We start from the raw sequence: 576,716 nt of genomic DNA, 5'->3' as shown, positions 1-576,716 counted from the left end.
TACTTTGCTCCTACTCGGAGTACTTAGCTTAAATGTTTATTTTTGTTTTTCACAATAATTCTGCATTTCTGGAGACTGACCATGTTTATTTTCTGAACAGCTATTTCAAAAGTTTTAAGAAAGCATAATTTATGAGCTTGAAGTGCATTCGGAACTCAACATGAATTTCGGATATTTTGTCCATTTTATGAAATTTAGCTATAGTGTGATCGCTTTTACAAGGCTTATTTATTGCTGAACAATGTGTTTGTTAATCGTCATTTTGGCCTCTATTGGATCAACTGTTCTTATAATATACTGAAGCTGAATTAGGATTTTATAAGATATTTATTCAGCTCTTATTCATGCTTATGTTAAACATGTGGGAATAGCTGAAGTGCGACGCAAGTAAAACGTTAGTTCGTCTTCTGAATATCCTTTTATACATATACATTTGTTTAGTGGAATATTGGCTTTTTAATTGGGGGAAACATGTCTTGTTCAGCTCATTTGTAGAACAATCTTGACTAGTCGAATGAGAATCTTTGGAAACGTTTAACAAGTGGCGATTCAACTTTTGTTTATTCTAATGCATAACGTTGAACATTGATCTTAGTTTGTGTTAAAAAAGCACCTTCTCAGCTCTTTATAGAGCAAATTTTTTATTCAGCTGCCATTACCATTATTGAACAATAATTAAACATGCATGCTTGTTTGTGGCTCTGAATTGTTAGTTGGGGAACCTATCGCGGATCAACCGGCGCACCACAGAAGCTTCATGCAATGTGATGAATGGGTTATTTGGAATTTCGAAGTTGAAGAAGATCAAATTTGTCCAGCTACAACGACGGCCATTTTTCGTGGAGTTCTTGTGATTTCGGTAGCTGTTTGAGGGCATAAACGCAGCACGCTAAACCGAATTCACGCATCGCATGTATTCGATTGACTGTTTAACGATAAACATGCGACGATCGACGCGCCACCATATTTCATATAACGGAGGGTATTAGAACTAACTTGGAGGTGAGGATTTGGAGGTTATTTGACAATTTGGAGGTTAAAATCCCCTCCAAACACTAGCGATTTTGCGGTAGGATGTTGACGTTTGATGACGAATATACATTGTCATGTTTTCATAATCAAAAGAAAAAATGAAGCAAATTCCGCATTTCGAGCGTGTTTTTCGCCGTGCGTAATTTACTCATAATTTTTTACAAGCCCTTGCTTAATAATGAATAGAACCTATTTGCACAGGAAATATGCTGCATGAGAAGGCCGATTTTTTGCACCCGGTGCTCATTTTTGAGCGGTACAACATCCCAAATTGTCCAAATAACCTCCAAATCATCACCTCCATGTTAGTTCTAATAACATCCGTTATATGAAATATGGAGGCGCGTCGATCGTCGCAAGTTTATCGTCAAACAGTCAATTTTGTTGTTGCTGGATTTGACATTTTGTTGTGTCTACAAACATTCAATGCAGGGATGTTATAAATTTTGGTTGGTTGGTTTGACTTTATTAACGAGATTTTTAGCCCTGGGCTAGTTCATCTCGGGACCAACGGCTTTACTTCCCTTCCGAAGGAAGTCGTCACTATAACTATATACGTCATAAGTGACTATGTCGGGGATGGGATTCGATCCCAGGTCCTCGGCGTGAGAGGCGAGTGTTCTAACCACTACACCAGGTCCGTCCACTTTCTATACCCATAGGGTTGAAACAACTGTGCCGCACGACGAAATTCACCTCAAATTCCCAAATTTTCAAAAAATTGTAAGAAAATCAGGAATGCATATAAAAAATATCTGAAAGCGTCAATAATCATTAATAATAATCGCCTTTCGACGAAAAATATAAAAATTGGGGGTAAGGTCTGACGGAAATGGTCTATTTACATAATGACAGCTCGTCTCGTAGTAACATTTGCCGAGCAATGATTCAAAAGCGATTTCCATACTAACTTCAAATGCATTTTAAAAGTAGTTCCAGGGCACTGAAGAATATGAAATTTTGGATTCTGGCTCAATTTTTAACGTAGAATCATGATATGTAAAAACCTGGATACCCCTAAACAATCCGATTGAATAAATTGAATTTATATTTCGAGTTCAGTACAAGTCTGAAGAATTTTCATAACTATTTTATCTGTGTGAGTATTTTCGTGTAAGATAAACAAAAATGCAGCGTACCTTTAACACAGGACTGAAACGGCTGTCATCCACGAACAACTGAAGTGAAGCCAAAAATTTGGTGCTGGAGAAGGTGCTGATTTGACAGCTCGTCCAAAAATACCGTTTTAGGCACGAGACACACTCGTTTTCGAATGCGACATCCATATTTTACCTATCAATCTGGTGTTGAGTGCGTATTACTATATCCAGTTTTTCTGTAATTGCTAGATAATTTAGCCACATTTTATTTGGCACAACGAAAAACGATTATCAATAGTATAATGTTTTTTATCATACGACATTTGTCGCTACCGCACGGGGTTTGATGCGGGCAAAGCCTAAATTTGTTTACTTCAGCACTAGCGCCACACAGATGGTGGCAGGCTTCATGAACTAGCGCTTTCTTCAGGGGGTTGACCTTTAATAGCTGTCAAAATACGTTAGTATTGATGTTTGTTTGACGTCGTTGAGCTTTCAATCAACTTCAGTCCAACAAGGAAGTGGTTGTTTTGCAGCAATTCTGTTTATATTTGTATTCTCACAGCAAACAAAAGCAATGTTGTGACAGTTCTCACAGCAAACAAAGCAAATTTTGTCAACATTGCACTACTACGCAGGCAACTGGATGGGTCTATTAGCTAAATTTCCAATAGGCCTTTTCATGTGTCAGGTCCGTCTATGCATTTGTTTACATCGGTGGAGGACCGGTGCTAACTAGTAATCCTTTATAGGCCTATTCAAATGACGTCTCAAATCAGCTGATCGGGAAGCACTTTGACATTTCTTCTATGAAAATGACAGGCCCGTGTTAGCACCGGTCCTCCACCGATGTCAACAAATGCATAGACGGATCTGTCACATGAAAAGGCCTATTGGAAATTTAGCTAATGGTCCTATCCCAATCGTAGTGCACAACCGCAAAAAAAAAAATTACGACCCAACATAGTAATCCGGCAACACGGGCAAAGCCAAAACAAACGCATCCGATGGTAACTTTTCACACGCAGCAACACACTCGCAGACATCAAATTAAACCAATCACAAACTGGATTCAATTGTATTCCCAGTTGTCCTATCTTTATCTTAGGTATGTACCTGGGAGGGAGAAACCAATACAAAATTTCTGTACGTCACAATGAGCCGGGATTCCGCTGTCACGAACTGTCACTGTGAGCCCAGATCTCAAACATTGGACTAACATGGAAAAAGCGCGTAACTGATTAAAACACATTTTTGCATTTTATCAAAAGTGACAAAAATTGAATGAAAATCAATGGTTCATTAAAATAACCAAAACGGCCGCTATGGAAAGCATAGATAGCGCCACCGTAGCCTTGTGTGTTTGACAGAACAGCAATGCTGTCACAATGTTAAATCCCATATACAGTGGCGCCTTTGTTTTGATGCGGTGAGCACTTGCAAAAACTACATTCAATGATCCATTCATGCACATAATGCAAGTAATGTCACGTGAGCACCTTTCAACTGATTGAATACAAAGCATTGAAAAACGCATAGTTTTACTTTTTCCAATGCAAACTAATATTTGGTGCATAGAAAACTGTGGCCCAAACAAGGAAAAATGTTTGTCAGGAAAGATCGAAAGTACACAACAAAAGAAAACTAGCGGTTTTCCCCAAGTCTGCCTTGATTGTTGTTGGCAAGCTGGAGTTATCTTGCAGTTCAAACAAACGTTGTTCTATATTTCGTGTGTAGTATCGGTACCTCCCTCCCAGGTATGTACCACTGCATCTAAGCCAGTTTATGCGGTAGTGTATGGATTGGGGGAAAGGCATGGCAGAGAGGTTTGCTTTTGTGGTTAGCAGACTGCCAGCAGGCGTAAAGAAAGGCATACGCGTGAAAGAATGGAAGTGTTAGGGAAACGGTTTCTTGTCCGTCTCTGGTTCTAGCGTTTGCTATGAACGAATAGTTTGAGTGTGATAGATTTAGAATGGAAGATAGAAGCAAGTGAGAGATATACAATTACAAAGTACGAGAAAAGGGACGGGGCTGAGATTGAACCGATGACCTTCTGCTTATGAAGCAGAAGCGGTAGCCATCAGACCACCAACCCCGTCTTCCTCCGGCTAATCAAATCACTGAAAGAAAAACTAAAATCTGCGAGAAAAGTACTTAAGTATCCATTATGATGAAAGAAAACATAAACAAAAATCATCTGGTCATGCCAGCTGATTTTAAATTCACCACAACGTGGTGGCAAAACCATAGGGGAAAAGGGGGTCTGCATTTTTTCGAAGTATTGTAGAGGACCGAGGGGTGCACTAACGTGCCGCAAGTTTTTCTTTGTTTTCTAATAGTTAAAGGCTCCAAAACATATCGGTTCCTTAGGAAGGTTTGTTCAGTAAATTGACAGAAAGTGTTGGAATAGAGGTAGTGTCGCACCTCAGGTAGAAGAATCGTCGGTTGAGAAGCATGCGTCGTCGTAGGTAAAAGTGTGGAAGATTTGTTGTGAGGTATAATATTTGTGTAGGATGTTGAATTGTAAAAATAGATACCTGGTTTGAATAAAGAGAGTTGCAGCTGCTGATTGAGGTATCAGTCAGTTAGCTGCCCAGTTGAAGGAGACATCTACTGTATTGTATTTCTTTATGATTTGCAATCGGATGTGGACGGGCTAGCCTCGCTAGGATCTGCGTGGTCTTAGCGGACTAGCTTTTCAACAGGTTATGGGCCCAGGAGCGTGTTCTTACAGCATGTATCGTTCTAGAGGAGGATTGGCCGCATAAGCCGCGTGGCGCAGGACGGGATCCTCAGGCTGGATAGATTGGCCGCAACAGAGGACGGGATTTATCGGGAACGTAGGCGATACAGGACACTGGATGGCAGCTGGCTGTTCAAAGCAGCTCGTGGACAGGATCGAAGTCAGGAGGAGCTCGGATGGAGGACGGAGCATGTACGAAGTTCGGAACGAGGAGGAGTTCCAAGATAGGAGGAGACGATCGGGAGTAGAGGTTGCGACCCTAAGGAGGAGTGTTGGAATAGAGATAGTGTCGCACCTCAGGTAGAAGAATCGTCGGTTGAGAAGCATGCGTCGTCGTAGGTAAAAGTGTGGAAGATTTGTTGTGAGGTATAGTATTTGTGTAGGATGTTGAATTGTAAAAATAGATACCTGGTTTGAATAAAGAGAGTTGCAGCTGCTGATTGAGGTATCAGTCAGTTAGCTGCCCAGTTGAAGGAGGCATCTACTGTATTGTATTTCTTTATGATTTGCAATCGGATGTGGACGGGCTAGCCTCGCTAGGATCTGCGTGGTCTTAGCGGACTAGCCTTTCAACAGAAAGCATATTAGCCAATAAAAAATTTCACGGAAATGGTCTATTGGAGAAAATATACTCAAACTTAAACTTTTTCACTTTCATTCACATTTTATAAACCTTGTTTTAAAATCCTCATGAATACCACACACATTTCCTACAATTTCCCTAGCTATTTCGTACTCTAAAAATCTTATTCGTGATCAAACGTCAACATCCCATCGCAAAATCGCTAGTATTTGGAGAGGATTTTAACCTCCAAATTGCGAAATCATCACCTCCAAGTTAATTCTAATACCCTCCGTTATATAAAATATGGTGACGCCTCGATCGTAGCAAGTTTCTCGTTAAACAGTCAATATGTTTTCGCCTAAAACGTACTCAAGAATGCCAGTACCGCCCAATGTTATGAGCCTGTAATCGATATTATTTTCAGTATAGCCTATTACTTTTGCGCCGTGTTTACATTCTGGTTTCAATTAGGCCCACTATTTTCTCCTTATTTAATTTTTGTTTGCAGTGCCGCCGTTTACTATCGCCGTGTTATCGATTTCGGAGGCGGTGATAGGACAAACAAAAACACAGGCGTAATCAATGAAGTGTGTTGTTTTGCATGAGGTGAAGTTTCGTCTTCTACAAATAGGGTAACCACTGTTTATTTTGATCATAACCGCTAATAGTTGGCGCCAGCGGCAAAAAGTACAGACAACAACCTTTCGAACATTCAGTTTCACTCTTTGGCCGCCGAATGACAATACTGATATTTGTATACTGCTTCGCAACTAAAAATGGGTGAACCAATGTGCGAAGTTCGATTTTGACCGAACATAATTTTGTGATCTGAGCAAGTTTTAACATAGTTTTATTGAGGTTTGCGCTTCGAGGCTCTTGAAAATCACCAATTTTGGTGAGCGTTCTCTAATAAAAAACATACCTGCAAGAAAATTTCGGATTTTCAATTTCCAGAACATGATGGTTATACATATCTAAAACTCAATCCCGTTTAACGTTACAATTTATCTAATGAAAAAGAAAGAATTAAGTAAAATTACAGGAAAATGTGTTCACTGTGTTTTGTTCTCCAACCGCAACACAGTCAACAAATTTTCATCGAATATTGTTTAGTTTTGAACATAAAAACTGCTTTGGAAGTTTCGATGATGACGATGATTACGATGACGGAGCGTTGATTGTTAATGATTGTTTTCAAATCTATCTGAATCGTCAATGAAATGCGATCAAAACAATCATCATTCGAATAGAAAAAGCAATGCTAACTTGTTCAATTCATTCATTCGACGGTACATGTGTCATGCACGATTTAACTATCATCAGGTTGGGATGGGTTGTTCGATCTTTGGACATTATTGTAATTTATTGCCTAAAGCAACATGTAAGCTGTTAATGGTTAATGAATTCATAGATTTATTACTTTTGATTCCCATTTACTGCGGCCTGTAAAACTAATGTCAATGTGTGTTTTTTATACCATATATTTTCAGAAAACTGTGGTTTCTGGGTGCTAGGAAGAACAAATCTCGATCAAACTATGTTAAAACTCAGTTCAATCTCAAACTTTAACAGAATAGAATAAGCTTTCAAATAGTGGTAATAGCAAGTGATTTTGATGTTCCACATGCTAGTTATGATTTTTCAAACCTTGAACTAAGCCCAAAAACACATTTTTAACTTGAAGCATACTGAAATCTTTATCAAATGAGCTGAAAATTTGACCAGTCATTGTTCTTTGCATGAGAATTCTGAATACTGCTTGACCGGTAGACTTCCAGACATTTTTTCAAATATGAACAGATCTAGTGTGCATCTATGCCCTCCGCCGTGTGCATTATGCGCACTATTGAGAATCGAGTTGCGACGCGGCGAAGTTGGTCAAATATCAAACTTCGCACGTTGGTTAACCCATTTTAAAACGCGAACTGGATCGAAAAAGTAGTGATTAGAAATCAAGCGTAAGGGGTCATGCACAAACTATGTCACGCTTCGAGGGGGGGGGGGGGGGAAGGGGGTCAAGTCATTTTAAGAAGAGTCATACAGAAAAACGTGACAAAGGGGTTGGAAATGTTGAAATTGGCGTGACATAATTTGTGTACCATCCCTAATGTGAAAGAATAACCACAGACAAACAGACGTCACACTCCCATCGTTGTCCATCGACTACCTTTTTAACGGTTGATTCGAAAATATGGTAGGTGACGTTGACGTTTGCTCACTACTGCCATCTGTTGGCGCGTCGGCCAAACACACCGATTTTAGTATTGGGGGTACATGTCCTCGTGACTATGAATTTGATCGAGATTTGTTCTAAGTATTACGTCTGTTTGTCTGTGGGATAACTTTTTGTTCTTAGTTCATTTTCCATGGTGCTTTCTTTGCTTAAGGATTTCGTTTTTACTACCGCTGAAAAAGAGCCATCTATTGCCTTTTCAGTTTTGAATATCGCCGTGAATAGTTAAATTATCGGTAGGGGAAAAGTTTAAGTACAGTGGATAGACAATCAAGCTACAATCTCAACGCTATATTTCCTCGAATTGTGTACACGTTTTCAGTTTCGCCCAGTTCGCGAATCTTTCTAGATTTGATTCAGTATATTTTAATTTCTAGTGAGCTAGTGAGCGTGTAATTTTTCAATGCGGCATTTTCGACAAAGTCGAAAGTAACAGTACTCAAAAGGGACTCTGTGATATTCTCCGCGGTTTTCGAAATCATCGCCGGTTTGAGTTTTGAAAGATATACACATATATTTTCTGTTTTTTTTTTCTGTCATCCATCCATTTGTGCTGCGCACAGACTGCCAGTTGAATGTGGATTTTTGTTTTGAGTCGAGATATGAATTTGTACACAAGAGTGAAAACATGCTGAATTTTAATACACAATACGACAGAAGTAGTGTTGAAAATAGAATGAATATCCCTTGCGTTTGTATTTGTGAGTGTGTCTTTTTGTTTGCTTGTGTATAAGTTCAGTATTTTACGCCGAAGCTTTTGTGTTTGTGTTTTTGTGTTGCATGTTAAAAAAGTGATTCGCTGATTCAGTTTTTGCGCGTCGTTTTCTTCGTACTTCTTTGTCCTTGTCTGTTGATCTTTTCCTATTATAAATAGGACAGAATTTTACAAATATGTAGAACTATTTGTGGCACCATTACGAGAGATTTGATATGTTTTCGATTTGATTGGGGCGACATTTCAAAAAGAAGAGTAATGTGCCCTCACATGTCGTTTCAACGTTTTCGTCTGAACTTAGGCCTAAGAAGCAATTAGTTTCCTCATTTTGCGAATAGGCTTCCTGCAGTTCCAGGTCTTGGTCGTGCAGCGTTCTGGAAAGATTTTTGTGGACTCTGGGTTTTGGTGATCGTTTGTAACTTTCATTACGTTTCCAGAATGTTGCTCGACTGTATTTGCTGTTATTGTGACAGTTTCTGTGCAATTGTTCATCAGAGTGCTTCTTTCGAAGAAAGGCTTTTGTTGTTAGATGATACCTTTGTGTTCGTACAATTTCGAGTTCGTCGAATGGAAATATTTGTTATTCTTTGCACACTCTGAGTGTAGTTGTTGTGTCTTGTTTTGCTTCACATTAGTCACAGTTTGTTTAAGTTTTAGTTGATTGTTGCCTGCCTTTTGTTGGTTTATTCTCTATTCGCTCATATTTTGATTTCAGTCAAGAGATTTAGTAAGCCGTGAAATGAATAGTTTTAAGTGAAGGAATGTTTTGCTTTTGATTTTGCAGTTGTGTGATATTCAACCATAACTTCTTCTGGGCCTTTTTTTCACTTCATTTCGCGGATTTGAGAATATTCTAATTTTTAATAATTTTGATTTTTTATATAAGTGTATACTAAACATACGATAAGTAAATGCCTCAGCCAGTATGATATCTTGTTGTTCAGTTATTTAGGTCCTAAACTTACATGGTAATCACCGTTACTCTAAGTTTATTTTTTAGTTTAATTATACTTTTCATTTTATATAACGATATGTTTCTTTGCATAAGAACCGATAATATCAGTATAATATCTGTGACTCTTCAGTTTTCACATGTTGATGTACTCAACCTTCTTTTTCACTGCATGTGGCCGTTTTTCTCGGATTAAAAATGACAGTTTAACAATGTGTACAGACACAGTTGTATTTCGAAAATATCTTACATGGTTTACGAAGAAGTATGAAACAATTAGAACAATTAGAAGTCAATTTCCAACAAGTCAAAAGTTTGATAGGTTGCATTCCGCCGGTTCATGCAAACACAATGAGTTTTGTCACGATTGGATAGGAAATATTTCAACAGTGAGTTGCGTACTTGATTATTTGGTTATTATTTCTCTTGGAATAAGATACCATAATATTTCTGATTTATGTTCCATGAAAGTTTAGGTAAACAAAATAAATAAATAGAGAAGCATCTCATATTCATTACGAATTTCAAAAAAACCTTTTAACGAAAAATGAAAATAGAACAATGAGGTTTGAAATCGTTTAAGAAAAAAAAAATCATATGGATGGTGTTTTGAAAGCCAATATTTGGAGCTATTCGATACTTGGCAATGAGATAACCTTTGTATGTACGAATCGTAGGCAACTTCGATGTTCAATGTGACAAGACGAACCGGCGGTTGGAATTTTTCTGAAATTTTTTTAATCCTAGGTAGGTAAATTTTTTCCGGTTTCAGTTTATTTTGCGTGCTCAGTGCTTATTGTTTCCGTCGCACCTTTTTGGTGGAAAATTCTTTGATTTAAGTTTTAAGGAAGCATTACGGAACTAAAAGTTCGCTTGGTGGTAACATCGTTATTTGATTACTTCTTATTTTATTTGAAAATTCTTACTGCTCTGGAGGGAGTTTTCACATAATTGAACTCATGCATGATATGTATTTTTGTTGTTTATGGAAAATTGATCGTTACACTTCCGGAACGTTGCTTATAAGAAGGGCCTCTTACAGCTAATATAATCTGTTTAAAGAAATGCTATCATTCACTATTTGCTATCAATATAAGTATATTTATCTCGGCAAGGACAATAAGGACATTGATTGATATGTATTAGTTCATTTTTGTTGCAATAGTGAGTGCTTATTTCCTTTGTTCCGTTGTTTCACCATTTCTTTATTTTTGTAGACCATCTTAACTAACATTATACCACAACGAGGGAAAACTTTCTTAAAGTTCTGTGCCATTTTAGTAAATACTTCGTTCTCCACCTTTTCACGCATGCTTCAACAGGTTAGGACTCATCCCACTGGCTTTCATACTCTTTCGTACCAATCAGGTGGAAAGTTTTTCAATTTATTCTCGATTCTATTTTTTTTCTTTCAAGTAACTAGAAACTCAACAGCTTCCTCGACTTGCAAGGCATAACAAAAACGTGAGGAGGATTGATGCTTTGCTATAAGCGGTCGGGAAACGGATTCTGTACAGTAAAGTAAAAGTTAACGCTACTATTTCTGGTATTTTGATTATGCTTGTTTTGTGTGTCTTTTTGTCGCTGATTTTGTCTGTTTCCAGAAGCGTTTCCGTCTATCCGGGGTTTTTTGAGTGCTTTATGTTACTTAGATAGTTAAGCTGCCATCACGTTCTCCAACGCTTAATGCTTGTTATAGATGATTCGTTTCTCGCCTGCAGTGTGCTGGATTTCATGTTTGACCTAAAAAAAAAAAATAAATCGGTTAGTTTTACTAATATTACAACAAAAATACTTGTTTTAAAAACACAGAATGTAAACTTTATGCTTCATATTTTCTTGCCAAAGATACTAAGAGATAAAATAACAGTCTGTCATGAAAAATTTAATTATTTATAATATTTTTTCAGTATTTTTTTTTGAAAATTTTATTAGGATATGGTCTAAGAATATCGGTAATTTCAAACTATAGTTTTTTTTAATCCCTCTAGAAATAACTCGCAGAATTTTTTCAGTAGTATACGAGAGTAGGGGGAGATCCCCCAGTACCGGACACCGCAGCCGTCAAATTCGTAATTCAAAAACTGTTTATTTTATACAGTCTTGGTGCCCATTTATGATAAATAGTATCATTTTTGTATCATACAAGAAAAAAAATTGAAAATATAATTATGAATTCTGGCATTGTATTTTGATGATGTATTCTAGTACCAAATTGACCTATCATAAAAAGTGGCTCCCAATACCGGACACGATCTGGAAATGCCTCGAATTCTGAAAATTTGTAAATCATTGAATATTTTTACTCCATGCATAGTATTTTATTGTCAATTCAAGTCTGCAAGTTGGTCGTCAAAAATCCTCCATATATGATGAAAAACAACACACGTGTTGTTCTGAATTTTCATTCTTCTAAATTCTATTGCATCTTTGATACCATGATCGATGAAATCCATGAAAAATGAATGCATTTTTAAACACTGGAGTGAAAATTACAAATATATCATGTAACAAATCAAGCTGTCCGAAACTGGGGGACAGGGAGTGCTAGACCAAAATTTTAGTTTGACCATATTTAGTTATATATGGTACAAAATACATTCATACATTCAAATTATGATTATAGTCGATCATTCTTGCGTGATCTAAATTATTTGACCATATTTCAAATAATTACTAATTAGGCTCAAATTTAGGACGATACGTCAAATTTCTAACAATTTTCAAACATCTCTACTTTTTTTGAAAAGGCATGTATATTTATTCTACGCAAACATTACTCTCCATTATAGCTTCCTTTTCTTCTAATACACCGTCTTGATTGGATCACGATTTCTCAATTTTTCGACTTTGTCCGATATTGGGTGCTGTCCGGTACTGGGGGATCTCCCCCTACTTATTATTATTATTATTATTATTAGCTTTATTAGCTAACCTGTTGATATTTTCAGCCCGTGGCTGGTTCATCTCCAGCCGAAAGTAGGGTAACGGTATTATTTTGGACCCCCTAAGGAAATCATTTTAATTTTTTGTCCCAATTGATTAATTGCGCAGCGTAACCAACTCAAAGAACATGGCAAAATGTGGAGTCAAAAACCTTCCTCTACACAATAAAAATGCTCAAACGGTCATGTAGTATCCAGAAAACGTCGAAAATAATTGAATTGTGAAGAACTGTTTTTCATTATTTTCACCAATACATTTTGGACCCTGGCATTTTTTATCGTTTGGCGACAAAGTCCACGACATTGGTTGTATAATATGCTTGCCCATAGTCTAATCAATCGATTTACAATACTCGCTTTTAGTCCAGAAATTTAAAAAAAGTTTTTGTTTACATTTGAAAAAAAATCTGACTGCTTCAATTTCTGTGTGTAACGTGTTGTAGCGGTTGCATGGATGAACCAATTAAATTAAATTAATTTCAGATAAAATAAACACATTTTCTTTGTACTAGCGGTAGATGAAAGTGCGGAGTAGTCCTATCTTTCCAAATGGCATGCGAATTAAGTTGGTCTTTCGATTTAAACATGGAAATTTGCAGGAAAAAAAGGCTCGGGGGTCTAAAATATATAGGGTTCCAAAATAAATTGGTTACCCTACTGTATTATCCTTTGAATTTCAAAAGGAGTTCACGGTGTGTTTCGTAGAGAAGCTTCAAAACAAAAATATCGGCATGTCTGAAATTTTGACACAAGAAAGCCATGATTTGCAACTTTTGTTTGCCTTTCATTTGCAACCAAAACGAAAATAATCGGTCGGGGGATCTAGAACAATTTTTTTTTTCTCTTATTTTACAGAGTATGGAATATAACTTAACCCTATTGAGGAGCTTGAGTCGTTTTCGACCCATTCCAAAATTCAAATCATTGTAACTTTTTATAAAAATAACCTAGCAATTTGACGTTCACCTCACCAAAATTTATTAATTTACGGTGCACTAAAAATGATATTACAAACAACAAATTAAAAAAATTGCACTAGACCCCCCGATGGATTATTTTCATTTTATAAAGATACATGGAAAAGACACCGTGAGTTCTATCTGTATTTTATTCAAAGAAATTGCAAGTTTATACAAATAGGGTAACCAATATATTTTTGACCCCTATATATTTTGGACCCCCTGGGAAATTTTCCTGCAAATTTACCAGTTTGAATCGAAAGACCAACTGTATTCGCATGTCATTTGGAAAGATAGGACTATTCCGCACTTGCATCAACCGTTTGTACATAGAAAATGTGTTTATTTTTTCTATAATAAACTAAATTTATTCGGTTCGTCCATGCAACCGTTACAACACGTTACACACAGAAATTGAAGCTGTCAGAAATTTTTCAAATGTAAACAAAAACTTTTTTCAAATTTCTGAATTAATAGCGTAGAATTTCAGTGTCGTGAACTTTGTCGCCAAACAATAAAAAATGCCGGGTGTCCAAAATATATACTTTGAGGGTCCAAAATATATTGCTGTGTCCAAAATAATGGAAAACAGTGCTTTACAATTGGGTCCTAAAATTTTAAATGAAATCTTGTTTTTATTCAATAACACGAAAGAGCATCTTACTGCAATTACTTTAGCAATTTTTCCCGCTCAAATAAGGGCTATATCATGATTAAACTTTAATTTAAAAATTGGGTCCATAAATGAACCTTGACACTTAAGATCATGTTTGACGTTCGCTTAGTCGACAAAAACACCACAGGGGTTTCAGTTTTAACACTGGGGTTGTTCCTATCTGACATTTCGGAAGGGACACAGAAAACAAAATACACCCAAAATTTGAGTTTAAGCCAAGGGGTGTGACAAAATCTTTAAACAAGTTTTTTTGGGCTCAAACCAACGGAAAACATTAGAAAATTGAGTAAACCTGTGTTTTTGGCCTAAACTTAAGCGTTTGGCACTAAAATTGGGACAGGGCTTTAGGACCCTATTCAATTATTTTCGACGTTTTTTGGATCCCACATGACCCTATGGTCATTTTTATCTCGCAGAAGAAGTTGTTCTCTACATTTTGGCATGTTCTTTGACTTGGTTACGCTGCGCAACAGTTGGCGCCAGCGGCAAAAAGTACAGGCAACAACCTTTTGAACATTCAGCTTCTTTCACTGGCTGCCGAGTGACGACACTGTTGTTTGTATTCCTCCCACTAATCGCGCTACGCTGGATTCTCAAATTTCTCAAACTTTCAACACAAGCGCATGGAAGAATGGTAGTTGGAGAACTGTCAAAACGTATAGAAAATAATGAAAAACGTAAATTACTTGCAATTAGGAAACTGGATCAAAGAAATAGTGATTGGAAATCAAGTGTAAAGTGAATACATAACTTTTTGTGTTTACTTCATCTTCCGTGGTGCTTTCTTTGCTTCAGGGTTTCGTTTTTACTACCACTGAAAAAGAGCCATGTATTGCTTTTTCAGTTTTGAATATCGCCCTATTGATTAATTGGGACAAAAAACTAAAACCACTTTCTTAGGGGGTCCAAAATACGACCGTTACCCTAGTTGATATTAGCTTTGAGTTAACTTATATTTTTGTTTGGTGAGTCGACAACCAGGAAAAAGCGTCCAATATAGCTAAAATTCTCACAAGTAGAGACTCATACTTCTACTGGTCAAATGATGATAAAGACCGCCAGCTAAGGGTTGCATACATTGAGGAAAGTAATCGCAAGACTGTCATAAGATTTTCTTATGGAATTACGACACAATAAAAATCTTTGAAAGACCATCGTATGATTTTCGGCAGATGTTGTTTCCATAATACACTTCGAAGGAATTTCGTAAGATGATCTTATAAATCAACATTGACATGATTACAAAATCCATATGAATTACGTTCTATTCCATTCTTGGTCCCATAAGACTGTCTTGTGTAATTTGAGCTTTAGATTATACCTAATTATCAATAAATGAATTGTACCGCTTTGAAAAATTGGTTAATCAACATGGGAAAATCAAATTTTTATCCATTTTGTCATGCAATTTCTGACTTCATGGAAATTTCTGACTTAGGTTTCAAAAAGGGTCCCAGTTTGTAAAAATGCTTTTCGCTAAGAGTTTTGATACCATATTCAAATTCTATGATAACTAGGCTATCAAAGACGAGTGACCAACAACAACAAATAGTGATCATAGAACAGATTGTTTGTAAGGGTTTAAAAAATGCTGAAATCCCATCGATTTTTAACATTCGAATATAAAGCTTTAAATGTTATCGCTTCTAACGAAAATAGCTAATACTTTTTCATTCGTTTTGCTTAACTGATTATCAGAAATTATGTTGTTTCGTTTAGAATGATGTGAGTCCCCTACTATCAAAGTTACCCGCATTATCAAAATTACCCCGTTTTACGGTTCCTAATGGGTTACATGCATGCCCTGATTCGCTACTCGCCACGTAGTAACGCACTTGCACTAGTGTCAGTGCACAAAAAATCGCTAAAAGGAAATGCGAAAAATATTTGTATGACGGAATGCATCTAACGATTTGTTTCTTAAAATCGGGAACTTTTTTCGAATAAATATTTGGTACCGGTTGTACGTAATGATGATGACTATCACGCCTACCAAATATTTTTTCGATTATTGCTTTCATTTTCGAGAAATTTGAAGTTAGATGCCTTTTCCCATACAAAATTAAACGAGGAAGCTTCTGCTGATCAATTGTGAACAAGAGCGAAGCAGGTAATCCATTGTAAGTCATATATTCAACAATTGACAACTCTAATTAGTTTCAATGAATATTTTTTATTCTTGAGTTGAAACAAACTGTGCTGCTTGTGATTGATATCATTACGTACATGTGTGAAATTGGCCACTTCCATCGGGCCGGAAAAAACCTCAAAAACTCATGTTCTCAAAATCACTTGTTAATATTTTGTATAGACTTTTGACGATAGAGGGCTTGGTGGTCTAATGGCTACCGCTTCTGCTTTGTAAGCAGAAGGTCATAGGTTCAATCCCAGACCACGTCCTTAGGTAGACTACTTTGTAGATATGTATGGCGCCGTCCACAAATTTCGCTCTAGGGGGGAGGGAGGAGTAGGGGAAACGGGGTAAGACCGCCCGCCTAAGCAGTTTAATTCATAAGTCAAAATCAAGAATCAATAAATCCATTTTGGAAGCAGCATGTCGTTTTTTGAAGCCTTAGGCGTAATCAAAAAATATCAAAGGTATTGTATTTCTAAAAAATATTTATTTCTTGAAGCTTTAAAAAAGTGTTGTCTTATCACGATTATTTTTAACGACGGGGTAAAACCGCTCACCCACGGGGTTAGAGTGACCACCACGATTTTCGTACACAATTTTGCGAAAAAATATATTAGTTTCCTGTGATTCTAAAAAGTATAATGTTTTATGAATTCTACATTGATTAACGTAAATATTGAATCATTTTTAGGGTTAATTATTTTAAAAAAACTTAAATATATACTTATTATTTCCTTGAAACATCCATATTTTGGAAAACATATGCGGATTTTGCTTGTATTTCTCATAAAATTGATTTTATTTTACTTGAACAGTAACGTACAATGTAGTTACAAGTTTAAAATGGTTTATACAGTTATTTGGTATAAATTTGGGGTGGCGGTCTTACCCCGTCAACAGTGGTCGGTTTTACCCCGCTTGCGCAATTTTCACAACTATGGCCTTATTTCAAAGCTAAATATTTACCATTCATATTTCACTTCACCGAAGCATATTTTACACTTCTGTTCAAGCATGGACAGGTAATTTGTTATGTTTTTCCAAAAAAAATCCCTTTCGAAATCGTTAAGTGAGCATCTGTTAAATTAAGATTAAATTCAAAATCGACGAGCAGAAACTTTGTTTTTGACATTTGTTATGAAAAATTTGATGTAAATATCACCCAAAATGCTCCGGAATGTCAAATATCTTGTGTTTATGGAAAGTGCTTGGTTAACTTTTAAGAAAATTGCCATTTTCATGGCAAACTGAAGGTGGTCCGTCTTACCCCGGCGGGCGCTCTTACCCCGTCTTCCCCTATGCACAAGCGTTTTTACGGCCTTATACAAACATTTGGAATTTTTCATACATAAGCATCACATAGGGGGGAGGGGATCAATTCTAGCGTTACGTAATGAATGGAAGCTGCTCATCTTGGTTGCACAATCTTGTATCCAGGCTAGACAATCGCCTCACCCTCGCGTACTCGCGTACTCGGAGGTACTCGCGGCTTCTTCCTGCTACCTACCCCAACGTGTCTCTGGTTCTAAAATTAAAGTGACCAGACGTCGCGCAATTTCCAACATGATATTACACCGTCAAATCTACTTGTTTGATTAAAATAAGCAGTTAGATCATGTTTTGGGGCTAAAATGATTGTAGAAGACATATCCATTACAAAAAATATTTGATTGGGAACAAGAGCTGATAGAGCGTCATATATGGTCGCTTTATCTAAAATGGTAAACAGCCATACAAAATAACGACCAAACAATGGTGATGGCGTAATCAGTTGTTTCGAAAATATCTATTTCATGAATTTAGCAGAATTCGCTGAAGTAGCTCGTAGTATTTAACTGCTTCCAAATAATAGATTTCAAGATCATTGATTACCTGTAATTTGGCGAATGATGATTTTTACTTTTCCGCGTTAAGCCTTAAAACTGGTTCTGGACTTAGGTTGCTGGCTTTTCAATTTTGCTCCCATTCGACAGTCGCCCTCCACCCTTGGTCACACCGTAAAATGGAAAAAGTTGGCGACGGAACTAAAAGAAACATCCTCATCGTCACTCAACCAGCGTCGGATGACGATTTGCCGCAGAGATCCGATCACATAGGCTCGGCGACGTGACGAACAAATACGATTCCTTCGTTATGGGCGAATCTTCGTTCGGTAGCACTGAGCCGACTGAAAATATGAATCGTGTCTTCGACAAATTATGAGCATTTTTTGGAAAAAATAAAACAAAAACAAAACACGTTTGGAATCGAAAAAACAATCTCTGCATCGTCAACTCCACGCGCTTACCAACAGAGCTATTGATTAATCATGAGGAGAGCGGGTTCATTTGCCGTTACAAACAATTATGTGTTGGCATGCGTTGGTTGGTGCGAAGCAAGCGAATATACACACGCCGTGTCTGGTAGGTCAATATTATCACAAAAATAGGCATCGCTAAATCTTTCACCATCCAAAAATATAGGGTTTTAGCTTTCATTTGACGTGTTCTCCAAAAAAACCCACCGAAGGATCCCGAACATTTTTTTATTTTAAATTTTTATTCTGTAAATTACATTATTTTTAATGTAATCTTGGTAGAAGGTAGTTTAATTTTACTCAATTTCGATGATAGTTTAAATTTCAAATGAAAGAGAAATTTTCTGAACTTTTAAGAAAAAATGAGAGCAGCAATAGCCCCTTTGGTCCCGAGGCCTTCAAAACACGAAAAAACGGAAACTATTGAGTTTTTTCATGTAAAAACACAATTTTTGTGAAATTTTATATTTTTTTCGAAAAGTCAAAATCTTTAGCCTTCATTTCGTCCAAAAAGATTGAAAATCGGTCAAACGGTTCAAAAGTTATAATTTTTTTAAAAATAAAAATTTTGCAAAATCGCGATTTTTCTGGTCACCCTATTTCGGAAATGGTCACCCTAATCAAAAAATCCAAAAATACGTGTATCCTTATTTCGGATAAGGAACAAAATAGCAAATTTTCACGGAATTCGGAGACCCACTAGATCGGTTTTTCATGGAATGGCTGAACTGGTACACCTACCCTATCTAAAGGATCAGTCAACTTGTGATAGCATATTTGCTGAAGTGCGCACGAACATGAAAATAATAGCAAAAGTACTCTTCTCGGCGGGGCAGATGGGACACATACAATTTAACTTGCTAATGTTCCTGAAAAACCAGATCGTTAGCATAAATCGAATAATTACCCATATTTCATTCTGGACACATATTCGATGTGAGTATGGTATCTTTGACAAAATACGTAATGCTTTTAGAAGAAAATATTCTGTGTATACCTACCAGAACAAGTAGAAAGTAAATGTAATCTTACTATGTAATGGAACAGTTATATGCTCGGATTAGAGGGTCTTGTCCCGGGAATCCCGAGACAACAATCCCGGGAAATCCCGGGATCTAAAAAATCCCGAATCCCGGGATATTTTCGAAAATCCCGGGATTTCCCGAAAATGCATGTTGAGCTAGAAAATGTTGTTGTATTATTTTCAAATAATGACACAAAACAAGCGGCATGTTTTTTTTTTCAGCAGTGCAAGATTGTATTTATGGCATTTAGCTTAGTCAATAAGAGTTTTTATTGATATTTAAGGCCACTTATGCTTAAATTTGTGTTTCTTTGGTATTTTTGTTGCGTAATTTTCAATTAACTAAAACTGTTTTTAATACGGTTTGTTCCATTTGTCAACAATTGATTTAGTTGTTGATTTTTTATCTTCCCGTAACCGTTTTAATTTGCCCGGTGTACCTTACCGTGATCTAACGTGGCTCTAACGTGGCTGTTATGCCAAATAATTTAAAAGCATGATGATTCCAACAATGTTAATAAGTTACATAATCATGAGAGTAGATTTTGAAAGAGTTCTTGGTAAATTTTGAGAGTGATTGGTATCACCTATACCTATACCTTATGTATCACGATTGATTTTCGTTTCAAGTTAGCTTTAATAAATGGCCATTGACTTGGACTGCAGATAGGTGGAATATTGATGAATTTAATCTGAGATAGCATTGTTCTTTCCTCTAAGAATTCAAATTAACCTTGAAAAACAGGTTCGGTTATTACGAAAATACTCTATAAAACTAAACATTGCTTCAAAACCCGCTTCGACTGTTCTATAGTCGTTTTGGAAGCTTTTGATTTTTATCCCGGGATCCCGGGAAATCCCGGGATTTTTGAAAATAAAATCCCGAATCCCGGGATTTTTTCGAGTCCTGGAAACAAGACCCTCTAGCTCGGATCGATATAGTTTTCCAGTACGAATGAGTGTCCAACTGTCGAACCTCCCGCACATCAACTCGAATAAGTGTCCTATGACTCATTAAATCCTGAAAATCACATAGGACAGTTTTACCGTTTATAAAATTACACCTAATATAACTTTATTTTATAAACTTCATACTCCGAAAAAATCATGCGATTTTACGTCTTTTCGATGCACATAAAAGAAGCGAGCCAAATGACGTAAATTTGTGTAACATTTTAAATACGATCGTGTCTGATTCGGGAAATGTCAATCATAGCGGCATAATTTTCATGTCCTTCATCATGTAAAATTACATTTTTCTTTCAATACATCTTTCAGAATCCATTTTTATGTCATTTCATCAATTACATCATGTGTCATTCAGTCATAATGGGAATTACGTCTGGAGTGATTTTCATTATTTTCAAGAGTGTTGTTTTTCAAATGGAAGCTTTCATCGAGCTAAAGAGGAATAAAACTGAATTTAAGTTTGATCACATTTAAAAATGATGTATTCTAAGCATAGCATAAACTGACTGTGCATGTCAATGGTTGCTACTCCGTGATTGATCGGAACTGGTAAGAATTGCACTACGATCCAAATGAATAAGGGATGGGAGTTTCCGCTTACTCTCGAAGTGCAATATTAGCAGATCTAATATTATTGATCAATAACGAAAAAATGTGTTATCATAAGCATGAAACGAACTCACCAGTTGGTAATCCATTCTCGACTGAACACAAAACTGACAATGACAGCTTCTTGGCGTTTTGCTTGGGCCTTCCCAAATACCTACCCAGCAAGACGCTCCAGAACAGGGAAAAAAAATTCTCCGGCGACGAAAACACGCGCGAAACCGTGAGCAAAATCTATCGGACGATGCAAAACCGAACTGTCCTGCTTGGGCCTCACGATGCACTACCCAGCAAGACGCTCCAAAACAGGGAAAAAAAAATTCTCCGGCGACGAAAACGCGCGAAACCGTGAGCAAAATCTATCGGACGATGCAAAACCGAACTGTCCTGCTTGGGCCTCACGAAGCACTACCCAGCAAGACGCTCCAAAACAGGGAAAAAAAATTCTCCGGTGACGAAAACACGCGCGAAACCGTGAGCAAAATCTATCGGACGATGCAAAACCGAACTGTCCTGCTTGGGCCTCACGATGCACTACCCAGCAAGACGCTCCAAAACAGGGAAAAAAATTCTCCGGCGACGAAAACGCGCGAAACCGTGAGCAAAATCTATCGGACGATGCAAAACCGAACTGTCTTGCTTGAGCCTCACGAAGCACTACCCAGCAAGACGCTCCAAAACAGGGAAAAAAAAATAAAAAAATCTTCGGCGACGTGAGCAAAATCTATCGGACGATGCAAAACCGAACTGTCCTGCTTGGGCCTCACGATGCACTACCCAGCAAGACGCTCCAAAACAGGGAAAAAAATTCTCCGGCGACGAAAACACGCGCGAAACCGTGAGCAAAATCTATCGGACGATGCAAAACCGAACTGTCCTGCTTGGGCTTCACGAAGCACTACCCAGCAAGACGCTTCAAACAGGGAAAAAAAAATAAAAAAATCTTCGGCGACGTGAGCAAAATCTATCGGACGATGCAAAACCGAACTGTCTTGCTTGGGCCTCACGAAGCACTACCCAGCAAGACGCTCCAAAACAGGGAAAAAAAATTCTCCGGCGACGAAAACGCGCGAAATTGTGAGCAAAATCTATCGGACGACGCAAAACCGAACCGTCCTGCTTGGGCCTCACGAAGCACTACCCAACAAGACGCTCCAAAACAGGAAAAAAAATTCCTGACGAAAATGACGTGAGAAAGCGTCGAAATGTATGCATAATGACAGCCATGTCAGTTCCCTACCTATGACCGAACCCATGAAGAGAGTCTCCATCCCATACGACAGACAAGCTAAGGAATTTCGGAATCCATTTGGTAGGGTCGGTGTTCCCTTAGTGGACAGTCCCCTATAGTCGCACTAGTGGCTTTTTACGGCCGTTTTGCTATAAATCTTTTCAAAATATTTTTTGACATGAAGGTCAGGAGCTATTAATCTAAGCACCATTTATACACAGCTTGATTTTTTTCAAAAAATGATCGAAATAAATAGTTTTGCTTAAAATTTGAGCTCCCTTGCGCCTATAGTTAACCTATTGTTCCTATAGTAGCACTACTGAGAGAAACTATTTTTTATTATACAAAATAACTGATGAAATAAGCACTTTTTTTACATCAATCGAAAGCTTTTGATCCACACTGTGTAGGAAAAATATAAAAGTTTTGTAAAAATACGATTTTGATAAGTATTTTTCCAACGCCGTGATGCTAGTGCTACTATAGGAACAGGAATTAGAAATAGTGCTACTATAGGCACATGTATTCCTATAGTGGCACACGCAATAATAAATACAAACATTTGAGTTTTCGTAGTTTTCATATTTTTCCCACAAAACCAAGATAAAAAGCTTTCAGATGATGTAAAAATAATGACGCTAGCGTTATTTTTCGATTTTCTATGATTTTTTGTTCTTAGCTATGCGGCTATTGGTACATCGACCCTATTTGCCATCAGAGTCAATCAACTTAAGACTTCGTTAGACTCTACCAAGGATCCGGTTAACACATTAATCGAGGCTGGCGTTTACAAAATCAGTTGTCCTCACTGCAGCAAGGTCTACGTAGGTCAAACAAAGCGATATCTCGAAGTTATATTGAAGGAACACTTAGCGGAAATAGGAAAAGTTCAAAAGACGATAGAAAAGGGGATGACTCATGATTTCAAATCATGTCTTTACAGGGTCGTACAATTACGACGGCGGACATCTTAATTTTGCGAAATGTTTCTTCACCCTGGAAATTGGGTTTGGCTGAAAATCTGGAAATTGGCAAACAGGTACCTACGCAACAGAGATTTATAGTTTCTACAAAAGAGGGAAGGGAATATATGACTTTACCTAGTTTAAATGTATAATGTGTGAATACGATGGATTTCTTCAACGCGTATCTGTCAAAGGATACTAACCCTAGTGGAAACAAGGGACCAGATAGTTTAAGAATAAGAAATAGTAGAAAGATGAGGAAAGGAAAAGAAAGTTGAAAAAGGTTTATGAATCATTTAGCTTTTATTTATTATTGCCAATCGTTTAGTAATGTTAGTGATTTAGTATTTTTTTGTATTTTTTCACTAAAGTAATTTATTGTTCCATAACACAGCGTAACAAAAATGACATTTTTGCGTGTCTCAAGAACCAAATTATGTGTCTCGAGAAAATTTGGGGTTGCTGAATCTAATGCCGTTCTCAGAAATGTTCCAGCACGTCACAATTTTTAGCTACTGGTCGCCAAAGTTGTATGAAACACTGTTTTTATTGATGTTTACATAAAATTTAAGGTATGATTTATCATTTTTTTTTGTAATCTTATCCACCAAACATGCAAAATAGGACTTGAACTTTTATTTCAGATATAGTTTGTTTGAAATTGAACGATTAAATTTAGATTCAATCGATTTGTTCAACATGCTTGCGGTCTCCATACAAAATTCTTCGTTTCTCTTATATGGCAAAATACAATACTTTTCTGAACCATCAAAAAATAACTTATAAATAACCGACACATGCAAGTTGGCTGATATAGTCAATTCTTGCATTTTCAACAGGGAATATCTCAAAAACTAGACGTGCTATGATATTTTTGAAAACGGCAATGGATTCAGCAACCCTTAATTAAGTAAGAAGTGGTATTTTGATACTTGAGACAAAACCGTGTTCCGCAGTGTAATGTATAAACACATGAGCTTTGGAAACAATCTTTATGTCATTTCTTAAATTGGAACTAACATGAGAAAAGCTTTATAATAGATCTTTAAGTTAGTATTCACTGTGATAAGAACCCATTCTTCATAAAATTTAATAACGCTTCGATTTAGATCGATTAGTAACTAGATCTAGCGAAGCCCAATTCAATTTAACAATCGATACTTCAGCCGCTAGAATAAATATATCGTCAATTCCTATCGCGAGCCATCCACACATTCAACTTTACGGCCATCGCTCTCTCTCCTGCAGTCATAACAATGTTTTCGCATTTTTTTCAGCTCCACAGCAAAAACCAATTAAGAGTTCAATCTTGCTGGTGCTGGTGCTGGTACCATCGTTTTACGGGGCCTACTCTCGGAGGGATTCTCACCTGATCGGCAGCAACAGTTCCAATGCAAAGCAGCGGGTCCTTGAAGTACGAGCAGACCTGTGTGCCACGTGGGCAGGGAGGGAAAAAGAATACGTTACGAGTATGTAATCACATTGAAGTAACATTTGCCTAAACGATGCTCGACCGGGTTCGATCGATCCAATTTGCCGGCTTACCTTACGGGGTACTTGTCGATGTCTTCTCTGCACCTGGCAGCACAGTCCTCTGTTGGGGCGGGGGAAAAAGAAAAGCGAGGGTGAATTTATGGGGTTGTGCTGGGAGAATAAGCGTACAATTAATAAGCTTTTTGTACAAATCATTGAAGACAGCTGATTGCAGTAACTAATGGTAACTGATGTGATTGGAATTTTTTTTCGGGGGAAAAACAGAGTTGTAGTGGGTTTTCGTATTTACTCTCATAACAAAATCGTAATTGATTTGGATATAATTTTAAAAGGAAATGGAAAACTTCAAATCAATAAGTATTTTGCTACGCTTAACACAATTCGAACAATTGCAACAAATGATTCAGCAATACTCAAGACTGCAACTATGGCTAAGCCTAAGCCTAAGATGCTGTTTATTTTCAAACCGGGATACGAACATTTTCATGTGTCGTAATTATCGCCTCAATGAAGCATGTGGTGTTGTTTTTATTATTCATAGGCTTACAAAACATTATTTTGCTTATGACGACAAAACTGAAAGGTCGTCTTGAAAGGTCTCTCGAATGACTATAAGTCACCTGAAGAAATCAAACATGGAATGAATGATTATGAAAAAGAGAACCCAATCTGGTATTCGTTGGGAAGCGCTTACTTAAGAATATTATTTAGTTACCCTAAAATATGCTTAAGCTTTGGAAAAAGCTAGATTTATGTTGGATGTCCATGAAACATGAGAACATTTCCAAAAACCTGTAGTAAAATTCCAGAATCCCCACTCTGTGCCAAAAGTGGGGGCATCGTAGCAAATATTGCCGCATCGATGGTAGATGCATGATTTGCGGAGGTTCTTCTCACACTAAGGACGTCTGTCCTGTGAAGGAAGATACCAAAAAGTGTGTATGCGCAAATTGCGGGGGCAACCATAAGTCTATCGTTTAGGATTGCCCTTCGCGCAAACGAATCGTTAGGGCTCGTACCAGGCAGATGAAAGGCAACGTTTTTCGTAGTCGGAATTCTCCAGGCACAATCCCCAACATATCTAATGTTTCAGTTAACGAACGCTTGCTCAATAATCATATCCATCAGGTAAATGATAATCATGTCATCAGGTAATTTCAGTTTATCCCCTTCACATTTTTTTCCTACGACTAACATTTCGAATTTTTTCAATTGAAATGGAAATACCCGTGTCTCCCACAATTTTAAAGGAAATCGTTTTGAGTGTTACTTCTGTTTGCCTGTGCTAACACTATCCATACTTACCGCGTGATATCACAGTCGCTCGACGTAATGCAATCCTCGGCGTACTGCTTGGCCAGTACGATCGGCGGTCGGCAAACACTGGCGCCGCTCAGCGTCGAGATGTCGCAAACCAGGCCGGACTCGCAGTCGGAATCCCGCTGGCACATTTCGCCGTATTTGCGCCCCAGCATGAACACACAATGGCCAACGACTGAAATAGGCGAAACTTGATAGATCAGAAGAACGGAAACGGAAACAGAAACAAACCGAAAGGAAAACAAATTGGGTGGTAAAAAGAACTTGATTAGTGCAATCAATCGACTACGGGATTGCGGTGGTGGCTGATGCTGCGGAAGATGCGGTGACAGGTGTTGTTGGTCTTTCTTGATGTGTGTCTGTCTAACGCCCTATTCGTTGGCAAAACGCTTCTCATGGGATAAGGTAAGATGTTGACTGTGTGAATCGAACTGTGTGACAACACAACGAGATGAACATGACGAGTATTATTTCGTATTGATGGAGTGGATTTACAGCAACATATACATAAAAATATAGACACATAGAATATGTGGTCCCACAAAATTACCAGCTTATGTAACATGAAAAAAATGCTCCGGATAAAGGTGCCTATATTACAAAAGAGCACGCAGATGCTTCTACACCTTTGTTGGCCCTCGGAAGAAACATGGTTAACGAGATAATGGATGAAAGGACACCTCCCAGTGCCAAAAAAGCTTTCGTCAAGGGGAGAAATGTGGTAAGTAGTTCCACAAATCATGCACTGAATTAGGTAGAGGTTTACCGCACTAATGCCCCTATTAGCTTTAATGTGTTTTTGGGCTTTTTCGAACGTAGCATTGAATTATATGGAGCCTCCCTTAGCTGAATCCATGCTGAAGGTGTTTGGGTTTTCTTTCCGGTCGGCCCAGGATCTTTTCGTAATGGAAATTTCCTTGACTTCCCTGGGCATTGAGTATCATCGTACCTGCCATACGATATACGAATGCGAGAATAGAAACTTTGGCAAAGCTCTCAGTTAATAACTGTGCTCATAAGAACACTAAGGTTCTGTCCCAGTGGGGACGTAATGCCAAGAAGAAAAAGAAGGCAAGGATGCTTTCGAATGGTCTGTTTGGGTAATTTTTCCGTTCAAAAAGAAAAAAATTACATATGGCTTTTTTTCTGGTTCCCATACATTTAGTGTAGAAAGAAATATCGCTGAAAAAAACTTCAACATTTCAAGGTCGATCAGTTTTTTGTTACTTACATCCATTTGCTTCTAAGCCCCTCATTTGATATCATATTAATAAAACATACACAATAATTTTAAATTATAAAACAATTAAATTATCACGTATGGCTAAATAGGGATCCATTCCGATCATAACTGGTGCATTCATTTCATTTCATTTATTTAATTAACATCTAAACAGATAACACTGAATCAACAATTTCACGCCACAATACTCGGTTCATGACCGCATCTCTCCATCCTCGGTTCTACCCCCCCATATAGCTCGCTGCGCTCCACGCCTTCTTGTACCAACCGGAAACCGAACACCATCTTTGCAGGGTTCCTGTCCGGCATTCTTGCAACATGCCCTGCCCATCGTTTCCTTCCAGCTTTGGCCACCTTCTGGATACTGGGTTCGCCGTAGAGTTGGGTGAGCTCGTGGTTCATCCTTCGCCTCCACACGCCGTTTTCTCGACGTTCAAAGACGTTCCGACACCCGACGTTCAAAGACTCCAAGTGCTTGCAGGTCCTCCTCGAGCATCTTCCACGTTCCATGCCCGTGGAGAACTACCGGTCTTATGAGCGTTTTGTACATGGTACATTTGGTGCGGGTGTGAATCTTTTTATGATCGTCTGTTGTTCAAAGTTCTGCATATAAAAGCACCCATCACTATAAAAGTTGTTCCCAGCTCATGGGTGTTGCTGCAGTTCTGGTAGATGGTATGGTTACCTCTAAACGTTCACACCATTGATCTCTTCCAACACACTTCCTGCAACGCTACGATGCCGAATCCACGGTCCTTCAACACGTCGGATAACTAGTACATCTACCCTATATAGTTTTTTTTCTGAACTACTGAGCTTTTTGCACATTAACTAAAAATAGCTTTGTGGAATCAATAATAATTATTCTTATATCTGGTGTTACGTCCAGGAATAGAACCTGATTCTCAAGTTAGTGTTCTTATGAGCACTTCCATAGTTATTAACCTCTACTATGTACTTATTTGTGGCATCATAAACGAACTTGTGTTGGGTTGGTCAACCAGAAAACCTAGAAGCCAGCACCATCTTATTCATCATTATTTCACAGGAAAACCATAACGAGAACTGCGCTGGCGTGTTGTTTTCCCAAAGAACGGGGAGAAATTTTCTGAGAACTCTACACCTTCAACTGACAGCCAACTTATCTTCTGTCGCTGCACAAAGACTCCTCGTTCAATGTTCAGCGGTTTTTCCCACGTAGGAAGCCCAATCAGAATTGCTTCAAGTGCACTCGTGGTGCATCCTCTGCTAAGGGAATCGAGCAAAATTGCAAAATGGTTATTTTCCGTTTGCAACCGTCAAAATCAGCATGACACAAATTCCCTTGTATTGCAAACAGATGAAATGGATTTCCCTCTTCCGGCCAAGCAGCACCGGCCAAATAATGCAGATATAAATCGTTGCTCAATTTATGTTTCCACAGTACGCCATGAATAATTCAGTACCCTCACCAAAAGGCAACTTCTATAGCTGTATCGACTTCGAAAGCAGTCAGTACCTGAGTAGAAAAGGATGACAAACGAATATCATATTGTGATATTAAAATCAAGCACCAGCTTACTAGAACTATGATCTTCATAAGGTGGGAGTAAGTGACAAAACTCAAAAAAAAAAAAAAAAAACAATACCAATATACTGAAGTATTTTAATACTGAACGTATAACATAACTTTTTAAAATATGAATAAGAGCTTAATTTGCGGTTAGATCGATATTGAATAACAGATCAATAAAAGAATATATAATTTATTAGGTACTCATGGTACAAACCATGTTCTAGAAATTTTGAAAAAATCTTCACTCTTAATCATATTTTATCGCAAAAAAAACAAGAAGAACAAAGTAGCTAATTCTGTTATGATAGCATAAATTGATTTCCATCACGTCTTAATACTTATCCATATAATGTCAAATGAAAAGTTGGTCGAGGTATTATAACACATTCTGCTATGTGATTGTTATATGCTTGCTATTTTCTTCCGATCGGGTACCACACATCCCACGCGGGACAGATTTTGTGCAGGTCCGAAAAAGCCAGATCCGCCTGTAGTAGTAAATTGATTTCTCTGAAACGGAGACTGCAAATGCATAGCAATGAATCCACTTGACTAGAGCGAGGGATCAAACCTGCGGATGTCACCATGGCACACCATTCGGTGGGAAAAGCCGATTCAAGTTTTATAAATCAATTCGACATGATTCGCTGCAAAAGACAGTTGCTAAAAGCATTTGAAAAACTATGATCAAAGAGTAAGTTTTCGGAAGCTTTAGCTTATTGGAATAGTGAGGACCATGAACTTTATTTCAGGTTCGTTTTTTTAAGTAGTTCTGTTCCAACAGATAAAATCTGATTCTTAAATTATGATCTACAAGTCATGGAATAAATAAACTGGTAAGTCCAGAGTTACAACACTTTGAACTTAACCTCAACTCATTCGTATCAATCACCCATAACACTGCGGAACACGTTTTTGTCTCAAGCTTCAAAATACAGCTATTCACTCAATTAAGGGTTGCTGAATCCATTGCCGTTTTTAAAAATATTATAGCACGTCTAGTTTTTGAGATATTGGCTGTTGAAAATGCGAAAATCGACTATTTTAGCCAACTTTCATGCAAGTTTGACAGCTTGTAAGGCAATTTATTTACTTAATTTACCACAGAATTCAAACTTTACGTGTATAAAAATATTTATCAACAAAATTTATAATACTTTTGATGCGGAAAAGTTATTTTTTGATGGTTTAGAAAAGTATTGTATTTAGCCATATAAGATAAACTAAGGATTTTGTATGGACACAGCAATTTGGCTGAAAAAATTAGTTTAATCCAAATTTAGGCGTGCAATTTCAACCAAATTGTATCTAAAATGAAAGTTTGGGTCCTATTTTGCATGCCCAGTGGACCAGATCACAAAAAAGTTTGATAAATTATACTTAAAATTCCATGTGAACATCAATGAAACCAGTGTTTTATATAACTTTGGCGACCTGTAGCTAAAAATTGTGACGTGCTGGAGCATGTCTGAGAATGGCATCAGATTCAGCAATCCCAAATCTACTAGAGACACATAATCCTTGAGACACGCAAAAATGTCATTTTTGTTACGCTGTGTAATTAATTGACTCGTGATATCATGAGTCCGAATCATGGTGTATTTTCATAAGAAAAAGGATATGTCATTTTCATGATTTTGGGATTATGATTTCTACCTGTATAATTCTCAAGATGTTATTCGAAATGTAAACAAAACATGCAATAATGTATGTGCGGCTTCCAGAGTTGAGAATGTTAACAATTTCATAGATATCATGTTCATTTATTTAGTCAGACTTTGAGTAGATAATATAAAATAAAAAAAAATCCACAACGTAAATCTTCTTTCATCTTTCCAACCTCGCTCGCCAAATTGCTATGCATTTGATTTTATCACCTACCAGATCTGAGGTGACAGCATCTTTGCAAGGTTGCTGTGCAGCATTCTTGCAACATGCCCTGCCCATCGTATCCTTCCAGTTTCCAGAAGGTGGCACCTTTTGAGTACTGGGTTCATCCCTTGCCGTAACGCACTGTTCTCCTTCACATCGCCGACGATGGTCTTAAGCAACCGGCATTCTAAAACCACAAGATCTTGAAGGTCTTCCAGAAGCATAACCCACGATTCATGCCCCCTCATGAGAACGAATCATTTTCTACCTCATGTTTTTTCTTGAACAACAAGCACAAAAGTCCTTCACCTTAACCGATCGGCCGTCAACTCGTTAACTACAGGTTAGGTGACAGACGACAGAAGATGATTTGGGATAATATTTTGTGGGTGGTTTTTAGTACAGATGAGCAAACCGGCTCTTTTAAATGAGCGGATCTGATTCAAATCACTCACTTTAGTGAATTGGACCTTTGGCGTTACGTGCAAAGCGAAGCACGTGTCAAGCGTTATAATGAAACCGACATACGAACGAACGAGAATAGAAGAAAATAATCAGTTCGTCCTTTTTTACGAATCACTTTTTATCTAATCCGTTTTGTTTTTGTGGAATTTGTACGCGTCGTTGATGATTGTTGCTAATTCGTCTCACGATTTCGAATAAAAAAAATCAGTTGGTTTTGTACTGAGACAGCTGAAAAAGTATAGCATATTTTATGCATGTTAGCACGTACAGTGATACTTTTTCAAGTTAATATAAACTATCAAGACTGAGTATTATCACTTTGAAATGCAAGCTGAAAAATCATCATTGTGGCCAAAACGAATGACGGGCTACTTAGTAGGGCGATTCAAATTTTTTTTTCAAAATTTTTGAAAATCCTATCTTTTATATGCTCCCTACCATCCTTACCATAAAAATAGTGTTCTGTGAAATTTTCAGCTTTCTAGGTACCGTAAAACGGGGTAACTTTGATAGTTTTTTCGAAGAAAACTTGAATATTGATGCATGCTGTTTTAAAGATTTTTAATTTATATTTTTAAAACAAGTACTGGCATCCTAGCTATCGATTACAGTCGATAGATTGCCAAAAGATTTATTTTGAATGGATATATAATTTTTCATATAAACGAAAGTTGGTTTTCTGTTTTGGGGTAACTTTGATAATAGAGTATGGATCAAACAAACTTGAATAAATAACGAACATTTGTAGGGCATTGCATACCTCTAGGCGTTTAACGTTATATGGAAATTTCTGACTTATATTACAAAAATGATCCCAGTTTGTGAAAATGCTTTTCGCTAAGAGATTTGAGTCCGTATTCAAGTTCTATGATAACTAGGCTGTCAAAGATAAGTGGCCAACTATTCAAAACTGCATCAAATAGTGATCGTAGAACAGATTGTTTGTAAGCGTTTCGAAAATGCTAAAATTGTGTCAATTTTTAAAATTCGTATAAAAAACCTCAAATGTTCTTGATTTAAATGAAAACCACTCTTACATGAAGTGTCATACTAATATTCTTTAGTTCTGCATTCGTTTTGCTTAACTAGTCAACAGAAATAATGATATTTCGTTTAGTATGTGATGGGTTACGCACTATCAAAGTTACCCGCATTATCAAAGATACCCCCGTTTTACGGTACCTAGAAAGCTGAAAATTTCACAGAACACTATTTTTATGGTAAGGATGGTAAGAAACATATGGGAGATTGGATTCCCAAACATTTTCAAATGTTGAACCACCCTACTACTTAGCCTTAACCGACTCTCGCCAAAAAAGAGCCACGGATCACTCGTTCAATTGAGTGATTCAGTTCATCTAAACGGCTCCGACTCATTTCACCCATCTCTAGTTTTTAGAATGGTTATCTCACGGAAGTTCTCACAATTCAACTTGTCTCCTTGTCGTAGATGGGAATATCATCACATTGGTAGCTGTAGGGGGACTGGGGGTAGTTTGCCCACGTTAAGGATAACAACGATTTTAGATGTGATAAACATTATTTTATGCTCTTTTTCAATTATGGTCGGATAAACAAACATGTTTTCGATCAAATAGTTGAAACAGCTATCCTTTTTTGCTCTTCTGGGGTTTATAAATTAATTAAAAGAAAAAATGGTTGCTTAACTGCACTTGTATTGTTTGGCGGGGTAAAACGCCCCGCTTGAGTTCGGCGTTAGCCATGCTGTAAACTTAGGCACACAATCATGCTTGTTTTTGCATACATTCGGGCGTTTGTTCAGATGTTATTGATCTATAATAGTATACACCCGATTCTGTTTTTGCACGGATTTTTGTTACACGGCCGTGCAAAAAAAGTTTCCATACTTTTTTTTCCGTTAAAAACTTATTTTTGCATGAAACGTCGAAAACTGGTGTTACTTTTTTTGCACGGTTTTTGAAATTTTGAACTGAAAACTTTTTTTGCACGGTACGCATCCCCCGTGCAAAAACAGAATCGGGTGTACATGCTGATGTGAAAAATGTACATTTGTAAGGTTCCAATTTGTGCGTAACTTCGAAGTGGCATTATTGCGGCGCTCATTTTAAATCCACATCCAGCGGCGGCGGTAACGCGCAAAAGATATGCGCGCAATTCAAACGCAACGTCAAAATTCCAGTAGGCTTGGATTTTTTCGTCCTTTATGGACGTAAATGTTTTAAATTAGCTAAATCTGAACAATTTGGTGATATTTATTATCACTGCGACGGTATATTGACATTTCCAGATAATCGCATTAAGTGGATTTATCTTGCAGAGCACAATACTTCTCTGTGATTTCGTTATGAAATAGGGGTGGGCGTTTTGTCCCACGAGTTGATTAATGTTTAGGTCCTTCGATAAGCTTTTTAAGATGATTATAAAACGAAGACAAACTTTGAATTTTCAAGTGCACAAGACTGGAGAATCTGACAACAGTTTGCGTTGAAAATCAATCAAATTGCTTGCTTGCTGGTGGTGACCAATGGGATAAATTTTCAACGCGGAGCGCTGTTCGGTTCTCTCGTCTTGTGCTCTTGAAAATTTTAGGTATGGCTTCGTTCTATAATCAAATTATGACAGTGTACAAGTTGGTTCTCGGCGATAGTGTCATAAATTTGGTTGTTTATCGACCTAAAAAATGAGCTTTAAAATCGCACAAAATTGCAACAAAACCACAAAAAACGTTTTTATACGATTTTTTTGATTTTCGTGAGAAAAACACATGCAAATATATTAAGAGAAGCATTTTTATCCATTTTCTATGATCTATTGTGTAAAAAAGCATTCTAGGACTTATCGTTCGTCCAAATCAAGGGTGGCGCGTTTTGCCCCTATGGGCAAATTACCCCCAGTTCTCATACAGCGTCTCTCGGGCCTTCTTTATGCGTTCAGCGATATAATCCTCTCTCAAAGTGGGGGCTGATTGGTTTTTATCGTCCGCAGTGCTGACATAGATATGTGATTTTGATTTGATACGTTGTATTTAAACTATGGTTAATCAAATTGTTCAGTAAACTTATCACCAAAGCATGCAGAATAGGTCTTACATTTTTATGCAGGATCAGAGGCGTTTCCACGTTCGAATTCATGGGTAAGACAAACGTTGGCAAATATTTTGTGCACAGTGAAGCTAAGAAAATTTTTAACTCTATAGAATCCTAGACTGGAAATTAAAAAGCTACCATATTTCAGGGACTCAAACGCAAAAGGGTGTATGTGACATTTTGGTCGGTTCTGAGCTGAGGAACTTTTACTGTTTCCAAGCGTTCTAACGATATTTTGGGGTGACTTTTCCGATCAACAGAAGAAATAACAATTCTGAGAAGACTTTTTTATTGACTCACATACAATTTTTATAGAATGAAACTTGCTAAAACACTTCAAAGAAGATTTTCTCAAAACTTGAACCTCAGTTCATCCCAAAAGCAATGATGAGGTGTTTGCAGAGCTTCGCAAAAAGCAAGAGCTGTCAAATGAAAGATGTACATTTGGCTAGCGCCAACGTTCCTCTCCACTTTCCTCAGCCAAGGATTATATAATGAACATCGAATGCTGACTCATATTTGTTGTAAGCGTACGAGTTTGCTCCATCTATCAGATCAAGATGTGCAAAATAAAGCCTGGTAATCCCCTCATTGTCATGCCAGTCGTTACCACAAGACTAAATGGCCGAAACGAGACCAAACAGGAACTAAGGAAACAAAACGAAACCTAATTAGAGCCATGAGATAAGAATTTGATTCTTCATAGCGTCAGAGCAGACTGTTAAAGATCTGACACCTTTTTGGAATTACTTACATTAATTCAGATAAAATGTTCAGATTAATTTCCGGATATTTCTAGAGGACGAATTATCCTAGAGTATTTCTCCAAAAATCTTGTTTTGGATGCCTTAAGAATTTAACTTGGATTTACCCTAGGAGAAGCACAGAAAGGGAATTTATCCAAAGATTGTTTCAGGAATCATCAGAATTCCTCCATAAATTCTTTGTGAAATTTTTCAAGAAAGCCCCATTTCCTCAAAGATTTCATTCAGTAATTAATCCATTTATTTCCCTGGGACATCCTGCAAGGTTCCCAGGGAAATAAATCTTCTAAAACAAATCAAAACATCTTCTAAAATTCAATCTTAAATTTTTCCAGAAATTAGGGATTTCGTATAAAACTGTTTATGGAAATTTATTTAAGAATGCAACTAGAGATTTCTCTTAAAATACCTTCGGCAATTGCAAAGATTTCTTCTAAGGTTTCTGCAGAAATTCCTCCTGAAACACTTAGAGATTTTCTCAAGTAAGTCTTGGAAGTTTTTTTTTTGCTAGGAATGTCTCCAGAGAAATGTTAAGGAAAATAGTATGAAGTAACCTCATATAAAACTAGTGGAAGCTTTAAAGTCACTCTGTATGAACAATGATCTCTGAAATTACGCCTGGACTCTTGAGGAAGTTTTCTAGACAATCTTAAAAAATCAATTTAATTTCGGGATAGTATTTCGCAGGGTTTGCTAAAGGTATTTTACGAAAAACAATGGACAGATTTTCTATCGAAGTTTGTGTACGAATGATTGGAGGAATTATTGGGAAAAAAATTGTTGTATAAGCTGGTGTGGAAAATTAAATAAACTTATAAAATTGCATGGGAATGTTTTGATAAACTTTTGGGCATCGTTTGAAAAATCTCTGAAAGAATTTCTGGGAGAATTGGTAAAGAAATCTCTAGAAGAATTTTTGGAGAGATCCCTGTAGGAGACCCTGAAAAAAACCTAAATAAAATAACTATGAAAATTCCTGAAGCTTTTCCTCGGGCTGAGACGAAATTCTTGAAACTTCTTCAACAATCATGAAAAAAATCTTTCAGAAAATCGTCAAAATCTGCTCAGAATATTTTCATAAATGATGCCTCAAATATCATTGGGGATTTGATCAAATAATTTTTCAGGAACTAACTGTGCGAGTTATATAGGAATTGCCTTGAAAATCGTTTAGAAATTCAGTAATACTTTGATAGATTATATCAAGAGTGATCGCACTTTCAGAAATCGCAGGCACAATCACATTCGTGCTGTGTATAACACGATGGGACCATTACTTCATCCAAAGATTATTCGAGAAATTATTATGGAAGTTCCAAAAACGTCTCAATGCATCTCATAACAGGGTTGGCTGTAGATGATTTTCTGAAACCATCCACTGATTTATTCAGCAATGCCATGAAGATGCCTCCATCTAATTTTCTAACAGTTTAAGAAGTGTCTTATAACAATTCTTATAGTTAGTTTCCTATAGATATTTGTAGTATCCGCAACGCGGAATTGCATTCGGCTGATTCCGCCATCAGCCGAATTATACTCCCGCTGCTACTTACAGCACATGTTCACTCCACAACAATATTCACTCAACTGACTTTACCGCAAGTTTTACAAGCCTGCTTCACCTGTTTCGAACTGTCACTCATGCACGCTGAGACAATCATAGGTAATATCGTATTTATATTAACCTAGAGCACGCTCAAATAATGCTATTCTTGCAAATCGACTATATTCCTTTCCATCTACAAACTCCAGATCCTACAATATTCTCAATCGTTCTTCACACGAGTCGAAGCTTTCTGCTAATTTCATTTTTTTAATCGTGGGTAGGACAATCCTTTGACTGTCTTACCCAGGTCTTTTTATGCGTAGTACATGTCCTACCTGTCCTACCCACTTCCCGCTTTTTTCACAAGCATCGGATTGCTTTGCGGTCTTCGGCAATGTTGTTCATCGTAGAAATACCTATCAAGATCTGTGTTCAGAATTTTTATAGAGGCCAATGGGCGACCTCTGTCGATTTTTCTTTGCAAAAGTAAGTTTTCCCATAGTAAATCCCATACAAACTTTGAACGGCTGGCGCTAAAATATAGTTTCTCCGATCGAGCTGAAATTTTGCCCAGTTGTTATGGGACCAAAATGCAATCCAAAAAATGAAATGGAGCGAGAATCTAAATTTTTCGTATAACCGTGTCCCAGGCTATTGCACATGTTCTCAAAGCCGGTCCAGCAATGCGTCATCCTTCGTGAACCACAATTCCGGACTGCTGACAAGTTTTTCATCATCCTTCAACAATGGGGGCGGACAGTGGATGTCAAAACAGAGAATGTAAATGTCAACCTGCGGCGCAGTGAACAGGGCACGTTTATGGCGTTTGTTGTTTACGGGCATGGGGATCATAATTGTTTGCATGGGTGTTTTTGCTACATTCGTGAAAACATTGCACATCGTTTCACACTGGTGTAGAGGCAGTTTGTTACAAGCGACAGATGGCAAACATTCGGAGTTTGTGGTTCCATGTTGAACCCCGGCATCATTCCATCCAATATTTCCGGGAAAACGATGGTTTCTGGTATATGGCATTCAATTTGGCCGTACAGGAAAATGCGACGCACGACAGATTGGAAAATTTGCACGACACAAAGACAGATGATGCTCGTAGTACTACCAGATAGTCTTTGGTCCCAGTTGTGACATGGAAGGTATGCATTTCGTATAATTGAGCAAGTTGACGCTAAGTGGTAGAAGCAAACAGCGTAATTCTTTCGATTGATAAATTTTTGATTCTGAAATTTGGGAACTGATTTGGCAGAAATGAGAACTTTTACTAAAAATTCAAAAATATCGCCAGGGGATGATGGAATATTTTTCATCCTTATTAAGAAATTTCCTGAGAGCTTACTATTCTTAATTAATATATAACAAATGTTTTCAGTTGGCATATTTTCCTATCAAATGGAAAAATGCCAAGGTTATATCAATTTAAAAACCGGACAAACATCTTGCTGAAGTTTCTAGCTATTGTCCAATCAGCTTGGTTTCCTTCATCAGTAAACTTTTTGAAAAGGTTTGAATGGAATGATGTTAACGAAAGTTCGGATTCGGACATGGACATTAGACCACTCATCAACTTTAACTTGAAACACATTTTATTCATTCCAACTTCAAGCTATTCTACTGGCCTTGCTCTTCTAGACAAAGAAAAAGCATTCGAAAGTGTTCGACATGAAGGCTCGATTGTACAATTAAAAAAAAAGTTTTCCAACATATATTGATAGAATAATCTAAATATATCTGTAAAATCGTACACTTCAGGTTAATTATCAGTACTTGAAATCTGAAACATTTCCTACAAGAGCTGGCGTTCCTTAAGGCATCATTTTGGAGCCTATAATATACAATACTTTCACATATGTGTTACAAATGTTGTTTGTGAATGACACAGGCCTCTCCGCTAAAGGACACATTCAGTTGCGTAATGACTATTACACAACGCCTTTTCTTGAGATATCTGTTTTCAGCTGCGTTATGAATTTTAGGAAATTGCGTGACTCTTGCTGTAAAAATCACCATTCTGCGAATTTTGCGGTAACTATTATAACATAACGGCAATAGAACTTTCTGTCTTCGGATTCTACTTTTTGAGTAGAAGACCTTTTATGTATACAAGGAAAGCAACAAGCTTGCTGTTTGAAAGGCCATATTTTGTGCTTCCATGAACATTAATTTATTCTTCAAACATCCGTGCCTGTTTTCACAATCAAGTCATTTATAATTTCACGGCTGTCATGCCAAATTTGAACTATTCCAATTAAATCACCCGAACGTACCAAACTTGTCCGCCTTTTGTCGTGTTAGTATTCCTCCAACCGCAAAATTTTAATTTCGTTTCTATTCCTCCAAAGTTACAACGATAATCCATTTGCCCCTCTCATGAATCAAGCTTACAACAGGAACTACTAAATTCGACACCATCATCGCTCCGTTTTGCCGGAAGCTTGCAGGTTGTTGCCGTTTTTCTTGACTTTCCCTGCAACCGTAGAGCGGAGTATCTTTGATAATGTGGGTAATTTTGATATTGTGAGATCCACAACTTACTACACTAGATAGCATATTTCTGTTAATCATTCAGTAAAACGAATGCAAAAGAAAAATATATACTAGTATGACACTTCATGTCAGCGCTATATTTGTTGGAATGGAATACATTTGAGGATTTACTGGAATTTACTGGAACAAGTTGCAGAATGATTATTTTTACAGCACGAGTCGTAAATTTATCGTAAAATCGAGTTCTGCAACGAGTTACGTACAACATTTTTTTGCAATTTCATAGAAGACCACTTGGTATCAGAAATGATGTCAAAATGCATTCACCATTATTTTACAATTTCTGAAAAAATGTTGTGTAATGATTCATTACGCAACTCAAAACAGTTGCGTAATGAGAAAGCGTTGCGTAATGAATCATTACAGCACTGGTTTTAGTTGCATAATTACTATTTCCACACTGCATACTTCAGTGCAGGAAAGTAGGCCGTTTCATGACAGATTGGCGTGATGGAAAACAGCCTATTACGATGAGAAATTGCAAAAAATAGTTTTTTGGTTGTGAATTTCAAGGTGTTTACATACCCATTATCAAAGTTAGCCAAAATCCGAAAATTGACATTTGATATTTTGAAAAATTGCATGAACTGCAATTGATAACTACGATGGTAGTACTTGTGTTAAAAATAAAAAATAAACATTTTTAAAATAAAATGCAGAAAGTTACCCCGTTTCACGGTACCTATTGTTCCACCGTGCGGTTAACACGTTTGGCATAATGCGGAAAAACTTGTACCGAACCAAACACAGCTTGATGCGACTTTTTGTGGAAGGTGGCGGAGCCGTCGGTGGGAGGAATCATCTGATAAAGCCCTGACGGTTTCCATCAGGGGGGAAAACGGAGACACACGAAAGGGTGGATGAAATTTTGACGCCTCACCTTTGCTTTGCGGTTCTGGCGTCGGGAGGAAATTATACGATCTGGGCAAACAATGCCAATAATGGAAAGCTGAAAATTATGGTTTGCCGCAAGTCAGAGGTTACTTCCGCAGCATGAGAGGTATGAGAAGGTGATGGAGCAGATAGAGTCTCAATTGAATGGGGTTTACTTCTGTTGTGTTTTATCTTCTTGCACGGGGAGGATTTCAGTCATTTATGAAAGTTTTCTTAATTATATGAAATTATCACAACCAAGAACCATTAGATTTTATATAATACAGAAGAAACCGGTCCAATCCATCACGTGCTAATACTTAAGAACTGATATATTCGCCCACAGTTAGTTTTTATTTCATGGGCGTAACCAGAGTGGGGCCTCTTTATGAGCAACAAAACATATATTCAAAATTAACCATCAATATTTGTTTGCTTCCAATAAGCAAGATTTTTCAGTAATTTTTGTAAGCTTTGCCTCAAACATTTAAAATTGCAAGGATTGCTTTTAGTATTCGTTTTGCATGGCAACTCCATGCAATTCATCTCTTAGAGAATTTGTAAACATTCTCTTCAAAAATAGTCCAGAAAAAAACACAAATGTCACAAAGTATGTACAATAAAGGGAGGCAAAAGATCGAGTGGTGCAAACGTTTCTTCTTAAGATTTCTAGCACAATTCAAAACAAATGTTTTAAATGTCATGGTGGTTTGAATGCTTTTCAAAGAAACTTTCACTCCAAAAATGATAGAAATGAGAGTGCTTGAAGTAGCCCAATGCAAGCAAGTTCGTGTCGACGCGTCATCGGAGTGATTTTTTGTATACATATAGCCTTTGCATGTTGAGCGTGCTGATGACAAAGTTGCGACTGCACATTCGAGGATGGACTACCAACTAGTGAGTTCGTTTTATGCTTATGATGAACATTTTTATCGTGGCAATCTTACGCTTATGTAATTATTAGCTGTCACTGATTTTTGAGCATCTATTACTCAAAAACTAGTCGTTTGATTTCAAATTTTATTTCACAGCCATAAAGCTTGGCTCTTCAACTAATGAATAAAATTATTCTATATAGTCGTAGTAAGAAGGGTATGAAAATATATCTTTCTAAAAAAAGAGCGTTGCAATGGTTCAGAGCTCATATCTCAGCCATCAGATAAAAATATTAATATTTTATTTCACTTTTGGAAACATTCAAGACTAATATTCCATGAAAAAATAGCAGCATTTTCGATGCAACTTATATTACATAAAAAAATGAAATAAAGCTCTTGAGAATTTTTTTTATGGAAGGACGTAGCTGGGCCTATTGTAAAGATGCTTTGAGGTGATCAAATCTCGCATAACTTCTGATCTCGCCCTAAAAGCCATTGGTAACCATGTGTGTAGCTCGTTGTTACTGAGCATCTGAATGGATTTTCATGTTATTTAATAACGCTGTGGGGAAGAAAGGATCAATATCTACCTGCCCGTGATGTTGGTTTGGATGCTTATTGCTTCATTTGCTCAGAAACAACGAGCTACACTCGTGGTTACCAATGGCTTTTGGGGCGTTATCTCAGAGTATGCGAGAAATGTGCTTTGATTTTAACATTAATGCATGGAGCGGTTTTGGCCCATAGTGGGGCATAAGGTCGACCCATTTATAATCTCATGGAAAAACTTGAAAATGATTAAAAACGTACATATTAGAGTTTAATTTAGTGAAATATGCCTGATTGTGTGGAAAAAGTTATCAAAATACCAATTTTTATTTTAGTTTTCAAAAACTACGGGTATATTACAATTAATTCAATGGTGGCTTATGTTTTTAATAAAAACATAATGCTAAAATAAGTGTATTCCTGTCATAAGAATAGCAACGTTTTGCGTTAATATCAGCGAATTTTTCCCCACACATGAATCAAACTTGTAACTGTTGTTACTCAAACAGCAGTGAATGACAGTAGGCACATGTCCCGGGCTCGAAAAATCGAGCCCTCTGTCAGTGGGCTGTCAACGTTGTCAATCGCATCAAACTTCTTGTTTTTGTTTTGATCGAGCTGCTGAAAATAGAAGTATTCTGCTAGTGAAAAGTTATTTTCAAACTATTGTAAGTGAAATTGTTAATTGCATGGATATATTTGCGCTCTTTTTCGACTTCCCACACTTGAGCGCGTGCGAAGAAGGTCGTCTGCACTGTGAGCTAATAAATGTGCTATTAGATTTTTCATAAACAGTCCCAAATAAAAAGTAATTTCCGCTACTTGAAATGCTTCGATTTTACTGATTGAAGAAACATAAAGACGCTATCAATCGCACCATCAGCAGTACGAATTGATATCTTCAGCCAATAAAAGGGTAGGTCAAGTAACTCTTTTCAAGAGATGTAGGTTTGCTTACGATTGCAGTAGTATTTCCAGTTTTCCCATCAAACCGTCTCGTAGTTTGTAGTAGTGTTATAAGACTCTCCATGCTTAACATTCCCACTGGAACACTGATTTACTGCCAAAAAAGGGCAGGGCTATGTTGATTTCCCAGTCCGAAATGATCGGACTCAGTAACCTTCAAGCATGATTCAATTAATGGAATGCAGTGTTCGTTAATAAAGTGCTTTTATATTTTTAACTAATGGGTATAAAGGTAGAGCCAGATTCATTATGATTGTCGCTCACTTCTCCGGAAAACCAGTTCGAGATAATGCAGCTAACCGAACTAACTAAAACAAATAAAACAATGTTGACACATTTTTTGACAGTTAGGCTCGTCGAGATGCTGACTCGCAAAATAGCGGTGCATGTCATATGCCTGGGATAGATATTTTGACAAAGGTTTGTTCAGCAAAATTGTAGTCAATAGGTTATGGCTTCACCGTGCGGTTTCCATTTCTTCTCTACTACTAAGGTACAACTTTTGCCCTACCTTATTCTACTAAGCTCTTTGGTAATCAAATCAAGATTTTATTCATTTCTTGAATCATTAATTCATTTTTTACGAGAAATTCGTGGTTCAAAACTTTATTAACGTTAATCAATAGCGTTACATTACATATAGTTATCAGTTACTATTATTAATTCAAATTACTCTTCATAATTATTCTAGGATTCTGATTTGAATAACTTTATGATTCCCCCTAGAATCTGTCTAAAGATTTATTTCCTAAAAAATGTCTCCAAGAAAATATGAGACACGAGAGCTCATGAAAAAAAAACCGCGGTAAGTTATCGTCGATGAATATGTTTCTTCTTCTTGGAATTACGTCTTCATTGGGACAGAGCCTGCTTCACAGCTCAGTGTTCAATAACGTGTGGCAGGTGCGATGCTATGCCCAGGAAAGCCGAGAAAATTTCCATTACGAAAAAATCATGGACAGACCGGGAATCGAACCCTGAGAAACCTGCAGCATGATTTTATACCCGGGACTCTAACCCCTCGGCTAACATAAGACATTTATGGATATCTTCAGAAACTCCACTTATTTTGCTTCTGGAATGCATTCAGAGCAATTTCATCAGAAATGTTCACAAGATTATCAATAAGCCTAGAGTAGAACAATACGAAGATGATAATAATAATCTTAGAGTGGTTGCTTTTGGGACAACTGGTTTGCAACTCTTCGTCAAATAGTTCAACAAGAATAGTTCAGCAAGAAAGACAAATTTCGGGAATTCTATCAGTAAATGTTCTGAAGATTTTTGAAGTATTTTTACAGGCATCATTAAAAGAGTATACCTCAAAATTCATATCCCATATCCGCCCAGCAAATGGAAAAAATGTTCAAATTGCTGCCATTTCGGCAATGCTTGACGGTCTGCCTTCGTTTGAATGGAATCGTCTGGATGTATAGTTTTTCGATTATCATTGATTTTTTTGGAAATGCCCATCGGTTCAAAGTTTTAACGGTGGGTCACTGTGTCAAATCGAGCAAAAATTACCCTAACTGCTTTTCGATGCCCCCCATTCGACTTTTACCCAGCTAATTGATACAAATCTGACTTCACTTCAATTTGTTTTTATGGTTTCGACTACGGACGGCAAGTGATAACTAAATAAGACACGCAGACTAGCTTTGGATTTGGGTATTTTTTCGATTCATTATGGGACCTCCGTGGAGCCGGACCCAAATAAGTCAATTTTATGTTTCTTCTCAACTGGTAAATTTGGGTATTGAACATTATCATTCTTAAAAAAGTGGTGCAGACCTGATCGAACAAGATCATTTTAAGGGTATTGGTAATCTAGAAATAGAAGAATAGTTGACAATTTCCCTAAGCTCGAAGTATTCCCATTATGTAAAAAACTGGTTCACAACTAACTAACTAGGTGATCAATATCCTTCAAGTGGTTCTCCACGACCATGTCTGAGTTAACTTTTGAAAATGATGATGTTTAACACCCACATTTCGACGCATGAGAAAAAAAAAATGGGTTTATGGAAAAAAGGTCGAAAAGAAAAGAAAGTCCGAAAAACAAAAGGTTGAAAGGACACAAGGTCTAAAATGATTTGCTTGGTGCTTGTACTTTTGACCTTTTGCTTTCGACCTTTTGCCCCTTCGACCTTTTGCCTCTTCGACCTTTTGCCCCTTCGACCTTTTGTCTTTTGACCTTTTGCCATAAGTTCATAAAATGATTTATCTTCGGCTGATTCTAAGGAGGTCCCATAAAGAACCAAAAAAAAACCAAGGTCAAAGCTGCAGGTGAATTCCGGCGCACATTTTCTTCGAAGAGAAGAAATTTTCTTCCATAATCCGCCAGCAAGAAAACTTTCTTTTCTTTGAAGAAAATACGCGCCGGAATTCGCCTACTGGTCTGATTGCCTAATATAGTTCTCACATGACGTCCGTATTCGAAACTATAACTATAGGCAGAAACAAAAGAACCCTCAACAACTTCCTCAGAATATTTTTCAAATAATAATTTTTTGAATTTCTCCAAGAATTTCTGCATAATGAACTTCCACAGTAAAGTTTTTTGTTCAGGAATTCATCTTGGTATTTTCTTCATGAAGTTAATTATAATTTACATAGGGATGTCTCTACATATATTTCCAGTCATACTTAAGTAGTTCCTCAATCAACTATTACAGGGATTTCTAAACAATATTCTGTTTAATTATTTCCAATGTTTTCAAAAATTCCTACGGAAAACAGTAATTTGTTCACCGGAACAGGTGCACAAATTACTGTTACATTACAGGTACATTTATCACAAAAGTATTATTAATATTTTATCTTAAATTCTATTAGAATGCATACCAACATTTTTCTATGATTTGATGGAGAAGTTTCCTCAGGAATTAATCCAGTTCCTTTCCAATGGAACTGTGTCACATATTTTTCAGGATCTCACAAAGAATTGAACCAGGAATAATTCTTAAGTTAACTCTAGAGAAGCATGTTTTGTAAAATACTCTTTCTTGAAACTAAACACAATACTAACTTCTGAAATTGCTTCAAAGAACTGGTATAGTTTTTTATCTATATGAAAGTGGCTTTCCGTCATTGGCGAGTTCGCCATTAACTTCAAAGGTCTCTATAATTTTTTATAGAAACTTTTGATTAAATATTGAAAAGTGTGCTTAACCTTTCTACCAGCAGCTTCATTTTTTCACCACAAAAAATATTCAAATCGCGATAACTTTTTTGTTTCTTTATATTTTTGAACCATTTTTCACAAGTTCTCAAAATACTCTTCTATTTTTGGAACCTGTTGTTACGTTAGCTTTTAGTGCGTAAAGATAAGGTTTAGTTTGACAAAAATAAACCTCAAGTATGGAACAAATATAGAGCTTATAGAAAATCTCAAGTGAAATCATACGAACGTGCATAAACCTCGACTCGCAAAGCAAGAAACCCCTCGCAAAACGCTCAACGAAACGCAAAACAACGGGAAGAACTTCAACGCTCTCGCACACTACAGCCAACCAAAAGAGATCGAATCGATCTACTGTAGCGTGATCATCATTCGATAGTACGTCATTGCCAAGAACGGATGGTGCCTCTGGTCCGGTGGTGAATAGGAGCAATAGAACATCACAGGTAACCGAAAAAAAGAAAGATATATCGACAGCAGATAACACCCTTTTGATCATGACAACATCACCTACAGACGCTCCAGTGCAACGACGCAATCTACGCAGATTGCGCTGTCGAACCAGACCGGACTCATCTCCATCCAAGAACAGAGGGATCACAATTGCGAGCACGTGCATATTCAATCGCTAAGCATAGTAAGTGGTACACATAGAGCCAATGGATTCAGCACACTGTGATCCATCTCTCAAGGGAATCTTTCTTTCTCTCTACCATAGCTATCGATCCCTCCAACCGCACAAGAAAGCTAGTTCGGCGAATCACGTGTGAAGCCAACATACGAAGGTGCAAACTCATCCGAAAACTAGAGAAGAGCCCCGGCAAGGGTGAGTTGATATGGAAGTGATCATTCATTCAGGGTTCTAATGTTCAGTGTCCATTAGGGCTCTTTTGCGTTGTTCATCATTCCAGCGGAAAACAGAGAGACGTAGTCTGGCCCACTGCGACGCTTACGGTGTGTGCGCTTCGAGCCAGGAAGAGAGCGCCTTGATCTCCAACACCCATAGCAAAGCAATTAACAGTCGCCCGGCGCCTCGTGTCCGAATGTAGTGTGGCTCCGTTACTCAAGAAGCACGGAAGGAGGGTGGAAGAGACAATATTTCTGCAAAGTGGGGCGTCAGCTGTGAAGAAGAGCCCATAGTGCAAGTGGCTGATCACCATTGAAAATCGTTGCTTCGTTCGGAGAAGATAATTGGGAGAGTTGCAGAAAGAAAATTTGAGTGTGGTGGAGTGACATCGGTGGTGTGCCAGTGGGTGAAGAACGTGCCGCAAAGCGGTGCTTACTCAGAAGAGGCAAGGAGAAAGTCAACCGTACCAAGTCGATCGTTGGTACGCGGAGAGAAGTTGGTGTGAGACGAGAGACGGTTGCGTTCCATCCAGCACGCCGCTCCGACGTCGAGAGAAGTGAGTGGCACGGTGGTTGACGTCGCTGAGAAGTTAATCAGAGCGACGCCGCGAGGACGAGCCGAGGCAATGCGAGTTCGAGGGTTGCGTTCGTCATCAGCGTGAGTTCCGTGAGCCCGTGAGTACCAAGAGAAAATGAACTTGTACATTTAACTTTAAGCACCCAGAGAGCTAGATAGGGCCCTAAGGGGCATTCAGGGCAAGATGAACAAGATAACAAAATAAAATCAAATGTCGTAATTTTAGGCTGTTGCTTGCGTAATTTGTTGGTGCGAAATTCCCTGAATTGAGCTTTGTTCTGGTGGCCTAGCCTTGATTCCACCATAGGACATATTTCGTAACATTGACGCCCAACAAAAAATACCCACACACTTAAGCCACGTTGTTTGTTTGCTGAGCTTATATTTTTTTAATTTGATGGTTTGAGTTCGCCTATTTTCAATTTAGTTTGTTGACTCTTTATTTATCATGGATTTCAATCACCTCACCGAAGAGGAAATTAGCTACGAATTAGCTTTACGACACATTGTCAATGTGGCATCCATGACGCATCGCAATAAAGTGCTTAAATTAAAAGCACTAACGCAAGAGGAAATCTTAAGGGATATCACACACAGCAGTTCGGATAATCCCATAGATCCAACTGTTAATATTGAAAACTGTTCACAAGGCATTCAGCAACTACAGTCACTGGTTGCGCATGCACAAACATCAGGAAACTGTCAAGATCTGTCAATATTAGCATCGCGACTTACTCATTACAAAAATAGATTGGCAATAATAGAACCCCCTGAACATCTAATTCAGGCACTACAATCGCTACGTCAGATAGTAGACACACTTTTCGTGAATGTGAACAGTGCAATGAGAAAGACAGTGTATCAACCAACCGAACGAATACACAGTGGAGCAATACCAAAAGGTCAACGCCAACAAACATCAGTCGCTGATCAACAATCACCAATGAAACCAAGGGACGAAAGAGAGGGGGACTTGAGTGTGCACAACTCGGAAAGGATGTCAGAGGAAGATGCTAACAAATTTGGATTGCCTCCTTCGAGTTCACCATTGAACGCAAGCCGCGGTAGAGGAAGAGGAACTATGTTTCAACCATTCAGAGGCACTAACCAGCGTAATTCGGTAGCCGCAAACGTCGCCGGAGTTGACACGGAACCAGAGCAACATTATCCACGAAGGGACAGTGAACATCAATACAACCAGCTGCGGGAAGACTTGTTGAATAGGCTGATACAGATGCAGCTGAATCAACAGTACGGCAACGGACGCATGGAAGACAGGAGGATGCAGAAGGCCATCCACAATTGGCCATTTAAGTTTCGAGGAGAACGTGATACGAAGACACTCAACTCGTTTCTGGACCGCGTTGAATCGTTCGCACGTTCAGAAGGGGTTAGTGATGAGCTGCTGCTGACATCTATTAAGCATTTGTTACAAGAGGATGCTTTGGACTGGTATGCGAGAGTGGAATATCAAGGATTACTTGATTCCTGGGAAAGTTTTAAAGAACAAATCAGAAAAGAATATCTACCAGCACAGTATGGTCAACTGCTCAGGGCAGAAGCATTCTTCCGTTATCAAGGGCAAACGGAATCGTTCGCCAAGTACTATCGAGATATCACCACTCTATTTAGGTTTGCCGAACCAGCCATGTCGGAGGACGAAAAGTTCTTCATCGTAAAGAAGAACATGCATGCTGACTATGCGCTCATCATCACAGCGGCCAAACCGGAGAATATGGCAGAGCTAGCAGATGTTTGTTCCAGTTACGACGATACAAGGATGTTACTGAACCGCCAACAACGCAAAATGTCGATTCCACAGGAGTTATTGGTAGAACCCAATTTAGCTACTCCAACTGCTGGACATAGACCGTCGCAGCAGATCACGTCCCAGCGTTTCAGCAGAATTAATGCAGTCGAACTTCAAGAGATAGAACTTCCAACGTCAAACAACTCACGTCCAGCGATCAATCAATGCCCGCCAGGAGGAAACGACGAGGATTACTGGACAATGAAAATCAATCAATTGATGGATCAAGTCAACGCAATTAAGATGCAAGTAGAACGGAGGCATTTGAGGACACCTGAAAATTCTGCGAATGGTTTGGAACAAAGGAATCACCAACGAAGTTCTTGGAGACCCATGCAGCAAAGCCCTCAGCAAACAGGAGCCACCTTCCGTTCCTCTCAAAACCATTTCGCACAGCAACAAAGATCAGTAGGTTCAGAACATGAACAACCAGATAACGACCAGCAGCAGGTTCAGCACGGGGCACAGCATCTGCAAGCATTTGAGAACAACAGACCCATCACAATTTGTTGGAATTGTGAAGAGGAAGGACATCGATTCGCGGACTGCAGGAAACAACAAGCATTCTTGTTTTGCCATGGATGTGGGAAAAGAGGATACACGTTGCGTAACTGCGTCACGTGCCGCACAGAGGTGGGAAACTATCCAGCGGGGACTCAGCAGATGTAGAGGTTGGCTCTCCGCTCAACGTAAATCCTCTAATCGTCCACATGACTCCACAAATCAATTCCATAGTCAATCCCGGACAGGACAACAGACCGCATGCGGTGATCAGCATACTGGGAAAAGAACTCACCGCGCTTTTAGACAGTGGAGCCAACTGCTCATTACTTGGCGGAAAACACGTGAATATAGTGGAGCAGCTAGGTCTGCGGAAAGGAGTGGTAGTATGCGGTGGCATCAAAACAGCAGACGGTACCAAACACAAGATAGACCACTTCGTTCGTCTCCCAATTGCCTACAACAATCGGAATGAGACAATTCCACTTTTGCTCATCCCATCTATACCTGATTGTATCATTCTAGGGATGGACTTTTGGGAGAGATTTGGCGTAAAACCTGTGTGCTATGCTATTGAAGCCATAATTCAAGATGACCTTCAGAAAGACCTATCCAATCAAGAGAAGCAGCAGTTAGAAAGGGTTATAGAGAAATTCCCAAAATCAGTCGAGGGAAAGCTTGGAAGAACGCCGATGTACGAACACCGCATCGATATAGGAGACGCACCGCCAAAAAAGCAAAGGTATTATCCGATGTCTCCCTATGTTTTAGAGGAAGTGAATAAGGAAATTGATCGTATGTTAGCACTAGACGTCATTGAAGAAGCACGCTTTTGTCCATGGAACAATCCACTTGTGGCTGTCAAAAAGAAAACGGGGAAGTACCGTGTTTGTTTAGATGCACGTCATCTGAACTCGATAATGGTCAATGAAGGTTACCCGATTCCACAAATTTCCTCAATAATGAACAACCTAAGTGGTTGTAAATACATATCAACAATTGACCTTAATGACGCTTTTTGGCAGCTCCCTCTACATAAAGCATCACGACCTCTCACAGCATTCACAGTACCGTCTAGAGGACATTTTCAATTTAAAGTCGTTCCGTTTGGCTTATGCACGGCAAGTCAAGCTCTGGCACGAGTAATGACACATCTTTTCGCAGACATGGAGCCCTTCGTCTTTCATTACTTGGATGATCTGGTAATCTGTTCTCGGACGTTTCAAGAACATCTGAACACACTTGAGGAAGTGGCGCGGAGGTTGTCGTCCGCCAACCTCACTATATCTACAGAAAAGTCCCTCTTCTGTCGCAGAGAGATAAAATACCTTGGGTATATACTCAATGAAGACGGATGGAAAGTAGACAAGGACAAAATCGAATGTATTGTTCAGTTTCCCGTGCCTTCATGTCGGAAGGAGGTTCAAAGGTTTTTAGGGATCTGTAATTGGTACCGCAGATTCATCTCCGAGTTCGCACGGATCGCAACACCTCTCACTGAGCTAACTAAAACCAAAAATAAGTTCAGGTGGACAGAGCAGGCGGAAGACGCCTTCCTGCGGTTAAAATCAGCACTCGTTTCGGCGCCGGTTCTGGCCATGCCAAACTATGAAAAGCCTTTTAATATAGCATGTGATGCGAGTGACGTCGCCATTGGGGCTGTGCTAACACAGGACATCGAAGGGGAGGAGCATCCAATATGTTACTTTTCCCAGAAACTAAATGCTGCTGAACGGAAATATTCGGCTACCGAAAGAGAATGTTTGGCTGTTATCCGAGGAATTGAAAAATTTCGTTGCTACGTAGAAGGAGTAAAGTTCACCGTGTTCACAGATCATGCTGCCCTCAGCTATCTTCGCTCGATGAAGAACCCTACAGCACTCATGAGTAGGTGGATATTACGGCTCAATGCGTTCAACTTCGACATTAAGTACAGGAAGGGCTGTATAAATATCGTGCCAGATGCATTATCACGGATAGCAAACCTTACATTCCTAGGCAACAAAGATACGGTGGATGACTGGCACACCCGCATGATTAACAGCGTAGAAAGTGAACCAGACAAATTTCCAGATTTTCGAATAGTTAATGGTGAATTATTCAAGAACTGTAAATGTCGAGATGAAACAGGCGTAACAACTCACAAATGGAAGAAAACCGTACCATTCGCAAGCAGATTGGACGTTATCCGGCGATTTCATGACGCTCCATCCGCAGCTCACCTCGGTTTCTACAAAACCTGGCAGAAGGTTCAAACACACTTCTATTGGCCTAAAATGCAGAGTGATATTAGCAGTTACGTCCGCAGTTGCGCCATATGTAAAGCTAGTAAATCACCCACATCCATTATGATGCCACAGATGGGAGGTATGAAGCCGGCTAAACAACCGTGGGAACTAATCTCAATCGATTTCGTTGGCCCTTTTACTCGCTCCAAACGGGGAAATACGGTGATGTTGGTAGTTGTGGATTGGATAACCAAATACGTGATAGTCCATCCAATGCGCAAGGCTGATTCTAGCCGATTGGTTGAGTTTTTAGAACAAGAAGTCTTCCTCAAGTTTTCACGTCCTCGCATCATCTTATCGGACAACGGTAGGCAATTTGAGTCTTTAGTCTTCAAATCGCTATTATCGAGACAGAATATCATCCATATGAAGACGGGATATTACAGCCCTATGGTCAACAATGCAGAACGCGTAAACCAGGTACTCATAACATGTATAAGAGCTCTCTTGGACGAGGACCACCGCTCATGGGACGAAAATCTACCGACGATAACAGCGGCGATCAACAGCTCAAAACATGAAGCAACGGGCGTAAGTCCACATTTTGCAAACTTTGGCAGAGAGCTTCTTTTGCACACAGACTTGTACGATCAACAAGATCTCAATACTCCGGATGATACCCAGCTAGTACAGGACAAGCGTTTAGCAGAAATCCGCCGGATTCAGGAATTTGTGTTGCAAAAGATAAGAAACAACCACATTAAGACAAAGCAACGCTACAATATGCGCACAAGGGCAATAACATTCAAGATCGGTGAACTGGTGTGGCGCAGAGTATTTCAGCTGTCATCAAAAGAGAACCATATCAACCAGAAGCTCAATCCAAAGTTCACGCCAGCAATCGTAAAAGAGGTGTTGGGAACGAATCTCTACTTGCTCGAAGACGTCTCGAGTGGAAAACGGGGTCGATATCACGCCAAGGACATAAAAGCAGATTAGGACAGAGACACATCAATATGCTGACTACAAGCAACCACATCTGCATGCGTCAGAGATGTTGGAGACAAGCTATGTACACAGTATGCAAGGAACTGTCAACTAAGAGCGATTTCGCCAGGAAAATACGATTCACGGATCAGGCTGAAGGACCAACAACAACATTCGAAACCTCGCCGTCCCTTGCGCACCGATATCCTGCCAAAGCCAGCTGCCTTTGCCATGGATTGCCAAACTACAAACTTTAGAAAGCAGTGAGGAAGCACTATCTCATCCAAATTGCAAAATCGCTGCTAGCCAAATCTAAAGTAGTCGTAAACAATGAGTCAGAAGCAAGTAAATCGGGGATCGGCAAGAAATTTCCTTTCTAAAGTAACGCGACCCGGGGCGCGGTAAAACCCCTTATAAATGGGCTCTTGTCGATTCTGGAGATTAAATCCTCCTTTCCTGAAATACGGCTTCCATCAAACTAATTCAAACCATCATTATCTCAGCACTTAATTTGTAAGTTTTAATGTTCTTTGTTCGATCAGACCCCTTCATTGCATAAAGGGTTTAAGATCGTCCTGCGTGTTCACCATGAAGGGAGATATGACACAAGAAGCAGGAACAAGAACTTTGTCGGAGACTTCTGGCCAGAAATGGCGTTAGATCGAAAATTTTGCCAGAATTCGCTGGTACGATTATGAATATGTTAGCCTGTTTTGCTGAGTAGTCAGTTGTATTCTTCTAGGGAAGATAACACTCGAAATCTGTTCGAGCGTCCGATAATGATCATTTGCGTCTCCGACTAACTTCTTAAAAGAAAGACGAAAAATTTTTTCATGAGCCAACTGTCGTTGCCTCATGAAAAATTTTCCCTTGTGGTGGTGTGGTGTTACGTTAGCTTTTAGTGCGTAAAGATAAGGTTTAGTTTGACAAAAATAAACCTCAAGTATGGAACAAATATAGAGCTTATAGAAAATCTCAAGTGAAATCATACGAACGTGCATAAACCTCGACTCGCAAAGCAAGAAACCCCTCGCAAAACGCTCAACGAAACGCAAAACAACGGGAAGAACTTCAACGCTCTCGCACACTACAGCCAACCAAAAGAGATCGAATCGATCTACTGTAGCGTGATCATCATTCGATAGTACGTCATTGCCAAGAACGGATGGTGCCTCTGGTCCGGTGGTGAATAGGAGCAATAGAACATCACAGGTAACCGAAAAAAAGAAAGATATATCGACAGCAGATAACACCCTTTTGATCATGACAACATCACCTACAGACGCTCCAGTGCAACGACGCAATCTACGCAGATTGCGCTGTCGAACCAGACCGGACTCATCTCCATCCAAGAACAGAGGGATCACAATTGCGAGCACGTGCATATTCAATCGCTAAGCATAGTAAGTGGTACACATAGAGCCAATGGATTCAGCACACTGTGATCCATCTCTCAAGGGAATCTTTCTTTCTCTCTACCATAGCTATCGATCCCTCCAACCGCACAAGAAAGCTAGTTCGGCGAATCACGTGTGAAGCCAACATACGAAGGTGCAAACTCATCCGAAAACTAGAGAAGAGCCCCGGCAAGGGTGAGTTGATATGGAAGTGATCATTCATTCAGGGTTCTAATGTTCAGTGTCCATTAGGGCTCTTTTGCGTTGTTCATCATTCCAGCGGAAAACAGAGAGACGTAGTCTGGCCCACTGCGACGCTTACGGTGTGTGCGCTTCGAGCCAGGAAGAGAGCGCCTTGATCTCCAACACCCATAGCAAAGCAATTAACAGTCGCCCGGCGCCTCGTGTCCGAATGTAGTGTGGCTCCGTTACTCAAGAAGCACGGAAGGAGGGTGGAAGAGACAATATTTCTGCAAAGTGGGGCGTCAGCTGTGAAGAAGAGCCCATAGTGCAAGTGGCTGATCACCATTGAAAATCGTTGCTTCGTTCGGAGAAGATAATTGGGAGAGTTGCAGAAAGAAAATTTGAGTGTGGTGGAGTGACATCGGTGGTGTGCCAGTGGGTGAAGAACGTGCCGCAAAGCGGTGCTTACTCAGAAGAGGCAAGGAGAAAGTCAACCGTACCAAGTCGATCGTTGGTACGCGGAGAGAAGTTGGTGTGAGACGAGAGACGGTTGCGTTCCATCCAGCACGCCGCTCCGACGTCGAGAGAAGTGAGTGGCACGGTGGTTGACGTCGCTGAGAAGTTAATCAGAGCGACGCCGCGAGGACGAGCCGAGGCAATGCGAGTTCGAGGGTTGCGTTCGTCATCAGCGTGAGTTCCGTGAGCCCGTGAGTACCAAGAGAAAATGAACTTGTACATTTAACTTTATGCACCCAGAGAGCTAGATAGGGCCCTAAGGGGCATTCAGGGCAAGATGAACAAGATAACAAAATAAAATCAAATGTCGTAATTTTAGGCTGTTGCTTGCGTAATTTGTTGGTGCGAAATTCCCTGAATTGAGCTTTGTTCTGGTGGCCTAGCCTTGATTCCACCATAGGACATATTTCGTAACACTGTGTCGGCAATGGCAATTGATCATCTGGTATATTGGGGGACTGACACTTCCTATATAAAATTTCTTTGGTCGTCACTTTGCTTTTAAGTGAGATATTGAAAAAAAAAAAGAAAAATAAATGTGGAATGTACAATAATAAAAATTAAGAAGATTGCCTGAAAAAATCACACAAATTGTTGTGTTGTATTCGAGAAATCTCAAAATTACAATACGATTTTTTTTGTAAGTTTTCATAATCTTGTTACGGCTGTAGTGAGTCAAAAAAAAACCCATCACTCAAAAACGGTTTACCGATTTATGTCATTTTTTTATAACAGACTCTCATCAAAGTATAGTTTTGAAAAGTGAATAATCGAACACGAGAAAAAATCTGTAGCATGAAAAAAAAAATACGTTGGTTATGGCTACGCGTCGGTCTCTCAAGGAATCTCGGAATATCTCCGGATTCAGATGACCAATTGGTCGGCGTTAAGTCAAAGTGGACCAAGTACAAAACTTGGGAAAATTGGATTATTCTGCCATTAGATGCAAAATAACGTTATCTCCATTTCACTTTGATCCGATTTGATGAATGTTGAAAACTGAGAGAGATATGTAACAAATTTACTCTGGATGATCAATAAAAATCAATAAAAGTATGCAGTTAGAGTGGACCAAGTGCTTTATACCATAACAACGAAAACGATCGATGCGCTGAGAAAGTCTAGAAAATGCAAGACATTTCAAGTTATTTTCCAGATTTTTTGACATGGAATGATTCTTCTTCCCATCCATCAATAGAAACTCATAAACATGTCATAATTCGATGGATCTTATTTTGATATCTGGCCATTTACCGTATTTGAGTAGGTGATCAGAAATTGCAACAATTTCTGTGCAGACAGAGTGGACCAAGTGTCAAAAAGCAACAAACTGATTGATTATTGCATATTTTGAGTCGATTTCAGAGTTCGATAGAAGTTTATGGTAGTTCTATGGTGTATGTATGGACTGTCCTAGAACCCGCTTATTGGACCAGTATATTTTGGTCGGTACTCAAGATTTTCATGGACTATGTGCACTTGGTCCACTCTGACTGAACGCATATTTGAATATTTCTGGTCTTCAACGCCCTGACCCTTCAAAACCTTAATTTCCAAGGTATCGTAATGCCACTGGTTTTGAGATTGAAGATATGGATTATAGAAGAATTTACGATACTGATGTCGAAGGGTCTTGATAATATGTTCAGCTTAAAGATATGCACCCAGTTTGACCACGCAAGCATTAAATGATTGTTCTTTTTCTTGAAATTGTTCAGTCAGAGTGGACCAAGTGTACATAGTCCATCAAAAAATCGTTCTATCAGAGTTTCGGATTGTGATTTTTCATGTTTATCACTTCACATTATATTGTTTGAAAGTAACACAAGGATGGGTAGAAATATTGAACCAAAATTTTACTGAGATAAAAAAATACAAAGCGTTAGACTTTGAGCCCGTTTTTCTCAAAATATGAAAAATGTCACTTGGTCCACTCTGACTTAACGCCGACCAATTATCAACAAAACCGATACAGATTCTAAAAATAGCAAGGTTTTTTTAGAACTTATGAAAAATGGTGCCAAAATATTGGGAAACAATAATGCTGTCGGGATTTTTTTTTTTTGGTGAAAAAATGGTGTTGCCGTTAGAGAAGCTTCTTGAAAAATTATAGTTAGTATTTTGGCGGAGGTTCTAAAACTATCCTTAGAAAAAAAAAATCTTGAGCCAATCTTCAAAAAAATATTATCTTAGATACGTATCTAGATTATAGAATACTGCTGAATCCTAAACAGAAACCAAAATGAATCTTCGAGTTGTTTAGTAGAATACCTATAAATAAACGAAAAACCGAATTTAGTACTATACCATCTCATCCGACTAGAGTAGAGTAGAGAACTGTAGTGGAATTAAATGCTATAGTATTAAGTTGTTTTTTTTTGTTTATTTAAAATGAATTTTCAAAGGTGTTCTCAGAGGTGATTTTTGGCTAACCCGTAGATTGAGAATCTTTTAAAAATTACATGAATTACATCGTTTTTTCATAGCAGAATCTTAGAGGAATGGTAAAGGATAAATGTCTAGAAAAATATCATGAAGTATTACAAATAAATGTTGAAAGATATTCCAAGGAAAACAATTTGTTTCCTGAAGAAATATTCATTTCTTTTAAATAATCTCTGGAAGTATGCCAGGTGTAATTCACGTGTTCACTGGGATAAGATATTAGGTTTTTTTTATTAGGATTGAATAGAAGATTTTTAAATACGAATGCTTTGTTCAGTTCGTCAAAAATCCTAGAGTAATCCTTGAAGTGTTTTATAACGGATATTTTATCAAAATTTCTGAAAAAATCATACTTTTAAAACCTTTGATATAATATCTGCAAGATTTCGACCCTCAAAAAGTGTCAAGTTGAAGCAATGTTCGAATAAATTCCATAGAGGTATCTTTCGCAGAACTCTTTACAGGAATTTACAGAAACTATAAAATTACTACTGGATGAAACGCTGAAGAACCTTAGGTTGATCTTTCGTCACTGATCAATTCTTCAAACTTTTTGCAATCCTGTCAAAGGCGTTAACTGAACCCGTTGCCAAACCAAGCAAATTAATTAGAACGCCTTTGGTCAGTGACAAAAGTTAGTAACCAAATGCTGTTTTTCAATAATTACAAAATACCAAGTTTGGGAATCTGTATCTCATCTAATGGTAGTGGTGAGATTTGGATGTCAAACTACTACAATACTATACTAAGCTCATTTAATTTCAGTAAATTTTCAAACAGTTTCAAAGAGTTGTTCGAAGACAAAAGTAAGTAACCGAGAGATTTTTCAATTTTATTAAAATTCGGTAAGTTCTAAGAGGTTGGTGTGTTCTGCAAGTTTCTAAGAGATCGTCCATTAATTACGTAAGGGGTTATGGGGGGAGGAGGAGTCTTACGCGCCAATTTTCATACAAAAAATATTACCATGGAGGAAGCGGGGGTTGAAAACCGTCAAAATTGTCTTACGTAATTAATGGACCGTCCCTAACTTCCGAAAGTGAACAACTTTGTCGAACAAACTAACCAACCACAAGTTACCGTTTTTTGAATTATATTTAAAAATCTCTAGGTTACTTAATTTTGTCTTTGAATATCCCTCTGAACCTCTTTGGAAAATGACTGAGCTTAGCTTAAACAAAACTTTAGTTATTTGTAGTTAATGATCTGACATATGAGCCGATTCGGACTACCAGAAGGTGAGGTATCGATGCCCAAACTTGGGATTTTATATGGAAAACCAGATTTTCGTTACTAACTTTTGTCACTGACTGTTTAATGCGAAAGTTCAGAATAACTACACAAACAATATGCGGAAAGTATCGAAAGTTGTCATTTTGTGACGATTCAGTGAATATTGGGTTAGAGGTCGCCCCCCTTTGCTGATCGAAATCCTGGCAACGCCCATGTGTATACTCTATCCATAAAACTGTTCCTGTGATCTGGAATTATGCCGCTTCATCCTCCCGGGAGCACGATCCAGTTCTGAAACCACATCCACCAGCAGCGTCTTCGTATACTCTGTTTATAAAGCTGTCAAGCGTAGACAAACCATCCCCGTCCCTAACCGGGATTAAGCTTTGAGATGGTGTCTTTCGCGTTGCCTTAAGAAATCCCACAACAACCGGAGTGAGACAGAGCGCAGTCAGTAACTACTCGGGCATCCTAATGGTGCCACTTTTGTGTGCAACACGAGTATATTATAAACTTAATGGTTTTGAGCAGGGCATGGCCAACGTTTTAGAACAGCGGGTTCCTACGAAATTCTGCCAAAATTGGTGCAATAATTCTGCAAGTTTTCTGAAGTAATCTTAAAATATTATAAAAATTTTGTGAGATTTTCTTTAGACGAAGGAACGTAGGACGTCTAATTCCTTTGATTTCTGCCAGAATTGCATAAAAATCATATCGTGAATGCTGTGAGATTCAGTAAAATTGTGTACAAACCATTATTTTCCAACAACTCAAAGTACCTATTGAGTACATGAATGATGAGCTAAGGGGCCTTCCTTAGCCAAGTGGTTAGAGTCCGCGGCTACAAAGCAAAACCATGCTGAAGGTGACTGGGTTCGATTTCCGATCGCTCCAGGATCTTTTTGTAATAGAAATTTTCTTGATTTCCTTGGGCATAGAGTATCACCGTACCTGCCACATGATATACGAATGCGAAAATGGCAAGTTAGGCAAATAAAGCTCTCAGTTAATAACTGTGGAAGTGCTCATAAGAACACTAAACTGAGAAGAAGGCTCTGTCCCAGGGAGGACGTAATGTCAAGAAGAAGATGAATGAAAAGTGGAAATAAGTTTTGATGTTTGAATTGAGTTAGCAGTACATTAAACAGGCGAGAGAAAATGTAATCACGGGCCTGATGCGGCCCGTGGGTCATATGTTGGGAAGCCCTGGTTCAAAGTCACTGAGTCTTGAGCGAATGCCAGTCGCTGCCGTGTTGTATGTGAGCTTCAGATGCTCCAGAACCGTCAAAGATAATAAGAAAATATGCTTGTGAGACGTGTTGAATGACTTGAATGAGATTAAAGGTTGAGAAATATATTGCCATGGGTCGTGGGGTTGTTTGTATCTGGGATGGAAATGCATGTCATTTCTTAGATTCCCTCTGATAATCAGATGCTAGTAGTTTTAAAAGTATGTGCGTGATTTTCTATAAATTTGACAGTATTATCAAATAAATTTTATGTGTTTTATTCTACGTAGGTAAACTTCTAGCTTCTAGAAAACATGATTAAATTGTAGAGTTTGAGAAGTTTTTGACAACATAAGAAAGGAATGTTCATCATTATCTAGAAGAGGGCAATCATATGAGTAAGCTTCTTGTAGAAGTGGAAATTTTTAAGGATAAGTCAAAATGCGTTTGTGGTAGACGCAAGAAGCTTCAGTTTGCATTGGAGAAAAATAAGCATAGTTCCTCAACTGTTACTCATTACTCGTTGAACGTGGAGATCACGTTGAAATTAGCTAATCGTTGTTACTAAGCATAATGCTTCGTTAGATACTCTGTTTTAAAAAGATTCATCCACCTTTGGTTATTCATCGTGCATTTTTAATGCTACTCTATATAACATCATAGCACTTGAGTGTATCTCATAATTAATTTTCGTTCAAAACCATTTCTCCCACAGATAATTACATCCGTTAGCTCCGCATGCTATTATCCACCCCCGACAAAGCTCATAAGAATCCCTCCCACACATTACGTCATCAACATTTCGCAGCCGGGCCGGAAAAAGACGGCAAACACTCTAAACACAAGTACGCTTTTAAGTCGACAATCTGACAAACAACAAGTTCTCCGCACGCCCGCCGTTTTGCTGTAGGCCTATAGTCGTTGCTAACTGTAGGTCATGCGGTGGATATCAGAGTCCAAGTCCAAGCTATCCCAGCTGCAGCGCTGCAAAAAACTGCCTGGGCGTGGAAATACTTGACCAAAGGGACAGAGAAAAGGCGGGAAACATTTTACATATACAGTTTCCTCCCATTTTCGTAGAACATTTAAAAGGGTTTACAAGTTCAAGCGGTGGAATAAAAGGGCAAATGCTACGTGGTGACAGTAATTTTTCGTATAGTAAGGTTTGGAAATGATTATTATTTGCGTAGTTCTAAGGAAGATGATTATTTAACAAGAAAGGGTACAGAACCAAGTCCCATTGCACAGTAGTTCAATAAGCAGATTTACGAGGAAATATGCAATTGGAGCTTTAACATGTAATAATAGATGTTTAGGGTTTGCTACTCAGTATCCTGGTTTTATCAAAAACAACTATATGTTTTCGCTGTCCGACGTTTCGGTCCTTATTGGTCCTTTTTCAAAGATTCTCTAAGACTCAACTGTCAATTTCAACCCTAAACATCCAATACACAGTGGACTAACCAAGTTATTGAAGACAAAACAAAATTAATACAAAGTTGTTTATTTCTATGACCTTTGATTGGTGTTAATTAGAATGGTTCTAATTTATATATAAGTAAACTTATGTTTTTTGTTATGTAGAAAATATAAATTATATATTCTTTACCATGATTGCTACAGATGGCGAAAAATGATACTCTTAATTTTCTTAGCATATAATCCCTGTTTCTATGAAAATGTGGACCGCCTCAATATAAAAAACACCAAGCAGAGGGCATTACTAATAAACAACTTCTGTTTCTTTATAAAGCTATAAACGCATCTATCCTCGTGATACTTGCTGGACCATTAGTGCCGTTTCACGCGTTTTTAATTGCAATTTTTAAACTTTTTATTTCGCCGCACTTTTTTCGAACTTACTGTCCATCAAACTCGTGCTGAATGCTGGTGAAAATTCTCCACTTTCACCGAGCCTATTTGCTAGGTGCGACTTTAACATTGCTACATTTACACATAAACCTACACAACAATTCTACTGACTACCATGCGTTTCCACATAAATGATATTGGTACGGGTATTGAACAACGTCGCACTGACAAATGGAACCAAACGAAACGATGGATTCCATGGTGGGTGGCAGTGGTTTGTGTCGGGGTGTGGGAAGGCAAATTGCAGTAGTAAAATGTACAGCTCGGAACATTGAGCTTTTGCTTGAAACTGTGCCAAAAAGTTTGCCAAATTGGGTGCCAGTCAGTGTTCTGTTCTACCGAGTGTATGGTACAATGTGCTCTAGGTGACGTGTGGGTAAAGTGGCATAGATACAATTTGTGAGAGTGTAAGCGCCAAGCGTTCTGCTCGTGATGGTTCCGGTGTATTTATCTTGGTGTGGTAATGTGGTATAATATATATGTTGTTCTTGTAAGTATAGTAATAGAATGATGGTTTCACTTGCATTTGGAAATGTAGGGGGCGAGCTCACCTCCGTCAACGTTCACGCAAACCAGCCCAGGGCAGCAGTTTTCGTTGGAGTAGCACGCCCTTCCGTAGCAGGTGTCTTCTTCGATGCGCTGGTTTTGCTGCTCTTCGTCTAGGATTTCATTCTGAAATGGGGGAAACAGAAGGTGGGAAGGCGTGAGTTACTTCTACTGACGTAAGTGTTCGAAATCAATTTGATTTAATGGGAATTTCCGTCTCGTCACAATCCGCGACAAATAATGTCACTGGTGACTGATGAAAGTTGTGAGGGGTACCTGAATGACACATTCAGGATAGGCATGAATAGTACGGTTCTGAATCTTGAGTATTGAGTATGAGACACAGAATTTATTCATTCATAGATATGATTGGGTCATGAACAAGATTGTTACTTTTTAAGTCACGCTTCAATGAAATGGATGATAAACAAATTAAATGACTCTCAATTTCTATTTCCTATGAGACTTGGATAAATAAAAGTTGAAATCTTCCAAAAGTTTCATGGGATGCACTCCAACATATGAGCCATTCTATAGAGTAACGCGGGGCGTACTATTGCCTATAACTTTTCGTAGAAGATATCTATTGAATTTGGAGAATTTCGATACCAGAATTTTAAAAGGGCTTAACATCGTATGTATACGTCGTTGCTCAGAGTATTCATGCCCACTCTGGCACTTAACTGGCCCTATTAGAAAAAAAGATAGTCATCCCCTTTCCCATAGTGGGGCTGTTGCCCGTTTGTAGACGGTATTTTTGATCTATACTTTTAGAAAACTAAGGATCAACGAAGTTTTTGTAATTAAAAAATATGCTATGATATTATTGATGCGTCTTTAGTGTGCTTCGTGCGAAAATTACATCTTCTCATTCGAAATGCAAAAATGTCAAGCTGGTTTGAATGAATCTTGTTCGCGAGTTTCACAGACGGTTGAGTATCGGAAAGTGCCAAGCGCTTTGCCAGTTTGTTTCGATTCGTGTTTTGATTCGTGTTATTATCACTTTGTCTCTTCATTTAACGGAACGGTGAAGTAAAAGTGAAGCAAAAATAAAATCTTACTTACGTCGTTTTCTAAATCCGGAAATTAAACGTTCTGAAAGTGAAAAGTCAAGTTGGTCGAAACGTGTAGAATATCTTCTGCAAAACAAGTAGGATTGATAAACTAAGTTCGTTTACTTTTCTGATTTAAGGCTGTTTAAATGTTTCCGAGATTTGTTTTGAATTGAGCTAGAAATCTTAAAAAGAAACTCTTGCCCCACTCGAACATTTTCTCCACTTTACTCTACAGTTTTCCTCGAAATACCAGTCTTCCACATGGCAACCCCAGTAACATTGGTAGCTGAATAAAAGTTTATTCAACAGATTTTTGCCCTAATCAGCTGAAAAATTACTTGTTTAACTTTTATTCAGCAAAAATGATTGTTGTGAAAATATCGTGAATAAAGGATCTCTCCATTGAAATCCTCTGCCATAGTGTATTGATTATTTCTTTTGCACACTTCATCAATTTTTAGTAGTTTTCATGCCTTGGTATCATAAATAAAAGTATTGCCACTACTTTGATTGTTTCGCTTTGAAAATTTAATATAAAATTTAGCCTTAAAGCTGAGGTAGCAAAAAAACTGGCTTCTACTAAAAGCATTTAAATTTTAACCTCAAAAACCTATGAATCAATATATTATGATTGACCCAGCCCTGTCGTCGTAAAATTTGAGCTTCTTAGTAGTCCCTCTTGAGGCGTTGCAATACCCCAGAGGGTGCTTCTACTCCCAGGCGTTAATTATGTCGCCTTATAAGAAACTTCACAAATATTTCAATATATAGAAATCACAAACATCACAAGTACTTTAATATTAATTGCAAACAAACGAAAGCCAATATAAATTTGATATGTAAATTTCCCACAACATGTACGACTTCTTTGCATGTGTCAATGTTATATGAAAAGGTCCTAAAATTCAGAAGAAGTGTTTTAGTTTAATAATCAATTGAATTTTGCATAAATTATCGAATATCCTCCATATAAGGGCAGCACAAGCGCCTTCTCGGAGTTTACTTTCTTTTGTGTTAACGGGCTAGATAAGAACATGCTTATTTCACTTTTGGCATTCAGTGTAAAATTTGACACTGTCAAGAGTGATTTTAAATATAAATTTTAATTTTCACGCAGTTGGATATGTATATTATAAACTATATGTTAATAATTATAAAATAATTTAGAATTATCCCACGAACAAAATAAAAAACCTGCACGATCTTTTTTTCTTGTGGCATAACGTTTCTCCAAGGACAAGGAAAGAGCCAAGTTTTCACGGGGTTTGTGCATAGATTCATCTTGAAATTAAACTCACTTTAAATCAATCCTCTTCCAGCAACATCATTTTTTATCATAAAAAGTTTATCGCAATTCTTTGTTTTCCGAAATTTTTGTACCATTTTTTACAAGTTCTCAAAAATTTCTTTTATTCTATCTCTTCTATGCGTCAATTTTAAGCATTGATCTACTTATTCCGGAGATATTTCAAATTCCTCTGATCGACACTTAGTCATCATAAATCACTTAAATATCTCAAATTACAAAATTTATCTCATGTGCGGTATTTCGCTTTTAAAACATTATATTAATGGAAGTAAATTGTGAAAAATTAATTGATTGCAAAAGTTAATTGAAAAAAGGTACTTGATGAAAAAGTTTTCGAGCAATGACTATTGAAGTTTCTGGTATTATTCTGGCCGTATAAAGCTCTTAAAAAGCCAAAAACATAATTGAGTATTTATTTTAACTCAGAAAGAAGACAAGGCAATAGAATGATCGGGTCTTACAAGGCACATTGATTTAGCCCATTTTTTACCTTTAGTACGCTCACAGTGCAATCGAAAAACTTAGAATATTCTGCATTTTTATATAACTTAACATCAAATTCAACAACACCTTTGTCACACTGAAAATGCTATTTTTTTGCATTTAATCGTAGTATCCGATGTCACAATGGGCCAATGAACGAGCTCACTCGTTAGCGTTTTAGCTGTGCCATGTTATTTACGTGAACATGCATGCGTTGAAAAAATAAGAACATGTAATAATATGTATTTTATGGTAAAAAGCTAATAATAATAGAGAGTAAAATATATTTCACTAGATAAAAACCTGTTTTCTGTCTACGAGAAAAGTCAAATCGGAAAAATTGAGATGTAAAACTTTGAAAAACAATGGATTCGTTCTGCTGGGCTTCGATCCCACGACTCCCAATACGCTAGACTGACGTTATCGAACTACCAACTACGAGATCGAAGCCCACCAGAACGATTCCATTATTTTTCACATTTATACATCTCAATTTGTCCAAATTGACTTTTTTGTTTACGAACTTCAGTTTTTTTTTTTATTCAAAAACACTGTCGGCAGCTTTGAACCGTTGGGGGAGATCTCCCTGTGCACCCAATACCGGACAAAGTCGAAACATTGAGAAATCATGGTCCGATCAAGATGGTGTATTAGTAGAAAAGAAAGCTATTATGTAGACTAATGTTTGCGTAGAATAACACATCCTTGAAATATGCATGCCTTTTTAAAAAAGTAGAAAAGTTTGAAAATCTTTAAAAAAAATGACGTATCCACTTAATTTTGAGCCTATTTAGTTTGAATATGAAAAAACACTTCGGGTCCCGCAAGCATGATCGAACATAATCCTAATTTGATAGTATGAATGTATTTTGTACCATAATTGAACTAAATATGGACAAATTACAATTTTGGTTAAGCACCTCCTGTCCCTCAGTTTCGGACAGCTTGATTTTTATATGATATCTTTGTAATTATTGCATCAGTGTCTAAGAATACTTTCATTTTTCATGGGTTCCGTCGATCATGGTAGCAAACATGCAATAAAATTAAAAAGAATGAACATTCAGAACAACATCGTAAAATGTGCTATTTTTCATGATATATGAAAGAGGTTTTTGATAGGCATCTTGCAAACTGAAAAAAACTCAAATTATTATTGTAAATGTTGCAAATGCATTGAATTGGTAATTATAAACTATTCCTATAGTGTACACATTCAATGCTGTTCAAATTTACAGAATTCGAGGCATTTCCAGATCGTGTCCGGTATTGGGTGCCGCCTTTCGAGATCGATCAATTTGGTACTAAAATTTATCATCAAAATGCAGTGTCAAAATTCATATTTATATTTTCAAATTTATTTTTGTACACTATAAAAATGATAATATTTATCATACATGGGTAACACGAGCCCATAAAATCAATTTTTTTCGAATTATAAATTTAGTGGCTTAAGTGTCCGGTACTGGGGGATCTCCCCCTAATAGACATGACCAGTGTTGCATTTGAACGCGTGCAGTTTGCGTTCCAGTTCAAACCTTTGAACGAGAGATCAAGTAGGCTTGAACATTGAGCAGTTCAAAAATTTGAACCCGTGCGAGCTGAAAATTGAACGCGAATTGAAAACTGTCGTCATGGCAGACACACGACTAATTTCAATGTTGCAAAGTTTTGCAAATATGTTAGGAAACATTTAAAGTGCAGTATATATGTAACGGTTGGAATTCCATATGTTATGATGTGATGTTTTTCGTGTTTCTAACTTCAATGTGCATTTTAATGTGAACGGGCCGTTCATGAGTAAGTGCAGAATCATGCACGAGAGTTCAATGTCTACTAGGTTCTCGTGCAAAATTAGAGCGCGTTCAGTTTAAAATGCATCACTGGACATGACTACCCTAGTTGCGTATTATTTCGATTGTTAAACACAATTCCTCTCATGTTGCAAGCATTAAGTTTTAATGCCTTCAAAAGTGAACATTTGTTTTGAAATTACTGATAAATAAGAAAACTTCCTAGTAAATCCTCAAAAATGGTTTTAATAAAAAAAAAAGAGTTGTGTTTGATCCTTCGACCTTGACGCTTGCTCCTGCGGGGGCCGGCGATGAGGGCAGGATCAAACATGTCGCGCATCGGTCGAGTGAAAGTGAAAAAGTGGCGTGATCACTTAGTTGTGTTTGATCCTTCGACCTTGACGCTTGCTTCTGCGGGAGCCAGCGATGAGGGCAGGATCAAACATGTCGCGCATCGGTCGAGTAAAGTGAAAAAATGCCGCGTTCGATAAGTTCTTTTTGATCTTTCGACGTTGACGCTTGCTCCTGGGCAGTGCGTCAAGAAAGCCCGAGCAGTCGTCAGTTGTTTTCCCTCTCGGGTCGCGCGCCTATTTTCTCTGTGTATTTTTATATAGCCGAGCAAACCAGTGAAGCTGAAAGTGGATTGTTGCTGCTCAAGGATGACGGATCAATTGGTAAGCTCGTTTCATGCTACTATTTCTAATCTATAAAATATGTATGATTGCACCTTTAATCGTTACAACGGTGGGACGTAAATATGATTTTTCAACAAACTATGAAAGGTTCGTCACTGTGAGTGTCGACATAAACTCTGATTCATAAATTATTTACGTCCAATTTTTTTTTCTCAAAACACCTTTTTCCTTTTACTTTTATTTTTGTAATTAAAAAAAAAATTTGAATGGTTCGACACTACTAGTGTAGACTTGCGAAAGGTTCACTTTATTTAACAAACTTTGAATGGTTCGTCACCTCAAGTGTCGGCATATTTTTTCTCTACATAGATATTGTTCATACCAAATGAAAATATTATATTTACATATAAGCATATTTATAGCTCACAAATAATTATTTATCATGGTCTAATCGCTTATCAAAGTGAATCCTGTGACCCAACGATCCTCCCCATTAACAAACATTCTTCCCAGTAACCTTTGTGGAGATGCAGAGGCAAACACGGTCTCCTAATAGCAAAGGTTACACACTAACATTCCTTCCCCCAATCCCACCTGACTGCAAGGACGTGGCCGGCGCCGTTATTGACCATGTATAAATAGAGGCACTGAATTATGCACACTGAAGAAGATTATGGCCAATCCCAGCCGATCTTCTAGTTGATTCTTTGTGCATTTTCACTGACCTCGGTCAATCACGGAATAGCAACCATTGATATGTGTAGTCAGTCTAAGCTAAGCTAAGCTAAGCTAAGCTAAAAATGGTTTTAATAAAAAAAAAAACACTATTTTTTCGATGCAATACGGAATTCTTCGACATAGTTATTTTAATTTAGGATATAAGAAATAGTATAATATCACAAGTTTATTCATTGCACTGTAAGTATAGGTACAAAATGTCAACAAACTCTTTAAGGTCAAAATACGAAGCTTCAGTCCGGAAAACTTTTCATCAGGAATGTATTCCGACTGGGCGTTACATGCTCGTCCGTTATCAAATGTGTTCCTTCCTTCAGAGGACAATACATTGGACGGGCCGATGTCATAAAAACAGAGAATATGATGCAGAGCTACTTGGGCACTTCCATGATTCACTTTGGCGTAGGGGTTTTTATCGGTAGAATTGCCTGAAACTTTGCAATGAGCAGCACTTCAATACGCATGAGCATGAGCATGAGCATGATTGACCGCCCGCAGTTGCTACTCCGTTATTGCAAAAACAGCTGTACTTACACAGGGAACCAACAGGCACTACTCGGGATCAGTAGCATCCTCAATGTGTAAGTACTGGTGCTCTAATTATAATAATAAACAATACCGGCACCGGCTGCGTCCGAATGCAGGTCAATTTGGGAATGGGAGGGAAATGTTGACGTGTTACATGATTTACAGAAGCCGAGGAGTCCTCTGCACTTCCACAAGAGAACACTGAGAGTTTGGATATGGGAAAGGATTCGTTTTGGAGCATACAACAGGTTCAACGTATCAAACTCTACTGACGCGTTTTTTTTTGTTTTTCTCCGGCGCATTTCGTTTTTTCTTCCGCGAAACGCAAACCAGACGCAATGGATCCGGATTCCGTCGCTCGCCCACAAGGAGCATGCAGCAGACTCAACGGATCCAACACTACTCTCAATGAGCAGCACTTCAATACGACGCATTTTGTGGCCAAATATGAGCTCAGCAGCTTTTAAAAAAAACCCACTGCCGAAGTGAATCTAAAAAGCCAAGAATATGATCCGGCTCCCTACTTGGTATGACTGCCAAAAATTGGCGATTCAGGAGAAACTTGGCAAGGAAAATGGTCGAAAATGATATAAATTCTACCATAAATGTTCTAGGTTATGACTTATAGTCTGTTATGCTCAAAAACGATTTATATGGTTTTATCTGGCAATGAAGTGTCCAGAATCGAACTCACTATTAGAATAAATATATTATTTGGAATACACTAAACGCTAATTACAATTGATCTATATTGCATCGCTTATTCCCGCAAGAGCAGAACCAAATTAAAGGACCAAACACCACTCATCACTTGATTCGTTGATGTCATAAAGCAAAAAACAAAGTGGTTTTCTACAGGGCGTTAAGATACACTTGATCTACGTGAAACAAGGTTCAATTCTCGATAAACATTACTAAAGGACCTATGTACAAATGAGAAATTCTTTCCTCTCTCGCTCTCTTTCGATTATAACAGTGGAATACTAAAGCTTTTGGGAAGTTTTCACTATAGATCGAAAGGCAATTACCTTGACTAGCGTTTCATACAAAAAACGCAGCAGAAGAGGCTAATGTGACTCAGTTATTAATTAAAGTGAAAGTAAACAAAGAGAGCCTCTCAATGTTAGATAGGTCCTTTAGAAATGTTGCGCGAGAATTACTCCAGGGCGTTGATACAGATTCAAAATATTTATTGATTTTTTACAGGTCGTTCAGATCTACTTCATCTGTGGACTAAGGTTCAATTATTGCAGAGTGTTGATAAAGCTTGTAATTTTCAATTAATGTCTTACAGAGCGTTGAGATGTCCCTAATCTACATAGGGTAAGATTAAATTACTACAGGGCGTTAATACTGCTCAGAATGCGCAATTGATGTCCTTCGAGGCGTAAAGATGATTCTTATGAGACAAGAACAATTATTTCAGGGCGTTAATATGGCTTGAAACTTACGATTGATGCCATACAGGGCGTTAAGTTTCACCTGATCGACATAGGATAAGGTCAAATAAATCCAAGGCGTTATTAAAGCATTGAATTACCAATTGATACCCTTCAGGGCGCTAAGATACACCCGCTCTACGTAGTAAAATTACTTCAGGACATTGGTACATCTTGACAATTTCGTTTGATGTCATACAGAGCATCAAGATGCGCTTGATCCTCATAGTATAAGTTCAAATTACTCCATGATATTGATACATCTTGATAATTGCTATTAATGTCATACAGGTCGTTAAGACATACCTGAAATACATAGGACAATTTAAAATTACTGCAGGACATTGATACAGCTAGTAAATTTCGATTGATTTCCAACAGAGCGTAAATATGCTCCAGATCTTGCAAAGATCAATGTGGAAAAAAGTCAGATTACTCCAGGGAGTTGAAAAAGTTTGATCGATTGATGTCATACAAAGCGTTAAGATGTTTCTGAACTACGCGAAATACGGCCTAATTACTCCAGAGCGTTGCTGAATCTTGAAAATTTGAATTGATGTTCTACAAGACGTTGAGATTCATGTCCTACAGGGCATTAAGATGCACCTGATCGACATAGGATTAGGTTATATTACTCCAAGGCATTGTATTTTTTATGCATGTCATACAGGGCGCTAAAATGCGCTTGGCCTATGTAGGATGAGGTCAAATAACTGAGCTACATGAGACAAAGTCAAACTACTCCAAGGCGTTGATGAAGTTTGGAATTTCAAATTGATGTCCTGCAGGACGTTAAGATCCAACGGGAAAGTAAAATAACTCCAGGACGTTGATACAGCTTGGAACTTTCAATTGCTTACATGGCGTAAAAATGCATCAGTTCGAAATAGGATAAGATCAATTTACTCCCAGGGTGCTGATACAGTTTATAATTTTAAATAGTACAGGGCGTTGAGATGCATCTGATCAACTTAAAGAAAAGGTCACATTACTCCAGGCATTAATATTGCTTGAAATATTCAATTGATGTCAAACAGGGCGATATATGAGACAAGGTCAAATTGCTCCAAAGCATCAATACAGCTTGGAGTTTTTAATCGATACGGGACAATAAGGTGCACCTAATGTACGTGATCCCTTTTTTACCTTTTGTGTAGTTTTTCGTAGCTCGAAAATTAAAATAGTTTTATGTTTGATTTAAACTTTGGCCAACTACACGCATACCAGAAAAGTTTTTCGCTACTTTTGAAACAATTTTGTATTTTTATTTTTCGAAAATTGTGTTCTTTATAGCCTACTCGATTCTCGTTCGATGTGTAAGCTACATATTCAGACATTTTATATTTTTCCACCTATAACAGAGGTAGAGCCTTATGGTATTAATGTTGCCTCAAAACTTTTTTACCGTTAGCTACACGGAAAACAATGTATGTTTCAGAAAAAAAGAAAAATTTATATATCAAAAGTATTGTAAAATCTTAAATTCCTATTATTGTCAAAAAAGGTAACCAGAAGAGGCTTCAACGAAAAATGAAAAATAATGGGGATGTTCAAAAAATAAAATTAGAATAATCAAAAACCAAAATTTACAAATTTGCGAATAAAAGTAAATTATTGTTCAAACCGTGCTTAGATCGATTTAAGATAGCAAAATATGATATTTGAATCAAAAATTCAAATTGGGTATTAGAGGGTTAACTGATATAAGACCAAACTCAATATTATGGAATATGACCAAATAACATGCACACTATGGCCACGTAGCGGCAAAATTGATAACTAAATTAAGCTGCCTCAAATTGTTTTCAAGTTTTTGAACAACTTTGTTTTTGAACAACTATGGCCACGTAGCGGCAAAATTGCTAACAAAACAAAACTGCCTCAAATTGCTTTCATGTTTCTAAGCAACTTTGCCGAAGACATGGACTTTCCAGATGGTCAGGATCATGAGCTAGAATCTATTGGAATTTGGCCATATTACAAGCACACTAGCGCCACGTAGCGGCAAAATTGCGCATTAAAAAATTCATCTAATGAATGTCATAAGGCTGCTGAACAACTTTGCTGAAGACCGCCACTTTGCAGAAAGTATGAATTTCGAGATACTGCATCATACATATTATAATTTTTAGGTGATGCTAAACTTTTCGGGGTGCTGCAATATTCAACTGGGGTGTTGCTATAATAGGTAATATGATTCCATACTTATGGTGGGTAAAGTATTTTTTCGAGAATAATTTTGTTGTCTATTTAAACAGTGGTTGTTTCGTAAATTAATATGTTAATAATATTTTGTAAATAAATGAAATGGCAATACTGTTGCCATTTTTTGAGTTATTCCTCATAAGACCAGAATACCTCAACTTTTGTATTGCGGTTATTCATCGAAATTTCATATTTTTCATATGGAAAATTTGGAAGTTGCAGAAAAATGTCTGATAATGATGAAATCAAAATTTTTAAAGTTTTGGAGATGTTAATTCAAGAAGGTATGGGTTTTTGTCGAATTTACCGTCGATTTTTTTATTTTATTTTGTCGACCCACAAAAGGTCGAAGAACAAAACAGGAGGGACAAAAGGTCGAATATCTTTTTTCAAAGAAGGAAAAATTTCCCACAAAGAAAATCACTTTCGACCTTTTGTCCTTTCGACCTTTTGTCCTTTCGACCTTTTGTCTTTCGACCTTTTGTCCTTTCGACCTTTTGTTTTTCGACTTTTTGTCCTTAAACCGGTTGTCCGACAGGCATAAAAGCTGGGCTTTTTCAACATTTAATCAATTTTTTTTTTTCGAAATCGGGAGTAGTGTTTGGTCCATCGGTTGTGTCGCTTGCTCCTACGGGAGCGATCGATTGGACCGGAAGCACGGTTGTTTGGCATGCAATACATATTAGAGTAATATCGCGAATCTGGGTAGGCGTGATTTTATCAAGGATCCCACTTTATCCTACTAATCAAATAATGTTTAAAAACCATCATAAATATAAAAACTTACATAGTAATGATGATGTGAATGATGTTAAATGGGGGCCTTCCTTAGCCGAGTGGTTAAGCCCACGCCTACAAAGCACAGCCATGCTGAAGGTGTCTGGGTTCGAATCTCGGTCGGTCCAGGATCTTTTCGTAATGGAAATTTCCTTGACTTCCCTGGGCATAGAGTATCTTCGTACCTGCCACACGATATACGAATGCGAAAATGGCAACTTTAGGCAAAGAAAGCTCTTAGTTAATAACTGTGGAAGTGCTCATAAGAACACTAAGCAAAAATGTCAAAATTATTAAAATAAGCCAATAAGTCCTAAATGAAGAAAGTGCAAGTATGTTCAGCTTAATTCTTCACGATCCTTTAGTTTACATCTTTGAGTAACCTTGGAGATGAATTTTAGCCTGGGACAACTTGGGGCAAAAAAGTATGGGATGTGTAAAGTTTCGTTAAAAAATTGAAAGTATTTTTTCAGTGTAGTCCTCACATTTACCTGAACTAAAGTACGAATTTTTATTTCGTTTTATTTTTTAAGTAGGCTTTCGAACATAGCATAGCATAGCATAGCATAGACTGACTGTACATGTCAATGGTTGCTACTCCGTGGTTGATCGGAACTGGTAAGAATTGCACTACGATCCAAATGAATAAGGGAAGGGAGTTTCCGCTTACTCTCGAAGTGCAATTTTAGCAGATCTAATATTATTGATCAATAACGGCGCCGGCCAAGTCCTTACAGTCAGTTGGGATGGGGAAGGAATGTTAGGGTGTAATGAGTGTTGCTTCTAGAGACCGAGAATACCTCTGCATCTCCACAATCACCACGGGAAGGGTGTTTATTAGTGAGGGAGGAAAAGATCTGGGAGTTACCTCTGGTCGTTACCTGTCGTAATAACGAGCTTCGACTGTATATTTAAAGCTAGTTTTGTATTTTTTTCTCGAGAAGTTTTGGTAGAAGCTTTAAAAAATACGTCAACATCTATAATGTCGAACAATTCAAAATACGTTTTTATTAATGACGAAAACTGAAAATTACATGTAGGGTAGGTGTACCAGTTATGGCCATAGTGGTTCCCTATTTCGCCATACGTGATATCTTGAATGTCTTCACATTTTGAAAAATCTTTTGTGTTTTAGCAGTACAATAAAGGATAAATCTTGATGTTAAAACATTCAAAAAGATTAAAAATGTAAAAGTTATCTAAAATTTGCAAATGGCCAAATAGGGAACCACTATGGCCATAACTGGTACACTTTCCCTATACATTTTAAATTATATGAAAAAGGAATAATGCCGACACTTGTAGTGACGAACCATACATAGTTTGTTTGAAAATTACATATGAGTATTACTGTGCATTTTGTCTCGATATGGTAGAAGTTTTAAAAATTACGTCAACATTCACATTGTCGAACAATTCGAAAAATAATTTTTAATAATGTCAACAAGAGAAATTGTATAAGAAAAAAGCATAATGTCGACACTTATAGTGACGAACCATACAAAGTTTGTTTTAATACACTCCAACCTCTTTTTACGACCTTTTTTTTTTACAGACGGTTCTTTTTCCGACCACTTTTTTACGACCGAAATTCAGATTAACGACCGTTTTTATAAATGATCATTATCTTAAAAAGTATTCAAAATAGAGGATCATGATGTTCAGCAAAATTGTTCAGTAGTTCAAGGGCTAACATATGGTGCTCATTGAATTGCGGAATTCTGCCACTAGGCGGCGCTAGTGAGCATGAAACTTTTGTTTTGCGGATATCTCAGGTCTTGGCCATTTAGAAAGATGGCGCCTTCGGCAAAGTTGTTCAGTAGCTCAAGGACTATCATTATAAACGCTATGAGGTTAAAAATTTTGCCACCAGGCAGCGCTAGTGAGCATGAAAATTTTGTTTTGCGGATATCTCAGGATCCTGGCCATTTAGAAAGATGGTGCCTTTGGCAAAGTTGTTCAATAGCTCAAGGACTACTATTATAAACGCTATGAGGTTCAAAATTTTGCCACCAGGCGGCGCTAGTGAGCATAGAATTTTTGTTTTGCGGATAGCTCAGGATCCTGACCGCTTAGAGAGATGGCTTTTTCGACAAAGTTGTTCAGTAGCTCAAGGACTATCATTATAAACGCTATGAGGTTGAAAATTTTGCCACCAGGCAGCGCTAGTGAGCATGAAAATTTTGTTTTGCGGATATCTCAGGATCCTGGCCATTTAGAAAGATGGCGTCTTCGACAAAGTTTTTCTGTAGCTCAAGAACTATCATTATAAACGCTATGAGGTTCAAAATTTTGCCACCAGGCGGCGCTAGTGAGCATGATTTTTTTGTTTTGCGGATATCTCAGGATCCTAGCCATTTAGAAAGATGGCGTCTTCGGTAAAGTTGTTCAGTAGCTCAAGGACTACCATTATAAACGCTATGAGGTCAAAATTTTGCCACCAGGCGGCGCTAGTGAGCATAGAATTTTTGTTTAGCGAATAGCTCAGGATCCTGACCGCTTAGAGAGATGGCGTCTTCGGCAAAGCTGTTCAGTAGCTCAAGCGCTATCACTATAAAAGCTGAGCTGAGCTGAGATCCATATTCCGCCACCAGGCGGCGCTAGTGAGCATAGAACTTTTAATTTGTGGATAGTTCAGGATCCTGACCGCTTAGAAAGATGGCGTCTTCGACAAAGTTGTTCGGTGGCTCAAGGACTATCATTATGAACGCTATGAGGTTTAAAATTTTGCCACCAGGCGGCGCTAGTGAGCATGATTTTTTTGTTTTGCGGATATTTCAGGATCCTGGCCACTTAGAAAGATGGCGTCTTCGGCAAAGTTGTTCAGTAGCTCAAGGACTATCATTATAAACGCTATGATGTTCAAAATTTTGCTACCAGGCGGCGCTAGTGAGCATGATTTTTTTGTTTTGCGGATATCTCAGGATCCTGGCCATTTAGAAAGATGGTGCCTTTGGCAAAGTTGTTCAATAGCTCAAGGACTATCATTATTCTAGCCAAACCATTGCTCTTTGGAATCATCTTCAATCTAAGTTGGAGTCAACCGTAGGAAGGAGGATGACTTTCACTAGCCTGAGATTTTCCGAATTGACGAACATGAACGGAACATGCCGATATCAGGCTCTAAAAATATTTATTAGTTATGTAAAGTATGTTTTAGATGCCAATGACCAACCATCAGTAGAGGCATTAGATTTTATTCCTCACTGTGCTTATGTGTAGAAAGTCCATGGATGTAATCGAATAGTTCCAATAAACGCGTTTAAAAAAAACTTTGAACTGTCGATTTGTGTACATTGAGAAAGGCTAGCTAATCCCAAGCCCCATTTATTAAATATCTGTGCAACTCCGATTGTTCTGGTCAATCACGGAGTGCAAATACGAAACGGTCATCCATGCTCATGCTCTTTTGACCAAAACATTTTTCCAAGTCGGTGATATTCAGTAGATTATAGGATTCTACTCTTTGTGAACACTCGGTATGGACACCCATATGTGACCCAAAGCCATAGTTTCAAATAGTTTCTTTGATGTTTAAGCTTTGTAATGCTATCATCTATGCAGTTGTGCAAGCAAATCGACCTGCCCAATATTTTAATTGGATAAGAAGTTTTCACTTCTTCTTCCTCAAAGCCACCATTGCTTTCTGTAAGAACGATGCTGCAAAAGCTTCCATCTCAGTCGATTTCCACCGCAACAGCATTGCGGCGCCTGCATTGAACGCAAAAAGTGACGCATAACGTTCGCTTCCAGCAAGTGGACTTCATTACAGAACGAAGAGCCAAGCTGCCAACTGAGTGTGAGGGAGTGAACCAACTGGATCAAAATCAAGAGGAACTGGAGGGGTAAAATGCGCCTCAGCAATATTTCCAAGATAAAAAGTATTTTAGCCTACTTCGATCATTACATTTAAACGTCTCTCACAGAAAAAAAAAAACATTTATTAATTTCAACATAAAAAAATATTATTTAAAAACCAATTTGGAAACCTTGGGAGTAAATGATGTGAGGTAAAATGCGCAATACCTAATAATTGCTTATAAACATTCAAATTTTGCCGTAAAAATCCAAACTCAAACGAGACATAGAAATAGATACCAAGCAGCTGCTTACATTAGTATTTTGATAATTTGGAACATCGAGAGCTATAGTTTCATTTAATTGTTTTTATGAATTGCGATTATCATTAAATTATGTAAATCGCCCCCCTCCCCAATTAGAATGTAGTTTTCTACGAAATTCACAGTTAAAATTTGGTTGTTCTTAGGGGGCGAATACTGCCCCGTTCTCCCTTACCAAAGGAAACGTTTGCTGCAAAGAATGAATTTTTATGGAGTGCTTTGGTAGAAGGCACGTGGAAAAGATAGTGGAAAATGGCCCAAAGCGTTTCAAATTACTTGGGAAAAGCATGGGAACGCGTGGTGACTCAATTAGGTAACAATGGCGTTTGATTCGACGATTTGGTGAGAACGTTTTTTCACGATAGGATTACGTGGGTTTATTAGAAGCTACTAAATGACAAAACGTACTAAAATTGGATTCCGATTCAATTTACTGATATGGAGCCAAGAAATTTCGTTAAGTATGGGAAAAATGCAAAACGGCAAAAGAATTTTGGTCATTGACTTACACCGTTGCATATATCCGGCGACAAATTTTTATGTTGTTGCTTTAACTTTCAAAGTAATGGAGTTTGACTCAATATGATGGAGCATAAAGATAACGAAGTAATAAAGGTACCGTAATCCGGGGTAACATTGATCAGCGGGGTAACATTGATCGGGATGACTCATCTTGTTAAACGTTCAAATAAAGATTTATTGATGAAGCATTTTCGAACCATGAATGGTGCCTCTCTTTCGTATATTCATAAGCTAATGATAATTAAGGTTTTTGCTAAATTTGCGTTTAGTTCATGCGCAAATTTGTCAACTTTTTGAAACAATGATTTCTATCATTTTCACTGACACTACCGAAAATTCATGTCTCACATGAGTTCTGCAGACGATGTGATCAAGGAAAATGCGGGTGTTACTAAAAATGGCATCGCCGAAAACGATTCCGTTGTCAAATCTTTCATAAGTTTATTCATTTAGGCAACATTAACTAAATACTATTACGAATGTAGAATTTCCTGAGGAAATTGCCTACTTTTAGGCGTATTACGCGGTTCAAAGTGTTTTTAATTTTGAAATAACTCAAAAAGTAAATGACTTGTAAGAGTTTGGTCTTCATATTCGGCTTCAGGGGCTCTGATTTTAGTAAGTAACGACATTTCCAATATTAGCGAACGTTGTTTACTTGGGTGATCAATGTTACCCCATATCAGCTGAATCAAAAAATCACTTAAAACATTTATTTAAACATGTTTAAATCTTTCGAAAAACAAAATAAGGTACAAAATAAAGTACTAGGAGCGGTGGGTGCCAGTACTTGTTTTAAAAATATGAAACTTGTAACATTTGTATTGTAAAATGAAAAATTTAAGAAAAACCAAAAAAAATGATCAATGTTACCCCGGATTACGGTAACAATATTATTCGTATTTTCGTGGTCTCGCTCGAAAGATGTTGGTGTCAAGAAAGGACAACCGTGTAGTAACTTGCGAGGTAACGAAATACAATATCTAATACAATTTGTTCCAAGAAAATTTCTCTCGATCTATCATACCGTCATCCCACTTTGTTTGAAGGCACAGAATTGCTCCCTCGAGGCAAATGAACTTTGGTTGCTGAAATTTTCCGCCTCTCATTGGCTCGCATCCAAAATAGATACCCAAAAAGACGTTCGTTTATTCTGGTTTCGATTCAATCAGACAGTGTGACAGAAAACGTTACTGTTTTGTCAAAATTTACCTTGCCGTCCGTCGTTGTGAACCAAATCCCACAGCAGCTATACTTAGACTGATGTTTAACCTGACAGTCTGTATTCGCATAAATAACCCCCTGAGGTTCTTGGGCGTGGGCACACACGCCAGAATTGTGTACCGTAGGAGGGAACTTCTTTCGAGTTAGAAGGTACAATGGATCGATAATGTGAAATTGAGTAATATTGCATGTTCAGAAATCGACGTTGTACAAATTTGATAAACTCTCTAGAACATAGACGGCCAGAGTGGTACCAATTACACAAATGCTTATTACTTAATAAAGGTTGCACCAGTTTGCTGAATTTTTTCACAAAGAAAACTAGTAACACTATAACAGTACATAGTAACATAGTATGACAGTATGTAGTAACGCGTCGTCGGTTCCTCAAGAAATATCGGAATTCTTCCGGAACAAAATGACCATGTAATGTTTTTGCAATGTATATATTTAGGTGTAGTTGGTTCGATGTCGAATCAATGATAGGTTAAAATTATCCTATGCCTAATTTAGCTTTAAATTTCATAAGAATATCTGAATAAAAAAAGTTGGATCGGGTAGAGGGGTTAAAGCAAAATCGTTAAGAGAGGGGTTAAAGCCTGCAACTCTCCGCACAGCAATGTTCATTTTTTGGTGGTTTGAATCTGACGTGGGCTCATGGGATTTTTTCGTGGGTAGCAAAGTGTACTCAACCATCGCACCGCGCCTGTAAGCATTTGATGTCAAATTTCGCTTGCAAATATATCGATGGGCGTGGGAGAAAAATTCTAATTATGAGTTCAGGTTTGCATGTATTGGGTGGAGATGGCGGGAGAATTGTTGTTAGCATAGTATAATCTTGTTTGGATCAAATCAGCGGTAAGCACATCGTGAATTTCTCCATAGGGGGAAAATCGGCATTTTAATCTTTTTAAAAGATTGGACACTAATAGGAAAATAACCATCATCGTTTTTCTAATTTTCATAACCAGCTTTTTGCTCAAAATTTAAGCAATGTTCAAGAAAATCTATCATTGCATTACACTTCCTATCTTAACTGCAATGATAGATCTTTATGAGGATTTCTTTAAATTTAAACGAAAAAACTTGTTTTTCATATTTGATGATTTTTGATGATTGAATGATGGATTCTTGGACCTTAAAACATTATTGAAAAAAAAAATCATATTCGCTTGCTATGATTTTTCATACTTCATGCACTACCTAAATCTGAAATTGTGTGTGTTTTTACTTTTACTTTCTTTCCTGTCTTACACTTACGTTGGTTTCTTGACCGAAATCAAAAGAATTATCGGTGGAAATACTGGAAATAATTCTAGCGCAATGAACACAGGAATTCTGAGCAGTTCATAGAGAAAATTCTTGAAAAAAAAACTCTAACCCATTTTAAAAAGTGTTTCTGAGAGATTTCTCTGTTTTTTTTTCTGAATTTTCTTGGTAAGTATTGAAAATCTAGCAAATCTTTCAGTGGTTTTTCTAGGATGTCCTTCAACAATTCTTCCTGTACTTACTTCCAAGTTTTAACTGATTTTTTTGATAGGAATCATTCGAGGAACTCACCCAGGAATTTGTCGTAGATTTTCTCCCATATCTCTTAAGTAATACTTCAAGAATTCCTTCAGGAATTGCATCAAGGATTCTTCCAAATAAACTACAAAAAATAATACGATTTTTTCCATTGGCCCCTTCTCAGACACCCGTGATTTTTTTACTCTGATTCTACTACTAATTTTTTTTAGATTCCTCTAGGGATTATTCAGAAATTTTCTTCTGAAATAGGGATTTAAATTCACTAATTGTTCCCTCAAACATTCATACTAAAGTTCATCAAGAAATTTCTTTCCGGATTCCACTATCGATTTCAACAGAAATTTCTGTAGGGATTACTTCAGAGATTTTTTCATAAATCTTTCCTGGATGATTCTAATTATTTTTTCCATAATTTTTTCAAGGATTCTTTCAGATATTTTTCGATGATTTTTATGGAATCATTTAAGGTGAAGATGAATCGAAGCCAAACCTCAAATTTTCAAAAGCACGAATCTGGGGAACCAAACATCCGTTTAAGTTTAAGTTTTCCATGCCTTCTCTAGGCATTTTTAAATGGATTTCTTAAAAAATTTCATCCAGGATTCCCTGAAGGATGTTTTTTATTCTATGACAAATTTCTTTAAGGATTCATCTAAAAGTTATTGTGATTTTTTACAGAAATATTTCCCCAATTCATTATTTGATTTTTTCAGAGATACTTCAATTTTTTCGTGTATTTTTGGAGGCATTCGTCCTGTGGTTTATTGACGAATTGTACCTGAAATTTTACCCGGGGAATTTTTCTTATGATTCTTCCAAGCTTTTGTAGATATTTTTCCAGTTGTTCAGCTTATGATTTTTTAGAAATTTCTCTCACGATTGCTTTAGAAATTTCACTAAGGAATACTTCAAGAAATCCAAGCAGAATTTCTTTCAATGATTTCCGCAGGCATTTAAGAAATTCAAGAAATTCTTCCAAAGGATTTTCCAAGGAATTTGTTCAAAGATTTCTCCAGGATTTCCTTTTGCAATTTCTTAAAGAATTTCTTCAGAGCAAAAATTCAAATGAACAATCAAAACTCATTTGGATTATCTTAATCTTCTTGCTCTGTTTTGTTTAGAAATTATTCCAAAAATTCGATTGATTTTTTTTATTAAAACCTCTATGAACTATTTTGAGCTTCTTGTTCTGTTTTGTTTAGAAATTATTTCCAAGGTTTCTCTGTGGATCCCACATAGGTTTTCTCCAGGGATTCCACCGAAAGTTCCTCCAAAGATTTCTTTTAAAGACATTCTTTTTTTCTCTTCTGTAGAGCCCTTTAGCCACAGCTTCCATTATTAAGGAACATTGTGGTAAGTTATTTCAGAAACATCTCCAGAAATACCTGAAGCAATTATTATAAAAGTACTTTTTAGGATTCCTCTTGATTAATATATCTCCAGGAATTCCTCTAGTGATTTCTCCTGGTATCCGTCATATATTTGTTCCATGATTTCTATAATGCATTTCTCCATAAATCCCAGTGATTTCTCAAGAATTTCCTCTCAAAATGCTTCAAAAATTTCTCATAGTTTTCAAAAATTTTAGGGGTGCAGTTCGTTAGACCGAATGTCGACCAAAAGGGTCGTTAGGCCGAAAAAACATTTGATCATTTACTACTATTTCATATGGCTAACACATTCATCAATGTTTTTTTTTTAATCAAAGGCTGTTCTTTTTAGTTATTTTTCACAACGGATATTGTGGGCTTCTAGGTCATGCAAATTATCTTGACCTATCCCTGTTAGTTTTCCGCTCGAGCTTACAGTTTATTAGAACTATCTGTAATTTTCGGCCTAATGACCCCTTCGGCCTAAAGACCTTTTCGGCCTAACGACATTTGGCCTAACGGCATTCGGCCAAACGGAATTGAACCTTCCAGTGATTTCTCAAGAATTTCCTCACGATATGATAGTTTTCAGAAGTTTTGGGCATTCTTCTGAAAATCCCTCCAGCAATCCCGGGAACAATTCCTGCACGAGTACTACAAATAATATTCTAAAATTCCTTCAAGGCATGTTCTGGAAATTCATACAGAAATTCAATCATGAATTCCTCTTGGTTTTAAGCTAGGAAACTATCAGGAAATTTCCCCAGTGATTCTTTTAGGATTTCTTCCAAAAAAAGGATTTGTTCCAAAAAAAGAAGAAGCATTATTTAAGGGATGCCACCAGTTATTTTACCAAGGACTGCTTCAAAAATTCCTTTAAAGATTTCCTAATGATTTTTTTTCTAGGGAATTCTCCAAAAATACTTCATATGATTTCTCAGGGAATTCGTTCCGGTATTCTTGTTTTACCAAGTATTTGTTAAAGATTTCTTCTATGATTTGGTACAGGGTTTCTTTTAAGCATTTCTCCTCAAGTTCTTACTGGAATTTCTCCAAAAATATCATCTATATCAGTAGTTCTCAATCTTTTTGAAGCAGCGGTCCTTACAAGTTTCACAAACACCCCACAGACCTCTAAAAATTGGAAGTGATTGAAATCTTAATCAATAGAAACGAAGGATTTTTATAGAACCGAATCATTTGGATAAAGCTTCAAATAAGGTTCAATCAAATTGACTGTAATAAGTACAGCATCAACAAAAATATATTTTTTCAAAAATCTTTCCAGCATTTCAAAAGTGATCTCATAAGAGTGTTTTTACGATCTTATCAAACATGGAAAATGTATAAAAGAACCTGCTAAGAGTTTTAGGAAAAAATCCGCAAAAAAATACGAATGAATCAACATATGCCCTTGAAAGATCATATTCACCTTTAAAAGCTCCAACATTCCAAAAGTATATTGCCCAAATTCTGCAAAAGTCTTGCATTTCTTCTTGAGAAGACTCCTACAGTTCCACCTGCTATTCATCATATATTTTTCCCAGAAACCTGTCTTTCCTCAAAAGGTATCTTAAAAAGGTTTTTCAAAATTTTAAAATTTTTCTCAGATGTCCTCTCATCCAAAATCCGAAAAATCTTGCTGCCAAGAAATTTTCGAAGATACTTTTTAGGAATTCATCAAGAAAGTTTTGAAACTTACGATAATATGTGGGAAGAATACGTTAAGCACCTCGCCAGAAACTTTCCAAAAAAACTTATCAGCTATCTGTCAAGAATATTCCCAGAAAACTACAAATGATTTCTATACTGGGCATATCTGAAAAATATCACAATACTCAAACCGAAATAATGTTAACTTTGGTTCGAGTAGAATAGATGGAGCATATCCTTAATTCTGCTGATTATTCGCTATGGAACATCATCCTAGGATTTTTTCTAGGATCTCGGTACAAATCGACCATAGAAAATTGAAATTATGCCAAGAATGCAAACCTCGAAAACATATCTTAGTTTACTTTTTCGATTTACATAAGCATTTTTGGTTTGCAATTCTATAATTCAATAAGGTTTTCCTGATAATTTTTACTCGTTTCTTTAAAATTTAAGTGCTGCTTTTCAGAGAACGCCATTAAAATATCTATCAACATTTAGATAGAGATTTTCACATGGTAAATCTCAGTAGGTATTTGTAATTATTTAATATTTTGAGTTAAGACAGACATAATATGAAAGATGTATGTTGTACATTTATCGATGTATGTGAAGTTTTATACAAGTAATTGATATTTTATAAAATTTGTTCGAAATTAAAATACATGCAACAATACTGAAAAATTAACTTGTCTTCAAAGGCCCCTGCGAAGTCGTCACGGCCGCGGACCAGTGGATGAGAAACTTTGATCTAGATATCCTTTTGAATTACTTTAGAAATTTCTTCTGTGATTCGTTCCGAGATTCTTCTATTAATTCCTTCAGGAATTCAGCTGATTATTATTCTATGGATTCTTTCTTAGATAGCCGTAGTGGTAAACGTTATAATGAGGATCGTGGGTTCGAATTCAACCAAAACCATTTCCTTTTGGAAATTTTCTCGACTTTCTAGGACATATAGTATTTTCCTGATTGCCACACGATATGTATGCAAAAATGGCCAATTTTCAAAGAAATCTCTCAGTTAACTACTGTGAAGGAGCTTATGAGAACACTAATCGGAGATCCAGGCTCTAATTCAGTTGGGACGTAAAGCCATAAAGATGAAGAAGAAGGATTATTCCTGAAATTTATCTCACGAATCCATTAGGAATTCTTCAAGGAATGCTTCCGATTATTACCTTGTGGATCTCTCTGATTACTTTCAATCGTTTTGTGCCTCATTTTCAAGTTACCGTAATCCGGGGTAACATTGATCATTTTTTCGGATATTTCTTAAAATTTTCATTTTAAAAAGGCATATGTTGCAAGTTTTATATTTTTAAAACAAGTACTGACATCCAATGCTCGTGTCTATATACTAAATTTTGTTTTCTGAAAGTTTAAAGCACGTTTAAAAAAATGAAGTGATTTTTTTATTTAGCTGATATGGGGTAACATTGATCACCCAGGAAAACAACGTTCGGTAATATTGAAAATATCATTACTTACTAAAATCATGGTCCCTGAAGCCGAATATGAAGGCTTAACTCTTACAAGACATTTACTTTTTGAGTTATTTCAAAATAAGAAACACATTGAGCTACGGAAGCTAGTTCGGTTTTTGCGTCGCCGGTGAGACGTCTATTTTTCTGCCACGCGTTTTGTTTGCTGGGTAGTGCATTTTAAGGCCCAAACAAGCTAGTTCGGTTTTCGCGTCGCCGGTGAGACATCTATTTTTCTGCTACGCGTTTTGTTTGCTGGGCAGTGCATTTGAAGGCCCAAGCAAGCTAGTTCGGTTTTTGCGTCGCCGGTGAGACATCTATTTTTCTGCCACGCGTTTTGTTTGCTGGGCAGTGCATTTGAAGGCCCAAGCAAGCTAGTTCGGTTTTCGCGTCGCCGGAGTGACGTCTATTTTTCTGCCACGTGTTTTGTTTGCTGGGCAGTGCATTTTAAGGCCCAAGTAAGCTAGTTCGGTTTTCGCGTCGCCGGTGAGACGTCTATTTTTCTGCCACGCGTTTCGTTTGCTGGGCAGTGCATTTTAAGGCCCAAGCAAGCTAGTTCGGTTTTCGCGTCGCCGTGTGTATATCAAGTATGCTGATAAAGTTGCTTATGGCTGCTTAGTCAGGGATGAAGGATCAATTTGGTGAGCTCGTTTCATGCTTTCATTTTTAATGTATATTTTATTGTGAAACACTTTTTAATCATGACAACGATAGAAAAGTCATTTTTATGTATATATTTTTTTTTACAAACATGAATGTTTTTTCACAATAAGTGTCGGCAAAGACTCTTGTAATTGTTTAAAAAGTATTCAAATACACCTTAGCTCTTATCCAACATTTTCCATTACAGAAATCGTTTTGAATGGTTCGACACTGAAAGTGTAGACTTACTTTAGGAACACGTTGTCTGTAGTGACTAATAGGTGACTGTTTGAACTAAGGCTGCATGGATCGCATCACTTACCAAGGTGAATCCTGATTTTGTAGCTTTTGAACCCTTCCCACTAACAAATTCCTCCCTGTGACAACCATGGAGATGCAGAGGTGATCTCGGTCTCTAGTAACAATGGATGTCACACTCATAATCCCACCTTTCCTCGATGACCGTAAGGACGTGGCCGGCGCCGTTATTGACTTTATAATGTTTGGAGTTCTCGAAAGTGTACATTGAAGATGGAAAGCTATTCCCAAGCTACATCTGCTGGTTCCTTGTGCAACTTTGATTATTCTGGTCATCCACGGAGTAGCAACTACGAATTGTACGGTCATCAATGCTTGCTGCTTGCTTGCTGCTTATGCTAATAAGAAACACATTGAGCTACGGAATACGCCTAAATGTAGGCAATTTCCTAAGGAGATTCTGTATTCTTCGTAGTAATTTGTGAATCATGTTTAACTGATCATATTTATGAAAGTTATGACAACAGAATCGTTTTCAGCGATGTCAGTTTAAGAAACAATCACATTTCTCTTGCTAATATTATTTTCAGAGCTTATGTGAGAGATGATTCTTTGATTGTGTCGTTCATAATCATAAAAATCATTGTTGTTCGACATTATAGATGTTGACGTATTTTTTAAAGCTTCTACCAAAAACTTCTCGAGACAAAAATACAAAACGAGCTTTAAATATAAGTCGTATATTTCCCCCTAGTCCATGGATCGCATCACCGACCAAAGGTGACTCCCAGATCTTTTCCTCCCTCACTAATAAACACCCCTCCCGTGGTGATTGTGGAGATGCAGAGGTATTCTCGGTCTCTACAAGCAACAATCATTACACCCTAACATTCCTTCCCCATCCCAACTGACTTTAAGGACTTGGCCGAAGCCGTTATTGATCAACAATATTAGATCTGCTAAAATTCCACTTCGAGAGTAAGCGGAAACTCCCATCCTTTATTCATTTTTTACCAGTTCCGATCAATCACGGAGTAGCAACTATTGACATGTGCACTCAGTCTATGCTATGCTATGCTATGCTTAACGATTCCTGTTTCTAGAGTATTTAATGAAAAAAACCTTATTCAAAAATCTCTGTAAAAGAAGTATTTTCTACGGAAATCCTAGAAGAAATACAGTCGACTCTCCATAACTCGATATTCAAGGGACCATCGACTTATAGAATTATCGAGTTATAGAATGTACCGAAACAAAAAATCATAAAATCGAAGGAACAAATTTCTGTTTTTCTAATACATAAATGATCACCTCTGTAAGAAAATTATATTATTTTGTTGATTGTACTCTACAAACTGATACAGTTAACTCTCCCTTACTCGATGTTCTGTATCTCGATATTTCCCCTAACTCGATGGAATACGCAGTCCCTTCAATCAGCATACTTTGATCCCTCTGTTAGTCGATACCTCTCTAACTCGATGTTCCCTAACTCGATGCGATTTGTTTCAGTTTCCTATGCAAGTTAACCTCTCTAACTCGATATTTCCATGAAAATTTTCAAATATACTTCAAATGTTAATAAATTTCATAAATTTGATAATTATGATTACGGGGACGGACCTGGTGTAGTGGTTAGAACACAAGCCTCTCACGCCGAGGACCTTGGATCGAATCCCATCCCCGAGATAGTCACTAAAAATTTCAGTGACGACTTCCTTCGGAAGGGAAGTAAAGCCGTTGGTCCCGAGATGAACTAGCCCAGGGCTAAAAATCTCGTTAATAAAGATAGAAAAAAAAATTATGATTATAGTGATAGTAAAATGAAGGTTGACAAGTCATTTCAGGGTGATTAAAAATTAAATTTTTGAAGACTATGCAAAAAGTGTCACGTTGCTGAATGTTCTAAAAATTTATTGTTTTTCACATTTAATTTACTATTTTGAATGTACTTTGTCGAAATAATGAAAATATTAAAAATTGGAAAATTTGTGTTCTGTATCTCGATACCTCCCTAACTCGATGGTCCCTTAAATATCGAGCTAGGGAGAGATGACTGTATTTGAAAACTTTTTTCGAAATGTTTGAAAAATTACATTATTTTGACTGACAATATTTTTTTTAATTTTCATGTTTTTTAACTTATATTACAACTTGCAAGTATTTTTTAATCTCCAATCAAGAATTAGACCACGTTTCCCCAAATAAAAAAGATTTTAAAATCGATATCGAGTTATGGAGAGAAATTTCCCTCTCACGAGACATCGACTGGTGGAGATATCGAGTTATAGAAATATCGACTTATGGAGAGCACGATATGTGGAAATTTGGAGGGACCGAAAAATCCATCGAGTTATAGAGTATATCGAGTTATAGAACATCGAGTTGTGGAGAGTCGACTGTAGTTGAAATTTTTGTTTTGAAACATTCCTCGAAGAATCATTAGAAAGCTTTCCGAAGAATTATCGAAATCATTGGAACTATGAATAAAAACACTGTTCCATGAGGAACACCCATGGATATACTCAAAGGAATCCCTAGAGAATTATCTGAAGTAATTATTGCCTTTCTTGGAGGCACGACTGTTATGTTGATGTTTGAGGTTATGGCTTTCAGTCTTAAATAAAACTCAAAAACGGATTTTTGCTTACATCCGACGTTTCGGACACATGTATTATGCCTTTTTCAAGGATTAGCTGATAAAACGATAAAACGGAACACAGCTAATCCTTGAAAAAGGCACAATACATGTGTTCGATACGTCGAATGTAAGCAAAAATCCGTTTTTTAAGTTTTATTTAAGACTGAAAGCCATAACCTCAAACGTAATTATTGCCTGAAACAATTTTTGGAGATGTTTTTAACGGATTTTTGAAACAATTATGGCAGGAACCATGGATGCATCTTCGAGTGATCTGATGCTAATTCTGTGGAGAACTTTTTGGAAAAGCTACTAGCGGAATTCCTGTAGAAACATCTAGAGCGAATCTTTTGGACTGCAAGAATGACTCACCTCCCCTATGATATCTGAAAGTTTCCATCCGATTGATTTGTTTTGCAAATAACAGTATTGTTTAGCAGAAATAGTTGATAAGGACTGTTTAGTTAAACCCACCCCCGGATTTTTTTTCTTACCTGCAGGAATGCCTGCGGCCGGTAAGCTCCCCCGTGGCTGCCGTATCCCATATTTGCCAACATTTCCGGCGAGAATCTGTTGAATAGGCCACCCCAGGCGTTCGCGGTGCCACTGAAGATTAGTATCGCTCCAATGGCCGCCCACAGTGCGGTTGCCTTCATTTTGCCGCTTTGCCTAGTGATAAGTGGGGTTGATAGGTTTCCTTACTTCTTTTTTTTTCTGCACTTACTATGCTGTTCTCAAGACTAGATGGGGGCGGGCGGAGGGTATAACTAAAGAGCCTGCAAAACGAGAAAAAGGAAATGGTCCGAGGTGAGAAAATGTGTGTATTGCTTTTAAATAGATGGAAATTTATGAGGGTTTCCGTCCGACGATGTACATTCAGCTACTTTACGGTGAATATCGGCGTCAGAGCTTAGGGACTCAACCGAAGTGCTCCCTAACTGGCGGAACATAGTTTACTGTTTGGTAGAGATCTTCGAGGGTTCGCTTTAGGCTGAGTTATCGAAGCAATCATGGATGAGGAATCAGTGTTGAGAATGTTGGAAGATTTTCTTCTGATTTACTATAAACACCGTACGTAGCTTACGTTGAATACAGATAAGAAACGAAGATTTATAACAATGGACGTTTCAGATATGAATACAAATATATTTAAATGTGTATTATTTTGGAAAAAAATTGCATGGTCATCTTTTACCATTATAGCTTTCTCAAAGATTAATTTACTGAATGCATGTTTTATATAGAATTTGCAGAGAGTTAAGTCACTTGTAACAATTGATTCAGTTTAAAAATGGAGATCATGTATGTATGTAATTGTGTAAGGCTAAGCCTGACCAAAAATTTTATGAATTACAATAAAAGAGTCCTTCTTAGTGCTTAAAAAACAGTTGTTTTCAGTACTATTTTATCTGCTATTGATCTCTTTACGATACTTGTTAGGACCCGTGCCTTCGTTTTTTCGTTGGACCCGCTAGCGAAAGCTAGCGGTGATAATCCTTCTTGGACACCGTCTTGGTAAAACCTCTTAGAAGGTATCTTCTTCTTTCGTTTATTCACTAAACATGGTTGCGACCACGAACAAAAGGCAGGGTGAATCTCTGAGTTCACATCCTCTTTCCAAAAAAGTGGGTTTTAAACCTTTCACTAAATGCGCCAAACACAGAAGAAAGGACGTTTCTTCGGAATGCACGCTTTCTTCCAAGGCTCTTTGATTGAAGTCAGGAAGCAAAGAGTGACGCCTATCGTGGTCAGTTGTTCCGAATTTGGGGGATTTAGACAAGAGATCTTGAACTCCATTAGGGGAATCAAGGTCTCTTTCCAAATCGCAAAGAAAGGAGACTGTCGCGTTTTTCCGAAAACTCTTAAAGATCTTCTCCTCAATCGTCTTGAAGAGAAGATGCACAATTTTTATACATATGACGACAAAACTAAACGTTTGTTCAAAGTCGTCTTGAAAGGTCTTTCAAGTGACTATAAGTCACCTGAGAGATCAAAAATGGAATAAATGATTTACTTGGATTTTCCCCAGTCCAAGTAATCATTATGAAAAAGAGAACCCCATCTGGCATTGTTCGGAAAGGGCTTTCTCAAGAATATTATTTAGTTCACTTTAACAAAAAAGATCTAAATAATATTAAAGCTTTAAAACATTTCCAGAAACCTGAAGGAAATAACCAGAACCCTACTCAGTGCCGTCGGTGCCAAATATGTGGTCATGGTACAAAAAATTGTCGCATGGATGCTAAATGCATGGTTTGCGGAGGTTCTTCTCACGCCAAGGACGTCTGTCCAGTGAAGGAAGATACCGATAAGTTCATTTGCGCCAATTACGGGGGCAATCATAAGTCAAATTTTTGGGGCTTGCCCTCGCGTAGGCGAGTCGTCGAGGCTCGTGCCAGGCAGATGAAAGATAATACCCGTTACGATAACGGTCGTTCCCGGAATTGGTCTGGTAAAGTATCGAACAATGCTTATTTTACAGTTAACGATCGCTTGATCAAAAATCATACATCATAATCATGCTCATTCACAAACTAATTTTAATCCGTCGGGGAGCCGTTCGAATGTATCTACCCACGGAAAATCCTTTGCCGATATCGTAGCAGGTAATTTGAACTCCACCCCTTGAATCTAATGATTGATGCAATGTTCAAAGCCACCACTATGACTGAAGCAGTCCAAGTTGGTGTAAAATTCACTAAACAAATTGTTATTGGATTACGTTTTTCTAATGGGTCCAATAAATAATAAATTGAATATTTTAAATTGAAATGCTCGTTCTTTGAATGGTAAAGAGGACGCACGCTATGTCTGAACCAGACGATTTTAAAAATCGAATGTACATCGGATTTTTTTCTCGCTAGAGATCAGTATTTGATCCATATTTGCATGATCGGAAGGTTGTAAAATATTCTATAGGTGATTTTTTTTCCATACATTTTGTATGGACCGAAATGCGCCGAAAAACGTGGTTTTCATGGGTTGTAGTATGAAAAATAGCTGAAAAGTGTAAAAAGTCAAAATTTCATTGATAGAATATTTTAAAACCTTCCGATTATGAAAACATGGATTAAATACTGATCTCTAGCGAGAAAAAATCCGATGTACATTCGATTTTATAATCGTCTAGTTCAGACATAGCTGTTTAATTTTCTTATAGCTAATAACGTGCGTGTAGCAGTTATTACTGAAACCTATTTACCTAGATCCAAACTCAAAAAGGATCCTAACTTTTTTGTTTATCGTAATGATCGACATGCCCCATTGTGGGGGAGATGCAATCATCATTCATAGGCGTATAAAACATCAACTGTTTTCGTTATTTGAAACTGAAGTTTTTGAAACTCTAGGTGTTCTGTTGAAACACAGCTTGGGAAATATACTTTTCCATTTCAATGCTCTTAACTGCAAGTTAATTTACTCCAAACTGACTTGCGAAAATTAACTCGCAATAAGTCAAACAAATTTGTCATTGGTGACATTAATGCCAAACATCGGGTATGGAATAATTCTCAAAGTAATTCCAACGGCAGAATTTTATTTGATGAGTGCTCTTCAGTATATTTCTGAACTCAATACCCTGATAGCCCTACATGTTTTTCCTCTTCTAGAAATCCACCTACGATTGATTTGGTCTTAACCGACTCTAGTCAACTTGGTAGCCAATTAGTTACTCATGCCGATTTTGATTCTGATCATGTCCCTGTTGCATTTCAAATATCCCATGAAGCGATTCTCAATCCTATCAGATCCAATCTCAATTATTTTCGAACCAACTGGAATATATATGAAACATATATTGACTGTAATCTTAATGCTGACATTTCTTTACAAACAAAACTTGATAAGGTACCGTGGGGTAAGTGGATACAGAAAAATCAATAGTAAACTTCATTGTTATGTACAGCTTACGTGAATAATGTAATTCAAACTTTTTTCTGTGGATAACAAATGAGGGACTAACCTACTTCAAATCGTCATTTACTTAGATTTTTCTGATTTTTATGTATTGAGTATAAGGGACTTGAAAATTTGCGTCAAATGATCCACTTGCCCCACCAGGGTGGGGTAAGTGGATCACCTATAAAAAAAATCTATTCTCAAAACATATATGGTGAAATAATGTACTAATACTAATGTATACTATGAATGATATTGCTCTCGTTCTTGTTATTAGTGCTGGTTATGTTATGTTTTGATACTTTACAAATTGAAAAGTGTCTTTATTTTATCAAAATATTATTAAAATATTTATACATTACTTCACACTAATTCGAACAAAAAAAAAAACATTGTAGCTAGAATAATGCGGAGAAAATTCTTCAATAGAATCACATAAGTTATACTGAAGTATTGACGGATTATTCCTAACAATGTTTTCAAAAAACACTCGGAGCTTAAAGATATTAATTACATTTATTTTTGATTAACAAACTGAAATCTTCTTATTCTATTTATGAACGTGTTTGTATCATCTGTCCAGAACAATTTATATGGTCAAAAAAGGTACGATAATATGTTTTCAATTGGAAAATTTTTATATTTTTCTCTTTTGCAACTCAGCTTTAATAAACCACGAAAAGTTGTGTTTGAATTTTGAAATATTAATTCTTTTATATTTTCGTATACCAGAAAGATTAAAATAAATTTTAGTTGGATTTATTCAAATTTTCTATAGTCAATTAGAAAAATTTAAGCTAGTAATGAGAAGAAGTAAAAACAAAACAACATTTGCGAGTATTCAAATTATCATAAGCAGTCTGCCAATAAATAATAATAATACTTGATCCACTTACCCCACCCCATTGAAAAGTAGGGGGAAGTGTACCAAGTCCAATATATCTGTATTTATTTATAAAAATCACATATTTTTCATTGTGATTCATTCAATTAGAACTGAAATGTTCACTATGCGTTGAAAAAACTGACAGAATTTGATTTAAGGCTGAGATACAATGGATTTTTGATTGACGGAAAATAATTTTGAAATTAATTGATTTTTGCAGCTAACAAGTTTGCTTGTGTTAGTGTACGTGTAGTACCAGTTTTGAATTAGTATCAGTGTGGACGTAAGAACATAACCTAAAACGAAGCAATGGTGCGAAAACGTTAGAAATATTCGAGTATTTATGCTCAATATGCACAAATGATCCACTTACCCCATTGATACACTTCCCCCACTGTACCTTATTGACAATGCTCTTGAAACTTTGACAAATTCCATTGTTGAAGCCAGGTGAAAAATTTGTAAAACTTGAATCTGTGATTATAGACGATGATCCGTCTTAAAAACGTGAGAAGGCAATTTCAATGCACTCGCGATCCTGCTATGAAAATGATATGGCAGGATTTGCAGAAATAAATCAAAAACGTTTTTCACAATTAAAAAACAACAATTTTGAAAATATAATTTCTCAACTGGACTCTGGCTCTAAGCCCTTTTGGAAATTGTCTAAAATTTTGAAAAAAAAAAAAACAAACCTCAGAAGCCAATACCAGCATTGAAAGAGGAAAACAAATGATTACTAACTAGTTGCGAAAAGGCTCAAAAACTTGCTATGCAGTTTGAAAGCGCACAATTCTAATTTAAGTTACTCAGGACTTCGAAAATATTCTCAATCAAGAGAACGTTTTCGAAAATCCTGGGAGACTGATTTGGAAGAAGTGAGAACTATAATTAAAAAATTCAAAAATATGAAAGCTCCTGGCGATGATAGAATTTTCCACATCCTCATCAAGAAACTTCCAGAATGTAGATTATCATTCTTAGTTGATATATTTAACAAATGTTTTCAATTAGCATATTTTCCGGACAAATGGAGAAATGCTAAAGGTTGTACCAATTTTAAAACCAGACAAAAATCCTGCAGAAGCTTCTAGCTATCGTCCAATCAGTTTGCTTTTCTCCATCAGTAAACTTTTCGAAAAGGTCATTTTGAACAGAATGATGGCCCACATAAATGAAAATTCAATTTTTGCCAATGAACAGTTCGGATTCCGCCATGGACAATCGACCACTCATCAACTTTTACGTGTAACAAATTTGATCCACTCCAACAAATCTGAAGGCGATTCTACTGGTCTTGCTATTGAAGACATAGAAAAAGCATTCGACAGTGTTTGACATGAAGGCTTGATCGTAAAATCATAAAACTTTAGTTCCAACATACATTGTTAGAATATTCCAAAGTTATCTGTCAAATCGTACACTTCAGGATTATCAGAACTCCAGATCTGAAAGTCTTCCTGTAAAAGCTGGTGTTCCTCAAAGCAGCATTTTGGGACCAATATTATACAATATATTCACATCTGACTTACCTGAGTTACCTCAAGGATGTCAAAAATCTTTATTTCCGCCAGAGGACGAAGCCTGCGTGTCATCTGTAGTCGATTGCAAAAGAGTTTGGATACTTGGGAGATTTCTCCTAATGCTTCCAAAACTCAACTAATAATAGTCCCAAATAAACCAAAAGCTCTTAATTTGATACCTTTAAGTAGATATGTTGTCAGGTTGAGAGGGATTTCAATAAATTGGTAAATTAAAGTTAGATATTTATCAAATTTAGGCAAAAATTGTTGCTATCTTCTATTCTATTGAGTTACTGTGAAGTGAAGGCCTACATTGAAGCGCCAATACTCTTATTCCCATATTTTCTGCTTCAATGTTGATGAGTACCATTAAATTTAGGCATCGCAGGCAATAAATTCATTCCGGTCTGGAAAGGAATGTGCCACTTTATTTAATTACCTTTTGATGACTGTTTATGTTTCAGTGAATGGAAATGTTTGGCTCTCATTAGCACAAAGCAAATATATACCTATATATAGCAAATATCTAATGCTAAACACAGGCTGGCATGGAATCAAGTGCATAGTACTGCCAAATGGCTGTTTTATCGATGGGTGTTCCAAGTTGTTCATCCAGGTTGGCAAAAGGCAAGCATCTGAGGCGTCGTCTGGTTCTATCTTACGGTCGTTCGCCAGGGAGAATGAAACCACTTTTAATATTCATCGCATTGCAGGCAACGACGCTGTTGATTGACTCATCGGAAGCAGCTCCCCTGGCGGATCCTGGTTGTGGTTGCGGAACATGTTCTGGCTGTTGTGGAGTGTGCTGCTGTCAACAGATTTCCTCGTCGATCGAAGATTATGGGACGGATGAAACCGAAACTGTTGAGACTCGTTCTCCGTTCATTCCGGCACTGGTCGTTGGGGCGGTGGAAGCAGCCGAAGTGATCGGTCCCGCCATTGTTGCAGGGGCGGAAGCTTTGGTGGACTTTATTGGACCAGCTCTGGCAACGGTTGGTCGTTTCGCTGTGAATGCCGTGAAGAATGTGCCCCCGCAAATGTGGGACAACATGGGAACGGCACTGGGAGTAGCTGCCGATGCTGCAGAAGTAGTGTATGAGAAGCCTTAGGGAAATAAAACAGGTGTTCATTACCTCACAACTCAGCATTACGTGATAAATGATCGAAATAATTGACCTGTATGTTACAAATTTGAGATCTAGATACCCATCTATCGTACAGTATCGAATTGTCCGACGCTTTGAAAGCCGAACACTAGCCATTTTCACGTTGGTTTTGGACCAAATTATGTTTTTTTCGTCTAGAATCCAGAATTAAGGAGTCTGCTACATTCTGCATGCATAAAAGTTGACCAAAAATATTCGGATACTTCGAATCAACACGGTAGTTCACCGACGATCCATATAATCTTTTTGAACCAAATATTTAGGGTAATATGCACTGTCAATCGAGGCGCTATTTACTCGAAGAAATTCTCCAATGATTTTTTCGGGATTTTCTCTAGTGATTCCTCCTAAAGATGTGCAGTTTTTCTTCATGGTACTCATCCCAAAATTCACCATAAAACTCATCCAGAATCTCTATAAACTATTCTTACAAATATTCTTACAGATATTACTACTAGAAGTACCACAGAGATTTCTCCAATTATTCTTTGGAGATACCTCTAAGAGTCATCCCGGAATTTTTTTTAACAGGGACTCCTCCGGGAATTGCTCTAGGAATTCGTTCAGGGAATCTGCAATATAAACTCCATAAATTTATCCAGCAAATCTTTTTTGCGTTCCTTCTGAAATCCCTTCAAGTATTCTTTCAATAATTCTTCAGAGCTTTCTGTAGTGATTTCTCAAAAGGTATTTCTCCAGGGCTTCCTTTGGAAATATCTCCAAAGATTCCTCTTAATTCTTACAAGTTTCCTTCAGGAATCTTAAAAGATGTTTACACGAACTTCCTTCTCCGGATGAATTTCTGAAAATTCTAACAGGAATTCGTTTGATAATATCTCTGGGGGTTTTTCCAGGAATTCTTTTTCAAAGTTCGTCCGGGATTTCCTCGAGAGATCTGTCTGAAATTTCCTCCAAAGAAAAAACATTTATTTACTTGGAGTACCTTGTACCTTTTAATTCCGCCCTAGTTGCTTATCTTTGACAATTACGCGTATTTCGACTACCACTTGCAGTCTTCTTCAGTGTCAGTAACTCGTATCCACTGAAGAAGACTGCAAGTGGTAGTCGAAATACGCGTACACTACACAGCAAAAAAATCTTAAATTTACATGTCACGTAAACTTTCATGATTGTCATGTGAATCTAATTATCATTTAACATTAAACGATAAATAATGTAAACTGCCTCATTGCATTCAGGAATGCTTGCAAACTTGAGTGAAACTGAAACATTTCATGATCTTGCATCCAACATTCGCCAATGTTGCATGATTTCTTGCATCTTGAAAGTGAAATTGAAAACAAGATCGCTCAGTTTACATGATTCCACGTTGAATATTCTGCCAAAAATAATGCACATGGATGGATCGACGGCGTGTCATTCCATGTGCATTATTTATGATTGAATTTTCAGCGGGAAAATCATGTAAATCGAGCCGTTTTGCAAGCAACATTCTTTGAGAGAAGGCGTTTCGCGTTCAATATTTAGGAATTTGGTAACAATGTTGTATATAAAAGATGTGTTTATAGGTTTTATCATTGAATAATACATGAGAGATGGCTTTACATGATTGAAAATAAAATAACGTTACGTGTAAATCTAAGATTTTTTTGGTGTGTACCCACCATAAGTATGGAATTGCATCACATAGTATTGCAACACCCCAGTTGACTATTGCAGCATCCCCCAAAAAGTTTAGCATCACTTAACATCCATCATATTTATGATGTATCTCGGAATCCTTACCTTCTGCAAACATGCGGTCTTCAGCAAAGTCGTTCAGAAGCCTTATTGCGATCATTGGGGGGAACTTTTGATGTGTAATTCTGCCGCTGTGTAGCGCTAGTGTGCTTGTAATTTGATCATATTCTACCAGGCTCTAACTCATGATCCCGACAACCTAGAAAATTCATGTCTTCAGCAAAGTTGTTCAGAAGCAACACGAAGCAGCATTGTTTGGTTAGCAATTTTGCCACTACGGGGCGCTAGTATTCATGTAAACTTGGTCATTCTCTGGTAGACTCTAGTTCAAGATCCCGATCACCTAGAAAGTTTGTGTCTTCAAGAAAGTTATTCAAAAGGTTGAAAGTAATTTAAGGCAGCACTGTTTGATAAGAAATTTTGCCAAATTATGGCGTTAATGTGATTATATATCTGGTGATATTATTTTTTCCATAGTTTTTTTTTCTATAAATGGTATTATTTAACAATCTAAAAATTGGTGCATAGGATTACATTAGTTTCTTATAGTTAAAACTTCAAGTTATTTCTGACATACAGCGTAAATTTTAGGCATATCGTTAAGCAAGAAATTGCGAAACAGTTCTCCAAACTTGACCATTTTGTAATTCTTTCGATTGCTTATGGTTTTTTTTCCAGTTCAGAACCCTATCACTTAAAATTATTCTAGGACCTTTTTGAATTGCATCACTTTTCGCGGAAGCGGGTCATTCGGGGAAATGACATTCTGGGAAAAGTAGTACAATCTGACCAAATTACATGCACACTAGCGCCAAGTAGTGGATATTGCTAACCAAACTGTCTTATATTGCTTCCATATTTCTGAACCTCTTTGATGAAGACAAACAATTTCTAGGTGGTCGGGGTCATGAGCCAGAGTAAAATTAGCAAGTTCACTGCCACGTAGTGGCGAAAATAATACCCGATCAGTGGATTACAACAAAATTGTAGCACAATTATATCAAGATTTATTACAAATAACAAATTTTGTTTAACTTTTGATAGCAGCATTTTGAGTTGATGGAGGAAATTATAACATAATTAAAAAAAAAAACAGTTATAATAACGAAGCCTGTTTCAAATTTGTTTCAATTTAAAACATAATTATAACACAATTTGTTATAAAATATTTGAGAGCAGTTGATTATAACAAATCTTGTTATAATTCAGTCTTGGAATATAACAAAATGAGTTACATTTTTGATTGGTTTTAGACAATATGAGTTACATTTTTGTTTAAATTATAACATATATTGTTTAGTGTAGAGGAAAGTGTGTTAGTGCAGTGTTTAGTGTAGAGGATATTGTATTATAACTTTGCTGAAGACCGCAAGTTTGTAGATAGTAAGGATTACGAGATATTACATCATAAATATGATGGTTGTTTAATGATGCTAAACTTTTCGGGGTGCTGCAATATTCAACTCGGGTGTTGCAATACTAGGTGAAACGATTCCATACTTATGGTGGGTAGTGTATCTGTCAAAGATAAGCAATCCTGGCGAAATTAAAAGGTACAAGGTACTCCAAACTACTTTTTTTGTTTCTCTATTGAGATTCTGCTGAGAGGATTCGAATACATTAAGAAGAGTTTCATCTACTTACAGGGGTTCTTCTGAGAATTTCTTCAGGGACTGATCCAGAAAGTTCTCCAGCTATTATTCGAAAAACATTTTTCAAAAACTAGACTAGGATTCCATCTGAATTCCTCGAGGTATGTTTAATGAAATTTCTCTAAACGTTTTTTTTTAGAAAATATTTCAGCAATTTCTCAAAAAACTGCTCTCTGTGAATTCCTCAAAAACATTTTAGAAGTTACTCTAGAAAATTTACTTTGAATTTTCCACGAGTTGCTTCATGAATACTTTGTAGGGTTTCAAGTTTCCTCCAACCATCTCAAAGAATTTTTCCAGGAAGGTTTGAGGTTACTTACAGGGATTCTTTTGAGAAACTCTCTGGGAATTCCTCCAATGACCACTCTGCAATTTCCTTCAGGGAGTAACATTTATTAACTTACAGAAAATCCAACGAAAAAATTTTCAGGGATTGTTCCAGAAAGTTTTTCAAAGATTACTTGCAGAAATACTTCATTGGTTCCTCCAGGAAATATCCTAAGTTTCTGATTATATTTCTTTGGGGATTTTTATTAAAATTCCTCCTAAGATCTTCTAGAAATTTTTCCAACAGTTTCTTATGAGACAAAACTAGGGATTTAGCATTAGCATTAGCATTAAGGTGATTATAAAACGAAGCCACACCTCAAATTTTCAAGAGCACAAGACTTGAGAACCAAACGACGCTCCGCGTTGAAAATTTATCCCATTAGTCACCCGCAGCAAGCAAGTAATTTGATTGGTTTTCAACGCGAACTGTTGTCAGATTCTCCAGTCTTGTGCACTTGAAATTTCAAAGTTTGGCTTCGTTTTATAACCACCTTAAGCATTTCGCACAAATTCGTAAGTCGTATAGTCCTAGACCATTGTATGAGGGTTGCCTCCTTCCGGTTCGTTACCAAAATCAGAAGTTTGGGACTAACCTCTTACTCATAGACTAGATTGACGCATCCTCCAATAGCCGAGAGCTGTCCTGGCCACGTCCTTGCGAAAGCTGGGGAATGGGAAAGGATGATTGATTGAACACCTACTTGAGAAAGATGCAGAGAACTCTACGACCTCTCATAGGTGTTGTGGAATGTTGATGGAAAGGGTAGTGCCATAGGATACGTTCGGTAACTCACTATAAGAATTAATGGAAGTAACCTTGTACGAAGTTCTTGCGAATTCCTGATGAATTTACAGAAAAAAAAACCTTGATAAATCCTTTACAGAAAAACAACTTGTCAAACTTATTAAGAAGTAGGAATGTTGCATGAATCACTGGAAATTATTTTGTTATAAAAACAATGTTTTATTTATATCTGTGAACATTTTTTCAAGAATATCAAGGATTAATGAAGAGTTTCCTGGAGAATCTTCAGAGGATTTTCTTGACCTAGGAAACCTTGGAAAACCATCCTTTATGGAGAAGTAATTAAAAACTATCTTAAAGAGTTAGTAAAAAAAATCGTTATTGTTCAAAGTACCTTGGAGAAATTCCCAGAGTAAAGAAGGAAAAAAATGACGCTTTGCCTGTGGAAACATTATTTTTATATGAAATTAAGAGTTTCAGAAGAAATCTTTGCAATTGTTTTAGAAGAAACCTTCAAAAACATTCATGGAGGAATAACTGAAGCTGTTTCAGTGCGAACCCTTAAATAGAACTGCTTCAAAAGGTTTTGAAAAAAAAAACATGATATTTTTTTTGATAAATCACATTAAATAACGTGATAATTCTGGATGTGTTTTATAAGAAGTTGAGCGAGATTTTCTAGCAAAAAAGTATTCTGATGAATTTTGAAAGGAATTCCTATAAAAACTCTTGAAAAACTATTGGATTTTTCTGAAAAAATATTCAAGATCTAAAATGTTGTTGGTCGGAAATCTCTGAAGAATTATCTAATAAAATTCTTGAAGATGCATCTGAAAAAATTCATGATAAAACTCTTACGTGATGACACAAATGCAGATAATATAATACCATATTGTAGAAATTTCTGTTAAATAGAAATGAGAAACGCGTAGAGAAATAATGGAATTTCTCAATGAAGGTATTCTTTGGAATATCAGAGGAATCTTATAAATACCACCAAAGCCACGTTTAAATTTTTACATTATGTGATATATTCTATTGACACATTCCACGCACATCTACGCCAGGATATCAAAAATTCAAACTCTGAAATATTTCCAAAGCTATGCAGAACATGAAAGACAATATGTTGAATTGTATAAAAAACATAAATTTGATTGAAAATACTGTGAAAAATATACCTGAAAAGTTATATAAAGTTTATATAATTTGTTGGTGAGAAATTGAGACATTAAACAACTTTTTTATAAAAGCCCTGTATCATAGTTTATCAAGTGTAATATGATTGTCTTATCCGTTAATTAGAAGGGTATTAGATGACATTGTTATGTGCGGGTTTAATTTTTTCAAACAAATTATTGGTTCTTTGAAAACGTATTTTTTCAAATAGTCACATTATTATGGTGTCGCGTTACGAAAATAGCCTTATTTTTGACAATGTAAAATAAATACTTCTTATAGAACTCTTATATTTTGGATTCTCTTCCTACTCGTCAAGATACGTGTTTCCATAAAAAAAGATTTAAAATTGGACCATTCTTCGAAAAGTTACACTAGGTGCAAAGTTTTGGTGTCGCGTTACGTTAATTTTCACCGTATATTTTCAGGATGAAACTACAAATTTCAAAATGCTCGTTCTCAGCAATGCTACAACCGATTTTCGAAATTTTTGATTTTTAGTACATGGAAATAGTTATACTAGCTTTCAGCGTTGGTGCCACCCCACTAAAACCCTCCCCGTTTTTGTGAAATGTGGGTATGTCTGTTTTCTCTTGTTTTTCTCTCAAATCTGATCAAGTAGCTCTGGTTTTTAATGGCTAGTGACCCAAATCTTATCAGACAGGTGCCGTTTAGTGCAGGAATAGTCTCTTACATGTTGTGGAATACTTGGCTTCGATGGTAAACAACGTGGTTCTCCAGCGGATAATCCGGAATATCCGTCAAAATGGTCAATTCATGAAAATAATCCAAGACAGTTTTTTTTTGCAAACTCACCAGAACTCCTTATTATAAAACGCAATAGATTATTTGAATTGTTCATGGACCTAGGTGGTCACAATAATGAACTCCGGAAGATCCGGAACATCCGTAAACATGGTCATTTCGTGAAAATCATCCTGGATCACTGCGCTGTTTTTCAAAACATATCAGAAATCAATTACTAAACATAACGGATGATTGAGATTGTATTTGGATATAGGTGGCCATTATAAAGCTTTTGAGAGGATCTGCAGCAACCGTAAAAAATGGTCATCTCGTAAAAATCAACTTAGACACGTAGTTTTTTTTTCAAATCTTTTGGATGTCTTGTCATGACATTTATCTATGTTGACATTCATCTTTACGTTGTATAATAATTAATTTGATTAATTTTGCAATAAACTTCGGTGATCAAGGTGGTGTTTAATTTCAATACAAATTATACTTTTTCTTCTTCCTGGCGTTACGTCCTCACTGGGACAGAACCTGCTTCTCAGTTTAGTGTTCTTATGATACTTCCACAGTTGTTAACTGAGAGCTTTCTTTGCCAAAGTTGTAATTTTCACATTCGTATATCGTGTGGCAGATACGATTATACTCTATGCACAGGGAAGTCAAGTAAATTTGCTTTACGAAAAGATCCTGGACCGACCGGAAATCGAACCCAGACATGACTTTGCTTTATAGCCGCGGACTCTAACCACTCGGCTGAGAAATGCCCCCAATTATACGTGTATTACAAATTTTATATGTTCTATAATTATGATTTTTTACGTGTTAAAAAAAACGCACAGTGGTCTAGGATGATTTTTACGACCAGTTTTGTGGATTTAACAAAGGGAGTTGTAGTGGCCCATGGCAGCCCTGATTGGATGATTTTATAAATTGATAATAACCATTCTTAAAACCAGACCTAAAACCAGAGCTTTGTGCAAAAAAGAAAAAAAGAAACATACCTATTTACCTCTCACTAAAACGTGGAGGTTTCAGAAGAATTGCGCCAACGTTTAAATCTGGTACAACTATTTCCTTTCAATGAAAGCTCAAACAATCGGTTGAATAATTGAGGAACTGTATTTTATGAATTAAAATGAATTCACAGTTTCGCCTAGTAATCTGATATAATAACTCTGCGTTGCGGTAGAATTCCATGATATTCAGATCACTATTTTGAGACCATAAACGTCCTTAACAATTTTGCTAAAACATGATCTTCAAAATACTACATGGCTACGTTGAAATTTTATTGGCCCAATATCTGGTTCAATTACACCCCTGTGCCACAAATTCTGTATCCTTCAGACTGCCATTAGTAAATCATAAACACTTGCACACGGTATGTCTGAACCAGCAGATTATAAAAATCGAATGTACATCGGATATTCTCATCATCTTCAAAAGAGATCAAAGGAACGGTTAAAAAATTGAACCCAAGAAAAGTGTAATTACCGCACTGTACAGCAGCTTTACATATTTTTCGTCCCATCATTGGGAAGCTTTTATGGTCGTCTACAAATTTCTGAAACAATATTCTCAAAATAATTTATTGAATCTTTTTATAATTTTACCCGTTTATCAGATCCATTAACTCCACTGTGTTATTGAATTTCAGATAGTTCCGACAATCATACATGTCTGCTTGTTGACTTTGCCGAAAGCATACTTTTAAAAGTACATCGTTGAAAGGTTTACATAGTTTTATTTTACAATCAAATTCAATCATTCTAACATGTATCAAAGCTCAAGATTATTTGCGCCGCCATCCGAAAGTACTGTACCGGAAACATTCTTAAAAAATCACAGAAATATATTAACATTATTGCAAAGAATTTAGTCAAATTTATATGATGACCACAAGTGCCATCTACGCTTTTACAAAGCACGACATTCTCAAAAGGTTTCACAGAAACATTAAATTAATTTTAACCAGTGTCGGATCAAATTACCCCACTGTGAGGCAGAATGTCGAATGTATTAAACAAATAACAATACTAGATATACATTTTTTTCTGAAACCCGAAAGCAACATTACAGAATTTATCAATAAAAATAAAAAAATGCTTTTTGCGTAACGCGACACCATTTGCAGAACCCTGTTGGAAGATAAACGTAACGCGGCGCTCATAAAATGAAACCAATGATTTCTGCAATTATTCAATATTTCCATCCAGTTTGAAGTCACACTCTGATTCTTATCAATACATAGAAGGATTGCCTAGAACAAACCCGGATTGTAAAAATTATAGCAGAGCAGATATAGGCGATTATAGAGTGACGTTTAAAAAAGTGCATTTCAGCGATGGTGTCGCGTTACGAAATGCAACTGCTTCTAATTACCATATATGCAGTGTTATGTTTCAAAATGAATGTCACAACATCAAGTACATTTAATATGCATGATATAAAACCTGTTTTATCACATGGTCACAAGGCATATTTCCGAGAACATGCCTAATTTGATAATGAAAGTCGGTTCCTCGTGGTGTCGCGTTACGCTGGAATGTGTCTATTACTCTTTGCTGTATCAGCAAAACCCCGGGGAGAGTTGCAAGATTTTATTCTGAAGCTTCCTCCCTGGTATAGTATGAGTTACATCGAATATTCAACATTGGTACAAATTTGAAATTAAATAATTAATAATTTCAGGCAAAAATCGTTACAATCTTCTATTGCTACGATTGATGCGTTATATATTTATGTTTAGTTAGGTTAAGTAAAATCCTTGTTTTTTTTTAAATCTTGTTTTTTTTCTCTCATAAGCAGGTGAAATCAACTCACCTGTAAAAAAATTGAACTGCCACGGTAAATGGAATATAATATGTTGTTAACAAAATGTTCATAAAATCTTAAATTTGTTTTACCAAAATAGGATGATAATGTTGTCTAATAACATAGAACACCTAGATATAAGAAAAGAATGTAATTTTCGGAATGTTACTAATAAAAATATAAAAAAAATGATTCTAATGGACACTCTAGCTGGAACCAATTTTTTTTCACCGTTCTATTTGATCTTAGACTTATGATGTCTTCCGAAAAGTTGATTGTCATTGAATTTTGCATCTTTTTAGGGAAATTTTTGGATAGGGATTTGATTTTTTTCTGTCCGAGGTAACTTATTGAGCTCTTCAGTAAATGACAATGTTATTATGAAAACCTTTAATGCTAAGACTATTGATCTTACTCTTCATTTGAGCTTAGTTAATTGAATCTGAATGTTTAAGCTAGGAGCCAAAAATAATATTTTTTTGTTAACATTTTATTGTTTAAATTTTTCTGAATAACCGAGACAATTATTGCTCTTATGAGCACTTTCATAGCAAACCCCCTTTTTTTGCTAATTGACTATGTTTCAATATAATTAGATTTTAAGCGTTGAGTCTGTAATTAAGAAAGTACGACCTACATATACTCTGGGTGTTTCTTACAAATAATCACAATTAACTTATTAAAACTGCAGCACTTTGTTCGACAGCATACAATTTTACTTCTAAACCCATCATGACCCATGTCCACCGAAAATCCTCAATAATTCATCAAGTCCTGTTCGGGACAAGACCCATGTTGTCGCTCCTTCATATCAAGCGACCATTTATCATCACCCGAACCTGTCATAAAGTTCCAAACGTGCAGACGTGTGTTTGTGTAGTTAGTTGTTAGGTATGACGCAGCCAACTGGCGGAAAAATGTCCACGGTCCTTTTCGCGCGTCAAACAAATCGCTGTTAAGCGTGCAAAAGTACCATCATCATCATCACTATCAGCAGCAACACCAACCGGCACCATTTTCTTGGCCGCCACTAAGGGAAGACGGGGTAATATGCGTCCCCCCTAAGGAAAGACTCAATTTTATACTGTAAGTTTCTTCCTAAAATTGATAGAGATATGAAATGATCGAATTTCACTAAGATGCCTTCTATCTCGGAGATATTGCGGTGGCGCGTTTTACCCCGGTGGTGCATTTTACACCTAGTTCCTCCCTCTATACCAGAAGGCTGTTTTTGCACGCACCGTACAACCATTTAGCCGGCCGGGGCATGTCAAAAGCCGTCAGTCATCCGTGCGGACGCCCCGTAGCAGTTGCACGATGAAAGTTGAAACTTTGGGTCCAACTTGGAATATTCTATCCGATGTGCTGCGATGCTAGTGGCAGGCAAAAAAAAAACTCGGCTCATCCGGTCCGGTCATTTCCGCTCTTGCCGGTTGTTTTTCGCTGGTGATCCTAGCTATTTTTGGCCTATAGGCTTGGAGACGGAAGCAACAATTTTTTGCGTGGCTGCAGGAACCTCGTCAAAATCAGCCGGCGGGTTTTTGATTTGGGTGCGGCAGTGCTTGTATTTGCTGGGAAATGAAGTTTGGATTGATGGAGTGACTTTGGCGACATGAAACATTATCTACCGATGATGCGTGAAACAAATCCGCTTGAAATACAAGCCGTCAGCGAGGGAGGGTCGGTATAAGAACCCGAGCAAATGAAAAATGCTCTTGAATGCCAATCGGAATAGCTCCAGACAATCTCCAATACTTAAAAGTATTGAACAGCCATGCATAAGAAGAAGAATTTTCAATTAACATCAAAAGGACAAAATGTCAAAGGAAAAAACTTCAAAATAAGAGTACTCGAAAAAAACGACAATTTTCCGGAAGAATGATTCTCTTCCGAAAGATCAAATAATTAGACCTTTTGTTTTTCTAAATATATGTCTCTGAACCACTAGCCTTTAGGTGACAAAACGTCGAATGCCAATACTTCGAAAGGACAAAACGTCAAAAAACAAAACGTCTTCTGAGATTCGACGTTTTGTCCCTATACCCTGGAACAGATCCTTACTTACTTACTTATTTGGCTTTACATCAATTATCTTGATAAAGCCTCGCCAACAATATTTCGCCAATTCCCTCGGTTCATGGCCGCTTCTCTCCATCCTCGACTGTGACCCACGCTCTCCAGGTCCTGGTGTACCTGGTCAATCCACCTAGCTCGCTGCGCCCCACGCCTTCTTGTTCCGACCGGATTCGTGGCGAACACCATCTTTACAGGGTTGTTGTCCGGCATTCTTGCAACATGCCCTGCCCAGCGTATCCTTCCAGCTTTAGCTACCTTCACGATACTGGGTTCGCCGTACAGTTGAGCGAGCTCGTGGTTCATCCTTCGCCGCCACACGCCGTTCTCCTGCACGCCGCCGAAGATCGTCCTTAGCACTCGGCGTTCGAAAACCCCAAGAGCTTGCAAGTCCTCCTCGAGCATAGTCCACGCCTCATGCCCATAGAGGACTACCGGTCTTATGAGCGTTTTGTACATCGTGCATTTGGTGCGGGGGTGAATCTTTCTTGACCGCAGTTTATTCTGGAGCCCATAGTAGGCACGACTTCCGCTGATGATGCGCCTTCGTATTTCCCGACCAACATTGTTGCCAGCCGTCAACAAGGATCCGAGGTAGACGAACTCGTCCACCACCTCGAAGGTATCCCCGTCTATCGTAACACTGCTTCCTTATTCAGATCCTTATTCAGTTTTATTTATCAGTTTTAACTCACAATTATCCAACAAATCATGTTCCTACACGTCAAATCTGCTTCCAAGCTAGAAGGTTGGCATTAAAAATGAATGTACAAATCTATCTAAAATTAATTCCTTTTACAAATGACTGCCAACTGCAGATGGACTATATAAAGCCCTCACGGGTGGCAAAACCAGTTTAATATGCAGTAGAAACCCAGCCCTAATCCAGTCCCCCTTGGTGTCGTTCATTTCCCTGCATTACACAGCAAGTTTGTGGCAGTGAAAAGTCTAATCTAAAGCTTGTTCCGGCACCAATATAAATATATTATCCTCAGCCATTGCGTGTGAAAGTGTGTAGAACATGTAAACTAAGCCAGCTTCAGTTGAAAGCAATTTCATCGGTATACCTGTCTCTGTAAACCTGGTAGTAATCCGAAGCTTTTGTGCGCTGTTAACGCCATTTCGACCGCTGTCATCGTGATTTTCATATTCTGAACCCAAGCCAGTGCTCTTTTTTCTAATTTGGCTCCCAGTCAACAATTTATACTTCGACGTGTAATCCTCACGCTAGACAGAACGGACGCATGGTGTGTGCAGAAACACGTTTTCTATGGAAATATGGAGTTCACTACGTACGTTGGAAGGGGGACGTATCCTATTCCTGGCATTTTTGATTCACTGCGGCAGGATTTTTTAAAGCTATTGGGCTGATAACACTACGGTACATTTTCACATCTCAAGCACCAAAAAATTACTATCTACGTTATTGAGGGTTACTGAATCGTTTTTAAAAATATTATAGCACGTCTAGTTTTTGAGATATTGACTGTTGAAAATGCATTATATATCAATTTCAGTCAACTTGCTTGTATGGCGACGTTTTTGCTTAATTTACCGGAAAATGGGGTGTTAAGAACTCGTGGGGTTTTAAGGGATTGAACTTCTTTATCAAGATTGACATGTCACAAAATCGTCAAAACTCGATATACCAGTCATCTGATATGCTTGATTTGTTCGGAGGATTGTGAGCTGCATTATGCGATAGGGGATGTCTATTAAAATAAAGTATTGTGGAGTCTAGATATTGAAAACGATTCAAAACATTTTTGTTCTAATTTTATAGGCAAAATACATTTAACTACAAAACTATGGAGCAATATTAAAAAAAATATGTGAGTAACTTAGAACATAGGTATATTCATTTAAGATCACAATGCAGACAAACAATATTGAAAATTTTATCTAGATTTCGACTTTTAGTATTTCTTTCGGAAAAAGTCTCTTTTTGAAAATAAGTGGGGTGTTAGGAGATTATCTGTTCTACTTTTTCCAAGTTACTAAACTCATTCGATTTATGCCGTAACATATTCCAATATACTTTTGGCTTGTTCCGTGAAGTAAAATTGCATTGTAAAAGTTAGGGGTCTTTATGTTTGTTACTGAATATCACCAAAACGTCTTATCTAGAAAATCGGTAAAACTGGTAGGAAAATCTTGTTAAAGTAAATATAAGATTTTTCTTGATACTATTTCCAAAACTTGTTCGATCACACAAGTAGAATGTTTAGAAAGTTTGAATGATTCTTTTATTTGGAAATGGTTTTAAAGCCATTGATCCTTTTAGTGGTAGGGTGATGTGCTAGTATCCATCGTATTAAGCATTGATCAGTGAGAGCCGCAATTTTCCCAGTATTGCAGTGAATGATGCTTATACAAACCGATGCCAAACAATTCTTTCTCAAATCGGCTTTAGCATTGTACAATAACATTTTGATAAATCTTGATCTCTTTTTGGAAATAATGCAAAGAAAATGCATCTTACCGAATTCTCAATCCGTCGTATCGTTTTCAACTCCGTCGCAATCAGTTTCCAGATTCGTCTCACAACTTACGGCTCACTGTGATGTATTGAGTGGTTAAAACACAATGCATCAACGCTATAATAAAATGTTTTACTAGAATATATAGATCTGCGGGCATCTCCCTCCATTCCTTCAGCATGATGGAATATACTAATTTCCTTTAAAATTAATTGTTCCTCATCAAAATTCAGCCCAAACATATGAACACAATTCCTTTTGACCGTACAATTGTGGCATTTGCTCACAGTACAGAGAAAAAAACACAATCAAAGGAACCGTATTTTTACGTCGAGCGTCGCGCACACATTGATGCGCACAAACTTTTTTTCTCAGTACGACGGATTGAACTTTGTTTACATTCTCAAATATACGCGGCGGTTGAGGAAATTTCGTAAAATTTGGGGATTTATTGAAGTTTTACGGCGTGTGATTGGAATGAAATCCTTCAGTGAAGAAGTACGAAGGTTTTCCATAGTGAAAATAAGTGCCCGGCGATGTAAGTCACACAGGGGGGGCGGAAAGAAACTTGTGTTGGAAAGTGGTGTGACTGATGTCGATCGCTAAGCATTTCTTTCAAATCGTGTTCGTCCATGCGATTTCGGTGAAAAAGTGTAAAGTGGATAATTGAACTGAAGTTATTTATCGAAATACAGTAGTTTCATTGTTTTTTTGGTGTACAGGTGGACGAATCATAAAAGCTTTTACAAAATTACATTTGGAAAATGAATCTATGTTGCAGGTAAGTTGGAATATCCGCCGTAGTGGAATATTTTAAGTTTGATACGACGAATAGTAGCTCTTACGACGAAGTAGAACGAAACCCTAATCGTATGAAGTTGTAAACAATAATGACATATTGTCATTTCTCAGAGTCTATCCATGAAGAATGAAATCAAATCAATCTGTAGAACTGTCAAAACGTCTACCTATCGGGCAAATCAGCAAAACAAATATGGGCTATTTTCGAAGACAAAGAAAAACAATCATTTAAAGAAGCCTCTTCGCGCAACTCTCTGTATATAGACTCTGTCATTTCTGAGCTCTTTTAGAGAAACTTCGCGGCCTCGTCGGGCACTAAACGCATTGTGTTATAGAGTGAGCGTTAGATTTCCGCTCCATACTGGAACATTTTTCTTCTTCAGTAATTTTTCGACCATGCCACTGGGTTTTGCATGCAAATACTTTGTTTGTGTAGTATTTTATTTACAGGGCAAATTAACCATTCCCCTATTAAAACTAAAGGCTTGTTGAAATTATCCTTATATCATAGATTATTTATGAAGTTGCTCTGCATAGCTTATAGGATCCGTAAACTGCAAATATCTGATGCATTATGTATAAAAAATATTTCAAGCCAATTTTACGATGTATTGATAGATTCCAAATAAGATTAATAACTATGAAAGATTTAGCAGTTAAAATCAAACGGTTTGCGTTTGCAGGAGTTTCAAGTTAAATAATATTGATGTATCATCTGATTAAGGTTGTACATAACTTATGAAATTGAATAAAATCATCAAAGTTATTGAATAAAAAGATTATGTTTTGTTGTTGGCAAAATATGGTTTTATTTATGAAACTCAAATTTCTTAACACCCCATTTTGCATTTCCGTAAAAAATCACACATTTTCATGATTATCTCAGAAATCTGTCATAGGATCCTCATAATTGTGTTTGGCTTTTGATATACACGACGAGAGAATGGTAGAGCTGTCCTTTGTTCAATTATTAACATACTAGAATTTGCTTGAAACTCGAGCCGAAATTTTTTTTCATCCCTTAACACCCCATTAGTATCAAAATTTATTTTACAAGTTAATTTATGATGTTTTACCAAAGTATTGGCATAACAATGTAATGAAGGATTTTTGTATGGAGACTATGAACATGTCGAAAATATTTATTTCAAATTGTATCCTACATGAAAGAAAAGCTTCAATTTTGCATGCTTGGCAAATAAGATCACTGAAAAGTGTGATAAATTATTTCCAATTTCATGTGAACAATAACAAAACTATAATTTATTACAACTTTGGCGGCCTGTAGCTAAAAATTGTGACGTGTTGGAACATTTTTGAGAACGACATCAGATTCAGCAACCCCATTTTTTGTCGTTTTTGTTACGTTGCGTTATTTGCAACAAAATGCTGGAAAAATCAACCATACTAAAGTGAATAATGGAGATGCCCAAATACTTCTTTACCCTACTAGATACATGAATTGTACAGAGATATTGACCCTATCGGCGCTGCGACCCAAAGGTAGGCCAAACAACTGGGAAAACATCCTCTCCGAAAGTCTAATGGATCAAATCACGCAATCTTCGTGTTGTTGGTAGAATTGAGGAAAGCGCGACCCTTTCCCCGGAAGAGCAAAATGCTTTCACGTGACCCTTGGAAAGGATGAATAATGCTTATCATTTGTTTACCGAAAATATATGCGAATGTTTTGCGGTTGGATTGGAACCGTTCGTTCACTCATTCATCCGGACATGTGTAAAACTATGGTGCCGACGACGTGGGTTTGGTGCACGTTCTCATGTTGGCACGAAAGTCCCAAATTGGAATGTATTTATTGTGGAAGAAGTGCTAGACATTGCGTTTGGTAAAGGGAGGTGGTATCCATACATGTGAATAGCATTTTAGTATAGGTACCCAAGTAGCACACATGTTATATTGGAAGCAAAATAACTATTATATGACAAGATCTAGTTATATATCAGTTGATATGCTTGAATTATAACATGTGTGTTACTCGGGTACCTTTGTTTATTTTGACCATTCTGTTTCGGAGTTTCACATCTAGTTGTATAAATAAACAAGTAATTTTGAAAATGTGCGAAAATTTGGATTTGGTACAGAGCAAAAGAAATTTCAATGTGATATTTTGATCCTCTTTCTCCCATTGGATATTACAGGCTCTATAAGTCACAGCAAAAATGTCTTCCAAAGAGTCGTAGAATAATCTCTCATAAGGATTTAACAAATGGTGAACAATGATGAGCTTACTCGGTGGATACATGGAAGAAAAAAACAGTGTTACATATCTGGTGATACGAAGTTCCTTAACCGAAATCACAAATATCACATACAAATTTGTCAGCACGCTGAATATTGGTCATGTGATAGTTGAGTCGGTAGTGGCCAGTCAACGTTCTGACCAAGAGACTGCAATTCTGCTTTGACTGCAGCTTCATCTAGCATTTCGAAATCGGAAGAGCTGGCTCAGGGCCAATGATGCTTATTCGTCAGCCAGTTCATTTCTAGAAATGGAAAAATGGCCAGATACCCATACAAGGCTTACAGAGTTGAATTTGAGTTCGACATGCGATAGCAAGGCTCGTCCTTGAGTTGACCGAAGCAAGGGCTTTTACTGAACAATGCGTACCATTGATACTTCGCGTACCTGCAGGTATAAAATAGGTAACATTGTGGTCCTTAGCCTATTGAGCAATTCTCGCTGAAACCAGGCCGCCATCGGCACCCATCTTTAGAATTCCAATTTTATGTCACTGATCGCTAGTTTTCGATAAAACTTAAGGGTGGTCCTTTCTGTTTTCTCAAATTGGTGGACCCCTCGTACGCCAGCTAGCTGAACAGTTTGCGAAAAAGCCCATTTTTGATAAATCTTGGGTATTTCTTCACGGGATATGTCTCATATTTTGCTTGGAACACATAGCAAACTTAGTGGCATCGTATAGAGAAAGGATATAGCTTTCATTTAAATTTAAAAAAAAATGGCGGCCATTTTGAATTTGGCCGCCATCTTGAATTTTGTTAGAAAAATCGATTTTTCACCATTAGCGCACCGCTAGTTTTGAATTCTGAGATCACCATCAGAAAGCTGAGGAAAAATTGCGTAAGATAGGCTACAAAAACTAGGTGAGCAATGGTATTTACCATATCAAATGAACGATCTTCTAAATCATGTTATACAATTTTGACGTATATGGCGAGTGCAATCAATACAAACATCATTTTTTGTACAACAAAGAAACAAGTTTTCAACCTTTGGTGTTTTATTCGAGTCGAGTAAAGAATAAGAATATTACTTTTAGTGAAAAATTCTGGCGGCCATCTTGGATTTTGACGCCATCTTGATTTTAGGTAGTAGAATTAATTTTTCACCTTAATAGCACTCAGCATGTCGAATTTAGAGGCTACCAATAAAAAAAGTTATGTATACTCTTCTTATTATTATTCTTCATTTAACTGACGTCACGTCCCTACTGGAACCGAGCCTGATACTCAGCTTTATTAGTTATAAATCCAGGTTATTAAACAGGAATTTTCTTTTTTAATGCGATATCTGACAACAGAATGATTCTTCGACATATCTTTGAATTCAGTAATAATGAATAAATAAACTCAATAAATGAAAACTGTCAAAAAACATTGATTGTATGAAACAAACATTTTTTTACCCTATGCATTGTTGTTCGTTGTATGAAGCTTATAGATTGCGTGTCGGGACATTAGTAAGCCTTGTGGTAATATCTGTAGTTCTAACGTAAAACATTGACAAAAGTGCATTAATTTATAATGAAAGTCTCAAATTTTGAAGCAAAAACATCCTTGATTTTCTAAGTCATAAAGTATCGTTTTTAGTACCGCCCAACATGCATGTGAAAAATAGCGAAATTGAATGATGAGAAGCAGGTTTTGTTCTAATGTGGACGTAATGCCGAAAGGCAGGTGTATAATTTCGAGGTTTGAAAAACTGGCGGCCTTCTTGGCTTTCGACGCCATCTTGGTTTTTAACAGTTGTATGATTTTTTACCATCTCAGTGCTCATCATGTTGAATTATAAGGCCTCCGTTAAAAAAACAATCAGATTCTATCTTTCTTATCTTATCTTAACTGATTATTCATTTGCATCAATGGTTTTAGACCAAATAAATGAAAGAAATAAAGCTATTTTACAACTCGAAGATATGCAGAAGAATCATTCAGGCAGCAAATAAGCGTTAAAAAAATCCTATTTGATAATTTGTTTTTAAAACTAGTTAAGCTGAAGGGCTGGCTCTGTTCCAGTAGGGACGTAACGTGAGAAAAAAGAAGAACAAGAAGAAGAATAAGTGTAACGGTGGCATTGAAATTCAACATGTTGAGTGCTAACAAGGTGAAAACTCATTCTACTACTTAAAACCAAGATGGCGTCAAAATCCAAGATGACCGCTAAATTTTTTCACTCAAATTAATACTCTCCTATTCTTCATCTGTCTCAAATAATACACCAACGATTGAAAACTTGTTTCTTTGTTGTACAAAAAATTATGTTGGATTGATTGCACTCTCCATATACGTCAAAATAGTAGAACATGATTTAGAAAATCGTTCATATCATAGGGTAAATACCATTGCTCACCTAGTTTTTGTAGCCTATCTTACGCAATTTTTCCTCAGCTTTCTGATGGTGATCTCAGAATTCAAAACTAGCGGTGCGCTAATGGTGAAAAATCGATTTTTCTAACAAAATTCAAGATGGCGGCCAAATTCAAAATGGCCGCCAAAATTTTTTCAAGTTTTAATAAAAGCTATATCCTTTCTCTATACGATGCCACTAAGTTTGCTATGTGTTCCAAGCGAAATATAAGACATATCCCGTGAAGAAATACCCAAGATTTATCAAAAAATGGGCTTTTTCGCAAACTGTTCAGCTAGCTGGCGTACGAGGGGTCCACCAATTCGAGAAAACAGAAAGGACCACCCTTAAGTTTTATCGAAAACTAGCGATCAGTGACATAAAATTGGAATTCTAATGATGGGTGCCGATGGCGGCCTGGTTTCAGCGAGAATTGCTCATTGTCCAGTAACGGCTGGTCACTTTATGTTAGGGGCTGCTCAAAACCGCGTATGTTCTCCATGTAAGGAAGGCTGATCGTAGTCCTAGTGCTAGCGTGAGGCTCTAAACAGTGCTGTGCACGATGGTTCTCCGGCGAGACATGAGGTTGGTGCAGACCTTACAAGCCAGCCGTGAAAATCATCAGTACAGGAAGCATACAATGTAAATTCGTACCGGAACAAACAGCATAGACCATGGCATCGAAAACGCACTAACGATTGGAAACTCGGATCATGGAACTGTAAGTCTCTCAATTTCTTGGGAAGTACCCGCATTCTTTCCGAATTTTTGAGGGTCTACAAGTTCGACATCATAGCGCTGCTGGAGGTTTGCTGGAAATGGTCGACGGTACATACGTTTAGGGATGGTTATACCATCACCAGAGCTGCGGCAATAGACATGATCTGGACACAGCTTATATCGTGATGGGCGAAATGCAGAGGTGCGTGATTGGATGTTGGCCAATCGAAAACAGAATGTGCAAGTTGAGGATCAAAGGCCGTTTCTTCAATATCAGCATAATCAACGTGAACAGCCCTAGCAAGTGAAGTTGACGATAAGGACGCTTTCTACGCGCAGCTTGGCACATTGGTAAGACTATGAGCGATTTAATGAATTTCTTGGATTTCCCGTAGTACTTCTTACACACATTTTTAAGGTCTTGTGCACTCTCAGTTTTCATCAAAATGAGTTAAAATTTGGAGAGAACCGTTAAAATTTAATCTAAAATAGAACGAGTGCTGTGAAGGAAGAAGTGATTTTTTGATCACTATCGTAATCCTGGCAAAGCTACTAAGAAATATTGAACCATACTATCAACATTTTAATGAAGAAATTCGCTGAAGTGTTTTGTGAGCTAATTTTGTTGGGGATTTTAAAGAAATTTGATGAACTATAACCTTACATGGTGCTTACTTACAGACAAATAAATTGGTAAACAACTTTCCCCCATCCATCGGATTGTATTGCTCTATTCAGCAACTTTCTTTATTATGTTTGAAAGAATGAGTTTTACTTAGGAATGATGATTTTTTTTCTAGAAAGCTATGTTTGGTGGCATGTACTGATAGTACATGTCAATGGCTGCTACTCCGTGACTGATCGGAACTGGTATGAATTGCACTTCGATCCAAATGGATATGAGATGGGACTTTCTGTTTTTGTTTCAAAGTTTACATTTTAGCAACTCTAATAATATTTATCACTAATGGCGCCAGCCAAATCCTTACAGGAGGGGGGATTAGGCTCAAGCGTTACGGCTCATACAACAATTTGAATTTTTTCATACAAAAAGCGTTACGGAGGGGGGGGGGAGTGGGTCAAAAAATTTCAATTTTAGCGTTACGTAATAAATGGACGCTGCCTTGTTTCTAGAGTCCTAGAATACCTCTGCTTCTCTTAAACCACCACGGGAAGGATGTTTATCAATGAGGGAGGAAAATATCTTTGATTGGTGATGCGATCCATGGATAAGGGTTAAATACAACGCTTACTTAAATTAGTTAAGTATTGTTTTTTTGTGGCGAAAAAAAAATTGTAGAAGATAAAATAAGTACACCAACATTCATAGTGTCAAACTATTCAATTTTTTTTAGTCATAACAAAATAAGAAAGATATGCGTTCATTAAAAATTATATGCACAGAAATAAGAGTTTGTGTCAACACTTGTATACACTATAGTGACTAAGTATCCATAGTTAGTTTGAAAAAAAAAAAACATAAACGCAACGTTGCCACGACAAACATATATTATCATAATGAAACGAAACGAGCTCACCAGATGACAATCCGTCCTCGACTGAACACGAATATCCTATCGCACACGCAACGACGCAAACCGAAACGATTGATCTTCATTCCGTCGCTCGCACGCCAAAAACATGCAACGGAATCATAAGACCACACACTACTGACGATTCTTTCCTTCGCGATGATAAATTTGTACTTGTGTTAAAGCACTGTAAAGTAATTTCCAGACAAAGCTTCTTCGTCTTTAGGCCACCTTTAAATTACCACAGAAAATGCTGCAATATTCACTGAACTCAATGTTTATCAAAATGTACAGTATTAGACGATGCCACCCACTTTACGCCCACCGTAATTTCACAGCTATTGACTTATCGATTCCGGCTACCATGCAACGCCCAGTGGCACAGACGAATACGTTCCTGACGAGAAGTTTTCCAAGCTGCATTAAGAATCGATCCTTGGATCGACGTAGCTCATGCTTGATAACACTACCCAAGTAACGAAATAGCACTTTAATTCACCCAACGTGCTAATATAGTGCTATTGTACAGCAGAAATGCCTTTTATTAGTCGTATTATAGCCCCATGGGACCGAAAAGGCGAATTAGCGGGCTAGTGGTTACTTGGGTAATCGCACGGCATGATACAGCGATACCTCTTGTTTTCGGCTGTTCAGTGTTCTGAAATGCGTTGATTTCATCAAACAAGATTCAATTTAATCATATGGATTGTAAGAAAGACATGGGAGATCGGTTTTCAATCTTTTATATAATATGAAACACCATACTCATTATTCTTCTTATTTTTCGCGACTGAGCAGATTGGTGTGGCCGTCAATGGAAGATCACATGCCTCAAGTTTTGACTCTTTGGATAGCAGTTTTGAAGAAATAGTCTTTCATAACCATAATAGTAATAGGGAAATTAGAGGCATAATGGACACGTTAAGCAAATGCTCTTTTTAAGACCCTAAAATGGCACTGTTTTTAATTTAACCCCAGCTAGTTTTCAAGTTTGATGTTAGTACGACGTGCTACATTCATGCATGGTAATGCGAGGTGGAAAATTGGGTCGAAAACAAGGCTGTTGAAAAGGTATCGGAGCGAAATGAAAACTTGCGTGAAATTATTTATTGACTGTCAATCGTTTCGATATAAAAACGGGCTCTTCCTAAATTATAATAGCTAAAAATATCCTCCCTGGGCTCGTTACTTTGCTCAGAAATTAGATTCTTCCACGGCCTTGCGTATATGTCAATTTAAAACTGAGAAAAACTTTAAGACAAATTTCGAAGGACAATTTAAGCAAAACTAAACTTTTATACCGTCAAACATTTCAAATGCAATACACATTTCATGCAATGTATGAACTTTTGATGAAGTATGCATATTCCAAGATATTGAAGAGATTTCCGTTTCGCCCCGTGTGTTCATTATGCCCCTAATCCCCCTACGATTGAGAATATAGAATAAACAACATGACCGTTTCCTGTGCAATCTACTAAATAACCCTTTACACATGGATGCTTGCAATGGAGCATTGTAAAATAACTCCTTTTTCGTTTGACCCGTTTTCTACTACATATACTGTCCATCAACTCATTGAACTTGAGTGCTGTTTTTCCCGACAATGAGGTAGGTACTTTTTCCCTCTGTTGGTTATTTGAATGCACTTCTTGCCCGAACAGGAAGAAATGACTAACTTTCAGAACATCATCTTTTGGACCAATATAATATTCTGTATTGATTAGAATTGAGAGATAGCTTTTATTTAGGGATTTTTATTGATTTGAAATCTAAATGGATCACCAAAAAACTCAATAAATATTCAGTTTTAATAGGCTGGATAAAATAAACTGGTTTAAATATTTTCTTGTCTGTTTGTTTAATATTTGCATGAGAAAATTCATTTCAAGTTTTCCTATCATTTGGAACCCTTTTAAATAGATTGCCACAATGGTATATTAATCAAACAACGCACTTCACCGTCTGAAGTCATTTGCTCTTACTCGGGAAGCGTAGTGACAAGAATAATGCACTACGTTAGTGGCGCTTTGCAAATGGCCACTGCAAAGGGGCGAATAATGACCAAACGTCGGCTCCTCAAGCACAAAAAGAAAGGATTGCACGATTTTCTTCCACAAGAAAGCTAGCGTGCTAGCATAGGATTCATCCGGTGGCAATGAATCCCGGGAAGGAGCGTGAGAACACGCAATAAATCTGGCAAACAAATGCAACGAAATTTGCATAGCGATAAATTCAAGTGCCAAGGGGAGCATTTTTCTTGCGTACGGCGAACTTTTTTCGTATGTATGCACCTTTGTCGGTGGGACATTCTGCCCTGGATGGTGTGTCTACCTATGTGTGAGGAGTGTATAAAAAAGTAGTCGCAAACATGTCTAACGGTCTTAGAAACATTGAGTAGATCCCATAAGGAACTTTATGGTTACATAACTTAGAATTTATTTGAAAATGATGTTGGGTTAATATTATTTTAAGAAACTGGAATTTTATAAATTGTCATATAACTAGCCCATGACGAAGAAAATCTCGCAAACCTTTATAATGCCGAATTGTTGAAAAATGTCTGAAATTTTCAGAAAAAAGAAATCATGTGTGTTTGCTAATATATTCTTTGGACAATTGTCATGACGTAGTGAATGACGTAGTGAAAAAAAACACATATTTAAAACATTAATCATATGAATATGAGTGAAAATTTATACTTTACATAATAATGAAGTATAGTTAACAGAAAATGTTGGTTTTTGCCAATAGACTTTGCTCGAGCTCCGAAAATTGATTCATTGAAAAAATTGACTATTTGAAACTGCCAAAATGAATGAATTCCCTTTTCTCTATTTCTGTTTGATATTAATTTTGCTCACTTTAACTAATCTTCGGAAGGTACTTAAAAAATGCCATTTTTCGCGCCTTTTTTCGTTTAAATGCTGGAAAATTGTTATTGTATCCATTTTAAAACTGCATTTTTTTGTAAATTTTTTTTGTTTATTTCAAAACTTGACGACGTAATGAAGATTTGTTTAAAAACATTTGCTCAAAAGCACAAACTAAGCTTTTACATACATCATTTTGAACGTTTGCGATTATTTTTCGATACACTCCGTAAATGGAGCTGTAAGTGAATGCAACTCTTGCGCTTTTCGGTTTGACAGAGGATGCGATTCTGAATGGCTTTGGGGAGGGTATAAAAACTGCCGGTACATATTCACCTGGTGCACAATGTCATGAGCATAGTGTGTCACTGATTCAAATCCACGTATGCTTGCAAGGTGATCCTTAGACCGTATTTGTCAGAAAAAAAAATCTCAAAACTTGTAAACTACAACTTGCAAATTGTTTTTTGTCAATAAAAACCCACTGTACCTCAGCTTTAAATCGAATACAACTATCTGAGCTGCAGAGCAAAAAAGCGTTTTTTTGTAAATGCATACATACATATTGGACATGATACACTTTTCTGCAATTTTTGATGGGATTTATTTGCAGAGTGGTTATGTGAATTCTAATTGAAAAAAAGTATTCTTTTCAGAAGAAAAGTTTCAAAAGGAACAGAGAGCAAACATTGTTTGGTTAATAATCACATGCTGCAATTGTCTCCTTGATGTATTATAGCACAAGAGCCATTAAAAAAAACTGTTTATTAAGATGAGCCTTTATTGCATGTAATAACTAATTGTCATTCAATACATTTATAGCATAATTTCTGATATCGCTCTAAAAGCCATTGGTAACCAAGTGTGTAGCTTTTTGTTATCTAGCAAACGAATGGATTTACACGTTATTCAACAATGCTACGATGTAGAAAAAAACCTCCTCTATGGTGATAGTTTTCATCCTGGTCCATGCATTTGCTTAGAAACACTCGGTTACCAATGGCTTTTAGGGCAAGATCACAAGTTATGTGATATTTAATGATTTACGGTATTCGGATGCTACGTTAACGTATATAAAATTTATGTTTTGACGCAATTCAAAATGGTCCACAAATGTTAAGAAATCCTTCCACATTTAAATAGTTTCGATGATTATTTCATCTTATAACAACGGCTAATTGAAGATCGTGTGAATATAACTGTTTTCCTTAGAATTTGCGAACTTACGCCATCAAAAGGGCGTAACTTCAAAACGGGACCTACGATTTTTTTCAACATTTGTTCTGAGATGCAGTTACATAAATCGACTTATTAGTTCGTATTGAACGGATATATTTTTCTAATAATAACGTTGTGGGAGCGCCGTGTGTTCCTCATACGGAGTCGCGTTTCTGTGGCAAAGAATGACGTTGCAACTAGGGCGTTGGAAGCTATAAAAGCAACACTAGCAACTACTTCAAATTTAGCGGGTTTGTGCCACGTTTTCATTTGAATAATATATGAGAACAAATCCTGTACATACCGCTGCATAGCCATTCCCGGATATGAAGTAAAGCAGCACCATGTGCCTTCAACATACTCTGCCTAGCTTAGCAACAATGGCAATCGTTCGTAGTAACTAGCTGTTTATACTTACAGGGCGGCACCGTGGAAAATTGTTGGCAAAGTCAGGTGCTCTGAATCGCTAACCTGCTGGAGAAACAGAATTGATGCAAAGTTTCACCTTTTGTTACTATTCACAGTAAAGTGCCGCTCGTCCCTCTTTGCCACTAAGTTCCACTATACGGACGGTGTAAATTTGCTGTAATTACCGTGTTAATAGTGGGGTTCATTCTTGCATTTCCACTATTAGCACCTAATCTGCATAAATTACAATGCACTTCGGTGATGTTTTACACTTTGACCTTCTGAGCAGGGAAGGATTGTTTGCTTACGTACACAAAGAGCTGTGAGTGAAATGTTAACGAAATGGATTTTCTTCTTATGATCATATGGTCGGCGTTGAGTCAGAGTGGACCAAGTGACATTTTCCATATTTTGAGAAAAATGGGCTTAAAGTCTAACGCTCTGTAATTTTTTAACCCGTTTGAATTTTGGTTCAATATTTCTACACATCTCTGTGTTACTTTCAAACAATAAAATGTGAAGTGATAATTATGAAAAATCATAATCCAAACCTCTGATAGAACGATGTTTTGTTGGACTATGTGTACTTGGTCCACTCTGACTGAACTAAAGACCACCGTTCAGTGAGTTGGTTCACTCTGACTGTACAATTTCTAGTAAAATAAAAATCATTTAATGCTTCCGTGGTCAAACTGGGTGCATATCTCTAAGATAAACAGATTATCAAGACCCTTCGACACCGGTATCGTAAATTCTTTAATAATCCATATCGTCAATACCAAAATCAGTGGCATTACGATAGCTTGAAAATAAGGGTTTTGCAGGGTTAGCGAGTTGAAGAACAGAAATACTCAAATATGCGTTCAGTCAGAGTGGACCAGGTGAAAAACTTGAGTACCGTCGAAAATATACATGTCCAATAAACGGGTTCTATGACATTCCATACATACACCATAGCTCTACTAAAAATTTCTATCGGACTCTGAAATTGACGTAAAAAATGCAACAATCAATCAGTTTATTGTTTTTCAACACTTGGTCCGCTCTGACTGCACAGAAATTGTAGCAATTTCTGATCACCCATCTAAATATATAATATTTATAACATATCTCTCGAAGTTTACAACATTCATCAAATCTGATCAAAGTGAAACGGAAGTAATGTGATTTCGCACCTAATGAGAGAATAATCCAATTTTCCCAAGTTTTTGACTTGGTCCCCTCTGACTTAACGCCGACCATTTGTGAAATAAGGTATTGCGCTTTGGGAATTGAATACATATTTATATAGATGGGGTCGATGGTTTGAGGGCTTTCCATAGCCTTGTTTCAAAGTCCGGGGAAGCAAAACAAATCCATGCTGAAGGTGTCTGAGCTCGATGCCCGGTCGGTCCAGAATCTTTTCATGATGGACGTTTCCTCGGCTTCCCTGGACATAATGTATGATCGTGTCTGCCACACGATATACAAATGCGAAAATGGTAGCTTTGGCAAAAATATACTTACAGCTAGTTAATGTAGAAGTGCTCTTAGAACACAAAGCTAAGAAGCAGGCTCTATCCCAATGGGAATTCAATACCAAGAAGACAAACTACAACTTTCGGATCACATCTTCTTCTGATATTTGTTTTTACTTCTGCTAAGCTCCGCGAGGGCGTAATTTGTGAAATTTAGTAGTGGAATGAAATGTAGACAAATCACAATGTCAATGTGTTAAAAATATAGCAGTTCAGCTGTCAAGCAAGCATTTCAGCGAAATGGTCTTAAAGATTTGTTCGTCACTGTATTCTATTAGGGTTCAAGAATTTATTCAAGAAAATAAATAAACGCATCATAGATTCATTGTATATTTGGTTACTACTTAGAATTGAAAACACATTGACGTATCCTGATCCCCAATCACTTTTATCGAAGCTATCTTCCCATGTTTTGAGGAGCGTGCTCTAAATTGTAGACGTAAATGTTGACCCCTCTCTGTAAGGCTTGATCATCTTGGTCTGAAGGGTTTTCAGATGGGCTGGCCATTTCATCGGAGCTATCTGAACAGCAAGGTGCAACGCAACAGCAGGAACATCCACAGCAGCCTTGAGGAGCACCGGCGATAAATTGAAGAATGGCGAATATAATGGTTACTGCTAGGAGTGTGTTCATTGCTGGATTGTGATTTGAATACTGACTTCAGTAGCTTGAAAAGTGTAAAATTATTTAACGAGAGTCATAGGAGTACCAGCTGCTAACTGGTATCCAGTTTATTACACAAACTGAGGTTAAAATGGTGATTATAAGGTTTGATTTAATTATTGTTAGCAAACGTTCTATTCATACGATGTGTATCACACATATGTTACGATCCTGTTCATAAGTAAGTAGTGATAATTTTGGTATACATATACGTAGGGTGACTTCTTCTTTTTGACAGCTACATTCAATTTGCCATGTAGGGATGGGGGATCCTTCGAAGAGCCATCGGGCTAAATTTTTTTTTAACATTTTACTTGTATCTTACTGCTTTCGATTTGAGTAACAAATACAGTTGTGTTCAGAATAATAGTAGTGAAAGCCGATTTTCATACAAAATGCTCAACTTTGGCATGCTGTAACTTTGTTTCCATACGAGCCATCGACATGAAATTTTGACAGTAAACTACAAATATACTCAAATTTAATATCACAAGATTTGAAAATTTTCACACTACCGGCTAAAAATTTAAGCACCAGGTGAAATCGCTCAAAATAATAGTAGTTTTAATAATTTGAATATCTGCTATATTTTAATTTTTTTAATATTTCTTTATTCATCGTTTCAACCATTTCCACCCAAGCTATGAATATATAAACAACTTAATTTTTTACAAAATTGTTGCTGAACAAAAATTTGCAAAAGAAAAACTACTATTATTTTGAGCGATTTCACCTGGTGCTTAACTTTTTAGCCGGTAGTGTGAAAATTTTCAAATCTTTTAATATTAAATTTGGGTATATTTGTAGTTCACTGTCAAAATTTCATGTCGATTGCTCATATGGAAACAAAGTTACAGCATGCCAAAGTTGAGCATTTTGTATGAAAATCGGCTTTCACTACTATTATTCTGAACACAACTGTATGTCCCATGACGAAGAAATCATAACTGCCAAAAATACATAAGTTCCCCTACCTACAGTCATCCTGTACGTACCATGCGTTGCGCCCCTAGGGCCTTACTTTGCGCATATTTTAGCAATCTTGAAAAAATAATGATTGTTAATCAATTCAATTCAATTAATTTAATTAATTTTCTATTTCATAGAAGAACTAATAAGGGTCGTTAGTAACTATGATAAATTCAACCAAAATAAATGCAAAATTTTTTGCTGCGCAAAGTCAGTTGGGTAGACGAGCCAAACCATGCTGAAGATGACAGGTCAGAATTCAGGTCCATTTTTCAGGAAATTTTTCTGACTTTCAAGGACAAACCTATATATCCTATGTCTTGCTTGATAAAAGCCAGTACACAAGTTACAGCTACGGAATGGATCGAAAAGTATGGATGAAAGAGTTAAAAATCATGTAGGTAGTGGTGATGTTTTGTCAAAAGCTACAATTAAACATGAAATTATGGAAAAGCTAAACATTACACATACTTTGCAATTGAATAAAATGGACAAATGGATGTGAAGTTTCGCGAAAAAGTTACACGTCTTCTCGGTGAGAATCGAACTCACGACTCCCTGATCTCTAGTTAGGGCGCGTTAACCCTACGCCACGAGAGGACTCATGGACGCAGAAGTTGACCTGAATTCGATTTCAGCTCAATAATCACGTGTTCTTTTTTCGCAACGTGCACCTCTTTCGGAAGAACTAGATGCCCATCCAAACACAACGCTTTCTATTTATATCCAATGCCTAGCCTGAGAGCGCATTATTTTTTAGGTATTGAAATAACACACCACACTCGTCAACAACTGTGCTGACTGAGATTTCTATTGTGAAATCGAATTCAGGTTAACTTCTGCGTCCAAAAGTCCTCACGTGGCGTAGGGGTAACGCGCCCTTACTAGAGATCAGGGAGTCGTGAGTTCGATTCTCACCGAGAAGACGTGTAACTTTTTTCCAAAACTTCACATAAATTAGTCCATTTAATTCAAGTGCAAAGTATGTGTAATGTTTAGCTTTTCGGTAGTTGTGGCTTGCAAGAATGTGATTAGGGGCACAAGTCGATAAGCATTCTACCCCATTGCCCCTTCCTATCACTCCGAATGGCATTACTCCGAATGTCATATTACCCTGAATTCCATTATTTCGAATGCTATTCCCCTGAATGAACAATTATCTTGTATGTCATTACCATGATACTTGGGATTCGAGGTAATGTCATTCGCGGTTATGAGTCATTCGATGTAATGGAATTCATGGTGATGGCATTCGGGGTGATGGAATTAGGGGTAATGGGGTTGAATCGTCGCTAAATGCCCATGAGAACACTTAGCTCAGAAGCTGGCTTTGTCGCAGTTGGAGCATAACGCCAGAAAAAAAGAAAAATGAAGCAATTATTGGAACAATTACTGTAGTATTTGCTGGAGTATCAAGTTGAATTAATTTTTGAAGAATCCATCCATTGAAATTATACTTGAGAAATCAATCGAGATAATTTTGAAAGAACTGCAATAGTTGTTAATTCTAAGAGATATTGTGGAAGGAACATAACAAAAACTCCTTGACCGAGTTTATTCAGGAGTTCCTAAACCATTTTTTTTGGAGAAACTATGGATTAATTCATTTACAATACACGACGCGAGACTGAACATAACACTTATTGTTCTAACACACATAAAAAAGATTCAAAATTTAGCTTTTCCGTCGACCGGTTTCGGGCTCGATGTTGCCCATCTACAGAACGATGTCCAACTGATTACACGAAGAAAACAACACAGCTTCCTACTTTCTGGAGAAAGTCAGAAAAAGAGAGTATCAACGAATATTTCGTCTCGCCAAGTGGAAAAGTGGCGAAGTTATTGGAGCATCGTCATCATTCATCAGTGGTTGTTCTGCAGTGGAGATGAACATTGATTCCCAAGCATTCAGGTGGGAAACTTTTCTGATGCTCTTTTTAAGCTTCGCATGTTCCCAGTCTATGGTGTGGTTAAGCTCTGTAGAGTGTGCTGCCACACTTGATTCGTGGACTTTTTCGTTGTCCACGGCGTTTTTATACTCCCTCAAACGAACTTTAACTTTCCGACGGGTTTGTCCAATGTATACCGATGGACAAATTTTGCAGGGAATCTCGTAGATTCCAGACAATTCGTCTGCTGGAATTTTATCCTTGAGGGCACATAAGTATTCCTTCAACGTGTGACCGCTCTTATAAACTACATGCAGTCCGTGTTGTTTAAGAACAGTTTGCATGGAGCTTGTGATTCTCGGATAGAACGGTAAGCTTATCCGAACAGCTTTTTCTTTTTGTGGTTGGGGTGTGGTTGCGTTTTGGCGATGTTTTTTTTCCGTTCATGTTTTCTGAGGATTCTTTTTACCCAGTCTGACGTCGTGTATTGTAAATGTACGATAGTTCTTACGTTAGCACAAACCCAGAATTATGAGTGTATGGATTAATTTTTGGAAGAATTACTTTATAAAAGATTAGAAAAATAAATAGAAAACAATATGGAAGAACGACAATTTTTAGAGTACTCCATGTGGAAATTACTGGAGTTATTTTTGTTAGTTTTCTTGAGCAAATACTAATGATCCTATTCAAAAATCTGTGAAGGCATTTCTGGACGATTTCTGAGAGAATTGGGGTTTGAGGAGTGTTGAGATTATTTCATTTTCAGATTTCTGGTTTAAAAATGATTACAAAATCAAATGTTCAATAAATGCTTAGGCTCAAAAGTATTTTAAAACACATGGCATTGAGAAACTGCAAATTTGATTGAAAATTTGATCGGCGTTCAGACAGACCGGACTAGTTTTCGCCTCGCAAAGATAAGTTCAGGACTCCAGAAATTCTGATTTTTTCGTTGCTATGTTGATACAAATGTTTCATCAAATAGTTAGATTTCATTATCACAGCAAATAATCCAAATATTGCGTTATTCAGAGAACTTGGGACATGTTTTCCTGAAATCATTAAAACACACTTGGTTCACTCTGTCTGAACACCGACCATTTCATCCATGCTCGTTAAAAGAATCCATCTTTCAATGAGTCAAATATTTTTTTTTAGGTCTCTTTATTGGTTTCTCGCGATTCAGCTGTGCCGAAAAATCTAAAAAAAAATATCGTTATGCTGTTCTATTTCGAAATACCATACGTACGCCAGCAAATTTGAACCTTAATCCGTAACCATAATTGAATTCAAAATAATCAATGCATAAATAAAAAATATAACCTAATCAAAAATAATACTGATCAATATTAAAAGAAAATGCGAAAATAGGGTCGTGCAGAATTCTTCCGCTATAAGAAGGGAGAACATGAAGTGATCAGGCACAGTATAAATCTAGAATTATTTTTTGATATGAAATAATGTATGCATCTTCCTCGTTTAAGGTGTAAATGAAATGAAGGCTTACCTTAAAATTTCAAGAGCACTAATCTAAAGGACCAGACAGCGGTTCAAGATAATAACTTGATCGAAAAACCAGCGATTGACCAATCAATCGACTTAAGTTTTCAGCTTGAATTAATGTCTGGTTCCCTAAAATTTGTGCTCTTGAAGTGCTGAGGTGTGGCTTTGATTTACAATCACCTTAACCTCAAAGTGATCAGAACCACCATTTAAAAAATAACCTTCATCTTTTTCGTCTTCGTCCATTAGTTGTGAAAGTGAGAGAGAACTTATGCGCGCAAATTATCTGCATTCTGCACCACCTGAGTGAATCCAAAACATTGGGAACTCACGCCTCGCAAAAATATTGCGAAATGTTTTTTTTTTACATTCAGGTGCAGTGAACGTGGACGATTGGAGATGCGTACGCAATGCCGTTTTTGATCGAAATTAAACCAGAAATTTCGCGAAATTCCATTTTATTTTGTTTGTGTTCAATTTTCCTTGGAAATATTTTGACGATTTGGCGAAACGAAACGAAATCGTAAAGTAAAAATTTCGCTTGTTTGAGTTACGTTGAATTCCGCGGAATTCCGATTCGAAGCGTGTTTGACGGAATCATTCGGGTACAATACTGGCAACTATTTTAAGTTGCGTAATGAATTATTCTTCAGCAATTTTCAGAAATTGTTCAATAATGGTGAACATCCTGATATGATTTTTGATATTTTCAAGAGGTTTTCTATGAAATTGCAAAACAAACTTTGTACGCAACTCGTTGAAGAACTCAATTTTATAGCACTCGACATACCTCGTTAGATGAATGTACGATTCGTGCTGTAAAAATCATCATTCTGCAACTATCTACGTAAACTACTATAACATAAAGGTCAGATGCTACTTATCCAAGTTCCATCTAAGCACACATGCTGTTCAAAAAAGGATGTAAATAAATACAGTCACCCCACAGTTATGGATCAACTAAGAGTCATTTGTAAGAACAAAATATGATTAAACAACATGGTGGCGCTGTACAAACCAAAGTTACCTTCCTGACACTGCAGAATATAGTCGTTTTTGAGAATACACGTCAAAATTTGCGATTTTTTACCAAAAAGTGTCGATTTAAATTAAAATTCCAAACAATGTCCACCCCACAGATGTGGATCGGTGGAAGAAGAGGATCCGTATTATCGATCAAATCGACTCATATTATGGATCAAAACACTATAACAGCAATTTAACTGCGAGGAAAATGAATGGTGTGTTGGTGAAAGCATACGTTTTGGCGTTTCTTTCGGAATCGTCTTATCTTTGATTCATAACTGTGCCCCACAGTTATGAATCAACGCTTCTGGGAATACGATTGACATTTTATTTCCTACAGACGGGAATAATATATTTAAGCATATTTGAATTGATTGCGATGCTGTACAGATTAATGGTTCACGTAGGTAAAATGTGTTCTGCGAAATTGCACCTGTATTTGATGAGATATTTCCGTTTTAATGCAAATCTGATCCATATCTGTGTGCTATCCATAACTGTGGGGTGACTGTAGCTAAGATTAAAATTCAAGTTCCATGGCACCTACAGTCGAGCTATTATACCTTAAGTATCACACATAAAAAAAACTTTTTATTATTGAACAAAATAAAGGAAGAATAAAGAACTTATTTGCATTGATCGAAAGCTTTCGATCTATTTTTGAATGGAAAATATGAAAACTTTGGAAAAACACGATTTTGATTGGTGTTATTTTTTTCTACCAATCTAATGCTACTATAGGAACAGAAATTAGAAATAATGCTACTATAGGCACATGTGCATATGCAATATTATATAAAAAATAAGTTTTTTCATAGTTTTCATGTTTTTTGTCTTCTATTGAACCAAGATACAAAACATACACCGACCCTACCTGGTCAATTTTGCAGCATTGACCAATCAGACCTCGCATACGATACATGTGGCAGTTAACGCTTCGAACATATTTGTTTGTGCTTCCAACCAAAACAAGCACGATATTAAAAATCAAACAGCTTTACTTAAAACAGCTTTCCCATACACAACCTCCATCAGTACATTGATCTGTTTCCGTAAATCAAAATGAAAATTGTTCTAATAATATTATGCATTTGCGCCATTTTTGTAGCAGTTTTCGGTGCCCCACAGTGTGGATGTGGATGCGGATGTTGTTCTTGCTGCGGTGGGGGAGGTGATCAAGTGGAACCTGTTGAAGATGCGGATTCATCCCAACTGCAGCGGGGATTCAACTTCTTTGGAATAGGAAAAGCCATTGCCAAAGGGCTGGCTAAGGTCGGAAAAGGAGCTGAGGTGGTCAGCCATGTGGCCGATACTGCAAGTGACGTCGCCAATATCGTTGACATTGCGTCTGGCGGAGGCGGAGATGAGAAGTGATATTGTTGGAGGTTGCCCGTGGCGATACAATAAACTGTTGTTGTTGTTTTTTGCTTTTAGTGAATGCAAATTTGTTTTGGGAACATAATTGAAAAATCCAACAAATTAGGTGCACGTTTCTGGCTCGTCATACAAGTTGTGGCATGTGAAACAACTTTCGAAACCACTCTGACATTTGATGGACAGCTAGCGAAAAGTTTTCGTACCGAGGATATTAGCGCGCGTTATAGTTACTTGCTGTGCAACAATGTATAAATGGACGAATTGTGACTGCATGCTTGCATTTACAGTGAAAATCCGATGTTCCATGACTCGATTTCGGCGGATCAAACCATTTACACACTTGCATTATAATACAGGATTCCGTGAATTTCACCGTAATCTCAACAGCTGAAAAGTTCGGTGAAATAAATTATTGATCATTGCACGAATTTTTAGATTCTAATGAAATTGTTCATGTGCTAGGTACAATTTGCACACTCACTAACATCAGCAGGCGTATGCTTTGAAAACTATGTATGACGTTTCAAAATAGTTCAGCTGAGACGTTCAAAGCAGTCAAACAAATTGCATCAAAACGTCTTCATTGTTATGTTTATTTGAAAGCAACCAGCATTGGTGAAAAAAAAAACATCCACCGTATTACCAGCCTTCAGACTTATTTTCTCGACAAACGGTCTTTGGAATCGTGAACGACAACCAATGGCCAGCAGCCTAAAGCTATTCGGGAAGTATTTCCCTTGAGAAGCTGTTGGCTACTCGATCCATAATGACAGAATCATCGTCTTCGGAATCAGATCCGCTTCTACAGATTCGGGACGTAATCGATTATCGATTCGGCATTTCTCCTAACGGAAGAACTTTCATTTACTTAATCTTAGTCCTTGTCTATCGATTCACTTAGGTACTCCACGTTGAAGAATGAACTGAACTCTTCATCTAGAGGTCTTCTGAAGCATCTGGAACATTCTTCCGATGGCGTTGCTGGAAATGTTAATATAGTCCATTTAACATCAAAGCACGCTGTAAAACGAGAATGTGTGTGTACTTGAGAGGTGTGCAAATGTTCACTGTGCAAAAATTTTCTGCACAGTAGTCTAATAAGGTGCAAAATGCTCAATAACGGAGTACTGTAAATTTTTAGAGTTTTCGGTAAAATGTCACCGGAATCCGTTATTTTTCGACGGAATTACGGTGTTTTATTTCACCGAACTGTTAGGCTGTTGAGAATACGGTGAAAATCACGAATTACGGTAAAACAATTTAAGTGCGTAAACAATCACAGATCTGCTCAAACATTCCACCTAAGCATTGCTGTTGCATTTCTAAATATTTCCATAACACGTTCAACTCCGACTTATGGAGGTTTTGCTGCATAAAAGCACCATAGATAGATTCAGTTAAGCAAAATGTATAAAGTGCACATCGTATTCTTGTACAGTGGAGATACTACCTAGAGCAGTGCTGCATAAACAGCGCTTTTCAATCATATTTTAAACCAAATGATCCCTTTCATGACGCAAGATTGCATCGCTGCCAATGTCACCTTTATTCACAGAAGAGAGGATCTATGAAGAGAAATCGATAATGCGACTTACGCCCTTGTTCTAGAACACACTTGATATATGAATTCACAACTTCCTTACAAAAAAGTTTGGTTTTTCAAATAAAGGGAAAAATTGCGCGCTTTCTTCCAAGGGTGAAATGGTTAATGTTGATAATTGCATCGTAATGAGCAATCAGTGCGATTACTTACTTACTTATTTGGCTTTACATCAATTATCTTGATAAAGCCTCACCAATTCACTCGATTCATGGCCGTTTCCCTCCATTCTTGACTGTGACCCACGCTCTCCAGGATTGTTGTCCGGCATTCTTGCAACAAGCCCTGCCCAGCGTATCCTTCCAGCTTTTGCTACCTTCACAATACTAGGTTCGCCGTAGAGTTGAGCGAGCTTGTGGTTCATCGTTCGCCACCACACACCGTTCTCAAGCAGGCCGCCTAAAATCGTCTTTAGCACTCGGCGTTCGAAAACCCCAAGAGATTGCAAGTCCTCCTCGAGCATAGTCCACGTATCATGCCCATAGAGGACTACCGGTCTTATGAGCGTTTTGTACATCGTACATTTGGTGCGGGGGTGAATCTTTTTTGAACGCAGTTTCTTCTGGAGCCCATAGTACGACTTCCGCTGATGATGCGCCTTCGTATTTCCAGACTGAGTAATTCCAAGCAACAGCACCAAAATTTGGTAATTTTTTTAATTCATTTTTTTCTATTGAGCTGAAACTTTGCACAGTTTTCCAGTTCCATCTAAATCGTCATTTTCCGATATCAAATCTTCAAGTTGAGTCACGACTAACTTTTCATGGGTGTATGTGAAAATGGTTCAAAAATATTCAAAAAGCTGCACAGCAAAAACGGTTCGTTCGATTGTTAGACAACTAAAGAAACAAAGTTAGACAACTAAATAAAGATTCCAAAAAAAATACACACAGTAAAAACAATTTTTTTTTTGCATTAAAAAACATAATTTTTGACACAAAAACTCAAATATCTCAAAACCCTATCGGAATACCAACGTAATTTTTTGAGGGAAAACGGTCCATTATATTAGCTATCTACCATAAAAATTTGGTGATGGTAAACCAATGAACAAAAAAGTTATGACATTTCAAACATGTCACAATTTTCAAATTTAGTAGAAAAAAAAAATTTTTTTCGGTGTCAATTATTACGGGAACCGCAGTTTGTTGCTGATTTTATTGTTAAGGGCCTTGCGTGAATTAAACAAGTCGTTTTCATGTATTCATTAGTATTATGTATATTATATGTATAAATATTATGTATATGTATAAATATTATATGTATATGTATATATGTATAAATTAAAATGAATTAACAGATTACACGAAAATATTTTTTTTTTACCAGGATATTTTTTTTTAGAGTATGATCGATGAGTTTCTTAATGTTATATATAAACTTTAAAAGTTTTGGATTTGGGTATGCGTTATGAGATCATGAAAACATTTTATTAATACTTATTTATTTATTTATTGTTATTCAATTTTTTTACAATATCGAACACTTTTGCATCATTATCAGTACAGTTCGAGTATAGTTTTGCTTTAATTTTATTTTCTGACAATGGAATGAAACAGTGAAGTTTTTGGGTTCCTTGGATAGTTTTCGCGTTATTATATTGCTCGCTGAGCTCTGATGCCGTTAATTCGTACTCTTCAGTAGTAGTAAAACAAAATGATAATTTTGTTAAATCTTCTTCTTTTCTGCGATTCGCCCAATCAAATAGTTCTTTTGCAGTTTTAATTGGATGCTCACGTTCTTTGGCTAAACTTGCTCTTGTGGCCATGCGCTTTATGGTTCCTCCAATAGCATCACAAGGACCTTTGCCATGTGACGTAGCAAAGAAATGCCATTCTGCATCAATTCCGTACTTTGATTTAAATTGACATAGGCTCGAAAAATTCTTACGGTTTTTGTACTGCGATGCTGCTTCATCAGACATGAAATATATCTTTCTGATTTCTTTATCCTTATCAACGCGTAAAAAGTTAATCATTTTGGCAATGAACAAATTTACAGATACTGAGTCGTGTCTTAAATCTTCGGAAATTACAATAAAACTAAAATGTTCAATTTGCGTACTTCCATTGAAATCAATAACGAATGGATGAATTGTAGCTTGTTGTACGTTCCAGTGATGGGACTGCACTTCATCTTGCAATACAAACCTATAGTTTTCAGAAAAATCACAAATGACTAAAAATTCACCATCTTGTAATGTATTTTTCGTATTTTTTAAAAAGCGGGATTGCTCTGTTTTAATAAAGTCGTGAGGAATTAAACTTTCTAATTTCAAGCAAAAAAAAGACACAAACTCATCTACAGGTTTTACAATAGTTTCTAGGTCACACCTATCCGTGGTCACCCATTGCTCAAATGATAACTGATCAATATAATTTTCTTCAAACTCAGCGAATAAAGTATTTTCCAATGATGAAGAATCTGGACAATCCGAACAAGATCGTAGATAGCAATTTGATGTTGTATTTTCACACAAAAGACTACCAGTTAACATTTTAATATCCTTTGATAAATTGATTCTTTTCAAACTATGTAAGATTAGGTTAATATTTTCGTGTGTTGTGCACACACAAACATTATGTGTTCCTGAATTGGATAGAAGCTTGCATTGCCTTGGACGAAGGCTTGCAAATGAGGAAAAACCTACCTTAATATTTTCGTTAATTTCCTTGAAGCGTGTATATGCTTCTTTCAAAGTAGTCATCATTAATCGTTTTTGGATTGCTTGACGCTTTCCATCTTTTTTTACAGATACATTATCTTTTTGGCCAGGCATAGCTCTACTTACTTCATCGTCTTCAAAATATTGAACTATTTTTTCTTTTGTCTCATCTGTTAATGAAGTACTCGACCTAGCATTTTTGGTTGCAAGACAGTTATTTTTGAATTGTTTTGCTTCTTTTGCTGTATTTCTATTGGTTTTGAACTCATCAATGGCGTCTTGAATAGACCACGAGCTTGGCAGCATCGACAAAATCAATATTTTTTCTTTCCTTGTCGTGGCTAGATTCGAGAACCTTTCCTTCATATTCATAATTACCTCATCGTAGTCTGTATTTTCCACATCCTCAGGTCCTAATTTGAAGAGGTTTCTTCGTACAGCTTCGTTGATTTCACGGTATTTTTTCTCGGGATAATTGACATAACCCATCTTCGTCCATTTAATCGGAGTCACTTTTATTCCAGCTATCCCTTCGTTGAAGCGTTCGATGTTGACCATCTGGATGCACTCATCTTCTGATTGATTTGTTGAAACAGATGTCGCTGATGGTACCGTGGCAAGACTATCTGCACTTGGTACTTCTGGTAACTCCTCGGTGCATCTAGTAATTCCTCAGTTGTTGTTGTTTTCGAACTTCCTGCAACCTGATCCACCGATGATGTACAGATTGCCCGTTTGTCAACGTTTAAACGGCAGGACGTACAAATGCGTAAATTTGTATTCAATGTAGACATTGGAGCATAACCAGCCGCTTTCAGTTTATCTATGGTGCTTTCGGTGAGATTTCGTAGCTCTTTCGAACACTTTTTTTCTGCAAACGGCCTGCAACAGTTGAGAAAGCGACTACTCATGTTGCTCGTTAGATTTTAATAAACAAAATCACTTTTAAGTTTTTACTGACTAGTTTGGTGTCGTTTGCTTGACTGAAGAAAAATTTTACAATTAAATCTTTTATAACCATAGTGGTAGTATATTTTTAGCTTTTTCGTGAGTATGTTCATGGTATGTACCTATCATGTTTTTGATGTTGTTGAAATTACTCGCTTTCTCCCAAATATGATTAACAAAGTCTATTCTCTACCAAGGCGGGTCTATACCCAGGTGTAATCAGATTTTAACTTTGTGGAGAAAACCAGCGCCGAGAAAACCGACCTGCTTTACGTATACTAGATCACCTGGGTATAGACCCGCCTTGTTCTCTACGAGGTAAACTTTTTGCAGGTAAACTAGTCGTATACCTGTATAGAAAACTTTTTTTGTAGCTTTTGTCTTCAATATTAGATTTCTTATAGGTTTCTTTTATCAAAAGGTTTCAACACTATTGAGAGAATTTTTCTTCAGTTACGTACAATAAAAAAATATGACACTATCAAGACTTTAGATCACAACACTGGATCGCGTCTAACTTTCTAATAGATGCTATAATAGTTATGAATAATTAAATAAAATATCATGAAAACAACTTGTTAACCTCATGTGGTACCCTTAACAAAAAAATCAGCAACAAACTGCGGTCCTAAAAAAAATTAACAATGAAAAAAAAAAAATTTTTTTCACTAAGTGTCAAATTTGTGAAATATTTGAAATGTCATAACTTTTTTGTTTATTGGCTTACCATCACCAAATTTTTATGGTAGATAGCTAATATAATGAACCGTTTTCCCCTCAAAAAATTACGTTGGTATTCCGATAGGGTTTTGAGATATTTGAGTTTTTGTGACAAAAATGATATTTTCTAATGCAAAAAAAATTTTTTTTTACTGTGTGTATTTTTTTTGGAATCTTTATTTATATGTCTAACTTTGTTTCTTTAGTTGTCTAACAATCGAACGAACCGTTTTTGCTGTGCAGCTTTTTGAATATTTTTGAACCATTTTCACATACACCCTTTTGAAAAGTTAGTCGTGACTCAACTTGAAGATTTGATATCGGAAAATGACGATTTAGATGGAACTGAAAAACTGTGCAAAGTTTCAGATATTTTTGAAATGGTCGATCAGAATCGACTTGCATGCCTCCGTGGAATCCCTCAGACTAACATTGTTGTCAGCCGTCAACAAGGAGCCGAGGTAGACGAACTCGTCCACCATCTTGAAGATATCCCCGTCTATCGTAACACTGCTTCCTAGGCGGGCCCTGTCGCGCTCAGCTCCGCCAACCGGCATGTACTTTCACTTTGTTTTCGACGCATTCACCATTAGCCCGACTTTTGTTGCTTCGCGTTTAAGGCGGGTGAACAAATCTGCCACCGTTCCAAATTTTCTCCCAATAATATCCATGTCGTCCGCGAAGAAAACAAATTGTCCGGATCTCGTGAAAATCGTGACTCGACTGTTTAGTAGCCTGGGACACGGTTATATGAAAAATTTAGATTCTCGCTCCAGTCCACTTTTTGGATTGCATTTAGGTCCCATAACAACTGTGCAAAATTTCAGCTCGATAGGAGAAACTATATTTTAGCGCCAGCCATTCAAAGTTTGTATGGGATTTACTATGGGAAAACCTACTTTCACAAATAAAAATCGCCAGAGATCGCCCATTGTCCTCTATAAAAATTCTGAACTCAGATCTCGATAGGTATTTCTACGATGAACAACATTGCCGAAGACCGCAAAGCAATCCGATGCTTATGAAAAAAGTTATTAAGCATAGACTATTCGAAAATTTTGCCCGATTTTGTTATTATTGTTATTCCTTTACGTGTTAATCAACGTCGCCTTGTCAATAGGTTTTCATTGAATAACTTTTTTTACAAGTGTCGTATTGTTTCGCGGTCTTCGGCAATATTCTTCATCGTAAAAATACCTATCGAGGTCTATGTTCAGAATTTTTATAGAGGACAATGGGCGACCTCTGGCGATTTTTCTTTGTAAAAGTAAGTTTTCCCATAGTAAATCCCATACAAACTTTGAACGGCTGGCGCTAAAATATAGTTTCTCCGATCGAGCTGAAATTTTGCACAGTTGTTATGGGACCTAAATGCAATCCAAAAAGTGGACTGGAGCGAGAATCTAAATTTTGTCCCACACTACTGTTCAGGCCGGCTCTCCGCATGACACCTTCAAGCGCAATATTGAACAACAGGCACGAAAGTCCGTCGCCCTGTCGTAGTCCCCGCCGAGACATGAACGAACTGGAGTGTTCGCCCGAGATCATCACGCAGTTTTGCACACCGTCCTTCGTTGCTTCGATAAATCTTGTGAGCTTCCCGGGAAAGCTGTTCTCGTCCATGATTTTCCATAGCTCAACTCGGTCGATACTATCGTATGTCGCCTTGAAATCGATGAACAAATGATGCGTTGGGATCTGGTACTCACGGCATTTCTGGAGGATTTGCCGCACGGAAAAGATCTGGTCCGAATTTGGCGGATTTAGGCAAAAGATCTTGAACTTCATTAAGGGAATCAAGGAGACTGGTGCGTTTGCCGGAAACTCTTAAAGATCGCGAACTTCTTTTCAAACATCCCCAGTTCAGGAAGTCGTTATGAAAAAGAGAACCTAACCAAGCATAAAAAATGGTTGCGAACTGGGAGGGAGGCACAGATTAAGGTTTTTTTTTTTAAATGCAGTTATCTTACTACTTGCCAACGACATGATGAAAATCGCTAGTTTTCTTTTGTTGTATACCTTCGATTTTTCCGGACGAACATGGAAAAAAGGCCACAGTTTTGTATGTATTTAAGTTTTATTTTTATCGAAAAAAAATGAAGAGATGCGAATTTTAATACTTTAGCTAGGAATGCTGTTCACCTCAAGAAAAGTAAAAATTTCTTCGGAATGGTCAAGAAATTTTCTACAGTGAGCTCCATTTGAATTTACATTACTGTTCAACTGCGTACTGCGATCAAAGAAAAATGCTTTTCTTGCGAAAAATTTCCTACGCATCGAGAAAGGCGTTTACTTTTCTGGTGAAGTGTATACTTCCCATTAATATTCAATCATGAATTGGTTCTTATTCGTTTTTTGCCACCTTTGATGAAAGCGAATAAATGTTTTGATCAAATACACGCTTATATCATGTTTGTCCATTGTTTAAGATCTCAGCTCACAGTGAAGTTCGTGACAGCAGAATCTCGGTGCTCTTTGACGTACAGAAATTTCGTATCGGTTTCTCCCTCTCAGTCACGGTCTTTTATATTAATAAGTTGATATATTCCGAAAACTGACAGCTATTTGACGACGTCATCCATATCCACCTCCAAAAAATTTGTGAAAAAAAAAATGATTTAGTGGTCTGGATGTGGTACGATAGGAATGACGTCACATGTTTACAATTAATTTTGATTTTTACACTAGTAAAAAGCCTGCCTTGTTAATTTTTTGTTCTGTGCATCGAAGTAAGCATGGAACAAATTTTCAGATTTTCATTTTCAGTCAATCTTATATCTATTTCTGACCAGAGAAGAAGCAGTACAGCACCTCGAGAAGAATTGAAAATGAAGCCTGAGGTAGAAATAAAAATGTTGAATGTAAGAAATAGACGTTAAGCTTTCTATCGGCGCACTTCTCGGGTCACATAACGGCAGAGGAAATGAAACTCAAAAGCAGTGCACAGTTTACCTTTTTTCTGCTATTCCTGGGCGAACAGAATCTGCTATTTGAATTTTTATTTTGTTTTCTACACGTGAAGAAAACTTTGTGTACTCATTTTAAAATCTTCAAGTTAGTTCGTGTTGATTTAAGTACGTTAATTTCGGGATGTGATGTGCCAACCGTTATATTGTGCAGCAATACCCCCACTAAGGATTACCGCTACACGTTGGACTATCAGCGCGCTCGTGTTTCCTACTGAACGATTCCGCGACGACGGAACGTTTCAGCTGAATGTTGGATCCGGTGAGTTCGTTTCAATGGGGTCTCACATGGCCTGTGTTTTATTAAGGGCTATTGGTGATCGGGTTTGTTCCGATCAACTCAGATCGGCAAGCTGCACAATCTGCGGTCAATTCGCTCCTGAGCATTTCAAAAACTATGCGAGATTATATTTATAACTACTTCACTACCCTGGTGGTCAAAATAAAACTTGTTTACTGGAAAAAGGGTTCTTGTTAGTCTACCGTGGGAATTTGGTAGAGCTGATCGAAGCAGTTTTTACAATTATGAACTACATGTAAACGTTTAAGGTAAAAGCTTCCCAAAATCAGAATTAATAAATAGGGTCCTAAAGCCCTGTTCCAATTTTGGTACCAAACGCTTGAGTTTAGACCAAAAACACATGTTTACTCAATTTTTAAATAATTTTGGTTGTTTTAAGTCCAAAAATACATTTTGTCACACCCTTTAGTTTGAACTCAATGTTTTCCGTGTCCCTTCCGAAATGTCAGATAGGAATAACCCCAGTGTAAAAACTAAAACCCCTGTGGTATTTTTGTCGACAAAGTAAACGTCAAACATGATCAAAAGTGTCATTTTAAATTAAAGTTTAAAAATGTTATAGCCGTTATTTGGTTTAGAAAAATTGTTTAAGTATTTGCAAGAACATGCTCTTTCGTGTTATTAAATGAAAAAAAAAAATTAATTCAAATTTTTAGGACCCAATTGTATTCATTTTCAGTTTGTTTAGATTCACATATGAAAAGGTTGATATCTTTTTGATTATTGTACCACGAAATTTGCGGAAGGTATAATATAAATATATGTATCACCTGCCACCTTTAATGTTTACGGAAACATGAACGGATAGATTGTCAATCTGATAGGAGCTCCCGAAAACATCCGTAGAGTAGAGAAGAAAATCATCAAATTGGAACGTGTTGCATTCTGTTGTATCCTCATTTTATTGCACCATTGCTGTATTTTTCCAAAGCTTTGACCAGTTGGTGATTACTGATGACGGCGTATTATTATTTCCTATATTAGTTTTTTAAGTCACATAACCATTGTAATGTTCGTCACTAAAAGTGACGGCATGTTCTCGATTCGAATCATTCTTTAAATACCGCACACCCCCGTTAATTTGAACGGTACCTCATTTAAACCATCGGGGTTCATTTTTAATTTGAACATCTAGTCACCTTAGAAACGTGTTTCTGGTTACCGCTTTCACTGTTTTGTTTTGATTCTGCGTTCCGTTCCACAGCGTTTCATTCCACTTTACTTCGTTCCTTGAGCTAAATGACGTTTGAACCATTTTTAATCTGAACGATGTGCAAATTTGCGGGGTGCAAATTAAAAAGTGTTCAGATTAAATGTGATCAAACCAACGGGGGTACCCGGTAGTACAGCATTTCTTTACATAAAGTAGGCCTAAATAAGTGTAGGTTGCATGGATCACAATACTTACCAAAGTAAATCCTGAACATGTAACTTTTTATCCCTTCCCTTCACGAAAATCCCTTCTTGTGACAATCACGAAGATGCAGAGGTGATCTCGGTCTCTAGTAACAATGAATGTCACACCAAGTTTCCTTCCCTTCCCCGTAGGGTTTTGGTACCGGGAGTACCGGTACCGAAAGTACCGGTATTACCGATCAATTTTTGGTACCGAATTACCGGTACTAGAAGGCATTGAGTACCGGGATTTCCGGTACTGAATAAAAATCTAAAATTCGTTTGAATCAACATTTTTTCACAATAAATGATTCACGAAGAACTCGTCAGGTCCATCAAGGAACGCATTACATGAAGACTTGTTCTAATTATCATCTTTTCTGCACTAAGGATGATTTTTTCCCTGCATAGAGAGAACGCTCATTGTTTGCATCTTGTTTCCGTTAAAAACCTTTAAAAACATTGAAAAAAAAACTAAGGGTGTTACTATTGAACGGAAATGATTCAGGAGATCCTATGGTTACCAACAAGATTATTGAATTTTTACTAATTATCGAATACAAATAAAGCTGCTGATGATGAATGTCAAGCCTTCTGACAACAAGCCATATATATAAAACAATATTTCAGGGTATCGAAACATTTGAAAGTGCTTCAATTATGACACAAGGATTGTTCGGAATAATTCATATCAAAGGATCAAAGCGAAATATATGTTAACACTTCACGATGCATGGGCAACAACCGGATGGATTTAGAAAGAGCTTTTTCGGTACCTGAAAGTTTTGTTACCAATATACGTATATGTATGGCAGTTAAACATTGAGTTTTGAACATGTTTTGTATTTAAAGTCCTACTCTATTAATGAAAAGCAAGGTGATAACATTCATTTTGAACGATTTTGGACATATTTGGTTAGAATTATAATTCATAAAAATGAAGAGTAAGGTTAAGCAAACTTGTATTGATTGACGAATTAGAAAAAGTTGCAAATATTTTATCCAATACTGTGTGCTTTAGATTTATTGAAAAAAATCTTCCAGTACCGGTATTTTACCGGTACTACCGGTACTGAGAGTTACAGTACCGTAGAACCGGTACTCGTCAAAAGGGGTCGGTACTAGGAACCCTACTTCCCCGATGACCGTAAGGACGTGGCCGGCGCCGTTATTAACTTTTTAACGTTGATCTCTCGAATTGTGCACATTGAGAATGGTTCGCTAATCCCAAGCCCCATTCATTGGTTCTCTGTGCAATTTCGATTGATCTGGTTAATCACGGAGTAGCAACTACGAATTGCACGTTCATCTATGATTATGCTTATGCTATGCTTGTGTTCCTGGGCGAATAGAATCTTTTTAAATATTTTCACCAGATTATTTTCGATTTCAACCCTTGTGATATTTTCATAAGCAAAATTTTAAAAGAAGTTTCATATCAATAAGATTAATTGTTAATTAAATTATTTTTGTGAGTATTTTTCAGCTAATTTAATTATTTAAATCAATGCATGCAATTGATTAAAGGTGAAGCCATTTTGAGCATTGAAAGAGGAAAACAAATTATTACTAAATTATTGCAATAAAGCTTAAAACTTGCTATACAAACACGAACAATTTCAATTTAGGACTCACTAGTCCAATCGAAAATTAAGCTACTCAGGATTTAATCAGCATTCTCAATCAAGAGTACGTTTTCAAAAAATCCTTGGAGACTGATTTGTATGAAGTGAAAAAAAAAAAATCAAGAATATGCAAGCCCCAGGTGATGATGGAATTTTTTACATCTTCATCAAGAAACTTCCAGAGAATAGCTTATTATTTTTGGTTGATATATTTAACACAATTTTGGATTGGTTTGGTATTCTAATGGCCTACCGCTTCTGCTTCATAAGCAGATGATCATGGGTTCAATCCCAGGCCCGTCCAGTTCCTTGAACTTTGTAATTGTATCTCTCATTTGCTTCTGTCTTCTATTCCTAATCTGTCCAACTCAAACTAATCGTTCATAACAAACGCTAGAACCAGTAACGTACAAGAAATCGTTTTTCTAACGCTTCCATTCCTCCAACGTTTTTCTAACGCTTCTATTCCTCCATCATTATAGCACGCCTTTCCTTACGCCTGATACATAGGCAGTCTGCTAACCACAAAAGCATACTTCTCTGCCATGCTTTCCCCCCAATCCATACACTCTCGCTTGAACTGGCGTAGTTGCAGGCGGATTCCACGGTCTACAGTGGACCAGTATAAGTGCAACATCAGTTCCTCCCCCTTCCCCTCATTGGCCAGCATTCTGACGTGGCAGGCGCCATTGTTGCCTTAAACTATAAGATCACCAGCACTTATACACTGAGGGTGTCTGTTAGTCCCAAGCAGCCATCTAGTTGGTTCCTTGTGTAAGTGCAGCTGATCTGGCGATACCTGGGGTAGCATCCACGGGTGGCCAAAAAAGCACAATACATATTTAACAAAATTTTGCAGTTGGCATATTGTGGAAAAATGTTAGGATTGCATCTATATAAATAAAAATGGAATGGTGTGTGTATGTCACGAAATGGCTTACGATCGGGTCAGCGGATTTGGATGATTCTTTCTCCATTTTGTTCGTCAAGGGTTCCGACGTGTTTGTGTGTATAAAAGTTCCAGGATATACACTGGGAAAGTCGGAGGGACAATTTGTGGTGATTTTCAACAGCCTACTTCAGTGATTCCCAAAGTGGGCGAATTCGCCCCCCTGGGGGCGATTTTTATGTCCAGGAGGGCGAAAAATTGTAAAATGATATTTGGGGGGCGAAAAAACAAGAAAGAGGGCGAAAGTATGAGACACTGAAAACAACGATTTAGTACATTTGGAGAAGACACTCAATTCAATAGAGAATTATGTTCAAACAATCTGAAGACTATTTGATTACACGTTCAACCTTTTCCCTCTATTTATTGTACACTAGTGGTCCCGGCAAACTTCGTCTTGCCATCAAGTAGGCTGTTGTAAAACGTCATGTCCATTCCCCATACAAAATTAAAGATTAGTTTTCTCCCGTTTTCCCGACTACTCCGAAGACTTTCCTAAGTTTTTCTTTCACACGAACACGTCGGAGCCCTTCAGGAATTCAACTGTGAATGATTCATGAAAATCCATCGACCCGTTTTTGAGCCATTTCGTGACATACAAATACCACTCCATTTTTATTTATATAGATAGATATATACTAGTGGTCCCGGCAAACTTCGTCTTGCCATCAAGTAGGCTGTTGAAAAATCCATCCCGTCCCATATAAAATGACAGTTCCGTTCACGCTCGTTTTTTTCTACTTTCCCGGTGAATATCCTGAGACTTAAATACATATAAACACGTCGGAACCCCTGACGAACAAAACGGAGAAAGAATCATTCAAATCCGTTAACCCGTTCGTGAGCCATTTCGTGACATACAAACACCATTCCATTTTTATTTATATAGATAGATAAGATCTTCCATTTTATAATAACAATGACAAGTATTGTGCAAACAATATGAATGACGAATTATATTTAATATGCATTTTGTTTTTAAATCGTTTGTGTTCACTTGATTTATGTATTTGCAACTGACATTTTCTCAAAATATAGATATATAGATATATAGATATATAGATTTACATTATCTATTTGCAAAAAACAGACAGCATTGAAGTGTTATTAAAGTGACAAATATGTTAAAATTATTAGATATTTTTAGAAATGGTTTCGAAATCCAAAAGAAATAATTTGATGTTTTATTTCCCGAAATTTTAGGATTTTTTTAACATTGCAGTAAAAAACATCAAGAACATATGAAGTTTCCTATGTTTTTTATGATATTTAACATTTAAAAATTGTGAAACATTTATTACTCAGAATTTAAGCCTATTTTGGCAATAAGTTCAACAGAAAATAAATTTCAACAATTAATTATTATTATTATTATCTTTATTAACGAGACTTTCAGCCTGAGGCTGGTTCATCTCGGTAAATTTCAACAAATAAAATTAATAAGTTTCGATATAAAAAAGTGGGCCAAACCTTTTAAGTGCCGTTAAATCTGGGCCAGTAAGCCTGTAATGCACATAGGCTAGTTATATTTGCTATTATAAATTACTGACAAGTACATCATAATTGTCGTTTACTGAAATTCATGAAAACATGTCGAATAGATTTGTTGATACAAGAAAATCATTGAATAGAATAGTCGCCTGACTTTGTCATGGATATAAGTACGAGTCAAGGTGATTTTTTGGTACATAAAATGCTTCAAAACCACATATGATTAACATCTTTACACTATTAACCAAGCTTCGATACACTTATGGTAATATAACGATCAAAACTTTGGCAAAGTAAAGTGTTCAATGCAAATATTTCAAAGACATATCAAGGGGGCGATTCCAAAAATCAATTGGCCTCAAGGGAGCGAAAGTCAAAAAAGTTTGGGAATCACTGGCCTACTTGATGGCAAGACGAAGTTTGCCGGGACCACTAGTAAATAATAAAACCGTACAAAAATCCTGCCGCAGCTTCCTGCTATCTTCCAATCCGTTTGCTTTCCTCTATCAGTAAACTTTTCAAGAAGGTCATTCTGATCAGAATGATAGTCCACATCAAGGAAACTTCAGTTTTCGCTAATGAACAGTTCTGACATGGACATTTGACCACTCATTAACTTTTACGTGTAAAATATTTGATTCGTTCCAACAAATCTGAAAGCTTTTCTATTGGTCTTGCTCTTCTAGACATAGAAAAAGCATTTGACAGTGGTTGGAATGAAGGTTTGATTGTAAAAGTCAAAAATCGTTGTTTGTGGATCTGTGCCACAGGACGAAGCCTGCGTGTCATGTAGATAGCAAACTCATTGAGGATATTCAAACCAAATGTAACACATGTAAAAAATGGCTTTATCCACTTGTTAATTGAAAATCGAAACTTTGTCTCAAGAACAATCTTCAAAATTTTGATCTTCAAACAAATTTTCAGGCCAACCATGTTGTATATTGTACCAATATAGACTAGCTGTTGCAATACCAGGAAGAAAGGTTTGCAGAGGATTCAAAATATAATTTTGAAAATAATTCTGAAGCTCCCTCCCTGGTATAGTACTAATGAGTTATATAGAATATCCAATGTTGAAACATTGGAACAAATGTCAAACAAAATTATTAATAATTTTAGACAAAAATCGTTGAAATCATCTCTAGGTTAAGTTAACTAACAGCGTTTTATTTTCTCTTATAAGCAGTTGAAATCAACTCAGCTGTAAAAATTGTGAACTGCTACGGCAAATGAATTGTAATATGATGTTACCAAAATGGTAATAAATGCCTTATTTAGTTTTACCACATTTGTATGATAGTGATATAACAAATACATGTAATGATTGGAATGATACTAAAAAAGAATTTTAAAAAGGCTTCTTACGATGAAAGATTGCATAAAACCTTTTCCGGTCCTTCTTTTACCATAATCAGGTTACCAAATAATCAGAATTTCCTAATGTTCCCCAATCCATCTAAATGTTAGAAGGCTACTATACTACTCATACGTCAGAAAAAAAATAAAGACTTCTATCCATGATTGGAAAATATCAAGATGCTGCAACCTACAGACCAGCATTTAGAATTAATAATCAAAAATGGCAAATGGCTTTGAAACGCTCTCGAGAATCCATTTTTGAACCAATTCACTTTATTTCAGCTTCAAACGAAAGATAAGAAAACCTAGCGATATCGTACTAAAGCGCTTCTTGTTGCAAGTTTCTGATAATACGGCCAAGAAAACCCCCCATGCCAAAGTGAATCATGGAAGTGCCCGAGTAGCTCTGCGCCCTACTTTGATTTTTTTAAGCTTCACCATTCATAAAGACTCAATTTTCTTGTTTTTTTTTTCATTGCGGTTTTCCAAAGCATCAAGCCACCATTGGATTTGGTCATCCTGGGATATTTTGAATACCGGTTTCGATAGTGCTCCTGGAATTACTAAAGCGCATCCGGGTCTCTCATAAATTGTGTGATGAATTTTTCAAGAGATTCCTCTTGTGATTCTACCGGAAGATTATGCAGGAATGTATCGATTAGTACCTGTGTGGGTTTTGATTGGGTAAATTGCTTTATGAATTTCAACAGGGATTTCTCCCGAAAGGTCTCCAGGATTATCTACAAGGTTTTCCATTGAATGATTCTAGAGATTCCTCGACAAGTTCCAACATGTAATTCCTTCATGGATTTATTCATGAATTCTTCCAGCGATTCCTCTAGGTGTCTAAAGTGTCTAAAAGATTTTCTCCAGAAGGCTACAAGAGATTCCTCCAAAAAATCATTTCAAGGAATCTATTAGAAATTTTCCTAGGGGTTCCACCAGCAGATCCCACAAACATACCACTAGGAATTTTTTCATTGTTTTCTTCAAAAATGTATATCCATATTGTTTTAAGAAAACTCTCAGGGCTCCTAGAAATCCTACTGTAATTGTCCGAGGAATCTTTTCATGAAATCCTTCATAATTTTCCACAAGTTCTTCAAAAATGCTTCCAAAATTTCTTCACACATTTCTTCACGGAGCTGTTCAAACAAATCCTACATGATTTCGAAGAAATGGTTTCAGTAAATTTTTCAAGAATTCTTGCAAATATTGTGGAACGCGCGTCTATTCAAGAGTTAGACGATTTGCTGCGTATTACTATTCCTTGCTCTTAGTTATTAGGGAAAACGATAACTTATATATTTTCAAGCTTTCAAATAATAATCTGTATTTAACATGGTTAAACTTAGATTAGATAAAGTTATTAATAAATGGTAAACACTTTCAAATGGCACCATTCACTTCCATTAGCATTCATTCCGTTGACGACAATCCTTCAATCAATCGCGTTAATTTATAACAAGCAGAGTCACTATCTTATTCCAAATTTCATTACGTAACCCATCGACTACTAATGCCGTATCGCCCTTTCGTAGCTGATTGCATGCACGGAATGAACCGCAAAACCAAAACCGTAGCGTGTGATAGCGGAAAATCGAATGAGCAATAATTGAGACATTGATATGTTTTTGTTTTTCCGCCAACCTCCAACTTGTGCGAATGCCACAGTCGGAAAGCACGAAACAGCTTACCAACTGATGTTGGGAGAATTTCTAAGTTTTCGTGTGTGAACTCCGACACCATGAACACCGTTGGGGGGTTGATTGACATTACCTTTTACTGATGTAAAATTGATGCACCGTCGGAGAAGGCAGAAGCAGCCACCAATCGGTCAGTCGATTCTCAAATCCTTTTTAAGGCCGTTTGAACTCAACGCGAACGCAATTTGACACCTCAACGAAACGTGACTTTCACACTATTCACACACACTCTTTGCTACTGTTGGTATTTCCCTTGGCCTTTTTTCCTTTGTCAACCGAATGGAATTTTCCGATGCGTAGTAACAATTCACTATTTTTCGAGAATTCCTCCACTGGAGCAAGGACCTCACTGATGAAAGTGGCTTTTTATTTCCAAGAAAATGGCAATCTTCTTATTCTTCCCACTAAGCACTCCCGGGTTGAACCGATTTGCACACCTTTAGCTGCTGAGTATTTCAGCCAAACGCTCTAGTCCTCGGTCAAAAGTGTACTGCAGCGTGCGAAGCGGAAACTGTTGAAATACATTCTCCCGAAAGTCTACCGTGTGGGCGAGTCGTCCCTGTTCGGACGAAAGTTCGTCTAGCCTCAATGAAAAGCTCCGTGACTTGCACACGACGCGAGACGTTCACGACCACGAAGACCAGGACCGCGTGCAGTGACGAACTTGCACCACGTTGGTTGCCACGAACAGGTCCTTGTGGGTGAGCACGAGACGTGCGACAACGATGACATGGCGAAAGCTTTCGCGGTTCTACTACTACTCTCTGGGCGCTAGAAGGACCTTGAATGGCAGAGCGCATGCCCGAGGACCCAGTTCGGGGGAGAACGTGTTGTTTCAGTAGGGTTCTTCTTTTTCTTTCTGACGTTACGTCCCATCTGGGACAGAGCTTGCTTTTCAGCATGTTCTTATGAGCATTTCCACAGTTATTAACTGAGAGCTTTCTTTGCCAATTGTCCATTTTTGCATTCGTATATCGTGTGACAAGCACGAAGATACTATATGCCCATGGAAGACGAGAAAATTTCCTTTACGGTAAGATCCTCGACCGGCGGGTTTCGAACCCTCTGCCCCCAGCTTGGTGCTGCTGAGTAGCTGCTACATTTAGTACTACGGCTTTCTGGGTACCATTTTCAGTAGTATTAGGGTGGAGTAAAATGCACTTTTTCCAAGTTTTGGAGAGATCAAATTTTAAATATCTACCGAAGTGGAGTGTAAATATTTAATTGTTACATGTGTTGATGGTACGTGAATAGTAAATTTCAGCATTTTTGAACGAAAGTTATTTCCCGCTACCGAATCATTTTATTCTACCACCCCCTATGCTTATGTGCACACAAGGAATCAAGCTCCTATCACTGACAGCGATCGATGGTGCGGCACAGTGTGGGAAGGAGGTAAAGCGTTCCAGCGAAGTCGTGACGAAAGCATTGACGTTGTTGCAATGGAAGTGATGCCATCGCTTTTTTCGTTCTTGAGTAAATATTTGCTAGCTTTGAAGTTGTAATATTATATTTTTTAGGACTGTGGACGAAGCCCCTCACGGTGTGTTTCGTAGAGCAATTGCAATACAAAAAATTCGGCATGTCTGAAATTTTGACACAAGAAAGCCATGATTTTTCCCTTTCATTTGCAACCAAAACGAAAATAATCGGTCGGGGGGTCTAGAACAAATTTTTTTTTGTTCATTTTTTTTTACGGAGTTTGGGATATAACTTTACCTTGGTAAGGACCTTGGGTCGTTTTCGACCCATCTCAAAATTCGAATCATTGTAACTTTTGATTAAAATAACCTAGCAATTTGACGTTTTCTGACAATTATTTATTTTTTTGTGGGAACATTTATTTTTGCGGAAACAAACATTTTGAATGGCCTCTTAGGGAGCTTCCATAAAATAAAAGTTACAAATTGTGACTTAGGATCGATTTCGACCCGAAAATTCAAACAGCTCGAAAAAATCAGTGTGTTGACCGAATTTAGTTCTGTTAGGTTGAAATGAAAGGCACACATGTCGATTTTTGGAAACCCATCCTGATATCCGGAATTGCGTCACTGTGGCCACCGGGAACCAGCTACATTTGAAAAAAAAATCCCTTTTATGACCCTTACTTTGACAACCTGTAGTTTCGTAACTAAACAAGTAATCTGAAGCGTCTTCATATTGTTGAATAGGTATTAACGTGGACTGTAAATAGAGATTCTCAAATCATTTAGTTATTCATACTCGGTTCCGGAAATCCGGAACATCCGAAATGTAAGTTTCCATTCCAGTTTTGTGTATGTTATTCACATCAGTACTATTCGGTTGATGAATATTATGTCATAAAATTTCTCTGTGATAAGGAACCAATTACCGGTGCACATCCCTTGAAAAACTCGGTCCTGTATGGTCCATGCGGAACCGGTTTCTGGAGACCCGGAAGGTTGCCAATCTGGACAATTGGATGAAATTACTTGAAATTATGCCAAAAATCAAATAATTTTTAGTGTCCAACTCATAAAGATTGATGATGTTTGGGTGTATTTTGCCAAAAAAATGAATTGATGGTTATTCTGGTCCTTTTGGAGCACCGAAATGACCACCGGAAAACCACTAAAACTAGGCATGCGACGGCTCAAACTTCATGAGTCACAGGCTCTTCTTATTCAATTATAGCGCCAACTCGAACGTCTTTTGATGGAAGATTAGCATCAAAAGTCGTTCGAGCTGGTGCTTTTATAAGTTTTGAACACAACAAAGCTATACAAAACATAGTACTTGAGATCTGCTGGATATATATAGGGGCCTTCCTTAGCCGGCTGGTTAGAGTCCGCGGCTACAAAGCAGGTCGGTCCAGGATCTTTTCGTTATGAAAATTTCCTTGACTTCCCTGGACATAAAGTATCATCGTACCTGCCACACGATATACGAATGCGAAAATTACAACTTAAACAAAGAAAGCTCTCAGTTAATAACTGTGGAAGTGCTTATAAGAACACTAAGCTGAGAAGCCGGCTCTGTCCCAGTGAGGACGATCATGCCAAGAAGAAGAAGAAATAGCAAACAAATCTGTATGCACTAAAGTTCACCATTTTGGCTAATCGGAGATTTTTATGATTCACCTGATATTTTTGTTAAAGCTTAGTTTGATTTCTTTGTTAAGCTAGTAAAATCGTAAAGTTAATGGGTAATATTTTCAAAGCTGACTGAATTTATTTGTTTTATGTATAGAATTCCGTACAACTCTAATAAAACTATGCTAAAACTGAACATTACAGCACTTATTGAGATCTCTAAGCAAAATGTTACGATCACACGATCAATCTTTCACATCAAAGTGTGTTTTCTACCATCAAAGTGTATTTTCGTCAGCATTATTATTAATATTCTTAGAGTAAGGTGGGGCAAAAGTTCAACCTTAGTAGTATAATCAAAGTTTCCAGGAAAACAATAGCAGTTAAAACAAAACAAATACCATACAGTAAACCGCCAACATATTGGCTATAATTTTGCTGAACAAACTTGTGACAAAATATTTACCCATTTTTAGTTATAACAGTTTCAAAATTAATTGTCTTATTCGAACTTTTGCCCCACCGGTGGGGCAAGAGTTCGAATCTAGTGTGGGGCAAAAGTTCGCTGGCTAAAACACAAAATATCGATCCTTTTATGATAGGCATACTTTACACCAGCCGTAAACTTAAGTTTGACAAAAAATACACACTAAATTTTCATCAAAAAATTGCCCAAAACTGGGTAAATTGTAATACACTCAAAAATAGCAGTTTTTCACAAAACTATGTGGAAATGTTAAATTTGGTGACAATTTTCATACGATCAGACAAATTTAACTGAATTTGAAGATAATATGTGGGTTTTAGGCAATTTGCTAATTTTTCCGTGAGTTTATACATGGGTCGAACTTTTGCCCCGTTGATTAGAACTTTTGCCCCACTATGGGCCAAAAATTGTTTTCAAGCATTTATACAAAAACTAATACACCTCAAAGCAACCTTATGATAGGCCTAGAAACGCCCTTACATAAAATATTGAAAAAGATTTTATCTTCAATTGGTTCCATGCAACGAAAGTTTGACCAAAAATTACAATATTCACGTCGAAAAACAACAAATAGCCATAACTTTTCCAAATCTCAATCGATTTTTATGATATTTGGATTGTAAGTCTCTTACTTGAATAACATTCGAACCACCATGACATTTATAAGATTTGTTTTGAATTGCAAGTAAGACGGTTTATTTTCAGGACGCCAGGAGATTGTTTTTCGTTCCGCGAGTTTTGCTGGGCAATGTTTCGGAGAGTCCAAGCAGGACGCTTTGTTTTCGGGACGCCGGGAGTCGTTTTTCGTTTCGCGATTTTTGCTGGGGCCCAAGCAAGACGCCTTGTTTCCGGGACGCCGGGAGTTGTTTTTCGTTTCGCGAGTTTTGCTGGGCAGTGTTTCGGAGAGCCCAAACAAGACGGTTCATTTTCGGGACGCCGAGAAGTTTTACGGTTCGCGTTGTGTGAGTGCGAAAAGATATCCGTGTTAAGTCGAGGATGGATTACCAACTGGTGAGCTCGTTTCATGCTTATAATGACACATATTTTCATGAAAACGTTATTTTATTTAATGTTCAAATAAACTTTGAATGGTTCGTCACTACAAGTGTCTATGCCTGTTCTATATAATTTCAATATACATATATTTTCTTTCTTTAACATTACTAAAAAAACATCTTTTGAATGGTTCGATATTATGGATGTTGACGTATATTTTTAACTTTTTTTTAACTCCTATCAAAAACTGTTCATCTCGAGACAATAATGTACAGCATTACTTTTCTGTAATTTTCAAACAAACTATGTTTGGTTCGTCACTAAAAGCACAGACAAACAGACGTAACACTGTAATTATTTTCATCGTACAGCAGAATAGAGCCCAATTCTTATATATGGTAGTTGGCCGACGGGCCACTCGTGGCGCTCGCATCACTTTTGTTTGAGTTTGACATTTGATCACTCCTGCCACCTAGTTCACGGTTGGCCAAATGTAGTATTTTTAGCATTGGGCGTAAATGTTCACGTGACTATATTTTAAATTGATCATTGTTCTAGCTGTTACGTCTGATTGTCTGTGCTAAAAGTGTCGGTATCATTCCTTTTTCATATTATTTAAAATATATATATTGAATGGTTCGACATAATGGATGTTGACGTATATTTTATATCTTCTACCGAAAACTTCTCGAGACAAAATGCAAAACTAGCTTTAAGTTTAAGTTGTACTTTCCCTCCTTATCCATGGATCGCATCACTGACCAATGGTGACTCCCAGATCTTTTCCTCCCTCACTAATAAACACCCTCCCCGTGGTGATTGTGGAGATGCAGAGGTATTCTCGGTGTCTAGAAGCAACAACCATTACACCCTAACATTCCTTCCCCATCCCAACTGACTGTAAGGACTTGGCCGGCGCCGAAACTCCCATCCCTTATTCATTTGGATCGTAGTGCAATTCTTACCAGTTCCGATCAATCACGGAGTACCAACCATTGACATGTACAGTCAGTCTATGCTATGCTATGCTATGCTATGCTAAAGTTACATGAAAAAGACACCGTGCCCTAAGAATAGGTAGAATTACCTTATTTTAAGACTCCAAGGATAGTCTAAAGCAGTGATTCACAAAATATACAAATTTGAGTTGCAAAAATGCCAGAAAGAAAATCAAAGTGGTAATAAAAAACGAAAATCTGGAGAAGATATTTGTACATACAGTGGGATTCCATTTTTGGAAACAAATTCGAAATTTCATTTTTGTTTTTTTTATTTTAAAGACACTACACGTTAATGCTTCCAGTGGGCTATTTGCCCTTTGAAGGAAGCACCACACTAGACAACGGACTAGCATGCAACGCCCAGTGGCACAGTCGGAAAACATTCCACTCGAAAAGTTTTTCGGGGTAAACGAACCGATTTCCGAAATTTCGGTAATTTGAAATTTCGACCGCAGCTGTCAAAACTACAGACTGTTCGGTATTTTTTTTTTACCGAAAAATATGTAAACCATGAACGCCGAATGTTTTTTTTCCTCCTGCATATTATCATGGACGTAATCTCACATTATCATCCATATTTTTTTTTTGCATCGTCATGATTGTAAAACAATTGTAGATATTCATTCACGTTAGACGACACGGATAGGTCAAGACCAGGGATTGAATCCTGAGAAAATTGAGAGAATCTCACATGTATCGCTCTCTGTGACTATCATAAGATGCTGCATATTATGAGACACTGTTTATCGTATACTGCTACAAATTTGATGTAGTTTGATAGTAGTGCATGATAAAACCCCTCTAAACATGCTCCATACCTGGGGGACACTATTGCTATTTGAAGTTCGTGGATTGTTTATCGTGCCAGTAAAGAAAAATACCTACCCGCAACAGTAAACAAGTGAGAGAAATGGATTGTATCATCGCTCTCTCTTTGAGGCTCTTGTTCTCTGCTCCCGTTTATCAGACTTGTTACAACTTGCGATACATTGACGATTGTGGACCGCAACAGATGGGATGTTTTTCTTTGCTTGCTTTGATCGTGCTTCATACTCAAATGAGAGCGAATTCTGAAATGCCTGGTCAAGACCCAACCAAGTCTGAAGAAGGAACCGTCGTTGTTTTTGGGGAAAGCTGGCTGCTTCGCTACCAAAACGGGACGGGAAAAATTGGAATAAGCTGCTAGTGCATGGTGGTTCCTAGAAGCCGTACTGCAAATACTTTTTCTATTACTTTTTAAATCAATCAGAAACTATCATGCTCACCTTCATCGGAATAGTTTTATACAAAATGTTTCCAATATAATTTCGAATATAAGAATACAAAACTTGAGGCGATATACGTACATTTTGCATGCAGCCTTATCACACATAAATATATATCGCCTCCAGTTTGGTACTCTTCTGCACTATCGTATACGATTTTGTGATTACTGGAATAGTCCTTAAATGTGAGCTTTATTTGCCAAAGTACCGATACACCTGGAGATCATTACAGCAAACCGAATCACATAACGACTACGTTTCGATCGAGGACCGGCAATTTTTCGACGTTATTGACGTCAGTACCATCGACTCTGACCAAAACTGCGCCCAAGACTCTCCGTAGTTAACCACTGGAGCCCGCTTGCTTATGACTGAAGCACTCGGATATCGTCACATTCTACGCACAACATCTCGAAAAAAACGTTGTCGGGAGGATTTGTTTACTCAAACCCCGCTTCATAACTACTCTAGAAAATTTGAAAATATTGTGTTCGGTATCTTGATATATCCCTAACACGATGATCCCTCCAATATCGAGCTAGGGAGAGTTGAATGTACTTCAATACCTTCCTCATGAGTTTTATCTTCTTCTTTCTGGCGTTACGTCCCAATCCGGATAGAGTCTGCTTCTCACCTTAATGTTCTTATGAGCACTTCAGCAGTTATTAACTTACACTACCCGCCATAAGTATGGAATCGCATCATCTTGTATTGCAACACCTCAGTTGAATATTGCAGCACCCCCCAAAAAGTTTAGCATCACCCGTAAACTATTACACTAATGACGCAATATCTTGGAAACCTTACTTACTAGAAAGCTGCGGTCTGCAGCAAAATTATTCAGAAGCCTTACGGCGTTCATCAGCTGAAATTTTTAATTCGCCATTTTGCCGCTACGTGACGCTAGTGTGCATGTAATTTGGTCATATTTTAGTACGCTCTAGCTCATGAACCTGACCACCTAGAATGTTCGTGTCTTCAGCAAAGTTGTTCAGAAGCTTCAAAGCAATGTGAGGCAGCACTGATTGGTTATCAATTTTGCCGCTACGTGGCGCTAGTGTGCATGTAATTTGAACATATTATAGCAGGCTCTAGCTCATGAACCTGACCACCTAGAATGTTCGTGTCTTCAGCAAAGTTGTTTAGAAGCTTCAAAGCAATGTGAGGCAGCACTGATTGATTAGAAATTTTACCGCTACGTGGCGCTAGTGTGCATGTAATTTGGTCATATTATAGCAGGCTCTAGCTCATGAACCTGACCACCTAAAATGTTCGTGTCTTCAGCAAAGTTGTTTAGAAGCTTCAAAGCAATGTGAGGCAGCACTGATTGGTTAGCAATTTTTCCGTTACGTGGCGCTAGTGTGCATGTAATTTGAACATATATAGCAGGCTCTAGCTCATGAACCTGACCACCTAGAATGTTCGTGTCTTCAGCAAAGTTGTTCAGAAGCTTAAAAGCAATGTGAGACAGCACTGATTGGTTAGAAATATTTCTGTATTTAATTTTTAGTTGTTTCAAAGACTAAGGGCAACTGAACGCAGCAATGTTTAATTCGCAATTCTTATATTTTTTTTTTGAGTAAACAGTTTTGCATGATCAAGATCACCAAGAAAGTCCTCAGCAAAGTGGTAGAAAAACGTGAAAGGAATAAAAAGCACCACACTTTTGAAATTACGCGGTGCTTATATGCATGTTAAATTAGGCAATTTCGATTACCTTGATGTTCTGGGAAGTATTTTTAACAAAGTTGTAGCTAAACCAATGGGATTAAGAACGTGCAACATTTGATTCATTCTTTGCCACACCTAGTGTGTATTATTCTTCTTCTTAGTATTAACGTCTTCACTATGATGAGCCTGCTTCTCAGTTTAGTGTTTTTTGGGGACTTCCATATTTATTGACATTTGTAAGAGCCATCTTTGCTTAAGTTTTTCAGCATGGCTTTGCTTTGTAGCCACAGACGTTACCATGTTACCAGTCTGTATTCAGAATATCTAAATATGTTTTTCCGTGATCCTCACCACCCAAAATATTTATGTCTTACACCATTTAAAGAGTTGCAATTTTTAAGGATGAATTTTGCTGCTACATTAACAAAGGGCAGCTAAACATTTTAATCTTTTGATTTGATTCAGTAGCAAAAACCCCTGTTGTCTACATCCATGAATTTGATCAGGGTTGGAAAAAATCTTGAAATTCACTCTACAGTAGCCAAGCAAAGCAAATCACAGTCAGCGAAGCCAGTGAAACTCACGCCCATTGCTGCTGTAGGCAAAAAGCCTCGAAAATAGCAAAGTACCCATTGCTAAGGCCTACCCAAAATTAGTGAAGAAAAATGTTCTACTTCCCGCTACATTTCTCGCATTTGGAGCCTTTAATGACACTTATGATTTAGAAAATTCATGCATCTAAAATAGGGTACTTGATGAGATTCATGTTTTTGAACTACTGTAGTAGGAAGAGCCACGTGATTTTCTCGAAATTCAATCCTACTACTATTACCATTCCCAGCACTGGATTTGATCTTCAAACCGTATGGCATAATATGATGATTCATATAGCTTAGCTTAGCTTAGCTTAGACTGACTACACATATCAATGGTTGCTATTCCGTGATTGACCGAAGTCAGTGAAAATGCACAAAGAATCAATTAGAAGTTCGGCTGGGATTGGCCATAATCTTCTTCAGTGTGCATAATTCAGTGCCTCTATTTATACAGGGTCAATAACGGCGCCGGCCACGTCCTTGCAGTCAGGTGGGATTGGGGGAAGGAATGTTAGTGTGTAACCTTTGCTATTTGGAGACCGTGTTTGCCTCTGCATCTCCACAAAGGTTACTGGGAAGGATGTTTGTTAATGGGGAGGATCGTTGGGTCAAAGGATTCACTTTGATGAGTGATTAGACCATGATAAATAGTTTTTTGTCAAATATAAATATGCTTTTATGAAAATATAATATTTTCATTTGATATGAACAATTTCTATGTAAAGGAAAATTATGCCGACACTTGAGGTGACGAACCATTCAAAGTTTGTTGAACAAATATCTAAATGTAACATTACTACAGCTGTCAGGACGAAAGCATGTGTTATTATATTTTACTTATTTGAAAAGAAACAAAAACTCGATTGGCTGGAACATCATAGAACACTCTTATTCTTATGCCGACACTTACAGTGGCGAACCATCCAAAGTTTGTTGAATAAAGTGAACCTTTCGCAAGTCTACACTTGTAGTGTCGAACCATTCAAAGTTTTTTTTATAATTACAAAAATAAAGATAAAAAACAAAAAAAATGTTAAACATAAATAATTCATGAATTAGTGTTTATGTCGACACTCACAGTGACGAACCATTCATAGTTTGTTGAAAAATCATATTTACGTCCTACCGTTGTATCGATTAAATGTGCAGTCATACATATTTTATAGATTAGAAATAGTAGCATGAAACGAGCTCACCAATTGATCCGTCATCCTTGACTGAGCAGCAACAATCCACATTCAGCTTCACTCGTTTGCTCGGCTATATAAAAGCACTCAGAGAAAAAAGGCGCACGACCCGAGAGGGAAAACAACTGACGACTGCTCGGGCTTTCTTGACGCACTGCCAAGGAGCAATCGTCAAGGTCAAAGATCAAACAGAACTAACCGATCGCGGCACTTTTTCACTTTACTCGACCGACGCGCAACATGTTTGATCCTGCCCTCATCACCCGCTCCCGCAGAAGCAAGCGTCAAGGTCGAAAGATCAAACAGAACTCGGCATAATATGATGATTCATATAGAACACAAACTCACTAAACAATAGGGGTTCTGGTACTGTGAGTGAAAACAGTGAAGTTCATGCAGCGCGCATCAATCAACACAACAGTACGTACGAAGTTGGTCAAATTAGTTTCATCTCCAGTGTCGTGTTAATCACACGAGGTTTTGTTTGATTCCATTTGATGTTGAATTGAATTAAATAAAACACTATGGGTTGAAAGGCTGAGATTTAATTTAAAATCCGTTGTACCACCGTTGCTTTACACTTGAAATCATTGCAAATACAGCATTTGAAAGCACGCGTAGCATTGCAAATACAGTTTGTGTTAATCAAGCTACCGTAGTTCGTGCATTCCAGCGCCACAAGCTAAGCGGAGAGCACAAAAGTAAAGCACGATAAGGCAGACCGAAAGATCGCGTTTCTAAAAAAACAAGCAATGATATTAAAAAACGAACAGGTTTGAAGAAATTTTCTCAGAACAAAAAGTTGTGGAAAAGAACAAATTCTGTAAACGTTCAGAAGTTACTACACTCCATGAAGCAAACGTTTCTACGCAAAAAATAGCCTAACAGTTGAGTCATACATGCACACTAGCGCCACGTAGCGGTAAAATTGCTAACCAATCAGTGCTGCCTCACATTACTTTGAAGATTCTGAACAACTTTGCTGAAGACACGAACGTTCTAGGTGGTCAGGATCATGAGCTAGAGCCTGCTATAATATGACCAAATTACATGCACACTAGCGCCACGTAGCGGCAAAATTGCTAACTAATCAGTGCTGCCTCACATTACTTTGAAGCTTCTGAACAACTTTGCTGAAGACACGAACGTTCTAGGTGGTCAGGTTCATGAGCTAGAGCCTGCTATAATATGACCAAATTACATGCACACTAGTGCCACGTAGCGGCAAAATTGCTAACCAATCAGTGCTGCCTCACATTACTTTGAAGCTTCTGAACAACTTTGCTGAAGACACGAACGTTCTAGGTGGTCAGGTTCATGAGCTAGAGCCTGCTATAATATGTTCAAATTACATGCACACTAGCGCCACGTAGCGGCAAAATTGCTAATCAATCAGTGCTGCCTCACATTGCTTTGAAGCTTCTGAACAACTTTGCTGAAGACACGAACGTTCTAGGTGGTCAGGTTCATGAGCTAGAGCCTGCTTGAATATGACTAAACTACATGCTCACTAGCGTCACGTAGCGACAAAATGGCGCATTAAAAATTTCAGCTGATGAACGCCGTAAGGCTTCTGAACAACTTTGCTGAAGACCGCAGCTTTCTAGTAAGTAAGGTTTCCAAGATATTGCGTCATTAGTGTAATAGTTTACGGGTGATGCTAAACTTTTCGGGGTGCTGCAATATTCAACTGAGGTGTTGCAATACTAAATGATGCGATTCCATACTTATGGCAGGTAGTGTATTTGTCAGTTGACCATTGTTGTATCTGTATATCATATGGCAAGCACAAGTACACTCTATGCCCAGGAAAGCCGAGAAATTTTCCATTACGAAAAGATCTTTGAGCAGCGAGATTCGAACCCACGACCCTCAACCCTTTCATCATGGATAACAAATCTCTCAATTCTCCTGTTTCTTATTCTGAAAAACTTAGAGCCAATAATAAAAAATCAGTTTCACTCTTTCAATCATTTTAATAACAACAAGTAACGCGAACAAAATGTCATGTCTAGGCCATCTATTTGACCCACGACCCTCAACCCTTTCATCATGGATAACAAATCTCTCAATTCTCCTGTTTCTTATTCTGAAAAACTTAGAGCCAATAATAAAAAATCAGTTTCACTCTTTCAATCATTTTAATAACAACAAGTAACGCGAACAAAATGTCATGTCTAGGCCCTATTGTTTCAAAGCATTTTGCTTCCGTGTAACACAATCTGGATGAGAAGGATTGGATCCAATTTAGGAGTTTCTAAAAATAAAAGAAACACAATCCTTTAATACCATCTGTAGATGTCTATCGGATTGTACGTGGATTTCCTTCTCTTTCATCTTTTCTTTTCCGCCACCGAGAAGGCCAAGGTGAAGTGCGATGCTCGCTATTTTCTACTTGATCCATTTCTATAAACTTCTGCTTCGGAGTGTTGTGTGTCATTGAAGCAGTTTCAAGGGTTGAACGAGATTTAGATTTAGCAAATGTGTTTCTTGTTGTTCCGAATGAACAAGGTCACCTTTCTCCATTTTCGATTCAAAAATGTTTCTTGATAAATGCTTGAATTGTTGAGAAAAATTGAATAGTTTGCAACGAACATACAAACGCTCATTCTACATTCTGAACAAGCACAATATTGATTGGGATAAACTGTAGCCTAACGACACAGTTGACGCATCCCAGAAGCACAATACCAGCTTTGAATTCTAATCTCACAATTTCCCATTATCATTTAGAATTTACATCTATGATAGTTTCCATTCAGTCAAACGGGTATGGTTCATCCTACTGTTCTGTTCGGCCTTTGGAGCCCGTATCACACAACTCATCGAGTATGCATGCAAATAAGTCCAGGACCAGTTGGTGTTCTGACTATCCAGCATCCGTAACAAACCGTGTCGGTCTAGTCCAGCTTTTGAACAGAAGACACATCTCATGGATGGATTGCTGCTTATTCTGGCTTCAAATGGGAATATATATGAACAAACCGTTCAAAATCGTCCTACGATGGATGTGCACATCTGTAAGCCCTCGGAAGCGGCTCGTTGCAATTCAAGCAGGTGATTCTACACCATCGCCTAGGGCAATCGATATGAGGTGCAACCTTGAAATGAATGATATGCTTTGATGATGCTGCCACTTCAATCCCAGCAGGGATCAGTACAAGAATGGTCTTGCCATCGTCGACGTCGATTTTCGATTCAAGAAGGATTCCGTAAAGCCTTTGGTTGCTATAACTATGACGATATGGCGTTGCCATTATAATGTGAGATGTTGGGAAAAATTCGATTTGAAAAAGGATCGAACAAAGGACACCATCATCGGCTATGTACCGTAAAACGAGGTATCTTTGATAGTGCGAGACCACAACATACTTAACGAAAAAAAAAACATAATTTCTGTAAGTAAGTTAAGCAAAACGAATACAATAGTACACAGCAAAAAATAAACTACTATCGACCAACTTAATTTTTGGCTTTGTGTCAAGAATTGGACGAAAGTGAATTCGATAACATTCATTTCACAACAATTTTGCGTTCTAAAAGTAATCATATTCGTTCAATGAAAATGCAAAGAATTCTATTTTACAGTAATAGTTGAGTAGTAACACAAAACTTACTTTCCTCATCGTAGTCAAGTGGTCGAGAGGTATCGGATATGACTCTCTTTCATCTTTTTGTCAATTTTTCAAACTGGTTCTATCGATTGAATACCACTCAATTTTTTGTAATAACATGTATGAAACGACGTGATATTACAATTTGAGTACACAGCAAAAATGAAATTTGATCGTATAAAACCACACTAAGGGTTTATTCACAAATTTCAAAACGCTTAAAATTTTTGACACCCTCGTAGCACTTTTTATATGAATATTTTCAAAATTTTGTACGAGCTGTAACATTCTGTGGATACCCACTCACCGCCTGCAGCGTTATAAAATTTGTGAACAGGTCCTAAGAAGCAGGATTTGTGCCAACGAGGACGTAATTCCGAGAAGAATAAGAAGGAGAAGAAGATCCCACTAAACAGGTCGAAGATTTTTATAACTGTAAAAGTTACCTCATTTTACGGTATTCAACATGGACGATGCCAGGATTTACACTAGAAAAGATGTATGTATATTTTTGGGCTCAAGCGATGGCCTTTGTCCGACCTGGTGTTGTTGTTTCTGATGGCGCGCCAGGAATCAATATCATAAGAGGATTGATGTTTTTGATCCCTTGACTCGATGGATACAACGTTGGGCTGGTATATCAGCGCAGCTTGATTGATTGGTGAAGCGTAGGAGGACGAAGTGTTGAAAATTTCATATTTATTGTAGTAGTGGTTCAGATAAGTCACATGGATTCTTGGAAGATACAACAGTATGAACCCGATTGTGTTAGTTCCTTTTGCGATGATCTTTCGCTGCCATCACTTTCCAATCAAACCTGGGCAGGACAGTCAAAGGATTATCCTACCCATGGTTCAAAAAACAGCACCATCATTCATACAGAAGCAATTTTTGTAGATCTTCTTGAATATAATCTTGAAAGTATTTCAAATTACTGGAGAGATTTCTGAAAAATCGTTGATATAACTCATGGATTAACCCATGGCCGGTCACATCGTATACTGAGTACACGTATCTTGAGTAAAGCTCGCTTGCTATGCATAGCACGAGCGTGGGGCTTCTGATGATGACCGACAATGCTCTTGATCCACCAAGGCATTCAAAAAAAACAAGTTGACGATTTTTCGATCAATTCCACCGGAACTCCCGTGGCACACTCTGTAAAAGTTTCTTGATGAATTGTCGTAGGAATTTCTGAAAGCTTTCCTTGAGTAATTCCTGGAACATTATTGGATCATATTTCCACTGATATATTGTGACGTGACTCAAAAAAAATGTGGAGTGTAATATAGAGAACTAATAATGCCAGAAACACTGTAAATTCTTGTAGAACTATTAAAGAAATTCCAGCGGAATATATCAAGGAGTTTCTGAATGTTAAACCATTTACCAAGAATCTTCAGCTTCTCCTACCATTTTTTTTTTAAACTGATCACAATTTCTGTGTTCCATATTAGTCCCATAATAAAAACTAATAATTCCTACTACAGATTAGTGTGAAAGAGAAATTAACTACCGTTTTGTCTCAAATTCCGAACAGACTTATATTTCGAACACTTGGTTTTGTATGGCGATTTGGTTGAAATGTTTCGCTGAAATATTTCATCAAATTACAAGGAAATGGCAGTCAATTGTAATGCAATTTTAACGTCTTCCAATCTATTTTATTACTCGGGAGTAGTGAAGATTCTCTTGTTCGAGACCAGTGAAACTAGCTAAGATAAATGTATTCTCATAATTTTTCATTTGAATATGATTTATTCGTGCTGTTCGGAATTAGAATCGATGTGTTCGGAATATGAGACAAAATGAACACAGTGTTCGGCATTTGAATCAAAATGTTATTCCATACTTTTACGTGACAACCGGCACACCCAACAACTAACAGTTAGACTTTGAGGAATTATTAAAATTCTCACAAATATCAGCTAATTTATGCCTATCAAAATGATTTGAAACCACTGCACATTGGGCCAGACCGCAAAAATAGGAGGAAAAAATATTTTAACTATGAAGATGATTTTTTAGAACAAAAGTATCTTCGGCAAAAATGTTACATATGATGCATACAAATTTTGACATTAAGTGACATTAGGGTGGTTCAACAAAATACGGAAATACGTTTTGCCAACTTTTATGCTTTTCAAGTTAGTGCTGTGTAGTTTTCTAGGAACTTGTTTAGTTTTGAACAACTTTGTCAAAGACGTCAACCTTGTAAGTCTACTCCATTTTTATTCAAAAATATAATACTTTTCAAACGTCAATATCTCTAAAAGGGGGGAAAACGGGGATTCAATTTACGCAGGATCTGAAAGGTATAAATTTGAGGTTCAAATTGTATATCGTATCTATGGAGGACATTGGAGGATTTTCAGTATAATTTTGATGCGAAAACAAACATTTTTTTATTGAAAGTAAATTACTTTAGTTGAAATATTGATGTGTGATGTTAAAAATAAAGTCAAAACCATCGGAAATATTCTCAATTGAATATTTACTTTATATTGCTCTCTAATAAATACAAACATTTCGAGGTCGATCGCAACTTTATATACACGACAGTTTTTTTAATGCATCATATGTATTAAATGGAATAAGCGAAAATAATCAGAGTACATATCTATGGCATAACGACATACGATGAAATGACTTTTACAAGCAATCATACATGCTGTTAAATGAAACTGAACGTTTATTTTTTGAAATGTAAACTGATTCGAGCTCAAGCTCATGCTTATCAATTGCAAAGTTTGTTATACAACTAGGCCAATTGCGTAGTCTAAATGTATTTTTTTAAATTAAATTTGATCACTTTCAACTTTTATCACTTTTAACCTTACACTGTTCATTGGAAATGTACAACGAATCAAAATATTTTTCTTTATTGATTCAAAACATAATACAATCAGACTCATATTCCAAACACGTGGATTTTGTATGACGTGTTGGTTGAAATATTTCACTGATATATGTCATTAAATTCCCAGGAAGGGGCAGTCAATTGCAATTCAAATTACATGTATTTGAACCTATTTTATACCCTTGGAGTAGTGCCGACTTTCAAGCTCAGATAAACCAAGTTAGATTAATGTATATGCGAAATTATTTATATTAATAGGATTTATTCGTGTTATTCGGAATTTGAATCACAGTGATCGGAATATGTGGCGGATAATCACAGTGTTCGGCAATAGAAACAAAATGTAACTCTATACTTCTTCGAAAAATTTTCAATAAAATATTAATATATTAATATTTGTATCATCAATTCTGGTTAAAATTACGGTTCACGGTTTACGGTTCAATTAAGCAAAGAAATTTGATACTTCATAAATATCGGCTGATATTTGCCTATTAGTTGCATTTCAAGTCAGCGTACGGCGCAAGTGTTCGAAATATTAATCTAAACATTACATAAATAGGTATAATATGCTGAAAAATATTCAGTTTTGAACAGTTTTCAAACAATTAGGTTTAGAAATTTGCCGTAATGTTTAATATTTCATCCTAAATCATGAATTTTCAGTAAAAAAAATGATTGTTTTGACATCAAAATTATACTGTAAATCCTCCAATATCCTCCAGAGATACAATATACCATTTGAACCTTTAAGCTAAACCTTTCAGATCCTGCGCAAATTACATCTCCATTTTTCCCCTTTTTGAGGTATTGACGTTTAAAAAATATGTTATTTTTGAATAAAAATGGTCATATCTCATAAATGATTGAATAGAATCACTAGTTTCAATTTCAACTAGTTTTAAAAATTTGTAGAAGACGTAATTTTGATAGAATTTGAAATAAAAAAGTTTGGGCAAAATATCAATTTTTCATGGACCACCGTACCCTGCATCATTGAAAACACCGTAGCAAGGGCTACAGTAGACGTCTTACATGCTTGGCGTTTTCGGCAAAGTTGTTCGAAATTGAACAAAGAACAATTTTCCAGAACACTTTAATGCGCTAACTTGAAAAGCATAAAAGTTGGAAAAAATATTTCTGTATTTTGTTGAATCACCCTAATATCACATAATGTCAAAATGTAGTCCTCGTTATATGTAACATTTTTACCGAAGACGCTTTTGTTCTAAAAAAATATCTTCATAGTCAACATATTTTTTCATCCTAATTTTGCGGTCTGGCCCAATGTGCATTGATAATCGAGTGTGTAGCTCCTTGTTTCTAAGCACATGAATGGGCAAGGATTGAAAACTATCACCAATGGGAGATAGAAGGGGAACTTTTCTTCGTCGTAGCAGTTTTAAATAATCTGTAAATCCATTCGTTTACTTGTTTACAACAAGTGAAACTCTCGGTTACCAATGTCTTTTAAAACAAGATCACAAATTATGCGAGATTTGTAAATTTTCTTTATGAAATCCAGTTACAAAATCCTTCAAAAATTCTTCCAAAGAACTCAATTATGTGCTTTTAAGAGATTCCAGTGGGAATTCTCAAGGGGATTTCTTCACAAAGTACCTACCTTGATACCTTGATGGCTACAGCGTAACATCACGCCATTGCCTGGCGTATTGTAGAGCTCCATCTTCGTCGGTCTTGGGCGAAACTTCTCCAGTTGCCCCGAACGTTTAGGGTCGCCAGGTTGTTTTCCACTACGTACAGCCAGCGTATTCGTGGTCTTCCCCGAAGCCGCCGACCTCTACCTAGTTCTCTGCTGAATATTATTTTCGCAATTCTTTCTTCCGACATTCGCACTAAGCGACCAGCCCATTGAAGTCTGCCGTATTTTACACGCTTGATAATATTCGCATCTTTGTACACTTGATATAACTCGTGATTCATGCGTCTGCGCCACACACCATTTTCGAGTTTTCCACCGAGTATTGTCCGCAGCACTTTACGCTCGAAAACACCGAGAGCTTTCCGGTCTGCCTCTTTCAACGTCCACGCTTCGTGCCCGTAGAGAGCCACCAGAAGAATCAATGTTTTACATAGGGCGAATTTTGTTTCCGTTTGCAAGTTGCGGGACCTAAGCTGGTTACGTAGGCTCTATTCGCAGTCGCAACACATCTTTTCACTTCGCGGGAAACGTCGTTGTCACATGTCACAAGTGGTCCAAGGTAAACAAATTCTTCAACAACTTCAAACACATCCCCATCAAACACTACCTCAGCACCTACACCACCATGCCTGACTCTATTTCTACCTGCAACCATGTACTTCGTTTTGGTAGAATGAATGGTCAGGCCTATCCTCGCTGTCTCCCTCTTCAGAGGCACGAAGGCCTCTTCCACTGACCTGCGATCGATTCCGATTAGGTCTATATCGTCCGCAAAGCAAAGGAGCATGTGCGACCTTGTGATAATAGTGCCATTTCTCTGCACGCCAGATCTCCTAATAGCATCCTCGAGTGCAATGTTGAACAGTAAATTCGAAAGTGCATCTCCCTGCTTCAATCAATCCGTCTAACGCAGACGAGGTTGACACCTCGTCTGCGATCTGAACTCTTAATTTCGAACCACCCAGCGTAGCATGTATCAGCCTAATTAGTTTCGCCGGAAAACCATTTTCAGACATTATCTGCCAAAGCTCATTTCTTTTCACTGAGTCGTACGCCGCCTTGAAATCAATAAACAGATGGTGAGTCTGCAAGTTATACTCCCGGAATTTGTATAGGATCATTCGCAAGCTAAACATCTGGTCTGTTGTCGATCGGCCCTCACGCAAACCAACTTGGTATTCGCCGACGAAGGACTCCTCGAGCGGTCGCAGTCTGTTAAACAGGATGCGCGACATAATTTTGTACGCTGAATTCAGCAAGGTAATTCCTCTGTAATTGGCATGCTGCAGTCTTTGCCCTGTCTTGTAGATAGGGCGGATGAGGCCATCCAACCAGCCGGTGGGCAATTCTTCGTCCTCCCATACCTTCAGAAGTACTCGGTGGATCGACTAGTAAAGCTGCTCGCTTCAGTGCTTGAGAAGCTCGACCGGGATCTCGTCCTTCCCAGCAGCCTTACAGTTCTTCAGCTTGCTGATAGCCTTTTCAACCTCTCCTATGGTCGGTGGATCCACAGCTTGATCGTCGTCATCAATGTTCATCCTGTTCCTCGCTACATTTCCATTTCCACCGTTCAACAATTGCTGAAAGTGCTCCTTCCACCTGGCAGCCACCGCCGTTTTATCGGTCAGCAAATTCCCTTCTCGATCATTGCACATGGCGGGCACTGGTACGGTATTGTGCCGCGCACCATTGACCGTTGCATAGAATCTCCGCATATAATTCCGGTTCATGCTTTCTTGAGCGTCAGCTACCACACTTTCTTCGTGCTGCCTTTTCTTTCTGCGGTGGATTCGCTTTTCTTCGGCTCTCGCTGCCCTGTACCGCTCTCTGTTCTGTCGGGTACCGGCCACAAGCATCCGGCTTCTGGCGACATTCTTCGTGTCTGTCATCCTATGGCACTCTTCATCGAACCAGTCGTTTCGTCTTCGTCGTTGGCCAGTGCCGATCACTTCCCGCGCCGTTGTTGTCACAGCTTCGTGGATAGGGTCCCACAGGCTGTCGACGTCTCCAGCAACGTTGACTCTTCCCAACTGCTCGTCTAGTTGCTGACGGTACTGCGCAGCTACCCCATCAGTCGACAAGCGTTGTATATTGAAGCGTAGCGTTCTGTGTGTTGCGGAACTCGTGACGCTGGATAACCGCGCCCGAATTTTAGCTACAACGAGATAATGATCCGAGTCAATATTGGGGCCTCGGAAGGTCCTGACATCAATGACATCTGAGAAATGTCGCCTATCAACCAGCACGTGTTCTATTTGGGAGCAGGCATCGCCACTCGGGTGTCGCCAGGTGTGTTTGCGGATGTGTGTATGTACTGCGAAGTATGTACTGCTGATTGCCATCCCTCTAGCAGCAGCGAAGGTTACTAGCCGCAGGCTTTCCGTTCCAATGACGGGTCGAAAGAAATCTTCTTTCCCGATCTGTGCATTTGCGTCGCCGATGACTATCTTGACGTCTTGTTTTGGGCACTCTCCGTAGGCCTTATCCAGCCCAAGCAGCACATATTGTTACAACTAGCTTACAGCAACGGCTACTTAACATATTCAATAGTTACAATATGATACATTTGCAACATGGAAAAATACTGCTATGTAACCGAAAAAGCGCAAAAAGCCGAGCCTTATGTAACTTGTTTGTTCGTTACATAAGATGTTTACAAGCGACTGCTATGTAATTTGTTGATTACGCACGGTTGTCCTGCGACAAAATAAATGAAACGGCGTTGAAGATGTTGTTACTTTCTTACATTGTTGTAACACAACAACCATTTTAGAATTGAATGTCAATAAAAGTAATACGTATGAATTTCGAACGCGTAATTATTCACAAGTACATAATAGATTTAACATGCCGATTTGAATTTGTGGTGAAATCAATCATTTTACTTGCTCAAAATTGACGCGCTCATAAAATAGATAATAATTTCATATTGAATAACACATGATACCTGGACTGTTGAGATATTATTCCATTAGAACTGACAAAGAAAAATGGAAATTGACACTGTTACTCAAATCAGCAGTGTTTTTGATTTTAATTTAATTGTTTGTGAAGATTGTGATTCCAAAATCACTTTGTTTCGTGTCCTGCAGTTGTTTTTTTCTGGGTTGCCTATCATAAATCGCCATTTAATTTCATCTTGCTGCAGAAACACTGCCGAATAACTGTTTGAGAACAGCCAATCTAAAATTATGAAAACTATTAAAAAGCTATTAGATAGGCTGCAAATTGTAAATTCAACAATTTTAATTAATCACTGGAAAAATATCTATGAAAACAATAACTAGTCATAAAATAGTAAAGTTCTTATATCAAAATTCACAATATGTATGAAAATTTTTGACATGTAGTGTTGACCACTGTCAGCAAGTTACTCGTTTGTTACACATTAGTTACCCAGAAATCTTATGTTATTTTGAAACTGATGTGTAACTATACTGAAACTGCCACTGCTGTCAATAGGGGAAGGGGTATTAAAATGAACACCTAAACGATATCGTCTTGCTTTTAATGGGAAAAACGATGAATTTGCGATAAATCATCAAATAATGTGCAAAAATCCTCTAAGCCAATTGACTGGAACCTTACAAAAGTATGAAAATTAAATGCTCCGCCCAAGAAAGCACATGGTTTGTGACGTGCTTAAATGGCTCAAATAGCTCGAAAGAAGGCAAATTCAAGCGTGTGCTATGATAAGGGCGCAAGTCGCATGATCGATTTCTCTTCATTGATCCTCTCTTCTATGAATAAAGGCGACAAAATGCGGGTTTGTTAACAATTTTTCACTACAAGACGCTAGGAAGTAATGCAATCTTGCGTCCTGAGGTGAAACAACGAATTGAATTTAGAAATTGATCAATTTGTGCTGTAATATGCCCATGATAAGGGAAATAGCGATTTAGGTATGAAAAACATGTTTTTTTTTTATTATAATCGGATATACAAATATGTTCTCTATCAAGTTTCTACTATTTGATCCATTTGAGTATTTTTAGGGTTAATAAATCAATTAAAAAAATGCGTGCTTATGGATCATCCATAAACCACGTAGTCATTTATTGGGGGAGGGGAGAGATTCTGCCCAATGACCACGGTCCATACAAACTGTAAATTTTGTGTATGGACAAATGGGGATGGTGGGTCTAAAATTGGGAAGAAATAATCGCGTTGTTATAGAAGAGTGCATGGTGACGTCACGAAAAATTCTCCTTCTCTGTCCCTCTTTCATCACGCTCAATTGACTGTCCTGCTCTTTGACACTCACTGCTGGAATTGTTTAGATTTTTTTTATATGGAGTTGACATTCACTGCTGGAATTGTTGACATTTTTTTTATATGGAGTTTCGAGGTTAGGTCAAGCGTGCAACGATCTATAGGTAGCCCCTTGTGCATTTCTGTGCTGTCACTTCAATAAGGCCTAACTAACTTGAGTGATTTCTCTTCATCGATTCTGCATATATAATGCATACCTACAGGCGTTTGTTCTGATGTTATTATCATATATATAAAATCCCAGAGTTGTCTGTCTGTCAGTAACGCTTTGAAATGTTTCGCCGAAAAGTTTCATTGAGCACTTCAACAGCAATTCTAGAGCATTACAACAGTAAATTTGATTGTTAGAACATTACAATTCAAATTGTGGAGCATACAATAGCTCTTTGACAGAATATTCTGGAGTTTTTGGAACATGGTCCATTCCAATTCGTTGAATATTCTCGAACCCTTCCCCATTGTCGTCTGTTTAGGAATCAACTTCAAGCAAATTTTAATTCGATCGAACTTGAATCGATTTGGAGTTTAAAATGTGAAACAGGTTTCTCCAGTTCCAACTAAGGTTCAAAAACGAGTTCGACATATATGTAAAAGCAAAAGAAACATGAATGATATAAATGTGCGCCAAACATTCCAGGTTTATTAATTTACAGTGAAATCTCCATGACTCGATGTTCAATGACCCGATATCGACTCATGGATGCATAATAAGAACAAAATTTTATGCTTACTATTATGATCCCTTAAAACAGCTTACCAAACATTCCTGTTCCATGACTCAGTATTTCCCTGAGTCGATGGTCTTTTCACCACAATTGGGATTTTGAAAAAAATAACAATGGCATCAGCTATTCGGGAGAATATGCTAGAATTTTTGGTAAGATTCTACTCTATTATTCATAGAATCTTCTAGAACTTTTGAAATATTTCACACCAGCAAGAACACTACAACAGCATATAAGGATATAATTATTTCAGATCAGAACACTACAACAACATTGAACCCATGTGTCCAATGGAGTATGGCCAGAGCATAAATTTAGACGATTTTGCGGTCATCAGACCAAGCGATTTGAAAGATTATAAGTAGCTTTTCGCTTTAAAATTTGGTTGGAACGTGGCTAGCCACGTCGGGTTAGCTAGTTGTTCAATAATAGATACATGCTGATGCGAAAAATTTACATTTGTATGGTTCTAATTTGCGCGTTTCTTCAGTATGGCATTACGTTTGGTAGAATTTGAATTCAACAGCTGTTTTGGTGTTATGAAATAGGGGTGGGGGTTTTGCCCCCATGAGTTGATTAAAGTTTAGGTCGTTCGATAAGTTTTTCAAGGACAAATTTAACATATTTATTGCACGTAATACAAACTATGACATTGTATAAGTGTACCCTGTGGGAGTTGGAATCCCAGAACAAATTTCAACAAAGAAGACAGCCACTGACTGCTGTCGTCTAAAAGTACTTAATCTTAACAAAACACAATCATTTACGGGATTGACTGTTTAACGAGAAACTTGCGACGATCGACGCGCCACAATAACTCGTGGACGGAGAGTATTAGAAAATTGGAGATGTTGATTCCGAAATTTTGAAGTAAACGTCACCTCCAAACACTAGCGATTTTGCGGTGGAGTGTTGACGTTTGATTACGAATTGTCTAGAGGACCCAAACACTTTAACGTTCAAGGATCCGTCATCGTAATCATCGAAACTTCAACAGCCATTTTTCTGTTCAAAACTCTGGAATTTACTTGTCGAAAATGTGTTCACTGTGTTTCGGTTGGAGAATAAAATACAGCTTTTGACTGATAGAGATTAATTAACAACGCAGCGACACGAATTAAGACTAAGACAGCTAAATTTTCACATACTTTCATCGTCATTAAAGTATTAAGGAAATGTTCATTTCATGATGGTGGTATAACACACGAGCAAAACAAACATTTTTGATTTTTTTATCGCAGTCCTAAAAACATCTACGAATGATTATAATACCTTCGAAAACAGTTCTAAAGGTTTCTGCTTTGACATCAATATTCTGCCCAATATCATTACGATATTCACCTCATTTGAAAACCTCAACATCTCCGTGCCTAAAATAACATCAGTTTTAATTTCTGAACGTGGTTCTGACTTCAATTTATCTCCGTATCAACAAAAACACTCTTATTTATGCTCTAAATCATCCGTGCGTAATAAAAATTATTGAAATTTGTTGTTCATGCGTTACAAGTTCGGTGTTCATTTTACCATCCTGTTCATTTTTTCACCCCTTCCCCTATGACAAATGGTAAACAAACTGCATGCTGTTACACACATGTGACTTAGCAATCTGTATGTAACCTAGCGTGTTATTTGTTTCTTTGCAACCACAGATTCAATTTCAATGTAACTTATTCATTTTGACAGCTCTAGCTTTAGTTACATGCAAGTAAAAATGCAACACCTATGTAATGTAAACAAAGCGTAAGTTACAATGCAATAGTTTAGTGACCAAAATTGAAAATCATCAATAAGATATGCTACAAATTATCTGAAATGCAACGGCAATGTAATTTGTTTTATTATTCTAAAATATTGCATTTGTTACCAGTGCTACTTGGGAGGCTCTCATAGAACTCATCCTTCATGTCATCGAATTTATCGTTCGTTGGCGCATATATGCTGATCAGGCTGTAGTTGAAGAACTTGCCCTTCATTCTCAACACACAGATTCGGTCGCTTACCGGTTTCCACCGAATAATTCGCTTCATCTGCTTCCCAATCACTATGAAGCCAACTCCACGTTCTGCTCTGTCGCCACCACTGTAGTAGATGTGGTACTTGAATGAAGGGTTGGCGATGGGGTCCACCGCTCGGAATTCGCGTTCTCCGGTTCTCGGTCAGCGTATTTCCTGGATAGCTTCAACGTTCACGCCGACATTCCGCAGTTCACGAGCCAGGAGCCCAACACGCGGATTTTCATTAAATGTTCTCACGTTCCAAGATCCAACTTTCCAATCGTTGTCCTTTATTCGTTGCTGGGTCTGTTGCCGTCAAATCAATCCGTTTGCTCTACTTTTACCTTTCTTGGTTGGTGAAGAGTCTTCGTTAGGCCACCTAACCAGGGTTGCGCTACTTACATCGTGCTAGAGGGGCTGCCTCCTTGGCTAACGTTCCATACAAACAACGCAACTGAAGAGGTTGTCGTGGCTCAGTTACGGAAAATAAACAAAGAAAGCGTCTCAATGTTAGATAAGTCCTTTTTCAAAGTTATGCGAAATTGAAACAAGCCTATTCTTAACAGTCGCATGTTTAATTTTTGCTTATTCATTATGAAGCACTCTCACGCCCATGTCCTGATATAAATAGACTACATTCGCCAACCCATCACTACAAACAGTCGCCCACTCGATCAACAAGGCTGCGTTGTTTTCAATCCGGAGTCGCATCAGTTCCCTCAATTGGTTTATCGATATTTCCCGTCCGTGAGCAAAGTGTCCTGCCCACACACTTAAACAGGCTCACTTGCTTCCATTGCACATCGTGTTGTTTTATTCAGTGCTAATCCGATTGCGAGAACTCCTCGCTTTTTGTCACGTTCAATAATTTAATTTCACTCGGTGGTGATTGACAGTGATACTTTTACCGGAGCATGGCGAGCGGATATGACGATTAAACGACTGTCGAGTGAACCGCTGAGTGGTGCTGACAATAAAATGACATCACAGTTCAGGAGTTGAAATTGACATACATTATCAGTGCAGGATACCCGGTGCCGGCTGTCATTAACTCAGGAACTGTTGCATTTTTATTGCCACCGGCAATGGATTATGGTTATTAATTCAGAGTTCGAAGAACTGTATCCGTATACATTAAATTTTATTGTGATGAATGCATGAGATATTTCCAAAATTTAACGAAGGTGTTAGAATGCTGTGCAACAATCCACAAATAATTTCAATTCATTTCTCGAACACTCCAATTCTACACTGTTCCAATATTCAATTCATATAAAGACTCATTCCAGTTAAATTAATCAAATATCACAAGTCTACAATACGTACACATAGTCATTAGTGTAATTAGTTTCAGGTATTTAAGCCACATTCTTCGTTTGTCTTCTACAGCTTAACATTGCACACTGGTCCAGGAAGCTAATTTAGGCGGACATGAGGTTTTCGTCAAGATTTATTGATTTTAGAGCCATAGTTTATTCTGAGAATATGTTCAGAATTTTCAGTACTACAAAATGTACGGAACAAAAATTTTTTTTTTACGGTGATCGCAAGAGTGACGTATACGCCAACTTTTTTATTTTAACGAATCGAAAGTTGGTATGTTCAGCAAAGTTGTAGCAAATGATCATAGAAACAACTTTGCCGAACAAACTTTTTCTCGGTTTTGCTTCAGAGCTGAGATAATTAAGAATTTTTAATAAAAATCGTTTTTTGCCCTTAAGTGTTTTATTTTTTAGTTTTATTGACCTACTATGTTCTACAAAGTTTTTATACTTATCATTTGCTAAAACTTTGCTGAACATACCAAAGTTTTATTTCTTATGGTTTTCATGTTATTTGAGTTTTTCATCTTAAAATTAGCTATTTTGTATGCCTTGTATCTCAACTATGAGCACCTCAAAAAAATATATCTTTCCACCAAATGATTTTGCAGTCTTTCAAGTACCTGTGAGCAAAATTTGGAGAAGATGATATTTTTCTATCTCGTTTAAAATCGATTTTACTAATAGACGTTATGAGATAAATCCATATATATTGAATATTCATACATGCTCAACTCACAAAAGTCATGGCTACCTAAGCATTTCAAACCAAAGGTAACACGTGTATTTATATAGAAATATAAAGTGCATCATTTTTCAGTTGTTTTCTATTAACTTGGAAGCTTCTGCAAGAAATTCATCGTCTTTTCCTCTACCAGTATTATACTATTCCTAAGCAAGATCACCAGGTTGGAAGTCAACAGAAGCCGTATAAAGTACATATACAAAATTTACAGTCCGATTGAATTCTGTGGCATGATTTTCCCAGAATATTCTGATGGATTTATTCCGCATTTTTTATGCTTCTTCGGCGGCATGCCGGACAACATTACTACATGCGAAAGTAGTTTTTGCACCGTTGGAGAGAGTACGTACCAATCGTACAACTGGCGATACTAACAGAACGTTTCTGACAAAAACTGTTCAAATGCCTCCTCGTTAATCTTCCCATTAAAGTTGACTACTTTTAAAATGATTGAGATCCGTGAAAATAAGTAATTACAAAAGCGGAAACGCTAACAACAAAAGTGCGCAATTTAATCAAATCGGGTAGGTGTCTTCGGGGGACTTATTCTTCGTAAATCGAAGAATAAGTGCTCTGAAGACACCAACAGGATTCAATGCAATCCCTCACTTTTATTCACACTTTCGGACTTATGAGGCCGCACTTCGCAGTCCAGTAGTGAAAGAAATACACAATATCTAATTCCCACGGCATGCCGTGTTACGACCATTTGAGTTCCTACCAGCTGGAAGAGGTTCGTACAGTCTCCCTAACCTTCCTTTGAGGGCTTTTCGTGGCGATCCTTTAGAATGCTGTTACACTTACTGATACGTCTACAACTTTTGCACGGAAGTGGTGTTGTCCGGCATGCCGCATTACCAAAGAAAAACGTGAAACGTGGAATCCATCAGAAGATTCTGGGAAAATCATGCCACAGAATTCAATCGGACTGTAAATTTTGTATATGTATTTTATACGGCTTATGTTGACTTCCAACCCGGTGATCTTGCTTAGGAATAGATTAAATACTGGTAGAGGAAAAGACGATGAATTTCTTGCAGAAGCTTCCAAGTTAATCGAAAACAGCTGAAAAACGATGTACTTTATATATCTATATAAATAACGTGTTAACTTTGGTTTGATATGCTTAGGTAGCCATGACTTTTGTGAGTTGAGCATGTATTAATATTCAATAAATATGGATTTATCTCATATCGTCTATTAGTAAAATCGATTTTAAACGAGATAGAAAAATAACATCTTCTCCAAATTTTGCTCACAGGTACTTGAAAGACTGCAAAATCATGTGGTGAAAAGATATATTTTTTTTGAGGTGCTCATAGTTGAGATACAAGGCATACAAAATAGCTAATTTTAAGATGAAAAACTCAAATAATATGAAAACCATAAGAAATATAACTTTGGTATGTTCAGCAAAGTTTTAGCAAATGATAAGTATAAAAACTTTGTAGAACATAGTAGGCCAATAAAACTAAAAAATAAAACACTTAAGAGCAAAAAACGATTTTTTTTTTTAAAATACTTAATTATCTCAGCTCTGAAGCAAAACCGAGAAAAAACTTGTTCGGCAAAGTTGTTTCTATGATCATTTGCTACAACTTTGCTGAACATACCAACTTACGATTCGTTAAAATAAAAAAGTTGGCGTATACGCCACTCTTGCGATCACCGTAAAAAAAATTTTTGTTCCGTACATTTTGTAGTACTGAATATTCTGAACATATTCCCAGAATAAACTATGGCTCTAAAATCAATAAATCATGACGAAAACCTCATGTCCGCCTAAATTAGCTTCCTGGACCAGTGTGCATTGTCGCAAGTCTTATCTTCCTCTAGAGTGCTGACAGCTAGCTTTGTCCAGTCGCTACCATTTTCAGATTGTCTATTAGCCATAGCTACTTATATGAAAGTCCTTGTATCCGGAGCTGTGTCACGAAAAGTTTCTGCATAATTTTATGAAGAACATCCGGCGCATCAAGTCTTTACCGGACTGGACTCTTTCGTCCATGCATGCTGGGCGGCTCATTCAGTTCACCATTTCCAGTTCCTCTTGACATTCAACAACCTGCATACCATACAAGTCCGGTCCAATTCAACGAGAGTTGACAACGACGGAGCCACACGAGCTGAATATTTAATTGGACGAACATTGTTTTAAATGATGATGCTGAATTATGAACGTTATGACTCGTGTCTTGGCAAGAGAGTTTCCCTTTGGGGAATAGATTATTGGGAAAACCACATCATACATATACCAGTATCATCACGAAACCAGAAGAGCTTCAAACTCAAAACTAATGAGTTGCATTGCCAAGCTAATGGGGAACAGTCGCATGTGTATTTATTTTGGAAAACTTTTAAAACCCACTCGCAGTAATATGGCACCATTATTATGACACCTGCTCTGAATGCATTCGGATTCCACACGCTTTGCCAGACTGGGAAAAAGTTCAATATGAGTTTCCCCATAGTTTGTAAATCAAGGCAAACGAAAACACACGTGGGAAGGGTTCGAAACAAGTTCTGAGAGGAAAAATGGGCAAACTTTGCTCGTTTCGGTTACTGGCGGAAGCAGAATTTAAATTACGCTCTTTTGTTTTCGGAGCTGAAGTTTCTGGATGGATAACAGGGTGGAATAATAAAAATATCAGCCTTTCCTTGATCAACAGTGGCTCGTGAAGTGGACCTATCTAGAGTTTTTAACAGTCGTTTTTCTATCGCTCCATTACTAAATCTTTCTATCTCTATATCTCTATCTCACTATCTTTTTATCTTGTTATCTCTATTTCTCTATGTTTTCATCTCTTATCCCTTTATTTTTCTATCTCTCTCCCTCTATATTTCTATGTTTCTATTCTTCATTTTTTAAGTAGATTAGATGAATATCGACTCGGATCATTATCTCGTTGTAGCTAAAATTCGGGCGCGGTTATCCAGCGTCACGAGTTCCACAACAAACAGAACGCTGCGCTTCAAAATACAACGCTTGCCGACTGATGGGGTAGCTGCGCAGTACCGTCAGCAACTAGACGAGCAGTTGGGAAGAATCAACGTTGCTGGAGACGTCGACAGCCTGTGGGACCCTATCCACGAAGCTGTGACAACAACGGCGCGGGAAGTGATCGGCACTGGTCAACGACGAAGACGAAACGACTGGTTCGATGAAGAGTGCCAGAGAGTGACAGACATGAAGAATGTCGCCAGGAGCCGTATGCTTGTGGCCGGTACCCGACAGAACAGAGAGCGGTACAGGACAGCGAGAGCCGACGAAAAGCGAATCCACCGCAGAAAGAAAAGGCAGCACGAAGAAAGTGTGGTAGCTGACGCTCAAGAAAAGAAATGAAAATGAAAAGTGAAAAGAAATGAGCTTTGGCAGATAATGTCTGAAAATGGTTTTCCGGCGAAACTAATTAGGCTGATACGTGCTACGCTGGATGGTTCGAAATCAAGTGTTCGGATCGCAGACGAGGTGTCAACCTCGTTCGTGACGTTAGATAGATTGAAGCAGGGAGACGCACTTTTGAATTTACTGTTCAACATTGCACTGGAAGGTGCTATTAGGAGATCTGGCGTGCAGAGAAACGGCACTATTATCACAAGGTCGCACATGCTCCTTGGCTTTGCGGACGATATAGACCTAATTGGAATCGATCGCAGGTCAGTGGAAGAAGCCTTCGTGCCTCTGAAGAGGGAGACAGCGAGGATAGGCCTGACTATTAATTCTACCATGGTTGCAGGTAGATATAGAGTCAGGCACGGTGGTGTAGGTGCTGAGGTAGTGTTTGATGGGGATGTGTTTGAAGTTGTTGAAGAATTTGTTTATCTTGGAACACTTGTGACATGTGACAACGACGTTTGCCGCGAAGTGAAAAGACGTGTTGCGGCTGCGAATAGGGCCTTTTACGGACTACGTTACCAGATTAGGTCCCGCTTGCAAACGGAAACAAAATTCGCCCTGTGTAAAACATTGATTCTTCCGGTGGCTCTCTACGGGCACGAAGCTTGGATGTTGAAAGAGTCAGACCAGAAAGCTCTCGGTGTTTTTGAGCGTAAAGTGCTGCGGACAATACTCGGTGGGAAACTCGAAAATGGTGTGAGGCGCAGACGCATGAATCACGAGTTGCATCAAGTGTACAAAGATGCGAATATTATCAATCGTGTAAAATACGGGAGACTTCAGTGGGCTGGTCACTTAGTGCGAATGTCGGAAGAAAGAATTGCGAAAATAATATTCAGCAGGGAACCAGGCAGAGGTCGGCGGCTTCGGGGAAGACCACGAATACGTTTGGGGCAACTGGAGAAGTTTCGCCCATGACCGACGAAGATGGAGCTCTACAATACGCCCGGCAATGGCGTGACGCTACGCTGTAGCCATCAAGGTATCAAGGTAGGTATACCGTAGCCGCCATTTGTTCAGCCGGGTTCCATTTTTCCAAAAATTGTCAGTAAAACCTTACTTCGTTATTTTTAAATTTACCTTTTTAACTTTAAAATTTGTCCAAATTCCAAATTCTAAATTTAAAATTCCAAATTCCAAATTCCCAATTCCCAATTCCCAATTCCCAATTCCCAACTCCCAATTCCCAATTCCCAATTCCCAATTCCAAATTCCAAATTCCCAATCCCAAATTCCCAATTCCCAATTCCCAATTCCCAATTCCCAATTTCCAATTCCCAACTCCCAATTCCTAATTGCAAATTTCAAATCCCAAAACGGCTAAAAATGCCTAAATTGCTAAAAATGGCTTGAAACGGCTAAAAAATGGCTTACATTGGCTTAAAACGGTTAGAAATGGCTTAAACGGATAAAATGGCTAAAACGGCTGAAAACAGATAAAATGGCTCAAAATAGCTTCATATGGCTTAAAATTTAATCCAATGTCCTGAAATGACACTAAATGGATTAAAATGGCGTGCGATGGCTTGTATGGCGATGTTTCCTATTCACTGTAATACGCTGTGTGCAGCGTTGGTGGTTACAAAGTTGGCAAATCCTTAGTCCTATTTAGGAAATATTTTGTTTTAGCATGAATTCATGTTCTCTGTCCATGTAGCTTTCTTTTTCCATTTTATTTTTGCTTGATCTCAACTTCTCTCTTTTAGTTCTAGTCTCTATTCTAGTTGCTATATTCTACTTTATTGTTGCTAGATTTTAGGCTCTTGCTTTAAACTTTTTACATCTAAATATATCTTACAATTTTGAACTTTTTTTGTTTTTTAGCTTCATGATAGTTTCTAGCTGATAGCTTGCACCTTCTAACTCCTTGCTTTTAGCTTCTCTGGCTCTAATTACAAGTTTCAAGCTTCTAGCCTCTTGTTTTTTACGACTTGTTGTTAGCTTCTATCTCATAACTTTTAGAATCTAGTTTTTATTTGCTAGCTTCTTGCTTCTAGCTTTCAGCTTCAAATGTCTATTTCATGGTTTCTGGCTTCTAGTTTTTTAGCTTACAGCTCAAAGCTAGTAACTTATAGTTTCTAATTTGTTGTTCCTAGTTTATGGTTTCTTACATATAGTTCATGGTTAATTCTCGTTTGTAGTTTCTAGCTTCTAGCTTTTAGTTTTTAATATATTCATAACTTCATACTTATAGTTTTTATCTTCAACGTTCCAGCTTCTTACTTAAAGTTACTCGAAGTTTTTTCTAGCTCTTAGCTTCTAGGTTCTAGTGTTCAGCTTATACCTGCTTTCTGTTTTTTTCCTGGAATATAGCTTACAGCTTCTAGGATGCATTTTTAATCTTCGTCCTACGTTTACCGTAAATGTTATATCATCTTTACTTAAGAGGTACGAAAATTTTGATTGAGAAATTCAGCAGCTGCTCGACATTTGTCGAGTCAGAATATTCTCTCCTCAACGAAAATCTCAAGCAGCGTCTTATGATCTAAATGTGCATTTCTTCCTTGAACCAAATTACCTTTTTCAGCAGGACTGCACAGTGCAATCATCGTTTCCGGCTTGTCAGTACCTAGTGCCTCAAATAACCCGACCTGCCGTTGCCCTGCTAGAGGATGTCACACGGCCTAACAGCCGGGCCACATAAATCCAAATCCCTTAACGAGGACAATTCTGACTTGATGTCACCCATCCAGGCCATGAGAAAAGTGTTCCGATTGGGGGACGGCAATCAGCAATGCCAACGGCAACAGTATCAGCAGGATTGCAGCTGCAGCAAGATGCCAACGACCAACTACGTGAGCAGAATGCACAAATGTTGAAATAAAAGCTTTTATGGGGCGGCGCAGGAGAAAGAAAAAAACTTGCCTCATGTCGTGCAGAATGACTAGAAAGGAACGGTAGGTCGTTCTTGCATGCACAGAAGGAACCAGTTGCGAACAAAAACGGAAGGAAGTTTTTCTCGTAAAGGAAAGGGTGGTATTGGAAGCCTATGGTGCAGATTCAGCAGAGAGAAGGTCAAAGATTGAATTCTTGCCCGGGTGGGCTGGTTTATGCACTTTGCAAAATGGGAGCTCAGGCGAAATGGAAAAATTGAATTACCCCATGGGGTGCGGATGGGTCCAAAGAAAAGTGTTTGAAATTAAAGTTTAAGAGAACAAAAACTGGTCCCTTCCTATGCATGGAATAATGAAAAGCGTTTTAGAGTAAATGGAAAACAGTTTTAAATTGAATTTTCTCAACTTTAAACTGTAAAAGGCTTGGTAGAAAGAACCCTCACCTAGTTTCTCTTTTTCTCCTGGGTTCCCAGACCAAAGCAGCTGTTTTCCCGCGCACCGGCCTTGACCTACTAACCTCTACAGCGAAATTTCATTCATTGCCACCCATTCGCAGATAGTATCCACACAAACCTACAGTTGAAAGCTTTTTCCCAATCTTCCCCAATGATATTATTCACACTGTTCGACAGTCAGTGGTTCGCAGCAATGCGGTCTTTTTATGGCTCTTATTTGTTTCGCCACGTCCTAATCCTTGTTTCTATTGTTCTCCAGAGTGCCAATTTTAGCACCCGTTCCCGAACGATAACGATAAAATAAAGTGAGTTGAGTGTGGTACGTGGAAATGGATGCACTTTGCTCGGGACAAATCCTACACTGTGAAATAACACACCCACACAGGAAAGTGCCATTCTCAGAATGGATTTGATATAGGTTATAGAGGAATAGGTGCAATCGTTCCCGGTTTCAACGCTAACACTTTTGATTCTCTGGGCCTTCCTTAGCCGAGTGGTTTGAGTCCACGCCTACAAAGTTCGCCTGTGTTCGATTGTCGGTCGGTTCTAGATCTTTTAAACTGTCCTGACTTCCTTGGACATTTCTGCCATACAATATACGAATTCGAAAATGGCAACTAGGCAAAGACAACTCTCGATTAATAACAGTGCTTAATTAAGTTGAGAAGCAGGCTCTGTCTCTATTGGAAACGTAATTCCAAGAAGAAGAAGTATACCTCTAAATCTAAATTTGTTTTTCTACATAATCTTCTCCCGATATTCCCCGAGCAGAGGGTAATAACTGAATAACTTAACTAGTTATTGACTTGGATGGGTGAAGAGTTTGAATAACAGAAAACAATAACTAAATTTTGCTCTTTAAACGACATGAAAATCACAATTTATGATTTTTGAATAACAAATCTTTCACTCGGACTTATTCATCCGTTATTTAAAAAACTAAGTGCAACCTTATCATGTTATTTCTAAAGTTAGTTCAGACACATCGATGACGAGTTTAGCACCCAATAATATAATTCACTTCCATTCGGGTAGGTGATCTCAAACCCCTTCTTCAGACAGGTGAGATGGTCTGATTTCGATTTAGCCGTGCAAAAGCATTCATTTTTCGCTCTCACACTAAAAGGCTAGTAGGATGGTGTTTTTTGGTCGTCTCCAATGCTATAGTTAGTGTGCAATGCTGTTGAGCTCGAACGTCAGCAGTATTATGTGCGCAGTATTGGTATGCTCGAACGATGAAAGGTTTATGGAGATAACTGAAATTTGTGACAATTGCTGCATTGTTTGCTTAGTAAGGATTGTTAGTTGAGTGGGTTCGTTGTAGGAACATTAAATATTGTGTATTCGGTAGGAACATTAAATATTCAATGTATAGTTGATTAAAGGTTCCTCTCTTGCAATATAGCTTAGTTTACGATTTCCAATCAATATTTGAAATTATTTGATGTACAACTTCTTTTAAAGCTGCCTTTTCAATGCGATGGATAACATCATCTGAATATGCATCTGTTCAAACTGACTCGTAATAAGTCTATTTTTGTGTCATTAGAGACTGTAATGCTAATCATCGCTAGTGAAACATTCTCAAAACAATTCCAACGGTAGAATTTCATTTGACGAATGCTCTTCTGGATATTTTTCCATGCAATACCCTGTTTTTCTTCATCAAGAAACCATTCCACGATTGATTTGATCTTTATCGACTTTAGTCAGCTAGCTTTCGATTCTCAATCCTTTCAGTTTCACTTTCAATTGTTTAAGAGCTAAGTGCTATTGCAATACTAAAATGTAAAATGAAATTCGTATATTTTATTATAGACGACATTCTTAAATTCTTGATCCATCTTGGAAATGAGAGTAGATGGTAATTTCAATGTACAGAAATTCCTTGATACAGGGTAACTCGATTTCTTTTTTCATTATGTTATATAGAAGCAGATTTTTTTCCTAATTTCGGTCTGAATGTTTTCCTTGATTAAGAATGGAATCAAAATTAATGTTATTCTTAGTAGTAATCTCTTATTTGGGAGAGCAATGTACGTCAGCTGTTAGGGCGTGGAGTTCAGAGTCTGATGTGACAGAATCAGTGTTAGAGATTCGCTGGCTGCCAAAAACCGATGAATTAACTTTCTCTGCATATATACCCAGTGCGGAAGAAAATCTTCTAGATGGATCCGTTCGTCCAACGAAGCGACAAGTTTTGAATACCGTAATGAGCCTTTATGACCCCCTTGGATTTCTCGTTACGTTCGTGATTCACGAAAAGATAATTATCCAAGATTTTTGGCTCAGCAGTTGCGGTTGGGACGACCAGGTAGATGATGCAGTTTTCAACGATTGGCAGCGGTGGGTAAATCTTCTGTCGAGGTTGAACGATATCAGAGTTCTAAGAGCATAATTCGGAGATGCTATTCCAGAATGTTTATTGATGTTTATTTATTTCACCGTCTTCGACCATGGGCAACTTAAAATAAAGTAACAAACAACTATCCAACAATTGATTACTTTAGTACAACAGTAGACTAGAGATGGGCGACTCACTCACGAATCATTCAAAAGAGTCGACTCTCAAAAATGAGAGAACGAATCACGGTTCTTTTCAAACGAGTCATGATTCACTAGCACTGCAGTTTATGGAAGGTCAGTTCAAAAAAAAATAACAAGGAAAGCTTTTTTAATTACACTTAACATAGTCAAGTACATCAGACATGTATAAAGTATTTAGTTATATAAAGCGTGTTCTCATTCAAAAATTGTCGTATTCTAGGTTCGATTTTTTTTCAATGAGTTGCTGAATCGGTCAAAAGAGTCGATTCATTTTTGTGAGTGAGTCACCTACGATTCGCTCCTGAATTTCGACCATTTTGCCCATCTCTACAGTAGACACAGCAAACAAAAAGCAAGGATACAATCATATCGATTATCAGAAACAAAATAAACAAATTTAACAGGAACTAAACACATTAAAACTTCAAAGCACATTACAGTCAACATATTGATAATTTACGTGGGCTGCCAAGTGTCGTTGAATCGATTGGCCAACTTTCGATATTTCACCCCTTTCGACCAGGTCGACGCAGTCATAGCTGTACTTTTCAGTTGTCTATTCAAAACAACTTTGACGGAAACGAAATCCAACGTATTTGAGCTTCTCCATTTCGGCACCAACTTAACAACCTCCAAACACTCTGCAAGAGAAACATCGTGCTGTCTAGCCACCATCAGACTGATATCGTTCTCCGTAGCACGTTTATCAATGTTCGTCAAATACAATGAGAACACATTCTCGTCCAAGCTGTACGTTCTCGGGATTTTGCTTGGTGCCTCTGATGATCTCGTTGATACCATCAAAGGTCTTAGGCGATGATGTCGGTGTAGATCGATTGTCTGGAGCAATAGGACCAGGAATGTTGACAAGTTTTGAAAGCGTTTGAAAAATTTCAGCTACAGTATTTTTCAGCTGGTTAACATCGTCCACTATCGCTTTGGGCAAGTCGGTGCTGGTTGTTTCCACGGTTGAGTAGTTTTCTCGAAATCTGCAGAAGGCTGCCATGTAAGGGTCGCAAATCCAAATAACATTACTCGAGAAATTGCACACAGCACTTTCACTTACACCAACGCATTTTGCATGAAACAATTTTGCACACAATCCTTCGCATACTGTGAACAGGTCCGATTTCATGTCGATTGTCAGAGAACACTTTTGACAATTTCGTTCCATGATAGTATGGCCGACGTTACTAATGCGAAAACGATCAAGCTGTTTTTGCACTGATTGCGAGATTAAACGCAATAAACCCTTTAAACTTATACAATCACAGACGAATTAGGTATTTGCACTGACAAATAGCGTTGGATTAGGATTTTTCGAGATACTAAACTTGCAATCATTACGCGAAAAAGATGCGAAGCGATGTTAGCGAAGAGTCAACACGTAGCGGTTGCCAACCCATACAGTTTCATACGTTCGTAGACGGAAGCAGCACTGCTTACGCTTGTGTAGTATGCATTCGATTTGTTCAGGCTGGACAACCTCGTTGCACGTTAGTGGGAGCGAAAGCAAACTCTGTCGAACCCTCGACTGGAGCTTCAAGCTGCTATTTTTGGGATTAGATATGCACAGTTCGTTCTCGAGAATCATCAAATACCAATACAGCAACAGTTCTATTGGACTGATTCGTCAACCGTTCTCCATTGGATCAATTATGATTCTCGGAAATATCGACTGTACGTTGCATGCCGAATAGGAGAAATCGTAACAACTACCGATCCAATCGAATGGATGAAAGTGCCATCAGCAATAAACGTAGCGGACAAAACAACGAAATAGGACAACGGTCCATGTTTTGATCCTGAAGATTCCGGGTTCCAAGGTCCGCAATTCTTGTGTAGTGCAAAGGAATACTGGCCTGTTCAAAATGGGAGAGGCACAGAAGCTACAGAAGAGTTACATCCTGTACTTATCAGTCGTTATGTGTTCAACGAACCTGTAATTGACGTGTCCCGTCATTCCAAATGGGAACGATTACTACGAACAGTGGCATACATCCTGAAATTTGGAAGTCATGAGAAGAGTACATGTTCGGAGGTATTGGTCAACTCACAGCTTCTACGCAAGGCCGAAATTAAGCTGTGGAAAATTGTGCAATCAGAAGCGTTTCCCGTAGAGCTGACTGCGATGCAGAAAACAGATTCAACAAAGCCTTCGAGTGCGTAAAATTTACTGAATTTTCAAGAAAAAATTAGAACCGCAATAGCCCCTTTGGTCCCGGGGCCTCTAAAACACAAAAAACAGATATTTTTGATTTTTTTCCATATAAAAAACAATTTTTGTGAAATGAAATATGCAGTCTTTGTTGACTACCGAAAAAACTCCCGACGATTGCCTCAAGCGTAACTTGCAATCATTGGCGGTAACAGCGGATCCACGATACTGAAGTATAAAAACATCAATCGCGCACTACTGAAATCTGATGAGATCGTTTATTATATTTTTTGTACAAATTGCAAACATGGTCTCATTTTTGGTGAGTTTAACAATTCCTTATTTATTTTTATATATTTTTAAATTAATGGGAAACAGTTTCGGTTTGTATAGAGCAAAGGGACAAAATTAGAGTTCATCGCATTTCAGAGAGCGAGCAAAGGCGCTTAAACCAAGGCTCTAGAGCCAGGACAAGAGGAAGAAATGCCTATGTGCCATCCCAGGAGAACAGCAATGGAGTTGTAACAATGTTACAAGAGATACCAATATATGTATAGAATTTAAATTTTTAAATGCGTTGGACCGACTACTTCTAGGGCTACGCAACGCCATGGGTGGCGAGAATTTGAAACACCCATTTTTAACGGATCGCGAAGCAGATCACATCGCTTCGATCCTAAAAATAGGCAGTATAGCCAATGGTTTAGAGAAAACATATTGGCTATTTTTAGATGTATGTTATTTTTAGATTGTATGTGTGACCTTGGAACCCCACGATTTTTGCGAAGGCCAAGAATTGAAGGCCATCTTATTTTGCCAAATTAGCTTTCTTCCTCGATTCGATCGGCGTAGTGAACGGTCGTAGTCCCCAAACCTAGTGGAAGTTATAGTTAGAAAACTTCGTGTTAGCCAGTCGATAGTAAAATTGTGAGTTGTACCAGTGAATCCAAAGAAACCAATAATTAATGTTCATTGCAATTTTCTGTAGAAATCGAGAGTATTGTCTAGTGGTTGAGACCGTGATTATAGGCCCAAGTGAGCCAAGTCTATTGAGCTAGTCAAGTGAGTGTGGAATTCAAGAGTCTCGTTGTGTAACCTAATTGTTCTATGTTCTATGTTAGATTCAAACCAAGCTCTTAAATTTCCTACCACTTTTGGAAATCGTACAGCGAAATTCGCTCGAGGTCAAGGTAATTATTTGAATCAGAACGAAATTTGTTAATCGAGATGACCAAAATTGTAATATTAATTTGTTCTAGCTTGAAGGACCAACTATCCTTCAAGTGAAGGTGTTTCGTCCGGGTAGGTGTAGGGAGTTACGCACACCGCGTGACTTCTGGGCAGGTCCGAAGACCCGACCGCTTGTAGCTGGTCTCGTGGTGGTTTAGTGATCCAGCCCCAGCGCATCTACGGGCCATCGAAAGTTGCCACTAATCCAACCGATTCGGGTTCGAATCTAGTCGCCTGTTACAGAGTGTGCATTAACATTCTCTGCAATGCCACTTCCAACGATTTTACCTATAACCATGAATCGAAACGGTTGGTATGGTTGTCCCAGTTTCTTCTTTCTTAAAATTGAAAATTTTTTGCCGATCACCTAATCGTCATGATTTTTTCAAACGTCTTCAACCCCAAAGTCTGCACAGTGGGCCTGGTCATTTCAATATTTGCATCATATCGTTGATATTATGTAAATATTAATACTGACAAGAAAATTTATTGGGGGTTGCGACTGGAAGTTGAAAACGTAAATTCTTGGTTGTCGGCTATCTCATTCTTAATCAGCGAACTTTTTAATTTATTTTTCCCGACGTTTCGGCCATTTGTTGTGGCCTTTCTCAAGGGAAAAATGGTCTATCGTTTTTGTCCTTATTGATTTAGCTGTTCTGCGTGTCGAGTATTCATAATTTTGCTTATTTGTACTAATTTTGGAAACAGTTAATATTGGTCACTTGGTCACAGTTATAATTACAATCACAAGAAAATGATTGAATAAATTTAGGTATATCCAGAATGCTCTTCAATATTGGCGGTGCAAGCGCTTAGATTAGATTAAATTAGATATATAAACACAATTTTTTGTGGAATTTTATATTTTTCATGAAAAGTCAAAATCTTAATCTTTTATTTCGCCCAAGAATATTGGAAATCGGTAAAGCGGTTCAAAAGCTATAATTTTTAAATAAATAAAAATTTTGCAAAGTCGCGATTTGTCTGGTCACCCTATTTTGAAAATGGTCACCCTAATCAAAAAATCCAGAAACACGTGTATCCTTATTTCGGATAAGGAACATAATAGCAAATTTTAATGGAAATCGGTTTTTCATGTAATGACTGAATATTGGTAAATTTGGAACCTAAAAACACATCAAAATTGGTATTTATATTTTGAGGTTTATTTTTGAACATACTGATTATATGAAATTAGAAGAAATATGGAATGGTCAGCCTAGGTGTCCAGTAGCTTGGGACACGGTTATATGAACGCTCCAGTCCACTTTTTGGATTGCATTTAGGTCCCATAACAACTGTGCAAAATTTCAGCTCTATCGGAGAAACTATATTTTGGCGCCAACATTGCCGAAGACCGCAAAGCAATCCGATGCTTGTAAAAAAAGTTATTAAGCATAGACTATTCGGAAATTTTGCCCGATTTTGTTCTTATTGTTATTCCTTTACGTGTTAATCAACGTCGCCTTGCCAATAGGTTTTCATTGAATAACTTTTTTCACAAGTGTCAGATTGTTTCGCGGTCTTCGACAATATTCTTCATCTTAAAAATAGCTATCGAGGTCCATATTCAGAATTGGCGATTTTTCTTTGCAAAAGTATGTTTTCCCATAGTAAATCCCATACAAACTTTGAACGGCTGGCGCTAAAATATAGTTTCACCGATCGAGCTGAAATTTTGCACAGTTGTTATGGGACCTAAAAGCAAACCAAAAAGTGAACTGGAGCGTGAATCTAAATTTTGTCCCACACTAGTGTCCAGTATTGTGAGATCTTCTCCTACGTGTAACGAATGTGATTCATTCAAAAAAATCTGATGGCCAGCAAAATGTAACAAATATTTAACACGTTCTTTTTATGAAAAAAAAAAAAACGAAACTTTGTCAATTATAAGCTTTTGATCTTCATACTAATTTGCAAGCCGGCCATATTGTATTCTATACCAATAACGTCCAGGGAATAACCAATAATGCCAGGGAAAATGCTCTACAGAAGATTAAAAGTGAAATTTTGAAAATGATTCTGAAATTCTCTTCCTGGTATAGTATCTATGAATAACCAGCCCTGTCGTCCTGCTTAGTCGCGCTTAGTCGACGACTAAGAAGCTTTTTTCAGATATTTTTTTTAACACCCTTTGGGAAATTCAAGCTGTATCATCGACCTGAATTAATTTAACTCTGTTGCATATAGATCAGGTGCAACTAAACGCCCTGTGTAACATCAATCAAAATTGTCAAGCTGTATCAACGCCCTGGAGTAATTTGACCTTGTATTAATTGGATCAGTTGCATTTAATGCCCTGTAGGATATCAGTTAATAATTTCAAGCTATATTAACGCCCTGGAGTAGTTTGACTTTATTCTATGTAGATCGAGTGTGTATTAATGGTCTAAAGACATCAATTCTTAGTTGTATCAACGCCCTGGAGTATTGTGACTTTGCTCTATGTAGATCAGGTGCAACTCAACGCCCTGTATGACATCAATAGATCAAGCTGTATCAACGCCCTAGAATAGTTTGACGTTATTCCACACAGATCTTTGCGAGATCGGGAGCATCTCTATGCCCTGTAGAAAATCAATCAAATAGTCTTATCTGTATCAACGCCCTGTAGTTATTTGACTTTATTATGTTTATTCGGCGCATCTTGACGCTCTGTAGAACATCAATCGATATTTTCAAATTGTTTCAACACCCTAAACAAATTTGACTACATTCCACACATATCTTTGCGAGATCTGGAGCATCTTTACGCCTTGTAGAAAATCCATCAACATTCCCGAGCTGTATAAACGCCCTGGAGTGTTTTGACGTTGCCCAATGTAGATCAGGTTCATCTCAACGCTCTGTAGGGCATCAATTGAAAATTCTAAGTTTTATCAACGCTGTGCAGTAATTTGATATTGCTTCACGTAGATCAGACGCATCCTAACTCCCTGTATGACATAAATCGATCCATCTGTGTCGACGCTCTAGAATGGCTTGACTTTATTCCACATAGATCTTTGTGAGATCTGGAACATCTCAACGCCCTGAAGAAAATCAATAGAAATTTTCATGCTCTATTAACTAGAGTAATAAGACTTTATTCCATGTAGATCAGGTGCATTTTGACGCTCTGTAGGACATCAATTAAAACTTCCTAGCTTTGGCAACGCCCTGGAAAAAATGGCTTTATTCCTCACAGATCTTTGCGAGATCTAGAGCATCTGAACGCTCTGTTGAAAATCAATCAAAACCTACGTGTTCCAGGGCGTTGATACACCTTGGAGTAATTTGAGCTTATTCCATGGACATCAGATACTACTTAACGCCCTGTAGGACATTAATTGTATACTCTGAGTTGGATCAACGTCCTGGAATAATTTGTCCTTTTTCCATGTAGATCAGGTGCATGTGACCGCCCTTTAGGACTTAATTTGATAATTCCAAGCTGTATCAACGCCCTGGAGTAAGAGTCCACAAAGATCTTGGCGAGATCTGAAGCATCTTTACGCCCTATATCAAATCAATCGATTTTTTCTTGCTGTATCAAACCCCTACGGTCATTTGACGTTATCCTATGTAGATCATGCGCACCTCATAGCCCCTATCAATCGAGATTGTCAAGCTGCAACAACGCTCTGGAGTAATTTGATTTTTCCTCAAATAGATGAGCTGTATCTTAACGCCCTGTAGGAAATCATTTAATAAATTCATTGCTGTATCAACGCCCTGGAGTAATATGTTCTTATCCTTTGTCGATTAGGTGCATCTCAACGCCCTGTAGAACGTCAATTGTAAATTACAGGATGTATCAACACCCAGGCGAAATTTGACAGTATTCCAAATAGATCAGGCGTCTTCGAACGTCCTGTATCAAATTAAAATTGGTCCTATATCAATTATGATTAGTAAGCTATATCAACGCTTTGGAGTAGTTTGACTTTATTTCATCTATATCTTTGCAAGATCTGGAGGATCTTAAAACCCCTTTGGAAAATCAATCGAAATTTCCAAGCTGCTTCAACGCACTGAAATTATTTGACCTTGTGTTATGTGAATCAGCTGCATCTTAATGCTCTGATTAATATCAATTGCAAATTCTAAGCGGTACCTGCGAAAAAAAAATGAGCTTATCCTATGTAGATAAAGTGCGCCTTAATGCCCTAAATGAATAAAAAATTCCAAGTTGTATTGACGCCCAGGAGTAATTTGACCTTATTTCAAGAAGATAAGGTGCATCTTAACGCCCTGAAGGATATCAATTGTGAAATACAAGCTTCTTATACGCTCATGCATTTTTGAATGATCTGACATTGTCTTATGTAGATCATTTGCATCTTAACACTCTGTATCATTTGAAAATTTTAAGCTGTATCAAGGTCCTGGAGTAATGTGACCTTATAATACGTAGGTCAGGTGCATATTAACGCCCTTTATGGCATCAATCATAAGGGTTAAGCTTCATTAACGTCATGGGGTTTGACCATGTCTCATTTAGGTCAGACCTGTAGGACATAAGCTGAAAATTCCAAGTAGTATCAACGTTCTGGAGTATTTTGACTTTATTATATGTAAATCGGCTGCATCTCATCGTCCTGTAGGGCATCAATTAAAAATTTCAAAATTTATCAACGCTCTGAAGTATATTGAACTAATTCCACGTAGATCATATGCATATCAACGCCCTGTATGGTACTAATGAAAATTGTTTAGCTGTAATTTGAATAATTTGATATTGTCTCCAGGCTTGATAATTCTCCTCAACATCATCAGAGTTTGGTGACATACTCTAGAGCAGCGTGCTGCCAGTGCCTCTTTGCGAGGGAGCCAAAAAATGCTAAGCAGCGAGGCAACGAAAAATAAGCGAGGAAGATGCAGCACAAAAAAAAAACGAGTTAAATTCCATCAAAAAAGGGTGCTCTCACAACTCCCCGAGGACTGTCTGTTCGGGCGGCAGACTCGAGAGTTCGTTTGAAGTGTGAGTGATGGTGAGCATCGCAACTAGAGAGAGAGAGAGAGTGTCTGAAAAAATCCTCGCATTTTTCTGCACTCTCACTCGAATCGCTTGAGGATCTGTGTTGAAAATTTTGAGTTTATTTTTTTCTCCTCAGAAAAACGGCAAAATCGCCTCCTCTTTGCATCGCAGAGGAGTTTCTATCAAGCCTGATTGTCTCAGATAGCTCATCTTAATTCTCTGTAGAAAAATAATTGAAAAAATTCAAAACTTTATCAACGCCCTGCAGAAATTTGACCTTAATCCACATAGTTAAGGTACATATCTACGCTCCGTAGGACACCAATCGAAATTGTCAAGCTGTATAAACACCCTGGAGTAATCAGGAGCAAATTAACGCCCTGTAGAGAATCAATTGAAATTTCCGAGCTATGCGACCCCTTTGTCACCACTGATTTCTGAAATTCTGATATTTCTTTGGTATATAAATCACTTTTTCGTGTGAAAAGAAAAATTATGTTGAAATTGCGACATAACTTCAGCATGAAATAATATCGATCAAATCATCTCAAGTTGCTCTAGAAGTTTTATGAGATTACACGAAATTTTGAAGCAGAAAAAACATTTCATATCTAAAAACAATCAGTTCGTATTCTTGTTCATTTTGGGCCAATAGTATTCAAGTGATAGTGACGAAAATTCATTACCAATTACGCATCAAAAACGGTATTTGCTGAAATGAGTTTGAAAACCTGCTGTAATGAATAATCAACAATTCTCAAATCTACTAACAGATCCAACGCCAAACTACTATAATGAACAATAGCGTAATATTTTGAAATCCAAAGCAATTGTCAATTTTTTTGCACTTTGATATCACTTTATAGCGACATTTTATTTTAAAATTAAGTGATATATTTGGCTGAAGTTCAAACCTCTTGTTTAAGCCAAAAATAAAGTTCAAACTTTCTAGACGTCCTGCTTTAAGAAACCTTGAGCATTTGTTCGTGAATCTGTTCGGCAATTCCACATAAGCCGCATTTTGAGGCATGTTTGTTTCAATCAATGGCATCTCTGGCGAAATTGTTTGTTCGGAAATCTCGTCAGGGGGAAGCAAGCATATTAGTGGATCCCTCTAACGCTAGCTAGCAGTTTAAAGAGAAGCTCATATTTTGATACATTTCACGTATCTTTCTTTTCATATATCCTAAAACACAAATCAAACTGAGAAAGTATGTAGCTTTCATATGCAATTAATTTGGCCATTTTAAATTTGGTCATCTTGAATTTTATCAGAAAAATCTTGAATTTCACCATTAGTGCACCATTCGTTTTAAATTTTGTGGTCACCATCAAAAAGCTAACTAAGGGGTCACCCAAAAATGAAACTCATCATTTGAGGGAGGGGGGTGGTCTACGAAAGTGTGACAGTGCATGTATTAGGTATTGAAAAAAGCATGACAGAGGGGGGTTGGAGGTCTAGAAATCCCGAAATATGATGGACGTCATATTTGAAACTTCCCTAAGAAAAAACTGAGTTAGAACAGCTGCAAAAACTAGGTGAGCAATAGTATTAGCCGTTTGAAATGAACGATTTTCTAAATTTATGAAAACAACATATTTCGTACAACAAAGTACTAAGTATTCAATTGCAGGTTCTTTCCTCGAGTAAACTGTAAAGTGGGATTAAATTTTGGGTAAAAAATTGGGTGTCCATATTGTATTATGACGCCATCTTGATTTTAAGCAAAAGTATTAGTTATTTAGTATAATGATACTTATCATGTTGAAATGAAATAAACATTGAGTTTAAGCAAATACTTTCCATTTTGAGGATCTGTGTGAATTTTGATCGTTTGTCCCTGGTTCTGAAGATATTCCGATGTATCTACAGGGCTCGACATTATTCATATATTTTTATATTTATAGGTGTTTCTCCGTTTCACATTTTAATTTGAATGAGCATTGAACATAAACTTAACACGTGCAAATGCATATTAGTTCTCATGAGTTTGGAATATATATTAATGTGATACAATTTTCTTGTGAGACTCCCTAATTAACGCCTGGGAGTACAACCGCCCTCTGGGCTATAGTAACGCCCTCATCAAAAGGGGATGACTAAGAAGCTCATATTTTACGACGACAGGGCTGTGAATAACATAAAATATCCAACGTGAAACATTGATGCTAATATCGAATATAATCTTCAATGGCTTATGCTACGTTCAGACTAGCACTGATATTACTTAATATAGGCTATCTTGATATCAAACGTTATAGTTCTTATTTCCAGTGAAAACTAGATTCAAGGTTTATGATATAAAGAGAGCGGTCGTGAATCTTTTCGGGTTGGATCTTTGGTCGAGGATTTTTTCGGGTTGGAAATTTTCTCGACTTCCCAGGGCATAGAGTATCTTCGTACCTGCCCAACGATATACACATGCAAAAAAGGTCATTGGCATAGTAAGCTCTCAGTGAATAACTGTGGAAGTGCTCATAAGAACACTAAGCTGAGAAGCAGGCTCTGTCCCAGTGGGGACGTAACGCCAGAAAGAAGAAGAAGAAGAATATATGAAGAGAGCCTATATTATTACATAATATCAGGTCTAGTCTGAACGTAGCATTTGACAAAAATCGTTGTTGTCTGCTACTGCCACGATAAGTCGGAGTGAGCTTCGCTATGGGTAGTTGACGTGCTTCGCTGAAGCTCGATTATTCGTTAAGAATTTTTAGGCGATAAAGTCGCCTAAAGTCAGTTTTTCTGAATAGTGTAGTGCAAAAGTAATTGAATATTTGTGAATATGTGAACAGTGATCAATTTCTTGAGATAAATGTTCATATCGTCGTGTCCATCTTAACTTGGAGATGGTCGTCATGTGCACCAACACATGTTATCACTTTGCGATGGTGTATATACACTCGATATATGCAAACGAAAACTCTTACAACAAGTCAGAGGAGAGTTACATGATTGCATTCATGAGCATATACCGGGTTTCCAGAAATCATCGAAATATATATTGCTCACCGATTCTTGTTCACCTCTTCGTGGGGTAATTCCGTTCAGAATTATTATTTGATTATAGTTTTCAATTACAATGAGTTATTTTACCTTAACATGTGGATCTGAGTAGATGTTTTCTATTTGAAACATGTCCTTTCGATTCTTTCATCATATTTAAATATATGTAATATACGTAATATATGTAACATTGTATTTTTTTATATGTACACGAATAGTAATTGTTATCCTAGTTATTACTTTATTAATTTCATTATTTATTTCAATTTTTCATTCGCACTTTTTTATCATAAAACACTTTTTTAGCATTTGGAATATATTACGTCATTTATGCATGACCCGATATATATATATATATTGAGATAAAGTCTCATATATTCTCATTTATGTCTCTCATGAGTCATTAGAGTAGTGTTTGTTTTGGAACACACTTTCACACATACTATTTTATTGTTTAATGTAATAGTGTTAAGACTCCCTGATTTGAGTCATAGGAAGAAGGCTGTACACGAACAACCTTTCTTTTTCATCTCGACCACGATCGACGCCAGTTGGATTAACCTCAATCTTTTTTTCTTCTTGGAGCAATGGCTGCCAAGCAAGTTCTGAAATTTTCTACTCCTACTGTTGTAGATACACAACGTGCATGTACAACAGCAAGGTTATGCTTCAACTTCTGAAGCAACTAGTGATAATATTTCACTCTGAAATATTAAAGGCGTTGGTGCAGCAATATCTTCCCGAATGGCCGGTAAGTCTGTTGCAAAGACTTTCGCGGGTAAGTCAACCACGCATCTAAGTGGTGACACATCGTCTTTTCATACGCTTCGTTTTCAAATTAGCCTTTTAAATGGCTTTTTTACGAATGTACTGAAAGACGGATTGTTGTTCGATCTCAACAACTTCCTTTACCAGCTACCGTCTACCTCATTTATTCCTTGCTTCAATGTTCATGGGCTTTGCTTCGGAAAAATTTGGTTTTCGCCAGAAAACGAAGAAAGGACTGACTGGCTGAAGCCGAAGCTAAATGAAATAAATGAGAAGGCGGTAGACTGTTGCAAGTTTCGGATTGAACAATTTGGTCTTCATCAGGTTTGCTTGAATGTTCCTTTGATTCTAAATGAACATTTAAGCGAAGCTGATGTTTTGAAAAGACTGCATTTTCAATACCCTTCACTTGGTTTTGTGAATTGGAAAATCTTAAGAACAAAGTCAATATCTACCAATAATCGATTGGTTATCTGTAGCATTGATGATTGTTCTTACAATCTTCTAAAAAACTTAATTACAAAATCAATTACGGATTCCAAAAAGTGCTATGCAAGCCATATATGCAGACCAAATCAGCTAAACCTAGAAGTTAATCTGCCCTAGATGAACTTCATGCAATGGGTTTCCATTCTGGGAACCTTTCAATTCTGAACTATTGGTTCAAAGCATTGTTTAAAATGCATCTTGCAGTATAGCTGCTATTAGAAATTGATCTACTCCAGTAGGCTCAATTTCCATTATTAGATTTCCCTTCTGGAAATCACGCATTCCCTCCACCATTCCTTTACCATACCCATTCCCTTTCCCTTTCCAATTTTCGGCTTTATTTCTAAGTGCAAGGCACAAATCTCCCATTTGCAGGGGAACGTGCCATTCGAGCCGGCTAACTGATACCTGATAGAAAACGACTGGTGAGCAGTGCAATCAATAACCCTGGATTTACCCGGAATTAACATTTTTCTTGCAACGCGTAATACTGAACCTCGCATAAATCCACTGCTTACCGGATATTGTTTTTTTTTATCTTTTCAAACCAGTTAACGCAACACATCAATCAGATAAAAATGTGATTCAGCAATCACAATTTACATTTTTACCATTTCAATATTGATTTATCGTTAAGTTCTCTTGATATCTCTTCAAAGGCAGGAAAGAGTGTCCTATTGGCCAGCGAGAAAGATGGCAGTTTGATAACTTTCAAAAATATGCATCGTGGTTGTTCTTTATCATGCGATCATAGCAACAACGATAAACCCTTTGTCGTTAAGCCATCATAACAAACTTTTCTTCGCGAAAAATGAATCGCTCGGCATGTGTGCTAACGATCAATTGTTCGCAAACCGAATTCATAAATTTTGGAAGATTTTCACGCTTTCACTCTACGATATGACTTCTAGCATACCATTTTTGATCCTAAAGTCAATCGTGCATGGAATGTGAGAAAGTTTATCCGTGAATTTTAAATTGATTCGCATTAATCGCAACTTGTTAAAATATCCGACAAACCCTTTGTCCTACGACAAACAGTTTATCGGATGATCGATATATCTATGATCATCGCGCGTGGTGAGGTGTTGAAATCATGTTGCTGCAAGAGCGATGGCCCTCTTGGACCGTTCAAATACCGTGTTGTTTGTCGTTAGAGCTGATTTTTTTCCATCCTTGGTGAGCACAGATTTTATGGAGATTTTTTTCTGATAATAACGGTCAGGGGAGCACCGTGTTACGTAATATCAGGTCTAGTCTGAACGTAGCATTTGACAAAAATCGTTGTTGTCTGCTACTGCCACGATAAGTCTTGGATATATTTCAAGCGTGTGCTAGAATAAGGGCGTAAGTTGCTTGATCGATTTCTATTCATCGATCCTCTCTTCTGTAAACAAAGGTGACAAGATGCGGGTCACCTTTATAAACATAAGAGAGAATCGATGAAGAGAAATCAATCATGCGACTTGGGCCCTTATTCTAGCATACGCTTGATTTAGATTATTTTTTTTAAGAAGAGTTTTATTAGTTGAAAATTCAATAAATCATAAGAAGTAATTGAAATGTTTCAAATGCTACTAAAGGAATTAAAAAAAACATGATTTCTTGCAAATTATTTTACATGTACAGCAGAGATTGTGTAAAATTTTAATTGTTTAATTAGGTTGAATAACTACTATGGTGGATTTTTTTTAAACTTCATTTGCATTTCATCAACACTTCATGTTTAATGAGTACTTTCTTAGTCTCTGTCGATGTCGTTCACAATAGCTTTTGTGACTCCATAACAATAAGTGCCGAGGGTATGACTGGAATTTTCCAATTTGACATTTCCATTTAATGGTGGCTCTTTGGACATGCTATTATGGAGTGCCGTCATACACTTGGTTTCCCATTCTGCTACTCAAAACGCTCCATAAACTCGCTAATTGCAATATTGGTGAGCGTGATTTAGCTGTCATAATTAACTCATTAGTGCAGCAAATATTCCGTATCACGAGTCAGTTCAATTGATTGTACTTATCACGGTATACCACCGTGTCATTCTTATCTAGAGTGGAAAATTGCATGAAATTTAAATTACCAACCCCCAACCCTTATCTGGAAAGCATGAGCAAGCACTACCAGAGTGACGACCAAGGTTCGAATCAGATGGATTCACGAACGATGGAATAGTCTTTATGACTGTGCCGTTATTCGTGACTATGGGCCGTAACGCGAGAAAGCGTGTTCAATCTTGCTGCACAAAATTCAAATAAAGTGCTTCCGACTACCTCATTAGAGGAACGTGAGCGTAGCGAGGATTTGCACTAGGAAGGTGCAGGTGACCACAAGAATTCATTCACGAATTTCATGCAAAAGCGATATTTATACACATCATCTGTTTTTTTTTGTCTAAAACTCTAAGATATGAAGGTGATCTTCTTCTTGACATTGCGTCCTCACTGGGACAGAGTCTGCTTCTCAGCTTAGTTTACTTATGAGCACTTCCACAGTTATTAACTGAGAACTTTCTTTGCCAAAGTTGTCATTTTCGCATTCGTATATCGTTTGGTAGGTACGAAGATACTCTAAGCCAGAAAAGTCAAGGAAATTTCGAAAAGATTCTGGACCGACCGGGATTCGAACCCAGACACCTATATGAAGGTGATCCACTCTACTATTTTCACAGCGAACAAAGTCAAGTACAAAACGCATCCTGATTCAATATCGAGTAATGATCTATTCAACAGATTAGTACTGGAGAGAATGAAGTACGCATTAGTCGATTTTGTATACAAAATGGTCTAGTGCACAATTCTACTCCATCACCCCGAATGCTATTTCCCCAAATGTCATCACTCCAAATTCCATAGCCCCGAACGACGTATTATCCTGAATTCCAATACTATAAAACTAATAATCCTTGGTCAAAACTTCCCTCTGGTTACGTTATATAGGTAAATGAGTTTATTTAGTTCGTTCCAATTCTGGCCTTTTCGGATATTACTGCCTAGAGAGGAAATATAGTTCAACAGTGTCATTTTCTTTAATAGGAATTTCTTATTTTCTCTCTGTTCGAAATAAATTAAAATAATCACATTTTTACACCGTGTCATTTGCTTCCCACCCTTTCGTCAGTTGTAATCCCTTGTGTTTGTTGATCGGGGTTCTCGCTTACAAGCTAGACAATAAATAATTTAAATACTAACAACAACAATAAATTAATCCTTAACAATGACTCCAAATCACATCCATCTAATCGCTAGATAAATTATTGCAATTTGTTCCCTAAAACGTAACTACCTACGAAATTTCGCTACAGCTCCAAACAACACTCGCTCGATCATTCATTCCCAACAGGCTCTCACTCCAATACCACCCACTCACATCGCAAAACGTGCACCTCAAATGTTCTTTTTGTCCCGCTTACATAATTGGAATGCATAGTCGTTTTCCATTCATCGCACGCGCGCATTACAAACTAATTAAACTGCGACAACTTGTGGGGGAGAACGAGGAGGAAAAGCGTCGGCTTCCCATCTTCATCATCATCGTCGTCGACGTCGTTGTCGTTGTCGTCGTCCTCGTCATCGTTGTAGTTGTCATCATTCCTATTTCACACCGGTGACACTTCGCAGCCAGGGTTTGTAGAACGTCGTCCTCATGTAGACTCCGGGCAGGTATGGGGCCGCACAGCGAATTCCATGGGATACCGTTCCGACCAGTTCGTAGCGACCGTCCGGACGTTGCAACACTAGTGGACCACCGCTGTCACCCTGTGGAGGTAGAAAAGAACAAACACAACCAAAGTTAATTAGATTCGAAACTTGAATGTGGCAAAATTAAAATTGAGACGAAAAGTAATTAAGGTGGTGACCGAACATTCAAGATTTCCTTCCTACACGCAATCACTTGCGGAGGCGTGGTCAACCTCAAGGACCTAGGAGTTTATGCTCTCTCGAAGAAAACTTCTGATGGTTTCAGTTTGATTTGATTTGATTTGAGTTTGATTTGATTTAAGGGTTAGAAATTTCAATTTTAGGAGCAAACATATCGGATAAAAACTTGTTGGTTATTTACAAATATCCCAATTGGAGGGTTTCGACAAGTGTCATGACAAGTATCGTTTGTACGTGCCCTTGAAGCTAATAGAATGATGATTAATTCTTCAGTGTGCATCGTGCTGTGCGTACACAAATGCTCTTTGCTTTTGGAAGTTTTAAACTACCTACAGCAATAGAACAGTGCTTCTCAGTCCTAAAAAACAGTACTTTACAGTGCTTAAAAACGGTCGTTTTCAGTGCAGTATTTTTGAGTACTATTTTTCCACTCTAGTTCCCTTTACGATCCTTAGGACCCGTGCCTTCGATTTTCCGTTTGACCCGTCAGCGAAAGCTTGCGGTGGTAATCCTTCTTAGACACCGTCTTGAAAAAAAAAAAACCTCTTTCGTTTTTTCACTAAACATGGTTACAACTACAAACAAAAGGAAGGGTGAATCTCTGAATTCACAACTTCCTTCCATAAAAGTGGGGTTTAAATCTGTCACTTAACGTGGCAAGAATGGAAGAAAGGACGTTTCTCTGGAATGCGAACTTTCTTCCAAGGGCGAAATGCATAATATTGATAATTGCATCGAAATGAGCAATCAGTTCGATGCTCTAAACCAGCGGTTTTCATATCGTGCTCCGCGGAGCACTTGGTGCTCCGCGACAGTTTTGAAAATTTGTATTAATGCTCAGAAATATCTCCACTTTTTGCTTTAAAATACGCTTTTAATTATACCAACCCAAGCCATACCTAAAATTTTCAAGACTAAAGAGCTAGAACCTATTCTTGACAATTTTGATTCGCTTCGGCAGGATTTTTGTTCAAAAGCTACTAATCCCATATTATGCATCATTTGAAAAATTCCATCCGATTCGGCCGAGCAAAAAACCCCCATGCCAAAGTAAATCATGGAAGTGCTCAAGCAGTTTTGCACCCTACAAGTTTAGAGAACAAAACAACCGACCGCGATGAAAATTTGATTGATTAGTAACTCGTGGGTTCGATCGATTGATTTTCATTTAATACCGCTGTTTTGTTCTCTGTGTAATTGAATTCAGAGGTGGTTTTAATTCATCAATACCTTATGATGCTTTCGATGTTACGATGTTTCTCGATCATTTTTTTTGAAAACGTTCAAAATGAGGGCTGATATTTTGTGAATTTCAACTTTAAAAAAATCTTTCCGGGAAAATTTTAAGTTTTAACTGCAAAGTTGTGTTTTCTGGAATTGGATGGATGAAAAACAACTCAGAAAAATGGAAGAATTCACCTAACAAGATATTTTAAAACTTTCAGGGTGTAGATGTTTTGTCGGGATATTTGTCCTCGTCAAAACAAACTCTGAGTTACATAAAACTTCAATAATAATCGATATTTTGATACCGTGATAAAAAAAACCCAGATTTTTCAAATATATGAATATTTCCGTGTAAGCTGAACTTGTAATGAATCCATTCAAAAACTTTGAATTAGCTTTTAAAAAGGAATATTTCGCTACAGAAACTCGCTCAGTTGTTCGAACATTTCCTTGCCAAATCGATTCTGTCGTTTTCAAGCCACTACTATTTGACGAAATATTAAATATAGTTTCGTTAAGATATCTAATTGTCACAGTTTGAGCCTAAAATAAAAATCATGTTCAATTAAATAGAATAACTCGTTTTAGATTTGACAACTTGATCAATTAGTCACCAAAAGCAAGTGACTAATCGATCTAGCTTGCAGCTTGAATATTTTTTGGTTCTCCAGATTTGTGTCCTTGAAATTTTCAAATTGGGCTTCGATTCAACTTCCCCTTAATGAAAAATTGACCAAAACTATACTGCATAGTTTTCGTAATTCCTACGGTTGATTTAAGCGAAAAGTCCAGATTTCAAACGAAGTGGTGATGAAGAACAGGTGCTCCGCGCAGCAATTTCATATCAAAAAGTGCTCCGCGAACCAAAAAGGCTGAAAACCCCTGCTCTAAACAAATTTCCCGAACACCAAATCGAAGCCCAGACTCTTTGATACAAGTGAGTAAGCAAAGAGTGCCGCCTATCGTGGTCAGTTGTTTCGAATTTGGGGAATTTAGGCAGGAGATCAATCCATTAGGTAATCAATGTATCCTTCCAAATCGCAAAGAAAGGAGACTGTAGCGTATTACCAGAAACTCTTAAAGATCGCGAACATCTTCTCAAACATCTTGAAAAGAAAAAGCACTTTTTTTTACTTATGGCGACAAAACTGAAAGGTCTCTGAAGTGGCTATAAGTCACCTGAAAAGATCAAAAATGGAATGAATGATTTACTTGGATTTTCACCAGTCCAAGTAATCATTATGAAAAAGATAACCCAATCTCTGTCCTGTGAAGGAAGGTACCAAAAAGTTTGTTTGCGAAAATTGCGGGGCAACCATAACTCTAACTTTTGGGATTGCCCCTCTCGTAGACGAGTCGTTGAGACTCGTGACAGGCAGATGAACAGTAAGGTTTTTCGTTCCCGGAAAAACGATGCTCATTTTTCGGTTAATGATCGCTTGCTTAAGAATCATACCCATATGGTAAAATTTAATCATGCTCATTCACAAACTAATTTTCTCCCGCCAGGTAGCCGATCTAATATTTAAATTTCGAATGGATTTACCCAAAACAAATTGTATGCCGATATTCCAGAAGGCAGTTTCAATTTTTCCCCTTCAAATTTTCTTCCAACGGATATCGCCACTATGGCTGAAGCAGTCCATGTGGGTGTAAAATTTACCAAGAAAATTGTTATTGGATAAAGTTTATCTAATTGATCCAAATATTTTCAATGCTCGTTCCTTGAATGGTAAAGAGGACGATCTGTTAAATTTCCTAACAGTCAATGATATATGTATAACAGATATTACTGAAACTTTTTTAAACCAGGATCCAAACGCAAAAGAGATTCAAACTTTTTTGTTTATCGAAATGATCGACTGGATGGACCATGTTGTGGAGTTGCTATCATCAGTGGCGCAGTTGCGTGGGAACTGGGTAGGACAGGTAGGACATGTACTACGCACAAAAAAGCACGGTAGGACAGTCGAAGAACTGCCCTAACCACGATTCAACAAAAACAAGATCAGCAGAAAGCTTGAGAAATAAATTAAACTATTTATCATCTGTTCAATATACATACAAACTCGATCAACGTACTTATTCTTGTGGAGAATCGAAAACACGATAAGAGTTTTTATGGTTTCTCATGCCTAGTGAAACGTGACATGGTTTGTGCATGACCCCCAAAAAATTCTGGCTCATATGACGATTCAGAATACCTATATTGAAAGGCTTGAGAAACTAACTGTGATAATTGTTACAAGAAACTTCTTTGATCGTTGGGAAAACTAATGGAGCAATCTTCTATGGTATTTTAAAATGAATCAATGGATGGTTTCTTTAAAAAATCAAGTACCAACCCCGTGTATGTTCTGGGACAAATTTCCGTGGGTATTCCTGGAAGTCATTCATGAGAAGTTTTTGGAAAATCCAGAGAGATTTATCAGAAGATTCTTGAAGAATCTCTGGAAGTAGCTATGTATTACTTTAAGACCAGTCGCATCGTGTTATATAAAGCGTGAGTGTGGTGGTGCTAGCGATTTCTGAAGCGATTACTCTTGATATAATCTATCAGAACATTGCAACAACCTCTTGACGATATTTAGTCAAGAAGTTCTTATCTGATTTAGAATTTCCATAGAACTATTTCCATTGCTGGAAGTAGTTCTTAGTTAATTCTTGAAACATGATTTCAAAAAATTCCCACTGATATTTTCTGGTCTTTATTTTAATGCAAGTCTCTAGAAATTCTCCACTTTAATGGAAGGTTTCTTAAGTCTCTGGTTTAACCAAAATGGTCTCTAAAATCTCCTCTTTTTCTCATTCTATTTGCAACCTTCAGAGACTATATCTGGTTCAACATGCTCTTCAAGAATTTCGTCTCAGATTCCACGAGGAAAATCTTCAGAACTTGACAGTGATTTTATTTAGAATACTTTCAGGGTCTCCTGGAGGGATCTCTCCTGGAATTCTTCAATAGATTTATTTGCCAATTCTGGGAGAATTTTTTGCAGCGATTTTTCAAAGCATGCTTAGAAGAATTCCTCCAGAATTTGCACCAGGACATCCATGAGAACTCCAAGGCTACTGCCTCCAGTAATTTCCTCAAATATTATTTCAATTTTTTTTTCTCAAAACTATCATACAACTACCTCTAGATATTTTTGTCAATAATCTTTCAATCGAGTTCTCCAGTTATATTAGTGTGGGAGATCTTCTAAAGATTTCAACAGAATTTCCCCTGAGAAAATACACAAAGGTATGTTTCAGAATTTTTTTTTGAAAAAATAGATTGAGAGGTTTTCGAGAAACCCTGCAAGAATTCCTCCGCCTGTTCATATAGATTTCTTCTATAATTCATCTACGTTTTCTCCCAGCGATCCAGAAATTCTTTTAAAGGTTCTTCGAAAAAGATCTATTTTTTCCTATGAATTTACATAGCATATCATCCAACTTTTATCCAGCATTCAATCCAAACATTATCCCTGCAGTTTTTCCAAACATTTCTTGAAATGTTTCTCAAATCATTCCCATCCAATCTCAAAAAGTTTATTTAAGCTTTTACACCAGTAAAGCTTTTACACCAGTAAATGTTTCCCAATTCAAAATTCTGTCAAATTTTTTCGAGAAGTTCCTTTAGAAAATCCTGCAAAATACTATCCCGAGATTCGATTAATTGTTTTTTAAGATTGTCTCAGCAAATTATCCATGAAATCTCCTAAAACTTTTTCGAAAGTCCAAGGATTCACTTTTCTGAAACAAATTCTTAGCGTTTTCCTGGAGACATTCCTAAAGAAAACCTGAACAAAAAACTTCCAAGCCTTACTTTCAAAAATCTCATATTGGAGGCATTTCTTTAAAAATCTTAGAAGGAATCTCTGTAGTGTTTTTTTTAAAGACAGTGACAAGTTGATGTATCCAATGGGCATTTCGTCCTTTGAAGGAAGCACCACACTAGACAACGGACTAGCATGCAACGCCCAGTGGCCCAGTCGGCATACATTCCTCATGAAAAGTTTTCCGGACTGAGGTGGGAATTGAACCCACACTTCTCAGCACGATGTGGCTTAATTCCTAGTGACACTAACCGCACGGCTACATAGCCCACAAAGAGTAATTGCTGGATGCACAGAAAAAAATATTTAAATTTCAATGTAGTGTAAACTGAAGTCTACTGTAAAAATAAATCAAATTCGTGCGTTGTTACAGCATCATGTAAATTCCAATAAACATACATTCAATTTTCAACTAAAAATTCTTGAATATTACATGATCGTGTAAATTTAAAGCGAATTCGATTGAAAATAATGATTTGGTCGTTGAAATTTAGGTTTATTTTGATGTTCTAAATATGTGCATGAAAATAAACGTAAATTTACAACATAATTTTAGCTGTGTGTATCTTTAGATAAATTTCTAGTTAAAATCTCATATCCTACAATACAATTTCGTAGGAAATCCTTAGATATTCCTGTAGGCATTTTAGGAGGTATTTGTGGAAAAAATATTATTTGAATTTAAGAAGATGTTTTGGCAAGGAATCTTGGATGATGTCCCAGGGAAATCTGTGGATGTATCGCTGGCAAAATCTTGGAGAAATTTCTTGGAAAAAATCTCAAAGAATTTCTAAGGAACTTTTTGGAAAAATAAAGGCTGAATTTTTATGGAATCCTAAGCAAAGTTTTTATTTGGGTAGTAAATAATTGGACAATGCCATGGGTACTTCGCGTACCTGCAGGTATGAAATAGACCCCAATTGTGGTCCGTAGTCTCTAGTCCAGTAACTCCTATCCCTACCTTTCCGTGGTGCCGTCTGGGGTACGAGTAACCGTAGGGAAGATCGGTGGGACCTTGGTCATATGCTGACAGGGGTAGGGGGCTCCTCTCTTCTGAGAGTATAGCTTATCAGAGCGTCTGTTCTCCATATTAAGAGCGGCTGATCATCCTCCTAGTGCCAACGTGGGACTCTAAACAGTGCTGTGCACGATGGTCCTCCGGCGAGACAGGGGGTTGGTGCAGGCCTTACAAGCCAGCCGTAAAAATCATGAGTACAGGAAGCATACAATGTAAATCCGCACCGGAACAATCGGCATAGACCCAGGCATCGAAAACGGACTAACGATTGGAAAATCGGATCATGGAACTGTAAGTCTCTCAATTTCTTGGGAAGTACCCGCATTCTTTCCGAATAATTGAGGGTGCGCATGTTCGACATCGTAGCGCTGCAGGAGGTTTGCTGGAAAGGGTCGACGGTACATACGTATGAGGAAGGTTATACCATCTACCAGAGCTGCGGCAACAGACATGAGCTGGGCACAGCTTTTATCATGATTGGCGAAATGCAGAGGCGCGTGATTGGGTGGTGGCCAATTGGCAACAGAATGTGCAAGTTGAGGATCAAAGGTCGTTTCTTCAATATCAGCATAATCAACGTACACAGCCCGTGCATCATCGACGTCAGAACCTATCGCGGCGCAACGAGAAGAATGCAGCACGGGCGATTATGCTGCAGCAAGAACAGAAGCGAAGACAGCAAACCCATCTATTCCGAGATAAAAAGTGCCGCCTTTGAGAGTTGGAGTGCGAAGAGATGGAGCAGCTGTATCGTTCTCATAAAAAGCGTAAGATACAAGAAACTCAATGCACCCCGCCAAGGCTTTGTGCCGCGAGCCGAAATGTGCCGAGATAAAAATGGAGGTATCTTGACGGACGAACGCGTGGTGATTGAAAGGCGGAAGCAGCACTACGATGAACACCTGAATGGCGCAGAGAAGGAAGACCAAGGATGCTATCAAACAGCTTAAGAGGGCCCGGACAGGTTGGCTACCGATTGATAGCCAGGATCTGGGATACTGAACAGCTACCGGAGGACTGGAAGGAGGGGATAATATACCCAATATACAAAAAGGGTGACAAGTTAGAATGTGAGAACTATCAAGCGATCACCATTCTTAACGTAACCTATAAAGTACTTTCCCAGATCATCTTCCGCCGTCTATCGCCACTCGCAAGCAGATTTGTGGGAAGTTATCGAGCCGGTTTTGTGGACGGGCGATCGACAACAAACCAAATCTTTATGCTGCCTCCAAAAGTGTCGCGAATATCAAATCCCTACCCGACCAGAAACACATAACAAGATTATAACACATTCCTATCAGCCGCAGTTAAAAATAACAGAAGTTGATATAATTTTGTTATCAAGATGGCTTTGTTCTCAACATGTTATATTTGTAGTAACACATTTATAACAACATTTGTTATATTTTTGACATCGTATTTATAAGCTTGTTGCAAATAACATCCGATGTCATAAACAGTAACATAGTTTGCAATAATTTTGTTATTTTGTAACATCCTTGCATCTCATTCTGTAATAATTTTGATATAATTGTGACAGGGTTTGTGATATTTTAGTTTAATTTGGTGCGAGTTTTGTTAGAATTTTTGTTATTTTAACTACTAACGGTACATGTTTTATAACAACTGGTGATATAAAAAAAATCATATCAAAGGAACACATTTTGTTATAATCTTGTTTCTTCCGTCTGGTCGGGATGTCATAAACAGTAACATAGTTTGCAATAATTTTGTTATTTTGTAACATCCTTGCAACACATTCTGTAATAATTTTGATATAATTATAACAGGGTTTGTTGTATTTTAGTTTAATTTGGAGCTAATTTTGTTAGAACTTTTGTTATTTCAACTACTAACGGTACATGTTTTATAACAACTGGTGATATAAAAAAATCATATCAGGGAAACACATTCTGTTATAATCTTGTTTCTTCCATCTGGTCGGGTACGCACCACCACCTATTCATCGATTTCAAAGCGGCTTATGATACCATCGACCGCGAAGAGCTATGGAAGATTATGGACGAGAATGGTTTTCTCGGGAAACTGACTAGACTGATCATGGCAACGATGGATAGTGTACAGTGCTGTGTGAAGATATCGGTTGCGTTATCGAACCCGTTTGAAACACGCAAAGGACTTCGACAAGGCGATGGTCTTTCCTGCCTCCTGTTCAATATTGCGCTAGAAGATGTAATGAAATGGGCGGGCTTCAACATACGGGGCGCGATCTGCATTAAGTCCAGCCAGTTCATCTGTTTCGCTGACGACGTGAACTTAGTCGGAAGAACATTCCAGGTTGTTGCTGAACAGTATTTCAGGCTGTAACGTGGAGTAGAACGAGTTGGATTGAATACGTCGAAGACAAAATATCTGCTGGGTGGATGAACCGAGCGCGATAAAGCTCGCATTGGCAGACGCGTGATGATCGACGGAGATGAGTTCGAGGTGGTGGACGAATTTGTCTACCTCAGATGGTTGCTGACGTCGGATAACAACTGCAGCAGAGAAATTCGAAAACGTATCATTGCCGGAAGTCGTGCTTACTATGGACTCCACAAGAACTTGCGGTCTGGTAAACTTAACATCCGTACTAAGTGTACCATGAACAAGATGCTGATAAGACCGGTAGTTCTCTACGGACATGATACGTGGACAATGCTGGAAGAGGACCTGCAAGCACTAGGAGTTGTTGAACGACGAGTACTTAGGTATCCAGAAAGTCGCCAAAGCTGGAAGGGAACAATGGGCGGGACACGTTGTAAGAATAGCGGACAACAATCCCGCAAAAATGGTGTTCACCTCGAATCCGGCCGGTACAAGACGAAGAGGAGCGCAACGAGCTAGGTGACTTGAACAAGTGGAGCAGGATCTTGGAAGTGTGGGGCGATCGAGAAACTGGAGGCTAGCAGCCATGGATCGAGTTAGTTGGCGTTACATTGTGGCGCAGGTCATGTCTTGAAGGACGCGGCGCCATCAAAAGTAAAGTGAGTAAGAGAGCAACATTTTTGGATAAATTCTATAGGAATATTCGTGGAGAAATTTCTTGCGAACTAATAGCTAAATTCACACCTTTAGACATTTTTGAAGAAATTTTTGAACATACCTGAAATAATTTCAGATGAAATTCATAGAGAAGATCATGAAAAAAAACACATACAGTAATGCTTATCGTAATGTCACAAGGAATTCTCGAAAAAGTCCTAGATCTTATAAAAATATCTGCTTGGATGGCATAGAGAATCAAACTCTTCCTATTTGGTATATTTTTGGCCTCTTTTTGATTTTTTTAGGTCTCTTTTTTAATTTTGTGTTGTCATTGGTGACTTGAATGCCAAACATCGGTCATGGAATAATTCTCAAAGTAATCCAACGGCAGAATTTTATTCGATGAATGCTCTTCAGGATATTTCTCAATTCAATACCTTGATAGCCCTACATGTTTTTCCTCTTCTAGAAATCCATCTACGATTGATTTGGTCTTAACTGACTCTAGTCATCTTTGTAGTCAATTAGTTACTCATGCTGATTTTGATTCTGATCATGTCCCTGTTACGTTTCAAATATCCCATGAAGCGATTCTCAATTCTATCAGCTTCACTTTCAATTATTTTCGAGCCGACTGGAATATATATGAACCATATATTGACTCTTATCTTGATGTTAACATTTTTTTTACAAACAAAACTTTATATTGACAATGCTCTTGAAACTTTAACAAATTCTATTTTTGAAGCCAGGAGCATTTCAATTCCAAAATGTGAAGTAAAATTTGAATCCGTGATTATAGACAATGATCTTAAACTCTTGATCCGTCTTAAAAATGTGAGGAGAAGGCACTCGCGATCCTGCTATGAAAATTATATGGCAGGATTTGCAGAAAGAAATCAAAAAACGTTTTTCACAATTAAGAAACAACCAGGGCTAAAAATCTCGTTAATAAAGATAGAAGAAGAAGAATTAAGAAACAAAAATTTTGAAAATAAAATTTATCAATTGAACCCTATTAAGCCCTAAGCCCTTTCGGAAATTATCTAAAATTTTGAAAAAATCACAGAAGCGAATACCGGCTCTGAAAGAGGAAAACAAACTATTACTAACCAATTGCGAAAAAGCTCAAAAACTTGCCATGAAATTTGAAAGCGCGCATAATGTTAATCTAAGACTTACCAGTCCAATTGAAAATCAAGTTATTAAGGACTTCGAAAATATTCTCAAACAAGAGAATGTTTTCAAAAATTCCTGGTAGACTGATTTGGAAGAAGTAAGAATTATTATTAAAAAATAAAAAATATGGAAGCTCCTGGCAATTATGGAACTTTCTACATCCTCATCAAGAAACTTCCAGAGAGTAGCTTATCAAAATTGGTTGATATATTTAACAAATGTTTGCAGTTGGGATATTTTCCTGACAAATGGAAAAATGCGAAGGTTCTACCAGTGTTAAAACCAGACAAAAATGCTGCAGAAGCCTTCCAGGTATCGTCCAATCAGGTTGCTTTCCTCTATCAGTAAACTTTATGGAAAGGTCATTTTTTTCAATGAAAATAGATTTTTTGCAAAATAACAGTTAGGATTCCGCCATGGACATTCGACCACTCACCACTGTAACAAATTTGATCAGTTCCAAAAAATCTGAAGGCTATTCTACTGGTCTTGCTCATCTAGACATAGAAAAAGCATTCGTCAGTGTTTGGCAATGAGGTTTGATTGTAAAATTAAAAAACTTTAATTTTCCAAGATACTTTGTAAGAAGAATTCTCAGTTATCTATCAAAACGTGCATCTCAGGTTAATAATCAGAACTCTTTGTCAGACTAGTAAAAGCTAGTGTTCCTCGATTTCTGGGACCAATGTTGCACAAATATTCAGATTTGACTTACCAAATGAGTCAGAACCCTGTTTATCTTTAATGGACAGTCCATCAGCTCAATTTTTGAATGTGCTTACATATGTTTGCAAAACAGTTCATAAATTGAAATAGGTTACAGCGCCTAAAATCTTCCATTCCAACAATCAAGTGTTGTCCTGTCCACGAACTCGTACGTTTTGTCCGGTGCAGTCAATTGACTACGCAATTTCCGATTTCTCGCCGCTAATGTCCGTTGTTCCTCTGAAAGCATGAATATTCAGTAAACAGCGAAGTAGGTCACTGAATTTACTTGTGTCGTTGTAATCGTAATGTGTAATCGCAATTGCTTTGATAGCATTAATTAAGCCTCAATGAGCATCCTCTTCTGGTGTTGACATACAGAAACCAATGACTCGTGTCCAAGTATTCCGAAGCAAAAACAATGTTGAAATGAAGCTTAATCAAATAAATTTACTCTACCTGAGGGCCTTCCTTAGCCGAGTGGTTAGAGTCCGCGGCTATAAAGCACAGCCAATCTTTTCGTAATGAAATTTTCTTGACTTCCCAAGGCATAGAGTATCATCGTACGTAGAACACTAAGTTGAGAAGCAGGGTTTGTCCCAATGAGGACGTTATGCCAAGAAGAAGAATACTCCACCTTAACCCGCAGTAATCTCAACGATCCTCTGCGTTCGATTGAATATGACTAATTAAATTTTCCTCTTGGACGACTGGTAAATTGAAACAACATTCTCTCCGTTGCTTGGGATCGTCTCGCACTAATGATGCACCTCAATCATTTGTTTTCCCTCCCTTCCCTAGGGCTTTCGGGTCCCAGCTGATGCCAACTTATTCAATTACGTCGATAATATTGCTATGAAGCTGGAGCGCATCTCCACTGCGAAAATCGATACTCTTAATGGGGAATACTGGGCTCTGCACTATGCGCAAATCGTAATTTCGCGACAAAATTCTAAACATATTCATAATGAACAAAAATTTATCAGAAAGTAATATATACTTAAATATAAATGGAACATTCTTGTAACGTTTCACGGAGGTTGTCATATTTCGGAAGATTTCCAACGAATACTAATGTGTCCACGGGTATTCAATTATCAAATGAATTTTAATTTCAATAAAAACTGAAAACATGAAGGTATGCAGCTTCATACCACACAAAAATAAAAGTTACAGATAAAATGTGTGCATCTGATTTGATCCACTTTTTTTTCAGAATTATAATTTGAATTTGGGCAAGATTTTGCCTATCTCAACCATTTTGCCTATCTTCTGTACTTGTTTTAAAATAAAGTTGTTACATTAAAGCAAAAATTTTAAACTTTTGACACAAAATTTTGATGTTTGGCCCATAGTATCCCGGTGACCTGGACTTCACCGCCAGGCAAACGTTCAAGGGAGCAACTTACCTCACATGAATCTCGCTTGCCGTTCGCGTAGCCAGCACAAACGAACGACGGCAGGATCTTCTTGTTGTGTCCGGCCATGTGGAACATCTCCTGGCAGACACTGTTCTCTATCACTGGGACCTGTTGGGTAGGGCAAAAATGGCATTGGTGAAGTTAACCGTTATGGGGATTATGTTTCCAGCACCAGCTGACTGGATCGTTTGAAGAATTCGTTTCCTACCTGCACTTCCTGTAGCACCGAAGGCACTCCGCCACCGTACGTTAAACGTCCCCATCCGGTTACTGTCGCCATTCGGCCGGTAAAGTCAGCTTCGTCTGATGGCATGCAAATTGGCACTGTAAAAAATGAAAAATGTAAATTTCATGATAAATAAACCGAAGTGCAATTATGTTTATACGGTTGCTGGATAAGGGTATGCGATATTCATTTTTTTTTTCGCGATAGATGGATTTAAGTGAAACATGTCGGGATCCAAACATGGCTGCCATAATGACCGACTTGTGTCCCTACTCACGATTTCAAAGGCACTAATCTATAGAAATAATGAACTAATGAAGTTTATTTCAAATTATGCTCAAGTCTCCAGCGCTTCAGGTATAAATCCATTCTATCATTTTACATGGGTAAATGATCAAGATAATGCCTGCAAAGAATCTAGTCGCATCGGTAATGTTTTAAAAACTTCAATCACAGAGCTATATTGAACTCGATGACTGTGTAATAAAATGTAAAGGTATGCTTACAATTTATTTCTAATAAGTAGAAAGCATCAGATGTAAACCATGTCCACAGCGTAAATCAGAGTCTTATTTGATAAAGAATACAAATACAGCCATTCCATGAAAAACCGATCTAGTGGGTCACCAAATTCCGTGAAAATTTGCTTTTTTGTTTCTTATCCGAAATAAGGATACACTGTGCTTGGATTTTTTGATTAGGGTGACCATTTCCGAAATAGGATGACCAGAAAAATCGAGATTATGCAAAATTTTTATTTATTATAAAATCATAACTTTTGAACCGCTTGACGATTTTCAATTTTCTTGGATGAAATGGAAGCTTTTCAAGAAAAATATAAGAATCCACAACAATTGTTTTCTTACATAAAAAAAAAAACAAAAATTTCCGTTTTTTCGTGTTGTGAAGGCCTTGGGCTACTGCTGTTCTAATTTTTTCTTGAAAGTTCAGAAAATTTTACGTTCACTGTCTAATTTTCAGCGATGTATGTTTTTAGTTTTTGAGATACAATACCCGCCATAAGTATGGAATCGCATCACCTAGTATTGCAACAACCCAGTTCAATATTGCAGCACCCCCCAAAAAGTTTAGCATCACCTAAAATCAATAATATTTATGATGTAATATCTCGGAATCCTTACTATCTAAAAAGTTGCGATCTTCGGCAAAGTTGTTCAGCAGCCTTATGGCGTTTATTTGCGAAATTTTTAATGCGTAATTTTGCCGCTACGTGGCGCTAATTTTCATGTAATTTGGTCAAATTCATTATATTCTAGCTCATGACCCTGACCACCTAGAAACTTCGTGTCTTCAGCAAACTTGTTTAGAAACTTGAAAGCAATTTGAGAATGCACTGTTTAGTTAGCAACTTTGCCACTACGTGTCGCTAGCGTGCGTTTTACTTGGTAATGTTCTAGCAGGCTCCAGCTCATGATCCCGACTAGTTAGAAAGTTCGTGTCTTCAGCAAAGTTGTTAAGAACCTTGAAACCAATTTGAGGCAGTACTGTTTAGTTAACAATTTTTCCGCTACCTGGCGATAGTGAGGATGTAATTTGGTCATATTATAACAATTTCTAGCTCTTGATTCCGACCACTTAGAAAGTTCGTGTCTTCGGCAAAGTAGTTCAGAAGATGGAAAGCAATTTGAGGCAGCCCTATTAAGTTTGCAATTTTGTCGCTACAAGGCGCTAGTATGCATGTTGTTTGGCCATATTCTAGCAGGATCTAGCTCATGATCCTGACCACCTAGAAAGTTCTTGTCTGCAGCAAAGTTATTCAGAAGCTTGAATGCAATTTGAGGCAGCCCTGTTTTGTTCGCAATTTCGCCGCAACGTGGCGCTAGTGTGCAAGTGATTAAGTCATGTTCACGGGCCTACCAATCGCAAGGTGCCTGGTTCGATTCCAGGTTGCTGCGTAAACATTTTTTGTTTTCAAATTTTGGTTTCATAAGGCAAATTTATTAATGTCAACCCGATTCCTTGTAGCAAATTTTCATAAGGGGTTCTTATGTATTTCAATACTCCACTTGCCTGAGTGTAGGTGATGCGATTCCATACTTATGATGGGTATATTATATTTTTTTTGAAAATAGAATATCAGTCATTTTTTATCCAAACACTGTAGGTCTCAGCGCAATAGATTAAAATATTCTATTTTCAAACAAAAAATATATCTCAAAAACTAAAAAGCATACATAGCTGAAAATTTGACAGTAAACGTAAAACTTTCAAGAAAAAATGAGAACAGCAATAGCCCCTTCTGTCCTGAAGCCTTCAAAACACGAAAAAAACGGATTTTCTTTTTTAAATACCTAAAGGTCGTAGACACAGAAGTCAATTTGGACAAATTGAGATGTAAGATTGTGAAAAATAATAGAACCGTTCTGGTGGGCTTCGATCCCACGACTCCCAATACGCTAGACTTGGCGCGTTAACAAACTACGCCACAGAACGGGTAACGATTCTGCAGCGCAATCGGCCAACCTGAAACTAAGTCCGTCACGACCAACCCATTTTCTCCTTCACAACCCTACACCTCCTTCGGCTCTCTGAGATGCCCAGTTCGACTCTCCTAAGCGTGCCTACGAACAACAGTGAGAGATTTTATTTTTAGCGTCGCACTGTTGCCTTGTTTGTGCCACACTACTCATAAGCCAACGGATTTTTTTTTATTTATTTTTGTAAGAAAACAATTTTTGTGAAAATTTATATTTTTTCTGAAAAGTCAAAATCATTTCAGTCAAAGCTTTCATTTCGTCTAAAAAAAATTAAAATCGATCAAACGGTTCAAAAGCTATGATTTTTTTAAATAAAAAATTTTCAAAATCGGTTTTTTTGGTCACTCTATTTCGGAAATGGTCACCCCAATCAAAAAATTCAAAAATACGTGTATCCTTATTTCGGATAAAAAATAAAGTAGCAAATTTTCACGGAATTCGGTGACTCACTAGATCGATTTTCCATGGAATGGCTGAATAATGAATAATGTTATTGTTCAGTTTTTATTTCCATATAAAAAACTACCATTAACCATGATATGACGATTTTTGCTTATGCTTACAATTTTAACGAGAGGAAGCAAAATTGGGATGTTCAAGTTTAGCCTTTATGAACACCGTGGTATTCTGAGAATATTAGACACGAATCATCATTGACGGGTTCGTTTCAATTATCGCATACCCTTATTGCGGAGCAAAAATGAAAAATGACACCGAACACCAGCTTGGGTGAATAAATACGCTTAGACGCCCCAAGCCGACCCTGATTATGGAGATAGTGACCAGTTTCATTCCATAATCGCGACTGGAAAACTAAAATATTACAAACTTAATCCACCATGGCACATTGTCTCGATATAATTTATTACACGCCAGGATTCCGGTCCGGAGAGCGAGCGTGATGACGGAAAGAAACCACGGAAAAGTTTTCCCTTGGTTTGCGGAGCACGTAAAGCGAGCACATCAAGGCTACCCGGGTTTTAATTTTCCGGGAGCGGAGAACAGAAAGCTTCCACTTGTAGACAATGGACGGAAGATTTATCGACCTTTGCCGTTTTGAAAACTCGAACCTAGCGCAAAGCCGGACGAGGGATGTTCTTCCTATGCATAATGGTAGGTATTTGCGGTCTGCGTCTGGCAGTGAGGTTTTGCCGAGGTGAGCTGAATTTATTATCGAAAGCGTTATCAGATTGGTGTTTTTATTGTTTTTTTACATTTCTGAGGAAAAAGCTGCCCGACGGAACATTGAGATTCAGTATCTAGAGGGAAACGCAAACATCGTTGATTGTATCGCTTAAGGTTCATGATAATGGTGTGGTGTCTTTAGTGTCATCTTGTACGTGTTATATAATTGGAGTTTACGATCTGGAAACAGGGCAAAAGAAAACATTGTGAACATTTAAAACTCTATTAAGATTACTAGATACTGGATAAGATTACTGATACTGAAGAACTAATATTTAATTGAAAAATATACAAAATATCTTGTCATTCATGATTTTTTTTGTAGTTTAAGTTGAGAATTCGTGGATAAATATTTCAAGCACGACACTCCATGTCATAGGAATTCTAATTCAAACTCATTATACAAATTAACGATAATTCTGACGTTTTAACAAACGCTTCCGAGCAATTTACTATGTTATCCTCATTTTTTGGAGCGTAAGTAATCAACGTAGGTGGCGATTTCAGGAACCGAAATTTAAATGTGTCAAATACTGCCGCAAGTGGGTTAGTATTCGCCACCCCCCATTGTTTAGCACAAGAAAAAAGTTTTTGATTAGTTTTAATATTTTTCCTGCTGAGCATGGCTTGAAAGCTTTTTTTAAGTATTGACAAAAATCAAAGGCCTTTTGATTTATGTTGGCATTGGAAATAAATAAATATAACTCACAATGTCCCCAAAAACCTCCCATTTTTACCCGACTTGACCTCCCGTCCCGTAAAACCGTGGCAGGCCTTAGAGTACGTTCCAAATCCGTCGCCTGGTTGTTCCAACTGACTATGGTACCCCGTAAAGGACTATGTCAACCCTAGAATGGCCTCCCTGCTAGCCTAAATAACCATGGGATCACAAAGGTGACTATTCCAGCGGAGTTGGATAGCGTCTCTAAGGGGGACCCATAAGAGATGATCAACCAAAACAAACAACTAGCCGAATGTGAAGGAGAGACTTTTGGACCTATCAGTAACCGGCTAAGGTTCCCGCCAAGGAAAGAGGCGCCCAACATCAACTTAAGTGAGAATAGTGTGGGCAAAAGCCTAGACACTGTGACGACGGCAGGCACTGGCCGCTTCAGTGCAACATGTGAGGTGACCGATGGCCTGGGACTAATCGAGGTCATGGATCGCAATAGGGATTACCGACAATCAGTGCTAACTGCAAAGCAAAGGGGGTACCTTCCGAGAATGAATACGTGGCGAAAAGGCGTTTGGTTGCTAAGAGAAAAGTGACCTACGCGGCCGTCCTCTAGAGTGGAAAAGCTGACACGAGCCAAGCTCCGCGATCAAGAGGACATGACAACGGTGGAGAGGCCAACACAAAGCATAAGGCCAAGAAAGCTAAGAAAAAGGAGCCACGGGATAACCCGAACCAGGCAGTGCATCCACAAAAACCACGGGTGCAAGGCAACAGCAATCCGTGGATACGAGTCGGAAATAAGAAAAAAAAACACGAAACTTAAAACGGAGTCCAAGAAGAGTGCTTAACCAAAAACAGCGGAACGTAGGAATTTAGGCGGGGCGCTCGATATCAAAATGGAGGACGCGAAATACGCCGAGGTTCTGAAGGCGATGCGAAGCACGGAGAAGTTATCGCCATTGTGCGCAGATGAGGGGAGCATAAGGCGGACTAGGATTGGTGAAATGATCCTAGTCTTAAAGAAGCACGCCAAGGAAAAGGGTGCAGTCTATGAGCAACTGGCACAAGAAGTACTTGGCGACGAGGTTGATGTGACATCGACGTAGCCAGTAAGGCCATCCACCTTAAAAAGGGCCGCAGGGCTGGCGGCGATTAGGCTCCCGTTCGCAGAGGCCCTCAAAGCGAAGAACTTGGGTATACTCAAGGTAGGCTGGTTGGTTTGCCAGCTGTGCATACAACAGCCTCCCGAGGTTTGCTTCAAGTGTTTCGGGAAGGGCCATAAGTCGTGGATTTGCAATGGTCCCAACAGAAGTAAGATGTGCAGAAAATGCGGCACCGAAGGCCGTAGGGCAAGCGATTGTAAGCAGGTCGCTAAGTGCCTAATATGTGCACAAGCGGAGTATCAAAGCAGCCAAAACAGAAGTAACATAGTTGAATTTAAACCACTGTGATGCAGCCCAGCAACTGCTTTGGCAGTCAGTCTCGGAAACCAAGACTGACGTGGTGTTACTATCGGACCCATACCGTATACCAGCCAACAACAGGAACTGGGTGGCGGATAGCTCTCAACAGCTAGCAGCTATAGGGACGACAGGACAATACCCAATTTAAGAAGTAGACTATAGGCTTTAGCAAAAATCAACGGCGTGTTCTATTGCAGTTGTTACGTGCCCCCAAGGTAGAGAACGCAAGGGCAGTGGAATGTGCTAGCCGCTGCACCAACCAAAGAGGCCAGCTATTGTTGGAATCCCTGGACGCATTAAATATAGAGCTGGTAAATGTGGGTACAGTGAGTACCTTTCGCAGAAATGGTGCAAAATCGATTATCGATGTGACGTTTTGTAGTCCTAACCTTTTAGGTACCATGAACTGGTGCGTTGATGACGGTTATACTCATAGCGATCATCAATCGATTCGCTATAGTATAATACCAGGCGGGCGGAAGAGCGCGATGTTATTCGACCCAAGCCCGAGGTTGGAAAATAGCTCACTTCGACGGCGAAGTATTTACTGAAGTTCCGAGGCGCGAACGGAAAGCTCTGGACCTAAACGGTGAAGAGCTAGTTGTTGTGATATCACGAGCGTGTGATGCTTCCATGCCGAGAAAAGCCCCTCCTAGGGAGAACAGGCCGCCGGTGTACTGGTGGTACGAATAAATAGGGCGATATTCAAAACTGAAAAGGCAATAGATGGCTCTTTTTCAGTGGTAGTAAAAACGAAATCCTGAAGCAAAGAAAGCTCTACGGAAGATGAACTAAACACAAAAAGTTATGTATTCACTTTACACTTGATTTCTAATCACTACTTTTTTGATCCAGTTTTCAAATTGCAAGTAATTTACGTTTTTCATTATTTTCCATACGTTTTGACAGCTCTCCGACTACCATTCTTCCATGCGCTTGTGTTGAAAGTTTGAGATATTTGAGAATCCAGCGTAGCGTGATCAGTGGGAGGAATACAAACAACAGTGGCGAAACTGAAGAAACTGAATGTTCGAAAAGTTGTTGCCTGTACTTTTTGCCACTGGGCGCGATTAAGAACGAAATAAACAGTCATTACCCTATTGCAAATCTTCAAGCAAACTGCATTCGGGCTAGACGAAGAATGCAACACGTACGCACAGAAGCACAAAGAGAAGAACGCGGTGCTGCACTCCTCAAAGTTGGCTCTCAAAAAGGAAATCAAGAGTCAAAAACGGGCATGCTTCGATAGTCTATGCGAGAGTGCCAATAGGGATGGTACACAAATTATGTCACGCCAAATTACAACTTTTTTGACCACCTCCCCCCCCCCCCTTTGTCACACTTTTTATGAGTACTCCGAAAATGTTGTAAGGTTTGTCACGCTTGGCTCGACCCCCTCCCCCCCTTGGAGCGTGACGTAATTTGTGCATGATCCCAATAGGGTAACTACTGTTTATTTTCTTCTCAAACGCTAACAGTTGGCGCCAGCGGCAAAAATTACAGACAACAACCTTTCGAACATTCAGTTTCTCTTACCGGCCGCCGAGCGACGACACTGATGTTTGTATTCCTCTCACTGATCGCACTACGCTGGATTCTCAAATTTCTCAAACTTTCAACACAAGCGCATGGAAGAATGGTAGTCGGAGAACTGTCAAAACGTATGGAAAATAATGAAAATCGTAAATTGCTTGCAGTTAGGAAACTGGATCAAAAAAGTAGTGATTAGAAATCGTGTGTAAAGTGAATACATAACTTTTTGTGTTTAGTTCATCTTCCGTGGTGCTTTCTTTGCTTCAGGATTTCGTTTTTTCTACCACTGAAAAAGAGCCATCTATTGGCTTTTCACTTTTGAATATCGCCCAATTCGAGTCCATGGGGTGACGCCAACAGAGTGGTAATGGCTAAGACCAAAGGTGCCAAAGCGCCCCAAGAGAAGTCGCCAGCACCGTATGCGGCAGATGAAGGAGAAGAAGTGGCGAGAGTGACGAACGAAGAGCTGGCAGAAGTCGTGAAATCATTGGCGTCAAACAAGGCACCGGGAACCGATGGTATCCCGAATGTTGTATTAAAAGCGGCAGTGAATGCGGATCTGGACATGTTCAGAACCACGATGCAACGCCGAATTGATTAAGGAATCTTCCCGGGTTTTTGGAAGCGACAGAAATTAGTGCTACTACCAAAAGCGGGGAAAACCACCAGGTGACCCGTCAGCGTATAGACCTATCTGTCTACTAGATACGACGGGCAAGTTATTGGAGAGCTTGATCCTCAACAGGCTAGTACCGTATACGGAGAGTTTGGACGCCCTGTCCAACAACCAGTTTGGATTCAGGAAAGGTAAATGTATTCTGGATGCTACCAAGTCGGTCGTTCAGACAGCTGAGGTGGCAATCGAGCATGAAAGAAGCGGCATCCGTTACGGCGCGGTTGTCACTCTGGATGTGAAGAATGCGTTCAACAGCGCAAGCTGGGAAGTAGTAGCACACGCACTTCACCGCCTCAAGGTACCGGTGCAGTTGTGTAAGCTTCTAGAAAGCTATTTTGATGGTAGAATTCTACTGTATGATACAGAGGAGGGGCAGAAAAGCATTCGAATTAAATCCTGGGCCCGCTGTTATGGAATGCGATGTACGATGACGTACTGAGGCTGCCCCTTCCGACGGGTGTTAAGATTGTTGGCTTCACCGACGATATCACCCTAGTGGTCTATGGTGAATCGATGGAGGAAGTAGAGTTGACAGCAGCGCACTCTATTTCCATAGTTGAGGAATGGATGAAGTTTAGAAAACTAGGACTGGCCTATCACAAGGGCTTTAGGACATTTCGTCGAATGACATTTGGTCGAATGACGTTTGGTCGAATGACATTTGGTCGAAAGTACATTTGGTCGAAAGGACATTTGGTCGAATGGACATTTGGTCGAATTGCTATGGAACTTTTTTTATGCTGGAATGACGTAATTGAACGGAAATTTTGTTGAAAGCTTATTTTTAAATGGTTTATTATCACTCGGTGAAATTAATTATTGTTTTCTAAGTTTTGCAAAGTTGGTGAGATAATGTATTATTTTAAGTAATCTGAATCATTACCTGTTGTTGAATAAAAAATGGGACATTGTATGTAGTCTTATTCTCAAATTCCATACATCTTATGATTACATGAAATTTTCGGAAATAGTTGTTTTATACATTGACTGAAATATTTAGCTCTAGTGAATTTATTATTCTTTAAAAATATCATCATTCTTTGAAAAAATACTCAAGTTTTTATTTTATTACTCAATGCTGTGAACATGATGCTTGCATTATTTATTATTCTTTTGAAATGTCATCGTTCTTTGTAATGAACTGCTGATCTTCATCTGATGGAACAATTCGGAGAGAGTGCTTGGGATCTTTCTTTGAATTCCGGGTCTTGCAGCTTACGAAAGTGGATAAGATTTTTGAATGCGGAAATCATAATTAAGACGGCACAAAAAATTGCTTTAAATTGTGAAAATTGTGCTGATTCTATGTATCGGGTAAAAGAAGACGAGCTGACTGAGGAGACAAAAAATGGCTTGCTTCCATTTAAGATCAACTTATCTCGAATTGCAGAACATACCTGAACGAAAAAGGGAAGATTCAAATATGACGTCCATCGTTTTTCGTCCCCCCCCACTCCCCCAAATGATGGACGTCATTTTTGGATGACCCCAGCAGCATGAAACATTAAAAACGCAAGAGGTTGATCAATATGTTGAAAGAGCGTCCATCAAACTGAATAACAAAATTTTGCTAATCGTACAGAGATTGTTAGTAAAATGTCTGATACTTTTTCAATTATTCAATCTCTCTTGTATTAGCGACAAAATACTACTGTCTACTATAGTCAGACTAAACGTCAAACTCTATTTCCATACGATTAAGATTCGAGCACTATCCTTTCCACGAAATGTTGGTTAGACCAAGTATCATATGCTTTCTGTTGCAACTAAACCTTTTCGACCAAATGTCCATTCGACGAAATGTCCATTCGACCAAATGTACTTTCGACCAAACGTCATTCGACTAAATGTAATTCGACCAAATGTCTTTCGACCAAATGTCATAGATTCCATCACAAGACTGAGGTGGTGGTGGTCAACAATCGCAAGTCCGAGCAACGAGCGCTTATCTCGGTAGGTGATTACACCATAGAGTCCAAACCTTCCCTTAGGGATCTTGGGGTAATGATCGATGACAAGCTCAGCTTCGCTAGCCACGTTGAATATGCCTGTAAAAGGGCATCTACGGCCATAGTGGCGCTTTCGAGGATGATGTCTAGTAGCTCTGCTGTGATTAGCAGCAAACCCGAGCAAAGTTCAAAAGCAAAATGATAAGAAATCTTGTTACCTGGTTATCATCATTTGATAACTGATATTGTTATCACCTTGGCTGAATTAACAGCCAACATAACAAATATGAGAACTTAAATTTGTTTGTCGAATAACACAGTAATAGTAATTTTTTTTCACTGAGTTCAAGTTGATAAGTAAATTTGAATTATCATGTTTTTTTTCAATTTTTGGTCATAAAGCTCAGAAAAATTTTAGGAGATGAGTGTTTTGGATTAAACTTAAGCTTTGAATTTGAATTTTACAAAATATTGTATGAAGAAACGTCAACTTTGTTTATTAACACATGCTTTATAAAAATCGTATGAGAAAGATGTGGCATAACATTTTTTATTGTCAACCTGTTATCAAAAATGTCTGTCACGGGTACAATGATAACAAATTTTGTTATCATTCGATTATCAATGATAACATAATATCAAAATGATAACAGCGATAATAAAAGTTGTTCATTTTGATACCATCCAGTTACCCGACTTTGCTCGGGAACGCAAGCTACTGGCAAGCGTGGCGCTATCCATACTAAGGTATGGAGGACCAATCTGGTAGAAAGCGCTTAGAACGAGCATAAACCTAAAGCGGTTGGAAAGCACGTACAGGATAATGTTCTTAAAAGTAGCAAGTGCATACCGGATGGTATCTATCTATAGCCGGGATGACGCCCATCGGGCTCATCATCAAGGAAGATGTTCAATGCTTCAACCAAAGAGGTACCAGAGGAGTCCACGACACGTGTAAAGAGAAAACGCTCAGAAGTTGGCAGCAGGAATGGAATAAATCCACTAAGGGTAGATGGACCCATCGGCTAATACCAAATGTGTCAGATTGGTATGGAAGAAACCATGGGGAAGTGAACTTCCATCTGACGCAGTTTCTTTCAGGACATGATTGCTATAGACAGTACCTGCATAGATTCGAGCACTCAGAATCTCCTGCGTGCCCCAATTGTGCTGGTGTGGAGGAAGCATAGGAGCACGTCGTGTTCGATTGCCCCCGTTTCATTGTTGTGAGAGGTCGCATGCATGTACATGCGGAGGGGTTACGTCCCCCGAAAATATTATAGAGAGAATGTGTGCGGATGCCGAGTACTGGAATGCAGTAACTACGGCTGTCACTAACATTATGTACAGGAATTGCAGTGCCTATGGCACGCCGACCAAGAGTTGGCTGCAGAGGATTAGCCCTGCCGAGGCTAATCCCTTGTAACATTGTTCAAGTCGGCAAGGAGAAGCAGTTTACCTAGGCTTCTTCTGCTACATGGGTTGTGCTATACGCACTGGCCCCTCCCCGAAGAAATAACGTAAGTTGGTTCCGGAGAGATTAGAGTCTGAGACCAAGGGTAATGTTGATGCACTGTACACTACTTAAGCAGTTCAAAAAGAATTGCTCAAGTACAGTGCAAGGGATGGTTTTAGCGGTTCGTCGTTGGTGCGTCATCCCCGCATTCCCGGAGTTACCTTCTCAGGGGATCTGTTTGCAGATTTCCCCCTTGTAAAAACAAAAAATAAAAACACCCTTCAAAAGTTAAGTGTTTTGTAGGCTCGATTACGTGGAGTAATCATGAAAAAATTATTTTGTTCCTATGCTTTATGATGAGTTATGATTCACTGAGGCCTTAAGTGTCCGTAATATGAATCAAAACGGTACACGTTTGTCGACCTCATCTGTAGGGCCGTCTTCAGTGTCGTGAATCAAACTCGACTAAAGCCGTTTAAAGTTTGGCCATGTTATGAATAGAAAAATTAAATTAAATTAATTTAATTAAAAAATCGACTGGCAATACTCACCAATATGAACATCGTAGTGAATGGGACTTTCCAGCTCCAGGATGGCGAGATCGTTCTCGAAGGTGGCCGCATCGTACTGTCGGTGCACAATGACTCGCTTGACGTTCTTGGTAACTGATCGCTTCGTTTCCAGGTCGCTCGAGATGTCAAACTCTCCGAACACGGCAACGAGCGAGGCCAAGAAGCTGCAAATTAGAAATCATTTTCAATTGAATTACTTTGGGTCTCGGAAAATGGATGCTACTTACCCAGGTTGACAATGTGCAGCCGTGACGACGTATTCGTTCGTGATCAAAACTCCGCCGCATTTGTTCTTGGTGAACAGTCCGAGCCAGGTCGATTCTCGTACCAGCACCTGCCAGGGCCATTCTCCGAACTTGGCTGCCTTTCCTCCAACGACACGGGCACTCTTCATCAGTGGTCGCTGACCGCAAACTTTGTTGAGTAAGATAAAATTCGAAAAATGATAGAGAATAGAGAAGTATTAGTCAAAATCTGTTCCGGGGGTACGTTCCCCACAACCGATAACCGGAAATCGAGTTCATTACGTATTTTTCTTGGCGCTTGGTCATCAACCGTCTCGTTGTTGGTCTCCTCGCCGACGTCCTCCTCTTCCTCTTCCTCCTCCACGACGTTCTCCTCCTCGTCAATGATTTCGTCCTCCGGGGCTGGGGTGGTTGTAGTGGTGCTGGTCGTCGTCGTCGGTCGCTTCGTGGTACGCTTCGTCGCCTATAAGAGCGATGGTCGTTTCTTGAACTGATAAAAGAGAGGAACACATTTTGCGCGGCTTGTCAGGAGCCCTACACCGCCGGCACCCGTCGATGAGACGTACTTACCTTGGTCGGCTTGCGGGTCGTGGTCAGCGTTACCGGTTCGGTTTCGGCAGGCGTTGGTCGGTTGGTGGGCTTCTTGGCGGGCTTTTTGGAGGTCGAGGGTCGCGATGGTTTCTTCGTGGTGGACGATGATGGTTTGGATGCGGTTGTGGCTGGCTTCTCGTCGGCTTGAGGTTTCGAGCTGGTCGTCGGTTTCGGGCGTGTCGATGTGGAACTGGAACTTGGTTTCGGCTTTGTACTGGATGGTTTTGATGGTTTCGTCGGCGTGTCAAGGGCGGTAGTTGCTACTGGTTTACTGGAAGATGATGAAGTTGGTTTCGTAGAGTTACTAGGACGCTTAGTCTTGGTGGGTTTTTTCGATGGCTTGGAAACTGGTTTCGTGGTGGAGGTGGCTTCGTAGGTAGATACAGGTGCTGTATCCTGTTCGATGATGGTTGGTTTGGTTGTGGTAGGCTTCTTGATGCTAGTCGAAGAACTGGACGTAGAGTTGGATGGTTTCTTGCTGCCACTTGGACGCTTCTTCTTCTTCTTTGTCACTGGCTTGCTTGTTGAGCTTGTAGTCTTTACCTTCACGGTAGTAGTAGTTGGGGTTTCGGTGGTAGTGGTAGTGGCGAGCGTCGTTGTGGATGCACTCAGAGTTAGATTCTTCCTTTCCTTCAAAATTGCTTCCAATTCGTCAAAGTTTCCATTGAAAGACTCCACGATTTTGTTCACCAGCATGTTGACTTTGTCTTCATCGTTGATTCCGGAGAAGTGATCATTCTCGATTTTAGTGATGTTGCTCATCATGGTAGAGTCCGTCAGGTTAAGATTGGGATTCCTAACTGGTGGGAAGTTGTTGATGTCATCAGGAGTCGTGTAGAGTTCGTTTTTGATGGTAGATGATTCGACAGCTTGGGCGATGTAGATATGGGTGGGTTGTTGATTAGGTGGGATTCGATTCACCGACGGATAACCAGGAGAGTATGTAGATGAAGCAATATGACCGATAACGTTGTTGGAATCGACAATGGTATAGATGGCAGTGGATGATACGGTAGGAGCTACTCCAGGTCGTTTCGTTACTCCAAAGTAGCCTTCATCGGCAAAGTCAGCAAGAGATGAGACGTAGACTGGTGGAGGTGTGTTTTCGTAGTAACCTGGACGTTGGTTGCTGACGGGGCTGGTCAGTTTATTGTTCCATGTACTTGAGGTAACAAGTCCTGGAACCGGTTTCGGTGTGATGTGGACAGTTGGTGATGGATTATCGGATGCACTGGCAATGTGGACATAGTTAACGTTGTTCACAGGAGCTGGCGATTGGTGGGAAAGTGTTGACGATTGAACGATGTATTCTGGTAGGTTGATGGTGGTGGACGCTGGTCGTTTCGAAGGATTGGCGCTCACTTTCTTAGTTGGTTGAACTGAAGAGACTGCAACAGGTGCTGCAGTTGATGCAGCAGTGTAGTATCCGGATGAGACTGCGTGTTCTCCATCGCTTGTAATGATGATAGGTCGTTGATTACCGCCAGCTGTGACGACAAGTTTGTTTGGTGGTGGACGAACGGTCGATACGGAGATAGCTGGGTCTTTTTGAGTCACAGCTGTCGTTCCGTATCCGCTCGTCAGTAAGGTAGCTTGGACTACAACCGGTTCCAGAATGGGCCGTCTCGTAGGCTTTGGACTGTACACATAGCTGGTCGAAGGGACCTTAGTGGATAGTAAGGTGGTGGGAGGGCTCGTCTTCTGGGGTTTGGTGATGTAGAAGCTTGTCGGTCCGTACTTTTCGTAGTCAATCGAGGACGTCGCATAGGACGCCTGCGAGGTGGTCTCGGGTGGTGGAGTCTGAGAAGTCTCGGTCACGTTGTCATGTTTGGTGTCCGAGTCCGTTTCGTACTGTGGTCCAAGGTTCGTTTCGTTCAACATCAGAATGATCGATTCAATCGAATGGATATTGTTGACGGAGACAGTTGGTTTTGTGGTTTGGTTTTCGCTGTCTTTAGTGTCACTAGAAATAGTATGTACAAGTACGTAGTTGTTTGGTTCAGTTGCTTGAGTTGGCTTAGGTTTAGGTTTGAACTGAGGCTTTGGGTGGGTAATTTTCACTGGTTTTTCTGTGGTCAGCACCTCCGTTGCGATTTCCTGGTTGGCAAAATCGTTGGGACCGGCATAGCTTTGATCAACGGCGCCATTCTCGTTGAAGAGGTCTGTTTCGGCTTCTGGATGCGTGATGTCACTGTGGTCGAACAGCTGATTTTCCTGATAGATCTGGTTGGCAATGATTTGAACTCCACTCGAAGTGATGTCTGTGCTGGATTCGATCGATGGTGCAGAGGCTCCATTGGCATCGGAGAAATGCTCGTTGTATTTGTTTAACGAAGAAGGAATCTCCGAGCTGTAGACGTTATTGTGGTTATCGATCTTGACATAGCTGACTTCGCTTGGAACTGGTGGTGGTGGGATAGTAGTACCGATATCGATTTCCTCAGACTTGATGTTTGAAGTGGATGGCGAGTATACGGATACCGCATTGTCCGACAACTGGTACATGTGGGAATTCAAACTGCTCTGCATGATATCTTCGTCTAGATCGTCATTTGTGATATAGTTGTTGTCGAGCTTGTTGAACAAAGGCTTTTCACTGGACGCTGCACTTGGCATACTTGCACTTCCAGTAGAATCGCTACTTTCCTTTACGGGATTTTCCAGTTTGATGGGTTCATAATTAATCACTGGTCCATAGCCAGTTCCGGATCCAGAAAGTTGACTTCCAAACTTCTCATACTGACTGGCAATGGCAGAGCTGAGAGGAGACTGGGAAGTGGTTTCCATATCGTCCGTATAGTTAAATTGTTCCATAAGAGAGTCAGTCACCATGGAAGCATCATTCGACAACGGCAGTTCACAGCATGTACCGAAAAGGAAACCATCCATGCAGGCACCAACCACTTCTCCTTGCCGTTGAAAACACTCATGGTTGAACATGCAAATCGTTGGCCCTCGCCGGTCAGAATCTCGCTTCAACAGTGACCGCGTGGCGTTGCAGAATTTCGGTGTTATCCGGTAGCCTCCGAACAGCTTTCGGCTCTCTGAAACGAAAAAAATAGACGAAAATAGAACAATTTGTAGTTGATTTCAATTATCGTTACAAATTGAATCAAGCCTCTCAATGCTGTAAGTTATTCTCAAACGAGGGCCAATGGCAAAACTTGAAACGTTCTATCTCATCCCATGTGATGTACCCCCTTGTTTCCGGAACTTGAGGCCGGAGAAAGTTCAAGGCTCATCCAAATATAATTCTATTACGAGTGTCTTCCTGGCTCCCACGCTTTTCTCATTTTGTTGGGATAGACAGCGTATTGTTTTGCTTCGAGGGATATTCGCGATACTGTATAGTGTTAAAAAAATAAATTGGATAAACGTGTCTTGAAAATTCAACTATACGGCCTGCGGTAGATAGCTAGAAGAGTTTGATAGAATCATTAAAGAGCAACAATGAAGCAAGCTAGTTGTAGTGGCTCATACCATCATTGGTTGGCTATACTTTTTAGACCATGCATTCTATAGAGAGCGTTGTACATATTCACATTCGATAATGTTGCTTTGTATGGAAGAAAACTTTCATTTACATGTCACAAGTGTTGGATTTAATGAACATGTACTTTTTTGCTCAGAAACAACGTGGAATTATGGATAACAGGCGCTAATCATAAATTATTCGATATATATATCTCATGCCTAATGTATTTTTTTTCTTATGAAATCGAAAATCAAAAATTTTGTATGGCAAGACACAACTCCATCTAATCAGCATGATTGGACAGAGCATTTACTCGTATTCTTAAACTTTACTTAATTAATTCTTTATCTTATATACATATGCATTATGATGCAAATATTTAACCTTTAACTAGCAGTAAAGTATGCTAATGTAGATACTAGAGCTACGCAAAGCAGCTTTGGAAATCTTCGGAAATTTTAATATTTCTATCAACATAAGGACTGTTTTTTTTATTAAGTGGACACTTTGTTTATTCTACAGTGAAACCTCCATGAGTCGATATTGAAGGGACCATCGACTCATAGAAATATCGAGTCATGGAACAGCAATCCTTTGGAAAGCTGCTTCTAGGGACCATCATAATAACCATGAAATTTTGCTTTTAGTATGGTTCCATGAGTCGATATCGAGTCATGGAACATCGACTCATGGAGGTATCACTGTATATCTTTTTTATTTATTAATAAAATCGTAAACGGTTTTCTGTGTATCGTTCAACTATTATTCTACAATGCTATGAAAATATAAGATCTTAGAAAATGCTTTTGGTTGAAGAGCTAAATAGTTTTTCCAAAAACTCCTAAGAAAGGCTGTTCGTCAAAGTTTAACATTATTTTTCGCAAAACAAAAATCCTAATTTTTATGAACAAATTGTATGTTTGTATCCTTTACTATGGTACTAAAGATATAGCTTTGAAAAAATCAATTACATCCCACCATTCTCTGACATTTGGTAAATTTAGTGATTTACCCATTCATGGCCAAATTTGCTGATACACCATCCTTTCACACCCAGCAAAAGAGAAAAGTAAAAAGCGAGTTTAAAACTAGTTTGGATTACTAAAGAAATTATATTTGTATAAACAAGAGCTAAATCGTGAGTTAAAACCTCAGTCTTAAGTATAAATTTGACTGTTTATGGTAGTTTTACTTATGGTTTATGGTAGGTAATCTCAGAATAACATGTTATGAAAATAATATGTGGAAAATAAAATTGATTATATTACAGCAGTGTTGCCAATTTTGATGATTGTCAATGTACTTTGATAGGTCTTCTAAGAGTAAAACAATTGTGTTTCTATTGTGCATTAAATGTGACGTGGGAACATAATAAGTAAATCTATGAAGGCGTAAGTTATTTTTCATATTAATATTATATTAGCACTTCCATCAGGACATACTTTTAACCCAAAAATTCTACTCATATCAATTTCCTTCAAATTTCAAATATTTTTTTTTTGTAATACACGGGAAAAAGATTTTATTATATCTGTAAAAATGTTGCTCCAAAAATAACTTGATGTTTACCATCAGGTATCTGATTGATGAAGCTTTCAAAGAACAAGCCTTTTTTGAAAATAAAAAATATAAATTATCGAACTTTCCAGCCAATTTCTAACAATCATTGATTTTGATAACCTCCAAAAATCGATGCTTCTAATCGTTGTTCCATATTCGTGTGAAATTTCATTATTCTGGAGAATTTCTATTATCACAACATTATACAATACTAGTCGAACGATGCGTAAAAAAAACGATTGAAATTTCATTGATAAATTAAAAAGATACAGCATGCACAAGGTGTCCACTTTATAAAATGAACAGTCCTTACTAGTGGTATCGTAAGCAGCTTCCAAACTTAATAAGAATTCCACTCTGAGACCGGAAAAGAGAAGAACTTTGCCGAAATAGTAGTTTACGGAACAAGTTGCAGAATGATGAATTTTTACAGCATGAGTGGTAAATTGTTTCACATGTGGCAGTTCTAACCATCCATGAAATAACCTCATTTTTGGGAAGAATAAATTCACTCATTCCCCACACCCAACCGCAGACGATCTCTTCCCTGGCATTGATTAGCATAGTTTTAATCAAAATCTTACCATCCACTGTCGGAATGGTAAGGGATTCAGTCTGTTGAACAATCGCGTTGCACGACCAGACCACCCAGCTGAACCACCTGAAACGACATCAAAGCTCATCTTCCGTGATGTTGTGTTGTTGGGTGTATTTGGCGAAATGACAACGACTAGAATAACATTATCCCAGTTTCATCACAGTGTAACCAGCTACTCCTTTAGGTGAAGTTACAAACCATGGAACGGAAGGAATGGTAGGTAGGAGAAAGTGTTGCATATTGTATAAGTAGAATAAGATTTTTCGACGATTAGTGCTATTCGAGCACCATCTCAAACTCACTCCGGATTTCCTAATATAACTTTGTTCTATATGATTATTGGAAATGAATCTCTGTATTTCAACTACCTTCTCAAAGTTTTTGAAATAAGTAAAGATTTTGTCGGTGTTGTAAGTTTCAACCATAAGCCATTAGAGAAAAGAGTCTCTGCACACACTGGGGATTTTGCCTCAAAAATGTACACAAAAAATTTCTCTTAATATCTTCAATATGATCAGATTATTTAAGCTTTAAAATTATGGAATAGATTAAAACCTATATGTTTTATTATCAGGAGTACGAATGGGTCAAAAATCAATATGACCATATTCATGATTGGAAAACTCTCGTGATTTGGCCTGAAATTTTCTTTCCAGTATGTGAACAAATATTCGAAATTCATTGCTTTTTGTGGGGCTATAAAAGCATACAGGGGCTTTATAAGCTATCAGGAATTAGCTTGCTTAGGGTATCCAGTTTTTATTCTACTTCTACGTTAAAAATTCAACCAGAACCCAAAGTTCAATAATTGTTGTGCCTTGGAACTATTTTAAAACACGTTTAAAGTTAATATACATGTTGCCTTTGACTCACCCCTATTCAAATTTTACTCCTGAATGAGCTGTCATTATGTAAATTGAAATGTCATTTAAATCTTCATTAATTATTCATTATGTCAAAGTTATGATATTGAAGCGTAATAAAATTGTGTTTTACTTAGAAAAAAGTGTTATTTTGATCAAGCTACGAAAACATGTAAATTTTTCTTCACTAAACAAACCAATTAGTCAGCAATAGAATTAAAGTAGAAAAATCGTCCTCTATTCATAATTGATACTAATCGCCAATAACAGTGAAATACCTATCGAGTTAACGTACTAACCGACTTCAGCAATTGCGGGAGAATTCGCACAAATTCTTCTCTCCCCATCCAGGACCGTCAAATTTTCGCAAGAAACGCCATTATCAAACGACGTGCCTCCAAAAACTTCTTTGCAATGTAACAGAGTGTGACTGAAATCTTGATATACTATCAAAATTTCAATTGCATGAAAAGTCCAGCAAAAATGAAGGAAATTTATTAAAACATTTTAAGATAATCCTTTTCGGTTATTTTGGCAACTGAAACAAGCTGGTATGAAAGCGTAAAAAGTGAAGAAGTCTTTGGAAGTTGCTTCAACGTATTCAGAGGCGACCGGAATTTTGTAGAGCCCGGAAGAAAATCAGGCTGGGGAGTACTCGTTGCTCTTTTAATTGATTTTAATTCTGAAATAATCAACATACCAAATTTTCAAGCATTCAAATAGGTCTGGATAAAATCACACATACCAGGTGAAACACACTTGTTCGCCTCAGTGTATTTTCCACCGGACCATGCGTATAAAGGCACTTATGAAATTTTCTTTCAATGTGCCGAACACATTTTATCACAACTCCCCCCAGAGGTTAAAGTTCACAGCTATGGTGATTTTAACTAACGCAATGCTGATTTCATTCGGGACTCTGAAAATGAAGGTATTTTACTCCCAATGACAAAGGACAATGAAACATTGCAGTTTATTTTCGATAAAACCGCGATAAACTACAAAATTAAAAATGCAAGACTCAACGACTATGAATACGAGTAAGCCTTTGAATACAAATTAGCAGACTATGGAATGATTATAAATAAAGGAAATGTCGAAACTGCTGCATATATATTCAATGAAGTTGTACTAGAAATCATAAAACAAAAAAATACAGCGAAACCTTAGTACAAAAAATCCAATGTGGTATAACAATCACATAAAATAATCTGAAAAATCGGAAGCAAAAGGCAAACAAAATTTATAAGAAACAATCTTACAATTTTCCATCCGTTATGCACTTTGATGAAAATATGGATGACAACTTATAAACAATTTGCATCTATATGCTAATTTTTTTCCAAGAAATCTATACTACATCGGAAGAGAGACCACGATCGCAATTATTTTGTGTTTTATCCGGAATTTTCTAGAGATATTGGTGTAAATCAAATCCAAATCTAATGAATTTGGACGCTTCAAAAGGTCCCGGTCCGGATACCACTCCACCAATATTTTTGAAAAAATATTAAAAGAACTAACAGGATTATTGTTTTGGCTTTTTAAAAAATCCTTTGAATCCGGAATCTTCCTAAAAATATATAAAAGCTCCTTTTTAGTGCCTATCTTTAAATCTGGCCAAATATCTGACATACGTAATTGTCGTAGTAGTTCCATTATCCCTTGTATCCTAAAACTTTCCGAGTCAATTGTCGACGAAAAACTATTTTTTCAAATCAAAAATAGAATTACTTGCACACAACACGGCTTCTTGATGGCATAGACATACCAATGCTGCTTTTCAAACCACAAACAAATGAATCGAGCCAGGATTGCTGAAATGGCTTGAATCGTATTTAACTGACCGCCAACAAATCATAAATTTCAAAGGAAACAAATCAAAACCAATTCATGTCATTTCGGGTTCCTCAAGGCTCTTATTTGGGACCTCTTTTTTTCTCATGTACGTAAACGACATTTCCTTCATTTTCAATAAACTCAAAGTGTTAATTTATGCCGATGACATGGAAATAAGTAATGAGAAGAAGAATGTATACCGCAATGAAATAGAAAAATTGTACATAGGGAGCCGGATCCTATTCTTGGCACTTTTGATTCACTCCGGCAGTGGGGTTTTTTGAAAGCTACTAAACTCATATTTGGCCACAAAATGCGTCGTATTAAAGTGCTTCTTATTGCAAAGTTTTAGACAATTCGGTCGAGAAAACCCTCCCCATGCCACAGTGAATCATTGGAAGTGCCCAAGTAGCTCTGCACCCTACGGCGCAAAAAAAAAATGCTTTTAGAACTGAATGTAAAAAAAATGCAACCTAATATCACTTAACAGAAAAAAAACGACACCATGCGTTTTAATTGCATTAGGAAATCAAAATGTCAAAACATGTGAAAGAGTAAGGGACTTAAGAGTAATCTTAGACTCTAAACTTTCTTTTGTAGACCACTACAATACAAAAAATCACAGGGCTAATAACATGCTAGGGTTCATAAAACGTTTCTGCTACAACTTCCATGACCCATACACAATTAAAAATCTAAATATTGCATATGTAAGATCAATCATGAAATACTGCAGCATTGTAAGGTCTTCTTTCTCAATCACACACGAAGAAAGATTAGAATCGGTACAAAAAAAATCTTCTATATGCTCTTCGTAAACTAGGTTGGACATCATTTCCACTTCCACCCTGCAAAGCACGCTGCATGATTATTGACCTACAAACTTTGAAAGTGCGGCGTGAAATCGTAAGGGTTTCATTTGTAAATTGTATAGTTTCGCAACGTAATGATTCTACAGAAATCTCATCAAAATTAAATTTCTACATTCCTTCTAGGCAAATACCAAATCGTAGCTTATTTTTTACAAATCATCATCGAACAAATTATGCCAAAAATAGGACTCTAAATCAAATGATGGCCATTTACAATCAACATTGCGAAACTATTGACTTTACCATGTCTCGGCAAAATCTAAGAACATACTTCGAATCCATTCGAAATCGCAACACATAAAATAAAACAAAATGAAATATACATTACTTACACAAATTTTTTTTTCTATCATTAAGAAATAAAACAAAAATATGTATACGTAAAATATACTAGTCTACGTCGATTGACGAAATAAGTAAAAAGATGGACATTAAAATATAATTTTAAACTAGTGTTAAGCCATCTAAAAGTATGCCATCATAAAATGATTTATTTAAAATTAACTAAATGTCCTGAAGGTCAAGTTTAGGGGCCTTCGTTAACCGAGTGGTTAAAGTCCGCGGCTGCAAGCCATGCTGAAGGTGTCTGGGTTCGACTCCCGGTCAGTCCAGAATCTTTTCGTAATGGAAATTTCCTTGACTTCCCTGGGTATAGAGTATCATCGTACCTGCCACACGATATACGAATGCGAAAATGGCAACTTTGGCAAAGAAAGCTCTCAGTTAATAGCTGTGGAAGTGCTCATAAGAACACTAAGCTGAGAAGCCGGCTCTGTCCCAGTGGGGACGTTAATGCCAAGAAGAAGAAGAAAGCTCAAGTTTCTAGTCGGTAGATTTTCACATCTAAAAAGAATACAGCATTAAAATTGTACATCAATATTCTAAATATTTTTTGAGATATTTCTAATTATCTTTTGAACCATTGTGACCCATTGTTATTTAAAAACATGGAAATTTATTGAGAATTTGCGAAAAAATATGTATGCAATCAAAGAAATAATTCTCCTAAATACCTGCTTTCTATTTCTCCCACAGATCTTCTTTTTATTCTTCTAATTCACGTGACGTCCCGAAATGAGACAGAGCCTTCTTCTTAGCTGAGTGTTATTATCTGAGATTTGTTTTGCCAATTGAACTACATTTTGCTACTTGAAATTCCGTATGGCCCATACTTCTTCTTCTTTCTGGCGTTACGTCCCCACTGGGACAGAGCCTGCTTATCAGCTTAGTGTTCTTATGAGCACTTCCACAGTTATTAACTGAGAGCTTACTATGCCAATGACCATTTTTGCATGTGTATATCGTGTGGCAGGTACGAAGATACTCTATGCCCTGGGAAGTCGAGAAAATTTCCAACCCGAAAAGATCCTCGACCGGTGGGATTCGAACCCACGACCCTCAGCTTGGTCATGCTGAATAGCTGCGCGTTTACCGCTATGGCTATCTGGGCCATACCTAATGCACAAATCATCATCACATGCTTCATTATATGTAGTTTTATACGAAATCATAAGTTTGATTAATTTGTTGATTTGTTTTATTTATTTAGCCACTGTTTTTATGTTTTGAACATAATTTTATCTACTAATTTCCCCTAACAAAAGAGCATTTGGAAGCATGCCTTCAAATTTTACTATGCAAAAATCGAGTTCAATCTCTCAATGATGAAAGTTTTTAAAATGTTAACGAAAAAGGAAGATTCTTCACAGTTTACAGATTCCTTTCAAATTTTCATAGTAGCTTTTTGGGGTAAATTTAATAAATTTGGAGGCCTTAGCACAAACCCATAATTTCACATATCATATATTTTTTTTAAACATTCAAATACATATTTATTGCACTATAAAATACACTTTAATTTTCACTAAATTTTGTTCACCAAAACAAAGATTTTGTTTAAACATATAGGAAATTGGACACATACTCGCCCCTCCAATGTTACATCATGTTGACTTATATAAAAACAAAATATATTTTGACAAGAAAACAAAAAAAAAATGTGATGTGACGAACATGAAAATCGGAAAATTCTAGAGGATGCATACACAATCAACTTTTTTGATTCTTGGAGATTTGTTTAGTGTTAAGGATAATTGAATATCTTCGTATTTAAAACTTTAAGGTGAAGATGAATCTAAGCCAAAATTCAAATTTTCAAAAGCACCCCTCTGGAGAACCAAACATCCGTTTAAGCTGCAAACTTAATCGATTTATCGCTAACTAGTGGTGATCAATCGGTTAAGTTTGAAGCTCAAACAGATGTTCGGTTCTCCAGATTTGTGCTCTTGAAAATTTGATGTTTGGCTTCGATTCACCATCACCTTAAAATTGTTCATTGAACCATCAGAGCGAGCATTTGAATTGAAAACATATATCATAGGCTACATGGCCGTGCGGTTAGCGGCGTCAGTCGTTTAGGCGTATTGTGCCATGAAGTGTGGGTTCGCTTCCCGCTCTAGTCGGTGGAAAACTTTTCGTCAAAACGAATAATTCATCGTTGGGCAACTGGATGTTTCGTGTTGTCCGTTTCCTAATGTTTGTTATCGTTCAGTCTGTGCATTCTTGAGCTGAAGACGATGTACATTGTCTTTAAAATAAAGTTTTCTGCGTTTTTGTGCTGAACCCTGATTCACTTTTTGAGTTGAAACTCATTTTCAAGCATACCTTCGGTATACGTGCTTGGACTATCTCCAAAAAAATCTTATAGTGCGTTGTCTTGATATTTTGATAATTTATCCTTCTTTCATCATACGATGTTTGTTGAATCTGCAGTTTTGTCTTTAACTTAGGGTAAAATCCACAGCAATATAATTCCATAAAAAATCATGAAACAAGATATCTACGAATGTATATCATATGTATTGTTAAAGTTTTCCTTGAGCACTTTTTGATTAACTTCAGGACATTGGGATGCCTAATCCCAAGAAAAATGTCTGTAGAAATTTTAGATTAATCCTTGTATCGTAGAGTGCCGTAACCATTAGACTGACTCAGATCAGTATGGATAGCTGTTGAATTTCATGCATGGGCAGTGGAGTAGGGTAGTCGCTGCACCAACCATAGAGGCCAAATATTGTTGGAATCCCTGTTCGCATTAAATGTACAGCTGCTAGATGTGGGTACAGTGAATACCTTCCGCAAAAATGGTGTAGAATCGATCATCGACGTGACGTTCTGTAGTCCTAACCTTATAGGTACCATGAACTGTCGCGTTGATGCCGATTATACTCATAGCGATCCCCAATCGATTCGCTATAGTATAATACCAAACGGACGGAGGGCAGTGCGATGTAACTCGACCCTAGCCCGAGGTTGGTAAACAGCGCGCTTCGACAGAGAAGGCCCTGAGGCGTGAACGGAATTCTCTGAACGGTGAAGAGCTAGTTGCTGTGATGCTTCCATGCCGAGAAAAGCTCCTCCCAGAGATAACAGGCCGCCTGTGTACAGGTGATGCGAATCAGTTGCGAGTCTATGAACAACCTGCATTTGGGCTAGCCGAAAAATGCAACGTGCACGCACAAAAGCACAAAGAGAATAACGCGGTGCAGGATTCAGAGAGGCAAAGTTAGCTCTCAAAAAGGAAATCAAGAGTCGAAAACGGACATGCTTCTATAGTCTATGCCAGAGTGCCAATTCGAGTCCGTGGGGTACAGAGTGGTAATGGCTAAGACCAAAGGTGCCATAGCGTCCCAAAAGAAGTCGCCCGAGTTGCTGCGATCGATAATCTTCCCGCACCATCCCACAAGCCCATGACCACCAGCGCCGTATGAAGCAGACGAAGGAGAAGAAGTGGCGAGGGTGACGAACGAAGAGCTGGCAGAAGGCCTGAAATCATTCGTGTCAAATAAGGCATCGGGACCCGATGGTATACCAAGCGTTGCCCTAAAAGCGGCAGTGAATGCGAATCCGGACATGTTCTGAATCACGATGCAACGGTGTATAGATCAAAGAATCTTCCCGGATGTATAGAAGCGACAGAAATTGGTGCTGCTACCAAAGGCGAGGAAACCACAAGGTGACCCGTCGGCGCATACACCTACTACTAGATACGACGAGCAAATTGTTGGAAAACATGATCCTCAACAGGCTAGTACCATGTACGGAAGGTGCGAACGGCCTGTCCAATAGCCAGTTTGAATTTAGATAAGTTAAATCTACTTTGAACGCTATCCAGTCGGTCTGAGGCTGGCTGAGGTGGCAATCGAGTATAAAAGGCGCAGCATCCTTTACTGCGCGGTTGTCACTCGGGATGTGAGAAATGCATTCAACAGCGCAATCTGGGAAGGGATAGCCCACGTTCTTCATTGCCTCAAGGTACCGGTGCAGTTGCTTACATCTGGAAAGATATTTTGATCTGAGGCTTCTACTGAATGACACAGAGGAGGGGCAGAAATGCGTTCGAATTACCGTGGGTGTACCTCAAGGTTCTATCCTGGGACCGTTGTTATGGAATGCGATGTACGATGACGTACTGAGGCTGCACCTTTCGACGGGTGTTAAGATTGTTGGCTTCGCCGACGATATCACCCTAGTGGTCTATGGTGAATCGATGGAGGAAGTTGAGTTGACAGCAGCGCTCTCTATCTCCATAGTTGAGGAATGGATGAAGTATAGGACCGGCCCGTCACAAGACTGTGGTGGTGGTGGTCAACAACCGCAAGTCCAAGCAACGGGCGCTTATCTCGATAGGTGATTGCACCATAGAGTCCAAGCGATCCCTTAGGCATCTTGGGGTAATGATCGATGACAAGCTCAGCTTCGCTAGATATGTTCAATACATATACCTGTAAATCGACGGCTAAAGCGACGCTCGAGGATGATGTCTAACAGCTCTACTTTAATTGCCAGCAAACGCAAGCTCCTGGCAGGTGTGGCGCTATTCATACTGAAGTATGGAGGACCAATCTGGTCAAAGGCGCTTACTTAAAGCGGTTCGAAAGCACGTATAGGGTCATGTGCATACCGAACGGTTTCTAAAACGCCCATGAATTATAGCCGGGATGAAGCCCATCGGGCTCATCATCAAAGAAGATGTTCAATGCTTCAACCAAAGAGGTACCAGAGGAGTCCGCAACGCGTGTAAAGAGGAAACGCTCAGAGGTTGGCAGCTGGAATGGTATAACTCCACTAAAGGTAGATGGACTCATCGACTCATACCAAATGTGTCAGATTGGTATAAAAGAAACCATGGGGAGGTGAACTTCCACCTGACGCAGTTTATGTCAGGACATGGTTGCTATAGGCAGTACCTGCATAGGTTCGAGCACTCAGAATCTCCTACGTGCCCCTATTGTGCTGGTGTGGAGGAAACAGCGGAGCATGTGGTGTTCGATTGCTCGCGTTTCACTGTTGTGAGAGATCGCATGCTTGCTACATGCCGAGGGGACACAACCCCCAACAATATAATAGAGAAAATGTGTGCGGATGCTGAGTGCTGGAATGCAGTAACTACGGCTGTCACTCACATTAAACTAGAATGGCCTATGGGCACCCCGACCAAGAGTTGGCTGCAGAGGATTAGCCCTGCCGAGGCTGTTCTTTTGTAACATTGTTAAAGTCGGCTAGGAGAAGTAGTTTGGCCTAGGACATTGATTTTTCATTGTTTTCAATGCGAGATCATCTTTCCTATATTTTGCTGTTCGGATAATTTGCGGACACCCTGTAGAAGAATTATGTAGCTTTCATTTGAAACTTAAGAAATGTTGGCGGCTATTTTGAATTCGGTCGCCATCTTGAGTTTTGTCATAAAAACCGCTTTTTACCATTAGCGCACGTTTAGAATTCTGAGATCACTGAGATCAGAAAGCTGAGAGAAAACTGTGTAAGATAGGCTACAAGAACTAGGTGAGCAATGGTATTTACCTTATGATTTAAACGATTTTCTAAATCATGTCCTACAATTTTGACGTTTATGTCGATTGCATCATCATTTCTTGTACTGGAACAGAGCCTGTTTCTCAGCTTATTTAAAAACAAGTAATTACATAGCAACATTCTTTCAAAATACATATTTGACATATCTTTGAATTCAAGAATAGCATTCATTCTTCTATCCATTTGGTCTAAAGCCGTTGCTTGAAATAAACAATCAATTGAATCGCTGAGATTAAACAAAAATGAGTGAAACTGATTGCTCTTTCAACGGTGGCCTTATGATTCGATACAATGAGCGCTAAGATAGTAAAAAAAAAAAAATTCAACTGTTTAAAACCAAGATTGCGTCGGATTTCAAGATGACCACCAGATTATCAACCTCAAAATAATACCCCTGTGTATTGACATTACGTCTACATTGGAAAAAAGCTTCTCTGCTGTTTCATTTTGCTATTTTCTCACATATATGTTATTCGGCAGTTAAAACAATATTTCTGCTCAGAAAATCAAGAAGTTTTTTTGGCTCAAAAAATGAGATTTCCGCTATAAATAAATGATCTTTTAGCAATGTTTTATATTAGAACTGTAGATATCACCGCAAGAGTTACTAATGTGCTAATGTGCAATTTATAAACTTCATTAAATTAACAACAATGGATATGTTTTTCTTTATTCAAATCAATGGCTTAAGGAGATTTTTGTTTATTGAATTCATTTGTTCATTATTTTTGAATTCTAAGATATGTTGATGAATTATTCTGATGTCAAAAACGCATACTAAAACAAAATTCCTATTCAATAACCTGTTTTATTACTAATTCAGCTGAGTAGCCGGCTCAGATCTAGTAGGAACGTAACGTCAGGAAAAAAAAGTATAAGAAGAAGAGTGTACCTAACCTGTTTTAAGTGGTAACCTCTAAATTCAACATGTTGAGATCTTACAAGATGAAAAGCTTATTTTACTGCTTCAAATCAAGCTGGCGTCAAAATGCAAGATACTCGCCAGATTTTTTCACACTGAATATTAATTCTATTCTCCACTAGACTCGAAAAAAACATTTATTGAAAAATTGTTTCTCTGTTGTACAAAAAATGATGTTTAAAAGTTTAAGCATGTACTTGCGAACAGTGACATGAAATTGGAATTCTAAAGATGACGGCCTGGTTTCAGCGAAAATTGTTCAAATATTAAATGAAATTTGAAAACGAACTGAATACGTGTACTGAAATCAATTATCAATTAAGGTACAGAAAACCCGTTTGAGCTGAAAACTTAATCGATTTATCATCACCAGTTAGTAACCAATCGATTAAGTTTTTAGCTTAAACAGAGTTTGGTTCTCCATATTTGTGCTCTTGAAAATTTGACGTTTGGCTTTGATTCATCTTCACCTTAATTTGACAATATTTGTAGTTATAAATATTATATACCAAAAAATTGAAAAATAATTATCAATTCTCCCCCAAAATCTAATTTGCTTAGGAAAGGCGGCCCGTCTACTTCCTAGTCAGATTTTTAAAGGTAGAAAGTTTATCACCAGAGAATGCAATGATCAAATCCTTTTTCTAACTCCAATTCTCCCCCAAAATCTAATTTGCTTAGGAAAGGCGGCCCGTCTACTTCCTAGTCAGATTTTTAAAGGTAGAAAGTTTATCACCAGAGAATGCAATGATCAAATCCTTTTTCTAACTCCAATAGAACAAATCCTCCGAACTTTTTTGCTTTACTACATTTTCTGGGTCAGCAAAAAATGTAAAAATTGTCTCATATAACATTCCCTACAAACATAATAAGAGTAACGCTTTTGTGTGTCCAATTCAATTTCGTACAATTTTATCATTTTTATTGGCCATACTAGTAAGATAATATTCAGTCTAAAAATATCGACTGAGTAATTCGGGACAAACGCCCACAATGGGAGAAAAAGTAAAAATACTACTGATTGAACTTCAACACTTCACTTCACTTTTGCAAAAGAAAAAATAAATTACTAAAAATCACTAGTGAGGCGAGCAAATACAAGTGATTTTTAGTATTCTACTTTTTCTTTTGCGAAAGTGAAGCGAAGTGTTCAATTAGTAGTTTTTTTTTCTTAAACATGCTCGAATAAAAAAAAAAAAATAAAAAAAGTGTAGTTCACAGTGAGATTTTGTTTCGGCTCAGGTTTGACGCCTTATAAGGTCAACGGTTCACAGATATAAACATAATCAATTTTATCAAAGTACTACGAAGTCATAAAAGAAGTAGTGTTTTGAGCCGTTCTCAACCGTCCTGTTGTAATATTGAAAAAGTGTTGCTGAAAGTTTGAAAAAATAAAAGAATCTCTAGTAACTTTTTAAGTCTTATATTATGATTGATCATAGGTTGTATCTGATTTGACGTAAAAAAGTACTTTTAGTAGGAGACGCTTTTGGGGCAAAGGTTTGCCAGTGCCTTTAGGCACAAGATTTCGAAAGCAAAACAATCAACATACCTTCGAATGTTTCAATTTGGCACATTAATATAAGAAAAACACTACAAATGTATGGAATGTACAAAACTAAGAGATAAAACATTATGACAAGGAAATGTGACTCGTCCATTTCCTACCATCCTCCCCTTTCTGTGAATGAACCAGGTTTTAACCGGTATCAAAAGGAGGTGGGTGGATTAAAAGCTGCAGCACACGTTGGCGAAAAGCGAATGAATGAAGATCAAGTTTTTATCCTTCCAGGCTCTGGGGTTTCTTCCAGCTTGCAACAACGAAGGATACGGTAATTGGAAAATGGGTCAATTAGAAACTTGGCAGTGCCACTAGCTGCTTGCGTTGCCAACGGACCGGAAGCGCACTCGAATAAACTTGAGAAAATAATTACACACGATGTGTTCCGGTCGGCAACGTAGAAGTTTCCTGCTAATGTCTGTTTAGAGCACCATGGGCCATCAACAAACTTAAACAGTATTCGCTGCTAGCATGGAAGCCAGCAGGAAGCGATAACAACTTGTTGTTCCTGAAAGTGATGGCACGCCGCTGTTGACGATGAAAGCCCGGAACGAACGTCAAATTTGGCATGCGAGAAATCTTACACTACAGGAGAAGTCTGTTGGGTACAATTTAGACAATTGTCAGAATAACGTTGGTGAAAGTTTGCGAAGCGCTGGGGACAACTCTCTTCCATTAAACTTAACGAGATAATTCGGTATTACTAGGAATATTCTGGGAGGTAAATGTCTACGATTTAAAGGCACATAGAAAATCAACAAACACAATTGGAATTTGAACCAAATTGTTCGGAATATATGACAGAATAAACACATTGTCGTAAATTTGAAGCAAAATTTCATGGTTAGATCTTAGTTAGTTAGTCGAAAAACTGACTAAAGAAGTGTTTTCGTTTTGATTCGTGTTTAAGTCTATTTGTCTCTCCATACAACGAAGCGGTGAACGTCGTTTTGTACATCTGGAAATTGAACGTTCTTAAAGTGAAAAATCGAGTTTGTGTAGAGTGGAACGTGTAGAATTTCTTCCGCGAAACACATGGGATCGATAAAGTAAGTTTGTTCATTTTTTTTGACTTGAGACTGTTTGAATATGTTTTCGAGAAATGTAAGACTTATGCTGTAAAAATCATCATCCTGCAACTTGTTGCGTAAACTACTAAAAATCAGTGTGAAAATCAGTGTTTCTCACGATTGAGACATTATTATAATATAGAAATGTAATGCCTAAGTTTGCCTTCAATAATCAGCTTTTAATTAGCAAAAATGTTGGTTTAGATGTTCAGAGACAACATATACAATATTCGTGATCAGAAAAAAAAATGAATAACATCATTTGAACGACATCTCTGTGACAAAAAATACCGTGGTATAAAATAGCTTCAATATGCCGCTCCCAAAATTCGTATTTATTTAGCTGTTTAGCTATGCTAAAATATTTAACAGAAAGCAGCATTTTCACTGCATTAATATTTCCCAAAGATCGATTTGGGGAATTTCAACCTTACTAAGTTTTTTTTTATGATGGTCGGCATAAATTTAACCTATTCCAGTCAAAATTTAAATTATTACAGCCATTATTTTTTTCTTTGATTTTGCTGATTTTTTGTAGATATTTCGCATAAATGAACTTTTTGCTTGAACTCTACATTACATTTTTCTAAGAAAATTTATGTATTAAATTCTAAAGATATTACAAAAATTCCATCAAATTTGAAGCAAAATTTTTGAATTCATCCTTCGATATTCCTTGAAGAATTTTAGTTCAATCAAATTTCTCAAGGAATTTCGAGGGGTTTTTGTAACAATTCTTTTGGAAATTAATCGAATAATATAGTGAGTTTTGCTCATGTTTTTAACGTGAATTCTTCCTGGAAGACAACCCTTTCTTCTATGTCTGATATTATTGATTACAGAATATGTTTTCAGATTTTAATAAAAAAAACATTGCTAAACCTTTTGAAAATTTCAGAGTTTTCCTCGCTATTTCTCCAAAAAAAAAAAAAAAAACATTCATTCTGTCAATATGAGTTCTGAGCATTCTGAGATACTGCGTCGAAAGTTTCAGAAATTCATCTTTGAATTCTTTCAAATAAATTTCATAGTTCTTCAAAATGCGTTAGAAATTCTTTTATGTTTTTTTCTGGAATCTCAGCTTTATATCGTCGGAATTTCCAAGAATGTTCGAAAAACACAGGAATACTTTTGCTTCCGAAATAAGCATAGTGGAAAACGAATCTTTGGAGCAACATTTTGCAAAATAACTGGAAAAGGGAAAGTGATTTATTAAAAACAGTATAAAGAAATGTGCAGGGATTTTCCTTAAAACATTTCTTTTAAAATAGTTTTACCAATTATTGGCAGAATTCATATTCCGCGATTGACTTCTTGTGCAATGACAAGATAGAACTCCCAGAAGTTTTCTTGCAGAATTCTGGAAATCCAGAAGTTAAGGAAGAAATTCTGCCATATTTCAAGGATATTTTCTAATGCAGACTCTGATAGAACTTCTTATGATATTTTTTTTTGTAATTCATTGAAGAGTTTGATGTTTCCTCTCCTTCGCATGACGCAATGTCAAACTCATCTCTCATTCCAAATAGTAACGATTTGAAAAAATAAGCGTTAAACGTTTTTAAGATTTAATTTTAGATGCTTTGAAAAATTGCAGAAATCTTATACGTATGGTTCCAGATTCATGATATTTTGTAATTCCTTAACCAATTTTCAAAGTAACACAAACATTTCCTCTAAGATTTGAATTCATTTAAATCTTATATTACGAATTAAACCATACGAAATCTTTGGCATACTTGAAAGTACCGCAAATATTATCACGTCAAACTTTAAAACTTTTTCTTTTGGAATTTCTGCAAGAATAGGTTATAGACCAAATTGTTTGCCTTAGTATCATAAAACTTTGGCAATCAAAACATTCCATCGCTAATCGTTGTTCATTATAAAAAGACGGAGAAAAAACCACAAGATTACTTGTATCAAATCCTTCAGAAATCACTCAAGCTTTTCTGCAAGGTATATCGACAGGAATTTCGTCAAAAAGTTTCAGAAATTCGCAAATTTTCTGACAGAAACTAAGTTAATTTTTCCTAGTTCAATATAAGCTCGAATTATGCAATATTTGTAGGTGAATTACATTTGAAATCATTTTTAATATGATGGATAAGCAGTATGTGCATAGATTGATTTGTAAATAAATTCCTAAAAAATATATTGAGGTATTCCAAGAGTAGCTTTTGGATCAAAAATTGAAGAGTGGATAGATTTAACGATGTTATTTGTGAAAGAATCTCAGGAATAATATTCGAAATACAAAATACTACGACGTAAAATAAGACGTGGAGAATTGCTCTTGAGAAGTTCAAGAATGATTTGCGAAATCCTTTAGATGATTTTTTTTAAAATCTCCAGAAGAATCGCTAGCGCGTTTGAAAGAAAAAAAAAATCTGGAAAATACTTGGATGAATTTGTGATGAATTTTTCGGAAGAATCCTAGGACAACATCCCAGGGAAAAAAAATTCTCTGAGGAAAACCCCGAGCAAACTGTTCGGAAAACTTTTGAATATTTTCGCCATAGCGTTTTTGAAGGAACATACGAACTTATTCTGATTGAAACTTTATAGGAATGATTGAATTTTTAAAATTTTGATTAGGTTGGAATGTTTAAAGAAATTTTATAATATTGTTTTAGAGAGATAGCAGCAACATCAAATTGGTTTCTATTGAAATCTTATACACCCGATTCTGTTTTTGCACGGATTTTTTTTACACGGCCGTGCAAAAAAAGTTTCCATACATTTTTTTTTGCCAAAACCTTATTTTTGTATGAAACGTTGAGAAAGGGTGTTACTTTTTTTTGCACGGTTTTTGAAATTTTGAACTGAAAACTTTTTTTGCACGGTACGCATCCCCCGTGCAAAAACAGAATCGGGTGTACTTTGAAAATTATCTTTAAAAAAATGCAGATAAGTCTGCGAAGAGCTCCTCTCTGAAAATTGCGTTGTACATTAATGCTGTTGAATCCTGTTCGAATGTTTATGAAATCCTTGAAGAATATTAGAAGGAGTTCCATGGCACTTTGGGGGATCTCCATTTAAATAGACGGTCAAACATATTTTTTAAATTTTATTGCATTTTTTCATTTGTGTTTAGCAAGGTATGATATATCTATGAGTATCAAGGGATACCCCCACTACTCCTGCCCCCTCCCTCTTGCATAATTTCAACGGTTTACAAAGAAATGGATGTGTTCCTATTCATTCCAATTTGAGTTTTCGGCATGTTTGGTGAAAGGGTGGACAAGGAAATGTGGTGGAAATAAAAAATAAAAGTCATAAAGTCGATAATAACGAATCAAAAAATTGAATATCATAAAATTTCGCACTAGTAACCTACAGAAACTTTTTTTTTCATTTTGTTACCCAAATGGAACTTTAAAAGAGGATAAGACTCATGCAAAGTGCGAAGAAAAACGTCATACAAGTTGGCCTCTCTGGATCGTTTTATTGCATGGTGTGTCCTAACTTTTTTTAAAGTTTATGCTGGCATTGCGCAACTCCTGCAGCAAGTGAACCTAAAGGTACACGTGAGTGAATTATTATTTCACCAGCATGAGCAAGTCAGTCCCATCTGTAAAACGTAGGCATTGAGAAAATGGACTGTGAAGTTTCTAAACTCGTTTTCCATAAAAATATTCAAAAAATCTTAATGAAACTTTCTCCATTTTGCTTTTTACTACGATATTTTTCCGAGAAAAACATAAAGATGATCAAAACACAGATCATTTTGTGTCACACGGTGCGAAAATCTGACGTGGGACTGATATGCGGTTACTTTACATTATGGTACAATTTGACTTGCTGTTTTTTTTCCTATTTTTTTCGAACAAATCATATTATCGCATCGAAGCAGTTTAAAGAGAATTGGAAAATACTTTGAAAACTGAACTCAACTCAATTTTGACGAAAATGCAGATGGGACTGACATGCGATTCAAAGTCAAAAAAAACTATACAAATTGTAATATTCTTGGTAAGTATCTTTACAGTGCTCATCAAATTTTTCTGAGTTAGGCATTAGACAGTTGATTGCTAACAGAAAGTTATGCAACCTTTCAATCAATTTTTCATCAATGTCCAACATAGTACTCAAAAGTTTGGAATTGGAAAATGCCTTTCTACAAACATTTCCAGTTTTGCTTGTACCAGCTTCACCGGATCGTGGTTGATCCCCTTTAATACCAAAAACACAGATAAACCGACATCACACTCTCATCATTGTCCATCGACCATCTTTTGAACAGTTGATTCAAAAACATGAAAGGTGGCAAATCCGTCACCCGCAGCACTCGCATCGTTTATGTTGGTGTTTGACGTTTACACACTACCGCCATCTGTTGGTCCCTCGCCCAAACACACCAATTTTAGCATCGGGAATACATGTCCTCATGACTATGGTTTCGATCAAGATTTGTTTAAGTGTTACGCCGGATTTTTACAAGTTGTTTTCTCGCATCATATTTTCTTTAAATAATTTAGTAGCATTCCATTTTTCAAAACCAATGTGTAGTAAGAATTTGAAAAATCTTAACCATTCATGTGAAGGAGAAATTCCGTAGTTAAAGGCTAGGGTAGATGTACCAATAGTGGAGGTACTAAGCATGATTGAACTTCATTTAACCGCCTTAATTCAAGAAGCGCAATTAATGCACATGTTGATGTTGTAACGGGAAGTAACGACCATTGATTTAACGAGAAAAATGATTTCATCGTAGTAATCCACGGCATGTCAGTGAAAAATAATACCTCCACCATTGGTACACTGTTCCTTTAGTTGCGGTATATTTTTAATTTGTGTTCCTATAGTTGTGGTATTCGTTGTTTTCTTATGGGATCCTCCACTATAGGAACACTTTACCGCAACTATTGGTACAAGCAAGAACAGTCATAGCAATTTTAGGGATATTTCATCAGTTGTAAAGCAATTTGAACAGTCTTTCCAACTATTCCGTGTATCAACAAGCCAATACGTCGATTGGCAGTGTCGGTTCTGCGGCTAATGAAATAAAATCAGTGAAAACGGCACTACCGCAACTATAGGAACACCCACAACTAAGGGAACACTTACCCTACTTCTTTTGTAAAAAAACCTTCCATATTTATTCTTTGCTTTGGTATTGCTCTTCAAATGGATATATTCATCATTGATAACGTTCCGGTAATTTATACTTATAATTTTACTACCTTAGGTTTAAAAACAACAGATTGAAAATCGCTTCAATATATGTTTCCCTAAAATCATGGTTGCTGGCCACCCTATCCCGAAGCTGTCTACCCTAAAGGCAAAATAAAGTATTAGTTCGAAATTCGAAAAAAAAAAACTTGTAGGCAAACTAAAAATTATGAGATTCTGACCATCTGTAAACATTGCTAATTGGCCCCTCCCGAATAAATCCTAGCTACTCCAATGAGCCTTGTACCTAACAACATTCCTCTCCCTCCTCTATGAACGTAAAGACGTGGTCAGTGCCGTTATTGACTTTGGAACTTTGAGCTTTTGATTTGTGTACATTGAGAATGATAAGCTGATCCCAAGTCCCACTCATTGAATCACTGAGAAACTTGAATTATTCTGTTCAATCACAGAGTAAAGTCTGTTCCATTTAGAATTGGTGTTTCTTTTAAATTACTGTAGTGGCAAAACTTATCGAAGATAGAACGCGAATGACGTTAGAAAATTCTGCACAGTTACGAATAAAACCCAAAATTGTCAAGAGAAATGATCGCTACAATTCCAGAATTTTATAATTCCGTATCAATAATTAAATTTTGTAGGACGTAATGCAGGTACCGAGTAAGTTCAAATAAGTTCTCGCAGATCAAGAGAAATGAAGAATTTTGTATGGAGGCTGAAAGCATGTCGAAAAAACCGATTTAATCTAAATTTGATTGTGCAATTCTAACCAAATTACATCTGAAATGAAAGTTTAAGTTCTATTTTGCATGCTTGGAGGATTAGATCGCCAAAAAATATATGATATATCCTGCTTTAAACCTCTGTCTATTTTTCGGGGTCAATATGACCCCAGAGAACTTTGAAGGGCTGTAACTTTTATGTTAGTAAATCGATTTGTGAGTTTTCCACACATTGGTGAGTATCCATGAGTTGTTTGTTTTGCACATGAAATTTTCTCAAATATCTTGTAAAATAATTTCCTGATTTATAAAATTGGGGGGATCATAAAATAATGTTTTTTATGATAGCTCCATCATGCGGTGGAATTACCAACTAACCAATGTGCAACACAGTAGTCCTATCCCTGTTGCAAATCTTAACCGAAAAAAGTGAAACTTTTTGTAAAACTGTTTCTGAGATATAGGCGTCCAAAGTTTCCAAATTTCACGTTGTTATTTCCTTTTTTCACTATAACCCCCATTCCACCAAGACCTCCATTCTTTTGAGTTTTCTTATATTTTTAAGTAAAACTGAATCAAACGTTATTTTCAAAACAACAGAAAAATCGAAATCAAGCTGGAACATTTCTGAAAATGACATCAGATTCAGCAATCCCAAAACTCCTAGAGACACAAAATTTGATTCTTGAGACACACACAAATTTCATTTTTGTTACGCTACAAGGAGCAATTTCAAGAAAAAAAAGGTTTGTACAATAATAAGAAGTACAAAAATCAAAATCAACAATTTGTGCAAAAGTAAATAAAACAAATAATTATTCGTTCTTATATCAATTAAAGATAGCGAAAATAAAATTTGGGTATTAGAGAGTTTACATTACAATTAGAATTGTACAAACCGATTATTAGTCTTGGATGATAAATCCTTCGTCTTCCTATAGTTACCTGCAAAGATATAAAAAAGATTAAGATTAGTTGTTATGAATCCTCTTCGTTTGAGTTTATTGTAAATAGGCCTTTTTTATCTGGCAATTAATTTCATTTCATGGAAATTGTACATCGTTTCTTGCTTTCTATTTCACGCATTATACTATTACTCTACATTTCAAATGGTTTCATCATCAAACACCAACAATTAAATATTCACTCTTAAAATTTGATGCTTTGATACAATGATCCCATATCGTTTAAAATTTCTAGCTACAAGAGGTGAGTTAGTAAATTCATTAAATGTCAAAAGTAGTCGTCCACAAACCACGTTGTCTTTTTTTCAATTTGTTGAAAAACCAACCAATACCTCTCCTCTACGACCACGTTTTTTTTAACGAAATATTTGGTTTAAAATTCATAAACATAAATCAAAACTCATCTAATAGGTATCTTCTACCGTCTCTAACTCGTCTGTCGACTAGATCCTTTTGAAATTGTTAGCAAATTTCTCGATGGAAATAAGAAAAAGTTAGTTACTTTTTTAATGTCATGTTCTCTAAAGATTTCTCGACGAATAAATACCCTTCCCGCGGTTGTTGTGGAAATACAGAGGTTATTAAAAAAAAAAAAAATAGATAGTTTTCTAAGCACCTACGGAAAATTATGATAACAGAAATCGAAAAGTTCTAACAATTAGTATTTTTAATTATGAGAGGTCATTTTTGAATGCTGAGATCTTCCGACAAAATTAAGATTGTGGACGAATATGAGAAATTGGAGGTGTTTGGATAAAATTGACAGGTGGAGGATCACAGCTCTAGAATACTCAACCCAAAACAATATTATGTACCAAAACAACACTTTCTTTAATCCAATAAAAAACGTGGAAAAAATAATCATGGAAAAAATAATGGAAGAGTTTCTGGAAGATATCTTGCTGAAAGCTCTATATTGGCTTCCGTAACAAGGCCATGAAAAAATCCCTGATATATGTCTTGGATGAATCTTTGGAGGATATTATTGAGGAATGATTAAAAGAAACTCTAGAAGGATTACTGCTTTTTTATGAAAATCCTGAATTTTCCCTGATATCTCACTCAAATGATTTCAAACCTGAAATAAAAATTGAGTGGTTATGTATCACTTCGATGAACAATCTAAAACAGAAATTGTCCCCTTTCCATCATTACCATCTGAATTGAAGATGACAAGTAGTTGCCACTGCCTTTGCTTTAAGTAGCATCATCTTCCGCAGCAGTTGGTAGCTACTATTCCATGCCTGCCGTAAAAAAGAGCCAATTCAATTAATTAAATCTCGACACATCGCTCAGCTTGAACTATTTTTGCTCGCTTCTGCTGTTCATGCCACTAGCCCTGTGATGGAACTATACTTCGTGGTGCTGCATGTCAAAAGGGTATTTTGGCTAAACTAGATTGCATTGGCTGTGCAGAATGACAGAAAAAAGACCCAAACGCAATGAGCTTGAAGTTGCTAGCTTAAGCGATTGATTTAACTCCAATGAAAGTGTATTGATCGGTTTGGATCAATTTCATCCATCATCAAGACAAAAATAATATTTGCAATTTATAGCTCCCGTTTCCGTCCCGCATCCATTGCGCTTCGAGCTTAACCGAAAGAGAACATAGAAGCTTCGACGCAGCGTGGGCAGGATAACGTTCTGAGAAAATCCCTCAAAAGGTAGACAAACGTGGTTTGCCCAGTCAGATTTTCATCGAGTTTTTACGAGCGTTCTGAATTTTAATGGACTGCAGTAAAATGTGTGTCTCGTGTCGGTAGCTGCATCGTGCTTTATTTGTCGTCGGAGGTTGGGATGAAAATTGTGGGATTTTGTGACGTACCTTTTTGAGCGAATAGCGCCCGACACCCGTGGGTGGGTGATGAAACTTTCGCGATGGGATGAATTGGTAAGGGATGGTGGATTTCAACAGTATGAATATTTGTTGAAGCACGCACTCCTATTTAATGTAATTATGTAGATTCATAATTGCATAATGGTTTAATCGCGACAATAAAGCGTAATTAATGACACGTTCCAAGTTATTACCTGAATTGAACCACTTTCATAGTTATGAAATCAGTATTATGGGACACTTTTGTTTCAAAACAAAACCAAGAATAGGATTCTCTCCGTTGATTGTACCGATGACCAGTGCCATAGCGTGGAGTTGGCCAGGTTGGCCCCCTTCAAAAGCGCTAGCCTTGAGAGGGCGCCAAAATGCGTGAAACACTTCTGATCTCACCCTAAAAGCCATTTATAACCAAGTGTATAACTTGTTGTTACTTAGCAAACGAATTGATTTTAACGTTATTCAAAAATGCTACGATGGAGAGAAGATCCTCCTCTATCTCACAGTGGCGATAGTTCTCATTTTTAACTATTCATTTGCTTAAGAATAACGAGCTACTCACTTGGTAACCAATGGCTTTTAGGGGGAGATCATAAGTTATGCTAGACTTGACAAAAATCAAGAAGAGCAATACCTATTAAGGACGCAGTTTCATGAGAAATTCGAAGACAGTAGAAAACAGAAGATACTGCTTATTCGTTATTAGCAACTCCCTGCGAGAAGTTCGGGAATATATAAATGTGAATTCGTTTGTCATTTCACGAAATTTACCTTACATACTTATAATTTCAAAATGTAGCATACAAGTTTGTTAAACAGGCAGATAGTAAGCATTAGTTTTAAGAGTTCTAAAGGTCATTATAACTGTTTAACGTAAATCTTTTTTGAGGTGTTCGATCTGAGATTCAAAATGAGGATGACTAAGGATGTTTTATTATTCAGATTTTATTATGAGTATTGCAAGAAACTTTTCGTCTGGTATGTCTTTTAAAACTACTAAACAAGCAAAACTGCATTTCTATCAAACATGGAAAAAATGTTGTGTAACAGCCATATTCGTAAAACAAAACTTTACTGAACCATAGGCTGGATTCTGAAAAAATCTTATACAGATATTCAAAGAAACTTGCGTTTGATTTCAATTCAAACCTCGAAGAGAATTCTGGGAAGAAATTTTTATCGCAAATTAAGTTGTTGTTTGTTTGTTGGGCAGAAATCTCAATCTTATCAAAATTCTCACAAAATATTGAGAAGGATGATCACCTTGATTCCATGGACTTTAAAACAAGATTTTATGCAATCCAGGACATTGGGAAACTTTTGCATTTTTGGTAGCTTTTTCTCTTTGTGATGCACAGTTTGCAAGCCTGAGAGATATATGTTTATTAGGGTGTGGCTTATTTATCGAAAATTCTCAAAACCAAAACTTCGTGTGCTCTTTTGAATTCAAATCATATGCAAAGAGAAGCCTCAAATTTTGGGCCAAATATATTAAGATTTAAAGGTGGCGCAAGTGACTTGAAGGTGAATTTTCAAGTAATGAAATATGGCCATCAGTGAAGTCTTCATAACTTTGTTATTATCCAACCACTTTTGAAGCTCTGAGCATCATTCTCTTCAAAATTAAATTTATGACAAGTTTGTAGAATATCAAATTTGTCTAAAATCTAATCTTCTCTGAATTGTCTTTCTTTTTACTAAAAATTTTATCTTTATTTGACCATAACTTCTTGAATACTTATCCGATTCCAGATCATTTAAGATGCTCTTAAAATAAATTTATTTGCTATTGAACTGCGGATACTACAAATTTGTTTCAAAATTGGTTTGACATAATTATTTAACAAACACAACCCAAAAACATATTTTTTAATAGAAAAAATCATTTTTTTCGAATTGTTGATATTTTTGCCAGATATTATATTTTACCGTTCTTGAAGTTTGTCTAGTTTTATATAGGAATTGAAAAATGAACACAATTTCAAAAATGTGTTTGTTATAACAATTATAATATATTATTTCTTAGATTTTTCTGAAGTTTTAACAAATGAGAAAAAACAGTTTTAGCTTAACTTTTAAATTAAAAATTTCACCTTCAAGTAGCTTGCGAAGCCTCTGAAACTTAAAATTTTTGGCTCAAAATTTGAGGTTACCCTATTGAAGTGATTTGAATTCAAAAGGGCACACGAATTTTCGGTTTGAATAACTTTCGAAAAATAGGCTGGCTGAAAAAATAGGCCAACAATATTATTCGCAAAATAAATGCTTCAACAATGTCCACAAGCATATCTTTATGAATACTTGGAAAACTTGTTAATTGGAAGACACTTTATTTTTGCTTAATGCAATTAAAAAAAATTTATAAACAAAAATGTTCGCCTAATGCATCCAGTAGTTTTTGCAGGTTTGTTCCTTGACATATTAATATTATATATTTTGTGATTTCTGCAAAAAATCTTTGAGAATATATAATTCTTAGAATTCTTAGTTCTTCTAAACATTTGCGTTTTGCCAAAGTTTATTTAACAATTTAAATAAATAAAAAAATGAATGAATATTAGGGTGCGGCTTATTTTTCAAAAATTCTCAGAACGAAAAATTCTGAAAAATCTGAGCCAAAAATATTAACATTTAGAGGTGGCGCAAGCCTGTAGAACATCGAATTTGTCTAAAATCAGTTAGTTAAAAATACTTTTATCCAAATTTTTCCTCATTTTGCTGAAAAAATCATTTTTGTTTGACCATAACTTAATTAAAACTCAATCGATTCCGAATCTTTTTACATACTTTTGAAGCAAATTTATTTGTTTTCAAACTGTACATACAACATTTTTTTCTTAAAAATATTTTTGACTCAGGTATTCAACAAAAACTACCCAAAACCATGTTTTTTCAATGAAAAAATCAAATTTCTTTGAATTATTATGTTTTTTTTTGCCGGAAATAGCATTTTTTCTATAAAACTTAAATCTATAAAGCATCTTGCCTTAATTACAAGTTGAATAGTGCATATAATTTTTAACATAACACACATAATTTTGTTTCAAAATTATTTAAAAATTGTTGCAAAGTTCTTCCCAAAGGTTTAACAAATGAGAAAAAATAGTTTCAGCTTAAGAGACAATATTTAACTGCCAAAGATTTGACTAAACTGGAAATTTTTCGTTGAAAAATAATGTTTTTGTGCAGTTTTTGCTGAATAACTTGGTCGACATTTTTTAGTGAAATGTGATATACGAATGGTTTGAAAACAATTAAATTAGCTTCAAAAGCATGTAAAATAATTTGGAATCGGTTGAGTAATCATGAAGTTATGGTCAAACAAAGTTGAATTTTTTAGTAAAATGAGGAAAAATTTGGAATAAATTACTTTTAACTGAAACTTGTTTTGATTTTAGACAAATTTGGTGTTCAACAAAGTTTTCACAAATTTTATTTTGAAGGTATTGATGCTAAAAGTTTTAAAATCGGTTGAAAAATAACAAAGTAATGTGTACTTCATTGAAGGTCATTTTTTTTAAACTGAAAATTCAACTTCAAAACGCTTGCGCAACCTCTATATGTTAATATTTTTGGCTCAGATTTTGAGGTTTCTCTTTGAATGTGATTTGAATTCAGTAGAGCACACGAATTTTTGGGTTTGAGAACTTTTGAAAAATAAGCCGCACCCTAATGAATACTTAAGTTCAGTCATGATACTTCTTCAGAATTTGAAAGACGAGGTTTTACTGAAGATGCTGAAAAATTTCAAAAACAAACCTCTTGGAATTTGTGTGGCAACGCAAACATGAATCAGAAAACTAAGGACAAATATAGGTTTCAAACTTTAACATAACTAGGGTGCACAATGGAAGTTTGTCAAGGGCACCACGAAGCAATGATACGGTTCTACCGATGTTATTTTTGGAGAGAAAAAACGATATTTGATGAGAAAGTCTACACTCAAGACAACAGCCCACTTAAATAAAGGTGCATTTGCACATACTTTGGTCGAATTTTCATTCTTATTAATTGTACTAGTGGTCCCGGCAAACTTCGTCTTGCCATTAAGTAGGCTGTTGAAAAACGCTATGGATCGTCCTATATAAAATGACAGTTCCGTTCATGCTCGTTTTTCCAACTTTGCCGGTGAATATCCTGAGATTTTAATACACACAAACACGTCGGAACACTTGACGAACAAAACGGAAAAATAATCATTCAAATCCGTTGACCCGTTCGGAAGCCATTTCGTGACATACAAACACCATTCCATTTTTATTTATATAGATGTGTACCTCATACATACCATGTATTTGTGTAACACATCTATGTCATTTGAAGTACATTCAATGTATGTGCAAAGTTCATACCCTCTTGGAACACATTGTGTAAACAAATATGACCTCCGAAAAATGATCCCGCGATAGTGATCTGAATAGCAGCGAGACCAAATGTTGCAAGCCATAACCGAAATCGAAGACAAGTTCCACCAAGAATGTTAATATGTAGATTTTATTTTCCGCCTGATAACATGTCTTTTTAATAAACTTTCGTTTCGTTTACTCATCATAACTGTTCATCATTTCTTGTTTCTTGGATCTTATTTCATTGGAATCATGTGTGTTATTCCGATAAAATATTGCCGATCCAAGGAACGAAAAGTTGAAATTCTTGCTTTCAATGCTAAGAAAAAAGTCGATATAGGTGACCAATATATTTCATTGAAGCCAGGTATGAAAAGTATGAGTTTCGATTATGGATTACATATGGATTACATATGAAGTAATCATGATTTCAATGAAGATATTTATTGGTGATGATTTATTGGTTTCACACCATACTATGTTTGTGCAAACCCACATTGCAAAAATCCATATGGGTTGGCACATGAATCAAATGGGAAGTTTATCTTGAGTTTAGAATTTTGTGAACAGTGCCATTACATACAACACCAGACATTTCCTTACTGTCACACACATTACCGCATGCAGATACCTCTAGGAAATGGTCAGGTATATTTTTTGGAAACCTTGCGAGATATCTATAATGACCTGTCCAGTAGGTTTTCTAAAGTTTTCCACGATGATTCTTGCAAAAACCAACCCGATCAGAATAACATAATAGGATCATAACACAATTCTATCAACATCATGTAACAGAAGTTGATTGAACTTTGCTATCATGATGGCTTTGTCCCTTATTTTTGCAACAGATTTACAACAAAATTAGTAAAATTTTTGACATATCTCATAACATCATGTTTGTTGTAAGTAACATCCGAGCCCAACTAGAATCACATAACAAGATTATAATACATCAACAGCAGTTTAAAATAATAGAAGTTGATACAATTCTGTTATAAAATTGCAGTGATGCATTTGAACGCGTTCAGTTCGCGTTCCAGTTCATTTTTTTGAACGCAGCGATCAAGTAGGCTTGAACATTGAGCAGTTCAAAAATATGAACCCGTGCGAGCCGAAAAATGAACGCGATCGGTTTTGACTGATTCACGACAAATTCCAGGTCAATGTTATGTTTTTGACATGCATAATATCGAGGGCTGTATGATATCTAAATTCATGATAAATTTCGACGATTAATACATTCATTCTTCAAGTGGGACCTCCAATCATTATTGTGAACTGAACGGGCCGTTCTTGAGCAACGGCAAGCTCTTGCTCGTAAGTTCATTGACTACTACGTTCAAGTGCAAATTTGGCTCGGGCTCCGTTCATTTTTGGCTCGCGTTCAGTTCAAAATGCACCACTGTAAAATTGGCTTTGTTTTTAACTAGTTATATTGTTGTAACACATTACAAAAACATTTGTTATATTCTCGACATTGTAAGTTTGTTCTAATTTTATATTGTGTTTATTGTGTTCACAATGATATTGTTATTATGTAACATCTTTGAGACAAATTCTGTAATAATCTTGTTATAATTTTCTGTAATATTCTAGTATCTTCCTTTTGGTCGGGTATCTATCAGTTTGAGGTTAATATTTCCAAGGATTCTTTAGCTGTTAGTGTACTTTCCAAAATTTAATCAGGCTATTTTCCAGGGTTTCCCAAGAATTCTTGTTTTTTTTTTAAATTTTAAACCACAGAAAATTTCGCAGAAGAGTTGTGTTTGATCTTTGGACCTTGACGTTTGCCCCTGCGGGGGCGGGCGATGAGGGCAGGATCAAACGTGTTGCGCGTTGTTCGCATAGTGAAATGAAAAAGTGTCGCGGGTCGTTAGTTGTGTTTGATCTATTGATTGCGCTTGCTTTTGCGTGGGCGAGTGACGAACACTTGTTCGGCGTACAATACGATTATCGAATTATGGCGCGAATCCGATTAGGCGTGATTATATCATGGATCGCATCACCAACCATTGGTGACTCCCAGATCTTTACCTTATCCCACAAACCCATTATCCTATTCATGACAACTGTGGAGATGTAGAGGTATACTCGGTCTTTAGTAACAACGGTTGTCCAACTAACATTCCTTCTTTTCCCCGATGACCATAAAAATGTGGCCGGTGCCGTTATTGACTTTTAAAATTTGAGCTCTCGATTTTATCCTCATACTCTTGCAGAAAAAAAAACTTTCTAGAAGTAATTGGATTTTTAAATATTCATCGCAACTATTGTCAATAATTTGCAACCGCCTTCTCAATTCATCAAGAATTTTCTTCGTGAACTTAAGGTTTTCTTTCTGAGATACTTTGTCTTGTAAATAATTAATTAAAAAAAATATGCTCTGAGCCATTAACGATTCAGAAAAAAATGCATCCAAAATTATGTCATTATAACTCTAATAATGTATTTACGCATTGTTTTACGAATTCATCTACAGATTTGCCTGAAAAACGTCAGAAAAATGCTTGAAATATCGTTGTGAGATTTCTTTTCAAACATTTCTGACGGAATCTACTAAAAAATCCTTACAAATATGTATACACAAGCTTTCAAAGCAGTTTTTATAGGTATCTTCAAATACTTTAAAGGAAGTGTGATTTCATTCTAAAGAAAAATAATGGATCTGAAGGTATTACAGAGACTTAAGGAATTATCTCTGGGGCTATTTATGGGTGCCTGGGTTTTAAGTAGGATCAATTGAACGAATCTGTTTAGTGATCTATGAATGTTTCCGAAGATGAATTTCAATATTTTCTGTTTTAAATACCGGTTTGAAACAATTATAGAATACTTTCTAAAAAACACACTTCTGTAAGCCTACACTGAAATTTTTAGAGGGTACTGAGGAGCATTTCTTGAAGAAATGGCTGGAAAAATGCTCAGTTTCTACTCATGCTCTACAGCTTCTTCTAGTACTCTTTTAGTTTGGCTTCTTCTCCTTGAAATAAAGTTTCCTAGCAAAAGCTATAGAATTTCATAACAATTTCGGCTTTCGTTCAAAGTTTTTCTGATATATCTAACGAAAATCCCTAATTTTATTTCAAACATATTCAGTATCGAGACAAATATTTTGTGTTTCATGTCATTACGTGAGGTAATGCCGATGGTGTTACACCGCTTTTGTGCCTGGTAAACCAGATATTGTATATTGATTCTGCACGTTTTAAAACTTAGTAGTTCTGAGATTGTTTTAACTAATACTTCCAACAATCGTTTGCAGTGTTGGCCATTTTAGACTTAATGGAGCTTTAGGAGCGGTATAGAGATGTTCTTTTTCATCTTTTTGACGCAACGTCCCAGCTGGAGTAGAGCCTGCTTCTCAACTAAGTGTTCTTTTTGGTTTTAAGGGCGTTTTTAGGCTCGATAACTTCTAAAACGATGTTTAACTATATGGTTGTTTTAACAATTTTTAGTCTTTGATAATACATAGATTTTACTTGTGGCTTGCACAGCAAAATATAAATCAATGTCTGCCGACGAAATTCGTGGCTTTGTATCAATATTCGTATGTGGATGAATTCGATCACATCAAATTTACAAAAAATGTTTCGCTCAAAACGTTATCGAATTCGATAAACGAAAATGTCAAGTAGTCATTTCAAGTAGCAATACGAAACTTGAAGAAATTTTAACTAATTTCACTCAGCTTGGTGAGATGACCGAGAGGTATCGAACGCGGTTCTCACTCGTTAGCGCTCAGGGTTCAAACCCCGGTCAAACTTTTACATCTTTTTGTAAACTTATCTTACTGGATTAATTAACTCATTACGCGTGGTAAAGATGGACAAATTATGGGTGAAATTATGAAAAAAAATCCACGTGCTCGGCTGGGATTTGAACCCAAGACTCTTGTATGCTAGACGAGCGCTTTACCAACTAAGCTACCGAGCCACTTGGTGACCCAATAACTGAGTTGGTTACAAGTTTAGAATTCAAATCCCTACAGACCACGCGGACCCCTTTCATAACCAATATCCATCCATCTCTTGTTCCTACACACGCGGAGCGAGCGAGTGCGATTTATTTAGTGTTGAAACTGTTTGCCTATCGTACCTACATCGCTTCCACAACAACTGTATTGTGGAAGAGTAAAGATGTGGGAAGGCTATCAACGTGTCGTTCTCACTCAAGTGACGACATGACTACTACAGAGAGGCAGTACACTCTAATATAAACTGACACTTATATTGAGCTGTTCGGTAATCCAATCCGCATGGTTATTAAATTAATTAACTCATTACGCGTGGTAAAGATGGACAAATTATGGGTGAAATTATGAAAAAAATCCACGTGCTCGGCTGGGATTTGAACCCAGGACTCTTGTATGCTAGACGAGCGCTTTACCAACTAAGCTACCGAGCCACTTGGTGACCCAATAACTGAGTTGGTTACAAGTTTAGAATTCAAATCCCTACAGACCACGCGGACCCCTTTCATAACCAATATCCATCCATCTCTTGTTCCTACACACGCGGAGCGAGCGAGTGCGATTTATTTAGTGTTGAAACTGTTTGCCTATCGTACCTACATCGCTTCCACAACAACTGTATTGTGGAAGAGTAAAGATGTGGGAAGGCTATCAACGTGTCGTTCTCACTCAAGTGACGACATGACTACTACAGAGAGGCAGTACACTCTAATATAAACTGACACTTATATTGAGCTGTTCGGTAATCCAATCCGCATGGTTATTAAATTAATTAACTCATTACGCGTGGTAAAGATGGACAAATTATGGGTGAAATTATGAAAAAAATCCACGTGCTCGGCTGGGATTTGAACCCAGGACTCCGCGTGTGTAGGAACAAGAGATGGATGGATATTGGTTATGAAAGGGGTCCGCGTGGTCTGTAGGGATTTGAATTCTAAACTTGTAACCAACTCAGTTATTGGGTCACCAAGTGGCTCGGTAGCTTAGTTGGTAAAGCGCTCGTCTAGCATACAAGAGTCCTGGGTTCAAATCCCAGCCGAGCACGTGGATTTTTTTCATAATTTCACCCATAATTTGTCCATCTTTACCACGCGTAATGAGTTAATTAATTTAATAACCATGCGGATTGGATTACCGAACAGCTCAATATAAGTGTCAGTTTATATTAGAGTGTACTGCCTCTCTGTAGTAGTCATGTCGTCACTTGAGTGAGAACGACACGTTGATAGCCTTCCCACATCTTTACTCTTCCACAATACAGTTGTTGTGGAAGCGATGTAGGTACGATAGGCAAACAGTTTCAACACTAAATAAATCGCACTCGCTCGCTCCGCGTGTGTAGGAACAAGAGATGGATGGATATTGGTTATGAAAGGGGTCCGCGTGGTCTGTAGGGATTTGAATTCTAAACTTGTAACCAACTCAGTTATTGGGTCACCAAGTGGCTCGGTAGCTTAGTTGGTAAAGCGCTCGTCTAGCATACAAGAGTCCTGGGTTCAAATCCCAGCCGAGCACGTGGATTTTTTTCATAATTTCACCCATAATTTGTCCATCTTTACCACGCGTAATGAGTTAATTAATTTAATAACCATGCGGATTGGATTACCGAACAGCTCAATATAAGTGTCAGTTTATATTAGAGTGTACTGCCTCTCTGTAGTAGTCATGTCGTCACTTGAGTGAGAACGACACGTTGATAGCCTTCCCACATCTTTACTCTTCCACAATACAGTTGTTGTGGAAGCGATGTAGGTACGATAGGCAAACAGTTTCAACACTAAATAAATCGCACTCGCTCGCTCCGCGTGTGTAGGAACAAGAGATGGATGGATATTGGTTATGAAAGGGGTCCGCGTGGTCTGTAGGGATTTGAATTCTAAACTTGTAACCAACTCAGTTATTGGGTCACCAAGTGGCTCGGTAGCTTAGTTGGTAAAGCGCTCGTCTAGCATACAAGAGTCCTGGGTTCAAATCCCAGCCGAGCACGTGGATTTTTTTCATAATTTCACCCATAATTTGTCCATCTTTACCACGCGTAATGAGTTAATTAATTTAATAACCATGCGGATTGGATTACCGAACAGCTCAATATAAGTGTCAGTTTATCTTACTGGTTCTATCGATTTCTAGACACCGATTTCCAGCACTGCCAATGTTCGCAAGGGTGACGTAAACGCCACTAAAGTTTTCAGCATATTTCAATTTTTAACGAAAAATATCGAATGCGTTAAGGTTTTTCCACGCAAGTATCCAGATAAGGGTAAAAACGAACTCTATATCGATATCAAATCGTAGAATTCTCAATCATACGCTGAGTAATGTAGTTAGAGTGCTGAACTATAAAGCGCTTACGCTGACCTTGCAGACAGAGGTAAAGCAGTCGCCAGCTGGTGTTATACGTATAAAAGATGTACTGGTATCTCACATTTCCGACAAAACTGATGTGCAGCTAAAATGAGACGATATTACAATGTTTTTTGCTGTGCATGAGATAAGAGTGATATAAATACGTGAGAGCTTTCCATTGGGAAGCAAGGCTCCGAGTTTTCTGTTTATTTTCATACACAATCTACTTTTACTCAACTATAACTTCATTGTAGGTAAACCACTTCTTCTAGCTTCTATTATCCGTGAATAGTGCTGTAAACATTGTACACTAGACTGATGCAAATTTTGAAGTTTTTGCTCCCCTATGCTTAAACGATGTCAATTATGATGAAAATGATCCTCCCAAAATTTGAAGCGATTCGGAAGAAATTTGGTTGTGCACACGCTATTTGAAGTTTATATGGAAATTACTATGGCAAAGGCAAACCTTTTGTGTTCAGTACTCTAACGGCTCGTCATAATAATCTATGGAAAAGTGAACACACTCATCTCATGTGAAAACTTCCCAGCTACAACTTTGCCGAAGACCACATTTCGGTGGGACGTAAGGATAATTTGTTATTTTTGATAACAAAGTCTAAATCATGCTGAGATGATCATTCAACTACTTTTAGAGCAACACTGCTTTTTTGCTGTAGAACATAGTAACCTGGATTACTTTGATCTATTCTTCCCGCCAGGAGCACCACTGTTGCCTGCCGAACAGTTGGTGAAACATGCTACATGCAAACCAACTTTATGATGATGAATAACAATTTATCCTGACGTCCAATCAAAAAGTGATATTCGGCAAACTTGTAGCTGGGAATATTTCACATAAGATGAATGTGTTCACTTTTCCATGAAATATTATGACGAAGAGATAGAGGGCTGAACACAAAAGATTGGCGTTTTCCATAGAAATCTCCATATAAACTTGAAATGGCGTGTGCACAACCAAATTTCTTCCGAATCACTTCAAATTTTGGAAGGATGCCTTTTACAATAATTAAAATCGTTTGAGCATAGGGGAGCTAAAATTTCAAAATTTGCATCACTCTATTGTACACTTTTCACCACGTACGTTTCGCTTATATTGTCAGCAGTGAAATAAATTCTTTACACTCATCCACTACCATCATCTCTCACACACAGCACCAACAGAATGAACATCAAGAAATGAGAACTGTGGAATGAATGTCATTTGACACGATGACATTTTCATAAATCATGAATTTTGCATAGATTTTAGAAATGTCTGATCATAAACAACAAGAGTGGATTAATCTTGCTTGTTATGTCGAATGCGGAACACATACAATGTAAGCAGCCCTTATTACGATAAATGATAGAAATAAACATAACCGTACCGTGTTGAGGTGACGCCATCGTGGTCAGTAGCATTCAATTGACATTTTTCTTTCACGCATTCTTTGTTTGCACATGTTGTGAATGCTATCGAATGTTAAAGGCTGTCGAATGTCAACGAAAATGTGTCGACTACCGTGACTACTGTCCGTGACTTAAACAAAGCGAAAATTAACCTTCGCTTATTTCCACAGCTGGTAAAAGTTTAGTTCCTCTCTCTCCTATCCATGGAGGTTTTGTCCTGCATCCATCGCCACGAGCAGCAGTTGCTTTTATGCACCAAATTTTCCTCTACTTTCTTCAAGTTGATGTGGTTGTTTTAGCAATGTTCTAGGTTTAAACACCGTCGCCAACATCAAAATTTGTATAGTTATTTCTCAAAATAATTCAAACGTCATTGTTACGTAAAAATATACGTGATTTTTTTCCATCGCACATTTCACGTAGCTTTTACGTGAATCATAGGTAGTTCAGAATGGACGCATGATCTGAAGCTCTTCAAAAATCAAGCGGGCACCATCTTAGGATTTGAGCTCAACACTGAATGTACGTACAATATGCAGATGTCAAAATGAACTTAGGTCCCTACGTGATTTTCACGTGAGTGCGATAGGTAACCTCAGTAACAATTACCGAGGCCCTATTTGGTGGCTATGAATTGCTTAGTGATCTTTCAGTCAGGTGAAGTGGAGGTAAAATGAATTTTGAATGATCTACGTGATTTTTCACGTAGCAATGACGTTTGGATTATTTGGAGTGTATATGTAGTGATGATTCTCGAGAAAAGTGAAAAAGAAATATCTTCAGAGTGAAGTGATTTACCATCATCGTAATTGTGGAAAAAGGAAGCGTGAGCAAAATATGATGTTCACTTGAGAAAGCGAAAACGTATACTCCTTCCATGCGAAAAATCGTGGATTTCGCATAATTGATACGAAAATTCATAAACCTATTGAGAAGAGAGTGCACTTTAATAATCTAAATACTTAGTGGGCCCAAAACTGGATAATATTGAACTCCTTCTTTTGTAACATGCCATTTCAACTTTAAATAACACCTCTACGATTTTGGTCAACAGGGACCATATGTTCTGTTGAGTACAAAACCTAGTTGCACTAGGCATTGATAGGAACTGTAGTGTTAACATTTGTTCTCCGAACACTTATATACATATTTATTTTTATCACCTCCGGCTTCCTTGCTGGGAAAACATACAAGAGATACTGCAGCATCGGGAGTTGAAGAGTAAAAAAAAAACAAAAAAGTCGTAAATTATCCTGACTTTTTGCTATGAACATACATTGGAGAAAAGGTGGAATCCTAGTGAGAGAACGAGAAGTATAAAATTGAAAAGCGTTCTGGGAATACTTTTTCAAGCTGCACAATAGCTTCGCAGCAGTTGCTGGTATGCAGGGGGGAATCCTCTAAAACGATCCATCGGAAGCAAATGGTCAAAAAGGGAAAATCAACAATCATAACTTTCCACTTCAGTTTTTGTCAAATAAGTAGAAACATTTATTTGTTGATAATGTCCTGGACTTCTTTTCTTCTTCATCTTCTTTTGATAATATGTCTTCGTTCGCAGAGCGTGCTTCTCAGTTTTATGTTATAAGGACATTTCTATAGTTATATGTGATAATGTTTGTTTGCCATAGTTGCCACTTTGCAATCGCATAGGGTGCAGAGCTACTTGGGCACTTCCATGATTCACTTTGGCATGGGGGGTTTTTCTCGGCCGAATCGTCTGAAATTTTGCAATAAGGAGCACTTCAATACGACGCATATTCTGACCAATTATGAGCTAAGTAGCTTTCAAAAAACCCCACTGCCGAAGTGAATCAAAAGTGCCAAGAATTGGGTCCGAATCCCTATTGTGTTTTTCTGCAAGGGAGAAATCTGGTACCGTAAAACGGGGTAACTTTGATAGTTTTTTTCGAAGAAAACTTCAATATTTATGCATGTTGTTTCAAAGAATTACGATTTATATTTTTAAAACAAGTACTGACATCCTAGCTATCGATTGCCCTTGATATATTGCCAAAAGATTCATTCTGAATGAATATATTATTTTTCAAATAATTAAAACCCGGTTTTATGTTTTGGGGTAACTTTGATAATGGAGTATAAATCGAACAAAATGAAAGAATTACCGAACATTTATAGGGCGTTGCATACCTCTAGGCGTTTAACGCTACATGGAAATTTCTGACCTAGATCACAAAAATGGTCCCAGTTTGTAAAAATGGATTTCGCTAAAAGATTTTTGGCCGAATTCATGTTCTACTATAACTAGGCTGTCATGTGTAAGTAACGAACCCATTATGGCTTTCTCAAATAGAGGTCGTAGAACAGATTGTTTGTAAGCGTTGCAAAAATCCTAATATTTGCATAAAAATCCTCAAATGCACTTGATTTTAACGAAAATAGCTTTAACATGAAGTGTCATACTAAAACTCTTAACTTTTGCATTCGTTTTTATTAACTGATTTACAGAAACTTCGTTATTTCGTTTAATATGTTGGGGGTCTCGCACTATCAAAGTTACCCGCATTATCAAAGTTACTCCGTTTTACGGTACTTATTCTAAGAGGTATCAATGCTTAGCATGTAGCAGAAATAGCCTAGGCAAACTGCTTCTCCTAGCCGACCTAAACAGTGCACTGTGTTTTAATTCCTCGTTTTCATGCGCTTTTTGAATAGCGCCCTAACCGTTGATTTTAGCGATATAGTTTGTTCGGAGAAGTTTCTTGATATATTAAGGCGCAACTTTTGACGAAAAAATTTTTGTGATCAATCCACCTAGCAGTGAGATAGAAAAACTATTTTTTCAAAACATTTAGATAGACATATGGTGTCTTCGGCAAAGTTGTAGAATTGGCAATTTGAAACAACTTTGTCGAAGACACAATTTTTCTATCTCTTATACTTTTTGAGATATATGCCGTTGTATGTGAATGACCCCTAAAAATCATATTTTTTATCATAACTTTTTTCCAAGATTTTTAACATTTTTTGTGTTTTCTACAAAGTTGTTTGTCATAGAAAAACCCGTGTTTTTGCTGAACATATCATCACCCTATCTTTTGAAGTAACAAAGTTATTCATGAATTACTCTTTTTTCAAGGGGTAGTTTAGGCCTCTATAACTGGCTTCGGCGCAAAATGGCGCAGACAACTCTTACAAATCATGAAAGTACCATATCTTCCCTTTCGGCAGTTGATAAAAACTTTTGTCTATAAGCGTCTTTGCATGGGTTTTTACTATCAAACAAATAAGCCTTATTAAAACTAATTCGACTGATAATTCTTTTACTTTAAGAGATAGGGAGGTGCAATGTTCAGCAAAAACACGCGTTTCAAGATGTTTAACAACTTTGTAGAAGACATGAAAAATGTTTAAAATTTCAGTAAAAAGTTATAATCGAAAATGATTTTAAAAAAATTTTTTCATACAAATTTGTGTACTATAAGTTAAAAAATTCGTAACTCTTTTACAAGATTTTTAACATTTTTCATGTCTTCTACAAAGTTGTTAAACATCTTAAAACGCGTGTTTTTGCTGAACATTGCACCTCTCTATCTCTTTAAAGTAAAAGAATTATCAGTCGAATTCGTTTTAATAAGGCTTATTTGTTTGATAGTAAAAACCCATGGAAAGACGCTTATAGACAAAAGTTTTTATCAACTGCCAAAAGGGGAGATAAGGTACTTTTATGATTTGTAAGAGTTGTCTGCGCCATTTTGCGCCGAAGCCAGTTATAGAGGCCTAAACTACCCCTTGAAAAAAGAGTAATTCATGAATAACTTTGTTACTTCGAAAGATAGGGTGATGATATGTTCAGCAAAAACACGGGTTTTTCTATGACAAACAACTTTGTAGAAAACACAAAAAATGTTAAAAATCTTGGAAAAAAGTTATGATAAAAAATATGATTTTTAGGGGTCATTCACATACAACGGCATATATCTCAAAAAGTATAAGAGATAGAAAAATTGTGTCTTCGACAAAGTTGTTTCAAATTGCCAATTCTACAACTTTGCCGAAGACACCATATGTCTATCTAAATGTTTTGAAAAAATAGTTTTTCTATCTCACTGCTAGGTGGATTGATCACAAATTTTTTTTCGTCAAAAGTTGCGCCTTAATATACCAAGAAACTTCTCCGAACAAACTATATCGCTAAAATCAACGGTTAGGGCGCTATTCAAAAAGCGCATGAAAACGAGGAATTAAAACACAGTGCAGTGGTACCAAGAACCAGTCTTGGCAGGGCTAATCCTCTGAAGCCAACTCTTGGTCGGCGCGCCATAGGCGTTGCAATTCTAGCCTAATGTGAGTGACAGCCGTAGTTTCTGCATTCCAGCGGCATCCGCACACATTCCCGCTGTTTCCTCCACACCAACAAAATTGAGGCACGAAAGAGATTCTGAGTGCCCGAATTTATGGAAGTACTACATATAGCAACCATGACCGGACAGGAACTGCGTTCACTCTACTTCCTTTATCGATTCGCCATAGACCACTCGTCGGGTCCAGCATTGAACCTTGAGATACTTCCTCGGCAATTCAAACGCTCTTCTGACACTCCTCTGTGTCATACATTAGAATCCTATCACCGAAATAGAATAGCTTTCTAGAAGCTCACACAACTGCACAACGTTACTTTGAGGCGGTGAAGTGCGTGGACAATCACTTCCCAGCTTGCGTTGTTGAACTCATTGCGCAGTGACAACTGCGCAGTAGCGGATGCCGCTACTTTTTATTCTCGATTTCATACATCTGGGAAGATTCCTCGATCTATGCAGTATTCCGGCCTGTGAGAGGTCGCATGCTCACTACATGCGGAGGGGACACGTCCCCCGACAATATTATAGAGAGAATGTGTGCGGATGCCGAGTGCTGGAATGCAGTAACTACGGCTGTCACTCACATTATGTTAGAATTGCAGCGTCTATGGCGCGCCGACCAAGAGTTGGCTGCAGAGGATTAGCCCTGCCGAGGCTGGTCCCTTGTAACATTGTTTAGGTCGGCTAGGAGAAGCAGTTTGCCTAGGCTACTTCTGCTACACGTGTTGTGCTATATGCACTGGTCCCTTCCCGAAGAAATACCGTAAGGTGGTTCCGGGGAGATGAGGGTCTGAGTCCAAGGGTCATGTCGATGCACTGTTCACCACTTGAGCAATTCTAAATGAATTGCTCATGCACAGTGCATAGGCTGGTTTTAGCGGGTCGTCGTTGGTGCGTCATCCCCGCATTCCCTGAGTTATCTTCTCAGGGGATCTGTTTGCAGATTTCCCCCTTGTAAAAAACAAAAAAAATGCAGTATTCCGGCATAGATTGTCAAAGCGGGTATTTCCGACTCTTGATCTCCTTTTTGAGAGCTAACTTTGACTCTCTGAATGCTGCACCGCGTTCTTCTTCTTGTACTTCTGTGCATGTGCGCTGCAATCCTCATTTAGCCTGAAACAGATTTGCACTAACAGTACACCTTTGGCTTTTTCTCTCTGGGAGTGGCTTTACTCGGTATGGAAGCATAACACGCCCGTGATATCACGAGAGCTACAGTGCTGTTCTGAATAATAGCAGCGCATGTCGATTTTCATACAAAATGCTCAACTTTGACATGCTGTAGTTTTGTTCCCTTTCAAGCAATCGAGTTGAAATTTTCTCCACAGAACTACAAATATGCCCAATTTTGTAAACACAAAATTTCAAAATTTTCTAAGCCCCTGCCGGAAAGTGAGATACTAGGTGAAATTGTTCGAAAAAATAGCAGTTTTAAAATTTTGAATTTCGGCTTGGCATTATAGTTTTAAATTGTATATCACTTTTCATTGGAACAATCTCCTCCTACTTATCAAACCTACAATTAAACCGAAAATGTTTAAAATATTTGTAGAAGAAAAATTTTAAAATGAAAAACTGCTATTTTTTCGAAAAATTTCACCTAGTGTCTCACTTTTCGGCAGGGACTCAGAAAAAACTGAAATTTTGTAGTTACAAAATTGATCATATTTGTAGTTCTGTGGAGAAAATTTCAGCTCGATTGCTTGAAAGGGAACAAAACTACAGCATGTCAAAGTTGAGCATTTTGTATGAAAATTGACATGCGCTGCTATTATTCAGAACAGCACTGTAGCTGTCACCGTTTAGGTCCAGAGTACTTCAAGCCTTTGAATACCAAAGAAATTTTCATAACGAAAACAATGTAGACCAACCCTGAATCAAATTCATACATCTTAAGCATGGCTTTGTAGTCGTGAACGTAACTACAAGGCTTATCTAAGTTGTTTTTATATAAAAATAGGTCATCTGCATATCTTCTCCTTCTTTTTGACATTAACGTCCTCACTGGGACAGAGCCTGCTTCTCAGCTAAGTGTTCTTTTTCTTACTTCCACAGTTATTAACTGAGAGCTTTCTTTGCCAAAATTGCCATTTTCGCATTCGTATATCGTGTGGCAGGTACGATGATACTCTATGCCCAGGGTAGTCAAGAAAATTTCCATCACGAAAAGATCCTGGACCGACCGGGAATCGAACCCAGACACCTTTAGCATGGCTTTGCTATGTAGCCACGGACTCTCGCCACTCGGCTAAGGAAGGCCGCACTGCACAACTGGGGTACCCCAAAATACAAACAGTATTTTAGAATAAGTATTGAAACGGAATTATTGCCGGAAAACATAATTGGTATATTTTAGTTCACTTTCTCCAACCAACATATATGTAGGAAATATTACCCGCTGCAAAAGTGCACCATATTCCCTGCTTCCTGTAAGTGGCAACGGTGTAATTAGAACCGAACGAGTAAGATGGAAGTTCATAACTTGGTCATAGAGCCGAGACCGCAAAATTAAGAATAAACTCAGGTGAGCAGAGTCACGTAAGCTATTGATTTTTAGTTTTAAATTAGTGCAAAGGTTATCGGAAGCACGTTTTTTAATCATGGTCATGAAAATGGTTCCTAAAGTAAAAAAATCCGAACCTCTTTGAATTCTCAACATAACCGCAAGGTGCAAATTAGAAATGCTTTATCGAGTATTACCTTGCACGAAACCGTATTAATTACGTTTTGAAAATAGTTTCTCGGATCGCCGCCGTCGTCATTCTGCTACCGGGGCAAAGCGAATAAGTGCAATATCAAGTTCATCGTTTTTTTTTTTCGCTTGCCTCATCCGGTAGTCTTACACGCCATGCTTATGCTATTATGGTAAATATGTAAATTAGGACCCAGGATGCAAGACTGGAAGCTTTGCATGTTGTGGTGGTGGTTCCAGTGAATTTTCTGAAAGCAAAACCACTGGAAAACGCTATACATCACTGACTACATAGTGCTTAGAACAAATGGAATAGACTTACAAGTCTTGCGTTATATGTTTCGCTATTGTTGATGAAAAAAAACTTGAATGCATAAATAATGAACTAGAGTAAGAAAAAGCAACTTCAACGCGGAAGTGAGAATTGACGACTGAATCTTTAACGCAATCAACAGTTCTATAGTCTGGCGTGATAATATGCGGTGTCAAAATTGCATATTAATAAAATGAACGTACCTAATTGAGCATCCGTCCAAAACCACATAAGGTACCGCGGGGCAAGTGGGAACGAAAAAAACGATAGTTCAAACAAATTGTTCAATAAAATTTTAAAATGTCAATATTTTTCAAATCCAACAACACAATCACGTTTTGGCAACATATTTGCTGGAGTGTGCCTGAAACTAATCGAATTATTTCGAAATTGTGAAAACCTTGGAAGAAAGCTATAGAATGAGCCAATGGACGCAGTTATCTCGCTAAGCGGGGCAAGTGGGACACATCCAGTTTCATGCGTCAATCCACATCAGTAAGTCAACCATTACAATAATAGGATTGATAAGTCATAGATTTTTAATATAAGGTACATATTTGATGTACATAAGGGATCAACCATAAAATACGTTACGTTTTAGGAAGAAACCCTTTATTTAATAGTATGTCACCTCACATTTCATATTAACTGAAAATTCCTCAATAAAAGCGTAAAGAGGAATTAAACATGTTCAAAATATAACATTTATAAGTTGTTAATTAAAATGTAGCACATAAACAATCAATAATTGACGAAATTATAAATACAGTATCGGACATATAAAATGCACCAAAGCCGTTTTCCCATACAAAATGGTCAACTTCAGAAAGCTATATCTCCGCCGTTTCTCAACCGATTTTTCTCATTTTTTCTGTGACGAACTAAAAATTACCTCAATTTTTGACAACTATTGTAAAAGTTGTGTGAAAACTATTGATTCAAAAGTTACAGATAGGTTGAATTTTGACATAAAAAATGCACCAAGACACAAAGTGATGTAGCATAAAAACTATGCGTCGTAGCATCTTGGTGACTTCAGCGCATTTGTTCATTGCGTGATAAGGACCAAATGCGCTGAAGACACCGAAAGGATACGACGCATAGTTTGTCTGATACATCACTTTGTGTCTTGGTGCATTTTTTATGTCAAAATTCAACCTATCTGTAACTTTTGAATCAATAGTTTTCACACATTTTTTAAAAAAGTTATCAAAAATTGAGGTAATTTGTAGTTCGTCACAAAAAAAAATGAGAAAAATCGGTTGAGAAACGGCGGAGATATAGCTTTCTGAAGTTGACCATTTTGTATGGGAAAACGGCTTTGGTGCATTTTATATGTCCGATACTGTATGTTTTGTTATTATTTATATGCATGGTAGAAAACCACCTTATGGGATGGAATTGTTTTCCATCACTACTTAATTTGGTAGAAATAACAAATAAAGTTCAAATAACATAGAAAAGTAATCGTTCTCATGATGCATTTTAAATTTCAGCTGTGTGTTTGTTCAATTTTGAAGTCGTATTTCAAAAATAAAAATAATAATTTAAAATAAAGAATAATAACACTTTTCTTCTCCCTCTTATGCAATTACGTAATATGAGGTTGATCTTTTTTTGATAAAAATCATTTGTTTGAATGCTTTAGTGCTACTCTCTAGCAAAATGTATGAAACTTGTACGAAAAGTTTTGATTCTGGTTTTTGTTTTGATAGGTCCCACTTACCCCAGGTACAAATATATTTTGGTGTCATGCAAGTTGAAAATGGCGCTGAACTGACAACTGTTATATGAACCACATGGTAATAAAAATAACAATATGTTTAGTACTAATTACATTCCTTGTCATTGTATCTTCAACTTTCTAGAAGAATACCCCCATGAAAAACTTTTCCTAGTTGAGCTATGACAAAACGCCCCACTTACCCCGGATGCTCACTTGCCCCGGGGTACCTTATATTAAATAATGAATAAAGGGGCCCAAAAAATCAAAGCGATTCGCATCGGTGGAGGATCTTTTTTTAAATGAAAATTTCTTGTCTTCCCATAGAGTATTTTCGTATTTGCCACTCGATATAGGGTAAGTGCTCCCTTAGTTGTGGGTGTTCCTATAGTTGCAATAGTGCCGTTTTCACTGATTTCATTAAATTAGCCACAGAACTGACACTGCCAATCAACGTATTGGCTTGTTGATACACGAATTAGTTGAAAAGAGCGTTGAAATTGCTTTAAAACTGATGAAATATCACTAAAATTGCTAAAACTGTTATTGCGTGTACCAATAGTTGCGGTAAAGTGTTCCTATAGTGGAGGATCCCATAAGAAAATACCGGATACCCCAACTATAGGAATGCAAATTAAAAATATACCGCAACTAAAGGAACAGTGTACCAATAGTGGAGGTATTATTTTTCACTGACATGCCGTGGATTACTGCGATGAAATATTTTTTCTCATTAAGCCATTGGTCGTTACTTCCCGTTACAACACTAACATGTACATTAATTGCGCTTCTTGAATTTAGGCGATTAAATGAAGTTCAATAGGGCTTAGTACCTCCACTATTGGTACATCTACCCTACAGGTAAAAAAATTGACAATCGACAAAGACTGCTCTCAGTTAATAACTGTGGAAGTGGAAGCAGGCTTTGGCCCAGTTGGGACATAATGCCTGAAACAAGAAGAAAAAGACGCTAATGAAGAACTCCAAGCGAATCCCGCCAAAGCTGTTGTTTAGCATTGAGAAATTAGGCTTTACAACAAATTTACGCGCTTTTTTTGCTCAGAACGGAAAGTAGTATGGGACAAAATTTAGATTCTCGCTCCAGCCCACTTTTTGGATTGCATTAAGGTCCCATAACAACCGTGCAAAATTTCAGTTCGATTGGTGGAACTTTTTTTCAACGCCAGCTTTTCAAAGTTTGTATAGGCTTTACTATGGGAAAATTTACCTTTTCCAAGGAAAATTCGGAGAAATGGGGCATCTCTGGCGCTTTTTCTTTGCAAACTTATGTTTTCCCATACAAACTTTGAAAGGCTGACGCTAAAAAAAGTTTCATCGATCGAGCTGAAATTTTGCACTGTTGTTATGGGACCCAAATTCAAGCGAAAAAGTGAACTGTAGCAAGCTGAACACAAAATGTTATCGTTTTCCATATTAATCTCCATATATACTTCATATGGCGTGTGCACAGTCAAATTTCATCCAAATCATTTCAAACTTTGGGAGAATGCTATTAACCATAAGAGAAATCTTTTAAGCATAGGGGAGCCAAAATTTCAAAATTTGCATCGCTCTAATGTTCCATGCCAAGTGACCTGTACACTCGTCTGAAACGAGAAGTCGCAAAAGTCGGACTTATGGTTAATATCTAGGAAGCAGTGTAATCATTCAAGTCACAATAAAGAGTTCCTGCACAAATGTCTCCTAAAAAGTAGTAGGATATTCATAAGAAATACCTCACAACCTTTTGTTATTGCTTCATCAAAAATGTCCTGCTGCAAATTTATGAATTTCAATGTATTTTTTTCAAAAATTTTATCATGATGTATTCTATGATGGCTTTCACAAAGTTTGTTGAAATTTGGTGGAAGGATCAATGAATATAATCAAGCTGAAATTCCGTCCGTAAAATCTATATGACATCTTTTTCTAATTAATAGTAGCAAATGCGGAGGAGTAATCAAAGAGAAAGGATATGGGATGCTTTTATCCTCCTAAATCATGTGTCAAGTATTGATTATTTCTTATCATAAATTTCCAAAGGCTCTGGAGAATTATTACAGATGAGTTTCTATTCCTGAGACATTGCAAGCCAGCAATAATGCTCATTTTGAAACGAAACCATAGTTTATGCCAATGTAATAATGTGTACTATGATCTTTGCATTCGCTTTCATTTATCTGTTATTACTTTATAACGGAAGAGGGGCCTGTATTTCATTTCAGAGAGCGAGTAATGGCGCTTAAGCCTAGGCTAAGCAGTTCGGGCAAATGGCGGAAATACCTTTGTTCTATCTCACAGGATTCAGCATCAATGGAGTGATATTGCGACTTTTGCACCCGTGATAATCGTTGAGTCTAATCGAGGAAATGCGTCGCAACGAAATTATGCTTGAAAGGATGTCAAAACTATCACAGAAATCAATATATTCGTGAAAGATACAACATTATCTTTCTTAGCCACGTCACTCCCAATGATTTCTAATATCCTCTAAATCTGAAATGTTTTTACGACTATCCCCGTTTGTTAATCTCAAAAATCAAAACCCCATCTCTATAAAGTAGGGCTGGCTGTTCAAATATTTATATAATTTTATCGATATGTAATTGAATGACAAAAAAAAGAAAAATGTTGTCGATTTCTTTATTTTTCAGGATTCTTCCAAGTACTTTCAAGCACAGACAAACATACGTAATAGCTAGAACAATATCTATATAAAACATAGTCATGTGAACACTTATGCCCAATGCTAAAAATACTTTATTTGGCCAAACGCTAGCTATGTGGGAGTAGTGAACGAATGTCAAACTCAAACAAAAGTAATGCGAGCGGCCAACCACCAAATATTAGAATTGGGTGCTATTCTGCTGTGCGATGATTTATAATAATTAAAGTGTTACGTCTGTTTGTCTGTGTTTCAAGTATGAGTGGCTAGATTAGACCCGAGATGGGGTGCGGCCCAAATCATCTTCGGTGCTTCACGCGTTGCTGCGAGACAGCACTTTGAATAGTCCATTTTACGAGACGTTTTTGAACAGCTGATCGCTTATTTTATGAATGAAATTTTGACAGTAGGCGGTGTCGTAACGTGTGAAAGGAACAGCAATATCATCAGTGTTGCCGTTTCGTAAAATGGACTATTGGAAACGTGCACGGCTAGTTTCTTATTTTCACTCTTGCTTTTTGCTAATAGATTCTAGACTGAAGAGACTGAATTCAAGTTCTACTGTTGCTAAGCTGTCAAGTATAAGTGACAAAAACCCTTTAAATGTTTATCGAGAAACGACTGATTGTAAACGTTTCAAAAATTATAAAACTCCATCAAACTTCAAGTTTTAAATATAAAAACTAAAACGTTCTCGACTCCAATGAAAATAGCTTTAGCATGACGTGTCGTACAAATAATTTAGTACTTTTGTATTCGTTATGCTTAGCTGAATAAAATAAATTACAATGCCTGTTCGATTTTGGCACGGTTCGTTTTCGGAACGGTTCGATTTCGGCAACATGATTTTTTTTTTACATGTTGCCAAAATCCAACGGTCACTGTATATTATTTCGTTCAGTACGTTATGAGTCCCACAGTACCAAAAATACCAGCATTATCAAAGGTACCCCGTTTTACGGTAATTCTTCAACTCATGTTAATTTTTCTGAGACTCTGTTTTCAGAAACTTTGAAAATTTCTCCTACAATAATTCTAAAACTTATGTATTTCAAATGATATAGCAACATTTTGCCAACGAAGTATATCTTCTAATCTTCTTTTTCTGGAGATTGAGTCGAATATTCTTGGACCAGAACCACATTTATTCTCTCTAATTTGATCTCCACAACAAGAATAATATTGCAATGTCTTTTGAATGTGAGTACATACTTACCTTTTCGGATTAATCCAGGAAATCATAATAATGAAGGAATTTCTTACAACAATTCCACTGGAGGTTCTTTCCAGGAGCTTCATATATGAATTTTTCCTTATGTGTTGAACCTTCAAAAGTTGCTCAGCAAATTGTTAAGAGATTTCAGGAATTGAATTATTTTTTCTAGAACTCTCTCGGAAGATATTCAAGAGACTTGTGATGAAAAATATTTCTCCTGTTCCTCGAAAACTTCTTCAGGAATTTCTGTTAGGAGTTCTGGAGTAATAGTAAGAATGCCATATTTGTTGGAAAATTTTCGAGGAGCTCTTTAGAAAGTTTTGAGAGAAAGTTATTTCACCAAATGCTTTTTTTCCCGAAGAAGGGATTGAATACACCAAATAATTATTTTATGTTGAAGATTATGAGTGTCGAAATCTTTTTGAAAAAAAGGCTGCTTAGAAAAACGGAGTATTCGGACATGTGGTTTTCAGAAAACTGATGGTCTGGGAAAGAAAATTACAGTAAAATTATCACACTGAAAGAATTTCAAAAAATGCTCCTTAGTTTTTTTAAAAGAGCTACTGATACTATTACTACAGATATTCTACTGTAAATCTTCATATAAAGTTATTTGTTTACTGATTTCTTTTCCAATGATAGTTTTGAAAGTCTACTTTGGTTAAAAATCTTACTCAAATCATTAAAACATGAATAAGCAATGTAAAATATATCTCAGAGGTTTGCATCGATTTGCCGGACGCTTCGAAAGCCAGACACCTTGAATGTTTTCTTATACTATGTAATGTTAGAGTAAGTATAACTGAATTGTTATTACACAGATAGATTCCTTGGTTTTGATCTGGGAGGGAGGCACAGATACTACACACGAAATATTGAACAACACTTTTCCAAATTGCAAGACAACTTCCGCCCACCAACGACAATCAAGGCAGGCTTTGTAAAAATCGCTAGTTTTTTTTTATGTATACCTGCGATCTTTCTGGACAAACTTGGAAAAAGGGCCATAGGTTTATGTGCATTTAATTTTAATTTTGATTGGAAAAGAGTAAAAAGATGCGTATTTCAGTACTTTATATTCGATCAAATTGAAAGGTGCTATCGTGGCATTGCTTTTGGGTGTGCAGGAATTGATTTTTAATCGATTGTTGTCAACTTTGTTGAAATGCAAAAATATGTTTTGATTAATTACGCGCTTTTTTCATGTTTGTTCATTCTTTAAGATCTGGGCTCACAGTGACAGTTCGTGACAGCAGAATCTCGGCTCACTATGACGTACATAAATTTTGTATTGGTTTCTCCCTCCCAGGTTTTGATTGTTGATTTTAAATGTATTTGCATCCCAGTAGGCTTTGAAATCGTGAAAATAAAAATAAAAATGTGTTACGTGTCAAACCGTCTGCTGGTTTTCAACTCGGGTCAACATTTTGTTAAGATTAGTGCTTAAGTTTGTGTTAGATGTTTTGAAGACTAACGTTCGCTCCTGTTCCATCAAACGTGATGAACAGAAGGAAAAAACTGCATTACTATTGACAACTAGTGAAATACACAAGACAATAAGTGAAAACATAGTTAATCATGGTGAAATATTAGTGTCCGGATACGAGGCATGATTTTTAGCTGCTTTAATAGCCGAATATCCGTGATTATAAAGTGAAATGTGCCTTAATCTGTGTCAAGAAAAAGCCAAAACAACTATTTAGTGGTTGCAGAAGTGGTTTCAAAAATCCCCAACAGATAAAAAATATTACCTTGTGATTTGATTGAATAATTCGAAAAGAATCCGATGTGTGTGAAGTTCAAGATGTTGCATGCCGCTGAACAAGGTGTGGCGATAGAAAAAAGTTGTGTTACTTTTCATGATCTTTCACATCATATTTGGCCTTTTAGTTGTAAAGCTAACGGCAACTTGTATTGAGAACTGGTCGAAGTATTAAATGAATGACATAATTTTCATGCTTAAATAAATTATTTATCAACTATTTCTAACGTTTCCAGTTCCATGGAGACGCATTCAATTTCGTTATTTTATGCAATTAAGTTCCAATTAGCACAAATTTCAAATCATTGAAAACAGGTCTGTTTGTGTAAACTTGGTGTTATCCCTAATGACGAAAGAATGTTCGCCTCACTGTATGAAACAAAATGATGAATTTTCACCACGAGAAGACCAAAGAAAATCCAATTAGTAATAAAAACGTTTTCTGCCCAATCACAGCCAGAAAAGATTGCACACGGTACAGTCGGAAATTGCACACCATAAAATTCTTCCCAATGCTCTATTTTTATCCGCCTTACCGAACGATAATGATGACTTTCAAATTACCATGGCCTCACTCACAGCATAGCACACTTCCTCCAGCGGACGTGACGTAATAAAGCAGCACCCGGTAATCAATTGTCATTCGCCCGCCCACGACCCACAATATGACAAAGTATCTTTATACAAGGCGTCGGATTTCCCCAATTATTTATATGTAATAGTGTGAAAAGTAAAAAAGCAAAACACAGTTATGAAGTTTGCTTCAAATTGTAAGAAAATGACACTTTTTAATGATGTTTTGCGGAATTAGGACTTCAAAAATTTATTATACTATGTTTTAATCATATTATTCTTTTCGAAACTCACACCCTTAAACTGGTTAAAAAAGCAATTTTTAACAAATGTCATGGGAGCTGAAATTTGCTTCAAATCCATTCTGAACGCAAGATTTTATAATTCTATGCGTTAAAATAGTTGAACAAACACGGATTTATAGTGAGCTTATTTTCGAGAATAGGGGACGGGCGTGGTGTAGTAGTACACATACATATATCTCTCACGCCGAGGACCTAGGATCGAATCACAACCCCGATATAGTCACTTTTGATCTCAAGGTTATAGGGGCAAATCCATTTGAAGTAAATCCATCGATTCTAAGATGAACTAGCCTTGGGATAAAAATCTTGTTAATATAGTCAAAAAACAAACAGGAATCCGTTACCTTGTATAAAGATACTTTGGGGATATAAATTCTCCCTCTATCTTCCAGTTGGATGACACTTTTGCCCTGCTTGCCTGCGGTTATGTTGGTTGATTTCAGCATTTCCTCCAGGATTGTGGCTTTTTGTCATAGATATTCGGAGATAGTGATCCCCAACTCCGGTTAGGGAAGTTTACCTTTATGGCAGACTCATCAGGTCGGGCAAGTTATATTAATGAACTTTTCATTCCGACCTTGTCCTGTGGTTTTGGTTTCTGTTTTACAGGGATGTTGTGAAGATGCTAGCAAATTGGAACGGGTTGCCATGTGAACTCATCAAATGATGGCAAGAATGGACTGTGTTTGACGGTGGAGTGGGATGCTTGGTGGGATGTACTCCAATGATATTGGATAGTGCGATAGCTGTGACGTTGTAGCTTCCTAGATTAATTAGTTAAATTATCTTCTCCAAACAATCTTTGATTGTGGCCTTGAAATTGAGCTTGATTACCTTGACGTTTGGAGAGGTTTATAGCAGTAAGCATTGATAATTTAAGACACTACATTATAACCAAACATGAATCATAGAGACGTAAAGTAAGAGAAACTGCAATTGGCATTGGTTTTTCCTTTAGTGTGGACGTGTCACATAATGGACGTTTGACATAAAGATATTTATCCACCTGCACTTATATGAACCGTCTTTCCATTATGCCAGATGGGAATTTTTTTGTAAAAAATAATAATATATCAATATTTTCAGAGCATTATAAAAATAGCATCCTGCACTGCAATGACAATAGTTGTAGTGCAAATATCTTGAAAACAAAGAAATTTGGGAAAAAAAACTGTCTTCCGGTGAGTTGTCCACAAAACTATTGTCTTCCACTTGGTGAATGGTTAAATTCCGAATTCACTCACCAGGTGACGCACAGACTCCAACAAAAATCGCATTTTGAAGCAACATATGAAATAATTGTTCGGCGTACAAATATTTGTACAAATTCTAAAAACATATTTAACGAACCCGTTTATGAACAACAGCAGATTTGGCCATATGTTGAAAGGATACGTTGAGATAACCTTGTAAAAATTTAAGAATTTCTCAAGCATGCCTCATGGGACCCTTAGAAAAAATCTCTTAAGAAATTTCTGCAGCGAACCCTAAAAAAAAATAGTGAAGAAATAGGTGATACTTATATCATGAAGATTTTTTTGAAAATCAAGGAAGAGCACAGAGATTAATTTCTAGAGGTATCTTAAAATTTATTCCTTTGAGGAATATTTGAAGGGGTTTTAAAGAATTTTTTGCAGGTGTTCTGGCATAAAGTAATACTTGGAGTTTTTCTTTCAGTAATTCTTGGAAAATTTCGCCAAAAGTTCGTGCTAAAACCATAGAATAACCTAAAGAAGGTCTTACAGAAATATTCAAATAAAAACTCACAAGAATCTGTAAAAGATTCACTTGGACATATTTTAAGGAATTTTTGGAATAATTTCTGAATAACTACTTTAAAAATTTCTAAATGATTCTTTCTGAGAATTTATATAGAAATCCTGAAGAAATAATTGAAGAAACTGAAAAAAATCTCACAGGGATACTCTATATCCTCCTAAACTTCCTGGAAGATGCGGATAAATTCATAGAAAATTCCCTGAATAACTTCTAGAACCCGTGGGAAACTATAGTGAACATTTATGAAAATATTTCAGAAGGAGTCGTGAGATGAACCGAGTGGCGTACCTTGAATAAACTTATGATTGCATTGCAAAAACATGTTTTGGAGGAATCACTAGAGGAAGGCATAGAGCAGTCTCATGAAGTATTTCTGGGGTTATTTCTGAGGAAATACATAAATGCAGGAGGTTCCAGAGTAAAGTTTTGAAGGAATTTCTGAAGTGATTCTTAAGCGAGTCTCTGGAGAATTTGCAAAAAGAATCACTAAAATATTAAAAAAAATCTCTCTTAGACATTTTTGAAGCATTCTTTTGAGATTTTTAGAGAAATATATAGAAGAGTTCTTTTTATCTTTGGAAGAATTGAAATACAGTACTTCGTACGTAGAACTATTGTTTTTCAATCCGAGTTGACCAATTTCACATGAAGTAGCAAAGCCGATATTTTTCTAATGAGATGCAAAGATAGCTCAAAATATTACGAAAGCTATGCTGAAGATACCTTAGTTGAAATTCATACATGTTATTTTCTTAAAATTTTTAAAAAAATATCGACAACTTTCTCTTATGAATGCATGAAAAATCCTCGGAGTAATTATCAGACAAAATCAGAAAAATTGCTAGAAAAAAAATCCATTAAAAATTTACGATCCCAGAAGGATTTCCATTGGAAAAATTTCTCATCGAATACCCGAGCAAAGTCCAACATCAAAAAGCAAGCAAGTCAAGAACATTTCCCGTTTTCAACATCAAGATGACAGCATAGTTTGAAATCTAATTATCATTATTGTATTCGATATCATTCTTCAAATTTAAGTGTTTAATATTTGAAAGTATAAAAGTATAGTATAAAAATTATTACATTATTCTTGTTAAATGCTCGTTTTCATATATAACAAATCTCAATGATAGCAGAAACAATTTTCAATTTGTTTTCACTGACAGCAAACATTGTTTTCAATTTGATTTCATGGGAACATTTTTCTGCTCTTAGTATTGGTATTTTAAACGTTAAAATGATGAAAATGACAATAAACTGAATTATAAAATTCCGCAACAACATAAAATCAAAATAAGTATTCAATATGATGTAAAGCTTTGCTCGGGTATTTAATGGAACGTAAAAAGGATACCCTTCTATAGTTTTAAATTTCTGGAGGAATTCTTGTGATTTCAATGTAATTATTTGTAACTTGAATTGATGGATGAACCTAATGAATTTCTGTTCGTAATCCCTGAAAAACTCTTGCTTAAACCTCTTACAATCATTTCAGAACATTGTGAAGAGATTACTAGAGAAATTTCAGGAGGATTTTTCTCGCCAAAAAAAAACTGAATAAGTTTCAGTTACCCTTAAAAAAAATAGCATGACTATTTCAAAAACCCCACGTAACAATCCTTCGAGGAATTAACTGAGGGATTCTTGAAGGTATTGAAAAGTTCTAAGGGTAATGTATGTAGGAATTTCTGTAAGTATTGTAAGATTTTGTTTGAATCCCATGGAGAAATTCCTTTACACGTTTTCAACTTACAAAATTAGGATATTGATTTTGACTTTTGCGAAGATTTTTGAAGCGATGTCTAGACAAAAAATAGTTGTGCAAACATTTGTTTAGCGATTCTTCGAAATCTCTTGACAAACATCCAGATTGTTTATCCTGTGAAGCAAATTAATTAGCAAATAATTTACAAATAATCCTTGGAAAAGTTTTTGAACATAAACTGTATTAAATTCTCAGAATTCTGGTGGAATACTAAGACGAATATTTTTAAGACAATGTACCCCTAGAGAAGTTTTTGACAAAATTTCTCGGGTATCTGTAGAAAAAAAAAAATTACACTGTCTTTAGCCAAAGACTGAACATTCTTTCATTAGAAAACGGGCATACAGAACAACCAGTAGCTCAGTGATGAATTTTTCGTTTGAATAAAAATTTTCACCGACTGGAGCAGGAATCGAACCAATTCTCCGTAGCACAATACGCCTACACGACTGACACCGCACGGCTACGAAGCCCAAGAAGGAAGGAAGAATCTCCGTAGAAATTCGTCAAAGAATTAATAGAGGAATCTTTGAAAAATCGTTTTGGAATACCTAGTAGAATTTTTGGCGAAAGCACTTGTGGCGGTCTTTAAAAAATTACCTAGCTGAATACTTGGAGAAATTGATAGAAAAACAAAAAAAAAAAACAAAACGAATGATACAATTCTTGCCATGATTATTGCGGGAAACCATGCAGATGTTCACGAAAATAATCCTGTTAGCACTCTAGGATGAATCCCTGGAGAATGCATTGGAAAATTCCCAAGAGAAATTCAAATAGACATCATCAGAAGGATGCGACTTACTTGTAATAAGAAGGATTTTCGATGGAATCCGTAAGCGTAAATAAAATCCGTAATTCTTTCTGGAGGAACTCCTGAAGAAATTTTTAAGAAATCTGCATAAGCTTCATAAGCAATTTCCAAACATCTCCTGTAGGTTTTCTTACTAGTGACAATTTTTGGAGCTGATTTTTTTATTGGTGTGAAGGTACAAAATCGGTGAAGCGATGTTGATCGTTAAATGGCGCGCCACCGATATCTTATTCGGTGTCAGCATAACGTAAAAAGGCCCAACATTTCTTTTGCTTATATCTCAGTCCAGTGATTAGATATAAAGTTGATCAACTCGTTTAGACTTATTGTATGTATGTATGTATGTATGTAGGTAGCCACCAATCCTTGCTTGAGTCTTGCTCTGCATGCGGCTCCACTCAACAGTAAGGTCAAATTTTATTACCAATCTGCATTCAACATACCGCTGTATGAAGGGTCAAAAGGGGGGTGGCGGACCCGTAAGCAGAAACACTTACGCGAAACCCGCGGGAAATAGAGAATCTCCTTCCAGCCATATGATCCAACAGATTGAGTATTAGAATTTGCAATACTTGTCGAGCTTTCCACGGAAAGGTTTGTTTGAAGAAGGGCGCGTCAAATCTTTTACAACTGTTGGAGAGAAAAGTACTAGACGCGAACGACTAACACTTTTCCTCCTGACTCCGATTGGCACTCCACTTCATTGTCCAGTTGTAACTTCAATGATGCCCTGATGCTCCCTCCCTTCCCAAAACATGTTATATTCGGTAATATTGAAATTTTATATAGTTGAGAAAATTATAATATATAATAATATGGTAATAAAGTATGAAAATAAAATGGTAGTAACAATAAAATATAACGCCATGAAACAGAATTTTAATGCATGCAGTATTATATCGGCCAACACCTATTTTTCTTTTGAATATTTGTCCTACTGATGATATTGGGCTGATCGAGGGAAGAATGGTAAATGGTAATGGTATGGTATGATAAAACAAATAATTTGAATAAAAACAAAAACTCATCGATTTGTTAATAAAGTTTACGGATACATCAAAACAAAATTTCAGCTGACAAAGATTCAAAATTAAATTAGTATTAGCATACAAATAAAAATAAAATCACTGAGAACCTAAAATATAAATCAATATAACAAAATAATATTAAGTGCAATATAATACAAAACAAATAATATATCTGCATATAAAATGGTGTTCGTGCAATCGCGCATTTTATGAGAACGAGTTGTTCAAATTGAGTCGTCCCTGATGTGCTGTTCATTTTCCTGAAAGGTTTGATGATGAATTTAAAGAATTATTTATGTTTTGTAACTGTTCCATTTTCTGTACATCCCCTAGACGAAGCTTGTAAAATTAACAAAAGTCATTAGGCATAACAAATTTTATATAATATTATGCATCCGGTAGAAATCAAGGCCAACACTTATTTCAAATTATTGTTTTCTCAGGCCCCGAGCGTCGCAGCTAATATGTGAATAGTGCGCTGTGTTCACAAAAATCGTAAGAATGCAGCGCTACACTAAAACACTGATTTCAAAATGCTGCGAGTTGAAGCGCGTCGCGAGTCTCACTGGCGCGATCCGGTTTGGTGGCGGTGCGATAATATAACATGATGGAATACAATATAAAAGAATATAATATAATATAATATAATATAATATAATATAATATAATATAATATAATATAATATAATATAATATAATATAATATAATATAATATAATATAATATAATATAATATAATATAATATAATATAATATAATATAATATAATATAATATAATATAATATAATATAATACAATATAATATAATATAATATAATACAATATAATATAATATAATATAATACAATATAATATAATATAATATAATATAATATAATATAATACAATATGATATAATATAATATAATATAATATAATATAACATAATATAATACAATATAATATAATATCATATAATATAATATAATACAATATAATACCGCAATAAAACATTATATAATCTGTAAAAGTTAAAAACGTAATTTGTTTGCTTGTAAATGTTCATCTTCCAAATAGATTACCAAAACAACATATTATTCTCCACTGATGCATGCCTACATGTACCTGCGTGGAAACAGTTTAGATAATTTGTGATGGGGATAAAAATGCGTTTCAGTCTCATTTGGAGGCAGTATAAGGTCAGCTAGAACACCTAATATAATTTAAAATGATAAATCATTATAAAATATAATATGGTTTTATATAATATTAAAAAAATATATATAATATAATCCCGTTGATGCGCCTATGATGAAGATTAAAGAACAACCGTGAAGTAGCTGTTGAGGTAGGAAGTTAACATTGACTACAATATTACAATCGCTCACACGGAGCATGTGTCCAAGTTGCACCTATCTGCCCTACTGGGCTCTGCACAAAAATCATTCGCTCTCTTTTACTCTACCATGAAGTTAGTGAACAACAAGGCCAGTAAACGTCAAAATCCTATACATGATCAAAACAGAACAGAGTCCCAGCTACACATCTACACATCCCTTCCTCACCCACAGCTCCTCCACCCCCTCCGTGTAATATTGGGCGAAGGTTTCACACATGGATGTGAGCAAACCTTGTTCTACCGCGACCGGTACAAAAAAAAAAAAGGGTGAAACAACTGTACAGACGTTCGTGAGCATACAACACAAAAAAAAAATGAATAAAGAATAAATAAAGGTTCACATCCACAACGTTGCGTTGACTGGATTGTGGTCGTGGTCGATATGTCAAACTGCTAAAAGAAAGAGAGATAGAGAACATCAATCCGTATCTTACCATACTTCAGTTGTATGTATGTGTGGCTAAAAAAAACAGTCAATGATGATGATGATGAGGAGGAGAAGAAAAAGCGCTAAACATGTAAGGACAAACGCGTTGCGATCAAATATATCAAATATTTCATATTGCTAATATTCTGCTTTGCGGGTTCGCATACGCACACGCATCGCATGACGCGTTCACTATGGCAGCACCCTAATGCTAAAAAATAACGTCGATGGAGATGATGATGATGAGGAGGAGAAGAAGCGCTGAACAGTGCAAAACCACAATTTTCAAGGAAAAATATATGATATAGGCAAACAATGTGTAATCTGCTCCTATAAACGAGATAAAATATATATTCATTAAATAATACTTAGCTGCATTCCCGCACTGCTAATTGCCATGTTTTAATTTTCCACCGACGCTAAAGGTGCCGGCATCAGCGACGCTGCATGGACGCACTTTCACTCACACTCTATTACACCACTGTGCCTGGCATCATATAACCCAAACGCACATTTTCTTTATCATTTCACAAACACATGAACTGTTTTCGACAGTGCAGCAACAACGGCACCATTTTGTTTCACTCACACAGGCATATATCCTATGCCATCAATTTTGCAACCATTATTTCTTGTTTCTAACGAAATTAACGAAGTTATTTCACGCTCTACTTTCTTTCATCACACATTTCCACTTTATATTCATCACAATCCAAATTCCATTTTCATGCTCTCACGCCACTCGTCTCGCATTCGGAATAAATAACAGCAAAACTTTTAAACTTGTACAGCTTGAAGAAGCAATGCGCGAACACGACTGCACTTGTTGATAGGTCGATGCGAACTGTGATCAACTCGTTTAGACTTATTCACCTAAAATTTCAATAGTTAGGCAAAGTCTCCCAAGGTGGCACTAAAGGGCAAACATTTGATTCGCTTATATGTCAGTCTAGTGATTAGATGCAAAGTTTCCATACGAAATATGTAATATTACCAGTGATTGGGGTGGATGTGTATGATATTACACATTGCTGAATCTTTTGAAGATTTTTTGAGCAATTCCTATAGAACTCCCATAGAACCCTCTCTAGAAATTTTAAGTTCATTTAGATTTACAAATTTCTGGAAGAACTTCATAGTTAATTTCCGAAAAATGATTTGATCAAATTCCTACTGATATATTGTAACCATGGGGCCTTCATTAACCGAGTGGTTAGTGTCCGCGGCTACAAAGCAAAGCCATGCTGAAGGTGTCTGGGTTCGAATCCCGGTCGGTCCAGGAATTTTTCGTCAAGGAAATTTTCTTGACTTCCCTGGGCATAGAGTATCATCGTACCTGTCACACGATATACGAATGCGAAAATGGCAACATTGGCAAAGAAAGCTCTCAGTTAATAACTGTGGAAGTGCTCTGTCCCTGTGAGGACGTAAATATCAAGCAAAAGGAGAAGATATTGTAATTATCATTCATAAAAATAAGAGCAGATTAAAACAATTTTTGAAAGACTTGGTCAGTTGTTAAAGCAAAATATTTGATGGAATTTCTGCTTGATGAAAAAATTTTCAAGTATCTTCATTTTCTCTTGAAAACTTTTGCGATAAGCCGGGTCACAGCGAAATGACAAATAAAAAAAAGTACACAAAGTCACCGAAATTTGCGTTCATCCTTTTGTTATCAATTAATAGATGATGAATTTGGAACAACGCATGAGGTTTGGTTTTTTTTTTATTAAATTTGATTAATAGAATTGATTTTAAAAAATGATCTCAATGTCAGGCCTAGTTGTAGATTTCGTTTTAGAGACTTGGTCTCAATTTCAATGCAAGCCGCTGAAAATTCTATATCTTAAATGGAATGTCTCCTAAGTTTCTATTTCATTCATGGTATATAAAGTATCTTTTGCTTGCATTGAATCCTGGTGCAAAATTGTATGGGCTTAAAAGAAACCTTCAGAAACTATAACGATTTCAACAGGCTTTCCAAAAATTTGGTATCAAATTCCTCGAGGAAAAGCTTCTGTGATTTTATAAAGATTACTTTCAAGATCTCCTACTGGGATCGCTCTAGATTTTGTTCTAGAGATTTCCCTACCTCTTCACCCAGAAATTCTTAAAGTGATTTTTCAAATGATGCTTAGGAAAATTTCTCCAGTATTTGCTCCAGAAGACGGCCTTACAGTTGAGGTCGAAATACGCGTATCTGTCAAAAGATAAAAACTCTAGTGGAATTAAATGGTATAGTACAAAATTCGATTTTTCATCTACTTATAGGTATTCCACTAAATAGCTCGAAGATTTATTGTGATCCTCCTCTAGTTCTTTTGGATGCCTTCAAGACCCCATTCATATTTCTGCTAAAAAATCCAAAATTTCTTGAGGGTTTCTTCGAACAATTTTTTTTTTCTCTAGATTTTTTTTACCCCTGCATCCAGTTGAAGTTGAACCAAACATTTTTAGAAAGTTCCTCAAAAAATCCCATTTAATCTGCAAAAGTAAGTTGAAATAAGTTTTATCAGTAACTTACTTGAGTAAATTCCAAGGAACTACTGAATGAATTTCTGTAGGAATATTAGAAGGAATCTCTGTAGCAATTGGACTTCCCTGTAAAAGTTCTCAAAGATTTTCTGTATGAGTTCGGATGATTTCTCACATAATCTTCAGAGAAATTCTATTTCTGTGGCTCTCCTTGGGAAAATCTAGGTTAAATTCTCGAGGCATCCTAAAAGTTCAATTCCCTAGGAAAATTCGTGACGATATTCCTTGGGAAATAATCACTATATGAACTCCTTCAGAAATATCAGATTAATATCTGAACACTTGGGCAAATACCCGAATAAATTTCTGATAAAATTTCTAGAGAAAACCTTGGAAAACACATACAGTAACACTTGTAGTAATGCCACGAGGAATTTAAAAAAAAAGTCTTAAATTTTAGAGAATTGTGTGCTCTGATGCAATGAAGAATCTAACTCTTATTTAATGGCTCCTGACGGATTTCACGCCAACTCGACAAAGGGATTGGCAGCACCCCTTCAGAATTCAATGAAACTTTCTGGGTGTGAAGACTATGTGAAACTAAGATACTTTGCATACTTTGTTTTTTCAAAATCGATCTAGACTAACATTTGGAAAGGGTCAAAGTTTGTTTTACTTTTTTAATAAACCCGTATAACTCGAAAACGTTAAGACCTACAAAGTAGTGTTGTATGAGGGACTGTCGTGAAATTTCCTGACGTTTTAGTAAAAAATATTAAAAAAATAATAACACATTTTCTACACTGAAAAAAAATTCAAAACTTTAAAGTCGATTTAAAATAAATGGCCATTTCAGATTTTGATCATCCTTAAGCAAACAGTTACGTAATTAAATTTACTAAATGTCGTCCATACATTGCAAATTGGGCATATATTAGGGAAAAAAGTTTTTCTAACATCGAATTGTTTAAGTCTCAAAGTTTTTTTTTACTTTTTTTATAAACCCGTATAACTCGAAAGCGGTAAGACCTACAAAAAAGTGTTGTATGGGGGGGGGGGATGGTCGTGAAATTTTCTGAAGTTTGAGAAAAAAATATTGAAAAAATAATAACACATTTTCTACACTGAAAAAAAAAAAAAAATATTCAATACTTTAAAGTCGATTTAAAAAAAACGGCCACTTCTGATTGTGATCATCCTTTAGCAAAAAGTTTCGTAATTAAATTTACTAAAAGTCGTCCATACATTGCAAATTGGGCATATTTTAGAAAAAAAAGTTTTTCTAACATCGAAATTTTCAAGTCCCAAAGATTTTTTTTACTTATTTTTATAAATCCATATAACTCGAAAACGGCAAGACCTACAAAAAAGTGTTGTATGGGCGACTGTCGTGAAATTTCCTGACGTTTTAGAAAAAAAATATTAATAAAATAATAACACATTTTCTACACTGAAAAAAAAAAAATTATTCAAAACTTCAAAGTCGATTTAAAAAAACGGCCACTTCAGATTTTGAACATCCTTATGCAAAAAGTTTCGTAATTTAATTTACTAAAAGTCGTCCATACATTGCAAATTGGTCATATTTTAGAGAAAAAAGTTTTTCCAACATCGAAGTTTTCAAGTCCCAAAGATTTTTTTTTACTTTTTTTTTATAAATCCGTATAACTCGAAAACGGCAAGACCTACAAAAAAGTGTTGTATGGGGGACTGTCGTGAAATTTCCTAATGTTTTAGAAAAAAATATTAAAAAAATAAAAACACATTTTCTACACTGAAAAAAAATATTCAAAACTTTAAAGTCGATTAAAAAAACGGCCATTTCAGATTTTGATCATCCTTAAGCAAAAAGTTACGTAATTAAATTTATTAAATGTCGTCCATACATTGCAAATTGGGCATATTTTAGGGAAAAAAGTTTTTCTAACATCGAATTTTTTAAGTCTCAAAGTTTTTTTTTTACTTTTTTTATAAACTCGTATAACTCGAAAGCGGTAAGACCTACAAAAAAGTGTTGTATGGGGAACTGTCGTGAAATTTTCTGAAGTTTGAGAAAAAAATATTGAAAAAATAAAAACACATTTTCTACAATGAAAAAAAAATTCAAAACTTTAAAGTCGATTTAAAAAAAACGGCCACATCTGATTGTGATCATCCTTAAGCAAAAAGTTTCGTAATTAAATTTACTAAAAGTCGTCCATACATTGCAAATTGGGCATATTTTAGAGAAATTTTTTTTTCTAACATCGATTTTTTTAAGTCCAAAATGAACTTTTTATTTAATTTTTATTTCGCTTCAAATCGTCTAGTATTATCATATTTTCAGCTTAGCTTAGCTTAGACTGACTACACATATCAATGGTTGCTATTCCGTGATTGACCGAAGTCAGTGAAAATGCACAAAGAATCAACTAGAAGTTCAGCTGGGATTGGCCATAATCTTCTTCAGTGTGCATAATTCAGTGCCTCTATTTATACAAGGTCAATAACGGCGCCGGCCACGTCCTTGCAGTCAGGTGGGATTGAGGGAAGGAATGTTAGTGTGTAACCTTTGCTATTTGGAGACCGTGTTTGCCCCTGCATCTCCACAAAGGTTACTGGGAGGGATGTTTGTTAATGGGGAGGATCGTTGGGTCAAAGGATTCACTTTGATAAGCGATTAGACCATGATAAACAATGATTTGTGAGATATATACATGCTTATACGTAAGTATAATTGTTCATATAATTTCTATGAAGAGGAAAATTATGCCGACACTTGAGGTGACGAACCATTCAAAGTTTGTTGAACAAATACCTAAATGTAACATTCCTACAGCTGTTAGTACGAAAGCATGTGTCATTATATTTTACTCTTTTGAAAAGAAACAAAAGACTCAATTGGTTGGGACATCATAGAACACTCTTATTCTTATGCCGACACTTACAGTGGCGAACCATCCAAAGTTTGTTGAATAAAGTGAACCTTTCGCAAGTCTACACTTGTAGTGTCGAACCATTCAAAGTTTTTTTAATTACAAAAATAAAGGTATATAAGGGGTGTTCTGAAAAAAAAAAAAAAAAATGTTAAACATTAATAAATCATGAATCAGAGTTTGTGTCGACACTCACAGTGACGAACCATCCATAGTTTGTTGAAACATCATATTTACGTCCCACCATTGTAACGATTAAATGTGCAGTCATACATATTTTATAGATTAGAAATAGTAGCATGAAACGAGCTCACCAATTGATCCGTTATCCTTGACTGAGCAGCCACAATCCACTTTCAGCTTCACTCGTTTGCTCGGCTAGCACTCAGAAAAAAAAAAATAGGCGCGCGACCCGAAAAAGAAACACGGACGACAGCTCGGGCTTTCTTGACGCACTGCCCAGGAGCAAGCGTCAAGGTCGTCGAAAGATCAAAAAGAACGAACCGATCGCGGCACTTTTTAACTTACTCCAACCGAACTCCCCGATCACGCCACTTTTTCACTTACTAGACCGACGCGCGACATGTTTGATCCTGCCCTCGTCGCTCGCTCCGGCAAAAGCAAGCGTCATGGTCCCGTCTAGTATGATCATATTTTCAAGTGATAAATGAGTTTTAATCACAAAATAGATTATGTTTGTTTTATTGGGAGTAGTTAAAAGAAATAAAACGGAATTATACAGTTTTTTTTTCTTAATTAAATTCAATTGATCTCGCACCATACCGCTTATGAGAAAATCAACTCCTTCTAACAATCCGATGGGTTTTTTATGGTTGGAAAGATATCACAATAATATTTAATTTCTTATTTGGTCAAAGCCAATCTTAACAGGTGTCTGGAAAGGGTCAATATTATGCTTATGAAAAAAGTCGTGGTTTGTTTTTATTTTTATTATTGCTATATATCCTAAAACTTAGTATCTGCACATGAATATTTACATTATTTTTGGGCTTTACTGAATAAATTGAATATTTTTGGTTCATCCTCTGAATTGGTATACCGTTTGGCTTCAATTTGTGTATCACTAGTAGGCATAAAACAATGATATTTTTGGGTACCAGGGACAGTTTTAATTTTATCAAACAATTCCACCAATTCCTCTGACATTTGAACATATTGTTCATTAGATATATAACAGAAATTTAATTTGGTGATACATGTATCAGTTTGTTTCACTGCCCAGTCGAATAGTTCTCGCGGAGTTGCGATTGTGTTTCTATAGTATTTTGCAAGACTTGCTTTTTTTGCCATTCGCTCGAGAGTGCCACCAATAGCGTCACAGGGGCCTTTGCCGTGGGATGTGGCAAAAAAGTGCCACTCTGCTTCCAATCCATGTATTTTCTTGAAATTACATAAGCTGGCAATTTTTTTCTATTTTTATAATGAGCTACAGCTCCATCTGACTTAAAAATAACTTTTGATTTGTTTAACAAAATTTATCAATTTTGAAATAAATAGCTGAACTGCTACTGTGTCATGGGTCTGATATTATAATAAAACTAACATTTTCCAATTTATTGTCTTTTTTATGATAAATTTAGAATTGGGAATTATTCCAGTGATATCCTTGAGCAGCGTTATAATTTTCAGAAAAGTCGCTAATTACCAGTATTTAACCTTGTTTTAAGGAGTCTTTTTTGTTTCGTGAAAAAGAAGACTGTTATTTGCAAATAAAATCATGAGTTATGAGCTTATCAACTTTTTTTAGGTAGATAACAATACAAACATATTCATTATTTCTTATTCATCTGACGTTTAACGCAGGTACGTTTAGTAAGTTATTTTTCACAAAACTTTTTCTAGAAGAGAATATAATGGGATATGGATAAGGTTGTAACTTTTCAATGTTTGCAATACTGTTGTGATACCTTTAGAACCATAAAAATCCGTCGGATTGTTAGACGGAGTTGATTTCCTCATAGGCAGAGGCGAAGTCCATTGATTGCCTTCATTTAAAAAACATAAACACTGTATAAATCCGTTTTTAACTATTCTCAATAAAAAATACAATTTATTTTCTGATTCAAACTCATTTATCACCTGAAAACACGATCATATTTGACGGTTTAAAACAAAATCTTTGAAAAAAAATTCAGTTTTGGACTTAAAAAATTCGAAGTTAGAAAAACTTTTTTCCCTAAAATTTGCCCAATTTGCAATGTATGAACGACTTTTAGTAAATTTATTTACGAAAATTTTTGCTTAAGGATAATCAAAATCTGAAATGGCAGTTTTTTTTAAATCGACTTTAAAGTTTTGAATATTTTTTTTTTCAGTGTAGAAAATGTGTTATTATTTTTTTCAATATTTTTTCTCAAACTTCAGGAAATTTCACGACAGTCCCCCATACAACACTTTTTTGTAGGTCTTGCCATTTTCGAGTTATACGAGTTTATAAAAAAAATCTTTGGGACTTAAAAAATTCGATGTTAGAAAAACTTTTTTCTCTAAAATATGCCCAATTTGCAATGTATGGGCGACTTTTAGTAAATTTAATTACGAAACTTTTTGTTAAAGGATGATCAAAATTTGAAATGGCCGTTTTTTTAAATCGACATTAAAGTTTTGAATATTTTTTTTTTCAGTGTAGAAAATGTGTTATTATTTTTTTAATATTTTTCTCTAAAACGTCAGGAAATTTCACGACAGTCCCCCATACAACACTTTTTTGTAGGTCTTACCGTTTTTGAGTTTTACGGGTTTATAAAAAAAAGTAAAAAAAACTTTGACCCTTTCCAAATGTTAGTCTAAATCGATTTTGAAAAAACAAAGTATGCAAAGTATCTTAGTTTCACAAACTTTTGACATCCAGAAAGTCATTGAATTCTGAAGGGGTGCTGCCAATCGCGTGTCGAGTTGGCGTGAAATCCGTCTCCTATAGGTTTCGTTTTGTTTTCTTGATTCCTGTTTGGTAACTTTTCGGCTCCTTTTGGGTTAGTTTTAGGTCCTACCATTGTCATTTTGTATGCAAAATAGAAAAGTTGCAAATGTTTTGTTGAATACTGTATACTTTACAAAGGATTCAAAATAAAGTTTTTAAGTTCGTTGTGATGCTTTAGTTAGTAAAGGAATTGAAAAAAAGTTGTTCGGAGATTAAAAATAAAAGGAGTTAAATGAGAACAAAAGAGACGAATTGGAATTTGCAATTCATGAAAGCTTATGCAGTATGATGAAACGTTTTCAATTTTTACTTGATTTTTGTAAAACAAGCACTTTACAATGATGCACACGAAACATTTCACATTTTTGAAGAACCGTCGTTTTGTCTTTATAATCGAATGGCTGCGTCACCTACAGCACCTCAAAAATTGAGATAATTTTTCTACAGTAACCACATAGTTCTAAACTTACAGATTTTCAAATTGTGCTGTCAATCTATACGCTTATGTACTTCTTGTTGCAATCATTACCTGAAAAGATAAAAGAAAAAAACTTCATTAGAAATATCCAATGACATAAGAAATGAGCAACAAATTGAAATATATCTACGATCCCCTGTCAGTTTTATATGTAAATACAATCCTCGTGCCGAAACATCAAGAAAATGGCATGACTTTTTTTGGAGTGTGTAGAGACGAATATTTCAACATTTTTGAAAATTTCATGCTGCCTTTCATTAAAAGATAGAAGATTAAACTAAATGTTAACATTGAAAAAAGTTTGTTTTATTATTGCTAATTATCGATCTATAGTACTCAACTGGAATGATTTCAACTGTGATTTTATGGCTTTCGCGGTCTAGGGAAATCAGAACGGAAAGTTTCGTTTTAATTTCCCTAGACTGCGAAAGCCATAAAATCACAGTCATTGCTTATTATTTTAATCTCTCACAAAGATGCTTAATTTGAAGACTGTTGAGTAATTTCAAGTAAATAATTATTTCATGTAGTGACAGTGACACTGGAATGAACGCAATAATAACAGAGTCCCTAAATCTTTATCAAACGGAAGCTTTAAATAATGTTCCATTTAGCGTTAGCGTTAGCGTTAGCGTTAGCGTTAGCGTTAGCGTAGTTACGGTATACTTCGTAGATTGGATACTAGCAACATTCATGTTTCTTTTTAATAATCTCATCCTGACTACTTTCAAGAACAAGGCAGGGGAGTATACCTTGTTCAAATCATAAACAAGAATACTAAAAGCATGAATATCGCTATTCCCGGCCACGCCCATCTTTACCGTAACTTGGGATAGGGGAAGGAAATGTTGATGTAGCACTTACTTAATGAGAGGCCACCGACTCAGCGACACCCTCATAAGTGCTACGGAGTTGGAGGTTGGGGAAGGTATATTGTCAGGATTCGCCTAGAAAGCTGGCGATAGACCATAAATATTTGTTGTTTAAGCGTTTTCAAATTAATCTTTTGAATGCCGGCAATCAAAAGAGAAAACAATAGCTTATTTATAGTATAAATAGTATTTCGCGAAATGCTTGTCGATTGTGCAGTAATATTTTTGCTCAACAACCAGTAAAAAGCAAAACCGATCCCTCCAGGGTCATCGGATTGTGTAACGATACGCGTAAAAAAAAAAAATTCACGCCTATTGAAAAACTGTACTGTGCTCATTGAAAAACTGTACTGGGTGGTACTGTATTTTTAGATAATCGAAAAACGAAAGGAAGCGCGTTCGAACTAAACACCCTAGGACACAGTCGGTTTTTCTGCTCAAAATTATACGAAAAGCAGGATCGATCCCTCCAGGGTCATCGAACAGTTAAAAAGCATCCACAACCGATTGTTAGTTGCGTTACACCCGCCCGGACAGAATGCGCAATCTGAACATAATTATCAAACTCCGAAAATAACATTTTCCGTTCAAGAAACGATCAGAAGTTCCACGACGCGAACAAAAACGATCCGGAAGGCTCACAAAAGAAAAAGTATCATACTGGAACAAACTCACCGGATTGATTCTCTAAATTTATGTGCTGCATGTCACTTCCGGATGGTTCGGTGAACTTCGGGCGGCCAAAAACCAACAGTACTGAGGACACAAATCAAACAAATCACTTTTTCATTTTTCACTTTTCACTATTCCATTTCTGAATGTAAAAACGGTCCTGCTTGGGCTTCACGAAGCACTACCCAGCAAGACGCTCCAAAACAGAAGAAAAAAAAAAAAAATCTCCGGCGACGAAAACATGCGCGAAACTGTGAGCTAAATCTATTGGACGACGCAAAACCGAACTGTCCTGCTTGGGCTTCACGAAGCACCGCTTTAAATAATGTTCCATTTAGCAAGCCATTATTAATTTTCAACCCAAGTCTCTTCTAAAACGCTTGCCATTAATTTTAATTCTTCCATCAAATTAAACACCAAACCATAAGCCCACCCACCTTTTCGCAGCCTCATTTGCCAACTCACGAAACCACATTATTTCGCATTAGACAACCAAACAATTCACTTTCGCACGTCCGCACAAAAAATATATCACTCACCCATTTAAACGAACGACTGTTCCGCTGTCAGTCGTCGTCACTTTCATTCGTGTGCCAAGCCGCCAGGGGTGTCGTAAATCAGAGGACGCATTTTTCCAGCCAGCCCCTTTGCCGTCTTTGGCCTATACGCTGACGACGGATGCAAAATGAGCTTTTTGCTGTATTGCTTACGAGTATTGTTGAGAACACCTGTGTTGTTTATTTTGTTTATTTTGATGCCCTCTTTCGCATGCCATTTTCGTTCACCTGTGCAAGTGGAGAGAAAGCTTTGCGAGCTTTCCCATCTTATGTTCTCTCGCGTATTCATGTAAACCACGCTCGCTCTCTCACTATGTCTCTGCGAATGAGCAGCTAAAATTAAAAAGCTTTCAATGATGATGCATTACAGCATTCCCTCAATGTGCGCGTACACCTATCAGTCGTCATCAACTCACCAGTACCAGAAGTAATGATGTTTTGTGATTTTACATTTATATCAATTATCTAGACAAGTTTTTTTTTTAACGAAGCTTAGTATGTTTCAGATCTATTTCAGAATGGATTTATTGAACATAATAGCTTTATACAGTCAACTCTCCCTTACTCGATATTCCGTATCTCAATATCGATTTAAAGAGCCATAGTAAAAGTTGGTTTTCATGGCTACCTCGATGGTCCCTTGGATCGCATTTTCATTGGTTATGTGTTCTGTAACTCGATACCTCCCTAACTCGATGGTCCCTTCAATATCGAGTAAGGGAGAGTTGACTGTAACATGTTTTGCTATCGGTTTTAGAATTGAAAACAAGGCCACAGAAAATCTTTGACATACTAATGAATAAGTCGGAGAAAGAATTATTTTCATCATTATTTTATAACGTTTGCACCAATTTCAAAAAGGGTGCATGCAAAGAAGAAGGTTGAAAACCACTGTGTTAGAATATTAGATAAATGAGATTAGCTGAGAAAATGCGATGCAGGGCTAACTGAACACGAGCAACAAAGTGAAAGCTTATGTTGCAATAGTCTTCCGTAAAGCGTCGTGAATCCCATGAATCATAGCTGTAGTGCTTTTGATGATGCTACGCAACATCACGGTTTAGAATAATGAAGTGAGGTGTGTTGCAGGAGAGTAAGAGAGTAAAAAAGAAGAGAAACATCTAAGAGAGAAAGCTCCAATTAGACCTGCTAACACCTTCTGGTTGGGAAACATTGTGTTTGTTTTGAAATCGGTAGCCAGATGAAAATTTTAATCGTTCCAGACTGATGAAGCTATCAACAATTAACGAAGGGTTGTTTCAACGCAATTCGGAGCCCAATTGCTCAATTTCGACAAAATTTCCAAGGTTCCTACTAGGTAGATTATCTTCAATTCCATTAGAAAAATATACTCAATTTTGGAATGATTGAACGCAAAGTTAAGTTCTTTCAATCCAAACATAAGAAAAGTTGCATATACCTGCTTAAATATGTATTTCTGGGTAGATGCAGTTCTCTCTATTTTTGACAACTTGCGTAAGGAAGACAGTGAATACCGTAAGATTTTGGGTTGAATGATTAATCAATACACCTAGTTTTGGGTATGGTAAACTCAAAATTTAGATACAACAAAATTGTTTGTGTACGTAATCTGTTTATCATAAGACCATCAGAGCGAGTAAAGTTTTGAAGGAATTCATACGGTGCCAATAAATTTAAGTAATTTTCTCACGTTAGGACTGTAACGAGCTTTATTTGTAATATTCAAACAACAATATTTTAAAACCATTACAACTACAATAGGAAAACTGTGGGTAAAATGAACAGGTTCGTGTTTTACGGTAATTATGTTATAAATCTATGCAAAACATAGCACCATCCATAATCCTCAGACTAAGAAACTATTTTGTCAACTCTAGCGCGATCTAGAACTGTCAAAAGCTGGGAAAATGAACAAAAAGAAAGTAGGCCTCTCCGTTTCCTCATATGATGTAAATTTTCATTCGTGGAATTCAAGGTTTTTATGGCAAAAATCATCAAAAATCTATTGATCTGCGTAGCACATCATATCTTTAAGATATTTATGATAAGTAGACGGAAATTAAAAGTATTTTTATCTTCTGAATTCATAAAACAAGTGATTTGTTTATTTTGTTTCTTTGGGTGTAAAATGAACCACTCGAGATGGGGGTAATATAAACACCATGGCAGGGTGAATACTACCGGATTTTATTTCAGATGCCGAGAGTTTTCCGAAGAAAATACAAAGACAGACATTGACAGCCATCCAAATGGTCACAGCTCAACGTTCCATGGATTCCGAAATGTCTGTGAGACATGCATTGATCATGTACCAGATGTCGAGAATCGTGCTGCTACCCGTTCAATTTAAATGGTGTTCATTTTACCCCCAGCATGTGTTCATTTTACCCCCAAGTATATGTTCAAATTACCCCCGTTACATGTTCATTTTATCCACATGTTTGGAACATTGGCTCAGTGGAAAGAATTTTTCAAAACTATAATAATGATGATAAAATTCTATTTCCATCACAATATTTCAACTTGTTACATTACATAAACATCCTTCTTCAATTGTGAGCTATTAAAAAATCATCTGACAGCTTCATAAGCAAGAAAATATGAAAATTGCTTAGGGTGTTCATTTAATCCCCAGTTCCCCTACACTTCTGGTTTGTTTCATTGATTGAGCAATAGTCTCAACAATATGTCTAACGTGAGCACGAGTATGGACAATAATGACCGCCTGTGGTGGGAACCATCATGCCGTTTACGCAAAATGAACCAATATTAAGCAGGATCCACGCTCACACGCTTACGAACGATTCTACCCCATTACCTCGAATGCCATTAACCCGAACGCCATTACCCCGAATTCCAAATCCCCGAACGACCCATCACCCCAAATGACATTACCCCAAACTCCAATATCATGGGGAAATGTCGTCAATATCATCATGTCAAATTTTCAAACTGAATGTTCGAAAGGTTGTTGCCTGTACTATTTGCCGCTGTTAGCGTTTAAGAACGAAATAAACAGTCGTTATCCTATAGCGAGTGGCAGGTTCCTCGATTTTCTATCGTACCATCCAATGAAGATTAAGTTGAATGTGGTCAAAAACTTCATTCATCACATCAATCGATTGTCAACAGACCTAACAGAAGAAAAACAGAACATCATTGATAATCAGCTGGAAATCAATCACTGTCTATCGTTCACAGGATGAATGAACGACGTCATCGCAGGCAAACGCAGGCGCTACTTCTTCTAAGAATGTGCCATATTGTAATCAGAGAGCACAGTATCAACAGAAGAACAGATACAGATGGATTAAGTGCAATATATGCAGGCAATGCAATCAAGAATCAAACAAACATAAACATGCAAAATTTACCACCAAAACAATCACAAAATGTTCAAACACAATAAATACACACAACATCAAGGAAGATCATATTAGTTCATTTTCATCAGTAGAAAAGCAAAAGCAACTGTGCGCGGGTGAATATCGCGTAGAGCTGTTATCGAAAATCGTAGGCGCCGGCGAAAGCTAGCTTGAAAGCCTAGTGAAACATTTCGAAATACAGTAAGAGCTACAAAGAATGATACGCACAGAGTAAGTTGAAAAGTGAAATATTTCACCAATAAATTTTGATGTTAATTTTTGGAAAATCAGTCATAGTGGGACATCATTCGCAATTTTAGACGGTCACATGTCGGACAAGACACCAATACACACTACAAAACGCAGCCTCTGTAAAGAAATTTTAAATCAGTTTTAAATCTTGTACCTTATAAATCGCCACACTCATTTATAATTGTAGAAACCCTTGAAGAAGGCGAAATATACGCCGAAACGTCAGAGAAGTAGAAGCAAAAGTCATTTTAGCTGCCTCAAGACTGATAGATATGAATTAGAGATCAATTCCAATTGTCCCCAATCGAAGGTTCCCTCGGGACATTCGGTGCCCCAAAGGTGGACACTGTAGTCAAATATCCACTTTGAGTGCCCTATTCACGACAAAACATGAATAATGAGCCGTCTCATGATATCTGTTGTTGTTAAAACCGAAATATCCCGTTCCCCTTCTCGGGTCACTCATTTTAAATTTATAATAGGATAATTCAAGATGAGCTATGGATAGGATTACCATATTTGCTCTCACTGAAAAGAGCACATTTTTTCAACTCTGTAAAAGTGTACTTAAGACTAAAAGTACACTTAGCTTAGAGCTTTGTTCCATAAAATGGGGTGAAGTTGATCACTTTTGAGCGATTCTGTTTTATAATCAGTAGTAGGATGCATGTATTATCATCCAAATATTTTTTAAACCTTCATCCAAACATCCAACTATTTGTTTATCGTATAATACAAACGAAATGTTTATGAAATATTATTTTAATAATAAAAACATTTTTTAGAAATCAATAAGTGGACATTTTGATTCCGGGGTGAAGTTGATCAATTACTGCGACAGATTTTTTAAAATAAAAACACATGCTATTTACTAAATTTGGGGTCACTAATAATCAAAGTCTCAAAAATCTTACAACTTGTTGATAAATCCGTCAATTTTAGAATTGAATGTTGTGAATTACAGAATACATCACATTAAACGCCTGAAGGTATACAATTTACTTTGAAATTTGCAACTCGCTCACAAAAAGAACTTTTATTTTCCCTGAAAATGAATTTTTATCGTCAAAGCAAATTTAAAACAGGGTTTACAGAACATATAAGGAATGTATGGAACAGTTTATCAAAATGGTGTCTTTTTATATCCTTGGCAATAGTCGAATGTTTGGAGTAGAACCCTTCAACATCGAACATTTCCTTAAAAATATGTTTCCATGGTATAGCTATCTCGAACGGCGAACCGAATTTAGAAACGTCAAGACCAGCTATCAGGTAATGTGATATAACAGAAGTTGTGATAATTGAAAACGGATCATAGCTCTCTTGGCAGTTTATACATGTGGGTACGGAAATGATCAACTTCTCCCCGCTAATCAACTACACCCCGAATTACGGTTCATAAAAAAATGAATCGCTAAAACGACGTCTTGATAAAAAAAGTTGCTTCAATAAGATTAAATTGTTCGAAACAAAGTGATTTTGAATTTCAACTGGATTCAGTATCCGGTGGTCATAATTCATCTCCGTGGGAACACCTCCTAGATTAGTTGACCCCTTCAGTACTTCTTAAAGAACTAAAATCGATCAATCTTTGAAAAAGTAACAGCTTTCCGAAGTTGACCCAAATTCTCAGGCTCTGCAAAGTTCAACAATCATTGACACATGAGCCAAAATTTTATCCCATTTATCCGCCTGCATCCACACAACACGCATGACATTTATCGTTCGTTGAATATAACGAGCCGCGAAAGGACAAAAGACAGACACACACCACCCACTCATCACTGTGTGTCAACACTTGTAACATTCGTTGACACATTCTCATTCTGATCAAGAAACAGAGGCGAATATTTTCCAGTTTCTGTGCTATGTTTGCAACCAAAGTAATGTTCGACGATCCAATAGATTAGAATCAAGTTGTTTACGGTTGCATTACCAGAAAATATAGGAGTAATTACTAATTTTATGCCAAACATAAATCACCCGAAAGGCTCGATACTGTTGCAACCTGTGAGAGTTGTTGCTCTTCAACGCTCTCGTGCCACGTATTAAACGAGAGAGTGAATGTTTACATTCATAGGGCTCTCCGATTGCGATGTACCACAAACTGTTATGGTTCGCGAACTGTTACACTCTCCGAATATGGTTCGATCGGTTTATTCGGATCAAAATCCAAACAATGATTGACGACTTTTGCATTCGTAAATTCAGGTAATGACCTTTATTAAAGACACTCATAGCACAGCGATTTTTCAAGAAAGCAATAAACTTTTTTCCTAGGAAAATACATTACTCTATGATTCATATCATCTATATTACAAAGTTATGGAAATTCTAATTCTGACGTCTTGATGCGCTTATATGAAAAAACGAATGAATTCCAGCCTAATACAAATACCAATCAACATCAATTAATAATAAATATGAATACCAGTTGTGAACATATCAAGTCTTACCTATGTAAATCGCCACTGTTCGGAATATGAGTCATGTTCCAAACTTAAGACAATACGGTACATAACTGATGTTCCAATTAACAGATTGTTGAAACATTTCCATGCGAAGAATTCCGGAGAAATTTCTGACATAATTTCTAGTGGGATTTTATAAACAATAAATATTGAAAGACTTGTTTTTATTTATGAATCGTGGTTTACGGCTAACCAGCCCACACTGTAGCCGTCGCTGAAAAAACGTGATCGAAATTGTTTTGACCTTGAAAACATGATTTTAGTGCTATAGTGTCTTCGGGAAAGTTTTTCCATAAAATAATCGCTATTTTATGAAAGTATCAGTTTGGTGATTAATCCACCTATAAGTGAGAACGAAATTTTATTTTTCGTATTTATGAATTTAAAAATAAACCTTATTCGGGAAAGTTGTAGGTAATATTAGAAGAAACAACTTTGCTGAAGACACCGTATGCATATTTCTGATTTTCATGTACATTTGTGGAGTTTTTTGTGGAACACCCCTAAAAATCACTTTTTTCATCATAACATGGTTGGATGATTTTGTACAATTTTCAATTGTTCTAGTGTTATTTGTTACTTGCAAAAACACATAACTTTCTCCAAAAGAGCATATTTTTATCTCTCATACTTTTCGAGTTATTGAAGGTTTTATATAAAATTTTGCACCTTTTTGACACTAAAAATCATTTGGACGCGCAAATTTCCGCAGTCTGAAACATGTTCATCCAATGGTTTGAAACTAATACTATAAAATACAGAGAAAGCCGTTTTTAGCCTGCTTTAGCCTGACGGTCAAAAGAAAGTCTGAAAATATGTTTACTTGCATGCAGATATAATTTACACTTATTCACTACCCCCTATATTGGCTTAACTTGAATATCTGGCATCACTATATCGAATTTTATGCAATCAAATCAACAATGACATCAATCAACAACAGATCGGAATAATCTGTTCAGACAGGTTTACCACAGACAAACAGACGAAATATCATACACTCTTTTCATCGTTCACTTTTCTAACGTTAGTTTCATTTATGAAGTAGGTGGTCAATTAGGGATTCCGGCTCCGACTACTTTTGCTGAATTGCTGAATACCGATTCAACGGTACTACATCGATCAGAATCGGTAGGGTTCATTTAGAAAAGGTCGAAAGACAAAACGTCGAAAGGACAAAAGGTCGAAAGACAAAAAGTTGAAGGGACAAAAGGTCGAATATGATTTGCTTGGTGAGAAATTTTTCCTTCTTTGAAAAAAGATTTTCGACCTTTTGTCCCTTCTTTTTTGTTCTTCGACCTTTTGTCCTTTCGACCTTTTGTCCTTTCGACCTTTTGTCTTTCGACCTTTTGTCATAGATTCATCGGTAGTACTAGTAAAATACCGATAATGAAATTTTTTCCCACTAAACCAATAAAAAATGTTATAGTTTTCGTTTGTTCATAAGAAATCCCTATATTTTAGTTTTATTCACAATTATAACATTTATGCATTTTACAATAAATAGTTGATAATTTGTGAAGAATGAAAAAATATACATTTGTTGAAATATTTTAGAATATTAGTAATAGTTATCGTGTCATGTGATTTGCCATCACCAGAACCGCTTGATTGATGATACGATTGGCGAAGGTTATTTATCAGCATCATACAAAATAAAACAGCGGAATTACTGAAATCTTAAGATGATCATATTAAAGATCATGTAACAAAATTTGTTCATACATTTTTCTATGATAACATTTTGTTGAATTTGTTCATTTGTGGTGATCGAACCCATGTATAAAAGGGACCATTAATAAATTACAACCTGCTTACACTGCTCATCTACACCTACTTGTCCCATTTTCTATGTAAACCTTATGAGCTGCGAGCCAAATATGCGTAGAACGACAGTACACGAAGGTGATTGTGGATTGTTTGTTCATAATTGTGTAAATATGTTTTAATGCGAGAAAATCGGTAAGTATGCATTTCAAACTGTTTAATTGCTTTTTGGTTTATATGAGTGGCACCCAATATCAGCATCCGTACTAGCTTTGGCTGAGTTTAAATTGATATTTCGAATATTTAAGTTGTCATTACGATTAATCGATATTTTGAATCGATGTTTGGAGCATCTAGAATCGAATGAATTGATTTTATTAATTCGAGTTTTTGATTCGATTTATTTTGTAGAAATCGATAAATGTTTCTTAATGAGTTGATGGGAGAGAAACCAAATTTTTATTTATTGAATTTGTTGTATCGAATATGAAAACTGATTTTATTGAAAGATGTTGGTGTCGACTGCTAATTCATTTGATCCCATCCCAAACTTCATAAATTTCAATTCAAATATATAGATGCAAAGGATTCGATTAAATCGATAAATAGATTTGACAGTTCAAATGTGAATCGATTCAGTAACATCGATGCTATGAAGAAATTTGCTCAACGCTTTGTACACTGAATCCTTATACGAGGATGTGAGGTAATTGTTGTTGTTGTTGTTTGAGAGGGACTTTAACCCGAAGGTCATTCGTCCCTTTAATACTAGTGAGGTAATTTCTTTCTTGGTCTCTATTGGACAGTTGACCGAAGAGGCTCAAGAGGTTGTAACAAAGATATTAAGAATTGCAGGGAGGATCTCCAGAATTGATACTGACTAAGAATTATTACACTGTTTGTTGGCGACATCAAATCCTGTGATTACATCTATTAGAGCATTCCCGAGAAAAAAGTGTTTCCTTATCAGGATGGGAAAATCTTTTGGTTAAAAAAGATAACGAACAAACCAGTGATAGCGGAGCTAAAAATAATGATGATAATCTTAAACATTAATATTTACTGATGTATGGATTGCATATGAATTTTATAGGAAAAAATAAATGTTTCATAGTTATATTATACATTTTAGTTTTTGCTGCGAGCTCCGAAAAATTCTCAAGAAAGGACTGAGACTTCCTGCAGAAAAAATAGCAATAAGTGTTTTTCTGCAAAAAATAAACAGCTAACGTTGGAAAGGTGAACGACGAAAAGTGTGTTGGATATGTTGTCTGTTTGTCTGTGATAAACTTGTCTGAATAGATTATTCCGACCTTTTGTTGATTGATTATATTGTTGACTTTATTGCATAAAATTCGATACAGTGATGCCAGATATTCAAGTTAAGCCAATATAGGGTGTAGTGAATAAGTTTAAATTATATCTGCATGTAAGTAAACATTTTTTCAGACTTTCTTTTGACCGTCAGGCTAAAGCAGGCTAAAAACGGCTTTCTCTGCATTTCATAGTATTAGTTTTAAACCATTGGATGAACATGTTTCAGACTGCGGAAATGTGCGCGTCCAAATGATTTTTAGTGTCAAAAAGGTGCAAAATTTTATATAAAACCTTCAATAACTCGAAAAGTATGAGAGATAAAAATATGCTCTTTTGGAGAAAGTTATGTGTTTTTGCAAGTAACAAATACCACTAGAACAATTGAAAATTGTACAAAATCATCCAACCAAGTTATGATGAAAAAAGTGATTTTTAGGGGTGTTCCACAAAAAACTCCACAAATGTACATGAAAATCAAAAAATATGCATACGGTGTCTTCAGCAAAGTTGTTTCTTCTAATATTACCTACAACTTCCCCGAATAAAGTTTATTTTTAAATTCATAAATACGAAAAATAAAATTTCGTTCTCACTTATAGGTGGATTAATCACCAAACTGACACTTTCATAAAATAGCGATTATTTTATGGAAAAACTTTCCCGAAGACACTATAGTACTAAAATCATTTTTTCAAGGTCAAAACAATTTCGATCACGTTTTTTCAGCGACGGCTACAGTGTGCAGCCGAGTGGAAGTTTAACAACTACCGAAAAGCTAAACATTACATATAATTTGCAATTGGATTAGATGGACAAATTGATGTGAAGATTTGCGAAAAAGTTACACGTCTTCTCAGTGAGAATCGAACTCACAACTCCCCGATCTCTAGTTGGGGCGCGTTACCACTACGCCATGAGAGGACGGTTACGGTCGTTTGAGAACGTCGCGACCCATTGGAAGCCCACACAATAGAAACCTCAGCCAGCGCAGTTGCTGGCTAGTGTAGTGCGCTATTCCATACCTAAAAAACAATGCGCTTTCGGGCTAGGAATTGGATATATATAGACAGCGTTGTGTTTGGATGGGCATCTAATTCTTCCGAAAGAGGTGCACTTTGCGAAAAAGGACCACGTGATTATTGAGCTGAAATCGAATTCAGGTTAACTTCTGCGTCCATGAGTCCTCTCATGGCGTAGTGGTAACTCGCCCCAACTAGAGATCGGGGAGTCGTGAGTTCGATTCTCACTGAGAAGACGTGTAACTTTTTCGCAAATCTTCACATCAATTTGTCCATCTAATCCAATTGCAAATTATATGTAATGTTTAGCTTTTCGGTAGTTGTTATTGAAAGATGTTTTGCGCAGATTTGGCGTAAAAACAATTATCGAATCTATTGAAGAAATCTTGTTGCTATTGAAATGTTTTGCTAATCTTTCTAAAAATTTTGACGAATGTCTCATAGGATGTGGACTCCTTCTATTTTTTATTGTTTTTAAAATTCCGTCGAAAATTCTTTAGACGATTCTATCCCTCTGGGCCGAATGCCGTTAGGCCGAAAGGGTCAATAATAACCATTAATTTTGATGTATCGTAAGATCAAATGGGTAACTAACAAGGGTGCATGATTTGAATTACCTAGAAGTCACAGAATTGATTTCTGGTTCGAATGGATTAATTGTAAGTTTTTACATCAGTACAATTGACATTATCTATGGCCACACAACATTCGCTGTGAAATATAACTAGAAAGAACAACCTTTGATGCAAAAAAGAAAAACACGCATGAATGTGTCAGCAATTTGAAATAGCAGTAGATAATCAAATGTTGTTTCAGACTAACAACCCTTTCGGCCTAACGTCCCTAACCTCCGGCTTTATGACATTCAGCCTAACGACATTCGGCCTAACGGCATTCGGCCTAACTACCTGCTTCTTGAAGGATCTACCATAGTCTGTGGACTTCTCCTGAAAATTTCTTCATAATTAATAAAATTCTTTAGACGAACCGGAAGACAGCTGATTTGATTCATCAATGATTAAAAAGCGATGACAGCAAAAAATTCTTCAAAAAGCGATGTTGATAAAATAGGATTTGTTTCTGTGCAAAAAATACTCAGAAAAGTTCTTCTGAGTAGAGCTTAAAACATGGTTAAAAATTTGATTGTTTTGGATATTACTTTCCTTATATCATATATGTCTGGCCAGAGGTTGAGCACAAACCCACTTGATACATAGATATCCCGATTTTGTCAGCCACCTTTGAAAACCTTGTTGCGGCTCCGTTTAAAAATGTAAGCAATTTATTAATGTTATTTCTGTCACGGTGCTCCTCTGATCGTTATTATCAGAAGAAAATCTCTATCAAATCTGTGCTCACCAGTTGATTTCTATAGTTAGGCTGTATGTCTGGGCAAAGTCTTAAAAAATCGTAGGGCCCGTTTTGAAGTTATACCCTTTTGATTGTATAAGTCCACAAATTCAAAGGAAATCTGAAATATTTAAATGGATTTTTATTGGCCGTGATTATCAGAAGAAATAAACCATCAAAATAAGGCTCAAAGTATGTGTTTTTAGTTATTTGTGACCTCCGGGTGGAGTTTTGAATGAGATGATCGTCGTAATTTTGAGTTACACCCTTTTTGAAGTGTAACTATTAAAATCACTAATTTTCAATATATTCATTAGGTATTCTAACTCCGGGGTAAAGATCTACCAATGAACCCTAGTCCTGACTGCTTCAAACGAAGAGAACAGGATGCTATAGTAATCAAAGGAACACTATTAGTCCTTGTTACATTTTGAACCTTGTTAAAAGTGACAAGTCTCCCAATCCAAGTCTGCCAATGACACATTGCACTTACATGCCATCAAATTCTTTCACAATTGACTGCTTTTTCATAGCCTCAAGTGATATAAGGCATTACGGAGCCAATTTTGTAACGTTATTATATGTGAGAGACTAGCGAAGAGGAAAGATGACAACGTCATATGCAGCCCATATTCCACTATCATAAAACGTCAAACGAAGCTCGTCGTTTTAATGGCTGAAAAAGTGAAAAGTATTGAATTCAAAATAAACTGATATTAAAAACCTCATTCACTAGAAGCTATTTTTCTAAAAATGCTGATAAATCTAAACACAAAACTAATTATTCCCAATGCATGCTACATTTGCTGCCATGGATTCCATTCAAAAGGCTATTTATGCTACGGTGTGATGCGAACCCGATATTTTTTTGCTGAGATGTTCATGTGAGAGCTTGAACGCCTTGCACATGATTGATGTAAACACAGAGTGGAATAAGAAAAAACAATCATCAATCACAGAAAAAGAAGACGTCTTCACGAGTCTCGTCTCAGGTTGTTACTAGTCATAAAATCTTGTTATAGCCAAACTAGCTGTCCCTCGGCTGTTCTAGCTAACTTTGTACTGCCTCAGAACTTAAACCTCAATTACTGAGTAACACACTATTGGCCAAAGACCACTATCAAAACTTTAAATAATTTAAAGAAGACATACCTTCCAGTTTTTTTTACCAGAAAATCTTAAATTGTTCTGTGGCCGTATTGAACCTGCTAATCTATGTACCATAACAGGTTTTGAATCCTACACCAACTGATGATTTATCTGTAAACTTTCATTTTATTTCGTTGCAAACCGTACCTGTGAAGTAAGCACTCACCCGCTGCTATAATAAGTAAAGACAAATGAAAATATATCACACTTTGCTAAACAAACTTCTCATAGGTGACAAAGACACATATTTGAAAGTAAGTTCTGTTAGTGCTACGATTTAAAATTCCATTAGACAAAATAATAACGGATGTTCTAAACTTCGCATTATTGTTTTCAATTTTATATCTCTGCTTCGTACATCGTTAATTTGACTATCCATAACCGAAAACTCAAGTTTGAATGTATTCTTTGACGTCAACTTGCGCTTCTATATACAACATGAATCGCATGTTCAATAATCTGAATCATGAGTTCATTGCTTCACCAAACTATTGAATAATGTTGTATAAAAACTACTTTGGTAACATGATGAAATTGGCTCCGTAATGCCTTATAGCACTTGAGCCTATGAAAAATCAGTTACTTGTGAAATACTTTTGCGGCATGAAAGACCAACGTGTCATTGAAAACATTTGAACATACTTAACGGTATTATAATACCTAAATGATATATTAAAAATTAGTATCATCAATGGTTACACCTCCAAAAGGACGTAACTCCATATTTTGTTGATTTTCTCATTCAAAACTCCACCTAGAATTTACAAATAACTAAAAACACCAACTTTGGACCAAATTATGATGGTATATTTATTCTGATAATCACGGCTAATGATTCTCGCGTCGCGTTTCGTGAATCTCGCGTCGCGTTTCGTGAATGTAATGAAAATCCGCTAAAATATCTCAGATTTCCTTTGAATTTGTGGACTTATACAGTCAAAAGGGCGTAACTTCAAAACGGGCCCTATGATTTGTTTTAAGTTTTGCCCAGATATGCAGCTCAACTATAGAAAACTACTCGTGAGCACAGATGATTTTTTTTTTCTGATAATAACGGTCAGGGGAGCACCGTGTCTGTCCTATGTTATGCGTATTCAGAGTACTATTAACAGGATTGTAATAAATTTGGAATAAATACGATAATAAAACGGTGACAACAAAAAGCTCTACACGAAAAGGAGTTGAAAAAATCGGGTCAGTACTTTAACACGGAAACTCTCTTACTCTCATGGAGGTTTACCAGAAAACTCACACTGTCGGAATATTACGCATGATATACCGATCACTTTCAGTTTAGTTTAGTACACTGGTCATAATGTAAATGAAAACAATTCCCTATTGACATTTACAGATTTTAAGATTGAGGGAAGGAATATATTTTCAAACATCATTGTTCCACATAATTGATCGCTAGATGATAAAGCTTTATAGCTTCTCTTCTTTCCTTACATGTTAGGCTTTTTATATTAGACCTCTTAAAACTTCGAAAGGCTTGCTTCGCTCTATGACTTATTTAATAACTCAGCATTAAAACATCTACTAAATCTTTCCATATAATAAACGCAGAGAAAAAATATTTAGTACCATTTTTGATTAATGTTCCGAACACTTGAGGCTTACAGTAACACTTATAGCATGAAATGGAGGTTAATTAACCTATACTTGCGAGATTTCTATTGCTTTTCAAAATTCACATGCAAAGTATTGATTGTGCTGATAAAAAATGGTTTATCTTTTTTCACTTTTAGTTTTTCGTAACACTGGAATCATTCTGTTTTATTTTCCAAACACCTTGATTCAAATTCAGAACAATATGAGAGCATTTTATACAGTAAATTATGAAATCACAAACCGTCTAAGCTAGTTGTTACAACCTAGATCTACAAAATCGATAGAACGCCTTGAATCCAAATTCACATTTAAGGAATCAATTTTGCGATGAGCAATCTTTCTTGAAACTATATAGACTAGGGCGGTTCAAAATTTGAAAATATTTCAGAATCCAATTTCCCATATGTTCCTTACCATAAAAATAGTATTCTGTGAAATTTTCAGCTTTCGAGGTGGTGATTTGAAGGTGACCCAAAGACAATGTAGGTTTATATAGAAATTACAATAAAGACATATTGAGAAATGTTCCAAACACGCTAGTACTGTAATGTAAGTACAAAATTATTATCTCGTAGCAACAGCTCATTATTCAAATTATAATAAAGAAATTTGTTGAAGAGAGTAATTCAATCCTATTGATAGCAGAAGAGATATTCATGAGTTTGTTTGATATTATTTACCTTCATATGGGATTATAGCCCTGAAAACATCTACAAAAATCCCATACAAAATTAGCGCAAATGGATTTGTGTCTTCAGAGACAAACTTCATTAAGGTTTGAATAATAAGTTTTCAATATGGGATCAAAATTTCTCCATAGTAATTTCCATATAAACCTACATTATCTTTGGGCCACCTTTAAATCACCACCTAGAAAGCTGGAAATTTCACAGAACACTATTATAATGGTAAGAATGGTAAAGAACATTTGAGAGATTGGATTTTCAAATATTTTTTAAATCTGAACCGCCCCAATATAGATATATTGCAATAGATGTTTTAACGAAATCCCCATTCAAAGCTCAAGTGATCGGATTATGAATCTGCTCAAAATTTGAGACAAAACGGTCCGTTCTTAAAGCTCCGCTTTTACGTTTTTATCGTCGTGTAGTCTTAAATCTGCCTCGAGTGTATTCTTTTTCTCATATTCAGAAAAATGTTAAAATTAGATTTATAAGATAATTCTTGTAACATTTACGACCGAAAACATTTTAAGAAAAAATGGCACTGTCACAATTTATCGAGTACTATTCAGACGATTTTTCAAATGTGTTGGATTCAGAATGCTACTCAGAGTTTGCTACTACATGTGCAATCAACTGAACAGACAGGTGAGAACAGCTCAGTGAATGTCGTTGAACAGCATTGTGGTGGACAAACAAATCAAACCACATTTTATTAATCCGTAATTATGCAGGTAATGATAATGCCGATGAAATCAATTGATATCGAAAATTTGGACCACGATTTTGCTATTTCTATTCTTCATCTTTTTGCACCTAGTTTTCCGCTCCCACATTACTCACCACTGAGCGGTGCTGAGACCGGCCAGAGGTTCGTCGATTGATTTCTCCCCTTTTGTTGATACTTCCCATTATGAGCGATGAGTGTTTTCATTGACTGCCGGGGCTCGAGCGTGATTGGCCTACTATCGGATCGGGCCCGACATGTTCAAGACGTTCTTCGTTGGAATTCCGAACCAACGTGACGAACGATGTGGCTAGACTGACGGCGGCGGCTACGCTTTCAATGTGTGGCGAATCCATCATCGTCCATCATGTAGAAGGAGTAAATTGAAAGAGAATCCACACATATCGGTATCACGATCACATGAACCCGATTCCCGATGTAAATTGGAACGCGCGATCCATGAAAGTGAGATTTGGACTTGGAATCGAAAAATCTTGCGAGACGTTTGCACACTGGAAATGGGTTAATAGAACGGGTAGCGATTAGATAACACTAGCTAATAAGTTCGGTTTTATTTTGCTAAACGAATTTTTTATTCCTTCATAAGTATCATTTCAATTATGAATACTATCTAGGTATTCTAACTTTCATTGCTGGAAGAGCTACCACGTGATCATTTTTTTGTTGCAGTGATTTTGGTCTAGAATCAAATCACTACTCTTTGTAATCATATTGAAATAATATTGAAAGTTTGATAATGACATTGAAAGATATTGTTATTGAGTCATCAACTGGTACGATTGATAGTGAAAAACTCTGGTTTGAGTTTTTAAAAGACTGCAAAGATTCATGCATTCGTATTTATGAAATAGTTGCATCTTGATCAATTTCCTGAAGATTCTGGGGAATCTACAAAACAATCAGGCTCTGGCAAAGATCTTGGCAGAAATCATTTGAAAGTTTTATCAGAAGTCTGAATCTTGTGAGCAATCTGACTTAAAATGTATTTCGGAACTTAAAAGTTTATATCAAGTTATTCTAAATGAAAAGGCACAGGGTCCAATTGAAAAATTTTATTTCCAAAATTTATGTTTCTTAATCCAAAAAAACTGCTATTTGACATGATTTTTGGTTACATAAGCCAGACTCAATCTGATAATCAGAATTCTTTTCCCTAATCAGTTTTCGTAACAGATCGTAAAAATGTTAATTTAGATTCCATTATTGTCATTTCCTTCAATCTCTCAAAGCTTCCAGATCCATTCTCAGACGAAGCCTTCACCTAATGCTTTGACTCGCTTCCACGATCTGTACAGAAAACCGGCTTAGCTTCGCACCTTCTTCTTTCGTTCTGTTCTCGCCGTTCCTGACCACGGCATCGGAAATTTCAACAGGTTCTCGGGAGTTCTCTTTCGAACCAGCATTCCTAGCATCGTGGCACGTTTCCACATTTGGAGGTCATTGGAACTAAGTCTCTAGGTCAGATTGAGGCAGCCAGAAGAAGAGCCGCTTCCATTCAACCAACAACCGTGTTTCTGTTTGTGTGTAGACAAGATCACTGAACTCCTGAATGGACGCATTTGAGCGAAGAATCGAAAACTTCAACCGTGATGGAAAAGGAAAGTTGAAAACCGATTCGAAAAGGGCTGCACAATGTTTGTCATTTTCTGACACTTTAAGTAACCAAACTCGATTTTAAAAGACTCAATTATGTCGTTTTATGTTTTGTGGTTGGGCGGTGATGGCGTTATGCTCTCTTCCCAGTGCCACTGCGCGGTACCTTCGGCGGTTAAGGGTATGCAATATGCATTTTTTTCCGTGTCGATATGAAACGAAACAATACACGAAAAACGACTTTCTCATGAATATTATTTAGTTCACTTTAACAAAAGTGATCTAAATAATATTAAAGTTTTAGAAAAGGCAAAACTAATGTTCGATATCCGAGTGACATGGAAGCATTCACAACAAACTGGTGGAAATTTACAGAATACCACTCAAAACACAAAAAGAAATTAAAAAACGTTTTTCTCCATTAAGAAACAAACATTTTGAAAAAAAAAATACTTTTAATTGGACCCTGGCTCTTTGGTTTTTGGAAATTATCTAAAATTTTGAAAAACGTCAGAAGCTAATTTCGGCATTGAAAGAGAAAACAAATTATTACAAGCTTATTGCGAAAAATCTCAAAAACTTGCTAAACAGTTTGAAAGCGTGCACAATTTCAATTTAGGAAATAAAAAATCAACTTACCCATAATTTCGAAAGCATTCTCAATCAATCACATACCCTTATCGTGACCATCCACGGTTGGAAAATATTTGTTCAGCTTTATTTTGTTTTCTTCGTTCAAGTGCGATCGGTTCCACTCCACGGAAGATAAATGCCTATCCGAGTTGAGCGCGTGCGTATACTTCGAAAAAACTCCGGTGAGAGAGAGATAGATGGCAGAGCGGCCTTGCAGCAAATTATTCAATGCCTAGATGTGTAACCAATTAAGAGCGGCTCAATTTCACTGGTCCAATTTCTATTGACTGTGGAACAAGTGCTTCGAATAATTGACATGCTTTCCCGGATGTGTTGCGCGATTTGTGAAAAGGAAAATATAGTGATAGGGGTTTTACGAATGATTTTGTTGAGTTGGAATTGCTGGCAAATATTTCTCATGAATTTTCGGATCCTAGCTAACGTATGTTCGCATAGTCGACGTAAGCGTCACTATAGATTCATGCATATTTTCGTTATTTAGACGACAAGTAATCAATACTTTCAGTGTTTTTCCTCACAGGAATCGAGAAGAGGATAAAAACAAACATATTGATATCAAAATATAGTATGTGCTGATTTTGTGACTATTAAATTATCTCGCCCTCCTTTACATATTGTCCACTCATACTGTGTTTATTCGAATAGTCCATACGCTGTGAATCTCGGACACCGCACCTAATCCACTCAAAAATTAATATTTCGTCAACTTCAATTCGTGGAGAATGTCTTAGACGTCTGAATCAAGGGCTTTAAGCGAGTAAATGCCACTTTGTCCAAGAACACCATTAAAAAAGCGTGTATTCGGCAATTCATAGCAGTACGGTAAAAGCTAATAGTTTCGTCTAAAAAGCTTATTCACCGTGTTGATTCGAAGTCCAGATACCTTGAATCCCGGACACCGGCCTTGAACCACAAAAAAAAAATCGACCGCTGAGAATGTAAAAGACGTTATGGATTCTAGATGAAAAAAAATCGGAATTTGGTCCAAAAACACATTTAACGATCAACGCTCCGTCATCGTAATCATCGTCATCATCAAAACTTCTAAAGCAGTTTTTCTGTTCAAAATTAAAAATTATTCAATGAAAATGTGTTCACTGTGTTTCATTTGGAGGAAGGAATACAGTGAACACATTTTCCTGTAAATTCTCTTGGTTTTGAACGAAAAAACTGCTTTTGAAAATTCTAAAATCAATGACGGATCCTGCCCCCTTAAAATACCAGTGTTCGCTTTCGAAGCGTCTGGCAGTTCGATGCAGCACGGTGCCACCAAATTCCACAATAGCGGAGATAAGACGGGAAAGTCTTTAATATTGGCAGATAGAGATGTGTTAGCCAACTTCTTCTTCTTCTTTTTTTCTGGCATTACGTTCCAACTGAGATAGAGCCTGCTTTTCTTATGAACACTTCCGCACTTATTGACTGAGAACTTTCGTTGTTGACCATTTTTGTATCTGTATGTCATATGTCCAGCTCGAAGATACTCTACGATATGGGAATCGAGAGATTTTCCTTGACGAGAAGATCCTCGTCCGGTGGGATTTGAACCTTCGACCTTCAGATTGGTATTGCTGAATGGCTGCGTGTTTATGAAAAAATAATAACACTTTCACTTGGAATTCTTCAAGGAGATAAAAAATACTTTCTACTTTACACACTCCGAAAAAATCATGCGATTTTACGTCTTTTGAATGCACATAAAAGAAGCGAGCCAAATGACGTGAATTTGTGTAACATTTTAAATACGATGGTGTCTGATTCGGGAAATGTCAATCATAGCGGAATCGTTTTCATGTCCTTCATCATGTAAAACTACATTTTCCTTATACAATACTTCTTTCAGAACCCATTTTTACGTCATTTCATAACTTGCATCATGTGTCATTCAGTCATAATGTGAATTACGTCTGGAGTGATTTTCATTATTATTAAGAGTGCATTTTTCCACAACTTTGTATCGGATTTTTCAACAAATGTTGTAACATCCAACAAACAACTTTTAGCAGTTCTTGACATTTATTTAACCTCAAAAATTTTTCCTTTTTGAGGCCCTTACTTTGAAAAAAAAAAATCCTTTTTGAAGCCCTTACTTTGACAATCTGTTGTTTCGTTACCAACCAATTAATCTGAACCGTCCTTATACAGTTGAATAGGTATTTATATGGACTGTGAATAGAGATTCTCGAATCATTTTCTTAGGGGAATTTGGGGTAAAATGAAAACCCTAATAAAGGATGTTTGCGCAAAGTAACAAGTTAATATATTGTGATTAAAATATAATTCAACTAACATTATAGTAATATTGAAAATTTCTTTCCACAGAGTCAATGTTTCAAACATGTGGGTAAAATGAACATGCAGTGGGGGTAAAATAAACAGCATCCAATTTGAACGGGTTGTGGTATAATTTTCGGAATCTGGAACATGATCAATACAGGTCTCGCAGACAATCCGGAATCGATGGAATGTTTAGCAGTGGCCATTTGGATGGCTCTCGTTTAACAGGCATCTAAAATAAAATCCTTAAGTATTGTGACCTGGTGTTCATATTACCCCATCTCGAGTGGTTCATTTTACCTCCAAGGAATCAATATCTTCAAATCATTTGTTTTGAAAATTTAGAAGATAAAAATACTTTAAATTTTCGTTTGAATACTTTAAAATTATGTTATGCGCAGTTCAGTCAATTTTTGATGGTTTCAGTCATAAAAACCTTAAATTCCGCGAGTAAAACTTTACATCATGTGAGAAAACTGAGAGACGTACTTTGTTTATGCTTACTTTTCCAGCTTTGGACAGTTCTAGATCGTTCTTGAGTTGTCGAAATAGTTCCTTAGTCTGAGAATTAAGGTTAATGCTATGTTTTTCATAGTTTAACATAATTATTACCGTAAAACAAAAAGCTGTCCATTTTAACCCCCCCCCCCTCCGTTTTATTTGACCCAAAGCTCCCCTATTCATACATACTACACTACATCTCCTGAAAAATTCGGTCTAGTATGGTCTAAGCGGAACTGGTTCCAGGTGTCCCGGAAAACGAACAATCTGGACAATTCGATTAAATTACTCGGATTTATTCTACTCAATTCGAAGTTAATTTCGAAGATAATTCAAAATATTACGGCGATCAGTTTATCCACGTGTAAACAATACGATAAACGCAAATATTTGTTCTTTTCATAGAAGAAACGGGGACAACATTTCAGGGAGATAGATAAAGTCGTTGGGAGTAGCTCTGCTAAGAATGTTAATGCACACTCAATGAGTTACTTCTCCTGGGATGGGATACAGGTATTTCTCCCTTATGCCCTGGCTCAAGAGCCTTGGCTTAAACGCCTGTCCTCGCTCTCTGGAAAGAGATGAAGACCTACCCATTTACAATAAATGTAGTTGAATATAAAAAAACAATCGACTTCTGGTCTACATAAAGAATAAACACATTTTTAAAGATTACATCGGAACGAACTCACCAAATCATCAAATCGATTTTGTTATCCAACGAATACAATGGTGTCTTCCTTTTTATCTCTTGCCATTGCCATTGTTATGTTTTTAACAATAAAAGCAACTATATATCTATTATTCGCTTTTTCTAGAATTATGATTTTACTAATGTTCACTTTTAGCACAATTTGATTCGAAGTACAAGCACAAATTTGGATTTTCACTTCCACTAACCGTAATCACCGGTTTAGTTTTTCCCAAAGCACACAATATCATAATATCATAATACATTTCATTTTTGCCAGCCGAATTAAAATAATACGCGTAAACGGGAAAAATCATGACAGCTGGTTTGAAACCCGTCCACCCACGCGCGCGGTTTGCTGAAATTTCCTCCGATGAAATTACTCGGATTAATGGCCCAAAACCAAAAAAAAAAGTGTCCAATTTTGTACCACTTTTTATGTTTGGATGTATTTTGCCAAAAGGATAAATCGATGGTTATTCTGGTCCTTTTGGAGCATCGGAATGGCCACCGGGAAACCCGTAATGTGGGACCATTAGATTCAGCACAAAAACTAGACATGCGCCGGCTCAATCTTAATGGTTTTGATTTTCTATGACTCTTCTTGTTCTTTAAAAAAGTTTGAAAAAATGATCCAGTATCCTATATTGTCCTTACCATATAAAAATTGTGTTATGTGAAATTTTAAGCTTTTTCGGTGATAATTTAAAGGTGGTCCATGTATAATGTGGGTTTATATGGAAATTACTATGGACATTTTTTGAAAAATGTTTCAAACACGTTAGTACTATAATGTAAGTACAAACTTAGCATTCTACAGTGAAAACTCATTCTTCAATTCTTCATGAAAATATAGGAGATTGGATTTTAAAACTTTTTTAAATTTTGAATCTCCATAGAGTGTTACTTGCTCAACAACCAGGGATATTGAGCTGTCGAATGCTAAGTTTTGGTACAAAAACGGAAATGTTTCACAAAGCGGGTTTATTTCTGTGTTAAGGGTACAAAGATTCAAACTGGCGAAAAACGTGCATATAGATCCGGGCTTCTGAGATGGGTCTCATGCCTAAAAATATACAAAAAAATCAACAATCGAATGCCTAGGTTTGGCACAAAAACTATTATTGGTGGTCATACCTTGATTATTTCGGTAATCAAAGAGAACCATTTATATAATTTAACTGAAAGAAACATAGCTATTCAAAATCACAAAGATTGAGCTGTCGCATGGCTAGTTTTGGTACAAAAACTGAAATGTCCCACTATACAAGTATTTCTGGTGGTCATTCTTGGCTTATGTTGGTGGTACAGGATATCCAAAGTAATTGCTGTTGGCAAAATAAATCCAAACATAAAAAATCGTACAGAATTGAACACCATTCATTTTGTTTTGGGGCATAAGTCCGAGTAATTTCATCGAATTGTACAGATTGTCCATTTTCCGGGACTCCAGGAACTGGTTACGCATGGACCATTCTGGAACGATTTTTTCAGAGGATGTAGTCCGGTTATTGGTTCATTATTACAGATAAATTTATGCCAAAATATCCATCAACCGAATAGTACCGATGTGAATTACATATACAAAACTGCGATGGAAACATACTTTTCGGAACCTGGTATGAACAAGTGAATGATTTGGGAATCTCTATTCACAGTCCACGTGAATACCTACTCAACAATATAAGAACGGTTCAGATTACATCCGATTTTGTTTTTGCACGTCTGATACGTACCGTGCAAAAAAAGTTTTCATTTCAAAATTTCAAAAACCGTGCAAAAAAATAACACCATTTCTCGACGTTTCATGCAAACATATGGTTTTGGCGGAAAAAAAAATGCATGGACAATTATTTATCACGGCCGTGTAAAAAAAATCCGTGCAAAAACAGAATCGGTTGTACTTGTTTAGCTTGAAATCAACAGGTCGTCAAAGTAAGGGTTTCAAAAGGGACTTTTTTCAGATGTAACAGATTCTGGGTGACCACAGTGACCAAATACGGATTTCCAGATCATCAATTTGTAACTTTGTTCATGGAAGCCCTCCTAGGGGTCATTCAAAACTTTTGTTTACACAAAAACAAAATTTCCTAAAAAAAAATATAATTCTCAGAAAATTTCAAATTGTTTGGTTATTTGAATCAAAACTAACATTTATTTGAATTTTGAAATGGGTCGAAAAAGACCCAAGGTTCTTACTAAGTTTAACCTCTCTACCGGCAGCTTCATTTTTTACCGCAAAAATTATATTCATATCGCGATAACATTTTTGTTTCTCTATATTTTTGCACCATTTCCTCACAAGTTCTCAAAAAACTCTTTTAGTTTCAGAATCTCTGTCGATCTGGATCTGAAGATATTCTAAAATTCCTTGAGGGATCAACGTCAAACCATATCCTCCCGTTCATTTCTCAGGTTACAAAATTTGTATCGTATTCGGACATTATCTTTTCGAAACAATACATTAATAAGAGCATGTTGTGAAAAATATTAAGCAATTTGGTGCAGCCGTTTTTGAGTAATGAGCATTTAGGTTTCTGATCACGCTGGTCAAATAAAGACCTTGAAAACTTCAAAAAACATCATACCGTAATTTTCAGATACCTTAAAGAGTTGTTGATCGATTTGTATGATTTTTTCGGATAAGCTCCTTATTACTTTGTATTATATAGTCCACATTTTTTTTTGAAAAATTAGCCAAAAACAAAATGGCCGCTGAAGACATTTTATATGGAGAATGTCGGTTCCCCAAGGAACATCGGAATATCTTTAAAACCAGATCACCAATGATTAATATCGACACGGATTCTTAAACTTAAAGAGTTTTTTGTGAACTTGTGAAAAAATGGTGCAGAAATATTGAAAAACAAAAAAGTTATAACGATTTGAATATTTATTTTGCGGTAAAAAGGGACTAATGATTCATTATATGATCATAAAAATAATTCATAACTTTCTCATGAATAACAAAATTTATCAAATCTTGTCAAGTTCAAATATTTAAAAAATCCAAAAAAAGTCATTTGCCTTCAGATCGCTTAAACTTATCTGTATTATACAGTATTTGACAAAACATTTGAAACTTTTTCGATTTTCTATACAAAATGACCAACTTTGATAAACTATATCTCAGTTATTTATGGACCGAATAAAAATGTCCCTTAAAAATCTAAGTGTAAAATCGTAAATAAAAATAGCTGAAAATCCTTGTTCAGGTATTTGCTAAATATCAAGTTATCTCCAAGTTTCCAAGATAAATCCATAAAATAATATCAAGAATGATATCTGAAACATATAAATATTGGGAAATATTTATTGAGTAGTACCTAAAGAAATTCCACACAATATATCTAATAAATATTTGGACCCTTGAGTACTTCTGAATTTGAAGGAAGGTTATATTCCTGATAAATTTCCAGAAGAAACTTGGAACTCTGACGGAATGCTCAATTCTTGAAAGTATCTTCTATTCCGAAAATTATCTTCAATACATTTACTTTTTTTTAGGATGTACTGTATAATCAATAAATTTATAGAAGAATTCTAAAAAAATCAGAGAAAAACTGTGGAAAAATTTCTGTGGGATTGATTGTCATGAAGCTTGAAAATCCAATGATTGATCCGGGTAGAAGCAATAGAGAAATTTAATAACACACAAGATAATTATGGAGGAATATAATGGAGTAATAACGAGATTTCTAATAGAATCTGACAAAATAAATCAAAGAAAACTCTTAGAAGATTCTCAGAATAAAATAACCTTGAGCAAGAATTATTCTCGGATGCATTATAGATTGAATTTCCAGAAACTAATACGGAAAATGTGTAGAGCGAACATTTAGGAAAAAAGACCTCGCCAAAAATTAATAGAGGTGTTCCTGAAAATATTTTTTAAATAATCAGCAATTGGAATTATGGGATGGATTCTTCGAAGGACTGTCTTTTAAGAGTTTGAGAACATTAAATTCATTAACATGTTATATTGCTCACATTGAAAATTGAAATTTATTAAGATTGGTGAATGCGCAAACTGATTTAAGACAAAAAGACTTTACAAGCGAAAAAATCATAGAACAGAGCAGTGACTAAAAATCTATGAAAACTACGAGATTTGTGAAAACCAGGACACCTCCAGAAAAAAAATCTTAATCACGCCAATGAAGACTCTACCTTGAGGGCAATCGCAAACACACAATTTCAGAATAACTGCTTTACGTAATGTCGAGAAAGGCTGTCGGCCTCTTGACAGCACATAAGCAGAAAATTGCAACAAACGCCGCCTTTGTTGAAGAAAACGAGATTGATTAAGAGGAAATTGATTTAACGCATGGAATGGGAAGTGGCTCCCGTACAATGAGCATTCCCGATCGTAGATCAACACTCGGACAGGTAGCAAGTGCTCTTTCTCGTCTGTTGCGAATTTGGGCCACCGCAGACAGAATTCAGGTCAACGATGTGGTGGCTCCTTTGGAATCAATTCGCTAATTGATGGGTTTGCATAAAGTGTTAGCAGTTTTGCTTTCGCGAGAATTTGGCTGGTGGTGGTCCAATTTTCTCACCGTGGTCTAAATTACCTTCCAAATAATCTGGATCGCGTTGGAAATAGAAAGTTATTCCCGGGGTGCACCGAACGTAAGTTCCTTAGGTATTACATCAGTAATAATACAGTCGAAAGCAAAACCGTCCAAAACAGCCAACCGTTGGCTGTCATCGTCATCATCTTCGTCGTCTCCCGTCTAGACGGAAACCATTTCACCTTGGTCTTACTTAATAGAACCAACTTGGACGTCAAAAAAACAACAATACCGGGCCAAGATGATGACGATGATAAGCCGCACTTGGAATGGTTATGTTACCTCAGTTCACTTTCTCCGGTCCACGACTGTATAGGATCACAAACATCAACCGGCAGCATCTCGTGCCACACCGCCGTAGAGAAGAAGAGAACAGAAGAACGTCGTATCCAACAGCGTGACGAATGAAAGTACAAGTCCTCTTGGAAGGCGATGGGTGCACTCTCTCAAGTGGATATACCTCTGGGCACAATAAAACGTGAGACAAACAAAATAAAGAAAGATCATTATCCACCAGAAGTGACCAATAATAGCTTTAAGAAGTGTAATGGGAGTAGCATTGTGAAGAAGATGCCATGTACGAAGAGCATACGATTCAGAAACGGGTGGTCCGAACCGAACGAAATGATTTATGGTTTATGTCTCGTCTATGACTCGTGAGGTTAAGGTGTTCTGTTCCGTTGGTGCACCGAAGTCTGTTGTATTGTAAGTTTAAAATAATTTGGGATACAGATTTTGTTTATAGAAATTCTCTTTATTTATTAGTAAGTGGTGTTCTGTGGATTACTCAATATTGTTCCAAATGATGAATCTCTGCAATATTTTTTACGATCCGGCGTTTAATTATCAGTTTTTATTATTCTCTGTCATCCTTTCCTGAAATATTCGTAAATTCAAACCTTAGGTCGTTTTCATCGGTGCTCCATTTTTTTGGTACAATTGACAATAACAGTTCCAAAATAAATAGACCACCAAAAAAGAACAAATTTTATCCGATTCCACCGCAGTTTGATCTAAATTCCATTTCAAATAAATTTGCCATTAATTTAACATCAGCTTCCCTGCCGGATAATGAAGCAAATCAAAAACATTTTTGCGATGATCTGTGATAGTGGATATGGCGATTACTGCTTGTGATCAACCATGAATGGATTTTCTCGAACTTCGGAAGCGGTGCGTTTTTATTCGTATTGTGATGTGCATTCATGATCTCAATTTCCAAAGTTGGATATGTTGTATATTCTAGATGAAAATTTATTAGGCGATAGGAATGTTTTGTTTGACCACCATATCAACAAGAACTGGGAAGAGTATGTATAAACCATATCAGAGTAAAAATGCATTACTCCAAGGTTTTGTCAGCGAATTTTTCAAAAGAGATTATGCAGGCAATAGTTCAGAGATTTTTTATTGGAAAACTTGTCCAGAGAATGCAGTAACTCCTTCAATGATTTTTTTCAAAAATTTCACCAAGAGATATGTCAGATATTCTTATGATAATTCTTAAAGGGACTCCTCCAGGATTCCACCTTCTGTTTCTTTAAAGAATGCCAATTTTTTTCTAGAAACTTCATCAAGGATTTGTTTACTGCTCTTTCTCGAGGAATTTGTGTTGTAAAATTCCACCACGAAATAATTCAGAGTTTTTTTTTATTTTTCAAAAACTCTTCCAAGGATTTCAGTGGCTCCTTCAAATATTTCACCTAGACATAGTCCAGTTATTTTCCAAAAATTCATCTACGGGTTCCTCCAGGGATCTCTCCAAGAACTCCACCTGAACTTCCTCCAGAGTTCCACCAGGAATTCCTCCTGGAATTTGTTCTACAAAAAACTCTACTAGGGTTTCCTCATGAGAATTCTGCTGAAATTTTTAAGGTGATTATAAAACGAAGCCAAACTTTGAATTTTCAAGCGCACAAGACTGGACAATCTGACAACAGTTCGCGTTGAAAAACCAATCAAATTGTTTGCTTGCTGGAGGTGACCAATGGGATAAATTTTCAACGCGAAGCGCTGTTCGATTCTCTCGTCCTGTGCTCTTGAAAATTTGAGGTGTGGCTTCGTTCTATAATCACCTTAAAGGAATTTGTCCATCGATTCCTTCTGGAATTTGTCGAGGATTTCTCTAAGGACATATAAGCAGGAAATAAATCAGAGATATTTTTGTCAACTTTTTTAGGTTCTCCAGTGTTTACTTGAAGGATTTTTTCAAAGATTACACTAATAAATAATGCAGTTATTTGCCACAAATTCCCCCAAGGATACATGCAGAGATTTATCCAGAGTTTTTTCACAGATTCAAACAGAAATTCTTCCCACAGAGATTCATCCAGGGTTCTACCAAGGATTCCTCCAGAAATTCCGTCCGAAATTTCTCCAGGGATTCCTCTAGAAAATCTTTCTGGAACATCCCAAGAAATTTTTCTAGGGAAATTTCGCCGCCAAATTCTATAGAAAACTCCTCCAAGGATTTAAGTAATTCTTTATTAAATTTTACCTTTACATATTTCAGATATAATTCCACCAAGGATTTCTCCAGAGACTCCTTCCCAAATTCCTCCAAGAAATCCCAAGGGCTCCTCCAGAGTTCCATAAGAAGGTCCTACAATTTCTGCACAGTTTCCCTCAAGAAAATCCTTCAAGGATTTCTCAAGGCAGAGATTGTTTCAAAAATTCCTCCAAGAATTTTAGTTATGGTGAAATCTACCTCGATTCCCTAAGGATTTTTCCGGAAATCCACTTCAAAGATATCTCGAAGAATTTTTCTAAGATCATTTTGCCAGGATATAAAAGATATTTTCGAGAACTTCTACGGGTATTCCAGTATTTCCTTCAAAGCTTTCTTCGAATAATTTATAAAGAAATAATTTGAATGTAACCCTCCTGCAATTCCTCCAGAGAATACTCCAGAAATTCTATCGAAGATTCATCTAGGGATTCGTCCGGAAATTCCCACGAAAATTCCTCTGCACATGTCTCAGCGGATACCTCAACAGTGTTCTTCAAGAAAATTCTTCAGGGAGTTCTCAAGGAATTTCTCTACGGAAATTTCACCACAAAATAATTCAGAGATGGTTTCAAAAATTCCTTCAAGAATTTCAATAATTCTTTCGAAGGTTTCACCAAGACATAATTCAGATATTTTTCAGAAATTACTCAACAAGTTCTCCAGAAACTCCTCCAGCAATATCTCCAAAAAATACCTCTAGAGTTCCTTCAAGGGTTTCTCCATGAGTTCAATCTTTAATTTCTTTATTTTACAATTATTGAGAAGAATTTCTCAATAGGATTCCTCTAGGAATTTGTCGAAGGATTTCATCAGGAATTCCTTCAAGAGCTCCTTCAGAGATTCCTTAACGAATTTCTATAGCAAAATTTCCACAGGTAATAATTCGGAGATATTTTAGAAAACTTCTCCAGGAATTACAGTACTTTCTCCAAAAATTTTCTAAAGAGATTTCTCCAAGAAATATTTCAGATATTTCTCAGAAATTCATTTGAAGAAATCTCCAGTAACACTCCAAAAAAATTCTTGAATGAATTCTCAAAGGGTCTACAGAAACTCCTACAAGGAACTTTTCAAAATAGTTCAGGCATATCAGTAAATCCTTCAAAGATTTAACCTGGACAGATTTCTAGAAATTTCTTCAAAGATTCCTTCAGAAATTTCTCCGGAATATCTCCAAGGGATTTCTTCAGAGTACCAGCAGGAATCAGACCCAGACAACCAGAATGTACGTATACCGAAATCACCTTTTGGGTTTTGCGATGCTTATACGCCCAAAGTTTCACGTATAAGATGTTGCGAAAAGGCCTTATACGTACAAAAGTGGAGGCGATATATGTGCATATTTTATATGATAGAAAATAACTGTGATTTTATGGCTTTCTCAGTCTAGGGAAATCAAAACGGAAAGGGGCAAAACAAAACTTTCCGTTTTGATTTCCCTAGACTGAGAAAGCCATAAAATCACAGTTAAAATCCTTCCAGTCGAGTATCCTAGATCAACATAGAAAATAACATATAATGCGAGTATGCAAATTTTATTGCGAACTAGTCTGTACTATTATGCGACTTATTTTATCATAACAAAGTTAATTTGACAGCTGCTACGGATTGGTCCGACTTACTTTGTACGAGTATACGGGACGAAACTAAATGTACATTAGAACTCATAAAATAGCGTTTTATGCGAGGAAACTCATCGATCAAACGATACCATCCACCATGTAGTGCGGGAGTGACGAAATTTGTGTAAATAAACGACTTTGATCGTAAACTGTTATGCGACTTCTGGTTGTCTCTTTCAGGGAGTTCTCAACGAATTTCTTTAGCAACATTTCGACAGGAAATGATTAATTGATTGTTTTCAAAACTCGTCCGGACAATACAGTGAATCCTTCAGATAAATTCTTCAAAAATTTCCCCATGATATACTTTAGATATTTTCGAAAAGGGTACACTTGCGATTTTGTCCGGAATTCTTCCAAGAAATCCCAAAGTGCCTCTTTAGGGTTTCAGCATTTTTTCAGAGATTCCTCCACAGAATTCCTTTAACTCCTTCAGGCATTTTTCAAGATTTTTTTTTGGGAAATTTCATCACTAAATAATTAGGATTTTTTTTTTTTGTAAACTCCTGCAGGGTTTTCAGTAATTCTTCCATAGATTTCACCTTGACATTTTCTAGAAAGTTCTTTAGAGATTCCTCCAAAGACTTAATTCTATCATAGGTTCCTCCGAGAATTCTCTGGAGTGTTTTGAAGGATTTACTCAGAAATTTTCCCATGAGCTTCTTAACCTATTTCTTATGGAATTTCTCTATGATTATTTCGAAAAGGAATAAAATATATTTTCGAGAACTTATACATGAATTCCATTAGTTTTTTCAAGGATTTCTTCAAAGATTTAACCAAGAAAGAATACCTCCGGCGACTCCTCCCAGAATTACCCCTGGGATTTCTTTCACCCGTGACAAGGAATCCCTCAGTAAATACTCTGCATTTCTCCAGAGAACGGGCTTCCTCAAAGTTACTCAATGTTTTCTTCAGGAATTTTTCAAGGGCTTCCTTCAAAAAATTCTCCAAGGATTTTACTCGATATTCATTCCGGACTTCCATTTGAAAGTCGTCATAGAATTCCGCTGAATATTGTATGAAACGTGATCTGTACCAAACCGACCAATGATAACTTCAGTAATTCCACCAACAACCTCAGGAACTACAACAGAAAATTTCCCAACAATATCATCATGGATTCTTCCCGAAATTACATCTGGGGTTCTTTCAGAAATTCTACCAGCAATACCTCCATTATTTCGGCCAGTAATTCCATCAGGATTAATTCCTATTCCTGAAGAAATTACCACGAATATCGTCAAGAACACTCCAGATATTTTGCCAGTATTTCTTGAGAAATTCTTTAGGGATTCTTCCAACCTTTTATATAGCTCCAGGCTATGGACAACTTCAATTCAAACAAAGGCTGATTTGAATTAGTAATAAAAGCGTTTGAGCGGCATCAAATTGTTATCTGGGAATAATCTTTCCCGGATTTTTTTTACGGACACCTTGTAATCATAAAATTATTCAGGAATTTTATCACTATTTGGAGGATATTTGAAAATTTTATTGCAAATATCGTGCTAGGCAATTAAGGTATCGAGATAAAAGTATGCTAGATTAAAGGGACCACGCATTCCCTTGAATTTGGGGAAATATCGAGTTAAGAAGAATTGTCAATATTGTCTCATTGTTATTTCTTGGGAAAGAAAGGGAAGAAGAAGAAGAAAAGAAGTCGAGTCTAGTATACGACACTGAAATACGTGTATCTGTCAAAGGATATTAACTTTAGTGGAACTTTATTGGAAGTAAGGCTGGAAACTATATGATTCAAATCCGTCATAAAGCTCGAAAAACGGCTCTCTCTAAGACCGCTCATTACAAATATTTGAAATTTGTAATGTGTCAAATTTACTATTTAAGAACATAATACGTTAATATATTAAACCATGATAGAAAACTGGATTTACTACGCTTGGTGACATACAGCCATACCTTCAAAGTTTGTACCTACGGATAATTTGCGGACACCCTGTATTATCTGACATTTCTGTAAAAAATGAAAGGCATATTAATCTTACACTTGATTTTCATAGCTTATCCTTTCCCCATGTATTTAACTACAGTGCAAACCATCCACGCTTAATTTGTACACTAAAATAACCTATTCTAACAGTATCCAAACAAACTTCCAAATGCCAATTACAACCTTCGCCTAATTAGTTGATTACCACCCACTCTGCTGGAGCAATCAGCTATTTGGCGAAGATACGTACGTGATCACCCTCCCCCCCCTTTCCCACTGGGAGTAGCGCCAAGACCGCCAACGAAGATGAAGAGTTTGTTCGATTGCTTATTTACCAACGAAGGCACTAATTTTACGCTCAATCGTTTTGTGGGTGAAACATCGATTGCGGCATCATTATGGTTAGCTGCGTGGGAAAACAAACTTGCCGAAAGGTAGAACTGAGCATAGTTGGAGATGTGGGTCAATCGTTCAAGCTGTTAACGGAATGCTGAACGCTTGGGAGCATTTGGAATCGTTACTATTTTTGTATCTGTTTGATAGGCAAATATTTTTCTTATATTGGGAATCAAAATGCGTTGATTTAATCGTAAACTCATGGAAACGCACTGAAATGCACCTCTTTTTCAGAATCGCTGCTACATCTAGTGTATAAATACAAACCAAACAGCAAAGTGGCTGAAGGTGTGGAATTGAGGACATAACGGGAAGCAATGTTTAGCGTGTATTCAAATGAACCTAACACAGCAAGAAAAAACTTAATACGTTCTGACAGAATTTTTAAAAAATTGCCTAATATATTTATGAAATTCTTAAACTCTCGTAAAATTAAGTTCATGCCTTAGTGCAACATGTGTGTTTATTTACAACTCGAGCAGAATCGAATAATTCGCCCCTATCTGTGCATCTATTACACAATATTTAATCATTGTTAGCACCTCAATTTGGTATTGATATGGTGTTGAGAGTATTGTTAAAGCATTTAAAAAACCTTAATGAGGCATTGGAAATTTATTGAGAACTTGAATACCTCAATTCAACTACTATTTAAAAATTCCACATTTATATGAAAATTCATCATGTATCATTCAAGTATTCAGGTATCAGGTAACACCTGATCCAACTATCATTTTGGTTTTTGTAGAATACGTATGCTATAGTATATAAGGTGTTTTACCTCTTATGCTGGGCTATTTAAAACCTTGTTCAGGTCAAAAGTACTGAAGATTTTACTCGAGTAGGAATGAAAACTAGAAATAATATGTTCTTACCATATTTTGGTATCATGCCATAATATAGCATACATTAGCTTGATGTTCAACAGCAATTTTGTGCTCCTCAGGAATGATGAGATATAACATATTATTTTGTGCTGTGTACTCTATGCAACCGGTTGTTGTTTCGCGATGCAACCTGACCGACACACTAGGCCGATGTTCGTCACAGCGCAACAGCTGATGTGAGGTGTCATAAGAAGTAAGACAAAACTATTGGGGTGAGAAAACATATTAACAGTTGACTATATTGTTCAGGGAAACAAGGTGTTGAATGAATTATAGTGCGAGACACAAATAAGTACACAAAACTGTTTTCTGGCTAACAGCTCGTTTATTGGAGCCGGAGCCTATTTTTGGCACTTTTGATTCACTTCGGCAGTTTTTTAGTTTTTAAGCTACAAAGCTCATATATTGTCACAATTCGGCAGAGAAAAACCCTCCATGCCAGAGTGAATCATAGAAGTGCCCAAGTAGCACTGCACTCTATCTATGTTCAAATGTATGAACACCTATATTTCTTGATTTCCGAAATAATGACATAAATTCTTCAGGTAAAAACATTAAAATAAACAGAAACATAAAATACAAAGTGTACGCAACAAAGAATGATAGTTTTAGCAGCATGAGTTCGGGGCCCAGATAGCCGTAGCGGTAAACGCGCAGCTATTCAGCAAGACCAAGCTGAGGGTCGTGGGTTCGAATCCCACCGGTCGAGGATCTTTTCGGGTTGGAAATTTTCTCGACTTCCCAGGGCATAGAGTATCTTCGTACCTGCCACACGATATACACATGGAAAAATGGTCATTGGCATAGTAAGCTCTCAGTTAATAACTGTGGAAGTGCTCATAAGAACACTAAGCTGAGAAGCAGGCTCTGTCCCAGTGGGGACGTAACGCCAGAAAGAAGTAGAAGCAGTTGAAAATGTGTTCAACGAAGTTTGTCAAGTTGAATAAACATTTCTAGAGATTACAAAAAAATTCAAATAATTTTCAAAGGTTCAAAAAAGATTTTTAGAAGATCATACAGGTTCCCAGAAGTTCGAATGAACTTCCCAAAAAATATGAAGGATTCTCCGATGCATGCCACACCCCATAAACAGTTTTGTTTAATAAGAGCTGAACAAATCACTTTGAAGCTTATTTCAACTAAGCTACTAGTGTTACTTGGGCAGAGTTGCTGGTTAAGATGCTCATTGGATTGGAACTTCAAAGTTCTTAAGCATTGAGCATACTAAAGCATACTATCAGTCAAGCAATGAAAGTTCATTTCGGAATTTTATCCCAGATTTTTTATGCTTGTGAAAGTGTAATTTATCATGAGGCGCTTATCTTTCGGTTACATAGAAAAAAAATCAAAGCCAATGTGATAAAACTCATCTTATAAATGTACTTGTCAGAATAATCAAGATTATATTTTAAGAAACAGACCATAAACTAAGATAAAGGCCCAATAAAAATCTTTTCAGCAATCACCTCGAAAAGTATGACGAAAAAAGGTAACGTCAAGTGAAAATGCATACAAAGGTTCACAAAGGATTCAGAATCGTTGCCAAATCCGTGAGAAAAAAGTCCTGAAGAACCTTAGAAGCCACATCTTTTGATTCTGTTTGGTGGCGTAACGTCCCAGCTGGGATATAGTCTGATTGTAAGCTCAGTGTTCTTATCCTCACTGTCACAGTTATTATGTTATAGCTTTATTTGCCAATTGACCATTTTGCCTGTCTGTAGCGTATGGCAAGTACGAGAATACTCTATGAGAAAATTTCCTTTAGGAAACGGTTACCAGCCGGCGGGGTTTGCACCTACGACTCTCAGCATGGTTTTGTTGAGTAGCTTCGCGTTTACCGGCTAGGAGTCACACAAACCTTTGAAAGCTTCTTGAGATCCCCTATCAAACATGAGAAACTTTGACTATCATTTTAAAATTCTTGTACTCTGTGAATGCCTTGGGAATTATTGAAAATTCTCTAAGAATTATCGAGTTATTAAAGAACCTTAGAACATCTGAGGAAACTTTTAGGAAACTCTTGAAACCTCTTTAAATTACCTCAAGGAATCACAAGGAACCTCCTGGTGAGCATTAAAAACTTCATGATTCTGGAAATACTATGAGAACCCCCGATAATCTATTAGGAGCACCTTATCAGTTCTCAAAAACTCTTAGGATTCTCCGGAAGTCTTGAAATCTTAACCTTAAAGCAAAAGAAAAACTGTTTGTCGTTTGGGTACCCCCGTTTCAGAAACTCTCAGAAAACCCTCTTAGAAGTCCTAAATCAAATCTTGTACATATAATGTTGCTAAATATTTCAATTATGTAAGGTTTCCGTAAAAAAAGATAAGATTTCAATATAAATGCTGTGAAAAAGATTTCAATATAAATATTGTATGAAATATCAATCCGCTCTTTTTTTTTTTAATTTCTTTATTTATATCATTCCGAACATTCTGTGTTATGCAACACTATCATTCCAATTTGGTTAAACTTAATTAAGCCTTTATTAATATTTTTTCACCAACATATTACATTTCATTTGACGTAGCAGTTCAGAATTTTTACAGGTGAGTTGATTTCGCCTGCTTATATGAGAAAAACGTTTTTAATTTCCCTAAACTAACTCAACCTAAATATATAACGCATTAATCGTGACAATAAAAGATTGTAACGATTTTTGCCTGAAATTATTAATTATTAATTATTATTATTATTACTTAGTCCATCTGACAACTTAGTCTTCATGAACATTCAGGAACACTAAGATCTAATAAAAAAATGTTTAACTCTTCTCATAAAAACAGCTACGGATACATTAAAATCAAAACACTAACGACACTATGAAAACGTTACACATCGCTCTAATAGGTTTATTTTGCCCATAATCTGTACGATGATATTCCAGCCGCAGAAGGACTGTCCGTAGAGGGACGTTGAACATTGACGTATGACAACAGCTAGTCCATATTGGTACAGCATACAACATGGCTGGCCTGAAAATTTGTTTGAATATGAATAGCTTGTTCTTAAGACAAAGTTTTGATTTTCTATTGATAAGAGGATAGATACATTTTACATTTTTGTTTGATTTGGCTTGAATGCCCTCAATGTGATTTTTGAAAGTTAAATTCTTAGCCCTAGTTACTTGACTTAATCTGACCCATTTATTGGAACCCCTTTCATCGTGACAACATGTCTACTTGAAGGTTTCAAATAAAGAGCTTTTGGTTCATGTGGGAATATTATTAGTTGAGTTTTAGAAGCATTAGGAGAAATCTTCCATTTTGCAAGTATGAAGAAAAAATATCCATACTCTTTTGCAATCTACTACAGATGACACGCAGACTTCGTCCTTTGGCGGAGAGACCTGTGTCATCCGCAAACAAGGATTTTTGACATCCCTGAGGTAACTCAGGTAAGTCAGATGTGAAAATATTGTATACTATTGGTCCCAAAATGCTGCCTTGAGGAACACCAGCTCTTACAGGAAGCCTTTCAGATCTAGAGTTCTGATAATTAAACTGAAGTGTACGATTTGACAGATAACTTTGAATTATTCTAACAATGTATGTTGGAAAATTAAAGTTTTTCAATTTTACAATTAAACCTTCATGCCAAACACTGTCGAATGCCTTTTCTATGTCTAGAAGAGCAAGACCAGTCGAATAGCCTTCAGATTTGTTGGAACGGATCAAATTTGTTACACGTAAAAGTTGTTGAGTGGTCGATTGTCCATGGCGGAATCCGAACTGTTCATTGGCAAAAATTGAATTTTCGTTGATGTGGGTCATCATTCTGTTCTGTGACCTTTTCGAAAAACATACTGATGAAGGAAAGCAAACTGATTGGACGATGGCAAGAAGATTTGAAGGATTTTTGTCTGGTTTTAAAATTGGTACAACCTTAGCATTTTTCCATTTGTCAGGAAAATATGCTAATTAAAAACATTTGTTAAATATATCAACTAAGAATGATAAGCTACTTTCTTGAAGTTTCTTGATGAGGATGTAGAAAATTCCATCATCACCAGGAGCTTTCATATTTCTGAATTTTTTAATAATAGTTCTCACTTCTTCCAAATCAGTCTCCCAGGCATTTTCGAAAACGTTCTCTTGATTGAAAATATTTTCGAACTCCTGAGTAACTTGATTTTCAATTAGACTAGTAAGTCCTAAATTAAAATTGTGCGCACTTTCAAACTGCATAGAAAGTTTTTGAGATTTTTAGCAATTAGTTAGTAATAATTTGTTTTCCTCTTTCAATGTCGGTATTGGCTTCTGAGGTTTTTTCAAAATTTTAGATAATTTACAAGAGGGCTTAGAGCCAGGGTCCAATTGAGAAATCTTATTTTCAAAATGTTTGTTTCTTAATTGTGCAAATCGTTTCTTGATTTCTTTCCGCAAATCATGCCATATAATTTTCATAGCAATTGCCTTCTCCTCACGTTTTTAAGTCGGACCAAAAGTTTAAGATCATCGTCTATAATCACGGATTCAAATTTTACTTCACATATTGGGATTGCAATGCTCTTGGCTTCAACAATGGAATTTGTTAAAGTTTCAAGAGCATTGTCAATATCAAGTTTTGTTTGTAACGAATCGTTAACATCAAGAGTCAATATACGTTTCATATATATTCAAGTCGGCTCGAAAATAATTGAAAGTGGAGCTGATAGGATTGAGAATCGCTTCATGGGATATTCGAAATGTAACAGGGACATGATCAGAATCAAAAGCAGCTTGAGTAACTAGTTGGCTACAAAGATGACTAGAATCGGTTAAGACCAAATCAATCGTAGATGGATTAGAAGAGGAAAAACATGTAGGGCTATCAGGGTATTTGATTGATAAATATCCTGAAGAGCACTCATTAAATAAAATTCTGCCGTTGGAATTACTTTGATAATTATTCCATGACCGATGTTTGGCATTAAAGTCACTAATGACAAAAAAATTAGCTAATTATTGACTTTTGAGTCAATTTTCTCAAGTCAGTTTGAAGCAAATTGACTTGCTGTCCAGAGCATTGAAAAGGCAAATCGGCAGCTATGAAAGTATATTTACCAAGTATATTTACAAAACTTGAGTTTCCAATGACGAAAACAGTTGATGTTTTATGCGCCAAAAAATGTTGATGATTGCAACTCCCCCACATGCCCCATCAAATCGATCATTACGATAAACAAAAAAGTTAGGATCTTTTTTTAGTTTGGACCCAGGTTTTAAATACGTTTCAGTAATAACTGCTATATGCAAGTTATTAACTGTAAGAAAATTCAACAGCTCGTTCAGCATGGCTTTGCTTTGTAGCCGCGGACTCTAACCACTCGGCTAAGGGAGGCATTCCAGTTTAAAATATTTAAGTTATTATTTATTGGATACATTAGAAAAGCGTAATCCAATAACAATTTGATTAATGAATTTTATACCAACTTGGTCATAGTGGTGGCTTTGAACATTGCATCAATCAATGGATTCAATTGTTCAGTTAGAAAATTAAAATCAGAGGCAGACGAAGAAGCGGAGTAGAAGTTTCCTGTGGCGGCAGGGTTTTTTCCATTTGATTTGAAGCAATTAGATCGTTTACTCGTAGTATGAAAAGAGAAGGAGTTAAAATTACCTGCTACGATATCGGCGACGGATTTTCCTTGGATATATACATTCGAAATTAAAAGATTTGAACGGCTAACCGACGGATTAAAGTTAGTTTGTGAATGAGCATGATTATAATCTTCCTGATGGGTATGTCTCCTAATCAAGCGATCGTTAACTGAAAAATGAGCATTGTTCGAAGCTCTACCTGGGAAATTCCGGAAACGACCGTTATCGTAACGGATATAACTGTTCATCTGCCTGGCACGAGCCTCGATGACTTGCCTACGCGAAAGGCAAGTCCAAAAATTAGACTTTTGATTGCCCCCGCAAATCGCGCATATGAACTTATCGGTATATTCCTTCACTGGACAGACGTCCTTAGCGTGAGAATAACATCCGAAAATCATGCATTTAGCGTCCATGCGACAATTTTTTGTACCATGACACCACTTTTGGCACTGACGGCACTGATTGGGGTTCTGGAAATTTCCTCTAGGTTTTTTGGAACTGTTCCGATGTCACACGGACATCGAACATAAGTCTAGCATTTTCTAAAGCCTTAATATGATTTAGTTCTTTTTTGTTAAAGTGAACTAAATAATATTCTTGAGAAAGCCCTTTCTGAACAATGCCAGATTGGGTTCTCTTTTTCATAATGATTACTTGGACTGGGGAAAATCCAAGTAAATCATTTATTCCATTTTTGATCTCTTCAGGTGACTTATATTCACTTGAGAGACCTTTCAAGACGACTTTGAACAAACGTTCAGTTTTGTCGTCATAAGTAAAAAAATATGCATCTTCTCTTCAAGCTGTTTGAGAAGATGTTCGCGATCTTTAAGAGTTTCCGGCAAAATGCGAGTCTCCTTTTTTTGCAATATGGAAGGAAACCTTGATTCCCCTAACAGAGTTCAAGATCTCCTGCCAAAATCCCCAACATTCGGAACAACTGACCACGATAGGCAGCACTCTTTACTTCCTCACTTGAATCAAAGAGCCTGGGCTAGAGACTGCTTCGATTTGGTGTTCGGAAAATTTGTCTAGAGCATCGAACTGATTGCTCATTTCGATGCAATTATCAACATTATCGATTTCACTCTTGGAAGAAAGTTCGCATTCCGGAGAAACATCCTTTCTTCCATTCTTGCCACGTTAAATGACACTTTTAAATCCCACTTTTTGCAAGGAAGAAGACCGGGTTGGTGGTCTAATTCTACCGCTTCTGCTTCATTAGTTGAAGGTTATGGGTTCAATTCCAGGCACGTCCCCTTCCTCGTACTTTGTAGTTGTATCTCTTACTTGCTGCTATGTTCCACTCTCAATCTGTCACATTTACACCCTATTCGTTCATAGCGAACGCTTAAACCAGAGACGGACAAGAAACCATTACCCTTCGCTACCACTCTATCTCATCATTACAGTCCACCTTTCCTTACGCCTGATACTTAGACAGTCTGCTAACCAGCAAGCCTCTCTGCCATAAAATTTACCACACCCCTTCACCCTTCCCGCATGAACTGGCGTAGACGCAGTGGTGTATAGTGGGAGCCAGTTGAATCATCATCAACTCCTTCCCCTTCCCTTCATTGGTCTGCATTCTGACGTGGCAGGCGCCATTGTTGCCTAAAAATAGAAGATCACCATCACTTACTTTTGTCTGTTAGCCCCAAGCAGTCATTCGGTTGGTTCCTTATGTAAGTGCAGCTGATCTGGCAATACTGGAGTAGCATCCACGGGCGGCCAATCAAGCTCAAGCTCAAGTTTTTATCCCACTTTTTTAGAAGGAAGTTGTGAATTCAGAGATTCATCCTTTCTTTTGTTTGTAGTTGCAAAAAACTTCCAAGAGCAGATAGAATTCGTGTACGTACAGCACGAAGGTACGATGCGCACTATCTAGTGGCTATTTAAAACGTATTCTTGGAGCGGGCCACACTGTTTTCATTGTTTGCTTTGATTATAGTGGATCGAAGTCAGCCTCAGAGCACAATGTCATCCCGCACGACGGTGAATCATATATGAATGCGTTTGGAATTCGTGAGTTAGAGTATCTCTGGAAATTTCACAAAATTAGCAAGGAATGTTTCTGAAACACTAGCTCTGGGATATGTTGAATACTTTCGAATTGTCAAAAAACCACTATGGTATCCCTAGGGATTTGTAGCGGTTACGAATGAACATGAGCATGAGTATGTTTAGCCGCAAGCAGTTGCTACCCCGTTATTGCAAAAAAAAGCTGTACTTACTCAGGGAACCAACAGACGCTACTCAGGATCACTAGCATCTTCAATGTGTAAATATTGGCGCTCTCATCATTCTAACAAAATATAACGGCGCCGGTTGTGTCCGAATGCAGGTAAATTTGGGGTTGGGAGGGAAATGTTGACGTGTAACTTGCTTTATAGAAGCCGAGAAGTCCTCTGCACTTCTACAAGATAACACTGGGAGTTTCGGTATGGGAAAGGATTCGTTTTGATAAACGATCAATATATAATTTGAAATGAATACGTGAACATATATACAGATGAACGATATCGATAATTACTACGCGAACCGGACCGATCTTGGTTTGTTACTCGCTCCACAGAAACATGCAATAGATTCGACGGATCAAAAACTACTGACTCGCTTCATATTTTTTTTCTCCCGTGCCCTTGGTTTTTTCTCTACCCGCACAACGCGAACCGACTACAAATGGAACTGGATTCCGTCGTTCACTCACAAAGCAGCTGGCAACAGATTCAACGGACCAAACACTTCTCCATTTGTAGTGGGTTAGAAATCTCGGGAAACTTGGAAAACCCTCCAAAAAATCCTAAAAATCTTTCAGAAAGAGCTGGTAAATCCCATAAATTGGAAACTTTCACAAATGTTTTTAGAACTCCATGACCACCGTGTGAACTATTGACTACAACTGCTTTCTGATAACACTTTTAAAACATATCTTCTGGATATTCACTTTTTTGGCATGCAACACGTAATCTAGTAATATTGGGAATCCGGTTAGGCGTGATTTAAACGTTCGTGAGATTTTTGCTCTATGAGAATGGTTGACCAATCCCAAACCCCATTCATTATTTCTCTGTGAAACTTCTATTGTTCTGCAACTTGCAACTACGAATCAGTCATTTATGCTCATGCTCATGCTCACAGGGTTTGATCCAGGAGTTTTAAGTGTTAATGATGTAAGTGTGATAACACTTATCAGGGTGGTTGTTTCAATGTACCCAGGGAGTAAAACCACATTAAGGAAGCTAGTTTAATTTTTCCAGGACATCGCACTCGGGCAACCACCCTTCAATTTGTTGAGATATTTTTCTGAAATTCGCTTTCCTGGAATCCTAAATGTTCCCACAGGAGTTTTAATTTTTAAAAGCATCAACCCATAGGTTTTCAAGGATTCGAAAAGGAATTGCACGAAGGACAGCCCCAAGGGACTCATATATGGATTTCTAAAATCCTATCATCATGAATTTCTCGACAAGCTACTAAAGATATATCTCGGATTCTTCCAAAACTTACTCCGACTATTGCTACATGTCGTCCAAGAATTTAGCTAAAAGTTCTTGAAGAGTGCTTTTTCAGATTTGACAAGAAGTGAAAAAAAAAACTTCCATGAATTCTAGGTATTTCAAGGCTCGTATTGATAGCAATTTTTTAAGCGGATGTTTTCTTGCGTTACGTACGCTTCTCAGCTTTGTTTTTCTAGAGCACCACCACAGTTATTAACTGAGAGCTTTCTTCACCGATTGACTATTTTGGTATGTGTATTTCATGTGGCATGTAGGGTAACTCGATGTTATACGCCCCACCCGGGAAATGTGCCCCTCTTCGATATTTAACAATCCAGATTCAATATGAAATTCAATATATTTTTTAGCGTGCATAAGCATTTGACAGTCCTGGGCATATAAAAAAAGACACGGACACCGTTTTCAGTCATTTAGCTGCACAGACTGTAACTTAACACTAGACAACGGACAAGCATGCTCCTATGGTACAGCCGAAAAACATTCCTCACGAAAAGTTCCAATGGCTGCAGTGGGAATCGAACCCACACCCCATGACACGATACGCTCATTGCCTGACGACACTAACCGCACGGCCACGAAGCCTTATACTGTGGAGCATACTATTCATTTCTTATGGGGCGTACTATCCGTTTGTTATGGGGTATAATATACTGATGCTGGGGCATATTGTTCAGGCTTTTTTTGAAGTACGAGATTTAGATGATTTCACAGAAGATAAAATACTCAGTTAATGAAGTAGATTTTGAGAAAAAGGTTGCGTTTTTCTACAACTTGAAAGACAACAAGCCTATTGATGTGTTTTATCCATTAGAGATAGTGCTTTCGACAGAGATGTTTCCATTTTCTCTTAAGGTGAGATCATATTATACCGGGTTACGAAGATATTCTTTGCGTTGCGAAGTGGAGAAAATTTGCAACCCAAAAAGATCATCGACTTGATGGGATTCAAATCGGTGTTACAACTACGGTTGTCTTGGCCCCAAACGATATGCATGAAATTCCAATGGACACTTGCTATTTTTCATTGTATTGTGAACCCATCGTTCACCACAAGTGATTTTGTAATGAGGATATATTGCTTCCCAAAAACTGTTGCTTGTTGAACTATTCAGATGAATTGATCGTAATTTTCAAACATCCCACTCAATAGACCATCTTAGTCGCAATTAACTAACATAATCTCAAAATTAATCACCATTTATTATATATTTACTGAGCGTATCATTTATTGTCCGCATCTCTAAAAAGGTGAAAACTCAACTTCATCCATTTCAAGCGGACTTAATTACCTCTCGTTTTCCAAAAAAACTCGTATCAAACACCCTTTCAAAAGGGCGTTTAATTTTCACACCGGTTAATTACTAGCGGATGCACGTGTGGCGGATAACACCTATTCAGTGCGCCACAATACCACAGTCATTAGTTGGAAGCGCAACCAACGCGCGGTTATACGTCAATTGCCACAACGCTCAGCGGCCACTAATTTGGATTCGCCCCAGAAAAATCACCCAAAACCTGGATACCGATAGTCGTAACGGATGGATGATACTCCACCAACACCTTCATCAACGCACTGCGCAGTGGTTGAATTCTAGACGAATGCTGACCAAAATTACAAATCTAACTGAAATTGATTAAAAATCTCAATTCACTGACTAATGAAGATTTTCTGGAGGCAATTCCATGGAAGTAGCCGCTGAAATAAAAAAAATCGATCGTCCATATGGCAAAATTTATTAAAAAATAGTATTGGACAGAATGAAATACGCACTTGTCGTTTTTAATATAAAATGATCAATTTTGGTACCCTGGATCTCGGATTTCGGAAATTGCAACTAATTCACAATTTAAATTTTTCTTTAAATCTTCGAAACCTCAACCTGACACTTTTGATCATCTTTAACGGTTTACTGCGCTGACAAAAATCTCAATCAATATCTCCACACATCTCCACAATTCACAACTTTTAGAAAATCGAAATGCTTGCCAATCTTCATCAAACTTCGAGAAATAGTTAAGAAAAATATGAGTAAAAGTCAAAAAAAACATATCAGTAAAAGTAATCGCATTTTTTTCAATTTTTGATCAGCTTTGGGCCACTGTGCCATGGTCAGAATTACGGCTTGAGAAAAGACCAGCTGTCGGTCGGAGTCGGGTGCTATGCTCATCACTCTCTCCGATACGCTCTCTTCAGCGCGGACTCTTGAATTGCATATACCCGCGAGGTCTTTTCTCGACTCGTGGAACTGACCTTCGAATTCGGCACTCGGGCTGGCGGGCTTTCAAAGCACCTCCCGCCTGATTAGGTCTGATTGATGGATCGAAAAATTGGTCAATTAATTGTTTGTTAGATACAGCCGATTAGCGCGCGTTGGCCGTGGTTAGGTCTATCCAGATTATGATGTATTGTGTATAAATGGTGTTTTGGGATGGGGCAGCAAATCACTGTGCTGTGCTTGTGGGATAATGCTAGAAATGGGGTATTTTATTTACTCGACTGTTTGTTTGATGATGGATGAGCTTTGGGACCATGTAACAGGATCAGGATGAATTGTTCTGGAAGTATCCGACAATGGTGGCAGGTAATCGATGGTCTTACCTGTAAAAGAGATGGTAACAAAATGACTTAATTAGACTTACTTTGTACGCGATGTATGATGATTAAAACAATTTTCCGAAGTGATTTGGAATAGTTCGGTACGGATCTTATGAGCTCAGAATTGAATGTGTTATTATATGTCTATCTGTTTTTTTTTCATCTTTTTGACATACGTCCCTACAGGGTTGGATCCTGCTGTCCAGCTTGGTGTTCTTATGAGCACTTCCACAGTTATAAACTGAGGAAAGCTCAAGTTTGCCAATGTTACAATTTTCGCATTTGTACATCGAGTGGCAGACGCCATGATACTTTTTGCCAAGTGAATTCAAGAAAACTCCCATTACTAAGGACCCTATACCAAATGGAAATCGAACCCAGACACCTCCTGCATGGCTTTTCTTTGTAGCTGCAGACTTGGAATGCGACTGAATAAATGGGAAAATTCCATTCTCAAGACACTTTTATTTGTAAGCTTGGCTATTCAGATGTTCCAGAGATAGCAACCAGTGATTGCCAAGTCATTATCTTGTGAGTGAATTCATATGCAACAAACAATTTGAACATATCCGTTGCATCCACTTCAATTTGAACAAGGTAAAATTATTGAATCAGGATTTGAAAATGTATGATATAGGATAGGGATTTAATTAAAAATCCAATTATAAAAAGAAAATAATGTAAAAAACAAACAATCTGTTATGACCTATGCCAAATAAACAAGATTAGTAAAAAAAAGATTGGCATTTCTTCGAAAGTGTGCAGAATTCTACCAAGTCTTTTGCGTTCCATTTAAGATAACTTTTTGCAAATATGCATGAATCATCATGATTTTTTTTATAAACAGTGGGCTTAAGTAGGACTTAAATGACAGACAGTTTTTGTATTCCGTTCAATTTCAAAGCTCTCAATCAATCTTTTCTTGTGAACTGCTTTCTAGAGCAGTATTGCCAATTCTCAAAAAACTCTACCAAGAAGAACTTCTTAAAAAAATTAAGTCCAGTTCTGACAAATCTGTGAGCATTAATAAATAAAAAAAACCGAATTAGTATCACCAATATAGATGACTCTCCTTCTTTCCAGTGAACCCTATTTGTGAATATGACAGCAAACATAGCAGACAAAACGGTTCCCGGTCATTCGGCCGAATGCCATTTGATCGAATACCGTTTGGCCGGACGCCATTTAACCAAAAGGGTCAATTGACCGAATGTTATATGGCCGTATATCGATTGGCCGAAAATATATAAAACTAGTACTCTAAAGAATGTATTTTACCAATTAATTCGGAAGCTACATTGCATAAAACAGCTTATCCTTGAAGAAGAGTCATTTAACAATGATATTCAAATAACTAGCTTTTAAGTGTAACTCGAAAAAACTATCCGAATTTTCAGAGGAATATGTTATTTTATACTACGCGTTCACGTTCGAAACCACGGATAGGGCAAACGTTGGCAAATATTTTGTGCACAGTGAATTTGAGTAAAATGTTAACCCTATGGATTCCTAAACTGCAAATTGAAAGTTGTTGTATTTAAGAGACCAAGGGACTAAGAAATCTTTACGTCTTTAGAGAACGACTGAGTACTTAAAAAAGGATATTGAAGACCTGTTGCTTGAAAAAAAAAATACTTAAGAAGCACTAAAACGAAGCCAAACAGGAAGCAAGAAAACAAAACGAAACCTAATAGCAGCCAGAAAATAAGAGTTGAATTCTTTATACTACCAGAGCAGATATTTCTCTAAGATCTAAGACTTTTTTTAAGAATTTCTAAATTTCTAAAAGAGTACAGTTGGCTATTATTTCTCAAGAAATTCCAACATTCCTAAGGAATTTCCCCAAGAATTTGGCTTAGGATACCTCGAAAATTCATCCTGGATTTTATCAAGGAATATTCCAGAAATAGAATTTCTCCAATGATTATTTCGGACATCATATAAATTCCTCTAAATTTTTTTTGAGAAATCTCCCTTGAAAGTTTTAATTCCTCCAAGATTTTATCCAATGATTCATCCTAATATTCCCCTGGAACATTCTTCAAGATTCTTGGTCTTCTTAAATTCAATCAATAACTTCTCCAAAAATGTCTTCAGGTATTTCTAGGGATTTCATATGAATTTGTTTTTCAGGATTTATATAAGATTTAACTTAAAATTTATTTGAAGATACCTTCTGCAATTGCTCCAAAGATTCCTTATAATATTTCACAATAAATTCCTTCACTAATTCTATGAGATTATAAAAGGTAAGTCTTGAAATTTTTTTTCAGGAATTCTTTCTGGAATGTCTCTAGGGAAACGCCAAGAATTTTTTTTCTGAGAAATAAATCCGTGAGTCATTTTTGAATAAAATCCTCAAGTAATCTCTGATAAAACCTATGTAAGTTTTAAAGTCATCATTAATGAACAATAAGGACCTCTGAAGAACTCCTGGTCACATTGGACAGAATCTCGAAAGAAATTGTGCAGTAATGATTGAAGGAATTATTGGGAAAATTGCTGTAGTATTCTCTGGTATAAAAGCTTATATAGACTTCAGAAGATTGCATGGGAATGTTTTGAGAAACATTTGAGGAAATATTTGAAAAAAAAAACTGCAGGGGTAATATTTGGATTGACTGCTGAAGAATATCTGAAGCAATGGACATGCGTAGAAATTTATGCAGGGTTTCTTAAAAATACCTTTAAGCCATTTTTTCAAAAACTTTTGAATAAATCTTTGAGGATTTCCTTGGGAATTCTTTGGAAATCTTTGGAAGATCTCATATAGTAGAGGAAAAGCACCAATTTTCGACCCTGTGCTAATTTTCGACCCATTCATACGATTTTGGCTTACTTTGTATGAAAATCCGAAAATTGGCACAGAACTCTTGTAGGTCGAAAATTAGTGCTTTTCCCCTAACTGGATAATTCGGTTGAAGGATTAGAGGAAAAATATCTGGAGAACATTCTAGCATAGTATTGAAAAAAAAAAATATTTGAGAAAAATACTGGTGGCAGTAGCTTTGGAGTTCTCATGAATTTCCTGGAGCAAACCGCTGGAAGAAGTTCTGGGAGAATTGACTGAGAAATCTCTAGAAGAATTTCAAGAGAGATGTTCTAAATAAAATCTCTATGATAATTTCTGAAGATTTTCCTCGGGAATCTGAGATGAAATTCTTGAAGAGCCTGCCCGAGCAAAGTTGAATAGCAAAATGATAACAAATCTTGTTACCTGGTTATCATCATTTTAAAACTGATTTTGTTATCACCTTGACTGAATTAACAGCCAACATAACAAAAATGAGAACTCAAATTTGTTTGTCGAATTACAAAGTAATAGATAATTATGTTATCATTGAGTACAAGTTGATAACTTAAATTACATCATCATATAATTTTGAATTTTATGGTCATAATTCAGGGAAAAATTTTGAGAGATGAGTGTTTTAGATTAAACTTATGCTTCAAATCATTTTACAGAATTTTGTATGACAAAAAGTTAACTTTAATTAATAACACACGCTTTATAAAAACGTTATAGAAAAGATTTATGATAACATATTTTGTTATTATCCTGTTATCAAAAATTTCTGTGACGGTTACAATGATAACAAATGTTGTTATCATTCGGTTATCATTGCTAACATAATATCAAAATGATAACAGCGATAATAAAAGTTGTTATCAATTTAATATCATCCAGTTATCCGCCTTTGCTCGGGTGTTGTACCCGATTTAATCTACAAAACAAATACAGGGTTGGTCGTTGATATTTTCAAGATACCATCCATTGATTCATTCATGCCTAAAAGACTTGCTCCATTATTTATTCTTACAATTAAAGAAGTTTTTTGTAACAATTATTACAGTTTCCCAAGATTTTCACTATAGATATTCTCAATAATTCTTCACACGAGCCAGACGTTTTCGGGAGTCATGCACAAACTATGTCACACTTCACTAGGCATGAGAAACCATAAAAACCTTATCGTGTCTTCCATTATCCATAAGAAAAAGTACGACGTTGATCGAGTTTGTATGTGTATTGAACAGATAATAAATAGTTTAATTTATTTTTCAAGCCTTCTGCTGATTTTGTATTTGTTGAATAATGGGCAGGACAACCCTTTGACTGTTATACCCAGGTTTTTTTGTGCGTAGTACATCTCCTACCTGTCCTACCCACTTCCCGCGCCACTACTACACCAGTATTCACTTTAATGATAAGGCTTTGGGAGAACATGTCCTCTTTTTAGATCATATGTCCTCCCATCCTCCTTGAGGGTTAAAATATCCTTCTCTTCCAAAGTCATCGAATAATGCCCATGATTTTGAAAAGCTCTCAAAAATCTATTTCCGAACCGATTTTCGTTCTTTTAGCTTTATATGAAAGACATGGAACTCTGAAATAAACATTTTTTGGGAGTTTGGCCATTCTGGGAACAACGACCTGTTTCAGAAGGAACTGGTACATATCATAATACATTATGTATGGTACGACGGTTCAAAATTTATAGTTTTTTATTCCGATTTACAAGAGCATCAAGAGGATCAACAACTAGATTTGACAGAATTTGGTCGAAGTATTCCGGAACCGGTTCTGATTGGGTGTGTTGTGCACATTTTCATACCATCATATAGTTCCATCATGAGACAGCTCAAAATTCATGATTTTTCCTGCAGACTATTTCTTGTTTATGGTGTTACGTCAAATAACCGATATAAGGAAAGTGTACCAGTTATGGCCATAGTGGTTCCATATTTGGCCAAAAGTGACATTTTGATAACTTTCACATTTCAAATCTTTTTGAATGCTTTGACATCAAGATATATCCTAAATCTAACTACTACAACACACCAACAATTTCAACCTTTGAAAACATTTAAGTAATTACGTATGGCGAAATAGGGAACCACTGTGTCCATAACTGGTACACTTACCCTAGAACCTGTTTCTTAGGGTTAAATCTAGTCTAGAAGGGAGCCAGGGAAGGGGAGCCAGGGAAAGGGAGTTTATTATTTATTTTTTTTAAAGGCACTTTGTGCTCGTGGCCACTACTGTGCCGGAATCAGTTGATCTGTAGCTTCTTTACCGATACAGATCTATTTTCAACTTATCTATATTTACATCAACTTTCACTCTCTCCTACTCTTTTATTCTCACACCGAGTAGGTAGGAGAGAGCTCTGCTGTTAGTCCAATCGAGTCGTTAGAGGCACGCTGCCTGGCTGAACGGTTTTTTTGTGGAGGCGCTGGGAATCGGACCCATGACCTTCCGCTTATGAAGCGAAAGCGTAACCTCAAGGCTACAGACCCCCTAAGAAGAAGGGAGTTTAGTTATGCTAAACTTACAAGAATACAGTACTGACCAGATTTTGTCTCCCCTAAATTTAATATAAAAAGTGTAAATTTTGTTTGTTTCTTTTTGTGTATTTTTTTTCGCTGCCACTATTTCATAATCGAATATTTTCCAATTCTTTTTCAACCCAGTTCAAGTTATTATGAATATGCATAGTATGGCGACGAAAAAACTCTGAAAAAGTTTTAAATATGGAAAGATAACTCTTTAATGAATGTTCGAATCCTCTGAGCAGAATCTCAAATAGAGAAACTTAAAAGTAGATGGAGTACCGTGTACCTTTTAATTCCGCTCCTAAATGCTTATCTTTGACAGATACGCGTATTTCGACTACCACTTGCAGTCTTCTTCAGTGTCAGTTACTCGTATCCACTGATACGTGGATACGAGTAACTGACACTGAAGAAGACTGCAAGTGGTAGTCGAAATACGCGTATCTGTCAAAGATAAGCATTTAGGAGCGGAATTAAAAGGTACACGGTACTCCATCTACTTTTAAGTTTCTCTATATGGAAAGATAGCTGAAAATCGTTTTGAAAAAAGGGCTGACAAAATCGGGTCATCTACTATTAACTGTAAAAAAAGAAAAAACCAAACAAAAAATTTGGTCACCATTTTGTTTGGAGCCGCCCCATAGTGTATTCCTTCAAAAATTCTTCTAGAAACACCTCTAAGGATTCCACTTTGAAAATCTCTATAAGGATTATTGCAGAAATGCCTTCAAAGCTTTCTCCAGGTCAATTTCTCAAAGGATGACATCAGAAATTTCTTGAAAAATAGAAGAAATTCTTCAGGTACCGTAATCCGGGGTATCATTGATCAGCGGGGTAACATTGATCGGAATGACTCATCTCATCAGAAGTTCGTTTTATCATTTATTGATGAAACATTTCCAAAATGACGTCGCCAAAACGACTCTGTTCTCAAAACATTTATAAGTATGCTAAATTAGGCAACATTACCGAATTACTGTTATGAATGTAAAATTTCCTTAGGAAATTGCCTACCTGTAGGCGTATTCCCTGGTTCGAGGTGTTTTTAATTTTAAAATAACTCAAAAATCAAATGACTTGTAAGCGTTTGGCCTTCACATTCGGCTTTAGAAGCCATGCTTTAAGTAAGTAACGACATTTTCAGTATTACCGAACGTTGTTTACATAGGTGATCAATGTTGCCCCATATCAGGTGAATAAAAAATCACCTTAAACATTTTTTTAAGACGCTTAAATATCTCAACAAACAAAATACAGTATACAGTATCGTGCTTTGGGTGGCAGTACTTGTTTTAAAAATATAAAATTTGCTACATTTGCATTTTCAAAAGAAATATAAAAAAAAAACATTCAGAAAAATGATCAATGTTACCCCGGATTACGGTACTCGAGAATTCCAAAATCAGATCCTAGAATAATGCTTGGAGAAATTCCTGGAAGAATCTCAGTAACGATTTTACTGGAGGAGTCGATGAAGGAATCACTGGAGACATTTCTGCAGGCAATCCTTGTGAAATCTCCAACTAAAGGAATCTCTGTAGCAATATCCCTGCAAAAATTCTTGGATTAACCCTTGGAGGAACTCCTGGAAGAATTGCTGGAGATATTCCTGGAGCCCCATCAGAACCGGTCTAAAATGTTTCATGGCGAACAAAAGTTCTTCCCGGAGAAATCTATGGCAAAAGCCTTGGTTGAATCCCTGGAGAAATCGTTGTAGGGATTTCCGTAGAGATAACCTTGGAGGAATTTCCGGCAAAATTCCCAGAGGAATCTCCGAATAAATACCTGGAGAAATCCCTGGAAGAGTCTTTGAGGATTTTTCGAGATAAGTTTTTGAACCAATCTCCGGAGGTTTTCCTGAACTTGTCCCAAAATTTCGATTGCTGTCGTTCAAATAATAAAAAAAAAACATCGATCATGACTTGTTGAATGATGCCGATTTCTTATATTATTTTTTTTTATATAATTTGGCCGTATCTTCGTATCAGCCCCATGCAAAAATGGTCGATCAGCAAAAGAAGCTCTCAGTAAATAACTGTAGAAATTCTCATAAGCACAGCTGAGAAATAACGCCAGAAACAAGAAGAAGAATTTTATATTTGATTTTTGGCATGGTGTCTATTTAGATCTGGATGAAAAGTCATAAACTTGACTGTCGCATGATGGAACTGTATGATGGACTGAAAAACAAAAGTTAGACTTATGATTGCTTCTGCAATTTGCGCATATAAACTTTTTGGTATCTTCCTTCTCATGACAGACGTCCTTTGCGTGAGAAGAACCTCCGCAAATCATGTATTTAGCATCCATGCGGCAATGTTTTGTTCCATGACCCCACTTTTGGCACCGACGGTACTGAATGGGGTTCTGAAAATTTTCACCAGGTTTCTAGAAATGTTCCCATGTCACACGGACATCGGACATAAGTCTTGCTTCTACTAAAACTTTGATATTATTTAGATCACTTTTGTTGGTGTGAAATAAAAAATGTTCTAGAGAAAGCATTTTCCGAAGAATGCCAGATTGTGTTTTCTTTTGCATAATGATTATTGGACTGGGGAAAGTCCAAGTATATCATTATTTCATTTTTGATCTTTTTGGGTGACTTTCCAGACGTTTCCAGACGACTTTGAACAAACGTTCAGTTTGGTCGTCAATAGTAAGAAAAAATGCTTCTTCTCTTCTAGATGTTTGAGAAGAAGTTCGCGAGATATGTCATAGCTAATCTTTATGTTTTCATACCATATAATGATACAATGGACGACAGTTGGGGGCGTTTGGGTAAGCGCTTTATGGCTTTGGGTATGCGATTATTGGCTCTCATACACGCTTCTTACACACATCAGTGAAATTTCTTTCAATGCTTCACGTGACGAATTTCTTATCCGCCAAATTTTATTACAGTCGTAAAAATATTAATAAAACGCACATGCTTCAATTGTGAGGACGAAGCGCCATGTTTGTTACAATGGAGCAAGAGCGTTCTAAACCAGATATGAATTAACTTTCAAATTTCGAAGGGATTTTAACTAAATTTAATCTAACTCGCTCATGCTGTGTCCAACGGTCGGGGCTCTCTCGTTAGAGCTGTATCATCCCTGGATGGTTCAGGCAAAAATACGTGTAATAAATTCCTAAGTTTATTCAAACATAATCTGATTGTAAAAACAAACATTTGCATAAATTTTGAATAAACGTGTAAAACTATGTTTTTTTTAGACTAGTGATAACGTTCGTGGCTACATAGCAAAGCCATGCTGAATGTGTCTGGGTTCGATTTTCGTTCAGATCAGGGCATTTTCGTAATAGAAAATTCCTTGACTTCTCTGTACGTATAGTATCTTCCTAACAGTTCAACGAGATACACATTCAAAATGGCTTAAGCACAGAAAGCTCTTAGTTAAGAATTGTGGAAATGTTTATGAACACTATGCTGAGAAGCAGACTTTATCCCAGTCGGGACGTAATGACAGGAAAAAGATTAAAGGTATGCTAAACAGTTGTATTGCACCTTATCATTTTGGGGTCATTTCGTAATAATAAAGGCGTAGCTATGAGTATAAATCCAGTCGCGGACCTTTTTGGAATGGAAAGGCTTGACGCTAGAAAGCCATTTTGCAATAGCTTACTATTTTCATCTTGCAAAACTTTTGAAAATCATCCTTTCTTGTAAAAGTTTCACTAAGAGCAACTTTCTTCTTTTACCAAAAAAAAAAGCATGGAAACATACAAGAAAATAAAGTCCTTAAAATTTCCGTCCAGTTTAATCTTGACTTTCAGGATTTAAATGATATTTTCAGATGGCGCCCAACAATGTATTTAACACGCCATTAAAATGGTAAACACTGCGTCACTGCTATACTTTTTATCTTTCATTTTACTTCTTATCGTTCATTGCAAAGTGCAAAATTTTAATCCATTAAATGAACCGCTTCCCGTCGGTACGAACCAAATAACTGTGGGAAAATAAACACCTGTGTGGGGAAGCCACCAAACCGCAAAGTCTTGTGCGCGTGGTGGCGCAGAGAATTCAATTTCCGAACAAAGAAGAAAAACGATCCATTGTTCTTCTCGGTTAGTTTTCACGTTTTTTTTTTCGAATTACCATGACCCCACAGTTATGGATCAAATAGTGTGGAATCCAACCTATAAAATTCAATAAAACGACATGGAAAACGTAAAATTGTATTTTAAAAGCACGAACTGAATCGTTTCAAACTGGAACTTCGATTAGTAATCTGTTTTGAGTATAATATTTACTCAGGACTGCATAAAAAATAAAAATTGTATCGGTATCTGAAGACCATATTATGGATCAATTTTCATATTATGGATCAAATTGTGACATATTACGGATCAGTGCGCAAAATCAAGAGATTTTTAACTCAATGCATCTGTATTGCATGATTTGGCGAAAGTTAACAATGCGTCACATATTACTGCAAAAAATAGCAGTATTAGAGCTGAAAACAAGGGTAAAATGCCCTTTATTTTGTGATACTGCATTGTAGTAACTGAGACATGAACTGTGTTCGCTCCACACCAAGTTTTCCACCCATTTTTGTCTGCTAAAAAATGAAAATTACAAACCTTGATGTTATATTAGTTTTATCCTTAGTGCTATTGTCTGAAAATGTCGAATCCAATGCCTAAAATGTCAGAAATCTACATTCTTTGGAAGTGATCCATAACCGTGGTAAACAATCATTTCCTGATCTATATTATGGATCACTATATAGAAGTGCTAACAGTCGGTATTTAGAATCAACAATCAAGAAAAATGTTTTCCAAAGGTGAATTCATACCAAATCGAAGGGAACGAGTATGTTTTATGCTATAACATTTGAATTTTACCACCTGTGGGAGCTTATGAATGCTGACGGCACTTCTTACAGAAAACGACCATATAATGATAGCTGTGTGGTAGCAACTAAACATTTGTCAAATACACCGCTATTTAGCGGTTGAACGTTGTGCTTAACACTACAAATGGTAGAAGACAAATAGTATAAAATGGGAAAAATATGTTTTACGTCAACGTTTATGTTTCAAACGAGTTATCCGATGTTGAACGCCAAAGTGATCCGTCACTGTGGGTGATCCGTAACTGTGTGGGCATGGTACCATTCAGTTTTACATTGGATTGGAATTGCTTCTTTTACACTCTGTTGATGTCTCGACAGGCAGTAACTTTCACTTTCGATTTCATCGAAGTGAGACATTTCAGGGAAGTGGCGCGGTGCCACAGAGAATGATCTTTCTTGCTTTATGGTGTTGACTTCAGTTTAAGCCACCAAAGAACGGATAGGGTAGTTGTGCCAATTAGGGGGACTGGGGGTAGTTTGCCCACGTTAAGGAAAACAGCGATTTTAGATGTGAAAAACATTATTTTGTGCTCTTTTTTATTTATGGTCGGATAAACAATCATGTTTTCTTTCAAATAGTTAAAACAGCTATCCATTTTAGCTTTTCTGGGGTTTATAAATTATTTTAAAAAAATGCTTGCTTTAGAGTGCTTCGTGAAGCCCAAGCAGGACAGTTCGGTTTTGCGTCGTCCGATTGATTTTGGTGACGGATTCGCGCGTTTTTGTTGCCGGAGAATTTTTTTCCCCCTGTTTTGGAGCGTCTTGCTGGGTAGTGCTTCGTGAAGCCCAAGCAGGACAGTTCGGTTTTGCGTCGTCCGATTGATTTTGCTGACGGATTCGCGTGTTTTTGTTGCCGGAGAATTTTTTTCCCCCTGTTTTGGAGCGTCTTGCTGGGTAGTGCTTCGTGAAGCCCAAGCAGGACAGTTCGGTTTTGCGTCGTCCGATTGATTTTGGTGACGGATTCGCGCGTTTTTGTTACCGGAGAATTTTTTTCCCCTGTTTTGGAGCGTCTTGCTGGGTAGTGCTTCGTGAAGCCCAAGCAGGACAGTTCGGTTTTGCGTCGTCCGATTGATTTTGGTGACGGATTCGCGCGTTTTTGTTACCGGAGAATTTTTTTCCCCTGTTTTGGAGCGTCTTGCTGGGTAGTGCTTCGTGAAGCCCAAGCAGGACAGTTCGGTTTTGCGTCGTCCGATTGATTTTGCTGACGGATTCGCGCGTGTTTTCGTCGCCGGAGATTTTTTTTTTTTTTTTCACCTGTTTTGGAGCGTCTTGCTGGGTAGTGCTTTGTGAAGCCCAAGCAGGACAGTTCGGTTTTGCGTCGTCCGATTGATTTTGGTGACGGATTCGCGCGTTTTTGTTACCGGAGAATTTTTTTCCCCTGTTTTGGAGCGTCTTGCTGGGTAGTGCTTCGTGAAGCCCAAGCAGGACAGTTCGGTTTTGCGTCGTCCGATTGATTTTGCTGACGGATTCGCGCGTGTTTTCGTCGCCGGAGATTTTTTTTTTTTTTCACCTGTTTTGGAGCGTCTTGCTGGGTAGTGCTTTGTGAAGCCCAAGCAGGACAGTTCGGTTTTGCGTCGTCCGATTGATTTTGGTGACGGATTCGCGCGTTTTTGTTACCGGAGAATTTTTTTCCCCTGTTTTGGAGCGTCTTGCTGGGTAGTGCTTCGTGAAGCCCAAGCAGGACAGTTCGGTTTTGCGTCGTCCGATTGATTTTGGTGACGGATTCGCGCGTTTTTGTTACCGGAGAATTTTTTTCCCCTGTTTTGGAGCGTCTTGCTGGGTAGTGCTTCGTGAAGCCCAAGCAGGACAGTTCGGTTTTGCGTCGTCCGATTGATTTTGCTGACGGATTCGCGCGTGTTTTCGTCGCCGGAGATTTTTTTTTTTTTCACCTGTTTTGGAGCGTCTTGCTGGGTAGTGCTTTGTGAAGCCCAAGCAGGACAGTTCGGTTTTGCGTCGTCCGATTGATTTTGGTGACGGATTCGCGCGTTTTTGTTACCGGAGAATTTTTTTCCCCTGTTTTGGAGCGTCTTGCTGGGTAGTGCTTCGTGAAGCCCAAGCAGGACAGTTCGGTTTTGCGTCGTCCGATTGATTTTGGTGACGGATTCGCGCGTTTTTGTTACCGGAGAATTTTTTTCCCCTGTTTTGGAGCGTCTTGCTGGGTAGTGCTTCGTGAAGCCCAAGCAGGACAGTTCGGTTTTGCGTCGTCCGATTGATTTTGGTGACGGATTCGCGCGTTTTTGTTACCGGAGAATTTTTTTCCCCTGTTTTGGAGCGTCTTGCTGGGTAGTGCTTCGTGAAGCCCAAGCAGGACAGTTCGGTTTTGCGTCGTCCGATTGATTTTGCTGACGGATTCGCGCGTGTTTTCGTCGCCGGAGATTTTTTTTTTTTTTTTCACCTGTTTTGGAGCGTCTTGCTGGGTAGTGCTTTGTGAAGCCCAAGCAGGACAGTTCGGTTTTGCGTCGTCCGATTGATTTTGGTGACGGATTCGCGCGTTTTTGTTACCGGAGAATTTTTTTCCCCTGTTTTGGAGCGTCTTGCTGGGTAGTGCTTCGTGAAGCCCAAGCAGGACAGTTCGGTTTTGCGTCGTCCGATTGATTTTGCTGACGGATTCGCGCGTGTTTTCGTCGCCGGAGATTTTTTTTTTTTTCACCTGTTTTGGAGCGTCTTGCTGGGTAGTGCTTTGTGAAGCCCAAGCAGGACAGTTCGGTTTTGCGTCGTCCGATTGATTTTGGTGACGGATTCGCGCGTTTTTGTTACCGGAGAATTTTTTTCCCCTGTTTTGGAGCGTCTTGCTGGGTAGTGCTTCGTGAAGCCCAAGCAGGACAGTTCGGTTTTGCGTCGTCCGATTGATTTTGGTGACGGATTCGCGCGTTTTTGTTACCGGAGAATTTTTTTCCCCTGTTTTGGAGCGTCTTGCTGGGTAGTGCTTCGTGAAGCCCAAGCAGGACAGTTCGGTTTTGCGTCGTCCGATTGATTTTGCTGACGGATTCGCGCGTTTTTGTTGCCGGAGAATTTTTTTCCCCCTGTTTTGGAGCGTCTTGCTGGGTAGTGCTTTTGTTACCGGAGAATTTTTTTCCCCTGTTTTGGAGCGTCTTGCTGGGTAGTGCTTCGTGAAGCCCAAGCAGGACAGTTCGGTTTTGCGTCGTCCGATTGATTTTGCTGACGGATTCGCGCGTGTTTTCGTCGCCGGAGATTTTTTTTTTTTTTTCACCTGTTTTGGAGCGTCTTGCTGGGTAGTGCTTTTGCGTCGTTTTGCGTCGTCCGATTGATTTTGGTGACGGATTCGCGCGTTTTTGTTACCGGAGAATTTTTTTCCCCTGTTTTGGAGCGTCTTGCTGGGTAGTGCTTCGTGAAGCCCAAGCAGGACAGTTCGGTTTTGCGTCGTCCGATTGATTTTGCTGACGGATTCGCGCGTGTTTTCGTCGCCGGAGATTTTTTTTTTTTTCACCTGTTTTGGAGCGTCTTGCTGGGTAGTGCTTTGTGAAGCCCAAGCAGGACAGTTCGGTTTTGCGTCGTCCGATTGATTTTGGTGACGGATTCGCGCGTTTTTGTTACCGGAGAATTTTTTTTCCCCTGTTTTGGAGCGTCTTGCTGGGTAGTGCTTCGTGAAGCCCAAGCAGGACAGTTCGGTTTTGCGTCGTCCGATTGATTTTGCTGACGGATTCGCGCTTGTTTTCGTCGCCGGAGATTTTTTTTTTTTTTCACCTGTTTTGGAGCGTCTTGCTGGGTAGTGCTTTGTGAAGCCCAAGCAGGACAGTTCGGTTTTGCGTCGTCCGATTGATTTTGGTGACGGATTCGCGCGTTTTTGTTACCGGAGAATTTTTTTTCCCCTGTTTTGGAGCGTCTTGCTGGGTAGTGCTTCGTGAAGCCCAAGCAGGACAGTTCGGTTTTGCGTCGTCCGATTGATTTTGCTGACGGATTCGCGCGTGTTTTCGTCGCCGGAGATTTGTTTTTTTTTTTTCACCTGTTTTGGAGCGTCTTGCTGGGTAGTGCTTCGTGAAGCCCAAGCAGGACAGTTCGGTTTTGCGTCGTCCGATTGATTTTGCTGACGGATTCGCGCGTGTTTTCGTCGCCGGAGATTTTTTTTTTTTTCACCTGTTTTGGAGCGTCTTGCTGGGTAGTGCTTCGTGAAGCCCAAGCAGGACAGTTCGGTTTTGCGTCGTCCGATTGATTTTGCTGACGGATTCGCGCGTTTTTGTTGCCGGAGAATTTTTTTTCCCCCTGTTTTGGAGCGTCTTGCTGGGTAGTGCTTCGTGAAGCCCAAGCAGGACAGTTCGGTTTTGCGTCGTCCGATTGATTTTGGTGACGGATTCGCGCGTTTTTGTTACCGGAGAATTTTTTCCCCCTGTTTTGGAGCGTCTTGCTAGGTAGTGCTTCGTGAAGCCCAAGCAGGACAGTTCGGTTTTGCGTCGTCCGATTGATTTTTGTGACGGATTCGCGCGTTTTTGTTGCCGGAGAATTTTTTCCCCCTGTTTTGGAGCGTCTTGCTGGGTAGTGCTTCGTGAAGCCCAAGCAGGACAGTTCGGTTTTGCGTCGTCCGATTGATTTTGCTGACGGATTCGCGCGTTTTCGTTGCCGGAGAATTTTTTTTTTTCCCTGTTTTGGAGCGTCTTGCTGGGTAGTGCTTTGTGAAGCCCAAGCAGGACAGTTCGGTTTTGCGTCGTCCGATTGATTTTGGTGACGGATTCGCGCGTTTTTGTTGCCGGAGAATTTTTTTCCCCCTGTTTTGGAGCGTCTTGCTGGGTAGTGCTTCGTGAAGCCCAAGCAGGACAGTTCGGTTTTGCGTCGTCCGATTGATTTTGCTGACGGATTCGCGCGTTTTCGTTGCCGGAGAATTTTTTTTTTCCCCTGTTTTGGAGCGTCTTGCTGGGTAGTGCTTTGTGAAGCCCAAGCAGGACAGTTCGGTTTTGCGTCGTCCGATTGATTTTGGTGACGGATTCGCGCGTTTTTGTTGCCGGAGAATTTTTTTCCCCCTGTTTTGGAGCGTCTTGCTGGGTAGTGCTTCGTGAAGCCCAAGCAGGACAGTTCGGTTTTGCGTCGTCCGATTGATTTTGCTGACGGATTCGCGCGTTTTTGTTGCCGGAGAATTTTTTTCCCCCTGTTTTGGAGCGTCTTGCTGGGTAGTGCTTCGTGAAGCCCAAGCAGGACAGTTTGGTTTTGCGTAGTCCGATTGATTTTGGTGACGGATTCGCGCGTTTTTGTTACCGGAGAATTTTTTTCCCCTGTTTTGGAGCGTCTTGCTGGGTAGTGCTTCGTGAAGCCCAAGCAGGACAGTTCGGTTTTGCGTCGTCCGATTGATTTTGCTGACGGATTCGCGCGTTTTTGTTGCCGGAGAATTTTTTTCCCCCTGTTTTGGAGCGTCTTGCTGGGTAGTGCTTTGTGAAGCCCAAGCAGGACAGTTCGGTTTTGCGTAGTCCGATTGATTTTGGTGACGGATTCGCGCGTTTTTGTTACCGGAGAATTTTTTTCCCCTGTTTTGGAGCGTCTTGCTGGGTAGTGCTTCGTGAAGCCCAAGCAGGACAGTTCGGTTTTGCGTCGTCCGATTGATTTTGCTGACGGATTCGCGCGTTTTTGTTGCCGGAGAATTTTTTTCCCCCTGTTTTGGAGCGTCTTGCTGGGTAGTGCTTTGTGAAGCCCAAGCAGGACAGTTCGGTTTTGCGTCGTCCGATTGATTTTGGTGACGGATTCGCGCGTTTTTGTTACCGGAGGCGCGTTTTTGTTCAGGCTGTTTGGGCACGTCAGGAGTTAATCATCAATGTTAACTTTCTTTTCCCGATCAGCCTAGATAGCCGTGTAGTGTCGGTAGCGGTTGTTTCAATTGGCTAAGAATTAACACTACGGACCGCCTGTTCCGGTGGTAAAAGTCCACCTAACAGGTGACCCCTAATTCATGCGGCTTTAAGCTTTCCGTGCCTAAGAATGAATGGTTAGGGGGGTCTAAATAAACCCTAACCGAAAACGGAGCCTGTGGAGTACCAGGGCGCCCTCTACAGTATTGTGCCCTTCCTGTGCTACCCGGAGCAATGGTGCAGGTGACCTTGTGTTTCTCCGAGATAATCGGCTGTCCTTCTTCAGTCTCAAGCCTGAGGCTAAATAAGGGTGGGATTATTAATACGTTGTAATTTAGTTTAAATTTTCACCTCTATGGTCTCACATTATGCGTATTACACAGTGTATTCTGTGCTTTTCGCCTTTGGCGACTTTTAAGAGATACCGATCTGGTTTTTTCGCTGCTTGTATTTTTCGTTCTGAGATTGCGAAAAGCTTAATCCTGCCTAGTTTGGGTAGTGGCTACGGTTAGGATAGCTTAGTTAGACCAATCTTCTGCATAAAATATCAGCAACGATCAATCTTTGTAGACTCATGCGAATGGTACAGTTCGAATGGCACAAAAACCTTACTTTTGTTAACTTTTATCTATGTGACCTTGTGGATTCAGTTTTTGTTACTTTCAGAAACATGAAATGGCAAACTCGCGTGCCATACCTCGTGAATGCGTGCTCGTAAATAGCGCTGACGTTGCTACACTCATTTCTGAGTTAACAACCAGAGATGTATGTGCTGTCACAATTGTTGGTGACCTCGATAGGAAATACGTCTTTCGTTTTGCGGTTTATTTACCACATGATGAACCGTCCCCAATTGATAACTTCAAACGAGTTGTCGTTCACTGCCTACGAAAATGCCTTCTGCTGATTGTGGGCAGTGATGCTGATACTCATCACTTCATCTGGAGCAGCTCAGATATCAATTTGAGAAGCTCCAGTCTGATGGAATGCTGAAGTAGTTCAAATCTTGGATTACTTATTATAGGAAACCACCCAACCTTCATGGTATCTGCTAGAGAAGAAGTGTTAGATATAATGCTCTGCTCGAACAGAATCAGTCATGAGTTGACGAATTGGCATGTATCAGATGATGAATCATTATCTGATCATCGCTACATCTCTATATGAACATATGAATGTAAATTCGCAGACTTTGCATTTGTTATACTCACCAAACTGCGAATTGGTAGTGACCAATTTCTATGAATTCTCTCCGTCCATTGGAAATTCTAGTGATTTGAATGTTTCCACTTCCGGTGAATTGGGACACAATTGTCCTTGCTTCGAGTGAATCCCACAATTGCTTGTCACTTTGTTCCTCACAACTCCCTTCACGGGACGAGTTGACGTCTGGCTATTTGTAAAGGAATATGTCAGATAGTTGGGCTGCTTTTAAAGCTCTTGCTTCGGCCAACTCAAGGTCTAAGCTTGTTATCGCACGTCGAACTCAATTTGAGGAACTGAATTCAGTAAACTCTGTAAAACTTATGTCGTTTTCGTTTTTAGGAACTGGGTCGGTGATCAACACATAAACAAACAAATGTCAAGCAAATTGTAGTTCGGTCGAACCTGAATCGGGTTGGGGTTGAAACTGTGATTCAGAACGGGTTGCGCCAGTTCCAACCTGGGTTCAAAAACGAATTCGACATTATATGGGTCCTTGCTATTCTTCCATTGCTGGGAATGAATTGACATATGAATTAGCTCGCAATGGAGCATCGCATGACTTCATTGGCTCTCAGGCAGCTATTCCAATTTCGATGTGCTGGGTGAAGCTTCAGAAATTCTAGGGCGGCAACTCAGCACCAGCAATATTGGAATAACTTTGAGTCATGTCGTCAAACAAAATTGTACATTACCAAGGATGGAAAAAAATCGCCTCTAGCGACTAACAACATAGTATTTGAATGGTCTAAGAGGGCCGTTGCTTTTGCAGAAGCATGATTCGAACAGCTCATCACGCGTGCATAGTAAGGATAAATGGAGCATCCGATGCACTGTTTGTCGCGGGACAAACCGTTTGTCGGATGTTGTTACAAGTCGCGATTAACATGAATCAGAACGCGTTCACGGCATAATTTTTCACTCAGATCATACCCGATAAGCATTTGAATATTAAATGACATACCACAAGGCAGATCGCGGAATAAAAACGTAAAAATCCCCCAAAAGTTATGACTTTGGTTTGCGAACACTTGATCGTTAGCACACATGCCGAGCGATTCATTTTTCGCAGAGCGGAGTTTGTTGTTAGGACTTGACGACTAATGGTTAATCGTTGTTGCTATGATCGCACGATAAAGAACAACCGCGATGCATCGTTTATTTTGTCATGATCACTGGATTTCCATCCTTGTACATTACTGAACCATCCCAAAGGTGGCTAAGTATTCAACAAATCTGTCAAAGCAGAATTGCAGTCTATTGGTCAGAGCGTTGTCAGGCCACTGCCGACTCAACTATCACATGGGAAATATTCAGTGTGTTGATACATTTGTGTGTGATAGTTGTGATTCCGATTATGGATCTTCGTATCACCTTATATGTAACTATCCAATCTTCGCGTAATTGCGATTCCAATTACTTGGTTAACACTTATTAAGTGAAACTGATTTCAGAAACCTAATCTTCAGGACATTCTGTTATTCTTAACCCGCTATGGTAATGAGCTATAGGCTCTCTTTACGCTCATGCGTTTTGCAGTGTCCTTTTAAGGGCGCTGTTCGAACCCATTGTGGTATGGAGCTACATGCTCTCAATTCGCTTATGCGATTTTCCCTCTTCAAGGGACCCCACTCCTATTTCCTCCCATCTTTCCCTTCCCTTTCCTCTCCCATCGGGTAGATGATGAAATAGGCTCAAATATGGCGATGGCACAAATCTCTCAAATGGCGGGGAACGTGCCTCTGGAGCCGGCATTCTGATACCTGATACCTGATACCTGGGTAGTGCTTTGTGAAGCCCAAGCAGGACAGTTCGGTTTTGCGTCGTCCGATTGATTTTGGTGACGGATTCGCGCGTTTTTGTTACCGGAGAATTTTTTCCCCCTGTTTTGGAGCGTCTTGCTAGGTAGTGCTTCGTGAAGCCCAAGCAGGACAGTTCGGTTTTGCGTCGTCCGATTGATTTTTGTGACGGATTCGCGCGTTTTTGTTGCCGGAGAATTTTTTCCCCCTGTTTTGGAGCGTCTTGCTGGGTAGTGCTTCGTGAAGCCCAAGCAGGACAGTTCGGTTTTGCGTCGTCCGATTGATTTTGCTGACGGATTCGCGCGTGTTTTCGTCGCCGGAGATTTTTTTTTTCACCTGTTTTGGAGCGTCTTGCTGGGTACGTATTTGGGAAGGCCCAAGCAAGACGGTTTATTTTCGGGACGCCAAGAAGTTTTGCTGTCAGTGTCAGTTTTGTGTTCAGTCGAGAATGGATTACCAACTGGTGAGTTCGTTTCATGCTTATGATAACACATATTTTCTTGAAAGCGTAACTTTTATGTAATATTAAAACAAACTTTGTATGGTTCGTCACTATATGTGTCGGCATTATGCTTTTTTCTTATACAATTTGAATATACATATATTTTTCACTTTTTGACATTATTAAAAATTATTTATTAAAAAAAATCTTTTGAATTGTTCGACATTGTGAATGTTGACGTATTTTCTAAAACTTCTACCATATCGAGACAAAATGCACAGTAATACTTATATGTAATTTTCAAACAAACTATGTATGGTTCGTCACTACAAGTGTCGGCATTATTCCTGTTTCATATAAGTTAAAATATATACATGTAATTTTCAGTTTTCGTCATTAATAAAAACGTCTTTTGAATTGTTCGACATTATAGATGTTGACGTATTTTTCCAAAAACTTCTCGAGACAAAAATACAAAACTAGCTTTAAATACAAGTCGTATATTTCCCCCTTGTCCATGGATCGCATCACCGACCAGAGGTGACTCCCAGATCTTTTCCTCCCTCACTAATAAACACCCTTCCCGTGGTGATTGTGGAGATGCAGAGGTATTCTCGGTCTCTAGAAGCAACAATCATTACACCCTAACATTCCTTCCCCATCCCAACTGACTGTAAGGACTTGGCCGGCGCCGTTATTGATCAATAATATTAGATCTGCTAAAATTGCACTTCGAGAGTAAGCGGAAACTCCCATCCCTTATTCATTTGGATCGTAATGCAATTCTTACCAGTTCCGATCAATCACGGAGTAGCAACCATTGACATGTACAGTCAGTCTATGCTATGCTATGCTATGCTATGCTATTTTAAAAAAATGCTTGCTTAACTGCGTATGTATTGTTTTGCGGGGTAAAATGCCCCGTAGGTTGCATACATCCGGGCGTTTGTTTAGATGTTATTGTTCAATAATAGTATACATGCTGATGCGAAAAATGTACATTTGTAAGGTTCCAATTTGTGCGTAACTTTAACGTGGCATTACGTTTGGTAGAATTTGAATTCAAACGGCTGTTGTGGTGTTATGAAATAAGGGTGGGCGTTTTGCCCCCAGAGTTGATTAAAGTTTAGGTCCTTCAATAAGCTTTTTGAGGGCAAATTAAACATATTTTTTGCATGTAATACAAACTATAACAGTGCACAAGTTGACTCTCGGTGATAGTTTCAAAAATTTGATTATTTATCGACCTAAAAATGAGCTTGAAAATCACACAAAATTGCAACGAAAGCAGCGAAAAACGTTTTTATACGTTTTTAACGATATTTTTGAGAAAAACACATAAAAATATATTAATAGAAGCATTTTTATCCATTTTCTATGATCGAGGATAGAAAAAAACGTACTAAAACACATCGTTCGTCCGAATCGAGAGTGGCGCGTTTTGCCCCCTATGGGCATATTACCCCCAGTTCCCCTATAGTTATAATACCAATTGTGACGAAAGAGGAAAATCATGTACGAGTACAGTTTTCCCGGGAAGCTCACAAAATAATAAGAGCAACGATGGACGATGTGCATAATAACGTGAAGATTTCGAGCGAACATTCTAGTTCGTTCGAATCCAGCTGGAGACTTTGTCCTTACTGTTGACTTATTCCATCCACAATTCGTGTACCTACCCTACATTTAATCGCGAAAACACGCGAGCACCAGCCGCTTGAATTCGGAAATAAACCAGTTGAGGTGTGTGTGCAGTTAGTATCGCATCACTGAGCTGGACAGAAATCGAAAGCTTCTTCTGGCATTTATGGCCCCGGATGGAAACAAGAAACAAATAGAAGGAAAAGGTAGAATGGCTGCCGCAGCGTCGACTGCCTCAGTGGGGCACTTATTTCGGAAAATGAAAATTGAAAGGGAAATGGTAATCGGTTTTCGTGTTATGACTGGCGGCTGCCGGTTTTACGGCGTTTAAGTCTCTTTTTCTGTTTTTGTTTACGTTGCGATAAATTGGACGTTTTGACTGCCGGTGAGGAATTGTTTTGCAGGTTAATGTTGAATAATAGGGGATTTCGTGGAATTATTGTCGTAAACCTTAGTAAACGGACTATCATAAGACGTAGGGATTATTCCAGATGGTAGGATCATTTCGTAGCATTTTCTCTTAATTATGTGTATTGAAAATAGAGCTTTGAGTAATTCCAGTATCTAGAACCATTTGATTAGAATCTTTATTTGAAGAAATATGAGTGTAGATTGAATATTTCGTATTTCTTAAATTTTTGGCCTATCACTAGAGATGGTCGGGTTTCATATTTTTCAAACCCGAACCCGACCCGTACCCGACTTATTTTATTCCTTCAAACCCGGACCCGACCCAAACCCGAGACAAAAATTTAAAAGCAAACCCGGACCCGACCCGAACCCGAAAAATTTTCATTGTTCGAACCCGAACCCGACCCGAAACCTGAAAATGTTTTCTAAGAAAAACCTGAATAGAACCTGAGTTCGAAAAGATGATAAATTCATCGTTTCTGATGCATTGGGAAGCTTTCAGGTTGTTTCTTTGTGAACAATTCTCACCAAAGCCGACCCAAACCCGACTAAACCCGACTTTTTTCAAGCCCGAACCCGACCCGTACCCGATAATTTTTTAGCTTTCAAACCCGACCCGAACCCGCACCCGAAAAAAATAAAAATTTTCAAACCCGAACCCGACCCGAACCCGTCAGGTTCGGGTTCGGGTCGGGTTTCGGGTTTGAAAACCTGAGGCCCGACCATCTCTACTAGCCACTACTTTTCCGGTAGATTCTGACTATCAACGGATGCAGGCAAGTAAATAACTACTCCGGGTCCATCTTTCGTTATAATACTATCCTTTCCAGCAGTCTTGTTACTCTTGAGCTGTTGAACAGCATCTTTAACTTCACTCAAAACGGAAGCTAATTGGTTCCCAACTATATGTACAAAACAAAATTTTATTAGCTTATGTTATTATGATATAAAGATTTTATCGAACATAGGTTGTTACAAATTTGATGCAGGATGTTCTTCAAATAACTAAAGCTACAAAAAATGTAAATATGTTAAGTAGATGAAAAAACCGAATTTAATTTAATTCCACTAGAGTTTGTATCCTTTGACAGATACGCGTATTTCGACTTCAATTGTAAGGCCGTCTTCAGTGTCATGTACTAGACTCGAGTTGTAAATATGTTATCATTTGCAATAACTCACTAATTGAAACTCATTAATTAAAAATTAGGAACAATGGTGTTCTTTGACAAACGAAACATTTTATTTCACTTTGTAAATCAAAAACTCAAGTTGGACAAATTTAAGTAAAATTTGCGGAAAAGTAACACTTCTTCTCCGCGGAAATTGAACGGTTCCTTGCTTACTGGATAGGGCGCGTTATCCCTACGCCACGAGAAGACCCATGAACGCAGAAGGTAACCTGAAAAGAACGCCAGCTAAGGGTTGCGTACATAGCTGGTAATGCAGACAGGGTACAGTTGTACTTTTTACATCAGCTAGATTGAGGAGGTGCGTCTTGAGCGTCTGTACACCAAGGAGGTTCAGCTCGAACAACGTCTGCTCTGACATACTTACTTTACTTCTGGCGCTAAGTCCTTCAAGACTTCACCTGCGCGACAATGTAACGCAAACTAACTCGGTCCATGGCTGCTATCCTCCAGTTTCTCGATGTGGGGCCTTCCAAGATCCTGCTACACTTGGCCAAACCACCTAGCTAGTTGCGCACCTCTTGGTCTAGTACCTACCGAATTCAAGGTGAACACCATTTTTGCGGGATTGTTGTCCGGCATTCTCACAACGTTCCCCACTCATCGTACCCTTCCCGCTTCAGTGACTTTCTGGATACTGGGTTCACTGTAGAGTTGCGCAAGCGTGTTTCACTCTTCTTCTCCATATGCCATTCTCACATACTCCGCCAAAGCACACGCCGTTCAAAAACTACTAGCGTTTGCAGGTCTTCTTTGAACATTGTCCACGTCTCATGCCCGTGGAGGACTACCGGTCTTATCAAAGTCTTGTACATGGTACACATAATACGGAGGTGACCAGAACGCAAGGTCTTGTGGAGTCCGTAGTAAGCAGATCCTGGCTATCAATCAGTAGCCGACCTGTCCGGGCCCATTTAAATTAGTTCCACTCCAATAACATCCGTTCCAGTTGCTTTGTTGTTCTTGAGCTGTTTGATAGTATCCTTAACTTCACCTACTGTGGTAGTTGGCACGTATCTCTTATCCTTACTGATGAAGCTGTTCCTCTTGTTGTATTTGTCTTCCTCCTCGGCGCAACTCAGGTGTTCATCTTAGTGCTACTTCAACCATTCAATCACGTTTTCCGTCAAGATGCATCCATCCTTATGTCGGCACATTTCGGCTCGCATTGAGTTTCTTGTAGAACTTACGCGTTTCTTGAGAACGATACAACTGCTCCATATCTTCGCATTCCAACTCTTCCAGGAGGCGCTTCTTAACCCCTAATATATCGATTTGCTGTCTTCGCTTCTGCTTGTATCGTTCCACGTTTTGACGGGTGCTTGTTGCAGCACAATCGCCCGCACTGCATTCTTCTCGTCCATAACCGTTCGACACTCTTCGTCGAACCAACCGTTCCGTCGATTTCCTTCCACGAAACCAATGGCACCTTCCGCTGCGTTGTTAATGGCTGCTTTGACACTACTCCAGCAGTCCTTAAAAAAGGCTTCGGTGAGCTCTCCCTCATCCGGCAACGCTACCTCAACGCTCTGCGAGTAATCAGTTACGACTTCGGATAGCTTGAGTCGTTCCAGATTGTACCTTGGCGGGCATCGATATCGAATATTGTTCACAACGGAAAGTCTTTGGCATACTTTACCATCACACACTTCCTTTTTGTTTGTTCTGACATCCAGCAACAGCTGGAAATGCTCTTTTCCGGAAGTTATACCTAACATGGCGGGTCCATCACGAGGACAGGAAACCTTAGGCTAACAGCCACTAAATCAAACGAAAAACCGACAGAGAAAGATTACGAACTGATGTAATGGCAACGACCTTTAGCACGAAACAAAGGACAAGATTTCGAATATTTGATGTATTTACCCTAGCCAAACAGTGTAAACTAGCATTACTTGCCTATAAGGCATGAGATCCTTGGACTAAGCAAAAATCATTGGCCAAACTATGGTGAAAACAGTTTGTTATCGGGCAAATTCTGATATACTCTGACTTACGAGGTGAACAAATTCTTCAAATTCTTCACATGTTGTGCGGAAGAGCTGGATCCGCGGCATCGTGACCGAGGTCTACCCGAGAGCGGGTGGTCGAGTCCGGCAAGCCATGATGTAGACAGCGAAGAGTAAGTTCCGTAGACCGGTGAATAGGGGCAGCAGTAAATCTGGTGCGGCAAAAGGACCCTCACCAGAGTTACGGGGAGGAGTATGTTTGCACCGTCGCTCTGCGATAACGGCGTTTCTGGCTGCGTACACTCGGAGCGTAGCATAACTTTCAGTGAGTATGTTGGTACGCAAGAGGGAGAATGCAAATAAACAAAAATATTGATACGGATGAGGAGAAAAAACAATTAAACGGTTAGTATAGAAAAGCATTAGGATTGAACATATTTGCTAGGAGAAGTTTTTGTGCAATTTATTACAAATGAGTGAATAAAGAAGTAATCTCCCGGTTACTGAAAAGAGTAAGAAGACAGTAGTATTTTTGGTTCGGACATTTCCATTTTTTTTAGAAGTTTCAATTTCGCCACCTACTACTCGGCACGACTTTCAAGGGCTTGACGCATTACTCGAGTCAACACCGAAGTTCCATCCGTGCTTGAGGGGTCGTTTGCGTATCAGCCGAGATGCTCAAGACCCCGTGATTTCGGCACAACTGTTATTGCATCAATTATTCTTCAATATCTGGGAAACCAAGATCTCTCGGTGGATGGGATGATCGATCGTGAAGGTACCTAAAAAGGATAACCTGACTGTTGGCGATAATTGGCGAGGCATCATGTTATTATGTATAGTTTTCAAAGTTCTGTGCAAAGTGATTCTGAACCGGATACAAAAGAAAATTGACGTGACTCTGGATGATCTTGTGGGGATCATATTGTCACTCGCCGATCATTCTGGAGTAGGTCAACGAATTCCAAGAGTCCCTATACTTGGTGCTAATTGACTATGAAAAAGTTTTGACCTGATCAATCACAAAAATATGTGGGGCGCTCTGAGGCGCAATGTTGTCCCTGAGAAAATCATCGGCCTCATTGAAGCACGGTACAAGGCGTTTATATGTAGAGTTTCGCACAACGGCGTCTTGTCCGATCCTATCCGGGTTGTAGCTGAAGTGAGGCCAGGATGTATACTGTCGCCGCTACTGTTCCTCATCGTTATCAATCAGATCTTGTTTGGAGCCATTGATCGTGATCCAAACCGAGGGTTGTTGTGACAATCCATTACTATGAAGCATTTAAATGACTTCGAATGATGTTGTTCTATTGGTACAACGGTGCGCAGACAATCAGAGTAAGCTAGATGATCTTGCCGAACGCTCCTTAGCGGCAGGTCTAAAAATCAATGGTAACGAAACCAAATTTTTGGATGTGAACGCATCTAGTGCATCCAACTTCACGGTAGCTGGGCAAACTGTGAAGAATGACGAGAGCTTTCAATATCTTGGCGTCAGACGACAGCACCAAGATCGACATAGGTGCACGGATTAAGAAGGTGAGGGCTATTTTTGCGAGTTTAAGATATATCTGGAAAACAGTCAGATTAGTCAACGCACGAAAATCTGAACATTTAACTACAACATAGCATCTGTGTTGCTATACGCCAGTGAAGCGGCGGAAACGAAATTTGCAAACAGGCTTTAGACTGGAACCCAGTAGGACATCGCAGCAGAAGCAGACCTATGTTCGATTTACGACGTGATGAAAACTTTATGACAAGAAAAATTTATGTACAAGTGATTAAACTCTACTCATGTGATATCTTCCCAGCTACAACCACATTTTGGTGGGACGTAAGGATAATTTGTTATTATTGATAACAAAGTCTAAATCATGCTGAGATTATAATTCAATTACAGTCGACTCTCCATAACTCGATATTGAAATGACCATCGACTTATAGAATTATCTAGTTATAGAATATTCCAACGCAAAAAATCCCAAAATCGAAGAAACAAATATCTGCATTTCCAAAACATATATGATTACTACCCAAGTAACAATATAACAGCAATTCAGCATTCGTGTGGATTTATGAATGTTTTATGACAGTTACGTGAATGCTATAATAGTTAGAGGCGACATTTAACAATGCGAAAATATGATTCTTTGTAATTCGACTCATAGCTGTTTTTAAAACCTTTAAGAGGCAAAATATAAAGTCAAAATTTTGTGGCTACAAAACCTGCTTTATTGCAGCATACAATACCTTATTTAAAATGCTTGCCGTGGCCGAACGACTCTTATTTGTTACGGCTCTGATAAAAGACTCATATAATACACCTTGTTGTCATAAAAGCTGCTTTTAAGCAACATGATTTTTACTTGTTTTTTGCTAACTTACCTTATTTATACCTCTCAAAACAGTATTTGGGCTCCTAAGATGCGAAAACATTGCAAATTTATTACTCTCCGCACCAATACAACACCACAAAAATTGCTTTATTATTGAAGAACACTCATTTTTAATGTGAAAATGCAAAACTATTTTTTGTTTTTATAGTTTTTGCGTCTATACTTTAAAACAGCACACTCAATCTGTCAAAATTTGTTAAATGCTGCTTAGTTATCATAAAAGGCGAAAAAAAGCTGAATCATCTTCGATCAGCATTCATTGAGGCAATTTTACATCCACAAATGCCGAATCATAGCAGTGTGCCCTCACTTGTGTATTTATGATAACAAAACAGCATTTGTCGATTGCACTCTACCAATTATGTTTCCGCCATATTAATTTCTCTCCGGTTGCCACAATTTCACTTTTTTCGAATCATATTGTCTCCATGAATTCGCTCATAGGATGCAGCGGAATGACAATTAAACTGAATAAATATTATTTAAAGCACTATTACCGCACAATCAAACCCATACATGTTGAATATGTTTTATTTTTCACCTGGTGGTTTATTTTAGCAAATGCTAAATAACTAGATATACATCACTTACAGAGGGGGCACACTCAATTTTACTTCTTTTTCGTCACATTTCACAGTAAATTTCACTCGGCACTAGTCACGTGCTTATCTACAAGAGGTTTTGGGGGATGCGATGAAGGCAACAGTGCCTTGACCGTGGTTTTATGAGCGTTTCTTTATAGCACCCTGGAAGTAATACGTAAAACTAAAATTGTTACTTGGGTACCGTAAGAAAGCAATAATAATTTGTTGATATTATTTTACAATCAATTATTTGTAAACTGTTTTCGAATTGTTCGAAAAATTCCATTTTTTTACCTTCAATATTTTTTTATATCAATGTTTTTAAACATTTATTACAACTTGCAAGTATTTTTTCACTTCCAAACAAGAATTAGTCCAAGTTTCCCCGTATAAGAAGGATTTTAAAATGGATATCGAGTTATGGAGGGAAATTTTTTCTCTCACGTGACCAGTGATGCGTTCGAACGCGTTCAGTTCGCGTTCCAGTTCAATTTGTTGAACGGAGTGATCAAGTAGGCTTGCTCAATGTTCAGTTCAAAAATTTGAATGCTAGTGAGCAAAAAACTGAACGCAGATTGTGCTGCCAGCATTCACGGCATCTTACCGCGCTAAAGTTGTTTAAAAGGTACTCAAAGCAAGACAGAATATATTTTTTCAAACTTAATTGGTTTCACTATTAATTCAGGAAATCTTTTCTTGGTAAAAACCTAAATCTACGCTTTGATTACCATTGCAGTGCATTGCGATCTGAACGGGGCGTTCGAGAGCAGCAGTGGGCTCCGGCTCGGGAGATCACTGTCTACTGCGTTCTCGAGCAAAATTTGAACTTGCTCCGTTCAGTTTTGGCTCGCGTTCAGTTCAAAATGCATCACTGCACGTGACATCGACTAATGGAGATATCGAGTTATAGAAATATGGACTTATGGAGAGCACGATGTATGGGAATTTGAAGGGACCGAAAAATCCATCGAGTTATAGAGTATACCGAGTTAGAGAATATCGAGTTATGGAGAGTCGACTGTACTTCAGGAGCAATACTGCTTTTTTATTGTAGAACATAGTAGCTTTGATTACTGGATTACTTTGATCTATTCTAAGTGTTAGGTGACAATGTAGATAACGTTAGTTGAAGATACAACTAACGCAACTTATGCATCAGAATGTTTGTTTTACTTTTTGCAATATTTCTTAGGATTCCAACATTTGTTTAGCTCAAACCTCTTATAAGGTACTCACAAAGAAAGGCAACCGTTTTCAGTGGTGCATCGATCACATACAATCAAACTAAAAAAAGCCCCATAATTCACAGTAAACAAATTCATAAAGGCACCCAACGCTCGCACCGCAAAACTTCGTTCATCAATCCCTTCAAAGCTAACGGCTTTCTAGAAAGCGCCTTCGCCGTTAAGACGACAAATGAAGCCAGCTGATGACGGCCACGGTCATCGGTGGCTCATTCCCAATCCGAGCCTCGTTTTTTGTTTCGCTCGTATCAAAACAGAAAGACGAAATAAAAATACATAAATCCAAAAAAAGCGCACATAAAATTCAATGCCATTCTGCTTCCTGGGCAACAAATCGCATCCACGTGAAACCAGCATAAATTGTAACACACTCTCGGCGAAGGCAAGCGTGAGGATGGGAGGAAAAAATAGGTTAGTAAAACAACCTTGTTTTCCATGTGAGAGTTGTTTGCGAGACGTTGGGAGAGTGGTGGGTTGAAGGTGGAATGGAGGGGTGTGTGTTTCATTTCCAAACGATGGGTTTTCCTTTGCGCTTTTCATCCATTTCTAGTGCACACATATAAATCGGTTCTCTCTTGCTTACGCTTCGGCACCAGCGGCGCACTGTGGTGCAGAACAATGGTTGGCGGACATTCTCTCTTTCATACACTGAACATAAATTTTGTTTTATACGAAATCATTCACTCTTTTCTGCAGCGAAACAGTTTCATAGCATGTTAGTCACCAGCTTCGTAATAAAATTCAATCTCTAAGATAAAAACAAACACTTGTCGATTATTTTTCAAACCGACGTACCGTTTTGTCTCAAAATACGAACAGATACATGTTCCGTGCAGTCGGATTTTGGTTGAAAACGTTTCACGGAAACTAATCATTAAACTTCCAGGAAATGGCAGTCGATTGCAACTCAATCACAAAATATTTCGATTTATTATACACGCTTAAAGTTTTGTGCTTTTTTGTCACTTACACCCCTTTGCATCGAATTTCCTCGAAAGGGTGCGGCTTATATTTTGAAAGTTTTTCAAACTAAAAATTCGAACTACCGAAAAACTAAACATTACATTTAATTTGCAATTGGATTAGATGGACAAATTGATGTGAAGATTTGCGAAAAAGTTACACGTCTTCTCAGTGAGAAACGAGATCACTCTAGGTAGGGCGCGTTACCCCTACGCCACGATTCCGTGGTCCTTTTTCCACGATTCATAATTTAAAACAAGTATTTATCGAGCAACGGAATCATGTTTCGTAACCGGTCGTTTGAGAACGTCGCGACCCATTGGAAGCCCACACAATAGAAACCTCAGCTAGCGCAGTTGCTGGCTAGTGTAGTGTGCTATTTCCATACCTAAAAAATAATGCGCTCTCGGGCTAGGCATTGGATATGCGTAGAAAGCGTTGTGTTTGGATGGGCTTCTAAAGCCCCAAGCACAATGTAAGCGGCAGCGCGGTACAACGGCAAAACGGCAAGCCCATCTTGAGCTACACTCTACTTGTCAAGTCAATGTTGAAAAGGATTTAGTCAACATGGGATTGATAAGTAATGTGTAGTTCAAAATGGGCATGCCGTTTTGCCGTTGTACCGCGTTGCCGTTCACATTGTGCTTGGGGCCTAATTCTTCCGAAGGAGGTGCACTTTGCGAAAAAGGACCACGCGATTATTGAGCTGAAATCGAATTCAGGGTAACTTCTGCGTTCATGAGTCCTCTCATGGCGTAGGGGTAACGCGCCCTAACTAGAGATCAGGGAGTCGTGAGTTCGATTCTCACTGAGAAGACGTGTAACTTTTTTGCAAATCTTCACATCAATTTGTCCATCTAATCCAATTGCAAATTATATGTAATGTTTAGTTTTTCGGAAGTTGTTAAACTTCCACTCGGCTGGTTAGCCGTAAACCACGTTTCATAATTAAAAACAAGTAAAAATTCGTGTTCTTTTCTGAATTCAAAGAACATAAGAAAAGAAATCTCAAAGTTTTAGCCACAAATATTAAGATTTAGAGGTGGCGATTTCAAGGTAAATTTTCAAGTTATAAAATGCAATAAATTAAAAATAAATAAAATGAAACTCATCATTCTCTTAAAAAATAAATGCATAAAAAGTTTGTGGGACATCAAAAATGTCTAAACCTAAAACTAGTCTACATAAATAAATATGGAGTGGTGTTTGTATGTCACGAAATGAGAACGGGTCAACGGATTGACGCAAGTTTTTTACCGTTACACTCCACAAGGGATGCGACGTGTTTGTGCGAGGAAAAAGTTCGGGAAAGTCAATGGAATAATTTGGAAAACTGAAAAATACTAAGGTTTATTTTGTATGGGGAATTCTTCACGTTTTCCAACAGCCTACTTTGTGGCTGCTTGGTCGTTCATAGAAGTTAATATTCAATGTTATCTTCTTTTCCAAGAAGCCTAGATAGCCGTGTAGTGTCGGTAGTGGTTGTCTCAACTGGCTAAGAATAACACTACGGACTGCCTGATCCTGTAGTAAAAATCTACTAATCAGGTAGCCCCAATCCCAAGGTGTGATGCGACCCGTGCTGATGGATGAATGGTTGAGGGGGTTTAAAATATGCTCAATCGCTAACGGAGCCTGGAGAGCACCAGGGCGAACTCTCCAGTATGTAGCTCTTACTGCATTAGGGCGGGGCAATGATGCAGCGGACCGTCTTTCCCCAGCGACTCGTGGGACCAAAAAATGAGTGCAAATAATCAAACCAAAATAAAAGGTGTCGACTGCCTCCCTCAGTTCGAAAAAGGTGACGACTGCCTCTCCCAGTCGGACGAAACGGAAACAGAGAATGCTTTTGGTAAGCTTGGACTGACCGAAGATGAGCTTCTCAGTAGTTCGCATGAAAACATGGAAACCGACCTCCCTCTGACACTCCCGAACGACCCAGGACTCCATCCTTCGGTTGAACCAATGGACGACGAAGAGGATGGAATTACAGTCACAATAAACTTGACAGGATCGCAGCCATCAATCACAGGATCGAACGTCACCTCGGGTCCTATTGATGGGAAGACCGATCAACATCCAACAGATGACGCGAACAAACAAAAACCTACTGGCACCAAAAAGATCACTCGGAGCCAAAGGAAGCAGCTAAAAGCACTCCGACAAAGTGGCTTAAGCCGCCCTGAGGCCCTATCCAGAATCACGGGGGGTGAGGCTATGGTGTCAACTCCTTCGAAACGCACTCGGCAGGACCTTGACAAGTCTACAAATGCTGAAGAAGAACATAAGCAGAAACGGATGAAACAACACCTGAATCAGAGAAAGCGCGTTGGGCAACAGGAAACCAACAGCTCAACAGCCTCGATGATCAACAAACCCCCTCCAGAAGATAAAAAACAGACTAGTCTAAGCTACGGTGAAATTACCAGTCGCAGGAGAGTCGGAATAATCCCAAAAGACTTCCCCACGACCCAACTTTCAACGACTCAGCTGGACGTTCTCCAGGAGGCACTGCTGCTTCGGGTTGAACAACAACGGAACGCGACAATGAAGCCCAAGTTCTCTAACCTTATCTACAAGTCTGGCCATATGGTTCTTATTTGTAAGGATCAGGAGACTGCGGAATGGGTAAAGGAGATAACACCTGCATTAAATCCCCTGGAAGGCGTTGAGTTGGTTGCAATGGATGAGGATAAGATTCAACGTCCAGAACTGATTCGAGCCTTCTTCCCTCAAAGCGCACAATACACCGATGATCGTATCAAAGCTCTCATCGAGAGTCAGAATGATCTGATAACCAACAACTGGCGTGTCATGCAACGGCTCACTCCTAACAACAAGCATGTGGTGTGGGTCTTTAATGTAGATGGACCGTCCATGGAAAAACTCATTCAATCCAAGTTCATCCTCAACTACCGCTTTGGAGAAATACAGTTGAGGAAAGTAAAGAGCACAACCCCAAACTCCAATGACAATCCAACTGGACAGCCGACCCAAGAGAAATCTGAGGAGGCCTCTAGTAGCATCCCACAACCAACTCCCACCATACAGGCTAGCTTGTCTTCCTCTGATGGAAAAGATGCATATTTGACCTCACTTCCTGGCCCAAGCGGTGTCACCTCAATGGCTCCCAATAAGGGCAGTGGAAATGTCAAAAGTGTAAAATTGACCACAGGGGATAAGCCAGCAGGCCTAGGTAAGGGAAAGGACAAAAACCAAAATCTAAGACATCCCCCAAAATCAAAAGTTGATGATCCGCAACATCCAAAGAAGGACGGCAAACGTCCGGAAAATGCGGAACGCCTCAGCAATGATTAAAATCCTCCAAGTGAATCTCCATCATGCTCAGTGCGCAACAGATGTGCTTTGCAGGAGATTCACAAAAGAACACCTTTCCGTGGCACTGATTCAAGAGCCATGGGTCAACAAAACTCGAATACAAGGTATTCAACTAAACTCGTGTAGGTTGGTATATGATGACAGTCAGCTCTCTCCCAGAGCGGCTATTCTAATACGCAATGATACTAAATGTTTTCCAATTACAGAATTCATCAAAAGGGACATCGTGGCGGTCAGGATGGAGGTTTCTACTGCTAGGGGCAGTACTGAGATCATTATGGTTTCGGCGTATTTCCCTGGCGACGCAGAAGACATTCCTCCTCCAGAGATGGCTGCTCTTGTCTCTTACAGTCAAAACACAACATCCCCTTTGTCATCGGTTGTGACGCCAATGCTCATCACCTTGTATGGGGAAGTACAAACACAAATATCAGAGGTGAGCATCTTTTGCAGTTTCTTTCCTCCAAAAATATTGACATATGCAATGTCGGTGATAAGCCTACATTTGAAAACATCTTACGACAAGAAGTCCTTGATCTGACTTTATGCAGTCAATTCATCTCGGATAAAATAAAAAACTGGCATGTTTCTAATGAAATATCTATGTCAGACCATAAACATATAGTCTTCGAGTGGGAAGGGGGTCTAATGATTCAAAAGTCGTTTAAAGATCCCAAGAAAACTGATTGGGAAACCTACTCAGCTATTCTCCGTTCTGAAGACTATATAATAGAGCCGAATATTCAGACTATTATACAGTTAGAAGCAGCTTCGGATTCTATTAAAAACAAAATTCTAAATGCTTATCAAGAGAGCTGTCCGATCAAAACAGTTAGTTCGAACAGAGATGTTCCATGGTGGAACTTCAACCTTGATAAACTCAGGAAAACTGCTCGGAAGGAATTCAACCGAGCCAAACGCACTTCTGATTGGAGTCTATACCGAAAGGCTCTGACAGAGTATAACAAAGAAATGAGACGAGCAAAACGGAAATCATGGGTTCTCATGTGTGAAAGCATTGAGAAAACTGCTGCTCGACTTCATAAAACTCTTTCGAAGGATCACTCCAATGGTTTGAGAAGTCTTCAAAGGACTGACGGTTCACTCACTGTGGAACCTCGTGAAACACTGAGTGAAATGCTAAGAGTTCACTTTCCTGATTCAATCCCACAAACGAGTCTAAATGCTGAAGGTGCCAGACTTGACGTCTCAGTTCCACACGGGTTCCTATCAGGGGACTCAGGAGCAAAAAGGGACGCAATAAAGGTTGCCAAAGAAGCTTTTACTCGCGATAGGGTTGTTAGGGCAGTGAGATCTTTCGAGCCATTCAAATCTGCTGGCATGGATGGAATCTTCCCAGCGCTTATCCAAAAAGAGGAAGGGACACTGATTCCACACATGGTAGAGATTTTTAAGGCAAGTTTAGTTCTGGGACACATTCCAAATGATTGGCGTCAAGTTCGAGTTGTCTTTATTCCAAAAGCAGGAAAAAAGGACAAAACCAACCCTAAAGCATTCCGACCGATAAGCCTATCCTCGGTAATGCTTAAAATCATGGAGAAGGTATTATGCGAGTATATAGATTCTAAATTTATGAAAACTATGCCTCTTTCTAAATCCCAATTTGCTTATCAAAGCGGAAAATCAACGGTCTCAGCACTGCACACGCTAGTGAACAAGATCGAGAAAACCGTTAATGCAAAAGAAATCGCTCTTATAGCATTTCTTGATATTGAGAGCGCGTTCGATAACGCTTCTTATTCGTCTATAGGTTCGGCAATGTTGAGGAGAAACTTCGATCCATGCATTGCAACCTGGGTACATGCTATGCTAGCAAATCGACAGATCTCATCTGAGCTGAGTGATTCGCGCATTACTGTAATGGCTACAAGGGGATGCCTTCAAGGGGGAGTACTATCTCCCTTATTGTGGTCATTAGTGGTGGACGAACTGCTAGATAGCTTAGAAAGAAGGGGTTTTGAAGTTGTTGGATACGCAGATGACGTAGTCATTATTGTACGAGGCAAATTTGACAGCGTTATTTCATCAAGGATACAAATTGCTCTCAATCACACACTCTCCTGGTGTCAAAAAGAGAAACTAGGAATAAACCCTTCAAAAACAACAATTGTACCGTTCACAAAAAGACGAAAGGTACAACTCCACCCTCTTTTCTTGAACCAAATACAATTAGTTTACTCAAATGAGGTCAAGTATCTTGGCATCACACTTGACGCAAAACTAAATTGGAACACCCATCTTCAAACAATCATAAATAAAGGTCTCAATTCACTCTGGGTTTGCTCAAAGACCTGTGGTAAAACATGGGGTCTAAAACCCAGTATGATCATGTGGATCTATAAAACAATCGTTCGGCCTAGAATAACCTATGCGTCCCTTGTTTGGTGGCCTAAGACAAAGGAAGCTACGGCTAGAGCTAAGCTGAACAAAATTCAACGTACTGCCTGTATTGCCATAACCGGTGCAGTTCGTAGTACCCCCTCGTTTGCCCTAGATGCTATACTCAATCTGCCCCGGCTGGATCAATTCATAAAGCTGGATGCTGAGAAAAGTGCTCTTCGGCTAAAACGATCAACAGTCCTACTGTCAGGGGACTTAACAGGTCACCTCAGTATATTAAACGAATTTTCGATAAATCCTATTGTTGAAAAATGTAGTGACTGGATGGAAAAAGTGGTAAACTATGACTCGCCATTCACGGTGGTCTTTCCTTCTCGTGAGGAATGGGAAGGAGGTGGACCCACCATTTCACCGGGATCTATTAAATTCTACACAGATGGTTCAAAAATGAATAATTTGACAGGGTCTGGAATATACGGACCGAAAACCAAAATCTCTGTCTCTCTTGGACAGTGGCCTACAGTATTTCAAGCAGAAGTCTATGCAATCAAGGAATGTGCGCAGCAGTGTCTGAAAAGAAATTACAGACATGCCACCATCTGTATTTTCTCTGATAGTCAAGCAGCGCTTCAATCTTTGAAGGCTTTCACTTGCAACTCAAAACTTGTGTGGGAATGCATTCTTGCACTGAAATCCCTAGCTGAACGCAATCGAGTTAAACTATATTGGATCCCAGGACATACGGGTCTAGAGGGTAACGAAATTGCCGATCAGCTAGCAAGGAATGGATAAACCAATATGTTCATTGGTCCAGAGCCATTCCTTGGCATTTCAAACTCTGCACTAAACACGGAATTGAACAACTGGTTGTTCGGTCAAATTCAATCAAATTGGAATACAGTTTCCAATGCGAATCAGTCCAAAAGGTTCGTAACAATAAACACGACACAAACACAAAAACTTATAGGTCTCAACAAAAGGGATCTCAGAACATACATCGGTCTAATAACTGGTCACTGCCCAAGCAGATACCATTTATACAAGATCGGTGTCGTCCAAAACACAAATTGCCGTTTCTGTGACGAGACGGACGAAACCTCACAACACCTTCTCTGCTCTTGCAGTGCACACATCCATCGTAGGTTCAAAATATTTGGCAAGCACTACTTACAGCCAGCTGATATTTGGAACGCATCCCCCAGGGAGGTGGTTAGCTTTATTAGGCTGATCACGCCAGATTGGGGGAGCTACAACACTGCAACCTAGGACTTCTGCCCATCAATGGCAGATGGTTCAAAGTTCAGTCAAATGCGCAAAGTATTCCGGAGGCACATTTGCTACTGGAAAACATTGTGTACATAGAGTAATAGGGTATATCACAATAGTCCTAAAAAATGGACGCAGTGATCCCACACCCGATAGAAGAAGAAGAAGAACAGCCTACTTGATGGCAAGACGCAGTTTGCCTGGACCACTAGTGTAAGATAAAACCAGTTTTCTCTAAAATATTCCGCATTTCACTAAAAAAAAAAATGTTGGAACATAACTTCATGACTTCATCCGATTCCAAATATTTTAACATGCTGTTGTATCTTATTTAGTAATTTCATGCTCCGTATACAACATATTTAATTGAAATTTTTTTGATTCAGTTATTTAAACAAAATTGCTCACAAACATGATTTTTTAGGCACAATACCAAATCCTTAATTTTTTTGCTGGTTGAAGGTTAATACTTAAGATGAAACTCGTTTTTCTCAATTTTTAAACCCTTATTAAGGTCTTAGCAACAATTTTCAATGATTTTCATGACAAAGATATTTTCGCATTCATTAAAAATAAGTGCACTTTTCAACTAATAGTTTTACAATATCCTTTATAAACTTCAGTTGAATCGTAAAAGTGTAATTTCCAGCAAAAATTGGAACAATCCGGAGTAATTCGTTTTTTTAATCGAAAATCATTTCTTTGAATAGTTTTTGTTGAATAACTAAATAAAACATTTTTTCAGTTAAATGTCATACACAGGTTGAAAACATCTAAATTCCAAATTCCTGAATCATGTAGAAAGATTTAGAAACGGTTTAGTATTTATTAAGTTATGGCCCAACAAAAAATATGTTTTTAGTAAAATGAGAAAAAAAATATGAGAAAACTACAGTCGCCCACAGATGTGGATTATGGATAGCACACAGATATAGATCAGAGCTGACTTAACAGGAGAATATCTCATAAAATAGATTTGCAATTACGCAGAACACATTTTACCTACGTGAACCATAAATCTGTACAGCATCGCAATCAATTATGATATGATCTAGCATTTTTTTTCGATGCTTACCGTCAAACGGGGTAACTTGCAACAGGGGTGAAACTTGCAACACATTGACGTGTTACCGGATTGACGTTTTCTTTAGCATCGAGTAAAATTATTTGAATGTTTTACAACGGTTATTGGCCTAAGGCATAAAATAGAAGATTTCGGCGAGGGTTTGAGTATGATTTCTAATATGGTTGATTTTCTGGTGGTGAAAATCGTATAATACGTTTGAACGTATAAAAACAAACCCGAATATCGTATTGGCTATAAGTTACAGTATATATTAGTGTACAAAAGAACTAGATACAAGTTTTGTTAATTTCACTTTTAAACACTAAAAAAAATCAAAAACGTTTTTGACTACCTTTGTGGGGCAACAGCAATTTCAATCTCAATTGCTAGATGTTTCTTGCCATTTGTCATCAAAAACACATGAAGAAGTAAAATTGAACATTTATTTGTACAATTACGATAAAATCGTTGTACTTCAACTAATTAATTACGTACTTGGTACAAAATACAAGATTCGATATATAAATCCTATTATTATTGGAATTATTTTTTTCTCCGTGAAAACTGTGATTAATGTCAAAAATCTGTATCCATAGTAACTTACAAATCTGTCATTGTAAACTTTTTGCACAAAGTATATTGATAGCTATGTTAAAACACCAACAAAAGCCATATCAAGACACATCATGTCAATATATGAAACGTCGCTCTGTTCAAAACATGTATAAAAAAAGTTTTGGAAGCATAACCTGAACAATCATTCTATTTGTAGAAAAACTTGCAATACAACTTTTGAATAGTTTTCCATTAGCCCTCAAGGCTTGTGTTTGGCTAGAATTTTCTCGTGAAAACACCCAATATAATGCCAAATGATTTTACATTTGAATAGGTTAAAAACTCATATTTCAATCAATTATAATAAGTTTTCAAAGAATAGGGTACTTGTTTCTGTTCATTATCATGCTTTTACTGTAGTAAAGTATTGAATTGTAGAAAAAACACGGTATTGCTTAAGTTTTTGATAGTTACCTTTAGATACCACTGTGTGTTGCATGTTACCCCACATTAGGGGTAGCATGGAAAATGCAAATTTTTTGTCTCTCCTGACCTCAGGAAACCAAATTATAATAAAATAAATACTGCGTGGTATTCTTTACGTGGCGATTAGGATGTCAGATTGTTTTTGGTTAATCTGAATCCTTAAAATTTTCAGCCACATAGCTTTGAAGTTGAAAATTGTTGCAAATTACCCCGTTTGACGGTACTTACTTACTTACTTATGGGTCCTGGGCACCCATTCTGGTGCATAGGGCCGACGTGAAAGATTTCCATCCTGGGCGATTACCAGCTATCGCCTTGACCTGCGGCCAGGTCAAATTGCCGTCGACTTCTTTTATTTCTTTGTTGAGGCTGCGCCGCGATGAGCCTCTGCTGCGATGTCCTGCTGGATTCCATTCCAGCGCTTGTTTGCAGATTTCGTTTCCGCCCCGACGTAGAGTGTGGCCGACCCACCCCCACTTTCGTTGTCGAATTTCGGTTTGTATCGGTTGCTGGTGGCACCGACGATGGAGGTCAGCATTAGAAATCCAGTTGTGTAGCCACCATGCCCGAATTATATACCGCAGGCATCTGTTGATGAACACCTGCAGCCGTTGAGTGTTCTCCGCTGATACACACCACGTTTCACTGGCGTATAACAGCACAGATTTGACATTGGAATTGAATATTCGAATTTTGGTGCGTTGACTAATCTGACTGTTCTTCCAAATATTTCTTAAGCTCGAAAAAGCAGCCCTCGCCTTCTTGATCCGTGCACCTATGTCGATCTTGGTACCGCCGTCAGACGCCAGTTGGCTACCAAGATATTGGAAGTTTTCGACGTTCTCCACTGTTTGCCCGGCTACTGTAAAGCTGGAAGGGCCGGCCGTGTTTACATCCAACGATTTGGTCTTGTTGACGTTGATGTTGAGACCTGCCGCTGAGGAGCGTTCGGCAAGATCGTTTAGCTTACTCTGCATATCAGAGCGCCGTTGAGCTAGTATAGCAATATTATCAGCCAAATCGAGATCATTTAATTGCTCCATAGTAATAAGCTGCCACAGCAGCCCACGGTTTTGTTCACGGTCAATGGCGCCTATCAGTTTCTCTTAAATCACGATGAGGAACAGTAGCGGTGATAGTATACATCCTTGCTTCACTCCAGCTACAACCCGGATGGGTTCAGACAAGACTCCGTTGTGCAATTCTCTGCACGTAAAGGCCTCGTACTACGCTTTGATGAGGTCGATGATTTTCTCAGGAACACCCTTGCGTCTCAGGGCACTCCACATATTTTCGTGATTGAGTCGGTCGAAAATATTTTCTTTTTGGATCCGGTTTAAGATCACTTTGCATAAAACTTTGAGGACAATACATAGCAACATGATGCCCCGCCAATTATCTCATACAGTGAGGTCACCCTTTTTGGGTATTTTCACTAACACGCCTTGCATCCAGTCGGCCGGAAAAGTCGCGGTGTCCCAGATATTGCGGAATAGTTGATGCAACAGTTGAGCGGATATTGCGGGGTCTGCTTTGAGCATCTCGGCTGATATGCGATCGGCCCCAGGGGCTTGGTTAGATTTCATACTTTGGATGGCTGTTTCTATCTCATGCAGTGATGGAGCTTCGGTGTTAACGCGACTTATACGCCGAACCCTAGGCGGATCATGCTGAGGTGTTGGTAGCCGGGTTGATACTTGGAAAAGTTGTTCGAAGTGCTCAAACCAGTGTTTTAGCTGGTCAGTGGGGTCGGTTATCAGCTGTCCAGTCGTGTCTTTCACGGGAATCGTCGTATTCATCTTTGCCTCGCTAAGGCGCCGTGAGATATCGTAGAGAAGACGAATGTCGGCGGCTGCTGCCGCTTTCTCAACTTCGTCAGCAAGGGAGTCCGCACACGCTACGTTTATTGCGCACATCAAGAAGGCTCCGTTTCCACTTACGGCTGATACAGATGTGGTCAATTTGATTTTCAGCATCGGTTGGCGCATAACATTGGACTATAGTAAGGTTTCGGACCCGTGTTCTAAATCTGGCGACGATTATTCTCTCATTTATAGGCTCCCACTTCATAAGCGCGGCGTAAGCTTGGGCGCTGAGCAGAAAGCCAACTCCACGGTACAGAATCTGTCCCGATGGTATTCTGTGTTCTCCAAAGTTTGGTCAACGGACTTCGCTCTGTCCTTGGATCTCCAGCTTCATGCGACACGCCTTGTTGGCAAGTTGTGCCAGTTTACCCTGCTGGGCTTTTTCGATCCGTAGGAAGTAAATTGTCAACCATATTTCTGGAATCGTTGATTCATAATTGCGGGGCATTTAAACCATACCGTAATTTCGGGTGAAATTGATCATTTTTCACGTTTTTTCTAGTCTGTTTTCTATAATGTTAACATAGCAAAACAACTAAATGCAGGAAAACAAGTACGAAGGTGAGCCTCATCGACTCATGTACCGAAATTTTCTAACAAACGTTATTTTAGTGTTAAAAAATATATCTAAAACAAAAAATCAGGGGATCTCATTTCGGCGTGAAATTGATCACTTGCCAATGCCATTACTGTTAGTTTTCAAAACAACTCTACATGATAAATTTGAGCTCCCTGAATCCGAATATGCTTGTCAAATTCTTAACCATGCAATATTTATATAAATAACGAATAGTTCAATTTCAAGAATTACGCGGAAAACGCCTAAATGTATGCAATTTCCTGAAGAATTCAATGATATCTAACAGAAATTCAATTATTTCAACCATTTTAGCTAATTGGTACGAGTTTTGGTGATGAAATCTGGTTTGGGGATATATCTCAAGCATCCTCATAAACTTTCAGGTTTATACCATGTTCAAATCCTTGCTTAGAAATAGAAGTTCATAGGTGTTTGTCAATACTGCACCCTGCATGATTTTGAAATTTTACATTATTTTCATAGTAATAAACATTCTCTAACGCAAAAAACTTCACAACACACAATTCGACAATAGTTACGACAAACAACGTTCACTTACTGCAGGTTACATTGATATTTGTGCTCCATAACGAATAAATGAAATCGTGTGATACGATGATCAATTTCACCTTTCTGATCAATTACACCCGATTTTACGGTACCACAGTTATGAATCAAAGATTAGACCATTTCGATAAAATGCCAAACGTATACTTTCACTAACACCAATCGTTTACCTCGCAGATAAATTGCTGTTTCGTAGGGTGGCCCTATGTTACTGTAATGGTTCGTATCATTTCCCCATCGAGCATTTCCTCTCGTTGGGGTGCAATAAATCGTTCAAGAGTATTCAGTTTACGTGTTCTTACTCGTCGCCCGGAGTCCCATCGTGTAAAAGTATAAAACACAACGTAGGGCCTGGTCAACCCTCCATAATAAGGACTCTCCTCTTCCACTGATCCATATATGTGGGATGGACAACATTTAAAATTACTTCAGAAACTGACACTTTTTTTTTCGAAAATAACCGCAAATTTTGATATGTATTCTCGAAAACAACTGTATTCTGAATTGCCTGGTATAGGTAATTTTGTTTAGTTCGACATCACCATGATTTATAATCATATTTTATTCTGAAAAATTACCTTTAGTATTTCATAATCTGAAAATTTACCTTCAAGTCGTGTGTATCACCCGAATTTTAACAATTTCGACTGAAACTTTGAGGTTTCTCGTTTCATGTGATTTGAATTCAGAAGAGCATATGAATTTTTGGTTTCGAGTGCTTTTAGAAAATAAGCCGTACCCTACGCCTCAAGAGTACTGAGCAGAATTTTCGGTTTTTCGTATCGTAGTCGGTTTTTGATTTCTCGATTCGGTTTGCACGTGTTCTGCTGGACAGTGCTTCGTTAAAGCCCAAGCAGAAATGTTGTTTTTTTTTTCTATTCTCAAACCAAAAGTTCGTTTTTTCGTTGTCGTCAAAGTTTGTTTTAGTGCTTCTCGATGGTCCTAGCAATCGAGTTCAGGTTTTCGCATCACAGAAATGATTTTATTGTGCAATGAGCATGCTGATTAAAGTTGATTACGGCCACTCAGTCAAGGATGGATTATCAATTTGGTGAGCTCGTTTAATGCTTTTATTTTGAATGTACAATATATATCGAAACGTATTTTTGTCTTGACAACTCCTTCCCATGACAACCATGGAGATGCAGAGGTGATCTCGGTCTCTAGTAAAATGGAGTTCACTCTAATATTCCTACTCTTCCCCGATAAACGTAAGGACGTGGCCGACGCCGTTATTGACACTAAGTAAAGTTCTCGAAATTGTACATTGAGGGTGGAATACAATTTTGATTATTCCGGTCAATCTCGGAGTAGCAACTACGAATTGTACGGTCATTAATGCTTATGCTTATGCTTTTAATAAGCCGCACCCTACTCCTCAATTACAAAACATCTGATATAATTTGAGAATGTGCTTCAGATTAAGGCAAAGAGCTCAAATTTGAAGAAATCAAGTTTAATATGCTGTAACGGTGCAAAATGAGACGGGGGTCATAAGCAGAAGGTCATGGGTCCAATCCCAGGCCCGTCCCTTTCGTCGTATTTTGTAGTTGTAACTTTTTACTTGCTTCTTTCTTCCACTCTTAATATATCACAGTTGATCTATCACAGTTCATAGCATTTGCTTGAACCCGAGACGGACAAAAAAAAACCTTTCCCTACGCTTCCATTCTTCCATCATCATAAAACGTCTTTTACTACGCCTGATACATAGGCAGCCGGATAACCAAACAGCTAGTCTCTCTGCCATAAAAATTACCGCCCTTCTACACCCTTCCCGCATGAACTGGCGTAGACGCAGTGGTATATACGGTCTACCGTGGGAGCCAATTTAATGCATCATCAATTTCTCCCCCTTCCCCTCAGTGGTCTGCATTCTGACGTGGCAGGTACCATTATCGCCTAAAAATAGAGAAGATCACCAGACTTTATACACTGAGGGTGTCTGTTAGTCCCAAGCGGTCCTCTGGTTGTTTCCTTGCGTAAGTGCAGCTGATCTGGCGATACTGGAGCAGCAACCACGGGTGGCCAATCAAGCTCAAGCTCTAACGGTGCAAAATAAGATGGCATAGAAAAAAAAAGTCAAGTTGAAGGGTCAAACATTTGGCAATAACATAAAAAATACCATAAGATAACCAATAGATCAAATTAATGATCGCAGTGGTATCATGTCCCCACAAAGGAAAAAAAAAAACCATAAGATAAAAGTAATTCCAATGTACACGAAATACCGCTGACAAAATAAGAACAACTTATATTCATATCAGAGTTTAGAAATTAAAATACAAAATGAAACAAAATATTTTGATTAGCTACATTTTGTCTAAACTTTGGCGTGTCTGAAAAAATACACCAGTACCTAACAAATTTGTTGCAGAAATAAGAAGGAATCAGTTTATTAAATTTCATAGAGAGGAGGTTTAAGTTTAATTCATGTAAGCACTGTTCATTTGTAACATTTGTTATATATTCATATACATAGGGAAAGTGTACCAGTTATGGCTATAGTGGTTCCCTATTTGGCCATATGTGTTTTCTCGAAAACTTTTACATTTTGAATATTTTATAATGTTTCAACATCAAGATTCATTTGATATCAAACTACTGAAACGCACAGAATGATTAAAAATATGAAAATAATCAAATTATCACGTATGGCGAAATAGGGAACCATTATGTCCATAACTGGTACACCTACCCTATACATTCAGAGGCGCATCCACATTCAAAATTATGGGTAAAACAAACGTTAGCAAATTTTTTATGTCCAAGGAAGTCCAGAATTTTTTTAAATTTATGGAATCCTTGACAAAAAGTTGAAAGTAACTATGTTCATATCAGTCATTGCCACAAGACCTAGAAAGCTTCAAGATTATTGGTAAGATCAACTTCATTAGGGATTTATTATTAAACTAATTTTTTTATCCTTTTTTTGTCCTTCAAAACGCAGTGAGCTTGAGCTTGAGCTTGATTGGCCACTCGTGGTTGCTACTCCAGTATCACCAAATCAGCTGCACTTACACAAGGAACCAACCAGAGGACCACTCGGGACTAACAGACACCCCCTGTGTATAAATTCTGGACGGGTCTGGGATTGAACTCATGACCTTCTGCTTATGAAGCAGAAGCGGGAGCCATTGGACCACCAATTTCGTCATTATTGCTTGCAGTGAATCCTACTGACATATGTAAAAGGTTCTAGAGGAAACTTCGACGAATATTACGCGACTATTGCATAGTTCTTCTTATTTCAGATTCATCGAGAAAGAGCTTCAGGAAATCTGCTAGTGTTTTCTTTGAAGATTTCTTCTTGCAAACTTTCAGGTGCCCCTTCAGAGATTCCTCCAGAAATTCATCTTCAGAATAATTTACCAATTCTCCAAGGGAATTTTCCAGCGGTGTCTCAAAGGATGCTTAAAGGAATTACTTCAGAGTTATCTTGCTTCAGTAATTTCCACAAGGTTTAGTGTGGAATTATTTCTCAGTAATTCCTTCAGATATTTGTTGACTCTTCCGAAGAATGGTCCAGTTTCCTAAAACGAAAGGAAGGGTCCCTTGGGAAGTCCGTAAAAATCAAGAAATTATCTCCTGAAGAAATCTTAGGAGGAAACTCTTTGGGCAAATCCCTGAATCAATTCGTGGAGGAAAAGATGTAGAATTTCAAACGGAAATATGAGCAGTAATACTTGTCGTAATATCATGAAGAATTTCCAAAAAATATCTTTCAAATATTCGTAGAAAAAAGTTTGATAAGAATAACAATCTTATCTTATGATTCCCATTGGGGTTCTTTTTGTTAGCTTGGTTTCTTAGTCATCTCTTTTTTTTTATCTATTTTTGATTCTTGTCTGGTCTTTTCAGGTCTCTTTTTTTCAGGCAAGAGTTCTCTAAAGTTCCTATTCTCAAGACCAGCCCTGTTAAGGGAGAATTAAATAATTTCTCGCGTTTAGTATCATACAGGCGTATCTGCTGTGGTCGATTTCTCTCCATCGACTTTTTCTTTGGATAAGTACACAAAATTCAAACGTTTTTCGAAACATTTTACGATGCAGGATGACGAAGGACGATGAAAGTACTGCATAACAAATAACAATCGAAAACATTCGCCCGGCCAAGTAATTAGCTAAAAAGTAAAATCGATAAAGAGAAATCGATCATTGCAGTAACGCCCTTATGACACTGAACGCGAGATTTTTGTACTGTCGTGAATTGCAGGTCAGTCCCATATGTAAAAAGTAGGCATTGATAAATCAAAATGAGAAGTTTTTGCGCATTTTTGCCTAATTTAACAGACAGTGCTCTGTCATTAGTGCAACTGAATGGCCATTGGAAGATATATTGAAAACTGATATTAACTTTATTTGACTTGCGATTCATAGCAATGGTGCAAACTGGAAGTCATTGAATCTGGGCAAATTGTTAAACTACCTAACAAGCTAAAGTTTCTTGATAAATGGTTCAACGTGCTGAAATTTCTTCAAATTTCGCTAGAATTTCTTTAACAATTCTGAAAGCATTTGTTTTAGTTTTCCCTACCAGAAATTTTTCAGAAATTCCCGAAAATAAACTTTAAATTTTAGGGGCCTAGATAGCCAACCAAACATTTAATATGCACATTCAAAATTTCTCGACGTATGTTTCAAAGTGCCACTGTATTGCTAAAATCAAAATTCACAGTGAACTAGTTCAGCACCTACCAGTGAACCAGTGAACAATTTTGGGCATGTGAAGAAATATAGATATAGATTATCGTTCGAAAAAAAAGAAAGAGCTCATGAAAAGTATGAAATTACGCAAGCAGACCTATTGAAATTTAAGATGAAGTATTGGGAAAAAACAATGAAATATTTACACTTTGGATGCTTACGAATGTAACTAATTAAAATTTGAAAATAAAAAATTGAATGGTTTTAATTTCATGATTCGGTCAGAATTATAGTTTAACAAGACATTGTCATGAATTGACACTTGTATTGAGCTGTTCGGTAATCCAATCCGCATGGGTATAAAATTAATTAACTCATTACGCGTGGTAAAGTTGGACAAATTATGGGTGAAATTATGAAAAAAATCCACGTGCTCGGCTGGGATTTAAACCCAGGACTCTTGTATGCTAGACGAGCGCTTTACCAACTAAGCTACCGAGCCACTTGGTGACCCAATAACTGAGTTGATTACAAGTTTAGAATTCAAATCTCCAAGACCACGCAGACCCCTTTTATAACCCATATTTATCCATCTCATTTTACTACACACGCGACTTTGTTGAACAGCGAATTTGAAAATGATGTTAGTTTGGTAACGATTGTTTGAAACAAAAATAATGCAAATTTCTAAAAAGTATTTTACCCTCGGGAATAGTTTCAGATAGGTCTCAGGGACTTTTGATCTTTTCTAATATCATATTTTCAGGATATCTAGGCTGTATATTCTTTCAAAGATATCTCACTAATCCTTCCATGAATTCAGCAGAGGTTTTTTAAAGGATATTTAACAGATATTTGATTTTACACAATTAGCTCTAGTAAATTCAAAGAAACAACATCCAGAAAATTCTAAACAATAATTCCAAAAAATCGATTTTTTTACATTTCCAGCCATTTCCCATAGAGTTTCAGAGGGTTGTTCAAAGACAAAACTAAGTAACCGAGATACTTGTTAATATAACTCGAAAACGGTAAGTTGTGGGTGGTTGGTCTGTTTAGAACAACTTACCGTTTTCGAGTTAAATTTACAAGTATCTCGGTTACTTACTTTTGTCTTTGAACAAACCTCTGAAACTCTATGGAAAATGACTGTAAGGTAATAATTTCTTCACAGGCAAAACTTCAAGTTATTTGTAGTTCGTCATTCAAATTTTCTGCCAATTCGGACTACAAGAAGCTGAGATACAGTGCTCCAAACTTGGTCATTTTGTATGGGAAAACAGCATTTGTCCCTGACTGTAAATGAGAGTTATTCATGCAGAAATTCATTATGGAATATCTTTAGTGATTTCTGTGGTTTTCATTAAAAAATTTTAGGTTGAATTCCTGAAGGTATCTTGAACAAAATGCATGGATGCGTCTATTGAAAGGCCGTTGAGGAATCAATGAATGAATTACTAAGGGAATCTTCGAAGCAATATCTGATGGAAATATTGGATCTAAATTTTGTTAGGATTTGCCTAGGGCTGGAAATCTCTTAAATAAAGATAATAATAATTATTTTGTAAGGAACCAGAATTCCTCAAAATAAATTATCCAGTAATACTTGTAATGCACTGACTGGTAAAAAATAAAAAGAAAATATTCTGCCCAATTTTTCGAAAAAAAAAAAAGTCATGCAAACTATCTCTTGGTATTTGTTTAAATTGTTTTTAATGTCCTGATTTCATTATGGTTTCGTTATAGTTCCTGTGTTCAATGTTTGGTCATATTTTTCAAGTATGAGTTTTCTGAAGACTCAAGCCCTGGAATTAGGATATTTGTGTTGCCTCACACATAAGACTAGGTGTAAAAAAAAGAATATATTGTTTAAAACGATAGAAATTAAGAAAAAAAAAACAAAAACAATTCCAGTCGACAAAAATATATTCGAAGATTTTTTTTTAGCTATCCATCCCATAGTGCACCCCGGCCCTGCACAGAAAAATATGAATCGAATGCGCTTTTCTCCCGTTGCATGGCCACTGAGCGCTCGCGGTGCGCAGCGAACTGCTGTTTTTCTTGTTTGGCCCCAGACACGAGCTTTCGAGTCGAACCGGGAGGAGGGAAAGGCAATATAGGAAAAAAAAAAGTTTCCCATGGTTCCCATAGCATAACGAACCCAACCGACCGCAATAAACGGCTGGGCGACCGACGATGGAACCGAAACGGGTCGGATTGGTTCTGCTGGAGTAAACGCGATTGGTAGAGTTGGGGAAACTGGGACTTTAAATCTAACAAGTTTTTGGAGTTGGGATGATTGGATTGAGGGACAGATGGGTTGATATCCGGAAAATTTAATGAATCGAGTTGTCCACTAATGTGATAAGAAAGAATTCGTTGCTTCTTCAACATGAAACAAGGTTATTAAACTCTCTAAGAATTGCTTATCACACCAGTATATTGAAGATATTAACTCCAGGAAGTTTTTAGATGAACTAGAACATCTGTTGCACTCTTTTAGTAATCACCCCGTTCCCATCTTGACGATACAACGATTCCTCAAAACAACATACTCTTCTAGGTCCACCTATGAAAAACCTTAACTTGCATGTATTTCAGCCTTATTAAGAATCAAATAAATCAATGATATGCTTTGGCTGCTGAAAAAGCATTTATAAAGTGTACTTACTATAAAAAGTTGATGTTTCCAATTTTTATGAGTAGACATAGTTGATAGACATGTTTTACCTGAAAGAAAAATAGAAAAAATAATTTAGTGGTTAATACATAGCCATGTCTTAAAATAATCATTTTTTTTATTAATTTTTAGTCATATTTTACAGTAATCTTGTAGTAATAAATACTGAAAATTTACACCCTTACACTGAATGCAATTTGCTTTTTTTTCAATCAAAATTGCTCCAGAATTGAGTTTAGCGTTAGCGTTAGCGTTAGCGTTAGCGTAGTTACGGTATACTTCGTAGATTGGATACTAGCAACATTCATGTTTCTTTTTAATAATCTCATCCTGACTACTTTCAAGAACAAAATTGCTCCAGAATTGAGTTTGAATCACAAACCAATATAAATTGTATATTGGGATCGTGGTGTAAAAGTGACAAATGGAATTGGGTGAATCTGAGTGTCTTTTAGTTTTGATTCTGATGAAAAAGTTGACGATATGTGCCCATGTTTTTTTGCAAACCAAATAAAACAAAAAAAATAATTTTTGTGTTTAGATTTTATGAAAAATTGAATATTGAAATTCCGAACAAAAATTGAAAAAAAGTAAATTTAAATCTTGTTTTGTATTACGATGGTAACAAAGCCCTCCGTAATTGATAGTTTTTTAAAATAAAAATTATAACGTGGTTAGTTAACAGAGATTTTAATTCAATTGATGAAAGTCGTGCGTTGAGATGTGGTGTGTAAGGCCTTTCTACTACACTGCTGTTACAATCAACAAACTAGAATCTAAGAAAAGCATAATTGTCAAACAAAACGACATCTAAAGACTTTCTAATTGTAAGATTCATCTTATAATTGCATGCAATTATCGGCGCTGCAGCAGAAGCAAGCCTTTCCCGACGCTGCATTGCCTTGCAGAATTTCACTGAAATCCCGTCACGAATCGTTTCTGGCGTCGAAGATATCTATCTTCAGTTGCGCAATCATCCCGCGAATGATGTTTTTTCGAGAGAAGGAAAAAATAAACCTTTCTTCTAGCTCTGAGCAAGCAGACAATTCCATCCAGCCAGCCGTCAGCTCGACAATGACGTTGGTTGGCGTCATCTCCACCTCGCTGCTTCCGTTGCCGATGCTTGGTGTCTCGTGATGGGAAAAAGAAAGGTGAAATGAAATCATCCGTGTGGTGTGGTGCCTCATGGTTACAGCTACAGATGATGTGAAATTATATTGCAGCACGCTCCCTTCGGGCGGTTTTGGGACTTCTGGAAACGAACGGTAAGACAACGAGAGCTCAGAGACTTTCGTTGATTCGCCGAAGGTGTGAACATAAGCTGTTTTTTCTTATGCCAAAGACAGCTGCCAAGACGGTTGGGTAATAGTTTCTCTGGTTGCCGCCACGGTTGTTGAACTTTTAGACTTTGCTTTGCTAAGGTAGGGTAAGGTGGTTCAAACTGTCAATTTAAGCTCAATTGCTTTTTACACACAAATAAAAATGTTAAAACAGAAACTTATGAGTAGTTTACTGTTCTTCTCATTTCCGAATAAAAATTTTATTTAATGTTTTTATTTGTCCTGGAAATGCATGTTAAGGGGGATTGAGGGCATAATGAACACGCGGGGCAAAATGGACACCCCTATATTCTTTGAGAATAAGCATTGCATCAAAATTGTATGCACTGCATGAAATTTGTATTGTATCTGAACTGCTTGATGGTATAAAAGTTCATTTTTGCTTCAATTGTGCTTTGAAGTTTGATTGTGCCTTTTTTTACCCAGTTTTCTATCCTGTTTTTCTGGGAACAGTTGAACTAGCTATTCACGTTGGTGCCGCCCCGCTGAAACCATTCCAGTTTTTAGATAATTTAAATATGTCTGTAGTTTTTCCTTTTTTTTCTTATATCTAGAAGAAAATTGCTCTAGATTTCGACCAAATTAGCTAACTTACATTTAAAAACATATCAGAATATTGTCATTTGTTGTAAAGTTACCTTTCTTCACACAAGTTTCATCCATGAAGATCCGATATATCCATGAAAATGATCATCTAACAAAAGTCGCTCTAGAGAAGCACTTTTTTTTAAACATTCCAATCCAGCTTTTTACGCTCACCATAAAAACAATATGCTATAAAATATTTGACAGATGCTGACTATCAGCACTGAACTGAAACTTGGAAATATATCCTCAGCATGCCTTGACGAACCGTCAAATTTCATTGTTTTTCTTTCTGTCAATCAAACGAAAAGTTTGTTTGAATTTGCGGAAATAATCTTATTCGTTATTGGCCCTGTCCTTCGGTTCAGAAAGGGGTATGGGCGCGTTAAAGTGTTGTGCTTGTAGGGAACACTTGAAGATGGGATAGAAGGTTATTACTTCGCGTTCGTGCTTTACTTCTGCTTATCTAAAAAGTTATATACAATAACCGACCCTTAGCTTAACTATCAAAATTGACAGTTGCAAATACAATAATCGTTCTGAGCAATAGAATTATTAGTAGTAGAACGCTAATAGCGTAGTTGTCACAAAACTGATTTCAATTTTTATTACCTTACCATGATGTTGTTTTGGTTCTTAAAATTAATCTGACACTTTGAAGCCCGGTACTCACGCTGTCAGTTCGTGGCAAACTAGATGTTGGTAACACGAACAGCAGCGACATTAGCATTCTTAGGTAAATGCTTCTACTTTCTGAGCTTACTAACAAGTCGTCGCGTTAATTGTATCATAATGATCTTTTATCTACATCAGTCGAACCATTCTGAATGGCCGTTATGAGAATATCACCAAGCACTTCTCACATGCAATAAAGCTGGATTGTCCTACATTGAAACATCAAAGTTTTCACTCTTTCGGATTCATTTTTTGTTGTTTATCATTAGTTTCAGGGATGGTTATCGTGGGAATCCGAAGAGCGAATTTTATATAACTTCAATGTAGACCAACACTGCAATAAAGCATGTAACAATCACTAACATTCCTTCTCTCTTTATCCTTGTTTTCATATCTAACCCAACTGTTTCAACTGTCCGCAGAGGGAAGGCTGGAACGTCTGTTGAGTGCCTGCGATTTGGGAGACATGCGGCCAACGCACCTCCTCGCGAAAATGATGGAGCTTGCCGCCGGATTGAATGTCACGGACGACCTTCTCAAGATGTTGTTTTTGCAACCACACTTGATCTGGTAAGGGCGTACCATCAGATTCCGGTTGAAGAGGCTGATATTTCGAAGACGGTCGTTATAACTCCGTTCGGACTCTTCGAATTCACGCGAATGCAGTTCGGTTACGCCACAATCTAAATGAAACCTACAACAAAACAAAAGAGATTGATAATTAAGCGATTAAAGCATTATCTATGCAAATCTGAATTAGATTTTAGTTTGAGTCTAAGACAAGACAAGTCAGGTCAGAGTGCAAAAACGAAACCAATTGCCTGTCAAAAAAGACCACTTCTCATTGGTCGTTTTGGCAAAAGCCTACTTTCACATCGTTGAGTTGGATTGCAACAGGGCACTTTGTTGCTAGCCTGGCCGTGTTGCTAGTTCATAAATTAGAGTTTTAATAAAAAGTTTCAAATTTTTTATGAAATCATTTTGCTTTAAATTCATTTATATTCGATTTAAGGTTTACCGCGTGAGCTTCTACAATGCTAAAATGAATTAAAAATACTTACTTCAAAGCAATGTAATGGAAATTGTTTCATTTTTCTCAAAAAATATCGCCCTTTTTTAATATAAACCTGATTTTCTAATAAGCTAGCATCCTCTATTACACTGCCCGCATAAATATGAACCATATTTGTACTGTATCCGAAACTCTCCCCAACAATTTATAACAATATCTAAACAATTCCATATAACGCCTAAAATAACAATATGCCTACCGTATCATGAATGGTTTTAACAGTCTGGGGAATGGTTATTGGACAAAGTACAGTATGGGGAATAGGCGGTTAAGTTATGTAACCATTCAAAAACGCCGATTTTCCCGAACAATTTTTTATCGTTACAATTTGACCAATTGTCCATATACTATCCATTTTTTGATCAATTTACTGTAAAGGAAACAGTTTCAGAATAGTGGGACTATAAAGTTTGAATGAAACTAAATAATGTATGTGTAATAGTATGTTTACAGTGTGATATGGTATTTTTACCACAAATGATACTGTTCCTTTATGTTTATATTATAAGCAATGAAAAATAGTACTACAAATTTTGTTTTATTTTTTATTATTTTACTCTGTCATACACATTTTATACTTCCATGACCTAAATAACTGCGGAAGTTACATAAATTGCTTTTAGGGCCTGTTCACAAATTTCATAACGCTAAAGAAGATGGATGGGTGTCCTCGAAATGTTACAGGTCATACAAAATTCGAAAAATATTCATACTAAAAGCGTTACGAGGGGGTGGGAAGGTGTCGAAAATGACTATTTCCGACGTTATGAAATTTGTGAATGAACCCTTGTTAGAACCCTCACGGATGTGGGCGTTCGAAAAGAACACCAAAGAAAACATCGGATTCGTCTGATTCGCCTTCTCTCCCTGGTTCTGGCTTGAGTCTAGTCCTTGCGAATGGAGAAGTCTAGTCCTTGCGAATGGAGAAGTCTAGTCCTTGCGAATGGAGAAGTCTAGTCCTTGCAAATGGAGAATAAATGTTCGTTTTCAGCTGTCAGGGAACTTGCCGAAACTTCCATTCCGGCCCTTCGTCAACGGAAAATGACTGCTGTGGGAGAGAATGAAAACTTTTACAAAACAGAAAGAAATTATAAGATATAGAGGAAATATGAATGCATGAAACACTTACCGATGGATTACGATCAAGCACATATTTTAAAGATTCGTTCTGATCGCTGGATTAACAACGGATTCTTTTCACTCTAGTTTCTGCTAGCAAAACATAAACAGAAATGAAACACGCTAAAAACCATTTACACACATTTAAGTTTTACTTGACTTCTAAAAATATATATATATATTTTTAATTTATTTGATTTAAAACATAAAAAAAACATACAAGACCACCATAAAAAATTCTTTGTTACACATTTTTCATCGAAATGTGTGATGCCATGAAATAACGTTTAATTAATAATTGCGTGAAAGCTAAATAGCATGTGTGTTGATTTTTAAGCGTGTCTAATATATTGATGAAAATTTTCTCACACATATCAATGCGTTCAACAGTTTGCCAAACTGTTAAAAAATAGTAAAATATAGTTAAATGCAAGTGTGTAAGTGATGTTCGTCTCATAAACACAAAAACCATTCGACGAACATTGCATAAACGTTTCCACTATTTTCCACAGATTCACATCCCCGTATTGTTCAACAATATCTGAGCTTTCAAACATATTGTCACTATTTGATTTGATTTAGTCAAGCTGTTCTTTACAGTATACAGCTTTGGGTTCCTTATTGTTTTACAACATAACAACTGTTCGCGATACGCTAACCGTTTCAGTTGGAAGACATTTGTGGTTTTGACTATAAGACAAATTGGATTTTTCTATGCGGGTGAATGAATGAAACGTATAAGAAACAACAAAATCATGAACCTTGATGTTTTAATTTGTTCACAAGGTTTGCGTTAAAAGGATTCTGGTTGCACTGGCTTCTGTATCGTCAAGGTTATCGACTGAAAAACAACAGGGCAGTCTCAGTTGAACTGTCGCGTCCTGTCCTCGGTTTGAGTGACAGAAAAGCAACGATAATTATTTCAGTGAGGTATGGGTTACTAAGATTTATTTTCGAGTTTCAGTTCAGTGGTGATAGTCAGCTTCTGTCAAAGATTTTATAGCATGGCAAGCGTAAAAAGGTGGATAGTTACTAAACGGTCAAAACTGATGATTTGGTACATGTATCTACCAGAGTGACCAATAAGTGGACCTCCATCGCTTATACAGAGAAATTTTACTTCAAACTTTTGGGCCAACAACGAGACCTACATTTCTGGAGAGTCTACTCCTTTATTCCACGTTGCACGAATTCAAGTGATATGATCTAATACTACCATCTCAATGTTTCAGACAGAAAACGATACTGAAATCTGCGATCATTCCCACATTAAGGAAATCAGGTCCTATTTTGAGACCCTGTATTCTTCAGAAGAAGCCCCACACTCCATGGATTTCATTCCAATCAGAGCGATCCCTGAAAATAACCAAGTAAGCGAAAACTTGATGCAAATAATAATACAAGATAAAGTTTTAGCTGCAATCAAGGAAGTAGTACTCGTAAATCTCTTGGTTCCGATAGGCTACTAATGGATTTTTTTTCTGAAAACATGGCAGATTATTGACTTAGAATTCACAAATGTCATCAATGAAGCACTTCAAGGTAAGGCAACGAGACAGTACTAAGATGATATACTTGTTCTTGTGAAGAAGAATGGAGTCGTTAAAAGCGTTAGAGGGTATCGACCAACATCGCTTTTGAATTATGACTACATAGTATAAGTTAGAATTTTGAAGCAAAGAATACATTTTCTCCGGCTGTTAGTTCTGTCAAACAACCAAATTGCTCAAATGAGAAAAAAACGAAGCATTGAACCGCATCTATGAAAAAAAAATCAACTAAAACGTCTTTGCTGGTGTCTTTTGGTCTCGATCATGCGTTTGATTAAGAGGGCCATCAATTTCTACAGAAAATAATGACTAGGATGAATTGTAACACCAATTTCGTAGAGCTGCATGTCACGATTTAAAACCAATCGTACAGATTCTTATTAACGGTCACTTGACTCCGGAGCTCAAAATAAACCGATCCGTCCGACAAGGTCACTGTCAATGTATCTGTTTGTGCTGATCTCCAGCTGTTGTTAGGTGCTATTTCACGAAGTTTTCATTATGCTGTAATGAACGCCTATGCAGATAAAATATCCCTGTTCCTAGAAAACGAACGTTGTCTAATACAATAAGCAGAAATGGCTTCACATCGAAAACTACGTTAACATTTTGGGAGTCAAATACGGAGATAACATCAAGTAAGCACAGAAGCTGAACTGGCAGTCTGTTTTGAATGAATTGCGAACCCAGCTTTAGTTGCATCCTCGCAGGAAATAAAGTCTGTGTCTTTCTGACATTCATTCAGATCAATGCGTACATCACCTCAAAACCTTGGTATATGACCTCCAATATATCGCTCACGAAAGGATTTGCAACAAATATTAGGGCACAGCATGTGGAATTAATTTGGCACGGTCAAACATTGCAAAGAATAGCTATGATTTACCCAAAAAGAGAGGTGGCCTGAATGTCCAGTGTCCTTAGACAATGTCGAAAGCTGTGCATTTGAATCGATTGATGAATCCAGCTGATAAACTTCCATTCCTTCTACAAAATTCTGAGCAGTTCCATTCCTGCGATGTTCGATCATGCATCCTAACTACAAGCAGAACTATCGCACCACCCGGATCGTTTTATCAACACACCCTCATTCAGAGAAATTTATCATCACTTTTTAGAATAGGGTCCTAAAGACCTGGCCAAATTTTGGTACCAAACGCTTAAGTTTAGGCCAAAACACATGTTTACTCAATTTTTATATGATTTTCGATGGTTCAAGACCAGAAATCATTTTTGTTCATTACCCCTTGGTTAAGACTCAATTTGTGGGTGTTTTTTGTTTTCCGTTTGCCTTCCGAAATGTCAGATAGGAACAACCCAGTGTTAAAAAAAAAAACCCTGTGGTATTTTTGTCGACAAAGTGAACGTCAAACATGATCAAAAGTGTCAAAGTTCTAATTTTGAATCATTTTTAAAATTAAAGTTAAAATATGTTATACCCGTTATTTGAGCTGGAAAATTGCTGAAGTAGTTGCAAGTAGTTGCTCTTTCAAATTATTAATCCAAAACAAGAATTCATTAAAAAATTTAGGATCCAATTGAAACCTGTTCTTGGATTCGTGGCAGCTGATCAACGAAACGGGGAAAGCATCTTCAAAAATTTTCACAATAAGAATTTATCATCTGCGCAACGCTCAAACTGGTTCGTGGTAATGCACAGAAATATGAGACACCGAGAGCTACTATATCAACGGGGTGTAGTGGAGGATCCCTTCGGCAAACCATGTCCAGGAGAACTAGAAACCATTATACATCAACTTTTCCGGTGTCAACGTGTAAGGGATATCTGGAGTTATCAATGAAGACAGGTAACGAATCTCATTCATGAACTAGGTAGACTAGTATCCGAAAGCTTGGTTTATCCAGGTCTTACAAATATGATTCAAACTACTAAGAATTATATTTTCAAGTTGTTTGGCTTATGCTTTAGTTATTTAGTTGACTCTTCTGAGGGCCCAATAGGTTTAGATGGTTTTATATTTTTATTAAACATTGGAAGATTGGACTCGGAAAATATGCGACACTTTGCTTTTGGTGTAAATTTTTATCACGTGGGTAAAAATTAATGAAATTTAGGATCATACTAGTTTAGAGTGCAATGTTTATGTGTGCAAATTTTTATAGCGATCTGTCAAGTAGTTTTTAAGATGCATTCGAAACAAGAAGAGCTACGCCAGCAAATCTTGGGCGCGGTGATCGATAATCCTGGTCACTCGCACAGATGGATCGGCAAAAGGTTTGGAATCCACCATTCTAACGATTTCCGAGCTTTGAAGATCTTTCAGGAGACGAAGGTCATCGAGCGGCGCGCTGAGAGCGGCCGAAACTCGAAAACGGGAACGGATAGAAGATAAGGCAGTACTTTAAGAATCACCCGAATCTTTCCACCCGAGACGTGGCCAAGAAGGTCAATTCGTCGAAGTGGTTTGGCCAGCAGACGATGAAACGGGCTGGGCTACATGTTAAGGTCAGGATGGCGCCAAACCGATGGGTGGAAGCTGTAATTTAAACTTGTCTCATATAGATCAGCTGCATTTTACGACCCTGTAGGACAGTATTTAAAAATTTCAAGCTGCATAACGCCCTGGATTAATTTGACTTCATCCCATGTAAATCAAGTGCATCTTGACGCCCTGTATGACATCAATAGAAACTCCAAGCTCTATCAACGCCCTGGAGTAATTTGACCGTATCCCATATCGATCAAATACATCTCAATGCCCAGTAGGACAACAATTGAAAATTTAAGCTTTATCAGTGCCCTGGGAAAATTTGACCTCCTTTTTCGTAGACCAAGTGCATCTTTAAGCCTTGTAGGATAACAATCGAATATTCCAAGATTTAATAACGTCCTGGAGTGATTTGACCTTGTTCCATGTAAATAAGTTGTATTTTAACGCCCTGTGGGACAATTGTCAAAATGTATAAACGCCCTCCACTTATCCGACTTTGTCTTACGTAGATTAGGTGCACCTCAATGCCTTGTATCGATTGAACATTCCAATCTGTATTGATGCCCTGGAGTAATTTGACCTTGTCTCACGTAGATCTTAGATAAGGTGCATATTAACGCCCTGTAGGACATCAATTGAAAATTCCATGCTGTATCATCGCCCTGAAGTAATTTGAACTCGTCATGCATATCAACTTTATGTAAACGCCCTGTTAGATATCTATTTTCCTTGTATTTTGACCTTGTTGGCTTACGTAGATCAGGTGCAACTTAATGCTCCGTTTCCATTGAAAATTCCAAGCTGAATCAACGCCCTGGAGTATTTTGACCTCATTCTATGTAGATCAGGTACATCTCAACACCCTGTAGGACATAAATTAAAAATTTCAAGCTTTAGCAACGCCCTGGAGTAATAAGCTGCAACTTAACGCCCTGTAGGAAACCAATTAAATATTGTTTGCTTTGCGACCTTAACTAATGTATATCAAGTGAAGAGTAGTGTTTGGTTCTTTCCGATTTATATGTTGTTTATAATATCTATAGTTTGTCTTTACTATTTATCAAACGATTGTGCCACTTTTCCTCGAATATCCTTTCCGCGAATGACAGTTTCCAGAATAACCCTTTTCCTCGAATGCCATTTTTCCGAATGGTTTGTCTCTTCGAGAAGTGATGCAGTTCATGAAGGTGCAAGAATAGTTCTCAGTGTGCGTACCAGATGACTGGTCTTTTCACTACCCTGAGTTGTAAAACGGGATCCCTTAATTTAATAGATATTACTATGGCTGTATGCGCTTGATCCTTAATATTCGGTATTGTTAAATGTTCTTATGACAGACAGTTAATACCCTTGTTTTTTTTAGGCCAATAATTTTCATGTGATAGTGATAAATTTCATAATCAAGTATGCACCACGAGCAATATTTTTGTGTTTTTAAATTTGATGAAATAGGTTTGAAAACCATCTGTAATTGATACTTGGAAATTCCAAGATTCACTAATATATCTATCGTAAAACTACCGTTTTGAAGAAAGAATCTCACTACCGTGACGGTACCAATATCCGGACACTCTGGTAACTTCTACTGAATACAATGTAAATTTGAATAATAATGTGGTTTTAATGATTCACATCTGAGTTTATAACATTGCTCATGATTTGACTACAATTTGATCTAGTGGCCATTGTCATATAATTAATAAAAATAAAAATCAAACATCAGTTTGACACCATTATATCGTAGTGCAGTTTTCATAGTTCAAGTCATTCAGCAAAACAAAGAGCGGTCAAGTTAACGATAATAAATTTCAATGACTCTTCTTTCTTCTTTTCTGGCGTTACGTCCACACTGGGACAGAGCCTCCAACCCGAAAAGATCCTCGACCGGTGGGATTCGAACCCACGACCCTCAGCTTGGTCTTGCTGAATAGCTGCGCGTTTACCGCTACGGCTATTTGGGCCCCTCAATTTCAATGACATTGTATGCGAATTGTTGAAAACCATAGTTTGTGTTTAAATATGTTAGATAAATATTTGGAACACTTTAAATCTGTGAAAACAAGTGTAAAAGGACACTTTTTCGTGTGATAAGTGAGTGTCCGGATTTGTGAACCTTGAAATCGGAACGCTATACGTTTAACTTGTAGTTTGCTTGAGTGAACATCTATTTTGTAATAAAAATGCACCGAAAACTGAAATAAATGCAAGGAAATGTGTATGAAATTAAATTGTAGAGGAAAAGTCGACTTTATGATGACGATTGTTGCAGATTATTTGCTCGCGGCTACAACCAAAAGATATGAATAACCGAAATACAGAATAATCTTGATTATTCTGTATTTAACAACAAAAAATATGATAGAATAGCCACATTTAAACTGAATTTTCTTTATTTTATTTGAATTAAGCTGGCCCTAACACGGATGTCCGGAAATTGATTCAAGAATGTCCGGTTTTTTGATTCACATGTCCGAATTTGAAAACAAGACATGTGTAATAAAAAACATTATTTCCATATTATATTCGTTATTTTAACTTGAATATTTGCAATTATCATTAAGATAAAAGTCGAAACGATTCGTGACACGATAGTGCGTTAATCAAATCTAATGCAAATATATTGATATTGGAATTAGATCGATCATGCTGCACCGCTTAAGCGTCCGGGTATTGATTCATCACGATAAAATAAAAAAAAGTTCCATTGTATGTCTTGCTTCGAATTCCGGACATCGCTTTCGAGCTGATTCAAATTCCGGACACATTTGCTTCGGATTCCGGACACTCTTATTTTATTAAAAACTCAAAGATTTTATAAGTATTTCATTCGAATTGAATTTTTAGCACTTTATTTAAGGTTATATCACCAACTCAATACTGAAGACTATTAAACAGTTAAAACTGATGTGAAAAACGAAGACAAATCACATAATTCTCTTCTATCGCCGCATGAGATTAAGTGACGTGCGTCATCTGGAACTTAACGAGTCACATTATTTTCAAATTATTTTTTCCGAAACGGAAGGTAACAATTTAGTTTTTTCTACCGAATGTTTTCTAAATCACTTTTACAATCATCAATTGTCCATTTAGATCATTATGATTAAAATAGAGGCACATTTCAATTCACACCAACCTTAAGAAATTGTTTATCAGGCGAAAAATCAACTGACGATTTCACGCGCAGTTTTTTTTTGTATTTATGATTTTGAAGCCTACTGTGATACGTTGACATTCACAATAAACATTTAAAATCAAAGAATCGAACTGAGTGTTAACATTACAGTTACACTTTCTTAAACATGGCAAAAAATAAGAAAATGTTCAAGGTATCCGGCTTTCGAAGCGTCCGGCAATTCGATGCAAAACGGTACAAAAGATAAAACCATAGCGAAATATATTGAAAACCAGAGAAATTGTTTACTTTTTTCCATATTGTTATCACCTCAACAGAGATATTTTGTTTGTAATTTAAGCCGTATATTTGGCTAAAAATCGAACACTTCTTCTTTATGTAAAAAAATAGTTCAAATTTTCTAGATGTTCTGCTTTTGGAAAACTCAAGGAAATCTTAGTAAACTTAATTATTTTTTTAGAATAAAAAATATCATATATTTCTCTAAGTATGCTTCATATATTACTTAACGTACAAACATAATCAAACATTCGAAACATCGAATCTCAGGTATTGATTTATTTATGTTTAACTTTAAAATTTTTCTTCGCATTCTAGTCAAGTCTTTTTCTGGTCTGACATGACTGAGAATACGCATAATATTTCGTTAAAAATGTTCCGAGTTATGGTTGAGTAATAATCGCTGAAACGCGGTTACCATCGGCATATATAATTAGAAATACAATTTGCGTCGTATTTTGCCTAAATTTTATAAATCTAAAGGAGAAGCATTTAGGTTGACTCAAATTGCAAGACCATAGCTTGAAAGTTGGCAAAAAAGCTCAGTTTTTGATAAATTCTATGTATTTCTTCTCGTATCTTCTTCTCATATATTCCCTGAAACACAAAGAATCTTAAAAAAAAAAAAATGAGAGAGACACAAAAACGGTTCTATGTGGCTTTAAGATTGGCACTAGATGATTCCTTTTACACTGAGTGATAGGTTCTACAGGCCTAAGTTTATTTCATGGATTATGATTTCTATTTGAATAGTATGACTCTATGAAATAGTCACATAGCATATACAGTAGGTATTGTTAAGGTAGATTCAATTGATACTAGGACAAAATAACATTCACTTTTTACATCAGCAAATTTTTCAACTAAATAATGTTTAAGTCCATGTATCCGTCCATGATCTCTTCTTTCCATATTTCAATAGAAATGGAACACAAACTAAATACGTGCAAATGCATTTTGATTTTCGTTCGTTAGGAATGTATGTTAAAATATTTGTGATATTTGCAATTTTGATATATTAAAATGTTGCCAAGGGTTTTTGGATTTCCGTTTATGATCTTTATAAACTGAAAGTCGAAAACCCATAGCAACATAACCTCCATCACAGTTGATCCCTATATGTTAAAATATTTGTGATATTTCTTATCAGCCGACATCATTAACGCCTGGGAATAGAAGCGCCCTCTGGGCCATAGCAACGTCCCCCTCAAAAAGGGACGACTAAGAAGCTCAAATTTTACGACAGGGCTGATGATAGATAGTTTAAGTTGTTAAAATTAAAAGGTGTTAAGGGGGCCCAGATAGCCGTAGCGGTAAACGCGCAGCTATTCAGCATGACCATGCTGAGGGTCGTGGGTTCGAATCCCGCTGGTCGAGGATCTTTTCGTAAAAAGGAAATTTTCTCGATTCCCAGGGCATAGAGTATCTTCGTACCTGCCACACGATATACACATGCAAAAATGGTCAATCGGCAAAGAAAGCTCTCAGTTAATAACTGTGGAAGTGCTCATAAGAACACTAATCTGAGAAGCAGGCTCTGTCCCAGTTGGGACGTAACGCCAGAATGAAGAATGAAGAAGGATATAGAAAACTATTCAATCCGCCAGCTCCTCATCAACTCGCGTATTCGTATGTCATCCATAAGAAAAAAAAAACATCAAAAACATCCAACGACCTTGAAAATCGATTCTATCCCTTTGAAGTTTGATTGCACAAATAGCTAATATTTAAGCGGCTGTCTATGGTTTTTGTAACACATTTTTGAGTGTTTTTCAACCAGAGAGGGGGTTGCAAGATTTTTTGTTTGAAAGTAAGAAACTATTTATACGGCACTTAAGAAATCTTGCAACCTCTTCCCCCATAACGCCTTACATAACTAATGGACTGCCCCAAAGAAAGTGTACCGTTATTACGATACATTAGGAATGTTTGAACAACCCCATCGTTTTTCCCTTAGTTGTGGTCAAATTCGCAGCAAGTACTAGATGACTGACTGACACGCGGATCATTGATTTTATGTTTTGATTTCTTTTAAAAAAAAGCGAGAAAAAAATTATTCAGTCCAAGATCCCACATGGTAAGCTAATATTAGCACAATATAACCAGGGTTGCCACATATACAGATTTATCTGTATTTTACAGATTTTTTCGAATATTTTGTGACCAAGAATCTATATTTACAGATTACAGATTTTTAGGAAAAAGACAGATATACAGATTATGTATACAGATTGTTGCTAAAATTATGCAGATTTATACAGATTTTGGAAAAAAATGAAAATAACTATTATTGTAAACCTTAATATACAAGCTAAGATGTGACAGTTCTGCATTGCACTTATAATTGATTGGTATTTCCATGAAATACTCATCAAATTCTCACAAATATCTTCATTTTCAGGGATACAGATTTAAAATACAGATATTGTTCTCAGGGATATAGAAATACAGAAATATTCAAGAAAAAATACAGAATTCAATGTGACAACCCTGAATATAACGATTCTTGATCGAGGGCATAAGTTTATTTTAAAGTGTTTGATAGATTCCCCAAAAGTTACGAATTTCTGTAATAATTTTCTGTTAAAGTGGAATGGCAATGACATTATACCAACAGTGCAGTATACCCAAGTAACCAAATAGCACTTTAATTTGCCCTGCGTGCTAATATAATGCTATTATACAGATGACAAACAATATATCAGCCGTAGTATAGCTCTATAAGCCCAAAAAGCTAAATTAGTGTGCTACCGGTTACTTGGGTATCCTACCCTGTAAATAATGTGAATGATGATTCTTCTTCTTCTTCTTGGCATTACGTACTCACTGGGAGAAGGCCTGCTTCTCAGCTTAGTGTTCCTATGAGCACTCCCACAGTTATTAACTGAGAGCTTTAAGTGCCAAAGTTGCCATTTTCGCATTCGTATATCGAGTGAGAGTATACTTGCTCTATGCCCAGGGAAGTCAAGGAAATTTCCACAACAAAAATATCATGGACCGACTGGGAATCGAACCCAGGCACCTTCAGCATGGCATTGCATTGTAGTCACGGATTCTAACCACTTGGCTCAGGAAGGTCCCCATTATACTCCATGAATCAATTCTGAACCACTTTACCCTACAAACTGGATGGAAATCGATTCAGAGTTGCTTTCATTGGTTTGCATTAGAATTAGGCACAGAGCCGCTCGCAGTGACTCACGGATCAATCCGCACCAATCCGGTCCGCTATATAAATTCGAATTTAATTCACTTTCACCTGGCTGCAAGTCACAAACCTGTCGGGTGCCGTATGTGTAATACGGCTGCAATTTTCACTCGCCACAAACGTTCCCATTTACATACCTACATCGGAATATTATCAATATTCGGTTCCAAAATCCTATGACATCATCTCCCATCGCTCTTACATAGTAGAAGCCGGCAGCAATTTCCTCAAAACAAAACCTCCGTCCCCTGGTCTGTCTCAGATTGTGCGGTTGAATCATCGTTTTTACTTTCTCGCAGAAATGACCGTCATCACATCCGTCCGACAATTTCGGACGAATCACAGTGGTCCAGATTTATGATTCGTGGATAAAATACGTCTTTTCGATATTTCACTATATATTTCTTCTTTTTGGCATTACATATCAACTGGAACAAATCCTGCTTCTCAGCTTCGTGTTCTTATGAGCATTTGCACAATTATTAACTGAGAGCTTTTCTTGCCAAAGTTGCCATTTTCGCCTTCGTATATCGTGTGGCAGATACGATTAAACTCTATGCCAAGGGAAGTCAAGGAAATTTCCATTACGAAAAGATCCTGGACCGACCGGGAATCGAACCCAGACACCTTCGGCATGGCTGTCGAGGCAGATTTCCCGTGTGAACAAGTTACAACATGGACGTTCTAAAGTGCCAGAATGAAGTGTTGTGCTTGTGGGAAGCACTTGAAGATGGGATGGAAGGTCATTACTTCGCGTTCGTGCTTTAATTTTGCTTATCTATAAAGTTATATACAATGACCGACCCTTAGTTTAACTATTTAAATTAACAGTTGCAAATACAATAAGCGTTTTGAGCTTACTAACATGTCGTTGCGTTAATTTTATTATAATGATCTTTTATTTCATCCGTCGAACCATTCTGAATGGCCGTTGTGAGAATATCACCAAGAACTTCTCACATGCAATAAAGCCGGATTTTCATACATTGAAACATTAAAGTGCCCGCTCTTTCGGATTCATTTTTTTGTTTTTTTTATCATTAGTTTCAGGAATTGTTATCGTGGGAATCCAAAGAGCGAATTTTGTATGACTTCAATGTAGGCCAATACTGCCATAAAGCATGTAACAATCACTAACATTCCTTCTCTCTTTATCCTTGTTTTCATATCTAACCCGCTTCGAGGAATAATTCATCGGAGAGCAAAGGCATCTCTTATCATGGCAGCGTAATGGCCAAGAAAACGTCGGATTGCGGTCGCATCTCTCCATCCTCGGTTCTGCCCCACGCTCGCCAAATCGATACGCACTTGATCCGCCCACTTAGCTCGCTGCACTCCACGCCTTTGATAAGTATAAAGTTCCTATAATCGTTGAATACTAATTGAAAGGTAAATCAAATGAACTTAATATTCAACTAATAACAAATTTGTTCCACAGAGCGATTTACAAAACACCACACAAAATCCCTCCTTTCACATATCCTTAGGCAAAACACTTCACTACCGTTATATGTATGACTGATTCATGTTCTTTCGACCTTGCATCATTCATATGTGTAGGGGAAGTCTAGAGTAAAAGCAAAACTTAAAGAACCTTCTGGTCAAAGATGTTGCGTTGCCTACTTCCTAAACTCCAAATCCCCCGGTGTATTATGGACGGTTTGAGTTTTCAAACTTGTACTGGAGACTTGGCCCCCAATCCCCTTGTACATCAATAAAATAAAATAAAAAACATATTACATTTCATTTGCCGTAGCAGTTCAGAATTTATACAGGTGAGTTGATTTCACCTGTTCATAACAGAAAAAAACTTTCAGTTAGCTAAACCTAACTTAACCTAGATATGTAACGCATTTATCACGGCAATAGAAGATTGCAACGATGTTTGTCTAAAATTTTTAATAATTTCATTCGACATTTAATCCAATGTTTCAACATTGGACATTACATAAACCATACATACATCATTACAGTAGTACTATACCAGGGAGGGAGCTTCAGAATCAGAATCAGACGCAACAGCATTCAACATGACTGGCCTGAAAATTTGTTTGAAAATCAAAAGCTTGTTCTTAAGAAATAGTTTTGATTTTTTGTTAATAAGTGGATAAAGACAGTTTACGTATTTGTTACATATTACTTGAATGCCACCAACGTGATTTTTGAAAGTTAATATTTGTATCTAGCATGAGCCCTAGATACTTAACTTCATCTGACTAATTTATTGGTACCCCTCTCATTGTGACAACATGTATACTTGAAGGTTTCAAAAAAAGAGCTTTTAGTTTATGTGTAAATATTATATGTTAAGTTTAGGTTAAGGTTTAGTTTGTTATATGATTTAGTTTAGGAGATTTTAATTACTTTTTTTTTCGTTCTCTAGGACTCACATCCACATTGACGTTGCTCTTGTTCAGCTATCTGACCAACAATCTGGTCGGTTACGTCTACACCGATGAGGACTGCAAACGGGTGAAGATTTCCTTTGTGGACTTCCACGGTAAACGACAGGATCGGATATACTCGATCGACGACATTGCGCCGAGATCGGAATTGGGACGATCGTTGTTGAAATTCTATTTCCCAGTCAAAAATCACGATAACGGCGACGAGTACCGTCTCATACACAAATACGGTGAAGTTTACAACGAGCAAGCTTTCAATAAGGTGTTCGGAAGGGATTAGCTGCGTTTTGTTAGTGGGTAAGTAAACTTTGTTTTTGATCTTCAAATGCTGTTCGGCTAGGAAATTATTTCATCTGAAATTCCTTCTTGTGATGAGCTGTATAATTTTAATTATATTGATCTATCGATAGCATGCAACATTGCCTTTTTTAATTTTCGTGTTTTATGGATTTACCGGAATTAGTGTTTTACTTAAGGTTAAGGAAAATTGAAGCCAAACCTTAAGTTTTCAAGACCACAAATCTGTAGAACCAAACATCCGTATGAGCTGAAAACTTGATCGATTTGTCACCACCAGCAAGTTTTCAGTTTAAACGGATGTTAAGTTCTCCAGATTTTTGCTTTTGAAAATTTGAGATTTGGCTTCGATTTTCTTCTTTCTGGCATCTGTCCCAGAGGCTACTGCTAGGAGCACTTCCAAAGTTATTGACTGAGAACTTGCTTAGTCGATTGATCATTTTTGCAGTGTATATCGTGTGCCAGGTACAAAGATACTTTATGCCCGGAAGTCGAGAAAATTTCCTTTACGGAATGATCCTCGACCGGTTGGAATCAAACCCACGACCCTCAGCTCTGTTGAATAGCTGCGCATTCACCGCTACGGATATCTGAGCCGCTTGGGCTTCGATGTTAACCTTAATGCAACACGATAGGTACTTCGAAAAGTGTTTATCACATATTCAACTTTCTTAGCATCTGTCTCGAAACCGTATTATAAATGATGGATGCTTGTTTTTTAACTGTCAAAGTTCACCTCAATGTATTTGCAATGTCAAAATTCACCTCAATTGTTTGGCGGTGACCCTTTATAACACTTTCCGCTGCTAACCAATATCTGTGGATAGTTGAATATCTGTTTTCGTATTATTTTTTCGAGGAATTTATCAACTTAAACTTGCTTATTCAGATGGTTTCTTTATAAAGCTAAGTATGCTGTTCAGCCCAAGAAAAGTGAAAATATGTATAAAAGAATTGGTCAAGAAATTTTCTACAGCGAACTCAATTTGAAATGACATTTCTTTTCAACTATAGGCGATTAATTTTCAGGTGCATGGTCCCCATACCTCCGTAACCTTCGTACTTGCACTATGTCAGTTACATTTACACTGTCTCCGTATTCGATATTCTGCTATTCCCTGCTGAGCATTTTCCAGCAAACCTAACAGATCTCATCTGTCATTTTAGCTGCTCTCGAATGCATAGTCCCCATTAGGCAAGCATATTTTTAACCTTCCGGCTGTCGCGCTGTGATTTATATGCTATCATTGTGCAACAAAGATATCCATCTACATGAAACCAAAATGTATTCCTCAAGAATTTCCTTAAGATAATACTGACGTTTTTACAGTATGGTCCTTTGTAAAGCGGTAAAGAGTAGTGTTTGATCCTTCGACCTTGACGCTTGCTCCTGCGAGGGTGGGCGATGAGGGCAGGATCAAACATGTCGCGCGTCGGTCGGGTGAAGTGAAAAGTGGCGTGATCCGTTAGTTGTGTTTGATCTATTGATCGCATCGCTTGCTCTTGCGAGGGCGAGCGATGAACACTTGTCCGGCGTACAATGCGATTATCGAATTATTTCGCGAATTCGGTTAGGTGTAATTATATCATGGATCGCATCACCTACCATTGGTGACTCCCAGATCTATACCTTACCCACTAACCCAATATCCATGACAACCGTGGAGATGCAGAGGTGATCTCGGCCTCTAGTAACAACGGTAGTCGCACTAACATTCCTTCCCTTCCCCGATGACCATAAGGACGTGGCCGGCGCCGTTATTGACTTTTAAAATTTGAGCTCTCGATTTGTGTACATTGAAGAATGGTAAGCTAATCCCAAGCCCCATTCATTAATTCCCTGTGCAACTTCGATTGTTCTGGTCAATCACGGAGTAGCAACTACGAATTGTACGGTCATCTATGCTTATGCTTATGCTTATATAGAACCATGTATGGAAATATGAGTTTCGCAGCTTAAAAAAAATCAACCACTGTGCAGCTCCGGCGGCGAGATAGACATAGAAAGGTTGGTGGCAGCGATCAAAACGGTGATGATGGCCTCGTGCTCCCCTATAAGTTGGATAATCAAATTTTGCGCTTTGGTCATCGACTTTTCCTTTTCCTGAGACGTTTTTGCACACGCACTGTCTCATCACAGAATATACACTAGGGTGTGGCTTATTCTTTGAAAGTTCTCAAAACTAAAAAATGCATGTTATTTCAAATCACATGAGAAAAGGAATTATGTTAGTTCAAAAAGACATCGAGAGAGAAACCTTCAAGTGTTATATAATCAATTAATAAAAACTACATGATAAAACACAATTTAAATGAAAAATTCAAATTTTCGATGGAGTATCCATGAAGTGTATGGTCAAGCCAAGTGCAATTATTTTCATGGAATTAGTTAAAAATAAAATACATTTTCTTTTATCATTTCTAGTTGAATTGTTTAAAAAAATTTCCTGTTTCACTAACTTGCTGTAAATTAAATTTTGAAGAAAACAGTGCTAAAGATAACATATAAGATTAATTATAAAAAATAGACTCACTCTAATATAAACGTTCCATTCGGATCGGAGGGGCCGTTAATTCGGTCTCGTGATGCCAATGCCGCTATGTATCGTCTGTGCTTTCTTGATGGCACAAAACAAAATTGGAAAAATCATCGATTTGCCAGTTTCCTATCGTTGTTGGCCATCGGTCAAGTGTTTTCGGGGTACCCCCGGAGCATGGATGTTTTTTTTTTGTTCAACTGGAGTTCTTTAACTTTTTTTTGTACGGTACGTATTTTTTTTTCTCTTACACACAAACAGAGCACATCCTGATGTTTGATAGAGAAAAAAATCGAGGTACAGTTTAAGACTGTAATACTGGTACAAAAAAAATTTACTGGCATTGACTGGAAACGGAGTTTCGAGAGTTTTTGTTTTCCTACCGTTAGGTAAGTACTGTTTTTCTTGGTTTCCAAATGGTACGAACCCACTTGTAAGTTGACTAAGGAAATCCAAGAATATTTTCAACCGGAAATGATATCGATCAGGAAATAAACCCGTCATTTTCAGCCCCGTTCACCTGAAAATACGCTTGTCTTCAATTTTATTATTATAATTATTACTAGGAGCCCCGCGATCAGAGATCAGTTGTACCTTAAACTTCAATCAGTCATATTTCAGCAACGGTTCAACCGATTTTCAAAATTCTTGCGCGTATGTCATGTTCATATCCCATAATCAGTAGAAACAAAAATCAGTAGACAAACAATGCATGCAAAGCAAAAAAACAATGCGAGCATGCCTAACGAGGCAGTTTATTGTAGATCACGGATTTCGCATACCAAAACCTCAAGAGCTCTTGATTAACATGCTAGAGGTTTGGAATCTTCGACTAAACATTTTGGAATAAGTTGAACTACGTTTTGATCCCTTTGGATGTGATCTGAATAACTCATAACTGATCTAGATCAGCTTTGTCTCTTAAAATGACCGTCCTAGTTAAAGATTTCCTTCTGTCATGTTGCACAATGAGACATTTTTGACATTTTTTCGACACAAATTTGCTTGTAAGGGGGGTCTGTAGCCCTGAGGTTACGCTTTCGCTTCATAAAGCGGAAGGTCATGGGTTCGATTCCCAGCCCCTCCACAAAAAAAAACCGTCCAGCCACCAGAAGACGCCTCACGGAGGACCGTGCTTTGGGGAGCACATCCATCCTCCGTCAGTATCAGATGGTGACTGAGACAAACTGACCCTCTTCGCAGGCAGCTAGCCTCACTAACAGCAGAGCTATCTCCTACCTGCTCGGTGTGAGAGTAAAAAGAGTAGGAGAGAGTGTAGATGTAAATATAGATAAGTTAAAAATAGATCTGTATCGGTTAAGAAGCTACAGATCAACTGATTCCGGCACAGTAGTGGCCACAAGCACGGAGTGCCTTACGAAAAAAAAAAAAAATTGCTTGTAGAGTTGCAGAGAACATGTTAGACCAGATGACGTAGCATTTTTGGGGGGAGAGGTTGCTACTAATCATGTATTAGGTATGGGAAAACAGAACACTGAACAGAATTGTTCAGTGATTCGTTCAGAATTATCTTCAGATTTCTCTGGAAACTTACAAACATTAAACATTTTGAGAAAAATGGGTTTAAAGTTTACCATCTTGCAATTTTTGAACTCCTGAAAATTTTTGCTATATATATATATATATATATATATATATATATATATATATATATATATATATATATCCTTACAAGTTTGTATTACTTTCAAATAATATAACGTTTTGATCCAAATTCTAGACAGCTTCGAATTACAGACACTCTACTTTGTATGGGAAACATACAAATACGAAATGTTTAAATATTTGCCATTCAAAAATTCATACTCTTGGGGCTCATTTTAATTGCAGAATCATAATCTTCACTCATAATTCGAAAGTTAAATTTTTTCACAGCTCAGTAACGGAGAGGAATCATACATAATGATTTTTTATATGGTTTTACATAAGTCATACTTCACTGTTACATTAAGTGTCCGTAAAATGAATCAAAACGGTAATGTTTAGTGATGATCAAGTGAAAACATAATTCAGACCTTTAATAAAACAATCTTTGTTGGACTTATGTGCATTTCGTTCAATAATACTGAGCATTGTTCAGTGTTTTAGTTCACTCTTACTGAAAGATTTCTTGGAAAACAATAATCATTAGTTTTTGCATAGTCAAACTGGGTCCCAATTCAAAAAATGGACATTAGCAACGTACATTCTTCGAGAATCCTTATCTTCAATTCAGTGTCACTACTTCAGTCTGAAAACTAAAATTACATTGGATCAAGGCATGGATGTTTAAGTTATGACGGAAATCTGCGTGAGCCATTGGAATTTGAACTCGAAACTTGTAACATTCTCTACTACTGGATCATAAAATGGCTCAATAGCATGAATGTCAACGCACTTATCTATCCAACAAGGGTCGAGGGTTCGATTCCTCACGTGGATTTTCCCTTAATTTCGTTGATACAGCTAGAAAACTTAGTGTGATATCCTACAGGGCGACAAATACTCATGACCTCGTTTATGTTCGGTGAGGGTCAAATTCACTAAGGTGTTGATACCACTAGGGAATTTCGATTGAATTCATGAAGGGCGTTAACATACTCATGACCTCGCAAGGATCCACGTGTAATAACTCCAGGGCGCAGTGTTGCGATGGATCTTCTTTGCGAACGATAATCTACGCATCTTCGCGATCCAACATTCCCCAAAATTCATTTTTCATTTTTGCGTTACGAAGAGCATCGCAAAAAGCGAACAGATGCAACGCTAAAGAAGCAAAATGAAAACACCGATAATTATCTTAAGATTTTTGATTGAAGAATTGTAAAAGGGTGTTAACATTCTTATGACCTCGCAGATATCTATGTCAGATAAAATCAAATCACACTAGCGCGTTATAACATCTTTGAAATTTCGATTGATGTCCTGCAAGTGCGTTCAAATTATTTCAGAGCGCTAACATAGCTAAAGAATTTCGATTTATGTTGTACAGAGAATTAACATTCCAAAAGTTCTATTTGAGATAAGGACCAATTTTCTCCAGTTCTACAGTTTGTTTGATGTTCTACAAGGCGTTAAGAATCACCTAATCTTCCTAAGATGTATTACAAAACTTACCATTTTTATTGAATCCGGGCGAAAAAACATTCTGAGAAAAGCTAAGCAGCGACTAAGTAGGACGACAGGGCTGTACATGTCCAGTGAGCATGTTAGAGCAGAAATAGAAATTAAGGATTGCACTTAACATTTATTTTACTAAAATCTACGCAAACCCCTACATTCATGTTTGTCTCTAAATCAATATTCATAACAACACACTTAGATTTTTTTCACGAGCTCGGTTGTGCGAATCTCGATTTTTTTAATTTTAACCGAGAATCAGCTAACAAATAATTCGGTTGCTAAGCAACGAAACACGATTTACTGACACTCAGCTTTTATTTCCTGAGATCCCAGAAAATTTGTTTGCCGACTGCCGTGGTGAATCAAAATCCGGACGGTACCAATATCCAGACACTCCAATAATATTCAATTAATTTAGCTAATTGAACAGATAGCCGTAGCGGTAAACGCGCAGCTATTCAGCAAGACCAAGCTGAGGGTCATGGGTTCGAAACCCACCGGTCGAGGATCTTTTCGGGTTGGAAATTTACTCGACTCCCAGGGCATAGAGTATCATCGTACCTGCCACACGATATACGCATGCAAAAATGGTCATTGGCACAGTAAGCTCTCAGTTAATAACTGTGGAAGTGCTCATAAGAACAATAATCTGAGAAGCAGGCTCTGTCTCAGTGGAGACGTAATGCCAGAAAGAAGAAGAAGCTAATTTGAATGTTAATATGTTTTGATTTTATTCATACTCTTTAATTTAAATATTGAAGATTACATACTATTATTTTTCATCTAGTTGGCATTGTTAAATAATTACTAAAAATAAAAATAAATTAGTTGTTCTCGACGGACGTCATTCCATTTTGATTCAAGTTTAACGATGTTTGAACCTAGGCACGAATAACGTTTAGTGGAATTAGAAGTGTGTGATCTGTTTTTTGTGGGTTGTGTTGAAACAAATTAGGTCCAGACAGATACTGATATTGTTCGATGACATTTCGGGTGCGAGAAATGATGCAAATGTGTATTTAATTATATAAAAAGTGACTGTCCGGAATTACGAGCCAGTGATTTTGAATCCGGACAGCATATGGAAATCCTCTTTTTTACTAGTGTAAATGAATTTTTCGAAGATAAAATAAGAGCAGGCTTGAAAAATATGCATGAACAACGTTGAGATTTAAATGAGCTCGAACTACACACGCTTCAGTTCAGGTGTTCAAAACACTTATAATAGTTACGTTATTTTCTCGTTGTGGCATTATAAGAAGAATACGTACATCGAATTGGAACAAGAACGATATTTAAACGAGTTTGTGAAGTTTTCCTGAAAATAAATAAAAATATACCACATTATATTATAGGTGTCCGCATTTTGATCCAAAAGTGTCCGGATTTAAAAACATTATTTGTATAAGGTGTCCGGATTTAAGGACAAGATAGACTCTACTATTTCATTGACTTACTTGTAATAATCATTAAAAATATCGAAAATTCCATCACTTTCATAAGGATCTGAAGTAAGGTACAGTGGGGGAAGTGTATCAGTGGGTTAAGTGGATCATTTGTCAATATAAAGCCTAAATAGTTAAATATGTTGAATGTTTTCGCACCATTGCTTCGTTTTAGGTTATGTTCTTACGTCCACACTGATACTATTGCAAAACTGGTACTACACGTACACTAACACAAGCAAACTTGTTAGCTGCAGAAAGTAATTAATTTGAAAATTGTTTTCCATCAATCAAAAATCCATTGTATCTCTGTCTAAAAACGAATTCTATTATTTTTTTCGACACATGGTGAGCATTTCAGTTCTATTTAAATGAATCACAATGAAAAAAATGTCATTTTTATAAATAAATACGAATATATTGGACATGGTACACTTACCCCTACTTTTCAATGGGGTGGGGTAAGTGGATCAAGAATAATTATCATTTATTGGCAGACTGCTTATGAGAATTTTAAAAAGCTTTAATATCCGCAAATGTTATTTTCCTTTATTTTGTTCTATTCCCAGCTTGAATTTGTCAAATTGACCATAGAAAATTTGAATTAATCCACTTAAAAGTTTATTTAACCTTTCTGGTATAAAAAATATAAAAATAATAATAATTTCAAAATTCACACGAAACTTTTCGTGGTTTATTTAAGTTGAGTTGTAAAAGAGCAAAATATACTAGTTTTCCAATCGAAAGCATAGTATCTTTGCTAATAAGGTACTTATTTGAACATATAAATTGTTCCAGACAGATGATACACATATATTCTTAATTAAAATAGAACGATTTAAGTTTGTTATTCAAAAATAAATGTAACTAATATTTTTAAGCCAAGAGTGTTTTTCGAAAATATCATTAGGAATTATATTACAACACTTCTGTATAACTTATGCGTATAAATGGATGAATTTTCTCCAAATTTTCCTACTTACAATGTATTTTTTTTGTTCAAATTAGTATGAGCTCATATATACATACTTTTTATCATATTTTGATTTAATAAAGATACTTTTTAATTTTCAGGTTTTCAAATGTAACATTACTAACACTTATAACAAAAACGAGGGTTATATGATTCTTATTAAACATAATCACACTACATTTGTTTCGAGAACCGATTTTTTTTAATGGTGATCCACTTACCCCACCATGGTGGGACAAGTGGATCATTTGGCGCAAATTTTTAAGTCTCTCATACTCAATACATAACAATCAGAAAAATCGGAATAAATGACGATTTGAAGTATAATAGTCCCTTATTTGTTATTCACAGAAAAAAGTTTGAGTGACATTATTCACGTTAGCTGTACATAAAAATGAAGCTAACTATTGATTTTTCTGTATCCACTTACCCCACGGTACCTTATAAGAATGTGTTAAATAATAACACTTTGAGAAAATTTGCCCTGATGATACATAAATCGGCTTTTGAACATTCATGTCGTCTTAAGTGTCCGGGTATTGATGCATCACGGTACTCGGCTGTGTGGATCTCGGTTAAAATTAGCCGAGATTCGGCATTCTGAATTAAGAGTGAATGACATTTAATTTTTGCGGCATAAATAAGCTTTCAGAAATTCATTGAATATGTTTACACATAAATAGTAATTCTAGGATACACTCATAATATAATATACACTTATTTATAAAAGTGGCATTATATTGCGAAATATTTTTGACATTAAATTGATTGTTAAGATAAGGTTAATATTATAAAGTAGGAATAGAATTTTCTTTACTTCAAATTTTATTTTACCTAATCCTAGAGTATTAAACCGATTGCTTTAAAATTAGCGAATAAAGCAATCTCTATGACAGTGGTTCTCAACCTTTTTGCAGCTGCGACCCCGTTTGAAGTTCTACAAACATCCCGCGGACCCATAAAACAGATGGTCTCGACAGAACTCTACAAATTCTCATACGTGTGTACAAACAGATAATGCAATATTTCTGCCAAAATCATCTGGAGTCCACTAAATTAACAAAGAATCTTGCCAAGAGTTAACTAAATATCTTTCTTAGAGTCCAATAATAAACTCAGAAGCATCTTGCCAAAATCAACAGAAAACCAGGTAGTTGAGATGCTTCCAATAAAAGTTCTTGCTGTCTTGTTAAAAATATTCACAATAGTACAATGAAGTATTGTTCGAAATCCAATTACTAGATTTGAAAGAATTCTTTGGATATTCTCAAGCTTTTCATTATAATCTTCGAAACTTTCGCCAAGATTTTTTCCCAAAGAAAAGCAAGCTGCTTAGAATAATTTCATAAACCTGCAAAAAGCTTTTTAGAAGCCAACTGAATGCCGTTGCAGTAGTTTGTAAAAAATCGCCAGGAAGTCTTTGAAAGTCTTGTCAGATCAAGAATCTTTGCAGAAATCTTTATAGGATCACTACGGCAGTATTTAGTCAAACCTCTCACTAAAATTATGCTTATTAATTCTAGAAGATTGGTATGATTATTTAAAAACATAGAAGAATTTCAAATTCCTTCAATTCCCTCAATAGTTCGCTAAGGAACTTCCAAGAAATTTTCCGGGATTCTCGCCAGGTAGCTGAAAAGTTTGCCAATGATTATGCCAAATTATTATTATTATTATTATCTTTATTAACAAGATTTGCAGCCCGAGGCTGGCTCATCTCGGGATTATGCCAAAGCTATGTCAGGAATTTTTTTATAGAACGAAATTAGGTTAGTTGTCAGACCTGGAAAAAAAAATTAAGAAAAGTCAGTGAGGTAAAATTAGAATTGTAATTTCTTATTGGCAGAAAAACATTGCAAGTATTGATTAGTCATTGTGTACATGAAAAATGAATTCGTCCATTTTTAATATTCTTTATATAAAAATCTGAACCCCACTACTATGCAAAACAAAAGATGTAGAGATTCCTTGAGTTTATTTATCAATCATGAAAAATGACACATTTATAATGGCTTCGCGGACCCCCTGAGAAACCCTGCTCTACGATGTCTTTGAACATAACTTGTAACTTTCGATTACAACCAAAATTTCTTGTGCTTAAAAAAAAAAAAAATTTTTTATTCAAGCCTGATTGCGAATTGATTGTGCCTGATTGCGAATCAAAGTTAAAAACGATGACATACGTTGTTCTTTCGAAAAAAAAATTGTTAAAAATAAGGTTTTCGTAATTTTTAGTGAAATAGCGCAACATTTTTTTTTTTGGTTTCTACACAAACATGTTGGATGGATTTTCACAAGCCAATTAACGTAGAAAAAATACATGTGTTTGCTGTTAATATTGTTTTACCTTTGGATGGTTTTCGTTGTTTTTTTTTTCAATTAAAATAAATTTGGAATGTAATCAAAAATTTTGGTTTCTGCTTGGGTTGAAGCTTTTGGGTTATGTGGGAATATAATAAGTTGAGTTTTGGAAGCATTAGGAGAAATCTTCCATTTTTACAAGTATGAAGAACATATATCTAATCTTTTTTGCAATCTACTACCACGGTGCTCCCCTGACCGTTATTATCAGAAAAAAATCTCCATCAAATCTGTGCTCACCAGTCGTTTTCTATAGCTATGGTGCATGTCTGGGCAAAATTTCAAAATAATCGTAGGGCCCGTTTTGAAGTTACGCCCTTTTGATTGTATAAGTCCAAAAAATCAAAAGATATCTGAGCTATTTATAAGTGTTTTCACTGGCCGTGACCATCAAATGAAATATACAATCAATAGTTTATTCAAAATCTGTTTATTTGTAACTCAAGAGAGGAGTTTGGAATGAGAATATCGGCGAAATTTTGAGTTACGTCCTTTTGGAAGTGTAACCATTAAAAACACTAATTTTAAATAGAATAATTACGCACTCTATAACAGTTAACCATGTTCAAATGTTTTTAATGACATATTGCCCTTACAAGTCGCAAAAATCTTTCACGATCAACTGATTTTCCATAGGCTCAAGCGCAAAGAGGCCTTACAGAGCCAATTTTGTTTTATTATTATTATTATTATTATTCAAACAATATTGTTACAGCCCAACTAGCTGCCCTCTCGAATGTTCCTGAAAACGTTGTACTGTCCAGAATTTAAACTTCAATAGCCGAGTCATGCTATATAGGCCAAACTATGGCACTCTAGACCATTGATCATATTTTGTGATCATTTATAGCATACAGCCCTACAATTACATTTTTCACAAATTTACAATTTTACTTTTTACGTACTTTTCGATCGCACAAATACGTAAGAGCCCTGTATAAAAAAAACATTCTCAAGCTAACTCATGAAGAGAAATCCTCAATACATGGAACACGCTTAAGAGGAGTAAGAAATATCCGTTTAAATTTGGTTTCATTCAATCATAACACTTACAGAGCTTAGTTTTACATGTCTTCCTTAAATATCAATACTCTCATCAAAACTCTCTTGAGAATATTCTACCTTATAACCTCAAATTTAATTTCCCCGCAAACATTAGTCTGAATTACATCACTCTGTACGCACCAACATTTTTCGTTTTGCTGTTGCACCGAATATATAGTCTCCTTGAATGCTTTGTGATAATGGAATTGTGGGCAATACCATTCTACGAACTGAATAAATTATTTGAAATATGGTCAATACAGGGATGTTCATAGATTTTGTGTAATTTCCAGTTTTGGTTACATAACTTGATTTGAATCCTATGCAAACAGAAGATTTCTCTGTAAACTTTAATTTTATCCGGTCACAAACTTTGCCTGTGAAGTTGAAGCTCATCAGCTGCCATAACCACTAATGAAAGCAGACGGAAAAACCGTACTTTGAGAGCTACACAAATTTTTCCATGCTGACGAAAACAAACATTTTAAAATTGAGCTGTAAGAGTGCTGCAATTTTGTTCGATTGAACATCAAACAAAATTATTATGGATAGTCTACACTTTGCATTGTTTTGAATCTTTGCTTTCTACGTCGTTAATTAATTTATTTTTTTTTCCATACACCACTTATACTGAAAAACTTAACCAATATGAAGGATTGCTACCTATTGCGCTCAAGTAAATTTATTTTGACAGCTGATCCAGTATAAGCAAAATATCACTTTTACTTGAGGATTAATTGAGCGGCACATTTTCCGTACGGAAAAGTGACAGCTCCATTTGATGTGTACAGCAGGCGTCACCGATGTAAAGAAATCAGCTCTACTTCTCAGCAGCGTACAGCTCAAGCAATTACGGTAGCACAATTATTCCTTGACCGTTTCTTGTCTTACCCTTTGGCACAGTACTTATGATCAGCGTACTAGCCATATAATAGCATACTCAACCTTGAAAATATTCTTCGACGTATACTTACATTTTGGTACCGTAAAACGGGGTAACTTTGATAATGCGGGTAACTTTGATAGTGCGAGACCCACAACATATTGAACGAAATAGCGAAGTTTCTGCTAATCAGTTAAGCAAAACGAATGCAAAAGTAAAAAGTATTAGTATGACACTTCATGTCAAAGCTATTTTCATTGGAATCAAGTGCATTTGAGGCTTTTTATAAGAATATTAAAAATTGACACAATTTTATCATTTTCGAAACGCTTACAAACAATCTGTTCTACGATCACTATTTGACGTAGTTTTGAATAGTTGGCCACTTATCTTTGATTGCCTAGTTATCATAGAACTTGAATACGGTCTCAAATCTCTTAGCGAATGGCATTTTCACAAACTGGGACCATTTTTGTAATCTAAGTCAGAAATTTCCATACAACGTTAAACGCCTAGAGGTATGCAATGCCCTACAAATGTTCGTTATTCATTCAATTTTGTTCGATTCCTACTCCATTATCAAAGTTACCCCAAAACAGAAAACCAACTTTCGATCATATGAAAAATTATGTATCCATTCATAATAAATCTTTTGGAAATCTATCGACTGCAATCGATAGCTAGGATGCCAGTACTTGTTTTAAAAATATAAATTATTATTCTTTGAAACAGCATGCATAAATATTCAAGTTTTCTTCGAAAAAACTATCAAAGTTACCCCGTTTTACGGTACCAATGAGTTGCATGTTGCATTTGTACATGGACTCACCACACTATCCAGAATATTGTGCTACAAAAACTAATTTGGTTACATGATAAAGTTGGCTCCGTAATGCCTTATAGCGCTTGAGCCAATGAAAAATAAGTTATTTGAGAAAAAACGCAACCGGCATGCAAGTGCAATGCGTAATTGAAAACATTTGAACATGCTTAACTGTATTAGAATGCATAATTATTCTATTTAAAATTAGTGTTTTAATGGTTACACTTCCAAATGGGCGTAACTCAAAGTTTCGCCGATAATTTCATTCCAAACTTCACTCTTGAGTTACAAATAACCAAAAAACAAATTTTGAATAAACTATTGATTGTATATTTCATTTGATGATCACGGTCAATCAAAATCCGTATAAATAGCCCAGATTTCCTTTGAATGTTTGGACTTATACAAGCAAAGGGCGTAACTTCAAAACGGGCCCTACATTTTTTTTTGAAATTTTGCTCAGACATGCACCATAGCTATAGAAAAAGACTGGTGAGCACAGATTTGATGGAGATTTTTTTCTGATAATAACGGTCAGGGGAGCACCGTGACTACAGATGACCCGCAGGCTTCGTTCTTAGGCGGCGAGGCGTGTATCATCCATAAACAAAGATTTTTGACATCCCTGAGGTAACTCACATAAGTCAGATGTGAAAATATTGTATAATATTGATCCCGAACTGCTGCCTTGAGGAACACCAGCTCTTACAGGAAGTCTTTCAGACCTGAAGTTCTGATAATTAACTTGGAGTGTACGATTTGACAGATAACTTAGAATTATTCTACCAATGTATGTTGGAAAATTAAAGTTTTTCAATTTTACGATTAAACCTTCATGCCAAACACTGTCGAATGCATTTTCTATGTCTAGAAGAGCAAGACCAGTTGAATAGCCTTTAGTAAAAGTTGATGAGTGGTCAAATGTCCATGTCGGAATCCGAACCGTTCATTGGCAAAAATTGAATTTTCATTGATGTAGAGCATCATTCTGTTCAAAATTACCGTTTAAAAAAATACTGATGGAGGAAAGCAAGCTGATTATCCTCCCGTATGAAAAAGTATATTTCCAATTTATCTGATTTGCTTTCTATCTGCCAGCAACATAATTTTCTTTCGACAATCGTTTTCGATGATCGATTATTGACACCCATTTGCGCCATTACACATCCTGATCAGCACACCACAAATTCGCCAATCTCAAATCGCATTTTCAATTACCACTACGCACTCAAAGAAGGTTCATCGCCCATTCCCCCTTTCCCATCATAATTGCATTAGTTTGAATTTTCTGAACCTAATATGAAATCAAATTGCATTCATCGCCCGCCGAAAAGCTTGAAGCCTAGCGATAATTTCCCCATTACTGCCAATCTGCATCAGGCGCTGGCACTTTTCGCTCACGAATTCGCCACGATTAGCAAGGGAGAAAGTGAATAACTTACCATCTTTAATCGAGCGGTTGGCAAATCATCAGTAACGATGCGACAAAACAAAGCTCTGATGGCGAATCCATAACCGCGACGCGATTCCACAATGTCTCCAAAAATTACAGATCAATGGAAATAGATAATTTGCACGAATAAAGCACGATGCTTAGCACGGGAAGTCGTGAATCGCCATCACCTTCAAAAATTTTCTCCTAGAAAGCGAAACAGGCGGAAAACATTTGGTCACGCTTTCGATGTTTCTCGATGCAAGTTACGCCTTTGGTTATCAGCAATGGTAATGCGATTATTAGCTGTTCCAGCAGCGTTTAAAATGGGAGACTGTCAATAACTTCTCACTTCATGCTGTGTACAAGACAATTGGGTTTTGAGGGGTGTTGAAAACATTTCGTTTTCAGAATCGTCGTTCAAAATTGACTTCTTTGAAGACAAATATCAATCTAGACAACATAATATTGACGAACCAAATATTACTGAAATATATTGGAGCCTTATAAATATGATAATACTCTAAGTAATAATTGATGCAACACTCTTATGTGACCTTTTGAATTCTGCTGGCTTGTTTGCCTGGAGAGCTACAATCAATTCGTATAATTGGCATCACAAACATCAGCGAACTAACTAATTAAAGTTCACTTTCCCTCTTCAGCGCCGGGAATGGGAATGATTTCACCCATCAAAAAGCACCAAAATCAACAACCCAAAACCAGCGCAAGCAAACCAGGCTAATAATGCAAAACATGTACGCGCTTTACGCTGCCCCTGGTCAGGTATCGTCTTCCACCGTGCACTGCTTCACACCAACGAGGAAGAAAAATTTCACATACCATTCATTGCTAATTTCATTAACCAGCTAACATAAAAATCCACCTGGCGGCCAGAGTTTCGGCGCACAGTTTCGCCTAACCTTGTTAGGATGGGCTGGGCATCACTTGTGCACATTGTGCCAACACACGCCCGCCCATCTTCCAAATGGGCGTTTTACTCCATTCTCCTTCTTCGCCTGGCTGGCCAATGACGCACAGTGGGACGAATGCTCATAATCGTGATTTTTTCGATAAATATAGAGCATTGGATAACCATTTACAGTCAACTGTCAATAACTCGATATTGAATGGACCTTTGAATTTTGAGAGAACACAAAACCAGTGTAAGTGCAATTGCGATCCGAGGGTCCATCGAGGTAGCAATGAAAACTAACGTTTACTATGGTTCTCTAACTCAATATTGAGTAAGGGAGAGTTGACTGTTGTTCGAAATACAGTCGACTCTCCACATCTCGATGATCTGCATCTCGATATATTTCTCTATGTCGATGATTTGTTCAGTCCCTTCATTGTGCACACAATTTTCCTCTCCATATCTCGATATCTTCATGTCTTGATGTGATTTTCATATACGATTTTCTCTCCGTATGTCGTTAGGCCTATTGTTCATCCTTTAACAACCAAATTTTCGTGATTCTGAATAATGTAAAAATACGAAATAACATCTTGTTGTTTCAAATTTTCCCTATTTCCTGACAACGAAGCGGTTTTCAATCTACTATTAATAAAAAATATGTTCTTTGTCTCGATTGCTCCCTATCTCGATCGTTCTTTCGATATCGTGATGTGTAGAGTCGACTGTACTGCAAGAGGTGGCACTAAACATTTCAACTTTTTGATGTTTAAAAAAAATGTTTTTTTTTTTTCGGAAAAGTTCCAGTCTATTGAAATTTACACTAGCTTCCTGAATACATCAAATTTTTATCTGATCACCCTACTGAAATACAGAGGTATACATTTTTCCTTTTTTTTTATTTGAAGAGGAAGATGGTAACAATGTTGGACGAAATTATGTAAAAAGTCAAAATAAATGACTTCGTGAAAGTGAATAGGGTTCTAAAATGCAAACAGCAAATGTTGTGGTCGGTTTTCAATCAAAAAATAAAATTTTCATTGGTTTTGTTAAATATCATTAGTGAGACAGATGCATGTAGGCTTCATTTTTCGCTTAGTTTATGATCTCGCCCAAAAAGCCATTGGTAACCAAGTGTGTAGCTTGCTGTTACTGAGCAAACGAATGGATTTCATGTTATTTAACAATGCTACGATGGAGAGAAGATTTTCCCCTATCTCACAGTGGTGGTGGTTTTTATCTTTGTCTATTAATTTTCTTAAAAACTATGAGCTACACACGTGGCTACCAATACACTATGGCCAAGGACGCAATCTGGTGGGACAAAATTAATAACTCGCTAGTGTAATATTTCTGGCATTTGGTGTCTTGGGCAAAGTTTTTTGTAACAACGAGAACCATCTACTGACATAAACTAATAGTTCGTAAATCGTCCGCATAGGAGGCGCTACAATCTAACTGTTTACTGTGACGTTCTAGAGACTTGGCATGTTCGGCAAAGTTGTTCATTTTGATAAAATACACAACTCTCCCGAAGACGTTAACATTCCACAGCCTACCGTTTTCGAGTTATCAATAAAATAAAACCAAATTAGTATTTGACATTTTTCTTTAGAACCATGTCATCATATCATATTTTTTGCTGATAAAAATATGACAAACACAAATTTTAGTGGAAAAATTTCAGTAATACGACGCATACAAATTAAGAAATAATGGAGAAACTTGGAAAATAGAGTAATTGTTTAACCTTAACATCTTTATAAGCGGAAAAAATCGCAGGCTCATATTTTCAGGCAACATAAAACAATGCTAGATTAGACGGATGTCAAAATTGCAAAGAGGTTTATTCTGGTGTTTTTGAGGTTTTTATTTTTCATTTTTCTAAGTTTTTTTTTTCATTTTGCTATTGATATTTATAGTGGTTCATGAGATTCACGTTTCCTTGTTTAAAGACTCATGGATACAGATGGAAACGTTAGAATATGAAATTGATTAAATTTTGATTTGAACCCAGGAGGGTTTTATTTGTATTCATATGTTTGCTTCCCAATAACTAAAGCATGAAAAATTTACTTTTTTTGTACCATAAAAAAGATTATTACAAGAGCATTTTAAAACCATATCCACGGTGTTTCACAGATCCCAGAAAAATATCCATTAAATCTGAGCTCACCAGTCGTTTTCTTTGGCTTAGCTGCGTGTCCGAACGAAATTTAAAAAAATCGTTGTGCCCGTTTCGTAATTACGCCCTTTTGAAGTTACGTTTGAAGTCGTAATTACACAGGTTCAAAGAAGGGCAATGATGTTAAAACGGTTTTTCTTATATGTGAGTGTCAGAAGTAAAGTACAATCGAAATTAAGTTTCAAGTTAATTTGTTGAGTGATATGTAACATCTGGGCGCAGTTTTGAATCACTACATTGATCAAATTTAGAGTTACGCCCTTTATTGGCGTGCACATTAGAATTTAATTTTAAATAGATCAAACAGGCCTCGTAATAATGGTCAAATTTTGTCATTTTGATAATCTGAAATTAACTGTCATAAAAAATTTTGAAAACAAATGAGTATTTGAAGGCTCAAACGCTTCAAAGCCTTACGGAGCCAGTTTGATCATGTAACTATTTTTTTTTGTCGCATTGTATTCTGGATAGTTTGGTGAACCCACATTCCGAAAAATTTCACACGCAGTACAATGCGAAAGTGCACCTAAAGAATATTTACAAATTTAAAGTTTTTTAAGTTGTCAGTAGCTATCGGTCATACCTTGTTTAGCTTTTTCGTTCCCGGTTAGATTGTATGATCACTACTTATAAAAATTGTTACCATTTTAAATTCAATACAGCGTATTAAATAAAAAAAAATCAACGGCATCAAAAAGCAACAGTACGATATATATGCAAATAATGAAAACAATAAAGCCCTCGTTTTCATTTTGTTCTTTGGAGTTGAACTTCGTGAGGGGTGAAATCAAACTTTCGCACGATGACCTGAATGACTGTTCAATGGATTTTGAATAGCTCTCAAATTTTTCCGCCAAAATTTCGTGAGCGCGCTTCAAAGACTATAAGATTACCATTCTAATGATATATTGATTTAAAATTTTGGTCAATCCAAAGCTGAGGAAATCAACCTTGTGTTTTTCAGTGTACTTTTTGAAAAATTTCCTAATTTCAAGTAAAAATTTGTTGTACAAAAAATGTTGTACGAAAAATGCTTTGAAAAAAAAACTACGAGGTAAGAATAACTCATTGCCTTTCAAATGCTATGATATGATATGAACAAAACACATTTGTATGTTTTTTAAGGGGTGAACCCAAACTTTTGCACGGGAGTGTATTAGGCTAAAATAATAAAGCATAAAAAATCAAGCTCTGCAAGTGTCACAATTTTGAATGAAAATGAAAATACAAACAATATAATATTTGGATGAAATCTACATTTCATGATCATTTTTCAAGTTTTACTAACTTCACTCAACCGTAAGCTATAGTTTGATGTGAGTGTTCACGTTTATTATCTGATCATTCTGCTATAAAAATTATTCCATGATTTATAATAATGTAATATTGCCTCCGTAATGCTTTATAGAACTTGAGCCAATGAAAAATCAGTTAATCTTTGATAACTTCAGCGAAATATATAAGCAATTTGTAATGAACAACTTTCAAACATGATTAACGCTTTCAGAATGCATATTTATTTTTTTAGAATTAGTGCATCTTATAGTCATGCCTCAAAGAGGGCGTAACACTAAATTTGATTTAATTATGATAATAACGATCTGGAGAGCACCGTGATGTATACTTTAACATTGTTATCAACAAAAACTTCTTTTATTTTTTTGAATGCAATGATATTTTAGGATCTTTTTAGCGAATAACTCTGTATATTGATAGGGTAACCAGATAGAAAGTGTATTATCAATACTGCCCATAAAAGCATAACTGTCCTATATGGATTTTCAAACCAACACCTTTTTTCGTCGCAACTATGCATATGAAAATTAACAAACTTTGTTTGAAAATGTTGTGGAAAAATATGAAGTTTGTGCAGTCCTATATTGAAAAATAAAGGCATAACAGTCTTTATATGAACTTTTGACTTAAATAGCTACTGCAAAACGTGAATTGTGTTCAAGATTATATTTTTTGCTGAATCAATTTAAGTATTCTTTGCGATTGTGTTAAATGAATAATGCATGTAGAAATGCACTAGAAAATTATGAACATTTGTATGAGAAGAAAAAACTCAAACTTTAAGCGCTATTTTCTCAATGCCTACTAATTCAATATGGGACAGTTATGCCATTATGGGCAGAATATTTTTCCATTAGTCTATTGATTCAATATTATCCATAACTATTTTCGAATATACCTGATCAATCTCGTACACCATCCAAAGAAACAATAAATCAACCTTATCATAAATGGTTTTGACAGTTTGGTAAACGGTTATTGGGAAAATTACGATATGGGTAATTGGCGGTAAGGTTGTGTTGCTATAAAAATACACCGAAGCTACTCCGAAAAAATCATACAAATCGGTTGAAAATTCTTCTTCTTCTTTTTCTTCTTATCTTAAAACCACCATACGATGATTTTTGAAGTTTTCAAGAACTATATATGACCAGTGTAGTACAAGAAACCTTAATGTTAATTATTCAAAGATAGATGCATCAAATTGAGTATCTAAACACGATAAAAATTCTGCAGCCTGAGAATTTAACCCCTCTACCTACAGCTTCACTTTTTCACTACGAAAAATATTCAAACAGCGATAACTTTTTTGTTTTCGATGTTTTTGCACCATTTTTTCATAAGCCTTCAAAAACTCACATTTCAAGAATCTGTGTTGATATTGATCGTAAGTCATTTGGTTCCGGAGATATTCCAAAATTTCATGGGGGACCGACGTTTTTTTATGACTCACGTAAATATCTCGTGCTACAGTTTTTTTCTCATGTTCTATCACTCACTTCTCCAAATAATACATCAATAAGGGTCTGCTATGAAAAAACGAAGCAAATTGGTGCAACAGTTTTGGAGTAATGAAAATTTTTGTTTCTGGTACCAATACGGCCCTATAATTTTTTTGAAATTTTCACTAAACATCATATCGTAATTTTCAGATTTCTTAAAGACAACTCAACTGAATTCCATGATTTTTTTCAGAGAAGATCCTTCTAACTTGACATTGTATAGCCCATGGTAACCAAAGAATGTTTAAATTGGGAATGTCGGTCCCCCAAGGAACATCTAAATATCTTCAAAAGCATATGAACGAAGGTCAATATTGACACAGGTTCTAAATCTAGAAGTTTTTTGAGGGCTTGTGAAAAAATGATGCAAAAATATCGAAAAACAAAAAAGTTACGGCTGTTTAAATATTTTTTGTGTCAAAAAATAAAGATGCCGGTAGTGCCAGTAAAGGGTTATGGTGGCATATGTCCTCAAGGAATTTTGGAATATTTCCGGATCCAGACGACCAATGATCAATATCGACACAGATTCTTAAACTAGAAGAGTCCTGGTGCAAAAATTTCAAGAAACTTAGTTATCGTGATTTGTATATTTTTTGTGCTAGTAGAGGGGTTAATATAACAAACATAATCAATACTAATCGGAAAGCACACGTTGTTTTCATAGGGTTTTTTTTTATTATGCTAACCATTTTCTGTACAGTTGATTGTTCATGTATGGGTGCGTGAAAAAAACTTGGGACAGATTAGATGGAAATGATGATATTGGAAGTTTTCAGCAGATGCTGACGGCACGGATGAAACGTACTTGAAAAACTGCAGGTAATGATTTTATGAAGCATTTGATGCAATTTCAAAACTTTTTCAAACATTTTCAATAAAAGCTTTACGGGATTTTTTTTTGTTTGTGCTATTTTCACTTCACTATTTTTGTGTTTTTAATTTTACTCAAAATGAAGTTAACATGACACGCTCTAAAATCTGATTTACCACATTTGAATAAAATAAGTAAACAAATAAACAATAAAATTCATGTTTTACATGTTTTTAATGAGATATGTAAAAAGAAAATAAAAAAAAAATGAGTGAAACAACTGCTGTTTATTTTCAACGTACAAATGCCAAAGTTTTTAATCATGTGTCATATTGTTGAATGTAAGTATTGTACAGTAAAATTTAGAAGTGTGTGTTATGCAAATATACACAAAACTAATCATCAAAATGTTATGACCATATCTCACAAATTTTCATTCGTACAACATACAATAACATCGTGACACTATACCCTATGGTCATCGTTTAGTATGGAGTAATAAAACCTTCTTAATAGTTTAAAGTTAAATAGTCTTAAACTGTCGTATCGCTCAACATCGAAGCTAACATTTGTGATACATTACCATCAACAGTTAGAATAAATTTACTTTTTTTAGCGTATGACAAATGATGATGGAGCATATTTCAACGCACTATTAAAAAAAAGTTCATGATTTTGACCAGTCGTCCCACTGTGCATGCGCGCAGCAACGCACAGTGAAATGAAGGCGCTGATAAACTGACCCAATGTTCCACCTGGGAACAAGTGGAACTGATCCCTCCCCTTCCTGGGCGGCCGGTCATGGGTGGAGATCGTATTAACAGCATATGCATGCATATTAACGTACACTTTTCCTCACTCCAAGACGCGGACAGCATGCGCTTGTGACGAACATCGCTCATCGCCGGAGATGATAGGGGGCTAGTTTGGCTTCCCAAGAAGAGACGCCCAGGATGATCGCAATCGAACAATATTAAAGCCCTCGCCGGGTAGCGTTGGATAAAATCTGTGTCAGACAGAAGCGCTAGAGCAGTGTTTCCGAAACTTTTTGTAATTTTATAAATTAGAAATAAATAAAATTTCTAAATTTTTAAAAATTATACAACTTATGTGGAATTTAACTACAAAATCGTGGCACAATATATTGACATCCAGAGTTTTAGTCAACCTTAACATTACTTCAAAATCTCACACTGCAAACACGTTTTTGTCTCAAGAACCAAAATAGCGCTATTTGTTTAGTTATATATTGCTAAATTCATTGTCGTTTTCAAAAATATCATAATATGTCTATTTTTGGAGATATTGGCTATTGAAAATGCTAAATTTGACTATTTCAACTAACTTGCCAACTCTAACTCAACTAACTCTTTTTCATCGTGCAATGTCAACCAAATTATATCTGTATTGTATTGTCCAATTTTGCAAGCTTGGTAGAGTTGGCTTTTGGCAGCACTGGCTGTCTCTAACAGTTAATTTTCCTAGCTCCGTAATTATTAACGATTTTTTATTGTTTTCAACGAATATCCTTCTGTAAATGTAAATTAAAGTAATAATAAGTGCTTAATTCAGTTGTAGAAAGTGGAATCCAAGTGAATAATTCTCCTTATTGTGTTGAAAAAGTGATTTTTATTTGGAAGAAAGAGGCCGCAGCAAGAAAAGAAAATGGAAGCATGGAATGTGATTTGGAAAAAGCTCGCCCGATACCATGTTTTAGTGATTTCATGAAAGCTTGAAAAGCTCCTTGGTGTCCGAAAGTGATGCCAAATTACAGAAAATAATACGTGCCGTTACCTAGTGCCAAAGTTAAATCATAAGATTAAAAACTATTATTCACGTGATTATCAAAAATTAATCGGTTTGGGGGTTTCTTTTGTTTAAGAATGTTGATGAGATCATTATTGAGTGCTTTTAATTTTGAAAACAAATCACCGCAAAGAGTAGTAACTGTGAGGTGAACTAATTTACATGTATGAAAAATGGCTACACTGATTTGACGAATCGCGATGACTTAACGACAACAGTCGTCAAAAGCTCATTTTATGGCTGTCACCTTCACTTGCAGTGACAGCACCAACTTTGAATTCGCCGAATTCACATACATCACAACGAAGTAGTATGAGTATCAGAATCGAGAGGTCCATGTGTTTGTGTGACTTTCCAGGTTTTCGTGCCTATTCTTCGCGGCGTGTGAGGTGACACGAGTCGAATGAGGTGACAATTGTCGACTCGCTCCCATTTGATTAACATTAGTCGTCTCACGTCACTCGCGGTGAGAATGAGTCGTCTCGACTCACACGCCGCGCAGAATAAGCACATTTATGTTTTAGAAATGACTGTGTTTACCTTTTTCACTAGAGCAAGAGCCGTAGGTATTTATTAGAATTTCAGTTAGTTCATTGCAAAGGAAATGACGATCCCGCGTGAAAGTCGGATGAGTGGTCTCTTAATACGTTTCATTTAAAATCTACTGTCGCCAAGACATTGCCGTTGAAGTTTTAGTAAGGGGTCATCCAAAAATGATGTCCATCATTTAGGTGAGGGGGGGGGGGTCTATGAAATTGTGACAGTGCATGTATTAGGTATTAGAAAAAGCGTGACAGAGGGGGCAGAGGGGGTCTTGAAATCCCGATAAACGATGGACGTCATAATTAAATCATCCCTAAGCTCTGTGTCAGGATAACTCTGTGGAATGGATATACAGTCAACTCTCCCTAACTCGATATTGAAGGAATTCATGTTAAAAAAAATCGTCAAAAATTAAAGCTTATAATCCTGCAATGGGTGGTCGTTCATGAAAGTATCGAGTTAGAAAGATAAACCTGCATCGTAAATTAATCGTAGGTACAGAATTTCGAGTAGATAAGAGTTGACTGTACTGATTACTGCCTATAGAAACTTGCCGGCCGGTGCGTTGGATTTGCTCGATTCGGGAATTTTTACTCTGAAGCGGGGCTGAAACACATGGGGAGCATTAAGAAGCGTGCTCCGCTCAGGTGTTGGGGAGGGTTCCCGTGCCAGATGAGCTCGGTTCACTGGTAGAGAAGTAAACTAGTTAGCAAGATTTATGAAGTACTGCAAAGAGGATCATGTTGCTTATACGTAGTTAATTTCTATAATTTCGACATTTATCAAAGTCGAAATTAATGAATCGCATCACTTAACAGAGTAGTGTTTTATCCTTCCACCTTGACGCTTGCTCCTGCGGGGGCGGGCGATGAAGGCAGGATTAATCATGTCGCGTGTCGTGTTCGCGTCGTAGTGAAAAAGTGCCGCGATCGCTTAGTAGTGTTTGATCTATTGATCACGTTGCTTGCTCTTACGTTGGCGAGCGATGGACACTTGTTCGGCGTACAATGAAATTATCGAATTATTTTGCGAATCCGGTTAGGCGTGATTGTATCATGGATCGCATCATCAAAAATTGATGACTCCCAGATCTCTACCTTATCCCACTAATCCAATGCCCTTTCCATGACAACCGTGGAGATGCAGAGGTGATCTCGGTCTCTAGTAACAACGGTAGTCACACTAACATTCCTTTCCTTCCCCGATGACCGTAAGGACGTGGCCGGCGCCATTATTGACTTATACAATTTGAGCTCTCGATTTGTGCACATTGAGAATGGTAAGCTAATCCCAAGCCCCATTCATCGAATCTCTGTGCAACTTCGATTGCTCTGGTCAATCACGGAGTAGCAACTACGAATTGTACGGTCATCTATGCTTATGCTTATGCTTATGCTTATGCTTAATTTTGCAAGCTTGGTAGAATAAATAACAAGAAAGTTTGATAAATCATACTTAAAATTCCATGTAATCATCAATGAACCTTAGGCGACCTTTAGCTAAAAACTGTGACGTGTTGAAACATTTCTGAGATCGGTATCAGACTCAGCAACTCCAAATCTAGAGACTCATAATTTGATCCTTGAGACACGCAAAAATGTTATTTTTCCTACGCTGTGTAACGAAAGGCAACTTTTTTTAAATAAAAAAAAAAAGTTCTTGATTTCCGTCTGTCATCTTCTTCTAGGCATTACGTCCCCACTGGAACAGAGCCACGTTCACAGTTATTAATTGAGAGCATCCATTATCAATATTGTCGTTTTCTCTTTCGTATATCGCGTTGCAGGTACTCCATGCCCAGGAAAGTCCAGGAAATATTCATTGCGAAACTTGCATAGAAACTAAGATAAAAAAGAGAGTAAAACGTCAACTCGAAATCATTTGGGAATCACTGCACTTGAGCACTAGAGGAGGTAAGATCAAGATCGACCCACACGAAGATGTGGTAGGCCACGAGAGAGGAAGGGAGAAAGCCCCAAACTGAAGGAATTAATCATCCGCTCCGCTGCGTGAGGTGCAAGATTATTTTTTTCAAGGTTTTATTTTCATCGCGATTTTCGTTGCTGGGTTGTTGCCACCTGCCGTTGGAGCCTCTGGAAGATATCATAGCGGGAGCTAATGAGCGTAAAAAGGTAAATTTCGCTGTCGGGGTGAGATTTGTGAGGCGTGGTAAATGTTATGACTGTATCAACATGTTTGAATATTATTAAATAAGATTTTGGGTTGCTTTTTACGGGCATGTATCTACTGATAAGTAGAAAAGCATTAGGAGTATCAGATAATACTAGAGAAAATAAATTTTAACATCACATCAGTTAAGGTGCACATCAGAACCATCGCAAATATAGTGTACAATTACTTCTTCTAAATGCATAAATCCAGTAAATATTTTAAATTGGAATGTTCGTTTTTTGAATGGTAAAGTGGGCGAGCTGTTTAATATTCTAACAGCTAATAATATACATATAGCAGTTATTACTGAAACTTATTTCTGGATCCAAACTCAAAAAAGATCCAAACTTTTTTGTTTATCGTAATGATCGACTGAATGGATCATGTGATGGAGTTGCAATCATCATTCATAGGCGCATAAAACATAAACTTTTTTCGTCATTTGAAACCAAAGTTTTTGATACTTTGGGTGTTTCTGTTGACAGCTTGGTAAATATACTTTCATAGCTGCCTATATGCCTTCTCAATGCACTGGACGGCAAATTTATTTGCTTCAAATTGACTTGAGGAAATTGACTCGCAATAAGTCAATTTTTTTTTTGTCATTGGTGACTTTAATGCCAAACATCGGTCATGGCATAATTCTCAAAGTAATTCCAACGACAGAATTTTATTTGATGAGTGCTCCGCAGGATATTTCTCCATTCAATACCCTGATAGCCCTACATGTTTTTCCTCTTCTAGAAACCCATCTACGATTGATTTAGTCCTAACCGACTCTAGTCATTTATGTAGCCAAGTGATTACTCATACTGATTTTTTATTCTGATCATGTTCCTGTTACATTTCAAATATCCCATGAAGCAATTCTCAATCCTATCAGCTCCACTTTCAATTATTTTCGAGCCGACTGGAATATATTTGCAACATCTATCGACAGTAATCTTGATCTTAACATTTCTTTACAAAGAAAACTGGATATTGACAATGCTCTTGAAACTTTAACAAATTCCATTGTTGAAGCCAGGAGCATTGCAATTCAGAAAGGTTAAGTAAAATTTGAATCCGTGATTATAGACGATGATCTTAAACTCTTGATCCGTCTTTAAAACGTGAGGAGAAGGCAATTTCAACACACTCGCGATCCTGCTATGAAAATTATATGGCAGGATTTGAAAGAAATCAAGAAATGTTTTTCACAATTAAGAAACAAAAATTTCGAAAATGAAATTTCTTTATTGGACCCTGGCTCTAAGCCCTTTTGGAAATTATCTTAAATTTTGAATTGAAAGAGGAAAACAAATTATTACTAACCAATTGCGAAAGAGCTCAACAATTTGCTATGCAGTTTGAAAGCGTGCACAATTTTAATTTAGGACTCACTAGTACAATTGAAAATCAAGTTACTCAGGACTTCGAAAATATTTTCAATCAATCCTGACGTTTTCGAAAATGCCTGGGAGACTGATTTGGAAGAAGTGAGAACAATTATAAGAAAAATCAAAAATATGAAAGCTCCTGGCGATGATGGAATTTTCTACATCCTCATCAAGATACTTCCAGAGAGTAGCTTATCATTTTAAGTTGATATATTTGACAAAGGTTTTCAATTAGCATATTTTCCTGACAAAGGGAAAAATGCTAAGGTTGTTCCAATTTGAAAACCAGACAAAAATCCTGCAGAAGCTTTTAGCTATCGTCCAATCAGTTTGCTTTCCTCCATCAGTAAACTTTTTGTGAAGGTCATTTTGAACAGAATGATGGCCCACATCAACGAAAATTCAATTTTTGCCAATGAACAGTTCGGATTCCGCCATGGACATTCGACCACTCATCAACTTTTACGTGTAACAAATTTGATCCGTTCCAACAAATCTGAAGGCTATTCTACTGGTCTTGCTCTTCTAGACATAGAAAAAGCATTCGACAGTGTTTGGCATGAAAGTTTCATTGTAAAGCTAAAAAACTCTAATTTTTCAACATACATTGTTGAAAAAATCTAAGGTTTTCTGTCAAATCGTACACTCCAGGTTGATTATCAGAACTTCAAGTCTGAAAGACTTTCAGTAAGAGCTGATGTTCCCCAAGGCATCATTTTGGGATCAATATTATACAATATTTTCACATCTGACTTACTTGAGTTACCCCAGGGGTGTCAAAAATCTTTTTTGGCGGATGACACACAGGCCTCTTTGCCAAAGGCTGAGAATTTCTAGGACGAGCCATACCGGTCTCCAGAAATGCTTTCTTATTATGAAAATTTTTTTGGCTTTTTTCGGTGAATACAATATCTATACTTAGAGTGAAAGGGAGTAACGAAAGTAGTAAACCGAAAAAAGCCAATAAATTTTCATAATAATAAAGTCATGCGGTGATTAAACCTTATAAATGTAGAACATAATTGGCAAAGTAAATCTAACTTCAGTTCGAATGATCACTTGGGCAAATTAGGGGTATGCGATATTAGACGCGAAAAAATCCAATAAGTAACGTCAATTTCGTATCAATCTCCGAAAATATGCCAACGATCGATAGAACTGTTACATACGCCGAACAATATAGTTAACAGGTCGAGGCGACAAATTTTTGCCTGTCTAGTGTTAGTAGTGACCAACACTACAACATCTAGCCGTTCGAGACCAGGACGTTAGGCAACGATTTGTCGTTTCGATTGTGTTGTTCACACATATGGCCCTCTGTTAAAACAAATTTTCATCTTCTATTAATTTCTCTCGTCGCTCGCTTGCGATTCTATCCATCTTGTCATTTCATTACTTTCGTTACTCCCTTTCACTCTGAGTATAGATATTGTATTCACCGAAAAAAGCCAATAAATTTTCATAATAATAAAGTCATGCGGTGATTAAACCTTATAAATGTAGAAATGCTTTCTGCAATTTGTTCAGGAATTTTATCAGGGAGTTCCCTCAAGGATTATTCTATGGATTCTTACCCAAGGAACACACATGTTATAATTGATGCATATTAACTCTTATATGAATAGATTTTGTCATATAAGAGTTAATATGCATCAATAATAACCTGTGTGTTACAAGGGCAGCGATTTCACCAAGAGTTTCTGCCCGATTTGCCTCCAGTGGTTCCTCCGGTAGAATATTCACTGGGATTTATCCAGGAATTGTCCAGGGAGGAGATTCCTCTAGGAATTATTCGTCAGTTTTCATCGGGATTCTTCCAGTGATTCCACCAGAAATTTTACAAGAAATAATTTCATGAATTCCTACAGTGTTTACTCAATTGTTTCCTTCAGGAATTCCAGCAGATATGTAGAGATTTTTTCTGGATAAATCCCTTGAATAACCCTATAAGGAGTCAATGAAGAAATTTCTGGAAGGATCTTAGGAGAAATTTTATCGAGAATCCATGAAGAGATGTTCCAGAAGGAATTTATTTCGAGATTGAACCGGAGGAATTATTGTACAAATTTTCCAAATGTAATCCCTGGTGAAATTCTTGTGATAACTTATGATAAAATTACTCCAGGAATTCATGGTAGTATCTCTGGAGGAATTTCAAAAAGAACTCTTGAAGGAATCTTTCAAAGGATTTTTAGAGGCTAAGAATGAATTCCTGGAGAAATTCCTCGGGAATCCCTGGAGAAACCCCCTGAAAAAATATCTGGAGAGATACTTGAAGTAAGTCATTTAACGATTCCCTTGGACGTAACTTTGGGAGAATTCCTCGAGAAAATTCTCGAGAAATCCCTGGAGGAATTCGTGAGTTGTTGAACGCCTGGAGGAATTCTGATGGAATCCCTTGACGAAATACCAGGAGCGATCCGTGAAGAAATCCCGGAAGAAATCCTTGGAGAAATTCTTAGGAAAATTTAGGATGAAGTTCCTACATGGGAGAATCTCTGTAGGAATACCAAGAGGAACTGTTGAAGGAATCCCCGGAGGATTTTTGGAGGGCAAGAACGAATCCCTGGAGAATTTTTTGAGGAAACCCTGTAAAATAATATGGAGAATTTCTTGGAATAAGCTATTCCTGGTGGTAACACTGATTTTCAGGAAATTAAATGAGGAGTTCCTAGAGCAGCTGGGGGAACCCCATAGAGCGATTCGTGAAGAAATTGCGGAAGAAATTTTCGTAATAATTCCTGGACGAATCTCGAGAAGACTACTTGGGGATATCTATGTATGCATCCGTGAAGGAATCCTCTGAGGAAAATCTGGAGGATTCACTAGAGAAATGTCATGCGTAATCCGTGAATGGATTATCCTAGTGTAACTTCTGAAGGAATTCCTGGAGAAAACCTTCAAGATATCTCTGCAAGAATCCTTGTACAGATTTCCTTGGAGGAATCTCTAAAGGAGTACCATAAGACATCGCTTGGAAAATCCCTGGAAAAATCTCCGGAGAAATTCCGGAGTTTTCCTGGAGGAACTCTTTGAGAAATTCATAGTAAAAACCCAGTAAGAATTTTACACGGAGAATCTATGAAGGAATCGCTGCACATTCCTGCTGGAACTCCTTGTAAAATCCCTAAAGGAATCCCTGTAGATATTTGCTTGCAGGAATCTCTTGTTGAATCCTTCGGAAGAACTTCGGAGGAATTTCTAAGGTATTTTTCGGAACAGGTCTAAAATGTATAATGGTGAACAAAAGTCTAAAATAAAATAAGTACTTGAGGAAATCAAATTCAAGTAAGCTTTAAAGTGATTTATTCCGCTCTAGTTCAACAAAAATGTTTGTTGGGGTTCTTCCTGGATGAATCTCTGGCAAAAGCTCTCGAGGAGAAATCACTGTAGAGAATACGATGGAGATTATCTTGGAGGATGTTTTGATAAAATCTCTGGAGAATTCTTCGAAAGAATTCCTGGTGAAATCTCTGGAATTATTTTGAGAGGAATTTTTGAATGCGTCTATGGAGGTGATGGAAGAACTCATGAAGCCCCCACGGTAAACAGATTCCAAAATTGTGATTTCTGTCAAAAGTTATAAATCTTCAGAGATAAAATGTCTTATAATTAATACATAAAAAACATGGCAATTCTAACTTGTCGAATGATTTCTTATACTATTATTTTTATTTTTTCAATTTGGTCATAACGGAAATGGTATTCGAGTATTTTATGTTTTATGTTTGAGAGCCCATATAGCTAAGCAGTTAACGCGCAGCTTTTCAGCAAGACTAAGCGGCGGGGCATGGTTTTGAATCCCGCCGGTCGAGGACCTTTTTGAAATGGAGATGTTCTAGAGTATCTTCGTATCTGCCACACGATATACGCATGCAAAAATGGTCAATCAGCAAAGGAAGCTCGCAGTAAATAACTGTAGAAGTTCTCATAAAATCACTAAGATGAGGATCAGGTTCCATTACGGTTGGGACGTAACGCCAGAAACAAGATGAAGAATTTTATGTTTTATTTATGGCATGGTGTCAATTTAGATCTGGATGAAAAATCATGACTTTTGAGCTGTCGCATGTTGGAACTGTATGATGGTCTGAAAATGTCCACTTGACACCCTATCGGAACCGATTTCGGAGTACTCCGATCAAACCCGGCAAAATCTAGTTGTTGGTCTTCTTGATGCCCTTGTAAATGGGAATGGAAACCCATGGAATTTGAACCGTTGTACAGTACAAAATGATATGCGGAAGGAACTGGAACAGATTCCAGATGCTCTTGTGCCCTTGTGTCCAGAACTGTGTCGTAAAAATTCAGACGAATGATTCCCGATCAGTGCAAAAACGAACAAAAGCAAACTCCGCTAGCACGAAGCCAATCTGACTATGAGAGCGAATGCGACGAAAAAGAGTGTGGGTGCAGTGAATCAAATTGTCATCAAAATAGACGAAAAACAAACAACAATGCAAGCTCGCTCACAACCGTATGTCATAACTGTTGCGGATAAAGACACAATCAAAAGCAGAATTGTCATGACAATCACAGAGCGCAACATTGTTGCAACCATTTCAACTCGCGATTAATCAGTAATTTTAAACACAAAACCAAATTTGTTTTATGGATGCTGTTTGATAATGTGTTAATGTTTACCAACACGGAGATAGTTCCCGAAAATTGCAATGCGAAGCCCAGAAAATCGCCACGCACGTGGTGATCGATCTTTGTCATATTCTGTTCAAGTGATGATAAACTCATGTTGCGGAATAAAATTGATGCAACAAGAATAGGAGGTGACAATGTCTTGGTTGCTGCGTGTTGGGTGAGAATTTATTCACTGAGTGGGTGCAACACACGCTCGCATTCCGTTTCACCCACTGTTGGTGTCATTTCGAAATTCAATTTCACCTAGAGGCACTGAAACTGAAAAGTGAATATGAAAAATTACAAATGAACTTTATATTAATGGTGTAAGAAAACGGCAATGTGATGTCTCCAGTTGATGTATCATGATTGTCTTTCAAGAAAAAATACAACTTTTGCAATTTGCGGATGGCGAAATTGAAATTTGCTGCTACTAAATGTCAGTAGGTGGATGAGAATCAGTGTAGAAAAAGTAATTCAAAAACGGAATGCACGTTCTACCAGATTTGTGCATGTATTGTCAAAAAAATGTTCACACAAAGAAGAAATCAACGATGAGGGATTCTACTGAGCGTCGGTGTTGTTGACTGTATATTGCAATATGCAGACACTGGTCCAGAATGGCCATTCTAAAAATAAGTCCTTTGTTTTATTAGGGTTCCATATCATTCAAATAAAGCTAAAAGAAGATAACCGGTTTAAAAATGGATTTTGGAGAGCATTTTAAAGCCATGGGTCATTTTTGACCCTTAATTCATAATGTGTAACTTTTTCTTAATGCATTAGGAAGGTTAAAAGAAAATCGTAACTTTGTCGTAAGAACAAGCTTATGAACTTGAAACTAATTTTCAGACCGGCCATGTTGTATGCTGTACCAATGTGTACTAGCTGTTGTAATACCAGGAAGAACCCTCTGCAGAGAATTAGCATAGCAGTAACGACTGTACAAATCGTGGGTTGCTGAACAATGCTCAACTCTTTTAATTTTGAGAAACGAAAATGGGTTTTGAGAAAAAAAATTAAGAGAATATCTGGACGAATTTTAATTGTTGAAGTATATGCAAAAAATCCAAAATGTTTCTAAAGTATTAGAGCTTTGCAGAGAACTCTGAAATTATTTCCAAATTGTTTGTGAATATTTTTAAATCAAAGAGAATATATATAAAAAAGGAATGTTTAACCATAACCAGAAATTCATATGATATTTCTCTATTACTTTGACGGTCATTAGTGAACTGTTTTTGAATACTTTGGAATTTTTTGGAGAATGACTGGTCAAATTTGCTTAAACTTGTAAAACTTTCAATACAAAACTTCTCCAGGAATATCTCACGGATTATTTTCAACGAAAAGTTTTCAACAGGTATTCTCCCAAGAAATATTTGTCAGTGATATCTCCAGTCATTTAAAAGCTTCTTCATAATTCCCCACATGAACTTGGCAGGAGTTTCCTCCATTTCCCTTCAAATTTATCCAGGAAATTCCTTCAAGTATTTGCTCCAGATATTTCTTCAAAATATATTTTTGTCAAACCTCCTGTATTTTTTTCAGGGATTCTTCGGGAAATTTCATCAGCTCAGCAGAGGATTCATGATATGATCTGATGGGTTACATAGAATGTCCAATGTTGAAACATTGGAACAAATGTCGAATAAAATAAATAATAATTTTCGACAAAAATCGTCGCAATCTTCAATTGTCTCGATGAATGCGTTATATATTTAAATAAATTAAGGCCAAGTAAATTGAAAGCGTTTTTCTCTCTATAAGCATTTGAAATCGACAAACCTTTAAAAATTCTAAGTTGCTACGGCAAATTATATGATATGAGTTGTGACCAAATGTCAATAAAAGCTTCATTTAGTTTCACCAAATTAGGATGATAGTGTTGCCTGACATAGAACAACTAGATTTAACTAACGGATGTTATATTTCAAATGATACTGAAAGGAATTAAAAAAAGTTCACATAGGGTGCAGAGCTACTTGGGCACTTCCATGATTCACTTTGGCATGGGGAGTTTTTACCGACCGAAATGTCTGAAACTTTGCAATAAGAAGCACTTCAATAAGACGCATATTGTGGCATATTTCAAGCATGAGCTCAGCAGCTTTCAAAAAACCCCACTGCCCAAGTGAATCAAAAGTGCCAAGAATAGGATCCGGCTCCCTATAATATATCCGAAAAACGCCCAGATAAGTGGCAAACGCGCAGCTGTTCAGCAAGTCCAAGCTGAGAGTCACACCGGTCGCAGATCGCAGTAAAGGAAATTTTCTCGACTTCTCAGCACATAAAGTATCTTCGTGTGTGCCACACGATACATGAATGCAAAAATGCTCAATCAACAGAACGCTCTCAGTTAATTACTGTGGAAGTGCTCACAAGAACACTAAGCTGAGAAGCAGGCTTTGTCCCAGTTGGGACGCAATGTCAAAAAGAAGAAGAAAAATAGCCGAAAAACGCGCAACCAAGCGTTTATCTTCTGTTAGGAAATGTGCTGCTGTTTGATGATATGCCAGCCGCAAGGTACCTTCAGCCACCACCGAATGCCGCACCTTTATTATCTGACTACACTTTCTTCATATTGAACTTATTGATAGTTCCGAAAATGAATCCCTTCTTCACCCGTCCACACTTCTCCATCGCAGGCGCACGCCATCCATCATCGGTCATTTGTTGATCAACATCGATCAACATTGATCGAATAATGCACACGCAGTGCTCCAGAGGTGTAAATCTGCTAACGGAATATGAGAGTTTTCCGTTCGGTTTTCCAGCCACGGTGGTGGAGGAGGTTGCAACGCAACATTCACTCGGCTCACGCTGAGTAGTGGGCGAGTTTGAGAATATTTTGCACGCGCTCTAAGTTTTTATCTTACGAGCGATCTCATGAGATGCGGCGAATGAAGAATTTGAAACTATGTAGCAGAAGCAGCCCATATGGCGTGTGCAGCTAGTCGATTCCATTGGATCTTTGTTTTGATCAGTTATGATCTGACGAGGCCATCACTGAGAATGAAAAGTTTTTGGATCCGTTTGTTTTGCTCAGTATTTTTCGCGCGGTTTTTTATGTGAGAAGTTTTGCGGAGAAGTTTAAAGAGGGAGAAAATGTATATTGTGGTCTCCCGTTGCTGGAAAGAAGTAGAATTTCAATGCTGGGATGGGAAATGTTTATTTGCTGTTTTGCGGCTACAAATCGAAGCCAAGCTGAAAGGGTTCTATTCCCTGTCAATCTAGGATCTTTCCTTGACTTCCCTGGGAATAAAGTATCATCGTACCTGTAATTCGATATACGATTGTGAAAATGGCTACTTTGGCAAAGAAAACTCTCAGTTGATATCTGTGGAAGTGCTAGTTGAACACCAAGCTGAGAAGCAGACTCTGTCCCAATGATGACGTAATGTCATGAAAGAGAAGAAAATATGGCTGGAATGGTTAACTGTGAATTTATCGTTCTAATTTAAGGTATCACACAGAAACTGACATAAATAAAATCAACTCATGAAACTTTTAGGTGAATAGCCATACAAAATTTCAGTTTTCAGGTTTCTCAACCCACTTCACATGTTCCCCACAAAACTTTCTTCATTCTGCGATCCCAAGCGACGAACCCTAGCAGTAGCTCAGCTCCAGCCATGGACTGTGTGAATCAAGAGAGACCGACACCGCTCTGTTTACATACAACAACGCGACGACGATGACGATGACAACGTTTTGATTTCAACTTATACTCACTTTCACTATTTTTCGAATCGCGGGCATATGCATAGGCAAATATGTACAATAACCGTTAATAACAATAAGTCACCGCGGCGACGTGACGACGGGAGATACCGTAAGACGGGGTAGCTTTGATAATACGGGACCCACAGTGTACCAAAGGAAATAACATAATTTATGTTATTCAGTTAAGCAAAACGATCGCAACAGTATAGAGTACTAGCATAAAACTTTATGCCAAATATTGAAAACTAGCGAACATTCATCAATTTAACCAAATATTCGAAGGCTTGATGGTGTTTGTCATATTGCTTTCATCTTCAAAAAGAAAAAAACATTTGTATGTGATTTTCTGTATCAATTACGTACATAAATGCGTAAAATCTAATCTACGTTCTATATTACCATTCTCTGATTCAGTTCCACCTGCAATGATGTCAAACAGTAGCTTGGTTGAGGATTCTCATGTTCTTATTCTTAAGTTACCCCAAAACCGGAAATCCACATTTTATCATATGAAAAATCATACGTTCATTCAAAATTAATTGTTGTGCAATGTTTTGACTAATATACCATTTTGAAAAGAAATTGAAATGATCATTTGTCATCTACAAACTATAAATCACGGAAAATTTGTGAAACCAAATAGACATTTAGTATCTTTGGAGAAATGGCTGCATGGTACCCATCTAATCAAACTCGACCCATAATCTTCAGAACAGAAAATATCAGATTTTATTCCAAAACCAATTAAAGCTACCCCGTTTTACAGTACTTACATACGCAGCCCACAAAGCGAGCCGGCTTGAAACTAGAAACCATCGGCAAGTCACTTAATTGTGTTCGGGGAAGCACTAAAATTTCGCGCATATCATATTGAGATGTTGAACCAACAACGAGAGCGTCAATGTCTCGTTAATAGTTGCTTTCAGTTGTTTTTTTTTTTTTTTTATTTCCATCTTTGCATTCCCTACGGAGAACTAGCTACGTGAACCGTGGTATATCTTACCGGCTTCTGGTGGCGTTTTGCAGAGTTTGCAGTTTTTTTTGCGCAGTCTCACCAGCCGGATTCTCATTTGCCGCAGTTTAAATGGTAATCTAACGGTTCAATTGATACTTTAACGATGCAAACGAGTGGTTGGCACGCGAAAGTCTCGGCGTTTGGGTATAGCTGAAAGGAATAGGAATGTTTGAGTAGTGATCACTCGTATATCGAGTTTTGTGTTTAATTGGACAAGGGTTTTGCCATTTATAGTGCTCAATCACAGTGAAAAAAAGAAATCTTCAAGTCCCAAACATACGAATGATAAAAAGATGGAAACATTTGAAGGAGGAGGATACAAAAATTCAAAAAGTACCGTCACATTGATCATTTTGAATTTTTCAAAACATAAATCTCGTTGTTCAGAACACCTACAAGGCTGACAAGTTCAGGTCTTTCAACAATCTCTTGGAATATAAGTATACCTATGATTCTTCATGTACAAATAGAGATCTTGTCACATTTTCTGCGAATAATAATATCTCGTTATTCTAAAGATTTGAATTTTGAAAAAATGCGACACTTGGTTTTGGGTGTAACTTTTTATCGCATGGGTAAAAATCAATGAAATTACTCGTTTAGAGTGTAATGTTCATGTGTGCAAAATGTTATAGCGATCTGTCAAGTAGTTTTCAAGATGCATTCGAAACAAGCAGCCCTGTCGTCCTTCTTAGTCGCGCTTAGTCGACGACTAAGAAGCTTTTTTTTTTAAAGAAAGAGTTTTCGAAATCAGCTTTAATCTAACGCCCTATAAGACATCAATCAAAATTTCCAAACCCTTATCAAAGAACTTTGCGAGATCAGGATCGTTTTAACGCCCTGTATGACATCAACCAAAAATGTCAGGCTATATCAACGCCCTGGAGTAATTTGGCACTTTTTCATCAATAAAACATTCCCAGCTGTATCAAAGCCCTTGACTAATTTGACCATGTCTCATGTAAATCCGCAGCATCTTGACGTCCTCTGGGACATAAATTTAAAATTCCTAGGTGTATCAACGGCCTGGAGTATTTTTTGTAATCCTATTAAGATCAAGTACATCTAAACGCCCTGTATGACATAATTTTATTTTGTCTTACGTAGATCAGGTCATTTTAACGACCTTTAGGACATTACTTAAAACACCAAGCTGCATCAACACCTGACCTTGTCCTTTTAAGATCAGATCTTTTTAAAGTCCTGAATGACATCAAAAGAAATCATCAAGCTGTATCAATTTCCTGGGAAATTTAAGCTTATACCATGTAGATCAGCTACATCGTGACGCCCTGCAGAACATACATTGAAAATTCCAAGCTGTATCAACGCCCTGAACAAATTAGATTTTATCCTTTTAAGACCAGGTTATATGAACGCCCTGTATACCATCAATAGAAATTGTTATACTGTATCCACTTGTCAATATGTATCAACGCCCTGAAATAAATCATATTCATCTCACGTAAATCAGGTCCATCTTAACGCCCTTTAGGACACATTAACAAATTCCAAGCTGTATCAACGCCGTGGAGTAAAGAATTTTAACGCCCTGTACGACAACAATAGAAATTGTCATGATATATCAATGTTCTCGAGTAGTTTGGCCTTGTCTCACATCCATCAGATCAGTAAATCGAACTCGGAGTAAATCGAACTCGTCTCACGTAGATCAATTGCAACTTAACGCCCTCAAAGACATCAATTGAAAGTTTTTAGCTTTATCAACTCCCTAAGGAAATTTTACTTTGCCCTCTGTAGGTCAGCTTGCAGTTCTTTTGGACGTACATTGAAAATTCCATGCTGTATGAACGCCCTGGAGTATTTTTTTTGTTATCAGGCGCACCAGTCAATTTGGCGTGTCCCAAGTAATGGCCCTTTTAACCCGAAATGACCCAGCCCCCCACTCTGGACACAGATAAATACCAAAATTGAGTTATTAAAAGAAAAAAGAAATCTTGGAAGCAATTGCAAAATTTTCAATTCAAGGACAGTTAATGAAAGTATACTAGAAAACCCAGGTAATACTGATAGCTAAATAACAGTTTATTGAACTGAAAAGGGTTTATACAAACAGCCTTTTAGCTGCATAGGCTGTCATTCAGCTATCAATGTTATTTCGGAAACTCACGCAGGTGAATTTCATAAAATTGAACGTTATTGTTTTCTATACTTTCAAGGACTTTGGCCTTCGTGAACCAATCAATTCTGAAATCGCCATTTGGTATAAACATCACCTGTTCCGTATGGGAAACAAAATTGTTTTAAAATTTTGGCTTACACTTTAGCATAAGTGAAAGCATATCGACCGAATTATTTCAAGCATCTCATAAGAATTGATGAAATGAGTGAAAGTGTGAAGCTGTAAAAATCTTCAACTCATATGTTCTTAAGGTGATTATAAAACGAAGCCAAACTTTGAATTTTCAAGTGCACAAGACTGGTGAATCTGACAACCGTTTGCGTTGAAAATCAATCAAATTTCTTGCTTGCTGGTGGTGACCTATGGGATGAATTTTCAGCACGGAGCGCTGTCTGGTTCTCAAGGCTTGTACTCTTCAAAATTTGAGGTGTGGTTTCGTTGTATAACCACCTTAAAACAGTCAGTTCATATTCTTGTGGGGTGACCCATTTCGCATAAAGACGTTTCGCATAAGGACATTTTGCATACGGACGTTTGGCATAATGGACGTTTCGCATAAAGCAGTTTCATACAAGAACACTGTTCTTAGAACAGGTAGCATTTTGAAGAAGGCATATAATTCTCTTTATGCCAAAAGTCCATTATGCGAAACGTCCACCCATAAAATTATGCGAAACGTCCTTATGCGAAACGTCTTTATGCGAAACGTCCCTCACCCTATTCTTGTACATATTGAGCCAATTTTAGCAAAGCATACACGTAACATACATTAACAATTTTTTATCAACTTTTTATTAAAAGTAACACTTTCATTCTTTCGCTAAAATTAGTTTGAAAATCTGAAAAAATAGTCAAATCTCGCATAACCTGTGATCTCGCCCTAAAAGCCATTGGTAACCGAGTGTGTAGCTTGTTGTTACCGAGCAAATGAATGGATTTACACGTTATTCAACAATGCTACGATGAAGAGAAGATCCTTCTCTATCTCCCAGTGGTGATAGTTTTCATCCTTGGTCATTCATTTGCTTAGAAACAAGGAGCTACACACTCGGCTACCAATGTCTTTTAGGGCGAGATCACAGGCTATGCGAGAAATGTAACAAAATACATACAGCTATCGTCAACTATAATTTTGCTTTGAAATTACTTCAAGCTCGACATATTTTAATTAGGCGCTATAGTTGGCTACAGACCTGCTTATTATGGACCAAAAAACCATTAATCCTTCTATTTGTCCTGCTTTCTAAAATCTCAAAAATAGTTACGGGAAATTAATTTTTCAATTCACATATTTTCTTTGGAAAAAAATCATAAATTTCTCCAAGCCAGCTAGGTATCCAACAGCGCCAGCTTAGTAAACAACTACGCAAAATAAATGATGCAAAAATATCGTTAAACAAGATAAATGGTTATCGCTATTGTACCACATTTTTTTGGTCGAATACTGAGCTGCAAATTTAGGAATTAATTAAAACTGTTTTTAACCAACTTCTCAAAAATCCTACAACATTTTCAAAAGAAATACTTTTACAGAATCAGTTCTATGTTATTTATTGAAATTTGACCTGGGGATTAATTTATTAATTTATTTGTACGAGATTCAATTCATTGGAAACTTAAACATTTCTTCTGAAATTGACATTTTAGTTGAATTAGAATACAAACTGAACTCGTGAAAATGCATATTTGTTCTCGTGTGATAAAGTATTAAGGAAAATATTATTATGAAACGACCTCATTAACGCTTGGGAGTAGAAGCTCCCCTCAAAATTTTTACATTTTACGACGACAGGGCTGGAAACAAGAAAAGCTACGCCAGCAAATCTTGGGCGCGGCGATCGATAATCCTGGTCAGTCACACAGACGGATCGAAAAAAGGCTTGGAATCCACCATTCCACCGTGTCACGCGTTGTGAAGATGTTCCAGTAGACGAAGACCATCAAGCGGCCGAAAATAATTTTAAAATTTTGAGAGATGGCAGTTGTGAGTCGAATGAATGCTTTTGATCAAATGGACGTGATCAACAGTCCTGTCGAACTGCCACACAGTATCAACAGCATCATTCAAGTCACTTGGATTTTCAATGGGTGGAGAGAATCCATATGATTTGGTCGCAAGAGTATGTATCTCATACTTTCGGTACTCTACCGACGATTTTCAATGTCTATGCGAAGATTCCGTTGTCCTTATCGATAAATGGTGATGATGGCGTGGGTAAGCAAGCTTACACTACTCGTTGTTGGCGGTGGCGACACATCGCACCGTCCAGCCGAGAGAAAGGGAAATTAAAATGCCATTCGGAGGGCACGTATGAGAAAGTTGACAACCGCAAAACGATGGTCAATTACGTTCGGTAGCCGAAGCTCCCGCATGATTTGAACTTGCGCACCGAGAGAGAGAGATTTATTTGTTCAATGCGAAGCGGTGTGTTTAATGATGATGACACCGGAGAGGTGAAATTGAGCTTTTGTCACGGCCGGATAAAAGTGCCATTTTAGGACGCTGATGTGAAATGTACGATTATTGGATTAACCGCTTTTGGCTAGGTCGCAGAGTGGAGCCAGCGACATTTTTATGACACACGATTTCCCTTATCTTACCGGTAGCCTTATGGTATTTTAAGTAGCATGGCGATTCTCGTGCGTACCTGTGAACAGAGAGAATAAGTAATATTAGCAACTTTCAGTGAGGGCATAATTTTATATAATTGGATTTTGGACGGAAATGGCTTCAAAATATGGACATTTGAGTATCTCTTTCTGAGTACTGTTTGCTCCAGTGACTGTATTGTTTACTCCAGCAGAAGCAAACTAATTCGTTTGGTGGAATATCATTAAACAAATAAAAACCTTATTTTGTACTATACAATTTATTTCCACTAGAGTTTGTATCCTTTGATAGATACGCGTATTTCGTCCCCAACTGTAATGCCGTCTTTGTGTCGAGTACTAAGTCAAGTCTAGTACACGACATTGAGGTCGAAATACGCGTATCTGTCAAAGGATACAATCTCTAGTGGAGTTAAATGGTATAGTACTAAATTCAGTTTTCATTCAGTTAAAGTCATTCGATAAACTTTTTTCGTACTATGAGGCATGGGCATATCGTTGAATGCATCTCCAATTAATAGTGACTTACAGATCATTATCCCACTGACTCGATATCCTTTCTATGACAAATGCAGAAATGTAGAGGTATATAGGTCTCCATGTACAATGGTTGTCTTACTACCATTCCTTCTTTCCCCGATAATTGTAAGGACGTCGTTAATGACTTTTGTATTTTGAGCTCTTGATTTGTACACATTAAGAATTGTCCCAATAACCACACGATCGTGCATGGTAGCATCTAAGAGTACAAAAGTGGAGTCGATATACGTATATTCTGCATGCAGTCTTATGATTTCTAGCTCCGTTTATTGGACCGCGAAACAATCCGACACCTGTGAAAAAAGTAATTCAATGAAAACCTATTGGGAACGCGACGTTGATTAACACGTAAAAGAATAACGATAATAACAATATCGGGCAAAATTTCCGAATACTTACTTACTTATTTGGCTTTACATCAATTATCTTGATAAAACCTCGCCAATTCACTCGGTTCATGGCCGCTTCTCTCCATCCTCGACTGTGACCCACGCTCTCCAGGTCCTGGTGCACCTGGTCAATCCACCTAGCTCGCTGCGCCCCACGCCTTCTTGTTCCGACCGGATTTGTAGCGAACACCATCTTTACAGGGTTGTTGTCCGGCATTCTTGCAACATGCCCTGCCCAGCGTATCCTTCCAGCTTTAGCTACCTTCACGATACTGGGTTCGCCGTAGAGTTGAGCGAGCTCGTGGTTCATCCTTCGCCGCCACACGCCGTTCTCCTGCACGCCGCCGAAGATCGTCCTTAGCACTCGGCGTTCGAAAACCCCAAGAGCTTGCAAGTCCTCTTCGAGCATAGTCCGCGTCTCATGCCCATAGAGTACTACCGGTCTTATGAACGTTTTGTACATCGTGCATTTGATGCGGTGGTGAATCTTTCTTGACCGCAGTTTCTTCTGAAGCCCATAGTAGGCACGACTTCCGCTGATGATGCGCCTTCCCGACTAACATTGGTGTCAGCTGTCAACAATGATCCGAGGTAGACGAGTTCGTCCACCACACCGAAGGTATCCCCGTCTATTGTAACACTGCTTCCTAGGCGGGCCCTGTCGCGCTCAGTTCCGCCAACCAGCATGTACTTTGTTTTCGACGCATTCACCATTAGGCCGACTCTTGTTGCTTCTCGTTTTATGCGGGTGAACAAATCTGCCACCGTTTCAAATTTTCTCCCTCTAATATTCACGTCGTCCGCGAAGCAAACAAATTGTCCGTATCTCGTGAAAATCGTGCCTTGACTGTTAAGTCCGGCTCTCCGCATGAGACCTTCAAGCGCAATATTGAAATTTTCGAATAGTCTATGCTTAACAACTTTTTTCACAAGCATCGGATTGCTTTGCGGTCTTCGGCAATGTTGTTCATCGTAGAAATACGTATCGAGATCTGTATTTAAATTTTTTATAGAAGTCAATGGGCGACCTCTGGCGATTTTTCTTTGCAAAAGTAAGTTTCCACAGTAAATTCCATACACACTTTGAACGGTTGGCGCTAAAATATAGTTTCTCTGATCGATCTGAAATTTTGCACAGTTGTTATGGGACCTAAATGCAATCCAAAAAGTGGACTGGAGCGACAACATAAATTGTTCATATAACCGTGTCCCAGGCTAATGCTTATTCTATGTATGTGCCAACAAACATATTTTCTATCCAGCTGACAGATTCTAAATGCAATCTTGTTTGGAAAATGTTGACGTGCGCACTGTTAGATGGTTTCTATGAAAGCATGTGAATTTTTATCAAAGATTACGCGCGAATTATTTTATGCATTATTTTACCGTAGAATTTCGATTTTAGATTTCAATTTTCTTTTTGTTATTTTATATAGGATGACTTGTATTTTCGACAGCTTTGTTCTCTTCGTCATAGTGGGTTTTCTAAAAGCTATTAGATTCAAAATTGATATCACCGCTTTTAGCATATAAGAGCATCTTACTGCCAAATTTCAGAAGATTTGGCCGACAAAAAGCTAAATTTATATAGACTCCATTGTTTTTCTTATATATTTTATCTTTTCATCATCGGTAACATTGATACGATAATTTCCTGCATGACACAATTCAAGAAACAGTGTAGTGAAGTGAGCCAACCTAAATCTGAGAGATCATTAGGCTTTTGAGAAATGTGTTAAGAAGATGAAATGTGTTGATGTATACGACAGACAGGCACAAAAAAATATTTTTAAACTTTGAGGTATCGACTAAATCTTATCCATAAAAATATGTATATTTGGATCTGTATTTTGTTTCAAATTTGTTTAATGCAAATCTCGCCAATTGATTCGAATTAATTTCTATAATATTCACTATTGCAACAATCTTGAACCTCTCATATCTTTTGATGTGATTCAGAAAAGTTAATTCCATTTGAACAGTTTCTTATAAATATTGTATCCGTGATTTGTGGAGGCCTTTAAAATATGGGGGCCTGAGCCTGCCAAATCTGGTCAAAGTGAAACGGAGGTAAGGTAATTTCGCATCTAATGAGAGAATAATCCAATTTTCCCAAGTTTTGTACTCGGTCCCCTCTGACTTAACGCCGACCATTTATAGCCTCCTTTGTCTCGTATCCGCGTATAACTGACACAGAAGAAGGCTACAAGTGGTAGTCGAAAGACGCGTATCTGTCAAAAGATAATGCAATAAAGGTGGCATTAAAAGGTATAATACTCAATCTATTTCAATATTCTCTCTATTGAGATTCTGCTCAGAGGGTTAAAATTGATAAAAAAAGAGTTTTGGAAACAATTTACTTTCGTTTGATGGGTAAAAAATTTGATTCCGAAACTTGAAAGTGAATGAACAAATAGAAATGTGCGCCATGTTTTTGATTCTTATTCCAGACATAACCTCACTTTTGTGGGTCGCTCACGTATAGCATACCTTACAAAGTCCAATCAATAATAATAGAAAATTCTTATTTAAACGAGCATTGAAAATGGGATCGTTTGAAGAACGGATTTTGAAATATTTCGTACGATGTTTCTCATACAAATTAGTGTCTGGAATTTGAAGCCATCTTGTATGTCGAATGGATTGAAAAGGCTTAAACGAAATCATAATATTTACACAAATGTTGAATACTTATTGCATGAAACGTTTAAGGTTATTATAGAACGAAGCCAAACTTTGAATTTTCAAGTGCACAGAACTGGACAATCTGTCAACAGTTCGCGCTGAAAATCAATCAAATTGTTTGCTTGCTGGTGGTGACCGATGCACTATGGTTCGAAGGCGGCCAAAACCTCAAAAATCAAAGTTGTTTTCTCCAAACGGTAACATTTTTCCCGACTTCCTTATCACATTGGTGGTTTAAATCCAAAGTTTTAGGCAGATTCATTGAATTTTGAATTTTATACAACTCTTTGAGTGGACCGTGGACATGATTTTTCGAGAAAAATAATAATTGCGATCAATAATTCACCTGCCATTTATGAATAAAGTACACCTGAATTGAATACAATTTTCCATTGAATTTATACAAAGTAAATTAGGGCAAAAAAAATCTTCAAAAAACATATTATTTTCTATAAAAGTACCCTAAGACATTAGTAGTCCGCGAATGCGCGCGATGAAAATAAGCTCATTCGAAAGCTAAAAATAAGAGCTTTCAAGTAGGGTACAAACTATTTTGTGAAAACTTGCGATAGACCACTTTCAGCGCGTTTGAATGTTTACGGAGTGCAATTCTAGTTGAATAATAACAATCCTGTGATACGCTAGTACGTGCATTGCAATCGTAGTAGCCATGAATGGCATCCCTAGAAGGAACGAATAACTCGCACCAATATTTTTCTTCATCTTCTTTCAGGCGTTACTACAGTCGACTCTCCACATCTCGATGTTCTACATCTCGATATCTCTCCCTATGTTGATGATTTCATAAGTCCCTTCATTTTCACTCTCCATATCTCGATATCCTTCTTATCTCGATATCTCCATATCTCGATGTGCTTCTGAAGGATATTTATATTCCTTTTTCATTTACAATGAGCAAAGTGGAGTTCAGAATACGTTTTGGTTTAATTTGTTTCCTAATTAAATACATCTATGGACTTCTTCAAGTTCTCTGAGAAAAATTGTAATGTTTTTTATAATTTCTTCAGAAATTCATTTAACATACTATTCTTTCAGAATTAACACTAACAACTAATCAAGAGTTACTCTTCGATCGCCAAAATTCCTCAAGAGAATTTATGGGATCCGATTAGTAATAATAATAAAAAAAAAAACAAATTTTTTCGGTAATGTTATTAGAGATATTCATAAATAAAATAAAAATAAAACCAGTTAAAAGCATTGGAAGCGCTCTTCAAAAACATCTAAACTTTTTTTTATGTGTCCTTGGAAGAATTTCTGATTCAATATTTGAACGAATTCAGAGAAAACATATTCTGGGGAAGTTCTTCTATCTGGTGTTACGTCCCAACTGGGACAAAGCCTGCTTCTCAGATTAGTGTTCTATGAGCACTTCCACAGTTATTAACTGAGAGCTTTCTTTGCCGATTGACCATTTTCGCATGTGTATAATCGTGTGGCAGGTACGAAGATACTCTATGCCCTGGGAATCGAGAAAATTTCCTTTACGAAAAGATCCTCGACCAGCGGGATTCGAACCCACGACCCTCAGCATGGTCATGCTGAATAGCTGCGCGTTTACCGCTACGGCTATGTGGGCCCCTTTCTGGGGAAGTTATATTCTCGGAAAATAAAATGGGGGAATAAAACGAGGAGATCATAACATAACACGTTAGGTACTTCTGGTTATATTCTTAGAATTGTTGGAAATTTAAAAGTTTCGGAAATTTGTTTACGAGTTTCTGAGAAACTTTTTTAAGAAATCCTTAAAATAACTTCATGGAGAATTTCTAGATCAAATTCTTGAAAAATCACTGACAAATTTCCAAAGAAATTTCTGGATGGATGTCTATGCAAGAAGCGTTTTAAGATTTCTAATGTTATACCTAAGGTAATTCTTACAATAATCCGAGAAAGAATGCTTCGAAAACCTCCAAAGCTAATTTCTTTTATCTGAAGAATTCTGCAAACTTGGATAATCCCTAGGCCTTAAGCAGTTTTTAGGAAGTTCTTTGAAAAATTCAAGATTTGATGTCAATTCTGTATTCATTCCAAAAGAAAATGGAATTTCTGAAAAAATTTCCAAAAGAGTTCTTGATTGATTTTCTTAATTATAGAGGCTTTCAGTCTAAGACCTAAGGGTTCACCCGATAATTTCGGGTGAAATTGAGGATAAACTTTGAAAAAAAAAAGGGGGTAATTATTTTGAGATAATGCTGAGCAACGCCCTGGAACAATTACTGGAATAAATCATTGGGATGGTTTTTGAAGAAATTTCTTGAAGTATCTTACGAAAAATATAAAGTTTTAAGTAACGAGCAATCCCAGAATTCCAGGCAAATATGTGGAGCTATCGTTTATCGAGTTCTCCGAAGAATTCACGGATGATTATTTAAAAAAAAAACAAATTTCTCGGAACATCGTGCAGAGCTTAATGCTGAGCCTTCTAAAAGATGTTTGATGCTCTGACTATTGTATCGATCAGCTGTTCAAGACGTCCTAAAATTCTTGTCCAGAACCTGCAATTTTCAGGAATGGCAAGAAAATCACATTTTTTTGGTGTCTAAGAATTACACAGCACCATTTTTATCGTGCTTTTTACATAATCTGATTCTTTAGTCGTAATTGACAAGTCATGAAATTTGGTTAGGTTAGGTATGATATCATGACGATAAATCATGATTTTTGGAGTAATAATCATAGTTCTTCATAAGCGTAGCATCCAGAATGATACCACAAACGGGTGCGCTTTGTATCGACTCATTCGTGTTGATCACCCACAATTCAAAATGACAAAGTGATAATGGGGTAGAGTACGTGGCTCTCAATCGGAAGCTAATGCTTCGAATTCCGCAGTCATGACTCATGATGAAGAGCAATCGACAACAAAAAAAAATAAAAGAGTTACAAAAATTTTACTCATGCTACCATGAGTCCAAATCATAGTGTATTTTCATAAATCATGATATCATGAGTCATAATCATGATTTATGGATTCTGTTTGCTACTCTTGTAAAGGCGCTTATATATGGAATCTTATATCACACGGTTTTGAATTTAAGTTACGAATCTGTAATATTTGAATTCCAATAACAATTCAAAATCATTTTGTTATGGCTGCCCAAGTCAAGAGCTCATTGAACTTTTCTCTCCGTCGTCGTATCCGGCATGCATCCTTATCAAACTATTTAGTTGCATGCCAGTGTTGCAGTGGCCTCACGCCTCACGATTAAGCCAATTAAATGGCTACGAAAAACCCCATTCCGAGCCCCCGGTAAATCTCAAGAAGAGACGGTCGATGTTTTTGGCGGGTTCATCGCTACTTTCTATCCAAACCGAGCGGTCGTCGCCTTCGTTGTATTCCACATCGATAACGATTTTTTTGATGCGCTCCGTTGCACAGTGGCGCGTTTTAATACAAAAGTCAGACGAAACCTGAAATGCGTTCCATTCATTCTGTTGGAAATTTAAGATTCTGCTTCTAGTAAAATTTGACCAGATTAAGTTTTTTCACTCAATCAAATAAACAAACTATAATCACATAAAGTTTGGTTGTAACGCAAAAATTTGAGGAAAAAACACTAACAAAAGAAACTCATTTAACTTCCTGTTGGTAATTTGAGTTCAATTTTCAACGAGTTATAAAACAAGATACAAATTTTAATAACAAACCAGCCAATCACTATTTGTTTTGAATTTTCCATACATTAAATTTCGGGAAATTACTCAATAGTACAGAAGACTATACAAAATGTTAAGAAGTGAATGTCAAGGACCCCCTCTAAAAATTCTAAACTGCTACGGCAAATGAAATGTGATATGTTGTTAACGAATGTTAATAATACACAGAAAAAAATATTTAATTTTCAATGTGATGTAAACTGAAGTCTACTGTAAAAATAAATTTAATTCGTGTGTTGTTACAGCATCATGTAAATATAAATGAATATACATTCAATTTTCAACTAGAAATGGTTGAACATTACATGATCGTGTAAATTTAAAGTGAATTCGATTGAAAAATAATTGATTGGTCGTTGAAATTTAGGTTTATTTTGATGGTCCAATTATGTGCATGAAAATAAACTTAAATTTACAACATATTTTTAGCTGTGTATCTTAAATTAGTTTACCAAATTAGTGTGGTATTGATGCCTAACACAGTTTAGGTGGACATAAGAAATAAATGTGATGTTTAAAATGATATTAATAAAGGAAATTAAAGATAGAAGAAAATGATTTTGAGAACAAAAGTTTTGTCCGACATACACCACTGTGCGTTGCAATGAAAATTTGCGGTGGATGCTTTTTGCTTACCATCACCTTTTTTTGCGTGCCATCTTCTATTTCGTTGGCGAAGCATAAAAGTTGGCAAAAGTCTCGTTTCTTGTGACGAAACAGTTCACCGGATCTTGGATGCGTTACCAGAGTTCGGAGCAAGCAAAGCTGCATCGCAGTCATCGGCACCAATTTTATTCAGCCATTCGAAGGTGTTGAAGCGGACGGAGTTTGGCACATCATCGTTGGAAAGTTGGTTACGTAAATCGTGCTCGAAATGAAAATGCTTGTCGGGTTGCGGGGTGCAGTAATCGCATTGTGTGGTAAGGTGATGATGAGGTTCATTAGCACAGGAAGTGACCGGGAATTCCCGTGAATGTGAAGGTGCACCTTTTTAAATCGCAAACGGTCGTCGGAAAGGTGAGAGTTGTGGTTTGAAATATTCATGAACTGTTTCAAAGCTTGCAATTTCAAGGGAACTGTACTACGTCTGTCTGTATCAGGATGTAAATTCGACTGCCCACATCTCAATGATCTACATCTCGATATCTTTAGATATTTTTGCAAGTATGAAGAAAAAATATCCATACTCTTTTGCAATCTACTACAGATGACACGCAGACTTCGCCCTTTGGCGGAGAGACCTGTGTCATCCGCAAACAAGGATTTTTGACATCCCTGAGGTAACTCAGGTAAGTCAAATATGAAAATATTATATAATATTTGTCCCAAAATGCTGCCTTGAGGAACACCAGCTCTTACAGAAAGTCTTTCAGATCTGGAGTTCTGATAATTAACCTGAAGTGAACGATTTGACAGATAACTTTGGATTATTCTTAAAATGTATGTTGGAAAATTAAAGTTTTTTTAGTTTTACAATCAACCCCTCATGCCAAACACTGTCGAATGCTTTTTCTATGTAAGTAAAAGTTGATGAGTGGTCGAATATCCATGCGTAATCCAAACTGTTCATTGGCAAAAATTGAATTTTCGTTGATGTGGGCCATCATTCTGTTCAAAATGACCTTTTCAAAAAGTTTACTGATGGAGGAAAGCAAACTGATTGGACGATAGATAGAAGCTTCTGCAGGATATTTGTCTGATTTTAATATTGGTACAACCTTAGCATTTTTCCATTTGTCAGGAAAGTATGCCAATTGAAAACATTTGTTAAATATATTAACTAAATATGATAAGCTACATTCTGGAAGTTTCTTGATGAGGATGTAGAAAATTCCATCATCGCTAGGAGCTTTCATATTTTTAAATTGTTCAATAATAGTTCTCACTTCGTCCAAATCAGTCTCCCAGGAATTTTCGAAAACGTTCTCTTGATTGAGAATGAATGTTATCGAAGTCCTGAGAAACTTGATTTTCAATTGAACTAGTAAGTCCTAAATTAAAATTGTGCGCGCATTCAAACAGCATAGCAAGTTTTGGAGCTTTTTCGCAATCAATTAGTAATAATTTGTTTTTCTCTTTCAATGTCGGTATTGGCTTCTTAAGTTTTTTTTTTCAAAATTTAAGATAATTTCCAAAAGGGCTCAGAGCCAGGGTCCAATTGAGAAATTCTATTTTCAAAATTTTTGTTTCTTAATTGTGAAAAATGATACGTTTATAAAGCCTCATTAAAAAACTAAACCGAACGACTTGCTGAACGCTTACGTTAATGGAGCTGAAACTGTTTCTCCGTTGTGAATAGAAGAAGCTAAACTTGTAGTTGCTAGAAATTATTTAGTATACTAAGTACTATCAGAAGGATTGAAGCAAATCTATGCTACAGAAAGACGAATAAGACGTAAACCGTTTTACTATGCTAACTGTAGTTCACTATTGCGTTCAATTTCGGTCAAACGGCATTCGGACAAATGACCCGGAACTGTAAAAAATGTGCTTTTTCTCTACAAGATGTTTGAGAAGAAGTTCGCGATCTTTAAGAGCTTCCAGCAAAACGCGACCGTCTCTTTTCTTTGCGATTTGGAAGGAAACCTTGATTCCCCTAATGGAGTTCAAGATCTCCTGCTTAAATCCTCCAAATTCGGAACAACTGACCACAATAGGCGGCACTCTTTGCTTCCTCACTTGAATCAAGGAGTCTGGGCTAGAGACTGCTTCGATTTGATGTTCGGAAAATTTATTTAGAGCATCGAACTGATTGCTAATTTCGATGCAATTTTCAACATTATCTATTTCTCCCGTGGAAGAAAGTTCGCGTTCCGAAGAAACGTCCTTTCTGCCATTCTTGCCACGTTTAGTGACAGTTTTAAATCCCACTTTTTTGGAAGGAAGTTGTGAATTCAGAGATTCACTGTTCCTTTTGTTTGTAGTTGCAACCATGTTTAGTATATAAACGAAAGAAGACGAGACCTCCTAAGAGGTTTTTTTTTCCAAGACGGTGTCCAAGAAGGATTACCATCGCTAGCTTTCGCCAACGGGTGGATTAATAGTAGAAAACAATAGTACTTAAAAGTACTGTTTTATTGCTTTAGGTAGTTTAAAAAAGCTTACAAGAGCAAAGAGTATTCGTGTACGCACAGCACGAAGGTGCTTTTCGCACTAATCTAAATCAATCTCGTAATGCTTAACTTTCGAGGTAATGGCATTTAAGGTAGTGTCATAGAATCCTTTTAGAACAAAAAGTTCAAAGCTTCAGAACTATAGAAAAAAGAGCACAAATTTCAAACACCTATTGTAGCGTACTTCTGTAGCGGTAATCAAACAAATGTTAATCCTTAGTGCATCTCTAGCACTATTTAAGCCACTATTCGTAAGAATCAAACTAGAAGAGCAGTCAAGCTACATAAGTGTTTCTCGCAAACCCTTTCTCAATGTTCTCTTGGTCAAGGTTTTCGGAAAAGGAAAAAAAACTAGATTCCGTCCAGAGATATAAAGCGCCATAAAACCCTTCAAACTGGGTAAGACCTTTTTGCACTCCATAGCCATATGTTTCAAGAAACGACTAGGGAGTCAAAACAGAAAAGGGTGCTTCAGCGCAGGGATTCCGTGAGAACATCCATCAAGTGGTGTTTGTTACCACGGTTTAGTGCCTTGCTTCGCTTCCCTTTTTCTGTAGCGTGCGATCACTAGACCGGACCGAAAATGTGGGTCTCTGTGTCGAATTTTGATGTGTTCACGTTTGTTTACTTTCCATTTTTATTGTTTTTATTTCCACGTTGTTTGCCACGCTCAAGGCATCGAGTCGTCGTCCTACTACCGTTGTAGCCGCCAATGAGAAGGGGATACTGGGGAGGCTCGACCCCACCCAATTTTCTCGGAATCTAAAACAGATTTATTACATGTAATTTCATAAAATACTTAGACTACAGGATAGACAATGCCAGCGCTAGAAATCCATCAGAGTGTGTAACGAGTAATCTGTAATGAGCATGAGTTTGTTTAAACTAACTGAATTCAAATTAAAAACTTTATGTAGTATGTTTTGGGTCCCGCATTATCAAGTTACTCGCATTATCAAAGATACCTACCCCGCATCATGCTACTTTCAAATTTCAAAATTCAATTTCAACTTATTTTGTGATGTATGATCTTGAAAAACGTGTTTACTTGAGCGCCTGTGCAAAAAATCTCATCAAATTATATTTTTCTTGCCTCCCCAGTCTCCCCTACAGCAAAACTACTCATCACAATGAGGCTTTTGCTCCCCCTGCGTACATGTATCGCACACCTGATCGGGAATTGGGAAAGTGCGATAATGGCAGGTAAATTTTCTTTTTTGCGCGCGCGTCACCATGAGTGACAGTAGAGCTCTCTAAGGTTGCGAATGCGGATGTTGCCAGTGACATCATTTCGCTCCATGTTTTTGTCAGGGGTCCTCACTCCGGAGGTAATCAAATTTCTAGCAAATGTGGCCAATTGGCTCGGCCAGAAAGTGGGGTAGCTCACTCAAGTTCAAGTCCTCTAACGGTGAAACCACTTTTCTCATTTCCCCTGCCTCAATCGCTGGCTCAAGCTATGGCTATTTATATTGCCAACCGGAAAAATCAACCTGATAACAGATATCACCCAGTAAGCGAGTGGATCTTCATGGGGCTAAATACGGACGCAGCTTCTCACATCATTCCCAACTAATGGCTACATTACTCAACACCGAGACCTCAATAAGACGCATGTCCACATGCTTGTTCATTGGCGATGCTCGCTTTTACCCTGAAGCATTTCTACACCACCAGCTAATCGGCAGTGAATAATTCATTCAACAACGAGGAACGCCACGCAGTCGTCTATATTGTCAATTTGTTTAACTTTAGTTGTGAGCAGTGATGCCATGTTAGAAGACATCTTTTCCATTGGAAGACATTGAGGTAGATCGGGAGACGTTTGGACGACAATTTGGAAGATATTTCAAAAATTTTAAAAACATTTGGAAAACAACTTTAAATTTTTGAATTATTTTGCATTTACAAGATTTAAATAATTAAATTCCAATCACCTCAGTCTTAAGGTGTAAGTAAATCGAAACCAACCCTGAAATATGCATGAGCACAAATCTGGAGAACCATATCAGACATCCATTTATGTTGAAAACTTTATTTATTGGTCACCTGATGGTGGTAATCAATTGATCAAGTTTTCAACTCAGATTGATGTTCAATTCTTCAAATTTGTGCTATTTTCGTGTAAGCTTCGATTTATCTGCATCTTCTAAGTAATGAAAATTACTGTAGACGTAATTTTAGTTCTCAATGACTCAATGGCTCTCTGACAATAACATATTTGAAATTCGACACAAGTTTACGTCATTCGACTCGCTTCTTTTATGTACATTCAAAAGACGTAAATCACATGATCAGCGGCCTTTCTTAGCCGATTGGTTATAGTCCGCGGCTATAAAGCTAAGCCATGCTGAAGGTGTCTGGGTTCGATTCCTGGTCGGTCTAGGATCTTTTCATAACGGAAATTTCCTTAATTTTCCTGGGCATAGAGTATCATCGTACCTGCCACACGATATACGAATGCGAAAATGGCAATTTTGGCAAAGATAGCTTCAGTTAATAACTGTGGAAATGCTCATAAGAACACCCAGTGCGGACGTTAATGCCAAGAAGAAGCAGAAGAAATCACATGATATTTTGGGAGTGTACTGAACTCCTCAAGATGATTTTTGCAACACGAAAATTCCATGGACGATTTCAGGTATTCATCTAGAAATTCTTCTAAAATTTCCCTAGGTGTTGCTCCTAAGATTTATTGCAGGAATTTATCAAGATATGCTTCCAATAATAATTTCCATATTCCAAAGATGCCTCAAAGGAATTATTGAGGGATCCATACAATCATTTCTGCTGAAATTCACTTAAGTAGCCAGATTTGTTTCATTTTTATTCCGGTCTAATCAAACAAACAGGATCTATTTTCCTTTTGGGATTTCTACAAGGACTGCTCTTGAACATCATCAAGGATTTGTCCCTGGTTTTCTGCATAAAAAATCCTTGAGCTTGATTGGCCACCCGTGGTTGTTACTCCAGTATCGCCAGATCAGCTGGACTTACACAAGGAACCAACCAGATGACTGCTTGGGATTAACAGAAACCCTCAGTGTATAGGGTAAACAGGTATAATACGCCCCCCTAAGGAAAAACTGCTCTATCGCAGTGGCAAATCCATTACTTATATAGTTTTTAGTGTCAAAGTGTTGTTTACTTAGTTAATCATGCTCTGCATGCAACTTTCTCTTGCCAAGTAGTTTCTAAAGCGAGTACAAGACGTTTTCTGCAAATGGTCGAAATCTTGACGTTTCAAAACAAACCGGACAAAATGCACCTCTTGTATGAAATGTTCCGCAGCGTTGCAGAAATGCTTCCAAGGAGAATTTCACCACTTGCTAAGCTTAAAAGGGTCCATTAGCAGTCGTCTTCCGGTAAAAGTTTTTGTTATAAGTACAATAGTAGAGGTTGGGCTTCATTTACAACGAGGCTTGCCCATCGGACCCAAAATTTTACGCCAAAAAGCTGATACTCGATATTTTTGGTATTTCTTTTGGTTGTTTATACTTCCCAAAGATCTTATATGCGCAACATCATTTTTTTTGCGGATATTTAAGATATGTAATCATATTTACGTGTTAAAGAAGCCCCAATCCCTTGAAAATGAAGTGGGCGTATTGCCCGGTTGGGGGTCATGCACAAATTACGTCACGCTCCGAGGGGGGGAGGGGGTCAAGCCAAGCGTGACAAGCCTTACAAAAATTTTGGACGACTCATACAAAAAACGTGACAAAGGGGGGGAGAGGGGGTCAAAAAAGTTGAAATTTAGCGTGACATAATTTGTGTACCATCCCTTGGGGCGCATTATACCTATTTACCCTAAGTGCTGGTGATCTTCTATTTTTGGGCGTCAATGGCGCCTGCCAATTCAGAATGCAGACTAATGAGACGAGATGGGAGGAATTGATGTTGCATACAAAACTGGCCCACAATAGACTGGATATACCCCTGCGTCTACGCCAGTTCACGGAGATGAACCAGCCAAGGGCTGAAAATCTCCCTAATAAAGATAAATAATAATAATACGCCAGTTCATGTGGGAAGGTATAGAAGAAAGGTTAAGTTTTTTATGGCAGAGATGCTTGCTGTTTGCTTAGCAGACTGCCTATGTATCAGGCGTGCTATAATGATAGACGAATGGAAGCGTAGGGAAACGGGTTTTCGTTCGTCTCTGATTCTAGCGATTGCAAGGAACGAATAGTTTCAAGCGTGATTGATTTACAGTGGAAAAAAAGAGCAAGTGATAGAAACAATTACAAAAAAAAAAACGAGGAAAGGGACCGGCCCTTATATTGAACCCATGAACTTCTGCTTATGAAACAGAAGCGGTAGTCAACCTCGTCTCCGGAGATATTTCTTTATCATTAATACAAAGACGAAATAAAGATGTTCATGTTTTCGCAGTGAATCAAACTGTTATCGCACATTAGACTTTAAAGCACAATCTAGAAACTTTAGAAATTTGTACTGCGATCTGCCAAACTTGGGTACAAATTGTAGTATCAAAGGACTCAATGTAGTACTAGAACTTACTTACTTACTTATTTGGCTTTACATCAATTATCTTGATAAAGCCTCGCCAACAATATTTCGCCAATTCCCTCGGTTCATGGCCGCTTCTCTCCATCCTCGACTGTGACCCACGCTCTCCAGGTCCTGGTGTACCTGGTCAATCCACCTAGCTCGCTGCGCCCCACGCCTTCTTGTTCCGACCGGATTCGTGGCGAACACCATCTTTACAGGGTTGTTGTCCGGCATTCTTGCAACATGCCCTGCCCAGCGCATCCTTCCAGCTTTAGCTACCTTCACGATACTGGGTTCGCCGTAGAGTTGAGCGAGCTCGTGGTTCATCCTTCGCCGCCACACGCCGTTCTCCTGCACGCCGCCGAAGATCGTCCTTAGCACTCGGCGTTCGAAAACCCCAAGAGCTTGCAAGTCCTCCTCGAGCATAGTCCACGCCTCATGCCCATAGAGGACTACCGGTCTTATGAGCGTTTTGTACATCGTGCATTTGGTGCGGGGGTGAATCTTTCTTGACCGCAGTTTTTTCTGGAGCCCATAGTAGGCACGACTTCCGCTGATGATGCGCCTTCGTATTTCCCGACTAACATTGTTGTCAGCCGTCAACAAGGATCCGAGGTAGACGAACTCGTCCACCACCTCGAAGGTATCCCCGTCTATCGTAACACTGCTTCCTAGGCGGGCCCTGTCGCGCTCAGTTCCGCCAACCAGCATGTACTTTGTTTTCGACGCATTCACCATTAGCCCGACTCTTGTTGCTTCGCGTTTCAGGCGGGTGAACAAATCTGCCACCGTTTCAAATTTTCTCCCAATAATATCCATGTCGTCCGCGAAGCAAACAAATTGTCCGGATCTCGTGAAAATCGTGCCTCGACTGTTAAGTCCGGCTCTCCGCATGACACCTTCAAGCGCAATATTGAACAACAGTCCGTCGCCCTGTCGTAGTCCCCGCCGAGACTCGAACGAACTGGAGTGAGTGTTCGCCAGAGATCTTCACGCAGTTTTGCACACCGTCCATCGTTGCTCTGATCAATCTTGTGAGCTTCTCGGGAAAGCTGTTCTCGTCCATGATTTTCCATAGCTCTATGCGGTCGATACTATCGTATGCCGCCTTGAAATCGATGAACAAATGGTGCGTAGGGACCTGGTACTCACGGCATTTCTGGAGGATTTGCCGCACGGAAAAGATCTGGTCCGTTGTCGAGCGGCCGTCGATGAAACCTGCTTGATAACTTCCCACGAACTCGTTTGCTATAGGTGATAGACGACGGAAGAGAATCTGGGATAGCACTTTATAGGCGGCGTTTAGGATGGTGATTGCACGATAATTTTCACACTCCAGTTTGTCGCCCTTTTTGTAGATAGGGCATATAACGCCTTGCTTCCACTCCTCCGGTAGCTGTTCCGTTTCCCAGATTCTGACTATCAGCCGATGCAGACAAGCGGCCAACCTGTCCGGGCCCATCTTGATGAGTTCGGCTCCGATACCATCCTTGCCAGCGGCTTTGTTGTTCTTGAGCTGTTGAATGGCATCCTTAACTTCCCCCATCGTGGGAGCTGGTTGATTTCCGCTGTCCGCTGTGCTGACGTAGCCATCGCCTTCGTTGTCCTGACCTTCTGTGCCTGTGTTTTCTGCGTCATTCAGGTGTTCATCGTAGTGCTGCTTCCACCTTTCGATCACCTCGCGTCCGTCCGTCAAGATGCTCCCATCCTTATCCCGGCACATCTCAGCTCGCGGCACGAAGCCTTTGCGGGATGTGTTGAGCTTCTGATAGAACTTCCGCGTTTCTTGAGAACGGTACAGCAACTCCATCTCTTGGCATTCCACCTCTTCCAGGCGGCGCTTTTTGTCCCGGAATAGGCGGGTTTGCTGTTTCCGCTTCAGTCTGTATCGTTCCACGTTTTGCCGCGTACCATGCTGCAGCATTGCAGCCCGCGCTGCATTCTTCTCCTCTAAAACCTCCTGGCACTCCTCGTCGAACCAATCGTTTCTTGAGCTCCGTTCCATATATCCGACAACGCTTTCGGCAGCGTGGTTAATGGCTGCTTTGACTGTCCTCCAGCAGTCCTCAAGAGGGGCCCTATCGAGCTCGCCCTCATCCGGCAACGCTGCCTCAAGATGCTGCGCGTACGCATTGGCGACATCCGGTTGTTTCAGCCGCTCGAGATTGTACCGGGGCGGGCGTCGGTACCGTACATTGTTGATGACGGATAGTTTTGGGCGCAGTTTCACCATCACCAGGTAGTGGTCGGAGTCAATGTTGGCGCCACGATAGGTTCTGACGTCGGTTATGTCGGAGAAGTGCCGTCCATCGATCAAAACGTGGTCGATTTGCGATTCTGTCTGCTGAGGTGATCTCCAGGTGTACCGATACGGGAGGCTGTGCTGGAAATAGGTGCTACGAATGGCCATGTTCTTGGAGGCGGCAAAATCTATCAGTCGTAGGCCGTTCTCGTTCGTCAGCCGGTGGGCGCTGAACTTTCCAATCGTCGGTCTGAACTCCTCATCCTGGCCAACCTGAGCGTTCAAATCTCCTATGATGATCTTGACGTCGTGGCTTGGGCAGCGGTCGTACTCGCGTTCGAGCTGCGCGTAAAATGCGTCCTTGTCATCATCAGTGCTTCCGGAGTGTGGGCTATGCACGTTGATTATGCTGAAGTTAAAGAATCGGCCTTTGATTCTTAACTTGCACATTCGTTCATTGATCGGCCACCACCCGATCACGCGCCTTTGCATATCACCCATCACTATGAAAGCTGTTCCCAGCTCGCGTGTGTTGCCGCAGCTCTATGTAGATGGTATGATTACCTCTAAACGTTCGCACCAATGCTCCTGTCCAGCACACCTCCTGCAGCGCTACGATGTCGAAACCGCGGGTCTTCAGTACATCGGAGAGTATGCGAGTACTTCCAATGAAGTTGAGAGATTTGCAGTTCCACGTACCGAGTTTCCAATCGCTAGTCCATTTTCGTCGCTGTGGTCTTTGCCGATTGTTCCGGTCCGTATTCTCTCGTTGACGTTCCTGTGCTGATGTGTTTTTACGGTTGGCTTGCAGGGCCTGACACCAACCCCCTAGATTTCCGGAGGACCATTCCCCCTAAATGTTCGGAGGGCCATAGTGCGCAGTTTAGCTTAGAGTCCTTCTCTGGCACTCGGACGATGATCAGCCGCCCCTGACATGGGGAACAGACGCTGTTGTGAGCCGCTCCTAACGTGGAGTATAGACGCTCCAGGTTTGCAAAAGCAAACCCCCCCTTCCCTGTCAGCATACGACCAAAGTTCCCACCGGGGGTTGGTTACCCGATCTTCCCCAAGGTTACTCGTACCCCGGCCAGTACCACGAGGAGGTAGGGATAGGAGTTGCTGGGCAAGAGGCTAAGGACCGCACAAAGGGGTCTATTTTATTCCTGCAGGTACGCGAGGTACCAATGGTACGCCATGCCCAGCCATTTACTGCGCCATGTAGTACTAGAAGTTTTACCCATTATTAGACCGACTATTTTGTCTCTATTTCTTGTTTTCTTAAATATCCGACATTGCCTCTACGGAATTCCTTAAAATTTAACCCTTCAGAATCAGTTTCTTTTTTTTTATTTCAATAATTCTTTCAAGGATCTCTGAAGTAATTTCTGGAAGAATCTGTGGAATTTCTTTGTTTGCTTTTGAAGAAGCCTGTTCAATACTTTTTGATAAGGATTGAAATTCCACAGAAATCCTGCTGAAAATTCTTAAAATAATCTTGGAAAATTAATTGTGGATTTTTGGAAGATTTTAAAAACAATGCTAATAGGAATTCCTGAAAAGATGTTTAAATGAATCCTTGGGAAAAATCTGATTGTAATTATCCGATATTTAATATAAAAAACCTTTAAAGAGAACTCTTGAGCACATATTGATGATATTTGTATGGCAATTTCTAGGCTTAGAGTAATCCCGAACAACCAAAAACTTAGTTTTTACCCAAACAGTGAAATCTAAATCATTGAAGACTGATAAAGTTCCGAGAAAAAATTTCTTACTCTCTGGTTTGCAGAAATTTGTATCTTACATGAATGCCAGCAGCTTCATATTTTACCGCAAAAAATATTCAAATCGCGATAACTTTCTTGTTTTCCATTATTTTCAACTATTATTTTCAACCATTTCTTAATAAGTTTTCAAAATACTCTTCTTGTTATAGAATCCATGTCGATATTAATGACTAATGATCTGGTTTTCAAGATTTACCGATATTTTTTGGGGACCGTCATTCTCCATGTATAATGTGTCTAGTAGTCATTTAGTTATTAGCCAATTTATCAAAAAATAAAATAAAATATGGACTACACAATGCCATGTAATAAGGAGCCGCTCAGAAAATAGCATTTAAATCGATTGAGTATTCTTGGAGCTATCTGAAAATTACGATTTGATGTTTTTTCAAGCTTTCAAGATCTTTATTTGGCAAGCGTGGTACCAGAAACCTAAATGCCATTACTCATAGACGGCTGCACCATTTGTTGCACAACACACTCTCATAAGAATCTATGACAGAAGGTCAAAAGCACAGAAAGTCGAAAGACAAAAGGTCGAAAGGACAAAAGATCGAAAAACAAAAATGAAGGGACAAAAAGTTCGAAGACCAAAAATGAAGGGACAAAAAGCCGTTAGTATTTTTGCAAAAAGGAAAAATTTCCCACCAAGCAAATCATTTTCGACCTTTTGTCTTTTCGAACTTTAGTTTTTCGACATTTTGTCCTTTCGACGTTTTGTCTTTCGTCCTTTTGTCCATAAACCCTCTCATTAATGTATTATTCTGAAAAGTGAATATCCGAACTCGATAAAAATTCTGTAGCCTAAAAAATTTATTTAGGTTATGACTACGCGTCGCCCCTAAGGAAGTTTGGAAAATATTCGGATCCAAATAAACAGTGATCAATATCGACGCAGATTCTAAAACTAGAAAAGTTTTTTGAACAATTGTGAAAATTTGAATTTTTTGTGGTACAACATGAAGCTGCTAGTAGATGGGCTAAGAATATTGCAGTTTAACGGTCTTGAATATTCCCTGGGATCAGGACAGCAAAACAACTACAGTGGTCACACTATAATGGTTCATCCACTATTAAAGCTATAAAAGTGTGATCAGTGTAGATAATTAAAAATAAATCTGTAAATAAATAAACTGAAAAATATTTCGGGGCTTTATGAGTCTCACTCATGATCACACAAGACATTATAACAAGAATTTTTAAACTTTTTATAAGGTATCTCTAAGGTATTTTCGAAAAGTTCCATGAATGTTAAGTCAGCAACTCATATAATCACAACTTTGGTATTTTTGTAAAGCTTTAACAAGAAATTCCTTCAAACAGGGCAACCTGAATCATTCCAGGAATAACATTACCAATTTTTCTACGGAATGTTGACACAACTTTGACAAGAATCATTTAAAAGATATACAAAAATCTATTTTATTTATGTTTTTTTTATGCAGGAAATTTATTAGGACACTTTTTATTAAATTACTATAAGTACATACACTGTCTGTTAAACTTCAATGAATTCCACCAAGATTTACAATTGAATTATAACCGGAGATTATTTAGCAAGTCCATCCCTAAGTTCCATTGGGAACTCCTCTCTGAATAATTATTTAAATTCCACCAGAAATTCTTCAATGCATTTCTCTTAGAACTCTTCAATGAATTTCTCTTAAAATTCTTCCATGAATTCCTATTCAATTTCTTTTCAGAAAAAATACTGGCAACAACTACATCAGTTTTCGTGGATTTCTGGAAGAATGTTTCAAGCATTTTCAGGAAAATTATACTACCTAAGAATTTTCCAAGATAAACTCATCTAGGAAACCTTTTAAGGTTTGTTCCCGGAACCATTTTTAGACAACTTCTCAGGATTCTTCGAGAGATTCCATTTAGAACATTGTTCTTTCTTGTTTAGGGATTTTTCGTGAAGTTCTAGGGATTTTTCGTGAAGTGGCTTTTGGGATGACTTAACTTTCTTCTTCAATTCTTCCAAGAACATATTCAAACTTTGTTTTTTCATGAACTATTTGATGGGGTTCTGGTTTTTACAGATGTTTGCAAGGATTCCTCAAATATTGGTTATGTCACTTGGATCCGTCACTTGGATTCTCTAGAAGTCATTTCAGGATGTTCATTAAGTTGACTTCAGAAAATTGTCTGGTATAAAATATAAAACATAATAATTTCCTAGAGGCAACTTCCTCTAGAGACGCGTGCCAAATTTCTGGGAAGGGTTCCTTAAGAATTTTCGGATGAGTTCGGATGACCATATCCTAAGGAAGATGTGGAATAAAATATATGATTAATCATTGCTTAAATTTTCGAAGGTATTCTGTTTGGAATTCCTGAAAGAATCTAGTACCGTAAAACGGGGTAACTTTGATAGTTTTTTCGAAGAAAACTTGAATATTTATGCATGCTGTTTCGAAGAATTATAACTTATATTTTTAAAACAAGTACTGGCATCCTAACTACCGATTGCAGTTGACCGATTGGCAAAAGATTTATTCTGATTGGATGTATAATTTTTCATATAATCGAAAGTCGGTTTTCTGCTTTGGGGTAACGTTGATAATGGAGTACAAATAGAACAAAATTGAATGAATTACGGAACATTTATAGGGCGTTGCATACCTCCAGGCGTTTAACGCTATATGGAAATTTCTGACTTCGATTACAAAAATGGTCCTAGTTTGTAAAAATGGTTTTCGCTAAGATATTTGAGACCAAATTCATATTCTACTAGAACTAGGCTGTCAAGAATAAGTGGTCGTAGAACAGATTGCTTGAGAGCGTTTCAAAAATGCTAAAATCTCACAAATTTTTAATATTTGCATATAAATCATCAAATGTACTTGATTCCATCGAAAATAGCTTTGACATGAAGTGCCATACTAATACTCTTTACTTTTGTATTCGTTTTGCTTAACTGATTAACAGAAACTTTGTTATTTCGTTTAGTATGTTGTGGGTCTCGCACTATCAATGTTACCCGGATTATCAAAGTTACCTCGTTTTACGATAACTATTGTTTAAAAAATTTGTGAAGGAATGAATCCAGAAGAATTTATTCGGGAATCTCCAAGAGGACTTCTGGCAGCAACTCTTCCGAGAAATCCGTGAAATAGCTTCTAAAGATTGGACTCGGAAAAAATGAGACACACAAAAATGATCACCAAAAATTCATTTAAAATCGGTACTTCTCAAATTTTCATGAATTTAATAACTATATATTAGCTATGTTTTGGCATAATTTATTTATTGAATTTTCTCCCCCAAGCTGAATGGACGTACATTTTTCTTAACACTGCTCCTGAGCCTCGCCCAAGAGCTTTGCACATCTTTCTTACACAATTTATACTAGTTTTTCTTCAAAGCTTCGTCGGTTTCGAATGTTTTTCCTTTTCTTCAACTCCTTCTTCATTATCGCCCAAAACTTTTCGATCGGACAAAATTCTGGTGTATTTGGCGGGATCGCCTCTTTCGGGACCACATTACCGACCTCCACTTCGTACCAATCTATTACAGACTTGGCGTAATGGCACGAAGCGAGACCCGACCAGAACAGCGTGGGACCACGGTGAAAGTGGAGGAAAGGCAGCAAACGCTTCTACAAGCATTCCTCTCGATAAATCTGCCCGTTTATGGTGCCGGTTGTAACGAATGGCTTGCTGTACCGTCCACACTCGCAGATCGGCTGCCACAACAGGTACATCTTCGCGAATTTGTCCATCTTTCTCCATACGGGATGTTCCGGCAAAAGTCTCGAGGCCGGTGATTTGTTTGGTGTCGGCCTTGATGTATGTCTCGTCGGCCATGACGAGACAGCCTAGCTTGAACAGCGACTCACGGTACAGTTCCCGCGCACGCAATTTGGCCACCGTGATTTGCTTGTCAGTTCGGTTTGGCACCTTCCTGATCTTAAATACACGTAGCTCAGCCCACTTCATGGTCTGCTGGACGAACCACTTCCACGTATTGACCTTTTTGGCCACGTTTCGGGTGGAAAGGTTCGGGTTATTCTTAATGTACTGCCTTATTTTCCGCGCCTTCTCTGGGTATTCCGCTTTCGGTTTTCGGCCGCTTCCAGCGCGCCGTTTAAAGGTCTTCGTCTCCTGGAACATCTTCACAACGCGGGACACGATGGAATGGTGGATTCCAAGCCATTTACCGATCCATCTGTGCGACTGACCAGGATTGTCGATCACCGGGCCCAAGATTTGCTGACGTAGCTCTTCTGGTTTCGAATGCATCTTGAAAACTACTTGACAGATCGCGAGAAAATTTTGCAACATAAACATAACAATCTAAACTAGTATTACCCAAATTTTCATTAATTTTACACACGCATTAAAAAGTTACACCCAAAACAAAGTGTTGCATTTTTTTCGAGTCCAATCTTTAATGAATGCCTTGGAAGGATGTCATGATGAATCGCGTGAAGTAATCCCCAAAATCTGTAGTCGAATTCTTGTAGGAACGAAAGACATTCAAGGTTTCTTATTTTCCTGCGTGACGTCCCAAACGGACAGGTCTTACTTAAATTGGCGTAAATACGGGAAGGGGAGGTAGCTAGTAGACCCCCTTGAAAAGTTGGAGCTCTCCCTAGAAAATTTGAACTCTCATGCTCAGTATGTACCTTGCTTTAAAGATTGTTTCGATCGAATGGGTCAAGCCTCCTCTAGATTTGAGTTCAAGTTACGCTTATGCCTACTTCACAGCTTATTGTCGTATATTAAGGTGAAGATGAATCGAAGCCAAAGCTCAAATTTTCAAGAGCACAAACCTGGAGAACCAAATATCCGTTTAAACTGAAAACTTAATCGATTGGTTACTAGCTGGTGGTGAGCAATCAATTAAGTTTTCAGCTCAAACGGGTGTTCGGTTCTCCAGATTTGTACTCTAGAAAATATGAGTCTGGCTTCGATTAATCTTTACCTTAACATGGTTCATAACAAAAAAGGACACTTCATCAATATATGTATGTGAAACAAATGGTGTAAAAATTATGTACATCGTTCAATGCAGAAAAATGAAACTAATAAATGATTATTGCAATTAGGTAGCCAAACTACAATCTTCGCTTGCATTTAATTGTTTCGTTTATTGCATAACACGTATATGTTCCTTGAAGCGTAATAAATCAAGTTGATTTAAAATAAATTTCAATTTAAAAATTCACGTATTTATTCATAGCTGTCCGGATTTTGATTCAAAAGAGTCCTTGAACCTATTAAAGATATTCTAACATATATGTCGACTTAAGTCTCCGGGTATTTATGCAGCACAATATTGAATATAAATTTCAGGAAACATGACTGAAAAAGTTGGTGGATGAATAATTGGAGGAATATTTTTAGGAATTCAGAAGTAATCCGCGGAGGAATTTATAAAGGAATTCCTGCTAGGATTCCTGGAGAATTACGATACGAATATCGATTCAAAATCAGAGAACGCACGATGGGTTTCACTGCGAAGATCTTGAATTTATTCGTATCACTGTAACTAGTGGAAATCATTAAAGGCTCGTAGAAAAATAATCTAGCATCCCTAGTTGTGAGCGAACATCAACCTAACTAATGAGGCAGCCCCAGCCCTCTTTCGTGGCCTGATGTGATGACCAGTTAGTTGATCGATTGATTTGCGACGCTCTGAGGCAACGACGCTGGAGAGTTGCACAAATGTAGGTGAGAGCTAATTGATTAGTAGATAGAGAGAGGTGGTTGCAGTTGCGCACACACGGCCGAAGATGAAGATGCTGCGAATAACGATGCCTAATGGCTGGTGTTGCACTAGTTAAACCTGTCAGACCCGTCCCGTGGACATCAGTTTTACTGATCTTGAAACACGCAATCGGTAAGGAGGCTACGGCTTCCGGTTCAATCGTTTGCGCTAGATATGGACGACGGATCTTGTGATTGAGCATGGGAAGGAAATGGTATATGCAGCTGTGAATTTGTTTCAACAAAGTTGAAATCATTTTTGTGGTTCTTAGTTCCAGAAATATGCAAATTTAGTGTGAGGTTTACCTTAGATTTCTAATGTTTTTTTTGACAGAGAGTTTGAAATGTTGATGATTTTCAGATTAATTTTATGATCATTCTGGATTGGTATTCGATTTCAAGGAAAATAAACATAATCGTGCCTATCAAACCATTGTCGAATGCTTTCAATCACTCTTCGCATGTGCTATTCCTTGAACACGATTCCAAGTGTTTTAACGAATAGAATGATCTTTCATTGCAATTGGTTACCGTAAAAAGCATTGCAATTACCCCAAAAATCTCCCTTTGATAGCGCCACTGCTTCAAATACTATTGAAGCACCAACTCTAGACATTTAGAATGAAATAGAATCATAGAACTACGTCCAGTAGTTTTTATGGCCAGATGCATTTCCACGATTTTCATAGATAGGAAGAAATTCTTTAAACACGTTTATCAAGTTGTTTGACAAAAAAAAAATACAAAGAAAACACATTTAGTAGGAAATAAATTAAATTGCTCAAAATTGTAAAAAAAAAATATTTATAATTTTCTTTGATGATTGATAAGAAACTTTTGAAAGGATTTCTCCAAAGCTTCTGCGAAAAGTCCAAAAGTCAAAAAAAATATGTCTTTACATTTTGTTACACGAAATTTGTAAAACTTAACATTTTCTATGAAGCTTGAATGAATCAGCTTGAGCAACATGATGATAACTACCAAAATAGCCTGATAGATATCCGTGAAAGGTACTGGATTATCACCGTCATGTATCCATGCCTATTAACATGTTTGATGTTTCACCACATTCCCCGAGAGATTACTTCCAACCTGCTGCTGCTGCATTGGCACCGATACCAAACCGAACTGGGCCAGCAGGAAGCACCGAGAGGAAAAAGCGATATCTTCATTTGTTGCCGATGAGCGCGGAATGGCAAAAATGAGGCATCTCATCAATCATCCATCCGTGGTCGTCTCTCGATGAGTTGCAATGAGCATGTCTAATCGTGTGTGCACAAACTTGACCACACCGGTGATGATGGGGGCCGCATTCAGGATCGCTCATTAGTCGCTGTTTGACGAACGACGTTTTGTCGTATCGACGGCGACGACGTGATCTCGATAACTGGGTTAGAGAGCGCTATCTATTCATCTGATAGGCTGCAATGGTTGATCATCGAGAGACGGCTAACTTCGGTGGAGGACTAGAAGTGACAGAGCGAAGGAAAACGAGTTATCCAGGGCATGTGTTTGTGGTTTCTTTGAAATCGGGAGCTGTGGAAGAATGTGTAAACTGTTAGAATTCCAGTCTTGGCCGCCGTTGTCTCACGCATGCAGGCAGCAGTGTAAGACGGATAGAATCGGTCAAAGATGCGAGACTTGGCGACAGTTTCCAAGTGCATACAAACGAGTGCCCTAGAAAGCAGATAGCAACCGGTCGGTCAAGGCAAGGCTCCCGGGTTGGACGTGTAGAGCCTAATTTCTTCTAATTATACTGATCATCTTTCACCGTCGTCATCATTGTTGCCGGATAAACTGTATCAATTTGTGTAACGGATCGTTGCGTCCACTTGACTTGGTGTCGGTTGGTTGAGCCGCAGCGAGGAAAGTGTTTCATTCAGAAAACTCGGCGATGCATGAGCTAAGGGTTCAGCAGGTTTTTGCTTCTTCGTCTCGGGAACGAACCACGGTAAAATATGAGTTGGTCCTGTCGATTAAGTGCTGGGTGCAAAATCAAAAGTCTTAGATTGATCGTAGTTTTTGCCATTAGCTGTAATGATCACTTGGAGCGAACCACCTGGAGTCTGTGCGGAATAAATCGCAAAAATTAACTTGAGTTCAAAACACCTGGCAAATTGATGGAAAGCAGCATCGATATAGGTCAGGGTTATTTTCGACTGGGATTATCCATGTGGTGCTTGAGATAGGTCTATGGGGTTTCGCAACAAATGCATTGTAAAAGCTGTATGTTGACTTACGGAAGGTTTAAAGTGGTATGGTATTGAAACCAATAATTGCTGTTTAAACCGAAGTCATATGTTGTTAAGTTTATACAGATCTATTGATATTACTAATGGTATAATAGGATTGGAAATATTATACCTGAAACACCTTTTATTACAGATTTTGTTCTTCTTCAAAAGATACTTTTATAAACAGTTTTTTAGCACAAGCATAGCATAGGTGACTGTTCAAATCGTGGGTGGCGGTACAATGCTTAGTAGACTGGTGAAATTTTGAAGTTTGGCTCCCCTATGTTTAAATGGTGTTAAATGTGCTAAATATCATCCTCTCAAAGTTAGAAAAATCCTTCGATGTCTTCCCAGCTACAACTTTTCCTAAAACAATGTTTTAATTGCATATCTGAATAATTTGTTTTTATTTTTTAAATCACTTGTGATGATCATTCAATTGCTTTCGAAGCAACTTGAATCGAATGACTGTTTTATTGATTTTGAATAGTTTTCTGATTTTTCCGCCAAAATTTTGTGAGCGCTCTTCAAATAATAGAGAGGGTGTACCGGTATATGCCATGTCCCAGTTATTCGCCATCCCAGATTATATACTGTTTTATGACATATATGGTAGCCAATTGTTTAGTGTTCGCTAAATTGCTTACGGAAACATTCTTGAAAACCGCAAAATTTTCTCAGAAAATAATAGAAAAAAATAATTTTCCTTAAAATTTTTGATTTAAAAATAATTGTGATCTATCTTTTTCCATGACGGTTTTATCAAAAATATTTATTCTGGTAAGTTGTCAAAATTCGAAAAATCATTGTTTTTCTCAAATACATCAATTTTCTATCGCATCTTTTTTGAAGCTATTAACAATTTTAATTGAAAAAAGTCACTTTTTGTCTCAAAATATCATAGAAAACAGCAGAAAGCGGCAAACCAAACAACCACCATCTGAAGGATAATCCTATAGGCTAATGGTCAGTCATTGTTTCATTTTGTTCCATCGTGTTCCAATGCTTATTAGGAAATACTGTTTATGGACCCATTTGGAGCAATTTAAAAATAATAAAAATAAAATATCATGAAAAAATGCCCCATTTGATCAACTGTCATTTTCTACCTTGCCCACATTTATTCACAATAACATTTGAAAAATATTATTCTGTGATGAGCGATATACTTGTGTTGGTTGAATGACATAACTAGTGAAATGAGAACTGAAACGAACGTCCATTGAAATAATGTTATGATATAAGTGAAAATTATCATGAAGTTATTACCTTAGCAGTTTTTATTTGTGAGGGCAGTTGTTTCCAGAACAGAGATGCTCTATAACTACAAATAATTTTCAAGTACAACAACTCGTGTAAACATATTTTTTCTGTGAAGTTTTTCATACTTTAAATGGACCCATAAACAGTAGTTCCTAATGAGCAATGGAAAACGACGAAACAAAATATTACATTGCCTGATCGTTAGCCCAAAAGAAAATCTTTCAGATGAAAGTTGTGAGGTTTGCCGTTTTTCATGATATTTTGAGACAATAAGTGACTATTTTGAAACTAAAATTGTTAATCACTTCAAAAGAAGATGAGATAGAAAGTTGGTGTCTTCGAGGAAAACGATGATTTTCCGATTGTTGAAAACTTATTAGAATAAACATTTTTGCTTAAACCGTTATGGTAAAAGTTATTTTGAAATTTTGGTTTAAGGAGTATTTTATACAAAATGCTCTGTAACTCTTGAGCAAACGTTTGAACAAAGTTAGTGTCTTAGAAGAAAATTTTTCAATTATCATTAACTACAACTTTACTGAAGACTGCTACTCGATTTAAGCAAATAAAGAAAAAAATCACACTGCACTGGATAGATCACAACTAATTACATTTATATCGAAGTAAAGTTTAACTCTTCAGAACACCCTTCTAAAATCACGTTTAGACATCAAAAACTAAAAAAACGCACATTTTTTCGGGCACAGTGTTACTCAATTATGTTATACTTCATGCCAAGATTGCGCAATTCACTAAATTGAATCATGATTTCTAATCAAACTAATTTGGTCAATATGATCGATAGGTATGCGGTTTTGAACTAAAGTGATTCAAATTCCCTACCGGTACTGTAGTCTAGATTATTTATTTGGAAAAATGTAAAATTATTGTGTGTTTTAATTCAGATATAAGTTGAATTTACGTTGTAATATTATCTTGAGAGCATCTGATCTACAGGTTTTTGATCATCTTATTAACAATAATGTTTATAATTCATCTTACATCAACATAGGTACTCTCAAAAAAAAAATTTTCTTTTCGGTATTAGTTATAGCACCCAAATAACTTAAATAAAGCTTTTTGCTAGTGGATACATTTTCATCAGTCAAACGAAAAATGTCAATTTACGAATGTCAACATTGTAAAATTTGCAGTAATGTTTACGCACATAACCAAGCTGTTTTTCTTTTCAGACATTCATCGATGAAGGGCGTATCTGACTACAATGCTTCTAAACCGCGCAGAGAAAAAAGTTGCTTTATTGTAATAAATACTAATGGGGGATTCATCATTGGGATATTGTGTTTCATGAGACAAGAGCAAGTTTAAAGTTATGTTGATTCCTGTGACAAAAAGGTGCCTGTTGTACACAAAACGCTAGGTACAATGTGATGTAGTAAAATTCATGAATTGCTCTAAAACTTCCAATCCTAGTAGATAAGGCAGATGAAGTTGGCAGAACTTGTGTTCAGCTTGAAAATATATTTATTTTTGCCTATTCGCAGTAGTATTACAAAATAAAAACCAAACCGTATGTTTTTAATTTTATGAAAAGTAATAGAATTCGATTTGTTTTCCTCGGGATATGAATATGTATTTTGACCCATCTTCAATAGTCGAATGATATCAAAATGGCACACAAGATTTATCGAAGATGAAGAATCTATCGATGTTTGAATCTTGTATGAAAAACATTTAAAACACATTATTTCTACTTACATTTTGTAACTGCGATACATAAAGTTTTAATCCTTCTAAAATTATATGCATGTCTGTAGAGCGTTAAACTAATCAGGTCAGGTTGTCACATTTGGAATAACTGTTTTGAGGTGATTTGTTTTTCGATAGCTATTTTATAACTTTTATATAATATTGCTGAGTGCGTTTGAAACGCAAATATCAAATGCGGGTACACCAAACGCGGTAAGATATTTCACAAGGAAGGCAAAGTCAAATTTTGATTTTCTATGCTAGGTTGGCCGCGATATGGATCATGGTTGCCAAGTATCCTTTGATTACTTTGTGTTACCGCATTTGGAGTCAAGTTCAACAAGATTTGCACGTCAAACGCAAACAGCAGTACAAGATGTTATAAAATCACTATTTCAACTCTTATATGACAAGAATTGCTATCTGTTATCGATCTGCTATCGAAATGATGTTTTAGTTGTTTCTTGGGCTACATTACAAGGTGCCAAAACTTCGATTATTATCGAATTTTCACGAAAACGTTCAGCATTGGGGGTAAGATTTTGTAATTAGAAGTTTAAACAACATTGTTTCGGTAAATTTTTTCTCAAATATTTTGTTTGGGACAGGCTTAGCTGCAAAATTGGCTTTCCTTGAATTTATTATGGAAAATATCCCTTAAAGTTGAAGAAATCTAATTTTTCGCGACAGAATATTTTCAAATTTTGAGCATGTGATTCTTCTGTCGGGATACTTATCATCGTTGAAAGACATCAGAGGCATATCCATCTTCTATAATAATCGAAATCTTGACACCGTGCTGTACTTGATAGAATAAAGTACGCATTGGTCGATTTCATGAAATGATTAAGTTCGGAGGCCTAGATTACGGCTTAAATTATCACTGTAACTCAGAAAAGCAGAAATTTCACTCCGCAACAAATTAACAATATTGAACAGACAAACTTTTGAGTTATTGTAAATTTTACATTTTACGAATATAAGCCTAAACTGAGTTTGATAATATTTTGAAAACAAACAATCATTATGAAAATTGTTTTTCTTAAAAATTGTATGTCATACCGTGTTTAACAATGTAACAATTTATTTGTATTTAAACAAATCATAATTTTTGACAATTTTTTTGGTTTGCTATAACTCAAAAATTTGTTTATGCAAAGCTATGAATTTTCAGCTAAGGTAATTCAGTTTATACGATACAGTGAAAAATTCAATTTAATTTGAGCTCTAATCGCCCAGAGCTAAGCCTCCGAAATTGACCATTTTGTATGGTACCCTAATTTTCAATAACACCAAACAAAGGGCCTTACTAATACAAACAACTTTGTAGAAGACCGTTTTTGTCTAATGTTTCATTCTAAAGTTCAAAATGCATCTTTCCGTGTAAAACTGATTTATGGACCATAGTGCAATAAGGCAAGTTGAAACGGCTGGAGTAAGATGAAAAGGTGGTAAGTTTTCATAGTGCAATTTTATAATAATGAAACATTTACTACAAAAATATATTGACATGATGCCCAAAACTTTGAATTTGAATTGCCCCGATGTATCTTATGTCATTAAGTTGACTTAAAGTTAAAACTAAAAAACTAAAATGTAGATGAATCGAAATCTAATTTTAAATTTTCAAAAGCACGGGTCTGCAGAACTGAATATCAATTTGAGCTGAAATCCTGATCGATTGGTCATTACTAGCAAGTGACCAATTGATCAAATTTTCAGCATGAATGGATATTTGATAGGGGCCCACATAGCCGTAGCGGTAAACGCGCAGCTATTCAGCAAGACCAAGCTGAGGGTCGTGGGTTCGAATCCCACCAGTCGAGGATCTTTTCGAGTTGGAAACTTTCTCGACTCCCAGGGCATAGAGTATCATCGTACCTGCCACACGATATACAAATGCAAAAATGGCCATTGGCAAAGAAAGCTCTCAGTTAATAACTGTGGAAGTGCTCATAAGAACACTAAGCTGAGAAGCAGGCTTTGTCCCAGTTGGGACGTAACGCCAGAAAAAAGAAGAAGAAGGATATTTGGTTCTCCAGATTTGTGATCTTAAATATTTTTCAACTTAACCTTTATCTGAACTTGAACAATATATTTTGATAACAGTTTAGCTAAACTGTCGAAAATGAGAACGTAGGAAGGCGCAAGGGAAAAAAATTTGGCACTCTAAGCAAGAAGAAGGGAGTAGGGTGTATTTTCATGTTATGAAAATACGCCATAACCAAAGAAAATCATGAATCACTTTTTTTCAATTTTAAGCGAAGAAAAGTTTTAACTTAAATCATCAAATCATGAAGCATGTATACTGGGCCCATGAATAAATTCATGAAAATATAAACTCTTTTCGTGGATTTAGTTGCCTGCAATTTATGATTCTCATTGTTGGTAAAAAAAAGTGTCAATTTTGGTCATGAAACCATGAAGCAGGATCTGGGATCATACATTTATTTCATCAAAACAAACAGTATACGTCAATTAGTATTACAGTTTATAAAGATAAACAAATAACATGAAGATTGCAATCGTTCCGGTAGTTTAAAAATAAACCGTTAAAAACTTCAAAATTGTCAATGCATCGTGCAAACAACAAAAATGGGTTTTGTACTGATGCTATACGATTTACATGGGTCCCTTGGCACCCAAAATGCTGGTGGATTGCGTTGACGATGGAACGAATCGCGGATGAGATTGTCAAACAATACCTTCGCTTAACGTCAATCGTTGGTCGGTACTGTATCGTTGGATGAAAGCTTGCAAGTACATTTTGGAATATCAAACAGCGCCGGCAGATTAATTTGGTCTTGGCACAATGTGGATACTACACTTTTTTACATTAAATTTCGGGGATACTCTTGGAAATGCCGTCAAGAATGTCATCGATATGATGACAAAGTTCCGAGAAGCATAGTGTCCCATTAGAGTGATGTAAATTTTGAAATTTTAGCTCCCCTATGCTTAAACGTTTTTTCTTATGGTAAATAGCATCCTCCCAAAGTTTGAAGTGTTTCGGAAGAAATTTTACTGTGCACACGCCATTTGAAGTTTATATAGAGATTACTATGGAAAACGCCATCCTTTTGTGTTCAGCCTTCTATCTCGTCGTCATAATATTTTATGGAAAAGTGAACAAACTCTACTCATGTGAAATGCTTTCAGCTACAACTTAGCCGAAGACCACATTTTGATTGGACGTCAGGATAAATTGCTATTAATAATCATAAAGTGGGTTTGTATTTTGCATGCTTAACCAACTGCTCGGCAGGCAACAGTGGTGTTCTTGAAGGGAAGTATACTGCCGTTATACGCATAATTGTCCCATGTTACTTTTTGTGCATTTTGACTTTTTGCCATCAAAAAGTTTATTTTTACGTATAGTTTTAGACAACACTTACCAAAAATTAACTTTGTTCGGAAACTCAATAAAAAGCATGCTAAGTCATTTTCGACACCCACCCACCCCCTCGTAACGCTTTTTGTATGAACATTTTACAAATTTTGTATGAGCCGTAACAGCACGAGGACACCCACATACCCCATTCGGCGTTATGACATTTGTTAATGGGCCCGTAGGCAGTTTTAGAATTAGCTGGTGTTTGGGAAAATCGTTTTTAACATCTTCTTTCGTTGGATTTGCACCCCATGTGGAACACAACCTGTTTTATGTGTTTGTATTATGGGGATGCATTCATCATTCATGAGAGCCTGACGTCAAATTTGATTGAAATTTTCAATATCAAAATATTATTTCCCATCCGTTTTCCAATGAATTTCAGTTGAATTTTCAGGGTTGATCACAAAATTGTTCTAGTTTTTGGAACCACGGTCATCGATTATAAATTTTCCGTAATTTTGGATTCATCTCGGGGTTTACTGAAATAATCCCACTTGAAGGTAATCACTTTAGTTTTGAGTCCATGGCTTGCGACAAATCAACTTCATGATTTAGCAAACCAAGTCTAAATAAACATAGTTCGCCCGTATTTGGATGACTTGGCAACATGTTGGGTTGTTCTGAATACTTGTTCACTGGTGGAAGTGGTAATTATATTGGCGAATCTGAAACCTGGCTTGTGACACTTCAATTTTTATGAATTTGCAAATCAATCCTAAAGGTGGTTCAAATGGATTTGAATTACTTGACTACATGTCGGATTGTCCTGAATTCCCGGTTCCCTGAAGGAAATGCCCTCTAAACTGTCAGTTCTGAAACTTAGCTGGCAACATCAAACTTCATAAATTCCAAAATCAAGGCTAAAGAAGGGTAATTCAAAAGTTCTTGGATGACTTGATAACATGCCAGGTTGTTTTGGATACCCTGTTTCCCAGAGAAAGTGGCCATTATATTGGCGGTTCTGAGACCTATCTTGCAACATATCAAACTTGATGAAGTCAAGACGAAGTCAAAGTCAAGTCAAAGAATAGTTTAAGAGGTTTTGGATGACCTGGCCACATAAGTACTTGGTTATTCCGGATAATTACCCAGTTAACCACGTATCGTATAAGAATGTGCATCCAAAAGCACATATTCATGTGTTCAAAATCAGAATTGCACAAGATGCCATATTAAGCGTTATCAATGTCAATACAAGTTGTATATAAATCCCCAATACGATTCATAAACAACAGTCTGTGTTGACAACAAAACATGTCGTAAATAGTGCAACATAGTTATGTTATATAAACTGACAGATCATATACCAATCCAGTAAGCATCGTATGAAATCGCAATAACTTAGCAAAAATTGCCACCCAAACTTTGTCTATCTGTTGACGATAGGCCTCAAAGAACAACAAAGTATGTGTCGCTGTACATGAAACATGTATTAACATTGGCAAATAATCACTCATCGGACAAGTAACCCTTGGTGGTACAGTGGTAAGGTGCACTAATCCTGATCCAGAGGTCTCGTGTTCGAGACTCGCTGGAAACTTTTTTTTTTTATTTTCATCCAACTTTTGTGGCATCGTATATCTGATCGCAGAAAGTCCGTAAAAGTCGTGCCAAGTACGCATATAGCCTCCACTTTGATATGTATATAGCCTTTTCGTGCATTCTATACGATTGAATTGATTCGTATAGAATGATGTATAGCAAAAGTTATACCAACCAAAATGTTGACTGGGTAGTTCTTCGGTGCAAGTGGCATATATGTTGGTGGTTATAAAACTTAATTTGCGATTTATCAAATGTCGTGATTTTGCAAATCAAGTCCAAAAAAGTGTCAAATCGTGTGAAGATTTGTGTCGTGATTTTTGAGTTAAATATATACTCCGCAGAATAACCTTAAATTTGAAGACGAGTTTCTGTCAAGACTGTAGCTGGAAGAGTCGATATAGGAATTTATTACATATTATCCATCTTACTTACTCATCCACTCTTTCTTTCACTGACTCATACATTTTCTGTTTATCACACATACAGAAAACTTTGGTTTCCATCCCAAACTATAAAATCGTATTTCTTCACTTCCTCACACGCGGCTCCGTTTGGCACATGTCACTTGAGCCCTCATTAGTTGCCTTTACATACTCTTGCGAATATACGTCCTCTACATTCGGTCTAATCTATACGGAAGAACGGTCATCTACAGCAGTATGCTTAGCACATAATTTGTCACTACAACCAGTGGGACTGTTATGCGTAGAAATTCACCAAAAACCCCGTGTTTCTAGGCATAACAGTCCCACTTTGAATTTCGTAGCTAAATTTACATTTTTCCCATAATACAAACTCTTGACTCTAATGAACACGCTATTCTTTATACTATCGTGAAGATTGTATTTTAATTAACCACACTCCTGGTCAATACGAGGCCTAAATGTGTTAAAATCTTTAAACGCGTTTTTCTCGATTGCATATTTTGGAACATGGGACAATTATGCGTATAACGGCAGTATAGATCAAAGTAATCCAGGCTACTATGTTCTACAGCAAAAAAGCAGTGTTGCTCTGAAAATAAGTGAATGATCATCTCAGCATGATTTAGACTTCGTTATCAATGATGACAAATTATCCTTATGTCCAAGCAAAATGTGGTCTTCGGCAAAGTTGTAGCTGGGAAGATTTCATATGAGAAGAGTATGTTCTCTTTTCCATAGATTATTATGACGAGCAGTTAGAGGACTGAACACAAAAGGTTCGGCTTTCCCATAGTAATTTCTATATAAACTTCAAATGGCGTGTGCACAAACAAATTTCTTCCGAATCACTTCACATTTTGGGAGAATGATTTTTATCATAATTGACATCGTTTAAGCATAGGGGAGCAAAAACTTCAGAATTTGCATCAGTCTAGTGTCCCATTCACCCTATTTCCCAAAACATGTTTATTATAATTTCACTGGATAACAGCACTGATCGCAATAGATACGTTGACATAAATGAAAAAAGTGACAGTTAGATTTAAGTCCAGAGAACAAAAATTCTTGAATAATTGTCATGGTTTCATAGCTCGTAGTCATGATATCATAAAACATAAAATTTTAAGATTTAATGATTTTCTTTTGCATGAATCCGGCCACGGATTTTTTCCGAGTGGATATGAGATATCAAAACATTTCATATTTAGAACGGTAATCAAATTTTAGTTGATCAGGCGTAGATGCATTGACGATTCCATGATCTTCAGGTACAAATTTTCATTTTCTAATATACAATTTTTGGCATTTCATGTTATCTTCTTGCCAGTCTTCTGTTTATAACAGTGTTTTCATTGGCCAATCAAGTGTTATTTACTGCTTGATAATTATAGCTCATTAGTTTGTTTTCTCACTAGTAAAGTGTCACTTTACAACTTTCTTTGCCATCAAGTGCCATCGAACGGCCGCAATTGCCACTGAAGAGAAGCTCCCCACGATACCCAGTATCGCAAGACGTCACCTGGGTGCATTTCTTACCTCTTTCACCTGTTGAACTTAGCCCATTTACTCCGTGCAGCGGCATCAACATCGCCATCAGCAGGCAGCTCACGGCGAGCGCAAATATCGGCACTGCCCCCGGCAGTCGCCACTTGACGTTCCCCGTCACCATCGTGTCACTTCTATCGTGGGCCTTCTTCGCAAACACTTCTTCGCTTCTTTCTCTCTCTCGTAACGTATCACCAAACACTGACACACCCTTATCCGAGATGATCTAGACACGCCGTCGTTCGAACAGCTCCTTAAGAATTCTTCCGACACTTCAATTCTGTTTGTAGGTATCTCCGCACGTTTCTTCCCGGTTTATTTGTTTTTGATCAATCCCATCGAAACCGGGACAAGGTTGGTCGACGCAAAACCGCACTTCGCTCGCGTTGACGACTACAGCGATACGAACATCACACACTTTCTCCCGAGAGCCAGATTCCAGACGGTGGAGCAAAAGTGGAGAACCTTGAACTCTTCCGTTGCTTTCCTGATCCCTGCAAAGTTATGGAACACGGTTAGGTCACTTTTCTTCTTTTGACGAAATCCATGAATTGATTGACTGTCACACTCCGGTCGAGCGAAAAAAAACTATCGATGACCTAACGGGGCTGAACACTGAATCGGGCTTCCTTCACTCGCGCGATCACCGAGATATCACGGAAAAACACTGGGTCACTATCCGGCAGACGTACGCCCGGCCTTAAGAGGAGTCGAGAAATTTGAATAATTATCGTTTGCAAATAATCCGTTGGTTTTTCTCTTTTTTCCCCAGATCGGAGTATTGTGTGTTTTTTGTATTGTAACGCGGCCGAAGAAAACCGCAATCTCCGTCCGTACTGTTTTGGGTTTGGGGCAGTGGCTCGTTCGGCCCCTGGATCAAGTGTTCGTCCGGGAGCAACAGCAGCAGCAGCGAAAAAGAAAGTACCAACCAGTCCGCGAAACGGCCGAAAACGGTTTGAACTGGCAGCTGGCAGCAAGGGGTATGTAAAGCTACCACCAGCACTGGCGCATTTCTCTTCGCTGGATGCCTCTCTTCGGCTTAACGTGGCGCGCACTTCTTCCTTCTTCGTCCACCGCACACGATTGGATAGGCTCGTTGGATTGCGTTCGACAGCCCGACTTTCTTTTTCCGCGCGCGGACTCACTCAAACCACTTTCTTTCGCCTCGCGATTCGCAGATTCACAGGCCACAAAGCACGATACGATGATGCCTATCTACGGACGGCTCTCCAGTAGCGTCGTAGTAGCGAGAGGGAATGTCATTCAAGGTATCTGAGCGTGGTGTGACCTTCCTCAATGGCCAGTTGGGATTCGACTGAAGATCGACTTGCATCACGGTGCGGGAAATTGCTTCCTCCTATTGCCCAGCTGAGCTCAAAAGCAGACGTGGAACCCTTACGCAGCATCACCTTTCTCTCTTTCGGTGGGAGATCATTCTCTCTCTTGGTTGCTTTCTTTCCGATCTAATAGCTGTTTCATATGATCGCTGTCACACAGTGGCGCATGGCCGGTCAAAACATCAAAAACATATGTTTTCAAAATCAAATGGTTTACATTTTTACAGTGACGAATTATCAAATTTTGAGATATTCAGTTTTTTATACATTTTCTGGCAGTATCTTAAGCGTGAAAAAGTTAGCAATATTGGACTGTTTTGATTTCATCAAGCGTAGTTCACCTAGCAAACTTCCCAATGAAACCATAACCGATTTAAGCTCAGTAGGCTTAATTTGAAAAAGAGATCCTAAGCCATCAATTTGACGTTAGTTATTTGATTTTTAACAGATTTCGTTGTATTCGTAACAACATTTTTTTTACAATCTTTATGGGAAGTTTTAAGGGAAAAATAAGTCCCTTATTATTAACACTAGGAGCCCCGGGATCAAAAATTGAGGCGGAGCTCCAGGATTGAATCTATGACAAAAGGTCGAAAGACAAAAGGTCGAAAGGACAAAAGGTCGAAAGACAAAAGGTCGAAAGACAAAAGGTCGAAGAACAAAAATGAAGGGACAAAAGGTCGAAAATCTTTTTTCAAAGAAGGAAAAATTTCCCACCAAGCAAATCATTTTCGACCTTTTGTCCTTTCGACCTTTTGTCTTTCGACCTTTTGTCCTTTCGACCTTTTGTCTTTCGACCTTTTGTCCATAAACCAGTTGGGGCTCATGGACTCATGAACGCAGAAGTTAACCTGAATTCGATTTCAGCTCAATAATCACGTGGTTCTTTTTCGAAAAGTGCACCTCTTTCGGAAGAATTAGATGCCCATCCAAACACAACGCTTTCTATATATATCCAATGCCAAGCCCGAGAGCGCATTGTTTTTTAGGTATAGGAATAGCACAGTACACTACAAATCTTCACATCAATTTGTCCATCTAATCCAATTGCAAATTATATGTAATGTTTAGCTTTTCGGTAGTTGTTAAACTTCCACTCGGCTGGTTAGCCGTAAACCACGATTCATAATTAAAAACAAGTACATATTTTCTATTAACAGAAGTTGCATGAGAATTGTGTCAAATATTACCAGAAATGTTGTTATTTTAGGGTTAGATAAAAGTTGAAAAGTTAATTGATATTCATTTTAAATCGGTTTGAGACGAATTTTAGACCGATCTTCATAAGCAGGCACGCCACTGTGCATGATCGATCCCTTGCAGAGCTTTCCAACATTAATATGCTGGTGGTGCCTATTGGTGTAGCAGAGAGTTTAGAAAAGGTTGCATCGTTGCTGATCGTCATTGAAGTATGCTACGCTCTGCATAGCGCTGATGTTGGTCAAGCGGAGAGTGGGAGAGAGCAGTGGACTTTTGTCGATAGAAGAGCGGTACGTGGGTGGCAGTCTTTGGGCAACTTGAGGATCGCTGTTGCATGCGTTGCTGACTTTGACTCGTTTGACTTGATTTTGATGGAAGGAATAATATTTTACAATGTAACATTAACTTTTGATGACTAACATTTTCACAATATTCAAACAAAGTACACTCCAACCTCTTTTTACGACCGTTTTTTACCGACGGTTCTTTTTCCGACCATTTTTTTTAGACCGAAATTCAGATTAACGACCGTTTTTTTTATAAATGATCATTATCTTAACAAGTATTTAAAATAGAGGATCATGATGTTCAGCAAAATTGTTCAGTAGTTCAAGGGCTAACATATGGTGGTTATTGAATAGCGCAATCCTGCCACTAGGTGGCGTTAGTGAGCATAGAATGCTTAACAAATAATATATGCTCACTAGCGCCGCCTGGTGGCAAAATTTCGAATCTCATAACTTTTATAATGATAGCGCTTGAGCTACTGAACAACTTTGCCGAAGGCGCCATCTTTCAAAGTGGCCTGGATCCTAAGATAACCGCAAAACAAAAGTTTCATGCTCACTAGCGCCGCTTGGTGGCAAAATTTCGAATTTCATAACTTTTATAATGATAGTCCTTGAGCTACTGAACTGCCGAAGACGCCATCTTTCTAAGTGGTCAGAATCCTGAGATATCCGCAAAACATAGTTGCATGCACACTTGAACTGCCTGGTGGCGCAATTTCACTTAAGCAGTGTTGCCAGCTACGAAAAAAATGTTGAACCCTTCATGAAAAACTGGATTACAGTTGAAGAGTATTGCCATGTTTCTAAGCATTATATTATTCTGTTCCGCTCAAGTTTGATGGTTTTGATCTTTACTTTTTTCTTCTTAAACAGTGTTGCCGGCCACATGAAGTTTTGTGATTCGGCTGACTGTATGGCACGCAACACGCAACACTTCCTTCAACTTTGGTGAACATTCGGTATCGTTATCTTTATTTTTTTTGGTATTTGCATATCACACCCCCATAAAATTGGCTCTTTTAACAATCGAGCAGTGTTGCCATCTTTTACCAAAATATGAAAACTTGAACGGCCATTTTGGAAAGTTCTCAACCCATGCTTCAACTTTACCGAATATCTCGAATCAGTATTTCCGCATCTAGACGTTGCATTTTTCAAAAGAGGTTGGGGTGTACACCCGATTCTGTTTTTGCACGGGGGATGCGAACCGTGTAAAAAAGTTCAAAGTTCAAAATTTCAAGAACCGTGCAAAAAAGTAACACCATTTCTCGCCGTTTCATGCAAAAATAAGGTTTTGGCGGAAAAAATGCATGGATACTTTTTTTTGCACGGCCGTGCAAACCAAAATATGCGCAAAAATAGAATAAAACGGGGTAACTTTGATAGTTTTTTCGAAGAAAACTTGAATATTTATGCATATTGTTTCAAAGAATTATAACTTATATTTTTAAAACAAGTACTGGCATCCTAACTATCGATTGCAGTTGACAGATTGTCAAAAGATTTATTCTGAATGGATATATAATTTTTCATATAATCTAAAGTCGGTTTTCTGTTTTGGGGTAACTTTGATAATGGAGTACAAATCGAACAAAATTGAATGCATTACGGAACATTTATAGGGCGTTGCATACCTCTAGGCGTTTATCGCTATATGGAAATTTCTTACTTAGATTACAAAAATGGCCCCAGTTTGTAAAAATGGTTTTCGCTAAGAGATTTGAGACTGAATCCATGTTCTACTATAACTAGGCTGTCAGGAATAAGTGACGAACTCATTATGGCTTCATCAAATAGTGAACGTAGAACAGATTGTTTGTAAGCGTTTCAAAATGCTAAAATCTTACAAATTTTTAATATTTCCATATAAATCATCAAATGTACTTGATTCCAATGAAAATAGCTTTAACATGAAGTGTCATACTAATACTCTTTACTTTTGCATTCGTTTTGCTTAACTAATTACCAGAAACATTGTTATTTCGTTTAGTATGTTGTGGGTCTCGCACTATCAAAGTTATTCGCATTATCAAAGTTACCCCGTTTTACGGTATCTACATTGGGGCGGTTTCAAAATTTGAAAATTCAATCTTCCATATGCTATTTACCATAAAAATTATAAATTAGTATACAACTATATGATACAATTTTTTTTCAAAATGGTTAAAATTAAAAATTACAAAAGTGTGCTAACACATATTAAAGAAATAAGGTGTGAATATGATAAATGGGTGAAATTGTTCAATAGTTTTAACTAAAATGGTAGACTTTCGTAAGAAAATATAAAATCTGGTACTTCGATTTGACGGAAATGCATCATTCTAGTTACTTACTTGAAAAACACATGATATGTGGTCGATGATTATGTTTTCAAAATTCCAAAATTAAATCAACTTTTTTTTTCTTGTAAAGCCTATACGAAACTGATACAAGCAGAAAAGTATTGATCACTAATTTTTGAGGCACGCTGGTTCTTTTCCAGCCTGAAACGAGCATTGAAACTCCTAATATTTTAATAACGAATGTTCAATAAAAGTCAATGAGCAATGAAAAGCTATAAAAGGATCAGCATCGATGTCATCACATAATTTGAATATTGTTGGGTATGTCTAAGCAAAGAGATTTTGACAGAAATGGGGGTATTAGAGCTACTAATTTCGACGCTGCAGTCTTGGATAATCAAAACGACTGTTTATATTTTGCCTGAAGCTTCGACTATAATCCGGGGAGAATCCCTTGAAAAAGACTCGGATTAGAGTCGAAACGTTGAAAAAAATCTCAAACGGTCGTTTTGATTACCGTAATTCGGTGCGCAGTGCACAGTGCTTCCAAGGGCCTAACTTCGTGTTCGAAAATGTTTTGCATAAGAAAAGTTGGTTTTAGAGGTATGGTGTCTTTAGAGAAGTTGTTCGGGATGTTAGAGCCCTTCTTAAGAAAGTATTATTTTCGTGATGAATCCACCTTGCAAGGAGATAAATTTCACTTATTTGCAAAAGTGGAGATACACCAATGGTGTCTTCGGCAAAGTTGTAGATAATTTCACTACATGAAAATTTGCTGATACGCTTTAGCTTTATCTATTTAATTTTAAGAGATGTGGGTCATTTAAAAACTAGTTTTTTCGTTATATCTTTTTTTGGATATTTTTGAGTTTTTTCTTTTGTTCTACAAAGTTGTTTAAATCAATAAAATACGCATTTCTGTAGAAGACATAAAAAATGTATCTCTTACATTTTTGGAGTTATATGATATTTTTTGTAAAAAAATCGACTATTTCGCCTTCCTCTAACATTTACAGGGGCAAATTGGGGCAACATTTTTAGCTTGCATATAAAACAGTAACTCAACTGCTATCAAACCCATGCTTTTCTTGACTACAAAATATGTTCTGTAAAATATTTAAAAAATAAAATTATGCAGCTTTTAATACCGTGTATTTTTCAAACACGTCATTTCGAAAGCTAAAAACACAGAAATTGCTGCTCCGGCATGTACCTCACTCAGACCATCAAACCGTCATAGACGAAGTTCACACTGTGTCAAAATTATTTTTTAGTTGATAAATCTTCAATTTGTTAAATGGAATACCAATTAGTTAGAAAAAAAAACCGAATCCTACTCGAAATCGAGTCTACTACACGGAACTGAAGACGGCCTTACAGTAGAGGTCAAATGCGCGTATCTGTAAAAGGAAAGAAACTCTAGTGTAATTAAATGGTATATTACTACGTTCAGTTTCCATTTACTTAAAATTAAGTATTGTTTTCTTTGTTTAAATAGATATATAGATATATAGAGATAGTTGTGCTGCTTTAATTTATTTCAGTATGCCTGCTATCAATATTTCACTGTTCGATGTCGATGACCTCTACTAAGATTCACTAGTCGTATCGGATACTTATTTAATGGTAAAGTTGCCACGCTCAATTTGTAACGTATTAGCAAAATCCAACCATAAGTTTTTCACTCAAAATAATCACCTTATGCATTTCAATTAATTTGTCTACAACACAAGTGGGCAACCAGCGTTCAATTACAGTATCCGATGATTTTCCGATGCGATTTTCCAGCCTACACCTCCATTCGCTCACCTGAAGCAGCGATGGAGATAATTGGATACATTGATCTTGTTCGACGATGATATCATCCAAATTCGATCCGGATGGTTTCGGTGGTCTTACGTAACTGTACACGCATAAATGCGACAAACAAACGAAAGGTCATACACTCGTTGGATCGAATTCGAATGTAAGTGGAAGTGATCCGGAATTTGTTTGGTATTTTTTTACGCAATTCAATGCTTGCGCTAGCTGCTACCTTTACTATCTTATTTTTATATAAAAGCTATTCGAAAAAGTGAAATCTGAGCATGTGAAAAGTGACTTACTCGATCATGATTTTGCACCAACTAGTATATCTCAAACATCGATGATGATTGCCCATCCAAATTAGACCCCATAGAAAAAACCCGCGCTTGTAGCTCAAGTGTCACCACTTGCCATTTCACTAATCGTTGGCTTTCGCTTTTATGACTTTTCCATCGCTCTTAATTGCACTTCATTTTAATTTTTGGATATTTACCGTCGCCGGAGGGATGTGGTGCGGCCGCTGAAGAAATCTCGCAATTTTTTCTCACACTTGTAGGCCTCTACAATGTTTTCAGCTTCATTTCGGTTCGTTGTACGACGGAAATGCGACACTCGATTAAGGTTTTCGCACCACGGAATTAAAGAAATGCTTTATAAAGCGAATTTGATCATGAGCTATTTATTAAAATTATTGGGTAGAAGTCATTCATAAACAATAAAAATATCTTACATCATAAGCTATGTTGTTGTTTTGCAGACAAAAGGTATAGAAATATTCATACACATTACGAACAAAATCAATAGAATTGTGATGAGTTCGATGCATTATAATAACCACCATAAATTTACAAGGGATCTCAAAATTATATGATTTGAGTATCATTGATGTAAGCCACCTCAAGCTCAAATAGTTTATTGATGTAAATGAAAGCTTAATGTAATCTTTTCCGGTATGCAGAATTTGAGATGGAACTCAAATGGTCTTTGGAACTTTTAATACAAACCAAAAATATCTTATATTCACACGTTACGTAGTTTAAGCTTTACTCATGTAAAGCCATTTGTAATGTATTATTCAATGATACATCCTACAGACACATTTGCTAACAACATTGCTAACAAAATCCTAAATATTAAACACAAAACGTCCTCTTGCAAAGAATTTGAGCAAAACCGCTTGGTTTACATGATTTTACGCTGAAAAATGAATCATTAATAATGCACATGAAATGACCAAGAAGAATATTCAGCGCATAATCGTTTGATCAGAGCATTCTCGTTTGCAGTTGTACTTTCAAGATGCAAGAAAGAATGCAATATTGGCGAATGTTGGATGCAAGAACATGAAATGTTCCAGTTCAGGATTTCAAGCATTCCTGAATTGCGATATAGAGTAAAGTGGGGCAAAATTACAAGTGGGGTAAGAGTTTCTTTTCAAGATTTCTAGCTCAATTCAAAACAAATCTTATAAATGACATGGTGGTTCACTATTCAAGTAAGAGTCTTTCAACCCAAATATCATAAAAATCAATTAAGATTTGGAAAAGTTATGGCAAAAGATCGAATCAGCGGGGCAAAAGTTCGACCCATGTATAAAATCACGGAAAAATTTGCAAATTGCCTAAAATCCACATATGATCTTCAAATTTAGTTAAATTTGTCTGATCGTGAAAACTGTCACCAAAATTTTACATTTCCACTTAGTTTTGTGAAAAACTGCTATTTTTGAGTATATTACAATCAACCCGGTTTTGGGCAATTTTTTGATGAAAATTTAGTGTGTATTTTAAGTCAAACTTAAGTTTACGGCTGGTGTAAAGTATGCCTGTCATAAAAGGATCGATATTTTGTGTTTTAGCCAGCGAACTTTTGCCCCACGCTAGATTCGAACTCTTGCCCCACCGGTGGGGCAAAAGTTCGAATAAGACAATCAATGTTGAAACTATTATAACTAAAAATGGGTAAATATTTTGACACAAGTTTGTTCAGCAAAATTATCGCCAATATGTTGAAGGTTCACTGTATGGTATTTGTTTTGTTTTAACTGCTATTATTTTCCTGGAATCTTTGATTAATACACTAAGGTCGAACTTTTGCCCCACCTTACTCGATTCATCGTTGAATATTTAATTAAATCTCGTTTTACGTGACAATCACAAAAGTTTACGTGCCATGTAAATTTAAGAATTTGTTTGCTGTGTATGTTTTGCATTTTCCCAGTTATTTCTTGTATTAGAAGACATATTCAAGGCAACCAATTGTTTACATTTTTGCAATTTCTCATCGTAATAGGCTGTTTTTCATCACGCCAATATGTCATGAAACGGCCTACTTTCCTGCACTGAAGTATGCAGTGCGGGAATAGTCATTACGCAACTGAAACCAGTGCATTAATGATTCATTACGCAACGCATTCACATTGTGGGCTTCGTGGCCGTGCGGTTAGTGTAGTCAGCCATTAAGTCGCATCGGGTCATGGGGTGCGGGTTCGATTCCCGCTTCAGCCATTGAAACTTTTCGTCAGGAATGTTTCATGGCTGTTCCACTGGAGCATGCTTGTCCGTTGTCTAGTGTTAAGTTACAGTCTGTGCAGCTAAATGGCTGAAGACGGTGTCCGTGTCTTTTTTTTTAATTACGCAATTGTTTTGAGTTGCGCAATGAATCATTACACATTTTTTTCAGAAATTGTAAAATAATGGTGAATGCATTCCGATATAATTTTTGATACCTTCAAGTGGTCTTCTACAAAATTGCAAAAAAAATGTTGTACGTAACTCGTTGCAGAACTCGATTTTTACAGCACTTGTCGTAATTTTCGACTCGTGCTGTAAAAATCATCATTCTGTAACTACTATTTTTCGAATTTTTGCGATTGCCGAATCTGCTCATTACATGGTCGGCGTAAAGTCAAAGGGGACACTTTTGCACTCTTATGCGCTATCGTATACGAGTTTGTGTTCACTGGGAAACTTGAAAAAAATGGACATTTCAAGAGATTTGTCCGATTTTTCGGCATCGAATGATTCAGCCATTTATTGAAATTCATTAATATTCCTTATTTCGATGCATTTTAATTTGATTTTTGATCGTTTATTACATTTGCATGGGTGGCCAGACATTGCAGCAATTTCTGTGCAGACAGAGCGGAGCAAGTGTCAAAAAGCAATAAACTGATTGATTGTTGTATTTTTCGAGTCGATTTAAGAGTCCTATAGAAGTTTATGTTAGTTCTATGGTGTATGTTTGGAACGCCCTAGAACCCGCCTATTGGACCAGTATATTTTGGTCGCTACTCAAGATTTTCACTTGGTCCACTCTGACTGAACGCTTATTTGAATATTCCTGGCCGTCAATGCCCTGACCCTGCAAAACCTTCATTTTCAAGCTTTCGTAATGCCATAGATATTGGGATTGAAGATATGGAATATTGAAGAATTTACTATACTGATGTCGAATGATCTTGATGAATTCCATGTCAAATCGGTCATAAGTGTTTTCCATAGTAAAATCGATCATTTTGACTGGAGAATAACTTATGAAAATGAACTATACAATTTTGAATGCAACTTATTTGAAAAATTCTAACTCTAAAACTGTTGATTTGAGAGCAAAATATTCTATGAAGAAGTTGTAGTGAACCGTTTGGCCTACAAGACAAATATACACTCTGAAAAAATATTTTATGTTTTTTCAAGAAAAAATCAAAAATAAAACTTAAATTTTAAATTACACAAAAACCTTATTTCTAATAGTTTTTAAATTTTCACCATAGAATCTTGATAGTAGACAGATGTTTGGGACAAAGTTTCATGATGGAGAAATTTTAAATAAAAAAATTTTCTAAGAACAACTTTCGATCGATTTTCAAAATTTTGGGTTTTTGTCAAAATAAATACTTTCTGATGATACAATAAGAGTCTTGAAATGATTTTGATTTTGAAGTCATTTCCGAATTATATCGAGTTAAATGCAAAAAATATTATTCATATATAAAAATAGGCCATTTTCATTAGTTTTTTTGCGATTCCTCATCAATAATAATATGTTTTCGAGAGAAAAGACCTTATTTGTTTACACTTATTTATTTTTCTTGATGGAGAATAGCGAATAACTAATGAAAATTGCTTATTTTTATATTGAAATAATAATTTTTGCATTAAACTCGATATAATTCGAAAATGACTACTTCTAGAGAAATTATCCATATGATTATTATGGTTCAGAGTAATATCGAGAAAAACTTTTTTATTAAAAATTTATTCATCATAATACTTAGTCCCAAACATTTGTTTATCAACATTCTATGGTGAAAATTTGAAAACTATTAAAAATAAGGTTTTAATAAAAATGGGGTTTTTATGTAATTTAAAATTTAAGTTTTATCTTTGATTTTTTTCATGAAAATAAGTAAAATATTTTTTCAGAGTATATTTTTTTCTTATAGTCCAAACGGTTCACTACAAATTCTTAATAGAACATTTTTCTCTTAAGGTGAAGATGCATCGAAGCCAAACCTCGAATTTTCAAGAGCACAAATCTAGCGAACCTGACAACCGATCGCACTGAAAATTCAATCGCTTGGGCACTACCAGCGAGTGACCAGTGAGTAAGGTTTTCAGCACAAATGGATGTCTGGTTCTCTAGATTTGTGCTCTTGAAAATTAGAGGTTTGGCTTCGATGCATCTTCGCCTTAAATCAAGAGTTCAGGAGTTAAAACTTTTCAAATAAGTTGCGTGCAAAAATGTATAGGCCATTTTCAAAAGTTATTCTTGAGTCAAAATGATCAATTTGTATATGGAAAACACTTATTCTATCATACCAAATATATGTGCAAAATTTAATCTAAATCGAAGACTATCGAGTACGATTTTCATTTTTTTTTCGGCTCATTCTGGATGGAATTCGTCTCTTGATCAGGGATGGGAAATGTACCTTAGCAAACATTTACCACCTCGACATTCACATTTTTCTACACGACCATAAAATTCCAAAGCAAACCATGACCGTTCAAAACAAAAAAATATCACGGCTCTTCAAAACTGTAATCTTCTTCTTCGCAAAGTTTTTTCAAACCCGCGAAATGACTCGAGCACAGTGGTGACACGATTTTTTCGCTTTTCGGGGGTTTGCATTTGTGCTTGGTAAAAGCAGCATGAAATGGAACTTGTTTATATGTATCAGAACAAAATGATTGTGCTCTTGCTGTTAGCGCTAAAAGATTTCAATTAGTTGAAAACACAAGCGAAATATTAGCGATTGCATTATTCAACATTTTTTTCAATCATTCACCTCGAGATGGCTACCCGAAAACGGTCATAGTGGAGAGACAAAAACAGTCAACCAGTGTGTGGATCGTTGGCAGCGCAAAACCTGATGGTATTGATGCTGCTGCTGCTTCGTGTTTTAGTTGACTGACAGAATCGATGAACTGTGGCAAATTGTGATCACAGTTCCCAAGCCTGCTCTTGATAATATGTTTATCTTGGAGATCTTGTTCATTAGGCTGTCCCTTATTTTTCGAAAAATCGAAATGTGCGAACTTATACGTTATTTTAAAGTGCTTGTTTTGGTAAGAAAAAGATCAGGTAAAAATTTTAAGTCCGTACGTAAGTGGTCCCCCAATGCCCCTAAAGGTATTAGGTGTAGATAACCCCCGTGCGCTGAATCAAGCTCGCTGTTCTAGTGAGTACGAAAAGCCACTAGTAACAAATTGAAAATCAGCATAGCATTTGAAGTAAAATAATAATTTATACTGTGAATGTCTTCATAACACTGCGCGCTGACATAAAATTCATAACTACAAATAGATCCTTCGAATACAATGCAATAGGGGGAGGGGGTCTCCGTAGTGTTACGGTCCATAAAAAAAAATTAAATTTTTCATACAGAAGCTGTAACGTGGGGGAGAGAGTAGGTCTAAATTTGACAAATTTTGCGTTACGTAATATTTGAATCATCCCAAAGAAAACAAACTTCTATGCTGATTATCAACGCTTGCAGGACAATATGTTACTGGTGGCTTTACGTACTCATGCTGTGTGCACTAGAGCAGCGAGCTCGATTTTGCGCACGGGGTCATCTACGTCTAATACCTTTAAGATCGTTGGGGAATCACTTGGCATTCACATACGAGCTTCAAATTTTTACCTGATTTTTTCTTATCAAAACGAGCACTTAACAATGAAAAAGTTATAAAATTTCGCATTTTCAAAAAATAAGGGACGGCCTACTGTTTATTTAAGAAAGTGGACACCTGATTGTTAACATTTTGGTATGAAAATTCCAAGAAAAAAAAATTATTTCAGTGTTTATTTTGACAGCATAAAAAAGTTGACATCAAAACAGTTGTAAATTCCAAGCGATGGGTCGGTTTAACATGGTGACACGCAGATTTATTCTGCACAAATGGTGTTCAGAAAAGCTGTCGTTCCGAGATTTAGCTTTAATCGCGAAGTGTCCAAATTCCATTTTTTGAACAATGTATCGATAACAGATGCTAATGACGACGTACGATACATCCGAACATAAAAATTGGGGAAAACAGTTTTGGTATGGCAAGCAATTTGCTCCTGCGGTATTAAAAGTACTACATATATCACAACGGGTTCAATCATCGGTGAAAATTACAGAACTGAATGCATTAAAAAATGTCTTCTGCCCATCTACCGAAAGCATACCAAGCCTACATTGTTTTGGCCAGACCTGATATCGACTCACTATGCTTCAGCTACTTTGGAGATGTTCAAGAAGGAATAAGTTGAATTTGTTGAAACATGGCAGATTCTACCGAATTGCCCATGATGGAAGAGTAGCATGTTCCATGGATTTGTTCAAGAAAATGTGATCAGTAACACAACGAAAAGTGGGAGGCATCAAGAGGAAAGTCTGAGGATTCTCCAGCAACGCTCAATAAATGTCCAAACTTATGTGGATTCGGTCCAAATCACCCTGATTTCCATGTATTTCAAGAGAATTCATAGAATTGTTCAAAAATAAACAGTTTTCTTTAAAAAATACGTGTCCACTTTCCTAAATGAACAGTCCTTATGCACCCAGTTTGACCATGCAAGCGTTAAGTGATTGTTTTTTTCCTAGAAATTGTTCAGTCAGAGTGAACCAACTCACTGAACGGTGATCTTTAGTTCAGTCAGAGTGGACCATGTGCACATAGTTCATCAAAAAATTGCTGTATCAGAGGTTGTGTTTTTTGTGATTTTTCATGATTATCCTTCACATTATATTGTTTGAAAGTAACACAAAGATGTCTAGAAATATTGAACCAAAATTTTAACGAGTTTAAAAATTACAAGGTGTCGAACCTTGAGTACATTTTTCTCAAAATATGAAAAATGTTACATGGTCCATTATGACTTATCGCGGACCACATCTGTGCAAAAGTTTTTTTCTTCATAGTTTCAAACTATACCTAATTTAAGTGCTCTGTTGGTATTGGCTGAAATTAAGACTTGCAGGAAACTCATCAATCCTGCTCAATAATCGTGTCTCAAAAAGTACATTATTATAGAAGCGATAATAAAATGGTTTTTAAGCCGGTTACGGGACACGAGTTTGCATTCTCCGATCGGGCACCAGGCTGGACAGAAACTCCTTTGCGATGCAAAAATGGGGCGATTTCGGGGTTTTTCTGGGGAGTTAGAATTAAACTCAAAATTCACAACACGAAGTCTCAAACGATTCGAGGAAAAATGCGAGGATTCTTCTGGTACTCTTTCTTTCTTGCCCTGTCATACCGTTGGTAGCTCCAGATATAACAACCATGAGCTTTGAGTCTTGACGCAAAGAGTGGGGTTTACAAATTATTACTAAATTAACGGGTCAATTTTATCATTCTCTTGGAACACTTATATAGTGACAAACATTACGTCCCTTCACATCAATTAATTCAATTAAAGTCAATTAATTAGCTGATCAATTATTGGGCAACACCTTAGAATCATACACATATTTAATTGTTGTAGTTATTTGCTATTTTTTTTGTTCGTAATTCGGCCAAACGGCATTCGGCCAAACGACCCGTTCGGCCAAATAACATTTGGCCAATTGGCGTTCGGCCAAACGACATTCGGCCAAACGGCATTCGGCCAAATGGCCGGCCACCGAAAAAAACTACACAAATTCAATGGATTCTTGCAGTTTATTCAAAGAAATAAGTGAACAACCTCACTAGTAGTAAAGGCAAGAAGTTTGAACTATTTTCGTCATCTCAAAGTTTGGGCTGTTTTCGTCGTTTGCTTGTGAAATAAAATTGATGAAAAGATGATATAAAAACATGAGATATTATTATTATTTAAATATGAATGATAACAAAAGTGGATGGAAATAAATGTCATAAAGACAAGACTGGTGGTCGATTTAATTTAAGACACTTGGTCTCTAATTATGTAAGTCTCTAAAGAGTTTATATTTTTAATGGAAGGTCTAAACCAGTGCTTCCCAAACTTTTTCAACTTTCGCCCCCTTTAGGCCAATATTTATCTGAAATCGCCCCCCTGATATGTGATTCAAGTATGTTAAATAAGCTCTGAGCGCCAAAAATATCTTCGACTCACATATCCATAGAATCATAATACAATAACTTTTATGTTCATTTAAAAATATTTTCTTAAATATTTTTAACCCATAACTATTAGGAATGATTTACTGAACTGTAATTTATAATAGCAAATTTAAACAATATCTTGCGTGCCAAACAGGCTACTGAATCAGTTTTCGAAACAAGTTCGGTCCAGTTTCAACTATTTATTTGTAATCTATGCATTGGCGTATGTAATGTAATGTTTTCCAAACAAATGCACTTATTTTCACATCGATATGTCATATTTGGATGCACTGCATCGATTTTGTTTGCAACAGTGTGTTTTTGGAAGGTCTCGCTCCTCTCACCCCCCAAAACACGTCACTAGTTGGCGCGTTTATGAACGCTATTTTATTCAATCCAAAAACCCTGAAAAACTATATGCAAAACCAGAATGTTTTTCTTCAATTCAATATTTCAAAAATATGCTAATTTTTTCAAAATTTGTTTCTTATATGATTTGTGCCATAATAAATGATAAAAATAAGTGCAACCGAGACTGCACAACGGGTACCGTAGATTTTTTTTTTTCCGAATAAATGTAGATACCAATATACATTGGGCATTTGCAAAAAATATATAACAATTCTCAGATATGGTTTGTACATTCAAAATATGTTGTGTGTTTTAATTGTTATCATCCCAACCTAGTGAAAATCTCAAATACCGACCATTCTTAAAATTCACATATCATTAAGTGTTGTCTATCATAATTTTAAAATGACCATGATTAGATATATAACAATCTAAAATAGTCCTGGGATTAGTTAAGTTTGGAATTGAACCTTCAGATGTGTGTCCTCCAAAGGCTATGAGTAATTATTCTGATATGCTTTCGTGTTAGCTTTTTTGCCCCCTTACTGGATTTTTCGCCCCCCCCCCAAATTCAGTTCAACAAATTTTCGCCCCCTTGAGCATAAAAATCGCCCCCCGGGGGGCGAATTCGCCCACTTTGGGCATCACTGCTAAACAGTATCAATAACCCGTAACGCTGGTAGATCACCTTTTCGAGGTGCGTTACAGGGTAAGATCTACCAAATTGTACTCTTGCTGTATCTGTTCTTGTGAATACTTATGAGTTACGGTCGGAAGAGTATAAGAGAGTAAAAAGCCACTAAGACCCAGTTATTTGTCCTAGATGATGAGGAGTCGAAGTGGAAAAATGGCTCAATCAGCATCTGAGGTTGGTTTCAACTCATGAGACAATTTCTTTCCAAGTTCAAGAGTTTATCTTTCGATATCTAGGAGGGAAACGATTCCGAATCAGTGGAGTAGCAGACCGCTTAACTTCTAAAATAAGCTTTTTGTTTCAAGGAATCTAAATGTCTCATGCGATGAAACCTGTTCACAGTTTCAAAAAACGACTTTGAACCTTATAAGTAGAAGCAATAATTTGATACGCTAGAGTACCGATGCATGGTCAAAATCAGTATCATTCAACCAGCTTAGTGGCCGAACCTGATTAAGGGGCGCGCTTTTGAGAGTTTAATGGTGACAAACTGTCTTCTCCAAAAGGTATAAATAGCGGTATCTTTTTCTAAAGAGGCTCTATGCAAAATGGTAAAGAATGATATTTGTATAAAAAACGACTACTTCATTATTTCTCAATAGTAATGGAGTAGAACGACATGCACTAAACAAAGGACACGGGTATACCACAAAAGATCAAAGAAAACTGGTCACAGTAGTTCATCTCGAACAGAAACAGAAAAAAAAAAAACAGTGTCAATATTCACCAAAATGGTCTCTAAAGTATCTCTTTTTCCTTATTCTGCTTGCATTGAATACTGGCGCAAAATTGTACAGGCTCCAAATAAATTTTCAGATACTATAACAGGTTCAACAGGCACTTGAAGAACTTCATCTCAGAGATAAGCTCCAGAAATTATCATAGTGATTTTATTCAGCGGAAGACTCCACTGGGTTTTCTTTAGAAATTCTTCTAGAGATTTCTCTACCATTACACTCAGAAATTATTTCAGCGATTTTTCAAAGTATGCTAAAAGGAATCTTCGACTACTCCAAAGCTACTAGCTCCAGTAATTTCCTCAGGTATAACTTTGGGATGATTCAAATATGACGTCCATCGTTTTTCGGGATTTCTAGACCCCCTTTCCCCCTCTCTCACGCTTTTTCAATACCTAATACATGCACTGTCACACTTTCATAGACCCCCTCCCTCCCCCAAATGATGGACGTCATTTTTGGATGACCTCTTTCCAAAACTATGCTATGAATTGCCTCCAGATATTTTTTCACTAATGCTTCAACCGAGTTATCGACTTATTATTCCCAATTCCCTCACATTCTGCAATAATTTATTTAAGTTTTCACCCCAGTTTATGCGACAACTTTTACAATAATTCCTCCAATTATACCACAAATTTCAACAGAGTTTCTGTCCAACGTTTTAAAAAAAATCATTTAAAAATCCTGTGGAATACTTTCCCAAGATTCGGTTGATTGTTTCGTTGATTAGCAAATTATCTGGGGAAACTCCTAAAATTTCTTTTAGAGTCCATGAGTTATTTCATAGATTCTTGTTCATTAAGAGTGACTTCAAATCATATTAAAGTTCTATCAGAAGTTACTATAGAAAGTTTTAGGGAAATCAATGGATGAATCACTGAATAAAATCTTGGAGAAGTTGACTGTTATAGAAAAATTCTCGAAGAATTTAAATGATTTCTGAAATATTTTTTAGAGAAAATCCATTTCTGTTCAAAAATTCAGGTTGAATTCTTGAAGTATTCAGGTTGAATTCCTGAGGTATTCTAAATAAAATGCTTGGAGAAATTCTCTAGGAAAATTCGTGGAAATCGCTTGACCACTAAATGAACTCCTTTAGGAAGCTCCAGATCGCTACTATCCCGACGAAAAGCTTCCTCAGTTATTTTCAAAAGTTATTCTTGAGTTATGAAAATTTATGATCTATGGAAAACACTTTTTCTACCGTACTGGGAACATGTGTAAAGTTTAGAGTGCTTTGCGAAGGCCCAAGCTGTCCGATTCATTTTTCGTACGCTAGGAGTATTTTTTTTATCAGTTAGCACTTCATTCGCGCGCCATCGGAGTGATTTTGTATCCCTGCATGAGCGTGTTGACGATGAGATTGTGATTGCTCAGTCGAGGATGGATTAACAACTGGTAAGCTGTAATGCTTGTAATAACAAGTTTGTACCATGACATGTATTTTTTATGTATTTGTTGAACAACTATGGATGGTTCGACACTTAAAGTGTTGACATAAGCGCCTATCAATGTTTTAAAAAATGTTGAGATTTTAACCTTTGAATAGTTCGATGTTTAAGATATTGACGCATTGATAGATAACTTTTTAAACAGAGGTTACATGAATCGCATCACTTACCAAGGTGAATCTTGATCATGTAGCTTTTAAGCCCTCCTACTAACAAAACTCCTTCCCGTGACAACCATGAAGATGCAGAAGTATACTCGGTCCTTAGTAAAAATGGATGTCACGCTAGCATTCGTTCCCTTTCCCGATGACCGTAAGGACGTGGCCGGCGCCGTTATTGACATTACTAATTTCAGAGTCCTCGAAAATGTACATTGAAGATGGTATGCTACAGGGAAAGTGTGTTAAATTTAATCCAAATCGAAGATGGTCGAGCATGATTGTCATTTTCTCGACTCATTCTGGATGGAATTCATCACCAGAATCTGGCCAACGAACATGTTTTTATTTTATTTTTTACAAATTTTAACATGTTTATTTTTTTAAATTGCACCATTCATTGACAGCATTGATTATACTAAATCAAGTACAATTTAATTTTAATTTCATGAAACAAAATTGTAGGGAGGCTACATAATAATGCTTCATCTGCTCAATTTGCCCTGACAACCCCTATTTAGAATATATTGGATTTTTGGATGCTTTTCATATAATAATGAGCGTTATTAGTTAAACTAAAACTTTTTCGTTGTGTTTGTAAATACATATGTATGATTTGTCTCGAACAGTTTCGATTGTCAATTTTGCTCAGGCCTACCATGTTTGAGCTTTAAAAATTTAACATATGCACTTTTAATAGCCTATAGATTGCTTCTCCATAATTGATCTGAACTGAAAATCCATAATTGATAATTGTATTTTAATCCAAATGAATCCATAGTGCACATTTCAGTAGATCTTATATTATTGATCAAAAACGGCGCCAGTCAAGATGCGGAAAAAATATTAGTGTAATGATTGTTGCTTTCAGAGACCAAGAATACCTCTACATATTCACTATCTCCACGGGAAGGAACTTTATTAGTGAAGGAGGAAAAATTCTGGCAGTCACCTTTGGTTAGTGATACTTTCCATGAATAAGAATGAAAAAACAATTCATCCATGGTTAAGGATGAAAAACAAGTTTCGATCTGTGATAACTAAAAATGTATAAATTTTTGTACAAACTTATTCAATTAACTGTAGCCATTTGACAGAAGATTCTATGTACGGTATTCATTTTTTTTAACTCTTACAAATTTTCTGCAATTTTTGATTATTCCACTCACAATTGAATTTCACTGAACATGTATGTATAAAGTTCTTATGATAAATTTGTAGCAGGTCAATGATGGGGGCACGACGTTAGGCATAAATGCGTTAGGCATAAAGACGTTAGTCATAAATACGATAGGCATAAATACGATAGGCATAATGGACGATAGGCATAATTTTCAAAATGAAAACAGAAATCGTTTTCTGGAAAAGTGTACTGACTTTTTTGATATATTTTTTCCATCTTTATTAACGAGATTTTTAGCCCTGGCCTAGTTCATCTCGGGACCAACGGCTTTACTTCCCTTCCGAAGGAAGTCGTTACTATGACTTTCACGTCATAAGTGACTATCTCGGGGATGGAATTTGATCCCAGGTCCTCGGCGTGAGTGGCGTGAGTTCTAACCACTACACCAGGCCCAGCTTTAAAGATCTAAAGCGTGTCCTTTGAAATGCGATGGCCTTGCAGTCATTCCATAGTTTTGAATCCTTTGAGGTCAATCCGGGTCGATCCAGGATCTTTTCGTTTTCTTCACTTTCTTGGCCATGAAGCATAATCGTTTATCGTGCACAAATGAGAAAGCCAAGAATAAGAACGACGATGTACATGATATGTTGCTCATCTTTTGGGTTTGGTTCTACACATATAACTGGCAAATTTTTCATCAGAGATTATCCCTTCTTTAAATTGAAGGCTGTTCTTTATAGTTTTGATGCCAACAAAATTATTGGAGTAAGTGCTGCTAATGTCTCAATTAGAAAATTTCCCTTCTTCTATAAGTAAGCTGTTCTTTCGAGACATTCATGTTATTATTGCTTTTAATATTTCCATCATACATTTTCCCTTCTTTGAATCATAGGATTTTCTTTATACTTATACGGTTAATTAAACGGCTGGAGGAAAAGACTGTTTGAGGAATCACCTTCTTCCACTATATGTTGTTATTTGTATTCTTGTTTTTCTAATAGTTTTTGGAATTGTAGATGTAAATATTTCCATCCGAAATTTTTGTTTCGACTTGCTGTTGATTGATTATGAGTAACACTGGGTAATCAGATAAGTTGTAGGTGCTCTATGCAAGGACATTGGGAATATCATTTTGCTCCTAAATGCACGCCATGTTTAATGCTGGATACTGTGCTATGTTGAATTTGTACTTGACTTTTGTAATTAAAATAATATTTAATCAAATTTTACTTTTCAAACTGGACGAATTTCGAGGAAATTGATCGAAAATCATCGAAAATTGTTTGCATAAGTAGCAAAGGAACCGTTCTCACTACATTTAATTGATGAGCAGACTCGAAGTATGTAGCAATATAACGCCAAGAAGATAGTTGCCATACTAACAGAAAATTATTGCTGAAGATAATGTCACCTATCATAAATTCTTGACTTGCCTCTCGATTATTGTCTTCAAGGTACTCATTTGCACTATAAGTATTAATATTTATATGGAAGATTTCCCTTCTTTAGAATTAACTCAATTATCTAACAGAAATATAACAAAAAAATGTCATATACTCATTAAAATAAACATCTTTAGAAACAAATAACACTTTGATTGCACATCGCAAATTTAAATTGTTACTTACAAAAATGGATTGAGCTGGATTTTAAAATGATAACAATAACAATGACAACCAATTTTCTTCCATATTTGTCATTCGGTTCATGGTCACATTTTATAGAACCGAAAAAAGTCAATTAATACCAGCCAATCAATCCACCCCCTCGTAACGCTTTTTGTATGAACATTGCACTTTTTTATGAGCTGTCACACCTTAAGGGCACATACCCACCCCCATCAGCGTAATTGAATTTGTAAATGGGCCCGAAAATTTTTCGATATAAGAAGAGTTTCAAATGGCACACGCGCAAATTATTTTATGTCAAACGTCCATTATGCCTAACGTATATAATGCCTAACATCCATTATGCCTAATGTCTTTTTGCCTGACGTCCATTATGCCTAACATCCTTATGCCTAACGTCCTTATGCCTAATGGGGTACACTCGGTCAATGATAGATTTGTTTGAACAATGTGATCAGAAATCAATAAATAAAATATACACTATCTTGGTCGAATAGACGTACCATTCCTCAAAACCAGTTAGGTGCCCATTTACTTTTAACCCGGTTTCTATGCAACAAAAAAAGAAGAATCAATATTGCGCGAATCATTTCTCATTGGCGCTAACAAAAAAAAGCCTATCCGAAAGAATTAAATCAATATTTGAACAATTCCAATCGATAAACGGTAAACTCATCGGCCCGAGTCACAAAAACCCCATCAGCCACTCTTCATAGGAGGAGCCTACCCAACCTGTTGACCGAACAAAACCGAAACTTCCTCTCAAACGCAGCGCACCACCGATTCTGTGTGCTCTCCAATCTCTTGAGTAAGCAAGCATCCAGCTCGCCAATAAAAACCCGTTGAGAACCAATTAACATTGTTTTCACACTTTTCTTTTCACCCGATCTCGAGTTCCACGGGGCACAGTGGTCTAGGTTTCAGAAAATCGTGACAAGAATTCCACAAAGTTAATGTTTTACTAGTTTTTCCCTGAAAAATATGTTAGAATACTACGAATCTGTTGTGAAGAAAGTCATTCACATATTTTGATTCACATAGAACTTGTTACCTATATGTTGAGACATTCATTTATTCTAAAACTAATGTTTAGACACGCTTAGGCAAGAAAAATATTCTCAATCTAGTTGAGAATAGATTATCAGCCTGAAAAATATGCCGTATATTTTTAAGCTTTGGTGGAAAAGGAGTAGTTCATTAAACAGAATTGGTTGATAATAGTATACAAAAAAAAAACATCAAAATTTATTGACATATTATTATTTGCATGGCATTGGATCCGCAGTGCAACAAATATATAAATTTTAGTATCTTGGCGTGAAAAGAAGCACAAATAGAGCCATTGTACATCAAATACTATGGAAAAAAAAATAACGCATGAAGAGATTAATGATAACTTAGAAACAATTCCTAGATTTACTTTGAATAATTGCAAATTTTTTAAGTAGTTTTATGTTATACACTTGATGACATACTCAAATGGTAAACAAGTCATCTCTTTCTAACAATTCTCGTTGAGATAGATTTGGAGGAAATCCAGTACAGAAACCGCTTATTCGATGGAACAACATAAACGAAATTAGATGCATTCATAAAGATCAATTCCATGTCTACAGTTCACATTAGGTATATGAAATATTGGGACAATTGGTAGATGGTTAATCAACACTGATGAATTTGCAAACTTATTTTAGAGTTTTGACCAGCTTTGGGCCACTATGCGTTCCTCCCGTTTGTCGATGATGATCATAGCCAGGAAAATCAATCCAAATTAGTCTCAAGTCTACGCTCTCGTTTGGTCGGTCCCGATCGACTTGAGCACTGCCTGGTGGCAATAATCGGAGGCGCACTTGACGTGTTTACCCGCCCCCCTTCAAGATGAAGTCAGTATTCGCGGAAGAAGGCATTCCGCGCCTCGTTCCACTTGTGCTGCAGCAGTGGCTATACAAACAGATGAGCTTTCAATGAATGTGTCATTGAACTTTCGTTTTTTTTTTTCGACGATCCGGTGCACATTTTGTGTCTTTTAGCCGGAGTAGTATCGCTTTCGCCACTGACTGTCGTGGCTCGTAAGGCTCATCCGCGGAAGTGATACTGCAAACACAGACAAACAGACGTAACACTGACGAAATTTTTCATTTAACGAACTTTTCAAATCCATTTTGCTTCAAATCGCACAACCAGAGGAGCGCGTATAGTTTTTACTCCTGCTTGACGTTCCACAATAGAGCCTTATGCAGGTCTTAGTTACACAAAACAGTATTTCGTGCAACATGCTCACCAGTGGATGATGGTGTGACGATTTTAATGGGATTTGATCTAAATGTGACGTCTGATTGTCTGTGCTACAAACGTAAATCACAAGGAACGTAGATACTGGGCATTGCGACAACGGTATGGCACTCGACTCATGGTCGAGAGATTAACTGAAGAAAAGTGTCCTCCTCGAGACTCCTAAAAAAACCGCGAGAAAGTGAATGTGTTGGACGTTTGATTTGATACTTCTTTGGGGGCCGTCCATAAATGACGGAGCATTTTTTCACTGATTTTTTACACCCCCTCCCCCCTCGTAGCATTTCGTCACAAATTCTGATACCCCCCTTGGAAAAAACGTAGCATATCAAGCACCCCCCACCCCTTGTTTTTTTCTTTGATTTCCTCAGCTAAAACCAAAACAATCCTGAAATTCAAAACAAAGTTTTATTTTAATTTATATTAACTACTGACTAAAACGTCAGGATAATCTGACGAATGATAGCGCTGAAACCGTAGCGCTCAAAAATCATTTTGAAAACAGTTTAAACTAGCTTATTTCCTGTTTAAGTTACTTAATAGTGGTTCCCAGTTTGTTTTTTCTTAATTTGGTTAAATTTAGGTTACATTTAATTTGCAGTACTTTCGCTTTTGTTAAAACCAATAACAAGTTTACAGCTGAAAATGTAAAAAAATGGTCCATATTGACAAAACCAACAGCTATGAGTAAGGGTTCAAAATATTGTATAATATATTAAACAAAAAAATTGTTATATTAGAGGAATTTATAAATTATTCGTAGTTAAGGAACAGGTTTCAGTAAATATGATCAACGAAATACCTTGACTTAGAATGGATCTACAGTTATTATTCTCTAGATTCAAATCCACAATAATTGTAATATTGGGAATGTTTAAAAAATCAGCGATTTTTAATTTCAATATTTCGACTTAATTTGATTATCGCCACCTATACCGAAATATTCTTTAACAACTCATTATATAAGGAATCAATGTAATTTGCTGAATTATCGAGTGATTTAAACAACTTAATGATAGGACAATTTAACAAATTAAGGATATCACTCGAAAGTGTTTCCATCATTATTATGCAGACTGTTCCATTGAGCATTAATATATCAAAACAAATCATTGAGTTGGCTGAGTGGAGATCTCCTGCAACATTAAACGCATGGAAAATTTTTTTTTATCTTATTTTATTAATGATTTGAAACTTTTATAAATTAAGTTCGATAATTCAGACAAAGAAGTTTGATAAAAAACTGTATGTCATTTTTTTCAGCGCTACTCTTTTTACCGAAATTATTCAAAATGCTACCTCCATAAGTTGAGACCCCTCCCTCCCCCTCGTCACACATCGTCACAAATTCGTGAAGACCCCCCTCCCCCCTAAAATGCTACGTCATTTATGGACGACCCATTGGCAGAAGTACTTTATGTGCTTCGGGACACAACGATGCTATCTGAAGCTTCTTTGATGCTTTTTGCCTTTGTCACAAAGCTGCAAAACGCCATATCAGGTGTACGCGCACATTCACTAGAGTATTGACACTTTGTTTTTGTATGATTTCACAAGGGGTAAAACGACAGCCTAAGATTTTTTAAAGTTTTTAACGTTTCTTCTCCTTCGTTTTGATCCGTATTGAATCTTCTTAAAGGAATAAGCAATTTATTTTGATAAGACTAATGCGGGGCAATTAATTTAATATCAGATGATGCCAATTCAATTATAAGCATGCGAGATCCAAATTTTAAGGTATATTATACCTCAACATATTACCTTAAAAACGTAGTACTAGATTTTCAAAAATTTCAAAAATCTTGATGTTACGTCCCTAAAGCAACACATGTTATTTTTCATCCTCCTCAAAATTTGTTGAAATTTTCTGACATAATGTTTTACCTCTCAGTTTCGTATTTCCAGTAGCCTTTTTACATTAATGTGCCAAATTGAAGTGGTTTAAGGTATTTCGATTCTTTTGCTATGAAAATCTAGTGCGAAAGTTTGTCTCACGGCTACTGCGAACTTTTGCTCCAAAACCGTGTTAACAAAAAATAGTCTTTCTCTTCAAATATTTATATTTTACGTCAAATCAAATGCATCCTGCAATCAGTTATAATATAAAACAAAAATGTAAGTGGCGTTTCTGAACTTTTACCATTAAAAAATCATAAAGTGTTCTTTCAGTGATAGATCACAATGACACAATGTTTAACTTCGTACTACTTTTATGAAATGGTTTGTGTTTATATGTGTGAACAGCTGACTTAATGAGGTATCAAACTCACACAGTGTTGTCAGTGTTTATGTCTCGTGTGCTGAAAAAGACCCACTGTAAACTTTTACCCGTGCGAAGTTTTGCCCTGAATTTCTTCACACTTTTTCAGAAAATTTTCAAATTTAAAAATCAAATTTCGGAACCCGAGCCTCAATTCACAGACAAGAAATGAGGGTTGATAATTTGAAAAAATAAAATTTTGGCGATAAAACTACGTTTATTTCGGTATGCGTTAAGTATTGAAAGCCGTGTAATTATGATCGAAATAAATTACAAAATCTCTGAGGAAAATCCAATACCGATAGAATCGTTACAGAAAAAAAAAACTGTGGTTTATGATTCCAGAAATCCCACTGAAATTATCAGTACGACCATGAGCATAGATGACCGTACAATTAGTAATTGCTACTCTCTGATGGACAGAACAATCGAAGTTGTTCAGGGATTTCAAGCATGGAGGTTCAGATTAGCTAATCATTCACAATATGCACAAATCAAAAACTCAAAATTCTGAAGTCAATTACATCTCCACTATTGTCATGGAAAGGATATTGGGTTAGATGGATAAGGTATGGATTGAGAAGTTGGTTTGATTGGTGATGGGATCAATGAAATGTTAAAACCTAACCGGATTCGACAACCATATTGTACGTAGAACAAGTGTCCACCTCTCGCCCCCGCAAGAGCAAGTATCGCGATCAAAGTATCAAACACTACTCCCCAAAAATCCGACTGGAAATCCAAAACCGCTCAAAAACACATCCACCCTCTAGCTCGCTGGAATGACGAAAATGGTTGCTGGTGTTTTGAGCGAAAATGGTAATTCAAATAAGACCGATATTTTTAAATAATGTTAACTTTTAACTGAAATTCTCATGACCCAAAACCATTTCGCGCAAATGGCAATTTAGCTAGATTATTCGACCAGTAATGTTTTTTTTTTTGTACGAGGATTAAACATGTCGCGCGTCGGTTAGTTCTGTTTGATCTTTCGACCTTGACGCTTGCTCCTACGGGGGCCAGCGACGAGGGCAGGATCAAACATGTCGCGCGTCGGTCTAGTAAGTGAAAAAGTGGCGTGATCGGTTAGTTCTTTTTGATCCTTTGACTTTGACGCTTGCTGCTGGGCAGTGCGTCAAGAAAGCCAAGTTTTTTTTCCTTTTCGGGTCGCGCGCCTTTTTTTTTTCTGAGTGCTTTTATATAGCCGAGCAAACGAGTGAGGCTGAGAGTGGATTGTGGCTGCACAGTGAAGGATAAAGGATCAATTGGTGAGCTCGTTTCATGCTACTATTTCTAATCTATAAAATATGTATGACTGCACATTTAATCGTTACAATTGTGGGACGTAAATATGAATTTTCAACAAACTATGAATTGTTCGTCACTGTGAGTGTCGACACAAACTCTGATTCATGAATTATTTATGTTTCACATTTTTTTTATTTTCAGAACACCCCTTTTTACCTTTATTTTTATAATTAAAAAAAAAAAAAAAACTTTGAATGGTTCGACACTACAAGTGTAGACTTGCGAAAAGTTCACTTTATTCAACAAACTTTTGATGGTTCGCCACTGTAAGTGTCGGCATAAGAATAAGAGTGTTCTATGATGTTCCAACCAATCAAGTTTTTTGTTTCTTTTCAAATAAGTAAAATATAATAACACATGCTTTCGTCCTGACAGCTGTAGGAATGTTACATTTAGGTATTTGTTCAACAAACTTTGAATGGTTCGTCACCTCAAGTGTCGGCATAATTTTCCACTACATAGAAATTGTTCATATCAAATGAAAATATTATATTTACAAATAAGCATGTATATATCTAACAAATCATTATTTATCATGGTCTAATCGCTTATCAAAGTGAATCCTGTGACCCAACGATCCTTCCCATTAACAAACATCCCTCCCAGTAACCTTTGTGGAGATGCAGAGGCAAACACGGTCTCGAAATAACAAAGGTTACACACTAACATTCCTTCCCCCTATCCCATCTGACTGCAAGGACGTGGCCGGCGCCGTTATTGACCCTGTATAAATAGAGGCACTGAATTATGCACACTGAAGAAGATTATGGCCAATCCCAGCCAAACTTCTAGTTGATTCTTTGTGCATTTTCACTGACTTCGGTCAATCACGGAATAGCAACCATTGATATGTGTAGTCAGTCTAAGCTAAGCTAAGCTAAATTATTCGACCAGTAATGTTTTTTGTTTTGAAAATAATTGCTAAAGACGCCAAAGATAGGATGATCATATTAACTCTCACCGGAAAGAGCATTGGAATATTTATCTTGAGGGGCCTAGGGGGAGACTAGCAAATTCTTGTTTTACTGAAGTATTTACAATAATCACAATTTTCACAAATATCGTGGTTTGCTTAGGTTTGTATTGATTTTATTTTTTTGCTTGTGATTTTGTCTCATGACGCTACCCATCAGTGATACTTGTAAATGTTTGTTTCACTACGAAAAATATAAAATATTTAAAAAACTGTTTTTCCCAAATAATTAACGAGGATTCTTCAACGAACTTTTCAGGTATTCAACCATGTGCTCTAAAGAGAATCCTATCAAAATTCCTATGATTATTTTTTCATGAATTATTTCCATACTATTTCTATTCTACAAAAACATTCTTACCAGTTTTCAACATTTCTCCAGGAAGATAGAGAAAGTTTTTATTAGCTTAGCTTAGACTGACTACACATATCAATGGTTGCTATTCCGTGCTTGACCGAAGTCGCAAAGAATCAACTAGAAGTTTTGCTGGGATGGACCATACTCTTCTTCAGTGTGCATAATTCAGTGCCTCTATTTAAACAGGGTCAATTACGGCGCCGGCCGCGTTATTGTAGTCAGGTGGGATTGGGGGAAGGAATGTTAGTGTGTATCTTTGCTATTTGAAGGCCGTTTCTGCATTACTGGGAGGAATGTTTGTTACTGGGAAGGATTGTTGGGTCACAGGTTTCACTTTGATAAGCGATAAGACCATGATAACCAATTATTTGTGAGATATAAACATGTCATTAAATATAATATTATCAATTGATATGAAAAATTGCAAGTGAAAGAAAATAATGTCGACACTTGAAATGGCAAACCATTCAAAGTTTTTTGAATAAAGTAGAAATTTTGCAAATCTCATAGTGAAGAATCATTAAAAAAAAAAAATAATTACATAAACAAAAGAAAAAGAAAAGGGGCGTCATATTTACGTCTCACCACTGAACAATGAATACTGGAGTCATACACATTTTACAGATTTAAAATAAAGAATGAAACGAGCTCACCAATTGATATTCCATCCTTGACTGAGTAGTCACTATCCAATTTCAGCTTCACTAACGCAACAATCAAACCACACTCTGCAAGGTTCCCTACGTTTTAATTACATATAAACTACAATTTTAACTATTAAATACCATCCAGTTGTTAATTAACAATTCAAGTAACTTCCCCAGAATTGTCTTCAAGATCACATAGAAAGGATTTTTCCCACAATTTTTTCCTACCAATTATATTAATTTCACAAGCAATTGAATCCAATAAGAAAAATGTTTTAAGAGATTTCTCAGAGAATTTCTTAGCAGATCTATCCGCGTTTTTCACAGAAAATTCTGGAAATTTCCCATCAGTTTTATTGAAAAAAATATGCAATTCATTCGTGATCTTCTCAAAACATGTATCCAAATTCCAAAAGTTATAATTTAAGGTTTGAGAAAAAACTTTACACATTTTTCTCAATTCCGGAATTCTTCCATTAATAACATATTGAAATCTATTCACTCTCCATTGTTGGTTAAAAATCCACTGCAGAAATACCTCTATAAATTTTCTAAGTATTTCTCTACAAAATACTCTAAAGATCACTCCATATCCATTTTATAACAGATTCAGTAGAATTTCTGAACCTTTTGACGAAATTATTTACGATATATCCCACAGTGACGCTTAGGAGATTTTTGTGGAATCAACTGCAACAAATTTTGTTCTTTTTGCTTCGTCTTCGGTGTTTAACGTATGGAATTATTACTGAATATTTTTGAATCTTATATATTTGGAAACGTTCCACATGAACTCCGTAGCTTCATGATTGAACAGATTGATGTAGTAAACATTTATTCCTATTTGCAGAAATTCCGAACAAACTTTTTTTTTTAGGGAACCATTTTTAATTAGTTTGTTATTATTGCTGTAATGTAAGATTGTACAAAATAAAGATCTTTGAGGAAATGTTTTCGTTACTTTGAAAAATTGTTGAAGAATTCCTGATGGACTCTCAGAAATCGGGGACCATACCTATGAGACTTCTGCAATTTTTCAAAACTCCTAGAATTTACCTTTTTCTCTAAATTATTTACAGTGTTGCTTTGGAATGTATGAAAAGAAAACTTACAAGAAAGCGTCATGCGAGTTATTAAAAAAAAATATTTCAAGGGAGATCCTTACAATCTTTTAATTGAATATCTTAAAAAAACCCTTCTCCTGCCCAGTAATATTGCTAAATGCTTCTCTACAAATTTTTATCTCGATGTTCTGGTCTCAAAAACAAAAATTATACTGATTCTTAACAAAATGTTTCTCTGAAGATTCGAATGCAAGAGACATTCCAAAAACAATTTTCGTATGTAATTCTTGTATAATCCGGAGATCTTAAACAGAATTTCTAGTAAACAAAAACCATTAAAGAATTTCTTACTCAATTTGTGATATATTTTAGAAATGTTTCTGAAATGCTTTGAATGAACTTCGCGAAAGAATTTGGAATATTTTAATATAAAAACTATTTCACAAAACTCACATAGAAATATCGTGTAAAACTTTCAGCAGAATATCTAAGCATAAGATTTGACAGAATCAATGATATTCGAAGGGATGGGTAGGAAAGCGTTGCATTTTTAAAAGGTTTAGTTTAATTTGTATTTGTGAGTACATCAACTAATATGACAATACTATTTGACTAATTTCTAAGCGATTTGTAGTAATAGTCCTGAAGTCACCCTTCGATATTTCATGAGAGATTTGATTATACTTAAATTTTTAAGTAAAATCGTAGAGCGGCTTCAAAAGTTTTTTACAAATCTGTTGGAAATTAGTCATTTTTTTTTGGAAGGTGTTGTTTAGAACTTAAGTACAGTTGATTCGAAAAAATAACTTATAAAAATGAAACAAATAATTATTGTTGTAAAAAAACTGTTGTCAATTTTGATAAACTTTTTCACACCAGTTGGTGAATTCCGACGAACATTTTTTTCAAAGAGAAGAAATTTTCTGTCATTACTAACCAGCAAGAAAATTTTTCTTTTCTTAGAAGTAAATATGCGCCGGAATTCGCCTACAGTTCCTGTCATCTATCTGAATAAAAAAAAAACTAAATCAGGTTGAAATATCTTGGAAAGATCTGTGATGAATTAAGTCTTATTTTTCCTCAAAAATTCCCGCTATTTGTTGTCTAAGAAATTCCATTAGTAATTTTGCTATTTTCTCAAATAATTTTGTCGGCCATTATACAAGTTGTATGGATGGATTCGTTCAGTGACCGGACACCTGGAGCAGGGCATCCTCCAAAAACATGAAAAATCATAATGCAGTGAATATGCTGCTTTATGCCAAAATATTTAAAACAGCATTGTTTGCATTATTCAAAACATACAAATTTTCGGAACCGAATTTTCAGGAGTTCGACGCTTTTTGTACCACGATAGTCTTTGCAACGAAGATGTCAAGAAATTACGCTTTTCGCACACAATAGCTCAGTTTTTTTAGTTATTCAAGCGACAGCAGGACGCGCTGTGTACGACGAACGAGATTTGCTAACTATTGTTGTAACTAAAAGTACCTAAATACTGAAGAATTTGTTGTCAATAATAAGAGTCATGTAAATTGATTTAGAAGATTTTCCTTCACGTAAGAATCATGTGAATTGTTTTTTTTAAATAGTGATTATCATTCATAATTCTTGAGGGGGCTCGAATAATTCTGGAGGGTCCTGGCCCCACTGGTGCTAAACCAATGGAAAAGGTTTTTTTTTTCAACTTTAGAGTTTTTTTTAGAGTTTTTAGAGTGCTGCAAACCTTGTTCCAAAAAATATTGGAGATTAGTCTAATCATCCGATAATCTGGATAAATTTCCGATATTCACTATTGAAAATTACTGCAAAAGTTTCAAAAAATTGTTAAGAAGATTTGTTTAAATCGGTGTTCAAGCTAATTTTTTTTCAGCTCGAATTTCTTCATGAGTTTTTACGGGAAGTTCTTGCCAAAATTTCTGAAAAGATGCCCCTAGGTATTCCTTAAATAATTTCCCCAGTAAACCCTCCATACATTTCTGGGGAAACTGCTAGGAACTTCCTCTAGATTTGTTTAGGGACTATTGCAAGAAATTTCTCCATGAATACTGGTTATATTCATCTCCAAAGTTCTGCATAAATTTCTTAAATACTTTTTCAAAATGCTTCTAGATTTTTTGGACATTTTACAACACTTATTTTAGTTACGTATGTAGGATACAGAACTCGAGACTTTTTTTTCCTAATATTCAAGTTTTGGCTGCAGAAATTCTTTCATATAGTTTGAAGGGATAGTCGCATGTATTTTTTCAAACAAATTCTCACTATGGAAGATTTTATAAAATCAAATGTTGGAAAGCATATTTAATTATTGCATCATTTTAAGTATACTTGGCGTGAAATACGTGTAAATGTCATGTTTGTTATTTTACCTGCTTTTTAAATTATATTTATTCGTGCCTGCCACACGTAATACGATTGGCAAAATTCATCAATTAGCAAATTCATCATCAGCGGACTTCCTTAGCTGAGTGATTAGAGTCCTCGGCTACAAAACAAAGCAATGCTGAAGGTGTCCGGGTTCGAATCCCGGTCGGTCCAGGACCTTTTCGTAATGGAAGTTTCCTTGACTTCCCTGGGCATAGATTATAATCGTACCTGCCACACGATATACGAATGCGAAAATGGCAACTTTGGCAAAGAATGTTCTCAGTTAATAACTGCGGAAGTGCTCATAAGAACACTAAGCTGAGAAGCAGGCTCTGTCCCAGTGAGGACGTCATGCCAAGAAGAAGAAGAAGAAGAAGAAGACGAATAAGATCAATTGGCAGAGATTTTAGTTAATGACTGTAGAAGGGCTTAAAAATCCAAAATATTTCGGCACGTGCTGAAAAACTTAAATGATTTGCCTTGGGGAACAAGGTGTAAAATGCACCAAAATTTCCAAGTAATTTGTAAGGCAAACTCGACCGTCTTATACAATATATCTATCAATTTCAAATCTCTCACAGAAAAACATTTCCCGACTTCCGCATAAAAAAAAATAAAAAGAAGTTTTTGGTAACCAAGGATGTAAATGACGTGGGGCAAAATGCGTTATAGTTAATGGTTGCTCAGATGCTCTCGGTAAAATTTAAAATTATTCTGCAAAAACTTGAACTCAAATGAGACATAGAGCTGCAAAGTAGCTGCTTCAAACATTAAAATTAGAAAAACAGCTAAATTTTGAGACGAAAATCTGTTTGAAACTTAAGTGGCGCATATTACCCCGCTGTTATGAAAATCATTGATTTGGTTTCATTTCTTTTCAATTTAATTTCTTGGATATAATTCCCTCAAACCAATAACAGTTTTACTAATTTCGACAAAATTCACAATCAAAATTAAGCTATTCCGTAGGGGTCGAATATTACCCCGTCTTCCCTTAGGGGCCGTCCATAAATGACGTAGCATTTTTCGCTGATTTTTTACACGCCCCTCCCCCCTCGTAGCATTTCGTCACAAATGCTGGTACTCTCCCCTGGAAAATACGTAGCATATCGAGCACCCCCCCGCCCTATATTTTTTTTTATTTGTTTTCCTTAGCGACTGAGTTAAAACAAAAAATTGGAATTGAGAAGTTCAATACAAAGTTTGATATAAATTACTGACTGAAATGAAAGGATAATCTATTCTAACAGTTTGATATACAGTAGTGCTCAAAACTAATTTGGAACAGTTTTAAATAAACATTTTCCTTGGTTTGGTGTCTAGTTTCTTATAGACTAAATTATATTACTATTGCTGTTCTTACCATAAAAAACAAGTTTACTATAAAAAATGTGAAAAAATTTTGATTTGATTGATGAAGCTCGTTACTTTCGAGTTAGGGTCCAATATATTTTGTAATATATTGAACAAAAATTTCGTTATATTAGAGGATTGTTTTTTTTTTTTTTTAATTATTCGTTGTTAGGAAATAGATTTCAATGAAGATGATCAAGAAAATATATATATTTGAAATGAATCATCGTTAATATTAACCAATTTCAAATCATTTTAGCAAACAGTGGCCAGATACATAAAAGATTACAGTTGAAATATTTGGAAAATTTTAGCGATTATTATACAAATTCAATAATCTCTATTAATATTTCAGTTGACTTTCATTATCGTTTCCATACTGAAGTAATCTTACACAACCTATAATGAAACCGTTAAATAATAAAAATTCTTCAAATTACCGAGTTATTAACAAAATTTAATGATAGGGACATTTTGTTAACACTCGAATGTATTATCCTTATCAATATTCAGGCTATTCCATCAAGAGCATTGATATATCAAAACAAATGATGAGTTGATTGGGTGGAGATCTCCTGCAACATTGAAGGCATAATTCACGGAATAAATATCTTGTACTTCAAGTAAAAAATGTACTCAAAGTAGTTAGGGCATTGATTTTTAATCAATTCATTAAACTTGTTTTGTTTATTTATAAATTTATTAATTTGGACACGAATATAATATAATATTCACATAATTATTTAAAGCTTCAAAACATCTGTTTGATTGCATTTATCAGGATAATCTAAAGTTTCGTAGATATTTTTTCAATCTTGTCACATGGATGTTTTGAATAACCCAAGTTTATAAGTAAATAAAAGAAGTTTCATAAAAAAATAATTGTATGCAATTTTTTTTCAGCGCCTTTCTTTTTACGGACTTGATTCAAAATGCTACGTCCGCTAGCTAGGACCCCTCCCTCCCCCTCGTCACACTTCGCCACAAATTCGTGAAGACCCCCCTCCCCCCCCCCCCAAAAAGCTACGTAATTTATGGACGACCACTTATACAAATTAAATGTGGAATTCTAGAGATTTGTCTGAGATTTATGAGCATGAGCATAGATGACCGTACAATTTGTAGTTGCTACTCCGTGATGACCAGAACAATCGAAGTTGCACAGGGAATTTATGAATGGGGCTTGGGATTAGCTTACCATTCTTCAATGTGCACAAATCGAGAGCTCAAATTTTAAAAGTCAATAACGGCGCCGTCCACGTCCTTACGGCCATCGGGGAAGGGAAGGAATGTTAATGTGACTACCGTTGTTACTAGAGACGGAGTATACCTCTGCATCTCCACAGTTGTCATGGAAAGGATATTGGGTTAGTGGGATACGGTAAGGATCTGGAAGTCACCAATAATGGTTGGGGATGCGATCCATGATATACCATTTTGTCTCAAATTCCGAACAGACTCATATTCCGAACACTCGGTTTTTGTATGGTGATGTGGTTGAAATGTTTCGCTGAAATATGTCATCAAATTACTAGGAAATGGAAGCCAATTGCAATTCAATTTAATCATCTTCAAATCTACTTCATACCTCAGGAGTAGTGGTGATTCTGTAGTTCGAGGCCAGTAAAACTAGCTCAGACAAATTTTTTTGCTAAATTATTTATTTGAATGCGAATAATTCGTGCTGTTCGGAATTTGAATCAAGGTGTTCGGAATATGAGACAGATTGAACACAGTGTTCGGTATTTGGGACAAAATGTTGTTTTCACGTAAAATCAATACTTAACAAGTTAAATTAAACATTATTATCGGCTCAACCAACACCTAGCAGTTGGACTTTGTGAAGAAATTAAAATTTTCACAAATATGAGCTAATTAATGCCCACCGGATACATTTGAAGTGACTGTTAGTCGTAAGTGTTCGGAATATGAGTCAAAACGGTAACCATGCCTAATCGGATTCGCGATATAATTCGATAAATGCATTGTACCCCGAACAAGTGTTCATCACTCGCCCACGCAAGAGCAAACGACTCGATCAATAGATCAAACACTACTAACGATCCGCGGTGCTTTTTCATTTCACTACTTGACGTACGCTCGACATGTTTGATCCTGCCCTCATCGCTCGCCCCCGCAGGAGCAAGCGTCAAGGTCGAAAGATCAAACAGAACTCTAGAGATTTGTCTGAGATTAATGTCTGAAAAACTTAGTTAATGAAATGTGGGAAATAATCACACCTGGCACAACTTATGAATCGCCATTCAAACTATTGATACAAAATAGTTTTTCCTAAAATTTTCTTAGTTTTGAATAGTGTTCAATATAAAATTTTGTTATAGGAGTTATAAAACTTTGAAATATGGGTTTGTGGTCGTTCGAAAGACACACAGTTTTTCAGTTTCTGTCTATTTTGAGATTTTTCAGTAGGATAAAAAAGAATCTTCGCTTATTATTAGCAAAAAATAGTATCATTTAGGCATACTTATAAGCACTTAGTCAAAATCATAAATTAAACTTCCTAACATCCGCCCTAAAATGCACATCCCATACTAATCGACGACCATCTCTGCTTCCGCATCTGTTATATTGCCTTTAAATTACCGCACTAGATAACCCCACTTCGCCTGCAGCTTTGAAGTTAAATCACGTCAAATCGATCTGCTGAACCCGTTGCCTTCAGCTTCCTCCATCTAAAGCAATCGCCTTTGACTGCATCTCTGGGAAGCACCACACCGTGGAAGATCAAACGGTGCGAAGTAGCCTTTTGATTGGGAAATATTGATTTTTCGTTTGATTCAATTTTGTGGAAGCACGCTCGGAATTCCTCCCGGCTAGCCTTTTCTTGGCCTCCTCTCTGTTCCGAGTGACCGTTGCCCGGTTTTGGGGGGAATGTAGGTTCTTCGGCGTGGAGATGGTTTTACAGTTTCGGAACAGCTTTGTTTTGGCGCGGCTGATCGGAGCTGTTTTGTTGATTTGCATTTCCCAAGCGTACTCTTCTGAGAGCGGATTAACCAAACATCATTGACTTACATTGCCTCGGTTGAAGCAGACCTGGCGAATTGGACTTAAACCGGCGCGATGGCCTAGTCAGCTTCTTTGGTAGGTGGGCAAGAAAGAATTCCAAGTTTTTTTTTTTGGTATCTAGACTAGGTGCACTATTGGGAGAGACCTAACAATGATGGAGGTGATGTTCGTGAAATGAGGCAAAAGATATTATATAAATTCGATTTGCTCCAGTTCCGGATTGATTGCGCTTTCCGTCAGGCGGCGGGGAGTAAAAGTTGTGTAACTGTACACTGGATTCGATTTGGTCCAGCATTGCAGTTATGAGGGGCGTTTCTGGGACTACTGGGAGACGCCGATGCATATGGAAAGCATAAATTTCGCACATTGATCGACCAAATTTTCGAAGGTCTTTGTTATGTAAGCCGAAACTTGATAAAGAGGCCACGATTTTTTCTCCCGGCACATTAACGCCATTTGGCACATTTTTCTCGGTATCGGTTACATTACTGAAATTTGATACTCTTCTGATAATGGAAAAATCAATCGTAAATTGAAAATTATTAGCTGTAACGATTTGAAGTACGTCAGCAAGCTCTTAATGGCCAACTGTAATATATAGGGCCATCCGTCAATCTACATAATTCCCATGAATGCAACTCAACACAATCGATAATAGCTGACTGACCTAAATGGTTTATTCAAAATGTAAAAATTGTGTTCTCGATCGAAACGCTTCCTACGTACTAACTTATATTTATTTGTCTGTCATCTTATGTTTTAGAAATACATAAAAATCATAAATAGTTGACTTCATTTTCCTAGTATTTCAGGAACATTTCTCAAACGTTTTTTTTTGTTTCATCTATATATCCTTAAGTCCATGGTCCACGCTTTTTTTCAATTCTTGTATTGGCATAAATAGCAGACGAAAACACTTAAAAAGATAATAAATCTTCGAGCTGATTTGTAGAATACCTACACTCTTAAAAAAAGCTAAATTTACATGAGCCTTAATTCTAATTACACACAAATTATCGAGGACGTAAACATAAATATCACTTATATTTACGTTTTCTTTGATGCACACAGAAACCAACATTCATTTTCATAGCCTTTTCTAAAAAATAAGTCAAGTTTTCAGTTTTACATGAGTAAACCACGAAAACTAGACACAGGTCTTAATTTCGAATGTCACAAGGCGTAAATTTACAGGTCGTCGCTCGCCGCGTTTTTGATTTGCTAATCGTTCGCTGGTTTTGTTCTTTTCAAAAGTAAAATGAATTGTGTAACGTAACAAAAAAGATTTTCAGCAAATGTGTCATTTGGGAAGCAAAATCAGTGTTGTGTTAATAATAGTTAAAATCTGTATTTTCCCGATATAATCCACCACCCCCAGAAGCCGTCTCGAAGTTAACTTGAATGGGGGAGATTGTGTGGTTTTTCGTGATTTTGTCAATTGGTTGCTGAACAATAAGGGTATGCGAAATACCGAATGATTCCGTCAAACACGCTTCGAAACGAAATTCCGCGGAATTCCACGGAATTCATACAAGCGGAATTTTTATTTCTCGATTTCGTTTCGTTTCGCTAAATTGTAAAAATATTTCCGCGGAAAATTGAAAACAAACGAAATAAAACGGAATTTCACGAAATTTCGACATTTATTTCGAACAAAAACGGCATGATAGAAAGCATCGAAGATTTGCGCCACCTGAGTAAATCCAGAACATTATACAAAGACAAAGAGTGCTAGTGAAGTGCAAGCCGGTACGGTCGGAATTCACGAATAAGATTCCGGGTGATTAGTGTCGTATTTAAAAAAAATAAAAAATATTACGAAACCCCGTGCGATGTCCACGATTGTGCTAACTTATGATGATATGATGAAGCCATTGGTTTGTAGCCAACAAACGGACGAAGACAAAACAGATGAATGTAGGGCAAAATGGTCCAAAATGCCACTTTAAGGATTTGTGTCGTTTTCTCCTAATGAGATCCACATTTTAACGCCATTCGAAGTCCTAACAGTAACTTTACACTATTTTCTAGCTACCATCATGAAAACATTTTCCAAATTTGAGTTTTTAACGGGTTTAAATCGTGTAGAAAAGTTGGTTGAAAAATGGGGGTGGTTCAAAATGACCAAATGGATGGGGTAGAATACCATTTAGTATGGAGAACTACTAGTTAGCAACCATGTTTTTCCATGAGTTTGCTCTGTGGTATGGAAACGCTTATTCCTTTATGAAATCATCGGAAAACCTTAATGTTTAGCAAAAAAAAAAATGTTGAATTTCACCGGAAAATTGAGGAAAAATCTATATGATTATGTCCAAGGGTTGTGGCGGCAACTCTTAGCTAAACATATTTCAACTTCGTTTGGCAAAGAATACAAATTGAAACGATCTAGGAATGATTTAATGACGTGGGCCATTTTACCCCATCAGTGCATCTTGGACCATGTTCCCCTAATTTTTACATTGTGGTGTCGGGACACTTTGAAGTTAATGTAGAAGCGAATCAAAGCCACACTTCAAATCTTCAATAGCACAAATCTAGGGAGCCAGACGTCCATTCAAACTGAAAACTTGATCTTGTTCAATCCGTGGCCAATCGATCAAGGTTTTTGCTTGAACCGCTGTATGGTTCCTTAGGTTTGTGCTCTTGAAATTTGGAGGTATGCCTTTCGTTTTTTTTTGCTTAGACGAGGAAGATGTGTACATAGACCAAACCAATTGCCTGCGTAGTAGTGCAATGTTGACAAAATTTTCATTGTATGCTATGAGAACTGTCACAATATTGCTTTTGTTTGCTGTGAGAAAGCAAACATAAACAAAATTGCTGCGAGCATTCACATACTTGTTGGACTGATCGAAAGCTCAAATGACGTCAAAAAAATATCGATACGATTTCATTCTGAGGAAATCGACTTGTGTAAGATTGATCGTGCGTTGGTATTCGGGGCACTTTGCTTGTAGACCTCTATTAGTTTATATCAAATAAACTAGGTTTCACGCAGTGCCTGACTTACCACCTACTCCCCCTCCCCTCTCGTAACGGATTTTCTGAACGAACATAGATGAACTTTTCAATCTATTTTGCAGTTACTCTATGCTACGTTGTTCAAGATCAAAACTTTCTAATATTGTTTAAAATACTTTCGAGGCTCAACATTTATTGAAGACTTGATTTTGTCCAACTTGAACCAAGAATCTAAAAAAAACCTGCACTCCCAAAAACCCAATTCTCTTAGAAGTCGTCCAGATATTTCTTCACAGATTTTTTATTGTATCATTACTCCAGTATTCGCTTGAGAATACTTACGGAAATACCTTTAGTAATTTCTTATTTGTTTGTTTCAATCATTAATCCATTAATTTCTACGTGGATTACTCCAAAAATTTCCCATTCTCCCAGTCTCCTCCATTAATTACTACTACCATGTATAGAGGTGATACCTCCAAAAATGAATCCACAGTTTCTCTAGGGTTTTTTTCTAGTAAATTTATTAGAAACTCCCATTTAAACTCGACCAGGAAATCCTCATTAAATTTCTCCAGCAATATCTCTAGGAATTTATTACTCTTGCTCAATTGTCAACTGGCGATATGTTCCAACGGGGACAGAGCCTGCTGCTCTGCTTAGTGTTTTTATGGGCAATTATCCACTTGTGCCCCTAATCACATTCTTTCAAGCCACAAAGCATACAGTATTGCCAATAAAAAAATCGAAAACCATTATTTCATGTTTTATGTGGCTATTGACATAACAGTACTACATACTTTGCGGTCCACCTCTTAGTTTTAACTTTTTAAGGACACCCACCTATCCCCTTGAGCGTTATGAAATTTGTGAATGGGCATTAATCTCACAAGACAGAAGGTTTGTTCTTGAAAGTCAGAAAAGTTTCTAACACGATAAGATCCTTAATCTGACCGTTATTCAAACCTGTCATCATCAGCAAGGTTTGGCTGAGTACCGAAACTGACTTTGCGCAGCGACAAATATTGCGCATTTAACTGAAGCAGTAAATATAATGTTGCATTTTTCTCAAAATGTTTGAATTTTTCATAGTTGCTTATTTTTTTGCAAAATTTTTCAAAAATGCGCAAAGTTGGGCCCTATGGGCGGTCATTTGAAGAAAAACGCACGGAATGCTTATTTCGCCCCCCCCCCCCCCCAAATTTCCAACAAATTGAATAGAGCTGTCAAAAGTACACGAAGTCAGTCTACGGGTATGTACAACAAAATTATCACTACAAAAAAAAAAAATCGCGGAATATTCAGAAAAATTTCGTTTCGTTTCGAAAGAAATCGTGAGAATTAGAATTTCGTTTCGGTTTTACGGAATATTTAAATTATTCGTTTCGTTTCGCTACGAACGGTGCTGAAAATTCCGCATATCGTTTCGTTTCGTATCGTCATGGAAAATACTCATATCGCATATCCTTACTGAACAAACGATCCATTAGACATAATGGAATAGTGATCTCAAGATATTAAGCCTTCATTTACTCAGCAGTGAAGTGTGGTTAGTGCAAACACCGTTGTTGTTGATATTGTGAAAAAGTGCTGCATTCATATAGCCAAATGATCAGTTTTCCGGAAATTCAACAAGTTTGCAGGATGAAGCGCCAAATTCATTAGCTTGAATATGTACTTGGAATTTGACCGAAGCCCACGTCGATAATTGCAAAGAGGTAAATATTTTTAATGATTTATTTAGTGAAACGAATGAAAAAAATTACACGTCAAGATGTAAAAGTGAGTTGTAATGATTCACTTTTAAATCTTGACGTGTATTTTTTTTTTGGTTTTCTGTAATCATGTAAATTTAAGAAATGACGTAAACTTAAGTCTAACGGGTCGCTTCTTTTATGTGCATCTGCTATGACTTAGATTTACATGATTTTTTCGAAGTGTGTATCTGTAAGGCACAATAAATGTGTCCGAAACGTTGTTATCGTAAAATCCATTTTTGAGCATATTAGTCTGAAAGCCGTAACTTAGAGCATGATCATCACAGTCGTATTCTCGAAAAAGTTTAAATATGCGGGTAGTGAGGTCTCATAAAATACTAAACAGTAGAAAATAGTATCTCTTAATCAGTTAGGGCAACATAACTGATAAGCATAAGTATTTTTTTTTTTCTATCTTTATTAACGAGATTTTTAACCCTGGGCTAGTTCATCTCGGGACCAACGGCTTAACTTCCCTTCCGAAGGAAGTCGTTACTACAACTTTTTGTCAGTGACTATCTCGGGGATGGGATTCGATCCCAGGTCCTCGGCGTGAGAGGCGTGTGTTCTAACCACTACACCAGGTCCGTCCCAATAAGCATAAGTATTCATGGCCGTCCAATTAGTAGTTGGTACTCCGAGATTGGCGAAAAATAATCAAAATTGTACATAAAACCAACAGATGCAGCTGGAGATATGCATTTTTCAACGTATAAAACTCTGAACTTAGCAATGTCAATCACCACGCACGCATGCCTGGAATTAAAATATTAACAAACTTGAATGAACCTAAATTTTCCTTTGCAGGATCGATCCGATAGATTACCAGAATACCTTCAATGACTCTTATCTCCTGAACGGCTTCAAAAATCTAAAACAAAATAAAAAAGATAATTTAATTTGCAGCCAATTCAAAGACAAAATAGATTTCATCTTTGGCTAAGCTATCTATGAATATTTAGAGATGAACTTGCTTTTGGATTATAAAGCTTGATAATTGCTATTTAACCCGTAAGCTACGGGGCTAAAATTCAGAACTCGAATTGCTAGTATTCGACAAAATTCAATTTTATTTGTTGAGATTTTGGAGAAAGATGCACTATTTATTGTAGTTTCATGACTAATAGAAAAGTATTGATTTAGAGTTTTGTGGACAATGTTATTCCAGAATATCAGAGGCTAAGGAAGGGTAAAAGTCACTCACAAAGTCTTAAGAGACGTATCCATAAGTTTGGACAAGAATTTGAATATTGGAAGTCATGAAATTCAGGTCTATACTCACCCAATTCTCGTGAAACATTCTCATTTCTACCCATAAAGCTTAATATGACACCGAAAGTGTGCTGCTAAGAATAAAAATAATTTCAAAGTCATTTAATCACAATTTCATCAATTTCAATCAATTTCTGTATACAGCTTGACTTATTATTCAAACAAGATGTTTTTAATATATGCATACTTGATCACAAAACTCCACTGTAGGTCAAAAATAGTATTACGAGCTTATTGGTTCTACTACGAATTTTAAATTACTCTGATAAAAAGATTACTGCTGGATCTAATGGTGCTGTTTTTCACTTCACATTTATTATTCCCGAGCCCCTAGAGTCATCTTAAAAGCTCTAAAATGTAATACGGATATTCAAGGGTAGATATTTTTATGTATGTTTTCATGTGCGCACTTAAAATTGAGCAGTTAGCTCGGAAACACTGCAAAACAAAATTATATATACAAAATGGCCCATAAAATATGCGAAAATCGTCATGTCATGTTTAATGCTAGTTTTTTAATGGGAAAATGAAAATTAAAAAAAAAATATTATTTATTATTTGTTTTGTTTAATCTGTTTATTCTCTGTTTTTCACTTTGATTATGATTTTTATCTGTAAATTTTTCCTAACTAGAGATAAATTGGAAGCACAACTTCACTTTTAACCATGTAGCCGTCGTGTTCAATAACTTTATTATGAAAGCTTTTAAAACGCTAAAGATGGGGTGACATTCTACTCAGACCTTATCTTGAACATTGTAATGGATTTATACCTGCATTAATGGAAACTTGAACATATTTTGGAATATAAGGCTCATTTTGATGAACCGTGATTGAACCTTCATATAAGTGTGATAAGCGGCTCTGTTTGGCTAAAAACCTATGAGCCAGTATTGATCTAAGTTGTATCTAATAAAAGGAACAAACTTCTTCCTCAAAAAGGTTCTGTAGACCTCTGTATATAGTTTTTATTAATCTACGACAAAAAATAAATGCACATCAAACCTATAAGGTGCAAATGTTACCAAAACTACGACCCTGGCCAAATATTTTATTGTGACCATGGAAAACACATTCTCTAAGACCTATTCCGTCCTCTGATAACAAGCAAACTAATATTTTCAACGATTAAATGGGATTTTCAAAGGTGGAAAGTTCATCTCCAGAGTATACGACGATCAAACACTTTTTCTTACTTTTAAAGAACAAAACCTTCAAACCTGTTTGGTTTAGTACATTATTCAGGTTAGTAAAATAATATAAAAAAAATGTTCCTATTTAGCATGATGGGTTTCATCAATCTTTAAGGTGAAGATAAATCGAAGCCAAACTTCAAATTTTCAAGAGCACAAATCTGGAGAACCAAACACCCGTTTGAGCTGAAAACTTATTCGATTGGTCACCACCAGCTAGTGACCAATCGATTATGTTTTCAGGTTAATCAGGTGTTTGGTTCTCCAGATTTGTGCTCTTGAAAATTTGAGGTTTGGCTTCGATTCATCTTCACCTTAATAATGAGTTTATGTTTATCCAAACCTCAACGGAATCTTTTATTTTGCCGATCACTATATCTGTTTTGCTTATAGTACTTTATAAATTAGAAGTGAAATAAACACTTTTCAACACAGTTTGATCATGACAGTTTTTTTTACATACTTTTTGCACGTATCGAAGGACCTGTGGTGTACAGAAATTGTCATTAACCAATAACACATCAAGGTAATGTATCGATTTATGTCTATTCAGGGCTTTATAGACTCATTTTTTGTTGCAAAGGAATAACAAACAGCATAGAGTTTCCTATTCCGGGAACATTTCACGGGAAATTATATTTCCCGGCATTCCCATTTCCCGGGAAATGGTTTTCTGTTTCCCGGGATTCCCGTATTTCCCGGGATTCTCGTAGTTCCCGGGAAGCTCTATTTAAATACAGAACTGATCATCTATATTCAAATGAAAACCATAGCACAATTTACTTTTCATATTGTAGCAATGAATGTTTTCACTAGATTACTAATTATATGTTGATGTTTATTAGTTGTTTTTCGTAATCAAATAGTTATTGAAAAATTAATTAATTTTAATATATTTTTGATGACATGTTTTTTCAAAAAAGTTTATCCACATGAATTAAAATGGAATAGTATTTGTATGTCACGAAATGCCTCGAGAACAGGTCAACGGATCGACGTCATTTTTTCACTGTTGAGTTCTACAAGAGATGCGATGTATTTGTGAGTTAAAATTATGGTGGTAATTAACCAAAAAAGGGAACAAATCGGAATGCAATTCACTGACAGTTTGTAGGTGATTTTTGCATGGCTTACTTCTCAGCCTACTGCTTGGCAACTACTAGTTTGCATTACAATATAAATAAACTTTCGAGGGATCTATTTTATGATTTGAGTAGGATTATCTAGTTTTTGAGGTTTCTATTTGGTTATATTTTCAAGTATTTTTTTTGCAATTTCCCATCGTAATAAATTGTTTTTCATCACGTCAATCTGCCATGAAACGGCCTACTTTTCTACACTGAATTATGTGTGTAGAAAGTGCAGTGCGGTAATATAATCAGTTGCGCAGTGAATATTACGTAACGCTTCTTCATCACACAACTGTTTTGAGTTATGTAATGAATCGTTACTTAACAATTTTCAGAAATTAAAAAATAATGGTGAATGCGTCCCGATATGGTTTTTGATACCCTCAAGTCTACCAGATCGCAAAAAAAATTGCGACCCTCGTCGTAACTATCCATGATCGACTCGTGCTGTAAAAATCATCATTCTGAAACTTGTTTCGTCTTCTTCTTCTTTCTGGCGTTACGTCCCAACTGGGACAGAGCCTGCTTCTCAGATTAGTGTTCTTATGAGCACTTCCACAGTTATTAACTGAGAGCTTTCTTTGCCGATTGACCATTTTTGCATGTGTATATCGAGTGGCAGTTACGAAGATACTCTATGCCCTGGGAATCGAGAAAAATTCCTCGACCAGCGGGATTCGAACCCACGACCCTCAGCATGGTCATACTGAATAGCTGCGCGTTTACCGCTACGGCTATCTGGGCCCAACTTGTTTCGTATACTACTAATTAAATGTTGACAAATATTATTTGAACTTAATTTGGTTAGAATGACCTCCTCATAGAATTTTGCTCAATTTTATTGACTTTTTTTGTATAAAGACTGCCAACATTTTTTCAGAACATAAATAAATTACTCACAAAAAAAAACTAACCTACAAATGCAATTGGCTAAAATATACACTTCCGTGCATAAGTTTGGGTTCACCCCCTCAAAAACATGCAAAAGTGTTCAGTCCATATCTCTGTGATTATACGTCCAATTGAAACTCTCTAAGCCGCATTCGAAAGGCAAAGAGTAATTCTTACTTCGTATGTATTTTTCCAAAAACATTCTTTGAGCTTTGAATACTAAATTTTTACATAAAGTTGTGACATTTTACAAAAAACACACTGAAAAATCATATCTAATTTCCTTAGAATTGGATCGACCAAAATTTTAAATCAAAGTGTCTTTAGAATCGTAATCTTATATTCTTTGAAGAGACCCCACGAAATTTTAGCGGAAAAATCTGGAAAGTATCCAAAATCAATGAAACAGTCAGTTAAATCATCGTGCAAAAGTTTGGGTTCACCCCTCAGTATGGTGTATCGTGCAAAAGTTTGGGTACACCTGAACTTACTTAAATCTGTGAAATCTCAAACCAATCATGTACGTGCCATTATTTGCGCTCAAAAAAGCTTTAAACTATTAAAATCGGTTGAAAAATTGCAGAGATATTGACAAAAATGATGTTCGCGCGGCTCAGGTGAACCCAAACGATTTGCATTGTTGGAAAATTAAAGTTTTTCAATTTTACGATCAAACCTTCATGCCAACCACTGTCGAATGCTTTTTCTATGTCTAGAAGAGCAAGACCAGTAGAATAGCCTTCAGATTTGTTGGAACGGATCAAATTTGTTCTGTACGTGTAACGTGATGAGTGGTCGAATGTCCATGGCGGAATCCGAACTGTTCATTGGCAAATTGAATTTTCATTCGCCATCATTCTGTTCAAAATAACCTTTTCAAAAAGTTTACTGATGGAGGAAAGCAAACTGATTGGACGATAGCTAGAAGCTTCTGCTGGATTTTTGTCTGGTTTTAAAATTGGAACAACCTTAGCATTTTTCCATTTGTCAGGAAAATATGCTAATTGAAAACATTTGTTGAATATATCAACAAAAAATGATAACCTACTTTCTGGAAGTTTCTTGATGAGGATGTAGAAAATTCCATCATCGCCAGGAGCTTTCATATTTTTGAATTTTTTAATAATAGTTCTCACTTCTTCCAAATCAGTCTCCCAGGCATTTTCGAAAACGTTCTCTTGATTGAGAATAGTTGGACTAGTAAGTCCTAAATTAAAATTGTTCGCACTTTCAAACTGCATAGCAAGTTTTTGAGCTTTTTCGCAATTAGTAAGTAATAATTTGTTTTCCTCTTTCAATGCCGGTATTGGCTTCTGAGGTTTTTTCAAGATTTTAGATAATTTCCAAAAGGGCTTAGAGCCAGGGTCCAATTGAGGAATCTTATTTTCAAAGTTTTTGTTTCTTAAATCTGCAAAACGTTTCTTGATTTGTTTCTGCAAATCCTGCCATTTAATTTTCATAGCAGGATCGCGAGTGCGTTGAAATTGCCTTCTCCTCACGTTTTTAAGACGGATCAAGAGTTTAAGATCATCGTCTATAATCACGGATTCAAATTTTACTTCACATTTCGCATTGCGATTCCGGCTTCAACAATGGAATTTGTTAAAGTTTCAAGAGCATTGTCAATATCAAGCTAAGTTTCTAAAAAAATGTTAGTTATTCCAGTCGGCTCGTAAATAATTGAAAATGGAGCTGATAGGATTGAGAATCGCTTCATGGGATATTTGAAATGTAACAGGGACATGATCAGAATCAAAATCAGCATGAGTAACTAATTGGCTACAAAGATGACTAGAGTCGGTTAAGACTAAATCAATCTTAGATGGATTTCTAGAAGAGGAAAAACATGTAGGGCTATCAGGGTATTGAATTGAGAAATATCCTGAAGAGCACTCATCAAATAAAATTCTGCCGTTGGAATTAAGGTACAGTGGGGGAAGTGTAGCAGTGGGGTAAGTGGATCATTTGTCCATATTATGCATAAATACTTGAATATGTTGATTTTTTTCGCACCATTGCTTCGTTTTAGGTTATATTCTTACGTCCCCACTAATACTTTTGCAAAACTGGTAATACACGTACACTAACACAAACAAACTTATTAGCTGCAAAAATCAAATAATTTCAAAATTGTTTTCTATCATTCAAAAATCCATTGCATCACTGTCTAAAATCGAATACTATTAGTTTTTTCAACACATGGTGAGCATTTCAGTTCTAATTGAGTGAATCACAATGAAAAATATGTGATTTTTAAAAATAAACACTGATATATTGAACATGGTACACTTCCCCATACTTTTTAATGGGATGGGGTAAGTGGATCAAGCATTGTTATCGCATATTACCAGAATGCTAATGCGAATTAGTTTAATTATCCTCAAATGTTGTTTTCCTTCACCTTTTTTTCATTCCGTGCTTAAATTTGTCAAAGTTCCATAATTGAAATTATCCACCTAAAAGTATTTTGAATCTTTCTTTATGGTATGAAAAATATAAAAGAATAAATATTGCAAAATTCAAACAAAACTTTTCGTGGATTGTCTGAGCCGAATTGTAAAAGAGCAAAATAAACAAATTTTACAATTTAAAGCATATTATCGTACCTTATTTGGCGATATAAATTGTTCTAGACAGATGGTACAATTATATTCATAAATGGAATAAAAAGATTTCAGTTAGTTAAACAAAAGTAAATGTAACTATTATTTTTAAACTACGAGTGTTTTTCGAAAACATCATTAGGAATAATCTCACAATACTTCTGTATACCTTATGAGAATAAAACAGATGGATTTTCTCCAAATTATTCTAGTTACAATATTTCTTTTAGTGTGAATTAATGTATAAATATTTTTCATAATATTTTGATAAAATAAAGATACTTTTTAATTTCAAAAGAATCAAAATAAAGTATAACTAGCACTATAACAAGAACGAGAGTAATATCATTCTTACTATACATAATTACACCTCATTTGTTTTGAGAAAAGACTTTTTTATTGGTGATCCACTTACCCCACCATGGTGGGGCATGTAGATCATTTGGCGTAAATTTTCAAGTCCTTCATACTCAATACATAGCAATCAGAAAAATCAAAATAATTGACAATTTGCAGTACATTAGTCCCTTATTTGGTCGGCGTTAAGTCAGAGGGGACCAAGTACAAAACTTGGAAAAATTGGATTATTCGTTCACTAGATGAGAAATTTCCTTACTTCCATTTCACTTTGATCAGCTTTGATGAATACTGTGAACTGCGAGAGATATGTAATAAATTTACTTTGGATGATCAATAAAAATCAATAAAAGTGAGCAGTCAGAGTGGACCAAGTGCTTATTACCATAACAGCGAAAATGATCAGCGCGCTGAGGAATGCGAGGAAATGAAAAACATTTCAAGAGATCTATCAGATTGGTCGACACCGAATGATTCTTCTACTTATCCATCAACAGATATTTATAAATATTACTTAATTCGATGCATTTGATTTTGATTTTTGACCATTTACCGTATTTAGATGGGTGATCAGAAATTGCAACAATTTCTGTGCAGACAGAGCGGACCAAGTGTTGAAAAGCTCTGAACTGATTGATTATTGTATTTTTTTGTGTCAATTTCAGAGTCCGATAGAAGCTTAAGGGGTAATTCTATGGTGTATGTATGGAATGTGCTAGAACCCGCTTATTGGAGCAGTATATTCTGGTCGGTATGCAAGATTTTCACTTGGTCCACTCTGACTGAACACATATTTGAATATTTCTGGCCTTCAATGCCCTGACCCTGCAAAACCTTAATTTTCAAGCAATCGTAATTCCACTGATTTCGGTATTGGCGATATGGATTATTGAAGAATTTTCGATACTGGAGTCGAAAGGTCTTGATAATCTACTTATCTTAGAGATATGCACCCAGTTTTACCATGCAAGCACAAAATGAATGTTATTTTCCTATAAATTGTTCTGTCAGAGTGAACCAACTCACTTAACGGTGGTCTTTAGTTCAGTCAGAGTGGACCAAGTATACACGTAGTCCATCAAAAATCGTTCTATCAGAGGTTTGGATTATGATTTTTCATGATTAACACTTCACATTATATTGTTTGGAAGTAGCACAAAGATGTGTAGAATTATTGAACCAAAATTTAAACGAGTTCAAAAATTACAGAGCGTTAGACTTTAAACCCATTTTTCTCAAAATATGATAAATGTCACTTGGTCCACTCTGACTTAACGCCGACCATTTGTCATTCACAGAAAAAAGTTTGAATTACATTATTAACGTTAGCTGTACATAACAATGAAGTTGACTATTGATTTTTCTGTATCCACTTACCCCACGGTACCTTACTTTGAGAATTATTCCATGACCGATGTTTGGCATTAAAGTCACCAATGACAAAAAAATTGGACTTATTGCGAATCAATTTTCGCAAGTCAGTTTGGAGCAAATTAACTTGCTGTCCAGAGCATTGAAAAGGCAAATAGGCAGCTATGAAAGTATATTTACCAAGCTGTGTTTCAACTGAAACACCTAAAGTTTCAAAAACTTTAGTTTCAAATGACGAAAACAGTTGATGTTTTATACGCCTATGAATGATGATTGCAACCCCCCCACATGCCCCATCAAGTCGATCATTACGATAAACAAAAAAGTTAGGATCTCTTTTGAGTTTAGATCCAGGTTTTAAATACGTTTCGGTAATAACTGCTATATGCACGTTATTAACCGTAAGAAAATTAAACAGCTCGTCCTCTTTACCATTCAGAGAACGAGCATTCCAATTTAAAATATTTAAATTATTATTTGGATCCATTAGAAAAACGTAATCCAATAACAATTTGATTTGTAAATTTTACACCTACTTGGACTGCTTCAGTCATAGTGGTGGCTTTGAACATTGCATCAATCATTAGATTCAATTGTTCAGTTAGAAAATTAAAATCAGAGGCAGACATATCACTTGAAGTGGGTACATCTGATGATTTCCTATTGGAATTTTCGGTAGACGAAGAAGCGGAGTAGGAATTACCTGTGGTGGTAGGGTTTTTTTCATTTGATTTGAAACAAGTAGAATGGGTACTCATAGTACGAACAGGGAAGGAGTTCAAATTACCTGCTACGATATTAGCAAAGGATTTTCCGTGGGTAGATACATTCGAAATTGAAAGATTCGAACGGCTACCCGACGGATTAAAAATTGTTTGTGAATGAGCATGATTATGATCTTCCTGATGGGTATGATTCATGATCAAGCGATCGTTAACTGAAAAATGAGCATTGTTCGATACTCTACCAGGCAAATTCCGGAAACGACCGTTATCGTAACGGATATTATCCTTCATCTGCCTGGCACGAGCCTCAATGACCCTTTTGCGTGAAGGGCATTCCCAAAAGTTAGCTTTATGAGGGCCCTTGCAATTGGCGCATTCAAACTTTCTGGTATCTTCTTTCACAGGACAGACGTCCTTAGCGTGAGAAGAACCTCCGCAAATCATGCATTTAGCATCCATGCGACAATTTTTTGTACCATGACCCCACTTTTGGCACCGACGGCACTGAGTGGGGTTCTGGTAATTTCCTCCAGGTTTCTGGAAATGTTCCCATGTCACACGGACATCGAACAAAAGTTTTGCTTTTTCTAAAGCTTTAATATTATTTAGTTCTTTTTTGTTAAAGTGAACTAAATAATATTCTTGAGAAAGTCCTTTCCGAACAATGCCAGATTGGGTTCTCTTTTTCATAATGATTACTTGGACTGGGGAAGATCCAAGTAAATCATTTATTCTATTTTTGATCTCTTCAGGTGACTTATAGTCACTTGAGAGACCTTTCAAGACAACTTTGAACAAACGTTCAGTTTTGTCGTCATAAGTAAAAAATTTGTGCTTCTTCTCTTCAAGATGTCTGAGAAGAAGTTCTCGATCTTTAAGAGTTTCCGGCAAAACGCGACAGTCTCCTTTCTTTGCGATTTGGAAGGAAACCTTGATTCCCCTAATGGAGTTCAAGATCTCCTGCCTAAATCTCCCAAATTCGGAACAACTGACCACGATAGGCGGTACTCTTTGCTTCCTCACTTGAATCAAAGAGCCTGGGCTAGAGGTTGCTTTGATTTGGTGTTCCGAAAATTTGTCTACAGCATCGAACTGATTGCTCATTTCGATACAATTATTCATTTTACCCTTGGAAGAAACTTCGCATTCTGGGGAAGCGTCCTTTCTTCCATTCTTGCCACGTGTAGTGACAGTTCTAAATCCCACTTTTTTGGAAGGAAGTAGTGACTCTGTATTCACCCTTCCTTTTGTTAGTTGTTGATACCATGTTTAGTTAATAAACGAAAAAGACGTGACCTTCGAGAGGTTTTTTCCCAAGACGGTGTCCAAGAAGGATTACCACCGCTAGCTTTCGCCAACGGGTCCAACGAAAAATCGAAAATCTGATTTTCACTCATTTTATACTTTTACTTATCAAGAGTAGATTTTGAATTTTGGACGATATTTTTGCTTCCTGTTTGTTGATGGTGTTACATTTCTGGAAGCTTTTCTTACCAGTTTTTCACAAATCGCGTTATTTCTAAGCGACTTTGTTGTGCGAAATTCGTGCTGGGTCATAAAGTGCGCACAATAAAAATCTGAAAAAATATATTTATCAATGCTAATACAAATAATGATCAGACTATCACTTATTATATTGGAATTTATAAGCTTAAGTACATAAAATGTTAGCGTTAGCGTAAGCATAGTTACGGTATACTTCATTGATTGGATACTTGCAAAATTGACTCTATGACACTACTCCGAACGCCACTACCCCGAATGCCACTACCCCGAACGCCATTACCCCGAAAGCCATTGCCCCGAATGGATCATTACCCCGAACGCCACTACCCCGAATGGGACACTACCCCGAACGCCATTACCCCGAATGCATAACATTTTGAGACTTATTCTAGTTAGAGAGTTGGAAGATAATTGTACGATTGCTTATTAGTATTCAACGGGTTTGGCTCAACTATGTATTTTTCAAATATTTGAAGATAAAAAAACAGCTAGTTTTTCAGCAAATATTTTTTACATACTAAGTTTTGTTTGGATTTGTACTCTAATTTTGGAGATATTCACACAGCCACATTTCAATGCTTTGAAGAACAGCCTATTTTGAAAAGAAGGGTGAAATTATTATGAAAAAGATAGCCAAAATATGCAGAAAATTAGGATGTAGTAAAGTCACCTATTAGACATGCATACCCACTTCTAATTTGTGTAGTTGTCGGGCTACTAGCATTGAGATCTTCTTAAAGATTTTGTTTCGTAAACGATGGTAATGGAAGATCACCCTGAGATAGTCGCTGCAAGTGTTGTTCTACGAATCCCGCTTAAAGATCAACCTGGTAGACAACCGTTCCGCTATGGCTAGGAAACGGTAATATACTTGTACATGTTAGAAAAACGGCGGCCTCTGATTGCCGCTACTGTGAGAACGTTCGTTGGTTTGTGGGATCATTAATTTAAATTTCAAAACAGAAAAAAATCGATTCAAGACAATGGAGAAATGATGATGGCAGAAAAGTGGTAAGCAAATCCAGAAGGGACCTGTCTGTTTTAATTCAAGAAGAGAAAAGGAAAATTTCTGATTTGAATTATAGCACGATTTACTTTAGTGAATGCCTTCAGGATATATTCCTTTAACTAGCTTATCCAACGAAAACTTGGAAGAACAGTCTATTTAGGAATGAAGGGCAAATTTCTGGTGAAAAGTTTGCAGCTATGACGTGAATGATCACTGTGACAACGTGGTGCTAAGGCACAACCTTATTCATAAGAAAGGAAAATATTTGTTTAAAACAAAATTGAAATATGAACACCACCAAGAAGTCCAAACACCGGTGATCACGCAGCTGTTCAGCAAGACCACATTGAGAGTTATGGATTCGAATTCCTCCGGGGGCGGATCTTATGCATTGAACATTTCCTTGGCGTCCATGGGCATAGAGGCACATGTACAAGAATGGTAAATTGACAAGGAAAGCTCTCAGTCAATAAAAGGCTTAATTCATTATAAGACTATTCACAAATTTCGTAACGCTGAAGGGGGGAAAATGTAGGGGGTGGTTGTCCTCAGAATGTTACAGCCCATACACAATATACAGAATTTCCATATAAAAAATGGTACGAGGGGATGTCAAAAACGGCAATCTTTGACGTTATGAAATTTGTGAATGAACCGTTGAACTATGAAAGTGCCCACTGAGCTGATAAACAGGCACTGTCTAAGAAAGAATGAGAAGAAGATATATCGAAAGAATTGCTGACATATAAAAGAAGGGAAAATATATGATGTACATTTTACCGACGAATTTTACGCGCCTGTTCTCATTAGAGACGCATTTCTGTCCGCAAAACAAGATACTGCACTGTATTTCATACTATTCGGGGTAATGGCTCATTCGGGGTAGCGGCGTTCGGGGTAGTGGCGTTCGGGGTAATGGCGTTCGGGGTAATGGGATGGAGCCGCAAAATTAATGTATAATTCGATAATTTTATGCAGACTGCTTTCAGGAACAAGGCTAGGGAGTAAACCTTGACCCAATCTTGGACAATATAACGAAAAGCATGTATATTGCTATTCCCGGCCACGCCCATCCTTACCGTAACTTGGGATAGGGGAAGGACATGTTGATGTAGCACTTACTAAATGAGAGGCCACCGACTCAACGACACCTTCATAAGTAATACGGAGGAGGAGGTTGGGAGAGATTTGACGTCAGGATTCGCCTGAAAAGCTAACAATAGACACAGGGCATTTGTGGTTAAGTGTTGTAAATTTATTCTTTTGAATGCCGGCAATCACAAGAGAACATTTGTTTTATTAACTGGATTGATTATAAGGCACTTGTTATCAGTGTTGATAGACTCACACTCAAAATATCAATCAATACGCTCTCCCGTGAGAGCAAACTCATTAGAGATCTGCTTTGCAAATCTCACGCTTGAGATTTTGATGCAAAATCAAGTCAATCAACTCAAACCGTAAAAAATGATTCAGTCGCAAAACCCGGCAAAAACTCGTGAAACTCGAATGTTGTTGTTTACGTTAAAAAGGAATAACATAATTTTACCAGACTAACAAGAAATTATTGCCATGTGGGAGTAAACTGTGGAAATACGAGACAATTGTTGGTTTTCATTCTTTTTGTATGGAATGAAAGCTTAAAATTTCAACTATTCAGACAAAATTGAAAAATTTGATAAAAATATGTTTAAACGTGAAAAAATATAAAAAATTCTAGTTTTTTTTAGAAATTTTCATATATTTCAATACGAAAATTTTTTTTTTCAAAGTTTTCTTTTTTTTCTATTTTTTCTGAAAAGTTGAGACCTTAAGCTTTCATTCCATAAAAAAAGATTGGAAACCGGTTGAGCTGTTCAAAAGTTATGATTTTTTTTAAACATTACAAATCTAATGCGCTGAGATTCCAGTGTGTGCCGATGAAAAATGACTGATTTTTTATTTAAAAAAAAATATATCTCAAATACTAAAAAACATACATCGCTGAAAATTTGACAGTTTACGTAAAATTTTCTGAACTTTTAAGAAAAAATGAGAGCAGCAATAGCCCCTTTGGTCCCGAGGCCTTCAAAACACGGAAAAACGGAAACTATTGAGTTTTTTCATATAAAAAACACAATTTTTGTGAAATTTTATATTTTTTCTGAAAAGTCAAAATCTTTAGCCTCCATTTCGTCCAAAAAGATTGAAAATCGGTCAAACGGTTCAAAAGTTATAATTTTTTTAAAAATAAAAATTTTGCAAAATCGCAATTTTTCTGGTCACCCTATTTCGGAAATGGTCACCATAATCAAAAAATCCAAAAATACGTGTATCCTTATTTCGGATAAGGAACAAAATAGCAAATTTGCACGGAATTCGGAGACCCACTAGATCGGTTTTTCATGGAATGGCTGAATATAAAAAATAAAAATTTAATTTGTTTGAAAAATTTTTGTGATTCTCGTTATCAAAGTCATACCCATACTTTCTGGGATACCCTAAATGATTATTTCAACTTAAACACTTTTTTACCTGTTTTTTTTACTATAAAATCTGTACTTTAAGGTAAAGATTCATCAAAGCCACCGTTTAAATTTTCAAAAGCATAAATTTATAGAACCATTTGATCTATCGGTACCCAACAGCGAGTGACTAATCGATCAAGCTTTCAGCTCAAACGGTTGTCTGGTTCTCCAGATTTCTGCTCATGAAGATTTGAGGTTTGGCTTCGATTCATCTTTACTTTAATGCATGAAGTCTAATACAAGTCTTTATAAACATTCTCCAATCAAATTCCAACGGAAATTATGTCAACCAGTAGTTTGGGTGTGGATTCCCATGTGCTTACGTATTCATTATCAAAATTCCCCTAAATCAGATAATCTACTTTCGATGATATGGAAACTTATAAAGCATTCAAAATTAATCATTATGCACTAATATAACTGCAATCCATTACTAATATACAACCAATATTAATTGTAAATATTCAAAACAGAATCATGACTTGTTCTTAAAAACTATCAAAGATATCCCGTTTAACGATACTCATTATAATCATATAAGTTCACATCGTTAACCGAACAGGCATTAGCCTGCAGTCATCAAATCAATTTATGTCCAAAACCAACACCCATTTGCTTGGCGACAACAACACTAAATGAAATCAAATGACTGTAGAATTAGCTAATGGCAGTCACTTTCGCCAAATCCCGTCACACCATCTAATCTGAATCCGATTCACACCCCTTCTTGAACAGCCCAACCGGAGGTCACAGACTCGGCGAAGCGCCATCCGGGTGATGCTGTGCCAAAACAATATCATAATAATATCACACTTTCCATCATTACGACAATCAAGCAGCATTATTATGGCGCACAGATCGATATAATTTTCCTTTCGTTTTCATTTGACGCGAATCCGGATGGCATCGGAGCTAAGTGTCGACTGAAGAAGCATAGGCCGGCAGCAGACGGGCGTGAGACGCTTATGCTGTCTGTTAGTGCCAAATCACATAGATTATCTTCGGACCCTTGTGATTTTTGGTGCGGTATTGTCTGCCACACATTATAATTAATATAGTAATCCGGATTCGCACGCACCCAAATATGATCTTAATTGGGAGGAAGTTCGTCGGTTTGTGATTGGCGACATGGACATTGCTAGGATTTTCATCAGGGGTGAACGACATTAGGAGCATTAGTTCATATTTGTCAAAACGGCGATTTTTGACAGCTTGCGTGATAATTGAATACTAAACTACACCAGAAATTTCGCAGTTCATACATACATAACTAATTATTCATCCATTAATTTATTACCAGTAGCGTAAGGCGTATCGTTTTATATTACTGTATTTGGCGATTCATTGTAAATTTTTCATAAATAATAATTCTACAGTGGATAACTACCGTTTTGATTCATATTACGGACAGCTTTTAATTCCGGACACTCTACTATGTATGGGAAACATTTCACACGAAATGTTTCAATTTGTGCCGTTCGAAAGTTCACAATTTCGAGGCTCGTTTTAATAAGTTATTTTGATAAATATCTATGCAAATTTTAATGCACAACTGCATTAGACGCCTCTTTAGTGGTTTAACAATTTCATTTGATGGTTTGACCATTATTAATGATTTTCATGAGATGTCCGGAATTCGAATCAAAGCATCCGGAATATGAGACAAAAGTGAGGACGCGTCCGGAATAAGAATCGCCAAAAGGCCATACATTTCGATTAATTAAAAACTATTCAAGTTGCGGAAGCGTATTCTTTACCCACGATTCGAAAGTTTAGGGTTTCTGGCGCTCGATAATGCTGAGGAATCATACAGAATGATTTATTTTGTATGCTCTATGCTGTGCTATACTTCCCTGAGGCCTTGAGTGTCCGTAATATGAATCAAAACGGTAGTTACATTTTGCACAATAAAGTTTCATACACTCCAGAAATCCAAATTGTTTTCCTTGAAAGCATCTTCTGATGTTTCCTTTTAAAAAAAATGAGGCAAACTATACTTTTCATCTGATGGTTTGTTTTTTTTTTCCAGGAACTACATCTGAAAACACTTATTTTAGCTTTTATTTTCTGATTTTTACTACACTTTACATAACAAAATCAAGAACTGTTCATGATGTGACGTCTAACAATTACGCATTTTTTTCTGTTGACTAGGGGAGCATAATCTCACCCTCACTCTGGCCATACCCATGATTGGCGATGAGCATTTAAATATTGAAGCATAATTATTGATCTGATTAAACACCAGAGGCGTCATAAAATAATCGATATGTGGTTTGGGCACGTCAAACTGCATCGTCCATTTCCTGGTAATTTAAAATTAGATTGAAATCTATGGTTATGTCGCTGGTTCGCTATCACCAGTCGTAATTAGCACCATCACACGCATGCAGCAACGCACCCAATCGAGACCCATTGCTATCAGTCTGGCTGGAGATGATCATGGTGCGGGGATGACGATATTACCGCTATGATGTGTACCAGTGGCCCATATATGCTTTACGCTCCCCTCATCGCTTCGCATAGCACTCCAAAACCGCGAACGAGCAATCACAGCCACATACCTGTACGCCAGGGACTGACTGGTGAAACCAAACCAGATTTGGTATTAGGCGTCACGCAGTGGAGTGATAGTGCCATTTGAGGGTACCGGCTCAGATAGGGCACGTTTTGCAGCAGGGACTTTCAAACGGTCGAATGCATCTCATGATGAAAATAATCATTTTGACCACATTTGTGCCATCAAACGGCTTGCAACACTTTTCAATTGTAATCAATCAAAATCATAATCTAACTTCATATAAATATTTAAATTCCTTGTTAAAGTTTTCGATAGCCAAAAAGGTTCTAAGATATCTTACTGAATTCATTGTATTGGGAACCACAGCCCGATTGCCTTTCGTATCGCAATGGGATACCATTCCAGAAGATGAAAGGTTATTAAGCTAAATCGAATCGATTATCACGTTCGTTCGTAATCGTAACCGCTGCATGCAGCCACCAGCAAATCATCTGCCGAAAGTACGCTGATCGTAATGTGTCAATTCTCGCATATATTCGTAGATCATCTCGGACAGTTATTTTCTCACGCATGTGCGCCACAAAAGCCCACCCCGCTGAACAATTAACGTCTGTTTTAGGTACGGGGACAATGCGAAGCACAGTGGGTTAACATGTGCCCCAAAGCGCAACTTTGAGATGCCGCTGATTTGAAACGCTACCATATCTTCCTGTGAAAAATCACGAGGAATCAATTGTTAATAGTCTCGGTTTGTGCAGATATTCCTCATGTTTCATACATAATAAGATCAATAATAATTTTGACTATAGCCACTTATCTTCGGTCAAAGATAATATGTTATATTTATATTGCATAACTACAAAATATGTATTTTTATATTTTGCCTGTGCATACCGTTCTGTTTCCAATTCCGAACTCTCGAATTTGTTGAGTATCGTAAATTAAGTGATATTTATAAATAAATCAAACATTTTGCCTCAAGAATATTTCTTGAAAATGGCTTATGAGTTTCGGTTTGAAAAACACTAGTTTCGTAACCGTTGATTCTAGAGAAGAACGTTCTATGAAAAAGTTTTAGTGAACCGTTCAAAATTTAAAAATAAATACACTAAAAAATATTTTGTTTTTCTGTCACGAAAAAATCAAAAAGAAACATTAACAACTACTGAAAAGCTAAACATTACATACAATTTGCAATTGAATTAGATGGACAAATTTATGTGAAGATTTGCGAAAAAGTTACACGTCTTCTCAGTGAGAATCGAACTCACGACTCCCCGATCTCTAGTTGAGGCGCGTTACCACTACGCCATGAGAGGACTCATGCACGCAGAAGTTAACCTGAATTCGATTTCAGCTCAATAATCACGTGGTCCTTTTTCGCAAAGTGCACCTCTTTCGGAAGAATTAGATGCCCATCCAAACACAACGCTTTCTATATATATCCAATGTCTAGCCCGAGAGCGCATTGTTTTTTAGGTTAAGGAATAGCACACTACACTAACCAGCAACTGCGCTAGCTGAGGTTTCTATTGTGTGGGCTTCCAATGGGTAGCGACGTTCTCAAATGACCGGTTACGGAACATGAGTCCGTTGCTCGATAAATACAACGGACTCATGTTCCGTAACCGGTCGTTTGAGAACGTCGCGACCCATTGGAAGCAACAAAATTGTTCTCTTCCAAAATTGTACAAAAACTAGGTTATTTATTGGTAACTTTTCGTATTTGTTGACAATGCCTGAAATTGAACGTCACTCATTATGTTCTACTCGTTGAAAGGGCCAATGCAGAAAAATACAGACTACACTGAGAACAGCATTGCAGGTATAAATAGAATACTACTCATAAAAGCATAACTGGTCCATATTGAATTTCGAACCAACACCTTTTTTCATCGCAACATTCATGTTTTAATATACCCTCAATTACGCATATGAAAATTTATACACTTTGTTTGAAAATGTTGAGGAAAAACATGAAGTTGATGCAGTCCCATATTGAAAAAGAACTTTGGAGCTCAATAGTAACTGCAAAACTGAAATTATTTTCAGGTTTATATATTTTACTGATTACACTGCGGAACACGTTTTTGTCTCCAGCACCAAAATACCGCTATTCACTTAATTAAGGGTTGCTGAATCCATTGCCATCCATTTCAGAAATATCAAAGCACGTCTAGTTTTTGAGATATTGACTGTTGAAAATGCAAAAAATGACTATTTCAGCCAACTTGCATGCAAGTTTGCCAGCTTGTAAGGTATATTGGCTTAATTTGCCACAGAATTCAAACTTTATGTGGATAACAATACTTATCATCAAAGTTTGTATTACTTTCGATACGGAAAAGTTATTTTTTGATGGTTTAGAGAATTGATGTATTTTGCCATATAGAAGAAACGAAGAATTTTGTATGGAGACTGCAAGCATGTTGAAAAAATCGGTTAAATCGAAATTTAATCGCGCAATTTCAATCAAGTTATGTCTGAATTGAAAGTTCAAGTTCTATTTTGCATGTTTGGTGGATTAGATTGCAAAAAAGTATGATAAATTGTACTTTAAATTTCATGTAAACATTAATAAAACCATTGTTTTATACAACTTCGGCGACCTATAGCTAAAAATTGTGACGTGCTGGAACATTTCTGAGAAGGGCACCAGATTCAGTAACCCCAAATCTACTAGAGACACATAATTTGATCCTTGAGACATGCAAAAATGTCATTTTTGTTACGCTGTGTTAATATTAACTAAATGAGTTTTCTGTGAGGTGGATCCAAAAGAATATGACATTCAAAAATTTACTAGAAAATTTTAAACATTTGTATGAGAATGCAAACCTCACACTTTGAGCGCTATTTTCTCAATGCCTACTAATTCTATTTGGGACAGTTATGCCTTTATGGGCAGAATAGCTGAGAGTCAAATTAAATACACGACGCCACTAAATTTGTGCAGACTAAGGCGCCGTTACAAATTACGTAACGCTCTAGGGGGAGAGGGAATAGACTCAAACACAAAATTTATTTTTTTAATGCAAAGACCGTTGCGGAGGGGGGAATGACCGAACACGATTCTCTTGATTTGTTCTTATTGCGTATCAATTCTACACGCGGCGATCTGGACCATAGAAATTCATACATTATGCCTTAAGAAAGATGGAACGATTATTGCATAACGAAAGCTTTATGTATCGTTTAGCATCACCCCACATCAAGGCGTCCATAGACGAGGGGAGTGCGCACGAGCCTATCGATCGCAAGGTTCTTGGTTCGATTTCAGGTAACAGGCTTCAAATTTATCCCTCTCATTTACCATTATCACGTCTATCTTTTGATACTATCACTATGGGTAGTGATAGGGATACTATCACTACTTGAAAACTGTTGGATAGAAGATAGACTTTATTATCTCTATCAATTGATAGACGGATGTAGATATTATCAGCATTTTTTCATCACTGACGGATCAAGCATATCTTTATCATCTATCTTTGAGGAAAAATATACTATTTGCAAAATTCTATAGCTATCCCTATCTATCCTTTCATTGTAACAAATACTGAAACCAAAATCTTGCGCATAATGGGCAAAAGCCAATAAAAATAACTCAAGGTATGTTCTCATGGATATGTTCGGAACGGGCACGACGAGGGAATGACGGCAATCGATGTCCGACGCCATTTTGAAATCCATGATGACGGCCTCCGGTTAAGGAAAATCGTTGAAAACGTATGCAATATGGGTATTTTCGAAACGGGTGTGACGAGAGGATGGCAGAAATCGATGTCCGACGCCATTTTGATATCCACAATTTTGTGGGATAGGGATACTATCACTCTATCCTCTGATAGAAACCATTCTCTTAGTGATACTATCAGGATAGACAAGAAGTGATAGTATAATCTGGATGAACTGGTAGTATCAGTTGTCTATCAGATAGATGATAGTATCATCGTCTATCTGTTAATTTTGATGCCTGCCTGAGGTTGCCGTGAAATATATTTTTGTTTTCAAATTTAGTTTTATAACGTAAATTTATGAATTTCAATTTTGTGGCGAATTTTCATAAGGGTTTCTTATGTTTAATTAAGGCAAATTTTACGTCTCCAATTTAAAGGAAAATAATCAAATTTCAATTATTTGTTCAAGATTTGCAATGAGAATAAATATTTTTTTTTATTGAGCTGAACACATCAAGTCAAATTGCGAAATTTGTTCAAAAATAAATGAGGACTTACGCATTTTTGGCCAAATCTCACCCCCAACGACAGTACTTGCACATTTGTTTTCAAATTTCTTTAAATTCGAAAGGTAAATTATTTCGCCGTGAATTGAATTATTCGCTGACACGCTGAGTGGCTCGGTATGGTTGTGGTCTGTAAAGGTTGCTGCTCTTGAACGCTCTATCATCAAGTTATTACCGAGAGAATGAATGGTAACATTAAAGAAAAATTCCGATTGCGATTTTTTTTGGTTTATGAATATTGTTCGATCGGCTCATTCGGATCAAAATCCAAACTTTGCCAGTAAAATTCATTTGCGTTCCTAATATTCTCAGTGTATGAGAAAATCAGAATAGGCCCTTTGCAAATCCATTCACTTATGACTTGACACAAAAACATCATCCTCTAATTGCCTGTAGAACAACAGGAGTGTTGCCAAAATAATTCAACTATTAAAAGACATGTTTCTCAGTATATTGAAGATTATGCACTACAATCTTCTAATAAAAAAGTATTAAAAGGCTCAATTGTTACCAATGCATGCTTTGTTGCCTAATTCCAATAAATTAATTAGTTGTTTTCGATTTTTTCGGTGAATTTAAATCGTGAATAATAAATACACCGCAATTGAATATGGTTTTTTGGCAACCTAGCCCAGTAATAAAAAGTGATTGCCGAGGAAATCAAAGGCATTAATTTCAATCTGTGATTTAAAGCATAAAAATTAAGTATTTTCTAGTGCTTGATATACAAATCAAAAGTTCAATAGTGCATAAGTGATCGGTGCGTAGCTTTTGTGAAAAATTGGCATTGGAGCGGAGAATTGCACCTTTTAAAGAAGTGAGTTTTTGTAAGCTGTTCTTATGTTATTTTATTCGGCAGCTCAGGAATGACGATAATTTCGTAAGCATTTATTTCATTTAATAATAAAACCCATGTTATATAATATTTTTGTGAAAGATGTGATTTACCATGCCCACACAGTTACGGATCATTTTGGCGTTCAACATCGGAAAACTTGCTCAAAACATAAACTTTGACGTAAAACATATTTTTCCCATGTTATACTATTTGACTACTACCATTTGTATTGTAAAGTACAACATTCAACCGCTAAATAACGGTGTTTTTGACAAATGTTTAGTTGGTACCACACAGCTATCATTATATGGTCGTTTTCTGTAAGAAGTGCCGTCAGCATTCATAAGCTCCAACAGGTGGTAAAATTCAAATGTTATAACATAAAACATGCTCGTTTGCTTCAATTTAGTATGAATTCATCTTTGGAAAACATTTTTTCTTGATTGTTGATTCTAAATACCGAATATTAGCAATTCTAACTAGTGATCCACAATATGGACCAGGAAATGATTGTTTATCACGGATATGGATCACTTCCAAATAATGTAGATTTCTGCCATTTTAAGCATATTATTCGACATTTTCAGATAATAGCACTAAGGATAAAACTAATAAAACATCAAGGTTTGTAAATTTCATTATTAAGCAGACAATAATGGGTGGTAAATTTGGTGTGGAGCGAAAACAGTTTATGTCTCGGTTACTACAATGCAGTATCACAAAAAAGGGCATTTTGCCCTTGTTTCCAGCTCAAACACTGCTAGGGTCGGTGTTCCCTTAGTGGACAGTCCCCTATAGTCGCACTAGTGGCTTTTTAAGGCCGTTTTGCTATAAATCTTTTCAAAATAATTTTTGTAATGAAGGTCAGGAGCAATCTATCTAAGTACCATTGATACACAGCTTGATTTTGTTCAGAAAATGATCGAAAAAAATTAGTTTTGCTTAAAATTTTAGATCTTTTGAGCCTATAGTAAACCTATTGTTCCTATAGTAGCACTACTGAGAGAAACTATTTTTTATTATACGAAATAATTGATGAATTAAGAACTTTTTTTACATCAAATGAAAGCTTTTCATACACATATTGTAGGAAAAATATAAAAGTTTTATAAAAATACGGTTTTGATTAGTATTTTGCCAACGCCGTGATGCTTGCGCTACTACAGGAACAGAAATTAGAAATAGTGCTACTATAGGTACATGTATTCCTATAGTGGCACAAGCGATAATAAATACAAACATATGAGTTTTCGTAGTTTTCATATTTTTCTCACAAAACCAAGATAAAAAGCTTTCAGATGATGTAAAAATAATTACGCTAGCTTTATTTTTCAATTTTATATGAATATTTGTTCTTAGCTATGCGGCTATTGGTACATCGACCCTAGTTTTTGCTGTAATATGTAACACATTGTAAACTTTCACCAAATCATGCAATACAGATGCAATCAGTTAAAAATCTTCTGATTTTGCGCACTGATCCGTAATATGTCACCATTTGATCCATATTATGAAAATTGATCAAATGATTTTTAATTTTTATGCAACCCTATGTAAATATTACACTCAAAACAGTTTACTAACCGAAGTTCCAATTTGAAACCATTCAATTCATGCTATTAAATTACAATTTTACGTTTTCCATGTCGTTTTAGTGAATTTTGTAGGTTGGACTCCACACTATTTGATCCATAACTGTGGGGTCATGGTACATGGAAGATTATAGTTCAAGGAATGTGTTGAATACATTGAAGTTAACTCTTGTTCCGTTGATAAATTAAATCAAGGACGATTAGTTAGTGCTGCCGAAAATACCCTCAGGGTGCCAAAGCCATCTTTTACCCTATAATGTTTCTTCAAAAATTGGCATTTTTTGTGTCACATAAAATGTATAATAGTTTTTAGCGTGACTAAGTAAGATCGCACACTTATAGGCATACTCAGATCATTTTTCATGAAAATTTTAGCTTGACAGCAGCCTGGCTGCTTGTTGAGTCTTAAATTCCGCAGAATCAAATCCCGGATAATCGAGTCTGACATGTATTGCTTGGGGACGGACCTGGTGTAGTGGTTAGAACACTCGCCTCTCACGCCGAGGACCTGGGATCGAATCCCATCCCCAACATAGTCACTTATGACGTAAAACGTTATAGTGACGACTTCCTTCGGAAGGGAAGTAAAGCCGTTGGTCCCGAGATGAACTAGCCCAGGGCTAAAAATCTCGTTAATAAAGTCAAATCAATCAAATCAATCAATGTATTGCTTATAAAACACGTCTTTTCTGCTTGCAGGCCTGTTGCGGAATGATTAAAGTATTTGACACGAACTGACAGCCATCCATATTGCTTCTGTCACGCCAGAGCCTACACGGAGAAATCAGACTACCCAAAAAATAAGTTCTTTTTACTCAAACTTGGGTAAACTGCAATTAGTTTTTACCCACGGTTGGGTTGATTTGCCTCTCTCGCAACAGCAATGTTGTCAAAAACAGAGAGAGACTCACCGACCCAGCGTCGAAGTTCAATGGAATAAGCCAAAGTTGTGTTCTTTCGAGTATACCTAACGTTAAGTCGGAGACTTCGAAAGCTAACGCTGGGTAATTTTTTTATTTTTGCACTGAGTTGTTTGTTTTGCCGCTGTCAAATGGAAACAACCTAATGATAGGGAAATATCAGTTATCCCACGGAAGAGCCGAATTGCGTCAAAAGAAGTCAAAGTTGGGTTGTTTTGCGGCTCTGTGTAGTGCCACATTCTCGACCTCACTGGATGATGTCGCTACCGTCGTCTGTTTCTTACTTGACCAATAAACAGCGTTCCTGAATATCTGAAATTGAAAACCACTCACCGATTTTCTGTCCTGTTGGTCAGTTGCCCAATCAGCATCGGAATATCCACCCAAGGGTTACATTTGCTCATTGCATGAGAACTTCAGGGACGTCCGCATGGTGCCCTTCAGGAATCACACCACCCTCTTCAACGCTGTCCAGCGGGAAGCATCACGTCGCTGCTGAAAGCGTCCAAGGTATCCTGCTGGGAAGTATATGTCCGGTCGAGTAGCCATCATAATGTACATTAAACTCCCAAGTAATTCTCGATATGGTGCTTCTGTTACTTCTGATGTAGCTTGGAATAGCTGCATGCCCTTTTCCATTGGTTTTTTAGTCGTATTACAGTCTTCCATAGAAAAGTTCCTCAGAATCTTCTTGATACTGGCCTCTTGTGACAGCTCCATTCGTCCTTGCTTCCTATCAACAGAAATCTTCATTCCGAGGAAATGCTTCCGTACCAGGTGCTGCTTGCACGCCATCAAGGAACGCCATGAAAATGTTCTCTTTCAGTTCCCCTGCAGGAAAGCCGTTTTCACATCCATTTGATGAATGTAGTACCCCTTCTGCAAAGCAACTGCCAGAACCACTCGGATTGTCGTCAGCTTGGCCACTGGTGCGTAGATTTCATGATAGTCTATTCCTGTCTTTTCCTGTTCCTGTTTCCTGTCCTGTCTGTCTATTCGTCCTCGCGTTATGACGAAAAAAGTTTCTATCCGCATCCTCCTTCACGCAAAACACCCATTTGGATTGCAGGAGCTTCACTCCGAACGGACACGGGACAAGCTTCCACACGTAGTTGGTCTCCATGGATTGTAGCTCATCGCTAATCGCTGCCAACCAGGCGTCACGATCCTCACGATGCTCGATTTCCTTGTACGTGGATGGTGGATCTGAAGATGCGGAAATCTCAGAAGCAGTGGATGCTCTAAATCCAGTGAAAAAATCTAATAGCTTACCTGGGAGCTTGCGCTCCCGTTCGCGGTTGACTCTAAACAAACTTCACGTCTTTCTTGCGAAGGAAGCGCCCCAGGATTTGATGTATCGGACATTTGTTCATCCGAATCAGCTTCTTCATATTCGCTGTTTGAATCATTTGCCTCTTCAACCTCAACTTCATCTGCTCTAGTGGTATCCAAGAGCTCCCCTTATGGCTCATAGAACATAAGAAACACCAGCGGCTGTTTTGCTTCGGCATCGTTATAGGCTAGCGGAAAACTGTCGTCATCAAATTTGATATCTCTTGCAATAATGACCTTTCTTGACGACCTGTCTCACAAGTGATAACCATTTGGCGCATGGCCAAATATATTTGCTTCACAACTCTTTGGGTCTAATTTCCTCCTCAGCTGGGTCGGTCTCACATCATGGCCCGGCCCTTTCCATCGAGCGCCGCTGTGGGACTAAAGACAAAATAAAGACCTTCATGTCCCTTGTAGTTGCCCATTATGTTATGGCACATAAGGTAAAAGAGCTTAATCTAGAATGCCGTGAAAAGTGTACTGCGATCTGTTAAACTTGGGTACCTTTTGCAGTGTCAAGGGACCAAGTGCAGTACTAGAAGTGGTACGCAATGTAAACCCAAGTAGACCCAGTGGGACTACGATTCAGGATGTATGTTGCGCCATGGCCGCTTCTGACCACATCCACTTAGGCATCTGGGAATCAATTAACATTGACCTTACTTTCTCAACTAGGGTTCGATTAAACCGTTGAGCAACTCCGTTTTGCTGCGGAGAGTACGCCACTGTTGGCTGAACTTGGATGCCTCTCTTCTGACAGTATCGCTTCTCCTCATTCGAAAAATATTCGCGACCTTGATCGACCGTAAGCTTGCTGATCTTCGTTCCCCAGTGGGCGGTAACCAAAGCTTAATACTGCTTGAAGCAATTGAAGACTTCACTCTTACGCTTATCATTGCAAAATGGGTCCAATCATCGATGAAGGAAACGAAAAATCTTGATCCGTCCCAGGCCGGTGGATCAATCGGCCCACACACGTCTGAGTGAATTCGCTCCAACGGACGACTGGCTCTCTAACGTACTCCGTCAAACGGCTCACGGTATTGCTTGCCCTATGCAGTCCACTTTGTTCGTAAACCTGTCGCCATTTCATGCTTCGCGATGGTTTCCATGGCCTGTTGATTAGCATGTCCCAATCAACGATGCCAAAATCGACTTGCTTCCGCCGTGGTGATGTTAGCTTGACCGACGTATCCGACTTCCAGCTCCAGCTGATACAGATTACCTCTCAAGTATGACACGCCAATGACTTCACCGTTATGCTTGAATTCCGCACGCTCGAAACCTTGGCTTGAGAAAGCTTCTTTACAGAAAGTATTTTTTCTCGCAAATCCGGAATGAACATAACGTTCTTCATACGGAATTCCACGTTCTTGTTTGAAAATCCTGTCAGGTCTCCGGTAGACTTACCAACCAAGGACACGCCTTCCTTCGCAACTTTTACGACAAACGGTTCCTTCAACTTCCGTGACGACTTCAAACAGCTAGCACCATGCACAAGGTGGCCACTGCACTGCACCCCGAGTCCACAAAGAACAGGATTTTACCGCCACTGGACGTCTTCGACTCATTAGATCTTCCCACAAAAGCGACTGCCTTCCCATTATCGACCGCATACCGAGCGTTTCTATCGGACTTTTTCCAGGGACAGTCCTTCTTCAAATGGCCGGTGTTCTTACACCGGTGGTATCTTCCAGTCAATTCACGGATAACTTTCTTCCTTTCAATCTTCTTCCCTCCGATGAATGCTGCACTCTTGTCATCACTTGCGTAATTTTGACGATCAATTCGCTTCGACTCTTCACTGTTTCCAGGATCAAATTCGCCTCGTCCAGATTTTCAAGTGTGGTCACCAACGGGTCGAAGCTATCCGGTAGGGTCAAGAATAATTGTGACACCAAGTCACTCTTCTACAGCTTGGCACCTGCAGACTTTAGTTGGCGAACAAGATCATCGAAAGCCACGAAATGATTCCGCATAGGAGATCCCTCCGTCATACGTAATCTTGCCAGCTGCTTCCTCAAAAGGGTTTGGCTGGTCACAGATCGCTTCGCAAATGTCTCTTCAAGGGGCTTCTACATGGACTAGACGGTGTCCTTTTCACGGACTACTTTTAGACATTCATCCAACAGGAAGCCAACGAGCAACGATTTTGTCTTTCTGTCCAGCTGATCCCACTTCGGTCTTGTCGCATGGTCTGTGTTGATGGGCGATAGACGAATCGTTGATTTTGTTAATTTATTCCGGCGAATCGGGTTGAAATACAAAATTCCTGAATGGATTTTAGATGTAAGTTACGTAAATAGTGAATATGGAAACTTAAATCTTACGTTTTGTGATTCGCTACCTCAGCAATTCTTCACACTGGACGATGTGTCCTAGCAGCGCACTGATCACCTTGATTGTACTGTACAAATTTGTGTTTTAGGTTTAGTTTTTTAGTTTTTAGTGATTTCAATTTTGATAAAGAATTCAATGTCTCACCTTTAGTAAGTTTAACTAATTTTAGGTACAAATGGGTGATTGTATAGTTTAGTTAGATTCAATAGTTGTAGCTGTAAGAATAACCTTAGTTTAAGTATTTTAACCAGAATATCTCCTATAAATCGTTCGTCAACCAGCAATACCTTGTATAGCAATGAACAACTAGCGGTAATTCATAGATTAAAGTAAGTTCAAGTAAATTCAATATAGTTTTAAGAGCAATTTCAACAATTTAAGATAAGTTCTCAATCACTTTTTATGCACGATTTCTGTTTACGTTTCTGTCTCCTTCGTAGTCGATAGTTTGCCCTTGTTCTGTTCTTTTTAACCCGGGACAATCCCTTGGTTGATTCATGGGTGTGACCGTATAAGCCCGTCGGAGCTCGTTGGAAGGGGACCATTGGGGTTTGATGGATCTCTCGACGTGGCGGAGTTAACAGTCTGTGTAATGTTGATTTGGATTTGATTTGAAAGGGATTGAATTAAGTTTTTTGGATTGGATTTGGAATAGACTAAAGGATTGGATTTGAATTGGCCTTGGATTGGATTGGAATGGATTTAATTTGGATTGGATATGAATTGGAATGGATTTGGATTCAATTTAGATTGGAATGGATTTGGATTGGATCTGGATTAGATTTATATTACATTTGGATTGGAAATGGAATGGATTTGGATTGGATTTAGATTGGATTGGATTTGGATTGGATCTGGATTAGATTTGGATTAGATTTGGATTGGATCTGGATTATATTTGGATTCAATTTGGATTCGATTTGAATTGGATTTGAATTGGACCTGGAATGGATTTGGATTGGATTTGGATTAATAGGATTGGATTGGATTTGGATTGGACTTGAATTAGATTGGATTTGGATTGGATTTGGATTGCATTTGGATTGGATTTGGATTGGATTTGGAATGGACCTAGAATGGATTTAGATTGGATTGGATTTGGATTGGATTGGATTTGAATTTGGATTGGATTTTGAGTGGTTTTGGATTGGATTTCGATGGGATAAGGATTGGATATGGATTGGGATTGGATTTGGATCGGATTTGGATTGGACTTTAATCAAAGACAAATTAAAGACCTCCATGTCCCTTACAGTTGCCCAAAATTTTATGGCTCATAAGGTAATCTAGAATGCCGTGAAAAGTGTTCTGCAATCTGTCAAACTAGGGTACCTTTTGCACTACCGAGGGACCAAATAGTAGAAGCATTAACCTAAGAATGCTAATGTCGCTGCTGTTCGTGTTACCAACATCTAGTTTGCCACGAACTGACAGCCTGAGTACCGCGCATCAAAGTGTCAAATTAATTATAAAAACATAAACAACGACAAGGCATTGAACAAACAATGAAAAACCATAATTGAAGGTAAGAATAAATAAAATTAATTTTGTGACAACAGCGCTACTAGCGTTCTACTACTAATATTTCTATTGACCAAATGCATTACTAGAAGTGGTACCCAATCAGAGCCCGAGTGGGACGGACCTGCTTTAATTGTATTTGGATTTGTATTGAATTTGGATTGGATTTGGATTGTATTTGAATTGGATTTGAATTGGATTTGGACTTGGAATGGATGTATATTGGATTTGAATTAGTTGTTGATGCGATTGGATGTCAATTTTATAATATCGTTTACTACATGCAGCAGGAGCTTCCGCCTTCAACACTGAAGATACTTCCACCTCATCCAGGTAAAGCTCGACTCGGAACATCCAATTTTCATAATTTGGGCCAGTCAGCTGCGGGATACCGGAACCTTCTTTCATTGAGAGGCCCATAACCTAAAGGAGGTTCTCGTCGGATGGTCAGATAATATGTGAGCTTCAAGTTAAACTAAAATAGCTTTATTGAAGTATTGCTTATAAAACACGTCTTGTCTGCTTGAAAACTTGTTGTGGAATGTTTAAAGTTTCTGACACGATCGGATGCCTCATCATTTCATGGCCACCTCTGGTTTGGCCGATCGCTCACAGCCTCTTGTTTCTTCAATTTTGAGTTAAAACAAAGTGAAAATAGTCAAAACAAAACAGATAGTGAGCTAAGAAAGGAACGTACTTATGAGTAGAGCTCGCATATTTATTGTTTAACGTATAGGAGAAGTCTACTGAAGCAGGCAAGCTGCTATATTGTTAAATTCCTTCCTATTGGTGTGATTTCTTCAGGAGGAAAACATCAGGAGGAAAACATTGAGAAACTTTGTTCATAACTCTAGATGACAATTTGGGCAAAGTGTTGAGTATGGGTTTTGACTTAGTCATTGAAAAACGTTTATAGAAGAATTTAAGAGCGAGTAGAAGAAAAGCCCATGTTCTCTGGACATTGTTAAAATTTGTGTTCCTTCCTATTACATTTATCTAATACACCCATTTGGAAATTATTTCTAGTAATCTAGACCAGATCGACGCTTCTTCAGCAGTCAAAAGTATTTCTGACAACATCCTTGCAACAGTTAGAATGGTATAGAAGAATATATGGATGCCTACTTTTAACATTTGCCGACATCCCTACAATTATTTTTTTTTACCAAAATATGTTTGCAACAATCAAAAATAAAGTTTAAAGTTCACACATTATTCTGCAAGCAGAAGAAAGGAGTAATCTTTACTGAACTGCCGAAGGATCCCCGACATGTTTCAAATAATTCGTAGTAGTTGCCATGCATTTTCTGATACTTTTAGAGATAAAAATGATATAAAACATAAGCATATCAAAATTCCCTAATTTGGCAACATTCCCTTTTTAGCAACATAAAAATCTCGCCTGGTTTCCAAAATCGGTAAGGCGCTGTATTCAGATGACTTAAATGAAAGATTAGGGTGATTAAAAAACCAAGCCAAACTTCGAATTTTCAAGTGCACAAGACTGAAGAATCTGACAACAGTTCGCGTTGAAAATCAATCAAATTACTTGCTTGCTGGTGACCAATGGAATAAACTTTCAACGCGGAGCGCTGTTTGGTTCTCAAGTCATGTGCTCTTGAAAATTTGAGATGTGGCTTCGTTCTATAACCTTAAGAGACTGTGTCATAAAACTATCGATGGACCATTAATCACGCTTGTAGTTTCTAATGCCTAAGTTAGAAGGAAGTTCTTGGAGGACCTAGGACATCGAATTAAATTATAACAAGTAAAATAACTGCATTGAATAGATTAGGAGTACAGGTCCTTTATCAAAAAAAATCATAAAAGGATCGCTCAATACGCCAGTACATTGCAGGTATACATTCCAGGAAATCTTTGGATGAACTACTTAGCTATCAAAACTCGGATCTGACAATAAAAAACGATTCTTCAAAATTTAACAATCTTCTAGGGTCCAGTATTGTAAGGTATTCTTCTACATAGAAATGATAAATAGATCTCCATCAACTCATGTACATTCATATGCCTAAACTTCAAAGAGTTCTTGGAAGACCTTAACTTGCACACATTCTAGCCAGATAAAGAACCAAATATATCGATAATATGTTAATGGTACTAAAAGAGCATATTCCTCGTTTACGAGCTAAGCTTCCTCGTTTTACGCAATGATTCAATTTACGAACCGACCTAGTTCGTAAATTGAGGTTACAGTGATAACGTTTAAAATCATTGGCTTCTCATAGTTGCGGTTTTAGGTCCGCTTTTGCCCACTGTGCTCGCCACAAGCCCTCACACGAAAATTGTGGTGGTGACAATGTGCTAAACGGATCCGCCAATTCAATCAAACATTCAGCAGGGGTGCTCCGATTCGATATTGCATGCGCGCGGTCTCTAAATGGGCCTCCATGCCGACTGGAACCATTATTATTGTGTGAGAGGACGACGTGCGGGAAAGCGTGCCCCATTTAATCAGGCGAATCTAATTGCGATTGCGAACGTTTGCTTCGGCTGGACACTGACTGACTGCTGAGCCTCTTCGTCGGTCGGTAGGTAAATTGAGTGGCTTTGTGTGGAATACGTGTGCTCTCGATATGGGATGAATGAGATGTTTATGCGATCGTAAAATGTGAGCGGCAAGATATTTAATGATTTGGCTTCGTATGCCAAAACATGAAGGTATCTTCGAGAAATTGCAACGCTTATCTGTTGAACTAATAAATTAATTAGTTGAGCTTTCTCTTGTAAACGACTTTGTCATTGGATTTGGATTGGATTACAAATGTATTTGTAATTTTTTTTTATTGGGATATGTAGATTGAAATATAAAAATTCAGCGTGTTTCTTTAACAGAGCGATAATGTTTCATGCCTTGGGAAGTTAAGTAGTTCTTCATTACGAAAAGATCTTGGACCGACCGAACCCACCAACCTCTTCAGCATGGGTTTGCTTAGGACCACTCGGCTAGGTAAGACCCCTTATATGACAAAAAAGAGTATATGTAACCGTATTTCAAGGCCATTCAAAGTTTTTGGCACCTAGAAAGTATTCTATATAGTCGACATATAATTTGCTTAGCTTTCAGAAACCGAGATTCAGTTCACTGTATCACTAAATAAGGGAAACGACGAAACACATTGAATTGATGAGAAAATAAAATCTGTCATTTTTCCACACTGCTGATCAAAGAAAGCGAAAACACGACTCTCTTCAATGTGAATCACTATCGCATCAGTTCCTGCAACAATTCCTGCATCTGCCAGCTTAGGTATTGGCATTCCGCATTTGCATTTCCTTTTCCATGCAAGCGTGACCAGACCACTGCGGCGGCAGCGAGGCGCTATGCATTGAGCAACGATGATCGCAGCAAGTCCATTGCAGCAGCACCCGAGCGAGCGCCAAGATTTCTCTCCAGCTTGTGTCGATGCACTTTTGCGACGACGACGACGGCCAATCTTCCTCTGTGGCTATGTGAGGTACCTACCTGCCTTCGTTTGATAAAATGGGGGGAAAAATCGTGTCAAACGTTTTCGCAGGAAATTGTTCGCAGTTAATTGAAAACAGGCTCAGCGCGGCTATTGTTCACTCGACCGGGTTCGATGGCAATATGGTGCACTTTAGGATTATTGAATGAAGGGTAAGTGGAGGACCCATAAATAACAAGCTAGCGGAGAAAAAGAGGCGCATCATCCATTTACGACAGAATGGATGAATGATGAAGTCATTTTTTCCAAAGCTCGATGAAAGGTTATGCTTTCTTTGTTGAACGAGTCCGGGAAGCGACAAGGGTGCTCTGCTCAGATAGGAAAAGCAGATTTCTAAACAATTTAGTTCAACCAATAAGTCTTGGGAAGCCGGCATACATAGTGGATCTAAGTGGTTTATGTTGTGTGCCATGTCGGAATTGGTTTGGTCTTACATCTATGGAGCAAAAAGCTATCACACCGCAAGAACCATTAACTGCAGGGGGCACACGCATGTAGTTTGTATGCAAATAACTATCGCCTTCCACCCCTTTTCCTACTTACACATGACAATCCTCTTAAGTTGAGATGGCGACAACTGAAAACTTCACTTTTATTGCTCTATCACTCATGGCAGCGACGGAGGCAAAGCACAGTGAAAGAAAATGGACCCAAACCTAATTCATGCATCTTATTGCGGTTCTCGAAAACCTCTATATTACAAGGAAAACCAGTGAAGTTTTTCTCCAATTTTTAATTCGATACAAATTGTATTGAAGCCAAAAAAAAAAACAAATCAATTTTCTACAAATTCTGTTTTTTTTTTGTGTTCGACAAAAATCACTGCTGGTAAGCTTGAACACAGTGAAATTTGTACGTATAGGGTCGGTGTACCAATAGCCGCATAGCTAAGAACAAAAATTCGTATAAAATCGAAAAATAACGCTATTGTCATTCTTTTTTCATCATCTGAAAGCTTTTTATCTTGGTTTTGTGGGAAAAATATGAAAACTACGAAAACTCAAATGTTTGCATTTATTATCGCGTGTGCCACTAAAGGAAGACATGTGCCTATAGTAGAACTATTTCTAATTTCTGTTCCTGTAGTAGCACTAGCACCACGGCGTTGGCAAAATACTAATCAAAACCGTGTTTTTACAAAACTTATATATTTTTCCTACAAAGTGTGGTTCAAAAGCTTTCGAGTTGTGTTTGATCCTTCGACCTTGACGCTTGCTCCTGCGGGGGCCGGCGATGAGGGCAGGATCAAACATGTCGCGCGTCGGTCGAGTGAAAATGAAAAAGCGGCGTGATCGATAAGTTCTTTTTGATCTTTCGACGTTGACGCTTGCTCCTGGGCAAAGCGTCAAGAAAGTCCGAGCAGTCGTCAGTTGTTTTCCTTCTCGGTTTGCGCCCATTTTCTCTGTGTGTTTTTATATAGCTGAGCAAACGAGTGAAGCTGAAAGTGGATTGTTGCTGCTCAAGGATGACGGATCAATTGGTGAGCTCGTTTCATGCTACTATTTCTAATCTATAAAATATGTATGATTGCACCTTTGATCGTTACAACGGTGAGACGTAAATATGATTTTTCAACAAACTATGAGAGGTTCGTCACTGTGAGTGTCGACATAAACTCTGATTCATAAATTATTTACGTCCAATTTTTTTTTCTCAAAACACATTTTTCCTTTTACTTATATTTTTGTAATTAAAAAAAAACTTTGAATGGTTCGACACTACGAGTGTAGACTTGCGAAAGGTTCACTTTATTCAACAAACTTTGAAAGGTTCGTCACCTCAAGTGTCGGCTTAATTTTTCTCTACATAGATATTGTTCATACCAAATGAAAATATTATATTTACATATAAGCATATTTATAGCTCACAAATAATTATTTATCATGGTCTAATCGCTTATCAAAGTGAATCCTTTGACCCAACGATCCTCCCCATTAACAAACATCCCTCCCAGTAACCTTTGTGGAGATGCAGAGGCAAACACGGTCTCCAAATAGCAAAGGTTACACACTAACATTCCTTCCCCCAATCCCACCTGACTGCAAGGACGTGGCTGGCGCCGTTATTGACCCTGTATAAATAGAGGCACTGAATTATGCACAATGAAGAAGATTATGGCCAATCCCAGCCGATCTTCTAGTTGATTCTTTGTGCTTTTAACTGACCTCGGTCAATCACGGAATAGCAACCATTGATATGTGTAGTCAGTCTAAGCTAAGCTAAGCTAAGCTAAGCAAAGTGTGGATCAAAAGCTTTCGTTTGATGTGAAAAAGTACTCAATTCATCAATTGTTTTGTTAAACAAAAAATAGTTTCTCTCAGTAGTGCTACTATAGGAACAATAGGTTTACTATAGACGCAAGGGAGCTCAAATTTTAAGCAAAACTAATTATTTAGATCATTTTTTGAACAAAATCAAGCTGTGTATGCGACCAAGCCACTAGTGTGACTATACAGGACTGTCCACTAGGGTGCGGTTTATTTTTCAAAAGTTCTCAAAACCAAAAATTCGTGTGCTCTACTGAATTCGAATCACATTAAAAGAGAAACCTCAAAATCTGAGCCAAAATAATTAACATTTAGAGGTGGCGCAAGCGTCTTGAAGGTGAATTTTCAGGTTATAAAAAATGACCTTGAGTGAAGTAAACATAGCTTTGTTGTTTTTCAAGCGATTTTAAAACTTTTAGCATTCATACCTGCAAAAATAAATTAATGAAAACTTTGTTGAACATCAAATTTGTCTAAAATCAAAACAGATTCTAGTTAAAACTATATTATTCCAATTTTATCCTCATTTTACTGAAAATTTCAACTTTGTTTGACCATAACTCCATGATTACTAAACTGATTCTTAATCTTTTTACATGCTTTTGAAGCATTCCATTTTTTGGGTGTGCTAACGTAAGTTCTTCCACTACGATCACATAAAAACGCGACGCGAGACGGAACACAACACTTATTGTTCTTACAAATAAAAAGGATATTAAAAAATTACCTTTTTATGTCGACCGGTTTCGGGCTCGATGTTGCCCATCTACGGGACGATGTCCGACTGATTATTCAGATTCACAAACACATATTCATACTGATTGCAGCATACGTCGAGTGGGGGGGGAGTTTATTGCTAGGTCATCCATTTCGTCAAGTTGAAGAGGGGTGATGTTACGGGGCTCAAAAACAAGCAGCATTCCATTCGATGGCCCATCGGCTATTCAATATACCGATGGAAAAAGAGGATTTTGTGGCAGAACGAAAAAGAATTCACTCTGCAGCCGAAATGAATGGATACGGTAAAGACTTCGTTGACAAAATCCTCCGTAAACATGAACGAAAAAATCACATACAGACTGCCACAACTCTTCACCCTGACAAAGAAGAAATAAAAAGGATAAGTCTTCCGTTTTACCCCCAAATGACAAACCCTATTCAGGCGGCTTTGAAACATGTAACACTTTATGTAATCTGAAGGACAAGGTTCCTGCTGAGGAAAAATCAGGAATATATGAAATCCCGTGTCAAAATTGTCCTGCAGTGTATATCGGCCAAACCCGCCGTAAGTTCAAAGTTCGCCTGCGTGAACATAAAAACGCAGTGGACCATGAACGACCGAACGAATCCAGTGTAGCAGCCCACACTATAGCTCAAAACCATAGCATCGATTGGCAACAGGCTAAGTTGCTAAAAAATGTCCGAAAAGCTTCACACCTCAACGCATGGGAGTCTATGTATATAGCTACCGCTGATCGCCCTCTCATGAATGAGAATGACCCCCCAATAACATCACCCCTCTTCAACTTGACGAAATGGATGACCTAGCAATAAACTCCCCCCCCCCCACTCGACGTATGCTGCAATCAGTATGAATATGTGTTTGTGAATCTGAATAATCAGTCGGACATCGTCCCGTAGATGGGCAACATCGAGCCCGAAACCGGTCGACATAAAAAGGTAATTTTTTAATATCCTTTTTATTTGTAAGAACAATAAGTGTTGTGTTCCGTCTCGCGTCGCGTTTTTATGCTTTTGAAGCTACTTCAATTGTTTTCAAACCTTTCATACATCATATTTCACTAAAAAAAATGTCTTGACCAAGTTATTAAGCAAAAACTGCACAAAACCACGATTTGTTAACGAAAAATGCCAGTTTTTTTTTAATTTTTGCCTCTTAAATATTATCTCTAAAGCTGAAACTGGTTTTTTCTCATTTGTTAAACCTTTAAGCAGAACTTTGCAACATTTTTTTTAATAATTTTAAAACCAAAATATGTTTGTATGTGTTCAAAAAAATATACACAATTCATCTATTAATTAAGGCAAGATGCTTTATAAATTTATGTTTTATATAAAAAATGCAATGGCCGGCAATAAACTTAAATAATCCAAAGAAATTTGTTTTTTTCATTAAAAAATCATGTTTTTGGGTAGTTTTTGTCGAATAACTTGGTCAAACAAATTTTTAACAAAAATGTGCTGTATAGAAGGTTTGAAAGCAACTAAATTTTCTTCAAAAACATGTAAAAAGATATGGAATCGATCGAGTATTTAAGAAGTTATGATCAAACAAAATTGATTTTTTTAGTAAAATGAGGAAAAATTTGGATAAAAGTATTTTGAACTGAGACTAGTTTTGATTGTAGACAATTTGATATTCAACAATGTTTTCAAAAATTTTATTTGGTGCTAAAAGTTTTGAAATTGGGTGAAAAATAACAAAGTTATGTTTGCTTCACTGAATGTCATTTTTTATAACTTGAAAATTCACCTTCAAGACGCTTGCGCCACCTCTAAATGTTAATATTTTTGGCTCAGATTTTGAGGTTTCTCTTTTAATGTGATTTGAATTCAGTAGAGCACACGAATTTTTGTTTTTGAGATCTTTTGAAAAATAAGCCGCACCCTAATACCCATTGAAATAATTGTTTCGAAAAGTTGACAAATTAACCCATAAGGTAAACACAATTTGCGAAAAAATCTTCACTCTCTATGAATATAAGAAAATGAATCACCATTCATGATTTGAAAATGTTCCATCAATAAATGACGATACGAACTTTTTGCGAGATGGGTCATTCCGATCAATGTTACCCCGCTGATCAATGATACCCCGGATTACGATACGTACAACATTTTTTGCAATTTCGTAGAAGACCACTTGAGGGTATCAGAATATATATATCATTCACCTTTATTTTACAATTGCTGAAAAATAGTTGTGTTATGATTAATTACGCAACTCAAAACAGTTTCGTAATTAGAAAGCGTTGCATAATGAATCATTACACCACTGGTTTCAGTTGCGTAATGACTATTCCCACACTGCATACTTCAGTGCAGGAAAGTAGGCCGTTTCATGACAGATTGGCGTGATGAAAAACAGCCTATTACGATGAGAAATTGCAATAAATATCCTTTCCGTGGTGATTAAAGATATGCAGAGATATAATCGGTATCTAATAGATAATTACACACTCATATTCTTTCCCCATCCCAACTGAGTGTGAAGACTTGGCCGGTGCCATTATTGATCAATAATATTGGAGCTGCTAAAACGTGCACTTCAAGAATAAGCGGAATGTCCCATCCCTTATTCATGTGGATCGATGTGTAATTCTTACCAGTTCCGATCAATCAAAAATCAATCTATGCTAGGCTAAGCCGCTATGCTAAGTTTGGAAACCATTTTTGGCCCATAGTGGGGCAAGAATTCGAACAAGATTTATGGGATGATTTCAAAATCCAATCTCCCATATCATTCAGTTTTCTAGGTTGTGATTTAAAGGTGTAGGTTTATATGGAAATTACTATGGAGAAATTTGGAAAAATGTTCCAAACACATTATCCCATAGTGAAAACTCATTATTCAAACCTTTTTGAAGGATGTTGCTGAAGAAATAAATCCCTTCTGAGCTTATTTTGATTGGAAATTTTGTAGACGTGTGCAGGGCTAATATCCCATATTAGGTCATCTAATATCTAATAGCAAACAAACTCATGAATATCTCTTCTCCTATCCGTCGGATTGAGTTGCTCTCTTGAGCGAATTTCTTTATTACGATTTGAAGAATGATTGTTTATTATGGGATGACAAGTTTGCACTTACATTCTAGTACTAACGTGTTTGAAACATTTTTCCAAGTTTCTCTATAGTTATTTCCACATAAACCTGCATTGGCTTTGGACCACTTTTAAATCATCACCTAGAAAGCTGAAAACTTCGCAGCACACCATTTTTATGGTAAGGATGGTAAGTAAGATATGGGAGATTGGATTTTCAAACTTTTTTAAATTTTGAACCACCCTAATGCCCATCTGGCATTCACTTGGGGTACCCTTCCGGTGCTTCTAACTGAAGAACTAGCCATATGTCAATGTGCTAAAATTCACCTTAATAAAGGAAAAAAAGTTTTCTAAAAATTTGCAGGTTGCCCAAAACCCACATATCATCATAAAATTTAGCAAAATTTGCCTGATCGTAAATCTCCCCAATTTCAAGGTTTTTCTTAGTTTGTGAAAAACTGTTATTTAAAGATTTATCATAAATTATTACCCTAAAGAGTAGAATATGTTTATTAAATAATCCTGCTTTTAGTTATAATAGGATAAAAATTCAGGGTATAATGTCCTGCAAACACATGTTTATGGCTGGTACAATGTATATTTGTCATGAAATTATCGATATGTTGTGTTTCGTCCAGCGAATTTTTGCCCCACACTAGATTCGAATTTTTGCCTTTCCAGCGAGCCAAAATTTCTTTGAAATTCTAGAACTTAAGAACTGAAAATGCGTAAATAGTGTGGTACAAGTTTGTTCAGCAAAATTCTAACCAATGTGTTTGCCCCACATTACTTCAAGTATTTGGATTGAGAAATTAAAACGGTATTTAAGATTTATATATTTCCGTTATTGATTAACCCTCTAATACCCTAATTTTTATTTTCGATCTAAATATCATTTTTCGTTATCTAAAATCGTTCTAAACACGTTTTGATAAATATTTGAAGAGATAATTATTTTTAAATCTAAATTGCAGGAGATTTTTAAAGACTTTTTTTCATTTAAACTAGTGGTCCCGGCAAACTTTGTCTTGCCGTCAAGTAATCTGTTGAAAGATGTTATGAAAACTCCCATACCAAGTGACAGATTAGTTTTTTTTTTCATATTTTTACTATTCCGAAGACTAGTCCTAAATTTTTTCCCTACACAAGCTCGTCGGAAACCTTGACAAATGAAACAGTGAAAGAATCAAGTAAATCCGTTCACTTGTGCTTTCGTGCACAAGCCTTTTCGTGACATACAAACAGCATTCCATTTTTGTTAATATAGACTAGTGGTCCTGGCTAACGTTGTATTCAGGTTAACTTCTGCGTCCATGAGGAGCGTAGGGGTAACGCGCCCTAACTAAAGAGGCAACGTCCACACGTTACGTAATGCTTTAGCTCTCCCTCTAAATAGGCTCAAGCATTACGATTTTCAAAAATTGTCATGCAAAAAGTGTTACGGACGGGGGGAGGGGGTTCGAAAATTTCCAAATTTAGCATTACGTAATAAATGGACGCTGCCAGATCAGGGAGTCGTGAGTTCGATTCTCACCGAGAAAACGTGTAACTTTTTCGCAAAACTTTTCATCAATTTGTTCATTTGATCCAATTGCAAAGTATATGTAATTGTGAAGCTCAGAATCGATGTTGGCAAGCGGGAGCCCCACGAAAAACCTTTCATTCCATTCTGACGTTACTATAGGAGTGAGGCGTCAAAGTTGTGCCATGCTGCCGGTAGTTGTCAAATTTCCACTCGGCTGGTTAGCCGTAAATCCACGAATCATAAAAAAAAAAAAAACAAGTATATCGTTGTATTGCCTCATGCCTATTCTTAGCATTTTTTTTTTTTGGATTTTCCCGTTGAACATAAATTTATTTTTTGATTGCACAAAACGTCGGAACACTTCATAAACTCAATAGTGAAAGAATTTTCATAATCTGGTAATCCGTTGACGAGCCATTTCGTGACATATAAACACCATCCATTTATATTGAAGAAGATAGACAAAGTTGGGTCAAATGGGCTTTTCCAGTCAATGACACTAAATGAAGTGTGATCTATCGTGAAACCCATATTATTCTGAACCAGGTAAAATATTTTTTGTAAATCGAAATCAGTAACTTTTCTTTATTCCGAAAATATATCATATTTAGCAAGAAAAAAAATGAGTGAAATCGGGCATTTTGATACGAATCAAACTTTTGACATTCATTTGACACATTGAATGAAACTGACACCATTCGATTCCTTGATGTTAGAACATGGAAATTTGCAATAAACCACATGAATTGGTGGCCGTTTTGGATCCATTTTCCCCACTGTGCAATGATGGCCCCGATGAATTTCTGTGTGAAAATTTCAACGTCTTGAAATGCAAATATTCGGAGAAATGAACTTGAGCAAACAACAACAGCAGCAGCAACAACGCTGAGCGACATGCGGTTAATCGAAAGTGAGCATCCGAGTGGTTTGTGCTGCAGGAAGCGGGAGCCGGAATTTTTGACATTCTTTGCACTTCCATTACGCGGAGCGCGTGGTGATTCAGTCCTGGGATCGTAAACGAGTGCTTGCAAAAGAGGCACAGTACCTATATGAGCGCACTTACGCGCCGCCCGAAGATGGTCCCGTGAAAGTTATTGTTGCTGTTGAATCAAGTGTCATATCGATGGTTGTTTGCGTTTCAAGGGTCTGAAAGTGAAGTTCGGTTGGTTGGTTTGCTGGTTGGACATAAATTAGAAATGCCATTTTTTTTGGTTTACCGATGGGATGTTAAAACGAAGTTTCACTTTCATGTGGATGACTTCAAAACAGAGCCGAAATAAGTACTCTGGTGCTTGGAAGTCTTGATCTTATTTCTCACCGCTAGGATTACAGCTGTTGGAAAGCATCTTGAATCAACTAAAAAATTGGCGCCCAAAACAATATATATTGTAATGGAAATGAAGAGCTGGAGAAATTTTTCAACAGGGCACTGATTTTTAAGCTCATTACTTGTATTAGGCACAGGGTAAAATCAACAGTTAACATTATATTGTTGATAGGACATCAGTACAAAACATGTTATCCAAATTTTATGGAAGTGTTTATAACATCAGTAAGTGAATTCCGGCGCGTATTTTCTACGAAGAAAAGAAAATTTTCTTGCTGCTGAGTAATGGAAGAATGTTTCTACATTTCGAAGGAATTGTTCGCCAGAATTCACCTACAGTTCTCATAAATTTGAACAAGAAAAATAGTAACTTTCCGAGCAGGTGGAAAAAGCTGAACAAGATCATAATTAGTTAGTATGGAGAAGAATTAGTATGGAGAAAAAATAGTATGAAGAAGTATCTTGTTAAGATATTATAAGATCAAAATATCGGGAAAGTTTTTTGATTGAGCTTCATTGCCTGTGCTCTCAGAGCTATTTAGATATTCGTCGAAGTGCTGCTTCCACCTTAAAGTGGTCACTATACTCTTTTCAAGTAATACTCTCAGTAATGGAATTCGATCCTAAGTTCTCAGCGTGAGAGGTGTGGGTTTTAGCCACCACACCAGGTCCGTCGCCAATCAGGATAGTTTATTCTACAAAAAAAATAAAATAGATAGTCGTATTGACGAACATGTCAAACTGAGTGTCGTGATTGTCGAACCAATAAATATTCCAGGTTGAATTCAACAAAAATGTTTGTTAACCCTGAAATGACACACAAGATTGTCGAACTTGACTCAACTTTTTGGTGACTGTACAATGTATTTCTTTGTATGTACGAGTGCTTGCACGATTTAAAAAAGAATTTGTCAACCAATTGACTTAAAAATTCTTCAGGAATTCAACAAAGATGTTCATAAAACAGATATTCCTTCATAAACACCTTGACGAGAACTTTCTGGAGATATTCCTTCAAGAATTTGTCGATACATTCCTCTTCAAGAATATCTTGCAAGCTCTGCTATCACATGCTTTTCAGTATATGCAATTCTTACATTTTTCTCAAGTATGGGCATACCTTAAGGCACATAATGTATGAAATCTTTTACGCCAAAGTCAAGCAACAAATCTGCAATAGACTCAAAGCTCTAATAATACGTTTAAATATGAGCGTACACTTCATCACAATTGTTGGCAGCATCACGAAATCTCGTGTATGAGAATAAGGAGTGCAGCATCCATTATTATATGATGGCTCCATTTCATCTCTCAAAACGACAGCTAGTTTATGTGCAATTGTGGGCGTATGTAAGTGCGAATTGAATGACGCAAAACGGAGAAAATGGGCACAGTAAACACATGGAAATTGAAAGTGTACAACTTACTCTCTGGTAAACTCCGATTATAATGTGCTATTAAATCATGACTTTAACAATGTGCAGAACGAAATAGCTTAAGTTAATAGTCAGCTCGTGGACAACTAACAACAAGTGAAACTGAAACTTCTCTAGGGTGTCGTTAAGTCGTGGGTTGCATATTTCGCACTAAGGGGTATTTGGACAATCTAGATGGCCAAAATTATTTCGAAGCGTTTTTTTTTTTGCATTCTGCAAGTGTAGCTAATAACTAAAACGGTTCAAGCCGTATTTTGATCAATCATGACTAATTCCATTGCTGAAGCAAGAAGCATTGCAATACCAAAATGTGAAGTTAAATTCGAATCCGTGATTAGAGACGATGATCCTAAACTGTTAATCCGTCTTAGAATGTGAGGAGAAGGCAATTTCAACACGCTCGTGATTCTGCAATGAAAATAATTTGGCAGGATCTCCTAAATGAAATTAAAGGACGTTGTAAAAAAAAAACAAAAAACTCAGAAGCCAATTCCAGCAATC

The 576,716-nt window shown here is 37.2% G+C and overlaps 3 protein-coding genes and 1 long non-coding RNA gene across 7 annotated transcripts; 2 read left to right on the top strand and 2 right to left on the bottom strand.

Annotated features, from left to right (window-relative positions):
- Positions 1–8,412: 8,412 nt before the first annotated feature.
- On the bottom strand, positions 8,413–148,812 carry LOC5573079 (prohormone-3). 3 transcript variants are annotated; one of them, XM_021846431.1, is made up of 7 exons: positions 148,368–148,812; positions 88,750–89,031; positions 61,827–61,974; positions 25,945–26,134; positions 24,691–24,739; positions 24,515–24,571; positions 8,413–11,083 (listed from the first exon to the last, which is right to left on the bottom strand). In XM_021846431.1, exons 2-7 carry the CDS (start codon positions 88,909–88,911, stop codon positions 11,024–11,026), a joined length of 666 nt encoding a protein of 221 aa, XP_021702123.1. In that variant the 5' UTR covers positions 88,912–89,031; positions 148,368–148,812; the 3' UTR covers positions 8,413–11,023. The 3 variants fall into 3 exon arrangements, with proteins under 3 accessions (XP_021702123.1, XP_001660713.1, XP_021702124.1); XM_001660663.2 differs by having other exon boundaries at positions 61,854–61,974; positions 148,368–148,810; XM_021846432.1 differs by having other exon boundaries at positions 10,895–11,083; positions 25,945–26,149; positions 61,854–61,974.
- Positions 95,112–95,728, top strand: LOC110676882. Its single transcript, XM_021846433.1, has 2 exons — positions 95,112–95,214; positions 95,278–95,728. Exons 1-2 carry the CDS (start codon positions 95,140–95,142, stop codon positions 95,671–95,673), a joined length of 471 nt encoding a protein of 156 aa, XP_021702125.1. The 5' UTR covers positions 95,112–95,139; the 3' UTR covers positions 95,674–95,728.
- LOC110676883 lies at positions 130,190–130,838 on the top strand. The gene is made up of 2 exons (XR_002500803.1): positions 130,190–130,559; positions 130,624–130,838. It is a non-coding gene; the product is annotated as an uncharacterized LOC110676883 (long non-coding RNA).
- A 51,786-nt stretch (positions 148,813–200,598) lies between the features above and the next one.
- Positions 200,599–491,833, bottom strand: LOC5573081 (mucin-5AC). 2 transcript variants are annotated; one of them, XM_021846429.1, is made up of 8 exons: positions 490,508–491,833; positions 226,883–229,947; positions 226,595–226,775; positions 226,295–226,481; positions 226,047–226,231; positions 214,042–214,157; positions 213,822–213,941; positions 200,599–201,348 (listed from the first exon to the last, which is right to left on the bottom strand). In XM_021846429.1, the coding sequence occupies exons 1-8, from the start codon at positions 490,638–490,640 to the stop codon at positions 201,184–201,186; spliced, it is 4,152 nt and encodes a 1,383-aa protein (XP_021702121.1). In that variant the 5' UTR covers positions 490,641–491,833; the 3' UTR covers positions 200,599–201,183. The 2 variants fall into 2 exon arrangements, with proteins under 2 accessions (XP_021702121.1, XP_021702122.1); XM_021846430.1 differs by lacking the exon at positions 490,508–491,833 and adding an exon at positions 299,826–299,989 and having other exon boundaries at positions 200,602–201,348.
- Positions 491,834–576,716: the final 84,883 nt, after the last annotated feature.

The sequence above is a fragment of the Aedes aegypti genome, chromosome 2 (assembly GCF_002204515.2).
Source record: "Aedes aegypti strain LVP_AGWG chromosome 2, AaegL5.0 Primary Assembly, whole genome shotgun sequence".
Taxonomy (NCBI): Eukaryota; Metazoa; Arthropoda; class Insecta; order Diptera; family Culicidae; genus Aedes; species Aedes aegypti.
The sequence above is the reverse complement of the archived record's forward strand: the minus strand, read 5'-3'. Positions and strand labels throughout refer to the sequence as shown.

Bases quoted from the DNA above. Each gene is read 5' to 3' on its own strand.
- LOC5573079 (XM_021846431.1), bottom strand. From the start codon at position 88,911: ATGAAGGCAACCGCACTGTGGGCGGCCATTGGAGCGATACTAATCTTC. The intron at 26,135-61,826 runs GCAAGTGAAACC...CGCCTATTTCAG, and splicing joins CGCCCCCTACATTTCCAAAT to TCGTTGGCCATTGTGTGTTC. The intron at 24,572-24,690 runs GTAAGCCGGCAA...CGTGGCACACAG, and splicing joins ATCGACAAGTACCCCGTAAG to GTCTGCTCGTACTTCAAGGA.
- LOC110676882 (XM_021846433.1), top strand. From the start codon at position 95,140: ATGGCTGTTTTATCGATGGGTGTTCCAAGTTGTTCATCCAGGTTGGCA. The intron at 95,215-95,277 runs GTTCTATCTTAC...ATCGCATTGCAG, and splicing joins AGCATCTGAGGCGTCGTCTG to GCAACGACGCTGTTGATTGA.
- LOC5573081 (XM_021846429.1), bottom strand. From the start codon at position 490,640: ATGGTGACGGGGAACGTCAAGTGGCGACTGCCGGGGGCAGTGCCGATA. The intron at 229,948-490,507 runs GTAAGAAATGCA...TTTTCGTTTCAG, and splicing joins AAGTTCAACAGGTGAAAGAG to AGAGCCGAAAGCTGTTCGGA. The intron at 226,482-226,594 runs GTAATGAACTCG...TACTCAACAAAG, and splicing joins CCAAGCGCCAAGAAAAATAC to TTTGCGGTCAGCGACCACTG.